Raw genomic sequence first — 576,716 nt, forward strand, 5'->3', positions numbered from 1 at the left:
TTAAGTGTTTTTATCTGAATATTCTAATATCTACTGTCTAAGTGGATCTGATCTTGTTGTTATTTCTACTAACTTTTTGCTCATGGTAGCTTGATTCATCATGTGTTTGTTTTTTATTGTGAATTCATGTTCCTTGGGAGTTTATCTGTGGAAATTCTTTCAGAGTTTGGTTTTAAGACGTTTTCTTCCAAAACACTTGAGTTGCCTCCACTCGGTGCCAAGGTGTACTACTAATTCATGACCACTTTAAGTTATTGGCTAAGGCTAGTGGGGAGCTGCAGAAGTAAGTAATATGATTTTTGCTCCAGTCCAATTGAGATTAGCCTTCTGGTTAAGAATTTTCAGGATAGGTGATCATTCCTCCTCAGCCCTAATGGATGAGGTAATGGAAATGAAATAGGCAGATATCTTTATGTCCTTCTTGTGCAGTATCTTTAAAAAATTCCAGTTTATTCTTTCACTGAGATGTCAGCTCTAGGGGATTTTGCTTTTTGTGAGAGTCTCGGATACAACTTCCCACTTGGTATAGTCCCTACGTTTACCCCTGTTCTTTAGTCACACAGCCTGGTAAGCGTGAAGCTCTGGGCCTCTAGGAGTCAGCAGATGTTCCCATGACAGATACCGACATCAGCGTTTTGTTCCCTATCGGATTCTGCTTCTTGTCGCTTTCTCGGCCTCTGAGGATTGCTCTCAATTTCTCGTCAGTTCTTCTATGCAGTTGTAGAGGTTTCTTTTCTATTCTTTCTTTCTGCTCCCCTTCCCCACAAGGAATCCAGCTTTTTGAACTATTCTGTACTATGAGGACTTTTCATGAAATCTTATGTTTCTTATTGTGTAAAAAAAAAGTGAAGTATTTTTTTTCTTAAATAAGCTGTAGACTCAAGATAATCATTATAAAATGTCACTCTCCCTTGCCTTATGTTATTTCTTGAATGGGATGGAAATTGTTGGGGTTAATCCTAACAGATTAGAAATGTCCGTGTGAGTGGGCCATATGGGCCAGAGGGGAGAATACTTGAAAATTAATAATAGACAGCGAGGGAAGCTGGCTGAGAGGATGCTACCTTCATATTGCACTTATTTCACCTTAGATGTCATTAAGAGGAACTAGGAAGGGAAAATATTTTGATTGGTATTGCAAGTGATTTCACAAATTGCCTGCTTAGATTTAAAGATGGAAGAAATTAGAATAGAATTCATTTTGTTTGGAAATAGTGTGTTTAATATATTATTTAAGGTCGATTTAACAAATAATAAAATGTGCACAATTGTCTTACAGATACTGTTGACTAACATGTGAACACTGACTTGCCAGTACAGTGGGTCCCTAATCTATTATAATTTAATAACACATAGGAATTATTGGTCTAAAAAACTTTTATTATTAATGCAAAATGACCAGTTTTGACTTTTGAGTTGTTTTTAGCTAGTTGAAATTTATTCTTATTTTAAAAAGAACATCTCTGGCTGTTTAAATGTTGTTTAAGTTCCACTTTTAAAAATAAATCCATTAAACAGTAAAGTTCTTCATATGTTTTCATCTAAACAAAAGCATATAAGTAGAGATTATTTTTTAACATTTATGAAGCACATTTTTGAATCTAGATGCAACTGCTAAAAGATAATTCTGGTATTGTAATTTTAATTGTCCTTTTACTGATTTCTATTGCCTAAATTATATAATTTAAATGTTTAATGAATAATATACCTGATTTTTAAGGAACAATTTTACATAAGTGGAAGGCAAGTATATAAACCCTTATTACATTAATACCACTTTCATGGCAGGTTAAAAATGGTTAGGCTTGAAGCTCAAGAGCAAATCATCTTTTATAAAAGAAAAATGAATTTTAATATGATTTAATAATTTCCTTTTTAGTTCCTCATCCACAAATTAAATATTAAATAAAACATTTACTTTGTAACTTAAGTTTAATTTATAAAACATGCCCATAGTATTGTTAAATTTATTATATACTTTATTGTTTTTGGCTGGGACATTCTATGACTTAACAATTATGCAGTGTTGACTTGTGTATATTATTGTACAGATTTTATGGATAGCACTATCCTTTAAAGAACTTTTTCCCTATTAAGAAGTTAACTGAGTTAAAAATGAATACTAATATTTATTTTAAAATAGCCAATAAAGCAAAATTTTCCTTTTAGTCAGTTTTTAAATGAAACTATAATTTTTAAATTACTGGTTTATACTACTTCAGCCAGGACAAAATATATTAAGAGTAGAATTTATATAACCAGTGGAAGAGACATTGATAGGAATTTTACCTTCTAAGGACTATTAAGTGTGGAGAAAACTTCCTGATTAAATGTTACTTAAGCTCCACTTTAAAAAATAAATCCATTAAATGATATTCCCTTGGGGCAGAATGCTAATTGTTCTCCAGTAACCATCTCTCATTCTTCTTTTATAGAAATAACATCCCCCAGCCAAAGTTGTAACTGGGCACACAGCCATACAACTTGATCACCTTTCCCAGCCTCCCTGATAGCCAGACACGAGCTGCAGATATGTCTCTGCCACAAAAGTGTGCGTGCAAGTGATATGTGCAGCATTCTGGTCATATTCTCTGTAAAGGAAATTCCTTGCCCTTCATTTTCTCTTCTTCCTCTTCTGACTGTCTGACATGAAGATAAGATGTTGCAGGGCTAGTTCTAGACATACACAATAGGGTAGAACCCCAAGGGACAGCAAGACAAGAAAGAAGGACCTGGGTCCTTGGAGACCTTGTGGGACTGAACTTGCCTTTCTATCTACCAGTTCTGCACTGGGACCACCTACCAATTCTAGACTGTTAGAGGAGAAAGAAAAGAACTTCTGTCTTGACTGAGCCGACTGAGCCACTGTTTTGTTTTTGTTTTTTTTTTTAGATGTTGGGGGTAGGAGTTTACTAATTAATTAATTTATTTTTGCTGTGTTGGGTCTTCGTTTCTGTGCGAGGGCTTTCTCTAGTTGTGGCAAGCAGGGTCCACTCTTCATCACGGCGCGCAGGCCTCTCACTATCGCAGCCTCTCTTGTTGCGGGGCACAGGCTCCAGATGCACAGAATCAGTAGTTGTGGCTTATGGGCCCAGTTGCTCCGCGGCATGTGGGATCCTCCCAGACCAGAGCTCGAACCCGTGTCCCCTGCATTAGCAGGCAGATTCTCAACCACTGCACCACCAGGGAAGCCTGAGCCACTGTATTTTTGAGTCTCTTATAAACATACCTGTTTAGTCTATATCCTAACAATACATCTGAAAATAAGCTAATACAACTTCTGTGTCTGTCCTGTTTGGTAAGGTCATCATCACCTTGTGGTTGTTGAGCACTTTAACTATGGCTAGTGAGATTGAGGAACTGAATCTTATTGTATTTAATTTAATTTTAATTCATTTAAATTTAAATAGCCCATGTAGCTAGTGGGTACCATATTGGACAACACAACTCTAAAATTTTAGACATTATGTATACAACTAATAAATGAAATTTTATACATTTATCAGATTAAAGTTTTACAGGGACAAAAGCATTGCTTACAAAAATTATTTTTAAATGAAATAACAGTAGACCCTTGAACAACACAGGTTTAAACTGTGTAAGTCCAATTATACATGGATTTTTTTCACTAAATACATACTACAGTACCACATGATCTGTGGATGGTTGAACCCTATAGATGTGGAACTGCTTATACAAAGAGCTGACTGTAAAGTTATACATGAATTTTTGACTTGATAGACAGTCAGTGCCCCTAACCCCTGAGTTGTTCAAGGGTAAAATGGACAGTTGACATACCATATCATGTTACTTTCAGGTGTACTACATAGTGATTTGACATTTGCATACATTATGAACTGATCACGAAAATAGGTCTAGTAACCCTCTGTTTTGGTTATAGTAGCTTACAGTATAGCTTGAAATCATTGAGAGTGCTACTTCCAGTTTTGTTCTTCCTCAAGATTGCTTTGCCTATTTGGAGTCTTTTGTGTTCCCATACAAATTTTAGAATTATCTGGTATAGCTCTATGAAAAATGCCATTGGTATTTTGATAGGAATTGTATTGAATCTGTAGAATTGGATAGTATGGTCATTTTAACAATATTAATTCTTCCAATCCATGAACATAGTATATCTTTCCATATTTTGTGTTTTCTTCAGTTTCTCTCAGCAAGGTCTTATAGCTTTCTGAGTACCAACCTTTACCTCCTTGGTTAAATTTATTCTTAGGTATTTTACTCTTTTTGACACAATTAGAAATTGTATTATTTTCTTAATTTCTCTTTCTAATAGTTCATAGTGTAAAGAAAGTCAGCAGATTTCTGTATATTAATATTTTTATCCTGCAACGTTATTGAATTCATTGATGACTTTTAACAGTTTTTAGGTGGTATCTTTAGGATTTTCTATATATATTGTCATGTCATCTGCAAACAGAGACAGTTTTATTTCTTCCTTTTTAATTTGGATTCCTTTTGTTTCTTTTTCTTGTCTGATTGCTCTGGCTAGGACTTCTGATATTATGTTGAGTAAAAGTGGCAGGTGTGAGATGCTTGTCTTGTTCTTGATCTTAAAGGAAATGCCTTCAAGTTTTCACCAGTAAGCATGATGTTAGCTAAGGGTTTGTCATACGTGGCCTTTATTATGTTGAGATGTGTTCTTTCTGTGAAGAGTTTTTATCATAAATAGATGTTGAATTCTGTCAAAACCTTCTTCTGAATCTATTCAGATGACCATATGAATTTTTTTAATTAAAAAAATTTCATAAAAGTTTTATTTATTTACATCTTTATTGGAGTATAATTGATTTACAATGGTGTGTTAGTTTCTGCTGTGTAACAAAGTGAATCAGCTATACATATACATATATCCCCATATCTCCTCCCTCTTGCTTCTCCCTCCCATGCTCCCTATCCCACCCCTCTAAGAGGACACAAAGCACTGAGCTGATCTCCCTGTGTTATGTGGCTGCTTCCCACTAGCTATCTATTTTACATTTGGTAGTGTATATAAGTCTGTGCCATGCTCTCACTTCATCCCAGCTTACCTTTCCCCCTCCGTATGTCCTCAAGTCCATTCTCTACATCTGCGTCTTTATTCCTGTCCTGCCCCTAGGTTCATCAGAACCTTTTTTTTTAGATTCCATATATTTGTGTTAGCATACGGTATTTGTTTTTCTCTTTCTGACTTACTTCACTCTGTATGACTGTCTCTAGGTCCATCACCTCACTACAAAAAACTCAATTTCGTTTCTTTTTATGGCCGAGTAATATTCCATTGTATATATGTGCCACATCTTCTTTATCCATTCATCTATTGATGGACACTTAGGTTGCTTCCATGTCTATTGAATTAAGGTTTTCTCAGGGTATATGCCCAGTAGTGGGATTGCTGGGTCGTATGGTAGTTCTATTTTTTTTTTTTTTTTTTTTTTTTTTGCGTTACACGGGCCTCTCACTGCTGTGGCCTCTCCCGTTGCGGAGCACAGGCTCTGGATGCACAGGCTCAGCGGCCATGGCTCGTGGGCCTAGCTGCTCCGCAGCATGTGGGATCTTCCTGGACCAGGGCAGGAACCTGTGTCCCCTGCATCAGCAGGCGGACTCTCAACCACTGCGGCACCAGGGAAGCCCTATTTTTAGTTTTTTATAAGGAACCTCCATACTGTTCTCCATAGTGGCTGTATCAATTTGCATTCCCACCAGCAGTGCAAGAAGGTTCCCTTTTCTCCACACCCTCTCCAGCATTTATTGTTTGTAGATTTTTTGATGATGGCCATTCTGACCTGTGTGAGGTGATACCTCACTGTAGTTTTGATTTGCATTTCTCTAATGATTAGTGATGTTGAGCATGCTTTCATGTGTTTGTTGGCAATCTGTATATCTCCTTTGAGAAATGTCTATTTAGGACTTCTTCCCAGTTTTTGATTAGGTTGTTTGTTTTTTTTGATATTGACCTGCCGGGAGCCATATAGGAAGTGCCTTTGAGTCTCAGCACGGACGAGACCCATAGTGCCAAGCAAAGCTGGTACTGTCAGGTACAAATAAGGAGAAGCAAAGCTCTCCTCTGTGTGGTTCCCTTGTTCTCCTCTACTTTTGCTTAAGGTGATTTTTATGGGATTGCTATTAGTATTGGGATATATTATTCATAGTTTGGTGGAGGGTTTAGGAAAAGACCCTGATTTAGGGTAAAACTAAAAAAGATTATGATTACCCCGGCTCCCTTAAAGACTACACCTGAAATCCCCATTCCCAGGCTAGGGCATTGGGTTCAGGGAAATATATAGGAACATTTGTGTGGTAAAAGCTTACTTTAGAAGACGAGTTATGGCCCTCCGGGGGAGCTAGAGATATGTTAAAAAACACTTGGGTATGGTGGTGGGAAAGTTTTATGCTATAATGGGGTATAGCAAATTAGATAGAGTAGGCTATTTGGCAACCTTTAATAAGTTTAATTGTTTTTTGTATAGAAATAGATATAAAGCACAGATTATATTTTGTAAGTATTTTACAAAGGAACTTGGTGATCAAAGGTACAACGCCCTCCCTTGAGAGTTGTTAAAAGAATAATGTGCTTGAGTTTGTGCTTTGAATAATTGGCTGATTGAATAGAACATACAGGTACAAGAACATCTAATTTTGAAACCGCAGACTGCGTTCCTGACCTTTTTATGTGACCAAGAGATGTGTGACCAACATGTACCTAACCACAGGGGACGAAAAAGACTATAAGCGATAAAAAGATTACTTAACCTGTTTAACCTGCTGATGTAATCTGCTAATGTAAATTACTTTTGTTTTATGGCTCATGTAAGGGATTTTTTTGGTATGGGAATAAGGTTACTAAGATTGAAAATGAGATTACTTTATAGTATAAGTACTACGGAATCAAGAAAATAAATTTGTCAGATCCTTGCATCCTTTGAGGTGTCTTGTGCTCTGTCCACGCCGACTCCGTCTCCCCTTTGGGTAAAACCTGTCCAGCTGGGGCTGGTCCCCGGCATTGACCTACATGAGCTGCTTGTGTATTTTGGAGATTAATCCTTTGTCAGTTGCTTCATTTGCAAATATTTTCTCCCATTCTGAGGGTTGCCTTTTGGTCTTGATTATGGTTTCCTTTGCTGTGCAAAAGCTTTGAAGTTTCATTAGGTCCCATTTGTTTATTTTTGTTTTTATTTCCATTACTCTAGGAGGTGGGTCAAAAAGGATCTTGCTGTGATTTATGTCAAAGAGTGTTCTTCCTATGTTTTCCTCTAAGAGTTTTATAGTGTCCGGTCTTACATTTAGGTCTTTAATCCATTTTGAGTTTATTTTTGTGTATGGTGTTAGGGAGTGTTCTAATTTCATTCTTTTACATGTAGCTGTCCGGTTTTCCTAGCACCACTTACTGAAGAGGCTGTCTTTTCTCCATTGTATAGTCTTGCTTTCTTTATCAAAGATAAGGTGACCATATGTGCGTGGGTTTATCTCTGGGCTTTCTATACTGTTCCATTGATCTGTATTTCTGTTTTTGTGCCGGTACCATACTGTCCTGATTACTGTAGCTTTGTAGTATAGTCTGAAGTCCAGGAGCCTGATTCCTCCAGCTCTGTTTTTCTTTCTCAAGATTGCTTTGGATATTCAAGGTCTTTTGTGTTTCCATACAAATCGTGAAATTTTTTGTTGTAGTTCTGTTAAAAATGCCATTGGTAGTTTGATAGGAATTGCATTGAATCTGTAGATTGATTTGTGTGGTATAGTCATTTTCACAATGTTTATTCTTCCAATCCAAGAACATGGTATATCTTTCCATCTGTTGATATCATTGTTAGTTTCTTTCATCAGTGTCTTACAGTTTTCTGCATACAGGTCTTTTGTCTCCTTAGGTAGATTTATTCCTAGGTATTTGACTCTTTTTGTTGCAGTGGTAAATGGGAGTGTTTCCTTAATTTCACTTTCAGATTTTTCATCATTAGTGTATAGGGATGCAATAGATTTCTGGGCATTAATTTTGTATTCTACTACTTTACTGAATTCATTGATTAGCTGTAGTAATTTTCTGGTAGCATCTTTAGGATTCTCTATTTATAGTATCATGCCATCTGCAAACAGTGACAGCTTTACTTCTTCTTTTCCGATTTGGATTCCTTTTATTTCTCTTTCTTCTCTGATTGCTTTAGCTAAAACTTCCAAAACTATGTTGAATAATAGTGGTGAGAGTGGGCAACCTTGTGTTCTTCCTGATCTTAGAGGAAATGGTTTCATTTTTCACCATTGAGAACAATGTTGGCTGTGGGTTTGTAATATATGGCTTTTATTATGTTGACATAGGTTCCTTCTATGCCTACTTTCTGGAGAGTTTTTATCATAAATGGGTGTTGAAAGCTTTTTCTGCATCTATTGAGATTATCATATGTTTTTTTATCCTTCGTTTTGGTTAATTTGGTATATCACAGTGATTTGTGTATATTGAAGAATCCTTTCCTTCTTGGGATAAACCCCACTTGCTCATGGTGTATGATCCTTTTAATGTGCTGTTGGATTCTGTTTTCTAGTATTTTGTTGAGGATCTTTGTGTCTATGTTCATCAGTGATATTGGACTGTAATTTTCCTTCTTTGTGACACCTTTGTCTCCTTTTGGTACCAGGGTGGTGGTGGTCTCGTAGAATGAATTTGGGAGTCTTCCTCCCTCTGCTGTATTTTGGAAGAGTTTGAGAAGGATAGGTGTTAGCTTTTCTCTAAATGTTTGATAGAATTCGCCTGTTAAGCCACATGGTCCTGGGCTTTTGTTTGTTGGAAGATTTTTAATCACAGTTTCAATTTCAGTGCTTGTGATTGGTCTGTTCATATTTTCTGTTTCTTCCTGGTTCTGTCTTGGAAGGTTGTACATTTCTAAGAATTGTCCATTTCTTCCAGGTTATCCATTTTGTTGACATATAGTTGCTTGTAGTAGTCTCTTATGATCCTTTGTATTTCTGTGGTGTCAGTTGTAATTTCTCCTGTTTCATTTCTAATTTTATTGATTTGAATCTTCTCTGTTTTTGCCTTTATGAGCTAGGCTAAAGTTTTATCAATTTTGTTTATCTTCTCAAAGAACCGACTTTTAGTTTTATTGATCTTTGCTATTGTTTTCTTCATTTTTATTTATTTCTCATCTGATCTTTATGATTTCTTTAACTTTGGCGTTTTATTTTGGTGTTGTTCTTCTTTCTCTAATTGCTTTATGTGTAAGGTTAGATCATTTATTTGATATTTTTCTTGTTTCTTGAGGTGAAATTCAATTACTATAGACTTCCCTCTTAGAACTGCTTTTGCTGCATCCCATAGGTTTTGGGTCATCGTGTTTTCATTGTCATTTGTCTCTATGTATGTTTTCACTTCCGGTTTGATTTCTTCAGTGATCTCTTGGTTATTTAGTAGTGTATTGTTTAGCCTCCATGTGTTTGTGGTTTTTTTACAGTATTTTTTCTGTAATTGATTTCTAATCTCATAGTGTTCTGGTTGGAAAAGATGCTTGATAAGATTTCAGTTTTTTTTTTTTTTAATTTCACAGGCATTTATTTATTTAAACATCTTTATTGGAGTATAATTGCTTTACAATGGTGTGTTTCTGCTGTATAACAAAGTGAGTCAGCTATATGTATACATATATCCCCATATCCCATCCCACTTGTGTCAGTATTCTTAAATTTTCCAAGGCTTGATTTGTGACCCAGAACGTGATCTATCCTGGAGAATGTTCCGTGTGCACTTGAGAAGAAAGTGTATTCTGCTGCTTTTGGGTGGAATGTCCTATAAATATCAATTACATATATCTGGTCTGTTGTGTCATTTAAAGCTTGTCTTTCCTTATTTATTTTCTGTCTGGATGATCTGTCCATTGGTGTATGTGGGGTGTTAAAGTCCCCCACTATTATTGTGTTAGTGTCGATTTCCCCTTTTATGGCTATTAGCATCTGCCTTATGTATTGTGGTGGTCCTCTGTTGGGTGCATAAATATTTATAATTGTTATATCTTCTTGTATTGATTCCTTGATCATAATGTAGTGTCCTTCCTTTTATCTTGTAACAGTCTTTATTTATAGTCTATTTTGTCTGATCTGAGTATTGCTACTCCAGCTTTCTTTTGATTTCCATTTGCATGGAATATCTTTTTCCATCCCTTCACTTTCAGTCTGTATGTGTCCCTAGGTCTGAAGTGGGTCTCTTTTAGATAGCATATATATGAATCTTGTTTCTGTGTCCATTCAGCCAATCTGTGTCTTTTGGTTTGAGCATTTAATCCGTTTACTTTCAGGGTAATTATTGATATGTATGTTCCTATTACCATTTTATTAATTCTTTTGGGTTTGTTATTGTAGGTCTTTTCCTTCTCTTGTGTTTCCTGCCTAGAGAAGTTCCTTTAGCATTTATTGTAAAGCTGGTTTGGTGGTGCTGAATTCTCTTAGCTTTTGTTTGTCTGTAAGGGTTTTGATTTCTCTTTTGAATCTGAATGAGATTCTTGCTTGGTAGAGTAATCGTGGTTTTAAGTTTTTCCCTTTCATCACTTTAAATATATCCTGCCCCTCCCTTCTGGCCTGTGGAGTTTTTGCTGAGAAATCAGCTGATAACCTTATGGGGTTTCCCTCGTATGTTATTTGTTGCTTTTCTCTCTCTGCTTTTAATATTTTTTGTTTGAATTTAATTTTTGTTAGTTTGATTAATATGTGTCTTGGCATGTTTCTCCTTGGGTTTATCCTATATGGGACTCTCTGTGCTTCCTGGACTTAGGTGGCTATGTCCTTTTCCATATTAGGGAAGTTTTCAACTATAATCTCTTCAAATATTTTCTCAAACGCTTTCTCCTTCTTTTCTTCTTCTGGGACCCCTGTAATTCAAATTGTGGTGCATTTAATGTTGTCCCAGAGGTCTCTGAGAGTGTCCTCAATTCTTTTCATTCTTTTTTCTTTATTCTGCTTCTCGTCAGTTATTTCCACCATTTTGTCTTCCAGCTCAGTTACAGCTCACTCGTTCTTCTGCCTCAGTTATTCTTTTATTGTTTACTGTTAGTGTATTTTTCATTTCAGTTATTGTGTCGTTCATCACTGTTTGTTTGTTCTTCAGTTCTTCCAGGTCCTCGTTAAACATTTCCTGTATTTTCTCAATCTGTGCCTCCCATCTATTTCTGAGATTTTGGATCATCTTTGCTATCATTTCTATGAATTCTTTTTCAGGTAAGTTGCCTTCTTCCTCTGCAGTTATTTTGTCTTGTCGTTTTTTACCTTGCTCCTTCATCTGTAACGTATTTTTTTGTCGTCTAATTTTTTTGGTGGGTGGGTCTGTGTTCCTGTCTTGCTGGTTGCTTGGCCTGAGGTGTCCAGCACTGCAGTTTGCAGCCATTTTGTTGGTGCTGAATCTTGGTGTTGAGATGTGGCCCTTCTGGAGAGCTCACACCAGTTATTGGGGTTTGAGGTTTGCTGTCAGTCTAGTGGTTTGGACTTGGTGCTCCCACCACAGGAGCTCAGGCCCAACTCTTGGCCTGGGACAAAGACCCTGTAAGCCACATGGCGTGGCCAAAAAAAAAAAGGAAAGAAACAAAAAGGAGAACAGTAACAAAGAATAAAAAATGAAAGTAGAAAAATAAAAAATGTATTAGAAAAAATAAAAATGAAATAACAATAATAAATAGAAAAAAAAGAAAAAAAGGCCAGAAAAGGCCTTGGCAGTGGGTGGGGGGTGGTGGCAGGGCTCAGGCCCAGGATTCTCATGGCCAGAAGAAGCCCTTGAGGGGAGCTTAGACCCAAGACCTGTACAGCCAGAAAAGCCCTTGGGGGGAGGCAGGGCTTAGGCTCAGGACCTGCCAGGCCAGAAAAGGCCTTGGTGGGCGGTGGGACTTAGGCTCAGGACCCGCACAGCTGAAAAAGGCCTTGGTGGAGCAGGGGCTTAGGTTCCAGACCCGCGTAGCCAGAAAAGGCCTTGGTAGGTGCGGGGCTTAGGCTCCAGACACATGTGGTCAGAGGGGTCCCCTTAGGGCAGAGGTTCAGGCCTGGGATCCCAGCAGTCTCACCTGGGCCAAGTGGAGGGGAGATGCTGGCTGCATTCCCCTCCGATCCTCTGAAGGTCTCTTCCCTTCCCTTCTGATCCCCTCACTGTGGGTGGGCCCCTCCAAGTGTGGGAACCACTCCCCTCCCCCAGCTGCCCTCAGGGGCACCAGTTCCTTCCTGCCTCCACTTTTCCTTCCCCCCCTTCCCCCCCAATGTCCTACCTGGTCATGCAGAGATTCCTCCCATCCCCTTAGGTATTTGAGGTCCCCCACCAGCACCTGCCAGCTAGGTTTTTAACCTCTCTTCCAAGTTGAAAATGTACTTTTCATTTTTCTTTTTATTGAAAAATTTTATTTTTCATCCATTACCATTTTGAAAGGAAGAGGAAGAAAAGTATCTGACTTCAGGAATCATAGAATTTTTCAACTGACACGGGCTTTGGAGATCATTAGTGCATTCCTTTCACTTTACAGGTAAAAATGGAATGCTCAGAGAGGAAACTTGCCCTAAGTTGTATATATGTGTATATATGTTTGTGTACACACACACACACACACACACACACACACACACACACACCCCTTCTTAAATCTTTAAAATTATTAGTCATACTGTTACTAGAGGTGGGGGACCCCTTCCGGTGCTCTTGTCTAACACTCGGAAATGAATTGTCCGAGGAGACTCATGTACTGAGCAAGCAAAAGACTTTATTGAAAAAGGGTGCTCGAGCAGAGAGCAGCAGGGTAAGGGAGCCCAGGAGAACTGCTCTACCATGTGGCTAGCAGTCTCAGGTTTTATGGTAATCGGGTTAGTTTCTGGGTTGTCTCTAGCCAATCGTCTTGCTTGTGCCCGTATTTGGCCTGACTCAGGTTCTTCCTGGGGGTGTGCACATTTCTCAGCCCAGATGGATTCCAGCATGATGGTTTCTGGCACGTTGGCAGGACATATTATGGGCTGGCATCTCCTCCCTCCTATCGGCCCCTCCCACATTCTTTGGGCTGGTGGTAGCTTGTCAGTTCCATGTTCCTTGTCAGGATCTTCTGTTGTGAGGTAACTGAAGCAAATGGTTATTTCTGGGCCTGGCCAGGGCTGGCAGTTTCAGTCAGTGGTTTCCTAACAATAACCCTCAGAAATGAGCTTTAGTGAGTTCCCTGTAGGTATGCCAGGATTCCCCGACAGAGTTGGAGATGGATCAGAACGTCCTGGGATCTGGACTAAGACCGATGCTCTCTCCCTAATAGACTGCTCTGAGGCTGGGAATTAAATCAAGCTTCTCTCAGACAAACCTCAATCTGTTCAGTAACTGAAGGGATTATCAGTGTGCTCCATGTTTAGAGTGGGAATAAACATGATGCCAGAGGGACAGTTGAGGTCTTAGGTTAGCCTGAGCTCATACAATCTCTGTGTCTGCCATGATTGTTCTGTATTCTAAGAAATTTTCAAGATAAATGGTATGCCTTATGACTGAATTCTAGCAATAGAAATATTAGGCAAAAATGAGATAATCCTGGAAATCATCTTGTTCAATTTCCTTATTTACAGGATAGTAAAACAAATTTGGTTTAAGTTTTATAGGACATTTAATTATTGTGGCAGCAGAATATGTAATGAGCAATTTGTTCTAACATTTTTAAGAGTCAGAATAAAAGTAAGCAACAATGTACTTTAATTAGATATAAAGCAGTTTCTGATTAGGGTGTTTTTGGATTATTAGAGTTAAAACTTTCTACGTAATATTTTAAGCCATTTAAATTTCAAATAGATATCAGATAAACATAACCAGTATGCTGTATTCATTAAAAACACATTTTGTAATTTTGCAGCACAGTGGAAGCTGAGGGGTGAACATCCATTATCATTACCATCATATCTAATAAGATAAATTTAACATAATCTAAAATTATGATTGTTATTCCCCCATCCCTGGTAGGAGCTTTTTAAAAATTTTATTGTACTTTCTTATATTTGCTTCTTTGGATCTCTTTTGGAAAGAGCATAAGGGTAAAAAAATGATTTGTTATTGGACTAAAATACTTTTTTTTGCATATATTGAAGCAACACTTTAGATAACTATGAAGTATGATAACACAGTCTTACAGAAGTTAGTGAGGCCCTTGTATTCTATGATGAATAACAAAGTCAGTACGAGTGGTGTTTTGTACAACTAGTTTTACACATCCATGATTGTTTTCAGTATTACTAAAAATCCTCAAAAATATAATCATGGTCAATTCTGTTACTTTAAAAATTACATTCTTAAAGGACAAAGATGAGAAATTAAAGCTTTCCTTTAGAAGATGTCTTAAAAAGCTGTCACTGAGTCGAAGAAGTAATTTGATAAAGACAGTAGTTGACTAGAAATAGAAACTGCTATTTAGATCCTGGAATAAAGCCCTGGAAACAGACAGCTATACAGATATATTTTATAGACTTTACTGGGCTATTAGCTTTACTGTTCAGAGCATATTGATTTATGCAAAAGAATCAGCAATGTTAGCTATTTTTTGGGTGAAATGAACAATTATTTCATATTAAAACTTAAGAAAAAATTACACAGCTCATTTAAATTCATGGTACTGCCTTGGTAATTTTCATTACACTAAATTGCAAATATAATAACTCATCCCTGAAATCCCCTTTTCTAGCACTTACTTCTTAGCGAAATCTAATAGGGCAGAATTTTACTAAAGTCTCATGTCATAATGATTTCTCTCCTTTTCTTGCTTGGGGAAGATTTTGTTCCTAACCTACTTTAAAGCAGTCAGGAAAACAAGTGATTAAAGCATATCTAGTGGTGCAGTGTCCTTACTTTTGTAGGATAAGCTGCTTCCTTAAGTTACGTACAAAATATTCATTGTAAATTTATTGTGCAGGGAGATATGCGTCAAAATTGGCACACCCCCCAAAAAATTGGCACATCAAAAAAGAAATTGGCACACCATAACTCACGTGTGTGAAGAAAACCATCTATCTTCCTATATTTTATAACTGATCTCATTTGTCCTCAAGCCCTTATGCTTACAAAGGGAAAGAAAAACTTAATTTGTCTATTAAAAGTAATCCCATCTTCCTTCAGTTTAAACTAGTTTTTCAGTAAGGAGATTGACAAATAGTTCAAGTCTTTTCTCCCTCCTTTCTCAGCCCTCCCCAGACGGTTCTCATCTTGGGAGATAGAGAAGATCCTATCCTCACAGGGTGTTGAATGACAGCCCGTGCATATTTGTTTTTCTTCCATTAAGGTGTTTATCTTGATGGTTTCTGGGTAACAAAATCTGATGTCCCTGCTATCTTTCATCCGTTGTGATGATGGTCCATGACAGGTATGATTCTTGGTTTGTTTTTTTCGTATGGGCAGAACGCGGTGATGGCCTTTCTCTTGGGTGACTCGATCATCCCCCTGATGACTACGTCTTATCTTCAGCTCTTGTGGGCAGTGGTTTCCCTAATTCTGGCTGAGACTCCAATTTGCTCATTTTCTTAGCTAGTCTCTCTTAATGAACATTCTACTACAGAATTCCTCATCTTCTTTCTGCAATAATCTTACTAGTGAGCTGACCAGCTAGAATATTCAGCTACTTTTCACATTTTTTCTGGGACCTGCTGGGAGTTCTGCATCCTCTACATACCTGACACAGGCCAAAACACAGCGTCCTGACTCTATTTGCCATATGCTAATCCAGTGCCTTCTTCAAGGTGGTCTCCTTATAGAGTCTCAAATGAGACTGATGACACAAACCCCTCTGTTTTTGGTTTCTTTGTCCTCTCTGGGCTCTTGCTACCATTTTCCCTTAGGTTTGGCCCCAGTGCTGAAGGTACCTTGGGAACAGAGCAGGAGACAGAAATACACTCATGCGTAACCTCTTATTCCTTTCTCTCTCTACTTGATTCCTTTTCCTTTGACCACAGGGCTTTATTCTTTGTCCTCTTGTCTTGTTGGGACTTCCTTTAGTTAAATCCTTCTACTTTCTTCAGTGGATTTTCCCTCTTTTAACTGGGAACAGAAAATGGTTGAGGATTGCAAGGAAAGAAGCCAAAAGGGAAAATATATCAGTAGATATTAAAAAAAAATCCTCATTACATTCTTCTTTAACCTAGAGGGGTGGGATAGGGAGGGTGAGAGGGAGACGCAAGAAGGAGGAGATATGGGGATATATGTATATGTATAGCTGATTCACTTTGTTATAAAGCAGAAACTAGCACACCATTGTAAAGCAATTATACTCCAATAAAGATGTTAAAAAAATACCCTTGAAATTTCATGGAATGTTATCCCTATTTTCAAAGTAAAAAGCTAGTGAGAGAAATTAAGGACAGTCAGATTCAAGCCTATAACTTGAGGTTTCCGTGCTGTAGAAATACACCAACCAGGAATATTTATTGGAGCCCCTACATTGTGCTTGAAGTTTTGGGAATATTAATAAAGCACAGGACATTGGCCCCTATCCTTAAGGAACTTACCATGTGGTTATGGAGATTAAGACTGTGCTGTTGATTGTAGATGGCAAAGGAATGTTCAGTGAACCAATCCTATCATAGTTCATAGATAGAGTGATTGGTTCAGGCTGGGCTGGTGAAAGAACAGTTCATGGAGGGGGTGAAATGTAAGCTAATCTTAGAAATATAAGTAGGATTCATGTTGGTGGAGTGAAGGGCGGATGGTGGTCTAAGGGAAGGACATGACTATAAGAAATATATGGAGGAGAAATACAAAAAGTTTATTTGAGAAACAAATAATCCATTTCTTTAGTCAATCATCTGTGTAAGCAGTAGTTAATAAGACTGAACAAGAAGTTTGGAGATGTCATATTTTAAGACATGGCTAGATTTGCCCCGATTAACAGTTTACCGAAACACGGCACTTGGGAAATGTTGTGACCTGGATATAAACTCTGTCAATGCAGTAGGGTGGCTGCTGTGAACACACACGCACGTCCTAAGGGAAATTGGTGGTCAGGGTCCAGGCTCCAAAGAGTGTGGAAACTGGTTGTTGTTTTATCAAGGCTGCAGTGATGAGAGTAAATAGGGAAGGAAGCCAGGTATCTTTACAAGTGAGAATAGTACAGAATTCAGAGGCTGTAATACTTGAAGACCGGGTGGCTACAGGGGAAGTTTGTCAGTGGGTGCAAAAGCTCTAATGCAAAGACAAACTCCAGTTCTGAGAGTAGCAAGAAAAAGTAAGATCCCCATCCCTGAGGGGTCATCAGGATAAGGACACAGGCTTTATGGACAAGGGTCACTTAAGCTCTCTGGGAATCTCTTCCAATCTCAAGGCTTATGGATGACATACTAATGTATGTGACTTGCTCCAGGCTGCACAGTTTACTGGAAAGAATAGAATTTGGAGTCACAGTTTACTGGAATCCAGACCGTGTCAGTTTCACCACTGGCTATGTGTATGACCTTGGGTCAGTAACTTTAATATCTATTAAAAATTTTTTAAAAATGGAGATGAAACTTCAAAATTAAAGACTCATGTTGAGAATCGTTGGTAGATGAGATTATAGATGTAGACCATGTGGCACATAATAGACATTGAATTAGTATTAATTTTCCTTCTACTTACTGATATCACTTTCTCATTCTCAAATGCTTAGAGCCTCTTTCACCTAGACACCCACACACTATCTCAGATCAAATGCCTGCTGTTGCATTCATTATCTTCACTCCCAAGCCTGCTTTCTTCCTATTTCCTGTTTGCATTTTATGGCACTACCATGCTCCCTGCTGGTAAGCCTTTTACTGAGAGGCTGTAAAGGATGCAGAGTCGGGATTAAGGTGAGGCAAGAGATGTGTGCAAGTGCAGGGTCAGATCTTATCTTTATTGAAACTTTTGATGTTCTGTTCATAACGTATTTTTTTGCAGTGCATTGTAGCTTAAAATATTGCATTAAAATATTTCTTATCTTGATTACTGAAGTTTTTGGTGCTTCCTTAAATATTGTGCATGAGGTGAGTACCTTTTCTGCTTTACCCTAGCCTCGGCCTAAAGTGATGCTCTGCCTGATGAAGGAATATTGTGTTTGTTCTGCATATTGGTCTTTAAAATTTGAATTAGTCTACCCATGTTTAAAAATTAGGAGGAGTCACGTAAGAATCCAGATTTCCAGCTTTTCTTGAAAAATTCTAAAACCTGGCAACACTAGACCTGCATTTTCTATGACAGCAGTTGGATAGAGATGAGTAGTAGTGACCGTCTGTAGAAGGTCATAAACTCTCCAGTTCGCCACAGTTCCTATCACTCCCTCTTATATGTACCAGTATGTTCCTATACTTTACCTCTATACACCATCTTTTTCTTCTTATATTCCTTCTTCTTTTCCTTCTTCTTCCTTCATTCCTTCCAGACTGACTACTTCATTCTCCTTTATTCTTTAAGTTACTCTTCTATCCTTTTTTTCTGGCCAGCTCTTCTCCATGTTATGCTGCCCTATGTCTATAGGATCAAAAAACAGTAGAACTTTAAAGGAATTTGGTGATTTTTCAGTTTCTCCCTTTGATTATAGGCAAGAAATCTGAAACACAAGAAGGCTGAGACTTGTCAAAGGTCATACAATTAATAAATGAAACAAATTAGACCCAAGCCCATGTCTTTGAAGATAAACTTCACGATTTCAACCTCTGATACTAATTTTTTTTTAAAGCCTCGCCTCTCCTCTCCCCAATCCTGGAACGCTAACTCAAACACTAAGCCATTGTCATGGCAAATTTTCACTGATAGTAAAACCATCTTTGTTTTGGGTTCCTTGTCCCAGAATACAACAATTTTGGCTAAAAATGCTGGGATGCTATGGAGAAAGCAGAGTAAAATCCCCAGGGACAGCTGGTACGAGAGAAAATGAGTGTGTTTTTGCTGCAATAAATGACAAAAAGAAAGGAGGAAAGAGCACAGGACTATTTCAGCCTGACTCTGGATGATCTTTGCCTTGGGGAAAGTCGAACCAGTTTGCTGGACTAAAGCTAGGCCACACCTTTGCTTCCCTCTCCTATTTCGTCCTGTGGTAATAGCTAAGAAAAGTATTACAAAGCACCTGGAGAGTTTTCTTTCCCTTGTCATAGGTTTCAGTTGGGATAGTGTTATACTGGACACTTCCTAAACATCCTTTATGTCAACATTTGTTAGTAGGGATTGGACTCTAGGGCTAAGGGTGACCCTTCTACATTACTGCCTAAGAGTGTGTGACAAAGAGTTGAGAAGGAGGGATGTGAGAGTCTTTACCAGTTATTCAAACACTAATCTAGGTATTACTGTGAAGGTATTTTATAGATGGGATGAAAGTCTATAATCACTTGACTTTAAATAAGGGAAATTATTCTAAATAATTTGTATGGGTCTGATTCAATCAGTTGAAAGACCTAAGAACAGAGCTGAGGCTTCTCTGAATAAGGAGAACTTCTGCCTGTGGACAACAATTTATCTTTCCTGAGGGTTTTGGCCTGCCTTTCTTTTCTTTTTTTAAAAATTAATTAATTTATTTATGGCTGTGTTGGGTCTTCATTTCTGTGCGTGGGCTTTCTCTAGTTGTGGCAAGTGGGGGGCCACTCTTCATCGCGGTGCGCGGGCCTCTCGCTATCGCGGCCTCTCTTGTTGCGGAGCACAGGCTCCAGACGCACAGACTCAGTAGTTGTGGCTTACGGGCCTAGTTGCTCCGCGGCATGTGGGATCTTCCCAGACCAGGGCTCGAACCCGTGTCCCCTGCATTGGCAGGCAGATTCTCAACCACTGCGCCACCAGGGAAGCCCCTGGCCTGCCTTTCTTGACAGCCTGCCCCGTGGGTTTCAGACTTGCCTATACAGCACTCATAATTGTGTGAGCCAGTTCCTTGCAATACATGTCAATACATATCTCCCGCTGGTCTGTTTCATTGGTTGAATCCTGACTGATAAGTGGGGAAACTAGAGAGGTGTCTAGATGGTATTGTTCAAGCACTGGCGTCTTGAAGATGCTAGAGTATTGGGGTGGGAAGAATGGACGTGCTTAGGTGCCAAATCTTAGTACAGATACTTTTATAAAATCAGTCAAAGGTTTCTAACTTAGAATAAGTGGTTCACACTGACTACTAACATGAAATAAAATTTTATAGGGTGATAGGCATGGCCTATGTTCCAACTCTCCAAAGTCATGTAGATTTTATAGTTTTCAGACTTCAACAACTGAAGTTCCTCAAGCTAATAAACCAAGGTCATTTTCCAGTTCTGGATGTCATGGAAAAAATGTCAAGCAATTGCACATTTGAGAGGCTAGAGATAGAGGTTGGTGGATTTCATTGTACTTACCCTGGAGATCTCATTAACATACAAGAAGTGCTTCCATGGAACATTAATAATACTCAATCCTAATTATCAAAGCATTTCCCAACAAAATGCTTCCTTTCTCCAGCCTCCTGCTTTCTGTCCAGGTCCCATCCCTTCATCACATTTCTTTTACAGAAGTACATCTCAGTGTTCCTCTGCCTGGGAGAAGAATATCAGCTGAGAAGGGCTCAGGGCCTCAACTTGGGCAAACTAATTGCTATGGAAGCAGTGTGTTCCTGCTCCTTGGTATAGCTGAGTTAACAGAATTAGGTCTGTGTGACTCATAAATCATTTCAGAATTTTAGCAGAAATGGCATCTAAAAAGAAAATATAGATAAAGGGCAGAGAGATCAAAATTTAAAAGCTAACTATGAAAACGAATAGAAAATGTGTTAAAATAGGAAAAGGCTGACAAGGTACTAACAAATGAATCAACCTCATATTTAATCACAGCACTTCTGCTTTGGGCTTCATTTAAACAATGTTACGTGTAGAGCTAGAGTTCTGAATGTCTGTTTCTTTGATAATGTCTCAGAAATGTTTGAAAAGGGCTACCAATCATATGTCTAAAGTCAGTGCTTTAAAGTTGTGATTTTGCAGAAAATACTAATCAGCGATCATTTCTAAAAGACATTATGAAAGAAAAGACATTCAGAAATCTAGGTCTATACATAACATGTATACACACATATATGGAAAGATATATGTATATACTATGAACACATATATGCATATATGTAGACACACATATCTACTTATAATATATAGGTTTACTGTGAATGGATTTTATTACAGTTCTTTTTTAAATTAATTGTGGTAAGAACACTCAACATGAAACCTATCCTTTGAAAAAAAATTTTAAGTGTACAATACAGTATTGTTAACTGTAGGTACAATGTTGTACAGCAGATCTCTAGAACCTATTCATCTTGTATAACTGAAACTTTATGCTTGCTGAACAGCAACTCCCTATTTTCCCCTCACCCAACCCCTGGCAACCACAATTCTACTCTCTGCTTCTGTGATTTTGACTGTTTTAGATACCTCATGTAAGTGGAATCATGCAGTATATGTCCTTCTGAGACTGACTTATTTCACTTAGCATAATGTCTTCAAGGTTTATCCATGTTGTTGCATATGACAGAGTTTCCTTCTTTTTTAAGGCTGAGTAATATTTTCTTGTGTGTGTATACCACATTTCTTTTTTTATCCATTCATCCATCAATGGACATTTGGGTTATTTCTACACCTTGGCTGTTGTGAATGATGTTGCACTGAACATGGGAGTACAAATATTTTTTCAGGATCCTGATTTCAAGTCTTTTGAAGTAGTATTGGTGGATCGTATGGTAGTTCTATTTTTAATTTTTGAGGAATCTCCAAACTGTGTTTCATAATGGCTGAGCCTTTTTACATGCCTACCAATAGTGTACAAGTGTTCAAATTTCTTCACATCCTTGCCAACACTTGCTATTTTTTTTTAAATAGCCATTTTAATAGGTGTGAGATGATGTCTCATTATGGTTTTGATTTGTATTTCTCTTATGATTAGTGATGTTGAGCGTTTTCTCATATACTTGTTAGCCATCTTTATGTTTTCTTTGGAGAATGTCTATTCAAGTCCTTTGTTCATTTTTTCATCTGTTTATTTGGACTTTTTTTCTTTTTGCAATTGAGTTATAGGAGTTCCTTTTATATTTTGGATATTAACCCCTTATCAGATATATGGTTACCGAATATTTTCTCCCATTCTGTAGGTTTCCTTTTTATTATGTTGATTGTTTCCTTTGCTGTATAGAAGCTTTATAGTTTGATATAGCCCCATTTGTCTATTTTTGCTTTTGTTTGTGTTTTTTGTGTCATATCCAAGAAATCTTTGCCAAGACCAATGTCCTGAAGCTTTTCCTTTATGTTTTATTCCAGGTGTTTTACAGTTTCAGGTCTGTTTAAGTCTTTAATCCATTTTGAGTTGATTTTTTTTATATGGTGTAAGATAAGGGTCCAATTTCATTCTTTTGCCTGTAGATATCCAGTTTCCTTCACACCATTTGTTTAAGGGACTATCCTTTCCCCATCATATATTCCTGGCACCCTTGTTGAAGATCAGTTGACTGTATATGTATGGGTTTATTTCTGGACTCTCTAATTTGTGCCAATGGTCTATATGTCTATCTTTATGCCATTACCATACTGTTCTAATTACTGTAGCTTTAAAAATATGTTAAAATCAGGAAGTGTGATGCCCCAAGCTTTGTTTTTCTTTCTAATGATTATTTTGGCCATTTGGGGTCCTCTGTGGTTCCATATGAACTTTAGACTTTATATGTCAAAAATCCTAAAGACTCCACAAAAAAACATTGGAACTACTGTAGGAATTCAGTAAAGTTATGGATGCAAAATCAACACACAAAAATCAGTTGTGTTTCTATATACTAATAACGAACAATCTGCGAAGGAAATAAAGAAAAATCCCACTTACAATGCATCAAAAGGAATAAATACTTAGAAATAAACTGAGCCAAGGAGGTGAAAGACTTATAGAATGAAATCTATAAAACAAAATTGATGACAGAAATGTAAAAAGACACAAGTAAATGGAAAGACAGATCATGTTCGTGGATTGGAAGGTACAATCTACAGATTCAATGCAATTCATATCAAAACCTCAATGACATTATCTAGGCACTTCAGAGAGGAGCTAAAGCAGAGGATATGGGGGACAGGTTTGCCCCAGGAAGGCCCAGTAGGGTCCTGCTCAGTTACATGGGGAGTTGTCTTTTAATGGATACAGAGGTTCAGTTTACGAAGTTGAAAAGTGTTTTGAATATATGGATGGTGGTGATGGTTGCACAACAATGTGAATATACCTAATGCAACTGAACTGTGCACTTAAAATGGTAAATTTTATATGTATTTTACCACAATTATAACAAATATATATATGTATTTTTTTAACATCTTTATTGGAGTATAATTGCTTTACAATGGTGTGTTAGTTTCTGCTTTATAACAAAGTGAATCAGTTATACATATACATATCTTCCCATATCTCTTCCCTCTTGTGTCTCCCTCCCTCCAACCCTCCCTATCCCACCCCTCCAGGTGGTCACAAAGCACCGAGCTGATCTCCCTGTGCTATGCGGCTGCTTCCCACTAGCTATCTATTTTACGTTTGGTAGTGTATATATGTCCATGCCACTCTCTCACTTTGTCCCAGCTTACCCTTCCCGCTCCCCATGTCCTCAAGTCCATTCTTTAGTAGGTCTGTGTCTTTATTCCCATCTTACCCCTAGGTTCTTCATGACCTTTTTTTTTTCCTTAGATTCCATATATATGTGTTAGCATATGGTATTTGGCTTTCTCTTTCTGACTTACTTCATGCTGTATGACAGACAACAGGTCCATCCACCTCACCACAAATATCTCAAATTCATTTCTTTTTATGGCTGAGTAATATTCCATTGTATATATGTGCCACATCTTCTTTATCCATTCATCTGTCTGTGGACACTTAGGTTGCTTCCATGTCCTGCCTATTGTAAATAGAGCTGCAGTGAACATTTTGGTACATGACTCTTTTTGAATTATGGTTTTCTCAGGGTATATGCCCAGTAGTGGGATTGCTGGGTCTTATGGTAGTTCTATTTGTAGTTTTTTAAGGAACCTCCATACTGTTCTCCATAGTGGCTGTATCAATTTACATTCCCACCAACAGTGCAAGAGGGTTCCCTTTTCTCCACACCCTCTCCAGCATTTATTGTTTGTAGATTTTTTGATGATGGGCATTCTGACCAGTGTGAGATGATATCTCATTGTAGTTTTGATTTGCATTCTCTAATGATTAATGATGTTGAGCATTCTTTAATATGTTTGTTGGCAATCTGTATATCTTCTTTGGAGAAATGTCTATTTAGGTCTTCTGCCCATTTTTGGATTGGGTTGTTTGTTTTTTTGATATTGAGCTGCATGAGCTGCTTGTAAATCTTGGAGATTAATCCTTTGTCAGTTGCTTCATTTGCAAATATTTTCTCCCATTCTGAGGGTTGTCTTTTTTGTCTTGTTTATGGTTTCATTTGCTGTGCAAAAGCTTTTTTTTTTTTGCGGTACGTGGGCCTCTCACTGTTGTGGCCTCTCCAGTTGCAGAGCACAGGCTCTGGACGCAGGCTCAGTGGCCATGGCTCATGGGCCTAGCTGCTCCGCAGATGTGGGATCCGCCCAAACCGGGGCACGAACCCCCATCACCTGCATCGGCAGGCGGACTCTCAACCACTGCGCCACCAGGGAAGCCCTTTGCAAAAGCTTTTAAGTTTCATTAGGTCCCATTTATTTATTTTTGTTTTTATTTCAATTTCTCTAGGAGTTGGGTCAAAAAGGATCTTACTGTGATTTATATCATAGAGTGTTCTGCCTATGTTTTCCTCTAAGAGTTTGATAATGTCTGGCCTTACATTTAGGTCTTTTTTTTGTTTTGTTTTGTTTTGTTTTTTTGCGATTCGCAGGCCTCTCACTGCTGTGGCCGCGCAGGCTCAGCGGCCATGGCTCACGGGCCCAGCCACTCCGCAGCATGTGGGATCTCACCGGACCGGGGCACGTACCCGTGTCCCCTGCATCGGCACACAGATACTCAACCACTGCACCACCAGGGAAGCCCACATTTAGGTCTTTAATCCATTTTGAGTTTATTTTTGTGTATGGTGTTAGGGAGTGTTCTAATTTCATACTTTTACATGTACCTGTCCAGTTTTCCCAGCACCACTTATTGAAGAGGCTGTCTTTTCTCCACTGTATATTCTTGCCTCCTTTATCAAAGATAAGGTGACCATATGTGTGTGGGTTTATCTTTGGGCTTTCTATCCTGTTCCATTGATCTATATTTCTGTTGTTGTGCCAGTACTATACTCTCTTGATTACTGTAGCTTTGTAGTATAGTCTGAAGTCAGGGAGCCTGATTCTTCCAACTCCATTTCTCGTTCTCAAGGTTGCTTTGGCTATTCAGGTTCTTTTGTGTTTCCATACAAATTGTGCAATTTTTTGTTCTAGTTCTGTGAAAAATGCCAGTGGTAGTTTGGTAGGAATTGCATAGAATCTGTAGATTGCTTTGGGTAGTAGAGTCATTTTCACAGTGTTGATTTTTCCAGTCCAAGAACATGGTATATCTCTCCATCTATTTGTATCATCTTTAATTTCTTTCATCAGTGTCTTATAATTTTCTGCATACAGGTCTTTTTTCTCCTTAGGTAGGTTTATTCCTAAATATTTTATTCTTTTTGTTGCAATGGTAAATGGGAGTGTTTTCTTGATTTCACTTTCAGATTTTTCATCATTAGTGCGTAGGAATGCAAGAGGTTTCTGTGCATTAATTTTGTATCCTGCTACTTTACCAAATTCATTGATTATCTCTAATAGTTTTCTTGTAGCATCTTTAGGATTCTCTGTGTACATTATCATGTCATCTGCAAACAGTGACAGCTTTACTTCTTTTCCAATTTCAATTCCCTTTTTTAAAAGTAAAAAAAAAAATAAAGTGAGTCTGTTGTAGGAAGCATAAAACAAAACAAAACAAAACAAAAATCTCAATGACATTTTTTACAGAAGTACAAAAAAGAATCCTAAGATGTATTATAGTTCGGAAGGGTCATCTCTTAGTTATAAGTTATCTTGCAGCTTCTATATTTTAGTGGTTAACTTTCCCTTTGTTGAGGTTATTACTGTGGTGCATGTTTAGTGTCATGGTGGTGGCAAGGTATTCACTTGCAAATTGGAAATAAAAGTTAACCACAAATGACTTACAATAAAAAATATTATGCCAACTTTCTTAAAATTGCTAAAACTTAAGTAACTATTTAATCAATCCCCAAACTTTAAAGCATTCTGTAGCAATCTGTTGAGTCAAAACAAAGTTCCTGTTACATACAGGTATTCTTTCTCATGTCATATTTGACAGTAAAAACTTAATTTTCTTCTTCATACTTTACTAATCCTAAACTGGCCTCAAACCCAGGTAGATTTTCCTTCAGTGCTTATTTCTGGATGTTGTTCTGATTTTTTTCCCCCCTTCACCTTAGGGAATTGTCTGCCTTACTAATTCCAAAAAAATTGTGATATATTCTCTATTTTAGGGGTAAAAAAACCCTTCATGATCAAACTTTTTGCAGTTATAGATCTAATTTACAAAATATCTGAGAGCAGTGCTGGTAGAGCAGAAAATCTGAGAATGATTCACTCTAAATCTTCCCATCTCTTTTTTTTTTTTGAATTTTTGAATTTTATTTATTTTGTTATACAGTAGGTTCTTATTAGTCATCAGTTTTATACACATCAGTGTATACATGTCAATCCCAATCACCGAATTCATCACAGCCCCACCCCCACCCCCTGCCACTTTCCCCACTTGGTGTCCATACGTTTGTTCTCTACATCTGTGTCTCAATTTCTGCCCTGCAAACTGGTTCATCTGTACCATGTTTCTAGGTTCCACATATATGTGTTAATATATGATATTTGTTTTTCTCTTTTTGACATGACTCTGTATGACAGTCTCTAGATCCATCCACGTCTCAACAAATGACCCAATTTCGTTCCTTTTTATGGCTGAGTAATATTCCATTATATATATGTACCACATCTTCTTTATCTATTCCTCTGTTGATGGGCACTTAGGTTGCTTCCATGACCTGGCTATTGTACATAGTACTGCAATGAATATTGGGGTGCATGTGTCTTTTTGAATTATGATTTTCTCTGGGTATATGCCCCATAGTGGGATTGCTGGATTATATGGTAATTCTAGTTTTAGTTTTTTAAGGACCCTCTATAGTGTTCTCCATAGTGCCTGTATCAGTTTACATTCCCACCAACAGTGCAAGAAGTTTCCCTTTTCTCCACACCCTCTCCCACATTTGTTGTTTGTAGATTTTCTGATGAAGCCCATGCTAACTGGTGTGAGGTGATACCTCACTGTAGTTTTGATTTGCATTTTTCTAATAATTACTGATGTTGAGCAGCTTTTCATGTGCTTCTTGGCCATCTGTATGCCTTCATTGGAGAAATGTCTATTTAGGTCTTCTGCCCATTTTTGGATTGGGTTGTTTGTTTTTTCAATACTGAGCTGCATGAGCTGTTTATATATTTTGGAGGTTAATACTTTGTCCGTTGATTCATTTGCAAATATTTTCTCCCATTCTGAGGGTTGTCTTTACGTCTTGTTTATGGTTTCCTTTGCTTTGCAAAAGCTTTTAAGTTTCATTAGGTCCCATTTGTTTATTTTTGTTTTTATTTCCATTACTCTAGGAGGTAGACCAAAAAAGATCTTGCTGTGATTTATGTCAAAGAGTGTTCTTCCTATGTTTTCCTCTAAGAGTTTTATAGTGTCTGGCCTTACATTTAGGTCTTTAATCCATTTTGAGTTTATTTTTGTGTATGGTGTTAAGGAGTGTTCTCATTTCATTCTTTTATAAGTAGCTGTCCAGTTTTCCCAGCAGCACTTATTGGAGAGATTGTCTTTTCTCCATTGTATAGCCTTGCCTCCTTTGTCATAGATTAGTTGACCATAGGTGCGTGGGTTTATCTCTGGGCCTTCTATCCTGTTTCGTTGATCTATATTTCTATTTTTGCGCCAGTAGCATACTGTCTCAATTACTGTAGCTCTGTAGTATAGTCTGAAGTCAGGGAGTCTGATTCCTCCAGCTCTGCTTTTTTCCCTCAAGACCACTTTGGCTATTCGGGATCTTTTCTGTCTCCATACAAATTTTAAGATGTTTTGTTCTAGTTCTGTAAAAAATGCCATTGGTAATTTGATAGGGCTTGCACTGAATCTGTAGATTGCTTTGTGTAGTATAGTCATTTTCACAATATTGATTCTTCCAATCCAAGAACATGGTATATCTCTCCATCTGTTGGTATCATCTTTAATTTCTTTCATCAGTGTCTTATAGTTTTCTGCATACAGGTCTTTTGTCTCCCTAGGTAGGTTTATTCCTAGGTATTTTATTCTTTTTGTTGCAGTGGTAAATGGGAGTGTTTCCTTAATTTCTCTTTCAGAGTTTTCATCATTAGTATATAGGAATACAAGAGATTTCTGTGCATTAATTTTGTATCCTGAAACTTTACCAAATTCATTGATTAGCTCTAGTAGTTTTCTGGTGGCATCTTTAGAATTCTCTATGTATTGTATCACGTCATCTGCAGTGACAGTCTTACCTCTTCTTTTCCAATTTGTATTCCTTTTATTTCTTTTTCTTCACTGATTGCCATGGCTAGGACTTCCAAACCTATGTTGAATAATAGTGGTGAGAGTGGACATTCTTGTCTTGTTCCTGATCTTAGAGGAAATGGTTTCAGTTTTTCACCATTGAGAATGATGTTTGCTGTGGGTTTGTCATATATGGCCTTTATTATGTTGAGGTAGGTTTCCTCTGTGCCCACTTTCTGGAGAGTTTTTATCATAAATGGGAGTTGAATTTTGTCAGAATCTTTTTCTGCATCTATTGAGATGATCCTGTGGTTTTTCTTCTTCAATTTGTTAATATGGTCTATCACATTGATTGAGTTGGGTATATTGAAGAATCCTTGCATCCCTGGGATAAATCCCACTTGATCATAGTGTATGATCCTTTTAGTGTGTTGTTGGATTCTGTTTGCTAGTATTTTATTGAGGATTTTTGCATTTATAGTCATCAGTGATATTGGTCTGTAATTTTCTATTTTTGTAGTATCTTTGTGTGGTTTTGGTATCAGGGTGATGGTGGCCTCATAGAATGAGTTTGGGAGTGTTCCTTCCTCTGCAATTTTTTGGAAGAGTTTGAGAACATGGGTGTTAGCTCGTCTATAAATGTTTGATAGAATTCACCTGTGAAGCCATGTGGTCCTGGACTTTTGTTTGCTGGAAAATTTTTAATTACAGTTTCAATATCATTACTTGTGATTGGTCTGTTTATATTTTCTATTTCTTCCTCTCTCAGTCTTGGGGGTTATACCTTTCTAAGAATTTTTCCATTTCTTCCAGGTTGTCCATTTCATTGGCATAGAGTTGCTGGGAGTAGTCTCTTAGGGTGCTTTGTATTTCTGCAGTGTCTGTTGTAATTTCTTCTTTCCATTTTGAATTTTATTGATTTGAGTCCTCTTCCTCTTTTTCTTGATGAATCTGGCTAATGGTTTATCAATTTTGTTTATCTTCTCAAAAAACCATGATTTAGTTTTTAGTTTTAGTTTAGTTTTATTGATTTATTTATTTAGTTTTATTGATCTTTGCTATTTTCTTTATTTCTATTTCATTTATTTCTGCTCTGATCTTTATGATTTCTTTCCTTCTGCTAACTTTGGGTTTTGTTTGTTCTTCTTTCTCTAGTTCTTCTAGGTGTAATGTTAGATTGTTTATTTGAGATGTTTCTTGTTTCTTGAGGTAGGCTTGCATAGCTATAAACTTCCCTCTTAGAACTGCTTTTGTGCATCCCAAAGGTTTTGGATCATCGTGTTTTCATTGTCATTTGTCTCTAGGTTTTTTTTTTTTTTTTTTTTTTGTGGTATGCAGGCCTCTCACTGTTGTGGCCTCTCCCGTTGTGGAGCACAGGCTCCAGATGCGCAGGCTCAACGGCCATGACTCAGGGGCCTAGCCGCTCCGCAGCATGTGGTATCCTCCTGGACCGGGGCACGAACCCGTGTCCCCTGGATCAGCAGGCAGACTCTGAAGCACTGCACCACCAGGGAAGCCCTCTAGGTATGTTTTGATTTCCTCTTTGATTTCTTCAGTAATCTGTTGTTATTTAGTAACGTATTGTTTAGCCTCCATGTGTTTGTGCATAGTACGTTTTTTTCCCTGTAATTGATTTGTAATCTCATAGCATTGTGGTCAGAAAAGATGCTTCACATGATTTCAATTTTCGTAAGTTTACTGAGGCCTGATTTGTGACCCAAGATGTGATCTATCCTGGAGAATGTTCCATGCGCACTTGAGAAGAATGTGTAATCTGTAGGTTTTGGATGGAATGTCCTATAAATATCAATTAAATCTATCTGGTCTATTGTGTCATTTAAGTCTTGTGTTTCCTTATTAATTTTCTGTTTGGCTGATCTGTCCATTGGTGTAAGTGAGGTGTTAAAGTTCCCCAGTATTGTTGTGGTACTGTTGATTTCCTCTTTTAGAGCTGTTGGCAGTTGCCTTATGTATTGAGGTGCTCCTATGTTGGGTGCATATATATTTATAATTGTTATATTTTCTTCTTGGATTGATCCCTTAATCATTATGTAGTGTCCTTCTTTGTCTCTTGTAACATTCTTTATTTTAAAGTCTATTTTATCTGATATGAATATTGCTACTCCAGCTTTCTTCTGATTTTCATTTGCATGGAATATCTTTTTCCATCCCTTTACTTTCAGTCTGTATGTGTCCCTAGGTCTGAAGTGGGTGTCTTGTAGACAGCATATATATGGGTCTTCTTTTGTATCCATTCAGCAAGCCTGTGTCTTTTGTTTGGAGGATTAATCCATTCACGTTTAAGGTAATTATCAATATGTATCTTCTTATGACCATTTTCTTAATTGTTTTGGGTTTGTTTTTGTAGTTCCTTTTCTTCTCTTGTGCTTCCCACTTAGAGAAGTTCCTTAAGCATTTGTTTTAGAGCTGGTTTGGTGGTGCTGAATTCTCTTAGCTTTTGCTTGTCTGTAAAGCTTTTGATTTCTCCATCAAATCTGAATGAGATCCTTGCCGGGTAGAGTAATCTTGGTTGTAGGTTCTTCCATTTCATCACTTTAAGTATATCATGCCACTCCCTTCTGGCTTGTAGAGTTTCTGCTGAGAAATCAGCTGTTAACCTTATGGGAGTTCCCTTGTATGTTATTTGTCATTTTTCCCTTGCTGCTTTCAATAATTTTTCTTTAATTTTTGCCAGTTTGATTACTATGTGTCTTAGCGTGTTTCTCCTCGGGTTTATCCTGTATGGGACTCTCTGCGTTTCCTGGACTTGGGTGGCTATTTTCTTTCCCATGTTAGGGAAGTTTTCAACTATAATCTCTTCAAATATTTTCTCAGGTCCTTTCTCTCTCTCTTCTCCTTCTGGGACCCCTATAATGTGGATGTCGTGGCATTTAATGTTGTCCCAGAGATCTCTTAAGCTGTCTTCATTTCTTTTCATTCATTTTTCTTATTCTGTTCTGTAGCAGTGAATTCCACCATTCTGTCTTCCAGGTCACTTATCTGTTCTTCTGCCTCAGTTATTCTGCTATTGATTCCTTCTAGTTTATTTTTCATTTCAGTTATTGTGTTGTTCATCTCTGTTTGTTTGTTCTTTAATTCTTCTAGATCTTTGTTAAACATTTCTTGCATCTTCTCGATCTTTGCCTCCATTCTTTTTCCGAGGTCCTGGATCATCTTCACTATCATTATTCTGAATTATTTTTCTGGAAGGTTGCCTATGTTCACTTCATTTAGTTTTTTTTCTGGGGTTTTATCTTGTTCCTTCATCTGTTACTTAGCCCTCTGTCTTTTCATCTTGTCTGTCTTTCTTTGAATGTGGTTTTTGTTCCAAAGGCTGCAGGATTGTAGTTCTTGCTTCTGCTGTCTGTCCTCTGGTGGATGAGGCTATCTAAGAGGCTTGTGCAAGTTTCCTGATGGGAGGGACTGGTGATGGGTAGAGCTGACTGTTGCTCTGGTGGGCAGAGCTCAGTAAAACTTTAATCTGCTTAACTGCTGTTGGGTGGGGCTGGGTCCCCTCCCTGTTGGTTGTTTGGCCTGAGGCAACCCAACACTGGAGCCTACCTGGGCTCTTTGGTGGGTCTAATGGTGGACTCTGGGAGGGCTCACACCAAGGAGTACTTTCCAGAAGTTCTGCTTCCAGTGTCCTTGTCCTCATGGTGAGCCACAGCCACCCACCGCCTCTGCAGGAGACCCTCCAACACTAGCAGGTAGGTCTCGTTCAGCCTCCCCTGTGGTCCCTGCTCCTTCCCCTTGGTCCTGATGCACACACTACCTTGTGTGTGCCCTCCAAGAGTGGAGTCTCTGTATCCCCCAGTCCTTTCATAATCCTGCAATCAAATCCCACTATCCTTCAAAGTCTTATTCTCTAGGAATTCCTCTTCCTGTTGCTGGACCCCCAGGTTAAGAATCCGGACGTGGGGCTCAGAACTTTCACTCGAGGGGGTGGAGTTCTGTGGTATAAGTGTTCTCCAGTTTGTGAGTCACCCACCCAGCAGTTATGGGATTTGATTTTATTGTGATTGCACCCCTCCTACCGTCTCATTGTGGCTTCTCCTTTGTCTTTGGATGTGGGATATCTTTTTTGGTGAATTCCAGTGTCTTCCTGTCGATGATTGTTCAGCAGTTAGTTGTGATTCTGGTTTTCTCGCAAGAGGGAGTGAGAGCACGTCTTTCTACTCCTCCATCTTGGTTTCAAATCTTCCTGACTCTTGTTTGAGTTATTTGAAGGCCAAAAACCGAGGACAATGTTAGTAGCTCTTTTCCTGTTTACCCAACAAGTATACTCAGGCCCTCAGTAAATGATTTTCGAAGTGAAGAGTCCATGAAAAAAATCAGGATGTAAGCATTATATACAAATATGCACATCTGTATACTCAAGGATCATGTAGGGATTAGAGATGATATAATTAACACACCATATCTTACATGACTTAGAAACTGAGAAAAAATGTTACCTTCCTCACTTATATCACAATCATTTTTGGTGTATTGAAGAAGATAAATACATTTTCAGAGAATTTTACCAGTAGAGAGGAAACAGGATTAATGTTGCAGAAGGGATGTAGATTAGCCATGTGTAGGAATTATTTTAAGAATTTTCAGAGACTAGAACAGCTACATGTAAAAGAACGAAATTAGAACATTTCCTAACACCATACACAAAAATAAACTCAAAATGGATTATAGACCTAAATGTAAGCCAGACACTATAAAACTCTTAGAGGAAAACACAGGAAGAACACTCTATGACATAAATCACAGCAAGATCCTTTTGACCCACCTCCTAGAGAAATGGAAATAAAAACAAAAATAAACAAATGGAACCTAATGAAACTTAAAAGCTTCTGCACAGCAAAGGAAAACATAAAAAAAGATGAAAAGACAAACCTCAGAATGGGAGAAAATATTTGCAAAAGAAGCAAGCAACAAAGGATTAATCTCCAAAATATATAAGCAGCTCATGCAGCTCAATTTCAAAAAAACAAACAACCCATTCCAAAAGTGGGCAGAAGACCTGCATAGACATTTCTCCAAAGAAGATATACAGATTGCCAACAAACAGATGAAAGGATGCTCAACATCACTAATCATTAGAGAAATGCAAATCAAAACTACAGTGAGGTATCACCTAACACCAGTCAGAATGGCCATCATCAAAAAATCTACAAACAGTAAATGCTGGAGAGGGTGTGGAGAAAAGGGAACCCTCTTGCACTGTTGGTGGAAATGTAAATTGATACAGCCACTATGGAGAACAGAATAGAGGTTCCTTAAAAAACTACAAATAGAACTACCATACGACCCAGCAATCCCACTACTGGGCATATACCCTGAGAAAACCATAATTCAAAAAGAGTCATGTACCACAATGTTCATTGCAGCACTGTTTACAGTAGGCGGGACATGAAAGCAACCTAAGTGTCCATTGACAGATGAATGGATAAAGAAGATGTGGCACATATATACAATGGAATATTACTCAGCCATAAAAAGAAACGAAACGGAGTTATTTGTAGTGAGGTGGATGGACCTATAGTCTGTCATACAGAGTGAAATAAGTCAGAAAGATAAAAAACAAAGACTGTATGCTAACACATACATATGGAATGATAAAAAAAAAAAGGTTCTGATGAACCTAGGAGCAGGACAGGAATAAAGACACAGATGTAGAGAATGGATTCGAGGACACTGGGAGGGGGAAAGTTAAGCTGGGATGAAGTGAGAGAGTGGCATGGACTTATATTCACTATGAAATGTAAAATAGATAGCTAGTGGGAAGCAGCCACATAACACAGGGAGATCACGTCCGTGATTTGTGACCACCTAGAGGGGTGGGGTAGGAAGGGTGGGAGGAGACACAAGATGAGGAGATATGGGCATATATGTATATGTATAACTGATTCACTTTGTTACACAGCAGAAACTAACACACCATTGTAAAGCAATTATACTCCAATAAAGATGTTAAAAAAAAAGAAAGAAAGTAGAATCTCCACTGGGTAAGTTTAAGAATTGTACTAACTATAATTTGTTTTACATAATTTACATAGAAACTTGGGGAATGAATTAAATGATCACCAGCTAGTTTATACTAACATGAATATGTAGTTTCTCCATTGGTACCCTGAGTATTCTTCTACATCAGAGCTCTGTGTATAAAAACCAGCACCTTTGTACTGCAATAATCATTAATTGGAATAAAAAATTATGAATTGTCCTAATGAGGCTTTGATCATTATTCAAACCTAGTTATTCTCTTTTTAGAGAAGATAAACATTTGAGAATTATATGTAGTACAAACAAAATCATTTTAATTGACTACTTTGAAATATCAAAGATAGTATTAAATAAAGGGATGGTAGGAATTAAAAGTATGTATCTGCTCTTAGCAACTGCTATATAATTAACTTTTGGTTATTCACATTCACAAATAAGAATAATAACAGCCTATATTATTTAGATGACAGTTTTGAATACATTAAATTATTTTATTTGCAGGATCCAACTTATCTTTCTCCTTGATTTGCTTAGAAGAGAATTAAGGTTAGCTTGCATTTCCTGGATACATGAGAACTCTTCTTAGGGAGAAACAACTCAGAAGCATGATAAACAACAGGGAAGAATTAAAAGTGGAATTAAAAATCATCTGGGCATAATCAAGCATCTTGTTTAGGAAATTCAGTGATAGAATTTTGTACTTTGTTTTGTGTGCTTCACTAAGATGTTAATTTCAAGGCTTTAAAAATCCCAGAAATAAATTCAGGACAGTTATTTTCTCCTGGACAAGTAACAATTGGTGATTTGTATTAGAATGTCCTAGACTTCCCAATAACTTCTTTTGCCTATATTTCACCTTTGATTCTCCCTTCTTTTCTTCTCCTCATTTCTTACTATTCTTGCAGGCTATTTTTACCTGCCTTTGTAAACCCAATAATTGCTTGAACCTTTCAAGTTTTCAAAATAGAGTCATTCAGACTAGGTTATAGGAAAGGAGAAATCTGAACAATTTAAACTTTGAATAATTCCCTCATAATTGTTTACTTAGATGAAAACACTTCCATTACATACATTTTAATGTACACATTCCAAAGTTCTTTCTTTCAAGGTACTCTTGGTACCTATGCTTGGTACCAAATTATTACTCTTTCCCTTGTGACATGAGATGCTTGCTGTTCCCTCTTTGTTGGGAATCATGGTACAATATGCACTGAACAAAAGGCCATGGGAAGACAAAGCCCCTGAGTAATACTGCCCATAGACTTCGCCCCAAAGAGTACAAAAACCCACCACAATTCCTCAAAGTACATATCCTGTCCTAAGTTCATTTGATGTGCCAGAAAATAAAATGAAGACAGATCATAATAACAAGCCAAGTCTCTACACTATACTCTGTCTACTTGGTTCTGAGACATTAAATTTTTATCTTTTAACGTATATAAGATTGGGATGCATCATAAAATTGATGTTTACATTCACCTTGGTAGTTTCTTTTTTCCCTTTCTTCTCCTGTAGAGCTATTTGTAAAATGTTTCCTTTATAATCCATGGAACCTTAAAATTGAAGAAATATGTCATCTTAAAAATATAGAGAAGAAAACAAGACAGAAGAATGACAAGCAAAAATACTTCTTAGAAGTTTTAAGTCCTGCATATGTAGGACTAGAGAATAGTGTCACAACCACAGTACTTTAGCTTAGATTATGGTAGAATTGATTGTCTAAAACTTTTTTCTAATTTAATCAGTATTTATTAGATGCCATCAATATGCCAGGCAGTATAGTAGGCACCAGTCTTAGAAAAGTGAATAAGATGAAGTCTGCAAATTCTGAAACAAAACTTAAGATTTTAGTTTTTCAAAAATTGCCTCAGAGAGAGCCTTCAAGTTGGTGGAAGAGTAAGATGTGGAGATCACCTTCCTCCCCACAGATACATCAGAAATACATCTACATGTGGAACAACTCCTACAGAACACCTACTGAATGCTGGCAGACCTCAGACTTCCCAAAATGCAGGAAACGTCCAATGTACCTGGGTAGGGCAAAAGAAAAAAGAAAAAACAGAGATAAAAGAACAGGGATGGGACGTGCCCCTCTGGGAGGGAGCCGTGAAGGAGGAAAAGTTGCCACACACTAGGAAACCCCTTCACTGGCGGAGACACGGTTGGGCAGGGGGGACTCTTCAGAGCCACGGAGGAGAGCAACAAGGGTGCGGAGCGCAAAGTGGAGAGATTCCCGCACAGAGGAGCAGTGCCGACCAGCACTCACCAGCCTCAGAGGCTTGTCTGTTCACCAGCCGAGGCAGGTGGGGGCTGGGAGCTGAGGCTCAGGCTTTGGAGGTCAGATCCCAGGAAGAGGACTGGGGTTGGCTGCGTGAACACAGCCTGAAGGGGGCTAGTGTGCCAAGGCTAGCCAGGAGGGAGTCCAGGAAAAAGTCTGGAAGTGCCTGAGAGGCAAGAGACCATTGTTTCAGGGTGTGTGAGGAGAGGAGATTCAGAGCACCACCTAAATGAGCTCTAGAGATGGGCATGAGACGCGGCTATCAGCACGGACCCCAGAGACGGGCATGAGATCCTAAGGCTGCTTCTGCACCACCAAGAAGCCTGTGTGCGAGCACAGGTCACTATCCACACCCACCAGGGAACCTGTGCAGCCCGCCACTGCAAGGGTCCCGTGATCCAGGGACAACTTCCCTGGGAGAACACAAGGTGCACCTCAGGCTGTTGCAACGTCATGTTGGCCTCTGCCGCCGCAGGATCACCCAGCATTCTGCACCCCTCCCTCCCCCTGGCCTGAGTGAGCCAGAGCCCCGTAATCAGCTGCTCCTTTAATCCTGTCCTGTCTGAGCAAAGAACAGTGGCCCTCAGGTGACCTACATGCAGAGGTGGGGCCAAATCCAAAGCTGAACCCCGGGAGCTGTGTGAACAAAGAAGAGAAAGGGAAATCTCTCCCAGCAGCCTCAGGAGCAGCGGATTAAATCTCCACAATCAACTTGATGTACCCTGCATCTCTGGAATACGTGAATAGACAATGTATCATCCTAAAATTTAGGCAGTAGACTTTGGGAGCAACTGTAGACTTGGGGTTTGCTTTTTGTATCTAATTTGTTTCTGGTTTTATGTTTATGTTAGTTTAGTATTTAGAGTTTATTATCATTGGTAGATTTGATTATTTGCTCTCCTCCTTTTCTTTTTATATATATATATATATATATATTTCCTTTTTCTCTTTTTGTGAGTGTGTATATGTATGTGTATGCTTCTTTGTGTGATTTTGGCTGTATAGCTTTGCTTTTACCATTTGTCCTAGGGTTCTATCTGTCCTTTGTTTTTCCTTCTATTTTTTTTATTACTTAAAATTTTTTTTTAATTTTTATTACTTTTTTATTTTAATAACTTTATTTTATTTTTTCCTTCTTTGTTTCTCCTTGTCTCCATTTTCTTCTGAGGCATGTGGCTGATGCTGTCTTTGTGCTCCAGCCGGTGTCAGGCCTGTGCCTCTGATGTGGGAGAGCCGAGGTCAGGACATTGGTCCACCAGAGACTTCCTGGCTCCACATAATATCAAATGGTGAAAGCCCTCCCAGTGATCTACATCACAATGCTAAGACCTAGCTCCACTCAACGAACAGCAAGCTACAGTGCTGGACACCCTATGCCAAACAGCTAGCAAGACAGGAACACAACCCCACCCATTAGCAGAGAGACTGCCTAAAATCATAGTAAGTTCACAGACACCCCAAAACACACCACTGGATGCGGTCTTGCCCACCAGAAAGACAGATCCAGCTTCATCCACACAGGCATCAGTCCCCTCCACCAGGAAGCCTACACAACCCACAGAACCAACCTTAGCCACTGGGGGCAGACACCAAAAAAAAGGGAACCACGAACCTTCAGCCTGTGAAAAGGAGACCCAATGGGAACTACGAATCGGCAGACTGCAAAAAGGAGACCCCAAACACAGTAAGTTAAGCAAAATGAGCAGACAGAGAAACACATAGCAGATGAAGGAGCAAGGTAAAAACCTACCAGACCAAACAAATGAGGAGGAAATAGGCAGTCTACCTGAAAAAGAATTCAGAGTCATGATAGTAAAGATGATCCCAAATCTTGGAAATAGAATGGAGAAAATACAAGAAACATTTAACAAGGACCTAGAAGAACTAAAGAGCAAACAAACAAGGATGAACAACACAATAAATGAAATTAAAAATTCTCTAGAAGGAATCAATAGCAGAATAACTGAGGCAGAAGAATGGATAAGTGACCTGGAAGATAAAATAGTGGAAATAACTACCGCAGAGCAGAATAAAGAAAAAAGAATGAAAAGAATTGAGGACAGTCGCAGAGGCTTCTGGGACAACATTAAACGCACCAATACTTGAAGGGTCCCAGGAAAAGAAGAGAAAAAGAAAGGGACTAAGAAAATATTTGAAGAGGTTATAGTTGAAAACTTCCCTAATATGGGAAAGGAAATAGTTAATCAAGTCCAGGAAGCACAGAGAGTCCAAGGAGAAATTCAAGGAGAAAGATGCCAAGACACATATTAATCAAACTATCAGAAATTAAATACAAAGAAAAAATATTAAAAGCAGCAAGGGAAAAACAACAAATAACATACAAGGGAATCCCCATAAGGTAAACAGCTGATCTTTCAGCAGAAACTCTGCAAGCCAGAAGGGAGTGGCAGGACATATTAAAAGTGATGAAGGAGGGCTTCCCTGGTGGCGCAGTGGTTGAGAACCTGCCTGCCAATGCAGGGGACACGGGTTTGAGCCCTGGTCTGGGAAGATCCCACATGCCGCGGAGCAACTAGGCCCGTGAGCCACAAATACTGAGCCTGTGCATCTGGAGCCTGTGCTCTTCAACAAGAGAGGCCGCAACAGTTAGAGGCCTGCGCACCGCGATAAAGAGTGGCCCCCACTAGCCGCAACTAGAGAAAGCCCTCACACAGAAACGAAGACCCAACACACCCAAAATTAAAATAAATAAATAAATTTGTAAAAAAAAAAATGTGATGAAGGAGAAAAACCTACAACCAAGATTACCCAGTAAGGATCTCATTCAGATTCAACAGAGAAATCAAAAGCTGTACAGACAAGCAAAAGCTAAGAGAATGCAACACCACTAAACCAGCTTTACAACAAATGCTAAAGGAACTTCTCTAGTCAGGAAATACAAGAGAAGGAAAGACCTACAATAACAAACCCAAAACAATTAAGAAAATGGTAATTGGAACATACATATCGATTACTACCTTAACTGTAAATGGATTAAACGGTCCAGTCAAAAGACATAGACTGCCTGAATGGATAAAAAAACAAGATCCATATATATGCTGTCTACAAGAGACTCACTTCAGACCTAGGGACACATACAGACTGAAAGTGAGGAGATGGAAAAAGATACTTCATACAAATGGAAATCAAGAGAAAGCTGAGGTAGCAATTCTCATATCAGACAAAACAGACATTAAAATAAAGACTGTTACAAGAGACAATGAAGCACACTACATCATGATCAAGGGATCAATCCAAGAAGAAGATATAATAAAAATTGTAAATATATAGGCACCCAACATAGGAGCACCTCAATACATAGGCAAATGCAAACGGCCATAGAAGGGGAAATCGACAGTAACACATTCATAGTAGGGGACTTTAACACCCCACTTTCACCAATGGACAGATCTTCCAAAATGAAAATAAATGAGGAAACACAAGCTTTAAATGATACATTAAACAAGATGGAGTTAATTGATATTTATAGGACATTCCATCCAAAAACAACAGAATACACTTTGTTCACAAGTGCTCATGGAAGATTCTCCAGGATAGATCATATCTTGGGTCACAAATCAAGCCTTGGTAAATTTAGGAAAAGTGAAATTGTATCAAGTATCTTTTTCGACCACAATGCCATGAGACTAGATATCAGTTACAGGGAAAAATCAGTAAAAAATATAAACACATGGAAGCTAAACAATACATTCCTAAATAACCAAGAGACTACTGAAGAAGTCAGAGAGGAAATAAAAAAATACCTAGAAACAAATGACAATGAAAACACGATGACCCCAAATTTATGGGATGCAGTAAAAGCAAATCTAAGAGGGAAGTTTATAGCAATACAATCCTACCTCAAGAAACAAGAAACATCTCAAATAAACAACCTAACCATACACCTAAAGCAATTACAGAAAAAGAACAACCTCCCCCCCCCCCAAATTTAGCAGAAGGAAAGAACTCATAAAGATCAGATCAGAAATAATAGAAAAAGAAATGAAGGAAACAGTAGCAAAGATCAATAAAACTAAAAGCTTGTTCTTTGAAAAGATAAACAAAATAGATAAACCATTAAGCAGACTCATCAAGAAAAAAAGGGAGAAAACCCAAATCAATAGAATGAAAAACGAGAGGTAACAACTGACACTGCAGAAATACAAAGGATCATGAGAGATTACTACAAGCAACTCTGTGCCAATAAAATGGACAACCTGGAAGAAATGGACAAATTCTTAGAAAAGCACAACCTTTGAGACTGAACCAGGAAGAAATAGAATATATAAACAGACCAATCACAAGCACTGAAATTGAGACTGTGATTAAAAATTTTCCAACAAACAAAAGCCCAGGACCAGATGCCTTCACGGGCGAATTCTATCAAACATTGAGAGAAGAGCTAACACCTATCCTTCTCAAACTCTTCCAAAATATAGCAGAGGGAGGAACACTCCCAAACTCATTCTACAAGGCCACCATCACCCTGATACCAAAACCAGACAAAGATGTCCCAAAGAAAGAAAACTATAGGCCATATCACTGATGAACATAGATGCCAAATTCTCAGTGAAATACTAGCAAACAGATTCCAGCAACACAATAAAAGGATCATATGCCACAATCAAGTGGGGTTTATCCCAGGACTGCAAGGATTCTTCAATATATGCAAATCAATCAATATGATACACCATATTAACAAATTGAAGGAGAAAAACCATATGATCATCTCAATAGATGCAGGAAAAGCTTCTGACAAAATTCAACACCCATTTTTGATAAAAACTCTCCAGAAAGTAGGCATAGAGTGACCTTACCTTAACATAATAAAGGCCATATATGACAAACCCACAGCCAACATTGTTCTCAGTGGTGAAAAACTGAAACCATTTCCTCTAAGATCAGGAAAAAGAAAAGGTTGTCCACTCTCACCACTGTTATTCAACATAGTTTTGGAAGTTTTAGCCACAGTAATCAGATAAGAAAAAGAAATAAAAAGAATCCAAATCGGAAAAGAAGAAGTAAAGCTGTCTCTGTTTGCAGATGACATGATAATATACATAGAGAATCCGGAGATGCTACCAGAAAACTACTAGAGCTAATCAATGAATTTGGTAAAGTAGCAGGATACAAAATTAATGCACAGAAATCTCTTGCATTCCTATACACTAATTGATGAAAAATCGGAAAGAAAAAATAAGGAAACACTCCCATTTACCTTTCCAACAAAAGAATAAAATACCTAGGAATAAACCTACCTAAGGAGACAAAAGACCTGTATGCAGAAAACTATAAGACACTAATGAAAAAAATTAAAGAGGATACAAACAGATGGACAGATATACCATGTTCTTGGATTAGAAGAATCAACATTGTGAAAACGACTCTACTACCCAAAGCAATCTACAGATTCAATGCAATCCCTATCAAACTACCACTGGCATTTTTCACAGAAGTAGAACAAAAAATTTCACAATTTGTATGGAAACACAAAAGACCCTGAATAGCAAAAGCAATCTTGAGAATGAAAAATGGAGCTGAAGGAATCAGGCTCCCTGACTTCAGACTATACTACAAAGCTACAGTAATCAAGACAGTATGGTACTGGCACAAAAACAGAAATATAGATCAATGGAACAGGGTAGAAAGCCCAGAGATAAACCTATGCACATATGGTCACCTTATCTTTTTTTTTTTTTTTTTTTTTTTTTTGCGGTACACGGGCCTCTCACTGTTTTGGCCTCTCCCATTGTGGAGCACAGGCTCCAGACCCGCAGTCTCAGCGGCCATGGCTCACGGGCCTAGCTGCTCCGTGTCATGTGGGATCTTCCCGGACCGGGGCACGAACCCGTGTCCCCTGCATCGGCAGGCAGACTCTCAACCACTGCGCCACCAGGGAAGCCCCGCCTTATCTTTAATAAAGAATATATGGTGGAGAAAAGACAGCCTCTTCAATAAGTGGAGCTGGGAAAACTGGACAGCTACATGTAAAAGAATGAAATTAGAACACTCCCTAACACCATCCACAAAAATAAACTCAAAATGGATTAAAGACCTAAATGTAAGGACAGACACTATCAAACTCTTAGAGGAAAACATAGGCAGAACTCTCTATGACATAAATCACAGCAGGATCCTTTTTTACTCACCTTCTAGAGAAATGGAAATTAAAAAAATAAACAAATGGGACTTAATGAAACTCAAAGCATATGCACAGCAAAGGAAACCATAAACAAGACGAAAAGGCAACCCTCAGAATGGGAGAAAGTATTTGCGAATGAAGCAACTGACAAAAGATTAAGTTCCAAAATTTACAAGCTGCTCATGCAGCTCAATATCAAAAAAAACAAACAACCCAATCTAAAACTGGGCAGAAGACCTAAATAGACATTTCTCCAAAGAAGATGTACAGGTTGCAGACAAACACATGAAAGGATGCTCTACATCACTCATCATTAGAGAAATGCAAATCAAAACTATAGTGAGGTATCACCTCACACCAGTCAGAATTGCCATCATCAAAAAATCCACAAACAATAAATGCTGGAGAGGGTGTGGAGAAAAAGGAACACTCTTGCTCTGCTGGTGGGAATGTAAATTGATACAGCCACTACGGAGAACAGTATGCAGATTCCTTAAAAAACTAAAAATAGAACTACCATACGACCCAGCAATCCCACTACTGGGCATATACCCTGAGAAAACCATAATTCTAAAAGAGTCATGTACCACAATGTTCACTGCAGCTCTATTTACAATAGCCAGGACATGGAAGCAACCTAAGTGTCCATCAACAGATGAATGGATAAAGAAAATGTGGCACAAATATACAATGGAATATTACTCAGCCATAGAAAGAAACGAAATTGAGTTATTTGTAGTGAGGTGGATGGACCTAGAGTCTGTCATACAGAGTGAAGTAAGTCCGAAAGAGAAAAACAAATACCGTATGCTAACACAAGTATATGGAATCTAAAAAAAGAAAAAAAAAAAAGATTCTGATGAATCTAGGGGCAGGACAGGAATAAAGACGCAGACGTAAAGAATGGACTTTAGGACACGGGGAGGGGGAAAGGTAAGCTGGGACAAAGTGAGAGAGTGGCAAGGACATATACATACTACCAAATGTAAAATAACTAGTGGGGACCAACCACATAGCTCAGAGAGATCAGCTCGGTGATTTGTGACTACCTAGAGGGGTGGGTGAGATAGGGAGGGTGGGACAGAGACGCAAGAGGGAGGAGATATGGTGATATATGTATATGTATAGCTGATTCACTTTGTTATAAAGCAGAAACTAACAGACCATTGTAAAGCAATTGTACTCCAATAAAGGTGTCAGAAAAAAAATTGCCTCATTTTTCTAACTATAAAATTACTATACAGTAAGTAAAAATCTAAAAGAACATAGCAAAAGCAATTCAATGGGACATAATAAAATGTATAACAACTCTATGGTGCTCTTTAACTTGCAATCAGAGACATGAGTTTAACAGTAATGAATTTATGACTCCTCAAGAGAGATTGTAATTTTAAAAGGAACATGATATTTAGGTGACAGTTTAAAAGGCGTCAAATTACTATGTTCAACCTTGTATTTCACAGATCTTTAAAAGGGGAACAAAAAACATTTGTAACAGTGTGACTTGTCTCATTTTTCCTATTGATAACAACTTTTCATTGCCACCCTGCTAGTGAATTAAAGTATTGATTAAAGGTTATTTTAATAACAGACTTCAAAAGCGCCTTAAAAGAGGCTGATCTTGCAGATTCTATTCTATATATTTAAAATCTGTTTATTATTCCCCTTTCTTTTTCCTGTTTAGGGTGTTTGCTTTAATTTAAAGTCTTGTTAATAACCATGAGTTGTAGGAAATGAAGGCTCTGACAATGAAACTTGATAAAGTAAATTTTGACAGCCAGTTATATTTATTCAAATTGTAGATTGAGTTTATGAAAAAGTGACCACATTCTTTACATCTTGAATCTGGACTAGCGAGAGAACCCAGGGATAAAATGAGGGGTGGCGACTTTTGATCAATGGTAACGTATGAGAATCCAACCACGAGAGGCAGAAGGCCAAGGGAAGTGTTGGTAATGTGTGTAGAGGGTTTCTTGTATGGCTGACCCCCTGGAAAGAATGTCCACTTCATGCACTTACACACACCCAATTTGGGCTGGACCAAGGTCAAGTCTGCAAAGTGTCACATTATCCTTGAGTTTATTATGATGTGGACTGGGGGACCAGTGACTGCTACTCCTAGTTCTGTGGTTTTCCAAAATACTCCATTAGTCTGGGGTTTGTTGTGGGTGCAGCAAAGTGCTGCCATTAGGTGAGGTGGTTGTCTGGGTCCGGGTAGACTTTCTGTCAACACACACACATGAAGAAACAAGTTTGTCTCACAGACAGGCATGGTGCATGGACCTAGGTGGTGCATTCACCATTTTGGATGTAGCAGGAAACAGGTGATGAGGCTGTGTTGTGCTGGTTTCTCTCTACCTATGTTATAGGGAAGATCCAGATGTCATATTTTGAAGTAACATCATGGAGACAGGGGTTAGAGCTAGGGTGATGATATTAAAGTAGGTAGGAAGAGGGTGGGACACAGATGTGCCGGTCTTTGTCTTAAATGCAAGTGTTTTTTTTGAGGCTGGAGGATCAGAATTCAATGAGACCTTCCATTTCAAACACTTGCAAAACACAGAAGGTTTTGATAAAGGTTGGGTTAAATTCTCTTCTACTTTCTCTCTTTTTGACTTCTCTTACCAGTGTTTCTCATCCATACGAAATGCAGATTTTCAATCTGGCAATAACAGTTTCCTCTAGATTTATGTCTAGATCTATGTCTATCTCTAGCTACATCTTTATCTCTACATATATGTGACTTAATTTTTTTTCTTTTTTAGGTAAAACAAAGACGACCTTTGTTTAAGGAATGTGATTAGATGTTACATTTGGACAGAGGGGCTGAAAATAGACCTAATATGTTATTTAGTCAGGGATGATGCTCTATTGCAAGTATCACAAAAGTATTTTGGGGTGAAAGTATATCCAAGGAAATACTCTAAACCATTATCCAAATCAGTTAATGATAAAAAATAAAGTACACATTCTTTAGAGAAATCTCTCTCTGATAATTCAGTGGCAGATGCAGTCTGTGAACTGCTGTTTATGTTTCTTTAAATAGTGGCATTATTGCAATGAGATGCAAGTTATAAATCAACTCTGCCATTTTACAGTTTTCTGAATATACACAATATTCATACATGTAAAAAAGAAAAGAATAGTACAAAAGTGTTAATGCACAGGGTCAGGATTAGAGGTAGCAATCTCTCATGATTGATACTGTTAAGTCTTGCTCTTTAAAGAACTGTGGTCAAATATATGCAACAGAATATGTACCATTTCAACCACTGTAAGTGTACAATTGCGTGTGAATACATTCACAATGTTTGATGATGTTACAGTTCGAAAATTAAAACTTTGTAATTAATTGCTTCCAAATCAAAATTTTGTGTTTCCGTCTACTTGTAGAAGGAAAAGATGGAAAAACAAGATTAAAAAAAAATGGGTGGGAGATTGAGGAATATACAAACTTGATTAAAATTTTAGATGAAGTTTTTTGTTTTGTTTTTACTGACACTGTACGTTTTATTTTTTTCTGTTGGTTTCATAAAATCCTAAAACACTATCCTAAAATCAGATGGAGTGAAAAGCAATTACATTTTGTAGATGTAAAATGCTTTTTGAAATTGATATTTCTTCTCTTTTATGACTAAGCTCTTGGCTAGAAAAATGTTGCAATAACACATCAGAAATATGTTATATTTAAAAGGAGAGTTCATTGTTGTATCAAAGCTTATAATACAGTTTTAGGCTTTAGACATGGAAGATACGTTAGTGATCACCAAGTCTGAATCCCTCATTTTATAACCAAGGCAAATGAGGTCGATAAGGATTTATCTACCCATCTCTTCACCTAGAACCTGATTTGTTCTACAAAGTATTTTAAAGTGGTTTACAAGGATACATAAAAGATAGAAAGGTAACATTGGAAGTAGGTGAAAAAGGCAAGGGGGAAAAAGAACAGGATCATAAAAAGTGTAGCCAGAGCTGAAACTAACTCAGAAATGCACACTGTTAAATCCTAAGCATTTGGTAGGGCATAACCTCAGATTAGACTCTAAGTCTTCTACTGGTCAGTGTATAGAAGGAAATCTGATTAGCTAAGCAATTCACCACCTAATTGTTCAGAAGATGGACCACAATTTACAACACAAGGAAGCAATGTCTCTTGAGAGTCTTACGAAGAGGACACATTTTCTAAATCAGTAGCTTCTTCACGGACTTCACTGCAGGAGACAGAGTAACAAATTCCTAGGACTGTTTCTCATGCAGGCTGACTGGGTCTCACCTGGGTGCAATTCAGTAAAAGTTCTGCTTGAATGATCTGAGGCCTTCTCCTTCAGTCCTGGGAAGGACACTGGTGTGTTGAGTCCCACACAGGGCAGCTGGAGCTTCTTTCTCAATCAGCCATCAGGGACTCAAGCTGTGATTTTCCAATTGGTTGAGAAGAGCCTATGACTTGGCATCGTGAGACTTCCTGGAACTCAGGTTTCCTCTAAATCAGTGTTTTGCAAACATAGTTTGGGCATGTGAATCTTCTGGGATGCTTGTTAATGCAGATTTCTCTACTTCATGTACATTGATGATTCAGCAAGTCTAGGCAGGGCCCAGGAATCTTTGTGTGACACAAGTGTGAGGAGCCACACTTTGAGAAATGCTGGACCATCTTTTCTTGGAAAGGGGATTGGTTACTTGATCCTTGAAGTGTGGTGTGTCTATGCGGCAGCTGCAGTCTTTATAGGAGTTTTCTCCTCCGTTTTCTGCCTTCCCAGCTTCCTCCCTCTCCTCCTCTAACTCCATATTGAATGCATTTTAAATAATTGCTACTTTCAGAGCTCTGGTTAGAACTGAGATTTCCTGAGTTACCCCAGGCAAATGCACAGCATTAGCAATTTTCTTAATGTTTCTTTGCAGTGTTATTGAGAAAATGGGGAAGGGAAAAGTAAGGGATTTGCTCTGATCCAAGGAGAAATCTAACTTCACTGGGACTAGGAGCTTTTGACTCCTAATCAAGCTTTCTGACTTTGTGTGACTCTATTTCTCCAAATTTTTATGGCCATTACAGAAGGGAGGCATAACAATGAGAAGTGGAGTAGTGTAGAAGAGACACAGACTCCTGGATAGGAGGAATGTTTCACCCCTGATAATGTTTAGAATTGTCCACAAGGTGATTTTTTAAAAAGGGAACAAATTTTAGTCAGGTTTCTGATTGTTTTTAAATTCCTTACAGATACTCCCTTATTGCCTATACCCAGGGTGGACAGCTTTCTTTCCTCTTCCGATGGTACATTACACTTGAGACTTATTATAGGGTATGTGTGTTTGGGAGCAGGGGGCAGGAGGAGAGAGAATGAAGCAGGAAGAGAAGGCTTCATTCTATTGCTTTGTTCTAGCCTTGCTAATCAGACAGTGGTCTCTATACCAGCAGCATCTGGACATCACCTTGGAACTTGCCCAAAATGCCGAATCTCTGGCCTCATTCCAGATTTACTGAATCAGAATCTTCATTTTAATGAGATACTTAGTCATTCTTGCACATTAAAGTTTGTGAAGTGTTAGGATAGCACCTCTCAAAATTTTGTGAGCATTAGAATCACCTGCAGGGTTCAAACACAGATTGCAGAGATTCTGACTCAGTAGGTCTGACGTGGGACCCATGAATTCGCACTAACAAGCTCCAGGTGATGCTTACAATGGCTGTACACACACTGAATAGTGAAGGTCAAAAATACTGCTGCTTTTTCTTTGTTTTTAGGAGACTTTATCTTTTAAAGTGGTTTCGGGTGAACAGCAAAATTGAGCAGAAAGTACAGAGATTTCCCATTTACCCCTTCCCCCAGGCACAGATAGCTTACCATTATCAACGTGCCCCGCCAGGAAGTTACATTTGTTACAATTGCTAAACCTACATTGACACGTCATTATCACCCCAAGTCCGTAGTTTACATTAGGGTGCACTCTTGGTGTCCTACATTCTATGTGTTTTGACAAATGTATCATGATGTATATCCACCATTGTAATTTCATAAAGAATAGTTTCATAGCCCTAAAAATCCTCTGTGCTCCACCTATGCATCCCTCCCTCCCCCTGAATCCCCGGCAACCAATGATCTTTTTTACTGTTTATTTGGTTTTGCCTTTTCCAGTGTCATATAGGTGTCTGTTCAAATCTTTTGCCCAATTTTTAATTGGATTGTTTAGTTTCTTATTGTTGAGTTACAAGAGTTGTTGAGTGAAAAAAATGCACAACGTGAGAGTAGTGAGTTAAGTTTTATTTGGGGCAAAATGAGGACTATAGCCTGAGAGACAGCCTCTCAGATAGCTCTGAGGGACTGCTCCGAAGAGGTAGTGGGGGAGGTCAGTATATATGTGATTTTAGTGAAGGTGGATACCTGCAGCCAAGCACATATTTTAGCAGAAAGCTGCTAGTCATGAGGGGCAGATGTCTCCGATAATGATCTTAGTGCTTTTCTAGATATGAGGAGATACGAGAATTTGGGCTCATAAAATGTTCTGAAAATATCTGTCTGAAAGCCTGTTCTGCTAGTTTTTCCCAGAGCACAGAGCGCCTCATTCCTGATCTCTGCCCTGAACTCGTTTCAGGGTGTATTGAAGGTAAGCGACTGCAGTGGCTAGTGACTTCATTCTTGTAGAAACAGATGGCAATTGATAATTTTCAGTTGGCAGAGTTCTTTGTATATTTTGGATAACTGTCCTATATATCTTTGGTAAATCTTTTCTCCCAATCTTCTCATTCGCTTGACAAAACACTGCTTCTTAAATGGGCCACACAGAATCACCCAGAGAGTTTCAAAAGATACTGATTTCTTGGAACTCATCCCTACAGATTATGATATAATCAGTCAGCATAGGGCCAGGGAATCAGAATTTTAAAAAACCTCCTCAGGGGATTCTTATGTAGTTCAAGTTTGAGAAGCACTCCCCTAGAACACTGTTGCTTAAACTTGGGTATACAGTGTAATCACACGGCAAGTTTTTGTTTTTTAAATACTGATGCCTCCGTCTCACATCCAGAGATTCTTTTTTTTTTTCTTCTTCATGTTTTAGACACTGTTTATTCCATGTGTAGAATATAATGGCCCTTTTAAAAACTCATCTCAAAGAAGATGAATTGAAATGTAATTTTTTTTTTTTTTACAGCTACCTTAACCTTCTTTTGTTTAACATATGCCTGGTATATCTTTTTTTTTTTAACATCTTTATTGGAGTATAATTGCTTTATAATGGTGTGTTAGTTTCTGCTTTATAACAAAGTGAATCAGTTGTACATATACATATATCCCCATATCTCTTCCCTCTTGCATCTGTCTCCCTCCCACCCTCCCTATCCCACCCCTCTAGGTGGTCACAAAGCACCGAGCTGATCTCCCTGTGCTATGTGGCTGCTTCCCACTAGCTAGCTATTTTACGTTTGGTAGTGTATATATGTCCATGCCACTCTCTCACTTTGTCCCAGCTTATCCTTCCCCCTCCCCGTGTCCTCAAGTCCCTTCTCTAGTAGGTCTGTGTCTTTATTCCTGTCCTGCTCCTAGGTTCTTCATGACCTTTTTTTTTTTAATTCCATATATATGTGTTAGCATATGGTATTTGTTTTTCTCTTTCTGACTTACTTCACTCTGTATGACAGACTCTAGGTCCATCCACCTCACTACAAATAACTCAATTTTGTTTCTTTGTATGGCTGAGTAATATTCCATTGTATATATGTGCCACATCTTCTTTATCCATTCATCTTTTGATGGGCACTTAGGTTGCTTCCATGTCCTGGCTGTTGTAAATAGAGCTGCAATGAACATTTTGGTACATGACTCTTTTTGAATTCTGGTTTTCTCAGGGTATATGCCCAGTAGTGGGATTGCTGGGTCATATGGTAGTTCTATTTGTAGTTTTTTAAGGAACCTCCATACTGTTCTCCATAGTGGCTGTATCAATTTCCATTCCCACCAACAGTTCAAGAGGGTTCCCTTTTCTCCACACCCTCTCCAGCATTTATTGTTTGTAACATCCAGAGGTTCTGATTTGATTAGCATGGGTTCAATCTGGGTATTCAAGATTTTTAAAGGTCCCTGGGTGATTTTAATGTGAATCAAAGTTTGAGAACCACTGCCCTAGAGTGAACTCTTCAGTAATGCCAGAACTATCAACACTGACAGTGCCTCTGAGAATTACAAAAAATTTTCCATTATGTGAAGGAATTAGTAATAATTTGTCTGTTTCTCAGTGCGTGCCATGGCATATAGTTGGGGAGCAGAGTGTGGGCTCTTTGGCCAAGTGTTGTTGAGCTTTAAGTTCACACTGTCATATGGCTACCAAATTGCTAGTCACTGGGATAGAGAAGACAAGGTAGTTTCACCTCTTGGTGATGGTACAAAAATGATTACCATGTGGGGGTAAATTGTCTTTCCTGTACTCCACATGATAAGAACAGAGAACAGTTCGACATTACCACTTGGTTTCTTCCTTTTCATCTTTGAGGAGACCCAAAGGGCATAACCATCCACATGGAGGACTGTGGGCGATAGAGGATGTGCTGGGTTGAGAGGACAAGGGGAGATGTGATGGAGGCATGAGATGATAGGGACCTGAAGGTCCTGAGGCAGAAAATGTTCATAGGGAAGAGAATGTGAGGCTCCCAGGGATGGCAAGGTGTCAGAAAATATAAGATCAATGAGAGGAGAAAAGGGTTGATGATAAGATCTATAATGACCACAAAACACAGAATCAAGCCATTTATTTGGAAATGTATATTTTGTCTTTTAGTACACATTTTCACAAAGGATAGTGTGTTGAAATTAATGAATAAAATTTTATCTAACCTCATGAAATGGGTTGGCATCTTTGCTTGATCTCCTATTTACCTACTACTTCCTGAAATGTAGGTCCTTGGAGAATCTCATGAGATGAGTACTTTTGGTGTTATTATTGTTAGTGGTTTCCGAAATTTTATTGGAGAAACCATCCTGGAAAATAAATTGCATTGTTACATTTGATAGTTTCTATTAACATTTTAATTTTTGATCTCATGTTATCTGGAGGAGATTTTAATTTTTAATCTCATGTTATCTATTTTTTTGTTTCCTGGAGGAAAAAAAAAAGCTAAAGAGAAATAAAGCATGGGCTTTAATGATATGTGGAAATATTTGAGAAAATGAACTTCTAAGGTCAAATTTTCCTCAGCTTCCACAGTGGAACCAAGAACTGAACTTGGAGATAGATACTCAAAAACACCACTCCCACCTAATCATCTGGGATTCAGGGCTGTCTCTGTGAAGGCTCAAAGAGAGTGAGTAGGCTTATAGTTCAAGGCGAACTTACAGGTGCTTTATTAATGAAGGAAGAAATTACAGTGGAATTGAAATGCTGTATTTCCCATATGAATCTGAAAGGAACAGTCTAAGGGGAAAAAGGAAATATCCAAGGGCTGAGTACATTATGCTTTTTGAGTGTGCTCCAGTAGAAACATGATGTCATAGTATATTGATTTAATGACCAAATCACTGAATGTAGAAACTGTAATTAAATATACTCTTGAGAACATAATTAGGCGGGTAGTACTATTATTTAATGAATAATGAGAACTAAAAAATTTAAGTAATAAAAGCAGGGAAAAGAGCCTTTGGACAGGTACTGTTTAAGAACTAAAAAATTTAGGTAATAAAAGCAGGGAAAAGAGCCTTTGGACAGGTACTGTTTTCTAAGAATCCAAATTTCCTTTTATTAAAAATACTTCTCACAGTGAATCTCCTGATGTATTTTCCCATTGAGAGCTTTCCCTCCTCAGTTTGCCTTGTCTTAGAAGCTGTTGAGTTTTCTTTTTTTAAAATCCCTCTCATCTTTTCACTAAGGTTTCTATACCAGCCTCTTTGTATCCTCCTGGACTTTACATCTGTCCTATTGTACCGTCTGCTGCCTCCTAGTTGAGTCAACAATGGTAATAGATGTGAATTCTGCATTCAAGATAATAGCACATTTGGGGGCATGTCTTCAATCTTATTCTTTTCCAAATGTAACAGATTTTGATAGCCACATGCTTCTGACCTGACAGCACTGCCCTAATATTTGAAAAGAAAACAGTGAACAGTTGTTCATTATTATATATCTTTGGCATCTTTATTATTTGATATAGAACATAATTTAAAAAACTGGACTGTTGATATTCTTATATAGCTAACTATGCATTCATATGATTTTGAAAATATTTTGATGATAAGTGAAAGAAACCCTCAAGAAAGATATACAATCTTTCTTCAAAAACACACAATTTTAGTTTCTAGTAATATCACAAATAGGAGTGGCAAAGGAAAAATTGTGCACATTATAAGCTAAGGCACTGTGCTTTAATTTTTATGCCATTGATTTTTCAGGCCAAATCAAGGGAGAAAATAGCACATTTCAAAATGCCTGAAAATATTCACATGGTAAGTTGTTTATTTAAATCAGGGTAATTTAGTGTGTTACACTATGTGTCAAGAGCCACATTACAATGCCATAAAACATCTCATAAATCACAAAGGAGGTACCAAGAATGAAGGAACGGCAGAGGAAATCTTAAGAGACATTGTAATAGCACAATTGGCAGTACAGATTGTTGAGTTCTTAACAGACCAGAATGATGCAGTTTTTGCCAACAATAATAGGGAGGAAAAACACTTTCCATGGTAAATCCAAGTACTAGAAGAGTATGGCTGTATGGCTATTAAAGAGCCCATGGAGACAACTTAAAAGAAAGCATGCTTTATTAGAGGTACTTTGCAAAGATTCACAGATATCTACAAATTACTTAAATGAATGACCAAGGGCTAGTAGGCATGATGTTTATTTCAAATTTTGATTCAGGTTTATGACAATGGATAAGGTAACTTATTTTTAATTTATATGCCTCAAGGAACTTCACACAGCAACACTTCCAAAGATTCTAAAATTTATAACAGCTTATGAATTTTATAAAGGTGGTGTATTAGTTAGCTTTTATTTTCGTAACACAACCCCAATAGCTCAGTGGCTTATAAGAACAAACATTTATTTCTAACTTGTATTGCAAGAGGGCTGCAAGTCGACTGAGATGTCTTGGCTGGGCTCAACTGGGATTATTAGCTCCATCTATCTTCCCATTCCAGGACCCAGGCTGAAAGAGCAGCCCCTAGCTGGTTTATGCTAATCTCACAGCAGAAGGCAGAACACAGGAGAGAAAGAGCCTATCCATGAGAGCATAATCTATATCTCTGATAGGTGGCATAAAGTCTGCTCCCATTCTGTTGGCCAAAGCAAGTCACAAGGCCAAGTCCAAAGTCAGTGAGGTTGGAAGTACATCCATCCTACAGTAAAGAATGGTGAAGGTGAGGAGGAAATGAGTAACTGAGAACAGATAATGCAATCTAACACTGTTGGTAAAAATTAACATTTTGGGGAGGTTTCTCTAATAAAAATCTGTCAATGATCACTGATAATCTCCTGTAGTATAATCTACAATTTATTCTAAATCCTTATTGTATTCCCCTTTCCTGAAGCATTTGACAATTACCTGTTTGAAACTTTTTCCTCTTTTTGGTTCTATAGTATTTTTCCTGGTTCCCTTCTTACCTATCTGAAGACCTCTGTATGCCTTCGTTAGTTATCTTTCTTCTTGTGGTTCTAGAAATAAGATTTCCCACTTGACCTTTCATTGGCCCTCTTATTGCTAAGCAATTCCAACACCAAAAACTCTTATGATTTCAATGAGCTTTTCTATGTGGAAATAACTCAGATGACTTTCTGCAGCCCTGACTTTGTACTTCCACCTGCCTTCTGGGATCGCTGTTTGAATGGCTTTTGACACTTTGAATTCAATATTGTCATATGTCATATGTCAATATTGTCCTATGTCATATGTCAGTATTGTCACTCGTCATCTTTACATCTAGATGTGTCCTTCCTGATCTCCTGATTTCTAATGTCAGCACCATTTTCCAGGTCATTCTGATTCAAACCTATGAGTTGTATTTGACTCCTCCCTCCTTCAACATCCAATCAATGAATGCTAAGTCATAGGATATTTCATCATCACAGTGTTTCCTATAACTATCCACTTATTTTTCCCCCCACCTTCATTCTTCATTCTAGCCCAACCGCTTTAAAATAATTGTCTCCTCTCCTTCTTTGTTCTACCCCCTTCAGCTTCTTATTTGTCACCAAATAAGTTCTATGAGATAAGAGCTCATAGAACTTTCTAGTTACCCTCTGTGTCTAAATCAGTCACACATTTACACTGAAATACAAGAATTTTCACAGTATGTTTCTAACGCAACTTTTTGAGGTTATCTTCTAAAAGTTAATATTAACTGAAGCTCCTGTCAAAACAGGCAACTTGATATTACGTGAACACATCCAGTATTTCCCACTTACTTATCTTTAATCTGCTGTTTTTTTTTCTTTCTGGTATATGCTCCTGGCTCCAATTTTTGTTCAGGTGCTACATGTATTTTTTTTGTTTTTTTTTTTTAAACATCTTCATTGGAGTATATATTGCTTTCCAATGGTATGTTAGTTTCTGCTTTATAACAAAGTGAATCCATTATGCATATAAATATGTCCCCATATTTCTTCCATTGGCATCTCCCCCCCCCTCCCTATCCCACCCCCTAGGTGGTTATAAAGCACCGAGCTGATCTCCCTGTGCTATGAGGCTGCTTCCCACTAGCTAGCTATTTTATGTTTGGTAGTGTATATATGTCCATGCCACTCTATCACTTTATTCCAGCTTACACTTCCCCCTCCTCGTATCCTCAAGTCCATTCTCTAGTAGGTCTGTGTCTTTATTCCCGTCTTGCCCCTAGGTTCTTCATGACCATTTCTTTGGTTTGTTTTTTAGATTCCATATATATGTGTTAGCATACGGTATTTGTTTTTCTCTTTCTGACTTACTTCACTCTGTTTGACAGACTCTAGGTCCATCCACCTCACTACAAATAACTCAATTTCGTTTCTTTGTATGGCTGAGTAATATTCCATTGTATATATGTGCCACATCTTCTTTATCCATTCATCTGTCTGTGGACACTTAGGTTGCTTCCATGTCCTGGCTATTGTTAATAGAGCTGCAGTGTACATGTGGTACATGACTCTTTTTGAATTCTGGTTTTCTCAGGGTATATGCCCAGTAGTGGGATTGCTGGGTCGTATGGTAGTTTTATTTCTAGTTTTTTAAGGAACCTCCATACTGTTCTCCATAGTGGCTGTATCAATTTACATTCCCACCAACAGTGCAAGAGGGTTCCCTTTTCTCCATACCCTCTCCAGCATTTATTATTTGTAGATTTTTTGATGATGGCCATTCTGACTGGTGTGAGATGATATCTCATTGTAGTTTTGATTTGCATTTCTCTAATGATTAATGATGTTGACCATTCTTTCATGTGTTTGTTGGCAATATGTATGCCTCTTTGGAGAAAAGTATATATAGGTCTTCGGCCCATTTTTGGATTGGGTTGTTTGTTTTTTTTGTTATTGAGCTGCATGAGCTGCTTGTAAATTTTGGAAATTAATCCTTTGTCAGTTGCTTCATTTGCAAATATTTTCTCCCATTCTGAGGTTTGTCTTTTCATTTTTTTTATGGTTTCCTTTGCTGTGCAAAAGCTTTTAAGTTTCATTAGGTCCCATTTGTTTATTTTTGTTTTTATTTCCATTTCTCTAGGAGGTGGGTCAAAAAGGATCTTGATGTGATTTGTGTCATAGAGTGTTGTGCCTATGTTTTCTTCTTAAGAGTTTTATAGTGTCTGGCCTTACCTTTAGGTCTTTAATCCATTTTGAGTTTATTTTTGTGTATGGTGTTAGATAGTGTTCTAATTTCATTCTTTTATGTGTAGCTGTGCAGTTTTCCCAGCACCATTTATTGAAAAGGCTGTCCTTTCTCCATTGTATATTCTTGCCTCTTTTATCAAAAATAAGGTAACCATATGTGTGTGGGTTTATCTCTGGGCTTTCTATCCTGTTCCATTGATCTATATTTCTGTTTTTGTGCCAGTACCATACTGTCTTGATTACTGTAGCTCTGTAGTATAGTCTGAAGTCATGGAGCCTGATTCCTCCAGTTCCATTTTTCTTTCTCAAGATTGCTTTCGCTATTCGGAGTCTATTTGTGAAATTTTTTGTTCTACTTCTGTGAAAAATGCCAGTGGTAGTTTGATAGGGATTGCATTGAATCTGTAGATTGCTTTGGGTACTACAGTCATTTTAATAATGTGGATTCTTCCAATCCAAGAACATGGTATATCTGTCCATCTGTTTGTATCCTCTTTAATTTCTTTCATCAGTGTCTTATATTTTTCTGCCTACAGGTCTTGTCTCCTTAGCTAGGTTTATTTCTAGGTATTTTATTCTTTTTGTTGCAATGGTAAATGGGAGTGTTTTCTTAATTTCATTTTCAGATTTTTCATCATTAATGTATAGGAATGCAAGAGATTTCTGTGCATTAACTTTGTATCCTGCTACTTTACCAAATTCATTGATTAGCTCTAGTAGTTTTCTGGTAGCATGTTTAGGATTCTCTATGTATAGTATCATGTCATCTGCAAACAGTGACAGCTTTACTTCTTCTTTTCCGATTTGGATTCCTGTTATTTCTTTTTCTTCTCTGATTGATGTAGCTAAAACCTCCCAAACAGTGTTGAATAATAGTGGTGAGAGTGGGCAACCTTGTCCTGTTCCTGAACTTAGTGGAAATGGTTTCAGTTTTTCACCATTGAGGACGATGTTGGCTGTGAGTGTGTCACATATGGCCTTTATTATGTTGAGGAAAGTTCCCTCTATGCCTACTTTCTGGAGAGTTTTTATCATAAATGGGTGTTGAATTTTGTTGAAAGCTTTCTCTGCATCTACTGAGATGATCATATGGTTTTTCTCCTTCATTTTGTTAATATGGTGTATCATGCTGATTGATTTGCGTATATTGAAGAATCCTTGCAATCCTGGGATAAACCCCACTTGATCATGGTGTATGATCCTTTAACTGTGCTGTTGGATTCTGTTTGCTCGTATTTTTTTGAGGATTTTTGCATCTATGTTCATCAGTGATATTGCCCTGTAGTTTTCTTTCTTTGTGACATCTTTGTCTGGTTTTGGTATCAGGGTGATGGTGGCCTTGTAGAATAAGTTGGGAGTGTTCCTCCCTCTGCTATATTTTGGAAGAGTTTGAGAAGGATAGATGTTAGCTCTTCTCTCAATGTTAGATAGAATTCGCCTGTGAAGCCATCTGGTCCTGGGCTTTTGTTTCTTGGAAGGTTTTTAATTACAGTTTCAATTTCAGTGCTTGTGATTGGTCTGTTCATATTTTCTGTTTCTTCCTGTTTCAGTCTCGGAAGGTTGTGCATTTCTAAGAATTTGTCCATTTCTTCCAGGTTGTCCATTTTATTGGCATAGAGTTGCTTGTAGTAATCTCTCATGATCCTTTGTATTTCTGCAGTGTCAGTTGTTACTTCTCCTTCTTCATTTCTAATTCTATTGATTTGAGTCTTCTCCGTTTTTTTCTTGATGAATCTGGCTCTCGGTTTATCAATTTTGTTTATCTTCTCAAAGCACCACCTTTTAGTTTTATTGATCATTGCTACCGTTTTCTTCAATTCTTTTTCATTTATTTCTGATCAGATCTTTTTGATTTCTTTCCTTCTGCTAACTTTGGGGTTTTTTTGTTCTTCTTTCTCTAATTGCTTTAGGTGTAAGGTTAGGTTGTTTATTTGAGATATTTCTTGTTTCTTAAGGTAGGATTTTACTGCTATAAACTTCCCTCTTAGAACTTCTTTTACTGCATCCCATAGGTTTTGTGTCATCGTGTTTTCATTGTCATTTGTTTCTAGGTATTTTTTGATTTCCTCTTTGATTTCTTCAGTGATCTCTTGGTTATTAAGTAGTGTATTGTTTAGCATCCATGTGTTTGTATTTTTTACAGATTTCTTCCTGTAATTGATATCTAGTCTCATAGTGTTGTGGTCGGAAAAGATACTTTATACCATTTCAGTTTTGTTAAATTTACCAAGGCTTGATTTGTGACCCAAGATATGATCTATCCTGGAGAATGTTCCAAGAGCACTTGAGACGAAAGTGTATTCTGTTGTTTTTGGATGGAATGTCCTATAAATGTTAATTAAGTCCATCTTTTTTAATGTATCATTTAAAGCTTGTGTTCCCTTTTTTTTTTCATTTTGGATGATCTGTCCATTGGTGAAAGTGGAGTGTTAAAGTCCCCTACTATGATTGTGTTACTGTCGATTTCCCCTTGTATGGCTGTTAGTATTTGCCTTATGTATTGAGGTGCTCCTATGTTGGGTGCATAAATATTTACAATTGTTATATCTTCTTCTTGGAATGATCCCTTGGTCATTATGTACTGTCCTTCTTTGCCTCTTGTAATAGTGTTTGTTTTAAAGTCTGTTTTGTCTGATATGAGAATTGCTACTCCAGGCTTTCTTTAGATTTCCATTTGCATGGAATATCTCTTTTCATCTCCTCACTTTCAGTCTGTATGTGTTTCTAGGTCTGAAGCTGGTCTCTTGTAGACAGAATATATGTGGGTCTTGTTTTTTTTTATCCATTCAGCCAGTTTATGACCTTTGGATGGACCATTTAATCCATTTACAATTAAGGTAGTTATCGATATGTATGTTCCTATTACCATTTTCTTAATTGTTTTGGGTTTGTTATTGTAGGTCTTTTCCTTCTCTTCGTTTCCTGCCTAGGGAAGTTCCTTTAGCATTTGTTGTAAAGCTGGTTTGGTGGTGCTGAATTCTCTTAGCTTTTGCTTGTCTGTAAAGGTTTTAATTTCTCCGTCAAACTGAATGAGATCCTTGCTGGGTAGAGTAATCTTGGTTGTAGGTTTTTCTCCTTCATCACTTTGAATATGTCCTGCCACTCCCTTCTGGCTTGCAGAGTTTCTGCTGAAAGATCAGCTGTTAACCTTATGGGGATTCCCTTGTATATTATTTGTTGTTTTTCCCTTGCTGCTTTTAATATATTTTCTTTGTATTTAATTTTTGATAGTTTGATTAATATGTGTCTTGGCATGTTTCTCCTTGGATTTATCCTGTATGGGACTCTCTGTGCTTCCTGGACTTGATTAACTATTTCCTTTCCCATATTAGGGAAGTTTTCAACTATAATCTCTTCAAATATTTTCTCAGTCCCTTTCTTTTTCTCTTCTTCTTCTGGGACCCGTATAATTCGAGTCTTGGTGCATTTAATGTTGTCTCAGAGGTCTCTGAGACTGTCCTCAATTCTGTTCATCCTTTTCTCTTTATTCTGCCCTGCAGTAGGTATTTCCACTATTTTATCTTCCAGGTCACTTATCCCTTCTTCTGCCTCAGTTACTCTGCTATTGATACCTTCTAGAGAATTTTTAATTTTATTTATTATGTTGCTCATCACTGTTTGTTTGGTCTTTAGTTCTTCTAGGTCCTTGTTAAACATTTCTTGTATTTTCTCCATTCTATATCCAAGATTTTGGATCATCTTTACTGTCATTATTCTGAATTCTTTTTCAGGTAGCCTTCCTATTTCCTCTTCATTTGTTAGGTCTGGTGGGGTTTTGCCTTGCTCCTTCATCTGCCGTGTGTTTCTCTGTCTTTGCATTTTGCTTAACTTACTGTGTTTTGGTTCTCCTTTTCACAGGCTGCAGGTTCGTAGTTTCTTTTGTATTTGGTGTGTGTCCCCAGTGGCTAAGTTTGCTTCAGTGGGCTGTATAGACTTCCTGGTGGAGGGGACTAGTGCCTGTGTTCTGGTGGATGAGGTTGGATCTTGTCTTTCTGGTGGGCAGGTCCACGTCTGGTGGTGTGTTTTGGGGTGTGTGTGGCCTTATTATGATTTTCGGCAGCCTCTCTGCTAATGGATGGGGTTGTGTCCCTGTCTTGCTAGGTGTTTGGCATAGGGTGTCCAGCACTGTAGCTTGCTGGTTTTTGAGTGGACCTGGGTCTTGGCGTTGAGATTGAGATCTCTGGGAGAATATTCACCGTTTGATATTACATGGAGCTGGGAGGTCTCTGGTGGACCAATGTCCTGAACTTGGCTCTCCCACCTCAGAAGCACAGCCCTGACAGCTGGCTGGAGCACCAAGAGCCTGTCCTCCACACGGCTCAGAATAAAAGGGAGAAAAGAAAAGAATGAAAGAAAGAAGAAGATAAAATAAAATAAAATAAAGTAAAATAAAATAATTATAATGAAAAATAAAAAATAATAATTAAAAATTTTTTAAAGTAATAAAAAAAGAAAGAGAGAATAGATTATCCAAGCCAAAAAAACAAATTCACCAGTGCTAACAAGTGCTAAAAACTATACTAAAAGAAAAACAAAAAGCAACAACAAAAAGAACAGACAGAACCCTCGGACAGCTGGTAAAAGCAAAGCTATACAGACAAAATCACACACTGAAGCATAGACATACACACTCACAAAAAGAGAAAAAGGAAAAAAAATATATATCGTTGCTCCCAAAGTCCACCTCCTCAATTTGGGATGAATCGTTGTCTACTCCTGTATTCCACAGGTGCAGGGTACATCAAGTTGATTGTGGAGCTTTAATCATCTTCTCCTGAGGCTGCTGGGAGAGATTTCCCTTTCTCTTCTTTGTTCGCACAGCTGCCGGGGTTCAGCTTTGGACTTGGCCCCGCCTGCGCGTGTAGGTCGCTGAAGGGCGCCTGTTCTTCGCTCAGACAGGACGGGGTTAAAGGAGCAGCTGCTTCGGGGGCTCTGGCTCACTCAGGCCGCGGGGAGCGAGGGGTACGAAGTGCGGGGCGAGCCTGCGGCGGCAGAGGCCACTGTGATGTTGCACCAGCCTGAGGCGCGCCGTGCGTTCTCCCGGGGAAGTTGTCCCTGGACATGGGACCCTGGCAGTGGCGGGCTGAACAGGCTCCCCGGAAGGGGGGTATGGCTAGTGACCTGTGCTCGCACACAGGCTTCTTGGTGGCGGCAGCAGCAGCCTTAGCGTCTCATGCATGTCTCTGGGGTCCGTGCTGATAGCCGCGGCTCGTGCCTGTCTCTGGGGCTCCTTTAAGCAGCGCTCTTAATCCCCTCTCCTCGCGCACCAGCGAACAAAGAGGGAAGAAAAAGTCTGGACCTGCCAAAGAGGCAAGAGACTTTTTCCCAGACTCCCTCCCGGCTAGCTTTGGTGCACTAACCCCTTCAGGCCGTGTTCACTCCGCCAGTCCTCTCCCGGCGCTCTGACCGAAACCCAAGCCTCAGCTCCCAGCCCCGCCCGCCCCGGCGGGGGAGCAGACAAGCCTCTCGGCTGGTCGGCACCGATCCTCTGTGCGGGAATCTCTGAGCTTTGCCCTCTGCACTCCTGTGGCTGCGCTCTTCTCCGTGGCTCCGAAGCTTCCCCCCTCCGCCACCCGCAGTCTCCGCCCGCGAAGGGGCTTCCTAGTGTGTGGAAACCTTTCCTCCTTCACAGCTCTCTCCCACTGGAGCAGGTCCCGTCCCTATTCTTTTGTCTCTGTTTTTCTTTTTTCTTTTGCCCTACCCAGGTACGTGGGGAGTTTCTTGCCTTTTGGGAGGTCTGAGGTCTTCTGCCAGTGTTCAGTAGATGTTCTTTAGGAGTTGTTCCACATGTAGATGTATTTCTGATGTATTTGTGGGGAGGAAGGTGATCTCCACGTCTTACTCTTCCACCATCTTCGCTACATGTACTTTTAAAGTTCAATCTCAACCAGAAGATTCCTTCTAAGAACTTTGTTCAGTAGCACTTGGTTTGCATCTCTCTAGTACAGAGATTTGCTTTGCGTTCCAGTGATTTCTAAAATTATTCCTTCAATGAGACTACTGTTTTGGGAGGGACCACAAGTGGGTATTACTCATTGTAATTCCTGTAGCATCTAGCTCAGAGCTCTGTATATAGTAAATTAATAAATTAATAAAAGTAATAATTTAAGAGCTTGAACTGAGGAGGCAGACTGACTCTCTAGCACTGTAAATGTTAATGATAATTTTTTTGTCATTAAACCTTTATTTAGTGCTCATAGAATATGGTTACATTTGAAACCGTTTTATATTATTTTCTACCTTGTTTATAAAGTAATTTTAAATGAGAACAAGCACAATTTACACAGAGATAATTGAGAAATGATTTATTTTCCTATTTACAATGGACATTCATTATAATCCTTTTTTGGGGCAGTGGGGTAAAATCCATTCTTTGCACAAGTTAATTTCTCTTTTGGGTGTTTAGGCTTAGCCTATACAGCAAAGAAATTTCTTGAAATAAATTATCTCTGCATCCTGGAAAAGATCATTAAAATAACTGTGAATCTCCTTAGAAGGCAAAGTTACCTACCACATTATTGTCTTGTTTCACAGTGAACTCAGAGGGTTATTCAAAAATAGGTCAGGGAGAATCAGTAGGTAGGTGGGAGAGTGAGGGCTGATCCACTCTCACTTTGTTTCTAAGATATATACTTTAACTTCTAGTGTTTGCTATAAATAGTGATTAAATGATATAATTTTTGGAAATGCTAATATCTCAGAGTCATCACACCATGTTAATACAATTGGGAAATACTAAAATGTTTTTGATGTCTGAAAAAGAAGTGAATGTGCACTTAAAATTTTGTTAAGAGGGTAGATCTCATGCTAAGTGTTCTTACCATAGAAAAAAGAAAAAAATGAAAACAAAATGAAAAAACCCAAAGGGATGCAAATAAAATTTTGGAGGTGATGGATATGTTTATTAATTTTATAATGGTGATATCATGGGTATATGCATATGTCTAAACTTATCAAATTGTATACATTAAATACATGTAGCATTTTGTGTATCAGTTATACTTCAGTAAAGTTGTATAACGAAACAAAACAAAAACATCTTGCATAGAACCTGAAACATTTTCAGGATATAGTAACAATTTCCAGAAATCCTGAGAAGCCAGTGAAGGAAAAACCAGCATGATGACCTAAAATGAGGGCAGGCTTTGGAATAACATTATGTACACTTCCAATTTAAACTGTGTGAAGCATAGAAAAAGATAAAAGTTTCCCAATTCATTTTAAGCATAACCTTGACTCCAAAACTTTCCAAGCCTGAATAAAAAGAAAACCAGAGACCCATCTCATTTATGTGTATTGTTGCAAAAATTATTAATAAAATGTTGGCATGTTAAACTGAACACCAAAAAAACAAAGATTAAAAAATCATTATACTCCAGTGTGTTTTATTAACTTTGAACTTTTTTGGAAGAAATATAAAATTTGTGAATTTCCCACTGGATTTTCTTGTTATTAAACTTTCAAAATATTTTTGCAGTTACTGTCAGAAATAAAAGTACCACTTTTGTTTTTTTTCCCTCAATCCCCTTGTCTTTGGCGATTACTACAAAGAAATTTAAAATTACATTGAATCTTATTCCTTCGACCTCTAAATAACACCTAAATTTTGTATGCAAATATCTCCTTCACATAGTGAATTTTAAAACTTTCTTAAATACAGAGGTTTTGCCTTGTTCTGTAAAAAAATCCTCAAAACAAATACACAAATTAATTAAAATAAGGATGAGTAGGTGGTTAGATGTTTATATATTTAAAATAGCTTGTATTTACCTCACTTATAAAAACAATCCATCTTCAGATGTTAGGATTGAGAAGTACTTTTGCTTGTTCAAGTTGTACAAGAGGCAAAAACAATATAAATTTAAAATCACTTGTATAGGTATAAAATATTAAGTATAGGTGATAATTCACCCTTTATTGGCAACTAGCCATTTTCCTATATTATAGTTATTTAGCCACTTAGGGTCTTAAATTTCTTATCCATAAATGAAAGATGAGGGCTAGATGGTCTTTTAGGTTCCAAATCCTAACTTTTTTTAAACCCCAAACCAAAATTAGTCTATGAGTAGGACCCATAGATGGCAGTACCATATAATAAAAACAGTGGAAAAAAAATGATGTGTTTTGAACTTGTCCAGATTAGGAAAAACATAAAATTAAAACTCATCGTTTTGGGCTTTCAAATGGAAAAGAGAAAGCAAAAGCAAAATGGCCATGATCATTATCACTTAATTTCTAGCTCCATGAGGTAAAGATGGGAGATAAACTAAAGTTTGCCTATTTCTATATAAAAAATGCATTGAAGAGTAAACAATTAGGAGATTTCTAAAGGACTTAGAGACTACAACTCTGGTAGCAAAAAACTGGATTTTGAAAAAGCCACTGGAAATAATGCACCTACTGAAAGTAAAGTAGAAAACCAAAACAAACAAACAACAAAAACCCCCGAAAAACTTAAACTGAAATGACATATAACTGTGCAGTAAAAGCTTATTACTTTAGGATGATTTATAGGTAAAAACATGTACCTGACCTAATAAAAAATCTGCACTGTGGGAGATTTTGAAATTAACATTCTTTTACTTCTGAATGGCATCAAGTATCTTAACCTAAGTTTACATTTTTTTTTTTTTCTCTTGGAGGACAGCACAGTGACTGGCTTTGAAAATGACAAGGGATTGTTTGTACAGCATTTTACATATCCATGGTAGAGTGGATGATTTTAGGAAATTTGAGGACAGATATAATCTGACCATGAAGAATGAGATTTCCAAATAAAGTCACAATTCAACCCATGCTTTTATTACCAATAAAATCACCCAATTCTTGTGGATTTGGAATTAACAAATTAAAATTTCATTCAGGAAAAATTCCTTGAAAGCTATATTTGAATGTGTTATTAATATCTTACAATGCATGTAAAATCAGGACATGTACAATATGTAAGACCAGGAAAGAGTTTTTCTCTTTCAAAGTGCTTTGTAAAGAACTTTCTCACATTATAAATTACCATCACCATGATGAAACCGGACAAATAGTCAAGAAGCAGTTACTCACAAAATATGAATTGTTCAGCCCTTTTATTTAATACTACTGGCCAGGGAAAGTGACTAACGCTCTTCACTCTAATAGGCATTAAGGGGCTGCACAACAAGGAGGAACTTCATTCAACTTTATAAAACATCAATGATGTTATGCTGTAAGAAAATGCAATACATATCTCATCATCAAAAGAGGTAAAGTAAATAACTATTATCCATGCAATTCACATTCTTAACAATTATAACATCGGTGTTGGGGGCTAAAATGTCTGTAATTCATACATTCAACAGGCATTCTTTCAGCACCATCTGTTCCTGTATGTTGGAGCAAATGTGAAAATTTTATGCAGGGCAGTGTATTGCCCTCCGATTGCCTACAGTCTCATCATCAGGCAGACATGTACCCCTTGAAATAGATATAAGTGCAAGGCACATAGTGGAACATCAGAGTGGAGTTGGGGAGTTTCCTGGAGGTGGTGAGTTCTGGGCATCACGTGCAAAGGCAGGGAAATGAGAACTAGTTGTCTAGAGGGATGGCAGTGGGAGAGGCAGTGTTCCCCATTGAAAATAGGTAACCTTCATGGCTCCTTTCCTAGCATGAGCTTGTAGTGGACACCTTAACAGGCTTTATCCCTTCTAAGGCTACCTGTTCCAGTCTTCCCGTTCTCTGTTGCTAGTCATCGCTTAGGGGTCTGGTCCGTGTTTTCTGTCAGCTACATTGGGGTGGTTGTTTCTTAGACCTCACTCATACCTACAGATCTCTTACCATCCCCACTGCTCAGCATTCTCCACCCAAGACAGTCAGGGGGTCAGGGGCAAGCATCGTGTGTGTGTGCGTGCATGTAGAACTAAAAAGATTTGCTTAATTAAGAAAGTAGCACTAAAATCAATCAGGGTTGTGAGGTAAACGTAGGAGAACAGTAAGATCTTAAATGGACCAGAAAATACACCTGGATTTGGTGTGATAGAAAATAGTTGCTGAAAGATGCCGAGCAAAAAAGTGATGTAATGAATGTCATTTCATCACAATGTCTATTATTTGTAAGTAGCACACTGGATAGGAAACTTGTCATCTGGATTAGACTGTAAGGTCCTTGAAGGTAGGATTCTTCCTTATGCTCTTAGGGGCCTCCTAGGAGGCCTGAGTTCCTAATCACTCAGTAAATACTGGCTGATTGAGAGTGAGAGAGTTCTTAAACTGTCTGCTTTGAAATCATTTTGTCTCTTATGAAATATTTTGTATTAGCATTCCCATTTTTATTTCCAGTCTTTCTCTGAAAGGGCAAATATGTTCAGACACAAAGTTAAGCAGAGCTTACTCAATGCTTTTTTTTTCTGTATATCCTATTAATTTTTAAAAACAGTTAAGACATACACTCCTGTTTGAAGTAGGCCTTTGCTATAAAACTGTGATTAAATTTTACTTTCTTCATCAAGAGTTTTTCATTTACCATTTTTTCTCGCATTTTAATCTACACTGGAGCACTCCAGTTCTGACTGGGCAACAGGGCCTTGGGTGAGCTTGCATTTCATTTACCTAATTCAAATCAGGCATATAAAGTGTCTTGATTTTCAAATATAAAAATACAATAGAGATAGTACCATAATCAGCAGTAGAAGGTAATAAAAGCTCACGTTAAAAACTTGCAAATGACTCTGCTGGGCTTTCTTTTTGTATCATAGAAAGCTTGCTACTTAAAAATATAAACAGTGGCATGTTTTGATATTAGTATAGTGTAGTGTACTTTCAGTATTTTGCTTCATTGTAAGGTGCTAATATGACCATAGGAGAACCTGCCTATTGTCAATTGACAGCTATTACAGAGGCGTAGTCTACTTTATTTTCCTCTGAATTATTTAGCTTTTATTAGATTTGATGTTTAAACACCACTATACAAGTTCAAATATTACCACAAAATCAGGTAGAATAGCAGTAGTTAAAAAATATTTCAGCTTTACCTCTGAAGACCTATTCTTTGTTACCATGCCTATACCAATACAGAAGTAGCTGTGGAGAATTTCCCTATGTTTTTCCAAATTCAGAGGATTAGTAAAGTGGCTTGTGTTAAAGACGCTTAGTTGATGCAAACAGTTATGATTTAGGAATATCTAAAGTTCTAAAATTAACTAAAATCATGGATAAAGGAGAGTAGAATAATCTCTTTTAAATTTAGATACAGTTGTCTCATTCATTCTTTGTTTTCTCCTCTGTTCTCCCCACAGTGCTCAGCACAATGGCTACATATAAAAAAAAGCCAGAAACATTTAGTAGAAAAATACACGTGAAGTTAAAAAGTTAAGGTCAACATCAATTCTCTTGGGTCACTCATTATTGATGTCCTTTTATTTTTTAAAGACTTTTTTTTTAACAGCAGTTTTAGGTTTAGAACAAAATTGAGAGGTGGGTACAGGGATTTCTCATATGTCCCCTGCCCCCACCCATGCATAGCCTCCCCCATTATCAATATCACTCGCCAGAGTGGTACATTTTTACCAAAGATAAACCTACAGTGACCACAGTTTACCTTAGGGTTCACTTTTGGTGTTTTACATTCTGTGGGTTTGGACACATGTATAATGACATATCCATTATGATAATGTCATACAGAGTATTTTCACTGTCCCAGAAATCCTCTGTGCTCTGCCTGTTGCTCTCTCCCTTGACCTCACTCCTGGAAACTACTCATCTTTTTATTGTCTCCATAATTTTGCCTTTTTCAGAATGTCACATTGTTGGAATCATATGGTATATGGCCTTTCAGATTGACTTGTTTCCCTTAATAATATGAATTTAAAGTTTCTCCATGTCTTTGCATGGCATAAAAGCGCCTTTATTTTGCATGCTGACCATGGTCTGGGTGCACCATCCTTTATTCATCTATTCACTGAAGGACACCTTGGTTGCTTCTAATACTGATGCACTTTTCAGAATAAACCCACACATGTTACAATAGTATAAGAAAAGAGTATCTGGTATCCAAAATGCCTTTTCTTCTTTTGTCTGGTTTCCAAATTAGTGATTTCATTCATTGTATCATAGCATTTTACAATGGGGTTGAAGGGGAAGGTAGAGATGGTGGCAGACCTGTGATGAGTTTAGATATCATCTATTTTGCATCCATCATTTTAGTTGAGGATTACTAATAGTGTAAGAAATACAAAGCATCTGCTAGTGCAGACACATGTAGTCCTATTAAGACCCATGCCACTTAGTAGAATGGATTCATCTTTCTATTTCTGAGAGCTTTGATACAGCAAAGCATAGAGAGGCTGTTCAGGACCGTGGATATCCAGGCAGGTTTCGAAGAGGGTAGGATTTGTATCATGGAGAGAAAGAGAGAGAGAAAAGAACTAAAAAAGGGGAGGTTGAGCACAAAGGATGGCAAACAGTTTTTCCTCCATGACCTACCTTTGTATTTACTGTATATAACCTGTCTTTATATTGAGTTCTATGGATTTTGTCCCCTTCTAGCTACTGTCTATTTCTCTGCTTCCCTTTTGAGAAGCAGAACTTCAAGAAAAATTTTCCATGCCCATTATCTCCAATTTATCTTTTCCCATCCTTGAATCGACTTCAAACAAGCTTTTATCCCTCACCACTCTAATGAAATAGATCAGTGGGCTTTATATTGCCAAAATCAAAGGTCACCTCTCAGTTCTTATCTTCCTTGACTTATACACAGGTGATTATGCCTTCATTTTTGGGAACATTTTTTACATTCGATTTCTAGAAGTCTACTCTTCCCCATTTTCCTCCTACTTCACTGGTTACTGTCTTTTATTCTCCCTTATTCCTCATATTCATCTCAATCTTCTTAAATTTGGAGGACCCCAAAGTTTAGTTTTCAGACTACACTCTTAACTATATTTCTCTAACTGCACTCACTCCCATCATGATCTCCCCCAGCCTATGACTTTGAATATCATCTATATGTTGACCATGCCCAAATTTATATTTCTAGTGCATACCTTTCCTCTGAACCCTGGACTCAGATAACCAACTATATAGCAAACATCCCTACTTGGATGTCTGATTCGCCACCTCACACTTAATAAGTTTAAAATAGATACATGAGTTTTCTTCCCAGCCCTATTACTTCCTAGTATTCTGTATCTCGATAAGTGGAAAATTCATTCCCCCATTTTCCCTGATCAAAAAACCTCAGTCATTTTTTACTCCTTTCTTTTTTGCATATGCCCACATCCAATGAGTCAGCAAACTCTGTCAGAACACTTCTTTCAGATAAATAAAAATGACCTCTTCTACTGTCACACTGATTCAGGCACCATTCTCTTTTGCCTGGATCACTTCAAGTCTCTTAATCAGTCTTTCTGTTTTCACCTTTGGCCCTACTATATCCTCCTACATAGCACTCATGCCGAAAGCCTGATGCCGAAAGCTCGGCCTCTGTGCACAGGTGCCGAATCGAATCTTGGGGACAGAGTCTTGGGTGAAGTAGAAAAGAATAGCTTTATTGCTTTGCTAGGCAAAGGGGGACCCAGTGGGCTCATGCCCTGAAACACTGTGTGTCCCGACCTGGGAGGAATCACTGAGAAGTTTTTATAGCAATGGTTCAAGAGTGGGGTTGCTGATAAGATCAGGGTGTACACAGGGTCCTTTAATCTAGTCTCAGGTAATCTCTTGATGTGCTTCTCTGGTTCCTTTAATCTGGCCTCAGGTGGTCTTCTCTGGAATGAAGAATGCTGACATGTCTGTAAAGAGCTCTAAGATATTGTTGTGTGTTTCCCTTAAGGCAGAACCAGGACCCTGCCCCGAGGCTGTACTGTTGTTTCTTGGCCGCTCCTCCTCTGTCTCTGTGTCCCCTTCCTTCCCTGTTTAGCACCTGTTTGAATCTGCCCTTTGGGGCTCAGGGAAGGTCATGGAGGCTTCCCATGCCGAGGAGCCCCACAAGGTCCTGCTTGGTTTTACTCCCTCTGAAATATAAATCAGATCATGTTATTCCTCTGGTCAAAAACTTCCATTGGTTTTTCCATAACCCACAGACTGAAACCCAAATTCCTAACAGGGGCTTTTGAGCCCCTGTGAAATCTAATCCTGTATTCCCTCTCTGACTTCACTGCATGCTACTCTGCCCCTCCCTCACTCTACTCCAGCCACTCTGGTTTCCTTCTACCTCAGAGCCTTTCAACTTTGCACTTTCTGTTCCCTCCCTTACGATTCTTTTCCCTCAGGTACCTGCTTGGCTTGCTCCAATGCTTCATTCAGGTATCTACCCCCATATAAAATAGCAGTTCAGTCACTCTCTTTCCTCTGGCTTTGTTATCACTCAATATCCCCTTTTCCCACCAGATTTATTTATTTGTTTATTTCTTCATTGTTTCTCTCTGTTTGGAAACAAATGCCATAAGGGTAGGGACCTTGTCTCTTTTCTTCACAGTTACATGCATGCTTTTGGAATAGCACCTGGTATATAATAATATTAGAGTTTATTAATATTTAATATGTATTAAGTGAATCAATTTTAAGGGGTTTAGGACAGAGACGTGTGAACAGTAACACAGTGGGAGTAAACATGTGGAACACAGCACGATTATAAGTGGATTTCGTGAAATATAAAAAAACTCTGGTAAAAGTCAGCTATAAATATCACTACCTGAGAAATAAGGGCTCAGAAGAAAAATGATCTACTGTCAACCTCCAGTAGACCAAACTTCCCTACTTTCTCACCTAGTCATGACCTCTCTTTTGACCTCCTCCTCTGCCTTTTTTCCTTAGAGGTATACCCAGAGGAAAAAATTAAAAATAAAATCTTACTGTCTAATTTTTTGATTTCTTAGTATAATTCATTCCATCTGACATGTTTCATTGCCCTATTAACTTTGGCAAATGTCCTTTCTTACGTGAATATAACCACAAAGCAAGCCTATAACCAGTTAATTTTAAAATTTTTATTTAAGTATTTATTACTCATTTGGTTTCAGAAAATACCAGAAAGGCAGCACAGTTACATAACCATAGCCATATAACATGAATATAAGACAGTAAGAAAGAACAAGGAGAAAAGTGAGTTAAAGGAATTAAACAGAATCATGGTTAAGACTTTGTTACAAAAACATGCCATAGAGCAGGGTCAACAGACTACAGCCGGGGGGCTAAACTCAGCCCAATGCCTGTTTTTGTAAATAAAGTTTTATTGGCATACAGTCACACCTACTCCTGTGTTCATTGTCTATGGCTGGTTTCACACTACAATGGCAGAGTTGACTAGTTATGATACAGTCAGTATGGCCTGTAGAGATGGAAGTATTTACTATCTGGCCCTTTATAAAAAGTTTGTTGATTCCTGCCATAGAGTCCCTTATACTCACAGAGGATGGGCCCCAAATTTGCTTCTACTTTTTCTAGTTGCTAATGCAGAGATCTAACTTTTGCTACTCACGAGGGCCTCAGTTTCTGTAGGGCAAAATCAATTCAGCTTTCCAGGTGAAGAGCATGTGTTTCTGATGCTGAACACCAGAAAGAACTTTCTGTGAAGGATCCCTGTCAGTAGAACCTTGACTAATGTGACAGATAATGTCCTTGGTAAGATGCTCAGACTAAACATGGTGAAGGACACATTCCATTGGGGTATTTCTTAAAATATCCCTTCATATAGGCTGATATCATCATGCCAAAGTTCAGTTCTCTCGACATAGGAAATACTATGTAGGAACCATGGCATATGATCTCCTGCCTAAGCATTTCCATTCAAACTTTATAACTATTCCTTTTGATGATTTTTTTTTGTCATTTCTAGTGTCTTATTATCATGTCAAACACTCAACATTTGTCTGATCTTGGGCAAATTTACTTTTCCTTGATTCATTTTGGAAAGAGTGAAAATTATATTTGGGCAGCACAAACTACACTTTCAATGGTGTGGAGTCATTAAAGGGTATGCCACATTTGTGGATTGTTAAAAGTTTGTGTATGTATGGTAGTAAATGGCCTGAGATAGTGTTGATGGCAAAGTAAGTTGGGGTCAGGTTGTAAAGGATCATGTTAAGTAATTTGGGCTTTATCCATTTGGCAATGGTGTTCCCACTAAGATTTTCAAAAATCATTTTTGATGTACTTGTTTTAGCTAAATACTGAAGAAAATAAAGTTATTTAAAAAGCAAAGCATGAGGCCATCGTGCTTTGTCTTCCCCCAAAGCAACTCCAAACAGATGTTCTTGCCTACCATGGCGTGATATGGGTCTGAGGAATTGCTTCTAGTAGATTCTTCCACATTCCACTGCCCCTGGCTTTTTAATATTACCTCCTTAGAGTTCATGGCTGTCTTCTTCCAAGGTCAAGGCTTTTCTGAATCCTCCCAGTACCCATTTCCTGCAGTGTTTTTAACACAAACACATGCTCTGTCTGTCAAGTACAGTGTAAAAATGACTTTGCTGGAAGGCGTGTAGATTTTTGGGCATAAGCCACACATGGAGCAAGCATTATGAGCAGATGGCCTCATTACTAGATACAGCCCGAGCCAGATAGAAACAGGGCTGGGGCTTTTACAGAAGGAGGCAGCTACGGTCCTCTGATCTTCAGCTCTGTGCTTTGGTCTCAGGTCTGCACTTAGGTTCAGTTCAAAACAATTCTCTTTGGAACTTCCACTTTATATGTCTCCCCCTTGTTTAGATTCCACTCAGCATTATAAAAAAATCTAAATAATATCTCTCCTCTAGGTGCTCTCTGTATACCTGGATAATTTTACGTTCTGGTGTTTTTCAGTCTGGTCTTCTCCAGTTCCCTTAAGGTCTATCTCTATTCTTCAGTCTCACCCAGTCAGCCTGTCTCCTGCTTTTTCAGTTTTCTTAAGCATCTTTCTTCCATCACCGTCCCTGGATAGCACTCTGATCATGTGAGCATTTCTCTGTCTAACTTTCTGTTGCCTGTCAATCTGTTTTAAAATTAGTATGCCAACATTTCTCCTTTTCTACAGAAAAACATGGTTATAAGACAATTCACAATAAAGCCAGGGCAGAGTGAAGGGTAAGAATATTTTTACCCATTAATATTTAAGAAGGTGAGCTGATGGGGAGAGATAAGTAAAAAAAATTGAGAGACAAATGAAAGCCTAAATGCCTAATTTATGCTCCTTCAAACTCCCTTTCTCCAGTTTGGGCAGCTTTTCTCTCAGTAGAACAGAGACAAACACTCTGGTCTTACTTTCTTGACTCCTTGTAGTATAAATAGGAGATGGTAGTTTTCCAGTTTCTTTCTTTCACTTGAGTATTATTCTCATACTTATTATTGTTTTCTCAGATATATTTCAAGCTTATTGAAGGTAGGGGTCATGCATTTACTAGAGTGTATCTCCCTCAGCACTCAACACGCAGCTAGGAAAATCTCTTGCTTTTTTAAAAATTCCATGTTGACTTCATCCTTAGGTTCTTGGTGGGGGTAAGCTGGTTTCCAGTTGGCTCTACTCTTAACATCTTCCCAAGCCCAAATTCAATAGAAAAGATAGTATCTCCCAAAATAGTTCAAACAAAATATCTGGACTATCATTTGTTTTAGTTGAGTCATGTGTTATCCTTGAAGAGTTACCGTGGCTAGAGTGATGCAGTGGCCCAGTTGGTGGGGGGGAAGGGTGCAGAAGCTGGACAAAGAGTCACCTCCACTCGAAGCACAGAGACTTCAGTGGAAGAGAGATGATCCTCAAAGGAAAGCTGAGTCTGTGTTTCCAAAAGATGGGGAAATGGTTGATAGTTATGGAACACAATAAATGTTCACTACAGTGTTCTTATTTAGAAGATTATAAGATTATAAGGTACTATGCCATTGTAGCTTCCATGAACCTTGAGTAACAAATACTGAATGATTCTTTGAGAGTTATAAGTTTCCCAAGAATGGCTCAGGACAGATCTGATGAAAATTTGGAAGCCATCAGAGGCAATGTGAAAGCTACAAGGTGTTGCTAAAAAAGATAGTTCTCTGAGGATCAGAGGAGACCTCCTATTGCTTATAGAATAAAATACAGAGCCTTAGCTTGATACACAAAATCCTTTACAATCTGATCCCGATTTACTTCTATTTCATCTCCTGCCAACTTCTACCGTATTCTCTATAATCCAGCCAACTACGGTTTCTTATCAGCCTCTCAACAGCACATCATGCTGTTTCATGACTCAGTGACTTTCCCCCCACCTTTGCCCTTTATTTCTTAAATGAACTTTATATTAAAGAATACATAAAGAAAAACGCCCAACTCAATGACTTTTTGAAAATCTTGTTTCGTTCTTGGAATTCTTTCACACTCTTTTCAAACTGGTACATTTCTATTTGTTCATGGATGAAGCTCAAATATTATTACTTGCATAAAGGTCTCAGAGAGAGTTAGTCACCTCTGACTTGAATGCCTGGGTAGGTGGTGTCACTATGAAGCTAAAGAAGGATTACGGAAGAAGGAACAAGTTTGACCGGGGGGAAAGGGAGGAGGATGATGAATGCCATCTTGGGCAGGTAAGTCTGAAGTAACTGCACAGGGGTGACTGGCCGGTATTTAGGTGCACTGGATCTAGGTATTCAGCTGAGTGGCCTGATGTGAAGATACTGACGTGTTGCCACATAGAAGTGCTGAATGAGATTTCTCCGTGAGAAAATTATCCAGGGTGGAACCTTGGAGAACACAACATTTAAGAGGAGGGCTGAGGCACTGAGTAGTCAGTAATGGAGATGAGAGAGAAGGAGCAGAGAGATATGAAGAGCCGAGAGAGGATAATTTCAGCAGTTAAACGGTGACCGAGGAGATAGAAGTGTTTGGTAGAGGCAGCTCAAGGATGATAAAGATCAATAAGTGACTAATGCCTTGGAAGTCGTGGGTGATGAGTTTGAGAGAGTTTGGGGCCTATAGAGGGGACTGTGGAAAGAGTACCCTTTTTGGGTGTTAATGGTGCTAAAAGGCAGCTCTCCTGAGCATCTTGTGATAGGAGCTAGAGATAGGAAATCTTTTCCAGAATGCATAAGAGAATTGGAGTTACAGCCTTAACTCTCTTTCCTGCATTTGGTGAAGGACATTAATCACAGCATTGTAATGGATTTCTTTCTAGAATGTTTCCTTTGAAGAGAGAATTCTTTTACATGAACATAATAATAGAAGAATATAACTTCTTAAAAATCACATCAATACCTCTTTGGGGACAAAGCTGACCAAATATATCATTACATGCTACCACATAGCACAAAAAATGAAGTCCACTGATCTAGATAGAAAGGAGCAGTTAGTACCTTGTTCGTTCTAAACAAATGTTATTCTTTAGTTTATCCTCAGGACCTCTGTTTTTCAGGTGAATAAAAGTTTATAGTCACTAAATCTCTCGTTGCTGGTTCCCTGGTGAGAAAACAGTAATAAATATATAAGGAAAAATGTACCAGAATATGCGAGCTTCTTTGAGATTCATTGTTGACATATTAAAACTCCAGGTTCATCGTTTGGTGGTGAGAGGCTCTGTGGTTGTAGGGTCACGGTTGGTGGTCAGAACAGGTCTCAAAGACATCAGAGGTTCATTTTGTTGTTGTTATTGTTCCTGGGTTCACTCCTTCAGTCCAGTAGGTCTGGAAATTCAATTAATAACTTACTCAGGGAAATTCAAGCTTTGAGAAAAAGGACCTAAAGAATTTATTGCAGATCCGTGAGAGATTTTTAGCCAAAGCAATAATTGACGTTAAAGTATGTATCTTTCCAAACCTCTGTGGGAAATTAAAGCAAAAATTAGAGGGTTGTCTGATGAGTAGATGGAATCAGAGAAATATCTAAGTAATCCTGTCTACTAATCTGTATTCCTTGATCTAGCCAGTGAAGCAGACGTATGGCCCATTTTCCCGTTAACTTTGGTTCTTAGGCCTCTTTGAGGCTCTGGTTAATACCACGGAGTCTCTCTCTAGTCAAACGCTTTTTCAAACATTTCAGTGGTTCCACAGAGTCCTAGAAACAGAGACTTAAAATCCCAGATCAAAAGCTCACAAGCTAGGGATGCACAAGCTAGGGATGTACTTTTTCAGTGCTTAAGCATGTCTTTTCCATTCCTGCACCAACATTTAGATTAATCAGTCCTTGTTTCCTTCAGGCCAAGAAACTCTAGCACTTCCTGGCTCATTTCCTAATTGACTCAAACAAGGAGGTTGGTGTGTAGGTATCTTCCTCAGCTAGGTTGTAAGCACACCGATAGTCCTTGAATTCTGCCTGTTTGGTAGAATCAGTAGAAATTCTTCCCACTGCGTTTTTTCAGATTGAGGAGATTCTGAGACAACAAAATTATAGAGTTAATGTCAACCTCCAGGCAACATAAATTGAGTTAGTGTGCTTCTTTTGTGATGCCACATAATCCCTCCTGTATTGTAATTCTCTTTCAAACTTAACCCTATACCCTGTCTTGAAGTGTGGGCAGTTGAAAGGATAGCTGGTCAAAGATATTTTCCTTTAATGGCTGGAGCTCATAGTGGGTCTGTTATTCAGTCCTACTGTGGGTTAGATTTGTTTGTTTGCATTGTTCTGACACAAAACATGTTGAGGCAAAACCAGAGTATCAGTCATCCTTGAGTCCTATATCTTTGCTGATTTCACTGTAAGTGTGAATTGATAAGAGAAATACAGAAACAGAACAACAGTAGTGTCTTTCAAATCCTAGCTCTTCTTGCCACTATTGGAGGCTATCTGGTCTCAAATCCTTGATTAACTCACGCGGTTGTTACATCCTAACGTGTGAAATGGCATGGCATGGTAAAAAGAGATTTGGTAACTGTGTTAGGATCCCAGCAAAAACGAGATAGTACATTCAAGTTAGAATGATCTGAGAAGGGTTTAAAAAGGGACAATTTCCCAAGGCAAGGGCAGAACATAGGGGATCATAAGCGAAGTGCAGTACCTTGGATCTGTTACCACGACTCGACCCAGTAGGATAAGGAGTAGGATCATAACCTGGAAGGAAGAATTGTGTGGGGAAGGGGCATAGCCAGCCCTACGTGAACCGGAAGGGAAGGAGGCAAGGACATAAAGACCTCATCTGTCCTCACTCCCTTCTTTCCCTAGTATGTCTTTCCGGCTTCCCTGTTGGCACACTGATGTAATCATACAGGTCAGCCTCCTGTATGGATGGGGGCAGGGTGGAAAGAATAGAGAATGGGTCTGGAGGGCAAACAAGAATATTTAGCACACGTCCAACAAATTTGGGTCCAGATTCTGGCCCTACCATTTATCAGCTCTTCATCTTTGAACCAGACTTAACTTATCTGATACTCAGTTTTCTACCCCTCAGAATTTCTGGGCACATTAAATAGATAATGTAAATAGAAAAATGTCTGCTATACATCACATGACACATAAACGCTCAAGAAATGCTTATGGAATGTTTACTGAATGAATGACCACTTGATTAATTAAAAATGAAAGGTTGGTAAAGGCAGAGGCTAAGAAATGGTTTCCTTTTACAATTTATGCAGCATAAATAGAATGTTTGATGTGTGTCCATCTGAATAACATATTGCCCTCAGGCAATTATATAGATAATATTTTTCTAGGCAATACGTTTAGGGAAATATACATAAAAACAAATAAGCATTACTGATAATGTGTGACTATTGTGTTCTGAATAGTTAAAATTTAATGTTTACATGCCTTTGGTGAGTCAGGATGGCTTTCCAATTGTCTCATTTTATGAACTGAAAGACTTAAAACTAAACATCTCTTAAAAACCATAGAATTTTAGAACTGGAAATGGCCCATGGAAAATCATCGGTTTGTTTTTTATTTTGCAGTTGAAAAACCTGAGGCCCAGAGATGTAAACTCATCCAAGCCTAATAACCTTGATAGTGGCAGAGTTACAACTAGAGTCTAGGAGTTCTGGCCTTAGTCTAAGCCATCTCCTTCTAGATTTTGATTAATAACATCCTAAAGCACAGAACTGATGAAAAGTTCCACACCTTATAAATCAGCATGAAGCTTGCCCAGAGGGTAGAATAGCTTATGAATTCAATCACCATCTAGATGCCAAGAGAGAGGAGTAAATGAAAACAAAGCATTAATGTTTTGCAATTTATAAAAGAACCTCTTGCCATAAGTGATCATCAATATTATACTGCTCTCAGATGTGGATACAATTTGTCCTGAGGCCCTCGTAAGTAAATGATATATATTTCCAGAAAACTTGAAATTCAGTTCTGCGTCATAGGGAGAAGCAGCAGATAAATGCACCCACTTGATATGAAGGATAACAGTAGTCCTCATACAATCCAAGAAAAATAATCTAGTTCTGTGTGTTCACAGTAAAAGCTATCTCACTTAAGTTTTTTGTATATGATAGGATTGTTTCCTTTAATATTTCACAAGAATTTGAGAGAGAAAGCTTGAGGATCATGATTTAGAATATTATGTGAGGGGTTATTTATTCTTAGAAAAGGGAAAGTGAAAATTCTAAAGAAAACAGAACACTCATATATCCTCCAGAAAAACAGATTTCTCTGGAAGGCATATTATCGATCTTTCTCACTATGTCTCTTGTAAGAGGAACCGCTATTAAGTCTGTTGAAGCATTCTGGGACTCTGAAAAGAAAAAAGAAACTTCTTTAGGGACTAAGGTTAAAATAATGCTGGTCTCCTGCCATGCCACAGGGAGGGACCGTGGAATAGCTCCTGAGATGCTTAGTTTCCTTAATTAGGACAAACCCCACTCCCAAATGCTCTCAGATAAAAAGCCAACATATGCTCCAGGGGATCGATCACAACTTCAGACTTTCCAATTAACTTCCCTTTTTATTACCCCTAATCAGTGATAGTCTTTGAGGTATGTTTCAATTAACATAAAGTTTAGAATAAGATTTCTAAACTTCTGAGCTTCTAAAATACTATACACATTATCCAAAATGATTCCTATGACTAACTCAATAAATATAAATTATTATCCTCTACCAAAAAAGATACTCTTAAGAGACACTGTGCAACACGGTGGTATGAATGTGGGACTTTGGGTCTCTGTGCATCTTGGTTCCCTCAAGTATAAAATGGGAAAATAGCATGACTTACTTCAAATAAAGTTGTTATGATTCCATGAGGTAAACTGTGAATGCACTTAGAATAGGGCCTGATACACAGTATGGACTATACATTTTAGAGAACGTTATGGTTGTTATTGCTATTATTATTACATTTTAAAAAATTATTAAGCCTGAATTACGTTGTAGTCCTTGTTCTATATTTCCTCATTTAATCCTCACAGCAACCTTGAACTGTATGTAGGTATCATTAGTTCCTTTGTACGATGCAGAAGACCAAAGTTGAGAGAGCTTAGGAAACCTAATTAAACAGAGTAAGAAGCAGAGGTACAGTTCCAAAATAAGTCTATCTGACCTCAAAACCCATGCCTTTAAGCACTGCACTGTATTTACTTCCAGCTGATCTATTATATTTGTGAAATTTCTCCTAAATCCTGATCATCCTGTAAAACCATAGGATTGAGTAAAAGAATAGGGACCCCTATTCTCTTCTGTTGTGGACTAAGGTCTGGCTGTGTGTTTTTCAAATTAAATGTGGCTTTTGTTGAAAAATTAGAAATTTCTACTAATAAAAAGTAAAAATACCTATTGTCTCCACCCAGAGGTAACTACTGTTAATTCCTTGGTTGTATATTCTTCCACTGTGCGTGCTCTGAATTTCATATCTAGTGCAGTTATTTCTTCTTCATTGGTTGTAAAATCTTTACAACTTACTAATAGTATTTCCATAGAATAAATAAGGGTAAAGACGATTTTCTTTTCTACTATGAGTAAGATATTTTCTTTCTATTAAATCTTTCAGTGGCACAAAGCCTAGACTGTGGTTTACCAGTGGGGTTTAGCCCAATATTTTTAATGACCAAAAGGTAAAATAAGGACACGAAAATGAAATGTAAGAACATTAGAGGTGCTGTAGGAAAAAAAACACAATGGTGGTTGGGAGTTCTTTGCTTCTTTGGCTTAGCTCTCAGTGTTATTCCATTTTAATAAGCAAGTGATAATGGGCATAATCTATGTTCTTTCTCCAGCTCAAGTCCCCATCCTGAGTTCTTTGTGAAGTGCGGGATTTTTTTTTTTTAACCAAAAGAAAAATAATGATAATAAAAAGGCTTCCTTAACCTCAAGACATTTACAGTTCACTCCTTTGCCAGTGAATTTAAAGAAGGTGGTCACAGCAAAAGATCAGTTTGTGTTACCTTAAATTTTAGGACTCGTGGAAAGGCTGCATGTATTGCAGATGATTCTGCTCACAAATTTTAAGGACGTTTTATGGACTGTGCCCAGGCATCTAGTACCATTTCTGCTGGAATAAAACAAAAAACAAAACAGAAGTTAAATCAAATTACCTATAGGTAGAATAGCGATAGTACTTTCCCTTCTTATCTACTGTTTTACTTCACTTTTGAACTTCCTAAATTTTTCAATAAATTATTGCCACTGTTATTCTTCAGTGTGGGGTGCCTATAATGAAATAAAAAATCTAGGGTAGATTAAAGAAATGACAGAAGTGGAGGGCACAAAGGAAATAGACTTCAAGATAAAACATAGAGTGATGTCTAAGAACAATAACTTCTTGGTGGCAATCTTAATATTCCAGTTTAATCTACAGCTGTTTTTCATGGGGTCAGAATAAAGAGGCCACATTTGATGCCTGGATGCAACTCAGTTTATTTTTAAAATTTATATCAAACATTTTGAATTCTATTAGTTTAGTGTTTTTAAAAAGAATCTGTTAGGGCTTCCCTGGTGGCGCAGTGGTTGAGAGTCCGCCTGCCGATGCAGGGGACGCGGGTTCGTGCCCCGGTCCGGGAAGATCCCACATGCCGCGGAGCGGCTGGGCCCATGAGCCATGGCCGCTGAGCCTGCGTGTCCAGAGCCTGTGCTCCGCAACGGGAGAGGCCACAGCAGTGAGAGGCCCGCATACTGCAAAAAAAAAAAGAAAAAAAAAAAAAAGAATCTGTTAGATTGAAAAGAAATCCAATAGTTTTAGAAAACTAAGTAACCTGTAGTTACTTAAATCACAGGTAATTGAATACTTTTCTTTTTTGGCATCTTTAGTGCTTGTTCACTCCACAGTTTTTATACTTTTAGATGCACCTGCTAGAACAACAAGGAGTAACTTTTGCAGATTTGACACTGATAGTCATGGATAGTTATCTAAAAATTATTTCTAGACTCCAGTTTAGTTTCATTATAATTGTACTGCATTGATGCATAGCCAGGAGAGATGAACAAAACAGCCATTCTGCGTAATATGGACCAGTCCTCTTCCCTGTGTTATTAAGAGGGATTTGACTTAGATACCCATATGTCTGCATTTAGAATCTCAGCATCAAAGCCCTTTAAAGTCCCTGTGCCTCCTTAGTTACTACATGACTGAAAGTACCCTTTTTTAGTTTTAGCGATATTTATTAGAGATTTTTAAAAAATTAACTTGTATTTTATATTCCAGGCCTCTGCTGTGGATGAAAAACACATTTGCCATTTAAGTCATTTAGACAACAATTGTAGCCACATTTGATGAACAGAAGAGACTCCAAATCTACTTTCATATTTTCTTAGCCTTACTTATCTGACAGAACGTAGCTGACTTCTATTGTTTTGAGGGCTGTTCTACCTCTGAGATCTTATGATTCAATGCTCACGCACAACAGGTGCCTGTATGTGTCAGGGCACAAACAAAGCCTGCAGCAGTATGGAAATCCTCTCTCGGCATATCAGTCACTGGCATGCTTTGCTGTTGTTGTCAGTTTTCAAAATGGTTCTGCAAAAACAGACCTGCAAACTGGGACACAAGGAAAAAGGGATGGAAAGTAGAATAACTGACAGCTGAGAGAGGCTTTATTTTTTTCTTCTCTGCCAAGGAAGAATTATATAGCCCGTGCCTGTTGGAATGGTGTGAACATGGGATTCCTGCCCATTTGCAATTCATGTTTTAAGTAGAGCACATAAAATTCCCATACACACTAATACTGAGGTTCTGAGTGTCCACAATTATCAAATATGCCACAAGCTATCAGAAACATCCCATGGACTATAGTTCAAAATCCTTCCTTTATCCAACACCTTAGACCCCTAGTCTCGCAGGCTTCGGGAGAGGTTGAGATGTTGCAGTGGTGTCACGTGTAATTGGGGTGACATCCTCAGACACTGACAGTTTTCTCTGCCTTTGGGTTAGAGCACAGTTACTGGATCTGAAATCAGTTTTGCCTCTAAGTGTTAACATTTGGCTATCGAGTGTGTGTATGTTCACTATAGAAGAATTCATTTGGGATGTTTTGATGTTCAATCAGGAAAGGAATGTCCTGGGAAGTCTGCCATACCCTGGTTGTGATCTTAGTTACTTTACATAATCTCTCTGAATGATGAGTGTACAGTGAGTCCTGCCCTATCACTATTTATTGGACTTTGTCATATTTGTGCTTACCCATCATCTTCTGTTTAGTCTTTCTATATTTGCGAAAATCCTCAGGTTATGAGGCTAGTCTTACTAGGCTAGAAGTCAGAACCAAAATCCCCAGCAGCCTTCCTGGTACCTAGGATACACCTGGGATTCACCAGTCAAATGCACCAGACCTATGCTTCAGTTATGAGCAATGGGAAGAGTTTGGTGCTCAGTTCTCTTTACCTGGTGGGGAGGCAGTTGAAGCATTGTTGTTGGAGAAAACCACTACTTATTAAAAGTACATACAAACTATAAATGTGTCCTGATTTTAAAAGTTCAAAATATGAAAAAATATTAGCATTTTTAGAGTAAACACAGTACAATAATTTGTACTGTACTGTGAATGTTTAATGGTTTTGAGCCTTCCCTGGGATTGGTTCTGGTTTTAAAAAGAAGCCTGCCAACTCCAATCAATTTTTAGTAGCATATTAAGGAGGGAGTTCTCACCCAAGCCTTTAGTTCATCTCAACTGTGTTAGTTACGTATCCCTTTATTTGTCCAAAAAACTTTGAGTTTATAAGGAAAAGATACTAGACCAGTATCTTAGTCAGTTTGGGCTGCTGTAATAGAATACCATAGACTGGGTAGCTTATAAACAATAAAAATCTATGTCGTATATATGGAATCTAAAAAAAAAAATGGTTCTGATGAACCTAGGGACAGGCCAGGAATAAAGACACAGACGTAGAGAATGGACTTGAGGACACGGGGAGGGGGAAGGGTAAGCTGGGACGAAATGAGAAAGTAGCATTGACATATATACACTCCCAAATGTAAAACAGATTGCTAGTGGGAAGCAGCCGCATAGCACAGGGAGGTCAGCTCGGTGCTTCGGGACCACCTAGAGGGGTGGGATAGGGAGGGTAGGAGGGAGACGCAAGAGGAAGAGGATATGGGGATATACGTATGCATATAGCTGATTCACTTTGTTATACAGCAGAAACTAACACACCATTGTAAAGCAATTATACTCCAATAAAGATGTTAAAAAAAAAAAACAAAAACTACGTCTACCAGTTCTGGAGTTTGGAAGTTCAACCTCAAGGTGCTGGCAGATTCGAAGTCTGATAAGGACGTGCCTTCTGCTTCATAAATGATCATCTTCTCCCTGGGGCCTCACATGGCAGAAGGAAGGAGTGAGGCAACATTCTGGGGCCTCTTGCATAAGAGCACTAATCCCATTCATGGGGGCTCTGCCTTCATGACCTAATCACCTCCCAAAGGCCCCACCTCCAAATACCATCACAGTGAAGATTAGGTTTCAACATGTGAATTTTGGGAGGACTCATTGTCTATAGCAGTTGGTAATGTCTCATTTGGGACCTGATCTGTATTCACTTATATGATTTTATTTATTTCAAAAAAACCCTCTCCTTTTAGACTTTATCTCTTCCAAGGGAAAAAAAAAATCCAAATCGTTATTTTTAAATATAAAGTATTCCATTCTCCGAGGAGTTTAGTCAGAAATATTCTGCATCCTGCTGGATGCCTAATGGAAGTAAACACCAGAAGCCTCCTGTTATTTGAGATATTAAAGATAGCAAGTGTTTACATATCCTGGATGTATGCTAAGAACTGGAATTCTCTTGGAAAAAAATTCTAAAGATAAAAGTTTGAGATAAAGTTAAGCTTTCTTCTTCTTCATGATCAGATCAAACAATCTTTAAAATAAGGTACTTAACCAAGATCTATGTAGGATGGCCCTTTACTTTTGGATCAGTTTCTATGACTAACTGGGGGCGTTGGAGAAGAGAAAATCATAATATATCCCAACTCAATGACTTGCTGGTTTTATGGTTGAGATCAGCATGGAGCATCTAGTCAGAATTGTATCCAAATGCACTTCTGTAAATTTGCACAGAGGTCCCTTGGAACAAGAATTATTATCTAAGGGATGGTCATGTCACAGATGAGTCAGAATTCCTCTCTCTCCTTCTAGTTTGTTAGCCTTGTCACTTGAATCATCCCTATTAACCCAGGAGAAATAAACTTGATTTTTCAGTAATGATTGCAAGGACATTTCTGCCTTCTTGATGGTATGTCCAGGTAGATGCTAACAATAATGGTCCACACATAAAGGTCTTGTTCTTTAGTTGCTGCACGTTTTACACATGTATAATTACCTCTTAATTAGCCCTAAGGGAGAGGGATACCTTTAGGTATTGTTTGGCTTAAGAGAAATTTTTCTTTTCAGTAAAATAATAGAGATATCCTGTCCAGGGTTTTTGTATTATATACAATTAGAGAAGTTACTCATTAATTTGGAATTTTTAAAATGTCTACAAGGAAAGTGAAACACCAGCTGACTGGTGGGAGCTTTTTCACACATACATGGAATGCCTCTACTCAAAGAGAATGAAATTGATACCACATTCAGGTTACTGGCCTTCTGGTTATAATTGGTTTATTCGAATGAACATTTATTATCTACTCTATTTCAGGCCCAGTGTTGGTACTTTAATGAGGGATACATGGTGTCTGCCCTTAAGGTCCTCAGAGTCTTGTGTCTCAGAGACTCAGCTGGGTTAACACTGCAAGGATTGCTGAGTACTAACAAATCCAGGATGAAAATTACTTTGATTAGGAATTTGCTTTAGCGAAGGGTTTTAAATATCTTTTAGGTTAGAATCTTCATAGTAAAATCAATAATGTAATATATATCTAGCTACTGTTCACTCTTCTCAAATGCCCATACATCATATAGAAGGTGCTGTTCAAAGAAGCTATCAAACTAAAATAGAGTCAACTGTGCTTAGTACAACTAAATATTATCCTTTGTTTTGAACACAGGTTTAAGAGTTTATCATAATATCAGCCAATGTTAATTAATGATCTGTTACGTCTCATTTGCGTTTCACAACCCTGTGAAGTAGAATTCATTAGTCAGAGGTTTTAGTTGCAAACAGTAGAATCCATCTTGGATAGTTTACCAAAACCACCGATGTATAGAATAGTATTACAGAGAATCTTTGAGAGGGTTTGCGAATCAGATGCAAGGCTATGGATCTGGGAACAACACTCAATACTCATCTTCGGAACTGGCACAATGAAGAGACTACCGTTGTGCCACTGTCCCAATGAGGAGAAAGTGCCAGGGACTCAAGTTTACCGCCACTATCATGGCCATCAGCACCCATTCAACTTTTGTGTCAGGAACTCAACTTGCAACCAAATTCACTGGTGTGTTTTACAACCACTGGTAGCATGTAATTATAGGAATAATACAGGTACAGATCCTATTGACAGTCTTCCTTTTGATTCATCCACTTTCTCCACCTTCTACATTCTTGACAGCTCTGAGTTCTCCAGTCAGTACTCACCACTCCCAAATCATGAGCTTTTTCAGGAGAAGGTGGTTATGATTGGATACTGGGAAATAGGTTGGCTGTTTGGGAGTCTCTTAACATTCAGGGGGAGGGTGGTCCTAGGTAAAGAGCTGGGGGGAGGGCAGAAAAAGTGTGAAGATACCGAGACTTTTGTAAAGCAGGGTCTGCAAGCTGATGGGTAAGAGGAGAGGAAAGGGGTATGGGAGTACATCAAATGAGAACGTTTTCTTAAGACCCTTGTTGTGGGGAACATCTACACAGCACTAACAATCACCTCATGCCGCATTTAAAATCATTCAATCAAGATGGTTATTCTTGAAATAATGCCATTTGCAGCAACATGGATAGACCTAGAGAATATCATACTAAGTGAAGTAAGTCAGACAAAGACAAATACCATATGATATCACTTATATGTGGAATCTAAAATATGACACAAATGGGGCTTCCCTGGTGGCGCAGTGGTTGAGAGTCCGCCTGCCGATTCACGGGACATGGGTTCGTGCCCCGGTCCGGGAAGATCCGACATGCCGCGGAGCGGCTGTGCCCGTGAGCCATGGCCGCTGAGCCTGCGCGTCCGGAGCCTGTGCTCCGCAACGGGAGAGGCCACAACAGTGAGAGGCCCGTGTACCGCAAAAAAAACAAAAACAAAAATAAAATATGACACAAATGAACTTATTTATGAAACAGAAACACACTCACAGACATAGAAAACAAACTTAAGGTTACCAAAGGGGAAAGGGGGTGGAGGAGGGATAAATTAGGAGTTTGGGATTAGCAGATACAAACCACGATGTATAAAATAGATAAAGGTCCTTGTGTACCACAGGGAACTGTGTTCAATATCCAACAGTAAACCATAATGGAAAAGAACAGAAAAAGAATATATATATATATGTATGACTGAATCACTTTGCTGTACACCAGAAACTAATACAACATTGCAAATCAACTATACTTCCCTTAAAAATGGCTATTCTTGAGTGAAAATTAATGTTGCCATGTCTTTAGATAAGAGACTGTATTTTTTTAAACAGAAATGACAAAAGTAATACTATCAGAAACTTGTGGCCAAGAATCAGATTTAAAACAAGCAATTCCTGCTAATTACAACTTCATTGATTTTCTTTTGCCAAAGTCTTTCATTTATGACTCATCTGTATTTGTCTATTTACTTGAGAATTTCCTCCGAGGTCAAGATGCTACACAGTGATTCAGGCAGTTTAAAAAAATGGAGAGAAAGGCCTCTTTCACACTGCAAGTCACGAAGCTCCCCTGCCACTTCCCCTCCTCTGCGCTTGGCAAAGCAGGTGATCTTGGCAAAGGCCCCACTCCTTTCACATCCTCTGCCCAGGAGACTTTCATGGGACTCCATTTTCCCATTAAAGCTCTCATTGATATTATTCAGGGGATAAAGACAAAGGAAAAGAAGAACAAAAGGATCCGTTTGAGGGAGTTTCTATAAACTTGTAAACTAAAGGCCTTATTGAAAAGACTTCAAATATGTATATGCTTCAATGATTATTTTTGAAAAGAATGCTATCAGTGAAATGATACCATTTGAATTCTTCTGCATGTTACAAGACATTACCAAGGGAAAAAAAACATGTGACTTTATGAAAAGGAGGATTTGGTCATCAAAATCATGCCTCCCAAAACACATCACCCTTAAAAATCTAAAAAGACAAGAAAAATATCATCAAATGTGTTTGTCATGAGCATATTTTTAGATAGGTAAAATTTATGGTTAAAGTATATATACAGCTGTTTACATGCACTGAGGCTTATATAATCATTTGGAAATTTGTATTTATATGCGTATAATTTATGATTTGGGGGAAGTATTAACTAACACTAATTTAAAATTCTCTTTCTATCTTTGACTTAATAATATGACCTGATTATATATTTTGGTCATAGCTATAATTTATTTGATGTTGGTCCTTGGTCAGGGATGCAATCCCCCAATTACAGTGTTGTTCATATGGAGAAATGTGGTCCAATCAATGATGACTTAGTTTATGACAATTTCTAGAAGAATACTGTAATGAAAATTAGAAGTAGAATATTTGCATAGTTCACTTATAGCTTCCTGTAAGGGTGTCTAGCACATACCAGGTGACAGGTTCAATAAATAGCTCAAGGTATATTAAGCAAAAAACCCAAACAAACCACATTTCTGACCAGCAAGTATAGGATATTTACATGTGTGCAAAATGGAAGGGGACAGATAAATACATATTGGTATTTGGTTTTTGTGTATATTAATATTTTTTGGAAGGACAAACACAAATGCAATAATGGCAGTTACCCTGTTTGAAGTTGTGGAAGGGGCTGGATAGACAGAGGGCCAGGCTGGGAGAGTGGCTGTCACTGTGGACATTTTCAAACTTTTTTGATTTTTGAACTTTGTGATTGTACTATTTGTTCAAAATTAATTAAAATAAAAACAATTAGAAAATTTTATGTTTTAAAAATGAGTTATTACTCTTGTGAAATCCTTCTTATAAGCAACAGAGCTATAATTTCTTTTTTGATAATCTTTCCTTTTAATCTTGTTCTTTTTACCCAAACTGCAACATCTGGGACATAAATTACAAATAAATTTTACTGTAATTACTTTTTGGTCGGCATGTCATTTGAAAACTGTAAATTTGGGGGGACTATTCATATGTCAAATTTTACAGTCTATAAATTTGATGGCTTTTTCAGAAACTATGGCATTAATTGTCCACAGTGGGAAAAAATATAGAGAAGATTAAGAACTACATAAAATGGAATAACTAAGTACATGAGCCTCAAATGTAGACCTCAAGTTTTCATAAATGGGAAGCTTTCTGGGTTGCTGGATGGGAGACAGAGAAGATATATGTCTATGAAAATCATGAAGGCTTCTTAGAGCTCATATTGAAAACCACTGAACTATATAATCTAAAGGTTCTTTCCAGCTCTACCAGTCATTCCATTGCAAGAAAGACATAGAGAAGCAAGAAAACAGTATGCAAGATGAGTCCTTCTAGAGCAAGCTGAAATAACTTGGAGTTTATTGGTATGCCTGTACTATATCAGTATATACTTTGACTCCAGTTTAAAAAAGAAAAATGGTATGAAACATAACAAGGGATAACTTGTGTAAACAGAAGGAAGAAGTTCTTGATGATAAAAGTGTTAATTAATAAGACAAATCTTCAACCCTATAAATATTAACAAAATCAAAAGTTCCTTAGGTAATTTAGGCATTTTAAAGTGTTCTTTTCGAGCCTTGAGTAAAGGTCTCCACAGACCATTTAAGAAGCGTTACAAATAAATTATCACTTGGTGAAATAATTGTTTTTTCTTTATTATGTAACTAATTCAATGTTTAGGCAAGATTACTTGTTTAAGGTTTTATATTTTCAAGTTGTATACCCAAATGGTACATTTTTTTGTAGATTGTTTAAAGCATCAGCTGTTTTAATCACTACAGCTTTTTTTTCTGTTTTTTTTTTTTGATGGTTAAAGGAATGACTTATTTTATGTTTATATTTAATGCAAATGAGAAAGAATTTACAAAATGAGAAATTGACACCTTTAAATTTGCATTACATTTCATAATTTCCCTTGTAACCACCTCATTCTTTCACAATATTTTTTCTGCCTTTTTTCAGACTGGTTGGCTATGTGTTTAATTCATTTATTTAATATATCTTTATTGGAGTACAACTGCTTCACAATACTGCACTAGCCTCTGTCACACAACAGAGTGAATCAGCCATGTCCATACATACATCCCCATATCCCCTCCTTCTTGATCCTCCCTCCCACCCTCCCTATCCCACCCCTCTAGGTCGTCACAGAGCACTGAGCTGATCTCCCTGTGCTATGCGGCTGCTTCCCAATAGCTAACTATTTTACATTTGGTAGTGTATATATGTCGATGCTACTCTCGCTTTGCCCCAGCTTCCCCCTCGCCCCCGTATCCTCAAGTCCATTCTCTATGTCTCCATCTTTATTCCTGCCCTGTCACTAGGTTCATCAGTACTTTTTTTAGATTCCATATATATGGGTTAGCATACGGTATTTGTTTTTCTCTTTCTGACTTACTTCACTCTGTATGACAGACTCTAGGTCCATCCACCTCACTACAAATAACTCAATTTCACTTCTTTTTATGGCTGAGTAATATTCCGTTGTATATATGTGCCACATCTGCTTTATCCATTCATCTGTCAGTGGACATTTAGATTGCTTCCATGTCCTAGCTATTGTAAATAGTGCTGCAATGAACATTTTGGTACATGTCTCTTTTTGAATTATGGTTTTCTCAGGGTATTTGCCCAGTAGTGGGATTGCTGTGTCATATGGTAGTTCTATTTTTAGTTTTTTAAGGGACCTCCATACTGTTCTCCATAGTGGTTGTTTCAATTTATGTTCCCACCAACAGTGCTGGAGGGTTCCCTTTTCACCACACCCTTTCCAGCATTTATTGTTTCTAGATTTTTTGATAATGGCAACAAACAAAAAGAATAAAATACTTAGGAACAAACCTACCTAAGGAGGCGAAAGACTTGTACTCAGAAAACTATAAAACACTGATGAAAGAAATCAAAGATGACATAAACAGATAGAGAAATATACCATGTTCTTGGATTGGAAAAATCAACATTGCAAAAATGACTATACTACCTGAAGCAATCTACAGATTCAATGCAATCCCTATCAAATTACCAGTAGCATTCTTCACAGAATTAGAACAAAAAATTTTACAAGTCATTTGCAAACACAAAAGACCCCAAATTGCCAAAGCAATCTTGAGAAAGAAAAAGGAGCTGGAGGAATTAGGCTCCCAGATTTCAAACTGTACTACAAAGCTACAGTAATCAAGACAGTATGGTACTAGCACAAAAACAGAAATATAGATCAATTGTACAGGATAGAAAGCCCAGAGATAAACCCATGCACATATGGCCACCTAATTTATGATGAAGGAGGCAAGAACATAAAATGGAGAAAAGACAGCCTCTTCAATAAGTGGTGCTGGGAAAACTGGACAGCTACATGTACAAGAATGATATTAGAACACTCCCTAACACCATGCATAAATATAAACTCAAAATGGATTAAAGACCTAAATGTAAGACCAGACACTATAAAACTCTTAGAGGAAAACATAGGAAAAACACGCTTTGACCTAAACCAGAGCAAGATCTTTTTTTTTTTTTTTTTTTTTTTTTTTGTGGTATGCGGGCCCCTCACTTGCGGCCTCGCCCGTTGCGGAGCACAGGCTCTGGATGTGCAGTCTCAGCAGCCATGGCTCAAGGGCCTAGCTGCTCCGCGGCATGTGGGATCTTCCCGGACCGGGGCATGAACCCATGTCCCCTGCATCGGCAGGCAGACTCTCAACCACTGCGCCACCAGGGAAGCCCACAGCAAGATCTTTTTTGACCCACCTCCTAGAGTAATGAAAATAAAAACAAATGGGACCTAATTAAACTTAAAAGCTTTTTCACAGCAAAGGAAACCATAAACAAGATGAAAAGACAGCCCTCAGAATGGGAGAAAATATTTGCAAATGAAACAATGGACAAAGGATTAATCTCCAAAATATACAGACAGCTCATGCAGCTCAGTATCTTTCACAATATTGTATGTTTGTAAAATCTTTATTTGCCCTGATAGCTTTTATGGTCCCTAACATATTGCCTATATATTGGGTAAAAATTAATCTTGTAATCAACCTTAAAATTCTCAAGTTCTTCCAAGAAGGCATAAAGTGTATGCTAAAACACAACTTTCTTAGCTAACAATGTCTTTAGCATGAAATTATTCAATAATCCAGACTGGCCAGAAATTGATTTTTGGTTTGGGGAAAATATTATTTCCCTAATCCATTGGTACTACAATTGGCTTCTAACTTGAACTACTCGGAGAGATATTTAATATTAACACAATTTAATTATCAGGAGTCTATTGCATCAGTGTACTAAACCACATTTTGAAACCTGAATATAGTTTCACAGACCCTCAATAATACATTAATTTACTGTATTATTATTTTGAATTCTCAGCTAATTATAAGATAATAAGTGGCCTTGAAATAATTTCTTTTGAATTTTATTTTATATACAGCAGGTTCTTATTAGTTATCTGTTTCATACATAGTAGTGTAGACATGTCAATCCCAAACTCCCAATTCATCACACCATCACACCACCAAACCCCCACCACCACTTTCCCCCCTTGGTGTCCAAACGTTTGTTCTCTACTGTGTCTCTATTTCTGCCCTGCAAACCGGTTCATCTGTACCATTTTTCTAGGTTCCACATATATGCGTTAATATACAATATTTGTTTTTCTCTTTCTGACTTACTTCACTCTGTATGACAGTCTCTAGATCCATCCACGTCTCTACAAATGACCCAATTTCATTCCTTTTTTATCTCTTATCTCTCTCTCATTCTAATTTGCACCATCACTACACTTCACCCTTAACTACTTCTGCTTGTAAATCCTAAGAATAAGAACATTCTCCTACATAACTACAATGCCAATCTCACACCTAAAATTGACATTCAATATATTACATAGTGTGCTATCCACGTTCAACTGGGAAAATGTCTTTTAAAGCTACTTTTAAAAAGTCAAGGGCTTCCCTGGTGGCGCAGTGGTTGAGAGTCTGCCTGCTGATGCAGGGGACATGGGTTCGTGCCCCAGTCTGGGAAGATCCCACATGCCGCGGAGTGGCTGGGCCCGTGAGCCATGGCCGCTGAGCCTGTGCTCCGCAATGGGAGAGGCCACAACAGTGAGAGGCCCGCGTGAAAAAAAAAAAAAAAAAAAAGGCAAGATACAATCAGAGTTCTTACATTACATTTGGTTGTTATGTCACTTCAGTCTCTTAATCCAGAACACTCTGCTTACCTTTTTCTTGTTTGTTTTTAATGACACTGTCTTTTTTCTTTGAAGAGCATAAACCTATTGTCTTGTAGAATGTCCTACGTCCTGAACTTTAAAAATATTTCCTCCTGGTTAGTAATCTTGTATTTAATATGTAATGTGTAGAATGATTTGGAAGGTTGTATGAATATCTTGTTACTCCCAAACTTTTCACCCAATGGTTTTGGCAACTAATGATGATCTTTGTCTGGGTCAGTTATTACACTGATGATAGAAATGGTATTTTTATGATTTAGTCCCTCTCTGTCTACATTTATCAGCTATATTTCTACATATGCATTATTACTATAGTTGAAGTTAAAATTAAAAATGAGCCTTTTTCCTTCAGTGTGAATAACTCATCAGAGTGATCAATTTAGTTGGTTGGCACAGTTGGTCAGTATGTGCTGCTGAAGAAGCCAAGGCCATGGTTTCAGTGATCATATGGGGCCAGTTACCTGGGCTCTGTTTCAAGGCCATGGGTATAATTTTCCTCTGCCAACTCAGGAATGTGTACCAGCAGCCATCTCTGAAACAGTGTGTGTAATGGGGCTAGAGCTGTACAAATCATCTTAATTCAAAACATGAATTCTACTAATGGTGGATCATCTCTTTACATGAAAGATGACAATCATTACTATATAAAAGAAGTCTATGTTTTCCAATTCATTTTTTTAGGTCCTGTTTTATGACTCGTTTTTCTATTTCTGGCAGGGATTAAGGACCAGCTACCCTAAATACTACTTCTGCTGAAAGAAACTAAAAATGATGTAAATATTTTTACAGTGAAAAATGATATAAAATATATATTCTAAAAAAGACATTTGAAGATTAAAAAAAAGAGGATGCCTACTGTTAAAAAATTTATTCTCATAAAACCTCCAAAATCTAAAGACTATTTTCAAGAAAAAGCAAAAATGATCACAGAAATAGAAGAAAAAAATTGTTGAACAATTCAAACATTGTCTGAATAAAATAATGACAATAGTGTCTAATGGTATATAAATTGGGAAAGGAGATGATTGATACTAATGCGTTTTAAAGCCCTTTTACTGTTCAGTTGTAGTTTAATGTTAGACTTTGTTAAACAAGCAAGTTAAAATGTTAAGGGTAATCACTAAAAGGATAGAAAGAGTATCTGAGAAAAAAGTGCATTAAAGAAAAAAAGAAACTAAAAACTCAATAAAAAAGCAAGACGACAGGAAAAAAGGATGGCGACAAGTGAGACTAATAAAAAATAGAAAATACAGTAGGAAGAAGTTCGAATAGGTCAATAATTATAATAAATGTAAGTGAAATTAACTCACCAGTTGAATGACAGAGATTGTAAAGAAATAAATCATTCAGATAAATGTTATTTATAAACAACACATCTAAAGCGTAAGGACACATAAAGGTTGAAAGTGAAAGGGTGGAGAAAGTTTTATCAGGCAATTACTAATGAAAGAAATCTGGTGTGGCTATATTAATACCAGGAAAAAAAAAAAGAATTTTAAGGCAAAAAAGCCTAACGTATACAGAAGGTCAGAACACAATGAGAAAAGTTCGCTTTCACTAGGAAAATGCAACAATTCTAAATAAATGTACAACTGATAAAACAGCCTGAAGATATATGTGAACTCAAACCCAGCACTATCACAGTGAGAAATTTCATACCGTTGCCCATTATTGATAGGAAAATAGACAAAAAATAAGTGAACTTTTTATAAGATTAGAATAGACAAGTGCAAACTTGATTTAATGGACATATACAGAATTCTGTATCCAACATTAAAGAATATACATTCTTTTCAAGCTTTTATAAATGGGGCATTTATAAAAATTGATTATGTACTGGGCAATGAAGCAAATTTCCATCAAATTTCAAAGTTATTGTTCTGGCCAAAACCTCAGACCACAATGTAATTAAGTCAGAGCTTAAACACAGAAGGATAAATAAAAATTTTCTTAATATTTGGAAATCAAAAGAAATTTTTAAATTACTCATAAAACAAGGAAAATCATAATGGATATTAGAGATAAATACTAAGGAATGAAAGAAAATAATACTTTATAAAACTTGCAGAAGGCAATAAAAGTAATGTTTTGAGAAAAACTTTAACCTTAAATGCTTATATTAGAGAAAAATAAAAGTTGAAAATTAGTGGACTAAGTAAACAACTTAAGATATTAACAAAAGCATAACAACATTAATCTAAAGAAAGTAGGAGGAAGGAAATAATGGAGATGACAGCAAAAAAAAAATCAATGAACAAAGACAGTAAAGATAGTCAACAAAGAATTGAATTAAACATAAGAAAAGCATTTGGCAAAACTGAGCAAGAGAAAAGAGGGAAGACAGAAATAAATAGCATATTAAAATAATTAAAAAAGGAATAGGATTGGAAAGGAGGAAATGACAGTAATTGTACATTAATTAAAATTTCCAGTTAAAAAGCAAATATTTCAGATTACATAAAAAAATACAGTCTGTTTTCAAGATAAACATAAGGGCATGAAATGTTGGAAGTAAAAGGTTGAAAATGTGATACAGGAGGTTAATACCAACAAACAGAATGATAAAGAAGCTATCTTAATAGCACAGCAAGTAAACTTTAAGAGACAAAGTTCAAATAATGCACTACGAGAGACAAAAAACTACTACTTAATGAAGTCTGAAGTTGTAAGAGTTCAAAACTTCTATGAATTTAATAAAGACACACGCACACACACACGACAAAACTACAAGTAGAATTTGTCAAGTTCACTATCACATATTTTAACACATATTTTTCAGTAATTGACAGACTGAATATGTTGATAAAACCTCTTTGAAAAACCACGCAATATTATCTTGTAAATTTAAAGACTTGTGCTAACCACACGACCCAGAACTTTCACTTCTAGGCACATGCCTAAGAGAAAGTCTTGGACATGTGAACCAAGAATGTTTGTATGTGTAATGTTTGTAATTGCAAAAATTTTAAGCAACTCAAATGTCCACCTGAACTGACGGTGTATTCTGTGGTAGAACAAAATGCAGAACTGATAGTTAATGAATTTCAGCTGCATTAGTCAACCTGTATGAATCATCATTTTTAAAGTATGCCAGTTGTATAAGGTTCAAATAATGCAAACTAAATACTACATTGTTTTGCTACAAACATATGTGATAAAGCTACAAAGAGAAGTATGGGATTAATAAACACAAAATTCTTGGGAGCAAGGCTGTGAGCCACACACCAGGCAGGAGGTCACATGAAAGCACACAGGAGCATCAAAATGACTGGCCATGCTTTATATTTTAAGCTAGGGGCAGGTAGCAGCCTGAGAATTCATATGTATTCTGCATATGTTATAAGTATTCTTTTGCGCTTATTCAATCATCAGTATAAATAATATGATATAAAATAATGTAAATAAGATTGAACAAAGGGAAGTAGATCTTTCAGAGTCCTTAGATAATTTTGCTTGGGGAGGATCTGGAAGGTATTGAATAAAAAATCAGATATATTAATAAGATAATTAATCTTTTTCCAAATGTAATACAGATTCAGACAATGTTTAAAAAAAAAAACAGTAAAACATCCATGAGCCTCTGCATCTTCATGTCCTTGTTGTTTGCAGTCAAACTTAGACCATGATGGGTTTATCAGCCCTAAATATATGTGTTAATAATTTATTTGTTCCTTTCCTAAGCTCATATTCTCTCTTGTGTCATCCTGATTTCTGCAGTTATGCCTTTTATAAGCTCAAATAGTCAACTGTCAACACCCCCTAAATTGAGTGAGTGGGGTGGGACGATTCAGCCTGTGTTTCCCCTGGAGTGGGGAAAACACTCTTATTTGTGGCAACGCTCAGGTCCCCAGAACAGATGGAACTTATGTCCTGTAAGAGTCCAGCAATGAGTCTCAACTGGATAGTTGAAAGGCTGGGTGGAAAATTAGGCCTGAGGTATGGAGTCAAAAAGGGGGTGATGTGTAAGAGTGTGTATAGGGGTGGGGGGCTGCAGGGGAACTGAGGTGCTAGGAAGGCTTAGAGTAAGAAGTAGAACAGTGAAGTGGAAACTAACTTGGACAAATTTGGGGAAAAAAAGGCAAATGTGAAAGGTTTTTATGAACTCTGTACTGTTTGGTGGGTAGGAGTTGGTTTCAATAAACAGGAGTCGGAAAGGGATGCTTTATCTTTCTGCTTCATCTTTTAAAAAATTGTTTGTTTTAGATTATTCCATCAAGTCACTTGTTTCTTTTATTTACCGACTTATATACACATAATATTTCACTCATTTCTTAACAGGACATTGAGCTTCAGCAATAAAAGTGTCACTGTTGCAGAGGGTGGTCAGTGGTATGTAAATGGGTAATTTGGGCAGACTACAAATAAAATCCTAACCATTGATCATCTTGTGAAGAGGAGAAAAATTAATTTAGTTTCAAAGGAACATTTTAATCATAAAGCAGTGAGTAAAGGTTGCATTTGAATGAAAGAACCAAGACATTAGTTTGATTATTTTTGGATTGCCTGATTGCAGTCGTTTCAGTTCCAGTCCCTGTATCACTAATGTTTTCCCAATCACATGCCTATTGATTCCTAACTCTCAAGCCAAGGAAAGGTAATAAAACAGGTTACCTTTAAAATGAGTAAAGAAAATAGAGTATGCATACTTGCCCTACTCAGAAATGGGGAGAACTACTTTGGTCACATTCCTTTTCCCGCAAAAAAAAAGTTACAGATTACCTCCTAGTGCCTAAGAACTTTCGGTCAAATGATTAATATCACAGAGACTCTTGAAAATAAATGTGTCTCACTCAAACAATTACTAAGTATCACTGAGGCTAACAGAAAAATAAGTTATGTCTGTTTTCTTCATTCCAAAGTTAAAATTGAATGCCTGTTGGATCAATAACAAGTCTAAGAGCAATATTCTAACTGAATCAGAGTGTGGGATGAGAACTATGAAAATTAATTGTCGCTGTCTAAAAATGCTGTCTAGGCCAGAATCTACTGCCTTTTCCCTCCCCCAACGCTTCTTCTTCCCCTGATATTACATTAGGAGAAATTTAGTAGTATAAAAAAAAATGGAGAAAAGTGTTGTCTTACAGCAAGAAAACAGCCTGTCCTAAGAGCCTTATCTTCACGGTGGTTTACACTCTTGTCAGTATCAGAAGTCAGCTCTCAGGTGAAGAGTTCATGAAGGCTTGGTTGGCTCTCAAGAAGTGTAAACATTGATTATGATAAAGTTGACCTCTGGAAAACTTAAAAAATGATTTCATATGCACATTTTTCTTAATGAAGCCCGATTTAAGCAAGCAAACAAACAAGAAAAAAACAAACAAGCACATCAGATTTTGAAACTGCTGTGAAACAGTGAAATACATGAGGTTTATCCAGGACTCAGGAGTGACCGTTTAGTTTAACTAGATGCTGAAATGGATTATGGGTAAAACAGAATTTTAAAGGGCAATATGCACGTAAACAATCATATCAATATAATAGGGTTATATTTCCTCTGCCTCCTTGCAGAGGTCACTGTCATCTGATACTTAAGAGATAGGTCCTATGTTATATAGCCCTGTAATAATGAACCCCTACTTGTACATAGGAGAAAAAAATGATTTCTCCTAAGTAGTTGCATAAGGGCTCCCTTGCAACTATTTTGAACATGCTCCATCCATCTGTCCACAGCATGTTCAAAGATATGTTAAAATACCTTTCTGGATGTACAGAAATCATGATTTAAACTTACGAGTAAAGTCGAAACAGTAGTACCTCACCTTACGGTGTCAAAAAGAACAAAAAATGTCTCATATCTTGGCTATTGTGAATAATGCTTTTTTTTGTTTGTTTTAGAAGTGAGATCGTTGACAAACTTAATGCCTTATGATCGATGTAATTTACATGGTCTCTGTTGGGGTCTAGAGTTTAAGTCCTCCCTAGGTCATTCTAATCAGTACCAAGGTTGAGAACCACTGTGTTAAACCAGTGATGTTTCCTGGAGGGCTGTTTGACTGGCTTCATTTCTCTCCCAGGTGAGAAAGCAGAAAGCAGTGATTCTCTTAAACATAGGGAAGTGTAGGAAATCTCCACCTTCGAATCACCTGGGGAGCTTTACAGATACCACTGCCTGGGCCACTGGGTAGAGAACCACAAGCATACAAAATATAAGAATGAAAGAATAATATTAGTGTAGATTTAATCCTTAATCACCCTAATTTATATATTGAAAGTAAATCATCTTAAAACTAGTATTAGATTGAATCATATGAAAATGTTTATGAACATACATAAAAATGGTCAGACATCAATCTAATACCATTAAAAAATAAATTACTCATGCTGCATGTTCTAAATGATTGTCATGTATTGGTACCAATGCTAAGAAAAGCTGCTCTAAAACTTAATTTATTCATTTGTAAAATGAGAGACTGTCCTGGGTGAGGAGGATGATGGTGCCTGTGCTCCGCAACGGGAGAGGCCACAAAGGTGAGAGGCCTGCGTACCGCAAAAGAAAAAAAAGAATAGCGTAAGTCAGTCAGATATTACTATTATTATTGGAATCACCAGGAATTCTCCGGGTTTTTTCCTCCTGTTTAGGGGGTGCCAATGTACCTGACATTGGATTAGACATTGGTGTACGGTTAGGCTATTCAAGATGGATGTTTTCTTGCTCTCTAAATCCCCTGCTCCACCAGTTGCTGCTTCAGTCACATGACTATCCAATCCTCTTAATTATAGAGCTTAATTAGTCCCTGGTAACTGATGAGCACACCTGACGTCAGTTCCTTCCTATAAATGGTAGCGTCCTCCCCCGAGTAGGAAAGACGGCCGCCATGTCTTGCCTGTTGTCCTGTTGCTCCAGGGTCCTTCGTGTAAGGTCACTCCGTCCAATAAACCATGGGTGTCTTTGTCGCTGTCTCCAAGCTCTTTCTTCAGTCTGGAAGCTGGACAACTTGCAAGCCTGCGGGGTGCAGCCCAACAAATGGTAATTCAAGATTAATTAAGCACAGTTCTTGTCCTCACGGAGTCTCAGTCAAGTAGGAAAGTCAAAAGGTAATAGGACTAGGCTGCCCCCGCTGCCTCAGGCGCTCGTAGGCCTGCCCTGGGGGCCTTCCACGTCTTACAAGCCCCCAGACCGAAGTGCGAGTTGCTGGAATGCTGCATTCATCCTTGTTGAGCCACCACGCTTTTCCTCATTATCTGCCTTGGTACCAAGGAGCTGCTCCTGCTTTTCTGCCCGGGCTGGGACCTCCAGTACCATCATCATGTAAAGTGGTGAGAGCTGCCGTGCTTGTCTCTTTTCAGATTTCAAAGGAGACTTTTTCAACTTTTCACCACTGTGCCGTCTCAAGACGCCACTTGTCTGTAGGAGGGGAACTTGGAGGAGGAAGGGATGGCTCCAGGGCTGCTGAAAACCTGATCAAAGGACTCGGTGACCTTCGGGGACGTGGCTGTGGACTTCTCCATGAGGAGGGGGCATTGCTGAACCCTGCTCAGAAAATCCCGTACAGACATGTTGCTGGATAACTTTCGGGACCTGGTCTCAGTGGGGTATCTCCATAAACTGCTCACCCAGGCAGAGCAGGAAGAGCTGAGGACAGAGGGGAGAAGAATTCTCCAAGACACCGGTGCAGTCCAGAAGTCTCAACTTAAAACCAAAGAGACCACTGTAAAGCAGATTAAATTTGGGGCAGACTATCTACTAGCAGGAAAAGGTGCAGACCTTCTATGGGGGAGAATCCCTGTCTTGCAAAGAAAGCAAGAAAACCTTTAGTTATCCCTGATAATATTCTTAATCAACAGGCATCAACTCAACCTGGAGAGAAACCCCATGAATATAATCAATATAATCAAAGCCACCGGAAGGAATTCTAACCATTTTATGCCCAAGAGAAATCACACAGGAGAGAAATGCAGTGAATGTAAAGAATATGGGAAAGTGTTTGGTTATCCTTCATCCCTTAGGATCCATGTGTGATGGATCTCAGCTGGTGAGAAGCCCTATTTAATTAATTAATTTATTTTGTGTGTATGGATGGGGCAGAGCTTGGTTGGGGCAGGGGAGGGGGCTAGCAGACCCTGACCACAAAACTGAAATGCTGGAAGGACACCTGCTTGGTGGCTGTGAGGGGCTGCATGTCCCAGGGTGGGCTCAGCATGGGAACCTCCCCTGTGAACTCTTCCCAGCCATGCTTTGTGAAGCGTGGGCATGAAGGGCAGAGGCAGGTCATAGGGCATCCCAGGACACTGTCCTGACGAAAGGATGTTTTTTTTTTTTTTTCCACATCATCTGCATTCCTCTTGCTGGACCCTAAGCTGGCGAGTTACCTCCTCATATCTGAGTTTGGAAAGATCACATTGTAGAAGATGAACTAGTTTTCTTTACCTAACATTATGGTGCATTAAAAATAGATGTCATTATCGTTATTATCATTTTCAAATGTTAGAACTAGGAAGGCCTTGGAGATGTGGTCTAACACTACCTAAAGTCATAGAGTTTTATGTTATATTTAAAAGAACCTAGGTTGGGGAAAAAGAGGTAAAATTCGATATCAGTTTCCTGCATAGTTGGTGTAAGGAAATACAATGATATTGCTTGAAGCAAAACTGTGTTGCATCATATTGTACTTAAATTCAGAATGTTTTTTAAGAGGTAATGAAAGCTTGAGATGTCTCAGGTGTTAAGTCATAAGAGGATTTTCCAGTTTTCAGGGAGATTTTAAGCAACTCAGGCATAAATCAAGATCCAAAATATGTTGATTACCTAGTTGTTTGGAAAATAGATTTTGCATAAAAATTGTTTAACTTCACAGACAAATCCATAGGCGTTTAATTCATAATATAGCTGAAGGTAGCACTCTTTTGGATGTCATTCATACTAGTATAAGTAAAAATGTGTGATCATTGCAGGGGGCTTGTGGATTTAATGGTTCACCAGCCCTGCCAGGGCTGAGACCATTATCTGTCTTGATCACTATTGCATCGCCAATGCCTGGCAAAGCGCTTGACATATAGTAGGTGCTTACTGAATATTTATTGAATGAATGAAATAAACCAACCACAGGAATGTCAGTGTTTGACCTGGACCATGGATGGCAGCCAATGATTTGAATGCCTTCAGGATTCTCTTTCTTAGCATTTCCATAATCTGCCTCTTTGTGTGTTGGCTTTATTCTTTCAGACCAGGTCATCCTTGTGGATGGAAACTTGGTCATGTGGAACATTTATGTCCCCATCTTGTAGGTTTTGCATTAAACAAAAACTGTCTCTACTTTTAGAATTCAAACTCTAAGGGGATGTGTTCTGATTGGCCCAGGTGGAATTCAGCACTTACTATTAGAACAATCAGCCAGGGCAGGTAGAATCATGTAAGAATGTGAAAACCTCAGGAACTGCATGGTTGGAATGAGGAAAGAGGCTTTTGCCAGTTTCCTCTCTGCAAACTTTATTATCTTTTAAGAGAAGAGGCTTATCCAAACTAATGGGTTATAAAGAGAAAAAGGAGTTGGATTCCTTCCTTCTAAAGTGTATGTTCTTTATCATGATTCATGATGACACGATCTGAAGGACAAGAGCCTTCAGGTGTGCAGAACACTAAAGTGAAAACAAGTTACTATGGTGAAAACACACAAAGAAAAGTCTAGGAGAACAACTGAGAAGTAATGAGAAAAAGCTTCCCGACATGTCTAGAGAAGAGAAATGTTATTTCATTCAGCCAGACGTTTCTACAATTGTTGAGCAGCTACTGTGTGCCAGGTTTTGCAAATGGGCTGTATTTAGGTCAGTAAGATCTGAGGGGCAGAGTTTTTGCCCCAGACATGCTGGAATCCACCTGTGTGAAACTTACTCTCTGAAACATTCATATGAAACCAACAGTGGGAAACCACAAAATCTACTTAAAGAATTATGTAGAGCTCCTTCACACAATGTTTCTTCAAGTCAAAGCAGTAAGGTTGGCATTAGGAATTCCTCTCTTCATTTTCACCAACAATTCTTTTCCCTCACCTGATCTATGATGTAGCTATATATCCTTATATGTATGTTGGATATACACTGGTTAATAACAAAGTCTCCAGTCTTCTTTTTTGTGTTGTTTAGAAAATGTTCTTACTCCTATGCTTCTGAGGACTATTTCTCTCCGTCCCTCTCTCACACACATACCCTTCTGAGGTGTTTCTGATAAACCCACTTAGGGAGGAGGCTACATGGTCTCTAAGAACCTATTATTCCCTATATTTTCTACATCTTACTTTTGAGTCGCCTGCATAAAGAGCTCCCTGGGTTTTAAAGCCGTATTGTTGCAACTTGACTTAAGAAAAAGCCAGAATGAGAGGTAAATTTTAGCCCAGTTCCACAATTATCCAGCAGAGCTTCAGTAAGAAATTGTGCTTCTATTAAATCCTGTTTGAACAATTTCCTAAATACTATATAAGTATGTGAAGTTCTGTTGCATGTACATCAAGTGAACTAATGCCAAAGAGTAAGTTTTGTTTTCCCTCATGTGTTGTGTCTTCTATTTTTGAACACCTTAGGTTGGGAATCTCTTCAGACTTGCCTTCTGCAAATCACTGGGTATGGAAACCTTACTGCAGATGTGGAAAAACTGCACAGAAAATCCTGTGATTCTGATAGTGCCCAACGTGAAGAAATGCTTTTGAAGGTTAGTCCTTGAACACACTTTAACCCTTCACCTAGGTCAGCTGATGTTTTCCAAGTACCTGCTGTGTGCTAGGTACTGCTCCGGACATTAATGGTACAAAGGTGAATAAGACATGGGTGCTGTAACTGGTTGGTAAAGCCTCATTTTCTTGCTGGTTCAGATGTTGGAGGTAAATTTCCATTAGAAAATTCATGTGAGAAGTTTAAGGTAAAGCCAGTTTTTGAGGTGTGGTTGACATGAAACATTATATTATTTTCAGGTATGCAATGTAATGATTCGATATTTGTGTGTGCTGCAAAAGGATCACCACAATACGTCTAGTTAACATCCAGTCTTCTTAATGATTAAGCCGGCAAGCAATAAAGCCAGTTCCATTGCACAGGTTTCCCCAGTTTGTCCTCTGTTGGTGAAACAGAAGTCACCTGAGTAGGTCTTCCCTCCATGAAGGGTAAAGTGGTGGTGCAGGGGAGGCCTGCCTTGCTTCAGGTCTCACACTTGCTGTTGGTTTAGCATTGGGCTTCACAAACTTCAGGTGCCAACTGTGTAACTGGATACCAACTAGACTAAGCAGGATAAAAGAAAGGGGGCAGGGATCTCTCTTTTCCTTTGAGGTTCAGGCACAAACACTGGGCTAAACCACCCTTTAGAACCCTTAGATCTGATGGAAGTTCTCGCCTTCCTTAACCCTTGGCATCATTGTCTGCTGAGAACGAGAATCTTCAGAGGAACCACTGTCTCTTTATGGTAGAATTGTTGTTGATGTTAGGCCTCACCAATAGGCACCTAACTGGGAATCATTAGAGCTCCAGAAGTCTGCTTTTTTCCTGTATGTCTTCAGGCCCATCTCAAGACCCTGCCTGTGAAGTAAAGTAGCTCTCTAGTTACAACATTTTCAGGGACTCGTTTTCCTGAGCTTGACCTGAGCTTCAGAACTGTAGCAGGATGGGATGGGTTGCCTGGAAGGAGGTTAATATGGTGCCCTCTTGGAGTGGTTTGGGTATGTGACAGGAGAAATTTCTGTATGGAGTGAGTGGCTAGCTTGGAGGGTCATCAAAGTTCACTCTAATTTCTAGGTCAGCAATTCTATTGCAGTTATTATTGAGGTGGTAAAAGCAGATAATGTCCATCCCTTGAAGGCTTTTATTTTAACCAGGCTTGTATCTGTCTAGTATTTTTATAACTGGTCTATAAGAGGTTTATCAATGGAATGGGGAATTTGAGGAGAGGACCATTATAACATTTGAAAAGTATTTTTCTTGTACCCCCCCCACTGCAACAATGATCTCAATCACTTATTATTTTATATCTTCTAGACTGTTGCTTGCCTAAATGTTATTTACATGTAGCTGGTTAGAATTGCAGACTTTGTTTCAACAAAGAAAAAATAGAGGTTTTGGAAATAGTTTCCTGTTTCTATTACAAATATAAACTGTTAAATATTTTAAGCTGCTAAGCAGTACTGAATTTTGCTGTTTTGCTGAAAATGTGATCAAACAGGGGAGAGATGCCTTATTCATCACCTTTCTTACGTTCTCTCGGGGTTGCCAGCATAGCAGATTATCAGAATCTTGATTATGTTTTGAACTATGTACAAACAAATCTTGTTTCCTCAGGTGGTTTTAGAAGGCAGATAACTACGAGTTGCTAACCAAAATCAAAAGGGTAAATAATTGAAAATTAACCAGAAAAGGGGCAGAGTTGTTTTTTCATTTAGCCGTCTTAGGAGACCTACTTAACCAAAGCACTTATATAACATATTTGAATGATACTAAGTATTATATAATTAAAATGTCCAGGAACTGCTCAATTTGATTAAGAACTATGAATTCATATGCAGAGCATTTATCAAACTGTTACAGTAACTGAGGTCTAGAGAGGTAATTAGCCTAAATTTTCATAGCTGGAGCCAGGAGCTAACCCCAGGTCTGCCTCAACTACAAAATGCATGCTTTTTTCAGGGCATCAAAACACCCTGTCTTTGGGTCGGCATGATTCCCTTCACATAGATGCATGCCATTATTTTTTAAGACTGTTACAGGCTTCCTGAGAAGTCTCTTGAGAGTATGACTGTTTGGGGTGGGGAAATGATGGGAAAGAGAGAGAGAAGAGCGCTAGCAAGAAGGTTGGTTCTATTCGATTGGGGGTGTATGTGGGACAGTATAATACTTGTAGCTTTTTTCCCTGACTCTTAAAACCACCACAGACTTTTTAAGACAGAACAAATGAAAGTAACCAAAACAAAATTAAGTATAATTGTTCATTTTGTGGTGTTAAAATCCTATTCAAACATTTTATGATGTTTTGTTCATTCTGCTAAGTGAGTTTCTTTCCAGTCTGTTTCTTAGCTGTCTTGTGAGTAACAGAATTTGGTATTTCATTTCCCAAGTTGTATACTTGACCCAGTGGTAGTGATGGTGAGCTGTGTGGGTGTGTGTGTGTGTGTGTGGGTGTGGGTGTGTGTGTGTGTGTGTTGGGTCATGGTTAAGGTTACAGCATTTCTCCTGAAACCTAAAGGCTTGGGACCACATATAGGTAGAGTTTATGACTGCCTGTATAATGTGAGAGGTATTGAAAAGAAAATGTATGGAAAAGAATATTTTCCTTTTAAATCTAGACTAGACAACAGTACTTAATGAAGATTTGTTGTTAATATTTCTCCTATAACAAGAGTTGTGGGTGGCTGTGGTCCAAAAATATCAATACAGTGGTATATACCAAATTGAATATTGGTGATTCAAAAGCCAAGAAAGGCATGGAAAGAGACTGCATACCCTGGAGCAGAACTAATCTTGGGGTTGGTTCCAAGTTCCTGATAAAGCCAAAACCCAGGGGATCTTGTCCCTTGACCAACCATGAATTTGATTTCTACCTCATAAAGACCTTACTGTGAGACTCATAAGGACAAGAGTACAGTGAAGACAGCAAAAAAGAGTTCATAGCACCCACGTCTAAGATAAACCTTTAATACTTAACCAGTTTTTGACTGAGCTCAGCTGCCTTGATGCACCGCTGGCCTAGTGGGAGCCTATCCTAAGTGAGCCTGGCCTGGAGACTTATTAGTGCTAAACTTCGTGCTAATTGAGTAGGAACAGGAAAGAAGATTTTTCTTATCAGGGTCATTTCTGGAACCTATGGACCTGATACAGTGTTTCAGAATGTTTTCAGAAGAATACCCTTTGAAAGTGCAAATATGGTTCTTAGACTGGCTTTTCAGAGAAGGGTTCTCAACATTTTTATCAGAAAGGTTTTCCTTTTCTCAAATCTTTTGTCCCCTGAGAGTAGGGGAGGCAGATGCAGAAGATGAAGATAGGATTGTTACCTGGGAGTTAGGTTACCTGGCAGAGGCGTCCCATGGTTTGTTCCCCCTCCTTGCTTTCGAGCATTTGAGATGGATTTGAAGGAGAGAAAGCATGATGTTGGAAACTGGTTAGGAAAATGAAAATGAACAGGTAGGGCTTTGAAGTCTACAGTCAGGTTCTAACCAATGGGTCAGACACTGTTAAATTAAACCATTGATATGAATTGGTGAATCCATGAGTCACCATTTAATGCATAAGACATGAATGTAGGATGCAGGCTAGAAGTCAGTCTTTGCTGGACACTAAACCAGGATCATGAGCTTGAGCACTTGTCTCGGAACACTTGATTCATTTCTAAAGGTCAGATTTGGAAAATAAAGCTTGATTTTTGAGTTCTGGTAACTAGCCTCAACTTCGGTGCAAATTTGAAATGATTTTACTTTGCTGTAATTATTGCCCTCAATTCTGTTGATTTTAATTTTCTTTTCTTGCTGAGTAGCCTCTTAAATGACATATTGGACAGCATCTGACATCTCCCAGTCACTTCTAGCTTAAAAAAGTCCCTCCAGAACACTCCCAAACTCATTCTACAAGGTCACCATCACCCTGATACCAAAACCAGACAAAGATGTCCCAAAGAAAGAAAACTAGAGGCCAATATCACTGAACATAGATGCAGAAATCCTCAACAAAATACTAGCAAACAGAATCCAGCAGCACATTAAAAGGATCATACACCATGATCAGCTCAATATCATGCAGCTCAATATCAAAAAAACAGCCAAATCCAAAGATGGACAGAAGACCTAAATAGACATTTCTCAAAGGAGACATGCAGACTGCCAACAAACACATGAAGGGATGCTCAACATTACTGATCATTAGAGAAATGCAAATCAAAACTACAATGAGGTATCACCTCACACCAGTCAGAATGGCCATCATCAAAATATCTACACACAATAAATGCCGGAGAGGGTGTGGAGAAAAGGGAACCTTCTTGCACTGTTGGTGGGAATGTAAATTGGTACAGCCACTGTGGAGAACAGTATGGAGGTTCCTTAGAAAACTACAAATAGAACTACCATACGACCCAGCAATCCCACTACTGGGCATATGCCCTGAGAAAACGATAATTCAGATTGCAGCTCTATTTACAATAGCCAGGACATGGAAGCTACCTAAGTATCCATCAACTGATGAATGGATAAAGAAGATGTGGCACATATATACAATGGAATATTACTCAGCTATAAAAAGAAACGAAATTGAGTTATCTGTAGTGAGGTGGATGGACCTAGAGACCATCATACTGAGTGAAGTAAGTCAGAAAGAGAAAAGCAAATAATATATGCTAACAAATATATATGGAATCTAAAAAAAATAAATAAATAATGGTTCTGAAGAACCTAGGGGCAGGACAGGAATAAAGACGCAGATGTAGAGAATGGACTTGAGGACACGGGGAGGGGGAAGGGTATGCTGGGATCAAGTGAGAGTGGCATGGACATATATACACTACCAAATATAAAATCGATAGCTAGTGGAAGCAGCTGCGTAGCACAGGGAGATCATCTCGGTGCTTTGTGTCCAGCTAGAGGGGTGGCATAAAGAGGGTGGGAGGGAGACGCAAGATGGAGGAGATATGGGGATATATGTACATGTATAGCTGATTCACTTTGTTATACAGCAGAAACTAACACCATTGTAAAGCAATTATACTTCAGTATAGATGTTAAAAAAAAATGTAATTGAACAGTAGGCCTCTATGGACAAGTATTATTTTAACCTATTTATGCATATAAATATTTTTTCTTCCTTTTTGTTAGAAAAAAGAGATTCCATTTCCATAGTATTATATATTTTTCTGACTAATATTTTGTGTACATGATTTACTTACTCAAATAGGTAGTGGAGTAGAAGGAACTTGAAACTAGTTTCTAGCTTAGTTTTTTCCAATATGTAATAATAAGCTGAACATCCTAGCATGTCACTTTATCTTTTTGTCGTTCAATTTTCAAGACCAAGTAGGCTTGTCATAGTTGAAAACTCTTTGCTTTGCAAAGCATTTCATAATCTTTTTCCTATTTTATTATTTTAAATATCTCTAAACAAGAACATAATATTGTTGGGTTTTTTTCCAGTGGGAAACTGAAGCAGAGAGAGGTTAAGGCATTGTCTTAAGCTACCCAGTTATAAAGGGTAGGAACATGAAAAGTGGGTCTTGTGGTTCCCATGCGTTTTCATATTCATGTAAACCCTATGATAAAAAATGGTGTTCTACGTCATAGACAATAAATAGTTTATGGGTTGTTTTTATATACACTAAGGCATCTAATTGTTTCAATAACCCTATAGGCAGAGATGATAAACAGCTTTTTATAGATAGGGAAATTAAACTCATAGAACTGAAGTGACTTGTTCAAACTGTCACAGAGAGTGAGTGATAAAGAGGGAACTTCAATTCCATGTTTCCAATTTCTGGATGATTACAAATTACTGTCCATTACAAGTCAGTTGTCTCTTTGATTCAGTCTTGGGTCTCAGCTTCCTCTTAGAAATGGGCTGCTTGCTGATGCTAACGTTAGCAGTGGTGTACAGAGAAACACAATTCACAATTCTGATTCTTATTATTTTCACCCACCAGAACTTTTCACCGTCTTTTGTTAAATTTCATGCCCATTAGTTGAAAACATTGGATTAGAAAAAAATTTTGAAATATTTAGATGATCGAATTCCTTGGACACTGAATTTTAGTCTACGGAGTAAGCCCAAGCAAACCAGCCCTGAAGAACTAGGTCTTATTCGGTTAACATACTTCCTCTGACTTTTAGCTCAAATTCTTGCTTTCCATAGGTGCATATGTTTACAGTATGCAATAGGATTTTCTTTTTCTTTCTTTTTGTATTTTCAATGGTATAAAAATCTCTCAAACAAAGATTATAAGGTGTCAAATTCCATCACAATGTGTTCCAGGGATAAAATAAACAGAGCCACCTCCCCATGCCAGGCACTATGATAAGAATTTGGGAGAGAAGTACAGAAGAGTAAGGCATGGTCTGTCTTTGGGCCTAGGGAGAGAGAGAGACGTATGAACATGATAATATTACTATGCAAGTGCTGGAGTGGAGTTGTTTATGAAAAACCAAAGGAGGAGAAGGTGATATGTGAGCAGGACTTGGAAGTAGAAACTGGATAAGCAGACAAAGGGAGAGAACATTAGGATTAAGACAACCTTAAACCTAAATCTTTTGTAAAAAAAAAAAAAAAGAAAAAAAAATACGGTATCACTACAGCCATGGAATAATAATTGTATATTTGAAATTCAAAAATAATAGTTGTTGAAAAAAGTATTAAATTTAATATTTGCACTGCAGTTTTCCTGTATATTTTATTTAGTGTAAGTTATTTTAATCTCAAAAGTTGCCTGTTCATGGTATAAACATTCTTACATTTCAGAAGAATATAAAGAGACAAAGTACCTCTCCCTTCCCTAGACACAGGCACTACTACTTCCTACTTACCATGGACTGTTTGTTTTGTATCTTTCTGAACTTGTCTTCAGTATACATTCAAATACATGGCTATCTTTTTACCATAATTGTCTTTAAAAATATTCATAGACAAATTCGTTTCATGTTAAGAAATTTCTGAAGAGTTCTCCTAGTATTTACCAGCTATAAATTCAAAGACTGACATTAGGAATCATTTAGTTCAACCGTATCACTTTGTCATGGCAGACACTGAGGTCCTGAGGGATTACATGTTGGTGCGGGTCACCCATGCAGTTAATGACACACTCCTTGTCTCTTGATGACCAGGACCATGATTTGACAGTCTTCACTTCATGGACTCAGGCTATCTCAACCAACCATCCAAACGAAAAACAAAACACTCTCTAAGTCTTTCAGGGTATTATTAAGATTTTTCAAACATGCAGATAATGAAAGCAAGGCACTGGTGTTCTTGAATTTATGCCTATTCCCTAAATTCTTTTTTTTTTTCTTTCTTCAAAACTCTACCTGGTGGAAATGGGCACAAGTCTCTCTGAGATGTAGTGGTTTCTAGAAATGTTTCTATTTTTAAGACGTATTAAAATAATGAAACTACGAAATTGGTGACAGATTATTCCCAATAGAAATGGGGATGGGGCATAGCGACTGTGTATATTGAATAATTAGGGCATTAATGACTCAGTAAAACTGATCATTGGAATCCCTGGAATGAATGCTTCTAGGTAAATTTCCTCAGATTTCCCCATCATTAGAATAATATGCCCAAGAAGCATTTTAGACTGTTCTGCATTCATTCTGTATTCACTTTGAATAACAAGTAATTCTTAAAATGGCCTTTTCAGGTGAGGAGACGTTTGTAGCTGCAAGAACATCATTAGCAATTTATTTCCCTTCAGGAAAAGTAAGATTGGCACATATTGATGTTAACTGTAACCTCTGAAACATCTGTTCTGCTTCAGGGGCAAGCAGCAAAACTAAATTTATTACTTTTATGTGGCTTTTATAAAACTCCCACAGAGCCCAGAATAATGGATTTCTTTAACTAAAAGGAAAACAATTATTGTGAGCATAAAATACCAAGGTGAGTTGTGGAAAATTGGTAAAATAGCCCTACCTCGAGCACTAATGTCTGTCTCTGGCTGAATCCCATCTATGAGATGTGACATTCTATCCCAAGATCATAATGAACTCATTCCAATTCTTGACTAAAAAGAATAAACTTATTTTCACGGTGGCGATCATGATGCTTGCAGCAAGTGAAACCTCATCTTTGCTGCTTATTCCCTTTAAAAACCCAATGTGTTCATTGATCAGAAAAAAGAATCCATCATCTAAGGAAACTGTTGGTCCCAGTGAGTGCCCACACCATATAATAATTAAACAATGAAAGCCCTTTAAAGGACAGCAGAGGTCCAAGGTGCCAGCGAATGACAACAAGTACTTTATGTACCTAGTGGAGCATTTCTGCATAGACAAGGTTATGGAAACCAGTGTGTGGAAATGCTTCTGGTATATATTTATAGTTTATATTTTTGAACTATCAATGAAGAATTCTGATTTGCTTTAAAGGTGGTATAGTAATACCCAAATGATCCAAAAATCAGGTTCCGTATTGATATTCTTGTTGTAGATTTTCAGTTTTACATACTGCGATGTTTTTTGACTCTGAGTTATTTTATTTTGTCTGAGTGTTTTCTTTGAAATATATACAATTTATAAATTGTATATATAATGCCATTAAATACAAGTTTTCTGAAAAAAAACAGCCCATGAAATATCATTATGAGAAGTGTCAAAAAGGATGTATTTGTTGGCCATGAGCCTGAGGAAGTACAGCATTTTGCCTGTGTAATATCTTGTGCTTCATTTTTTTTTTTACAATGACTTGCCTATAGCATGGTTTCATTTCCGTTAATCCTATTTCTTTTAGAACTTGCACCTCTGCTAATTGTCGTGGCTAATTAGTCTTACAGCAAAAGCAGGCAACCAACAGAAGAAATGCCCTTTCAAAGAAAAGCTTTGTGACAATATATTTTACTATACAGTAATGTAGTTGACAAGTAAAACAATCTGGCAAACACTGAGTACTTAGTCTAGACGTGTCACATATCTTGACATTAACCGGTATATCATACATTTTGTATGTTGGACAGGACAGATTTTTCTTTAGCATTTAATATTGTTAGAGAATACCCATATCAGATGAGCTAATGTTCAAAACAACTCTCCCTTTAATAAGAAATAAATAAGTAATAATTACAAATAATATACTTTAAGTAAGGGTTGATGTACATAAAATTTGCTGGCCAGGTTCATCCCCCAAAGAGGCCTTTTTGGGATGGACAGGGATCTCTTACCTTTACCCTCTATCATAAGGGGAGAAAAACCTCTGAATAATAAATTCCATGTAGGCATGCTTGGAGTCATTGGGATTACAGCCTCACAAACTGGATTCAGCTGGTACTGTGCTTGACCCTGAGTCACTGTGTGTGCACGAAAGCTTCAGTCGTCCAAGGTACATTTAGGAGGGAAAGTGAATAGGAAATCTCCCAAACCTTGGACTCCCAGAACCAGGGAATACAACCTGTAAGAGCACCAGAGCAGTGGCCTGGGTTGCAAGTTCTCTTGGGGGACAGCTGCTGCTGTTGCAGTTATTACCCTGTTACCATCACATTCTCTCCTGGGTACCAGCTCTATGCCAGGCACTGTAAATATGGCAACCCTTTATATCCTTAATGAGTCGTTTTGGAAAATAAAAATTGAGCCTCAGAAAGATTGTGATTCTCTTAAGGCCACAAACCTAGTAAAGGAGCAGAAAAGCAAAGTCTGTCTGTCTCCATAGTTTATCATCAGACAGTGGATATCACAGGCTTATTTACTTGGAGGAGGAGAAATGAGACAGTAAGATTTTTTTTTTCCCCCATAACAAGGGCTTGGAAGCCTTTTACTGTGTTTCCTGGAGTGTTTTTCTTCCAGAACGAATGTGTTCAACAATTCTACTTCGACACCAATGATATATCTGATTTACTCTAATGAAAGAAACATAATAGGAAGTGGGTTTTCTGCTTTTAAACTCAGATATTTTAATAGCTGAGTTTTCTAAAAGCGGTTGCTATGCGAGTTTAAAAAAAAGAATGAGTCATGTAAACAGCGCATTTCCTGAAAAAGGCCATTGTAAACGGAGTACAAAATCACATGTAATATGTCTATAGGGAGCTTTTTCGTGTGTAGCCTGAAAAGGCTTCTTGCAAAGACAAGCAATATCTGAAGTGACATATTCCTAAATCTGTTTTCAGAGCTACCACATGAAACTCTGTTGTGGGAACTGGGTTTCTTAGCAAGGTTTAATGTGGTTTAGTGCCAGGCACATAGATCTGCTTTGCGGCAGTTTCAGAGAATGCGCCCTTGGTGTTCTGTTTCCTAAGGCTGATGTTCTTGACCACAAGGTGTTTGCTTTTGGCATCATGTGGTAATCTGGCAGGCTTCCCATGAGGACCAATCATTTTATACAGACTCAGCATGTTCTCCTCAGTGCCTCTGCCTACAGTGTAATCTTCTTGTGAGCCTTTGATAAGGTGCCATTCTCCTTCAGCCAAATGAAACATCCCAGTGGGAGAGAATTAAGAGGGAGTAGAACATCACAAAGAATTCTGGGAGCTGTGGGGAATATTCTGTGTTCTCATCATTGGGGTAAAAAAAAAGTGCAGGAGGAAGAATATGCCAGTTTATTAAAAGGATTCAGAAGCTTTAGGATATGAATGAAGTATCAGTTTAGTATGAGAATAATTTACTTCCCGTGGAATATGGTGCATATAGAAATTCAAGATCCTACTTGAATTGGCTCTAGAGGAATGATGTGAAGTGGCCAGACGGATTGGTCCTTCCCATACTTACCCCCAAAACTGTCCACTCAAATGTAAGTTCCTTAGAATCAGGGGGCATATCTTGTTCTCAGATGTAGTTCTCCATTTTTTTAGCACAGGGCCTGGCACGTACTGGGGACTTAAGAAGTGTTTGTTGAAAGAATAATAGAACCCTAGTATAGAATTTAGACCCTTGAATGTTAAAAACACAATATTTCTACTTGCCAAACTGCTTGGTCTCTTAGTTATCTTATGGGTAGATGTTAACTAAGTATCTTATAAATGGTTATTTAATTTTTCAATGGAATATTTGGGTATTTCTTAGTCTTCGCCCTATGTGTATGTTTTTAACCTCAGATTCTTTTGAAGACTTGCAGTATGACCTCCAGGTATCTTGAGAGAGGAAAAAAGACAATACTTGTTAACTTCTATTTTGTTTTCCTCTTCTCCAGCAAGAAGAAGGATTTTTATATTGTAAAATTTAGAATAAACCTGACTGAGGGCCAGTGAAGCACAAGAGAGGTGGAGCAGTGGTAAGCAAGGACCTATACATAGGTGTTTTCCAATGATTTCCAGTCTGTACACACAAATTCATTGCATTTATAGATAGTGAAACAAAGTTTGATATAATTGGGCAACTGTTTTCAGTAATTTTAGAAAAATCACACAAATGGAGCCATGCGGGGAGATTGGAAATAGTGTCTTAGTTTTGATTCTCTCCCAGAGATAAGGATATGGATGCAAGTCGGTTTTGGGGAAGTGATCCCAGGAAGCACAGAATGGGAGTGGGAAAGTGAGCCGAAGTGGGGAGGAAAGCCAGCAAAGGTGCATGGATTAGTGAATTATTCCTGTTGGAAATTAAGCTCATCTCATTTTATGTCCTGAGAGACTGCAGGACATGTCTCAGTTGTCTTACTGAGGAAATTCATCCGGGGTTTTTATCGTTAAACTTCATCCCTCATTAGGATGCCCTGGGGCATTAGCCCTCTGGCAAATTCTACTCTGCTCTGGGGTCTAGCAGGCTTCTTTGGCAAAAAATGCCCTCTGGCAGATATGAAGGAAGTATGCGGTGACCTTCAGAGAAGACTGAAGGGGTAATGAGTGGGGTTCTGTTAACAGCTGCTACAGACAGATAAAAGTAATCTTAAAAGTGATGGATAGAAGGAAAATTCCAGAATCTTTATACCAGTCAAATGGATGTTAATTTCCAGGAAAAAAATTTCCTATTGTTTTTGAACTCTCAGAGAAAAAGCAATTAAACTAAACAGTGCCAAATTAGCCTTATTAAAAAAAAACAACAACTATTAGAATGGTTCATCAGAGGTCTTGATTTAGAAGCTTATACAGTCAACTTTTTTTTTCTATATCCTGTAGACAAAAATGGATGAAAGTACAGATGGACAAATTCACAAGTAATTGATCAACAGTACCTAACATGTTGGTGAATTATTCTTTGTCATTCTCGGTCAGCACATCTAGTCCTTTAAAGCTAATTCCTTTTACTTTGAAAAAATATAAAAATATCTCATGGCCACACAGGGATTTTGATATGTCCTTTTACTAAGGCAAGCCTTTCCTCTCAGTCATGAATATCTTTGACCTAGATGAAGGTGTCTGGTGGCAGGCCCTGAAGCTCTGTCCTGCACTGTCGTTATTTCGTTCTTTGTTTTTATAAATGTTTTGAGTGAAGATATGGAAGGCATTTCTGAAAAATTTCCATCAGATGGCTCCTAGGAAAGATGACACGGCTGGGTTCAGTAAAGCTCTCAACGGACTGGAATGATGACCTGAACCTCCTGACTGATTTTATTAGGGAGGAAATGTAAAATCTTGCACACAGGTTCAAAAAATAAAAATACACCAGTATAAGATGAGGCGTAATCTGGTTTACAGTAGTTCCTATAAGAAAGATCTAGGGCTTTTAGTTCATTAAAGACTGAAAATGAGCTAATTTATTTCAGCTGTCAAAAAACTTAATGCCGTCTTAGATGAAAGACATAAAAGCTTATGTCCAGAACAAAGAGGTCCCACTGCATGTGTCACTAGTTCAGTTTTATCTGGTGGATTGTACTCTGTTCCCAAAGCATCCTTGAGCTGGTGAGAACATTTGAGGCCACTTAGATACATGTTCCATAGCCCGAGTGTGTGTTCCCATGGTGGTGTGTAAGGTGTGCCAGGCACACAAGAAATCTGAGGATAAATATGTCACATATTCCAGGAGCACCAGTATCACTTATTTGGTGAGGGAAAGGAGATTAAAGTTACTTGAGTTGGATAGTTTGAAAAACGATTTTCAGCTTAAGCCACATATTTTGATATAATTATTAATCCACATATATAATATTACAAAGTAGAATACAAAGTCCACATCACATTTTAAGTTAAAATATGAAACTCCAAAGAAATTTCAGCTTGCAGAAGGTGACTTTTGAGAGATACTTCCAGAACTCTCAAAGCCATGAGTTCAATTTCCTCTGCTGGAACTTTTTTTCAACAAATATTTGCGGAATACCTCCTGTGTGCTAAGCACTGGTCTAAGCTTGAGATACATCAGTGAGCAAAACGAATGCAGAGTCCTGCTTTGATGGGAACTCATAAGTAGAAGAGTTTGAGAAGTACAGCTTATTTTACAGGTGAAAGGGTCAGGAAACACAGTGTTAGTTCTGAGTTACTGTCCTAGTTCTACCATTTGCTGTCTCGGTAATCTTGGTCGATTCTTTGATTTCCTTAAGTCTCAGTTTTCTCATCTATATAATGGCAGAACAAGGCCTATCTACTTTATTGATGGGAGTGTTCAATGAGATAACATGAGCAAAGCACTCGGGAAAGAGACTAGAGTACACGTTCATTAGGTCAGTAGACAATGGTCTTATTACAGAGGTTAGGTGACTTGCTTAAATCCACACCATTAGACAGCTACAGCGTCTACAGTGTCTACAGCACTCAAGCTTTGTCTTCCGACTCCCACTTCTGAGCTCGTTTTGTGACAAAACAATTCTGGGTGTTATAACCTATAAAATAAACAAGGCTTATTTTTACTTTTTCTATTATTAAAATAATTCATGTATAGTGAGACAAAAATTAGGAAAATGCATAGATGCAGAAAATGAAATAACAGACACAAAAAGAAAAACTTTATAACCATTCATAACCTCTTAATTGCAATTTTGGTATAATCTGTCAGCCTTCTCTTTATTTTTTATTTTTTTATTGTAGTTGATTTACAATGTATTAGTTTCAGGTGTACAGCAAAGTGATTCAGATATATTCAGATATATATATGATGTGTATTCTCTTTCAGATTCTTTTCCATTATAGGTTATTATAAGATATTGAATATAGTTCCCAGTAGGTCCTTGTTGTTTATCTATTTTATATATTTTAGTGTTTTTATTTTATATATAGTAGTGTGTATCTGTTAATCCCAAACTCTTAATTTATCACTCCCTCCCCCTCCCTTTTCCCTTTGGTAACCATAAGTTTGTTTTCTATGTCTGTGAGTCTATTTCTGCTTTGTAAATAAGTTCATTTCTATCTTTTAGGTTCCACATGTAAGTTACCTCATATGATATTTGTCTTGCTCTATCTGACTTACTTCACTTAGTATGATAATCTCTTGGCCCATCCAATAATGCATTTGTTGCTGCAAATGGCATTATTTCATTCTTTTGTATGGCTGAGTGAAATTCCATTCTATCTCTCTATCCCACATCTTTATCCATTCATCTGTCAATGGACATTTAGCTTGCTTCCATGTCTTGGCTATTGTGAATAGTGCCGTCAGCCCTCTTTTTAATGCAGAGTTTTTAGCAGTTATATTCTGTCAAGTTTACTATCCTGATTTTTTTCTATTTATTATTAAAGCATATGCTTTGCCCTATGTAATCAGAAGCTTTTTTTTTTTTTTTTTAATGGCAGGGTTGGACTGGACCGTCTGCAGGGTTCTTTTTCCTTTTTTTTTTGTTGTTGTTGTTGGCTGCACCGTGTGGCTTGTGGGATCATAGTTCCCTGACAAGGGATTGAACCCGGGCCCTTGGCAGTGAAAGCACCGAGTTCTAACCATGGGACCACCAGGGAATTCCCTCAGAAGCTTTTTATTGCCATTGTGTTTAGTAACTGCAAAATGGTCTTTTGAGTGTGTGACAGTTTTCTTAACCATTTCCTTCAGAGTGGACATTTAGGCTGTGGTAATAAAAATCTTCTGCATGAATAGACTTCATGGCCATAAGAGTGCCCTCCTTACCAACAGGCAAAGCCCACACTTCTGCAGGCGGTGGTCTTGCTTCATGTATTGGCGCTTCAGGGAGCTCAAGCCTGAGCCTTCTCTTTACCCTCTCAGATTTGTTTAACCTACCCAGGCAAAAATCTTTCTTTTTTGGACATGGTTTTTCACCTGGTTCCCCCTGTCTTGGATAACCTCTTTGGTTCCCAAGTGATTGCTGTTCTAGAACATTCTCTCTGAAGCTCCTTTCCTCCTCATTTAACAACCACAGATTTATCCTGCCTCCACCTCTCTCTCTTGGTTCTTAGAAGTTACCCATGAAATCCATTGGCAAGGTGGCTGAAAGAGTATTTAATGATGTGTGTGTGTGTGTGTGGGGGTGCTCGTGTGTGCATGTGCACCTGTGTGCATGTTCAAGTGTGCAATGTGAATTGTAGTTGTGGACTACAGTTGTGAAGCGCCTTGGAACACTTTGAACTTTATGGCTTGTTAGACTCTGTAAGAAATTATCTGTGTGAGTTGCTTTGGGTTAGGTGTTAAAAAAAGTATACTGCTGGGGGTGTTTATTGGGGGAAGTTTTATACAAGGGAAAAACATTCCCTGCCACTCTGATATATACTGTACACAAAAAGATGATCAATCCAGATGTTCTCTAATGTAAAGAAAATATGACCCATAGCTTTTGGTCATACCATTTTGACTCTGCAGCTCAAAAATTGAAATAAATTTTTCCATAAAACACTGGAGAATGATGCAGGCCTCAGGCAAGCAAGTGTACACTGGTCTCTTGTTCTAGTGCTTTATGGTATAAATGTAAAACAGTACTGATGATTCATCGGAAGATCAGAAAGTGTACACAGTTAGGGTTATATGAGTATCAGACTTTCTGAATTAAGATTCAGAATTCATACCTAAAACTTGTGGCTGTGTACTGTTCCACATGACTGATTTTTTTCAAATACATCAAATATTCTTTTCCAGTATAATTAATACTAATCTACTGACATCAGCAGAATGCACATGAAATTCTAAACGGATATGCCTTTCCACTTAACTCTTAGTTCTTACCTAGAGTCAGGGAATAATCACAAAAACAGAAATAACCTTCCATTATACCAGGAGCTGTCAATGCAGCGTATTTGGAACATGTTGAATTGTAGAGGAAAGGCATTTGTGTATTCTTCAAGATCAAATGTTTATAAATCTGGAGACCAGGAATGGTTCCAATTTGAATTTTTCTTGCAGAATTCTGTTGGGTATTAGAACGATGTAGGCTCACTCTGCAAACTAATACAGGTTCTGATTTCTAATTTTGTCCAAATTCCTTTGCAAGTTTCCCTTTTGATATTTTTGTAGCTCTAACACCTTTGGACACTTGACTGAGGTAGTTTTTAGACTCACTGATGGAACAATTGGATGTTTTCTCAAAATAATCATACAACTTCCTGACCCCGCAGTGAACATTTTTTGGACATCTTTTTATTTTTTCCTTGTCTTTGTCTCTCTGTGCTCTTTCTTTTTGTCCTCACAAATTTTGTGTGTCTGAGGTCAGGAGTCAGGAGTTAAATAGAGCCAGGACTTGGGTCCCCAGCCATGGCATCCCTGGGGCCTCATGGACCCTGCAGTGGATAACCTCCACTTCTAATAAGCTCAAAGTCAAAGATTTTCTTTCCGTTTGCCTTGTCACTTCTAAGTTTACTAGGTGACTGGAGCGTGTTTTGCGTCCCCTTGGTTTGGTTCTAAGACAAGACCTGCAGACGGAATGCAAGAGCACTACAGACCCCTGCCTCTTGCCTAACTACCCTCCAGTGGTTGCCATGTATAGGACATGTGATTTTGAGGAAGAATTCTAAGCTGGATGAGGGAGGGGTAGGAGACAGCTGCTCTCCATTTCTCTCTTAAGAAAGCCAAGATAGTGCCTCTCAGGGTACAACAAACAAGCATTTCTCTATTCAGATGATATGTATTTAGTCTTGTAGATGCCATTGTGGTACGTTCTAAAAACGACATAAAGCTGAAAAAATATGTCTTCAGGGCTTCCCTGGTAACGCAGTGGTTGAGAGTCTGCCTGTCGATGCAGGGGACACGGGTTCGTGCCCCGGTCCGGGAAGATCCCACATGCCGCGGAGCGGCTAGGCTAGGCCCGTGAGCCATGGCCACTGAGCCTGTGCGTCCGGAGCCTGTGCTCCGCAATGGGAGAGGCCATGGCAGTGAGAGGCCCGCGTATGGCAAAAAAAAAAAAAAAAAAGAAAAGTCTTCAGTGAGCTTACAATTTAATAGGGTGTGAGGAAGGTGGGAAGTGAAGGGTCAGAGAGGAGCATAACCTTGATGTGAAGTAAAATGTATGCAAGGTGCTCGCTAAATACTTGCTGGAGGAGTGACCAGATGCATGCATGGTTAGTGTACCACTGGGGGTCAGAGGCCAGAGAAATCACATCTGTTTTGGAGAATCCTTTCCAGAGGTGGTATTTTGAATTGGTCTTTAATATAGAAATAGGATATTAAAAGGTGGCTATGGAGGGAAATCTGGGTGTAGGATATGGCAGAAGTGAAGAGCAGCGGGGAAGTACTGTGATCTGTTCAGAAGACAGTGGACCATTTCTCAGGCTGGAGTGAATGTGTGGTAGGGGTCAAGGAACAGGAGATTAAAAAGGCTGGCCGGATAGGCTTGGATCCCACCATGAAGAACTTTGAATACCCAGCATAGGAGTGTGGCTTTTATTTTTTGAGCCATGGAGAGCCTTCAAAGAATTTTTAAGGAGGGCAGTGGCCTGATTAGAGGTTTACTTTGGAAAATCCCCTGGTAGCATTTTATTAAATATATTTGAAAGAAGAGAGCCTAGAGGGAGAGGCATGCCAAGAAACTACTACAGTTGTCTAGGCTGTAGAGGGGGAGAGGAAAAGGGAACAAGTGCCATTCAAGGGGAGTTGATGGGGCTTAATCATTGATTGAACTTGGGAAGGTATGAGAGAGGAGCCATTAAAGATAGCTTTGAGGATTTGAGCCTGAGTAACCAAGAATTTTGGTGCTCAGAAGAGAAATTGTGGAGTCGTAAAGGAAAATTGATTTAGGGGAGAAGGAAGAAGATTGGCTTGTTTACTGATACATTGAGAAACTAGCACAGAAAGGCAGATGGGGGGATGTCTATCAAAAAACATGTAGGCATTAAACACAGGAGAGAGAGAGCAGGCATTGGGAGAAATGTCTGCAGAGGGAAGAGTGTAGAGAGATGAGAAGAGGGATATAGAAGGGGCAGGTTGGAGGTGGAAATGAATCTATGAGAGGGGCAGGTGCTAGTAGCAGAGGAGAGGGGCAGGGAGAAGGAATTTTAAAACTGTAGCTGTGGATTCTCCTATATTGAAGTTCCTGTTACTTTTTAAGCTTCCTGCGGGCTGAATATTCTTGAGACACTCACCACCCCCATAAAACCAAGTGTTCTTTTGGGATCCGGTCATATCATCAATTGTCTCCTGAAGTGGTCCAACCCCAGCTGTCATTTAACAAATAAAAATTGCTGTGCCTTCTTTTTCTTTGTGTTTTTTCTTTATATTCTCCATGACTGTCCTAGCTCATTTATTTGTTTCTTTTGGTTTCCTATACCAGTCGTTTGATGATGTCTGTCATTTTTTTATGATTCCTCTCTAAGTTTTCAATGTTCTCTAGTGATAAAACCTAGGTTGGGCTTCAGTTATAACAAAGGCCTGGCTGTTGCTTTAAAATCAACAAAAGCTGAGACTTTGGAGGTCTCTGTGGTACTCTTTGCTTTCACTGCTTTACTGTTACTGTCTACAGAAAATAAGAAATTCAAGACTTCAGTCATAGAACACAGAGTAGAGACAAACTCGTGTATGTGCACATGCTCATGTGTGCGTGAAGTTAGCTCATCTGATGATGTAATCCGTACCAGTACAATGAGTGACACTATCTTAGAGTCCCATGAATGATGGGGACTCATGAAGAGTGATGCCAGTCTCCCATGCCATCTGGGCTGACTCAGCCTTAGAATTTTGCTGTCAGTAATAGTTTACAAAATACTTTCACACATACACCACGTCTGGCTCCAGCCTCTCTCTAACCTCACTTCCTCCTTCTCTTCCTTTAAGTAATTTGGCTGCAATAGCTCCGGCTTCCTTGCTGTTCCTGGAAAGTATTTACTAAGCACGTGCCCACCTTGGGGCCTTCCCTTGCAGTTCTTCTGCCTGGAACGTTCTCGCAGGTGATGACACAGTTTACTCTCGCACTGCACTTAGATCTCCTCTCAGAACCTCAGAGAGAACCTGCCTCCCCCCGATCCCCAATGAATATAGGACCACCCTGCCATTCTCTGTCCCTTTACCCTGATTGACTCTCCTTGTGAGCACTCATTAGTCCTTGAAGTTATACATCCATCTACTTATTTGATTTCTGTTTGTCTTTCTCACTAGAATGTAAACTCTAAGAGGGCTGAGACTTTGCTTTCTGTATAGCTGTATCACTGATGCCCAGAACAGTGACATTCAAAAAGTATTTGTTAAAATAAATGTTTGAATGCATGAATTTGATTCTTAAAATAATTTTGTGAGGTAGGCTGTGGTAGATAGCCCTATTTTACAGTGTAGAGACTGGGGCGAGGAGAGTTTGAATGACTTGCCCAAGGCAAAGACTTGAGATCAAGGTCTCTAGGCTCCAAGTTCACATATGTCATACTTGATCACTTACATGCCCATGAAAAGGGTACTTCCGACAACTTTTTAACCTTAGGCTTTTGAACGATATTTAATTTCATGCGTACTTTCTGATACTTTGTTTTTTTTAAGTCAAAGCTTTCTGCAACTATTAAAAATTCTTTTGAAATTTTGCTTTCTTTCTTCTCTGGAGAAATGCAGTGAAAAAGGGATGTTTTATTTTTGCTGTGTTCAGCAAGTCTCTAAGGCACGTGTTTATGAAGAGTAGAGCTGCAGAATGGCTTTGTCTTCTGTAGCATAAGGGAAACAATTCTTAGTGTTGAAGGAGAGTAAATAAGATTTCATGCTCCTCCCAATTCATTCTGCCACCAGCTCAGAATCTAGAGAGAATTCTGTGCTGTGATCAACTATCTGAGATTTAGGAGCAAGGCCAAAATAGAGTATGCATAGAACGGCTTCCTATTAGTTGCCACTGTGGCAGTTTAAGCCATTTGTAGGCTGGAAGAGAAGGTTGGGCTTTTCCTAGGCCCTTAGTACATCTCCTCTTTTCATTTTAGGAGTCTTTTTCTTTTCCTATTACATTTTCCTTTCACCTCCCAACACCTATTTTTTTATATAAGAAAAATGTCATTTCATTTTTATTTATTCACCAAACATTTATTCAGTTTGTTTACCAAACATTTCTTAGTTGCCTACCCTCTGCCAGTTATTATATTAAATTCTGGAAATTTAAAATGTAATGAGGAAACAGCCCCTGCCCTTACTTGACTATCCTGCCTTTTTAGAAGGCAGGATAGTCAAGTAAACTGTTAAGTGTACAGTACATGCCATTGTACAGTTCATGCTCTGAACGCTCTGATCCTCTAAGCCCAACATTTTCTAGGAGCCCAAGCAGCGTCCTTCCTCCAGATTCGGGGGGTCAGAGGAAACTTCCTGAGAGGACAATTAATGCTTGAGATGACTGTGACGAGGAGAGAGATAAGAGCCAGACCGCATAGATATTTGTATGCCATATTCTGTTTGCTTACTTGTTTAAAAAAATATCGTTGGCCTGGGAGGGATATTAAGTAGGAAGTGATGTGGTCAGATCTTTTTCTTAATAGATAATACAATAGTTAATGTAATCTAGGAGAGAAGTGTTGATGATAGCAGTAAGAAGGATGGGAGAAACAGTCAGACTTTCGGGGATACTAAGGAGAGAATTTATTGCCAAGATATAGTGACCGATGGAGGGAGATCAGTGAGGAGTTGGAGTCCTGTGTGATGACCCTCAGGTTCCTCCCTCAAGCTATATGTGGACAGACAGCTTGCTGTTCACTGAGAGAGGGGCTAGAGGGAAAGCAATTTGAGTGGGATGAAATGACAGGTTTATATCTGGTCATGTCATGTTTGACATCTAGTTAGAGGTGTCCAGAAGTTAGTTGAATTACCTATCAGGAGCTGATGATGAGATACATATTTTGGGAAGTTTATCACTGGGGGAAAAAGGAGTTGATACCTTTAAGGGAGAATCTATAGAATGTGAATAGAAGAGTATTGAGAGTAGTTTTTGGGAAAACAAACATATTAAAGGAGAGAAGAGGGAGATGGGTGATAAACGGTGATCAGAGAGTAGAAGATCAACAGTAGGTGACTCTTCATTCTTCCTACAGTGTTCTAATTATCTGATAGTTTTTTCTTTAAATTGGCTCATTTGAATTTTTCAAGACATGGCCCTCTGTATTCTTACAGGGTTTTTAAAAAATCACCCAACTTAATTATTATCCATAAGAGAGGCAAAAGGTATACATTTATTTTACCTAATGACAAATCAAGAATATCTGAATTTAGACAGGTAAGAAATCATCTGTCACCATAAAAGGAAGTTTACCGTTACTCTGAGTAGTTGCAGTTTGAAACATTCACTTGTCTAGAATTGAAGGTGGCATTTTCAAAACTGTAACAACATGACACCTAGAGTTTAGCTGCCATGTGGTGTCACAGCATTACATAGAATAAGACATAGACATTAAATGGATCGTGGATCAGAACAGTGCACACTGTGCAAAGTGGAAGACAATATAATGGTGAGTGACCCCTTTTTTATTCAAGGACAAAACATATAAGCATGGGAAAAAACCCAGGAAACTGGCAGTCTTAGTCAACCAAAGGTAAGTTTTAGATCTTTACGGTTCTAATTTTGTTGATTATGGTCTGTTAGTTCTCTTTATCTTCCCCAGATCTTATCTTCTCTGTGTGTTTTAAGTTTAATAGTTGCATAAAATGACTGGGACCCTGGGCTGACTGTAGTTGTGTGGGGAGGGGGCAACAAGGTGGCAGGAGGTCAATAAGGGAGTGGGATAGGACATGAGAGTAAATATAAGGAATGTGGGAAAGCATATGCGTTTATTTTCATTCATTCATTCATACAGTAAATAGATATTGGGGACTTAATATGTGCAAACACATGTCAGCTCCAAGGGCACCGATGTAGTCAAGTAAGTGATGCATCCATGTTCGTAAGTAACTGGAATACCAGTTAGATCAAGAAGCGGTAACAGGCAAGATACAGGTGGTCATCTACACAGGTTACATATACAGGTGGTTATATATACAGGTAGTTTGCAGGACAAAAACATTACTTTACGCAGAACTATACCTTAAGAGAGGCTTAAAGGAGTGGCTAAAGTTTGAGCTGTATGGAGTCAGGCTTAGGAATGGTAGTTCTCAATTCTGGCTGATCAGCAGAATTGCCTGGGGAACTTTAAAAAATTATCAATAAGTAGGTACCTCACCAGATCATCTGAAACACAACCTATGGGTGAGGGGTCAATCATTAAAAAAATTCCCCAGGTGATTCTCCTGTGCATTCAAGATTGAGAACCACTGACTTAAGTTAGGGGAAAGAAAAAGTTTCTATTAACAGTTCTTTTCCAGTCTGTGATTCAACTTTTATTAACTAGAACACACTTAAGTAAAATACTTATTCTTTTATAACCAATTTCTTCTTCTATGACTTATAACTCCTTATAATTTAGTTTTTAAAAAAATTCCTTGCATATAACATTTAAAAATAGGTAAAAATAACAGGAAGTCAAGAAAGCAGTTGGGCTTTATTTAAAAAAATCTTCCAAAATTATTCTGAATTTATTATAATTCACCTCAATTTCTAATGCAGTGTAGACTTACGATTATCTCTAATTATGAAAGAACTAATTCAATTATGGTCACTGTCTTAAGGAAGGCAAGTGCAGAAATACATTTTTTTTTATTTTATAAATTTTTATTTATTTATTTTTGACTGCCCTGGGTCTTCCTTGCACACGGGCTTTCTCTAGTTGTGGTGAGCGGGGGCTACTCTTTGTTGTGGTGCGCGGGCTTCTCATTGCGGTGGCTTCTCTTGTTGTGGAGCACGGGCTCTAGGCACACAGGCTTCAGTAGTTGTGGCTCGTGGGCTCTAGAGCACAGGCTCAGTAGCTGTGGCGCATGGGTTTAGTTGCTCAGCGGCATGTGGGATCTTCCTGGTCCAGGGCTCAAACCCATTCCCCTGCATGGGCAGGTGGATTCTTAACCACTGCGCCACCAGGGAAGCCCCCAGAAATAGATTTTGAAAAAGAGATGTTTACTGTAAGGTTTGAGAATTAAAATATTCTAAATTATCCAGGGAAGCATAACTAATAAAGAAGCTATTTTCCTAGAGCATTCTGCATCATTGTGGTTATTATTATATGTGTCATTCAAATGTCCATAGGGAGAATCATAGTATTCTGATAAATAGAGCAAATGGAAAGCTATAGAGAGAGTTTAAATGCTTTTATTTTTAGAGAACATAGGTGTCTCATAATTTTTAATGATATCTCCACTCTAAGTAAATTAAGCAAAGCTAAATGAATAAAGATCTAGACAACATCAGTTTAATTGGTCCAAGTCCTACTGTTATGAAGATGAGGAGGGAATATCTGTCAATATATTGGCAGAAAAATTGGTATAAAGTAATTGGTAATATTTGCTTAATTTCCATTCCGAAATAATTTAGAGATAGTCATATATGGGGTCAACCATCTTCAAGGAAGTCCAGTGGAGCCACCTTTCCAAATGGATTTGCCTTACAAAGACTGTCAGATTTTTGAAATTAGCAAAAAAAATTTACTTCTGCAGCTACCGTAATATATTTTATCTGTTTTTCGTTCTTGAAGGCCTACTTTTTGAGGAGTTTCCTGTAGTCTTACTGTACTTTTGCTGAAGTTTCATAGTGAACTTTGTTAGAATATTTAAAGTGATGGTGACTTTAGATATATTCTTCAGGTGAGGCCTCCTACGGGTACCCAATTCCAAGAAGTTAGTCCCTGAAGTTGATGGGAACACTATTTCCCTTGCCCACCTCCATAAATAAGATTAAACTACCTGTTACTGGCTTCCTTGCTATTAACCCTGAAGGAAGTTTTAAAAAATTTATATGATTATATAATCAGAACATTGCATTAATTGTATTGCCTTTATAACGTGTTAAATAGGTCAGATTGTTAGGGAGAAGAATGACTGATTATTTATTGAGCTCTAATTCACATACTATAAAATCCATCCATTTGAAGTATACAATTGGTGGTTTTTAGTATATCACAAGATTGTTCAGCTGTCACCACAGCCTAATTCTGAAACGTTTTCATTAACCTATCAAGAAACCCTGTACCCATTAGACTCCTCCATTATGGTTGCTATAGTACCACTTATAGTAAAAACGATATCCAGCTTTCCCACTATCTGTTACCTTCTTCATTCCTGTGAATCTATTCATCTTTCACAATTAATAAAAAAATTGATCTTCAAAATGATAATCTCAAGATTTTGGAAGATTTTGACATGTTTTATAGTCAAAGAAAAATTGTCCATGTTCAATATATGTTTAGTGTTAAATTCAAGTGTAAACTTCATATATATGTATATACATATATAAATGCATTTATGTATATAAGTATAAATATAGATGACATTTTGTTAATTAGAATTTGTGGTTATGTAGAATTCCCCATTCTATGACATTCACTTAATACTGTTTTTGTCCTTTCTTGGTATAATCTGAAACTCTGTAGTACCTTGTGACTCAAACAGGTGTGCATGACCTAACAGTCTTGTTTAAATGTGATATTGTGGAAAGGCGTAAGAATAACAGATACAAAAGAAATATTTATCTAGGATATTTTATTTCGGCTGTAATTTCACAGAGAGAGTAATCTAGCAAGCTTCTGCTAAGCAAACTAGGTACTTAATATTTTGTGAAATGGGGGAAAATGGCGAAAGCAGGCACTCTTCAGTTTCTATCCAGACTAATTTTGGTCCTCAGTTAACATCCAGTTGAGCATCTGTTATATGCATGACCCTGTCATATGTGTTATGGCAAACTAAGTATTGATCTTCAACTGAAAATTAGAAGGGCTAGTCTATTAATTGTAAGCATCAGCTTCTAACCTTCCAGGTAGTATTTGAAAATGAGTTCTCCTGGAGTCTGATAATTGAGTCCTTTGCGACAGCTTCCTAATCATCAGAACCTGCTGCAAAGGACAAGGTTAAATTTATTTATTGTTTCTCTCATGCAACCACAAATTGGTGTGACTGATTTTTCTTTTGGTCAAACAAATAGATTGTTTACTTATTCAGTGACAAGATCATTTGTTTTGCCATCTAGCCATCTTTTGCCATTTAGCCTTTTAACAACTTAGCTGTGGTTTCCCATGTGATACCCTAGCAGTTGATGCTTTTTCGGGGTGGCCCAGGATAGCAGTTCTGCAAGCACGTTATGCAGCCAGACAAACTATGGTTAAGAGCACCAGATGCAATTTGGTGTCTAAAACTAAAGTGTGGCCACTGATAAAGAATGGGTTGGAAATGAAAGGGCAGTTCTGGAAATTCCAACAGAGAATGAATAGAAATGGTTCCTATTGAAAGGCCAACAGGGAAATAAAAATTGTTTTCATCGAACAGTTATTTTTAATAGTATGTGTCTTGTTGTGGATGTTTTTGACCTGTTTCTATAGTATCTGTGTTGAGTCTACACTTTCTTTGTCGTATAATCCATCGTTTCTAGATAAGTTGCCTGATCATTGGTTTGATCTGATTGATAGCACAGATGTACTAATTGACTGCTCATGAACTAACCATGACATCAAAAACAAAACCAGAAACAGATCAGTTTAGCCTGGTGGGGATGGTGGTGGATTTCATCCCATTGGCATGAATATCTATTACTATTTGTCTAGGAACATTTATGAAGATTTTAGATATAGAACTTAAAATACAGGAAATAGTATCTAAATATTTCCAAAGCCACAGTGGAGTATATGCATTAAAAAATTCTAGGTCTAGGCTGGTTAACAAAGAAGGGCACCATCTCCTGAAAAATGATACTAATTTCAGCATTTTATCCTTTTGCTAATTGGAAGTCTAAACCGCTTGAGAGATTCTTATTTTAACTTATACCTACATCCCCGAAAATTGCCAAAGAAACCAATTGCAGTAAACATAATATAATGGATTCTGTCAAAAGGTAGTTAAATGTGTATACAGGATATAGGGGAAGAAGTTATTAGAACTGGAAAACTGTACATAATTATTAGCATAATTATACAAATAAGATTCTGATGGCATTACACAAATAGCTCTGAAATCACTGGTAGTTTAATTATTTTTTACCAGAGCTTATATGGGGCTAGTTGGCCAATGTGCTGATATGTAAATCATCATGTGGTCTTTTATAATCGAATCTCAATATAATTTATTAAATGAATCAGGATAATTTTGAGAGTGGAAAGTGGTGCTATTAATATCTGTTTTCCCCCAAAGATACTCTACTTTGTTCATCCTAATTGGTGTTCTATACATACAGTTGATTTGTATATACCATTGCAATTAAGAATTGTCTATCCGCATAAAGAATATGTATTTATCTGTGTTTGGTTGTTAGGAGGAGTTTAGCAAAATATGTCACAACAAATATGTTACTTGTCGTGGTTGCTATGCGCTTACTATTCAAGAATTGCACGTGAATAACCCAGGCCCCTCTCTGTATGTGAAATGAAGGCCCATGAAGGTAAAGGGATTTATCTGAAGAGGCGAGACCAGAATTAGAACCCAGTCGCCTAGCCCCCAGTTCAGTGCTCCTTCATCATCTATTCATCCAGCAAGTATTTTAGAGCATCCATTCTGTGCCAGATGCTCTTCAAGTCAGTTATTATGTTACCCACTCCAAACACATGCCACCTAGCTTGCTGTAATTTCCCATCTTTTTATTGTGTCTGATCAGATAATAGTTCTTTATTTTACCCCACTCAGCAACCATGTTAATACGGAGTTGACTTTATTTCTGCCTAATTAGCCTATAAACTGTAAGCCTCAAGGTAAAATCTTCCTTTGTTATGTATTTTAATTAATATGATCTAGTATGGAATGAAATAGAATGTAACAGAAGGTTCATAAATCAACAGTGCATTCATTAGTAGGGCTTTTGTCCCATGTAATTGAAACTGTTTTTGATACGAAGAAAAGTGCACTTTTATGCCTTTTTGTATCCTTTGGGCATGGTAATAAATACAGCTGGGTATATGTTTGATCATAATGACATTATGAGCTTTCTGACTCCAAGGAGTTTTAGTTCACTTGGGAGACAATATTCACTTACAAGATGCACAGATGGTTAAATCAGTAAGTTAGATATGTTAAGTAGTAAGTCATAATTATAAGCAATAGACTGTGAATTTCATGCAGGTAGAAACCGTATCTGTCCTGTTTACCACCCTGGAGTCTAGCATGATGTCTGATACAAAATAGGTGGGCTTCATAAACATTTGTTAAAGGAGTCATTGAATAAATATATGAGAAACTGCTTGTTATAGTCAATAAACTGAAGGAGTTCAAAGGAGAAAGATGGAAGGAGAGAGAGGAGGGAGGGAGGGGGAGAGAGAGAGAGAAAAGAAGAAGAAAGGGAGAGATTGATTGAGAGAGCTGGAATGATCAGCAAAGGCTTAAGGACAGGTAAAGCTTATTAGAAATGGTTACCTCAGTGATAGAATCACATTGATCTAAAAATTTTCTGCGTATGTTTCTGAATTTTAAAAGTCTTAACACTGAACATGTATGTAATAATTAAATTTATTACTTAAAAAGATGCTGGTCCTGCACAAGAGCTGTGAGGATGAATAGGGTTTGGATGAAGAGGAGGAAGGAGAGAATTTTGGTTGGGATGCATGGCAGTAGCCAAATTACAGAATAGAAAAGGACAGCTGATGTTTGGAAGGGCTGGCTCGAGGGGAGAGAAGTAGGAGACAGGCAGATGAGCTTTGATGGGGCAGTTACTGGACCAGAGTCTACCTTAGGCATGCCAGAGGTACCGTCTGTGCAGGTTGATTTCAGGACCCGAGACAGGTCCTGCTTCTCTGCAGGTTACCCCTACCTACTGACTGATTTCTGAAAAAATACAGAGATTAACACTTTAAATCGCTCATCCTCGTAAATCTCTTTTAGATTCGTCTGCTTGTTGTGAGTCATTTGCATTCTAACATGAATGAAGAGTTTGAGAGCCGTGGCTAGTAATTGTGTGGGCCAAGAAAATATGAAAACAAAGGAAGCGTGAAGGTATCGCTGGGTAGGAGAAAGATCCAAAAGGGGGGCTGAGGGAGGTACCCTGCATAAATTACCTCCTTCACAGTTCTGTCCTGCAGCCTTGGTAGCAGCGAGGATCAGCAGTGTTGGAAATGCGAGGTCGCTTGGAGGGGCGCATGGGCTCATTTGGGATGTGGGTTCTGCAGAGATCCATCTGCTTCACTCCCTCAGAATGTAACATCTAGTTTCTTTACTTTTGGCTTTGACTGTGCTTGATGCTATGGAAGGAACTCAGGCTCTGTATTCAGGTCTAGCTGTGACTGCAGAGGCACCTCTGATGCTGACTCGTTTTATGGTAATGATCAAGTTGTGTAACATCTCTTGGCCTTAGTTTCTCTACCTCTGATAATGCGAAAGTGTCCTTCACTGATACGGTTTTATATGAATGAAATGACATAGCTCTAAGAAGTGCCTGACGTGTAATCATTACTATTTTCCTTTTCCTTTTCCTTTTCTGAGGTTGGCCTCTATGGGCTTATTTCACCTTGGGGGTTTGTTTTTCCTTGTCTGTTTCAGCTTTTTGAGAACTCATGACCATTAAGAAAGATCATTTACAGGACTACAGCCCATAAACGTGTGCCTTTTAAACAATAGGGATTAGGAAATATCAATCACTTCATGTTCCAAACAAACAACAATCAGAAATATTGTCTGTGACACAGCACTTTTCCCCTTTGCTAGGCAACGATCCATAATGTTTCACATTTACATTCAGTACAAATAGACTTGTGAATTCTTGGTGCAATCACTGAGTGCTGCAAACCAGGATTGATTATCTCTCCACTCTTTGGAGACTGGGTTTCTTCTGCATTTTATAGATGTCTTTACAGTCAAACTTCAGCGTAGTCCAGCTACACTGTCCGATGGGTGGGTTTCCTTGTACTGTTGGTACCTTACTTCATGAAATGACATGGCTTAAAGTGGCAGGAAGAATGACCTGAGGCCTCTCCTCATGCCTGGAGAGTAGACTGTAGCTAGCCTCAGCCATGATGTATAGGTATTGAATGAAGTATCCTTAAACACTACAGGGAGAGTGAGGGAGCCTTAGGTCACCTCAGTCCAGAGAAGTCCCAGTTCCCCTGAGCTCTCAGCCCACTGGAATAGAAAACTTGGTGTGAACCACTTCTCTGGTCACAGAAGCTGGAAGCAAATTAAAAAATGTAAATCAGGGCTTCCCTGGTGGCGCAGTGGTTGAGAGTCCACCTGCCGATGCAGGGGACGCAGGTTCATGCCCCGGTCCGGGAAGATCCCATGGCCTGCGCGTCCGGAGCCAAAAAGGGAACAACAGACCATCTCATTTGATGTTTACTCACTGTGGAAATGGAATTAACTTTATTCTGTAGACCTCACAGAGAATAAAGAAGATGGCAGATGTATAGAGACTTGCCATTCCTTTTTAGAGGGTTCAATTTAACAAAAATGAGACTGTATTTTTTAAAACATTGGCTTCTTAAAATAGGTGAAGAATCTGGAATGAGCATTGAGGGAGCATAACATTTACTTGTGACTGATATACAAGCATGTCAAGACCACTGAAATCTAAACTAAAATATGAAGGACAATTAATTCCTCAGGGATGTTTTAATTTCGCATACCTACATGTTATGAGTTTTGTGTGCACTGTATGAAGTAAACGTCAATCCTTTCTTCCTGTCTTATTAAAATTTAACTTAAGATCGGGTGCTGTCATTCCAATATATTTAGGTCTAGTGATTCTCAAAGCTATTTGGGGATTAATCTTCAAATATTACCCTGCATTAAGAGTTAAGGATTGCTCAAAAATGGGCAGAAGACCTAAAAAGACATTCCTCCAAAAAAGATATACAGATTGCTAACAAATATGGAAGGATGCTCGACATCACTAATCATTAGAGAAATGCAAATCAAAACTACAATGAGGTATCACCTCACACCAGTCAGAATGGGCATCATCAAAAAAATCTACACACAATAAATGCTGGAGAGGGTGTGGAGAAAAGGGAACCCTCTTGCACTGCTGGTGGTAATGTAAATTGATACAGCCACTATGGACAACAGTATGGAGGTTCCTTAAAAAACTACAAATAGAACTACCATATGACCCAGCAATCCCACTACTGGGCATATACCCTGAGAAAACCATAATTCAGAAAGAGTCATGTACCACAATGTTCATTGCAGCTCTATTTACAATAGCCAGGACATGGAAGCAACCTAAGTGTCCATTAACAGATGAATGGATAAAGAAGATGTGGCACATATATACAATGGAATATTACTCAGCCATAAAAAGAAACGAAATTGAGTTATTTGTAGTGAGGTGGATGGACCCTAGAGTCTGTCATACAGAGTGAAGTAAGTCAGAAAGAGAAAAATAAATACCGTATGCTAACACATATATATGGAATCTAAAAAACATGGTTTTGAAGAACCTAGGGGCAGGACAGGAATAAAGATGCAGACGTAGAGAATGGACTTGAGGACACAGGGACGGCGAAGGGTAAGCTGGGACGCAGTGATAGAGAGGCATGGACATATATACACTACCAAATGTAAAATAGCTAGCTAGTGGGAAGCAGCTGCATTGGAACAGGGAGCTCAGCTCTGTGCTTTGTGACCACCTAGAGGGGTGGGATAGGAAGGGTGGGAGGGAGGGAGACACAAGAGGGAGGAGAAATGGGGATATATTTATATGTATAGCTGGTTCAGTTGGTTATACAGAAGAAACTAACACACCATTATAAAGCAATTATACTCTAATAAAGATGTTAAAAAAAAAGAATTAAGGATTGTTGAGTGTCATTTGTATTCTGTTGCCTTTTTTTCTCCACCACTGAGCAACTGAGATTTTCTAACCTACTCTTATTCCATTTCAGCAGGATTTATGTTTTCAGAAAAATAGTTTAAAAAAGGAACTCTCCGACTTAATTAAACGATGCATTAATTTGATGCATTAGGAAAAAAAGCAAAAGACTAGATATTCTGTCTTTACTACCTGTAATTCATCTTTTTTATCCGAAAAGAATCATTTTTTTGTACTTCCATTTTTATCTTTAAGTTTATAAAGTGAATACTTAATATTGAAGCTTATAGGTTACTCCCAAAGCCTCCTTTTCTTCTTACAATGGACTGTTTAGTTTGGTTATTTGGATGATGGCTTTGATTTCGAGAAAGAAAGGCCCCGGTACAGAGACAAGTCAACATTTCTTTACTTCCCCCCATCCTGATGAAGCATCTCAAAAATGAGTGCCCTTGTCACAAGGTGGAGCCACTGCAAGATAATTTCAAATAATACTATTAACTGCACGTAGTTGATGATTACATACTTGATGGGAAAAATTATTTGTTTGATTTGGAGCTTGTCGACTGCAAAGGCTTGAAAGATTCATGGAACCATTTGATTTTTAGATGTAGTGCATGGCTGGCATTGTGGAAAACTGTTCATGTATATTTATTTCCTAACATCTCTGGAAGAGACACTCCTTGAAAAACAGACTTTATGTTGTGTTCAGCAAATCTCTTACGTGAATAACTAACGTGGACTCTAGTACAGGGTTTATTATTCTTTTTTTAGGAAACAATGGCAGAAAGTAAGGATTGCTTCCTGCTGAAAGAGTAACATAGCAGACAGGTTTCATGCCTTTTGAACCGATCCCAGCCCAGGCCTCAGATTTCAAAGAAAACGTCAATATCACTTTGTGGAACCTGTATCAAGAAAATGAATGGATTCCTGCTAAAAAAGTGAAAATCCTGATAGAGTACAAATTATTTCAAATTGTCCTCACTTCAGTAGACAGTATAATTGGGAATTTTTGAGTCTTGGGTTTCTACTTTGTAGCCTATTCCATCTTGCAAGTTCTAATGCTAGGACATTCCCTTAATCTTCGTATCTGACTTACGTCCTGATAATACCCTATTCAATATGGTGACCTTGATGCCCTGTTCAATAGTACAGTCACCTCGCATGTCTGTAATGGAGCAATCACATGTGTGAATTAATGTATTAGTTCTTAATTTGCACTTAAGGAGAAATCAAGGACCTCATAAATTCAGTCCAGTCTATAGTCCGTTGCATACAGGAACTTAATCTTGGCCAGTGGCTTAAGTTCTGACTCAAAGTTTTCTCATCCTTAAACTGCATCAGTTTTCCTAGAAGGCCAATGTTATTTCTCCCTCCCCAGTGAGAAAGATAACAAAAGAACAATAATCTCTTAACTTCTGCTCTTAAATTGAAAAGGGGGATGTCCCCATTCTCCCACAACACCTCACCCTGAGATAGAAAAGTTGCAAATCATACGATGTACCTAGTGATAAGTTCTTGGCTGTAATAGATCAGTATGGCTCACAGCATCTCTCATTGGCTGTAGTTCTCATAGGGCTAGGCAGCTAAGTGGAGCCTGTTTCCTTTGGCAGTGGCTCTCCTGGTGCTCTGTTCCCTCTACTGTCGGCCAGCTCAGAGTGGCTCTCTCCTCCCTACCCACGAGAAAGTTATTTATAGTAGTGCCCCTTCTGAGGAACCATTTCCTTAAAAATGAAATCTTTCCAGACACTCTTGAGATGTACCGGGGAAGTATATCTCTCTATCAAGGAAATAAGATACTTACTTAGAAGAAATAGAAATTCCATTAAAATAGTGTAAGGGTGTTTTATTATGTAGAAAGAGGGATATTTCAGAGGAACAAAATCACAATATTCAACTGAACATCAAGAAAAATCAGACCCAAGAGCAGAAGTGTCAGCAAAAACCAAAAAACTTTCCTCCCTTACCCGCTCTACTTTCATAGGCTGTCCTTTGCTACAGATGCAGTCTTGTTGGTCATCAGTATACATTGTCTGGGCATGGTTGCCCCAGCTTCTAAGTTTATGAGAACATCTAGATCCAGAGGCTATTTCCAACTGCTTTCCAATTTACATGTCTTAGTTTGAAACCCTGAGAAGAGAGAATAAGTCTCGGCCCACAGACCAGAGGTCTGACCCTTAGCTTCATCTAGTGTGGTCAGGGTTGGTAGAACGTGATAGAAACGTGGCGTCAGGTTCCAGTCCTATTAACTGAGGCTGTCAGTGGGAATGGCGGTTTACCAAAAAGAACATGTAGGGCAGACAAGCTTGCTGCTTCACGTGTGTACTCCAACTGTAGTTTAGTGTTCTGATCCTTGGTGCCTGTTAATTATTTTATTTCAAAGAGGGACTTACATCTGGTGAGTTTCATTTGCCTTAGGGGGAGTATGCCTAACTGGTCAAGGTGGCTAAGTTGTTCTCATCCTCCTGTCATTTGGATATGAAGAGATCTTGGCAACAGCTCCAAATTTCTCTTCAAACATTCAATCCATAGGGTCAAGGACACTTCCATTTAAGGCAGGGTGTCCCAAAGTAAATCTGCAAACAGAATTATAATAAACAACCATGTTAGGTCTGTAAGGAATTCATAGTTATACAGCTTGATATCAGGTTCTCTGCCTCAATATACTAGAGGTATAATTACTTTCTTCTTCTGAGAATACCAAAGGAAATGGTATTTATTTCCTAGGGCTGCTGTAACAAAGTGTCACAAAGCAATGGCTTAAAACATCAGAAATTTATTGCCCTCCAGTTCTGGATGCTAGAAGTCTGAAATCAAGGTATTAGCATGGTTGGTTCCTTTTGGAGGCACTGAGAGAGTGCAATGGACTGCGTTGTATACCCTGCCCCCTAATTCATATATTGAAGCCCTAATCCCCATTGTGACTATATGCATATATAGGGTCTTTGGAAGGAAATTAAGGTTAAAGGAAGTCATCAGGGTGGAGCCCCAATCCCATAGAACTGATGGCCTTATAAGATAGAGGAAGAGAGAGAGAGATTTTAGATTTCCCAGCCTCCAGAACTGTGAGAAAAAATTCTGTTGTTTAAGCCATCCAGTCTATGGTATTTTGTTATGGCAGCCCAAGCAGACTGATCCAGGGAGATTCTGTTTCTTGCTTTTCTCTTAGCTTTGGCATTTGCTGACCATCATTGGTACTGTTGGTTCGTAGATACATCACTCCAGTCTCTGCCTTTATCATCATGTGGTGTGTTTCTGTCCCTCTCTTCAGACAAGGATACCGGTCATTGGATTATGCTTCACCCTAATTCAGTGTGACCTCATCTTAACTTGATTACATCTGCAAACATCCTGTTTTCAAACAGAGTCACATTCACAGGTACCGAAGGTTAGGACTTATGCGTATCTTCTTAGCAGACACACCTACAACAGAGATCCTGCTTCAAGGGCACGTGCATTTCTCTTGCTTGTTTGGAGAGTCAGTCCACCAAGGACCCCCGAATATATGAAAATACAAGGCCTAACGTGCTCAAATCCTGAGCCATTTCTGTAGCTGGTTGGGTAAGCAATTAAGGCAATCCCAATGCCATGACTATCATATGACCGCTCTGCTCGGGGGAGGGGGACTGGCTTGTTTACTGCTTGCTATAAAAGTTGCTGAGCCCTTAGCCCTGAGTTCCTCAACTGCTGGGCAACCCACTGCAAGTGTAGCTGCAATCTAGGACTTCACATCACTCTGTGGGATTTGAGGACAAGGGAGATGGTGCTACCACGCTGATACTGCTGCTTGTCTGCTGTGCCGTGAGTTACGAACTGTCTTTCTCTGATCCACTGTTTCATGGTTTACTTTTGACAACTCTGGTGTTATGGCCGGCCAACCTGCTTGTGTGCTTCATCATCTCCTTTGGAATCTTCCTACTCCTTGCCATCCTCGACGAGACTGGAGTTCTTCCCTACGACTGGGCTTCTTCTTTCCTGCCATTCACTCCTTTTGCATTCTGAGCCTTTACACACACCATTTCTCCACCCAGGATGCCCTCTCCCAGGGCACTCATGGAGTCCTGCACTCAGAAGGGCCCTGCACTAGCTTTAATGCTCTGCTCTTCCTGTCGTGAGTTCTTAAGTTTGGAATAAGGGGCTCAGCATTCTTATTTTGTACTGGGTCCCACAAATTATGTAGCTGGTCTTGCCTTCTTTTTGGTCAGGTTATGGATTTTCAAGGCTCAGCTTAGAAATAATGCTTGATTGCCTGTCCTCCCCCGTTTCTTGCTCTTGTTCTACTTGCTAGACAGATTTGCAGCTGTCCTATGGAAATCATATTCATTTTAATTCTAAAGGCCTCAGTTGGCAAAACTCCAAAGGTAAAATAAATCCGCTTGCTTATGAGGCATATGTCTGTTTTGACTTCCATATTAAGAAATCTTCACCATGAACTCAGGCACCTCTCAACACATGAATACATACTCAATTGAGGAAGGGGTCTTGCTAAGGTGTAACGGCTGAGTACCTAGGATGGATCAATGTTTCACTTTATTCACTGGCAGAAACTCTACGTTTACATCAAACACAGTGTTATGCACGTTCTACATCTTACTTACTCATTTTGATATACATATTTTTTACTTTTAAAGTTCTATTTGCAGCTATTTTCTTTTCTACCCCAACCTACCACCAACTTGTGTTTTACACTGGGTCTGCCCCCCATGACTTGGGGAGTGTCTTGTTGGAGGATTCGATGGCTTCAACTTAGTTTTACTAGGCTTGTTCTGAGGACCAGCATGCACCTTCGGCACCCAGGCACGGACGTGTGATCCACAGATCTTTCTGCATTAGTGAACAGAAGAATGAGGCAGCTGTGCACTGCTTATATCACTGTGGCCATCACCTACAGAACGAGAGGAAAAAACCGACACTTGCCAAAATATGAAAGACCTGACAAGGGGAAAAATAAAGTTTTAATAAACCAACTGGATTGGAAGATATGATTATTCAAAATGGCCAGGTTTGTAGGTTGTAGAAATCCTGATAATTATTCTTGTTAACTTTGCCTTAACTAATATGAGTTTACTCACAACATGCATTGTGAGGTGAAGCAGCCTACATCATCTCTACTTTATAACATTAGTGATGTAAGCTGTTCCCAGCATCACTGTTTTCTGAAGGGATACAATGGGATACCTCTAGCATTATAAATTTACTTCAAATAATGAAGGCGCTTGAAAAAAAGATAACACCCACACTCTTCATCTTTTATGGAATATTCCTTGTAGACTCTTTGATGAACTTCTTATTGAGTGACTTCGTATATCTATGGAAACTTATAAAGAGTACATTTTCAGTTTGAAACTTCATAAGAAGGTATTCCAAGCTCGGTATACTTTATACCAATTGCTGTTGGCATTTTATGCTTCCGTATACATATATTTTAACTGGCTCATGTTCTTAGCATTTTACTTTCAAAACTTTCTTGCAGGTGCCAATTTGACTTCCATTTATTTCTGCTTTAGTAACACTGGGTTTCTGTTTTAAATAGGACCCACTAGAAAGAGGGAACTGGAAATTTTAGCAGTTGGCAACCTCTGTGTGAAAAGAATCACGTGCTCTCTGTCTAGCACTTCTGTTCCATGAGAATGTTATTACCTTCCCTTTCTTGCTTCACTTCCACCTCCCTGTGTCCCAATGAGGCTGGTGAATAAGTTGATAAGGTTTTCACTGTGTTCTCTCTAGGGGAATTGAATGCTTCCAATGCATAATGACAAAGTGATGAACTTGATACACCAGTTGTGCCTTTTCTGTATAGGTGTGGAAATAATTTCTATTGATGTAAGTTTTCACCTTTTGGGGATTCTGAGCTTCAGGAACCTGAATTCATTTCTCTTGAATGTGACATTTATAGTCGGTATGGTACCTGTTGCAGCTCCACAAGTAAGAATAATCTGGCTTATTTAATTGTTAGCTTTTACTTTGACACATGCACAGAATAAATTTGGCATCATTAAAGTCGCTTTTGAAGTAACAAATGTCAAATGAGATTCCTGGAATCCCCAAAAGTAGCCATGAAAATAAGCATTTATTAGTTATTTCTCCATGAACTAAATATAGTTTGTTTGGGCCTTGAAGAAATCCGAATACAGGAAAGTAAATAGTTCAATAGTAATCAGTGTGTGATCCATAATATTTGAACAACAGGCACCCATTGATCACTTTTGCCGAAGCACCATTGTTATAAGAGAGAGATTATGGAAACAACTTGTGAGCATTTGACCAGCTACCCACTCTTGTGGGCTGAGAATATATGTAAGTTTAAGAAAATGCTAATAAATTTGAAAGTGAAACGTGACTAAATCATAGCTCTTGGTTGGACTTGAGACACCACATAGCACAGGCCCTCTCTCTGTATCCAGATCAGACCTGAAACCCTGTGGTTTGGAGAAGCCGTTTAGTTATATGTTTTAGTACCCAGTACTGGCTATTCTCAGAAGCTTTTTTATTATACCAAATTGCATTTCCCAGAGTTATGCACTAAATAGAAAGACAGATCAGAGCAGCAGATCAGAGCCTCTTGATGGGACAGTCCTTTCTATAACCAAGGGATTGATTGTGTCTATCCGCAAAGAGTCAATTGAAAAGGTAGAATATCTGCTTTCTACTTCTTTTCTACTATGAAAACAAGCTGTGATTCGTATGCTGTGGTTCACATTCTTTAAGTTTCACTTTGAAAACTTCTTTTTTTCTTTTCTCCTAATGGTACAGTGCAAACGAATATTTTACTTTATGTTGATTCTCACTAAAGAATTTCAATATTTTGTCCCAGTGCGGTCATTTAAACTAGAAAACATGTCAGCAGTTTTTGTGAACTTGATCATCATCAACTGCGTGTGCATGACTAAAAAATTTTGCTTTTACATTTGTGCTTGCTTTTCTGAAATAATTTTCTATTTTTAAAACTCTTTAAATTCCATAATGTCAACACTGTCTAAGATCACATTATTTAAAGAAATTTGAATATATTGCCCGATAGGACCAGATCATTAAAAAGATGACACTGCAGTCTTTTGAAATATATGTAAATGATATTTCATAATCCTACATAATGTCAAAGTGAGCTGATTTAGTCAAGATGGGACTTACATTAGCTTAGATTGAGTCCCATTTTGTAAATAACAGCAATTCATTTTGTCACCAGGGGAATTTGCTGTCAGGGATTTTGACTTTATCTTTGTTTAGCCAGCAAAGTAAAGGAGCTTGGCATGCAATCAGATAATTGAAATGCAATGTGAGTAATGTCCCCAAAGAATTGTAGAAGCATGGGAGAAGGAGTTGTTAATATAGTAAGTCATTGCCCACCCGCAAAAATATTCTCCTGAAATATCCCTAATAGGTGAGGTGAATCAATAAACACAATCAGAGAAACTTGCTTGACACAAAAATGAAATACTTTGAAATCTCAAGTTTAATATTTAAAAATCATTTATATTTTGCTGTATGCTATACTTCATAGTATGTCCACGTTTGTTTAAATAAAGACATTTTGCTATTGCTATCAAGACAAGGCTTGAGTCTCTAGGAATTTGCATCATTATTTATCCTATGGTTATACATACTTTTTTGGTTTAACCCTTGTACACAGGAGTGGTTAGCACACTAATTTAAGAAACAGGGGTATAAAAATAAGTCTTGGATCCAGGCATTTAAAAGTCAGGCAAGGTCTAGATACCTGAGGTCACAGTGAGAGAAAATTCTAAATAAAAAGTACGGACTTTAACAGGAGGTAGCCTCTCACTAGGAATCCAAACTTTTTCTCAGCCAGGACCTGGTTCCTGTGAAAGTAGCTGCTGATCTCCAAGCTTGGCTAGCCAATGAGGACACTCAAGCCTGCTGGGGAAGATCATAATAGTTAACCTTGGGACATCAGAGTAAGAGGCAATGCCCAGTCACCTTTAGTCACCTGAGATAATTGCTCTGTATCAGTTTAGAGAGAGAGACAGAGACAAGAGAGACTATGATTATAATACGAATGGACCAGAGAGGGCATTGGCTTTACAGCTACAGTCACGTGTATTGTAGAGTGCCAAGTACTTTTATCAGGAATAATCTTTTTAATTGCTTTATTATCTAGGTTCAACTGTAGTTTTATCAACAGTAAAATTTTAAAATTAAATTTTCAAAAGGTTATAATTGACAGAGTAAACATGTAGTAGGTACAAGTTATAATGGGTTCTGAAGTTGTGAAGTATGTGTATTCCAAGTGGAAATGCAATTGTTTAACTGAATTTCACACCCGAAATATTTGTCATTACTCTTTTTATCAGCAAAACACCCACTGAGCCTGACTTCATGGAATATAATTCTTTTTTTTTTTTTTTTAACATCTTTATTGGAGTATAATTGCTTTACAATGGTATGTTAGTTTCAGCTTCACAACAAAATGAATCAGTTATATATATACATATATTCCCATATCTCTTCCCCCTAGTGTCTCCCTCCCTCCCACCCTCCCTATCCCACCCCTCCAGGCGGTCACAAAGCACTGAGCTGATCTCCCTCCCGCGGCTGCTTCCCACTAGCTATCTACCTTACGTTTGGTAGTGTATATATGTCCATGCCTCTTTATCGTTTGTCACCGTTTACCCTTCCCCCTCCCCATAGTCTCAAGTCCATTCTCTAGTAAGTCTGTGTCTTTATTCCTGAGAGACAAATACCGTATGCTAACACATATATATGGAATTAAAAAAAAAATGTCATGAAAAACCTAGGGGTGAAACTGGAATATAATTCTTGAGTTAGAAATATAGGCTTGGTCAGAAAGCAGTGAGTGATGGGAAAACATAATACTTCAGTTCCTCAGTTGACATTTAGAATTTGGTTTGCTTTTAAATATACTTGATCGCTAAAACTGAATACTTTTATTTTCCTATTGAAATAAGCATAGTTAGTACTTTAGAATTAAAAGGAATTTAGAGATAAGTTAATCTTACATTTAATGGATGAGGAAACTAGGGCCAATGGACTTTATGTGACTTGTTTAAGGCGACACAGCTATTTGACAGTAGAACTTGGACTTGAAACAAGTATTCTGATTCCTCATTCCATATCACGGTACCATACATTTATCCTGGATGAGGAACCACTTAATTTATAGAGTGAAAGAGAAAAATGTGTAATGACAGATCCAGGCAACCTTCTGAATACTTCAGCTAGCTTTGCTTCTATTTCTCTGAATTATCAAGATCATTGTCAGACAAACTTCAAACAAGATTTTCAAACCATTCTACCCTGGCATCTTGATAATGACAGAACCATTGAAGAAAATATTTTGCAAATGAATGTAGTTTTTTTAAATGCCAGTCTTTCTTCTTTTAGATAGTTGGAACAATAGCATTAATTTCTCAAGAAAGTGCTACTTTTTTCTGGGTGGTGACTATTCAAATTACTGATTAAAGAATTTTAACTCATATCACCTAGTGATACCCTAGTGTGTTATAATGCAGATTTTCTCTGTAGTCCTTGCAGACTGTCATAAGATTTTGCGAAACTGCAGAGAAACTCTTTTCCCCATTGTCTCCTGGGGAAGTTTATCACCACTTACAAGCCAGTGCACAGTAACACACTTGGATTATGGCTATACCAACCGTATGGCGGCATTGTCCCAGTTGAGTTCCTGAAAGTTAGTCATGGGGATTTGTAAGCTACTTTCAGTATTTTAGAAAGCCTAATGGGAATTGAAGATGTGTAAACTTGCACAAACTGACTGAAATGCCAAGCAGGTTCTTTGCTTTTGTGTGGAGTTACATGAATTCGGGGTGATGATTCATGCTCATCGGTGGTTCTGATTGGCAGCCACAAAGGCTTTTGATGAATAAAGATAGGGAAAGGAATAAATTAATATGTAATGAATGTAAGTTTTTAGTAGACAGTGATCTCCAAAATATAGGTGATAAAGACATCATAGATGAGAATCATAGGAATAGTAAATCTGTCTATCAAAAAGGTATGTAAGACCGTATTTTATCCCATACACAAAATAATAGATCTCTGCTTTTCTACTTCCATTTTGCCTCTATAGAATCTTTAAGATATTTTTATTTCGAAGATGAATATACTCTTAATTGAGTTCAATAGTATATTTAAAATGATTTAAAGTAGTTGACACTGTAGTAAGTAAAATTTACTATGAAGGCATTTATAGCCTCTGTTTCAAATTCCAGAAAATCATATTCTCACAGGTAATAGATGATCAGAGGAACAAAAATGGACATTCTTCCCGCCCTGAATTCATTTCCTTTAAAAGGTAGCTTCTTTAATGTCCTCATTTCGATGCTGTCACTGATACAAATTCCTTGTTTTCAGAATTTTAAGGGAGTGGTTCCTTGATTCCTGATCCTTGCCCACTTATTCTAACACCCACACTCCTCCAAGTTTAAAAACATGGTTAACTAAGAGATGCTTCTAGGGCTTCCCCGGTGGCACAGTGGTTGAGAGTCTGCCTGCCGATGCAGGGGCACGGGTTCGTGACCCGGTCCGGGAGGATCCCATATGCCATGGAGCGGCTGGGCCCATGAGCCATGGCCACTGAGCCTGTGCGTCTGGAGCCTGTGCTCCACAACGGGAGAGGCCGCAACAGTGAGAGGCCCGCGTACCGCAAAAAAAAAAAAAAAAAAAAAAAAAGAGGTGCTTCTATAAGACTCCTTCGTACTGACTCTTACTCCCATTCTGTGTTTAAATTCCTGGATGTCTGCTTTAGTTTTCTGTGCTACCTTCTTTGCATGTCAAGATACTTCTGTGTGCATATATTCCAAATTTGAGCAGATGTTCCTCTGTCCTTATCTTTTAATATTCTACATTAGAATGTTAATATTACATCTCAAATGTTAATCTTTTCATTATAAATGTATTCTTCTGTTCTCATAAATCATTTGATTGATTGGTGGTATTAGCTGCTAAACATTAGCACATTTAATATTTTTATTTGTAATTTTCCATCATATGCTGATGGCAGAGGTTCAGTGTTGTGGTTCCCCTATTGCTCTCTTTATGCTGCCTCCTGGGTATCACCCTTGGCTTCTCTCTTTCTCTCACCCACCCATCTCCAGTACCTCACTAAGTCCTGTGGGTCCTCTCTTATAAATGTCCCTCAAATATGTTCTCTTCTCTCCATCCCACCATCTCCATGCTAGCATCTCATATTTGGAGTACTGAAATCGTTTCCTTCCAACTTCATCTTGTGCTTCTCCTCTTTTCTCTCTTTGATCTAGTCTCCATACTGTAGTTATTAGAAGATTTCCTTTGCAGATCAACTTCCGGTGACTTTTCATTGCCTTTCCCATAATGCTCTACCTCTTTTCGTGGCTGACTTCGTCTCCTGCCTTATCTGTTCTTTTACCTTGCGCTTTCTGCTCTAGCTTTATAACATTTCTGCTAGTTCCTCACACGTGTGTGAATCCATCTTCCCGCTCTTTACCAGGCAAATTCCTACTCGTATTTCTGGGTTCATCTTCATCTTCTGGTAGGTGGGGCTGGATTCGTATGTGGCTGGCTCCTTAGCTTGCAGGGGTCTTGGGACTGTTGCCAAGTGGCTGGTGGGTGGGTAAGCCCCCCTCTGCTAATAGACTAGAGGGAGGATTCCAAAATTTTGTTTACCAGCACCATTGTCCTGTGGTAAAACAAGCTCCCCCAAATGGCTGCCACCAGTGTCTGTGTCCCCAGGGGGAGTCCTAGTCACCTCTTGTCTCTCCTGGAGGCTCTGTAAGATCAGCAAGTGGGTCTGACCCAGGCTTTTTTTTTTTTTTTTTTTAATTTTTTGGGTGAGTTGGGTCTTCATTGCTGCGTGCGGGCTTTCTCTAGTTGTGTCGAGTGAGGGCTACTCTTCGTTGTGGTGCTCAGGCTTCTCATTGTGGTGGCTTCTCTTGTTGAGCACGGGCTCTAGGCGTGTGGGATTCAGTAGTTGCAGCACGTGGGCCCTAGAGCACGTGGGCTTTAGTAGTTGTGGTGCGTGGGCTCAGTAGTTGTGGTTCGTGGGCTCTAGTGCACAGGATTAGTATTTGTGGGGCACGGGCTTAGTTGCTCTGCGGCATGTGGGATCTTCCCGGACCAGGGCTCTAACCCGTGTCCCCGGCATTGGCAGGCGGATTCTTAACCACTGCACCACCAGGGAAGTTCCGAGGCTTTTTTCAAATGACTGCCTCTGCACTGGGTCTTGGAGCATGTGAGATTCTGCATGTGCCCTTTAAGAGTGAAGTCTGTTTCTTACATCCCTCTGCCTCTCCCAGATGTTCTGGGGGCTCTGGCAGCTCCCCTAGGCTGGGGAGCTAGATGTATGGCTTGGACCCCTCACTCCTTGGGGAGAACCTCTGCCATTGTGAGTATGTTCCCATTTGTGGGTCACCTACTGGAGGTGTGTGTCTTGACTGTACTGCGTCTGTGCCCCTTCTGCCCATCTTTTTGGGGTTATTTCTTTATATCTTTGGTGTGGGAAATCTTTTCTGCTGTTCTTCAGGTATTTCTCATATTTCTCATAGATAGCTGCTCTGTAAATAGTTGTAGTTTGGTTTGCCCGTAGTGGGAGGGTGAGCTCGGGGTCTTCCTACCCTACCATCTTGGCCAGCATCCTAAGTCATATTCTTTTTAATTTATTTGGGTATTACTTTTGTTGGAGGGAAAGGACGGGATCTTTAAACTCTAAACTACATCAAGAGTTCTTCCTCTTTAGCTCCACACTGAACAGGGAATCTCAAATCAATTTAATAACAAGAGAAAAGCAATATTTTTAATTGAAAAATCTAGAAAAGTTATAACTCTAATTTTGAATTCCTGAGACAATATGTAAGAGAGAATGGAACTTTTGCAAATACTACCCACGCAGTAGTACATCAGCAGAGAAAATGCTGATGCAATAAAATGGGTAATTTTAATGCAGAAAAATATTTGTTTCCCAGAGTTTCTGGGTTTCAATTGATTGAATATACACAGAAGAATGCAAATTTTTCTTATTTTTCTTTTAATCAGAATTCATAGCAGGTCATTCATTCATGCATTGACTATGTGTTGAATACCTATTGTGTGCTTGGCAATGTAGGTAAGTGGACTCAATAATTAAAAGAAACTCGAGTTGCTTATAGGTTTATAGGACAGATAAATGAGCAGGCAAATAAAATTCTGTCTTCTGAGTGCTATAATACGGGTATACAGAGGTGTTGTTGGAACTCACAGGGGAAATATCAGTCTTGAAGAGTTTAGGGATGGTGTATGAGTGATGGAGACACTGAATATTTAAAGCCAGGGATGACACGTTCTGATTTTCGTTTTAGAAAGTTGACACTGAACGCCAACTGGGGAACAGATTGAAAAGCAGTGAGGCTAGAGGAAGGGAAACCAGTCAGGTGGCTGTTGTCTTGTTAATAATAGCTCACACTTAATGAGCGCTCACCATGTGCCAGACACTCCCCCAAAGCACTTTACATATGTTAATTTATTCAATCCTCACAGCAGTATTATGAGGTGAGTTGCGGTTTTCTTTTTCTCATCTTTGCTTTGTAATAGAGAGATTCATAGTTTCCCAAGGTAGTACAGTGGGTAAGAGGCAGAGCTGGGGTTTGAATGCAGTCAATCTGGCTCCAGAATCCATGCTTTCAAACTTTATGATATGCGTCTGCCTCACAGAGTTATCCAGAAGAGAGGTTAATGATGTGAAAGAAGTGGCATTGGGGCTGGTAACGAGAGGATTCTTGGAAAGATACTAAGGAGCTAAAATCAACAGGGCTTGCTGCTTGATTAGATTAGGAGGCTAATGGAAAGGAAAATGTCATGAGACTTAAGTTTTTGGCTTGGGCAGTTGGGTGAGTGGAAATTCCATTCATTGCAGTTGGGATCCCAAGAAGTGGCTGGTTTTGTTGGAAAAAAATAATGAATTCTGTGTGTGCTGAGTTTGAGGTCTCTGTGGAATAGTCTAGTGGAAACATTAGAGTGTTGGAAATATGTGGAGATTGAGATCTGGGCTGGAGATATATATTTGAGAATTATTGGCGTATTTATACATATGTATGTATGTATATATATACATACATACAAGCATATATACTATATATATATGTATATATATGGTTTAAAATGGGTAAGGTCATACTAGGAAAAGTTTTAGAGTAAAATGAGAGCTAGAGAGAGAACCGTGGACAACTCTGACATTCAAAGGGAAGGGTAGAGGAGAAGATTCCACAAGGGTACTGAGATGGATGGAACAGAGAAGTAGGAGGAACATGAAGAGAGCCCCAGATACAAAAGAAGAGTTTTAAGAAGGAAGAAATGGTCAAAAGCGTCAAGAGAAGCTAACCTGAAGTCAGAAAATTCTCCACTTATTTAGCAATGAAGGCGTTGGTAATTTTGGTGAGAATAGTCTTAGCAGAGTAATGATTGCAAAAGCTCCAAACTGCACTAGATTAAAAAGTAAATGGCAACTGAGAATGTATAGACAACGAATGTACATACATCTTCAGGAGTAGTTTTGTAAATTTTTAGATGTTAACCTTTATTCGAGTTGCTGAGTCATGTCTTATGAAAATAATTTGCAACCCTAGGGAACCAGACAGGATTATTTACCTACTGGGAATGAGCAGGTATCCTCTATTTAGTGAGAATTTGGGGTACCAATACTTCTTTCCCATCAGCATATCACTGGTACATGAAATTACCAGTGACATTAATATTAATCTATTATTAATATTGCATGGCTTTGAGTTCATGATCCTGGGAAGAGATAAAAAACTAAGCTTCAAGAGATAAAAAATTAAGCTTCAAGTAGTTATAACCCTTACGTGAAAACACATTTATTACATCTTTTCCTGGAAGTGGTAAGCAGAGAGCAATTTCATACAGGTAACCTAAGATGAAAGTCAGTGAGGGAGGAGGCATAGAATTGGGGGTAAGCAGCTGGAAGTTAGTGCATGGAGGGAGTATGTGAGCAGAATAATAGCCCTAGGTGTGTATGCACGTATTTGGGTGTAGAGGAAGATGGGTAGCAGGTGATAGTCCAGAAGATAAATTGCAATTTCTTCAGCTTCAGCTTTGCATAGAGCTCACCCTGTCTGCAAGACTGTACTGCCCTGGCTGTGTGTAAATGACCACAGCTAATTAGTGCAACTTGTTAGTAGCAGTACCCTTCATTAAGCATTTCTGAATACTCCTCAAGCTTCTCTTTGTGTCCTTAAGGGAGCAGTTGTTAAAAGGCATGTGGCTTGGTAAGAGTGGCTTCCTTACTTAGACGCAGTTTGAATGATGATGAAGCAGCAGGAATACTGGCTATTTTGAGGGACAGGAGTATAACAAATGACGAGATAGTTATAGAAATATCTTTCATCCTCTTTATGAGTTTAGACAGTATTGACATTCAGAATGAATGCTTATCAACTCTGTGTGTGTGTGTGTGTGTGTGTGTGTGTGTGTGTCTGTGTGTGTGTGTGTGTGTGTGTGTGTGTGTGTGATTTTAAAGGTGTACTGTTCCCCAGATCCTGGGTGTTTGTTAACAGACATTGCTGATGGCCAGTTGAAACACCTCCAGAAGCACTTTTTAAAGGGTAGAGTTTTATTGTCTTCACTCTTATATATCTTGAACTTGGTAAGTTCTCAGACAAATAGAGTTTGACTACTGCAAAGCTTTAGGAGACCCGTTTTAACCAGTGGTCTAGAACTTCTAGTTAGAACATTATTTGTTAATATGGACATGCTCAAAACATTGTTCTGTGACATGACTTTGTTTAAAAGATAATAAAATTTAAAAATTGGTAAGAAATGATCAAACTAACAGTACAGTATGAAAATATATAACCGATATTTACATATCCCCCTCTCTATTTGAAGAAATATTTAACCATATCATATTTGCTTCGGATCTCTGCCCTCTGTCTTCCTCTGTCCTCTCCCTCCTCCCTTGCCCCTTCTCCTCCTCCTCTTTCTTTCCCCACCCGCATCTCAAAGAATACAAATTACAAATACAGCTAAAGCACCATCCCTCTTCCTTCTTTGTCTCTCTTCTTCCCCAGAAGTTGGTGTGTATCCCAACATCATGTTGTGGAGTGAAAAGCAAGTTGCAAAAGGATACGTATAGTTCATTCATATCTGTGTAAATTTTAAAAACACAGAACAATATTATGCATTGTTTGATTAAAGGAATTTTTTTTTTTCTTTGCGGTACGTGGGCCTCTCCTGTTGCGGAGCACAGGCTGCGGACGCGCAGGCTCAGCAGCCATGGCTCACGGGCCCAGCCGCTCCGCGGCATGTGGGATCTTCCCGGACCGGGGCACAAACCCGTGTCCCCTGCCTGCATCGGCAGGCAGACTCTCAACCACTGCGCCACCAGGGAAGCCCTGATTAAAGACATTTTAGTAAGACTCTTTCCCCATAATAAATAGAAAAGAACCAGTTCATGAGGATTTATATGTCAAAAGCAATAAACAACTTGCAACAAGTCAGGATATACTGAACTGACATATCCACTCAAGGACATTTTAGTATTCTAAATTATTAGTCAATAGTAATCTGTCTTGATACATTTAAGTAATAAGGATACTTTTAGTTCTAGAGCTATAACCGCTCCCATTTTATCAGTTACATATCTCTTTCAGTATATAAACCTAGAGCCTTATAGATGTGAAATATACTGCATAATAAAATGTTTTCCTTGGTTGGATTTAGCTAGTAAAATAAAGTAATTAAATGCCATGGCTTAGAGTTCCAACTGATTTACTTCAGTAGAAATGGCCTCATAAAATTCTCACCCAGTTGTGCAAGCAAAGTCTACATTTTGTTGCATTTTAAATGATTTATAGGGACGTTAGGGGTCTGGGAAAATAGAAACAGCAGAACTATATAATATAGCAAGGTTAGCTCTGTAAATAATTGGTCAAGGTATATGTACTTAATAAACTTAAAGATAATATTAACTATCTAGCGAGTCTTAATTTTCTCTATGAAGCATGCCTAAATGCATGACCCCAATGAACTCTTTTCTTCTTCATAGCATTGAATTACATTATCTTTTGTTTTGCTTTGTTCACTGTTTTCTGTGTTTACTTTTACTTTTCATATACCCATGGTACTTAGCGCAGTACTAGGCACAAAGTAGGTGTTGATGACGAATTCTATTTTGCATGGTTTTAAATAGTTTAGAAATAAAAGGATTTGTCTTTAGGCGTAGGATTATGTAAATAGGAAGCACAAAGGTTGTGGTCCTTTAGGAGAGTAAATTCCCTCCACCTGATCCACCTGATTCTTCATTCCAGTTGTTAAGATACTAAGAGAAAAATTGTAGAGTAATCCTAAAGAAAACAGGATCCAAAAAAAGAGACTATAGGGTCTTTTGTATTGTATTATAATTATAATGCTCTTGGTTATTATTTGTGGTAAAAAAATGTTCAACTAAAGAACTGGAATCCATGATTCATTGAATAGTATCAATTCTTTGCCATTACAAACATGAAACCATTCTTATTTTTATTCTTTTTATTTGTTTCCTGTCATTTTCAGCTATGGTCTTCTGACTTTCCCTTTCCTGTTTCTCAACAGAACTTGGTCAGATTGTGTAATTTCCTAGTCATATTAAGTATTTAAAGGTTTTATCCAGTTTAAATCTCATTCAAAGTTCTACCTCTTCCCTTTTCCACATACCAGGCCCCAGAGTGTTAGGATGGGAAGGAAGGAGAAAGTGTCTTTACACAGGAGATCACTATGGTAGTCTCCTTCCTTTGAGTTACTGCTGCTTCTCTGGTTAACAAATATTAGTCATCTGTACCCTCTGCGTGGCAGGTGTCCACATGTTGGCTGCCCCGTGTGCGTATAAGCGTGTGAGGTGAGTCAGGGGCTTGGAGGAGCTTTGGGGCCTTCTCGCTGCACAGCTTCCTACCTTGGCAGCTATGACTCCAACTTCATCACTTCTACCCATTTTATTGCTTTAAATTGATGCCACTGATATGCACCCCACAGCCTCTTGCACCTGTGTGTATATGTGTATGTGCACACACGTGTGTATTTGTGTGTGGTGTGTTTTCATCAAGCGCTGACATTTTTTATGGTTGTACTAGCAAAATAGCCCAGCTACCATCCATCATGTCCATTTGATGTATGGGAAACATACCCACCTTGAGCACCCCAAGAGTAGAAGTGAAGATTGCTCACCTGTGGGGCACCCCACACCCTCTGCCTGTCATCTCTCTCCAGCTTCCTTTTCTCTTCCATAGGCACAGGGGTAGATCAGCAACTCCCGTTTCTTGGCCATAATTCCACTACTGAATCGAATGGTGGTCCCCCTTTCTTGCAGGCATCCCCAATCTCTGTGGTGATTCCCTTGGCATCTTCCCTCCTACCTGGCTTGTAGAGTTGTCTGCAGATGAGGATAGGAGGTAGGAAGAGTAGCCTCTTCCTCCTGTTGCCATCCCTCCTCAGCCTCCTTTCTTAGAGGCTGGGGAGGTGGGTAGGAATAGATGCCTGTGATAGTAACACCATTTCCGTGGTCTCCTTGTGATCCCAGGGAAACTTTCTGACTCTAACCTTTGGTGGTTCTCTTCATATGTGGACTATGCATTTAGTGCCTCTTAGTCCTCAGGTTTTGGCCAAATTTGTTTACAAATTCTGTGTTGTAGACAGTTTCAAAAATAGCTCCCAATGGTCTCTTCCTCCTTTTATTCATGCCCTTGTGAACCACCCTTTCTTTGTGAGCGGACTGGACCTAGTAACTCACTTCTGATGCATAGCATCTGGCGAAAGTGATGGGATGTGGCTCTGGGAATTAGGTTATAGAAGCCTGGCACTTCCATCTTGTTTGCACTCTTTCTCTGGATCTTCTCACTCACTTGCATTAATGAAGCAAGCTGCCATGTGTGAGCTGCTTTATGGAAAGCCTCACAAAGCAAGGGACTGAGGGCAGCCTCTGGCCAACAGCTGTGAGGAAGTAATTCCTGTCAACAACCATGTAAGTGAGCTTGGAAATGAAACCTTCCCCGGTCAAACCCCAAAGAAAACCTTGATCGCAGCCTGTGACACTGAAACAAAGAATCTACTTAAGTGGCACCTGGACTTCTGACTCGTTTATTATCCTGTGAGATAATAAATGTTGTTTTAAGTCACTAAATGTTGGGGGGGTTATTTGTTACACAGCAGTAGATAACTATTACACAGTGCTACTTCTCTTTGTATCTTCTTTACTGACTTTTCAAGGGGTATAAATGTTTTAGATAACTGCAGGTATGAGTGTTTAATTTGTACTCATCTAATATTCAATTGTTCTATAACATAATGGTTTAATAAAGCTTATTTCTTAGGGATTTTCGAACTTCTTGTAGAAACTTGAAGTTTATTCTCCTCATTTTCCTTGTCTAGCAAATATCTTAGTTATCTTTCTGGCAAGGCAAGATGGCATGTGACTTTGCTTCTGAGTTCTTTGATGGTAAGTCCAAGTAGTTCGGTAGACGACAAAAGTTTGACTAGAGGAAAGTGTTTTTCTTTAAAGCTTAATAGGTTCATTAGGAATACCAGGCTTTAACCCAATAATTGTTTTGAGTATAGCCCATCATTACAATACAGAGTTCTACTTAACAATTTTTTAAGAAATATTTTCAGTCCCTTTTCTCTAATGCTATTCAAGAAAGGGGCAAGATGAGAAGGAAAACAGGTTTTCCCTCTTCCTAACCTAATGTACACACCTGACTTTTCTCCTTGAAGTGTCTGAAATATACTGTCCTTGAAACAAAAAACGTACCAGATTGAGTCTCTTGGGAATTTTCCCAGTTTGTTCTGCTATAAAAATTTCCCTTGCTCCAGATGTCATGAGTATATATTTAAAATTACTATTGTTTAGAGCAGGCAGGCAACATATATTCTTTTTTTTTTTAATAAGTGTTCTGTCTTTTCTCGTTTTTTATTGTGTGTGTGTTCTGTCCAATAATATGTACATTAGATAGCACATCAATCCTCCCAGGATCCTAGGGCTTGAGGAAAAATTATGTCCTCTAGTCCATTTAATGGTATTCAGACTGTATTTCAGAAAACAGCCATTTAGTCTTAGTTTTAAAACTCACGTGAGACATCTGTTTACGCTACATTGGTAATGTACTTCTGTATTTAACATCGTATTCCAGTACTTCGGGTAAAGGAAACAAGGATAATTTAGTCATTTGTCTAAAACAATGTCCTGGCTCTTCTTCTGGGTTATGTGCTTCTCGTCACAATTCTGCTCTCAGACCTGTGAGCATCTTTCATTCGATCTATCTTTCCAACTTAGGAGGAACTCCCTTTTCTTCTCTGAATGGTAGTTATCAGAACTCAGTCTCAGTTCCTCCAAAAAGCCTTTTAATATTCTTCCACTCATCTCTTCTCTCTGATTTCCTACTGCTGTGGATCTTTTCCTATAGAATCTTATATTTATTTGTTCATAAATTATTTCAGACTTCTGAATGTTCGTATGTCCTAACTTCAGCATTGCAGTCAAAGCCCATGCCTCTTTTATGTAGTTATTTTTCTCTAGACTAAAAGGGACAAGGAATTGGTAGAATTTTAAGTATTGGAAAGTTGATGGGATGGGTATTTTGGAATCAGGCTATCTGCCCAGTCTCTCAAATAACATCTCAAGAACAAAGTTATGTGTGGGTGAGTGTGATTTCAGTAGGGAACATTTCCTACTTTCTCATACCCTATATGTCCCTGCTGGACCCCGTTATACTTCAAGATTTTCCCTTACCAGTTGATTGATTACTGAGCCAATCAACATAATTTTAAAATATAGTTCTGATCTTAGCAAGATTATTGTGTATGTGTTATATTGAATTTATAGAGTACTCAACTTCTGTTCAGTTGTCAGTTTTTCTCTTCAGCGTTCTTTGGTAGTCACTCATGGGTCCAATCTATACATAGCATCTTAGTTATAACTTTTTAAAAGACCTTTGAAAAGTCACAGGATATAAAGATGGCTATCTGCTGCAACTGAAACCTATGGGTGCTGGTGACAGTTCACACAGAAGAGGAGGACCAGGTTAGGCATCCCTCCAAATGTTAGCCTAAATGAGATTTCAGTAGTTCAAGCTTAGAGGGTGTATGTGTGGGTGTATGTGGGGTGGGAGAGAGGGAGAGAAAGGGAGAGAAAAATTGAGATGCAATGTTATCAATATAAGTTAGTATAGTGTGACTTTTCTGGAGCTGAATATTCAAATATAATGATAAATGATTCATGAAAACTGAACTGAAAATATTGACCAAATTTGCTGACACCAAAAGGCATAAATGCAATCATTTATTTGACATGAAAAACTATTTTTCCTTTAGGAATTGGAAATATACAAAGACTCCAAAGTTGGTAAAGTGCTGAATATTTAGAGGGAGTGAAAAAAAATGTCCATCCAGATATTTGCAAGTGTTTGAATAGTTAGAATTGTGTAGACAAGACATCTATTTGAATTTTCAGGTTAGATATATTTTATTATTATGTAACCGAAGATCTGAGACTTAAATCCCACAAATATTTATTAACTGCCTCTGATAATTATATGCTGAGGGAAGATGAGAGAGATGATAGAAGATGAAGGAAGAAAGGTCGCCTTGAAGTCTTAATTTTATTTTTTATAAAATGAAGAATCTTAAAATGTCTTGAATAGTAGAATGATATAGAATATACTTTTAACATTTTATTAAAAAAAAATTTCCTACCGTATAATTGGATTTTCTTGTGTACAGTTCTGTTCATCTTAACGCGTGTATAGATTAACGTAACTCACCACAATTAGGCTACAGAACAGTTTTGTCACCCCAGAACTCCCTTGTGCTACCCTCTTAGAGTCACAGTGTTACCCACACCTAACCCCTGACAACCACTGATGTGTTTCCAATAACTGTAGTCTTTTTTTTTTCCTTTTTGAGAAGGCACTGTAAATGGAATTATAGAGCACATAACTTGTAGGGACTGGCTTATTTCACTCAGCATAATGCTTTTGTGGTGTGTGTCAATAGTTTGTTTCTTGTTATTGCTGAGTAGTATTCTACTTTATGGATGTACCACTGTTTATGAATCTACTGTGTACTGAAGGATATTTGGGATGTTTTCCGTTTTGGTGATTATGAATAGAGCTACTATACACATTCTCGTGTATAGATTTTCCTGTGAATGTGAGTTTTCATTTCCCTAGAGTAAATCAAAGAGTGGGATTGCTTGTAAGTATATATACAACTTCATGAAAAATTATAAGAAACTGCCTAACCTTTTTTACAGAATAGCTTTCCTATTTTGCATTCTTACCAGCAGTGTATAAGTGTAGTTGCTCTGCATTCTCCCAAAACTTAATAGTTCAATAAAAAATTAGCCATTCTTGTAGATATATAGTGATATCTCATTTTGATTCTAACTTGCATTTTTCTAATCGTTAGTGATGTTGAACAGATTTTCTTGTGTTTATTTGCCATCCATCTGTATCTTCTCAGGTGAGGGTCTGTTTAAGCTTTTTGCCCATTTAAGATTGGGTTGATTGTTTCCTTACCATTGAGTTTTGAGGGGTCTTCATATTTTTGGAAGCTCTGACATTGGTATCAATGCAGACAGTAGATCAGGCAAAAATATCTAAAGGCAGAGAAAGAAGGAAGGGAGCTGTAATTGATTTTCTACTAAGTATGGCTTCTTATATTGTGAAACGTTCTTGTACATCTGTTAATATTTTGGATCAATGCTTATTTCTTGTCTCTGAGTGTCTGCTTGAATAGTGAATGATTGATTTACTGCTTTTGATAGACTGCAGCTTAATGATAGCTTATATACTTGATTCTCCCAACACCCCAGATATTACCACTCACATTTCACAGGTAAGGAAACTGAAGGGCTCAGAGAGACCTGCACTTGTCCAAGGTCACTTAGATGGGTGAGCTGGAACTGGAACCCAGCAATGTGGTTTCCACACCATGTCCTCTTTCCATGGTCCCAGAACAGCTTGAGAAGTAAAATTTATTCCATTATCATCTGGTCAGTTTGGGAGGGCAGAAACCATGTGAGCAGACCATTCATTAACCATTTATCTGCAGTACATGTATGTGGCATATAGTTTTGGTGATGGTCTAAGGTTCTTGGGTATTTTTGTGTTTGAAACCCAAGACCTGATCTTCAGTATTCAGCTCCAAACTCACATGATATCCCCAATCCTATTTGAACCATGTGCTATTTAATAGCTATTTGCTCTTTTACAATTAGAACTTATTCATAATTTTTTTCCATTGAAAAGTGCCAAAGTAAATTTATTTAATTTTTATTAAAAGAGATAGAAAGTTCTGTACAGATTAGTAAAATTATATGTAAAACTGGTTACAGTTTAAAAATAAAATATAGCTGGAACCACAACACAGCCTAATAAATTGGAACATTATTCTAAGCTTGGATGTGAATTACATAAAATGACTTGAGGAAAATCATATTTTCCAAACCTAGCAGATGTTATTATGCCTCTCAAATCCATTTCCTTTTTTTTTTTTTTTTTTTTTTTTTACTCCTCTGAATACAGATTTCCCCAACTGGTGTTTATGGTCTTTGGAAAGTCATTTAGCTGTTCCCAAGGACAGAGATGGTATTAGAAACTTTGTATAGTGGTGTACAAATAGCTAAGTGGAAGAGCTGGGAGATTACCCTCCATGACTAACCCCTGCATTGGGTTAAACCTCCATTCTTTACAGACCAAGGAAAAGTATTTTTCCCTGTCCCTCACTGGAGAATTGTGGAATTATAGAGGAGGCTTTGCACACGATTAGACCACGAAATTTGAAGGAGGGCTAAACTTACCTGGGCTTAGGAAAGCTTTTCTAGGAATATTGCCCTGGCAAAGGTGAGGTATTCTCATCAGATTTATTAGCCAAGAGAGAAAAGCTTACTTTAATGTTCGCAGTGGCCCCATAAGTTATTTCTCTCTATCTGCCGTGGAGGAAAGTAATTAAATTATTGATGTTTGTTGGCCCCTACATGCAACTCCTTTTTCATTTATGTTGTTCATACACCCAATGTAAATATTGCAGACTTCAAGTAAATCAGTGACTCAGGACCAAAGATATATTAGTTTGACTAGCGATGCCAGTGTTTTCATTCCCTCCAAGAAAAGTGGTATGGACTGATTTTATCTGCTGCCAACATTAATCCCAGTGTGATTAAGTTCAGAATATTTAAGTATGTATTTCCAGGGTTTGAAAATTCCCCTCCCTAGGATTGCTTCAGGAATGTAAACCAATCTTTCTTTAATTACCACGCTCTAAACAATATTGAAGGGTAAATACAAAGGCCCTCCTATCCCATTACTAACCCTGTGTGCAGCCTGCCTGGCACAGAGGGGGAAATGGGGTGGCCAGGAAGAAGGGCTGGAGATCTGTGTTCCTGAAGTCATGCTCTAAATGTGATCTTGGAAAAAAAAGTCTTATCTCTCCATTCCACTTCTATTCTGGGGCTCCTTGTTCTGGGGTCAGATGAGTTCCATCTGAGAGTCTGTACTAGGCTGATATCATATAAAACATTATTGGGCATTTTGCACTCTTCTCCTCCCCCCAAAATACTTCATGATCCAAATATTTGGTGAAAATATTTCCAGATTATATTGAAAGCAATAAAGTGGATTAAAAACAAAGAATTCTGTTGAAATAAGATTTAGAAAATGTCATTCTGGAAACTTTGGAGAACACCTCAATGAAATTTTAATAAGAACATTCTTTGGTGTTCCCTTAACTGACAAAGCACTTAGAGATGATCCTTCTTCTATCTGAGATATTAGGGAAAGAGCACAGAGTGTTGGTTTCCACAGATAACTGTTCATTTCACTTTGCAACCTTGATAAACTTTGCAACAGAACTGCTAAGAAGCAGAGAATCCAGTGATTTGAGATCTCTCTGAAGAGAAAGTATAAATTGTGCTTTGCGAGCCACTGATGGAATAATTTAGGACAAATCCTTTCTTGTTCCCTTTTAAGATGGCGGCAAAAAGACATTTTTCAGGGGCTACGGCAACATACTTGAGTGGCTTTGATTTGCAGTGTGAAGCTTGGAGATCACACTAACCTGGACAGGGGGAAAGCTTGATGTTGCAGAGAAGTTGTTTTACTTCTTGGTACTTACATGTGTAGTACAACACGGCGCTTCCAGTGTTCTTAATAAAGGGCTTCCTCAGTGAATTAGTTGGGGGGAGATCTCTGTTTCACCACCAAAACTTTTAAACTATTTACTCCTTAGACAAGCTGTAGCAAAGTAATAAAATAGTCCAACTGGGAAAACACCCAAAACAGCATGTCTGCTTTAACGAAAATATTTTGGATCTTTTAATGATATGAAATTGCTGTTCATCTCCTTTTATTACTTAAAAAATGCTTTAGGGTTTTCATTTTCTTATGGACAAAAGGGGAAATAGCCAAATATAGTCATTTAAAAAATTTTTTATTGGAGTATAGTAGACTTACAATGTTGTGTTAGTTTCTGCTGTACAGCAACATGTGTCAGTTATACATATATCCACTCTTTTTTAGATTATTTTCCCATATAGGCCATTACAGAGTATTGAGTAGAGTTCCCTGTGCTGTATAGTAGGTCCTTACTAGTTATCTATTTTATATATAGTAGTGTGTATATGTCAATCCCAGTCTCCCAATTTATCTCTCCCCCCAGCCCCCCACCCGCTTCCCCCACCGCCCCGGCAACCGTAAGTTTGTTTTCTACATCTGTGACTCAATTTCTATTTTGTAAATAAGTTCATTTGTACCATTTTTTTTTTTTAGATTGCACATATAAGTGACATCTTATGATATTTGTCTTTCTCTGTCTGACTGACTTCACTTAGTATGACAATCTCTAGGTCCATCCATGTTGCTGCAAATGGCATTATTTTGTTCTTTTTTATGGCAAATGTCATTTTTGAGGAGAATAAAGGGGCATGGGTCATTGCATAATTCCAAAACAAATGACACATTGTTTAATGCATGCAAGGAATGAGATAATGGGAGAATTTAATTACTTGGCAAAATGCTTAATGTAATAAAATAAGAGGAGAGAATTGGCTTTAGGATGAGGACATGTCCACAAGTATCGTGGTGCAAGTGGTTCATGCTGTCTATTTTCGTCCAGTGTGTCAGGGAATTTACAAGCAAACTGACAGTTTTAAATTTCTGCCTTTCCCCCATGTCCTACTACTTAGTCCACACAAATGCCTCCCAGTCTTGGTGTCAAATAAAGGCAGTCTCGCTTGACTCTGGGGGATTATTAAATAATCTTTCCATACGTAGAGAGCTTGCGCAGAGCCCCCAGGCCTGGAATCTCTTTGGTTTACTTCATGAAAATGTTTTCTTCATCCTTTTGAGCAAGATAGGCTTTAGCCAGTTTGAAAATAGTTTTGCAGTTGGATTGTAATGTCTATTTTATTCTGATGGATTAGGAGACATACAGACACATACGTTTAGTGCGTGAATTCTTTCTACTTCTGAACATTACATCATTATTATTGTTATTATTCAGTATTGGTAACATGGCTGTAGTCAAATGTATACACAGAGGAAGTAAGTACTAAAAATGAATTTAGAATTTCATGGGAACCGTTAGGGTGTTGGTGAGGATGCTGCAGGGAGATGCCTTCTATACTGTGGATCACATTTTCCTGTTTCAGTTTGGGTTGTATTTCCAATTAAAACAGACTCCTGAGCTTTGTTAAGTTTGTGTTTAGATTCTGAGCCTGGGTTTGGCTAATCTTTCTTGGTGACAACTCTGCTATAGTCCCTAACATTTGATTTTAGCCACCACCAGCTGTAGTGTGAGCTGGCAACCTCAGCATTGGGACAGTGCACTGAGACTCCTTGGATCAAAACATGTATATAAATATTTACACAAGTATTTCGGATTTCCAAACTGCTGTGCCTACCTTACCCTCTTTCCCCAATTTCCTACTACTTTAAATATGTTCTTTCCTGGCAAAACAAATTTTATGAGGGCAAGATTTGCTTTCTCTGCTAGGCTTTCAGAAACTTTACAGAGAATAAAAGTTTAATGAGTTTTGCTCTTTATGAGAAAAATTCCAATAATGGAAATGGCAGGTTTCTATAGTTACACATTACGTTTTACACATTTAACAAGAGCAAAGCTCTTAAGCAAGAAGGAACATAAATTGTTTTTATTACTATTCATATAATATTACTTCCCACTCACAATAAAACACATTAAAGTTTAATCAACTAGTTAGCAAATGCACCTAACGATAATTCTCCAATCATGCTGTTCATATTTAGATCTCCACTCTGATGTTTCTTTCTTTGTTCAGAGGCTAAAAAAACGCCTTCCTTCAACATTGTGTTGGTGTACCATTTTCACAGGCTAATACCATACAGAAAATGAGTTCCCATAAATTATAATTAAATAGTTTTTCAGGCTTCTTCTGCAATCATCTATAATTAATATGCAACATAAGTTTCAATGAGTAGAATAGTAAATAAGTTTTAATACTCAAACTATGAAATTGGGGCAAAACTTTCCGTATGTCCCTAAAATCTTATGTTTTCAGTCACTGGTGGATTTTGTGAACTATACCTTTATCAACAAAGTAGAGACTTCTAATCTAGGATAATGGTTCTCAGTCAGAGGCAATTTGGCCCCCTTCCCCAGAGGATAAGTGGCAATGTTGGAAATTTTTTGGCTGTCGTAACTGGGGGGTGCTACTGGCACCTAATGAGTAGAGGCCAGGGATGCTGCTAAACATTCCTACTAAGGCACAAGCCAGCCCTGCCCCCGCTTCCCAACACAGAGACACATACACCAAAAAATCCTTAGGTCCAAGGTGTAAATAGAGCCATGATTGAGAAATCTTCATCTAAGACAATATCACAAAATCATTTTGTAATAAATAAGTTGGGTAACCAAGATATGTTAACTTAAGTATTAAAAGTTATTCCTTCAGTTTTGGAACCAAGTAAGATACTATTGATTGTATATGAATTTTAATTTAATGTCTTGGTCAGGGAGGAAAATGTAGAACAATGAAGAAAAATAAATAACCGTAGCGTTTTGTTTACATTAGTAGATCAAACTTGTTTTCAAGTGTAAATTCTCCCAGGGTTCTTTGAGTCATCTTGAGTAGATACCTAAGTAGAAGAAAATGTCAGTGTAACTCTGTGTGACAGGCTCTTGAAATCTCTGTTGAAGAGCTATAACTGAAGAGAAAATGTGTTGTAACATAGTTTCTTGGAATAGAAGTAGTTGTCAAGACTGAAAAGGTTATTTCATTAAATCTTACTCATCCTCAAAGGGTTACAGATTTCCTCTCCTTCCCCAAATAAAAGTAATAGATATCTTTTTTCCCTAAAGCTCTTAAAGAGCAAAGTATTTTAACATTTCTTGATTGTTCTACATAATCATTATCAATACGTACTTAAATGTTTTTAAGAAATTGTACTTTTAAACAACTCTGAAGTTTCAGATAAAATGCTCCTCAGATACAGAATATTAAAACTCAGTTTCCTCACAAACAAAACTAATTCCATAGAATACATTCTGCATGGAGGCAAGAACCTTGGCTGCCGTGAAATTAGCTTTGGTTCCCAACACCTGGAGCAGTCCATCGTACATAAAACGAATTCAGGAAATACTAGTGAAATTAACACACTGAAACTAGTTGTGCCGGTCTGTGGACTATTCTGTAAATGTGCCTATATTTAAGCAAGTAAAATATGCATTCAGAAGAGGCTACTTAGAACTAGAAGCAGTATCAAAAAGCCTACAAATATTTTGTTATATATTCAAAAAGCCTAGAATGAGCAAGTCTAAGGTAGTGGCTTCCCTAACCCGAAACTTTTTTAAGTGCTTGTGGCTCGTATTTGCCGTTGAGACCACTTTTTCTCACTTCCTTTACCCAGAAATGTCGTGCGGGTAAGGCTGTAGACATTACTGCAGTGACGTAACAGCATAACTTACACTCGTTGCTACAACATCCCCACCTGGTGTACTGTAGAGTGACAGCTGCCACCAGCACGGCATATGCTTACACAAAACAAAGCCTCACCCAAACCGGAAACACGCTAATGCCTTCAAAAGTATTTTATCCATTTTAACATTTATTCCTTTGGCTCTTTTAAGAGTTTAATTTAGGTATTCAGTTTTGAAGTGCATTTAATTAATCTTATTTTTCCACCTGCACAAATTGTAACTCAAAGCAGACTAGGAGCAATTAGAACTTACTTGGGTACTTCATCTGAAATGAGTGAATGGACAATGCCTTCACTCCTGAAGTTATAACTTCTACCTATACTCCTACCTTTTAACTCCAGTCCAGCCTTCTCAAGCAACTCTAATGCTACTTCTCTAACTTTATCCCGGAAAACTCTATTTGGGTCTCCATTGGTTTCCAGTTATACTTGCCTGGAGGTAAACTCACTGTATTTTCCCCCACCCAAACCTGATTTTCTACCTTTAAATTTCACCTAAGTGAATTGATTTTCTATTTCTTTAAATGGCAGAGCCTGCAAATCACAATTCAGTATGTATCCACTATTCAGCCTTGTTTCTCAGCAAATTACAATTTCCATCACTAAGAAACAGATTAAGTTTTTCAGGACTCGTGCTTATATTCTGTTGTTGATTACTCATGTCACATGGTTAGCAATTGGCCATTAAAAAAAAAATTAGGCAGGATATAAAATTAATGCACAGAAATCTCTTGCATTCCTGTACACTAATGATGAAAAATCTGAAAGTGGAATTAAGAAAACACTCCCATTTACCATTGCAACAAAAAGAATAAAATACCTAGGAATAAACCTACCTAAGGAGACAAAAGACCTGTATGCAGAAAATTATAAGACACTGATGAAAGAAATTAAAGGTGATACAAATAGATGGAGAGATATACCATGTTCTTGGATTGAAAGAATCAACATTGTGAAAATGACTCTACTACCCAAAGCAATCTACAGATTCAGTGCAATCCCTATCAAACTACCACTGGCATTTTTCACAGAACTAGAACAAAAAATTTCACAATTTGTATGGAAACACAAAAGACCCCGAATAGCCAAAGCAATCTTGAGAATGAAAAATGGAGCTGAAGGAATCAGGCTCCCTGACTTCAGACTATACTACAGAGCTACAGTAATCAAGACAGTATGGTACTGGCACAAAAACAGAAATACAGATCAATGGAACAGGATAGAAAGCCCAGAGATAAACCCACACACATATGGTCACCTTATCTTTGATAAAGGAGGCAAGAATATACAATGTAGAAAAGACAGCCTCTTCAATAAGTGGTGCTGGGAAAACTGGACAGCTACATGTAAAAGAATGAAATTAGAACACTTCCTAAAACCAAACACAAAAATAAACTCAAAATGGATTAAAGACCAAAATGTAAGGCCAGACACTATCAAACTCTTAGAGGAAAACATAGGCAGAACACTCTATGACATAAATCACAGCAAGATCCTTTTTCACCCATCTCCTAGAGAAATGGAAATAAAAATAAACAAATAGGACCTAATGAAACTTAAAAGCTTTTGCACAGCAAAGGAAACCATAAACAAGATGAAAAGACAACCCTCAGAATGGGAGAAAATATTTGCAAACGAATCAACTGACAAAGGATTCATCTCCAAAATATACAAGCAGCTCATGCAGCTCAATATCAAAAAAACAAACAACCCAATCCAAAAATGGGCAGAAGACCTAAACAGACCTTTTTCCAAAGAGGATATACAGATTGCCAGCAAACACATGAAAGAATGCTCAACATCATTAATCATTAGAGAAATGCAGATCAGAACTACAATGCGTATCATCTCACACCGGTCAGAATGGCCATCATCAAAAAATCTACAAACAATAAATGCTGGAGAGGGTGTGGAGAAAAGGGAACCCTCATACACTGTTGGTTCGGGAATGTAAATTGATACAGCTACTATGGAGAACAGTATGGAGATTCCTTAAAAAACTAAAAATAGAGGGCTTCCCTGGTGGCGCAGTGGTTAAGAATCCGCCTGCCAATGCAGGAGACATGGGTTCAAGCCCTGGTCTGGGAAGATCCTACATGCCGCGGAGGAACTAAGCCCACGAGCCACAACTACTGAGCCTAAGTGCCACAACTACTGAAGCCCGTGCGGGTAGAGCCCATGCTCTGCAACAAGAGAAACCACCACAATGAGAAGCCTGCGCACCACAATGAAGAGTAGCACCTGCTCGCCACATCCAGAGAAAAGCCCGTGTGCAGCAATGAAGACACAACACAGCCAAAAATAAAAAACAACAACAACAAAACCCCAAAAAACTAAAAACAGAACTACCATACAACCCAGCAATCTCACTACTGGGCATATACCCTGAGAAAACCATAATTCACAAAGAGTCATGTACCACAGTGTTCATTGCAGCTCTATTTACAATAGCCAGGACATGGAAGCAACCTAAGTGTCCATTGACAGATGAATGGATAAAGAAGATGTGGTACATATACACAATGGAATATTACTCAGCCACAAAAAGAAACGAAATGGAGTTATTTGTAGTGAGGTGGATGGACCTAGAGTCTGTCACACAGAGTGAAGTAAGTCAGAAAGAGAAAAACAAATACCATATGCTAACACATATAAATGGAATCTAGAAAAAAAAATGCTGATGAAGAACCTAGGAGCAAGATGGGAATAAAGATGCAGACCTACTAGAGAATGGACTTGAGGACACGGGGAGAGGGAAGGGTAAGCTGGGACAATGTGAGAGAGTGATAGTATATATATGGACATATATACACTACCAAATGTAAACTAGGTAGCTAGTGGGAAGCAGCCGCGTAGCACAGGGAGATCAGCCCGGTGCTTTGTGACCAGCTAGAGCGAGGGGTGGGATAGGGAGGGTGGGAGGGAGGGAGACACTAGGGGGAAGAGATATGGGAACATATGTATATGTATAACTGATTCACTTTGTTATAAAGCAGAAACTAACACACCATTGTTAAGCAATTATACTCCAATAAAAATGTTAAAAAAGTAAAAAAAAAAATAAAATAAAATTAGGAAAACATTGGCTGTCAGGTAAAAGATCCCCTAGATCTTTAATATTGGTTTATGAATATTTGCTGCTATGAGGAACGTTATAGGAAAGCTAAAGTTCTGCCAAGTTACTTTCAGTTAAAAAAAATCCATGAGGACAAAATATAGTCAATAATAATACTTGACATTGGTCCAGGATCGTTTCCCATTAATTTTTGAATTGCAATATACTCTGAGAACTACGGTGAAAAACTTAGTTTAATCCGCTTTACACGTTTGGAAAGGCAGGTACGCAACGACTGTGCTTTTTTTTTTTTTTTTTCCAGAAGAGGTGGTTTTTCTTTATTGGGAAGTCAGATGATCAGAGGTCCTCTGTCTCCAGTGAAATACTGAGGCTGAAGGAACATGCCACACCACATTCCTTTGCATCCTGTGCTCTCTCCCAAGGTAGAGGGAAACCACAGACACCCACCCTCTAGCCCTCCCCACTGCCAGTCTTAAGGCCTTTCCCCAGTACCCCCCAAAAGATGACGCCCCCCCACACACAAAGTTAGGCCTGGCAAAAAGCCAAGCATAGAAAGCCTCAGTAACTCTTCTTGGTGGAACCAAAGCCAGAGAAGCCCATCACAGCTGCCATCTCACCATCCTCCTCAAACGTCAAGTCCTCCTCAGCCCTCCTTTTCTTCTCCTTCTGTTTCTCTTTCTTGTAGGCTTTGGCCTTTTCCTCCTCTGAGTTCCTTCATCCTTTCCTCAAAATCATAATCCTTCTGCTTCTCTTCATTTTCTTCTTGTGGACTTCAAAACGTTTCTTCACCTGATCCAAAGTGGAACGTTCCACACGCATAGACATGCCCAGGTTTCGCTGATGTTTCTTTCCATTAATATGATCCAGGAAGTTGATGGAGTCTTTCACCACACAGTCACAGACATCGCAATAGTATCCTCCCATCTCACACTGTGGGGTGGTCTTGGTAATGACGGTTGTCTTCCCAAGTTTGGATTCCAGGTCCACCTTGGAGTCCCGATGCCGGAGAAGCTCTCACGTGACTGGCTGCACTGGTTTTCCATCCTTCTTTTCTCTCTCTTCTGTGAGCCTCTTCTCAGTGAGCTTCTCATATTCATCTTTGGCCCACTTTTGGCGAAAGTCCAAGTTTTTTGTCCCACTGCCCGACGCCATCTTCACTGCGAATTCAGACTGTGGTTTTTAAGAGTCGTCCAACAAATTGAGAGGAAGAACCAAGATTCAGTTCAATTCAGTGTCTCTTCTAAATCCTATTGCTTTCCATCTTTGAAAAATTGTGCTGAGTGGGAATTTAGGATTAATTTTGTTTTTATGTAGTCCTCTGAATATACCATGCTCCTTCCTGTCTCAAAGCCTTTGCACGTGACATTTTCCTGCTTGAAATGTTCCCTGCTTTCTCCCAGTCTCATTTCCCTTCAGCTAATCAAACTGCCTTCATTTTCAGATCCCGGTCCCAGCATCTTTTCTTTAGGGAGCCTTCAGTTACATCCTGTATTAACTCAGATGCTTGCTGTAGATATCGGTAACATTTTCAAAACATGTCACAGTGTTCTGTTTTTCAGTTTGTGTGTGTGTGATTATTTGTGTAATGACTTTGTTTTCCCCTTAGACTATAACCACTATAAGAGCAGAGCTTGGGTTGATTTTGTTCTCCGTTGTATCTACAGGGGAAAGTATGCCTAGTACATACTAGAAAAATTAAATTTATAAAGGTATACGATACTTGAATAAAGATAATATTCTAAAGGAAATTGTATTGAAATTGTAGAAGAAACATAAATAAAAAGAAATAAAAAATATAAGAAAAAAGTGTTTGTTATGAGCGGAAATTAGCTCCTAAAAGTCCTGAGACCAAAGGAATTCCAGGAACCACCTCCATTGAAATTTTCTTAAACCTGGGAGTGGTTCTATAAATTGCTTTCTGTTATTTACTTATATGACTACAACAGTAAATGTTAGAGCGTGCTTACCATAAGTTTTAGCATCCTATGTCTGCCTGAAGATTGTCATCACTAATTAGTAAATAATGGGTGCCTTTGGGGTACAGGGCACTAAATGAGGCATTTTATGGAAATCAGAGTAGACACTCCTTTAGCATGAAGTTGTGCTCTGCATCTCTGGGAATGTACACCGTATGCTAGAAAAGAGGTGAGGGGTGAAGAGAGGGTCAAAAAAGGATTTTAAAAAATGTTAAGGAACTGTTGACTTAGATTAACTTGCCCTATCACTACCATATAGTTTCCATGTCTAATTTTTTATTTCCATCAATGAAATTCTCTTTAAAAAGTGTCATTTCTTTCCCCAGTTGACCTGAGTAGAATTCTCCGACCAGTGTTTATTGAGTGTTTAGTATGTGCGAAACACTTACTAGGTCATAGAAAGATAAGACACATCCCTAAGACACATCCCTATCCTCCAGAGAGCTTGCAGACTCTGAGAGACAGAGGAATAAACTGTGGCAGCGTGATAGGTTTTGAGACATGGGGGCGCCATGGGTATTATGAGGGCACAGAGGAAGAGCACTAGACTCACAGTGATTCTGTGAGTTTCCTAAGGAAAGTGAGGATTAAGCTTATTCTTGAATAACTCACAGTGATTCTGTAAGTTTCCTAAGGAAAGTGAGGATTAAGCTTATTCTTGAATAACCAGCAAGAGTTGGCCACGTGAAGAAGGAAGAAAGAAGAACAGGCAGTTTAGAAAGAGGGAAAAGTATGGGCAAAAGGACGGAGGAGTGAAAGACTGAGGAGTAGAGTGTTTTTTCAGGGGGTAGCAGGGCCATTGGGAAGCATCTTGACTGTCTTCGTAGGATGGTTGGATTTTATTCTGGAGGTGGCAAGAATCATCTGAAGAATTTAAAATAGCGAGTGAGGGAGATATGTCATCACTTGGTGACTGATTAGACAGTTTGATAAGATTCAGGATGGATTGTAGAATAATTCTTTAGATTCTGATCTGGGCAAGACAGCACAGAAGGAGGAGTAGGTCTGATGGGTAGATAATGAATTGTTTTTTCTCATTAAACTAAACCTGTAGCATATCCAAGTGGAGACCAGGATGAACAGATCCGGAGACCAGGAAAACATTTAGGGCTACAAACAGACAGATATTTACAAATAGATTATTATAAAGGTGGTAGTTGAAAACAGAGGTATGAATGAGATGTTCTTAGAAAGCACACCCAGGGAGAGGAGAAATTATCCCCATTTGTGTCTTGTGTTGAGAATATTTTGGTTTTGCCATGCAGCATTTATTCATCTTACTCCTTGAACAAGTACCCTGTATTTCCTTTGGGTTGCTACATCTATCTAACGTTTATTGCAAATGCTTGAGGCTGATCCTGTGATCAGCTCTAGCGGTGGCCATGTAAGTAGGCATAAGTCAGTTGGCTAATTCCATTCCTCTGGCCTCAGTCATTGGCTCATTGATGGGAATGTGACTGAAAACAGGCAGAAACAGGACATATGTGAACTATTGGTGGTGGTGGGAGGAATCTCTCTTTTCTTCTGGACTTGAATCTGGAGGATGTTGATCTAGGAGTTCTTGATCTAGGAGTTGTCGGGGGCTGCCTTGAATAGCGTGAGAACAAAACCAACACCAAAGAAGCCAGAGCCAGGAGATGGAGAAAAACAGCCATGACCAAAACCTCCCTACCCTGCTCTACTTAAAAAGTACTTAATGACATTCCATTAGAAAAAGTCTCAAGCATTGTTAATGTGGATTACAAGATGCTGCTTGATCTTGTCCCCGGCTGTCTCTCCAGCCTCATGTTTCTCTCATCTCCTTGTAATGTGCCATGTTCCTTTCCATATAGGACCTTCACATATGGCATTTCTCTGTTTAGAGCTTTACCCTTCTCTCTTTGCCTAGTAAATACCTGCTATTCCTGAGACCCGAGAGCCAGTGCCCTAGGAAAGAAGGCCTTTCCTGGCCAGCATATGCCCAGTCGGGGTTATGTGTCTTATTATAGACTAGGAGTGGTAAACGTTTTTCTGAAAAAGACCAGATAATAAGTATTTTAGGCTTTACATGCCATGTGGTCTCTATCACAACTACTCAACTCTGTTGCTCTGGTGTGAAAGCAACCATACACAATATGTAAATGGAGAGACATGCCTGTATTTCAATATAACTTTATTTACAAATACAGTCAGTGGGCCATATTTAGCCCACAGGCCACAGTTTCCTGAGCCATTTCTATAAGCCTTTGTTTCCTTCCGAGCCACAATCCCGGTTTGTAATTAAATATTCATCATGGTAATTATTTGATTAATGTGTGTGTCTGCCACCAGATACTAAGCTCCATGACATCAGGAACCATATGTTTTTGCTCACCACCGTATTTCCGGGATTTAGCATGGTGTCTGGTACACAGTAGAATTTCGTGCATGTTGTAGTTTTATGTTTAAAACATAATTAGAGGAGAAGGAGCCCATGAAGAAGACTGAGAAGGAATGAACTGAGGTAGTTGTAAAATATGGATGAAATGGAATCCTGAAATTTTTAAGGAGAAACTTTAAAAAGAAGGGCCTAGTCAACAGCATCAAATGCTACAGTCAAGTGACTAAGACAGGAATGGAAAAATTTCCCTTTGGCAGTTAGGGAGATATGGATTAAGCACGGAGAAAATATCTTCACTGGAGTCATGAGGATGGGCAGGGGCAGTCAGAAGCCAGATTATTTCTGAAGAAGAGAAGATGGGAAATATAGACAAGTATTTCGTGAAGTTACTGTGAAGGAAAGGAGTGGGAATTATAGCCAGAGGGAGATTTAAGCCACTTAAATTAAACCAAAGTTTCTAGAATAAAACAGAGCAATATTTTCTTGACATTACAGTAGGTAAAAAAAGGTCTTAAACAGAACACAAAACCACTAAACATGAAGGAAAAATGTGATAAATTGGACCCCGTGAAAGTGGAACACTTCTGTTTACCAAAGGACATTATTTAGGGTATTTAAAGACAAGTTACAGCATAGATCTTTTATATAGGTATAATATATACTAGCTATGCATATATTATGTATTAATGTATTTATATATTATAAATTATATAAGAATATATAAGAATTTATACATAAAATATATTTATATTATGTAAGTATATATATGCGTATATATATATATATGAAAGGGACAGAGAGAGAGAGATCAGGAGAAACATATCCACAATACATAAAGAGAAACAGGAAATAGGCACCCCAAATAGAAACATGGACAAAGCACTTGAACAGATCCTTCCTATCTGAATGGCCAGTTAACCTGGTCATTGTCAATGTCAGTGTCATTACTCATGACATGAGTAATGTCATTGTCATTGTCAATGTCAATGTCATGACATGAGTAATGTCATTGTCAATGTCATTGTCAATGTCATTACTCAAGCACTTGAACAGATCCTTCCTATCTGAATGGCCAGTTAACCTGGTCAATGTCATTACTCATCAGGTAAATGTAAATTAAAACCACAATTAGATATCTTTACACCTGTGCCAGAATAACCACCACTACCAACAAAATTGAAAATACCAAGTTTTGGAGAGGATATGGGACAACTGGATCTCTCCTGTATTGCTGCTGAGAGTAACTAGATCCGTTTACTTTGGAAAACTGACAGTATCTACTAAAGCTGAATATATGCACACTCTATGATACAGAAATGCTACTCCCAGGTATACACCCCCAAAATGGGTACATATGTTCAGCTAAGAATGTTCATGGTAGCCCTATTGTACAATTCGTATCTAATAGAAGGTCCACACTGGAAACAAATTAAATCTCTATCACCCGTGGATGAATTTGTAGATTATTCCTACAGTAGGATACTATACAGCAATGAGAATTAATGGGCAAAGCTACACGCATGACATAACATGGATAGTTTTCACAAACATAATATTGGTCCAAGAAGCCAGACACGAGAGAATATATGGATTAATTCAATTTAGAGAAAACTGTCAAATAGGCAAAATTAACCAATGGTGTCAGAGGTCAGGATCGTGGGTGGCTATCTTTGAGAGAGGGAATTCCCTGGTGGGGGAACAATAGAGGTTTCTAGGGTGCTGGTAACATTCTACTTGTTGATATGGATGGAGTTTACAGAGGTGCATTTACTCTGAAAATTCTTCTCTTATGATGTTTGCTCTTTTCCCTGTGTGTATCCTATTTCAATAAACAAGTTTATTAAGCAAATGAATGCTTAGAGTTGTTTGCCACCATTTGTATGTTGATTGGAAAGGGCCAGTAAAAGGGAGAGAGAGGAGGAATTTGATGGGATGCTGCCCTGAGGAGGTGAGTAGGATGAGGTGAGGGCACAGGTGAGGGGGACAGCCTACCTCCTCTAGGATAGAAGGGAAGGTAATATGTACTTTTGCAAGGGGTTAGAGAATGTTTTCAATCACGCAGGTCTCTCTTTTTCTTTCCTTAACGTCTTTTATCCTAAACTTTGTCTGTCTCTCTCTCTCCCACCTTCACCCTTTTGGGTAGTTCACATTTGTCTGAAGAATTACAAAGAATTGCCTTAATGTGAAATTCTTAGAAGTGTTGAGGCTGTTTCTAGAAAGGTTTCCCAAGGGTTTTGTTCTTCGTTAGACCATTCTTATATTGATTAGTAACTAAGACAGATTGTGTTTTCTTTTTCTCTTCCTTCTGTGCATGTGAGAATAAAGATTTGATTGGGAGCTCTGGTGTAGGCACTTACAACAGGATTAAGTACACAATAAAAATACCTTCTGCATGCAATTAAAAGATAATAAGGCCCTAATGTTTACTGAAAGCAATTTATTACGTTCTACCAGCTTGATTCTCTCCTTTGGAGAGTGTGAACACTTCCGCCTACTTCTTTCCCGTCACTGCCCAGACTTGCCTGGAGTGACTTACCACCTCACGATCGCAACTGAATTATCCTCATAATCGCTTCAGTTTTCCACTTAGCTGAAGTGATGGGGGCTTTCTTTCAGAATTGGGCCAAATCAGGCAGATTTCTTTGGAATGACTATACAACATGGTGTACAGAAAATTTAAGGGCAAGATTTGCAGAGGAAATGAAGGTAACTTCTTGGGAATTAGAGCTCTGTAATCTTTTGAGGTTTCTGAAATGTTTTGACTGGCACAGTATCCCTACATTAGACCATTTTCTTTAAGAACTTTATAGGTAATCTTTCTTTCTCACCAGTTCTCTCTTAACTATTGGAGAGTGAGGTTGTGCAGGTTGTTTCACAGAACCTTTGTGATTAAGTCACTGAAGATCAAATAGAGGGAAGAAAATAGTATCCTAATGTATCCCAACTGTTGTGGCTCCTAGCTTTGTTCAGTAATGCCACAAATCGTCTCTATATTATTTCTTTCTCTCATCAAGGGAATCTAATTTTTTTCCTTTCTGGTAAAAGACAAGATATACCTAGCTCTACATACCCAGAACAAATTCTACAACTTTTGAGGTTCAGTTTAAGTTCTATATCTACATGAATGCTTCCAACATTACTACAAACCTTAACTATCTTTATTTCTGTGAACATATAAAATGTACACATACTCTATCATACAATTCATTGTTAACAATATAACTGGTTTATCACATGTGCTTGTCTGGTATTTCCAACTATATTAAAGCTCTCTGAAGATAAAAATCATGCATTGTGCTTCTGATTTGTAAACTCAGTGAATGGTTTCTGTTTTTTCATGGCATCTTAAAAAAAAGTTCAAGAACCCTATTAATATTAAGAAAGAAACCTACATCCTCAAGTCAATTTCATCAAATTTCAAATTAGGTATTTTTGCAATAATTTACTTCTTGTTTGGAGTTCATAAGAAAAATGAGATAATAAACGAGAGTTGAAGTGCAAACCTCAACCTCGGTCAAGATGAAAATGAAAAGAGAAGTAGGGAGTTATGAGTAGCTTGGCTGTTCAGGTATGGAAATAAGCTTTTCTTCAATTATTTGGAGCATAGCCACACACATCTGCTTATGTGCCAGAATTTGGGTTTACACTGATGGAACTAATTTTACTAAAAATATCTTGACTCAACAATTTTATAACTTTAAAACCAAATGTTACTTTTATGGAGTTTTAGCCATTTCCTTTTTTTTTACTTTCTTTTTTCAAAATGCTAGAACTAAGGAAACACAATGGCAACTAACCATCAATGGAAGCTATTTTGTCATAATGACGAGTGACAGTTGTTTGTAATTATACCATGAATTTCCATGAAAAAAAATTAGGCTTGGCACACAGAACATCAATACCAAAGTACAAACACTTTTCAGCTTTTCTAAGCACCAGTTTTAATTTTTTAAAGATTGAGCTTTAATGTGTATAAAACTTTATTTTTATTTTTTATTATTTTGCTTTTGATTTTCTTAGGTCCTGTGAATGGTCCAGGATGCAGTCAGCAGAGTACACATATTTGATAAATAGTAGTGAGATGAATCAATTTCATGACCACAAAATGCAGCTATTATCCCAGTTGGCCATTACAAAGATGTTTTCTAAGGCCACAACAAAAGTCAGACCAGGGCAGGATGGCAACCGAGGGTCTCCAGGTGGAAGAGGGGAATTGATATGGGGGTGTTATCGAGTCAGAGAGGATGAGATGGCAGAGCTCAGCGACATTAGATAGAAGCCATTGCATTATGACTCACCTGGGAGACTGAGGTGTTGTGTCTCAATTCCTGAGCCTCCTTCCCGCTCCCCATTCTCTTGTTCATCTTCCGTTGTTTCTCATTCAGTCCTATTCTACACCCCAGTTGGTCAAGAATCTTCTATTTTCAATCACTTCCTATTTTCTTCAGAAATTTTTTTTTTGTTTCTAGGTTTCAGTCCCAATCAGTCCCTCCTCTCCTTTTGCTTTGTCTCTGGTATTGAGTATATTTGTTGTTTGGCTGTCACTTTCTTTCCTAATTCCTGCAGAATTAGATCTCAGTTTCTTGTTCGTCCTCAAGGACCAGAGAGTCATTCTTCATGTAGAATTTTCAAAAACATGATTGATCTTATGTTTACAACAGACTTTCTGCTTCTTGACCAATTTGTGCCTTGGGTACTACTTCCTTCAAAATCCACAATGCCCTAAACCCACAAAATAACTCCATAGATGGAGTGCTGTAGGTTCAACAGTGGTAGCAGTAAGGAGCTCATGATGTGCGTGTGGAAATTGGAGAGAGAGGATTGCAGTAAACCCCAGACAGAGATGTGATACGGGGTATGTGATTATGAAATGGAATTGCATCTGGGGAAGTAACAGAATTGGAGGACTGCAGGGGCTGAGAGGACTTTGGAGGCCCAATTCTTTGGCTGTGAGAGAAGAAAGATGAAAAAGTAGGAAAGGGAGAAATATGACATTGTGTATTGTGAGGCAGATTTATTTCCTTCCAATATGCCTATAGAACTGATAAGAGATTGTGGTGGCAGAATGAAGCAGTCTGTCAGTCAGGAAGCCAGATTAGCAGCACAAAGATAGCATAACTTTAGGAAGGGGCTGCTGTAGATTTCGGTGCAACCTCCCAGACAGTTATTAGGAGGTTGAGGACAGTTCAATGTCCACGGTGCCTACTGCACCATATTTATTTCTAATAAAGAAAATAGAACATTTCATTTTTGTTTAGTGTGACAAACATGTACTGAGGACTTATGATGGGCTAGGTAGGCCTGTGCCATACACTGACGATAGTAGAGAGAAACAAAAGAAGAAAGGAAGAAATGATAAATAATAAAGGGAGTAAGGAAGGTAGAAAAGATGGAAAGAAGGAGGAAGAAAGAAAGAGAATTGGTTCCTGTCCTCAGGGGATGTATCTTCTCATAAATTTTGTTGTCACTCTCTTAGGTTGCATTGATAAAGTATTAATAAATTAGAATGAAGTCACAGCATAATAAATATGAATGTTAGAGGTTGCTTTAAGTGGATGGTCCACCAGCTTTCACTTTCTCCAGATTGTGTATGCCAGCCCTAAAATAGCTGAGTGACTGCTTCAGCTCAGCTGCTTCATCTTACGTATGGAGAAGCAGGCATGGTGCCATTATTTATAAACGTGCCCTCATGGTGACAACTCTGGTTTTTGTTTCGCTTGTTTCAACATTAACAGATATTTGATACATGGTTTTTCTGTACTACAGATTTTGGTCAGATGGTCAAGTGGATATGAAAAAAAAAAATCAGGTCAGTGGCATCTATCATTTTCATGGTTTGAAGTAAGCCTGGGACAGAGACAGAGTCCATTAAGTTAAAGATTAAAAAAAACCTGCCTTGAGATGGTAAAGTTAGGAGGTGCCAAGTAAGAGCATCTGTTTTTCAGAAATTGAGAACTAAAGCCTGCAGCGAGAACAAAAGAGTTTCCCTACTCCACATTTTAAGTTTAGGGTGCCCATCAGCTGTTGGGCTGTCCACTTCCCTACAGGGATGGCTAAGGAGTGCCTTTTCATCAGAGGTAGACCCTCTCAACCTGGCTTCGCCTCTTTGAAGTCATGTAAGACAGAGGCTGGAAGTGAGCTGGTTATGCTTTTTGCAGAGAGTGATTTTTCATGTAGAGAAGGTATCGCCTTCATTCTCCTTTCTGTGGGAGATGAGAAGGGTATCCAACTGGTTGCTGTCTCTCAAGGCAAGGGAAAGGAATCACAGAGTTGGGGCAAGTCTGCTAGAGGCGAAAATGACCTCCAGTGTCCTGCAGGATCTCTGCCAAGCAGCTAAGCTTGCTCATCTGTCCTGATAAAGCTGAATCAGAGAGTTGGCATGCTGGTGTGGTTCCTCACGTTCTAAGCCCCCAGAGTTAGGGGGAATGGACTTATCTATGCCATTAGGCTCCAGAGTTGAGGGCTGTGGTGGGTATGTGGGATTGGGGTTGCCGGTTTTCTGGGGACTGCTGCAGTAAGGAGCGGATGCTTATGTGCCAGAAGAATGCTGCTTGATGCAAGCACTTGGGGGTGCTCAAAACAAGAAAAGGGGAGGAATCTTGCCATTGGCAGCACATAGCAAAATATTTGTTTCCCTTCTCCCTTCTTTCTCCAGTAGTATCAACGATAACCCAAATGAAAGGGTCGGGAACCAAAGACTAGGAATAGTGTTGGTGCAAGAACATTCTCACCTATTGTGTGTTTAAAGAATTTTCTCTAATTGTGAGATTAAGTATTTTAATGAGCAGAATAGAGTCTTAAAAACGAAAATGGAACTGCAACTAGTGCATGTTAAAGTTTTGGAAGAAGAGATTAATATGTCGTAATGAAATTCATTGCCCAGAGAAAAGGGGAACTCAAGACAGTATGTTGGTTACGATTATTGGCAAAAATAAAGTTGTTTTATATTTATACCACATGACTTGATATTGCTCACTTTCAATAGTTAGAGTTGTGCTCAGTGAGCCCTGCAGGAGGTGGATAGCCCCAACAGCTGGTGGTACTTGGAATCTTTCATCCTTAGCTGTGAGCTTTAATGATTATCTCTGGGAAAAGAGGATATATTTCACTAAGAATTACACACTATCCTATTACACTAAAAATACCCTAGATAAAAACATGAAGGACAGACATCCTACTTAACAGTGACACTTTGAGAGTTTTCTCTTCATTGCTAGGTGTAAGAAAAGAGGCCATTGATCAAAAGTTCTCTTCAGCAGTTTATTGAAAGCCTTAGGCAGCAAGAAGAAAAGATACAAAAGATAAAAGGATTGGAAAGGAAAGGAAGATACAAAGTTGTCATTATTCACAGATGATGTGATTGTGTGTATTAAAAAAATCTTCCTAAAATCTCTATATTAATTATTACAATAACAGTTTACCAAGTTTCCTGAATACCAATTAGTGGACAAAAATACATGGACTTTTCTGCATATTAGGACTACATATTTAGAGAATGATGCCATTTAAATAGCTTTAAAAATATCAAATGGGAATTCGAGGTTCCTATAGGACTATGGTAACTACCTAAATCTGAACTTCCTCCTGTATCTTCTGAAAATATTAAGATTAACAAAAAGAAGGAAAAAACACACCCTAATTCATACCTATAGCATAACTAAGAGACAGAGAATACTACAAACTTACTTGAACTTGTAAGTGGGAAAATAAATATCCAAAACCATCAGTCAACTCTGGATCCCAATCCAGGACAGAGTCAAGTAGAGACTGTACAGGAACAGGAGAGGGGAGAGGGTATTAGCAGGAGTGAAGCACAGATGAAATCACCCTCTGAACAAAGGATCCCACTCTCAGTGTAAATACTGAGAATCAATGTGAACCCTGGTGTAGGAGAGTGCCAGCTACTGGGGAATGAAATGGAAGAGGCTTGAAAGTTTATGAGACCAGAAGCGACCAACTTGAGAAGGCACCAGTTCTGGGGTACCAGGATGCAGTTTGGAACGAAGGAGGTTTTCTTTGAAGGCTGATTGGTAAAGGGAATTAAGGGAACAAGCAAGATATAAAAATTAAGTGCCTTACATAAAAGAGTATGATTAAGTCCCAAGAAATATCAGACATCCCCAAAGGTACACCTATTAAAGAAGCTCAGCTTTTCTGTACCTACTAAGAACCATTAATCCACCTAAAACCTTCACCTCAGTCTCTTCCCATGGAGAAACACCTGTTATTTATGATTCAGGAAAATTCAAAACATTTAAAATTGAACAGAAAATGTCAGGTAACACCCACACAAAGCTACTTTAAAAGGGAAATTAGAAGTGAAAAATCAAAGTTTTTCACACGGTAAAAACATTTCTCATCTCCCACACCTCTAGAAAACAACTATGAAGCAGGGGGCAACTGAAATACATTTCACCATTCATTAAATATCATTAAACAAGTATTTTCACACATGAAAGAACACTTTGAATCAGAAATCCAAAAACCTAGAATGGAGAAGAACAACAGCATAAAAAGAACAGAAAAGAAAAAAGTGGAAGATGTGAGACACATGTTGATCAAATAAACTTAGGAGAAACAGGTGAGAAAAATTTTTTTATAATTTCAGAGACGAAGATGAAATTACAGCTTACTCAAGGGAGAGTAGGTAGATGGACTGAAAAACGTGAAGGGGAGGCATGGAAATAGCCAAGAGTAGGAAAACCAAATTTAAAAAGTAAATGGATGAGAAAGGATTAGATATAGAAGATAGGCAAAGAGAGTCCAATATACAAGAGATCGTGCTCTCCAAGGAAGTACAAAGAAAATGAAAGAAGTAATATTTAAAACTAATTCAATAAAAACAATTGTGGAAATTAAAAAATATACTTACATATACATGTTGGAAGGGCATACTGTGTACCTGGAAAACTGACAGTAAATGTTACCTCTGAGACATATCCTAGTAAAACTTTTAGACTTAAGGAAAATCTTGAGATAGGCAAAAAGACCAAGTCATTTACAAAACAAAGGAAATCAGGCTAGTTTTGGAATTTTGACAGGAACACAGCATAAAGCAACAGTGAAACAGCGTTGTCACAAAACTCAAGGAAAGAAAACATAAACTAAGGGTTTGATGTCCATTGAAGTTATTCTTTAAGTATCAAGGCTGTAGAAAAACAATTCTAAGCATGAAGAATTCAAGAAATACTGAACTTAGAAACCTTCTTGTGGAACCTCCTAGAGGATAAGCTTCATTAAATCAAGAGATGATTGGGGATAGCTCAGTCAAAGGCATGGTGTTGAGTATTTAATATGTTTAATTGTAGATCTAAGACCAAAGCAGGCAGGGGGGCAGTATGTGAATGTTATATATTCTCATAAAATAGAAATAACACAACTAAAAAAAAAAGGGTGACAATAAGTGAGACAGGAAGGGGAAAGTAGAATAAGCTCATTAATTACCATACAGATAATAGGAAGAATTAAAGCTATAGTCGAAGGTTAAGTAAGGGAAATCAGGCTTAGGAACATGACAAAAGGTATTAGTATAAATATCACCATTAAAACAACAATATCACATTTTCTAAATACAAGAAATAAATGCTTAAGACAAAGGGAATAGAATACCTAAAAATATATTAGCCAGAAGTACATTAAATACAATACAAAATAATATGGGGTAGAGACTAAATATTTTAGTTATATCATTAATTCTAACTGGTTTAAACCTCACCAGTTAAAAGGAAAATATTTTCAGATTGGTTTACAAAGAATGTCTAAATTTGTCTAAGACAAATACACCATTTGCAACATGGAGTATTCGACAGCTTTACAAAAGAATATGGAAGATTCCTATACATTGATCTGGAGTGAATTTCAGGGTGTCTTAGGTTTAAAAAAGTGGAAAACATTTCAAAGAATGTATGTAGTATGCTATTTTACAATTTTCTGTTTTCCTTTTACCCACCCCCACCCCAGCCTAGTGTTTTAAATTGTTTACTAACAAATCACTAATTGCTTGAAGATGGTAATCAAAAATTTAAATAAGGGCCACTAAAACTTGAATATCAATTAAAAAGTGTCATCTCAAAAAAGGCTATAAATCGATGAGAATGTAGTATTTAATCCACAAAAATATACTGACATAGGTGTTTTGAGGAATACATGCATTCCATGGGAGATACCTGTATCTGATTTGGGCAGACATTATTTCTTAGATAAATTTGTTAGTAGAGCAAAGCGTTATTACATCTACTGATCATGCTGTTAAAAAAAAAAAGATGACCAGTTAAAAAACACTCTTCTTCTTGAAGAGCAGATGAACAAACCTGTGGAAGATATGATAGCCTGGATCATTCCACATCTATTCCAACTCTTTGTAGTATTCCCTTCCATAGTACACATGTTGGAGAGCTAAAACCATCATTTCTCAGATGTCACTGTGGCCCAGATTTTGGATGTAATTTAGGTTCTACCAATGAGATGCACACATGGAATTGTGAAATCAGAACTGAATTAAATGGAGGGAGAGGCAATGGTAGGCAGGGATCCATTTTGCTGGCATTGCTCTAGCATAAGGGGCATGGCATTGAAGTCAGCAGTTCTGGCAGCAGCATCTGGACATCCAGGTTGTGACCTCGGCGGTGTGATGCTGGAAACAGCAGTTGGTGCAATGACGCAAAACCTCTGCACTTCTCTGGCAATCACAGATAGCTGTTTCCCTGTTGGGCCAGTTCTGGGGGTGTTCTGGATGTCAACGTTGGAGCATAGGCACACTGAGTTCTCTGTACTGAATCTCTTTACTCTTAGAATACCTAGAGATATTTCCCTTTTCCTAAAACCGAATCCTAACTGATAAAATATCCTAGAAGGGGAAAATAATATCCTAAGGAAAATACCTTGAAAATTTGATGTGTGTTTTCTTGAAGTTCCTAAGCCATAGAATTCATTATTGAACACCCTGAACTATTAAACTACCAATAAATAGCAGCCTTCAATATGCTGAGTAACCTGGCCATTCATCCTCCAGTCTCCTTTGACATGGTCATTAGAGAATCAATCCCAAATCCATCATTCCCTTCCTACCTTGCTCCTACCTCTTATCTTTTGCTTACTACTTTTCAATGATTGCAGCAGCTACTGCCATATAATCAAAGGAAGCCACTTCTGTTAATTCTGTAACCTGCATCAGAGAGGGATGATTTAGGCTTTTTTAGGAAAATGCTAGGACCAGACTCAGGCCTGTCAACTTGGCCCAGGCTAAAGATAAATAGGGCCATCTCTACACATAAAGTTCCTTGTCATGGGGCTTTGGGGCCTGGCAAAGGAGCTTTTAAATGGACACCGTTCCTAGCTCTTTGCTGTTCCTGGGGAGGGTGAGTTCTTAGAAAATCCTTGGAGAAAAAGAGGATTGTATTCTATTACAAGAGTCAATAGTTTATCTAGGCTAAGACCTAATAGAGACCTGGAGTTTGATCATAGAAGAATGATTGCCTAGGCCTGTCACATGCTTGTCACAGCAAGACTGGAAGGTTATTTAGGGATGGAAGGGTAAGAATCTTTCAGAGAAGCATGTCTGTTGGCATAGTAAGGCATGCTTATTTTTGTCTCATGCCTTTGCCCTTGCTCCGAGGAAAAGTCTTCCCAACAGCTTTATGTGGCTGGTTTCTCTCCAATCAGAGGCAGTATTGGATATAAGAACATGAAGTCTGCCATGAACATGCCTCTAAATCTCAATTTTATCTATTAACATATCTGTGACTTGGGGCACAAGATTCATAACTTTGCTGTGTCTCAGTTCCCACAACTGTAAATAGGGATAATAACAGCGCTTCCCTTATAGGGTTGTCGTGGGGTTTACATGGGTAATTACACGTAAAGCAGTCAGAATGGTGCATCATATTCACCACGTAGATGTTAAGGTATTATTATCGTTCAGATGTTGGTTCTCTCCTCAGAAAACCTTGATGACAGTTACATCTAAGAAGTGATCCCCTGCTGTCACTGTCTATCATAGTACCTTAAGTTACTGTCTGCCCAGTGCTATTTAAAAATTTTATTAAAATTTTATTAACATTTAAAAATTTTATTCCCCCATACACATATACAAATAAATGTTCAAACCAAAGGTATGACTTAATCATATGTTGTGAAATTAATATAATATAGCATGCACAAAAATGAAAGAGAATAGAAAATATAGTAAACACTGGTTTGTGAAACTTTTGTTTCAGTCATTTAAATATGTGTGTGTCTGGGTCACAAAGATCCATGAATTTCTTATCGTAGGTCACGGTCGGTAAGTTTGAAAACCACCACACTAGAATGAAGGTCTGTGAGAGCAGGAATCTTCTGTGTTTTGTTCATCAAAGTGTCCCTAGCACCTAAAAGGGTACCTGACACAGAGAAGGTGCTTAATAAAGATTTGCTGAATGAGTGAAAAAAGGGAGATGACTTGCAATTTATGAATTCTTTTGTTTAATCAGCATTTGTTGAGGAATTACTATGAGTCAGGCACCATGATGGCGCTAGATACCGAGATTTAAAAAAAAAAAAAAAGTTTAATGTTTTCTCTCCCTTACTGTGCATTTTTGGATGGAAGGTTAGTATCCTAACCGTGTAAGGAACATATACCCCATAGGACCCAGTATAATATATAGCACATTTGGGCTTAATAGTTTATTCATGCATGCATGAAGTAAATGGTTAACTCCAGGTGGCAGGATTAACTTAATTTTTCAATAATCACTCAACAATCTGCCTTGCTAAGGTTTGTGGGCCTTAGAATTAAGGTTCCATTTTTTGTGACAGTTGATAATGCATTGACTTACTTATTTTTTCTTTTATTTACACGCGTGTTCTTTCAGGATCAAAATTGCAGTGAACAAACAGAGACTGATATGAAGACATTTCAGTCATATAAGCATTAAGCCTTTGGGGAGGCTTGCAAGGAAATACAGTCCTTCTAAGTATAACATGGGGTTTCTTAACTTTGGCACTATTGACAGTTTGGGCTGGATAATTCTTTGTTGAAGAACTGCCCTCTGCATTATAGGATATCTAGCAGCATCTGTGGCTTCCACCCCCCAGATGCCCATAGTACACCCCTCCTGCCTCCTGGAGCTAACATTATAAATTGCTCCCAGTTGAGAACCACTGATCTATCCCTCCAGTCATCTTAAAGTAATTCCCCCCTAGAGGTGAAAAATAATAGTAATCCTGGGTCCCAACTGCAACCATGAATCGGCTGCTGATACAAGAGTTCAGCAAAATTCGATGAAAGCGTTCTGTGAGAATCATTTGGTTACATGGAATTTATAATACACAGAATTACATATTTTTTTATTCTTTGTGAAACATGTCAGAAAAATTTAAAATAAACATGTGAGTGTAAGTGAAAAGAAAATAGTAATGCTGCCTCTGGTTTTTTCTTTCATAGATCATGCAAATATATATGGAATTTATATTTGGAAGGAGTATAGGAAAAATCAAGTGGAGTTGTCATTATCACTGTATTTCAAGCCTCATCAGTGATGTACTCATTAGTTCATTCATCTAATATTTGGGGTTTTCCCTACACTGGGAGAAAAATAGAATATATGAGGAGAGCTTATTTGATTTGACTGTTTCTGTGTATAGAAGATTTCAGTTGATTGTGAATACTTAATTAGCATTGAAAGAGTTTGAGCTGGCTCTATACCTCTACAGACAGTGTTTCATAGGTCCAGGTAATGGCAAGTCGTAATATAATAATAACTCACATTTTCAGTCAAAGTACTTTCACACATATTACCTCATTTGATTTGAAAGATTACTGCATGTCCAAGGTCCCTTGGCTAGGAAATAGAATTTTTTGGTTTTGTTGATTTTATTTTTTTGTATTATTATTAAAATTTTTTTCAAACATAGTTTTTTTTAACATCTTTATTGTAGTATAATTGCTTTACAATGGTGTGTTAGTTTCTGCTTAATAACAAAGTGAATCAGCTATACATATACATATATCCCCATATCTCCTCCCTCTTGTGTCTCCCTCCCACCCTCCCTATCCCACCCCTCCAGGTGGACACAAAGCACCAAGCTGATCGCCCTGTACTATGCAGCTGCTTCCCACTAGCTAGCTATTTTACATTTGGTAGTGTATATATGTCCATGCCACTCGCTCACTTCGTCCCAGCTTACCCTTCTTACTCCCCGTGTCGTCAGGTGCATTCTCTATGTCTGCATCTTTATTCCTGTCCTGCCCCTAGGTTCTTCAGAACCATTTTTTTTTAGATTCCATATATATGTGTTAGCATATGGTATTTGTTTTTCTCTTTCTGACTGACTTCACTCTGTATGACAGACTCTAGCTCCATCCACCTCACTACAAATAACTCAATTTCATTTCTTTTTATGGCTGAGTAATATTCCATTGTATATATGTGTCACATCTTCTTTATCCATTCATCCGATGATGGGCACTTAGGTTGCTTCCATGTCCTGGCTATTGTAAATAGAGCTGCAGTGAACGTTGTGGTACATGACTCTTTTTGAATTCTGGTTTTCTCGAGGTATATGCCCAGTAGTGGGATTGCTGGGTCGTATGGTAGTTCTATTTGTAGTTTTTTAGGGAACCTCCATACTGTTCTCCATAGTGGCTGTATCAATTTACATTCCCACCAACAGTGCAAGAGGGTTTCCTTTTCTCCACACCCTCTCCAGCATTTATTGTTTGTAGATTTTTTGATGATGGCCATTCTGACTGTTGTGAGGTGATACCTCATTGTAGTTTTGACTTGAGGACATGGGGTGTGGGGAGGGTAAGCTGGGACGAAGTGAGAGAGTGGCATTGACATATCTACACTACCAAATGTAAAATAGATAGCTAGTGGGAAGCAGCCGCATAGCACAGGGAGATAAGCTCAGTGCTTTGTGACCACCTAGAGGGGTGGGATAGGGAGGGGGGAGGGAGATGCAAGAGGGAGGAGATACGGGGATATATGTATATGTATAGCTGATTCACTTTGTTATAAAGCAGAAACTAACACACCATTGTAAAGCAATTATATTCCAATAAAGATGTTAAAAATAAATAACTTGGAGGGAAAAAAAGTAAAAGGGGTCATCCCCCATTACAAAATAAATGAGTCACAGGAATGAAATGTACAGTGTAGGGAATTTAGTCAGTAAGAATGTAGTATCTTTTATGGTAACAGATGATAAGTAGACTTACCACGGTGATCATTTGAAATGTATAGAAAGGTAGGATCACTATGTTGAGAACCAGGAACTAACATGGTGTTGTGGGTCAATTATCCTTCAAAATCAAACCAGGGAACTCATAGGAAAAGAGGTCAGATTTGTGGTTACCAGAGGTGGCAGTGGTTAGAATTATAGGACGGTGGTGAGAAGGTACAAACATCCAGTTACAAGATAAATAAGTACCAGGGATGTAATGTACAACATGATAAATATAACGAACACTGCTCTGTGTTATATATGAACATTGTAGAGAGAGCAAATCCTAAGAGTTCTCATCACAGGAAAATAATGTTTTTTCCTTTTATTTTGTATCTATCTAAAATGATGGATGTTCACTAAACTTACTGTGGTAATCATTTCATAATGTATATAAGCCAAATCATTTTGCTGTATACCTTAGACTTATACAGTGCTGTATATTAATTATATCTCAATAAAACAGGAAGGGGAAAAAAGGGGTCATCACCCATGAGATCTTTAGGCAGAGTTTGGAGGTGAACTCTTAGATACACAAGCTTGCGGTAGAGTCCTGCGTGAAGAGAGACATTGCCTGCATCAAAGAAACTGCCCCGATATTTCTAATGGGGATTGTCTAAAATAATACAAAAGTACCCCACGAGAGACACTCGGTTTGAGTAGAAACAATGCCTGACACATATTGAGCGTCTACCTCTGTTTCAGGAACTACAGAATGCCTTATTTGTATTAACTTAGTTCTCACTGCATGGGGAAATTAAAGCACAGCAAAGTTAAATAAATTGCCCAATTCATGTAGCTAGTTAGTAGCTGACCATGTCCAAATCATAACAGTAGAATAAGCCATTTCCTGCCCATTACCTCCGTTCCCTTCTCCATACCCCCTTTATCCCAGAGGAGTCAGAATGCAGCCTAGGTAGGGGTGGGGTAGGACAGGAGTCAAAGAGTAGGTGGGGATGTGGAGAAACAGACCTCTTTTCTCACTGCAGGCAACACTGTGGAGCAGAAACAAGCTGTAGAAGGGATACAGTTTTACTTGAAGTGACATTTAGAGTTTTGTTAGTGAAAGGTCATTGTTCTCATGTGAGATTCACTCTGATTGACAAGGTTCTCAGAAAATTTCATTTCCTGAGACTGGCCAGAAAAGTCATGAGATCTGCCCTCAGTTTAATCTTAGGAGTAAGGAAGAATTAGCTTCACAGAGCTGGGAAGCTGGGAGAAAGGATGACATTGTTTTCTGTTACCCCCTCTATGGAGTGCCACTCTTTGAACGTGGCACACATGACTTGTTGAGTAGTCTCTGTGTGTAGAATGCTGGATTCAGAGATGCAGAGAGTCTTAGAGGGGGCTTTTCCCTTAGATTATAAAGATGGATGGATAGATAGGTAAATATTTAGATAAACAGAAAAGCCAAGACATAAAAAATCAAAACATATTTTCATTTATAGCTATGTAATATATAATATAGCTATATCATGGTTCAATGTAGATATAAACATATTTCATTTACTTGTAAAAATAGCTATGGTGGTTAGAATGCCTGAGGATAGTTTTATGCATAACAGTGGAATTTGGGGGAGAGCGGAGGAGGCAGCCTCCACAGCAGGAAGCAATGGGGCATCTCAATCCTGTGAAGAAAATACGTGGGAGGATGGGAATAGATAACTCCTGAAGTTAAGGGAAGGATGCAGAATGCACGTATCAGGTAGAACAGAGTAGTTCTTCATTGGTAGCAAAGAGGAGGACAGTCAGGCCAATAGGACCGCTGTGGACAGCTCTGATGCCATCATCTTGTATTTAATCTAACTTCCTGTGGTCCCATACAGCCTAGTAAGTCACATTGAAAACTTATTTTACTGGCTCAAGCCAAATAGCCTAGGGGAGTCTTTGTTTCTGTAATCGAAAAGCCATGTAAGAATCAAAGGTTTTCGAGATGAGCTATCATCTGCGTCCACAGAATTCAATACCCCACTAGAAGTGAAAGACGCCCTTGAGTATTAAATGTCTACTTTAGTGAGAGAAACACGCTGGCGACAAGGTTAAACAGCAAGCTTGCAAATTTTTGTTTGCTGAATCTGTGAACAGGCTGGTGATAACTCTGTTCTTTATGGTAATTGATTCACAATGGTGGTTGCAGAATTTCTTTTCCTGGCTATGCAATGAGGAAGAAGGAGGAAGAACAAACGTTTCTCTCTAGAATGCTTAAATCAATTTTTCTAGTGTTTTAAATGCTTGGAGTCCTAAGAAGCCTGTGCATTATGTAGCTGAGTGAAGTGGGGTTTCAAATGGTTGCATTCATTTCTGCCCTCAGGTCCGCTAGCTTATCTCACTGAGGTAAGGAAAAACTATACTTGATACTCAAAAACAGTGTCCTTTTCAGCTGAGTCCCATAAAAAACAAAACCAAATTGCATAGGCAGGGACTGTGGCTCGCGCTACTTATTTTTTCAGGTTTATTTCGTATCTGTATCAGACTGATTCTCTGCCTTCTTATTTTTTTTCATTTATTTATTTTGGCTGTGCCAGGTCTTAGTTGTGGCATGCGGACTTCTTAGTTGTGGCATGTGAACTCTTAGTTACGGCATGCGTGCAGGATCTAGTTCCCTGACCAGGGATCGAACCCCGGCCCCCTGCATTGGGAGTGCAGAGCCTTACCCACTGGACCACCAGGGAAATCCCCTGACTCCTTTGTATCCAGTGGTAATTGTGATAATTTTAATGTGGCTGATTTTAAAAAGTGGCTCCGAATCTAAAGATGGCCAGGACAAAGGAGAGGACATTGCATTTTGAGAGATCTAATGCCTTTGCCATTAAAACCCCTGTAATTATTTGTATAATATAAACATCTACTAATAAATTAATTGGTTTAATGCAGTCTGGGCTTTAAACTGAAGATTTTCACTTCTATTCAATAGAAAAATAACAGGAAAGAGAGCAGCTATTAACTTGGCCTTGCAAGAGCTATATCTTGTGGCTCTCAGAGGGCAAAGGATCTGATGACCTTGTGAATTTTCACCTCCATCCTTTGGACAGTTATAATTTTTGCACCAACCATGTGCTAAGTCATCATTCTCATGACTGGGTCTCCATAAAACCTATGAAGACACATAACATCAGTGCTTTATAGCTCACAGTCTTAAAATGTAAATCCTTGTATCTTCTACATGCTTGGGATTAGCTCTCTTTCTTTCAAATGCTTGGAGAATCTATTTTCAACCTTTCTCTCCTGGACTCCACTGCCCCTGCCCTTTCCCACTCCACCACTCCTCTTGCACCTTTCAACACCTCCAACTATTCTGTAATACGTGTGACATATCAAATCTGTTTTCTCTGCAAAGGGGATCATTCTCTGTTGCAGAATTTGGGACCTTTTTTCCTAAATCAAGGAAAGCACCAGAACGTTCCCTGAAAGAAAAAAAAATTAAAAACTGCTGAATTCTAAAATCACTTAATTATCTCTTAGCCTGCAGCTCACTTCATATTAAAAAAACCCCTCCAAAATGCAACTCTCCATAAAAGATGCTTTTAATTCACCCTTGCCAGGAAACACTGACTTCTTTACTGAAGGAAGTCCTGAGTGTTTACTATTTAATTCCCAAACCACATCATTGATTTACCTTTTCTTCTACCTGCAGATACTTGTTACATTCCATCATTAAGAACACAGATCTTAAACTAAAAAAAAGGCTAAAGATTAACAGGCTTAACATACATATACTACAGAAGGTGACTGCTCTGTGTTGTCAGACATTAAATCAAGCTGTGTAAGAGTTTCTTTCTTGGTTGGCTGACAACAGAGCAGCGGGCTATGTGAGGAGAATACTGTAGTATTTCTCTTGGGCACTTTGACAATCAAGTGTGATAAGTCACATACGATTTTATGTGCCAAGGCAAGTACAATTTAAAAAAGAAAGCTCCTCTTAGTTGGTGAGATTAGTAGGAGAGTGTTCTTTTTTTTTTTTTTGCGGTACACGGGCCTCTCACTGTTGTGGCCTCTCCCGTTGCGGAGCACAGGCTCCGGACGCGCAGGCTCAGCGGCCATGGCTCACGGGCCCAGCCGCTCCGCGGCATGTGGGATCTTCCCGGACCGGGGCACGAACCCGCGTCCCCTGCATCGGCAGGCGGACTCTCAACCACTGCGCCACCAGGGAAGCCCGGAGAGTGTTCTTAAAAAGATGAATTGTATTAACATGCCTTAAAAAAGTCTTTTTTCACCTTTCTGCAAACTAAAAGTATAGACCTATATTCTGATCTGATATCTAACATGCTTAGTCTCCTTTGGAGCCAGATATCCATTAAATACTCTGTTTGGGAGAGAAAAATCACTCTTTTGTTTTTTAGATGATGGATGTCAATATTTTGGATTTTTGTACAAAAATAACAGACTGGTCCTTGCTGGGTCTAAGTGAAAACTTATCTTCTAGGGCCAAAGAACCACACCAGCCCCATCTGTGTACACACACACACACACCTGCCAGTATATATTTGCATAAATAATTTGGGGAAGACAGTCTGTGAGAATAGAAATTTTGTGTACAGGTATCCAAGGTAAGAAAGAGAACACTAGAGAGAGCTGCCTCTAGTTCCACAAGGGTTGCGTTGGACTAAGTCTGCATCTCTTTCTCTCTGGTTCTGCTTCAAATATAGTACATCGTAGTTTGGGCACCATCAGGACTGAAAGGTCATCATCCTGTCTTGAGTATCCTGTGCGTTTTCTGATTCATGCATCCCAGGACACGGCACCCTGGGCAAAGTGATAATCCCCTGATGAACAATGCAGAACATAGAGGAGAGCTTGATGCCTGGTGGGGCATGGCAGATGCCCCCATATATACTGGATGCCATGCTGAGGCCTGGTGGGTGAATGGCAGTGCCTGGTGAGCACACACTATGTACGTGCTGTGAGACATCTCCCAGGCACTTGGCAGGAATGTTCTCTAAGAGGCTACCCAAACAGGGCAACGTATTCCCTGCCCTGGTTGGGTGACCTCATGAACTAGAGCAGTGGTTTCGGTTAGAGGGGACTGAGGGCTGCAGGGAGCTGACAGGACTGGTGCAAATTTGATGAAGACCAGTTAATCTGAGTTATTTAAGACATACATATCTTTTTATGTAAAATGCCTTTTCTGAAAATACTGTGGCTTTGAATTTACAGATTTAATTAAAGTGTTTATTTTCCTAATCTTTAAAAGCTTTGTGAAAAATACTCCTCTTAGAATTGGGTTCCGGGCAAAAGCAGTTTACCTTCAGCAAACTTGGGACTTTGTTGTGTCATAAAATATCCCCAAAGCCCCACCAGACTATAGGGACAAACGAAAACACATTAGTATGAAAACTCAAATTCCACTACCTGAATGCCTGTACATCCTCACAGGAACCTCATTCCATGGCTGGTGGGATTTGCAGTAGTTCTGCTGTGAGGAGACTGAGGTATTGATGTACTAGTGATGAGTCTGCTTCTGCCTTGGATGACCTTGTGTTCCTTAAAGGCACTCCTGTTCCTTAAAGGGACTAGAGCCTTTTCTTTAACCCCATTCTCCATGCTTGATGTTCTGGTAACTGTAGTTACCTCCTGTGGAGGGCTGGACCCAGAGGAGGGAGTACTTGCTTCATCCTCCACCACTGCTGTAAATTCATCCTTGCGGCCACGATGTCATTGCCAGTCAGATCTGATATTGTCCATTGTGGTATCTTACCTTCTGGGTGACTCTCTAACCCACCCAGGATATCATTAGTGATTCTAATCCCCATTTGAGTCTTCCTTGCTGTCCCAGGGCTGCCCTCTACACTGATGCTTCTTAAACTGAAATATGCACATGAAACCCATGGAGATCTTGTTGAAATGAAGATTCTGATCACTAGGTCTAGGGTGGGGCCTGTAGTTCAGCTGATGCTGCTTGTCCAGGGACTGCACTTTGAGTAAAAAGGCTTCTTTACCCAGAGTGCTTCCTCCTCATACTTCTTCCTGCTGCGTCTCAGGTTCCTCCCCCTTCTTTCTGATTCCTTTTCCCAAGGTCCTTACATACTTTTGTTGGGTTATCATGAATCCTTTCTAAATAAAAAATACCAGGCTATTTGTTGACCCAGAATGAGGTGACCTTCTTCAAGTCAACAGAGCAGATTCTCACTGTAAACCAGAAGTCCTCTAATCCCTTTCTTCCTGCAGGATACCACCTTCTGTAACCTGTGAAGATAATTCAAGTTCAGTAGCATTTGCCCTGTCCATAACATTCTGGTCTATAACATAGAGTCCCTAAGCCATTATGACAATGTGCCTCCTAGGTCTGCTGGCAATCACCTAGAAACATGAATCTAAGTTCATTCAAAAATGCTGACACTTTGTCTCCACTGAATCTGGGAAAATAGAAGGTAGCATATTGTTCTCTTTCCTCTTTGCCATGTTATACCGTCAGTTTCCTCTAAACTAGCATGCAAAACTGATGAAGGATCTTCATTAGAGGGTTAGGGTACTTTCAGAAAGGAATGCCAACTGGGAGGGAAAAGGTTAAAAGTTCTAGCAAAATTGAAATATTTCCTTGAATAGCCATAGAAAGGTACTTAATGACTGCACCTCATCAACGAAAGTGGACCCTTCCGTCCAGTGTTAACCTCGCTCTCTTGATCTGAATTTTACATCACGCTTTCCAAGCATCTCTCTGACATCTCTCACCCTAAACAAAAAGATACCTCACTCCTTTGTATCCATTTGTATCCTTGTCCTTCCTCTGTCCCTTACAATGTCCTAAAGGCTTGGGAAATGGTACGGACAGGCAGCAATTCTTTTCATTGTCTGGTCTCATAAGCCCTTCAACTTGACTTTGCCCTTCAATATTTCCACCAGTGGGAGCTGTGGGCTTGAATGTTCTTTAATGGATTGACCTGTTGGAAAACTTAGAGCATAGGATACATTTAATTTAAAACAATACTGTTTAAATCCATGTTGGAAAAGGTATATTTCCTCAATTAACAAGGCATGTGGTATCCTACACTTGGGGTCAATTGACACCTGTTGCAGTAATCATTGGTTTTCTTTTTGTCTCTCCTTGGGGTCTGTTGAAATGACTAAAGAGCTAAGTCAATCTCCAATGGACCCAAAAAAGTGTCAGATTTTGACCCATTCTGTAATTTTTTTCCTGAACCATGGTTTCCTTATTGGTACATATAAACTCTCAGAATATCACAGAATTTCACAAAGGGATCTAAGCCTACCCTTTATGTGGTGTCATGGGAGAGCTAGGTAAACCTTCATTCTGGTCCTTTGCTAAGCTGGGGCTCATCAGATTGCTAAATCACTCACACACTAATATTAAGTTCTAGAACTGATATTTTCGCTCTGATTGATATCCACATGGGACAATTCGTGTGCTAAAGGAGATAAATTTGATATTATCAATTGTAAAGTGTTCCATTATTAGTGGCCTGTCTTTCATCCAGAATTTTTTTAAAAATTGGGAAGGGCTTTACCCTTCATTCACCATCAACATAATCATCATTAGGGATGCAACAAGACCTCTCTCTCTCAACTGCGAGGAACATGACGTTTAGAGAGATTCTGTACATTTCCCAAGGTCCCACGTGATGTGAGTAGCCATCAGGTGCTTGAGTGTTCACTTCTTAGTAATAAATCAGTCTACACGCATTTCTAAAGCCTAATGCAGTTTTCAGAGTGCTTCATTTTCTGTTATTAAAAACCTCTATTTCAACAGGCCCTCTGGCTATAGTCTACATCTCTCTATAGACACCAGCCCCAGAAAGTGTGATTAAAAGCTGTCATTGACTTCTGGGAAATGAGAATATGCTCTGAAACTCTGTGTTTGGTGTTTTTCCACTTGCAAAACAGTCATAAGTGTTTCTTACTGTTCATTTTTTTCTCACATCTCTAATACAAAGCTCAGTGTTATTATCTTTCTGGTTTGGCAGTAACGATCTCAATGACTATCTCAATCATCAATAAGCTGATAGCACAATGGAGATGGGTTGTCAGAGCTATTAAGCGTGTCTCACTGATGGACCACATAGTGTGGTGTTTGCAAACTCTGTATACCTTACTTTCTCATCTCTAAGTTTCCTTACAGTACCAGATGTTTTTTAACCTAATCTACATTGTTTTTAATTTTTTCTTTAAGAACATTATATAGTATTTACTATATCGCAGGCACTGTCCTAAGAACTTTGCACATATTAACTTATCTACCTTTATAACAACCCCTATATTGTAGGTAGATACTACTGTCATCTCTGTTTATGGATAAGAAAAATGAGGTCTACAAAGGCTAATTGTTTAAACTTACACAGCTAGTAAGTGTTTGAATTGCCCTTGGCACCCAGTCTGGCTCCAGAATCCATGCTCTTTTTATTATTATTATTAATTAATTTATTTATTTTTGTGGTACGTGGGCCTCTCACTGTTGTGGCCTCTCCCGTTGTGGAGCACAGGCTCCGGGCGCACAGGCTCAGCGGCCATGGCTCACGGGCGCAGCCTCTCCACGGCATGTGGGATCTTCCCGGACCGGGGCACGAACCCGCGTCCCCTGCATTGGCAGGCGGACTCTCAACCACTGCGCCACCAGGGAAGCCCCTGGAATCCATGCTCTTGATCACAGTATTCTTCATTATGAATTACTACCCTTGTCTAAGTCCTTATAACTCTCAAGTTCTTAATTTGTGGTTTGAGAGATCTTTCTTTTCCTTACTTACCAATGCTTTGAGGTTTGTTCTGCCAGATTAATCACAAAATACATTTGGGTGAATGATGAAAGATCTCACCAAGTCCCTTGGTTAACCTTGTAAGTTCTCAGTCAAAAACACTCAGACCTTCCAGAAGATTCTCTTTGGGCAGTTCTTATCTGTTAAATGAAAAGTTCTAGAAATCCCATGCTTGAAGAACTCCAATCACCTCTCCTTTACCCTTCCAAACCCTTTAATGGCTAACATTCACACTGGCAGCCAGTCAACACAATCGTAGACTGGGCCTTAGCAAAAGTGAGTTCTGAAACAGATTTGATTCAAAGGGGAAGTGACTTGAATATTAATCTTTCTTTTTTAAAAAAATGTATTTTATTTATTTATTTTTGGCTGCGTTGGGTCTTCATTGCTGCGTGCAGGCTTTCTCTAGTTATGGCGAGTGGGGACTACTCTTCGTTGCTGTGCATGGGCTTCTCATTGTGGTGGCTTCTCTTGTTGTGGAGCATGGGCTCTAGGCATGCGGGCTTCAGTAGTTGTGGCTCATGGACTTCAGTAGTTGTGGCTCGCGGGCTTAGTTGCTCCACGGCCTGTGGGATCTTCCCGGACTAGGGCTCAAACCCATGTCCCCTGCATTGGCAGGTGGGTTCTTAACCACTGTGCCACCAGGGAAGCCCTGAATATTAAGCTTGAACTGCCATAACTTTCTTCTTCTGAAAGGAAATTCATTGTGAAGAAACTCATTTTTCCCCTGAGTTTCTCAGAAACCAAATTGTATGGAAGCCTTTTCTTTTTAACACCTGAAATATTATCCACCTAGTTGAAGCTAAGTAATGGAGGGAAGTTTTAAAGAAAATCCTCACGTGAGATTTTTGAACTATTTGAGAGGAAGTGTGGTCTTTAGGAGTGTAATAAATCAGCCCGAGCATCAGGGATATGGGGTATGTATCACTAAGAGTAGTTTTTGTGGGAAGTCCTCTGCTTGATCTAAGGCTTTACTATGGGAAACAGGGGAGTCCAGCTATGGTTGGAATCTAAGCGGTAACACCTGTGTTTGTTTCTCAGCATTTAGTGGATGAGAGAAAAGGCCTAAGGTCTCTCGTGCTTCCTCTGAGGCCAGTGCTTCCTCTGAGAAAAGGCCTAAGGTCTCTCGTGCTTCCTCTGAGGCCAGTATTGCTGTCATGAGGCTAACCCAGGAAAGGCATGAACGGTTTCCAGGGAAAGTACCAGATGTTGCTGACAGCAGTACAGCTGTGTCCCACTTGCAGATAACATCATATACAAAACCCAGGCTTTAAATAACAATTAGTTAGTGATTGTCTATTTGCTTTTTAGAAGTATTCTTCATAAAGTGTTCAACAGGGAGTTACTTAAAATAAAATCTGATTTAGAAACCACTTCACAGAAACACAACTATAATAAGGGAGGTATAATATTGTAACTTTAGAAAGAGAATAATATGATTCTTTATATAGAACATGTCTATAGGGATTGATGTGTTTTTGTTTCCTTTAAACGCTTGTTTGATATTCAAATTAACCTGATATGTAAAGTTATCTTACATTATTACCATGGTTTACTGTTTACATTGATTTCACATGTGTTCCCACTGTGAATAGACCCTCACAGTATCCCTGTGAGGTCAGTGATGGAGGAACCGATAGCCCATTTTACAGATAGTTGAGCTTGTTATGGTTCTGAAAGTTTGGGGCATGCCTTTTAAGAAATAGCGAGAACTGCATTTTTCAACCTTGTGGATCTGTGTAAATGGTATCTGCCCATGCTTCATTCCTGGAAGCTTTGATTCAATAGGGTGAGTATTGGGAATCTATGTTTCCAAGGCGCCCCAGGTGAATCTGAAGAACATCTAGGGCTGAAAGTAACTAGGAAGATTTGAAGGACTTTGATTCAAACTCAGGTCTTCGACACCAAGTCTTCTATGCTCTTTCTTATGTACTCCACCTCTACTCTGAACCTGAATTCTCTCTGTCATAGTTACTAGTTAAATTCTTAGGCACTCTTGAAAGTTTGAGTAGAGAACCACAGGAAAGCCATTTATGAAAGGGTGACAGTGCCACAGCCCATAAGTTCAAATCCTGCCAATGTCTTGTACAACCTTTTACTTTAGTTAAATAAATACTTAATATGCATGTACCATGTGCTGGGCTCTGAGCTGGGTAATGAGGGCTGCTTTAAATGTGTTTACAGGCTTGTAGGGGAGAGTATGATCCTTAGCTGTTTTGAAAGTTAAAAAGTGAGCCCAGGGAGTGATGTCCGTAAGATGGTGGAATACAAAGGCCCAGACACTCCTTCCCCCACCCACGGAGACACTGACTCAAAAAAAAGTACACAGTCTAGTTTCCTTTGTGAGAAATCCTGAAAACAGTTGAGAGTCCTGCACCCGATTACAAAACCAGCTGCACTCACTCCCCATAGCTCCTCCCACTGGCTCAGTGCCGCCCAATCAGGAGAAGGCTCCCAGGCCCTCGGTTCTCCCTGGGGAGGGAAAGACAAGACTGCGCCATACTTTCAACATTTAGACTTCTTTGGAAGCTGCCTGAGGGACTGGTTTCTGTCTTGCCTGAATCAACGTGCTGACAGACAGGAAAAGATGTCAGGTTGGGAGCCCTTGAAAAAGAAGATGGTTTGGAGCACTAGTTATACTCACTCCCCCCAGCTAAGCACAGAATGAGTGGGAGAAAAACCACCCAACTCCTGGCTTCTCCCTGGGGAGGGAAAGAGTTGGAACCTTTGTCCAGTGACTTTTTGCGGAGCTGTTTGAGGTACTGGTTTCTATCTCTTTTGACTCAGAGTGTTGATGAGATCAGTCATCCTCTAGAAGTCTGGGCTGCTGAAAACAGAAGAGAACTGGGTGACTGGTGACAGCTCCAGAAACTTGCAGTACTGCAGTCATACCAGAGGGAGCAAGAGACGACAGGCTACTGAAAATAAACCCAGCAAATCCTTCTAATTTGGAATTTACAAGCACAAGCCCAGAGAAGATGCAGCCTGGGAAAAGATTTGAAAGGCCCCCAGAATGTCTAGCTGGGCTAATTGGTGAAGGTTTTCCCTGTATGAAGTCAGTCTTTAAAGATTAGGAGAGGTGACTATTTTTTCAAATGCAGGTATCTCAACAAAAAGCTACAAGGCATACAAAGAAACAAGGAAACATGGCTCAATCAAAGGAACCAAATAAATCTCCAGAAACTGACCCTTAAAGAAAGGAATTACATGGATTAACTGACAAAGCATTCAAGTTAGCGATCATAAAGATGATCAATAAGTTTAGGAATACAATATATGAAGAAAATGAGAATATCACAGAGATAAACAATAGGAAATCAAACGAATTTTGCAACTGAAAAATAGAATAAATAAATTGAAACATTCATTAGAAGAGTTCAACAGCAAACTTGATCCAGCAGAAGCAGAAAGTAGAATGTTGGTTGCCAGGAGCTGAGGGGGAGGGAAGGAGCAGACATGGAGAGTTGCTGTTCAAGTATAGAGTTTGTCATGCAAGATGAAAAACTTCTAGAGATCTTTTCTGAAATAGTGTGCATATAGTTAACAATACTGTATTATACACTAAAAATTTAGGAGGATAGCTATCATGTCCTGTTTCGTTTTTTGTTTTTTTTTAAACACATATATGTGTTTAAAAGTGAGTGATCCCGTTTTATTCTTCCAGTAGCTTAAACCATTTGTCAGTTAATGTTAAGCACTGTGAGTTGATGGATGCCGGATATAGATCCTGAGTGACAAAATATCCCCCATTTGGTAGGATAATTATGTTTGTTTTGCCAATCCAATCCATGAAGAAGTATCACTTTTATGTTAAACACCTGTAGCCATTTGTCTTGAAAGAAAGATTTTTCCTTTCAATAAATTCCTTTGACGATAAGCAGAAACTTCCCATGACAGATAAATTGACCTAATGGTTTTTCTAGATAATGAGATGGAAATAATTAGTGGTGTTAGATCTATTAGATTCTAGATTTATTTCTGAAAGTAGACATTGGGACTCAGAAGGGAACCAGATAGGCTGGATGTTCAGTGTTATCTTCAAGCCAACATTGAGAGGACCAATGAGCCCAGCCTGAATCCTAACATTCTTCTATCTCCTTTACTCCACGAGGAAGGCTGGCTGGCTGCCATCTATGGGCTCAACTCAGTTCCCAGCAGTACTTCTCACCTGAGGCAGGAGATGATTCATCAGCTCCCATTCAGGCTTGCTGTAGAAACTTGTCTTGCCATTACAGGCTTTCACTTTGTGATGGTTAATTTATGTGTCAATTTGACTGGGCTATGGGATGCCCAGAAACATTTCTGGATGTGTCTGTGAGGCTGTTTCCAGAGGAGATGATCACTTAAATGGGTAGACTGAGTAAAGAAGATTATGTCACTAATTCGAGTGGGCATTATTCAATCTGTTAAGGGCCTGAATAGAACAAAAAGATGGAGGAAGAGTGAATTTTCTCTCTGCTTGAGCTGGGACATACATCTGCCCTTAGACATTGGCACTCGTTCTTCAGACTCAGGCCAGGACGTACATTATCAGCTGATCCTCAATCCTTTGGACTGAGTCTGAATTGTACCACCGGCTTTGCTCATTCTCCAGTTTGCAGGCAGCAGATTCAGAACTTCTTGGCCTTTATAATTGCATGAGCCAATTCCTGTAATAAATCTTAGATATCTATCTACCTATCTATCTATATCTCATATTGGTTCTATATCTTGGAGAACCCTAATACACATTTCTAACCACAGAGCTGCCATTCTTCTCCGGGTGCCACATTGCCCATTTGGCCCAGTTCTGACCTCTCGACAGAAACTTTGGATCCTAATAGGGTTAGGGGTTGGCTTTTCAGCGCCCCCTTCAGGATAGAACCCACTCAGCAGGTGGGACCATGACCATGCTATTCACTAGCAGTTCTCCCTGGTGCCCACGGTGTGCCTGCTTTTCTTGGATCATTGGTGCCCTTAGGTTTCGGTCTCTGTACCCTTCCCACCTATGAGGACATAACTCCACTTGATTTTTGGATCTTCTTTTCCCCTATGCCTTTTGCTCTCAGCACTTACTGTTTCTGCTGAGATCATATCTCCTAATCTTTTTAGTGGAGTGCTAGGTCAGTAGACTGAATTCTGATGCCAGAACTTGTGGTTGGCTCAGATCCCAACCCCTGTACCACCTACAGATATACTAACCTTTTCTGCTTGATCAGAACTTCAGAAGTGATGACAAAGAGAGCACATTATTATCTGCAACTATGTATTTAAAACTTCTATGTTTGTCCTTCAGTTTTTGCCATTGGTTCGTGGTCAGTCTGTATGGCGCTACCATGCTCCACCAAATTGAAAATAAAATCCGAAGTCTTTGCCACAGTCTGCAAAACCTTGTATGATTTGGCTCCTGGATGTGTTTCTGTTCTCAGCCCGTCGCTCTTCTTGTTTACTATCCTACTTCCTCATTGGCCGTTTTTCTATTCCTTGAACAAGTCAAGCATGTCCTTATCTCAAGGTCTTTTCTATCGCTGTTTCCTCAGCTTGAAAGATTTTCCCCAGGTACGTTCATGCTTACTATCTCATGTAATTCAGGTCTCTAAAGGCAATACTTTTCAGTTAAGCCTTTCCTAATTCTCTTATCCAAAATAGCACCTCTTTCACCCTCTATCACCATATCTGGCTTTATTTCTTTCCCTAGGATTGATTTCAATGTGCTATTATGTTTTATGTTTATATGATTTAAAAGTTTTTTAGTTTCCATTTCTTCTACTGGACTATAAGCTATCTGAGAACAGACATTCTGACTATTTTGTTTAACTTTGTGACTTAGCACATAGTGCCTGACACCTTGTTGAATGAATGAATCAATAAATGCTGAATGAACAAATGATTTTTTTAAATGAGTCAGTGAGAGTCCGACTGTTCACATTCCTGGCTTGTTTAGCAGCATGACCTGGAGCTGATTTGTTTCCTGGATATGATTCCTGATTTCTGTCTCCTTCGCCCCAAACCTGGCTTTTTATTCTCCCTTGAATCCATTCATCTGATCCAAGACTCCTTATTCTCCTTGGTGTTCTATCTTTGACTTTTGTCTGAATCAGACTGAATCTGGTTGTAGCAGTAGCTTCACAGGAAGCATATGACCATTAACTTCTAATGTTAAAGCTTGACCAGTGGTGAATAGATTCCCAATCTGGAGATTGGCCTTTGAGGAACAGTTGAGTGCACTTTCTTTAGTGCGTTGCCTTTAATCATATTGATAAACAAAGTGCTTCTTCTCCGAATAACTGACAGGATTATATTGTCACGGAAGACAATTATAGCGATTTAGAAGATAAGAACTCATTGTAAAGATGTAGAGTAATATATTTATGGTGCAAACGAGTAGGTTAAAATCTAACATTCGCAGCACCTTCTCTTCCAAATTTTTGAGTAAAGATTTTCTTGAAATGGCAGAGGTAGCTAACACATGAAAACAGTTTTTCATTTCAGGAATGTTTGTTAGTACTGCTAGTTTCAGCTCTTAGAAAATATAAACAAGAAAATAATAGTATGTAATGGTAAGAATACCTGTAATAGTAATGTGCATAATAGTAAGAATGATGATTTCAAATACCCTTTTCAGGCAAAAATAATGTCAAGAGACTTTGAGCAGTGCATGGAGCTTTGAAATATGTGGCACCTGCATTCTATGTAAGGGGAGTTTGAACGTCCTTCTGGTGCTGGTGCAATGCAATAATATGCAATGCAATAATATAGTTCAAGTACAGTGCCCTAAGAAAGCCGTAACAGTGTGAGCTACTTTTAAGGCGTAAATTGGATCGTTAAAGGAATTGGGTGTGTATGTGTGTTGGATATTGACATTTCACTGGGAAAATCAGGGGTCCAGCCTGGGAAGACAGACTATTTCAGTGAGACACTGAAACAACTGTAGGGACAAAGGTGTTTTAGAATTGGGATGGGGTCCTCTGGGCAATGCTCAACCAGAAAGTGTAGGATTATGAAACTCATTCTACCAGAGCAGCAAAGGCAATCAAAGGCATCTAGGGCATTTACAGAAAGTTCCATAGGATAGTCAAACCTCCTACAGATTTTTATGACTGCAATTAGGAATAGAAAGCCAGTAAGAAAAACCGTGTAGCTGGAATCTCTGTTATTGTTAGAGGAAAGATATTTATATTGCTTTTGTCTTCTTTCTATTATGAAAATAGGTTTTCTTCCCCCTGTCTTCTGGATCATTCTCATTAAAACACACTGTTTTTTCTCCTGTTTTAACAAGAGCGGCAGCATCACCACTACCACCACCGCCACCATAGCTTTCTTTGGCCCTCACTCCTCCTCTAGGCACAATCCTCATTTTTGCTTCCACTTCCTCACATACGCTTTTCTCTTGACCTCACTTATATCAGGATTTTATCCTCAAAACTTGCCTGAAACAGATTTTTATCAACATCTACAATGACTTTCACACACCTCAATTCAATTGCTGGTTCTCTCTCAGCCCTCATCTTATTTGACTTACTAGACACCTTTGATATGGTAGTTTACTCCCTTTTGCTTGAAGCACTTTTTTCTCTTGACTTCCAGGCCATTACTCTCTCCTGTTTTCCTCCTAACTTTACCCTAACTGCCTCTTCTCAGTCTTTTTTCCTGATTCCTTTCTCACTAACCCAGAACTTCCTTTCTGCCCAGTTACACTTCACTCATTGGTAATCGTCAGGGGCTTAGCCTAGTGACTCCGTGGTGTTGCTGCCTGGGCACCCATTTTCTTTGGCCAGGTGTGGCCTGCAGGAACCTTGACCTGACGCTAGCCCTTCATACAATTGCCTGCCCTAGATAACAGCCCACAGAGTCACAAGTAAATGTAAGTTCCTGATGTGAGTTTCACAGTAGCCCTGGTGGCAAACATCAATTTCTCTTGAATCCCAAGATTTTCCCCTTGTGTACCCCTTAGATAAGACCCCTGTGCAGCTTACCAGAATCCCACTCTTTTGGTTTGAATTGACCTATAGTCTAGGAATCCCAAAACACTCCACCCACAGACTGTAATAAAGGCATGTGCCCTGAGTCCTATCATCCTCTCTGTCTGCACTCTGTAGTGTGGTCCGTTGAGGTGTGCTGTGTACTTCCTCTAGGACCTGTGAGTAATAAACTTCTCTCTTTCAATTTCTCCTGTTGTCTGTTGTTGAGCTGCAGCTCACCATACAGCACCCTTTAAATGTTAATTTAATGAAGTCATAACAATAGTGGTGTCACATCTCTGGGCTGTAAATAGCCTTTAGAGTTGACCCCCAAATTCATTCATTCAGTGAACAAATTCATCTACATGTTGGAAAGTCTCTTGAACTCAAGACTTATTATTCTGACTGACTTCTTGGCGGCTGCACTTGGATGTACAGTATGTGTCCCAAATTTAGTAAGTTCGACACATGTTTCCTACCCACATACCCGCCCTGAAAACTAGTTCCTTCTACGATCTTCTCAGCTTCAGTAAATGAAATGTAATTTTTTCCTGTTGCTTAGACCAAAAACTTTACTCTCCCTCTTTCTCTCATATCCACTCCATCAACAAATTGTTTGTTCTACTAAAAGAAACGATAATCCGATCGTTTCTTACTGTCTCTTGCACTGTCACTTTAGTCCAACCCACTGTCGTCTTTGGCCTGAATTATTTCAATAGGCATTACTAATACATCTATGCTTGGAGATGAAATTAGTATGAAATTTTCTTCCATTGTATTATTATGCAATTATCAGACTTTACTATTCAGCTAATACCAATTTTGTAAGTAATTTGGAGAGCTTTAATCTTTTCCTATGATCTGGCACAGGTTATAAAAGACAGAAATTACCTGTTTCTTGAAGTTTGATAAAAGTTTACTGATGAAATTGTCCTGGCACCATTTTTGCATGTAATTCTTCAATTTCTTCTGTAGGTACTAGCCTATTCTAGTTGTTTCTTGAGCTAATTTTATTTGTATTTTCTAAATTTATCATCCATCTCATCTAAATTTTTTTTCAATTTAATGCAATGAAATTGTAAATAATATTTTAAAATATTTATTGATTTTAGCATAGAGCGACTAAAGAGAAAGCAGAATGAAATGAAAAATGGCCCTGATATCTCAAGCCAGATAACCTCTTATATTAAAAAAAAAGAAAAAAGTAATACATATAAAAGGCTAGAAAATGACTACACAGAAAATTGCAAAATGAAAAATTAAGGTTGCCTTATCCCCTCAACACACAAGTCCCTCTCCCAACTGTAATCAATTTTAACTATTTCCAATGAGCAGGTACGCTTTTTAGATTTAGAAAGGAATGCCAACACAAATATGAATTATTTTTAATTTCACTCTATTCACCTTGACCAATATATTTAGGATATTTGCATCTATTTGTATTCATATTTCTTTACAAGATTGGACTATAGCTTACCTTTCCCACGCATCTCTTTTCAGTTTTCATTAGTTTTACTAGACTTACCATAGGTTTTTAAAAAAAATCTTTCTTTCCTATGATCTAGAAAACATGGTAGAACTAACCTTTATAATTATCCATATATGAGATGTTCCTTGTGAAAATATTTTTCATTACAAATTAAATTTATTTTTTATGATTATAAGACCATTGAGGCTCCTTATATACATTAGTTTGATTTTGATACATTTTATTTTTAGAGATTCTTAAATTTCATCCAAAGTTTCTTCAGATTTATTGGCATTAAGTTAATCATAATTTTTTTTATACTTTATCATGAAACATTTTTAACTGAAGTATGATTGATTTTTAATATACTAGTTTCAAGTGTACAACGTAGTTACTCTATATTTTTATAGATTATACTCCATTTAAAGTTATTGCAAAATATTGTCTGTATTTCCTGTGCTATACAATATATCCTTGTAGCTTTTTTACTTTATACATAGTAATTTCTACCGCTAATCCCCTACCAATGTCTTGCCCCTCTTTCCTCTCCCTGGTAACCACGAGTTTGCTCTCTATCTGTAAGCCTCTTTCTGTTTTGTTATACTGTATTCCTGTGTTTTATTTTTAGAGTCCACATATAACTGATAACACAGAGTATTTATCTTTCTCTATCTGACTTATTTCACTAAGCATAGTACTTCCAGGTCCATCCATGTTGCTGCAAATAGGAAAATTTCATTCTGTTTAATGGCTGAGTAATATTCCATTGTATATATTGATATATTCCACATCTTCTTCATCCATTCCTTTCTTGATGGACACTTAGGTTGCTTCCATATCTTGGCTATTGTAAACAATGCTGCTATATACATTTGGGTGCATGTATCTTTTCGAATTAATGTTTTCATTTTCTTCTGATATATTCCCAGGAGTGGAATTGCTGGATCATATGGTAGTTCTCTTTTTAGTTATTTGAGAAGCCTCCATATTGTTTTGCATAGTGGCTGCACCAATTTACATTCCCACTATCAATGTACCAGGGTTCCCTTTTCTCCACATCCTCACCAGCATTTGTTATTTTGCAGTCTTTTTGATGCTGGCCATTCTGAAAAGTATGAGATAATATCTTACTTTGGTTTTGATTAGTATTTCTCTGATTATTAGTGATGTTGAGCATCTTTTCATGTGCCTGTTGTCTATCTATATGTCTTTTTTGAAAAAAATGTTCAGGTCTTCTGCCCATCTTTTAACCAGGTTGTTAGTTTTATTGATATTGAGTTGTATGAGCTGTTTTTATATTTTGAATATTAACATCTTATCAGACATATCATTTGCAGATATTTTCTCCCATTCAGTAGGTTGTCTCTTTATTTTGTCAGTGGTTTCCTTTGCTGTGCAAAGCTTTGTAGTTTAATTAGGTTCTGTTTGTTTAATTTTGGTTGTTTTTCCTTTGCAGGAACAGATCCAAAAAATATTGCTACTGTTTATGTCAAAGAGTATTCTGCCTATGGTTTCTTCTAGGAGTTTTATGGTTTAAGGTCTTACATTTATGTCTTCAATCCATTTTGAGTTTATTTTCATATATGGTGTGAGAAAATGTTCTAATTTTATTCTTTTACATATAGCTGTTTAGTTTTCCCAGCACTACTATTAAAGAGACTATCTTTTTCCCACTGTATATTCTTGTCTCTGTTGCATATTAATTGACTATATGAGAGGGGGTTTATTTCTGGGCTCTCTATTCTGTTCCATTGGTCTGTGTGTCTGTTTTTTTGTGCCAGTACCATACCATTTTGATTACTGTAGCTTTGTAGTATAGACAGGAGTCTGGGAGCATGACACCTTCAGCTTTGTTCTTTTGTCTCCAGATTTCTTTGGCTATTTGGGGACTTCATGATTCCATATAAATTTTAGATTTATTTGTTCTAGTTCTGTGAAAAATGCCATGGGTATTTTGATAGAAATTGCATTAAATCTTAGATTTCTTTGGATAGTATGGACATTTTGACAATATTCTTTCAATCCATGAACATGGGATATCTTTCCATTTATTTGTATCATCTTCAATATTTTTCATCAGTTTTTTGTAATTTTCAGAGTATAGGTCTTTTACCTCCTTGGTTAAGCTTATTCCTGGGTATTTTATTCTTTTTGATGTGATTTTAAATGTTATTGTTTTCTTGCTTTTCTCTTTCTGATAGTTCATTACTAGTGTATTGAAAAGCAATGGACTTCTCAATGTTAATCTTGTATCCTGCAGATTTTACTGAATTTACTGAATTCATTTATTCTAATAGTTTTTTGGTGGAGACGTTAAGGTTTTCTGTATCTAGTATTATGTCATCTGCAAATAGAAGAGTTTTATTTTTCCCTTTGAATTTGGATGCCTTTTCTTTCTTTCTTTCTTTCTTTTTTTTTGGTCTGATTGCTGTGGCTAGAACTTCCAATACTATATTAAATAGTAGTGGCAAGAGTGGGCATCCTTGTCTTGTTTCTGATTTTAGAGGAAAAGCTTCTAGCTTTTTACCATTGAGTATAATGTTAGCTGTGGGTTTGTCATAAATGGCCATTATTATTTTGAGACGTGTTTCCTCTGTATTAACTTTGAGAGTTTTTTATCATGAATGGATGTTGAATTTTTAAATATTGCAGTATAGTTGATTTACATCATTAGTTTCAGTTGTATAACACAGTGATTCAACATTTTTATATACTCCATTTAAAGTTATTGCCAAAAAAAACCCTATATTTCCCTGTGCTGTAGAATGTATCCTTGTTGCTTATGTATCTTATCCATAGTTGTTTGTACCTCTTAACCCTACACTCAATCTTTCCCCTCCCTCCTTCCCTGGTGTCCACTAGTTTGTTTTCTATATCTGTGAATCTGTTTCTGTTTTGTTATATACACTTGTTTGTTTTATTTTTTAGATTACACATATAAGTGGTAACATACAGTATGTGTATTTCTTTGTCTGACCTATTTTACTAAACATAATACTCTCTAACTTTATACACATTGTTGCAAATTGCAGAATCTTTTTTTTATTGCTGAGCAATATTCCAATGTATAGATATATATCAAATCTTATTTTAGAATGGATATTGAATTTTGTCAAATGCTTTTTCTCTGTCTATTGAGATGATCCTGTGATTTTAATGCTTCAATTTGTTAATGCAATGTATAACATACATTGATTTGTGAATATTGAACTGTCTTTGCATCCCTGGAATAAATCCTACTTGATCATGGTGTACGATCCTTTTTATGTATTGTTGAATTTGGTTTGCTAATGTTTTCTTGAGGATTTTTGCATCTATGTTCATCATAGCTATTGGCCTGTGATTTTCTTTTCTTGTTGTGCCTTTGTCTGGTTTTGGTATCATCATAATAATGGCCTCATAGAATGAATGTGGGAGTTCCCTCCTCTTCAGTTTTCTTGAATAGTTTGAGAAGGGTAGGTATTAAGCTTTTCTTTATGTGTTTGGTATAATTCCCCTGTGAAGCTGTCCAGTCCTGGGCTTTTGTTTGCTGGGAGTGTTGTTTGATTACTAACTCGATTTTACAATTAGTGATCAATTTGGCCAGATTGTCTAATTTTTCCTGATTCAGTGTTGGAAGATTGTATGTTTACAGAAATTTGTCCATTTCTTCTAGGTTGTCCAATTTGTTGGCATTTAACTGTTCATAGTATTCTCTCATGATTTTTTTTATATCTCTGTAATATCAGTTGTAATTTATTCTCTTTCATTTCTTATTTTGTTTATTTGGGTCCTCTCTCTTTTTTTCTTAATGAGTCTGGCTAAAGCTTATCAATTTTGTTTATCTTTTCAAAACACCAGCTCTTAGTTTCATTGATATTTTCAATTTTTTTTCTCTATTTATTTCCTCTGTGACCTTTATTATTTACTTCCTTCTGACTTTGGGCTTTGTTTATTTTTCTTTACATTTAGGTTGCTTATTTGAGCTTTTTCTTGTTTCTTGAGGTAGGCCTGTATTGCTATAAACTTCCTTCCGAGAACTTCTTTTGCTTCATCCCATAGATTTTGAGAAGTTGTGTCTTTATTTTCATTTGTCTCAAGGTATTTTCTGATATCCTCTTTGATTTCTTCATTGACCCTTTTTGTTTGTTTGTTTGTTTTTTTGTAGCATACTGTATAGTTTCCATATGTTTGTGTTTTTCCCATTTTTCTCCCTGTAGTTGATTTTTAGTTGTGGATGGAAAAAAATCTTGATATAATTTCTATCCTCTTAAACGTATTGAGACTTTTTTTTTTTGTGGCTTAGCATATGATCTATCCTGGAAAATGTTCCATGTGCACTTGAAAAGAATGTGTATTCTGTTGTTTTTGGATGGAATGCCTTGTAGATATGTATTCATCTTCTCATATGGATACAAAATTAAAGAAATAGAAAAAACATTTCTTTTAAAATGTTTATTTGGTTTATTTTGTTATTTTTCTAATTTTTTAATTTGGATGCTTTTGCTTACTAATTTTTAATATCTTATTTTCTAATATAATTATTTGAGGATAATATTTTCTGTCTAAATACTTTTTCATGGCATCTCCCCAAAGTTTTGTGCTTTCATTATCAGTCAGTTCCAAATATTTGAAGTTTTTTTTGAGGTTTACTTTTCCCCATATGTTATTTAGATTGTGTGTGTTTATATGTCCTGATGTGTGAAAACTTTTAATAATCTTCTTAATATTGACTCCTAATGAAATGACATTATGTTAAAGAACATGGTCATATGATATTGAGTCTTCATATTTTGTTGAGACTTGCTTTATTGGCTTAATATATGGTCAATTAAAAATATCTATTTCACATACTCTTGAGAAGATTGTATATTCTCTGTTGAGAGCAGAGTCATATATTAGCCTTATAAGTAAAATTTGAAAATTTGGTTATCTAATTATTTTATAGCCTTAATTTTTTTGTCTACTTTATGTATCAGGAGGACAGAATCTCCTACTATAATAGCAAATTTATTTGCAGTGTACTTCTAAATTCTATTAATTTTTTCTTTACGTTTCAAGGCTATTATTTAATGCATACAAGTTTAGAATTATATTTCTCTGATCAAATAAAAATTTTCATTGTATAATAACACACTGGTCCTAAGTTCTAATGTTATATTAATATAGCTGTCTTAGCTTTGTTTTAGTTAGAATTTATTAATATATACTTCCATCTTTTACTTCTAACCTTTTTGTGTCTTTAATTTATGCATTTATTTTGTAAATAACATCAGCCCATTGAAGATAACATCACTGATTTCATTCTTCATTGTTACTTTTGAAAAGTCTGCTGTTAATTCTTTTTTTTTTTTTCCCCAGCTGTTTTGGAGATCTATCTTTACAGCAGACCCTTTGTATCCATGGGTTCTGCATCTGCAGATTCAACCAAATTGAAAGTATTAAAAAATTTCAGAAAGTTCCCAAAAGCAAAACTTGAATTTGCCGTGTGATAGCAAATGTTTACATAGCATTTATGTTGTATTTACAACTATTTATGGATTATTTACCTTATATTTAGTATTATAGGTAATTTAGAGATGATTTAAAATATAGGGGAGGATTTATGTAGGATATATGTAAATATAACATCATTTTATATAAGGGACTTGAGCGTCCAGATTTCAATATCCTTGGGGTGGGAGGGGTCCTGAAACCAATCCTCCATGGATACTTGGAGACAACTGTACTTTCTATTTTCTTTTAATATTTTGTTGTTTTCTTTGGTAGTTTATAATTTTACCACAATATATCTAGATGGAGGGTTTTTGTTTTTACTTTTTGCCTGTCTTCTTATACATTGTACTTCCTTTATTTGTGAATCCAGCTTTTATCAGTTCTAGACAATTGCCAACTATTATATCTTTGAATATCTTCTCTCCTCTATTCTGTTTTTTTTCTGATGGGACTAGGATTAAGCATATTTTATATCTTCTTATTTTATCCTCCATGTCTCTTATTTTCTCTTTGATCTCTTCCATTTTCTTTTCTCCCTGTGCTGTATTCTGGATAATAATATAGGTTTACCACAATGTTCAGTAAATCTCTCTTTAACTGTCTAATCTATTGCATAATCTGTTCATTCAGGTTTTTTTTTAATTTCAAGAATTATACTTTTCAGTTCTAAAATTCTCTAAAATTCAGTTCTAAAATTCTGTTTTTCATATATTTTTGGTATTTTAAATTTTTTAGTGGCTTGTTTATTTTATTCATATTTTATTTCTTTATATATCTTTATATATCTATTTTTTCTTATATTCTATATCTGATCATTGAAACATCTGAACTCTTTGGCCATCTAAATCTCTTGTTGGTAGTTTCTTCTGGCTCTTATTCCTGGTTATCTGTTTTCATATATATTTAATTTTTAATCTATCATATTGCTGGATAAGTAAGACTAAATTAAACCTTTCTTCCACGAATGGAGTTGTTTTGATAGTATTATTTGGTTTGAAATATAAATGATACTGAGCATGATAAGTGTAATTATACTTACTAAAATCCTCTTGCCATAGTGACAGGGATGAAGCTTTCTGGTTGTGTGTAATTAATACCTCCTAGAAGATTTGCCACAATGTTGGAAAGGTTCATGAGCCTTAAGTTTAGAATGATTAGAGGTTTTCTGTCTTACAAGGAAACATCATCAATACAATCCAGGTAATATCAGATCAGATAAGTCACCCATTTAAACTAAGAATTTTCAAGGATCTGCTTTTTGTGTTCTTAAAAGAAAACATCCTGGTCATTTCAAGTAGGTGGCTCTTAAATATTGGGAGAGAATTGAAATATTCTCTCTGTTTAAGGAGAAATGAGAGTAAAAAATAAAGTGAATTACCAATCAATTGATTAAAATCCTTTAAATCATACAAGAGTCCCTAACAACTAACTATTCAAGACACAGAGACTCCAATGGGTCTATTTTCAGAGTTTTGATGGTTTTTTTTAAAAAACTGAGGTTTCTTAAATAATTCTGTGGGATTTTTCTATGAGACTAATAAGTAAAAGGAATAAAAGTCACGGTAGTAGAGGAGTTGGAGCAAGAATTCATATAATAATAAAACTTCATTTAGCACCCCCATTTTCTTTTGTAACACAGGTAGGGTGGGAGAGGAGTGGAAGTTATCTAGGCTCTCAACTACCAACTGAAAGAGCAGATTGGAGAACCTGATTGAAATTTATGCCTCAAGATAGAATTCAGTGAATCTTCTAGATTACTTAACCTTTTGATGTGTTGATTAAGAACTTCCTTCCTCCTTATTTTGTGTGTAGTTACAATTATAGTGTACTTTAAAATATCAATTATTTGATATTTTCTTTTGATTAAACATAAAAATTAAACTCATACATTTTATTTTACACCTTATCACTGTATGAAACTTGGCTCTCTGTGTATAAGTACAGTTTTAGAATACAAGGTGAGGAGTATGAGGAAAAATATAAAGCCCTAAGCTTCTTATTCATAAAATCCGTTAATGGAATCATTTGGTTCTTTTATAGCAGAACAGTTGAGCTAATCACAGCTTTATGACTGGAAAAGTTAAGAATTTTTTCATTCACAGATGACTTGCAAACTCAATGAGCCTGTAAGAGATGAACTACTTTATGGTCATAGTCATGTATTGTATATATAACCTATGGCTTTTTATCTTTCTTGAGTGGCCTGTTAAGAATTTCTGAAGCAGGCAATGATGCATAAAAAATCCTGACTCATGCAATCTCAGAGACTGAAATAGTATTCAGAAGTTTAGTTGGATTCTATCATCATTTTTAATAAATAATGGCTTTAACATGAAAATTAGCAGAATCCTTTAAGATAGCAGGTAAACTATACAATTATTTTTTCTATCTGAAAAATTGTCCCCATATCCTCCTTTTAAAAAAAAAGCCCTAGTTTTCAGATAAAGGAATACTTATATAAATTCATTGTCATGGGTTTCTGCTGTATTTGTTTATTCCACTAGGTGTATTTCTGATGTCTCATAGTTTTTGTAGGCCAGAGTTCACATTCCTGTTTTCAACAAATGAAGGCTTACATGGTTCCATTAGACTTGGCCTTTCTAAGCAAACACAATTTAGGAAGAAAAGGATGTATTTACCATTCTCATCATCTTCATGGAAGACTCTATTACTCATTAAAAACAGTAGTACATTTCCAACTTTTGTACGTACTATTATTGCCAAAGTTTGTTGTAACTACTGTTATGGACAATTACAAATAACAGTAAACTAAACGTGGGGTTCTGTCATATTTTTGGTCATGATTAATTCTCGTGTATTGCACAGTTGTGATGATAATGTTTATTATGCAGTGTTCTAGATTGATGGCAGAGGGTGAGGGTGTCAATATCCAGGTTCACAGGGTCCCATTAGCTTTCCATGTATAGATATCAACTCAGTCTCTTTTGTGCAGATACCTTGTGAGTACTGTAAAAATATATTGTATATGTATAAAAAAATCTGGGCTACATAGCTACTATATAAGGAAAGTAGACCAGGAGACAAAAACAAAAGAAGACTAGTTATTGGATTTAGAACAGTGATCAATTTATTTACTTTGGAAAACATCTTCAGTGTTTGCTCTAAAATTCAGGTAAACACTATGCTTCACTGTGTTGTGTTTTTATGTTTGACTCACAGGAGCAAGTAACCAGCGAGTCTTTTGTTTTTCATTTCTGCCCGAATCATTAACGGCCATAAAAAGTGGCTCATTTAGTTGCTCGTGATCAGGCTTCCTTGTGAAGAATCATTATAGCTTTATCCTCCTTCATTGAAGAGAGGTTTTCTAACTCCCTGAGAGAAATCAAACCTATCTGCATTGTCTGTTTCTTCCAGACAGCTCACGTTCCTAATACGTCCAGATATTCTTCAGTCAAGGAGACTATTTCTTAAAAAAAAAAAAAAGTGATGGAATTTTGTTCACACAATTGGGATACATTTTTATTCAGATCCATAAATATAATATGATCATTTTGAATGTTTTTTCTAATATCTGAAGGCATTTGATGATGGAATAAGAGTAAGGCAAGTTACAAGGAGTTTTTAAGGATAAATGTGAAAATGACAAAGAAATATGGATAATTGAATAAACACAGTAAGGATAGCTCTTTGGGTATAATAGCCTCTTGATATCACTTAGAGGAATGCAATATATGCATGTAATATGCAGATATATGCATGTAATATGCAGAAACTAATAACTGATTGCATAAATTTGTCCTCCTAAACTATGAAATATTGTTCTGCTGGTGAATAATGCTATATAGGGCTACTTCTAAGACTGGATTGGACACATCTAAATATTTATCAAACCTCTGAATGCCTTTCCTACCCTCAGTATATTAAGTAGTTTCTTTTAATGATGAATGCACTGTATGTATGGTTTCATAGATCATCATCTCATTTGATAGAAAGAAAATCTTATGTGAATCCCTCCTTTTAGGCACACTTTGTAATTGAGTTTAGTTATCAGAGATATATGGAAATACATCTCTGGATACTTAAATTTATTTTAACTTCACTCATTGCCCATGATCATAAATCAGGAGGGGTGTCTAATAAATTCAGAGATAAATTCAAGGAAGTGTTGATTACTGTCAACATTGCCGAAGTTTCCTCAGGGCAGTAGGAACATACGACCTGTTTTTTTCTCTTTTCAGGCGGAAAGCCTTACATACTCAGTAGAGTATCCTCTCCTTATTTGCAGCTTCTCCTTTTCCAGTTTCAATTACCTGTAGTCAACTGCAGTCTGAAAATATTAAATGGAAAATACCAGACATGAACAATTCGCAGGTTTTACATTGTTTGTTGTTCTGAGTAGCATGATGAAATCTCCCACTGCCCCATTCCTTCTCACATGGGATGTGAATCATCCCTTTGTCCAGTGCATTCATGCCATCTCCATCCTGCCTGTTAGTATAGGAAAAAACATGGTATATATAGGGTGCAGTACCATCCATGGTTTCAGGCACCTGCTGGGAGTCCTAGGAACACGTTTGCCGTGGATGAGGAGGGCTACTGTGTGCATTTTAGGGTATTAACTATATTCCAAAAGGAAAATTAATCTGCATAATCCAGGAGAGACAGTGGGAAAGGGAAACAGTGACAGAAAAAATTGGAAAATATGTTTTAATTTGCGTATGTCTAATGGTTATTTAATAATACCTTTGAACATAGTTTTTTGAGCTTCTGAAGGAAGAAACAAATTCTTGCTTATGTTTAGCTGACCATGGAGTTATGCACCGTCTCGAAGAGCATATTGTCAGAGCTCCATACATCATAATAGAGTTCTTAAATAATTGTTGCATTGATAAATTTCACTAACATGTTGAACATTCTGGATTCACTTTCAAGGGATACCATTATATTCCTCGCAGTTATAAATGCATCAGAAAAACAGCCTCTCACAGGTTGTACTAGATGCTGCTGAGAGCAGTTAGTATTTTTAAAAGTCTCTTTCTTAAACCAGAAGGACTCTCCAGCATTAGATATGCTGGCAAGATAATAGTAGGCTTTATTACCATCAACACAAGACTGTCAGTATATAAGCAGAATCTTAGATGCTATTCCTATACATAAATACACTGTTAGCTTTTTTAAGCAGTATGATTCATTGTCTCATGTACAAATAGCAAGGGCATCCAGAATGAGAAACCAATAGTCTGCCATTTATCAAACTTCATTCACTTCGCTGGAAACAGTACCAGCTTTCAAACTGCTATAAATACCCTGTGATTAAGTTATGGAAAGACAGTGCTCCCTTCCGGAAACTCAGTTCCCTGAATGAGTCAAATGTTCTACTTAAACTATATTTAAAAGGCACCAATGATTACGTTCACACATATAGTTGAAGGAAATGACTAGTTGCGTTGGAACATAGCTTTCAAATATAAAAGCTTGTTAAAAAGAATTATAGTAAAGACTTACTGCTATTAGGACATATCAAAGAGCAAACAAAATTAATGCGCTTGGTGGAGTCAGTAGAGAATAGTCTCCCTGGAACATAACTTCTGCCATATAAGAAAGTCCGGCCATTTTTTGTCTCAACAAGTAATCATTTTTTGATACTCTTCTTTATGTGCATGCAAGGATTACATATAGTTTTATTTTCATATCACTTTTATCCTATTAATATTTAATAGCATTCTGGTCTGTAGCATACAGATACAATTATTCTTCTGTGCATTTTCAGGATGTCTCTGGATACGAAGCACCTGGGTTAGGTCAAGATTATCCCTCTTTTTCTAGGAAATATATTGAATATATCAAAATTTAAATTTATATCAAACTGCCTGTTATTTATTTTCTTTTTATTACTGTAAAATATACATAGCATAAAATTCAACATTTTAACCATTTTAATGTCTACAGTTCAGTGGCATTGAGTTCATTCAGTGTTGTACAATCATCATCACCATCCATATCCAGAAACTTTTCATCATCCCATATTGAGCTCTGTACCCATTAGACATGAACTCTCCATACCTCCTTGCCCCGACCCCTGGAAATCACCATTCTACTTTCAGTCTCTATGAATTTGACTGCTCTAGGTACCTCATAAAAGTGAATCATACAGTACTTGTCCTTTTGTGATTGGTTTATTTCACTTAGCATAATTTCTTCACTGTTCATCCATGTTGTTGCATGTGTCAGAATTCATTCCTTTTTAAGGCTGAATACTATTCTATTGTATATGTATATACCACATTTTGTTTACTCATTCATTTGTTGATGAGCATTTGGGTTGTTTCCACCTTTTGGCTATTGTGAATACTGCTGCTGTATAATCTGAGTAGATTATTTTCTTACTCTCATTTCATCCATACTTTCTGTATTATATTTATGTTCATAATATATCCTCTGTGGTGAATTATAAGCTCCTTGAGGACAGAGTCCCTACTGGTTTTATATTTATAACCCCATAATATCCAGCACAATTTTTAGACATAATGAGTTTTAATGTTACCAATTGGATCACTAAACGCATCTCAGATAAACTGTAGAGTTTGTTCATAGCTACCACCATCACCAAAAACAGGGAGAGAAAAATAATGAACACTTACCAGTGATCACAGGTAAGTCCCTTTGCTCCCTCTTGAGTCTCCAATTTCCTTTGAGAATGCTCAGAATAAGTAGGGAAAAGGAACTCCTCCAGACTATACATCCAAGTGTGATGAACTTACTAACTACTAAAAGTAGTGCAAAATTGTATCAATATTTTCAATGTGAATCTGAAAGATAAAACATTTAAGTGTCATTCTGATTCAATGAATTGATTAATGGCTTTCTTTGTGACTATTGTATAAAAACTCAACAGATGACAGACACTATTTGCCAATCTTATAGTGTAGCCTTGCAGGTGAATTAAATACCTAACTAGACTGCCAATAGCTTTTTTTTAGCTGGTATAATTTTCACCAGCATACTTACCTATATTACATAACTAGAAACATTCTTTAGCAAGACTGATGTAATGAGTGATTCTAAATCTAGCGAAAGAGCTAGAATTTAAATGATGATAGTAATATAATTTATTGAGCATTTGCTCTGACCCAGATATGCTGTACCAGGTACTTGGCACTCGGCATTCAGTATTTTATTTGGTCATCATAGCTCTGCAAGGTTTCTGCTTGTATATCCATATATATATTATATATATATATATATATATATATATACACACACATGTATGTAATGTATATATATGCAAATACACACACATGCATTTACATGTTGAGGAGCAGAGAAGTTATTTAATGTCAGCAAATGATTGATCAACATTTAGATTGCTGCATTTTCCTTTCATTATTGAAACTAAAGCTTCAATGAGTATCTTTGTATTATATCACTTCACACAAGAATAATTTCCTAGAAGTGAAATTTCTGGAAAAGATTATATATAGTTTTAATTTTGATAGATATTGGTTTGAATTTCCTTAAATATTTTTAATGTCATTAAAAATGAATTTCCTCTGAGAAATTTGTTCACAAATTTCACAAAATCAATATCAGAATGGAGGGAGGAGACAAGCAGCAATTATTGCATTAAAGCTATAATTAAATTAAAAACCAGCCCAAGAAAACCAGTGGCATCTCCTATAGTGTGGTTGATGTCATTATAGATCTTGTGTATCTGTGAGACTAGGAAGAATAGCAAAATGTTAGAAGCATTTTAGAGGAAGAGGAGTAAGAATAGAAGTGGAACCTAATGTCATAGACATATCCTTCAAGGCCTGAAGGACAGAGCCATACCAGGGCAGAACAAGTCAGTCTCTGAGTCTTTGGCCCCCTTTCCCCTCCCAAATTCCCATCTTCAAATTCTCCTCGACAGCCAGAAGGCCTTGAAGAATTTACCGCTGGGAAAGAGGAAGTCAAACTATGATTAAAAAGGAGGAGTTGATCAAGAAAATGAAGGGATTTTAAATAATATCAAGTAGTTAAAGGAACTGGTGCTTAACTTAGGGAAGACAGTCCTCAATATGACATGCGATTCAAATGTTTAGAGTGCCCATGGATAGATTTAAATAGAGCAAAGAGTACATAGTTTGTTGCTTCCACATTTTCTTAACACGTCTATTAGCACTTAGCCGTTAATATCAAGAAGGATGTCTAAAAGCAACAACCTTGATCTCAGGAACAATGGTAGAACACTACTGGCACTGTAACGCAGATCTAATCCATTATAAGAAATGAAAAAAGTATAGCTCCTCATTTCCTTGTCAAAATTGCCTTCCAAGCTGATCTTCTCACGCTCTGGACACAAACCTGTTCTTGTGTATGTGAATACAAGCTGTGCCTCTTCCAGTTTTCTCTGGATGCTAGTCGAATGCCTTCTCTGAAATTCTGTGCTTCTGTTGCTTAGTTCTGTGTTTTTTCCAGGTTTATTTTTAAATCTTTATTTTTCAGAGCAATTTTAAGTTTACAGTAAAATTGAGGGGAAATACAGAGATTGACTTATACCCAAATTCCCCACACATGCATATGCATAGCCTCCACCATTTTCAACATAACATACCAGAATGGTACTTTTTTTATTTATTTTTTTAACCAGGAATGATCCTATCTTGACACAGTATAATCACTCAAAGCCCATAGTTTACTTAAGGGTTCACTCTTGGTTTTGTACATTCGTTGGGTTCAGACAAATGTATAATGACATGTATCCAACATTATGGTATCATGCAGAGTATATACATGACCCTAACATCCTCTGTGCTCTGCCTATCCGTACCTCCACACATCCCCCAACTGCCGATCTTTTTACTGTCTCCATAGTTTTGCCTTTCCCAGAATGTAATATAGTTTGAATCCTATAGTATATAGACTTCTCAGATTGGTGCCTTTCACTTAGTAATATGCATTTAAGCTTCCTCTATGTCCTTTCATTGCTTGGTAGCTCATTTCTTTTAGCATTGAATAATATTCCATTGTCTGAACTACCATAGTTTACTTATCCATTCACCTACTGAAGATGTCTTGGTTGTTTCCAACTTTTGGCAGTTATAAATAAAGCTACTGTAAACATAAATGTGCAGGTGTTTGTGTGGACATAACTTTTCAACTCCTTTGGTTAAATAGCAAGGAGCGTGATTATTGGTACATATGATAAGAGTATGTTTAGATTTGTAAAAAACTACTACTGTCTTCCAAAGTGTACTACTTTGTATTCCCACCAGCAGTGTATTAGAGTTCCTGTTGCTCTAAGTCCTCACCAGCATTTGATGTTGTCAGTGTTCTGGGTTTTGGCCATTCTAATAAGTGTATAGTCGTATCTCACTGCGGTTTTAATTTGCAGTTCCCTAATGACATATGATTTACAGAATTTTTTCATATGTTTATTTTCCATCTGTATATCTTCTTTGGTGAGGTGTCTGTTAAGGTCTTTGGCCCATTTTTAAATCAAGTTGTTTGTTTTCTTAATGTTGAGTTTTAAGAGTTCTTTGTATATTTTGGATGGCAGTCCTTTATCAGATGTGTCTTTTACAAATATTTCTGCCAGTTTGTGACTTGTCTTCTAATTCGCTTGATATTGTTGTTTTTTTTTTTTTAACAGAGAAGAAGTTTTAAATTTTAATGAAGTCCTGCTTATTCATTATTTCTTTCATGGATCATTCCTTTGGTGTTGTATCTAAAAAGCTATCACAATACCCAAATCATCTAGGTTTTCTCCTATGTTATCTTGTAGCAGTTTTATAATTTTGCATTTTATAGTTAGGTCCATGATCCATTTTGAGTTAATTTTTGTGAAAGGTGTAAGATCTGTGTGTGGATCTATTTTTTTGCATGTGAGTGTCAAGGTTTCCGAACCGTTTGTTGAAGAGACTATCTTTGCTACATTGTATTATCTTTGCCCCTTTATCAAAGATCAGTTGATGATATTTATGGGGGTCTATTACTGTGTACTATATTCTGTTCTACTGATCTACTTGTCTATTCCTTTTCTAACGGTACACTGTCATAATTACTGTAGCTTTATAGTAAGTATTGAAATTGGGTAGCTTCAGTCCTCCAATTTTATTCTTCTCCTTCACTATTGTGTTGGCTGTTCTGGGTCTTTTGCCTCTCCATATGAACTTTAGAATTAGCTTGTTGATATCAACAAATAACTTGCTGGAATTTTAATTGTAATCCGATTGGGAAGTACTAATATCTTGACAATATTGAGTCTTCTTATCCATGAACATAAACTGTCCTCTTAATTCGTTCTTGATGTTGTTCATCAGAGTTTTATGGTTTTCCTCATATAGATGTTGCTCATATTTTGTTAGATTTGTGCCTAAGTATTTTATTTTTTAAGGGGGGTGTTAATGTAAATAGTATTGTGCTTTTAATTTCAAATTCCACTTGTTCATTGTTGGTGTATAGAAAGACTATTGACTTTTGTATGTTAACCTTGTGTCATGCAACCTTGCCATCACTTATTAGTTTCAGGAGTTCTTTTGTTGATTTTTAAAAAATATTCTACATGGATGATCATACCATCTGTGAATGAAGGCAGTTTTATATCTTCCTTCTCAATGTGTATCTCAATCTGTATCTTTTATTTCCCTTTCCTGCCTATTGCATTATCAAGAACTTTTAGCACTGTATCAGAAAGAGTGGTGGGCTGGGACATCCTTGCCGGGTACTTGTTCTTAAAGGGAAAGCTTCAAGTTAGTATTCTTCTTTTTTTTAACTCTATCATTCAGGTACTGACTCTAAGCTTGGGGTAGAGACTGGGGAAAGAGGCTGACAATACAGCTACCTTGAGCATCAATCAATTCCTGTCTGCTTTGGTCCAGGCATGGAGCACCACAGTAAAGTAAAGGAGGTAGGGGGCTCGCCTATTTAGGCTGGACTGTGAAATAGAAGCTGGAGGTGCACAGGACCCTGGCTACCTTCATGACAACTTTTGTGCCTATAACACTATTGGAGTAAGAGAGTGACTGGACCCATCTGGTGGATCCTGTTTCTGAAGAAGAAATGATGTGTATATGAATACCACTTAGGACCTTGAAACTGTTTCCGGGGCCAGGAACCATATGTAAAAACTTTTGAGTTCTGACTCAAAGAGCCTTGCTTCAGTGGGAATGTAGGTTCTGAGACTTCTCCCGGGATAGCCTAACCTGTGAACTTCCTTCAGAAAAGCTTTCTGTATCTATTCAGGGTAGAACTTAAAATTGATTAAGCATGGAGCAGAGTCATGAATAAGGCTTGATATTTCTTGACCTTGTCAGGACTTGGAAAAGCAACTGATTTCATAATTAACCTTCAGAATGACCCAACCCACTTAGAAAGCCTAGGAAATTCCTGGTGTCAGCAGACAATATCATGACTTGTTTTGCTTTGAGGCCTTAATGGATTGTCTCTTGGTGGATTCATTGATGTCTTCTGTTTCTGAAACCTGTATTTCTGACTTGGACCTTGTATACACATCCATAACCTAATTCTGATTTTAGTCAGTTTAATACCTTCTTACTACAGATTGCAGGCTTGTTGCCACTGTTTTGATCCAAATTATTGATCTCTAACTTCTCATTCATCCCCTATAGATATGGTACCTGCCTATATCTTCTTTTTTTTTTAATATCTTCTTTATATGCTATTTAAATCTAAGGTTTTGGCTTCCTTTATTGCTTACTACTTTATTCACACTACCCTTAAATTTCTCTCCAATTAAATTCTTTTCAATCTAAATGTAGGTCTTTATAAAGCAGCCAGATGGAAACATAGAATATTAAAGATCTCTTTATTTAAATGATACACACATTTTAGAGTGAGGGTATAATGAAGTAAATCTATGACATAGTTAAGCACCTTGATGCTTAAACTAACCGAGTTTCCTTTTCGTCTTGAGCAGAAGAAATCTGTCATAAGTCAGTCAAAAGCTTTTCTATAGACTGTGAGATTCTGGTTCTTGTTTTTGAGAATTTAAGGGCAAATTGATATTATAAACTCTTTAAAATTCTATGATAACACAGGTCAATAGCTAACTTACAGATAATAGAGAAAGGGCTTCTTGCCCTGCAGAGTTTCCTATTCTCAATTCTATCTCTTTCCTATTTCCTTGTGTCTAATCAGAAATTTAAAGAACATCTTGGCATTCTTTTCCTTTTTAAAATAGTGACCTGTAGGCAAAAAAATTCATAGGACTCTTACTGCTTAGATAATCAATCAGGCAAAGATTCAACTAAAGATTCATTTGGTAAGAGCAGGAAATCAAGGTTTTAAGACTACAGAACCTTCCAGTAGAAAAAATGTTTTGCTTCTCATTTCTTTGTGGCAAAGTACTGTAATACTTAAGAATTTTCTCCCAAACTTACTATAGACATATCATAACCCTCATCACCTTTTCTCCCATTCTACTCCACCCATTTCCTCTTCTCTTCTGTAGTTACCACTACTCAATAGTTTCTTGTCCTTATTCCAATTTTAACCTTCCATTATACCATTATTGTTTTTGTCGGCATTTCTCATATCCTGGCCCTTAACTAATACAAATCTGTGGTGTATTAACTATATAAGCAGTGGGAACAGTGTGGAGAGCTATTTCTCCATATGCCCTTCTTGGGCGAAAAGAGGTTTAAGAGAAACTGTATTTCAAACAACTTTGTTTTTTCAAACCTTGATATGAACAGAGGGATATTTTCCCACCATCAGTGACCTGCTGAGAGAAGAACTTTTAAGACGTGCCATTTTAAAAAGCAGTCATTTTATTCTGAAAAAAGGCTAGCTTATGCTATAAAACAGAAAAAGCTTCCAAGGGAGGAGAACATTATTCTTTTGAATGATTAAAATAAGCTCCTTTGTATTATATATAATGAAAGGAAAGGAAAAGCTTGTAGTTTCCAGGCCTGCAATATATATTGCTGCTGAAGGCATGGGCCACTCACCAATGTGTGGGATGGTTATTTACCTAATGATTGTTCTGCAGCCCATTGGTTTGTGTGTGTGATGAGTTATTGTTATTATTTTTTCACATCTTTATTGGAGTATAATTGCTTTACAATGGTGTGTTAGTTTCTGCTTTATAACAGAGTGAATCAGCTATACATATATATATATATACCCAATATCTCCTCCCTCTTGCATCTCCCTCCCACCCTCGCTATCCCACCCCTCTAGGTGGTCAAAAAGCACTGAGCTGATCTCCCTGTGCTATGTGGCTGCTTCCCACTACCTATCGATTTTACATTTGATAGTGTATATATGTCCATGCCACTCTCTCACTTTCTCCCAGCTTACACTTCCCCCTCTCCATGTCCTCAATTCCATTCTCTAGTAGGTCTGCGTCTTTATTTCCATCCTGCCCCTAGGTTCTTTATGACCATTTTTTTCTTTTTTTTTAGATTCCATATATATGTGTTAGCATACGGTATTTGTTTTTCTTTTTCTGACTTACTTCACTCTGTAGGACAGACTCTGTGTCCATCCACCTCACTACAAATTACTCAATTTCGTTTCTTTTTATGGCTAATACTCCATTGTGTATATATGCCACATCTTCTTTATCCATTCATCTGTTGATGGACACAGGTTGCTTCCATGTCCTGGCTATTGTAAGTAGAGCTGCAGTGAACATTGTAGTACATGACTCTTTTTCATTTATGGTTTTCTCAGGGTATATGCCCAGTAGTGGGATTGCTGGGTCGTATGGTAGTTCTGTTTTTAGAATTTTAAGGAACCTCCATACTGTTCTCTATAGTGGCTGTATCAATTGACATTCCCACCAACAGTGCAAGAGGGTTTCCTTTTCTCCATACCCTCTCCAGCATTTTTCATTTCTAGATTTTTTCATGATGGCCATTCTGCCTGGTGTGAGGTGATATCTCATTGTAGTTTTGATTTGCATATCTCTAATGATTAATGATGTTCAGCATTCTTTCATGTGTTTGTTGGCAATCTGTATATCTTCTTTGGAGAAATGTTTATTCAGGTCTTCTGCCCATTTTTGGATTGGGTTGTTTGCTTTTTTGATATTGAGCTGCATGAGCTGCTTATAAATTTTGGAGATTAATCCTTTGTCAGTTGCTTCATTTGCAAATATTTTCTCCCAATTTGAGAGTTGTCTTTTCATCTTGTTTTGCTGTGCAAAACCTTTTAAGTTTCATTAGGTCCCATTTATTTATTTTTGTTTTTATTTCCCTTTCTCTAGGAGATGGGTCAAAAGGATCTTACTGTGATTTATGTCATAGAGTGTTCTGCCTATGTTTTCCTCTAAGAGTTTGATAGTGTCTGGCTTTACATTTAGGTCTTTAATCCATTTTGAGTTTATTTTTGTGTTTGGTGTTAGGGAGTGTTCTAATTTCATTCTCTAAAATGTAGCTGTCCAGATTTCCCAGCACCACTTACTGAAGAGGCTGTGTTTTCTCCATTGTATATTCTTTCCTCCTTTATCAAAGATAAGGTGACCATATGTGCGTGGGTTTATCTCTGGGCTTTCTTTTTTTTTATTTTTCAATTTTATTTAATTTATTTTTTTTATACAGCAGCTTCTTATTAGTCATCAATTTTATACACACCAGTGTATATATGTCAATCCCAGTCGCCCAGTTCATCACACCACTACCCTCACCCCCCTGCCGCTTTCCCCCCTTGGTGACCATATGTTTGTTCTCTACATCTGTGTCTCAATTTCTGCCCTGCATACTGGTTCATCTGTACCATTTTTCTGGCTTCCACATATATGCGTTAATATATGATATTTGTTTTTCTCTTTCTGACTTACTTCACTCTGTATGACAGTTTCTAGATCCATCCACGTCTCAACAAATGACCCAATTTCATTCTTTTCTATGGCTGAGTAATATTCCATTGTATATATGTACCACATCTTCTTTATCCATTCGTCTGTCGATGGGCATTTAGGTTGCTTCCATGACCTGGCTATTGTAAATAGTGCTGCAATGAAAATTGGGGATCATGTGTTTTTTCAAATTATGGTTTTCTCTGGGTATATGCCCAGTAGTGGGATTGATCGATCATATGGTAATTTTACTTTTAGTTTTTTAAGGAACCTCCATACTGTTCTCCATAGTGGCTGTATCAATTTACATTCCCACCAACAGTGCAAGAGGGTTCCCTTTTCTCCACACCCTCTCCAGCATTTGTTGTTTGCAGATTTTTCTGATGATGCCCATTCTAACTGGTGTGAGGTGGTACCTCATTGTTGTTTTGATTTGCATTTCTCTAATAATTAGTGATGTTGAGCAGCTTTTAATGTGCTTCTTGGCCATCTGTATCACTTCTATGGAGAAATGTCTATTTAGGTGTTCTGCCCATTTTTGGATTGGGTTATTTGTTTTTTAATATTGAGCTGCATTAGCTGTTTATATACTTTGGAGATTAATCCTTTGTCCATTGATTAGTTTGCAAATATTTTTTCCCATTCTGAGGGTTGTCTTTTCGTCTTGTTTGTGGTTTCCTTTGCTGTGCAAAAGCTTTGAAGTTTCATTAGATCCCATTTGTTTATTTTTGTTTTCATTTCCATTACTCTAGGAGGTGTATCAAAAAAGATCTTGCTGTGATTTATGTCAAAGAGTGTTCTTCCTATGTTTTCTTCTAAGAGTTTTATAGTGTCTGGTCTCACTCTTAGGTCTCTAATCCATTTGGAGTTTATTTTTGTGTATGGTGTTAGGGAGTGTTTTAATTTCATTCTTTTACGTGTAGCTGTCCAGTTTTCCCAGCACCACTTTGAAGAGACTGTCTTTTCTCCATTGTATATCCTTGCCTTCTTTGTCATAGATTAGTTGACCATGGGTCTGTGGGTTTATCTCTGGACTTTCTATCTTTTTCCATTGATCTATGTCTCTGTTTTTGTGCCAGTACCATATTGTTTTGATTACTGTAGCTTTGTAATATGGTCTGAAGTCAGGGAGTCTGATTCCTCCAGCTCCATTTTTTTCCCTCAAGACTGCTTTGGCTATTTGGGGTCTTTTGTGTTTCCATACAAATTGTGAAAATTTCGGTTCCAGTTTTGTGAAAAATGCCATTGGTAGTTTGATAGGGATTGCATTGAATCTGTCGATTTCTTTGGGGAGTATAGTCATTTTCACAGTGTTGATTCTTCCAATCCAAGAACATGGTATATCTGTTCATCTGTTTGCATCCTCTTTAATTTCTTTCATCAGTGTCTTATAGTTTTCTGCATACAGGTGTTTTGTCTCTTTAGGTAGGTTTATTCCTAGGTGTTTGATGCTTTTGGTTGCAGTGGTAAATGGGAGTGTTTCCTATATTTCTCTTTCATATTTTTCATCATTAGTGTATAGGAATGCAATAGATTTCTGTGCATTATGTATCCTGCTACTTTGCCAAATTCATTGATTACCTCTAGTAGTTTTCTGATGGCATTTAATATTTTTGATGTATAGTATCATGTCATCTACAATCAGTGACAACTTTACTTCTTCTTTTCCAATTTGGATTTCTTTTTCTTCTCTGATTGCTGTGGCTGAAACTTCCAAAACTATGTTGAGTAACAGTGGTGACATGAACAACCTTTTCTTATTCCTGATCTTAGCGGAGATGGTTTCAGTTTTTCACCATTGAGAGCGATTTTGGCTGTGTGTTTGTTGTGTATGGCCTTTATTGTGTTGAGGTAAGTTCCCTCTATGCCTCTTTTGTGGAGGGTTTTTATCATAAATGGGTGTTGACTTTTGTCAAAAGCTTTTTCTACATCTACTGAGATGATCATATGGTTTTTCTCCTTCAGTTTGTTAATGTGGTTTATCACATTGCTTGATTGTGTATACTGAAGAATCCTTGCATTCCTGGGATAAACCCCACTTGATCATGGTGTATGATCCTTTTAATGTCCTCTTGGATTCTGTTTGCTAGTATTTTGTTGAGTTTTGCATCTATGTTCATCAGTGATATTGGCCTGTAGTTTTCTTTCTTTATGACATCTTTGTCTGGTTTAGGTATCAGGGTGATGGTGGTCTCATAGGATGAGTTAGGGAGTATTCCTCCCTCTGCTATTTTTTGGAAGAGTTTGAGGAGAGGTGTTAGCTCTTCTCGAAATGTTTGATAGAATTTGCCTGTGAAGCCATCTGGTCCTGGGCTTTTGTTTGTTGGAAGACTTTTATTCACCGTCTCAATTTCAGTGTTGTGATTGTTCTGTTTATATTTTCTATTTCTTCCTGGTTCAGTCTCAGAAGGTTGTGCTTTTCTAAGAATTTCTCCTTTTCTTCCAGGTTGTCCAGTTTGTTGGCATATAGTTGCTTGTAGTAATCTCTCATGATCCTTTGTATTTCTGCAGTTTCAGTTGTTACTTCTCCTTTTTCATTTCTAATTCTGTTGATTTGAGTCTTCACCCTTTTTTTCTTGATGGGTCTGGCTAATGGTTTTATAAGTTGCGTTTGTCTTCTCACAGAACCAGCTTTTAGTTTTATTGGTCTCTGCTATAGTTTCCTTTATTTCTTTTTCATTTATTCCTGATCCGATCTTTATGATTTCTTTCCTTCTGCTAACTTTGGGTTTTTTTTTCCTTCTTTCTCTAATTGCTTTAGGTGTAAGAGATTAGGTTGTTTATTTGAGATGTTTCTTGTTTCTTAAGGTAGGGTTGTATTGCTGTAAACTTCCCTCTTAGAACTGCTTTTGATGCATCCCATAGGTTTTGGGTCATCGTGTTTTCATTTTCATTTGTTTGTAGGCATTTTTTGATTTCCTCTTTGATTTCTTCAGCGGTCTCTTGGTTATGAAGTAGTGTATTGTTTAACCTCCATTTGTTTGTATTTTTTACAGATTGTTTCCTGTTATTGATATATAGTCTCATAGCATTGTGGTCGGAAAAGATACTTGATATGATTTCAATTTTCTTAAATTTACTAAGGCTCGATTTTTGACCCAGGATATGATCTATCCTGGAAAATGTTCCATGAGCACTTGAGAAGAAAGTGTATTCTGTTGTTTTTGAATGGAATGTCCTATAAATATCAATTAAGTCCATCTTGTGTAATGTATCATTTAAAGCTTGTGTTTCCTTATTTATTTTCATTTTGGATGATCTGTCCCTTGGTGAGAGTGGGGTGTTAACGTCCCCTACTGTGATTGTTTTACAGTTGATTTCCCCTTTTATGGCTGTTAGCATTTACCTTATGTATTGCGGTGCTCCTATGATGGGTGCATAAATATTTATAATTGTTATATCTTTTTCTTGGAGTTATCCCTTGGTCATTATGTAGTGTCCTCCTTTGTGTCTTGTAATAGTCTTTGTTTTAAAGTCTATTTTGTCTGATATGAGAATTGCTACTCTAGCTTTCTTCTGATTTCAATTTGCATGGAATATCTTTTTCTATCCCCTCACTTTCCGTCTGTATGTGTCCCTAGGTCTGAAGTGGGTCTCTTGCAGACAGCATATATATGTATCTTGTTTTTGTATCTATTCAGCCAGCGTATGTCTTTTGGTGGGAGCATTTAATCCATTTACAATTAAGGGAATTATCGATATGTATGTTCCTATTACTATTTTCTTAATTGTTTTGAGGGTTTTTTTGTAGATCTTTTTTCTTTTCTTTCTCTTGTGTTTCCTGCCTTGAGAAATTCCTTTAGCATTTGTTGTAAAACTAGTTTGGTGTTGCTGATATCTCTTAGCTTTTGCTTGTCTGTAAAGGTTTTATTTTCTCCATTGAATCTGAATGAGATACTTGCTGGGTAGAGTAATCTTGGTTGTAGGTTTTTCTCCTTCATCACTTTACATATGTCTTGCCACTCCCTTCTGGTTTACAGAGTTTCTGCTGAATGATCAGCTGTTAACATTATGGGGATTCCCTTGTATGTTGTTTGTTGTTTTTCCCTTGCTGATTTTAATATTTTTTCTTTGTATTTAATTTTTGATAGTTTGATTAATATGTGTCTTGGTGTGTTTCTCCTTGGATTTATCCTGTATGGGACTCTTTGTTCTTCTTGCACTTTATTGACTATTTCCTTTCCCACATTAGTGAAGTTTTCAACTATAATCTCTTCACATATTTTCTCAGTCCCTTTTTTTCCTCTATTCTTCTGGGACCCCTATAATTCGAATGTTGATGTGTTTAATGTTCTCCCAGAGTTCTCTGAGACTGTCCTCAATTCTTTTCATTCTTTTTTCTTTATTCTGGTCTAAAGTAATTATTTCCACTGTTTTATCTTCCAGGTCTCTTATCTGTTCTTCTGCCTCAGTTATTCTGCTATTGATCCCGTCTAGAGAATTGTTAATTTCATTTATTGTGTTGTTCGTCATTGTTTGTTTGCTCTTTAGTAGGTCCTTGTTAAATGTTTCTTGTTCTATTTCCGTTCTATTTCCAAGATTTTGGATAATCTTTACTATCATTCCTATGAACTTTTTTTCAGGTAGACTGCCTGTTTCCTCTTCATTTATTTGGTCTGGTGGGTTTTTACCTTGCTCTTTCATCTGCCTTGTGTTTCTCTGTCTTCTTATTTTCCTTAACTTACTGTGTTTGGGGTCTCCATTTCGCAGTCCTGTGGTTTTTGCTGTGTGCCCCCAGTGGCCAAGGTTGGTTCAGTGGGTTGTATAGGCTTCCTGTTGGAGGGGACTAGTGCCTGTGTTCTGGTGGATGAAGCTGGATCTTGTCTTTCTGGTGGGCAGGACCACGTCCGGTGGTGTATTTTGGGGGTGTCTGTGACCTTATTATGAATTTAGGCAGCCTCTTTGCTAATGGGTGTGGTTGTGTTCCTGTCTTTCTAGTTGTTTGGCTTAGGGTGTCTAGCACTGTAGTTTTCCGGTCATTGAGTGGAGCTGGGTCTTGGTGTTGAGATGGAGATCTCTGGGAGAGCTTTTGCCGTTTGATATTACGTGGAGCCAGGAGGTGTCTGGTGGACCAATGTCCTGAATTCGGCTCTCCCACCTCAGAGGCACAGGCCTGACACCCAACTGGAGCACCAAAACCCTGTAAGCCACATGGCTCCTTCTCCTTGTTTGCAACAGTTTCTGCACTCTGATCTTCCACGTTAAAGATGCAGCCACCTGCTTGCAGTTATCCTCTGGAAAAGGACGAAGACACACCTGAGGAAGAGAGGCACCTGAAGGCGGAAATGGAGCAATCCCAGTGTGCTTGGGAGAACAGTAACTGTGATGGTGTCCCCTGGAAGCTTCCAGCACCTGGGCCTCATATTGGAGTGGAGAAGACGGAGCCATCCTTTCCAGAGGTGCAGCCCCCAGGCTGCGGGGCCTCTCCTTGACCCCCCCCAGAGAGCGTGTTGAAGAAACAGTGTCAGAACCAGGGGAATCTTCTTCACTTTGACCGGCAAGCCCAAGGTCGCGTGTCCACCTTGCCCACTTTGAGGAGGTTAAGGGGCCGTGCTGCAGGAGTATGCACGGGAGTGTGATGCATTACTGAAAGACACCAACAAGGCAGAAATGGGAATTATATAGACTCAATGTGGTAATCATGGGCAATTTATATGTGGAATTTTATTGGTACTTAAAAAAATGATTTTTTAAGTATAATGTATAGTGTGGTAGCAATACAAAACAAAACCAACAAATGAAGAAGGCTAAAAGTATTCCAAGAGTTATTCAAGCTGGAGTAGAAAGGGTGGTAGGCTCTGCTTTTGCTGCAGTATTCATCTGAAAAGGTCTTGTTGTGAAATACGCTTTTGGTAAAATACCGTAGATACAGGGATCACAGATGTGAATGTCTTTCCTCTTCCTCTTCTTCCTTCCTTCTTATTTATTTATTTATTTATTTATTTATGACGGTCAGTTTATGGGTTATTTGGAGAAAATTTAGCCAAAATGTGGAGGTTAGCCTAATTGAAAATTGTGCATATGTAACAAGGGAGTGACTGTTTGCTGAGATGCTTTCTTAAACTCAAGATACTGGAATGATAAGATTCTGGGTGACTAAATTTGTTAGGTCTCTTGTTGTTTGCAAGATGATGCTTTTATACTATGATAAGCCATATGTACTTACTAAACTGATGATCACAACAAAAATCTGGAACACTGTTGAATTCCAGAATGTGCAGAAATTCAGAGTCCAAACAGACAGAAATTGAGCCAATGACAATAAAGATTGCTTTCTTTACAGTCAAGTTCTCTAAGTTTCAGTAAAGTCACAGAGTTTGAAGAACTACAGAATTTTTCTTTGAAAATGAAGTCACACAAAGGACCTGAAAGGACTCCTCATCAAAGAAGATGTATAGATGGCATGTGATAAGATGCTGAACTTCGTGTCGTTACAGAATTGCAAATTAAAACAACAATGAAGTTCACTGCACACCTATGAGAGTGGCCAAAATCTGGAAAACTGACCCCAGGTGCTGGCAAGGATGTGGCATAGCAGGAACTCTTATTCATTGCTGGGGGGAATGCAAATTGGTCGTTATTTTTATAAAACTGAACACACTTTTACCGTATATACAGCAGCTGTGTTCCTTGGTATTTACCCAAATGAGTTGAAAACTTACGTCCATACAAAAACCTGCATGTGGATGTTTATAACAGCTTTATTTGTAACTGCCAAAAGTTGGGAACAACCAAGATGTCCTTCAGTAGGTGAATGGATAAATAAATTTTGGTACATTAAGGCAATAGAATATTATTCAGCGCTCACAGAAATGAGCTACCAAGCTATGAAAAGACTTGGAGGAACTTTCAATGCATATTACTAGGTGAAAGAAGCCAATCCAAGAAGGCAGTATACTGTGAAATTCGAACTTCATGACGTTTTGGAGAGACAAAAGTATGGAGGCAGTAAAAGGATCAGTGGTTGCCAGAGGTTGGAGGAAGGGAGGGAGGAATAGGCGGAGCACAGAGGATTTTTAGGGCAGTGAAAATACTCCGTATGATGCTATAATGGTGGGTACACTTGTCCAAACACTTAGAATGTATGATACCAAGAGTGAACCCTAAGATAAATTATGAAATACGGGTGATAATGATGTGTCAATGTAGGTTCGTCAGTAGTAACAAATGTATCACTCCGGGGAGGAAATTTGATAGTGTGGGAGGCTGTGCATATGTGGGAGGAGAGGGCATATGAGAAATCTCTCTACCTTCCGCTCAATTTTGCTGTGAACCTAAAACTGCTCTTTAAAAAGTCTATTTAAAAAATTAATATGAGATTTAGTGCAATGGCTGGATAGAAAATAAATATGCATAATTTACTTTGTTCTAGCAGTAAGCACCTAGAGATATAAATGGGGAAACGGTTCCATTTTCTCTTCCTTGTCTATTTTAGTTTATCTTGTTCTTTTTCTAACGTTTTAAGACCCTCCTGCCTCTTCTTCCCATCCACCTTTCTTTCCTGACCCCATCATCCTGCCCTGGAATCCTCTTCATTACATTTAAACATACCTGTTCCTCCCTTGACCTCTTACCCTGGTTCACTTATATCCTCTCCTCACCAGTCTTTTATTTCATCTCCCTCTTCCCCGACAACCAAAGGAAGCTAAAATATATTTTGGAAAAGCATATTTCTCTCCAATACAAACTTAACTAAATCACAAAAATGCCTTATATGGTTAGTGGCTTTTTTGTAATTAAATTTGTTAAATATAGAGATAAGTCCACAAATATTCATTGAGCATCCGTTGTGTGCTACCAGCTGTGAGTGGTGTCATGGCTTTCCCCTGTTAAATTTTATGTTAAAAAAAAGAAGACACAGTTTTAGAAGAAAATCCTAGTTCTTGATGATATAAATAATACTTGAAAACGTTTCAGCTTCTTCAGACCGTAAGCTTTATGATATGTCTGTATTACTGGGTATCTGCCTTGTCCATGTGGCTAAAGTGAAATGACTGATGTGAAAACAAAGTCTGCTTCGTCAAAGATAGAATATACCTAGAATTTTGTCACAGATATAAGGCTCCTCAAATGATTGACTTTTGCAAACTTACTTGTTGAATTATTATTTTTTGACATTGCTAAGCTAAATTTAGGAAAGTTTGAGAAATTTAAGAAAATTTAAGCTAAAATTAAGAGTATCCAGAGACTGAATCTGCCAGTCTTAGTTTTATGACCTTCTAAAGTTATTTGAATTTTCTAAGTTTTGGTTTCTTTAGTTGTTAAGCAAGGCTAACAATAATACATCCCACATTTGGTTTTTGTAAGGCAAAATGAGATAATTATTCCAAGGTCCTTAGTACAGTGTGTGGAGTTCAAAAGCTGTAATGTTTTATTAATAATAATATATTTAGAAAATATGATAGGTGAATCCATTACATTTAGCAATAGCAGTAAGTATAAGACACCCAGGTAGACATTACAAGAAATGTGTGAGAAGGAAGTTACAAAACATTTTATGAATAAATAAATAAATTTAGTGGGCTTGCTTGGAGAAAGTTCATATTACAAAAGTGTTATTTCCAAAGCAATTTACAGACTTAGTACAATTCTAATAAAAACTTAAGTGACTGAAAAGCGTAGGTTATACTTGTGCTTAGAATTTTTTTATAATGTGAGCTTGACTTGATTCTCCAGTCAAATGAGTTTAAATTAAACTTTGCTATTACTTATATGAGAAAATATAAAGCATGAACCCAGCATTTGTTTAGTTGAAATAATATATTTTTGTCCTTAACACAGTTCTAGTGTGGAGAAAACTATTCATAAATGTTAGGTACTATTATAATTCTCTTAGTGACATTTAAATTCTAAGCATGCAGACTTTAAAGTGAATTCAGCAGAAATTGCAATGAGAAAAAGGAAATGGTTCACTAGGGACAGTAAAACAATAAAACCAAAAAAATTACAGTCAAAAAGCAAATAGAAAATATTTGTGGTTCTTTTAAGGTCATTCTTAGAATTAACTCAGAAAGTAAGTCTCTTGTAATAGAAAATAATTTTGTAACGTACAGAATTGTATATCTGGGAAATTCATTTTATAGAAATAGGCAGCTAGGAGGTAAAAGGGTTCCATATAGAATGAAATAATTAATCATTGCATCCTAATGCATTGAAAAGTCATGCTTTAACATCTAAGTGGTTGAGAGATTTGGTTTAAAACTGGTTTTAAAGCTTTCGGTAATAGCGTGGTCACATTATTGTTTTGTTGGTGTTTTACTTATATATGCAAGGCATGTTAGTTTGCCACCTGCTTGGTGATAATATAAATAAATTGCAAAGAATTGTCCAATAAGGTATGTGAATTTTCACCATGAACGTGATTGAGTAGGGAAAAAGATACTTGAAGATGAACACAGTTTTGGCTATACCTATTGTGTGTAAAATTATGGAAGAGAAAACCTTTATAAAAGGCTACTGCAAAAAAAAAAAAACAAAAAACTGCACACCCAGAACACATCAACAGCTGTTGCACAATTTTGTGGGACTTCCTTGTCTTAAACTGTTTGCCATTTGTGCTCCTTAGTTTGGTTCTGATGGTCCTAAAAAGGTAAATTGTTTGTTTTTAAAAATAAGTTTGTAGTGGAATATGTTATGATTCTGCAAGTTTATCTACTAGATTATATGCTAGCTTAGCTGTGTGTGTATTTGCTGTTCAGAAATTTCATAGTTGACTTTGTTTTTTTTCTTCACGAAGAAAAATATAAATTATGATAACGGATAAAAATTTTTATTTCAAAGATGGGTGTGTATTGACAATTTCATGTGGTTTAACTTAATACTCAGGAATAGCTATAACCATATACAAGCTTTAGTGTTCTCAGTTCAGTTCGGTGATTGAGAAGCTCACAAAGTTGGCCTACTAGTTGTCATTTTTCTCAGTACTGAACTCTTCCAATGAACAATTGCATTGCAATGATAAGCACATTTTTACTATTTGATAGGATCACTTTAATTAAAAAGAAACTTTGAGAGCTGGATGAAGAAAAATAACCGTGGAGACACTGACTCTTTGAGGACTCAGTGGTAAAATATTAGTGATGAAATGATTAATCTTACATGGTGTCTTTCTTCATCAAAAAAGTCCTTCTATAAGTATTTCTTTGAGATAACAAAAGAGATTGTTCTTTGGACTATTTCAATCCACTATTGTTCAAATACTTTGACCCATGATAGCTTGAAATGTTGAACCAAATTTTCTACTTGGTCACATTAGGATCATTCTACATGTTACTACCCCAACATGCCACATAAAGCAACCAAAAAACCCCCAATATTTTAATTTACAGGTCCACTAGGAACTGGGGGACCTTTGGAAATAAACTTTCTCATTCTTCAAGAAAAGTTAACCTCCTTTATTGTGTAAGTCCTGGGGTTGTGTAAGCTCTGTTTTCTTTGATAAAGAAATCAATCTTCACATCTTGCAGTTGTCCTAGGAGAAGACAATTAATTAATAATTACAACTCTAAATTAATAATTACAACTCAAACCCCTGAATTTAGCAAGGGCTGGATCCTTCTGTTTTTCTTCTCAGAAGCAAAAGCTGACGTTAAAGTTAAGTGATTTATAGATTTGTAGATTCACAGAAATAGAGTCAAAACGATCTTAGAAGTGATCAAGCCCAGCTTTTCCTTTTCTTTTTTTCCTTTCCTTTCCTTTTCTTGGGATGAGGTATTGATAGTCTCTGGATCGCTCAGCTAGTTTGGGGGCCATGTCGCATAAATAAAGTCTTCTGACCTTATGTCTTGTGCTAAGGAACCCTAGAAAATTCTGAAAATGTTCTGAGAAATCTCTAGTTAAATTGGGGGGTGGGGCATATGCATCAGATGATGCCTTTCAATCATTCTAATTGTAGACTTGAGTTTTTGGTCCTTGAGAACAGTTGATAAGTCTCCATTAATTTTATTTATTTATTTATTTTTTGTGGTACGCGGGCCTTACTGTTGTGGCCTCTCCCATTGCGGAGCACAGACTCGGGACGCGCAGGCTCAGCGGCCATGGCTCACGGGCCCAGCCGCTCCGCGGCATGTGGGATCTTCCCGGACCGGGGCACGAACCTGTGTCCCCTGCATCGGCAGGTGGACTCTCAACCACTGCGCCACCAGGGAAGCCCCTCCATTAATTTTAAAGACTTCCTGGAGAGCTGTGATCATGGCAGTTAAAGTCCTGATCTGGTGAATTATGGGAAACATGCAAATTCCCGATATTGTTTAAGCATGTCGTATAAGTAACAGTTGTCAGGATGTTCCTTGGCTTCTCAGAGAGTCCGTGAGGGATACCCACTGGATTGCCTTTGGCTGTGATCAAAGGAAGCTCTACAACTTCTAAATAGGAGGGGCTTCAGAGTGACAATTTGGTTAAGCATGTTTAGGGAACACCCTCTTAAGCTGTATTATTAATTTAGATTTCATGCTGATTGGAGATGGCATTGAAAGAGTTGATGAAGATTACCGAGGGGATCAATTTCCTTCTTAGCCACCACTTCCTACTGGCTCTGCTGAAATGAATCTTGGCTTCAATCTGAGTCTTACTGGACATTTAACCCAAAGGTCCTCCCGGATTCTAGTCTAAGCAGTAGCTGCAGCACTTCTTTAGGAATGAAGCTCATTAACATTCTATTTATACACAATAATATGACCACAGCTCTTTGCAAAGTAAGTGTAAACCATCATTGAATCAACTTTTATTATTACACGTATAAAATAGTTTGTGTTCATTGTATTCTTTGAAAGTGTTTCACTCTTGTTTGAGTCCAGGGAAATAAGAAGGAAAGTTTCTGAATGGCATTCCATCAATATAAGGTTGCTTTTTGCATATAGTTGGGGATACAAGTTATTTCTAATAGGAAGTTCTAGAAGAACAATAAGAAAAGGGAGATATGGTATACAACTGATTAGCATTAAAAGAAAGTACTGGATCTAAGCCTCAGATAAAGTGTTTGCACATTATATGGGCCAGGTCATCCATATCTAACCACCTAACACTGGGCTTTTTACCAGTGATGGGAATGGAAGTGATTCCAAGTTAACGGCTGAAGGAAGAAGCTTGGTTTGTTCTGCAGCATTCCTGGGCTTAGCAAAATAGATGGTATGAGGCTCACAGCCAGTCTACTAGGGTCCAAAATAAAAAAAGGTTTAGCTAACATTCGTGCCTTTAAGTATTGTTATATTCAGTTAATAAGCAACTCACACCTACCTCAACATGAGGAGCTGTTTGAGAGGGCAAATATGCCCACCAGAGGTGACCTCTCAGCCTAAATATATCTTTTCCCCCAAACATTTATAATTCCATCTGTACACCTGTTTTTTTTCACTCACAAAGAAGTCTTAATTTATCTTTAAAAATAAGTGCCCTGTGCTTCCAAGTGCTCAGTGATAAATGAGGTTGGATTGCAGATGTACATTCTTTGCTAAGTTAGAAGCTTCTTGTCAGAGTTTTCTATACAATATCTGATATCATTATTTAAGGAGACTTAGGAATGTGCCTCTTGTTATTTTTAGAGACATAGCAGGGATTTCTTTGAGGGAACCTTTCATAGACACTCACACTAAAGTTACAATAACTTTGAAAGCAAGAAATGGAAAATATTCAGAAGAGAGAACAATAGCTGAATAAGAAAAATGAAGTTTTAGGGAAGTCATTGGCATCATCAAAAAGCAGTTTACTATCTCATTATTAATCACATAAATAAAAATTAAAGGCTTTTTTTAAAGCCTACTATTTTGGTAAAGACGAAAATAAAAATATTGATTGTTGTTGAGGGAAACGTGTACTCTCAAACCAATCTAAATGGTAATTTGGCAGTACTAGCAAACGCTTCAGAAATGTGCCTAATCTCATACTGCACCTCAAAAAGCAGTATGAATCTAAAAGTGTCTAGAAGGATACACAAGTGATTTTGTTCCTTTTTTAAAGTAAACTATACATTTTATTCTGATTTCACCAGATTTTCTGCTACTGTCCTTTTTCTTGTTTTCTTTTAATTGAAGTATAGTTGATTTACAATGATGTGTTAATTTCAGGTATACAGCTCAGTGATTCAGTTATATATGTATTCTTTTTCAGATTCTTTTCCCTTACAGGTTATTAGAAATTACTGAGTATAGTCTGTGTGCTATACAGTAGGTCCTTGTTGGTTATCTATTATATAAATTGTAGTGTGTATATGTTAATCCCAAACTCCTAATTTATCCTCCCTCTTCCCCTTTGGTAACCATAGATTTGTTTTCTATGTCTGTGAGTCTGTTTATGTTTTGTAAGTAAGTTCATTTGTATGTTTTTTTTTAGATTTCACATATATGCGATGTAATATGATACTTGTCTTTTTCTTTCTGGCTTACTTCACTTTGTATGATAATCTCTAGGTCCATCCATGTTGTTGCAAATGACATTATTTCATTCTGTTTTATGGCTAATATTCCATCATATAAATATACCCCATCTTGTTTACCCATTCATCTGTTGATGGACATTTAGTTTGCTTCCATGTCTCGGCTATTGTAAATAGTGCTGCTATGAACCTTAAGGTACATGTCCTTTTTCTTTTCCAGAATGCAGTCCTGATTCCACATTGCATTTAGTTGTCATGTCTCCTTAGGCCCTGCCGATCTGTGCAAGTTTCTCAGTCTTTCCTGTTTCTCAAGACCTCAACACTTTTGAAGGGTAGTGGCTGGGTATTTTTTAGAACGTCTCTCAATTGGGATTTGTCTCATTAGGCTGGGTTTATGGATTTGGGGGAAGAATGCCACAGAGGTTAAGTGCCATTCTCATTTCAACCTATGAGAAAGTGCATGACAGCAACTTGACTTAGCACCAGAGATAGCAACCATGATGGCTGGGATTAGGTAGTGTCTCCCTGAGTTTCTCAAACAACCTGGCTACAGAGCCTGTGCCCTTAGCAATTTCACTATAATGTGGATCCCCTAAGTCCTCACCTTAGGAAGGGGTGTCCTTTAACCAGGTGATGGGTAGGAGCCAAGCAAGTGGAATTTTCTTGACAGAATTTCCTAGATAAGAGAGTTCTGGTGACAGGAGAGGAATGTGCTGAGTCCCTGTACAGTATTGGTTTCCTGGAAATGTGGCCAGTGGAGTAATTCCTGACTCCCACCGGATTCCCCCTGTGCTCAGAACTGCACTTTGTTTCCTTCTCTGCAGAGCAAAAACTACCAAACTCTGCTTCTAGTGTTACCACTTTGAAGTCTAGAAATACTGAGTTAAAAGAGATACTAGAATTTGATAATGCATTTATTTCTTTGCGCATCCAAAAGTTAATTTCCTTCATTCATAGAGAACTACTATAAATGTTTAAGAAAAAATGGACAAGTGATGTGTTTACATGATTCATAGCAGAGGAAATAAAAATGTCTTTAAAACATTTGAAGTAACATTCAAGTTCTGAATAAGATAAATATAAATCAAAATGACAGTGATAACATTAAGAATTTATTAGAGTAGCAAAGAATGCCTGATTACAAACTATGTTGGCAAAGGTTTGGGAAAACAGATGCTTCCCATTGTTTATGGAAAAGTAAATTAGTACAACTACTATTGAAAGCAATTAGACATTATGTTTCACAAAAAGAAATATAATTCGATCCAGTAATTCCACTTCTATGTTATATATTTAATATGTATCCTATTTATATAATAGGTATTATAGATACGCTGTCATGTCAAAAATTATATATAGTGATATTCTTTGTAGCATGACATTAGTTAAATAAATAGCTCCATCAGCATACAATGAATGCTAAGAACTTTATGTGTACCATTAAGGGAAAATCTCCAGGGTATTTTGTTGAGTTTGAAAAAAGACTAAAAAACATATGGCAGAATGACATGTAAGATATGCTGCTGTTTGTACAAAAAGAAATATTTTATATGCTATTTAATATGCTTAGGTTCTTTCCAGTAGGATACACAAGAAACTAATAACAGTGATTGTGTCTGTAGAAGGGAACTGGATGGCTGGGTTCGAAGGTGAATGGAGGCTTCTTTTTCACTGTGTGCTATTCAGTGCCTTTTGAATTTTCTACCATGTACCTGTATAACCTATTCAAGACTAAGTAACATTTTTATCGAAAACCAGCCAGACAAATGACCTACCACCTCTTATTTTGAAGAGCAGAGCAAATGTACATTTTGGAACTGAACCTGAAGGCTTAAATTCTGTTCTCAGATCTGCCACTAATTATCTGTTATTTTGTGTCATGGTTAATTTTATGTTAACTTGACTGGGCCACAGGGTGCCCAGATACTTGGTCAAACATTATTCTGAAGGTGTCTGTGAGGGTGTTTCGGGGTGAAATTAACATTTAAGTTGTTAGACTAAGTAAAGCAGATTGCCCACCTCAGTGTGGGTGGGCCCCATTCAATCAGTTGATGGCTGATGATTCTCCTGACAGTAAAAGGGAACTCTTCCTGTCTGACTGCCTCAAGCTTGGACATTGGAGGTTTTTTCCCTACTTTTGTAGTCTAACTGAAAAGTAGGCTCTTCCTGGGTCTTGAGCCTGTTGGCCTTAGGACTAGAGCTACACCATTGGCTCTCCTGGGTCTCAGGCCTTTGGACCTGAGCTGGAACTACGCCATCCGTTTTCTTGGGTTTCCAGCTTGCTGTCTGCAATTTGAGACTTGTCAGCCTTCATAACCAGTGAACCAATTTCTTAGAATAAATCTCTTTCTGATACGTATAATATTATATGATCTAATGGAGATCTCTGTGTGTGTGTGTGTGTGTGTGTGTGTGTGTGTATAAATTATTTATATTTCCTATTGGTTCTGTTCTGTTTCTCTGGAGAACCCCATTACACTTTGGAAAAGTATCTAAGTAACAGATAACAACTGCTTCTCAGTGGTTCAGTTGTCTTTATAGGATGAGGGACTTACACTAAAACAACTACATATTCCCTTGCATGTGTAGACTTCTGTATAATACAGTCATTTCTCTATAGATGGTCCCTCAGCCTCTCACTTGAGCCCGAGTTCTATTTTTCTCTCTGCTTACTGATTATTTTCTCTAAAATCCTAGTATGCTTAGCACATCCCAAATTAAGCATGTCTGTCAGCCAAGTTGTCTCCTCTCTTCTATTATTTTCTGTGGCACTGGGTTCTTGTTGTAGGAATGACCACGTTTGAGGTTGTCCCTTCTCTCTGGGCAAGGTAATACTTTGATGTTTATGACGGCAAACAAACACTGAAGAATACCAAGAGAAGAGGCAGATCAAAGGGCTGTCCTCTCTCTCAGCTCTCAGTAAAGTGCACTACCAAGTTACACAGAAGTACTACACAGAATTCTTCACTTCTCTGAACAGTTCTGTGTTCTGGAGCTGACATCCATCTCCAGGCAGTGGGGGAATATTACCAGAGGTTTGCTGGAGCCTTGTAGACAGGTCTCTGTGTAGACCACTCGTCTGCAACTGTGCTAAGGAGAGGAAAATCTTCCCAGCCCTTTTACTGTCTTGCTCCTAGAAAAATCATTAGACACATAGCTATCAAACAGCAATTTTCTTTTACCTTGGTATATCTGGCTTATGAATAGTTAATAAGACTTTATTGTTAACCGTTTATTCTTTCCACGACAAGGAAATGATTGTTTCATGATCTTTCCAGGAATCTCATGTTCTTTGTGAAGCATTTCCCAGAGATTCTTTTATAAAATATTCCCAACATTCAGATTTGTCTTTTGTTCTTTCTCTCAATCTGATGCCCGGTCCTCATGATGTTTCCTTTGAGATGAATCTATCCCGTGCATTCTCTAGATCTCCATTGCTACTACTCTATGTTGGACCCTCAGCAATTCCTATCCAGATTTCTGCAACAAACATTACAGAAATATTCTCTAAGACCCAGATAGTCTTTCTGTGGGTCCTTAGTTTTTTAAAACTGTGATTTATTACTTTTTGTCTATTCATCTCTCTTAGTAAATCTACTGTTACTCTGTTGTCAGTAAGCAAACATGCTCCCACAGCAGGCTGCAACACTTCCACACTTCCCCGTGACCTCAGATTTCTATTCCTTTAAGGCACATGGTCTTATTTCTTCTGTGCTTTCAAGAGGTCATCGGATCCTTTTTCCTAGCTTGACTCTGGTTTTCTCTGTTGCTGTCTGAACGAGGTGACTTACAGATTTGAACCCATCTACTGCTCATCTAAACATGCCAAGCTCAATCAATAAAGTTTGATTTTTAGTTTTTTTCTTCCTTTTAAAAGCATAAGGAATGCCTATAATCTAGGAATCCATCTGATGGGAGATACTGGTAACTTTTTATTCTTTGCTGGACTCATCTTCCTATGCTTTTGTCCATGTCTGGGGTCACCTGCTGCACGCAGTTTGACTTCATCAGCCTGTAGGTGCAGTGACTTCCCACCCTCTTGCTTCGGGGCTACGCTAGGTTGCTGTGAAGTGGAAGAGTGGGTTTGAACTCTGGACCTGTACCCTATTAATTGTGCAGTTTTCTATAAACTGAAGGACAGTTTATGTATGTGGAAAAGCTTTGCACAAATTATAGAAATTAAATTGTAAAAATGCAATGCAAGAATACTGAATGATAGTATTGAAGGTGACAGTGATGATTCTGTGATGACAGTGATGGTCAGAATTAGCTAGAGAAATGTGCATTAAACTTCTGTGTTCTGCTTCCTAGGAAGAATAGTTCAGACTTTATCTTAGCTTTTCTCTCCTGCTGCTTCCCACCTTTTATTTGTCTTTGTGGTGTGTCATCCATGGCATTTTTGTAGGATCTACATAAAATGGAAGATAATACGATTTCAGAACAGTGGGTTTCCTGGTCATCTTTGATGTCTCATATTTAGTATGTTTCCAATTTAATATGTAATATTGGAAATATGTTGCTATTGATTTTTATACAACAGAGCAAAATGAGAAGAGTCATAATCTAATATACCCAAGAACTATTGGAAAGGAAAACTACAAGTAGCTAGTTCAAATTGACATTGATTCCCCCGAGATGAAAAGATGTAAATGTATTTGAGAACACCCCATTTTCATGGTTTTTATTTGAATTTTATTTTATCGATTTTTTTATACAGCAGGTTCTTACTAGTCATCCATTTTATATACATCAGTGTATACATGTCAAGCCCAATCTCCCAATTCATCCCACCACCACCCCCCAGCCCCCGCTACTTTCCCCCCTTGGTGTCGATACGTTTGTTCTCTACATCTGTGTCTCTATTTCTGCCCTGCAAACCGGTTCACCTGTATCATTTTTCTGGGTTCCACATATATGCATTAATATACGATATTGTTTTTCTCTTTCTGACTTACTTCACTCTGTATGGCAGCCTCTAGATTCATCCACAGCTCTACAAATGACTCAATTTCATTCCTTTTTATGGCTGAGTAATATGCCATTGCATATATGTACCACAGCTTCTTTATCCATTCGTCTGTCGATGGGCATTTAGGTTGCTTCCATGACCTGGCTATTGTAAATAGTGCTGCAATGAGCATTGGGGCGCATGTGTCTTTTTGAATTATGGTTTTCTCTGGGTATATGCCCAGTAGTGGGATTGCTGGGTCATATGGTCATTCTATTTTTAGTTTTTTAAGGAACCTCCATACTGTCTCCATAGTGGCTGTATCAATTTACATTCCCACCAACAGTGCAAGAGGGTTCCCTATTCTCCACACCCTCTCCAGCATTTGTTGTTTGTAGATTTTCTGACGATGCCCGTTCTAACTGATGTGAGGTGATACCTCATTGTAGTTTTGATTTGCATTTCTCTAATGATTAGTGATGTTGAGCAGCTGTTCATGTGCATCTTGGCCATCTGTATGTCCTCCTTGGAGAAATGTCTATTTAGGTCTTCTGCCCAATTTTGGCTTGGGTTGTTTGGTTTGTTTATATTGAGCTGCATGAGCTGTTTATATATTTTGGAGATTAGTCTATTGTCCATTGATTCATTTGCAAATATTTTCTCCCATTCTGAGGGTTGTCTTTACGTCTTGTTTATGGTTTCCTTTGCTTTGCAAAAGGTTTTAAGTTTCGTTAGGTCCCATTTGTTTATTTTTTTAATTTCCATTACTCTAGGAGATGGATCAAAAAAGATCTTGCTGTGATTTATGTCAGAGAGTGTTCTTCCTATGTTTTCCTCTAAGAGTTTTATAGTGTCCAGTCTTACATTTAGGTCTTGAATCCAATTTGAGTTTATTTTTGGGTATGCTGTTAGGGAGTGTTCTAATTTCATTCTTTTACATGTAGCTGTCCAGTTTTCCCAGCACCACTTATTGAAGAGATTGTCTTTTCTCTATTGTATATCCTTGCCTACTTTGTCATAGATTAGTTGACCATACATGCGAGGGTTTATCTCTGGGCTTTCTATCCTGTTTCATTGATCTATATTTCTGTTTTTGTGCCAGTACCATGTTTTCTTGCTACTGTAGCTTTGTAGTATAGTCTGAAGTCAGGGAGTCTGATTCCTCCAGCTCCGTTTTTTTCCCTCAGGACTGCTTTGGCTATTTGGGGTCTTTTGTGTCTCCATACCAATTTTAAGATTTTTTGTTCTAGTTCTGTAAAAAATGCCATTGGTAATTTGATAGGGGTTGCAATGAATCTGTATATTGCTTTGAGTATTATAGTCATTTTCACAATATTGATTCTTCCAATCCAAGAACATGGTATATCTCTCCATCTGTTGGTATCATCTTTAATTTCTTTCATCAGTGTCTTATAGTTTTCTGCATACAGGTCTTTTATCTCCCTAGGTAGGTTTATTCCTAGGTATTTTATTCTTTTTGTTGCAGTGGTAAATCGGAGTGTTTCCTTAATTTCACTTTCAGATTTTTCATCATTAGTGTATAGGAATGGAAGAGAATTCTGTGCATTAATTTTGTATCCTGCAACTTTATCAAATTCATGGGTTAGCTCTAGTAGTTTTCTGGTGGCATCTTTAGGATTCTCTATGTATATATAGTATCATGTCATCTGCAAACAGTGACAGTTTTACTTCTTGTTTTCCAATTTATATTCATTTTATTTCTTTTTCTTCTCTGATTGCCATAGCTAGGACTTCCAAAACTATGTTGAATAATAGTGGCGAGAGTGGACATCCTTGTCTTGTTCCTGATCTTAGAGGAAATGCTTTCAGTTTTTCACCATTGAGAATGATGTTTGCTGTGGGTTTGTCATGTATGGCCTTTATTATGTTGAGGAAGGTTCCCTCTGTGTCCACTTTCTGGAGAGTCTTTATCATAAATAGGTGTTGAATTTTGTCAAAAGCTTTTTCTGCATCTATTGAGATGATCATATGGTTTTTATTCTTCAACTTGTTAATATGGTGTATCACATTGATTTATTTTCGTATGTTGAAGAATCCTTGGATCCCTGGGATAAATCCCACTTGATCATGGTGTATGATCCTTTTAATGTGTTGTTGGATTCTGTTTGCTAGTATTTTGTTGAGGATTTTTGTATTTATATTTATCAGTGATATTGGTCTGTAATTTTCTTTTTTTGTAGTATCTTTGTGTGGTTTTGGTATCAGGGTGATGGTGGCCTCATAGAATGAGTTTGGGAGTGTTCCTTCCTCTGCAATTTTTTGGAACAGTTTGAGAAGGATGGGTGTTAGCTCTTCTCTAAATGTTTGATAGAATTCACCTGTGAAGCTATCTGGTCCTGGACTTCTGTTTGTTGGAAGATTTTAAATCACAGTTTCAATTGCATTACTTGTGATTTTTCTTTTCATATTTTCTATTTCTTCCAGGTTCAGTCTTGGAAGGTTATACCTTTCTAACAATTTGTCCATTTCTTCCAGGTTGTCCATTTTATTGGCAAAGGGTTGCTTGTAGTTGTCTCTTAGGATGCTTTGTATTTCTGCAGTGTCTGTTGTAACTTCTCTTTCATTTCTAATTTTATTGATTTGAGTCCTCTCCCTCTTTTTCTTGATGAGTCTGCCTAATGGTCTATTAATTTTGTTTATCTTCTCAAAGAACCAGCTTTTAGTTTTATTGATCTTTGCTCTTGTTTTCTTTGTTTCTATTTCATTTATTTCTGCTCTGATCTTTATGATTTCTTTCCTTCTGCTAACTTTGGGTTTTGTTTGTTCTTCTTTCTCTGGTTCCTTTAGGTGTAATGTTAGATTGTTTATTTGAGATGTTTCTTGTTTCTTGAGGTAGGCTTGTATAACTATAAACTTCCCTCTTAGAACTGCTTTTGCTGCATCCTATAGGTTTTGGATCATCATGTTTTCATTGTCATTTGTCTCTAGGTATTTTTTGATTTCCTCTTTGATTTCTTCAGTGATCTCTTGGTTATTTAGTAACGTATTGTTTAGCCTCCATGTGTTTGTGGTTTTTACATTTTTTTCTCAGTAATTGATTTCTAATCTCATAGCATTGTGGTCAGAAAAGATGCTTGATATGATTTCAGTTTTCTTAAATTTACTGAGGGATTTGTGACCCAAGATGTGATCTTTCCTGGAGAATGTTCTGTGCGCACTTGAGAAGAAAGTGTAATCTGTGGTTTTGGGATGGAATGTTGTATAAATATCAATTAAATCTATCTGGTCTATTGTGTCTTTTAACGCTTGTGTTTCCTTATTAATTTTCTGTCTGGATGATCTGTCCATTGGTGTAAGTGAGGTGTTAAAGTCCCCCACTGTTTTTGTGTTACTGTCAATTTCCTCTTTTATAGCTGTTAGCAGTTGCCTTATGTATTGAGGTGCTCCTGTGTTGGGTGCATATATTTTTATAATTGTTATATCTTCTTCTTGGATTGATCCCTTGATCATTATGTAGTGTCCTTCCTTGTCCCTTGTAACATTCTTTATTTTAAAGTCTATTTTATCTGATATGAGTATAGCTACTCCAGCTTTCTTTTGATTTCCATTTGCATGGAATATCTTTTTCCATCCCCTCACTTTCAATTGAATGTGTCCCTAGGTCTGAATTGGGTCTCTTGTAGACAGCATATATATGGGTCTTGTTTTTGTATCCATTCAGCAAGCCTGTGTCTTTTGGTTGGAGCATTTAATCCATTCATGTTTAAGGTAATTATCAATATGTATGTTACTATTACCATTTTCTTAATTGTTTTGGGTTTGTTTTTGTAGGTCCTTTTTTTCTCTTGTGTTTCCCACTTAGAGAAGTTCCCTTAACATTTGTTGTAGAGCTGGTTTGGTGGTGCTGAATTCTCTTAGCTTTTGTTTGTCTGTAAGGGTTTTGATTTCTCCATCGAATCTGAATGAGATCCTTGCCAGGTAGAGTAATCTTGGTTGTAGGTTCTTCCCTTTCATCACTTTAAGTATATCATGCCACTCCCTTCTGGCTTGTAGAGTTTCTGCTGAGAAATCAGCTGTTAATCTTATGGGAGTTCCCTTGTATGTTATTTGTCATTTTTCCCTTGCTGCTTTCAATAATTTTTCTTTGTCTTTAATTTTTGCCAATTTGATTACTATGTGTCTCGGCATGTTTCTCCTCGGGTTTATCTGTATGGGACTTTCTGTGCTTCCTGGACTTGGGTGGCTATTTCCCTTCCCATGTTAGGGACGTTTTTGACTATAATCTCTTCAAATATTTTATCAGGTCCTTTCTCTCTCTCCTCTCCTTCTGGGACCCCTATAACGTGAATGTTGTTGCATTTAATGTTGTCCCAGAGGTCTCTCAGGCTGTATTCATTTCTTTTCATTCTTTTTTCTTTATTCTCTTCCGCAGCAGTGAATTCCACCATTCTGTCTTCCAGGTCACTTACCCGTTCTTCTGCCTCAGTTATTCTGCTATTGATTCCTTCTAGTGTATTTTTCATTTCAGTTATTGTGTTCTTCATCTCTGTTTGTTTGTTCTTTAATTCTTCTAGATATTTGTTAAACATTTCTTGCATCTTCTCGATCTTTGCCTCCATTCTTTTTCTGACGTCCTGGATCATCTTCAGTAACATTATTCTGAATTCTTTTTGTGGAAGGTTGCCTATCTCCACTTCATTTAGTTGTTTTTCTGGGGTTTTATCTTGTTCCTTCATCTGGTACATAGCCCTCTGCCTTTTCATCTTGCCTATCTTTTTGTGAATGTTGTTTTTGTTCCACAGGCTGCAGGATTGTAGTTCTTCTTCCTTCTGCTGTCTGCTCTCTGGTGGATGAAGCTATCTAAGAGGCTTGTTCACCCTATTTTCATGTTGACGAAAGGGTTATAAACTTTTCATCTTCATAAATGGATTTCATATTAGACTTTTCATGTGTAACTATATGTAATGTTAATAGTTGTATCTTTTGTGAGCAAAAACTTACTTAGCCTCTGTTTCGTGCAAGGTACTGAGGTTAGTGTTTAAATCTTCACAGATATTTAAGGTGAATAGAGTTAGGCCCAGTTTCTAGATGAGGAAATCTAAATGCAGGTAGAAGTTTGTGCAAGATGACAACAAAGTTTATATACCCAGATCTGTCTTTAGCTTTGCTTCTCTCATCCTATCCATCTTTAAATATAAGAAACAGTGATTAGAACATAAAACAACATGGGTGGAAATAATATGTTGAATTAAGTGAGAAGAACTGCCTTCCATAAAGTAAATAATTGTAGGACAATAATTCTCACTGAAATAATATACAGATTTCTTTTTAAGGAAAATTTAACTTATGGAACTCCAATGTTGAGTTAAATTATTTTGATAATATTACAGATGCACAAAGATAAAGCTACATATAAATTCCTTATGTTTATGGTTTTCATTCCACTTAAAACCAAATCAAATGTATAATTTAAGTACTAACAAAATTACAAACCTGTGACACCCAATCTAGAAATATTATATAACATGCTAGGTTATGTTTTGTGGAAATCAAGTTGCTATTTGAAATGAGGATATGATGTCAACTGCCATGTCTGATGTTCTTTTATGTTCAGACCTACATGGTTGATATTCACTCCATTCTCTCATACCTTATTTCCATTTGGAGATTTGTGGGCTTTTATTTCATATACCATGCTGTGACGTTATTCATCCTTTACTTGGCATCAGTTCATTCTTTTTTATAGTAAGCACATTCTATTCTTTAATTTTTTTCATAACAATACATGTTTGTACTTTTTTGTAGTTTAAAAGTACAGGCAGATTATAAAGATTACAACAAAAATGCGTCTGCTATTATCCTCTTACCACTCCTGAGATCCAGTTCCAAATGACTTTCAACTATATTTTAACCATTCTTATCTTGGTATTTACCTCTTGTGGCAGAGACTTCAAGCTGCCTATACAATATCCATTCTCCTTCACTTTTTTTTTTTTACTAATGAAATCTCAGCTTTGTTAAAGTTGACACTATATCCAGCTAAAAAATTATGGCCATTTCTTGCAAAAAAGAATGGCCGTCTCGTTGTCAGAACAGTTAGTTTTAAAAAGCAAAAGCATTCTTTTGCTTTTTGCTCTTCCTCCAGCCTGGCATGAAGACACGATGGGTAAAATTGCAGTAACTATTTTAATGGGTAAAATTGCAATCACTATTTTGTGATTGACCTGAGAGAAAGGCTAGAGGATCACAGAAATATTGGCCCTGACGTTTCTGAGCCACTGTCCAGGGCTGGACTGACTGCCTCTGAATTTCTTGTTATGTGAGCAAAACACAAAACCCCACTTGTTTAAGCCCCTGGTAATTGCAGAATTACATCTAAATCAATTAATAGATAATTAAATCTATTTCTTAATCTGTTAATCATTTCTAGATTTTATATTCCATTATGTCTTGATTTATCAAATTTAGACATTATTATTTAGTTCCTCATATTGAACACATGATGCTATTTTTCTATCCCACTTCACTACATTAGTTTATTTCACTTTTCCAATATTTTTATATCATACTATTTATATCAGTTTTCAGTAATTTGATTTAAAGAATAATAGCAGTCTGTTCAGTCCTGAGCCAGATGATGCACTATGACAATATTTATTTCTTGAACAATTTTCTGTTTTTCCTGAAATAATAATTGTTTTGTATAATAAGATTCCTTCTTACTCTATTTCCTCATCACTAATTCTTCCTAATATCTCCAACAATATTATTTTCTACACAGTCATGTAAGTAATAAATTAGTTCAAAAAAATTTTTTTTCTGGAGACATCCTTCTGGAAGACTCCATCTTCCTACCTCAATCTGAACTGTCTGCTTGCTAGGTAGGCTCTGCATATGGATCTCTCATGATAATCTTTCTCCTTCGCTTTGGTGAAGCACATCCTTCAGTAGATTACTGAGAAAGGGTACAGAAAACTTTACTGATCTGAAAATAACAGTATCCTAATCTCACACCAGTTGATGGTTGCCTGGATTTAATTCCAAGTTGAATAAAGAGTGTTTTGTTCAAATCTGAAAGCATTTTCGTAGACTTTGAGAGTTTATGTTTGCTGTTGAGAAGGCTTTATCCATTTAAAGGTAACCTCTTTTAACCCTTTACCCTGGTTCTCTACATTTCCAATCCTCTGTGTGCAATCTTGTTTAGTCTTTGTGACTCTCTGAAATGTTCTAATATTCTTGTATTTTTTCTTTTGTTGTACATATTTTTTGTCTTTTTATTTTCCTTTCTGGGAGGTTTTTATTTTCCTCATATTTGGCTTCTTTGGTTGACTTTTCTCCACTCTTAGCTCCCAAGATGTCTTCATAGTTCTGATTGACCTCTTTTAAATAAAATACTGTTCTTACTACATGCAGTGCCATACATTATGACCCTTAGCATATTAATTGTACTTTTTGAAGTCTTATTTGCTTCTTGTACAATTTTTATTTGTTGATTTAAACCTCTTTGATGTTGAAAACTTTCCTCATAGGACTAGTGCCCTTGGTGGTTTATTCATAATTAAGGAAGAAGCATTAATAAATGATTAAATGCTCCGTGTATGATCAGAGCTTGTCAAGTGGTGGACTTCAGTTTAGGTCAGGGTTTCTAAATCTCAGCATTATTAACGCCTCAGGCTGGATAATTCTTTGTTGTAGGGGAGCTGTCCTGTGCACTGTAGGAAGTTTAGTATCATCCATGTCTTCTACCCACTCTATGACAGTAGCACTCCTGGTGATGACAACCAAAAATGTCTTCAGATATTGCCAAATGTCCTTTGGGGAGACAACATCATCACAATTGAGAAGCATTGCTATGGAGTGATAAAGTTAGGGACCTGGTCATTTGGCCTACCTGCCCATTTTGTTGTATGATGTCTGAATGTTGCCTTCGGTAGCTACATTAGTCAGAGTTCTCCAAAGAAATAGAACCTAAGGAATCTACTACAAAACTACTAGAACTAATAAGTGATTTAGCATGGTTGCTAGATCTGAGATTAATGTACAAATATCAATTCTATTTTTATTTGCTAGCAAAAATTGTCAGAAATGAGATAAAAAGCTGTTTATAATAGAAGCAAAAATGATAAAATACTTATTTTAGATGAGAGAAATTAAAGACTAAATAGATTGAGAGAGATGCCTTATAGGACTTACACTACTTGACTGCGAAACTTAAGAACTATAGTCATCAAGATAGTGTGGTATGGTGTCAAGATAGCCAGTGGCAAAAAATGACAGTTGAAAGAGTTGTGGCCAAGATGGTAAAGTAGGAAGACCTTAAGCTCACCTCCTCCCCTAGGCACACCAAAGTTACTATCTATTTAAAATAACTGTTTACAAAGCAACTATCTAGGAGAACAGCCCAAAGACTAGCAGAAAAGATTTTCTATAACTAAAGCTATAAAGAGGAACCCAAATAAGATGGGTGGGAAGGACAGAGACATGATACAATCAACACCCATAACTCCTGGGTAGGTGACTCACAAAAGGAGGATAATTACCATTGCAAATATTCTCCCCAAGGCGCAGGGGGGTCTGAGCCCCATATCAGGCTCTTTAGCCTGGGAGTCCTGCACCAGGAAGATGAGTGCCCAGAACACAGGCCTTTGAAGGCAAATGGGGCTTGTGTTCAGGACAGCTGGAGGGCTGTGGGAAACAGAGGCTGTGCTCTTAAAGGGCATGCATAAAATGTCACACGCTCTGAGTCCCACCCTTGATTGGGGTAGTGATTTCTTGGGTGTATACATGTGTCAAAACTTATCAAATTGTACACTTGACCTGTATCTTATATTTCCTACCATCGTTCACAGTAAACTGTCGAGAGTTCCAGATCAAGCCTGAACGAATAATGCAGGGGAAGAAATGTGATTTACATTGAGTTTAAAATTAAAGTTTTAAACTAGACTAAATTTTAAAATTAAAAAAATTGAAATTATTAAATTTGATCAGTTTTTCATCAAGTGATGTGAAAATGTGATTCCACTATCATTACTGATTGATTGGTGAGGCATAAAACTGTATCATGTTACACTCTGTGTAGACAGCTCAAGAAACTGGCCGCATGAATATAGTAATGGATGTATGTCTGTATGTTGTTTCTTTAATTAAGACAACAGTGGTAATATCATTCCAAAGTGTAACCTCAGTAATATTAGTTTTACTGACAAAATAGTTAATTTAGCATTTTTTTATAGAGTTAAATTTGGGAATATTGTTTGGAGTCAGTATTTTGTATAAAATTCCTTGAATACATAAGTCTTACAATTTTGAATTTACCCCGTTATCTTATTTTATCTGAGTATATAAATTCTTAGCTCAGTTACTAGCATAAATCTTTAATAAAATAAAACTACATTTGTGTTAAAACATTACACAACTTGACCCTTTATCTTATTTGTACCAATACTTTTTATTGCCCAAGGATCTGAGGAGAGGATGATTTTGATGAGTTACTAATGCAATTCCTGCCATGAAAGATGCAAACCAGTGGCTATTGCGAGCCTCTTGGAGACAGCTCCTTGGTCCTGATCCACCACACTGTGATGTTCCACTACTGGAAAAGATCCAGTGGCATTGATCTATAGTACTGGGAAAGGTTCAGGATATAAAATGTTTCCCAGAATTTTATGATTAACTCACACATGTGATAATGCTAATAACTTCAAGGAAGAACCAGGCATCTGATTTCTTTTAACCACAATCTACAAACTGTCCTTTAAATTTATGCTTTATCCAAGTGGTATCTGAGATTTGGCCGGGATGGGGGCAGTTAAACTGATAATAGTCAACACTAAGGGCAATTCTATGAGGCTCCTGAAGAACGTTCTAAGAATATTGTGTCTGTTGATGGCATATCTTCAAGGAGTATTTCAGGAGCATTTCTCTTGTGTCAGGTCTCCAAGTAGTCTTTCCACAGTTGATTGATTCCTGATGCTGTCTCCCCAGATCAAAATCAAACAAACAAAAAACCCCATGGAATTGTTTAAATTTCCTTCTACTTGATCGCTCTCTGTGGCAAACTGACTTTCTCTGGCTTAACAGTGTATATTTAAATGCATAGCCTCTTTGTCATCTCTAATTTAATATTGCCTAAATATTCTGTATTAGATGCTCTATGAAATGAAACTTCTTATTAAGGAAAAAGAGCCACCAAAATGTTTATACAAATAGCCACGCTAAGCGGGTTATGGGGATGGGCTTCAACGTAGAAAAAAATCTCCCTTGTTGAGTAGGTAAGAGCAGAGTGGCACGTTTTGATATTCATTGTTTTTAGCGTGAAAGTCAGTCTGAAATTATGCCCCATTTTGAAACAAGGGTAAGTCTGAGACTACCTTTAAAATACATACCTAGCCAAGTGGTTGGAATAGCTCCAAGGAGAAGTAGCAGTGTGTCTAGAACTGACAGGTCTAGGGGCATAGGTTTGTCAGTGTTTCAAAGAGAAATTATATATTCTGTTCCCTTCCCCCCCATGATCATATGCATATGTTATATACATATAATCATATTTATATATATATACAAAACATATATATTCATATTTAACTTTTATATTTGTGTCTATGTTTATATGTAGTTTTCTTAAAATTCAGAAAAGCAAGTAAAATTATTCTCAGAATATTTTTCTTACATGTTAATTTTTAGTGGGAAAATACAGACTAAAATACTTAGATGTTTTAAAAACTGACTAAAGGACTGCAAATGACAGTAATCCCTGCGCTTTGATTTCCTGCTACTGCAGTGATAAGACTTGGATGGGCAAGAAACAGGGAATGGGTTCCTATACTTAAATTTGTGCTAGACTCACCAATACCTCGTTGACTACTATATAGCATTAGCCCTGACAGTGTAGAAACTGAGTTCTCTCTGGAAAACATGGTCTTTCATTAAACCGTAAAATTTTAGAGAAATATGTAACTCCTCATTCCATATGGGCAAACTTTACAAAATTTTTAAAAAATCAATGCTTTTTGTCTGTGATGATTGCTGATGCTATCATTCTGGATGTCCTTTTTTCAATAATTCAATAAACTTTTATGAAGTATCCACAAGGTGCAAAGATTACAGAGATATAAAGCTGGATAAGCATGTGCTAGGCCTTCAAGGAACACCCAGAGCACACAGTTTAGGAGACAGTCATTTAATCCACTCACTTCTAATTAAATTTCTCAGGTACCTAAAGAGTTTAGGTGCATGAGTGCTAAATACCAGCACATATCATCTAAAAACAAGTCAAAACTTTGAGAAAAACAACATAAAAATTACAGTGGACTCTCTATCTTTGCCTGTAAGGAGCATGACGTATAAGGGATTTAAAAGAAGCAGGTGGGAACTCTAAACACATTCCTGGGGAAAAGGTCCCATTATCAAATGTATCAAACCCTTCACAGAAATTCATGGTTGCTTGACGGTTAATACTTCCTTATCAGACCTAATATCTCTGATATCATCAAAAAGGCAGGGGAGGGAGTGGGGATGCAAAGCACGTCGGGGATCATATTTGTTGCTACTTGATGTTTGATATATCTGGGTTGACAGGGCAACTGGGATCCAGAAGCTACCTGCAGGTGCAATGAAATTCTCTGACACTGCCTTTGCTCTTTCCCTAAACTCTGCTACTTTTGCCCTAGATCCTCGCTCATGCTATTCAGGTGGTATTTTGAACACTCCTGATGTGTAGACCAAGATAAAACAAAAAACTGTACCTAGTTAGAGACAGATACAGTAGAAAGAACTCCAGATAGGAAGTGGCCCATCAGCCACTGATATGCTGACTTGGAGTATCTCTTTCCCTTGTATGTCTTTGACTTGGGAGTCAATTTCCTCAACAGTGCTGGCTTTCAGGGTTACTTTTCTTCCTTTATAACTTAAACAGCGTTATATACTAAACTCTTAGCTATTGGATTAAAAAATATATATCTATAGTTCTTGACACATCTTGGGTATAACATAATGAATATTTTAAATGAAAAAGGGTTATGGAAGATATTCCTTCTTCCCTTCCTTTCTCCCTCTCTCCCTCCCTCTCTTCCTGTCTTACTTTCTGCCTCTTGCCTTTCTTCCTTTTCTCCTCCACTCCTTTCCTTTCATCTATCATCTGTTTCCTGCCTCTGTTAAGTTAGGTAGTGAAAATTCAACCATTCAAGAAACTGAACAAAATTTGTTCTAATTACCTATCGCTATTGAACAAATCACACAAAACAGTGGGTTAAAATAACATCATTTTATATCGTTCATGAATCTGCAATTTGGACTGGAATCAGTAGAAAAGGCACATCTGTTCACATTCCACCAGCTGAGGTGGTTTGATTCAGGGCTGGAGTATTTGCTTTCAAGATGGCTCACTCACTTGACTGGAAAGTCGATGATGGTTGTTGGCAGGCTGGGACCTCAGATTCCCCTCCTTGTGTGCCTCTCCGTGTGGCTTGGTCTTCTTCCCACCGTGGTGGGTGAGCTTCTAGGGAAATGATTTTAAGAGAGTGAGTCAGGTGGAAGCTATATACCACCTTTAATGACCTAACCTCAGAAGTCACGTAGAATTATTTTCCATGCTACTCCATAAGTTGAGGCAGTCACAGATGTCCACCCAGGTTTAAGGATAGGAGGGCACTAAGACTCCACTTCTTGCCGAGGGAGTGATAAGGTTCTGGAAGAGCACATGAGATGGAAAACATTGCTGTAGCCACATAGACTACATAGGAAGATATATTTCCCGGCTTCAAGGAGCTTACTATCAAGCAGGGGTTTTAGACAAGTGAACAATTACCTGTGATCCTGTGTCACTGTATGACAGGAGGAGGACAGGGCTCTATGGAAACCTAGCACCAAAGACTTCCTAGAGGAAGTGACAGCCAAGCTGAGATCTAAATGACGAGTACAGTCAGAAGTTTAAGTTTGAATGGAGGGGGGGAAATGTTTCAATGGTTTCTCTACCACCAGGATCGTATCTTTCTGCTACAATCTTCCCAGAGTTTATAATTCTGACCCCTGTAAAAATGCTAATACTCTTGTAGACAGTAGCAATTCTGCATGTAAAGTCCCCTTAGTTGAGCACCTCCCATGAGTCAGATATTATGCTACTCACTTTCTTTATAGTCTTCATTTAAGCTTCATGAAAATTGCACAAGGTTGGTGTTATCCTCTTTTGTATAGTTCAAGAAACTGAGGCTTAGAAATGAATTAGCTGATACATGAGCTAAACCAAGGGCTGCCTGAGTTGTAACATCTTCAATTACCTCATACTCACTACACTTTAAGAAATATGTGTATCCCTCAGAGGATTAACATTTTAATAATACTAGTGACAATAAAAAATGACAGCTAATACATATTAAATGCTGACTGTGTCAGACATTGTTCTATGTACTTTGGCTGTATAAGCTCACTTATTTATCAGTTCTGTGTGAAATAATTTATCAGACATTTTACAGAAAGCACATTTTGACCTAAGTGGTTAGATGCAGAAAGATGAGAACAGTGGATACATGGGGCAAGTGGATAAGGAGGGAGAATGGGGATTTAGTAGCAGTAGTGAGATAGCAGGGCATAGAGAAAGTGGGGATCCAAACATACACTGTTTGTTTTACAATTTTGCTTGAACTCTTCTGAGAGTGATGATGAACTAACCAACCTTTGTGACCAAAAGCAGCAGTCTCAAGGTTGCAGCAGTAGCCAACCTGATAAAGCAGTGTTCTTAGGAGCAGAGTGTGTGAAAGTCCCCTGCAGCCGATCCAGATCTTAACTGTGATGAATTTCCTAATTCAGCACAGTGTTCTGGTGTCTGAATTATTTGCCATCAGGAACTTTAATCCTCTGACCAGACAATAAGGGGCTTACACAGTCTTCGAAAAAGTCGTTAATGGTTTATCCTTTTCCCTGTCTAGGATCGGCAACATAATTTGTGGGGTCTCTTGTTCAAAATGTATGAAGATCTTCAAGACAGCAATAGTAGAGCTTTAAACCAAGGGTGGCACCCTGTACACAACACAGGCCACACGCTCGTGAAGCCCTTCCTATCCCTGTCCTTGCAAAATTACACATTCCGCAGACGTCATGTGCATCGTCTCAGTTGTACGTGGGTCCTGAGTGCAAGGTTCATTTGTGAATTTGGGTTTGACTGCCAACATCAGTGCCCTATAGGGCATTCTTCCGAGAACAGGTACCACGTCAATCCTTGGGCCTGTTGGCCACAGTAAACCTCTTTTTAATTACGTGCATCACTTTTCTTCCAGTGTTCTGACACCCCAAGGTCTTTGGGAAGATTTATCACTCTGGGGGACCTGGCTTAATAGTATATTTCTCAGGACAGTTAGGAGTACACCAACCCAGCAAGTTGGGTATAGAGAAGCATATGAAATTGCTGATGGCTTGAAACCTTCCACTCCTTTAAATTTTGCTGATCGTTGGGCTCCCTTTTCAGAGGCAATGCAGCTAACTGCTTTTAGCTGTTGAGTTACAGCTCATGCTTCTTAATTTGGATGCCTGCTTTCCAGGTGGGCTTTGCAGTAGTAAAAAAATTCCTGTTGACTTAAGAGCTAATTTCAAGTAAAAGTGTACCTGGACTTTTAATCAGACCAGAGATTGGGGAGTGCAGTGAATGGGGTATAAAGAAATAGACTCCGTATCAGAAATTTCCTCCTTAGGAACACATACTGTGTTCAATTTATTTAAGATAGTTACCTGCCTGAGTCTTATTTCCCACTGACTTTGTTTAAATATGTCAGGGTACAAAATAATGAGTGCCTAATTACAATTCAATGCCCGGCCTTGCGTAGTGTCTCTAATCATTTAATTGGTATTCCACTTGATTACACACTTCTCAAGCACCATGGTTTATAAAAACTTGTTTTCTTAATATAATAGAAATGTTAGAATTGCATATTACTTTAGAGGATATTTATTTCTATTCCATCCAAGAAACAACTGTAGAATTGGTTTCCCATAAACGTGCTGTGATAAATATTGGGCTGCCTAAATGAATAGATCCTGATTCCCCTTACCTCTCAAAAAGGTGGCAGTCCAGTAAGGGGGAAAGAGCAAATTCCAGAGCCGAAATATGAGAAAAGGCCTGCTCTGATACGGATTAAATATAATGGGAACATAAAGAGGAGACTAGATGATGATTTAATTAATTCAGTTATAATTATTGAGTTCCTACTCTATGCCTGGCATGTTACTAAGTATAGACGATAAAGCAGCAAAGAGATGTACATAATATACATATATATAATCACATCCTTATTGGGGGAGAATGACAGCAAACAAATAGTTCTTGGAGGAATGAGAAGCCCTCATGCAGGAGATGAAAGTGGAACTGAGTACTCAAGTTTAACTAGACTCTTACTGGGCCAGCAGGGAGCTTGAAAAAAGGAGCAAAGGACAGAACTTTTTTTTTTTTTTTTTTTTTTTGGTCCTGCCTCTCACCTCCTATAGCTATTTCCTCTCTAGGGCTTATAATGACGGTTGGGAATATAAACTGACTTAGTTTTCATTGACAGTTAAATTCTCTGCTGTGTTTTAGTCGTGGTAATTTCTTTCCATGGTGTCATTTGTTTCCAATACCTTGGATTTTGCTCACTTTTAGCCTACACAATACTATATTCCAGTCTAATTTCCCTCTGGTTCACGGGAGGCTTGCTCATCCTCTTACATTCCTGATGGTGTGATTATTAATCCATCTGCAGCCAGTGTGTTTGGACTTCGCAGGTGAATGCATGCTGGGGGGTGGCGTGGGGAGGGTGGGGAGATTTAGGGGTGGCCTAAATCTGTCCTGGAATAAGTGCTCCCTGTGTAAGACTAACGGGCCTGCTTTCTTTGCCAGGATCTTTTCCTGCTGCCAGAAAGATACTAAATATATAGCTTCAGCAACATAGACCAAGTAGATGAACTTTTGGGGACATGAGAGATTTTACATTTTTAATGTCAGCGAAGGGAAACGGGAGCTATAAAGTTCTTACTTGTCATCAGTGTCACGTTTCCAGCAGACTTCGATAATGTGACTGAATCTATATCCCAGGGAGATTTGGAGTCTTGTTAGCTATTAGATTTTACATTTTGATGATAACTTCTTTGAACGGGCTTATCCAGCAACAATGCCTGTAAGGTGGGAGCACAGAAGACCACAGGGGGAGCAATATGACTATCGTGGAAAAAGTATGTCTATCTACTTTTCCAAGGGATTCAAAGTCATTTGCAGCATTTCAAATATGCATTAGCCACAGACAGGTGCTCTGTTTTGGAGGTAAGTCAAGAAGGGCTGAGCTTTGATTTCATTTGCTGAAAGAGCAAAAGACCTAGAATCAGATCTGTGTTCAAATCTCAGCTTTACCACCAATTAGCTGTGTTCACTGAGGTAAACTACTTACCCCCTCTGGGCCTCAGTTTCTCGTCCTAAAATGGAGCTAATACCTGCCCAGTAGGTGCTCTATAACAATAAAAGGAAATCGGGGATATAATGATAAAAGATTTCATTAATTTAATAGTGCTATACAAATTCTTTTTTTCTCACTTGCACAGTCCCTTGAGATATCATATGCAGCTCATACTTGATGAAGAGGAGATTTTAATTCTGTTTGTCAAATGGAGGTGATTAGGCTAAGTGCAAGGAAATCTGAGATCTAGTTATGTCACTTGAGCAAGTCATTCATTTATTTACTCATCTTTTCATTTGCCGTCTCAGTTTGTAAACCACTCAATGTGCTTTTTCTCTCGGTCACTTGGTCTTTTGAAGCTTCAGTTTTCAAATGTATAAAAGGATATTAATACTCGTAGCTGGTTATTGCACAAACTTCCTAAGAAGATCAAATGAAGTTCTATGGGTCTGCCCAAGGGATGACCCTAATCTCAAATAATAATAGCAACAACAATTTCAGAAAAATGAAGTTGAGATTGCTAGTGGGACTCAAAGACTAGAAGGTAAAGGGAGAAGATCAGCTTCCAGGCGAGAACAAGGCTCCCAGCAGTGGCCTCCTTGGGCTCTAGGACTCTCCATGTTAGAGACAGGGAGTAGCATGTTGGAGCCCTGTCTTGAGTGTGGTGGGATGCCAGAAATTGAAAAGAGGCACCAACCACGCTATGGCTGACAGCCACGCTTGAACCCTGGAAAGTGTTTCCTCTATCAGGTAAGGAAAAAGAAAAGACATGTTTTCAAACATGGGCCGCAAGGATAGGCACGTGACTTCTCCTTGGCTGCTGAGTTTCAGTATGCGGCCAAGCGATCCGTCTTCAGAGTGTCTAGGCAGCCTGAGGCATGGGTGGGGTGAGGAGTTGGTAACCCTGCAGCGTGAAAGGACGTCAGCTGGTTATGAAATATCTATTTAAAGCTGAAGGAGAAACTCAAATGGGGACTACATTTCCATCATTCTAGCTGGAGGGGGCTGAGCCTTGGAATAATGATATTGCTAATCTTCTGCACCCTGATTCTATCCACCCACGACCTGTTAAAGTACTTACGAAAGTATAAAACAGTAAACAAAATATGAAAGAAAAAGGAAACACGTTGTATTCGCTTTTATCCAGCTAGTGGTCAGGTTAGGGTAGAAGACTTCTTGAAAACAGGCTTCTAAAGATTTTTTCTAACACCCTGACCCTTCCCAATCTTTCTCTCATTTCCTTCCCCCAGTCTCCCCTGCACTCCTCCCTGCCCCCCACTCCCGCCCCCAAATCTCCCACTTCTCCGCCAGCCCTCACATTCTACTGAAGCGGATGCCTGGCTGAGCAAGAGCTGTCTTCACCAGTCCTTAGTATGGAGTTGGAATAAGGAGGAAGAATTGGATGGGACCAGCCTTTACTGTGAGGGTCAGGGATAGAATAGATTAACATAATCAACTCAGATAATTAAAAATAATGGCAGTTATCAGTGCCCCTCCTCCTATCCATGAGATGGCTAACTAGGACTGTGCTTTATTTAATAGTTCTGATTTATGGTCCCCCTTAAAAATCAGATGACAAATTTGGGACACCCATTTCTCTTTACTGATTCTGTTGGCTTCTTGCCTCTTGGGATGTCACTAGAGAATGTTTCTCTGAGAAGGTTATTCTGTCCTTTTCCCCAATTCCAATGTACTGTATCCGCTTGTGCTAATATCTTAGGGTCATGCAAACCACACTAGTTGGGAGCCCTGGGAGATTGGATATTTAGAAATGTGCCCCAAATCTTAGCATTTATCTGTTCTCTACTCTGTTTTCTCAAGTTTCCAGGCTAAGAGGAAAATTAGCTTGTTTCATTATATATTCCATCTTATACCTTGGATGAAGTTAGGTATGAGGGATTCATATCATATGTATGATTTCAGGTTGTGAAGACCATTATCTTTCCAGAGCTCTATGTTGCCTTTTTTGAGTTCTAGTGCTAACATTGGGTCCTTCTTGTAGTTCATGCACTTGGTATCTATTAAGGTGCAGACACTGTTGGCAGTGGTAGCACTAAACAGAGGCTTTTCATTTATATTTTTGTATGAGAATAAAATAATTAGGTTTGGCTGGCAGGTGAAATATGATAAAGCTAAGTATTGGCCTGTTCTTTGTCCCTTCCCATGTTTCTTGTAACTGGAAAACTTATTTTACAAATCAAATAAGAACACATCGGGGGGAAATGACCCTTTGAATGATTCTTTCAGCCATGGTAATGTGATACTTAGCATAATGTTAAATTGTCATGATCTATCGTATCCTTCATCCGTGATACTTCAATTAATCACAAATGTGATATGAAGATAGGTCCTGGTCATAAATAATGCCTAGAATACAATGTTAATATATAATGAAAAAGCACAAAGGGAAATCAAATCCAACATTCAGTAAAAATCAAGAGTTCATCATAGTAACACACATAAATATTTTACTTTTAACCGTGTTCTTCATCGGGGAACTTTGGCTTTTACATTTTCATCATTGAAGAGGTTACCTTGTTTTTCTTTTCTTCTGTTTTAAGATTTAAATATTTTCACATCATTCTTCTTCCAAGGCTAACTGGCTTTTTTTTTCTTTTTTTCTTACATCTTTATTGGAGTACAATTGCTTTACAATGGTGTGTTAGTTTCTGCTTTATAACAAAGTGAATCAGTTATACATACACATATGTTCCCATATCTCTTCCCTCTAGCATCTCCCTCACTCCCACCCTCCCTATCCCACCCCTCTAGGTGGTCACAAACCACCCAGCTGATCTCCCTGTGCTATGCAGCTGCTTCCCACTAGCTAACTGTTTTACATTTGTTAGTGTATATATGTCCATGCCACTCTCTCACTTTGTCCCAGCTTACCCTTCCCCCTCCCCATATCCTCAAGTCCATTCTCTAGTAGGTCTGTGTCTTTATTCCCGTCTTAACCCTAGGTTCTTCATGACATTTTTTTTCCTTAGATTCCATATATATGTGTTAGCATACGGTATTTGTCTTTCTCTTTCTGACTTACTTCACTCTGTATGACAGTCTCTAGGCCCATCCACCTCACTACAAATAACTCAATTTTGTTTCTTTCTCTGGCTGAGTAATATTCCATTGTATATATGTGCCACATCTTCTTTATCCATTCATCCAATGATGGACACTTAGGTTGCTTCCATCTCCTGGCTATTGTAAATAGAGCTGCAATGAACATTGTGGTACATGACTCTTTTTGAATTATGGTTTTCTCAGGGTATATGCCCAGTAGTGGGATTGTTGGGTCATGTGGTAGTACTATTTAAAGTTTTTAAGGAACCTCCATACTGTTCTCCATAGTGGCTGTACCAATTCACATTCCCACCAGCAGTGCAAGAGTGTTCCCTTTTCTCCACACCCTCTCCAGCATTTATTGTTTCTAGATTTTTTGATGATGGCCATTCTGCCTGGTGTGAGGTGATATCTCATTGTAGTTTTGATTTGCATTTCTCTAATGATTAATGATGTTGAGCATTCTTTCATGTGTTTGTTGGCAATCTATATACCTTGTTTGGAGAAATGTCTATTTAGGTCTTCTGCCCATTTTTGGATTGGGTTGGTTGTTTTTCTGTTATTGAGCTGCATGAGCTGCTTGTAAATTTTGGAGAGTAATCCTTTGTCAGTTGCCTCATTTGCAAATATTTTCTCCCATTCTCAGGATTGTCTTTTGGTCTTGTTTATGGTTTCCTTTGCTGTGCAAAAGCTTTTAAGTTTCATTAGGTCCCATTTGTTTATTTATATTTTTATTTCCATTTCTCTAGGAGGTGGGCCAAAAAGGATCTTGCCGTGATTTATGTCATACACTGTTCTGCCTATGTTTTCCTCTAAGAGTTTGATATTGTCTGGCCTTACATTTAGGTCCTTAATCCATTTTGAGCTTATTTTTGTGTATGGTGTTAGGGAGTGTTCTAATCTCATACTTTTACATGTACCTGTCCAGTTTTCCCCGCAGCACTTACCGAAGAGGCTGTCCTTTCTCCACTGTACATTCCTGCCTCTTTTATCAAAGATAAGATGACCATATGTGCGTGGGTTTATCTCTGGGCTTTCTATCCTGTTCCATTGATCTATCTTTCTGTTTTTGTGCCAGTACCATACTGTCTTGACTACTGTAGCTTTGTAGTATAGTCTGAAGTCAGGGAGCCTGATTCCTCCAGCTCCGTTTTTCGTTCTCAAGATTGCTTTGGCTATTCAGGGTCTTTTGTGTTTCCATACAAATTGTGAAATTTTTTGTTCTAGTTCTGTGAAAAACGCCAGTGGTAGTTTGATAGGGATTGCATTGAATCTATAGACTGCTTTGGGTAGTAGAGTCGTTTTCATAACATTGATTCTTCCAATCCAAGAACATGGTATATCTTTCCATCTATTTGTATCATTATAATTTCTTTCATCAGTGTCTTATAATTTTCTGCATACAGGACTTTTGTCTCTTTAGGTAGGTTTATTCCTAGATATTTTATTCTTTTTGTTGCAATGGTAAATGGGAGTGTTTTCTTAATTTCACTTTCAGATTTTTCATCATTAATGTATAGGAATGCAAGAGATTTCTGTGTATTAATTTTGTATCATGCTACTTTACCAATTTCATTGATTAGCTCTAGTAGTTTTCTGGTAGCATCTTTAGGATTCTCTATGTATAGTATCATGTCATCTGCAAACAGTGACAGCTTTACTTCTTTTCCGATTTGGATTCCTTTTATTTCCTTTTCTTCTCTGATTGCTGTGGCTAAAACTTTCAAAACTATGTTGAATAAGAGTGGTGAGAGTGGGCAACCTTGTCTTGTTCCTGAACTTAGTGGAAATGCTTTCAGTTTTTCACCATTGAGGACGATGTTGGCTGTGGGTTTGTCATATATGGACTTTATTATGTTCAGGTAAGTTCCCTCTATGCCTACTTTCTGCAGGGTTTTTTTTATCACAAATGGGTGTTGAATTTTGTCGAAAGCTTTCTCTGCATCTGTTGAGAAATACACCAATTTGTTAATATGGTGTATCGCGTTGACTGATTTGCATATATTGAAGAATCCTTGCATTCCTGGAAAAAAACCCCACTTGATCATTGTGTATGATCCTTTTAATATGCTGCTGGATTCTGTTTGCTAGTATTTTGTTGAGGATTTTTGCATCTATGTTCATCAGTGATATTGGCCTGTAGTTTTATTGCTTTGTGATATTCTTGTCTGGTTTTGGTATCAGGGTAATGGTGTCCTCGTAGAATGAGTTTGGGAGTGTTCCTCCCTCTGCTATATTTTGGAAGAGTTTGAGAAGGATAGGTGTTAGCTCTTCTCTAAATGTTTGATAGAATTTGCCTGTGAAGCCATCTGGTCCTGGGCTTTTGTTTGTTGGAAGATTTTTAATCACAGTTTCAATTTCAGTGCTTGTGATTGGTGTGTTCATAGTTTCTATTTCTTCCTGATTCAGTCTTGGCAGGTTGTGCATTTCTAAGAGTTTGTCCATTTCTTCCAGGTTGTCCATTTTATTGGCATATAGTTGCTTGTAGTAATCTCTCATGATCTTTTGTATTTCTGCAGTGTCAGTTGTTACTTCTCCTTTTTCATTTCTAATTCTATTGATTTGAGTCTTCTCCCTTTTTTTCTTGATGAGTCTGGCTAATGGTTTATCAATTTTGTTTATCTTCTCAAAGAACCAGCTTTTAGTTTTATTGATCTTTGCTATCGTTTCCTTCATTTCTTTTTCATTTATTTCTGATCTGATCTTTATGATGTCTTTCCTTCTCCTAACTTTGGGATTTTTTTGTTCTTCTTTCTCTAATTGCTTTAGGTGCAAGTTTAGGTTGTTTATTCGAGATGTTTCCTGTTTCTTAAGGTAGCATTGTATTGCTATAAACTTCCCTCTTAGAACTGCTTTTGCTGGATCCCATAGGTTTTGGGTCGTTTTGTCTCCATTGTCATTTGTTGCTTGGTATTTTTTTATTTCCTCTTTGATTTATTCAGTGATTACTTCGTTATTAAGTAGTGTATTGTTTAGCCTCCATGTGTTTGTATTTTTTACAGATCTTTTCCTGTAATTGATACCTAGTCTCATAGCGTTGTGTTCGGAAAAGATACTTCATTCAATTTCAATTTTCTTAAATTTACCAAGGCCTGATTTGTGACCCAATATATCCTGGAGAATGTTCCATCAGCACTTGAGAAAAATGTATACTCTGTTGTTTTTGGCTCGAATGTCCTATAAATATCAATTAAGTCCATCTTGTTTAATGTATCATTTAAAGCTTGTGTTTCCTTATTTATTTTCATTTTGGATGATCTGTCCATTGGTGAAAATGGGGTGTTAAAGTCCCCTACTATGAATGTGTTACTGTCGATTTCCCCTTTTATGGCTGTTAGTATTTGCCTATGTATTGAGGTGCTCCTATGTTGGGTGCATAAATATTTACAGTTGTTATATCTTCTTCTTGGATCGATCCCTTGATCATTATGTAGTGTCCTTCTTTGTCTCTTTTAATAGTCTTTATTTTAAAGTCTATTTTGTCTGATATGAGAATTGCTACTCTAGCTTTCTTTTGGTTTCTATCTGCATGGAATATCTTTTTCCAGCCCCTTACTTTCAGTCTGTATGTATCTCTAGGTCTGAAGTGGGTCTCTTGTAGACAGCATATACATGGGTCTTGTTTTTGTATCCATTCAGCCAATCTGTGTCTTTTGCAGGGAGCATTTAATCTATTTACATTTAAGGTAATTATCAATATGTATGTTCCTATTCCCATTTTCTTAATTGTTCTGGGTTTGTTATTATAGGTGTTTTCCTTCTCTTGTATTTCTTGCCTAGAGAAGGTCCTTTAGCATTTGTTTTAAAGCTAGTTTGGTGGTGCTGAACTCTCTCAGCTTTTGCTTGTCTGTAAAGATTTTAATTTCTCCATCAAATCTGAATGAGATCCTTGCTGGGTAGAGTAATCTTGGTTGTAGGTTTCTCTCCTTCATCACTTTAAATATGTCCTGCCACTCCCTTCTGGCTTGCAGAGTTTCTGCTGCAAGATCAGCTGTTAACCTTATGGGGATTCCCTTGTGTGTTATTTGTTGTTTTTCCCTTGCTGCTTTTAACATGTTTTCTTTGTATTTAATTTTTGACAGTTTGATTAATATGTGTCTTGGCGTGTTTCTCTTTGGATTTATCCTGTATGGGACTCTCTGTGCTCCCTGAAGTTGATTAACTATTTCCTTTCCCGTATTAGGGAAGTGTTCATCTATAATCTCTTCAAATATTTTCTCAGTCTCTTTCTTTTTCTCTTCTTCTTCTGGACCCCCTAAAATTCGAATGTTGGTGTGTTTAATGTTGTACCAGAGGTCTCTGAAACTGTCCTCAGTTCTTTTCATTCTTTTTTCTTTATTCTGCTCTGCAGTAGTTATTTCCGGTATTTTATCTTCCAGGTCACTTATCTGTTCTTCTGCCTCAGTTATTCTGCTATTGATCCCATCTAGAGTATTTGTAATTTCATTTATTGTGTTGTTCATCATTGCTTGTTTCCTCCTTAGTCCTTCTAGGTCCTTGTTAAATGTTTCTTGCATTTTGTCTATTCTATTTCCAAGATTTTGGATAATCTTAACTATCATTATTCTGAATTCTTTTTCAGGTAGACTGCCTATTTCCTCTTCATTTGTTAGGTCTGGTGGGTTTTTACCTCACTCCTTCATCTGCTGTGTGTTTTTCTGTCTTCTCATTTTGCTTATTTTACTGTGTTTGGGATCTCCTTTTTGCAGGATGCAGGTTCATAGTTCCCGTTGTTTTTGGTGTCTGTCCCCAGTGGCTAAGGTTGGTTCAGTGGGTTGTGTAGGCTTCCTGGTGGAGGGGACTAGTGCATGTGTTGTGGTGGATGAGGCTGGATCTTGTCTTTCTGCTGGGCAGGTCCACGTCTGGTGGTATGTTTTGGGGGGTGTGTGGCCTTATTATGATTTTAGGCAGCCTCTCTGCTAATGGGTCGGATTGTGTTCCTGTCTTGCTAGTTGTTCGGCATAGGGTGTCCAGCACTGTAGCTTGCTGGTCGTTGAGTGAAGCTGGGTGTTGGTGTTGAGATAGAGATCTCTGAGAGATTTTTGCCATTTGATATTACATGGAGCTGGGAGGTCTCTTGTGGACCAGTGTCCTGAAGTTGGCTCTCCCACCTCAGAGGCACAGCACTGACTCCTGGCTGCAGCACCAAGAGCGTTTCAACCACACAGCTCAAAATAAAAGGGAGAAAAAGTAGAAAGAAAGAAAGAGGATAAAATAAATAAAGTAAGATAAAATAAAATAAAGTTAGTAAAATAAAGAATAATTATTAAGAAAAAAAAATTTTTTAAGTAAAAAAACAACAACAAAAAAAACGGAGAGAACCCTAGGACAAATGGTGAAAGCAAAGCTATTACAGACAAAATCTCACACAGAAGCATACACACACACAGTCACAAAAAGAGGAAAAGGGGAAAAAATAATAAATCTTGCCCCCAGAGTCCACCTCCTCAATTTGGGGTGATTCGTTGTCTGTTCAGGTATTCCACAGGTGCATTGTACATCAAGTTGATAGTGGACATTTAATTCCCTGCTCCTGAGGCTGCTAGGAGAGATTTCCCTTTCTCTTCTTTGTTTTCACAGCTCCCGGGGCTCAGCTTTGGATTTGGCCCCGCCTCTGCGTGTAGATTGCTGGAGGGCGTCTCTTCTTCGCTCAGACAGGACGGGGTTAAAGGAGCCGCTGACTCGGGGGCTCTGTCTCACTCAGGACGCGGGGAGGGACGGGTACGGAGTGCGGGGCGAAGCCTGTGGCGTCAGAGGCCGGCAGGACTTTGCACCAGCCTGAGGCGCGCCGTGCGTTTTCCCGGGGAAGTTGTCCCTGGATACGGGGACCCTGGCAGTGGTGGGCTGCACAGGTTCCCCGGAAGGGGGGTGTGGAGAGTGACCTGTGCTCGCACACAGTCTTCTTGGTGGCGGCAGCAGCAGCCTTAGCGTCTAATGCCTGTCTCGTGTTCTGCGCTGTTAGCCGTGGCTCACGCCTGTCTCTGGAGCTCCTTTTAGCAGCATTCTTAATCCCCTTTCCTCGCGTACCAGGAAACAAAGAGGGAAGAAAAAGTCTCTTGCCTCTTCGGCAGTTCCAGACATTTCCCTGGACTCCCTCCCGGCTAGCCATGGCGCACTAACCCCCTTCAGGCTGTGTTCACGCCGCCAACCCCAGTCCTCTCCCTGCCCTCTGAGCGAAGCCCGAGCCTCAGCTCCCAGCCCCGCCCGCCCCGGCGGGTGAGCAGACAAGCCTCTCGGGCTGGTGAGTGCCGGTCGGCACCGATCCTCCGTGCGGGAATCTCCCCTATTTGTCCTCCGCACCCTTGTTGCTGCCCTCTCCTCCGCGGCACCGAAACTTCCCCCTCCGCTACCCGCAGTCTCCGCCCGCGAAGGGGCTTCTAATGTGTGGAAACCTTTCCTCCTTCACAGCTCCCTCCCACTGGTGCAGGTCCCGTCCCTATTCTTTTGTCTCTGTTTATTCTTTTTTCTTTTGCCCTACCCAGGTACGTGGGGGAGTTTCTTGCCTTTTGTGAGGTCTGAGGTCTTCTGCCAGCATTTAGTAGGTGTTCTGTAGGAGTTGTTCCACGTGTAGATGTATTTCTTATGTATCTGTGGGGAGGAAGGTGATCTCCGCGTCTTACTCTTCTACCATCTTCCCCCTTAACCTCGGCTAACAGGTTTTTCTGAACTGACAACACCTCTAGAATGTCTACATTTCTCTACTCTCCTTTTATGAAAAGCTGCAGTTAGCTTTTAGTTATATCAGTGTGTCACATTGTAGAGTCCTGAGATACAGGAATAAGAAAAAAATCAGAGGCCTGAAAAAAGAGGACAAATCTTCCTAAGAGCTATACTTTATTTATGATATGTGAAGTTTTGAAAAAGGTCATACAAAAATTCAAATGCATATTTTTTTACCTTTAGAATTTCCAGAAAACTCAGCTAATTTTCTGGTTAAGTTGAGGAACAAATATCCTTTGCTTTTGTTTTGTTTTTGCCTTTTAAATTTATGATACAAAGTGAAATCCTAGATTACAAACCTAAATGTAAAATGCAGCCCTGTAAAACTCCTAGAAGATAACATAGGAGAAGATCTAGATGACCTTGGCTATGGGGATGGCCTTTTAGACACAACACCAAATCATGATCCATGAAAGAAATAATGGATAAGCTGGACTTCATTAAAATTAAAAAATTCTGTTCTGTGAAAGGCAATACTAAGAGAATGAGAAGACAAACTACAGACTGGGAAAATATATTTATAAAAGACATCTGATAAGGGCTGTTATCTAAAATATACAAAGAATTCTTAAACTCAACCTTAAGAAAATAACCTGATTAAAAAATGGGCCAAAGACCTTGATGGACTTTTCACCAAAGAAGATATACAGATGGCAAATAAGCAGATGAAAAGATCTTCCACATCATATGTCATTAGAGAAATGCAAATTAAAACAATGAGATAACACTACAATCCTATTAGAAAGGCCAAAATCCAGAACACTGTCAACACCAAATGTCGATAAGGATGTGGAGCAACAGGAACTCCCATTCATTGCTGGTGAGAATGAAAATGGTGCAGCCACTTTGGAAGATACTTAGGCAGTTTCCTATAAACCTAAATATACTCTTAGCACATGATCTAGCAGTCCTGCTCTTTGGTATTTACCTAAAGGTTGAAAACTGTGTCCTCACAAAAACCTGCACATGGATATTTATAGAATCTTTATTCACAGTTGCCAAACCTTGGAAGCAGCGAAGATGTCATTTGGTAGGTAAATGGAAAATAAACTCTGAGGCATCCAGACAATGGGGTATTATTCAGTGCTGAAAGAAATTAGCTATTATGCCTTGAAAAGACATAGAGTAGAGGAACCTTAAATGCGTATTACTAAGTGAAAGAAGCCAGTCTGAAAAAGCTACATACTGTACAATTCCAACTGTATGACATTCTGGGAAAAGCAAAACTATGGAGACAGTAAAAATATCAGTAGTTGCCAGGGATTGGGGCGCATGTGGAGGGATGAATAGGCAGAGCACAGAGGATGTTAGGGTAGTGAAAATACTCTATGATACCATATTGATGGTTACATGTCAGTATACATTTTTCCAAACTCATAGAATGTACACCACCAAGAGTGTACCCTAAGGTAAATTATGGACTTCGAGTGATAAGGATATGTCAGTGTAGGTTCATCAGCTGTGACAAGTGTACCACTCTTGTGGGGAATATTGATAAGTGGGGAAGTTATGCATGTATTGGGGCAGGGGGTATCGGTAAAAACTCTTAATTTTGCTGTGAACCTAAAACTGCTCTAAAAAGTCTTTAATTTAAAAATTTAAAAGAAATTTTAACATTAAAAGATTTATAAAACTTGAAATATTTTTTAAATGGGCAAAGGACATGAACAGACATTTCTGTAAAAAGGATATATGAATGGCCCACATGCATATAAAAAGATGCTCAGTATTACTAATCATTAGCAAAATCAAATCAAAACCATAATGAAATATCATCTCACACCTATTAGGATTAGGATAGCTACTATAAAAAAGAAACAAAAACAAATGTTGAGGACGTGGAAGAATTGAAACCCTTTTGCACTGTTGGTGGGAATGTAAAATAATTGAGCCACTATAGAAAACAGTATGACAGTTCCTCAAAAGTTAAAAATGAATTACCATATGATTCAGTAATTCCGCTTCTGGGTATGTATCCAAAAAAACTGAAAACAGGATCTCAAAGAGATATTTATTCATGTATATTCAGAGCATTATTCACAATAGCCAAGAAGTGGAAGCAATGCAGTGTCCATCAACTGATGAATGAATAAACAAAATATACTGTATACATACAATAGAATATCATTCAGCTTTACAAAGGAAGGCAATGTTGACACAGCATGGATGAACCTTGAGGACATTATGTAAAGTAAAATAAGCCGGTCACAAAAAGACAAAAGCTGCCTAATTCTAATTATATGAGGTCTGTAGTGGAGTCAAATTCATAGAAACAGAAAGTAGAATGGTGGTGGCCAGGAGCTGGGAGGAGGGGCTAGTGGGGATTTATTGTTTAAAGGGTATAGAGCTTCAGTTTTGCAAGATGAAAAAGTCCTAAAAATTTATTGCACAATGGGAATATACTTTACTGAGCTGTACAGTTAAAAATGGTGAACATGGTAAATTTTATGTGTATTTTACCACAATTAAAAGTAAAAAATGAGGGAGAAATCCTAAAATTACTATATTCTCAAGTTTTAAGTTAAAATTTTAAAAGTTTTTTTTTTTTTAACTCAAGTTCCATTCATCCATGTTTCTATGAATTCATTCAGCAAACGTTGATCAACTATTGGGCTGTTCCTTGCCATTTATTTCATGTCATCTTCCCAATAATCCTGGGAGAGAGATATAATTAGCTACATTGTTTTCTGGAAAAAGTGAGACGTAAAAAAGTTAGTTGCCCAAAGTTACAATGTCACTTGACAGCAGAGCTTCAGGGATAGTCGTAGAATTTATCTTGCATGTCTCTTCTGATGGATTAGTACAGGGTCCTGAAATGCTGTGTTGAGGAGGAATTGAAGCCATATCTGCACTCAGCTGCCGAGGGAAAGGAAGAGGAGAGGCAGTTGCAGCTCTCATGCTAGACATTTGTAATTCTTTACCCCAATCCAGGTCTAAATTCCTTTCATTATGTATCAGCTGAATTTTGATGTTGCGGAAAATGTCAAGAGGCAGAGTTACAGTCAGCGTAGATAGATTAGATTGCTGTTTTTCAGAAAGTTGCAAAAAGTGAAATATTTAAATCTATAGGAAAAGGTGGGCCATGCATTTACTCTAATAAGCCCAACAACAAGAGCTGTACTCACGGTGAGATGGGAAAGGTTTGTTCTTTCATTATTTTTCTTCTCAAGAGAAAGTAAGTTATGGAAATAAGCACAATTTGCTTCCGTTTGTTTTCACACTTACTTATAAAAATATGGTTCTGGGCTTCCCTGGTGGCGCAGTGGTTGAGAGTCCGCCTGCTGATGCAGGGGACATGGGTTCGTGCCCTGGTCCGGGAAGATCCCACATGCCGCCGAGTGGCTGGGCCCGTGAGCCATGGCCGCTGAGCCTGCGCGTCCGGAGCCTGTACTCCGCAACGGGAGAGGCCACAACAGTGAGAGGCCCGCGTACCGCAAAAAAAAAAAAAAAAAAAAGGTTCTTTATTCATTTGAAGGCAAAATTGACTAAGTGTATATTTCAAGTTAATAATTCAGCGTAATTGTCAGTAATGCAGATACCCATCAAGCATCCTCTGTAGTGTGTTTTCACACATTGCTTTAGCTCCTGATTCACATATCCTAACTCTAGGCAATGTATTTTTTTTATCACCTCTATGAGGAATTATGTATATGTGAATTTAATTTGAATAACTATTAAAAATAAAATTAAATACACCTCTAGAAAATGCCCTTTTAGTATGAAAGTACCATTTGAGAATTTCCCAGCTTTGGAAAACTTGCTTTCTAGAGTATTGCAGAACTGAATTGACAGTGCACATCAAACTATTCCTGAGAAAGATGCTAGATAGATTTGCCTAAAGATTTGAAATGTAACTACAAATAAAGACTCTCTTCTTGAAAACATGATGCAATTGGGTAAATCTTGTGCTGACACTTTCTTGTAAGATATAAAACCAAGACTCTCAAAACACCTTAGATAGTAAATTACTAATGTGGAAAGATATCTATGATATGTCATTAAGTGAAAAAAGAAGGTAACACATTCATCACAATAGCAATTGTTCTAACATTCTACATATACATGTTTGTAAATGCATAGAAAAAGATTTAAGAAACGCACACGCACACATACAACACACACACCAAGATATATAAAGCTACTTCTGAAGAGGTGGTGCAGGCAGGGAAGGACAAAGCAAGGATCGAATATTTTATTATATATTTTGTATTGTTTGCTTTTTAAAATACACAGTAATCAATTTTGTGACTTTTGAAACTTGAAAGAAAATGAACTTATTTTTGAAACGCTGTATATATTCTGGCATTGCAAGTGAACAATACACAGTATAAAGAAACAATATATTTCTACTGACACTAATTCTTCCAATCCGAGTCATTTGGCCTAGAGTAGTATTTTCCAAACTCTAAATCAAAATCTATTAGTGGATTAAATCAATATAATGGATCATTTCTGCTTCATTTCTTTTGACAATTTTTCTATTGGGTTGTTTGTCCTTTTCTTATTGAATTGTGGGAATTACGTAAGAATTCAGCATCCTAGTCCTTTGGTAGTTTATATGTTTTTTAAGGTTCATCCTGTTAGTTGCTTGAATTTTCACATTTTTTATAGTCTTTTAATGAGCAGAGCTCCTTAATTTTAATGTAAGTGAATGTATATATATGTGTGTATGTACTTCATTTATGGTGTATGTTATTGTTTGTTTTTTAATCCAGTGTAATCAATCCTTATATCACTGCCAACCATATATTTTCTTATAATGACTTATAACTGAGTTTTAGGGTTTTTTTTTAATATTTGAGTTTCTGATACAGTTGGAATTTGTTTATGCTGTGAAATAAGACCTCACTACATTATGGCATGTAATGTATGGAAAACCTATTGTCCCAGCAACCATTTATTGAAAACACCATGTTTTCCCACTTGATCTGCAATCTATGCCCATTCTGATGCAAGTAAATTATAGTATAACTTTTATACACATGGGTCTGCTTTGGGACTGTTTATTTTGTTCTATTATTCATCTATCTTTGCACCAGTTCCTCAATGGCTTTTTGTTATTCTTTATTCCTATACAGTAGTATCCCCAATTTGCAGTTTTTCTTCAGGAGAATTCTGATTTTCTTTGGTGATTTTTTTCTTATAAATTTTGAAAAAATCAGCTTGTCAATTCAGCAAAACATGCTGTGAGGTCTTATGAAATTTTATTTGAATTTATGGATTCATTTGGGAAAAAACAGCATCTTAATGATAGTATTGCTATCCAAGAATAAGTTATATTACTTTATTCAAGTTTTCATGATGTCTTTGTATCAGAATCCTCTTGGTCAACATTTCAAATCTTTCAGGTTCTACCTCTTACTCTCGTCATTGCTGTGGTGACCAGTTTTGCACAGGTTTGGCTCAGCTTAATACAGGTGCATTAACACCTTCCTTGGGTTTGTGAGACATATTTCTCATTTTTTGCCCATCGAGCACACTAGCATGCATACATGTGTACCCAAGAAGCATGGGGAAAGTAACACCAGCTGGAATTACCATGGACCAATGAGAAGCAAGCACTGAAGGATAAATGCATCCTTCTTCCATTCCCTTCCCCAACTTAACAACATGGTGTTTCTATCAGGTTAGGGCTGGACGTGAAAACCAGCAGCATTGCTGCTGGAGGGGGCTGACTGGATGTGGAATTGAGGTTAAAAAACACACCTAGTGACAGTGTCAGCAAAAGTAGCAAACTGTGGAAAAATGAATGGAGAAGACTGCCCTTTTGCTAGCCTTAGATTGTAGTCCTTTGTGATAAGCCTGGATCTGGCAGACTAGCCAGAAATCTAACAAATCTTAAAAATGGGAGAGATATCGAGAGGCTAGACAAGTTTTTCACATATCCCTCACTTCCTTGGACGCTGTACACATAGTGGAGATCTGAGATGGTCCAGGTTCGTCACACTGCCCTGAATGATGGGAAGCTCGTGTGCACATGTAGGGGAGATCCGAGTAAGCCAGCAGAAAGTAAAAGCTGGGTCAAGCTTGAAAACTGCCTGAACTTTGAACCTATTTCTCACCCCACACATAATTTCACCAGCCAAGCATGGAAGCCTTACTAGATCAAAGTTTTTGAGCACAACCTCATACCAATCATCGACTGACTGCTACCCTTAGCAAGTTAAGCTAAAAAAATAAAAACAAGAATTAAAAAAAAATGATAACAGTTATCAGCAGCCACATGTCAAGAGGGTGACAGATTCTGTAGATTATGTCCAGGCATGTTAAATAAATTTGTAAAAAGCAACAGCAACAAAAGCCCTCAGGGGAAAACTAAAAATCCAGAGCAGTTAAAATATATTGTCTAAAATGTTTCATTTTAATAACAACAAGAACAATGACAAAATATAAAACATGTAAAGAATCAGGAGAGTGTAACATAATCAGGAAAATAAGAAGACACTAGATACTGACTTTAAGTGGGCTCAAATGTTGGATTTACAGTAGAAAAATTCCAAAGCAGCTCTTATGAATATGTTCAAAGAATTAAAGAAAACTTTGTTTATAGACTTTAAAGAACACATAATAAGGACTCAACAGAGAGTGAATATTAATAAATTGAAACTAAAAAAGAAATTCTAGTGTTATAAAGTATAGTCATCATATGAAAAAGATCACTATATGAGCTCAATAGCAGATATGAAATGGTAGGAGAATAAATCAGTGAACTTGAGGATTTATCAATAGGAATTTTATACTGTGAAGAACATGGATAAAACAAATTGAAGGTAAGAACCTCAGAGATCTCTGGAACAACAAAAGTACCAACATATGTAAGAAGAGGAAAGCATGTAAAGAGAGGAAAAACAGGAGTCAGCAGCCTTTGGTTTCAGCTTAGCATGTTTCTTTTTTATTGCTTAGTACTATTCCCTTGTAAGGATGGATCACAGTTTGTTTAACCAATGACCCGTTGATGAACATTTGGGTTATTTCAAGTTGTTGATGTTTGTATATCCAGCTGCTGTAAACGTTTAGGGACATTTGGGGGCAGGGGGAACAGATAGGTTTTTATTTCTCTTTGCTAAATATCTAGAAATGGAATGGCTAGATCATGTTTAGGTGCATGTTTATAATTTTAAGAAACTGCCAAACCATTTTTCAAAGTTGTTTTTATCATTGTACTTTCCCACGGAATGTATGCGAGTTGAAGTAGCTCCGTATTTTCATCTATACTTGGCATGGTCAGTCTTTTTAATTTTAGTCCTTCTAGTGCTTGTGTAGTGGTACCTCACTGTGGTTTTAATTTGTATTTCCTTAATCACAAATTATGTAAGAATCATTCTATGTGCTAATTTCCCATTCATGTTTCTTCTTTAGTGAAGTGTCTTTTCGAATATTTTTGCTGTGGTTTTTTGTTTGTTTGTTTTGTTTTTAAGTTTGGTTGTTATTGAGTTAAAGAATTCTTTATATATTTTGGGTACAAGCTCTTCATCAAATATATGTCTTCCAACTGTATTCTTCCAGCATGTGTATCTTTTCATTTTGGAACAGTGTCTTTTGAAGTGTAAAGATCCATAACTTTGATGAAGTCCAATTTGTTGATCTTGTCCCCTTCTAGTTTGCAGTTTCTGTGTTTTATTTAAGAAATTTCTGCCTAACCCAAGATCACTGAGATCTTCTACTGAAGTTTTCTCCCAAAAGTTTTACAGTTTTAGCTCTTACATGGAGATCTATGAAGGCAGTAAGTTGCAACAGTCTTAGGGTATACCTCATTTTTTTCCTTTTTCCTCAGGGATCATGATTTTGTGCTGTTTTTTGCCCAATGCCTGAGAATTATTGTTTCCAATATTTTTTCCCAGTGTTTTCATTTGTTTAAAATGGAATGATAAATCCAGTGACTGAAAGCATGATGTTCCCAAGTAAGGTTCTTGTACTTAAAATCTCCAAAATCTTAGTAATTAGGGTCCAACAAATATAAATGAGACAACAAATATAAGAAAATACAATATTAGTGGAGTTATTTATTATGACTAGAGTTGGATTTCATAATAGAAGTAGATAAGAAATGTTTTTAAAAACTTTCATAGAATCTCATGAACTTTATGACTAATGATGGCTTGTTCAATAGATAAGAACCTGCATGATTTTCAGTGAAGAGCTTGAACCAAGACACAAAGGGAAGGATGCATGAAAGGTCTGAGTGCCAGTAGAATGAGACAGAAGAAAAGTTCAGCTACAGTGGGGTCAGGTGATGTCAGATCTTGCATTCTGGTGTGGCACTGACAGAGGAAGGACACTTGTTTTTATCTAGTATCTTAACTAAATTCATCTGGCAGTGAAGTGGAGATGAAGACAGAGTCAAAATAAAAGAGATAAACCAGGAGATGGCTACTACAATTCAGGTATATTTGCTAGTGTGTGGGTATGTAACAAAACCTAAGAGAAAGGGAGCAAATTCGAGATATCTTAAAAGGTTGGAACAAGAGGAATTGGTAACAGGTTAGATGAAGAAGAGTGATTTAACTAATGTGCACAGGAAGCATTTTGAGGAGAAGGCATTATATTTTGAATACTCTTTAGCTTTATTTTGAGAATTCACCAAAATAACCATGTCAGAGTAAACTGGAAGAAAAAAAGAACCATGTTCAGACCCAGTCACAATATTATCATAACATGTACGATTTATGATTATAAAATATTACATATAAACTTACATAAAACATATAACGTGTAATTAATGATTCAGTTTTCTAATTCACTGATTTTTTGTTTATTTTATACAACTGAGAAAGGTTTCCCATTTCTACAACACAAAATCATAAAAAGAGATTTATCCAAACTGCCCTAAAACATAAAGAAAACATAAAGATCCCTAAACCAAGGCTAGATGTTTCCTGCAAATCTCAATTGTGTTCAGGATTAATACAGAGTCACAAGAGCCACTGGCAACTGAAACGGGTGTTTGCTTTTTGAGGGTCGGTACCATGGGGAGGCATCCTGGGATGGTGTTCTCCTCAATGAATATTAAAGTTAATGGAAATAAAACCTGCATTTGGTTTGCACACCGCATGCGAGGGAAAAGGGCAAAGAGGAAGGAAGCGGGTTGAATGGCTTTAGCAGCTAGGTCTGTTTAAGTGCCAGAGACATTGCTCTTCTTGGAAAAGTCAGGCTTGGTGTCTGATTGCTGAGCTGCAAAGCTAAGGCAGGGACCTGATGTCCCTTTCATGTATAATGATACCTTTGTCCATTTTCACTTCGGATTTGAATTTTCCTTTTCTTGACATCTTATTAATTTATTCTTCTGGGGAGTCTTTCAAAGAAGAAAACTCATCCTGAGGAAGAAAATCAAGCCGAGTCTAATTGACTAAACTTTCCTAGTGCTCAGTGCTAAAAAGCAAACCTTTCAAGTTTTTGCCAATTGGTAGGAGCTTTAATGACAGGCTTCTAGGATCAAAGCTAACCTTTGAACTTCTTTTAACAGTAACATCAGTGGTGAATATTGACATGTAGAACACTCGCCATGCAGAAACAGAAATCAGAGATTAGTTGAATATTACCAAGTATCCTAAGGGGAGGATAATTCAGCCTGCTCCCCATTAATCCAGGAACAAAGCATCAGACCCAACGAGAGAAGAGAGTACATGTGATTGGTGAGGAAATGTTGAGGAGCAAGCACTTACAAATCTCACAGTTGCTATGGGAATAATGGCACAGAATGGTTTGCCGTCATTTATTGAAACACGAATAGTTAACAATAAAAAAGGAGCTACTGCGGAGATGAAACAAACCTACAGTAAATGTGTTTGCTTCTAAAAGGCACTGTTCCCTCCTCTTGTTTTCAAGAGAGATGACTTCAAAAAAAAAAAAAAAAAAAGGTAAGGGTTTGGGAGTAGAAGGCACAGGCTCTATTATCCAGCCCCTACTTTGTCAGTCAAAATGTGTCTTTAGGGCTTCCCTGGTGGCGCAGTGGTTGAGAGTCCGCCTGCCAATGCAGGGGACACGGGTTCGTGCCCCGGTCCGGGAAGATCCCACATGCCGCGGAGCGGCTGGGCCCGTGAGCCATGGCCGCTGAGCCTGCACGTCCGGAGCCTGTGCTCCGCAACGGGAGAGGCCACAACAGTGAGAGGCCCGCATACCGCAAAAAAAAAAAAAAAAAAAAAAAAAATGTGTCTTTAGTCAAATCAGTTATCCCTTCTCGGTCTCAGGTCTTTGTTCTGTCTTTCAAGTGAGGCAGCAGATACATTCAACCTCTAAAAACAAAATCTTTGCTTTTCTTGTTGGGGTTAAGGCTTCTATAATAGAAGTGAAGTAAAAACATGTATTCCTGCATGACAGAGTTTATCAGGTTTTAGTGTGTGTCAGAAGATGTAACGCTATGGGCCTTCATCCCCAGAGATATTGATTAGGTAGGTTTAGAACAAAGTTTATTAATCCATATTTTAATCAAGTACCCAAGATGAGCAGTTGATAGCTAAATGACATTTTAGCAACAGTTTTTGAGACCAAATTCCTCTTTCTCTCATATTTAGTCTAGCTACATAAATCTTTTCCTGTCATCTTGAGATTGCAATTAAATTCTCAAAGCTGAAACAGTAGGTACCAAATTCATAAGAGAGATGAAGAATCTTGACAGATCTCTGTCACATTTCTGGAGATGGGAAGATTCTACAAGCATCAGTTCCTTCTCTCCCACTGACTATGTAAGCAAAAGATTAGGAATTTGAGAAGCTATGGATAGTCAGACTCTGGGGATCGGAAGGAAGAAGGAAGAGAGAGTTCTTCAGACCTACTTAAAGCTATATTAGTTTTCTACTACTGCCATAACAAATTATCACAGACTTGTGGCCTAAAACAACACAGATTTATTGTCTTATAGTTCTGTGGTTCAGAAGTCCAAAATGGGCCTCACTGGCTAAGATTAAGGTGGGCTATGTTCCTTTCTGGAGGCTCTAGGAGAGAATCCATCCCCTTGCCTTTTCCAGTTGCTAGAGGCTGCCCATATTCCACTGTTCATGGTCCCCTTCCTCATCCTCAAAGCCAGTTAACGTGGGTTGAGACCGTCTCACATCACAGCACTCGGACTCTTGTGCCTCTCTCTTCTACTTTCATGGACCCTTGTGATTATATTATGTTTATCTAGGTAATCCAGGGTACTCTTATTTTAAGGTCAGCTGATTAGTAACATTAATTCCCCTTTGCCATTTAATGTAACATATTCACGGGTTCTTGGGATTAGGATGTGGACATTTTTGGAGGAGGCAAGATTCTGACTACTACACACACCAGAAGAAGAGGGTTCTACAAGAATCATTTTTCAAGATTGGGGAGTCAGTGAAAGGAGAGACTGGTACCTCCACCCTGGTTACAGATATACTCAGTCAAGTCTGCCCTTCATCTGTCAGAGCAATTGAAAATAGAATAAGTGGGGTGACACAATATTTCAGTGTTTTATTTCAATATTTAGATTATATATTTTAGTAGAGAGGAATTATTTATTTTGCTCTTCTATAAAACTATAATTTCACTATGTCTTGGAACTTAGTCAATCATAAACGGTGAAATGAACAAAGATCATACTCCTGCCTAATACCTGGGTGGCTTTTGCTCCTGTATAACATTGAAGGGATATGCTGTCTATCTTTTTGTCTTATTTTAAAGTTTTGGATAATTTTCTTGGCAAAGTTTTTAAGGATAGGAAAGGAACAGTCAGATCTTGTTTGTAAGGAATGAAAGGGAGAAGAAACACTTTTTACCTCACTGAGTTCAGGTGTGATTAGCAAAAATACAGCAAAGATTTAAGATTCCGAAGTGATGAACAAAATAAATCATAGTTTAGGGCTGCACTTCCTAAAATGTGATAAATGGGCTCTTCTCCAAAATAAATGTCTATGATATATGGGATGGTGTTTCTGCACTGCTCACCCCTAAGGATGGCTTTGTGCCAGCTCATACCAGACTCAGTCAAGTCAGTAATCTAAACTGAAGTTTTTCATAATCACTATTATCCATTCCCTGATGAGATGTTATTCCTTCCAGGAATAGTTCATATAAATAAAGTGCAAAGCCCCAATATTTGGTCGTTAGCTCACTTAAAAATATCTTGCCTGGTGGATATATTTTGACATTTTGAGTTCTGTTTTTACCAACCAGACAAAGTTTAGATAAATGGCTTGCTTTTCCTTATTGGACTGCAGATAACATTTCTTTTACTCTGACTAGGTCTTTTCAGAAACAGTAGATGGCCCAATTCCTGACTTAGGGCTTATATTACAATGGACCTTGAAATGTGAAAAACATTTGAATGGAACAAAACTTATATTTTATGCCACTAAACTATGTCTAGCATCTTTAATGTTACCTGTTTGTGAAAAATAACTTAAAAATACATTTAACCATAGTAGTATACTGTTCTAGTGTAGTTTCTTATAAGTTGTCAACATTGTTACAAACTTATTTTAAATTATTTTCTCTCAGGTGAAATTAGGCTACAAAGATCTTATTGTTTCCTTTATCCTTCAGCTTGAAGACTGACTTGTTGGGGCCCCTGGATCGAACAATAAATTGGTTTAAATTGGTTATAAATCAAATGACTGCTCAGTCCCTCTTATGGATAACTTCTGATGAAACAAATTGTATGAAATAATGATATTGAAATTCATGTCTCTTTGAGTAGAACTGAAGAAAACAAAACAGTGATATAGTCTCCTTTGACCTACTGTTTAATCATCATTTGATGAGGAGTAGTGCCTCATTTGATTTAATACCATGGGAAGTTTTGTTTATCATTATGACTGTTGTAAATAGTCTTATTAAATATTACTTAGCAAACAGCTATTGGTTAATTGTAAGCAATGGTTAGAATTTAGATAAAAGTGAAATTATTGATACCCTTAACAAGTAAATCTACTGTGTCTGAAATCTGGTGTTCATACCACTTTATATCTGGCAGAAGCAAAGTGAAGGATGGGCAGAATGAAATTATGGATGACCTCTTTGCTGGTAGTCCCACTGATAGAAATTTGATGTTACAAAATAATCTCAACAATTCTTTCTAACTAAAGCCTTGATGCTGAGACTTAGACACCAGGAGGAAGGTGGGCTTGGACTTTGAAAAGTGGAGACTGGTGAATGGTGTCTCACCCCTTTACTCCCAGTAGATCTGTGTTTTTATCTCCTGTTGGCTCCCATTCTCCTTTAGTTTCTCCCACTATTATAATCCTTTTGCTCTTCACTTTCCAGCCAAGACACTCAGGATTTATCATCTTAATTGTCCAATTTCCTGTATCCTTAACTTCCTTCTCCCCTTTCAGTATTAGTGCCCAGAGAACCCAACTTTGTTTCAATCAAACTATCCATGTTCTGGAATCAAGTGGAGGGTGTGTGAAAACAGGGTGCTGGGTCCCACTCCCAAAGTTTCTGATTGAGTAGTTCTGGGGTTGGGCCTGAACGTTTCCATTTCTGTCAAGTTCCAGTGCTTGTTGATGCTGCTCCAGGGACTGCACTTTGAGAGCCACTGCTATAATATGAATACTGAGTCATTCTGCATATACTGAGGAGGACCCTGTAACTATTTTAGTTAATCAAGACTATTAATGAAGTGATATCAGCATCTTAGCAACATAAGGCATCCCTTATTTTTTTTTAAACTTTTTATTTTACATTGGAGTATAGCCAATTAAAATGGATAACCAACAAGGCATCCCTTATTTTTGTACCCACCCTCAATAACAGAAAAATGGCATCCATCCGTGAAGAACACCTTTGAGAAGGCTGTGGGACTCAGCACCATACCACAAGGGACCTTGGAGGAGTCTTGCCTATCTGTGCAATGGGTAATAGGCAGATAGACCTCAGTCCTGGTTGTGGACCCTGCAGGTGGCCCATGAACTGGCTTCAACCTCTTTTGGCCAAGGTCTGGGAGCCCTTGGAGAACAATAACTTAGCAAATCTCTCACAGGTGAGAGGGCCTTTGTGGTAATCCAGATTTCAAAAGGAGATGTTCCAGCACTCCACTGGAGTAAAAATTCTGAGTTTGGATGCATTGGAGTGGGCAGTTGTAGAGACTGTAGGAGCTGACTGTTACTTCAAATGCAAAGACATCAACACAAAACTCCAAGAAACATGAAAAATTAAGGACACATGCCAACACTAAAGGATCACAATAATCTTCTGGTCACTGAGCCCAAACTCATGGAGATCTCTGATTTACCAGATAAAAAATTCAAAAAAGCTGTTTTAAGGAAACTCAATGAGCTACAAGAAAACACAGAAAGAAAATTAAATGAAGTAAGGAAAACAATACATGACCAAAATGAGAAGTTTAACAAAGAGACAGAAATAATAAAAAAATAACAGACAGATTCTGGAGCTGAAGAATACAATGAATGAAATGAAAAAAGTGCAGTAGATAGCATCAGCAGCAGACTCAACAAGCAAAAGAAAGATTCAGTGAGATTAAAGACAGGAACTTTGAAAGTATTTTGGTCAGAGGAGAACAAAGATAAAAAGAATAGAAAAGAGTGAAGAAAGCCTATGTGGTCTTGGAGTACCATCCAAAGGATGAATTTGCTAATTAAGTTTCAGAAAAAGAAGAGGGAGAGAAGGGGTGAGAAAGCATATTGATACAAATAATGGCTGAGAACTTCCCAAATCTGGCAAGTGATTTGGATATTCAAGTTCATGGAGCTCATAGGTCACCAAACAAAATCGGTTTAAAGAGATCCTCTCCATGACACATTATAATGGAACTGTCAAAAATTAAAAACAAATAGAATCCTAGCAGCAGGAGAATAAAAGTGTGTAAATTAAAATAAAGCCCCCATAAGGCTATCAGTAGATTTCTCAGCAGAAATCTTACAGGCCAGGAGAGAGTAGGATGGTATATTCAAAGTGCTGAAAGAAAAAAACCTGCCAACCAAGACTACCTTATCTGGCAAAGCTGTCCTTCAGAAATAAAGGAAAGATAAAGACTTTCCCAGACCAATAAAAGCTGAGGGAATTCATCACCACTAGACCTGCCTTACAAGAAATGTTGAAAGGGGTTCTTCAGGCTGAGATGAAAGTATGCTAATTAATAACATGAAAACATATAAAAATATACAATATTCTGATAAAGGCAAGTATATAGTTAAATTCAGAATACTCTAATACTGCAATATGGTGTATTGTTAATCACTTTAGTGTAAAGGCTAAAGAACAAGAGTATTAAAAAACTATAGCTATACTAATTTGTTAATGAACACACAATACAAAAAGACTTAAAATTGTGACATCAAAAACATAAAAGAGGGGAGTTTTTGAACAACAAATGGGTCAAAGAAGAAATCAACAGAAAAAAAAATCTTGAAACAAATGAAAGTGGAAACACAACATACCATAACCTATGGGATGCTGCAAAAGCAGTTCTAAGAGGGAAGTTTATAGTGACAAATAGCCTATACTAAGAAACAAGAAAGATCTCAAATAAACAACCTAATTTTACACCTCAAGGAACTTGAAAAAGAGCAATCTAAGCCCAAAGTTAGCAGAAGGAAGGAAATATCAAAGATCAGAACAGAAGTAAGTGGAACAGAGATCAGAAAAACAACAGAAAAGATCAAAGTAAAAAACAAAAGCTGAGTTTTTGAGAACATAAACAAAATCGACAAACCTTTACTTGACTGACTAAAAGAGAAGACCAAAGTAAAGTTAGAAATGAAAGAGATTGCAACTGATACTAGAAAGATACAAAGAACTGTAAGAGACTACTGTGAACAATTATACACCAACAAATTGGATAACCTAGAATAAATGGACAAATTCCTAGAAACATACAGCCTACCAAGACTAAACCAGGAAGAAAGAGAAAATTTTGAACAGACCAATAACAAGTAAGGAGATTGAATCAGTAATTAAAAATCTACCAACAAAGGAAAACACAGGACCAGATGTTTTATTGGTGAATTCTACAAAATATTTAAAGAATTAATGTCAGTCCTCCTCAAACTCTTCCAAAAAAATTGAAGAGGAGGGAACTCTCTCAAACTTATTTTATGAGGCCATCATTACCCTGATACCAAAGTCAGATAAGAACACTACAAGAAAAGAAAATACAGACCAAGCCCCTGATGAATATAGATGCAAAAAATTCTCAATAAAACTTCAGAAAACTGAATTCAACATAACATTAAAAGGAACAGTACACCATGACCAAGTTGGATTTATTGCTCTGATGCAAGGATGGTATAACATATGCAAATCCAAATAGAATGAAAGATGAAAATCGTATGATCATCTCAGTAAATGCAAAAAAAACATTTGATAAAATACAACATTTTTATGATAAAAGTGTTCATTCAACAAATTGGGTATAAAGGGAACACATTTCAGCATAGCAAAAGCCATATATGACAAATACACAACTGACATTTACTCAGTGGTGAGCTTTTAAAAGCTTTTCATTTAAGATCAGGAGCAAGACAGGGGTACTCACTCTCATCACTCCTATTCAATGTAATACTGGAAGTCCTAGCCAGAGTAATTAGGCAAGAAAAAGAAATAAAAGACCTCAAAATTTGAAAGGAAGAAGTAAAATTGTCTTTGTTTGCATATGATCTTGTATGTAGAAAATCCTAAGCACTCCACCAAAAATCTGTTAGAACTAATAATTGAATTCAGTAAAGTTGAGGTATACAAAACCAACATACAGAAATCAGTTGAATTTCTACACACTAACAATGAAATACCTGAAAAAGGACTAAAGAAAACAATCCTATTTACAATGGCATCAAAAGCAATAAAATACTTAGGAATAAATTTAACCAGGGAGATGAAAGTTCTCTACATTGGAAACTACAAGACTTTGATGAAAGAAATTGAAGAAATACAAACAAATGGAAAGGTATTTCATGTTCATGGATTGGAAGAATTAATAGTGTTAAAATATTCATATTACTCAAAGCCACCTACATAATCAGTGCAATCTCTATTAAAATTTCAATGGCATTTTTTATAGAAAGAGAACAAATAATTCTAAAATTTATATGGAACCTCAAAAGACCTCAAATAATCAAAACAATCATGAGAAAGAAGAACAAAGCCAGAAGCATCAATTTCCTGATTTCAAACTATACTACAAAGTTACAGCAGTCAAAACAGTATAATAGTGGCATTTATATAAACACATAGACCAATATAACAGAACTAAGAACTCAAATAATCCTTTGCATATACAGTGAGTTAATATTTGACATGAGAGCCAAGAGAACCAAATGGGGAAAACAGTCTCTTCAAAAAATGGTGTTGGGAAAATTAGACAACCACAAGAAGAAGAAAAAAATTGTACACCAATCTTATATCAACAATAATTTTGAGTTTGAAAACTCAAAACAGATTAAAGAATTAAATATAAGACCTGAAACCATAAAACTTTTAGGAGAAAACTTATGAAAAAGCTCCTTGACATTGGTCTTAGCAATGATGTTTTTGGCTATGTCACCAAAAGCACCAGCAATAAAAGCAAAAATTAATAAGTGGGACTACATCAAACAAAAATCTTTTCCACAGCAAAAGAAACAATCAACCAAATGAAAAGGCAACCTATGGAGTGGGAGAAAATATTTGCAAATGATGTATCTGACAGGAAGTTAACATCCAAAATATATAAAGAACTCCTACGACTCAATACAAGAATCCAAAAAAAAAAAAACTCAATTAATAATGGGCAGAGAAACTGAATAAATATTTTTCCAAAGAACACGTACAGATATCCAACAGTTACATTAAAAGGTGCTTAACATCACTAATCATCAGGGAAATGCTGATCAAAGCCATAAAGAGATATTACCTCACACCTGTTAGTATAGCTATCATTAAAAGGACAAAAGATAGGGCTTCCCTGGTGGCGCAGTCGTTGGGAGTCCGCCTGCCAATGCAGGGGACACGGGTTCGCGCCCCGGTCCGGGAGGATCCCGCATGCCGCAGGGCGGCTGAGCCATGGCCGCTGGGCCTGCGCGTCCGGAGCCTGTGCTCCGTGATGGGAGAGGCCACAGCAGTGAGAGGCCCGGGTACCGCAAAAAAAAAAAAAAAGACAAAAGATAATAAGTGTTGGCAAGAATGTGGAGAAAAGGGAACCCTTGTGCAGTGTTGGGGGCTGTAAATTGGTACAGCCAATTAACTATGGAAAACAGTTGGAAGTTCCTCAAAAAATTAAAAATAGAATTCCTGTATGATTCAGAAATCCCACTTCTGGGTATATTTCCAAAGGAAATGAAAACATGATCTCCAAGAGATATCTGCACTCATTTACAGAGGTTCACTGCAGCACTATTCATAGTAGCCAAGATATGGAAACAACCTTAAGTGTCCATCAACAGATGAATGGGTAAAGAAGATGTGGTGTGTGTGTGTGTGTGTGTGTATATATACACACACGCACACAGACACACACACACACACACACAATGGAATACTACTCAGCCATGAGAAAGAAGGAAATCTTACCATTTGTGACAACATGGATGGACTTTGAGGGCATTATGCTAATTGAAATAAGTGATACAGAGAGAGACAAATACTGTATGACCTCACTTATATATGGAATCTAAAAAAGCTGAACTAATTGAAATAGAGTGTAAGTCGAATGGGAGCTGAGGTGCGGGAAACAGGGAGATGTTGGTCAAAGGGTACAAACTTCCGGTTATAAGATAAATAAGTTCTGGGGATCTAATGTATAGCCTGGTGATTATATTTAATCATACTACATTGTCTACTTGAAAGTTGCTAAGAGAGTAGATCTTAGAATTCCCACCACAGAAAAGTGAGTGGTAATTATGTGACATGATGGAGGTGTTAACTAAAGGTATGGTGGTAATCATTTAGTAATATATACGTGGCTGAGTAATAAAAAAGAAACGAAACTGAGTTATTTGTAGTGAGGTGGATGGACCTAGAGTCTGTCACACAGAGTGAAGTAAGTCAGAAAGAGAAAAATACTGTATGCTAACACATATATATGGAATCTAAAAAAAAAAACAAATGGTTCTGAAGAACCTAGGGGCAGGACAGGAATAAAGATGCAGACGTAGAGAATGGACTTGAGGACATGGGGAAGGGGCAGGGTAAGCTGGGACGAAGTGAGAGAGTGGCATGGACATATATACACTACCAAATGTAAAATAGATAGATAGTGGGAAGCAGCCACATAGCACAGGGAGATCAGTTCGGTGCTTTGTGACCACCTAGAGGGGTGGGATAGGGAGGGTGGGAGGGAGACGCGAGAGGGAGGGTATATGGGGATATATGTATACGTATAGCTGATACACTTTGTTATACAGCAGAAACTAACCCACCGTTGTAAAGCAATTATACTCCAATAAAGATGTGAAAAAAATACATACCTGTATCAAATAAAAATACTGTACACCTTAAACTTAATATCATATGTCTCAACAAAGCTGGAAAAACAAAAGGACACTTAGAGTAAAAAAATTACAAAAAACCCTAAGCAAATTTAAAACACAAATATCCATGTCCTACACATATGCTTATATTACTGAGTCCTTAGATACAAACAAATAAAACTGTGCTTATGGATGCCTTATACATACGTAGTTTACAACTTCATGTTGTTGGAAATCTGCCTCATGATCAATATGAATTCCCAGGAAGCTCTCTAATGATCCTCCCAATAGTCATTACAAAACTTTGCTATTTAAAACATTGGCTTAGGTTTAGACAGTCTAGCCTCCTAGAATAAATAAAAGGTCATCAAGTAGGAATTTGCCTAACTTTATGACTCTCACCTTCTAAAAAATTAGGAATTTGCCTAACTTTATGACTCTCACCTACTAAAAAATTAATTACACCCTTTCTGCTTCTTGCTTTCCTCTCAGCCCATCTTTCTTCCATTTCTGTGGAAGAGGTGTTTTTGTTTGTGGCTCATTCCATCACTGTGTTCTCAGTTCTGAAACTTTTTATTAATCATGATGCATTCTTAACCTCTTGCTCTCCATAGGATTTTTTTCTCCTCAGCATAAAGGTATGATCCAGGTCTCTCCTACATTTACAAAACAGTAACCAAACCCAAAACCCAACCCCTCTTTTAAAAAGGCTGCTAGGAAAATTGGGTATCCATATGCAAAAGAATGAATTTGGACCCTTACCTCCAATCATATGTAAAAATTCACTTGAAATGGGTCAAAGACCTGAATATAAGAGCTAAAATGATAAAACTATGAGAAGAAAACATAAGCTTAAATCTTAATGACATTGTATTAGGCTGTGATTTCTTACATATGACACCAAAGCACAAGCAACAAAAGAAGGAGTAGATTAGTGGGACTTCATTTAAATTAAAAGTTTTTGTGCTGCAAATGACACCATTAAGAAAGTGAAATTTTTGTGTGTATGCGTATGTGCTACTGCGCATGTTTTCCCACCTCTGCATTAAAATACATGTTGGTAATTTGTAACTGGCCATGGTGGGAATATTTATAAAATGGAAATCAACAAAGGCTACAAATTGGGGCTATTTTTTTTCTTTTCAGGAGATCCAGTTGCTATACATTTACTGGAACACCCTTGGATATATGAATGTATATATTTCAATAGTATTCTATAATTAATCTCATTCTCTTTTTTTTTTTTTTTTTTTTTTTTGGCGGTACACGGGCCTCCCACTGCTGCGGCCTCTCCCGTTGCAGAGCACAGGCTCTGGACGCGCAGGCTCAGTGGCCATGGCTCACGGGCCCAGCCGCTCCGCGGCATGTGGGATCCTCCTGGACTGGGGCACAAACCCGTGTCCCCTGCATCGGCAGGCGGACTCTCAACCACTGCGCCTCCAGGGAAGCCCTCATTCTCTTTTATAATTTTTAATTTTTTTGCCCACGCCACATGGCTTGTGGTATCTTAGTTCCCTGACCACGGATCAAACCCCAGGCCCACAGCAATGAAAGTGCCGAATCCTAACCGCTGGACTGCCAGGGAATCCCCCAATTTCATTCTTATTGCATGCTTTGACCGGAGTTCTTCCTGCTGTCTTTTTTTATTTTTTCGCGGTACGCGGGCCTCTCACTGTTGTGGCCTCTCCCGTTGCGGAGCACAGGCTCCGGACGCGCAGGCTCAGCGGCCACGGCTCACAGGCCCAGCCGCTCCACGGCATGCGGGATCCTCCCAGCCCGGGTCACGAACCCGCGTCCCCTGCATCGTCAGGCGGACTCTCAACCACTGCGCCACCAGGGAAGCCCCCTGCTGTCTTTTTTATGCTGATGCTCTCCTCCAAGCCATTCTCAACACTGCTTTCAGGATCATGTCTCTTCAGCGTGAATATGATCTTGACATCCTTTTGTTAAAAACTCCTTCAATATCTCCACACTATCTTCAAGATAAAGTGCAAACTCTCTCAGGTCATATCAGATCCCTTCCTCTCCTTGAAGTTTTTTCAGTTACTTTGAAATACTACTTGGATGGCATCAGGCTGTCCCTTGCTTTTGCACCTATGGACCTGTTAATTCCTTTGTGAAAATTCCTTTTCATTTTTATTTGTATAGTGTACTCTTACTTATTCTAAGGCTTACTAAGCCAGGACATTGCTTCTGAAAAGATTTACCTTTACATTCCCTTCTCCTGAGCTACACTGCTTCTTGCCCCCAAGCTTGTGGATGAACTAACTGTTCTTTCTCTCTCCTTTAACCTTTATATGCTTGGATTTGGTTATATATTCACTTTCTTATTCCTCAGTGCAGTCAGCTTCTTGATGGGCAGCTTTTGATCTTGTATACCTCTCTGTTCTCAGCTTCTAGCACATTTTTCTGGAATATTATAAGTGATCAGAAATGATTTTGGAATGTATTGAAATGAAAGAATGGAAAGTATGGTTATTAGTGAGGTCAGTGTATTTTGATGATGATGGTGATCATGATGATGGTGACTACATGATGACAACAGTGGGTTCAGTGATGTAGCCATGCTCATTGAGGAAATATTTCATGTTCCATTTGCTTACTGAATTCTCATTGACTTCTCTCAACAATTCTGTAAGGAAAACTTTTTTAATCCTTAATTTATAGATGATAAATCTGAGCTTCAGAGAGAAATCACATAGCTTTCTCTCAAATACTAAATAGTAGATATATTCTCAAATAGTACATAGTAGATTTAGGTTTGCAGCAAAATCTATCCAACTTTAGAGCCCAATTTTTCCTAACATGACCTGGAATTTGAATCAGAAGAACTAGATGAGTTTTACTTCTGATTACACTTCCTATTAGGTTAGAGAACTTGAGCTAATAAACACTTCTTTGAGTCTTAGATTTCTCATCAGTGAGATGGGGATAATAGTATCTGCCTTGTATACATCATGGGGCTTTTACAAAGATTGAGCAGAAGATGTGAAGATCTTTTATTCATAAACTGTAAAGCCCTTTTGTTAATCATTCTTATTTTTAAACTATACCAGCACATGTTGTCATCATAAGTAATATATAAAAACATAATAATACCACATTTTTGATAAGCTACACTTTTGATAAATTCAAAGTTCCAAGGACCCACCACAAAAGCCAACACAGCAAATGATATAAAATGTATATGGGCTATAAACTGTAAGAAGAAAAGAAAAGCGTGTTTCCAGAATTGATTTTTAGGTGCTGCCAATTTGAAATGTGATTACTGATTTTCCACGTCCTACATTCCAGTCTGATATTCCTGAATATTCAACTCTTATGGATATTTCTATGCCGCTTTATGTACTATTTATTATTAGGTGAGGACTGACATGAAATATGTATAGCTACATCTAAGAGTGAGTTTGAGGTGGAGAGAGATGAAATCCAGGCAGTGTGGCTCTGTCCCAGAAGTCAAACAGTAATGTCAAGGGCTAAAAATGTTTGCCTGAGCCTTTGGCCAATGTAAGTATACATTCTCTTTAGTTCTTAATATTTGGTGTAATTGACTCTTTTAGGAAACAACGTTTTTAGAATCCCCTCACCAAAGGAGGAGATTCCTTAGCCATTCTAAATGACATCAGAATGACATTTCTGAAACATTAAGAAAATAAGAATATCTAACAACAACCCAAGAATTTCTTAAGAAAATCTGGAAACTGATGGTTACATGTAGCCTGCATCCTGTTTAACAATAAAACATCTACGAGGAACAAAGAGAAGACTCCTTTTTTGTTTGTTTCTCTTTGTAGCTGAAGAGACCTTAGAAATCATTCTAACCGTAAAGTAGAGAGCCTTTGCAAATCAGCAGAAAGAAAATAAAAAGGACCATCAGAAGGGAATGTTCTATACTGATCTATTCTGTCTCCGGATTTATCTCCATGGAAAACACTCTGTCCCCTTTTGACACAGGCATTCTTCTCTCCTTGGCTGCTTCTCACAGTTCTGCCCTTGTGAGTGTTTGGAAACAGACAAATTTAAATGAGCTTAAGCATTCAAATGGCTACTTAGCATTATGTCTGCCATAAGTTAAAGGCCATTATGCAACTATTTTATAGATACTGGCAGCACTCACCTGACAGTCAAACATCATTTTTCCTCCAGAATATTTATTTGTTTGATTTGCATGATACTCACCTGATGCCACTTCTAGGACATATGTGTATGTATAAGGGTGTGTGTGCATGTGTGTGTAAGTGTATGTAAGGCACTAAACTATTAGTTAACTGGATTAATGATAGACAATACTAGTTAAATGTGCTCTTCAAAACACATTCTAATATTTCAGTATTGCATCATTCGTTTGCTGTTTTTGAACACAGTATTTTTTTTATGTATGTGGAGAATACAATGGCCTCTGTGCAGTGATTTCAGTGGCTCAAGAAAAGAGCATTTTATGTTCTCAAACTTCCTCCCTCTGGTACTGATACATGAAACTTTTATCCTGGGGGTAAAATAAGGTATTACATATACAGATATACAGGTTTTAAAGACAATAACTCTGGGAGCAGCTATATAACTTCTTATATTCGTTCAGACCAAAATGGCTTTCCTGAGGCTGGGAGAAAGCAAGAGTGAGGAGAAAATAATGGAAAAAACTCTAAGATTATGCAAGCTTGCCTACAGCTGTTATACCTCTGTCATCTAACAAAGGATGCATGAAGAATATTGACTAAATTTCCTAATATATCAGTGATTCAGTCTTTTACTAAAATGTCCCAGTGTATTGTATACATGCTTTTTTATGCATAGAGATAGAGAGCTGACATGCAGATGGTGTGTTTCTATTCCGGTAGTCAAACGGCAACGTCCAGCATTGATTTTTTTTTTTTAATTCTTTTAAGGCTTCAAAGATGTTACAAAGCCAAACAGCAACATCTAACCCTGAATTTTAAAACATTCTTTCAGAATTTTGAAGATGTTTCACCCTCTCTGCTGGCCTCCAAGTTTCTGATGAGTACTTGACCTTTAATCAAACCTCTTTTGCCAGTATGTAATGCGGGGGTGTGCGCACTTGTGTGCGCACGTGTGGGTGTTTCTTGCTGCTTTTAAACTTCGTTCTTTATCTTTCATGTTCAATAGTTTGACAACAGTGTGGCTCAGTATGGTTTATTTATCTATTGTCGTGATGTTTGATGAGAATCCATATCTAAAATTTTATCTTTCGTCAAATTTAGGAAATAATTGGTATAATTTTATGAAATACATATTTTTTTGCTCCATTCTCTTCCTTCATCTTCTAGGGCACCCATTACACATATGTTGGACTGTTTGGTATTATCTACTAGGCCCTGAGGTTCTGTTCACAGTTTTCTGTCTTTTTCTCTGTATTTTTCATATTGAATGATTTCTACTGTTCTGTATTCAAGCTAACTTACTCTTTCCTCTGTAATTTACATTAAATTATTCAGGCCATCTAAGAAATTTTTAATTGCAAGTATTGCATTTTTCATTCTAGAGTTCCATTAATTCTTGTTATCATTTTTTTCTGTTGAGATTTTCTGTCTTTTCATTCTTTGAAAGTATACATTTATTTATTTATATATTTTTAAATGAGTATAGGTACCAAAGCCAGTTTAAAATCCTTATCTCCTAGTTCGAATATCTGATTCATCTTCAGGTTGGTCTCATATCATCTTTTCAGATAATTACTCTTTAGAATGTGTTTTATTTTCCTCATCATTTGTCTGTTGGGTAATTTTGTATCATATTCTGGACATTGAGAAGATTAATTTGTAGAGAATATGGATTCTGTTATTTATTTCAAGTGAGTATTATTTCTTTTGTTTAGCAGTCAGTTAACTTATTTGGACATGAACTGTTTTGGGGGCAGCAGTTCCAGTGTAAGTTTAGGTTTTCGATCTTTAGCTGAGCTGCTTTTAATCTATTTCTCACATGAGTGGTTCCAAGACCTGTCAGAGATGTGGGTATACAGAATTTGGGAAGGCCTTCTCTGTTTCATATTTTTCTTTGCTTCCTCCATTCTCCTCTGTGACTGTGATTTCTCCAACAGCGGTTTTCTCATTAGCACACTTGCCTGCTTGCATGTTTTACCTACTGCAATTGGCCTCAGGCTAAAAGCCATGAAAATGAGAATCCACTTTATACAATGTTCCTACCAAACACAGTTTCTTCAGGTTGCTGATTTTGGTTTTATGTCCACATTTTATAGTTGTTTTATGAGGGAGAATTATTCTGGCAGGATTTTATTCAATTCTTACCTGAAGCGGATATCAATAGTTTTTTTTTTTTTTTTCCTGAAGTGATTATTAAAATGTTTCTTTTGTGTTGGGGAACCTAGAAATTTGAAAATAATATTCATTCAATTCATATTTAGGGAAACTTTTTGCTCAGATCAGAAATGGCAGTAATCAATGTCAAGGTAAAGTACACATCAGTTGTCAAACATAATTATAATTCTTGCAGTGTTAATTGAAGATATTGCAGATGAACATTATTTACAAAAACACCTTGATATCCCAAAGGTATGAAATTAAATTTATTGAAATTATGCTTAAATGAGAAAAAAAATTGAAAAAAGAGGAATTTATTTTAATTTTGGGTTTAACTGCATAGGCAATATAAAGAGGTCCTCTTATTAAAAAAGGGTACAATTTTAAAATGCAGAGAGCTTAACATTGGGTAAAAGCAAAGGGTTATCATCCGTTAACCTTATGTTGGCTAATTTAGCCATGGTCTCCTCATGAAGCACAACATGATAGCACAATAAACAAAGGACACTGAAAATAATTTAATGAAGTAGCTATTTGCAGAGGAAGAAGCTGTTACCAAAATTTGGTAAAAGCTCTGCTTGTAGAAGAGGGGCTACCCTATAGGGATAGTGACCAAAGATACTGTTCAGACTTAGACCAGAATAGTAGCCTGACAGAGAGGGAGTAGAGAGGAAATATAATCCAATCTTTATCTTCCAATCTCTGTTTATACATTCCATTGGCTGAAACCAATCAGAAACCTGGGGATAAAGTCTGCTGAGGTCAGCTTCTTGAGACATAGAATAGTGTGAAGATAGGCGGACAATAGTTTTGGAGGAGCAAAAGGAGATTAACACGCTTGGGTCACTTTCTTTTGCCAAGATGAATGTACACTGGACTTTTTAATATTGCAGTTAGCCAAAGTTTGCATGTTAGCAAGTTAAAGTCGCTATGGCCAAAGCATAGAGGAGAAAAGTTCTGCCTGTAGATATGACAAAGTAACTACATCATCTTTGATCCACTTTTATTCTATGAAGTAAAATAGGTAGGTTTTAGTGGATTAGAAAGTTTCAAGTTCATATCCTGGCTCTGTCACTCACTAAGTAGATGATTTAGACACTAAACCTCCCTGAGTCTCAGTTTCTAAGGGGTAAATGGTGACAAGTGGCATTGGGAGGATTAAATGTGGCACTCCATCTGTGTACATTAAGGTATATGAGAAATTCTCAATAAATGTGAGATTATTAATAATGTCATGATTTTCCTAACTTTAATCCTGAGGCTTTATTTTTAATAAATTGGTTGCTATACCAAAATAAGTCAGTTGGTTTCCTAATAAAGATAGTCTAGCTATCTTTAGCTGGGTGTGCAGTTAATACCCAATGCCACTTTCTGGGCCACTATGGAGAAGCTGGTGCTATTTTCAATCTGTCAGTATGCTATTCTTGTGATTCTTGATTGTATGTTTTGGATATACCTGTGTTTTCTAAATCCTACACAACCTTAGGATTTTTTCCTCAAACTTAAGATGATTGATTCATAGGAAAACTGAAAATAATTTTTGTCTGATGAACATTGAAGTAGATAAGCTTCTATCTTGGTTCTTAGTGTGCCAAAGTTATTTTTTTTTAATTTTAAGTTTTAGAATAATTTCAGATTTAATGAAAAGTTGCAAACATTGTACAGAGATTTTCTATATATTCTTCACCCAGCTTCCACAAATGTTAAGCATCATACATAACTATGCTGCATTTGTCAAAACTAAAAATTAACACTGGTATGCTACTGTTGACTAAACTACAGACTTCATTTGGATTTTTTTCATGTTTTCCAGTAATGCCCATCTTAGTTCCAGAATCCAGTCCAGCATGCTGTGTTGAACTTATGGCAGACTTATTAGTTTTGTGTTTTACTTCTTATTTGTTTGTATTTTGGGGGAAATACATAGAACTACAAATATGGGGAAAAGGAAATATGCTTTGTCAAACTATCAATTTCCTGGGGGATTCTGTAACAAACTGTCATAAACTTGATGGCTTAACATAACATAGGAGAATATCTGTTATGCCTAACATATAATATTGGGAAGTACAGTATAGGTTTTATAAGTATTAAGCCCAAATTCTTTTGTCTTGATTGGAAAGGCAAATTCATTTTTTAAAGAATTAAACAATATGGATTATATAATTTTATAGACACAAATTCAAGCCAAAAGCTGAAATAGAAGCAGAACTGAATAGTTGTATCTGTTTTAAAGGGCATTTGCCATATTTGTAATAGTGGAGTGCCTTCTTTTGCTATAATTTATTCTTTTGTAATCCAAATATAATTGTTTAATTTAATTATTTCAATATGGTCAAAAAGTTGAAATTTAGCAATGGGTGTGATCTAAAGAATCATTATAACTGAAACAAAGGAAAAATGAAAAGTGAAACAAACTTTCCTACAATGCAATGGCAATTGAAAACCCATGAACTCTTATTTATGGCATATTTTAATTGTTGGCATATTTTAATTTTTATTGAAGTGATCTAAACCTGGAAGCATACATTACATTGCTAGAACAGTGTTTAGAGATTTCTAGTTCGCCCTCAGCACAAAGATCTGAGGTCTAAGAAGATTGGGGGCTGGACCCTCGTGTCCCCCACCTATGTGATCTTGACCTTCTTTTATTGCTAATACTTTAATTTGCGAAGTCTGGATAACAATTCTCTCCTTTTTAGGCCTTATAAAAGGTTTAAATGGTCGGTATAATACTATCGATGAAATTGGTCATTTGTGTAAAATTTTATTAAAACCCTAAATTAATGCTATATAACAAACAGTAAGTGGTTGTATTGTAGTTAGTAACTCTGACTCTGGAGTCTAAGAAAAGTGGTTTTGAATCTTGGTTCTGTTATTTAGATGTGGGGGAAAAAAAGGATAATTATAAACTTGGGAGTACTCCATGAGATAACTCCTGAAAATCAAGAACTCAATGAACATACATATTCCACCACATTGCTATTAATAACCATGCAGGTATAGTGGTGTTGACAAAGGTAAATGACTCAACGGGCACAATGAAAGGTTTGCACACAAGTAAAGGCTTAAACTAGGGCAATTCTACAACTGATAGGATATACAATGTCAATAATTATCTTTGAAAAATGAGGTGTTCTTAAGAATTTCTTAATCCTATTTTAGAGTAGGAAAATCAGTATGATACATGAAATATGTCGATGAACAGATATAGCAAGTCATACATCTTCTTAGATTTTACACAATTCAAGTACTGAAGGAAAGTTTTGAAAACCTCAGTATCACGAAGTGTTCTACTTAAGGAATATCTTTCCTTATTACATTTTGCGCAAAGCAAAATGAGACAATTGGGAATAGTGTACAAGGAAAGATCTTGCCTGATACAGACTCAGAATGTTTTTACTAAGCTTATACAAGGACATTGCTTTTTTTAGCAAGAATATATTGCTCCAGAAATCTCATAACTAGAGAATGTTTGAGAGCAGATTATACTAAGCATAGAATAATACTGTCAACATTAACCTAAATAGCTTATATTAGAACTTGTAAAATAGTACAGCATATATGGTGAAGACATCACAAGACTTAATCTGTGACCATACTAATTAAAGTAATTAAAGTCACCCTAGTTCTTCCTGTAGTCTTGAAATTACCAAACTAATCACTATAGAGGAAAAGTGCTTTACATTTGGGAGTAATGATGAATGACAAATGTGAAAATGATTTGACATTTGTTTGAAACAAACAAATACTGTTGTAATATTCGAAATGTTGGTATTTGAGAAGTAGGCTGTTGATCAGTGAAATTTTTTACTCTGTTCTAAGACACTGCAAACAAATATCCTGAACCAATTAGGGTGTTTATCAGTTGTGGTTTTTTTTTGTGTGTGTGTGGTACGCGGGCCTCTCACTGTTGTGGCCTCTCCCGTTGCGTAGTACAGGCTCCGGAGGCGCAGGCTCAGCGGCCATGGCTCACGGGCCCAGCCACTCCACGGCATGTGGGATCCTCCCGGACCGGGGCATGAACCCGTGTCCCCTGCATGGGCAGGCGGACTCTCAACCAGTGCGCCACCAGGGAAGCCCTGTTTATCAGTTTTGAAATACAGTCTTAGTCCACTGACCTGAAACTCATTCTTTATTTTTCTATTCAATGAAATCTCACATATATGACTACATTAAATTTTTAGGCCAAAGTAACCTTTTAGGGAGGAAAACAATTTCTTATTGAGTATTATTAAGAACACAAAGACTAAGGCTAGATTTAAAAAGGAATTAGAAAAGTACATGGGGAAATGGCTTAACGGAAAGTAGTCATCTTATTATGTCAGTAAGGGCATAATGTAATTTTTCATTCATTAATTTATTTAATAAACATTTGTTGATCTCCTACAACATGCCATGCATTATTACAGGAAATATTTTCTGTGTTAAGTGAGAAAGTTTGCAATTTTGAGAAGTTACAGATTTTGACCTTCTGTGGTTGTTGGAAGAAATTCTCCCAGAGACAAAGACAGCCTCATTTACACCAGACTAGTAATATTTACAATGGTGGACTGGTTGACAAAGTCATGCAACTTTTTAAGGAGCAGGTATAAAGGTTACTTGGCCATAATGACGATAGTATTTTATTTCCCACATTGATAATCTCTAAGTTTACATAGCTAAAAAATTCATAGTGATGTCTCTTGCTTAGCAGTAAGGCAAGATATATACCCCAGACTGATTCTCCCAATGAAAACAACAAAATGTTGGGTTAACACATTTTTAAATGAATCAAGAGGAGGCAAGTGTGTACACACAATCAGAGGCTAAATAATTCAATGAAGAAGGGAACAGAGACATGATCTCAGTGCTACAACCTGCTTTCATTTGAAGAACATTTGTGAAACCCCTGAGATTCAATTTGTGTGAATTAAGGGATGTGGAGCTAGGAGTGGGGAGTCTAGTGGGAAATCTTACTTCATGAAGCTAGAGGGAAACTTGAGAAAACAAAATAATACCGAAGAAAAGTGAAAACATATCAGAAATTAAAATAAATATAAATGGACTAAATGTAGTAAAGACAAAAATGTCAAATTTGGTAAAAATACAGATATCAGACAATCAGTATTCATAAGTAGCATACCTAAAACATTAGGATAAAGAGATTGAGTGAAAAAGAATAGAAAGTTTGTATCAGATGAAACATATCCAAGAGAAAGTTTTATAGAAGTTTAATCTTAAACAAGGTGGACTGTAAGTGAAAAACCATTCTAGAGATAAAGTGTTGCTACTTAATTTCAATTTACCAAGAAAGTATAATACCTTAAATTTGAATCCAAGAAATATAATAACTTAAAAATATATAAATTAAAAAAATGATGGTAGAACTACAGAGAGAAATAAACATATCTACCATACAGTGGGATTTTAAGAAACCTTTTATTATAAACCTTTTATTTATAGATCAAACTGCCAAAAATAATTAGGATGGAGAAAACAGCCTGGTTAATTAACTTCACCTAATAGGGGCTATAGAATACTGTACTCAACAAGTCAAGATTATATATTATTTTGAAACACAGAGAGGATATTTTTTAAATGATCATATATGCACATGAAAAATTATATCATTCACACTAAAAATCTCTGACCACAATGTAAGAATTCAATCAAAAGGATGACTAGAGTAAAACTGATGTGTTTTGGAATTAGAAAAACTTCTAAGTAATGTACACATAAACAAGAAATCAGAAATAAAAGTTTTAAATTCTGTAAACAGCAGCAAAAGACAAAATGTTTAAAAAAATGTGTGATGCTTAGAAAGGAATTTATAGGCTATATTAGTTTTGTATTGCTGCCATTATGAATGCCCAAACTTAGCTTAGAACAACACAAATTTATTATTTTACAGTTGTGTAAGTCAGAATTGTGGTACAGTCTCACTGAGCTACAGTTAGGGTATCAGTGAGTCTTCTCAAGTTGCATCACTCTGCCACCTCTTCTGCCTCTCTCTTTCACTTTTAAGAGCTCATGTGATTAGACCCGAGACCTTGCTGGATAATCTAGGATAGATATATATTTAGATCTATGTCATCAACCATCTGTCTATCCATCTATCTATCTATCTTAGCAACAATGATTACAAAAAAGAGGTCAATAAAATGTTAGAAGTAAAAAAGTAGACATAACTAGAGGTGATGTAAAAATTAGAAAAAGGATAATAAGCATAGTATTAAGGACTTTATGCCAACATATTTGAAAGCTTTAGATGAAATGGCAAATCCCTAGAAAAATATAGTTCATCAAAAGATAAAAAAGATAAGATAAAAGAAAATCCAAATAATTCCCAAATCAAAGATAGAATTGTATCAGTAGTTAAATACCACCCTACAAACATAACTTTGCATACAGATAGCTTTATATGCAAGTTCTCCAATCATTCAAGGAACAAACAACTTCAGTCATTCACAAAATATTGCAAGGAATAGCAAAAAATACTACTCAACACATTTTATAATGCTAGCAAAACTTAGGCACAAAAATCTATCAAAGACAGAAGAAGAATGAAAATTACTGATCAAACACACTGAATATAGATGAGAAAAATTCTAAATAAAATATTGGCAAATTGAATCCAACCACATTTAGAATTTTTCATAGGTGAAGGCAATACCCTCTATTTAAAGCAGTGTTGTGGGTATAGAGCTGTCCATTGTAGTGTTAATAACCTTTTTCCCTTCCACCTGTTTTATAACTATTAATTTGAATTTAACCAACATTTAGCAATAATGATATGGTTCTCATTTTGTAAGCTCTTTATACAGTTATATCAAATTTATAAACATTAAATTAATATTTTTCAAAAGGGAATGTAAGAGAGGGATCTTGTTCCATACCCCTAACCCCTAAACTACAGATAGAGTAGATGGTGTGACCTAACAGGTACATATAGATGCTTTTATTAATTTGAAGAGTTACAATTCATCAAAATAAATATAATATTTCAAATCACATTTGAAAAGAATATACAAATATGAAAAAACTATCCAATGAATAGAGAAGTATGTCTGATTATTTTTACTTTTATATAAAGGTGAACTTTTTGTCCAAGGGCTGGCTTATGGCTTCTCTGGTTCCTAAAAGTATACAAATTAGGAAAGCTTGATATCTTATAAAGAATTTTGGAAAACTTAAAAAAAAAAACGAGGTTCAAAATAAGTGTCTTGTTATCGTGATGGGTTACATTTCATTTGTACACTGAGTTTACAATTCCATTAACTTTCGTGTATTTTCTTGAATGAAGTTGACGCAATCTCCAGTTACTTTGAAAGATAAAGAAAATTGCAAAGGTGCATGCCTCCAAGAAGCCTCTTGAGAATGAAAAGGAGTCCAAGTCTATCTATGGTTAATTAGTAAAACCTTTCCTAGGACAATGGAGATGGCAACTAACCCTAAAATGACGTTGGTCATGAATGTGATTAGAATTAGAATTCACAATAATCTTATTCATGTAGCAAGCATAGTCAAGTTCCTAATTGACATTTAAAGCAGAGAATCATAAAATTAGGTTTGGAATTATCCTAATGATGAAAATAAAGCAATTGGAAATGTAATGAATTTTTCTTTTCCTAGAAGATGAAGTAATAATAGTAACAAAAATAACAATAACTACTCATGTCATTAGTTATCATGCTTGGGAAAGCATGAAGACAGAAGAGTTTTTTCCTAGTGGAAGTAGGTCAGTCCTGAGAAAGACAAAGATATGTTAGATTTTAAAGTTTTTTGTTTGTTTGTTTTTTTGTTTTAAGTCAGAATGGCAGATCATACCTGAGATAGATGGCTGCATTGAGAAATCTAAGAAACAGTTACGTTCTTCAGAATTTGGTGTGCTCCTAAAAAATATTTTGAGCAACAACACTGTTTTGTGTTATTTGAAACAGATGTAGGTCTAAACATAGCTGTTTGCTTCATGTCACCAAAAATATGGTAAACATGATAATTATATACTCAACATCAATTCCAGTATGTTCTACTTTTCACTTAATCAAAAAATGATTTTGGTATTTCATCCCACAATTTATGCAAATTCACACACACACCTGTGATAAAAAATGTTGTCCTTATCTAGTATATGAATATAAACAGTGTAAAAAAAATACCTCACCCTCTGAAAGGAAGGTGTCTTTTTCCTAAGAGAAGTGGCGTGCCTTATCATTTGCACTAATTATCCACCTTATTTCACATTAAAAGCACATTTCAGGCATTTAGGTCATAAGGTTTTCTTTTCCTCCTGAAATATTGCAATGATACTACTAAAGCCCATCTTGAGGATTCCTTTTTTTTTATAATATACCAGAAACTGCTCTTTTCACCAAATACTAATAAATTATTTTAAAATTGTTACAAACAAAAGCAAACCCATCCAGAATATTGTTTTTGTAGTTGCGGAATAAGACGAGAAGCATTGAACAGAAAAGAACAAAATTAATTATGAGTAATTCTTAAAAGCACATGCAGTTCTGTTTATTATATTTAGTGTCAATGTCCTTGTGGTATGAATTACCAAACTTTAAAGGGATTTTTACAACCAAATAATATTCTAATTTTTATTCAGAGGAAGAGGCACAAAGAAAGGTAGTAAAACTTTGCCTAGAATTGTCAATATGATGAGGTTTGAGACATGACTACATTAAACTTAATGTTGCTCAAAACCCTTTGACCATAGATGGGACAATTCAAACAGCAAATTTCCTGAAAAGGGAAACAGTAGTTGACCTATAAAGTCAAAAGTTTTATATGAAATAACTCAAAGAAATATGCTTGACTGATGTGAATTTTGTACAATACTAACAAATATAACATAGTTATTGTACATTACTGAACCTTGTCAGTGTCTGTGACTAGAGATCTTCATGGAATGCATTAGAATAATTGCTTTTAAGAGTCTTGAAATTGTCAAGCTTACTCAGGAATCCATGTACCTGAGGGAGTCAGCACCAGCTGACAGATTGACACAGTTGAGATAAAGGATGTATTAGCTGACTTCAGAAATAAAGCAAAGGTTCCAGTAACTGTGATGTTGGGTGTTTTTACCTCTTCTGTTGTAAAGAAATATGTGACAATAGTCAAGAGTATAGGGATATGGAAACCAGTCACAGGAGAAACAAAAACAGACCCGAAACCCGAAACAAAAACAAAATATGTGTTGTCAGAAATGACACTGAAAAGTCAAATGTTTTTGAACAAAAACTTTTTTTTTAAACAGGCAGGAAACAATTTCACAGTCTACAAAACTCTAGATTGAAAGGTTTCTAAATTATTAGATCTCCAAAGAAAAGATTCTCTAACTTTAGGGCTTAAGAATTTTGTTTACTCTTCAATGATAGCATGTCCCAACTTAATCTGATTTGGAGATTTTCTTAGAATTCGGTCAGCATTGTAAATGCTTATAGCATTACTGCTATAAAGAAATGGTGTTGGTGAATTGATTCAGAAATATGCTTTCACTAACTCCTATATGATTTCAATTCTGAAGACTGTAGAGGGACAAAAGTTTAAGCTCCACGGTAGTCTTTTTTTTTTTTTTTTTTTTTGCGGTACGCGGGCCTCTCACTGTTGTGGCCTCTCCCGTTGCAGAGCACAGGCTCCGGACGCGCAGGCCCAGCCGCTCCGCGGCATGTGGGATCTTCCCAGACCTGGGCACGAACCCGCGGCCCCTGCATCGGCAGGCGGACTCGCAACTGCTGCGCCACCAGGGAAGCCCACCACGGTAGTCTTTTGATATATATATATATGTGTGTGTGTACATATATGTGTGTGTGTATATATATATATATATAGAGAGAGAGAGAGAGAGAGAGAGAGAAACAGAAATAGATTTGAGATGTTAATCTGCAGTAATATGAATTGTGGTTTTCACAACACTAAGAATAGAGATTTACGTTTTAATATTTCCAAGCAGTAGCAAGTACAGCTCTTATTTCTGAAACGTAAACTCAGCTTTTGTCTTTCTTATTTATCACTGTTTGTTATATATGGAAATAAGTATAGAGAACATTGAAATCAGAACTAAAGTTTGTAAAGGACAGAATTTAATCTTCCTGGCTGTAAATGTACTGTTCTCACAGAGTCGATGATCTTTCAACATGATATGAGGTATGATGTGTGCACTTTCAGAAGGCACAATATTTTCTGTAAAAAATATTAGTTCTAATTTATTAAAACAGTCCTAGATAGCCTTTGATTACATTTACTTGTTCTTTACCCTTAGTTACCAACAGCTTTACATTTTCAGCTCATATGTTTCAAAAGACAGGAAGTCTATAAGGAAAATACAGACTTTAACCCCTGTATTAAAAAAAGTTAATTTTAATTGAAAAGAAAAATACTTCCCTATCGATTCAAATTACCCCATTACTTTTGTAAGGGCATTACTTTTACCAAAGACAAATATGTTCCACTATAATAATCAGTTCCCAGTGTGCCAATTTCTGGTAAAAACAACTTTTTAATGAAGCATTCCTGAAATGCAATGTTCAGGGAAGACAGGATTTCTGTGTAGAAGTTATCATTTCACTTTATGAAAGAAGTACTTGGCTATATTATCTCTACCTTACTTTGTGTCTTATTCTGTTAATATCTATTCCATCTTCCACAGTCCCTTTTGGGCTGCCGGGCACCTAAGTTCTTCATTCTTGCTGATACTCTTACTATGTCTCATAAGGAAAGAAATTCATTCATTCTTAACTTCACTTTTTTTTAATTGAAGTATAGTTGATTTACAATGTTGTGTTAATTTCTGCTGTACAGCAAAGTGATTCAGTTATACATGTATATATACATTCTTTTTTATGGTTTATCATAAGATATTGAATATATTTCTCTGCTATACAGTAGGACCTTGTTGTTTATCCATTCTATATATAATAGCTTACATCTGCTAACCCCAACTTCCCACTCCATCCCTTCCCCAACCCTCTCTCCCCTTGGCAACCACAAGTCTGTTCTCTATGTCCTTGAGTCTGTTTCGTCAGTAGGTTCATTTGTGTCATATTTTAGATTCCACATATAAGTAATATCATATGGCATTTGTCTTTCTCTTTCTGACTTACTTCACTTAGTATAATAATCTCTAGTTGCATTCACGTCTCTGCAATTGGCCTTATTTCGTTCTTTTTATGGCTGAGTAGTATTCCATTGTATATACGTACCACATCTTCTTTATCCATTCATCTGTCAGTGGACATTTAGGTTGTTTCCATGTCTTGGCTATTGTGAATAGTGCTGCTATGAACATAGGGGTGCATGTATCTTTTTTAATTAGAATTTTGTCCAGATACATGCCCACGAGTGGGATTGCTGGATTATATGGTAATTCTATTTTTAGATTTCTGAGGAACCTCCATACTGTTTTCCATAGTGGCTGTGTCAGCTTACGTTCCCACCAACAGTGTAGGAGGATTCCCTTTTTCCACATCCTCTCCAGCATTTGTTATTTGTAGAGTTTTTACTTCATTTAACTTTTTAGTCATTATGGACATCAATTTAGACAATATTCTTTATCTCTGGAAGTAAATACAGACAATCAAGTGCAGGATGTTGTTTGGAAAGAAAGGTACCCCTTGACTGGCAAAGGCAATGGATAGTGCATTCACATTATAATGTAGAGTCAGGGCCAATGGCCTTGGTCTTGAGAACTTTGGAAAGTGAAAATGTTAAAAAAATAAAGCAGGAAAAAGAAGTTTGTTGCAATTTTGAGCAATGAGTATTACAAATATTGCAAAGTAGCTGTAACATTTCTGTGACAGCTATATCAGGGGAATGCTTCCTAAACCTAATTATATACTTTTCCTTTCTCTTCTAACTGAAGAGATGATTAGAGATAGAGAAAAGACATAATTTTCACAAAAAGATTACTCTGTGCCATGAAAAGTGAAATGTGTTACTTGTAAATGCAAATTGAACTTATCCTCACTGACTTAAAATACCTGGTGCCACCAGAGGTCAAGGTGTATACAGTGATCTGCCTTGACAGTGTTCACCTTCTGAGGATCTCTGAAGAGTACACTCAATCCTCAGGCAAATGCCTTATACATGTTGTTTTCAAAGGAGATCTTGGTAAAAGCAAAGGAGGAGTTGCCTCTTGTGTCTTGAATATGGGGCATAAACTGATACATGTTGACAATCAGAAATGCAGTTGCATCACAAGGCATTTACTTAAGTGAAATTAACTCAAGGGACAGAAACACAAAGGAAAGAGTAATAAGTTAAATACCCTAGTAGATTCAGCCAGCAGTTATGCTTAAACAGAGTGCCCTGGGGATGACTGTGGGATGGGAAATCTAGCTTTCCTCCTGTTAGTCTCAGTTTTGCCTCTGGAAGTATCAACATCTTGTCAGGCTGAAGAGTGGCTCTAGTTCTTCAAAATACATAGATTTTTAAAATATCAGACAGATTCTAAATGCAAGCCAACCACCTCATCTACCGTTCATTTGAAGAAAAAAACCTCTGTGATCCAGTGCAGGAGAAAACATGGCTTGTCAGAGTTAATTAGAAATATGTGTCTCCCACAAGATGCTTGCTTAAATGATTGTGAAGACTCATTCTGACCATGATTTTCACCTTTTGAGCTGATTCCAAATCCTATTCCTAGGTGACTCTATATACTGAAATTCCACATGATGGTAGAGGTCCTGAGCAATTCTCAAGATTTCTTTAAATGTCACAGGGTAGAAAGCTGCTGTAAATGAAGAAACTGTGTCAGCCGGAAGGACCGACATCTTTTCAGTACTTTATTGCTAGTAAAATTCCTTACAGTTTATGCCAAAACCATGATGCTGCAACACTACATTTGAGAACTAGTGTCATGGTAGAGATGTGCTGCCACTTCTTTCTCTCCATTGAATTCATGCCTACTTTCTAAGCTTCAAACTTTGGGAAATTCTAAAAGGAAGACATTAATGTTAACATTGATATTGAGGGAAAATCAATTATGAGAAAACTACCTGAAGAATGGTGTTCATTTAAGTGACAATTACATTAGTCAATTCATGAAGGGAATCTAGGAAGGAATATCCTGTGTCAATGTGGAATGTTGTAAGTAACATTTTAACATTAGAAGAGATCCAGTATGTTAAGATTTAAAACCTTTTAGAGTTATAGAAGCTGACCTTTTAATTTTGAAATATTTCTTATTCCTGTAAAATTCTGGACACTTCTAAGCCAAATACAACATAGCTATGAAATTGCTATAAAAATAATTATTAACACAGTGGAATGCAATGAATGCACAAAAACATGAGAGTTCAAGGAACTTTGATTGCGTGTGACAGTAGGAAATTTATTCGGTTTCAGAAAGTCCTGGGTGTTATTTGATAACTTCAATATTTATTATTTATAAGGCATCAGATGTCTTTGAGAGTCATCATTGTGGAGCAGAGGGTACGACCAAATGGTTTAGTTGTTCTGAAAAAGTTTACTTTCAAGATTTACATAAAATATTTCTCCTTATATTTTTCTCATTTATATGAATATGTTAACCTGTAAAGTAAAATGACTTTACTAGATTCATCTATAATGTAATATTATACTATTATACTCTTTATTGTTAGTAAGTGATGCCAGCTAGCCACACACAAAGGATATCTCTAGGACTTCCCTGATGGCGCAGTGGTTGAGAGTCCGCCTGCCGATGCAGGGGACGCGGGTTCGTGCCCCGGTCTGGGAAGATCCCACATGCCTCAGAGGGGCTGGGCCCGTGAGCCATGGCCGCTTAGCCTGCGCGTCTGGAGCCTGTGCTCCGCAACGGGAGAGGCCACAACAGTGAGAGGCCCGCGTACCGCAAAAAAAAAAAAAAAAAAGATATCTCTATGTCTGATGTTATATATGGTACTCAATTTTCAGGCCAGCAGAGAGAGACTTTATCTGTTGACTTTGAAAATTAAAGACAAATCCAAGTACAGCAGCATAAAGATATTCCTCTACATAAAGATTGGAAATTCTAACTAATGCAACTAATTCTAATCAATGCAAAACTCTTTTTAAAAAACCAAAAATGGTAGCAACAGCAACAGAACTCCTGGTTCTCCAAACTGCTGTCCAAACCATTAGGTCTCTTAAGAGTCAGGTGAATAAAAAATCTTCAAGGGAAGAATAATTACCAGAGTATCAATAAAACCACAATGGTCATTATTGTCCCTACTGAAAGGACATATTGGGGGCTGAAATTATACAGTTGTAGAAGACAAGGTCCTCTGAGAAGACATCTTAAGAAGTCTTTTAATAGAAATCAATAGCCCACTGTGGCAATGTTCTTTTTGATATTGTGTTATTACACAGTTCAGTTTTCAACTGAAAAAGCTTTCCTGGAACACTCTAAAATAGAGGGAAAATTACTTTTTTTCAACTTAAAAAAAGTTTGCTTCATATTAGGCCTTTGGGAATCTTTAAAAGACTATATTTTATTTAATGAATGATTAATTACCAAACCGTCTATGTAATACAACTAAGTGATATTCTTACAAGCTGATTGTGGTTGTGCCTTTTATAAATAGTTGGGAAATATACCAGAAGTACTGGATTTTTTTTAATTACTTTTTATTGGGGTATAGTTGTTTTACAGTGTTGTTACTTTCTGCTGTACAGCAAAGTGAATCAACTATACGACTATGTATATCCCCTCTTTTTGAATTTCCTTCCCATTTAGTTCACCACAGAGCACTGAGTAGAGATCCCTGTGCTACACAGTAGATTCTCATTAGTTATCTATTCTAAATATAGTAGTGGATATATGTCAGTCCCATTCTCCCAATTCATCCCACCCCCCTTCCATCCTCCCCCAGTATCCATATCTCCATTCTCTATGTCTGTGTGTCTGTTTCTGCTTTGCAAATAAATTCATCTGTATCATTTTTGTAGATTCCACATATAAATGATATTATATGATATTTCTTTTTCTCTTTCTGATTTACTTCACTCTGTATGACAGACTGTAGGTCCATCCACCTCACTACAAATAACTCAATTTCGTTTCTTTTTATGGCTGAGTAATATTCCATTGTATATATGTACCACATCTTCTTTATCCATTCTTCTGTTGATGGGCACTTAGGTTGCTTCCATGTCCTGGCTATTGTAAATAGAGCTGCAGTGAACATTGTGGTACATGACTCTTTTTGAATTACGGTTTTCTCAGAGTATATGCCCAGTAGTGGGATTGCTGGGTTGTATGGTAGTTCTATTTTTAGTTTATTAAGCGACCTCCATACTGTTCTCCATAGTGGCTGTATCAATTTACATTCCCACCAACAGTGTAAGAGGGTTCCTTTTTCTCCACACCCTCACCAGCATTTATTGTTTGTAGATTTTTTGATGATGGCCATTCTGACTGCTGTGGGGTGATACCTCATTGTAGTTTTGATTTGCATTTCTCTAATGATTAATGATGTTGAGCATTCATTCATGTGTTTGTTGGTAATCTGTATATCTTCTTTGAAGAAATGTCTATTTAGGTCTTCTGCCCATTTTTGGATTGGATTGTTTGTTTTTTTGATATTGAGCTGCATGAGCTGCTTGTAAAATTTGGAGATGAATCCTTTGCCAGTTGCTTCATTTGCAAATATTTTCTCCCATTCTGAGGGTTGTCGTTTCATCTTGTTTATGGTTTCCTTTGCTGTGCAAAAGCTTTTAAGTTTCATTAGGTCCCATTTGTTTATTTATATTTTTATTTCCATTTCTCTAGGAGGTGGGTCAAAAAGGATCTTGCTGTGATTTATGTCATAGAGTGTTCTGCCTATATTTTCCTCTAAGAGTTTGATAGTGTCTGGCCTTACATTTAGGTCTTTAATCCATTTTGAGTTTATTTTTGTGTATGGTGTTAGGGAGTGTTCTAATTTCAGTGTTCTACATGCAGCTGTCCAGTTTGCCCAGCACCACTTATTGAAGAGACTGTCTTTTCTCCATTGTCTACTCTTGCCTCCTTTATCAAAGATAAGGTGACCATATGTGCGTGGGTTTATCTCTGGGCTTTCTGTCCTGTTCCATTGATCTGTAGTTCTGTTTTTGTGCCAGTACCATACTGCCTTGACTACTGTAGCTTTGTAGTATAGTCTGAAATCTGGGAGCCTGATTCCTCCAGCTCCATTTTTCTTTCTCAAGATTGCTTTGGCTATTCAGAGTCTTTTGAGTTTCCATACAGATTGTAGAATTTCTTGTTCTAATTCTGTGAAAAGTGCCTTTGGTTATGTGATAGGGATTGCATTGAATCTGTAGATTGCTTTGGGTAGTATTGTCATTTTCATAATGTTGATTCTTCTAATCCAAGAGCATGGTATATCTCTCCATCTGTTTGTGTCATCTTTAATTTCTTTCATCAGTATCTTACAGTTTTCTGAGTAAAGGTCTTTTGCCTCCTGAGGTAGGTTTATTCCTAGGTATTTTATTCTTTTGGTGCAATGGTAAATGGGATAGTTTCTTTATTATCTCTTTCTGATCTTTTGCTGTTAGTGTATAGGAATGAAACATATTTCTTTGTATTAATTTTGTATCCTGCAACTTTATCCAATTCATTGATTAGCTCTAGTAGTTTTCTGGTAGCATCTTTAGGATTTTCTATGTATAGAATCATCTCATCTGCAAACAGTGACAGTTTTACTTTCTTCCTTTCCAATTTGGACTCCTTTTATTTCTTTTTCTTCTCTGATTGCCACGGCTAGAACTTCCAAAACTATGTGAATAAAAGTGGTAAGAGAGGACATCATTGTCTTGTTCCTGACCTTAGAGGAAATGCTTTCAGTTTTTTGCTGTTGAGAATGATGTTTGCTGTGGGTTTGTCATATATGGCCTTTATTGTGTTGAGGTAGATTCCCTCTATGCCTACTTTCTGGATAGTTTTTATCATAAATGGGTATTGAATTTTGTCAGAAGCTTTTTCTGCATGTATTGAGATGATCATATGGTTTTTATCGTTCAGTTTGTTGACGTGGTGTATCACATTGGTTGATTTGCATATATTGAAGAATCCTTGCATCCCTGGGATAAATCCCACTGGATCATGGTGTATGATCTTTTTAATGTGTTATTGGATTCTGTTTGCTATATTTTTTTGTGGAGTTTTGTGTCTATATTCATCTGTGTTATTGGCCTGTAATTTTCTCTTTTTGTGATATCTTTGTCTGGTTTTGGTTTCTGGGTGATGGTGGCCTCGTAGAATGAGGCTGGGAGTACTGGAATTCTTAAAAAGAAAATAGTGTATCTTTATTTAGGCTGGAAGAGTAGAATAAATACACAAATAATATAAAGAAGTGAAGTTTTCCTGATTAAGCTTATTGTTGGATGAGCTTATGTTACCATGCAAAGATATTATTCAGTATATTATTTTAATACTTTCAAACCTATGTTTGAGATAACTAAGATAATTACAAATCTCTTGATCATTATGGATCACTATAGTCTAGTACCACTTAGTATATTACAGAATATGCTAGAAACAGGATATTTTGATTTCAATAACATTTGTCATTGATCTTCGAATAATATATTCACTTAACATTTGGTACAATTACCTGTGATTCCAGTTACCCTGGTGGGGTAGTGGGGGGCTTTAAACTCTGAAGAAATACATAAGCTATATTAGGATGTCACCAGAGAAAAATTCTCCACTGAATTCTGAAGTAGTGGGAAATGTTGTGATAGTTCCGGAGATGTAGTGATAAAGCTCCTTAATCGTCCTCAAGACACTATCTGTACTGTGTTGAATAGTAAGAAGCCCTTTAAATGAGCTTTTTAAATTATGTATTTGATTGCTACAAAATACAATGTGATTTTACTTTTAAATCCTATCAAAATAGGCCCTTTAACTTAATTTCACCATTGTTTTGGAAGAAAGCCCATACAATATAGTTTTAATTTACAGAGCTTTTCCCTTTGGGAATCTACACGATGGGGCTGCCTTGGTTCCCAGTATGGCATGAGGGCAGCAGGGAATTGTTCACTCATATCTCTGCATAGATTCACTCAAAAGTGATGGTGTTATGACAGAAGGTGGATTACATGGTTTTTAGATTAACCATACTAAAAATTAACAATGTATTTCAAAAATATATTTAAAATTGCAGTTCAGCAAAATCTTTTACATATTTATGGTATCCATTATTTGAGACTTCATAATAACATATATGATACTTTGTCAGCTTCAGTGAAGGAATGCCTCTTCCTTAATAATTTGATTGTGCTTGTCTATTTGTCACTGTTCCTTTTCCAGAATGGGCAGATTTATCAGCACTGCTAAAATCCAGGGGAAAAAAATACCCCATTCCTCAAAGAGTGGGGGAAGAGTTATGATAGAAGATAGAATGGTTCAGGGCCCAAATTTCCTGAGATTTTTGCTGTTTTGGAAGTGTCATATTTCGGTTGGGCTGCTGACTTAAATGCTCTACTCCTGACCCCTTCCCTCCCTCCCTTCCTTCTTTTTTTTCTAACCAGCCAATTCTAACCCTCCTTCAGATTTCAGCCTATGTATCTTCTTAGAGGAGCTTTCTAAAAATTTCCCCTAAGGTTTAAATAGTTTTATAGTATCTGGTGCATGACTATCAATTGATTTAATACTGGGTATTCTGAATGTTTACTTGCTAATCTCTCTCAATGCATCAGAATTTCTCAAATGAGGAACTGTATTAATTTCCTGTTGCTGCTCTAACAAATTACCTCAGATTTAGTAGCTTAAAACAAAAAGACATTTACTATCTTAGAGATCTGGAGGTGAGAATTCAGAAATGGGTCCCACTGGGCTAAAAATCAAGTGGCATTCCTTTCGGAGACCTTGCATTTTCCAAGTTCTATTATAGGCTGCCTAAAGTCCTTTCTCATGGTCTCTTCCTCAATCTTCACAGTCAGTAGCATCTTCAAATCTCTCTCACCCTGACCCTGCTTTTGTTGTCACATCTCTTTCTCTTACCCCGAATATCCTGCCTCCCTCTCCCTCTGTAAGTTCCTGCAATTACATTGGAACCACCAGGATAACCCAGGACTGTCTCCCCCTTTAAAAATCCTTAATTTAATCACACGCACAAAGTTCCTTTGCCAGGTAAGGTAACATTTATAGAGTTCATGTTGTAGGATGTGGACATCTTTGGCAGGGGAATGGGAGGTGGGGGTGAGGGGGTGGGGAGAGGAGGCCATTGTTCTAGTGACCACAGGCACCATGTCAATTTTTTAATAAAATCTGGGGTCTAGTTGGATATGTGACATTTTGTAAATGTTCATTTAACATTTGATAAGTTAGTATATGAATAAGGTCTGTCTTAACACAATGTCATTCAAACAATAAATGTCATAAATGTATCATCTTAAATTTTACCCAATTATCCCCCTTTCCCATTAAAATATTTTCAGTGCAATAAAGAGCTATAGAAGGCCAGCTATGTCATAAGATACAAGATCCTGTAGTAACTCTACCCTCTGAAGGAGCTCAGATACCTCAGAATGGGGTTGTCCTGTAGGAAATGAAAAATGTCATTGTATTCAGTCTACTCGACAGAAAAACTCTATCAGTTTTCCAAGGAATGATGTCGAGGGTGTTCCCATTCTTCTCACCTTTGTTGTCTACCCTATTTTCTCTTTGCTAGGGGTTTCTTACCTATAGTTTTATGCCATGATTTTAAAATTACATACCACAAGATGTTAAAATTAAAATTATAAACCATTAGTATTTTTCTACACCAATTCTAACTTAACTAACTTGTTTTTTCTTTTCTTTTTAAAATTGAAAATATACACTTTATTTTCCAACATGCCTGTTTTGGAATCTAACCAGAATCTCTCTGTTATCTGAAAACTCAGTTTGTCTTTGAGGCTGAGTAACCATGAAACCAGAAAATTTCATGAGTTGTGTGGTGTGGTAAAAGACGTACCGGAGCTTGGAGACATAGTTGTAGCAGATAAAGTTCTCTATATGCCTAGATACTCTAAAAAACATTTATGCCAAATTTTGTTTGCTATGAATGTATGTTTATTTCCAATCTATAAGGACAGAGAGTTAAGTTATTTCACAGCACACTGTTATTACCTTTCTGTGCAAAGCCCATCCCTTATTTATTGGTTGATTCACCGTTATTTTCATTCCTCACTCCCATTTTCCTCCCCCTATAGCCTGTGACTCTAATGTGTTTGACTTGCACTTTTGACTTTTATGGTCCTTTTTAAAATTATCATTACATTTTACTATGTTTTTACCTATAAGATTATAATTTATGTGTAAATATTATATTTTTACTTTTTTTTTCATTTAACACTGGCTTTTTAATACCTATCCATGTTACAGAGAATACATTTACTTGTTTGCTTCTAACTGCTGGATAGCATTCTACAGTATATGTCCACTATATTTTTCTTATTTATTTACCTAGATATGGGCTCATATATTGCCTTCAGCTGTCTACCTGAGTAAACACAACAGTGAATACTCTTGATAATCTAGTGATCATGGATTTTTCTGAGCATTTCTTTTTTAACATAAACCCTGGAATAACATTGCTGGGTCATCAATCTTGACTCAAGTAAGCACTAGGGAGCTTTGCAGTATGTCTGTCCCTGTCTACCCTCTACCAGTAGTGCATGAGTGCTCCTGCTTGATGTCCTCACCAACATATGGCATTCCAGTATTCATTAATCCCTGAGGTAAAGGTAGTATCTTACTTTTTAAAAATAATTAATTAAGTTATTTTATTTTGGGCTGTGTTGGGTCTTTGTTGCTGCCTGTGTGCTTTCTCTAGTTGCAGCGAGTGGGGACTACTCTTTGTTGCAGTGCGCGTGCTTCTCATTGCGGTGGCTTCTCTTGTTGTGGAGCACAGGCTCTAGACACGCGGGCTCAGTAGTTATGGCACACGGGCTCAGTAGTTGTGGCTCACGGGCTCTAGAGCGCAGGCTCAGTAGCTGCGGCGCCCGGGCTTAGTTGCTCCGTGTCACGTGGGATCTTCCCAGAACAGGGCTTGAACCCGTGTCCCCTGCACTGTGCCACCAGGGAAGTCCTGTATCTTACTGTTTAAATTTACATTTCTCTGATTATCAATGTATTTGAGTATTCCTTCAAACTCAGATATTAACCATTATGCTTTTTCTTTCTGTGGATTGCCATGTAACATTCTCTATCCATTTTTCTAGTATGTTTAATATTCTCCTTTGTTGATATCCTGGATAGCTTTGTTTATCATAGATATTAATCACTTATTAATCTTAGATACTACTTCTGTCTCATTCTTCCATATTTATATGCTGTGATTGGAGGGTTCCACAGTGGCCTTTGCTTCATGGAACATTGGTTCCAGTTTTTAAAAGTTCAAATAAATACATCCACCAATGTGAGCAACTCATGGGTTACAATAACTGAACAGAATAGATTAGGAACAGACTATCACCTTCATTTTATGGCATTGACAAGTAAAAGCATTTTTCCCCATGTTTGTATTCAGTCAAGTACTGTGTATCTGTTGGCATTGGGTTGGGTCAACAAAACCAAGTTGGAATGAACTTTTCTAGACTTTCTTTCTCATTGGATTAGGATTGTCCACACACACACAAAATTCATGTGTTTGGAGGGTAGACTTGAAACAGCAGTTAGTCCTACATTCTAAACATCAGTGTAGGGTGCCAGGAGCTGCCGTAGGTTGTATGATTGTTGTTGATCCATTGGCTCACTTTTTTGGTTTCGAGCCACATCGGTGCTTCCAAATCCTCCAGCTCCCACAACATCTTCTCCTGCATGTTGTCCAAAGTGCCGGATCTCCTGATTAATTTCCTTCTTCAACTTCTGTGTAATTTTTGAACAGTTATGTGGTGAGAGATCCCAGCTTCACCTGCAAGTAACCTGCGTTGTCAAGGGTGAAGGCAACTTGAGAGATGTGGCTTCTAGTTATAGCTCTGTTATGCTTTTCTTCACATCTGCCAGCTTGGCAACTTCAGCCTCCACACCAGACACAAAAGCAATAGCTTTCCTTAGACTTCTCCCTCTGTTTCCACAATTGCATAAAAATCTAATCCCCATAATAAATCCCTTATTCCAGATCACTCACAGGTTGTCTGCTTCTGTGACCAAATTCTGGCTGATACAGTGTGTATACAATAAGAGGGAAGTATATACTCATATATAAATATATAAACACAGAAATTTACTTGTCGCTGAATCAGACTTGGGACATAATTCTGAGCAGGCAAAATGTAAAGGCTTATTTATGGAGTCAGATCATATAGTAGAAAATAGAATCAACTATGTTAATTATACTCTTCAAGAGTAATCACTTTTTAATCTATTTTGGGTAGTGGAGCATTTTGAGAATCTGATAAGAGTCTACGGCTCCTTTCTTTAAAAAAAGTACAATGTTTTAGATACTACTTTAGGATGTTCACAGATCTTCTAAAGCCTGTCAGTAGACCAAAATCATTGAGAGGTTTGTGAATCCCTGGGTGAAAACTCCTCTCCCAAACCAAGGCACACCTTTTGTTTCTTGCCAGTTTAGTCTGTACCTGGTTAGCTCATTTCTTTAGAACCTGGTTCTAATGTGGATGAGATCACATATTCGACACACGTATAGTCTAAATGCCTTAGCTCTTCCAACCAACACGGGTCAGATATCTTTCACATATGTGTTGTGAGTCACAAGCAGGATCTAGCATGAGAATGGCTCAGTGAAAATGTATTCCTACTGGCTGTAATTAACAACTGAAGTTTCTGCCAGTGGTGGTTGACGGTACCATCTTGTGATCAAGGTAACAAACTCCCAAGTTAAGGTCTGGACCATAGCATCTTTTTTTTTAAGCCAACAGTTGATGATAAGCAGTTAAACTGTCCAATATGTTCCTTGATACATTTCTACTGTTTATGTTTCTGTATGACTACCAGAGTCCAGATGGTTAGGAACTTTCCATCTATCACTGTGGAACAGCAAGCAAATAGGGCCAGTGGCAAGGGTTTGGTAATATTTAGCAAAATTTGGTTAAGGCAGATTCAAATTTCAACTTCTGTTTCTCCAAGCCATGAATAAATAGATATCAGACATTGATGTGGGGGAAAAGACAACTAATTAAAAAATTTCCTGATAACTTTTCTTTAGAGTAAAATATTCCCATTCATTATTTTTAAATGATGAGCAATCACTTCTGATGAAAAAGGTGAATAAAATGCATACTCCTTAATTAATTAATTATAAAAGAGGCCACATAAAATAAGGCTGTGCCCAACCTAATCATCTGCTTGGGAAATATTGAGATCTTCTAAAGGAGAGCTAATAAAATTGATTACATAACCACAAGTTTACTTTTCTCAAGCTTTACATAACATCAGTGTTCCCATCAGGTTACTTCCTGACCAGCAGTGGGTTTTGGGAATCTGAGGGTAAAGAAATTGCTCCTTAAAGGATTTGGGTTGATTTTTACCTTTTCACTCTGTGGCTGTATCAGATACACTAAAAGGTAACTTAAGCCCCAATATATTCTGGGTTCTGTATATGTCTTATTACTCACCCTTTCCTCCTAAACGAGAAAATTCTAATCACCTTCTTTTAAAATGCTAGGGGATGAAGGGAGTGGGGAATGGGAGGTGACTGATAATGGACACAGAGTTTATTTGGGGGGGGTGATGAAAAAGTTCCAGAATTGTGATGGTTGCATAATCTGTGAGTTACTAAAACCCACTCAATTGTGTGCTTTAAATAGTGAGTTTTATGGTATGTTAATTATACCTCAATAAAAAACCCAAAACGCTATACTCAAGAAAACCATGAAAAAATAAATTCCCACCCAATGATACTCAAACCAAGGCCTGTATTTTTTTCAGTATCTACCAGCCCTGCTGCTCCCACACTGTCACATCCCCACCCTCCAAACATGATCCCTGAAATCCATCATAGTGTGACCAGTCACCTCAGTTTGCCTGAGACTATCTGATTTTAGCACAGAACGTCCTACATCTCAGGAAATCTTTCAGTCCTGGGCAAACCTGGAGCGTCAGTCATCCTACCTGTCAACATGCAGTCCTTTTCTAATTAGGGCTTGCATGTTTTCTGCATTTCCAAAAGCGTTTTCATTTTCTCTTTTGCAAATACACTACCACTTCCTGCCCTTCCCCTATGCAAGGAGAAGGCAGGCAGGACCCTTGTGAGCACTTGGCTTCGTGCTCCTTAGTTCAGTAATTTAACTGAAGCCATGATTCTTTTCATCACAGCTTTGGCCTGAAGTCACTACAATGTTTGAATACTTGAGTGCGTTTAACTAACTCATTTAAAAAGTTTCCTAAAAAGATAAGAAATGAGAAACATATTAGTTTTTCATTAAAAGAAAATAATCAAAATTCTCCTTTTTATAGTCACTGAAACTCAATTTTCCTGTTTCTTATATGTTTCTACTTTAGAAATAAAGACTTAATGGAGAAACTTTCCTGTCTGTCCAGTGGTTAAGACTCCTAGCTTCCACTGCAGGGGTCACGGGTTCAATCCCTGGTTGGGGAACTAAGATCCTGCATGCCACATAGCGTGGCCAGAAAAACAAAAAAAGACTTAATGGAAATATCTCTCTACATCTTTCAGGTTGGAAGACATCCTCTTAGAGCCCACAGCAGATCTGGGTTATGAATACCCATGTACTTCTCAGTTTGGAGTTTCTCAGCACTGCACAGACTACAAAGTATGAGGTAAGTTATGGAGGGATTAGCCCCAATAGTACCAAAACTTCCTTGTGTTTGCTCTTCAAGTATGCATAGAAGACATAGTTTTATTTATTTATTTATTTTTAACGTTTTTATTGGAGTAAAATTGCTTTACAATGGTGTGTTAGTTTCTGCTTTATAACAAAGTGAATCAGTTATACATATATCCCCATATCTCTTCCCTCTTGCATCTCCCTCCCTCCCACCCTCCCTATCCCACCCCTCCAGGGGGTCACAAAGCACCGAGGTGATCTCCCTGTGCTATGCGACTGCTTCCCACTAGCTATCTATTTTACATTTGGTAGTATATATGGACATATATACATTACCATGCTCTCACTTTGCCCCAGCTTACCCTTCCCCCTCCCTGTGTCCTCAGGTCCATTCGCTAGTAGGTCTGCATCTTTATTCCCATCTTTCCCTTATCTTCATGACCTTTATTTTTTTTTTCAGATTCCATATATATGTGTTAGCATATGGTATTTGTTTTTCTCTTTCTGACTTACTTCACTCTGTATGACAGACTCTAGAGCCATCCACATCACTACAAATAACTCAATTTCGTTTCTTTTTATGGCTGAGTAATATTCCATTGTATATATGTGCCACATCTTCTTTATCCATTCATCTGATGATGGACACTTAGGTTGCTTCCATGTCCTGGCTATTGTAAATAGAGCTGCAATGAACATTGTGGTACATGACTCTTTTTGAATTATGGTTTTCTCAGGGTATATGCCCAGTAGTGGGATTGCTGGGTCGTATGGTAGTTTAGTTCTATTTTGAGTTTTTTAAGGAACCTCCATACTGTTCTCCATAGTGGCTGTATCAATTTACATTCACACCAACAGTGCAAGAGGGTTCCCTTTTCTCCACACCCTCTCCAGCATTTATTGTTTCTAGATTTTTTGATGATGGCCATTCTGACCAGTGTGAGATGATACCTCATTGTAGTTTTGATTTGCATTTCTCTAATGATTAATGATGTTGAGCATTCATTCATGTGTTTGTTGGTAATCTGTATATCTTCTTTGAAGAAATGTCTATTTAGGTCTTCTGCCCATTTTTGGATTGGATTGTTTGTTTTTTTGATATTGAGCTGCATGAGCTGCTTGTAAAATTTGGAGATGAATCCTTTGCCAGTTGCTTCATTTGCAAATATTTTCTCCCATTCTGAGGGTTGTCGTTTCATCTTGTTTATGGTTTCCTTTGCTGTGCAAAAGCTTTTAAGTTTCATTAGGTCCTATTTGTTTATTTTTGTTTTTATTTCCATTTCTCTGGGAGGTGGGTCAAAAAGGATCCTGGTGTGATTTATGTCATAGAGTGTTCTGCCTATGTTTTCCTCTAAGAGTTTGATAGGGTCTGGCCTTACATTTAGGTCTTTAATCCATTTTGAGTTTATTTTTGTGTTTGGTGTTAGGGAGTGTTCTAATTTCAGTGTTTTACATGTAGCTGTCCCGTTTTCCCAGCACCACTTATTGAAGAAGCTGTCTTTTCTACATTGTATATTCTTGCCTCCTTTATCAAAGATAAGGTGACCATATGTGCATGGGTTTATCTCTGTGCTTTCTATCCTGTTCCACTGATCTATATTTCTGTTTCTGTGCCAGTACCATACTGTCTTGATTACTGTAGCTTTGTACTATAGGCTGAAGTCTGGGAGCCTGATTCCTCCAGCTCCATTTTTCTTTCTCAAGATTGCTTTGGCTTTTCAGGGTCTCTTGTGTTTCCGTACAAATTGTGCAATTTTTTGTTCTAGTTCTGTGAAAAATGCCAGTGGTAGTTTGATAGGGATTGCATTGAATCTGTAGATTGCTTTCGGTAGTATAATCATTTTTGTGATGTTAATTCTTCCAATCCAAGAACATGGTATATCTCTCCTCGTATTTGTATCATCTTTAATTTCTTTCATCAGTATCTTATAATTTTCTGAACACAGGTCTTTTGTCTCTTTAGGTAGGTTTATTCCTAGGTATTTTATTCTTTCTGTTGCAATGCTAAATGCGACTGTTTTCTTAATTTCACTTTCAGATTTTTCATTATTAGCATATAGGAATGCAAGAGATTTCTGTGCAATAATTTTGTATCCTGCAACATTACCAAATTCATTGATTAGCTCTAGTAGATTTCTGGTACCATCTTTAGGATTCTCTATGTTTACTGTCATGTCATCTGCAAACAGTGACAGCTTTACTTCTCTCTGATTTGGATTCCTTTTATTTCTTTTTCTTCTCTGATTGCTGTGGTTAAAACTTCCAAAACTATGTTGAATACTAGTGGTGAGAATGGGAAGCCTTGTCTTGTTCCTGATCTTAGTGGAAATGATTTCAGATTTTCACCATTGAGGACGATGTTGGCTGTGGGTGTGTCATATATGGCCTTTATTATGTTGAGGTAAGTTCCCTCCATGCCTACTTTCTGGAGGGTTTTTATCCTGAATGTGTGTTGAATTTTGTCAAAAGCTTTCTCTGCATCTATTGAGATGATCATATGGTTTTTCTCCTTCAATTTGTTAAAATGGTGTATCACATTGACTGATTTGCATATATTGAAGATTCCTTGCATTCCTGGGGTAAACCCCACTTGATCATGGTGTATGATCCTTTTAATGTGCTGTTGGATTCTGTTTGCTAGTATTTTGTTGACGATTTTTGCATCTATGTTCATCAGTGATATTGGCCTGTAGTTTTCTTTCTTTGTGACATCTTTGTCTGGTTTTGGTATCAGGGTGATGGTGGCCTCGTAGAATGAGTTTCGGAGTGTTCCTCCCTCTGCTGTATTTTGGAAGAGTTTGAGAAGGATAGGTGTTGGCTCTTCTCTAAATGTTTGATAGAATTCGCCTGTGAAGCCATCTGGTCCTGGGCTTTTGTTTGTTGGAAGATTGTTAATCACAGTTTCAATTTCAGTGCTTGTGATTGGTCTGTTCATACTTTCTGTTTCCTCCTGGTTCAGTCTCGGAAGGTTGTGCATTTTGAAGAATTTGTCCATTTCTTCCAGGTTGTCCATTTTATTGGCATAGAGTTGCTTGTAGTAATCTCTCATGATCCTTTGTACATCTGCAGTGTCAGTTGTTACTTCCCCTTTTTCATTTCTAATTCTATTGATTTGAGTCTTCTCCCTTTTTTTCTTATGAGTCTGTCTAATGGTTTATCTATTTTGTTTATCTTCTCAAAGAACCAGCTTTCAGTTTTATTGATCTTTGCTATCGTTTCCTTTATTTCTTTTTCATTTATTTCTGATTTGTTCTTTATGATTTCTTTCCTTCTCCTAACTTTGGGGTTTTTTTGTTCTTCTTTCTCTAATTGCTTTAGGTGCAAGGTTAGGTTGTTTATTTGAGATGTGTCTTGTTTCTTAAGGTAGGATTTTATTCCTATAAACTTCCCTCTTAGAACAGCTTTTGCCGCATCCACTAGGTTTTGGGTCATTGTGTTTTCACTGTCAGTAGTTTCTAGGTAGTTTTTTATTTCCTCTTTGATTTCTTCAGTGATCTCTTGGTTATTAAGTAGTGTATTGTTTAGCCTCCATGTGTTTATATTTTTTACAAATTTTTTTCCTGTAATTGATATGTTGTCTCATAGTGTTTTGGTCAGAAAACATACTTGATACGATTTCAATTTTCTTTAATTTACCAAGGCTTGACTTGTGACCCAAGATATGATCTATCGTGGAGAATGTTCCATGCGCACTTGCAAAGAAAGTGTATTCTCTTGTTTTTGCTTGGAATTTCCTTTAAATGTCAATTAAGTCCATCTTGTTTAATGTATCATTTAAAGCTTGTGTTTCCTTATTTATTTTCATTTTGGATGATCTGTCCATTGGTGAAAGTGGGGTGTTAAAGTCCCCTACTATGATTGTGTTACTGTCGATTTCCCCTTGTATGGCTGTTAGTATTTGCCTTATGTATTGAGGTGCTCCTGTGTTGGGTGCATAAATATTTACAATTGTTATATCTCCTTCTTAGATTGATCCCTTGATCATTATGTAGTGTCCTTCTCTGTCTCTTGTAATAGTCTTTATTTTAAAGTCTATTTTGTCTGATATAAGAATTGCTACTCCATCTTTCTTTTGATTTCCATTTGCATGGAATATCTTTTTCCATCCCCTCACTTTCAGTCTGTATGTGTCCAGAGGTCTGAAGTGGGTCTCTTGTAGACAGCATATATACGCGTCTTGTTTTTGGATCCATTCAGCCAGTCTGTGTCTTTTGGTTGGAGCATTTAGTCCATTTACATTTAAGGTAATTATTGATATGTATGTTCCTATTACCATTTTCTTTATTGTTTTGGGTTTGTTTTTGTAGGTCTTTTCCTTCTCTTGTGTTTCCTGCCTAGAGAAGTTCCTTTAGCATTTGTTGTAAAGCTGGTTTGGTTGTGCTGAATTCTCTTAGCTTTTGCTTGTCTGTAAAGATTTTAATTTGTCCGTGAAATCTGAATGAGATCCTTGCTGGGTAGAGTCATCTTGAGTGTAGGTTTTTCCCTTTCATCGCTTTAAATTTGTCCTGCCAGTCCCTTCTGGCTTGCAGAGTTTCTGCTGAAAGATCAGCTGTTGACCTTATTGGGATTCCCTTGTATGTTATTTATTGTTTTTCCCTTGCTGCTTTTAATATTTTTTCTTTATATTTAATTTTTGATACTTTGATTAATATGTGTGTTGGCATGTTTCTCCTTGGATTTATCCTGTATGGGACTCTCTGTGCTTTCTGGACTTGATTAACTATTCCATTACCCATAGTAGGGAAGTTTTCAACTATAATCTCTTCAAATATTTTCTCAGTCCCTTTCTTTTTCTCTTCTTCTGGGACCCCTATAATTCGAATGTTGGTGCCCTTAATATTGTCCCAGAGGTCTCTGAGACTGTCCTCAAGTTTTTCATCCTTTTTTCTTTTTTCTGCTCTGCAGTAGTTATTTCCACTGTTTTATCTTCCAGGTCAGTTATCCGTTCTTCTGCCTCAGTTATTCTGCTATTGATTCCTTCTAGAGAATTTTTAATTTCATTTATTGTGTTGTTCATCATTGCTTGTTTACTCTTTAGTTCTTCTAGGTCCTTGTTAAACGTTTCTTGAATTTTGTCCATTCTATTTTCAAGATTTTGGATCATCTTAACTATCATTATTCTGAATTCTTTTTCAGGTTGACTGCCTCTTTCCTCTTCATTTGTTAGGTCTGGTGGATTTTTACCTTGTTCCTTCATCTGCTGTGTGTTTCTTTGTCTTCTCATTTTGCTTAACTTACTGTGTTTGGGGTCTCCTTTTAAGAGGTTGCAGGTTGGTAGTTCCCGCTGTTTTTGGTATCTGCCCCCAGTGGCTAAGGTTGGTTCAGTGTGTTGTTTAGGCTTCTTGATGGAGGGAACTAGTGCCTGTGTTCTGGTGGATGAGGCTGGATCTTGTCTTTCTGGTGTGCAGGTCCATGTCTAGTGGTGTGTTTTGGGGTGTCTGTGACCTTATTATGATTTTAGGCAGCCTCTCTGCTAATGGGTGGGGTTGTGTTCCTGACTTGCTAGTTTTTTGGCATAAGGTGTCCAGCACTATAGCTTGCTGGTCATTGAGTGGAGCTGGGTCTTGGTGTTGAGATGGAGATCCTGGGAGATTTTCACCATTTGATATTACATGGAGCTGGGAGGTCTCTGGTGGACCAATGTCATGAACTTGGCTCTCCCACCTCAGAGCCACAGCCCTGGCACCTGGCTGGAGCACAAAGAGCCTGTCATCCACACGGATCAGAATAAAAGGGAGAAAAAAAGATAGAAAGAAAAAGATGAAATAAAATAAGTTAAAATTAAAAAGTTATTAAAATAAAAAACAAAAAATAATTATTAAAAAAAGCTTTCTAAGTAATTATAAAGAAAGAAGAAAACAACCAAACCAAAAAACAAATCCACCAGTGATAACAAGCGCTGAACACTATACTAAAAAAAAAAAAAAAAAAAAAAAAAGCAGAACCCTAGGACAAATGGTAAAAGGAAAGTTATACAGACAAAATCACACACAGAAGCATACGCATACACACTCACAAAAAGACAAAAAGGGAAAAAAATATATATATCGTTGCTCCCAAAGTCCACCTCCTCAATTTGGGATGATTCGTTGTCTATTCAGGTATCCCACAGTTGCAGGTTACATTACGTTGACTGTGGAGATTTAATCTGGTGCTCCTGAGGTTGCATGGAGAAATTTCCCTTTCTCTTCTTTGTTTGCACAGCTCCTGGGGTTCAGTTTTGGATTTGGCCCTGCCTCTGCAGGTTGGTCTTCTGAGGGCATCTCTTCTTTGCTCAGATAGGACCTGGTTAAAGGAGCCACTGATTCGGGGGCTCTGGCTCACTCAGGCCGGGGGGGAGGGAGGGGTATGGAGTGTGGGGCGAGCCTCCGGTGGCAGAGGCCAGCGTGATGTTTCACAGCACGCCGTGTGATCTCCCGGGGAAGTTGTCCCTGGACACGGGACACTGGCAGTGGCGGGCTGCACAGGCCCCCGGGAGGGGAGGTGTGGATAGTGACCTGTGCTCGCACACAGGCTCCTTGGTGGCGGCAGCAGCAGCCTTAGCGTCTCATGCCCGTCTCTGAGGTTAGCGATGTTAGCCGCGGCTCACACCCGTCTCTGGAGCTCCTTTAAGCAGTGCTCTTAATCCCCTCTCCTCACACACCAGGAAACAAAGAAGGAAGAAAAAGTCTCTTGCCTCTTCGGCAGGTTCAGACTTTTTCCCGGACTCCCTCCCGGCTAGCCGTGGTGCACTAGACCCTACAGGCTGTGTTCACGCCACCAGCCCCAGTCCTCTCCCTGCGATCCGACTGAAGCCCAAGCCTCAGCTCCCAGCCCCGCCCGCCCCGGCGGGTGAGCAGACAAGCCTCTTGGGCTGGTGAGTGCCGGTCAGCACCTATCCTCTGTGCGGGAATCTCTCCACTTTGCCCTCCGCACCCCTGTTGCTGCGCTCTCCTCCACGGCTCCGAAGCTTCCCCCCTCCGCCACCCGCAGTCTCCGCCCGCGAAGGGGCTTCCTAGTGTGTGGAAACCTTTCCTCCTTCACGGCTCCCTCCCACTGGTGCGGGTCCCGTCCCTATTCTTTTGTCTCTGTTTTTTCTTTTTTCTTTTGCGCTACCCAAGTACGTGGGGAGTTTCTTGCCTTTGGGATGTCCGAGGTCTTCTGCCAGTGTTCAGTAGGTGTTCTGTAGGAGTTGTTCCACGTGTAGATGTATTTTTGATGTATTTGTGGGGAGGAAGGTGATCTCTGTGTCTTACTCTTCCGCCATCTTGAAGCTCCTCCAAAGACATAGTTTTAGACAGTCGCCTCTGATTTTGTCCTATATCCAGAAATATGTGGAGGCACCCCATTTTTCTGAGACCTTCAGTTCTGTTGCTGTTAATTGAGCTAGTTATTAACCTTGATAATGATTCCTTTTCATATCTCAGTCTTGGTTAGTCCATTTCAGAAGATGGAAGGGGAGATGGATGTATCACAACGACTGTAGCGTGAAGAGCATCCACTGAGTGCCAGATGCTTGTCATTAATTATCATGTTTAATATTCACAATAATAGCCCCTTTAAACATGGAATCAACTATTATATCCATAGCACAGAAAAAGAAGGTAACGCTCAGGGTGATTAAAATAATGTTCCTAAGGTCACACAGAGCTGATGTGACTGAATCAGAATTCAAGACCAGTTTAGCTTGATCCCAAATTCCATGCCCTTTCTGCTACGCTGTGGCTGGATAAGAAACTACCTGGCTGGGATTTTGAAAGAATATCTACTACTTTGATAATTAACCTTGCTTCTCTTTGATTAAAATCCTTCCAGTAGTATCTCTTGCTTTGTTCAATAGCTAAGTAAAAAACGAAACCTAGTCACTTAAACTCTCATGTAACACATAAAGGAGGAGAAGAAGTATGGGAGCATCTGAACGATGAAAGACCTCTTCTCAAGTGTGGCTCACAACCAGCCCTAGAGAACTCACATTTGCTTTCCTATCCATACTCACCTGTTTTATTTTTTTTCCAAAGTATTTATAACTTTCTGACTGGCCACTTACTTTACTTATTTGCTTATTGTCTTTCTCCTGACTCCAGTATACAAATTCCATGGTAATAGGAACTTTGTCTGTTTGGTTTCTTGCTCTATCCCCAGTGTCTAAGTGCCTGGCACCCAATGTATATATTTGAATGAATAAGTGAGTAAATCCCTCAGTAAGACAGGAAAGCAAATTACAGTGGATATGCATCTCATGAAAAATTAGGGTAGAAGATCCTTTAAAATACATACATATGCAGAGAGACATCCTGTCTCTTATTAAATCCAACAAGTAGTTTTCCCACCAGCACGAAAATACTGTAGTTGTATATTTCTTTCATTGGACTTGCTTTGCTAAAAGTATAGTTACCACATTATACTGAAAATGCTTATCTTTTAAAACTGGGATTACAATAATCACAGAATTTCTCTAGTTGAACACAGATAAATGAAATATCCCACTAGTGCTGTAAGGAGAAACTCTTCTTTCTAATTCAGCTAGACATCAATACCAAGTGGTAAAATTCCTCTGCCTGTAGCAGAGTGAAATAGAGTGAAGATCCCTGATTTTTTTTTTTTAATTTTAACTACAGTTTTATTTGACATTCATTTTTCACTTATAATACAGTACTTAAACGTGCAATGTTATTTCCTTTCCCTGTACACACATTCCATGTTCAAGTAGATAACTGGGCATTCTTGATACTATAGGAAGGCATGAAATCTGGATTTATTTAAAATCTAGTCTTCCATCTAAAGTACCACTTCATGTTCCACTGGAATGCGTGTAGCTCTGAGTAAAGTCTGGGAGTTGATGGCAATGCCATCTTGCATCTTTCAGAGCTGGGGGGGGTGGCACTGGCATGACATTTCTTTTATGGTCACTGGGGAATGGCACTGCTCTAATCATTCCTAGTTCAGCTAAAGGTCAGGATACATGTGGGAATTTTTTTTTTTTTTAAAGAATGGTTCCTTGGATTTCTGTGCATATTTGGATTTCTCTTGTGTCTTTGGTCTTCCATTGCCAGCTTGGTTTTCTCTGCTGTCCTAGTATCTTTGGTCTGGCAGTGACCAGATTGTCTCAGTTCACTGTCAATTTGGACTTTCTGTATTACACCTGTTTGGCTTAGAATCCAAGCGAGATATTCCAAGAATTACTTGAAGCCTTATGTTCTGTGTTTTTATCACATCATAATGTACTCAGGCGGATGATGGCTTTTGGCAAATAGAAGAGCTCTTTTATTTGCAGATCATCCACTCACATATGAATAGAGAGAGACGTTAAAAATCTGTCTTAACATCATCTCACTTATTCCAGGGAGAAATAAACAAGCCAAAAGGAAATTCACAAACTTTTAGGTACCCTTTAAAACACTGTCTTTAGTCCTAAATATCTCCAGTGGATTTAAGTAAGGTCCACAGAAGCCATGGACATATCTGAAGCATAAATAGGTAAAGTGGGCAGAAGGAAGTTTGACCAACCATCCTGGTTTGCCTAAGGCTGAAGGTTTCACTGGAATTGGGGCTTGAAGGCTAAAACTGGGAAAGTCGTGGGCAAATCAGGATGGTAGGACACCCTAGAGGAGGAGGTGAGAAGAAAGGAGAGAAGGTGGTGGACATTATTAGAATTCCACCCCCAAGTAATTACTTATTCATGCACTGAATCAATGTTTTCTGAGCATCTGCTGAGCCCAGGCCCTGTGCCAGTGGTGCACAGTGGTGACTCAGCCTCATGGTGCATGGAGTGCATTTGTCTAGTAGAATTTGAGAGCCTAGAACTGAGTAGGAACCTGAATATCTTATAGTCAAAACCATCCTGCCCTGATTAATGAGAACTCTAAAACTTGGAGGTTTTGAATGGCAGATGCTACCATAGTGTGTAAGACCACTCAGTCAGACCTCAGTTCTAAGAGCTGCTCAGTTTGCTGAACCCAACTGTCTCTTTCCCTGTCTCCCATCAGCAGCTGCTTGCATTTCAGACCCTGCCAATTCCCCTCTTCATATTCCATCTGTGCCTACTCAGCATATACATTTATATTCTGCTGTCTCTACATCACCTTTGAGGTGTCAGATGGAATTACAACCCATTACTGAAATGAGAACAGTAATTTACAGAGGAATGCTGACTTCACATAGTTACAAACAAAAGAGGAAGAATACTCGAATAGAAATACATTGAAATTTTGTGTGTATACACTCAGGTTAATCCTGCATATTTTCATCTCTCAAAACACTTGCCACTTTCTACTTTGTATCACAGTCATTTAGAAGCATATGCTGTGTCCTCTTGAGAGAGGGGTCCATATCCTATCTATGTTTTCACCCCTAATCTCAGCAGTTTCCTGATGCCTTGAACGTAGTATCTTCTCTATAAGTGGTTGCTAAGAAATACATACACTGATGGAAACATATTTTCTCAAAGTCAGTCAGTTTGGGCAACTGCTTCCCTTAGCTCAAGGACAACTGGTTTGACCTTGATTTGAAGCAGTCTCATAAAAAAGGCATTTAGCTTACTAAATGTCTGCATGTTTGGAGCTCTGTGAAAGGATTTACTGCCACAAGGTCTGTTCTATTTATCTTTTCCATTTAGGATAGCTCTTACTGATGTGGGCCAATAACTAAAATCACAGAAAATAGGAAAAGAGCTGGAAGAACCTTATTTAGAAGCTGATTTAACAAGTAAACTTGTTTTCCTAGCATCTAGTACAGTGCCTATAAGTCTTTAAGAAATTAGATGAATATGGTAACTTAGGTAAATATCACTCATATATGGGATCCAAACAAGAAGGAAGACCTTTTCAGCAGCTCAGAGGCTAGAGGTGTTTATTTTAAATCAATCAAAAGGGATAGTGATTTTTGAAGTGTTGGGATCATAGGATTTGTGGAGAAGGTAAATTCCTTTTGAAATTAGAATAAGAGTACAAATAACTTTCCTTATCCCTAGGAGAAGAAAGATCAACCCAAACACACATTTAAAGCCCAAGTAACTTTTTCTGGGTTGCTTTCATTCATTAACTATGGCTCCACCTTGATGTAGTATCAGTTCATCAGTTCTTGTAAAATTCAAATTTGTTTACAAAGCTTCTTTCAAATCAACCAACAACTTTTTCTCAATATTGATCTGAGTAGAGAACTTGTTATTTCTAAGCAACCTGATTTTTAGTGTGTTCCTTATTTTCTGGGTCTCAAGTTCACCTTGTAACAAGAAGTACTTAACTTCATGATTGCCCTACCCAGCAGGGGCCAGAGATCTTTCCCTCAGCTGTACTTGAGACCACTCTCAAGGAGTCCTTTCTCCGTTTTCTCCACCCCTAGCTGCTCAGACAGATGGCTTAAAGACTGAACTCTGTTCTGCAGCTTTCCGCCTTCAGAGACCTTTTCCCATTGAGCTCATGTTGGATGCCACTATAATGTCTCTTTTATTTTTCAAATGAAATAACACATGAAAAGTGAGATAGCTCACGGTACATAGTTGGCACTGTCATTAGCTAGTAGTAATAAACTATTATCATTACAAGTGTTTGTCCCTGTTAGGAGATAGCAGGCCAGCAGGTAAAGCTAGTCTTTACTTTGCCATTGTTTTTAAGTTAGGCATGCTGCTACCTCACTTAAAATGAATGATTTCCAGCAAAAACCTTTGATCAAAGTACACATGTAGGCAAACTGCCAATGGAATGATTTTCTTTCACTAATCCTTGATGTTGTATGAATTAATTCTTCAATCAAGGAAGTACTTTTAAAAATTTTATTGCTAAAATGTTTATTAATTTTACTTTGCATAATAAATGTTTACTCTTTGGTAGAAGTAAAATTTCAAATCCATTGACAAACCGTAACACACGGAATAATCAGTGTAATTCAGAACACTTGATTGTAGTGTTTTATTTGTATCACGAGACAGAAACTGATTGAATTATTTCAATCAGCTATAAATGTATTTCAGCCACCCACGTTATCCTAAAGCAATTCCCTAGAAATAATGTTTGTCCATATGCTTTCTAAATGCCTTGACGTTTAAACATTTGAAGGGTTATCCAGGAATAATTTGACAGTGTTACCACTTCCTTCTTCAAACCTCGAACATTCCCATTGTATCTCAATGTTGTAAGAGCCAGTATCAATGGTCCAGTTTAAAATGATAATAACTATAGTGGTTATATAGCATTTCATCATGGGAACATCAAAAAAATGGGTAAGAGGAGGCGAGACTCCTTAAGTGTCATATTTTTTAAGTTCAAAGTGCAGTACGAGGTCTCATCCCAAGTAACTAGCCCAGAACAAGTGCTTCTTTGATGGTCAAGACCATCACCCAAAGCTCCGTGTAATGTGGAGAAGTAAGCATATGCTATAAAACATTTAAATGCACTGATTTCATTTCCTTATAAAGCATGTTCTAAGTTGCGTATGACTTTTCAGTGCTATGGAACTAGATGAAGCGCAGTGCAGGGGATTAGGACATTTCTTTGTAAGTGGACACCATAACTTTGAACCCCAGTTCTCTTGGTTGCCGGTTTGTATCCTTGAGCAAGTCATTTAGACTGTCTCAACCCTGTTTTCTAGGATCCAGTTATAATTGTGATAGAGAATAAAAGAGATTATATATGAATAATTATATCCACCTTTATGAAAGTATCAATATATGAAAACAACATATGATGAAGTGATCATCATATCGTCTGTATTTCTGGCTCTTGGATTGCTCTACTCAATCCTATTGAGATTTTGATAGCACATGACAAATTGCTTTTATTTGCCAACAAAAGTCTTATAAAAAACCTTACTTCAGCCCCATCATTCTGATTTCATTATGACCATGGCTCTAAATCATTTCCCCTGCTTCTCTGTTTTGTTTCTTTTGTATATTTTAAGATAATTTCCATCTAAACATTGTATGAACCACATCACTGAAATCTAATTAGTAAATCACCTGCTTCAGCAGCATGTGCCTTGATCTCATTACTCCTCCCCTGTGAGCCATATGGCTGCTTCCAACATCAATCTTTCTATGTGATTACTGCAGCAAAGAATTTATTTGGTTTTGCAACAACTGTGTCACCTCTTCGCAAGGCATTTCTTTTCTTGAGTTTCCCAAGGTAGACATCCTGCAGTTGTCTTTCTCAACCCCGTGCCGTGACTATGGTACAAAGGGTGCAAAGTAATAACAGTTTCTTTTTCTATCCTATGTGCTGTGCCTATGTGCTGAGTTGTTGGTTTTTTGGTTTTGCTTGTTTTCTTTTCTTCACTGATAGTAAAAGATTAAAAGCTACTACATTGTGATTGTTATTTACTTGTTTATTCCCTTTGGGCCATTTTTCTTTCCCCAGAAAGAATTATATTAACATCATGTTGAACTTTGTGTCCAAAAGTGATCGTGCCTCGATATAATGTAGAGAAGTCAAAAAAAGAAACTGGGAAAAGAGTAAAAGAGTAAGAAGTGAGTTGAGAACAATGACCAGTCCTGGATTTTTTTTTAAGTTGGATATTACCCATTTGAGCATCTAACTTTTCTTTGTTGGGAAAAAATCTCTCATAAAAGTCTTTTGATAATTTTATAGAATCAGGATACCAATTAGGTTGGATGATCTTATCCTAAGCAGCCCAGGAATTTCCTGAGATGAAATGAAAACTTTGGTGTAAATAGTGTCCACTTTTCTGTTTGCTCCAGTATTTGATTTTAATATTTAACACAACACAGTTCATCCATTTAATATATATTTGTTTAATGCCTGCTATGTACCAAGCCCTGCCGTATGAACTGGGACTACAGTGATGAACAAGACATACATACTCATGGCTCTTATACCTCTTAATAGCTATTGAGGAAGGAAGGCACTGAACAAGGACACAAAGTAAATGATGGTGAATGCTGAGAGAGGAATAGGACTCCAGGATTCCTAACCTGGTGTAGAGGGCTGCTTCAAGAGCACAGTATCTAAACTGATACCTGGGAAGTGAGTAGAACTGACTGGAACTTCACAGAGATAATGCTTCACAAACAGTAGAAAGGCCCTAGGATGTAAGCATATTTGAATGTTGTTAAAGCAGAACCACTTCTAGAAACTACTCTCTATGTAGCCCTCAGCAGACTACTCAAAAAAAAAAAAAAAAAAAGGAAGGAAAACTTCACTACCTGACTCTGTCAAGTCTCATTATAAAAGTCTTCATACCTCATTATATCTTTCCTTCTACAATTGTAATCTCTCCCCAAATTTTATTATGAAAAATTTTAAACCTACATAAAAGTGGAAAGAATTATACAGTGAACACACATGCTCAAAACCAAGATTCTACAATTAATATTTTGCTCTAGTAGCTTTTTCACATATCTGTCCATTCCTCTATTTATTCATCAATCCATGTTTTTTTTAAAGCAATTCGAAATTAGTTGCAGACGTCAGGACACTCAATCCCTAAATAATTTCAGCATGTACATCATTAACTAGAGTTTGATGTTTGCATGTGTCTGAGTGTGTATGTGTATTAAAACAAATATATATTTGTATATTTTAAGTGTAATACACATGATGAAACATAAAAAACACAGTAATACTATTCAGTAAGTCTTAAAAAGTGTATTCATTTATGAAACTCAAACTCTTATCATGATATATATTATCATCACCCCAAACAGTACCCACCCCATGCCTTTTCCTAGGCTATCTCTGTCCCCACCACTCCCAAGGCAAACACTGCTCTCATTTCTTTCTGGTATAATTTACCTATTTTAGAACTTTTATATAAATTGACTCATATAGTATAAACTCTTTTGTATAAGCCTTTTTTTCCTTTAGCAAATTGATTTTGAGATTATTCATCTTATATGTATTAATAGTTTTTTCCTTTTAATTGCCAACTAATGATCATTGTATGAATATATAGCAGTCTCTTGAGCCATTTTCTGATGAAAGACTTTTGGGCTGTTTCCAATTTGGGAATATTATGAATAAAACAGCCCTGAACATTCTTATACAGTGCTTTCTTGTGGACATATGCTTTCATTTCTGGCTTTTGAGGAGACGTTTTAATTTTGATGAAGTCTAATTACTCACATTTTTTTTCTTTTTTGGTTATTGTTTTCTGTGATACGCCTAAGAAACATTCACCTAGCTCTAAGTAGTGAATATATTCTTTTATAAGTATTCTTCTAAAAGCTGTTGAGTTTTAGCTTTTATGTTTAGGTCTCTGTACCACTTCAAATTAATATTTTATATGTTGTGAGGCAGGGGTTGAGGCTCCTCTTTTTTCCATATGGATTTTCAGTTGTTCAACACCACTTGTTGAAAAGTCTTTCTCCTCCCCCATTGGATTGCTTTGGCACTTGTGTCAGACATTAAGTGACCACATGGATCTATTTTTGGTCTTGATCTCTATAGTTTTATAGTAAGTCTTGTTACTGTTTATTGTAAGTCCTCCAACTTGGTTCTTTTTTTTTCCGAGATAGATTTTGTTATTCTGTGTCATTTGTATTGCCATATAAATTCTAGAATCCGACTATCAATTCCTACAAAAATGCCTGATAGTATTTTTTTTAATTTTTATTGGAGTATAGTTGATTTACAAAGTTGTGTTAGTTTCAGGTGTACAGCAAAGTGAATCAGTTATACATATACCCACTCTTTTTTTTTTTTTTTGGATTCTTTTCCCATACGGGCCATTATAGCATATTGAGAAGAGTTCCCTGTGCTATACAGCAGGTTCATATTAGTTACCTATTTTATATATAGTAGTGTGTATATGTCAATCCCAATCTCCCAGTTTATCCCTCCCCCCCATCCCCCGGTAACCATAAGTTTGTTTTCTACATCTGTGACTCTAAGCCATGTCATAGGTTTGTCTTTCTGTGTCTGACTTACTTCACTCAGCATGACAATCTCTAGGTCCATCCATGTTGCTGCAAATGGCATTATTTTGTTCTTTTTATGACTGAGTAATATTCCATTGTATATATGTACCACATCTGCTTTATCCATTCCTCTGTTGATGGACACGAGGGTTCTCTTTTCTCCATACCCCCTCTAGCATTTATTGTTTGTAGATTTTTTGATGATGGCCATTCTGACTGGTATGAGGTGATATCGTATTGTAGAAATGCCTGATAGTATTTTGATTTAGACATGGCCTTTTCATATTGCTGCCTGACTTCTTCACATCATGGTGAGGTCCTATGGGCAAAACTCTGAAGAGAAGAAGGGAGGAAGGGGGAGGGGAGAAGAATGGGAGGAAGAGAGAGAGTATGCACCAGGTGGAAGATGCACTACTTACTGTGACTCAATTTTGGTAGTCACACAGTAGTCACACATCACTTCCTCTGCATTTTATTTTTCAAGTCAGTCACAAAATTGTCCAATTTCGAGGAAAGAGGCAAAGACTCTGAGGGGGGAGTAACAAGATTCTGTAAGAGGATATGGTACCAGAACTTTTGCAGTGACTATTTTTGTAAACACACTTTGCCACAATTCTAGCAGTACTTTGGTAGATTCCTTAGTATTGTCTAGATAAACATTCATGTTATCTGCAAGTAGAGATATTTTTTCATTAAAAAATGTTTTAAATTTATTTTTATTATCTTATTTAAGTGACTAGGACCTCCAGCACAATTATGAATAGAGTAAGAGTAAACATCTTTTCCTTGTTCCCTATGGGAGGGTGTTTTAGTATTTCACATTAAATGTGATATTAGCTATAGTTTTTCATAGATGCCCTTTATCAAATTGATTTTACCAGTTTACACAGAATATTACTTATGAATAGGTGTTAAATTTTGTCAACTGCTTTTTCTGAATCTATTGAGATGATTACATGGTTTTCTCCTTTAATCTGCTAATATGGTGAAGTACAGTGTTTTCTGATTGTTAAACCTTGAATTTCTGGGGAAAAAACACCACTGGTTTATGATGTATGATCCTTTTTATAAGTTTCTGCAGTCAAGTTTATAATAGTTTTAAACTAATTTTTGTGTCTATGTTCATAAAATATATTGGTTTATAATCTTAATTTTGTTAGCTCTGACCTCAATAAAACAAGTTACAAAGTGTTCCTTTTCCTCTGTTTTCTGAAAGACTTTGAGTAAGTTTAATGTTATTTCTTTCTTAAGATGTAATAGAATTTACCAGCAAAATCATATGAGACTAGAATGTTGTTGTGGGACAATTCCTCCACAAATAAAATTTCTTTAATTGATATAAGGTTATTCATATCTTGTATTTCATTGTGTGGTAGCTTGGTTAGTTATTTTTCAAGAATTTTTCCATTTCATCTAAATTGTTGAACATATTGGCATAAAGTTGTTCATTATATATACATTTTTAATGTCTTTCATTCTTGTTAGTGCTAATTTATGTTTTATCTTTTTTCTTGATTTTTCTTCTTTAGTATCCAGCCAGGAATTTATCAAATTTCTACTGTTTTCAAAAAAGTCAAATTTAAATTGGCACAATTTTGAAGTGACATATATTTGTTAGATTGTTTGATAAACGTCTTTCTTTTTTTGGTTCATAATTGTATCCCAAGGGTCTAGCACAGTGTCAGGCTTACAATAGGTGCCTTCTAAATATTTTTTTATGAAGTGAATGAATGAATGAATGATCCCTCTATGTAGTTATAAATCTTGTGAAATTTTGGAATAATAATATTAAATAAAATGTTTGCTTTTAACTAGCTTTTGACTTAAGAATAGTGATAACAATACAGAGCTCTTGATTAAGCGATGTATAATGCTGTTTCTTTGGTCAGAGATATAAATGAAATTTCCCCTACACTTATATCAATGTTTGCTACAAAATATTACTGTATTGTAAAACTACAAAGTAAATGTTACTAGGTTTTATTCTTCTTTTAATTCAGGCAACTGTCCCTGAGTAAATGGTCCTCAGAGAGGGAATATTCCTAGTCTGAATTTTGTTTTAAAAAAACCATAACAGAATTATGGTAACCTGATATTAAAATCCCTTAAAATTATCTTTGAGTAGTTTAGCTAATAATTATTGACCTCAGAGGCTGACAGATTACTTCAGATATCTGAGGTATCAACATTTACATAAAACATGTATCTATTAAAGTAGAACATATCAATTGTATCAGAATGCAGGATCTGGATTTAAGGAAACACATGGAAACACATGGAAACTGAGCAGCTGTTATGAATTGAGATCAGCGGGATTCCAAAATCCACTTTTCTGGAAAATTGCATTAGAAAAGGGAGTAAGACATTGGATCTGGATGATTTCTATTTTGCTCATCAGACCTCTTGTCAACAGATCCTATGAACAACTGAAAGTATATTTTATTTGTATCTCTGTTATTATATACAAGGGATTATTTTTTAACCATTGAGAAGTGAAATTTAGTACCCCTTAATAACAACAAGGAAAAATAATAATACATCTGTTTGAGTTTGGAGAGACTTGTGAAGGCCAGAAATAGTTGAGCATGAAAACATTCTCTGTAAGATTTCATTCGTCTTCCATTATCTATAAACTGATAGCTAAGCTTCTTGGTCTAGCTTCATGGGGTCTGTGATATGGCCCTCTTTACTTCTTCCAATTCCTGGTTCACTTTTCCCTGGTAGCATCTATTCACACTAGATGGGCTGCTTCTTCCTGGTCTTCCCTCCAAGGATGCTTATCATCACCTGTGAGTCTTTGCTCTTGCTTCTTGACTTCCACATCACCTTCACATTTGCCTCAGTATGAATATGCTCTCCTTTCTCTCCATTCATACATACATACATACATGTCCTCAAAACCTGGGTCAAGGGCTTCCCTGGTGGTGCAGTGGTTGAGAGTCCGCCTGCCGCTGCAGGGGACACGGGTTCGTGCCCCGGTCCGGGAAGATCCCACATGCTGCGGAGCGGCTAGGCCCATGAGCCATGGCCGCTGAGCCTGCGCGTCCGGAGCCTGTGCTCCACAATGGGAGAGGCCAGAACAGTGAGAGGCCCGCGTACCGCAAAAAAAAAAAAAAAAAAAAAAAAAAAAAAAAATCTGGGTCAAGTCCAAAATTTTCCATATTTTTCTTCCAATTTTTGCAACATACAGTGATTGCTCTCTTTCAGTTCCTGTGGCACCACTAATTTTGAATTTTAATCACTCTCTAAAATTACTTTCTGTTTTATATATTCAAGCCTCTTTATGGACTATAAGCCCCTTGAGGGTAAGTACCATGTGTAATATTTCTAAAGTATCTAACTTTTCTGCCTTAAATATTGATCATGTTAAAATAAGATAGGCAGTTAAGCAACCAAATTTTGGTCACACAAACTTAGGTTCAAATACCAAGTCCCCCTATTCAGTAGGGTAGTCACGGGTAAGTTACTTAACATCTCCAAACATCAGTTTCTTTGTTTTTTGTAAGCGAGATGATCCAAGTTATAAATTGGGAATAGTAAGTTGACAATAAGCACTAAATAAGATAATGGATATAATATGCATTATGCATGGTTAAGAAATGCCAGTTATTCTTATAATACATTTATTTAATGAGTCAGAGTTATCTTTATGAATATCATTGTTTGAACTGAGCCATGCTAGGTGTACAAAACTATCTGGTTCTACTGTAAATGAGCCCCAAGTGTTATCCTTACTTTAGTTACTTATCTGTTCTTTGCATCTTTTGTTTTCTACCTCAACCTCAAGCTATTTTGTATGCCATAAATTTTTTTAATTTATTATTTTCCCACTGACTTAGTGCTTGACACCCTTCCCCTCTCATGGAGCATAATACCCAATCCTTTTCAGGTATCCATTCATGCTTAAAAATTAAAACTCCCATTTAGCCAATTTGAAATGTTGTAGCCATTGGAAGTCAGAGGTATGGGAGATGTTTTGAAAGAGGGCAAGATTGGATTATTCTGTCATCATGGCAACAATTTTCATTAGCTGGGTCCTTTCCATGATTTTAACAATGGAGGACAGATTTTTCTTCAGTGGTGTTCTTCAAAGTGGAAAAAGGTAGCACTCCAAAAAAGATGTTGCACGATATCAATAATCTTGGAAAATTCAATTTTAAACAAAGTTACTTTTCTTTTTTTTTACATCTTTATTGGAGTATAATTGCTTTACAATGGTGTGCTAGTTTCTGCTCTATAACAAAGTGAATCAGTTATACATATACATATGTTCCCATATCTCTTCCCTCTTGCGTCTCCCTCCCTCCCACCCTCCCTATCTCACCCCTCCAGGCCGTCACAAAGCACCGAGCTGATTTCCCTGTGCTATGCGGCTGCTTCCCACTAGCTATCTACCTTACATTTGGTGGTGTATATATGTCCATGCCACTCTCTCACTTTGTCACACCTTACCCTTCCCCCTCCCCATATCTTCAAGTCCATTCTCTAGTAGGTCTGTGTCTTTATTCCTGTCTTACCCCTAGGTTCTTCATGACATTTGTTTTTTCTTAAATTCCATATATGTGTGTTAACATATGGTATTTTGTCTTTCTCTTTCTGACTTACTTCACTCTGTATGACAGACTCTAGGTCCATCCGCCTCATTACAAATAGCTCAATTTCATTTCTTTTTTATGGCTGAGTAATATTCCATTGTATATATGTGCCACATCTTCTTTATCCATTCATCTGATGATGGACACTTAGGTTGTTTCCATTTCCTGGCTATTGGAAATAGAGCTGCAGTGAACATTTTGGTACATGACTCTTTTTGAATTATGGTTTTCTCAGGGTATATGCCCAGTAGTGGGATTGCTGGGTCATATGGTAGTTCTATTTGTAGTTTTTTAAGGAACCTCCATACTGTTCTCCATAGTGGCTGTACCAATTCACATTCCCACCAGCGGTGCAGGAGTGTTCCCTTTTCTCCACACCCTCTCCAGCATTTATTGTTTCTAGATTTTTTGATGATGGCCATTCTGACTGGTGTGAGGTGATACCTCATTGTAGTTTTGATTTGCATTTCTCTAATGATTAATGATGTTAACCATTCTTTTCATGTGTTTGTTGGCAGTCTGTATATCTTCTTTGGAGAAATGTCTATTTAGGTCTTCTGCCCATTTTTGGATTGGGTTGTTTGTTTTTCTGTTATTGAGCTGCATGAGCTGCTTGTAAATTTTGGAGATTAATCCTTTGTCAGTTGCTTCATTTGCAACATGCATGCTGAATCTCTGGTTCAGTCTGTCATGGCATACCATCTTCCAGTACATTTGTAGACACTATTGAAAAAGAATACACTGAGCTAGGGGTTGGGGCTTTGGAAACAGAGTGTTGCTGATGAGCTGCGGTAGCGGGCTTTACTCTTAGTAACATCTCATTTGCCATGGCTCCTCACCCTTAACCTTCTTACTCAACAAACAGTCATAGCTCTGTTCTGTTTGTTAGGAAAACTTTGCATATGGCTTAATTTTCATTTCAAACTTCATGAAACCTCCTACTTATAGTGGTTTGGGGTTGGAGCCACAGACACCTAATTTGCAGGCACCCAGCCCTAGTTGCAAACTTCAACAGGCTAAAAATATACCCATCCAAGTTGTGCAGTTATTTCCATTTTCTTAGCCAGACCTTGAGACTTCAGTATCTAAAATTCAGACTGGAAATTTCAAGAGAAAGATTAGTTATCATTAATGAGTCTTATATATTCTAAGTTGAAAATAAAAGGATAAAATAGTACTTGGAGGACAAAGAGTAATTTCTAGAGGGACTATTTAACTATTTGAGAGTAATTCCTAGAGATTATTCTTTGATAGATCATTTTTGTTAACTAAAAATCAAAGTGATTCTGAGTAATAAATAAGCAAAGTAGATTGTCTTGAATCTAACAGGAAGGTATAAAATAGCAAAACTTTAATTATGTATTTAAGTATTAGGTTTGAAAAATGTATTTTCTATCCCATTTCAAAAACACTGTAGGAGAATAATTTCACAATGGCATTTCAAATATTATTTTAATAAAGATCTAGAAAGTCAGACAACGAAATTCTAGAACAGATGTCATATTAGAACAACTACTTTATAATATTTAAGAGACTATGTTTCATTTTTCCAAAGTATATTTCCAAAATATTTAATTTGTTTGGCTTTAAATCCCCAGCATTTATGTTCTGCTCAAGAAGTTTACCTTTGCACAGATTTTTTGAGTTAGGAAATTTATACTGAAGTTTTAAGAAAGTGTTAAATTTCATGACTTAGTGAACGCCCTCTTTCCTTCTACTGCTTTGGCCTGCCTTATGCTGTTTCCTTATTTTTTTTAAAAATTTTAGCTAAACTTTTTAGTTTAGAATACTTCTAGATTTCAGAAAACTTAATAGTATAGAGAACTCACATGTACCCCACTCCCAGTTTCCCCTATTATTAACATCTTACATTGGTACCCCATGTTTGTCACAATTAATGAATTGATGTTGAAACATTGTTTTTAACTAAACTTCATACTTCAGGAGTCAGATTTCCTTTTTTTTTCTTTTTTTGGCAACTTCGTGCTCCCCGCCTTTTTTTCTGCTCCTAGATCCTAAGATACCACAGTGCATTCAGCATTCAAGACCCCTTAGGCTCTTTTTTTACTGTGAAAATGTCTCATTTCCTCATTTTTGATGACCTTGCCACTGTTGAAGAGTACTGCTCAAGTATTTTGTAGAATGTCCCTCAGTTAGAAATTGTCTGATTTTTTTTTATTAGACTGAGGTTATGAGTTTTTGGAGGAAGACAACAGAGGTAAAGTGCCATTTTCATTTCATCATATCAAGATTACATAATGTCAACATGACATCACTATTCTTTTTTTTTTTTTTTTTGCGGTACGCGGGCCTCTCACTGTTGTGGCCTCTCCTGTTGCGGAGCACAGGCTCCGGACGCACAGGCTCAGCGGCCATGGCTCACGGGCCCAGCCGCTCCGCGGCATGTGGGATCTTCCCAGACCTGGGCACGAACCCGTGTCCCCTGCATCGGCAGGCGGACTCTCAATCACTGTGCCACCAGGGAAGCCCGTGACATCACTATTGATGTTAACCTTGATCACCTGGCAGAGGTAGTTTTAGTCAACTTTCCACTAAAGAGTTACACCTCTCTTCTCCTTTTCAAAACTGCACTCTTTGTAAGGAGGTCACTTTTGTGTAGCTCACACTTAAGAAGCATGGATATAATGGCTTTAAAAAAATAATATAAAGATAACATAGGATGTAATGGTGACACATAGATTTATATAGCACTTTACAATTTATGAAGTGAATTTACTTATCTATGATCTAGTCACCAACCCCTTGCTGTAGGCATGGAAGAAATCATAGAGGTGAGAATAACTGATAAAGCATCAAGTGGGTGAAGAAAAAGGATATTGTTCCTTTTAGGAAAACCCACTGAATGGCAGCTGGTTGGCTTCAGACTTCCTCGAATATTTCATTGTTTTTCTCTCTTGTATCTTTTCCAACTGTCACTTAGAAGTCGTCCTTTGAATGTCTTCCCATCACCCCTAAATCAATGTTACAAATGAAAACCCATCATATTGTCCATCCTCTCCCTCTACCACCTCAGCTACATTTCTCTCTCTTGTACACATACCTTTGTTAAAACAACTTTTCATCCAAATTTTCCTGATTCTGCCAAAAAAACCTACACTTTCCTCCTATCTAGGCTGGATTCTTTGAAATCACTTTGAAGTAATTCTTTAATTTCCCATATCCAGTGGGTCATCAATGATCTCCTTCTTCAAAATGTCATCCATTTCTATCCCTTTTTCTTTGTTCTTGAAGCCTAAGCCCTAGTTATGCTTATATCCCCTCATGCCTGGACTGCTACACAGTTTTTTCATTTGTTCTCTGTTTACAATAATTCTTTCTTGCAATAGTCGTAAATACCAATTTTATTGCCCCACTTCCCTGTTCAAAAAATTTAGTAACTCCCTGAATCTTAGCACAGCATTTCTACATGTCTTCTGGGTTCAACATAGCAGACACAACCTAACTTCCCATTACTGTATGATAAGCTTGCAGAACTCTAATCAGACTGAAATAATGGTCCTAAAAGTAAACCTATGGTTCTCCCCTCCTTGAATGCTCTTCTAATGTCCCCACTCATTTATTCAGACCCTAGTCATTCTTCAAGGGTCAGTTTAAATTCTATTTTTCATTGAAGTACCTCTTAATAAAATCTTAGGTTCAGAGTAAGTCGAGGTTGATAGACACTGGAGTAAAAATAAGCTAGCTCTGTGAATCATTTGATGTTGTCTTATGATGAGGCGAAGCTTCTGTTTTCTCATTCTATTGTATTCCCCACAACACATAGACTAACGATGGACATGTAAGAGATTGTACAGTAAATGCTTCCTGTTGATTGATTATGAAGTTTCTATTTCTTTTTAAGGGAGTAGACATTGAAACTTGGCTGCTTTCCCCTTTGCATTTGTCTGCCAGCATTAAACATTAATAAGGCTATGTATTCCAGTTTTTCAAATAAAACAATTTCTGAAAAAAATAAATCTTCCTAAAGTGTTTTCTCAAATTTTAAATACATTCTGTTGGCTATTTAACTAAGTTGAGACATTTTTTTCCCACTTTGGAAGCTTTCTATACAAAGTGGATTTGTAAATTTTCTTTTAAAATTATAGACTTGTATAGCAATTATGGTTTTGTTGACAATATAAAAAAAACTAACAAGAACAAGGAGTTGAATAGAGAGCCAGGTTTTCTCTACCAAAAATGGAAAAAATAATATTTGGAGAATTTATATTTGTTTGCCTCCTGTGGAAAATTTAGAGAATTATTTTTAAGGTCATATTAGAAACAGTTCCAAGTGAATGCAGTAAAGGCCTCCCTAGTGACACGGAAGGGTTTCCAAATCAATCCCATCAAAAGGAGATCTTACTTAGAAGCTTCAGAACAGACTCTCAAAATACCTCTGTCCTGTGCTTTCCAATACGAATGAAACAAAACAAATTAGAGAGTGAAAGTGGCTCTGGAGAGTTGTTTGCTAAACACTGAAACAACTCAGGATACTGAACTGAAGGAAATTGTTATTTTTATCATCAAAGTTTGTTTCAGTAGAGGCTTTGCATGGAAGCATAATTGCTTTAAAAAGTGCTTGTGGGGTCATGGTGAGTGGGCACAGGAGGCCTGGAACCATAAATTAATTCAATCAGCAAAGGGAAAGGCATCCAGCCCATCAACTCCGTAGGGATTGTTCATTCATTCATTAACTATGACTATAACTGCTTCATCACAGCTGAAAACAAAAACATCCACTTAAGTTACCAAAGACGGGTATAAATTATTAAAGCCACGTGAAGAGGGGGCTTTGTATATCTTTTAATGAATGACTATATCAACTGAGTTTCCTTGAAGGCACCCCATATTGTACTATCACACTGAAATCAGTGTTGTTTACGGAAGGAATGTATTTTGTTGAAAAGTTGCGATAAACCTCTCTCTCACACCAATTATTATTTTGCAAAAACCAAAAAAGCCATGCTCATTATAGGCAGACGTGCTGCCCGCCTTTACGAAAATGAAGCTCTAAAAGAGGCAAAACTAGTAAATGTATAGATGCAACCACATGCAAATTAACTATAAAACTCAATTTCTCTGGTCTTACTCTCTCCCTATTCTTTTTCTCCTTCCATCCATTATCTTTATTTCTTTAAAGACTTTTTGCCTTTCTGTTTGGGAGCTGGAAATTAAAGAGGCAGGCTTGGTTGGTGAGAGACCTTGTGCATTGCTTACCTGAAGCCTGTCATGAGGTGTATGAAACTTGCCTGAGCAAGGGAAGAGATCCATGTGATTTAGTATCTCTTGGGAGTTTCCTTAGGTTGTTAGCATTTAGTGATCAAGAGGCCAGGTTAGACAATTTTAAGGAATAAAACTTTTGAAGATTTGCTCTTTCAATTCAACAGCTCCATTTTTCTTGTTGAAAATACATACTTCACATGAAAGTGGAACATGATTTTAAACTTTTAACTCATTTAAAATTTTTCTCTTTTTCTCTCTCTCGAAATAAAAATCATGAAATGGCATGGTACATTTTTATAAGTAAGCTTTCAAAGGTCATGATGTGAGACATGATTCATAAAGCTTCTAGATAAAGAAAATAGACTAAATTTGCAAGTTAAGGAAAATGTGAAAATAATAAAACACTGACTAAACAGAATAATCACGGGAAATCTCAATCCTACGTAATATTAATAGGTAACTTGTATTATGCATTAAAAATGCTTTCACATGGGTTATATCAATTGATCTCTGCTAACCCTTTCAACAAAATTTAATTTGTGATATACCATTGAGCTAAGTGAGGTCTGATTCTTGGAGGAATGGGGCTAGCCAGTTGAAATAAAGGAAAATTGGAGAAGTAAGATATTGTTCCCTATTCCTGAGTCATTGGGGAGATTTTCTTTTCTTCTTTCTTGATATAATTTCCAGAGTTTCATGTCTGGGGACAAAGGGAAATTGTTATTATTCAAGGACAAAATGATTGTGTCTGTAGACAATCCTATCTTATATACAAAAAAGCTAGTAGAACCAATAATTGAGTTTTTCAGTGTATTACAATACTAGTTCAATACGCAAAAAATCAACTGTATTTCTATATATTTGCATCCAACAATTGGCGATTAATATTTTTGAATATTTTTAAAAGCATCAACAATAATACTTAGAGATAAGCTTTTTGGAAAATGTAATATATATGTGTGTGTGTATATATATATACACACACTAAAATTTATGAAATATTCATATATACTGTGTTCATGCATTATGGTTATGCTTATATAACCATTTGAAATGTAAATAATTAAAACTTTAAAAGCAATTCTTAGCTGATGGGAAATCCAGAACCAAAGATGGGCCAGATTTGGCCCATGAGCCATTGTTTGCTTACCCCTGTTGTACATACCACAATCAGCATATGAATAATAATACAGTGCTACTGTGTTATTTAATTATTATATATTAGTAAAATGAGCAACTGAAAGAAATTAAGATATGTTTTATATCTGAACACCTACTTTCAAGTATAAGTAACTTAAGCTGAAAATTTCCTCATATGCTCTTTATGCTGAAATTTAATGTCAGTTGAAGTGTAAGAGTATGTTTATTATTGCAATAATAAAATGTTTAATGATGAAAGTGATTAATTTTGTGCACAAAAACAATTACTAGGGGTTTTGCACAATCAATCAGTAAAAGATTGCTAGCTAGGTAACATCTCAAAGCATACATAGCTTTCAAACCAAAAACGTTGATAATATTATAAAATTCAAAGCAGAATGCTAGAGTTTATATTATATCCTATTTCTGATCTTACAGAATTGTGTTTTGTAACTGGACAAGGCTGGTACCAAACCCAAGTTCAGCTGCTTGATAGCCAATACTCAAGAAACAAGTGTTGGTGGAAAAGGAAAAGTTGCTTTACTCAGGAGTCTAGGAACCTGGGATGATGGTGGACAAATGTCCTAAGACCATGTCCAAGTTGCCAGTTAGGAGACAAAGGTTTTAAAGGCAGTGTGAGGGGGGGGCCTGCAGCCTGCGTGATCAGCTTGTGTAGAATTCTCGGACTGGTTGGCATCAAGGTGAAATTTTGAGCCTCATCAACCTTCTGGTTTCAACTGGTCTGGGGTCTATTTGCTGGCAGTCAGCAGTTTTCATCTGGTGGGGTGTGCTTCCTATAAAAGCAACTTAGGAATGTGTGTCAGGCGTTTATCTTTCAGGGAGCTGGGAGTTTGATGACTGCTATGTGGCTGGTTTATAGTCTAAATTATTACCAGTTTTCAGGCCCAACAGCTATTTCATATTTCCTAATCATTAACTCTTCAGCCAATAATTTGAGACTCAGAAGGCCTGGGAAACTAAAGCTTTTCTACAAACAAGAGGCAAGTGGAGGACATGGCAGAGGGGGTCTGTCCCTGGAAGACCCCATAGGGTCCTGCTTGGTTATAATACCCCTTTTTCTTTGATACGTCTCTATCTTGAGGAGGGACAGGTATGGAACATGAAAGGGAGTCAAGTTTTGGATAGAGAGGTTAATCGTAAACTTGGCAGAGAACTCAGTTTTAGGAGACTTGGTTTCAGTTTTATAACTAATAAAATTAAAAATAATCTGTATATACTGTACTTAATTTGTATTTTTCTTTTCCAATTATACCATGAGTGTTTCCAGCAGGAAAATATTCATTTGGAATTTTCCTATCATTTAAAGATAAATGAAAGCAGTATAATCTAGCTCAAAATTTCATAAGGTGAAAAAAAGCCCTCCAAAATAACATTTAGTGAAAATTTTCATGTTTAGTTATCTTTGATCCAAGAATGATAAGGAATTTAAAGAGTGAAGAAAAATAGTTGCAGGAAAATGAGGTATTCAAAACAATTTTGTTCTCATCAATCAAACTTCAAGACAATAGACTTTACAAGATGTTTTCAGAAGATAATTCCTTATAGTTTTACATGTACAGTGACTAAACTTCAAATAAAACATGTTGAAATAATTTCTATAGCCAACAACCACTTTTAATAAACATGAAGGATTTTTGAGATCTGCTTACGGTATAAATTCTAGGTACAATGTTCCATCTAGAATCTACTGAAAAACTTCTTCCTGAATTATATTGTGCTGTACACCTGAAGATTGGTGATATTAGTAATTTAGCTGTTTGTTTCGTGTACATTGCACAGTTCAGCATATTAAAGTAATAAGAAATCATCTTTAAATCTGACAGCTCTGTGGGTAATGATGAATTAAATCTTGCTTCTGCTTGACTGGTTTGCTGAGAGAGTTCTTGGTCTCAAACGACTAGCAACATAGTGAATTTGCCTGAAGAAATATTTATAGAAGGAAAAATTTTAAAAGTGTTATGCAATTTCATTGACAATTGAACAAAAGTGGTGAAGATTGTGAATGATTACAAGCATATGATGTTTTGTTCCCATCCTAAAGTTGTGTGTTCAGAAAGTAACGATAGCACCATGCAATGGAATGGAATTACAAACCACAAGCAGAAAGATCGTGGGTCCCTTTTTATCATTATTCTTCAGCCAGGAACAAACTATATGACGTAAAAAAATTGGGGGACCAGTTTGTTGTGTGTTTATATATGATGTTTATGTACTGCTACTACTACAAGTTAAAAGTCCGCTTGAATCAAAGCAAGCCTTAATAATGTACTTTGCAGACAGCAATATTGACATAGCAGGACTTATAAGAAATAGTTCCTTACAGAGAAAATTTTGTGTTTCCAGAAACCAGTTGAAGAAGTGACCAAATTCAAGTGCTTTGAGAGGACATATATACTTGGATGCTATCTGTTGAAAGATCCTCCCATCATTCTACTCTAGGATAGATGCTGAAATTGTAGAGAGATTAATGAGAGCAGAAAAGCAAATAGAAATTGAGAGATGATTACATTATCTTGAAGGCCAGTTGCTTTGCTCCACTGTCACATTTCTAGATCCAAAATGTGGAATACTTTTTCTCTCAAGGGATTTTGCAGTAGCAGGTGTATGAACAATATTAGAAATAAAAATTTTTATAAGTAAGGGAGGCAGTTTTAACTTTCCTTCTGAAAATATTTACAATGTATTGTCAAGCTTCAATTTATAAGATTATGAAAATATAATTGTGTCATCAACAACCAACAGAATCTTTAAGTATAGGAACTGAAGAGGAGAGTTTAGCTACTTTCTACTAGGGAGGAAGAAAGACTTCAGGGCAATATTTATTTATTTAGACTTTTTTTCTGTAAGAAAGAATGATCCCTTCTCCCATGTTAATTTACTCATTCAGTTATTTGTTTATATAGTTGACCTTATTCTTTGGCCATTAGGATTTACTTCATGCTAGCACTGTGCATGACCGTGTCTCCTCCCTTCTTTTTCTCTTCCTCTTTCTCTCTTTCTCTCTCTCATAATACTTACAATACAAGATCAGCATGTAAGTTGTGCTCATTAATAAACTCAGTTTTCAGTTCTAGGAGTTATATTGTAAACTGTTTGGGATTATTTATATAGACAACCGTGTTGTCTGCAAACAGAGACAGTTTTATATCTTCATTTTGATCTATATGCCTCCTGTTACCTTTTCTTGCTTTGTTGTACTAGCTGTGAAGTTGTAATAGTATAACGTTGATTAGAAATCATGACAGAGGCATCTCTGCCTTATTTCTAAAATTGATAGGAAAGTAGTCTTTCACCATTACATATGGTTCTGGCTGTGGGATTTTTGTAGATACCCATTAAAGATTTTTAAAAATTCCTTTCTGATTTTAGTTTTAAAAGAGCTTTTATCATGAATGGATGTTAAATTTCATCAAAAAAATTTGTTTTGGTTTTTCTTTTGAGATGGTCATGTGTATTTTCTCCTTTACTCTTTCAGTATAATAAATTGTATCAATTGATTTTAAATGTTACTCCAGCCTTGCATTCCTGGAATAAATCCCACTTGATAGCGATGCATTACCTTTGTATATATTGCTGGATCCAATATATTGTTGAGGACTTTTTGAGTCTATATTCATGAAATATATTGGTTTGTAATTTTCTTATATTTTTCTGAGTTTTAATTTTAGTGTAAATGCATCTTCATAAATTGAATTAGACAGTATTCTCTACCTTTGTATTTTATGCAATAAGTTGTATAGAAATGATAATTCTTTTTTTTTAACATCTTTATTGGGGTATAATTGCTTTACAATGGTGTGTTAGTTTCTGCTTTATAACAAAGTGAATCAGTTAAACATATACATATGTTCCCATATCTCTTCCCTCTTGCATCTCCCTCCCTCCCACCCTCCCTATCCCACCCCTCCAGGCGGTCACAAAGCACCTAGCTGATCTCCCTGTGCTGTGCAGCTGCTTCCCGCTAGCTATCTACCTTACGTTTGGTAGTGTATATATGTCCATGCTCTCTCTCGCTTTGTCACAGCTCACCCTTCCCCCTCCCCATATCCTCAAGTCCGTTCTCCAGTAGGTCTGTGTCTTTATTCCTGTCTTACCCCTAGGTTCTTCATGACATTTTTTTTTCTTAAATTCCATATATATGTGTTAGCATCTTCATAAATTGAATTAGACAGTATTCTCTACCTTTGTATTTTATGCAATAAGTTGTATAGAAATGATAATTCTTAATTAAATGTTTGACAGAATTCATCAGTAAAACCATGTTGACCTGGAGTTGTGTGTGTGTGTGTTTTATTTGGAAAGTTTTTAACTTTGAATTTAATTTCTCTAATAGATATAGGACTATTCAAGTTATCTATTTCTAAGTCAGTGATAGACATTGGGTAGTTTGTATCTGTCAAGGAATTGTTCCATTTGTTCTAAGTTGTGGAATATTTGGGCACTGTATTGTTTGTACTGTTGTCTTATTATTTCTTTAATGGCTAAGGGGTCTGTAGAGACATTCTATTGCTGTTGGTAAAATGCTCTATAAATAGCAGTTAGGTCCAATTGATTGATAATGTTCAGGTCTTCTGTATTCTTTTTAAATTTTTTTTAAAATTGAGGTTAGTTGATGTACAACATAGTATTTCACAATGATTAAAGGTTATATTCCATTTATAGTTATTATAAAATATAGGCTATATCTCCTGTGCTGTACAATATGTCCTTGTAGTTTATATATTTTATACATAGTAGTTTGTACTTCTTAATCCCTTCCCCCTATTTTGCACCTCCCCCCATCTCTCTCCCTACTGGTAACTACTAATTTGTTCTCTATATCTATGAATCTGTTTCTTTTTTGTTATATTCACTAGTCTGTTTTATTTTTTAGATTCCATATATTTGTGATATTGTACAATATTTGCTTTTCTCTGTCTGACTTATTTCACTTAGCATAATACCCTCCCAGTCCATACATATTGGCCCAATTTGCAAAATGACATTATTGTTTATGGCTGAGTAATATTCCATTGTATGTATATATCACATTTTCTTTATCCATCCATCTGTTGATGGACACTTAGGTTGCTTTAATATCTTGGCAATTCAAGATAATGGTGCTATGAATATTGGGGTTTATGTATCTTTTCTAATTAGTGTTTTCATTTTCTTCTGATATATTTCCAGGAGTGGAATCACTGGGTCATATGGTAGTTCCATTTTTAGTTTTTTGAGCAATCCACATACTGTTTTCCATAGTAACTGCACCAAATTACATTCCCACCAGCAGTATACAAGGGTTGCCTTTTCTCCACATCCTCACCAACATTTTGATGATGGCCATTCTGACTGGTGTGAGGTGATACCTCCTTGTAGTTTTGATTTGCATTTCTCTAATAATTAGTGACATTGAGCATCTTTTCATGTGCCTTTTGGCCATCTGTATGTCTTCTCTAGAGAAATACCTATTTAGATCTTCTGCCCATTTTTGGATTGGGTTGTTTGTTTTTTTGATATTGAGCTGTCTGGGCTGTTTGTATATTTTGGAGATTAATCCCTTGTCAGTTGCATTGTTTGCAAGTATTTTCTCCTATTCTGTAGGTTGTCTTTTTGTTTATGCTTTCCTTTGCTGTGCAAAAGCTTTTAAGTTTAATTAGGTCCCATTTGTTTATTATATTTTTACTTCCATTACTCTAGGAGTTGGATCCAAAAAGATATTGATGTGATTTATGTCAAAGAGTGTCCTGCCTATGTTTTCCTCTAAGAGTTTTATCAGATTTTCTACGTATAGTATCATGTCATCTGCAAACAGTGACAGTTTTACTTCTTCCTTTCCAATTTGGATTCCTTTTATTTCTTTTTCTTGTCTGATTACTGTGGCTAGGACTTCCATTACTATGTTGAATAAAAGTGGCAAGAATGGGTATCCTTGTCTTGTTCCTGATCTTACAAGAAATGCTTTCAGATTTTCATCATTGAGTATGATAATGTTATCTGTGGTTTTGTCATATATGGCCTTTATTATGCTGAAGTATGCACACTTTCTGAAGAGTTTTTGCCGTAAATGGATGTTGAAGTTTGTAAAATAAAGATTTTCCTGTATCTGTGAGATGATCAAATGGGTTTTTTCTTCAATTTGTTAATGTGATGTATCATATTGATGGATTTGAGGATATTGAACGGTCCTTGTATCTCTGGAATATATCTCACTTGATTATAGTGTATGATCCTTTACATGTATAGCTGGATTCAGTCTGCTAATATTTTGTTGAGGATTTTTGCATCTATGTTCATCAGTGATATTGGCCTATAATTTTCTTTTTATGTGATATCTTTGTCTGGTTTTGGTACCAGGGTGATGCTGACCTCATAAAATGAGTTTGGAAGTGTTCCTTCCTTTGCAATTTTTTGGAATAGTTTCAGAAGTATAGGTGTTAAGTCTTCTAAATATTTGGTAGAATTCACCTGTGAAGCCATCTGGTTCTGGACTTTTGTTTGTTGGGAGTTTTAAAATTACTGGTTCAATTTCAGTACTGGTAATTAGTCTGTTCATATTTTCTGTTTCTTCCTGGTTCTGTCTTGGAAGATTGTACCTTTCTAAGAATTTGTCCATTTCTTCTAGGTTGTCCATTTTATTGGTGTATTGTTACTTGCAGTAGTCTCTTTTGTATTTCTGTGGTGTTGGTTGTAACTTCTCCTTTTTCATTTCTAATTTTATTGATTTGAGCTCTCTCCCTTTTTTTCTTGATGAGTCTGGCTAAAGGTTTATCAATTTTGTTTATCTTTTCAAGGAACCAGCTTGTAGTTTCATTGATCTTTTCTATTGTTTTTTTTAAATCTCTTTTATTTATTTCTGCTTTAATCTTTTTGATTTCTTTCCTTCTACTAACTTTGGGTTCTGTTTGTTCTTCTTTCTCCAGTTGCTTTAGGCATAAGGTTAGGTTGTTTATTTGAGATTTTTCTTATTTCCCGAGGTAAGCTTGTATCACTGTAAACTGTATGTTATTTGTTCCTTTTCCCTTGCTTCTTTTATTATTCTCTCTTTATCTTTAATTTTTGTCACTTTAGTTACAGTATGTCTTGGTGTGTTCCTCCTTGGGTTAATCCTGTATGGGACTCTCTGCACTTACTGGCCTTGGATGTCTGTTTCCTTTGCCAGGTTAGGGAAGTTTGCAGCTTTTATATCTTCACATATGTTCTTAGGCCCTCTCTCTCTCTCTTTTCTCCTCCTGGGACCCCTATAATGCGAATATTAGTGCACTTCATGTTGTCCCAGAGGTTTCTTAAACTGTCCTCATTTCTTTTCATTACTTTTTCTGGTCAGATTCAGTGATTTCTGCTACTTTGTCTTCCAGCTTGCTGATTCATTCCTTTGCATTTTTAGTCTACTGTTGGTTCTTCCTAGAGAATTTTTCATTTCAGTTTTTGTACTATTCATCTGTTTGGTCGTTTTTTATATTTTCTAACTCTTTGTTAAAAAATTCTGATTTCTCACTCTGTGCATCAATTATTCTCCTGAGTTCTTTGATCATCTTTATGATCACTACCCTGAACTCTTTCTTGGGTGGATTACCTGTCTCTACTTCACTTAGTTCTTTTTCTGAGGTTTTATCTTGTTCCTTCATCTGGAACATGTTTCTCTGTCACCTCATTTTGCCTAAGATGCTGTTTTCATTTTTATGTATCTGGGAGGTTGGTTACATTTCCTGACCTAGGAGAAGTGGCCTTTTGTAGTAGACATGCTGTGCATCCCAGCAGTGCACTCCCCTCTTGTCATTCATGCTATATGCTCTAGTCGTCCCTGCTGTGAGGGCTTTGTGAGTCCTTCTGTTGTGGCAGGGTAACTATGTGGGCAGCCTTGTAGGCTTGGTTGGTCCCCAGTCTGGTTAATTGCCAGAACCTGCCTTGTGCAGTGGCTACCAGCCGCTGGTTGGTGGGACTGGATCATTAGTCAGCTGACTGTGGAACGCCAGGGGACCCCAGGGCTAGAGCTGGCTCACTGGTCAGCAGAGTCAGGGACCCAAAGACTCTGGAGCTGTTGCTCACCTACTGGTGGGTGAATCTAGATCCTGGGGTTAGTGCCAGCCTACTGGCAGGCAGAGTTGGGTCCTGGAGTCTGGTTGCAGGACTCAGGGGTACTAAAGCTGGTGTTGAATTGCTGGTGGAGGAGGCCAGTTCCTGACACCCTTGGTTACGGGGTAAAGGGTGTCCCAGTTCTTGTGTTGGCCTCCTAGTGGGCAGAGCCAGGGTCCAGCTGGTCTCAGGGCAGGGCCTGGTCTGCTGGTGGGCAGGCCAGGTCCACTGGCTGTAGGATTGTGGTTTTCTTGCATTTGTTGTCTGTCCCCTGGTGGGTGAGGCTGGACCAGAGTCTACAGAAGGCTCCCTGTAGGGCAGGGTCAGAGCCCAGGGGATTCTGGGGCTGGTACCTGCCCACCAGTTGTTGGAGATGGGTCCTGGGCTTTCTTGTGGGCAAGGCTGTGTCTAAATGTGGGATCTTAAGGTAGCCTGTCTGCTGATTGGTGGGGCTGTGTCCCAGCCCATTTAGTCCTTTGGCCTGAGGCATCCCAGTACTGGCACCTACAGTCTGTTGGACCAGAGGAGGGCTGGGTCCTGGGGCTAAAGAGCTAGAGGAAGGATTCTACAGTGGTGCATGCTAGTGGTGCATGCTAGTGTCCGTATGGTAGAAGGAGTGCCCCAGAACAACTGCTGCCAGTCGCTATGTCCTTGAGGTGAGCTGTAGTTACCTTCTTCCTCTCTTGGAGACTCTCCAAGATCAAGCAGGTAGGTCTGACACAGGCATCTATCAAATTATTGCCGTTGACCTGGGTCCCAGAGCATGTGAGGTTTTGCGTGCACCCTTTAAGAATGAAGTTTCGATTTCCCCCAGCCCTCTGAGACTCCCAAAATTAAGCCTCAGTGACTTCAAAGTCATATGCTCTAGGGGGCTCATGTTCTTGGTGCAGGACCCCTTGACTGGGGAGCCTGACATAGGGCTTATACCTCTCACTCCTTTGGGAGAACCTCTGCAATGTAATTATTCTCCAGTTTGTGAGTCACCCACCTGGAAGTATGGGACTTGACTCTATTGTGAATCTGCCCTTCCTGCCCATCTTATTGTGGTTCCTTCCTTATGCATTTAATTGTAGAAGATCTTTCTACAGATCTGTAGATACTACAGAATCTACAGGTAGATTCTGGTCTTTTTCCATTGATGGTTGTTCTGCAAATAGTTGTGATTTTGGTGTGTTGGTGATAGGAGGGGAGCTCAGGGTCTTTTTACTACACCATCTTGTCCCTTCATCCCATGCATCTTCTGTGTTCTTATTTATTTTCTGTCTACTTGTAATAAATACTGGGAGAAGTGTCTTGTTTATAACTGTAATTGTGGATTTCTCTGTTTCTCATTTCAGTTCTGGCATATTTTGCCTCAGGTATATTGAAGCTCCATTATTAGGTGTGTACACATGTAGGAGTCATGTCTTTTTTTTTTACATCTTTCTTGGAGTATAATTGCTTTACAATGGTGTGTTAGTTTCTGCTTTATAACAAAGTCCCTCCCTACCACCCTCCCTATCCCACCCCTCTAGGTGGTCACAAAGCACCGAGCTGATCTCCCTGTGCTATGCGGCTGCTTCCCACTAGCTATCTATTTCACGTTTGGTAGAGTATATATGTCCATGCCACTCTCTCACTTTGTCACAGCTTCCCCTTCCCCTCCCCCATATGCTCAAGTCCATTCTCTAGTAGGTCTGTGCCTTATTCCTGTCTTACCCCTAGGTTCTTCATGACATTTTTTTTCTTAAATTCCACATACATGTGTTAGCATACAGTATTTGTCTTTCTCTTTCTTACTTCACTCTGTATGACAGACTCTAGGTCAACCACCTCATTACAAATAGCTCAATTTCGTTTCTTTTTTATGGCTGAGTAATATTCCATTGTATATAAGTGCCACATCTTCTTTACCCATTCATCCGATGATGGGCACTTAGGTTCTTTCCATCTCCGGGCTATTGTAAATAGAGCTGCAATGAACATTTTGGTACATGACTCTTTTTGAATTATGGTTTTCTCAGGGTATATGCCCAGTAGTGGGATTGCTGGGTCATATGGTAGTTCTATTTGTAGTTTTTTAAGGAACCTCCATACTGTTCTCCATAGTGGCTGTACCAATTCACATTCCCACCAGCAGTGCAAGAGTGTTCCCTTTTCTCCACACCCTGTCCAGCATTTATTGTTTCTAGATTTTTTGATGATGGCCATTCTGACTGGTGTGAGATGACATCTCATTGTAGTTTTGATTTGCATTTCTCTAATGATTAATGATGTTGAGCATTCTTTCATGTGTTTCTTGGCAGTCTGTATATCTTCTTTGGAGAAATGTCTGTTTAGGTCTTCTGCCCATTTTTGGATTGGGTTGTTTGTTTTTTTGTTATTGAGCTGCATGAGCTGCTTGTAAATTTTGGAAATTAATCCTTTGTCAGTTGCTTCATTTGCAAATATTTTCTCCCATTCTGAGGGTTGTCTTTTGGTCTTGTTTATGGTTTCCTTTGCTGTGCAAAAGCTTTGAAGTTTCAGCAGGTCCCATTTGTTTATTTTTGTTTTTATTTCCATTTCTCTAGGAGGTGGGTCAAAAAGGATCTTGCTGTGATTTATGTGACAGTGTTCTGCCTATGTTTTCCTATAAGAATTTGATAGTGTCTGGCCTTACATTTAGGTCTTTAATCCATTTTGAGTTTATTTTTGTGTACAGTGTTAGGGAGTGTTCTAATTTCATTCTTTTACATGTAGTTGTCCAGTTTTCCAGCACCACTTATTGAAGAGGCTGACCTTTCTCCACTGTACATGCCTGCCTCCTTTATCAAACATAAGGTGATTTTAAGTGCGTGGGTTTATCTCTGGGCTTTCTATCCTGTTCCATTGATCTAACTTTCTGTTTTTGTGCCAGTACCAGACTGTCTTGATTACTGTAGCTTTGTAGTATAGTCTGAAGTCAGGGAGCCTGATTCCTCCAGCTCCGTTTTTCATTCTCAAGATTGCTTTGGTTATTTGGCGTCTTTTGTGTTTCCATACAAATTGTGAAATTTTTTGTTCTAGTTCTCTGAAAAATGCCAGTGGTAGTTTGATAGGGGTTGCATTGAATCTGTAGATTGCTATGGGTAGTAGAGTCATTTTCACAGTGTTGATTCTTCCCATCCAAGAACATGGTATATCTCTCCATCTATTTGTATCATCTTTAATTTCTTTCATCAGTGTCTTATAATTTTCTGCATACAGGTCTTTTCTCTCCTTAGGTAGGTTTTTTCCTAGGTGTTTTATTCTTTTTGTTGCAGTGGTAAATGGGAGTGTTTTCTTGATTTCACTTTCAGATTTTTCATCATTAGTGTATAGGAATGCCACAGATTTCTGTGCATTAATTTTGTATCATGCTGCTTTACCAATTTCATTGATTAGCTCTAGTAGTTTTATGGTAGCATCTTTAGGATTCTTTCTGTATAGTATCATGTCATCTGCAAACAGTGACAGCTTTACTTCTTTTCCAATTTGGATTCCTTTTATTTCCTTTTCTTCTCTGATTGCTATGGCGAAAACTTCCAAAACTATGTTGAATAAGAGTGGTGAGACTGGGCAACCTTGTCTTGTTCCTCATCTTTGTGGAAATGCTTTCAGTTTTTCACCATTGAGGACGATGTTGGCTGTGCGTTTCTCATATATGGCCTTTATTATGTTGAGGAAAATTCCCTCTATGCCTACTTTCTGCAGGGTTTTTATCTTAAATGGGTGTTGAATTTTGTCTCAAGCTTTCTCTGCATCTATTGAGATAATCATATGGTTTTTCTCCTTCAATTTGTTAATATGGTGTATCACGTTGATTGATTTGCGTATATCGAAGAATCCTTGCATTCCTGGAATAAACTCCACTTGATCATCGTGTATGATCCTTTTAATGTGCTGTGGGACTATGTTTGCTAGTATTTTGTTGAGGATTTTTGCATCTATGTTCATCAGTGATATTGGCCTGTAGTTTTCTTTCTTTGTGACATCCTTGTCTGGTTTTGGTATCAAGGTGATGGTGGCCTCGTAGAATGAGTTTGGGAGTGTTCCTCCCTCTGCTATATTTTGGAAGAGTTTGAGGAGGATAGGTGTTAGCTCTTCTCTAAATGTTTGATAGAATTCGCCTGTGAAGCCATCTGGTCCTGGGCTTTTGTTTGTTGGAAGAGTTTTAATCACAGTTTCAATTTCAGTGCTTGTGATTGGTCTGTTCATAGTTTCTATTTCTTCCTGATTCAGTCTTGGCAGGTTGTGCATTTCTAAGAACTTGTCCATTTCTTCCAGGTTGTGCGTTTTAATGGCATAGAGTTGCTTGTAGTAATCTCATGATCCTTTGTATTTCTGCAGTGCCAGTTGTTACTTCTCCTTTTACATTTCTAATTCTATTGATTTGAGTCTTCTCCCTTATTTTCTTGATGAGTCTGGCTGATCTTTGCTATCGTTTCCTTCATTTCTTTTTCATTTATTTCTGATCTGATTTTTATGATTTCTTTCCTTCTGCTAACTTTAGGGTTTTTTTGTTCTTCTTTCTCTAATTGCTTTAGGTGCAAGGTTAGGTTGTTTATTCGAGATGTTTCCTGTTTCTTAAGGTAGCATTGTATTGCTATAAACTTCCCTCTTAGAACTGGTTACGCTGCATCCCATAGTTTTTGGATCATCGTGTCTCCATTGTCATTTGTTTCTAGGTATTTTTTTATTTCCTCTTTTATTTCTTCAGTGATCACTTCGTTATTAAATAGTGTATTGTTTTGCCTCCATGTGTTTGCATTTTTTACAGATCTTTTCCTATAATTGATACCTAGTCTCATAGTGTTGTGGTCGGAAAAGATACTTGATACAATTTCAGTTTTCTTAAATGTACCAAGGCTTGATTTGTGACCCAAGATACGATCTATCCTGGAGAATGTTCCATGAGCACTTGAGAAAAATGTGTATTCTGTTGTTTGTGGATGGAATGTCCTATAAATATCAATTAAGTCCATCTTGTTTAATGTGTCATTTAAAGCTTGTGTGTGCTTATTTTTTTTCATTTTGGATGAACTGTCCATTGGTGAAAGTGGGGTGTTAAACTCCCCTACTATGAAAGTGTTACTGTCGATTTCCCCTTTTATGGCTGTTAGCATTTGCCTTATGTACTGAGGTGCTCCTATGTTGGGTGCATAAATATTTACAATTGTTACATCTTCTTCTTGGATCGATCCCTTGATCATTATGTAGTGTCCTTCTCTGTCTCTTCTAATAGTCTTTATTTTAAAGTCTATTTTGTCTGATATGAGAATTGCTACTCCAGCTTTCTTTTGGTTTCCATTTGCATGGACTATCTTTTTCCATCCCCTTACTTTCAGTCTGTATGTGTCTGTAGGTCTGAAGTGGGTCTTTTGTAGACAGTATATATATGGGTCTTGTTTTTTAATCCATTCAGCCAATCTGTGTATTTTGCTGGGAGCATTTAATCCATTTACATTTAAGGTAATTATCAATATGTATGGTCCTATGACCATTTTCTTTATTGTTTTGGGTTTGTTATTGTAGGTCTTTTCCTCCTCTTGTGTTTCCTACCTAGAGAAGTTGCTTTAGCATTTGTTGTAAAGCTGACTTGGTGGTGCTGAACTCTCTCAGCTTTGCTTGTCTGTAAAGGTTTTAATTTCTCCAAATCTGAATGAGATCCTTGCTGAATAGAGTAATCTTCTTTGCAGGTTTTTTTCCTTCATCACTTTAAATATGTCCTGCCAGTCCCTTCTGGCTTGCAGAGTTTCTGCTGAAAGATCAGCTGTTAACCTTATGGGGATTCCATTGTGTGTTATTTGTTGTTTTTCCCTTGCTGCTTTTAATATGTTTTCTTTGTATTTAATTTTTGACAGTTTGATTAATATGTGTCTTGGCGTGTTTCTCCTTGGATTTATCCTGTATGGGACTCTCTGTGCTTCCTGGACTTGATTAACTATTTCCTTTCCCATATCAGGGAGGTTTTCAACTATAGTCTCTTCAAATATTTTCTCAGTCCATTTCTTTTACTCTTCTTCTTCTGGAACCCCTATAATTTGAATGTTGGTGCGTTTAATGTTGTTTCGGAGGTCTCCGAGACTGTCCTCAGTTCTTTTCATTCTTTTTTCTTTTTTCTGCTCTGCAGTAGTTATTTCCACTATTTTATCTTCCAGGTCACTTATCCATTCTTCTGCCTCTGTTATTTTGCTATTGATCCCATCTAGAGTATTTTTAATTTCATTTATTGTGTTGTTCATCATTGCTTGTTTCCTCTTTAGTTTTTCTAGGTCCTTGTTAAATGTTTCTTGCATTTTGTCTATTCTATTTCCAAGATTTTGGATCATCTTTACTATCATCATTATTCTGAATTATTTTTTAGGTAGACTGCCTATTTCCTCTTCATTTGTTAGGTCTGGTGGGCTTTTATCTTGCTCCTTCATCTGCTGTGTGTTTTTCTGTCTTCTCATTTTGCTTATCTTACTGTTTTTGGGGTCTCCTTTTTGCAGGCTGCAGGTTCATAGTTCCCGTTGTTTTTGGTGTCTGTCCCCAGTGGCTAAATTTGGTTCCGTGGGTTGTATCGGCTTCCTGGTGGAGGGGACTAGTGCCTGTGTTCTGGTGGATAAGGCTGGATCTTGTCTTTCTGGTGGGCAGGTCCACGTCTGGTGGTGTGTTTTGGGGTGTCTGTGGACTTATTATGATTTTAGGCAGCCTCTCTGCTAATGGGTGGGGTTGTGTTCGTGTCTTGCTAGTTGTTTGGCATAGGGTGTCCAGCACTGTAGCTTGCTGGTCGTTGAGTGAAGCTGGGTGCTGGTGTTGAGATGGAGATCTCTGGGAGATTTTCGCCATTTGTTATTATGTGGAGCTGGGAGGTCTCTTGTGGACCAGTGTCCTGAAGTTGGCTCTCCCACCTCAGAGGCACAGCACTGACTCCTGGCTGCAGCACCAAGAGTCTTTCATCCACACGGCTCAGAATAAAAGGGAGAAAAAGAAGAAAGAAAGGAAGAAAGGAAGGAAGGATGGAAGGAAGGAAGAAAAAAGGGAGGGAGGGATGGAGGGAGGGAGGAATGAAGGAAAGAAAGAAAGAAAGAAAATAAAATAAAGATAAAATAGAATAGTTATTAAAATAAAAAATAAGAAAAAAAAATTTTTTAAAGAAAAAAAAACGGACGGTTAGAACCCTAGGACAAATGGTGGAAGCAAAGCTATACAGACAAAATCTCACACAGAAGCATACACACTCACAAAAAGAGGAAAAGGGGAAAAAATCATAAATCTTGCTCTCAAAGTCCACCTCCTCAATATGGGATGATTCGTTGTCTATTCTTGTATTCCACAGATGCAGGGTACATCAAGTTGATTGTGGAGCTTTAATCCACTGCTTCTGAGGCTGCTGGGAGAGATTTCCCTTTCTCTTCTTTGTTCTCACAGCTCCTGGGGCTCAGCTTTGGATTTGGCCCCGCCTCTGCGTGTAGGTCGTCTTCGCTCAGACAGGACGGGGTTAAAGGAGCAGCTGACTCGGGGGCTCTGGCTCACTCAGGCCGGGGGGAGGGAGGGGTGCGGATGCGGGGCGAGCCTGCGGCAGCAGAGGCCAACATGCTGTTGCACCATCCTGAGGCGCGCCGTGCGTTCTCCCGGGGAAGTTGTCCCTGGATCCCGGGATCCTGGCAGTGGCGGGCTGCACAGGCTCCCTGGAAGGGGGCTGTGGATAGTGACCTGTGCTCGCACACAGGCTTCTTGGTGGTGGCAGCAGCAGCCTTAGCGTCTCATGCCCGTCTCTGGGGTCCGTGCTTTTAGCCGTGGCTCGCGCCCATCTCTGGAGCTCCTTTAAGCGGCGCCCTTAATCCCCTCTCCTCGAGCACCAGGAAACAAAGAGGGAAGAAAAAGTCTCTTGCCTCTTCGGCAGTTCCAGACTTTTCCCCGGACTCTCTCCCGGCTAGCCGTGGCGCACTAACCCCCTGCAGGCTGTGTTCACGCCGCCAACCCCAGTCCTCTCCCTGCTCTCTGACCGAAGCCCGAGCCTCAGCTCCCAGGCCCTGCCGCCCCAGGCGGGTGAGCAGACAAGCCTCTCGGGCTGGTGAGTGCCGGTCGGCACCGATCTTCTGTGCGGGAATCTCTCTGCTTTGCCCTCCGCACCCCTGTTGCTGTGCTCTCCTCCGCGGCTCCGAAGCCTTCCCCCTCCGCCACCCGCAGTCTCCGCTCGCGAAGGGGCTTCCTAGTGTGTTGGAAACCTTTCCTCCTTCACAGCTCCTTCCCACTGGTGCAGGTCCCGTCCCTATCCTTTTGTCTCTGTTTATTCTTTTTTCTTTTGCCCTACCCAGGTACGTGCGGGAGTTTCTTGTCTTTTGGGAGGTCTGAGGTCTTCTAACAGCGTTCAGTAGGTGTTATGTAGGAGTTGTTCCACGTGTAGATGTATTTCTGGTGTATCTGTGTGGAGGAAGGTGATCTCCGCGTCTTACTCTTCCGCCATCTTCCCCTCGTCCTCTCCTTTTCTTTAAACAAATGTTGAATAAATATTAGAGTCATGATCTAACATGTGCATTAGAAATATATTGGGAATCATGTACAGTCCTTTTCTTTGGGGAGCAAACTATCAAGGTTACAACAATCCATGCCAACTTTCTCTAAGTAGTCTAATACAGAATTGGGCCCTTAGTAATTAACGAGCTACAAGTTTTTGAGTGCTTTCTGTGCACCAAGGTCTTTACATATCAGTTATTTCTGAACAGTACTATGAAATATAACTTATCATCCTTGTGTTGAGAGGAGGAAATTTAAATTAGGGGGGTTAAGTAACATACCCAATAATTCATAGTTTAAAGTCTGTTAAACCTAGGCTTTAGACTCTGCTCAGCTTGCCCTCAAAGAATATGCCTTTAATATAATACTGCCTATTAGATGTTGTTTCATTATCTCAGATTTTATTTTCATAATAGTATTAAAGATCAAGCATAATTCACCTTGTTCATAATTGGGAGTTTGGGTGTATGTTTAGAGAGAGAGAAAAATGGAGATGGGAAAGGAATGGTTACTGCCAAGTTCTTTCATATTTATTTTCTCATTTGATCATGACCACAGTCCTGCTTCTACTAGGAACTTTGTCTTATTCACTTCTACTAACCCCATTATTTAGACTGCAATGCATATTTGTTGAAAGGGTAAATTAATGAGAAAGTTATCTAGGAAGATAAGTATCATTATTTTCATTTTGCAGCTGAGAAAAATGAGGTTTAGAGAAGTTAAAAATTTGCCTAATCATACTGCTAATAAGTGGCAGAACAGGAATTTTGACTCAGAGCTCTTAGAGGCCAACATTTTGCTGATTAATCATTATATAATAGCGCTTTTTCCCAAAGCACCATTGCTTTAGAGACTTCAGATTGACATTGATTTTACAACAAACGAAAAATGAAGTGACATTTTAAATGCTTTCCCCTGTATCAGTCTAAACAGTGCTACTCAAAGTGCCTGACGGAACTGATTGTTTCCCAGTTCTCACTGAGATAAGGAGTTTTGGCCAGATGGAAATTATCTGCATCACCAAGTACTCTGTTTGGTACAGCTGACATTTTTCCATAACTAGACTTTCTTTATTAAGGAATCATCGTGTTGATTCATCTTCTGGTACAAGCTCCTTATCTCATTGCTATGGACCAGGGACAAGGGTTCAAAGGCAGTCACAGATCCTGGCTCATATTTTGAGCTGTGTTAAATCATAGGACCCATCGTCAACCTGCTGAACCAGAATCTGGAGGTAATCTACATGTGCATAAAATTTTGAAAGGTACTTCCAAAGAGGACATTTTCAAATGCACTTTTACATAAACATCAGGCAAAGGCTACCAGAAGATTTTTGGATCCTTTTTGACATCCCACATTTGGATACAATCTTTGAAGATGTCCAATAAATGATTACACATGAATGATGTTTTAAAATATAAAAAAAATTTTAAAAAATAAAAGAATTTCGTATACACAAATTCTTTTGCTTCTCAAAGTGATCCTGTGTTATCATGTCTGTCATACATATGAGGTAATTTAGGCTTAGGAGATTAAGAACTTGCCCTGAACCATAAGCTAGAAACTGTGCAGTCAGAACTTATTCTCAGCTTTCCAGGGCCCATCTTTCCAATTAATTCCTTTGTGATTTTCTTGTCTTCTCTTCCGTTATGAATGAGAGAGATTCACCACAGTAGACATCCAGTATGAGTATGTTTAGGAGGAAATAATAGATTTCACTGCACATGTCCTGTGAAATATTTATACAATTTTTTATTGCCATACTTTGAATTATACACAATTGTTGTATATATATTCAATTTGTGAGGCAATCAATCAGTAGAAGTGCTATAATTCTCCAAACTTCAAAGTCTAACCTTCACTCAGGGGACATAAAAAACTATGAGCTCAATTATGTTGCAAATGAACATCTTGCAACATATAAACAGCCCAAAGCACATTACATCAGAATGCTCTAATAGAAAATAATTAAAACAAGGAATAAACTGTCACAAGTACCAAAATGTACCCAAGAGCCAATTAAAAGGATGTAAATGAGATGCCCCTGAGAGAAATGTACTGACTTGGGCACTTGCAGGTCATTTTCCTGGATGGTGAAGTCTATAAAGAAGGTAAAATTTGAATGAGAAATTGGTTTAGGATTCACAGTACTGAAGGCTATTTGCTGACATCTGTTCCCATGTCTCAGTTTTTTAAAAATATTTTATGTCATCTGTTTCTCATTCTGTGTATGAAATGAAAACAAACACCAGTATGTCAAAGGATGTCACTTATTATCTAGTAATGCAGTTCTGCATATGAAAGGCAGTTGTGAGGACATTAAATGGGCACTTTCTCATTCTTGTCATTCATCACAAATGTTCACAGTGAAATCAGAGAGCATGTGGGAAAGAATAAAAAGCCCAAACTGTCATAGATGTTCCCCAAATAAGAAAATCGTAACATTATGCTGTGGCAATTATACATATTTTTGAGAGCACCCTTGACAAACTGAATCTTACAGGTGCATCTGAGTACACATTTGACTGAGTTAGAGCTGCCATTCCCCACTAACTAGAAACACTGTGGAATTAGGACACAACAGCCACAGAAATGCAATGAACACTGGTGACATCACCCAGTGAATGAATTATCAGAATTACCCTATGCAAACTGATAGTCATACATTGTGGTTACTCTTTGTCCCAGGTGATCCAAAGCATATAGCCAGGCTCAGATAGGTTTTTGTGTGGTTGGTGGCAGTGTTGGGTGGGTTAGATTGCATTCCCTGAGTATTACTCCTGTTGTCACTGAAGTCCTGGGAGAAGTTGCAGTGTTGAAAAATAGAGTGCTGTGCAAAAGCTTGCATCTTCCTTGTTTGCTATACTGATAATGACGGCAGGAAGTAAGTGTTTCAGATGAGAGGCATCTTATATGTATGTGGCGATGATTGGCAGCCCTAATAGCCAAAATAATAGAAAATACTATTGATATTTATTTTGTTCCATGAAATGTATAAGAAGATTTACTTAAATTATTATTAATATCACATACAAAGCTTTAAAGTAGGTATTATTTTAGAGATAAGGATGAAATACTGTTTGTAGTATCTACCTATAAATAGAAGAACTAAGATTTGAGCTGCTGGGAGAGTAGTTGATCTCAAGGTCCAGGTAACGTCTTAATTACTTTATATTTCTCTCTCTTCTATATGAAGACATGCTCCTGGCAAAGTAATGAACATATATTGAGTCACTTTTCTAGATTTCTTTGTTGAATCATCTTTGACTTTCCCAAGTGGATTTGGGACTCATTAGCCAAAGTTAAGGTACAGATTGTAGGCACAGAAGGGAGCAAAGTAAATAAACTCATGCAGGGACTGAACTGAAAACCTTTGCATGGTTCTTGCTCAGCTCCCCCCTGAGCTTCCCGTTTAGCACTTTTCAAAGGCTGGCACCCTGGATGACTGCTCCTTTTTCTCCCATTCAGCGTTCTCACTGGAACTATTGTTGGACTCTCAAGTCAGTTAATCTGGTCGATTCTTTTCCCACCAACTATAAAAATAAAATAGTGACATCGATTTCCTTTGAGGGTAATTAGGAGAAATGAATTTGAAATTAAGAACAAATTGTATTCCCTACAAGAACTTTTGAGCAAAAATAGAATAGAGCAATTTCCTTAAGTTTTATGAAGGAAGAACATCTATATGCTGTGAATAATTAACACTTGTTCTGCCTTGGAGTTTTGTTCGGTGGCTTATAGACATAGTATTCACATAACCGGAATCCCCAGGTAGAACTATATTTCTTAATCCTTTTTATCAGACAGGATGGATCCTGTAAAATTGATACAGGTAATCTTTTTTGTTCAGGTATGTCATCATCTGGTAAATATGCTGTAAAGACTTCTATCCAGTCTGTCTGCCATTCAATATGCAATTAGTTGCCTTATACACCAACCACATCTATATAATTTGATATTCTAAGAACAGTTTATATTTATTGTCACTATGTTTACGTTATTGTCATTAACTAGTTTTCTCTCTCAAATATATATATTCAATATATATCAGAATATATAGAAGATATAGATAGAGAATATATAGAATATATACGTATTACTTCTTATAAAATAAAATACTGACTATGAAAAAACTCAGCCTACTACAGAAGTATTTTACATACTGGCAGAGTGTGTGAAAGGAACAAAAGGCCAATTTGATATCCATCAATTTCAGTAAAAATCTATCAGGTCCAAATACTAAATAGTAACAGTAGTAAAAATTGAGCTAGTGTGGAAGTAATTTTTCCTGATACAAACATGATTTCAAAGAACTGTCTCATACTTATAATCCCAAATTACTCTGAGCTACTTTATTTTGGGCAACTAAGCCAATTAGAAACTTGCAATAAAAAATTCATATGTATATATTTTTTAAAATTTCTTTTTATTGAGGTAACATTGGCTTATATAACATTATGCTTCATGTGTACAACATTATATTTCTACTTCTGTATGCACTACAGCGTGCTTAGTACCAAAAATTTAGTTTCCATCTGACACCGTGTGCCCTTTACCCATTTTGCCTTTCCCCCCTCCCCTCTGCCCATTCCCCTCTTGCAAGCCTTACTCTATTCTCAGTATCTAGTGTTTGTTTGGTTTGGTTGTGTATTTATTTTGTTTGTTTTTATATTTCACAAATGAGTGAAATCAGATGGTATTTGTCTTTCTTTGTGGGTCTTATTTTACTTAGAATAATACCCTCAAGATCCGTCCATGTAGTCGCAAATAGCATGGAATACTATTCAGTCATAAGAAAGATTCAGATGCATCTTGAAAAAGACTCCAAGATACAGGGTCTCACTATGAGGTGTATTAGCCAAACTACAATTTTTTTTGAAAAACAAAAACCCCTATTTTAAATATCAATCGTATTTTGTTCAGTCTTCTTATACTATGTAAAATGTTCACTTAGGATACAGAAAATATTCTGAATCTGTTAAGACTTTATAGCAGAATCACTGCATAGATTTTCTGAGTTTCATTGTAAATTATTAATTAAACAAAACTAAGGATGGGAACTAGAAGTCTCTATGCTAGTTACAACAGATAAATGGTTTCCCTCTTACCATAACCGTGACAAATAGAGATCATTGCACATAAAACATTTATCAAGATAGAGTATATGCTGGACAACAAAATAAGCCTCAAGAAACTTCAAAGGGTCAGAATCATGAAGATTATATTCTCCAACCATTAGCAGAATTAAGTTAGACTAAATAAAAATGAGATGCCTAGAAAATCCTCAAATATCTGGAAATTAGACAACATACTTCTAAATAATCCCTGGGTCAAAAATAAATTACAAGGGGATTTAGAAATTATTTTAATCTGAACTATAATCAAAGTAAGACATACCAAACTTTGTGGATGCAGTTAAAACGGTGCTTAGAGGAAAATACATACGTTTAAATGCATATATAAGGAATGATTTTTATACTTCAGTGACATAAGTTTCTGCCTTAAGAAATAAAAAGGAAGAGCATATTAAAGCCAAGTAAGTAGATAAAAGAAATAACACAAATTAGAGTAGAAGTCAATGATAGAGAAAACGGAAAAGAAAGTCAACAAAATTTTTTAAAAGATTATTAAAACTGACAAACTTCTAGCCATATTGATCAAGAAAAGAGAAAAAACTGAATTGTCAACACCAGTAAAATATCATTTGTATATTAATGTATATCATTAAATTGCATTCACTGATAAGGAGGCATAGACAACTGTCAGTGGGGAGTCTACTTGCTGCAACATTTCTCAAATAAAATTTGGCAGCACAGATCAAGTGCATTAAAATTGTTCATACCCTTTGAATCAGAAATGCAACTTTTAGGATTGTATACTATGGAAAACATGAGCTATGGGGTCGAAGATTAATGTGTGAAGTTGGTCATTACTTCATCATTTACATTGGGCAAAACGATACCTACCTAATATTACCATGATCACTGAAGAGTTAAACTGTGGTGTATCTACGAGATGAAATATCATGTGGCCATTACAAACCATATTTTCAGTATTTATCAAATGACAGAATGTTCACTTTATATGGTTTAATTTAAACCTTGATTTTCAAACTACGTTTGTAGTATTATTCAGCTTTTTTATAGAGAAAAGTGGTATGTGTATCCCCTAGAAGTCATACTATTTTTTCTTTTGTCATAGGTAAAATATAAATATAATTTAGAGAGGGTATGCATGTTCTGCACTGAAGGAATAGAAGTTCTCATACAGTGAGGGAAAGAGAAAGTGCGAATTTAGGAGCTATACATACCACTGTTAAGGTACAGACTTTGGATAATTACAAGATGGAATGACAGTAGAAGGGCCTTATGAAGTAGAAGCTAGGTGGTGTCACAAAATGGAAATTAAGTGAGCAAAGAAAGCTGTGACTATTTGACCCACTCAGTTTTATTCTCAAATCAATTCTTTTACCTTCCGTATTATTTCCTAGGGCTGGCATGACAAATTATCACAAACTGGTAGCTGAAAACAACCGACATTTAGTCTCTCACAGTTCAGAAGGCCCGAAGTCCAAAATGAAGGTGTGGGTAAGGTTGGTTCCTTCTAGAGTCACTGAAGGAGAATCTGTTCCATACTCTTCTCCTAGCTCTTTGTGACTGCCAGCAATTTTTGGTGTTCTGTAGCTTGTAGCTGCACCCCTCTAATCTCTGCCTCCATAGTCACCTGGCCTTCTTCCCTTTGTGTCTTTCTGTGTGTCCTCTCCTCTTCTTTTAAGGACATCAGTCATTAGGTTTAGGACTCACCCGAATCCACCATGACCTCATCTTAATTTAACTAACTACATCTGCAAAAATCCTATTTCCAAATAAAATCACATTCCAAAGCACCGATGGACATGAATTTTAGGGGGGACACGGTTCAACTTTTCCTTTTTATTTTGTTCATCTTGGAATGGGGAGAGGAAGTCAAGATGAAGGTTGAACCATCTACCATGAGCAAGTCAAAGGTGCTCTGTGAATAAACCTTAGAACTGGAATGAGACAGGTACAGCTTCCTCAGCAAATGAAGGGAGGAGGTATGTGGAAACGTCATGCTATAGCGGGTTGGGTACAAACTCAGCTCAGTAAGAGTTGTGCTTGAACTATCTGTTTATATTGTGCATGAAAGTTATTGTGACTAAAATTTTTCCTTTAGAACACAAGATTTGCCTTATAATTTTTGGTTAGTAGTGGTTTATGTTGTAGCTGGGAGAGACATGGTTTAAATCTGAGAAAGTATTCTTCGCTATTGGGCATAGTTCCCAGTTCTTGATTTCTACCTAAGCAACGCTGTCTTAAACACAAAGTTTAGGAATGAACAGAACATATAACCTAGTGTAAGCACATATCGGGGAACAATACCTTTACATCTATGTGTGGCATTTGTAAAAACCAATTTTATAATTGTGCATGTGAGGCATTCACCAACTTCCCACCCTCTTGTTTTGGTAGCTAATGTATTCTTCTGCATTTAGATGTTCGGTGGCTAATAAGAGTTAGCTAATTATACAGCGCTACAGAGCCTGCATAGCTCGCAGTCTTCTTAGCAATTATTCACTGAAAATGTTTTTAATTCTCTTTGATGACATTTTCAAATATAACTTATTTTTTCCTTAACATTGCCCTATAACCCCTTATTAGGAATGCTAATCTGAAAACTTAATAACTAGACAGCTCTCTGTTATTATAACAGCAGCTCCTTTACATATTTAGTCTTTATAAACCCAGCCCTAGCCTTGCTTCATTCCTTAGACAATTACCAAGAGCTGAGGCCTCAACCCTCCGATGCCAGAAGGGGCATCTGGTAGCTTTCTTGCTTGCTGACAGTGCAGCTGGCACAGTCATGAGGCCTACTGTCGTGAGAGTAGCGAATTATTACTAAAGAAGAATGTGTGGTCTTAAAATTATTTTTATAATTTCCCAGAAAAATGTGATCGCTATCAGCAAGAAATTCCAGGATTCCTATTTTTCTCAAAAACATTTCTAAGCAGAATAGGATATCACAATAGTATTTTCTAATATTGTATTTAAGAAATAGAAACATAGTGTTAAACAGATTTTAAGTAATTCATTTCAATTATCAGGTCAAATTAGGAGAGGGACAAGTCATAAGTTTCATCAAAGTTTGATACTGTCAGGCAGCCTGCTTTATAGAAACCCTTTGATCAGATCTGTTGGCCTATTTTTCAAATTTGGACTAGACTACCTCACTTTCTTTTGTCCTTTCCTATTAATAAAGGGTCAGAGTAGGAAAATGTCCAAAAGACAAGTAATAGTTGGGAGAAGATAGATATAAGAATCTAGCTAAGACAGCACTAGCTATAGTTTATAGTTTAATGTTAGTTTAACGTTAATATAGTTTAATGTCAGTTCCTTGGATCTCATCGAGGGTTGAAAAAAGAACATGTCAGGAACATTTTGCATCCTTTGCTAAATCTCTGCTAAACACATTGTACATTGATAGCTTAGTTTCCCCTATATAAGAATTCACATGACATATTCGTTTCAGAATTTAATGACATAGAGATGTCTTCTACTTCAAAAGAACTAATGTATTTTCTTTTTATCTGAAAATGAAAACCATGAAACCCACTGTGTTAAACATCCAGTAACCACATGGAGCTAAACATCTCCCTTGAAACTCCCCTTGTCTGCCTTTTTATAGTTATATACTTTCTCACTGAGTCTTGCACATAGTCATAAATATGAGAAGTACAATGAAAGGAATACAGACATTCCTATTTGCTGTCATTACTCCTATGTACTATTATCATTTTGCTCTGTAACACATATTTTTGGGTAGAGAAATCTATAGTTTATAGAAAATGGGAGTAAGTTATGCATAGCATTTTATAACTTGATATTTTACTAAAAACTTTACTATTAATATGCATACCATCTTGGATGAATCCAAAAGAATTGTGCTGAATAAAAAAAATAAAATCCCAAATATTACATACTACGTGATTCCATTTATATAGTAATCTTGAAATGACAAAATTATATAGATAAAGTATGGATTAGTAGTTGCCAGGGATTCGGAGTGGGAGGAGGAGTGGGGTGTGGCTATAAAAGGGCAACAGCAGGGATTCTTGTGGTGATGGAACTGTTCTGCATCTTGACTATGTCAATGTCAATATTCTGGATAATACATGGGATTACAGTTTTGTAGGATGTTACCATTGGTAAAAATTAGGTAAAGGGTACATGGGCCCTCGCTATAATATCTATTACAACTGCATACAGATCTACAATTATGTCAAAAAATGTTCCATTAAAAACATTCTGTGATCATCTCTTCATGTCAGTAGTTATATGTCAGTATTTCAGTGGCTGCATAATACTCCACAGCTACTTTATAATTTCTTACGAAGTTAAAATGACAATCACCATACAACCAGCAATTCTACTTTGAAGTACTATCCCAACTGAAATGAACACTTAAGTTCACACAAAACATTCTATACACAGACATTTAGAGATGCTTGCTGCATCCTCACCAAAAACTGGGAAGAATCCAAATGTCCTTCAACTGGTGAATGAGTAAGTAAACTATGGTATAGCCACGTGGTAAACTATTTACTGTCCATCAGTTTAAGGAAATGAACTATTGATACGTGCAACAATATGAATCAATCTTAAATACATTAAGTTAAAGAAGCCAGACTCAAATGTTTGCATAATATATTATCCCATTTATGTGACATTCTGAAATAATAAAAACTATGGGGACAGATTGATGATTAAACATTGACTGAAGCTGGGTGGCAAGGAGGGATTGTGTATGTGTGCAGAGATTGTCTTTATAGAGACATGAGGGAATTTGGGGGGCTTGATGAAGCATAATATCTTGAATGTAGTGTTATCCAGCCACAAATATTTGTTGAAATTTGCAGAACAAAAAAAGACGTGAATTTTGTCAAATGGTAATTTGCATAGTATAGAATACATAATTTACCTTAAAAGATATAATTTACCTTAAAATATAATTTCCCTTTAAAGAGTCATGTAATAAGCAAAGAGTGTCCATGATTAAAAACCAGTAATAGTAAATCAAGCTATTTTCTGAATTCTAGGATAGTTTTTCATATTAAAAACATCAAGGAAAAAACACAGAACTATAACTTCACAGTATACTAGTTTTTCCTTATATCTTTAAGAAAAAAATACCTCCTAGGAATAAATAATTTTACTGATGGACATTAAGTATGACCAAGTTAACTTGATAAGCATGGGGTATTTCTGGATATCTTGACTAAATACAAATAGAACAGGTCATAAGATTATTTAATTAGCTCAGTTTTATTCTATTTCCCAGACACTCCTTATGACTCTTAACATAATACTTAAGAAGGCATTATTAAAACTTCTTAATTTTATAGTCTCCTCTTAAATCAGTTATAGGCGTTTAAGCAGCTCTGTCCTGACCTACATGAACCACATGTAACAAGCTATTCTTTTCTTTGGGAGTTAGAATCTCAGTGCCTTGTTACATTAGTGTTGTGTATACGGAGTGATTTTGTTTCAGATCCTTTTGAAGGTAGAGGAACGGATGCTAATTATCCTAATATTAACGAGTCTTCCATTATATTAATAAAGCTCTATATTTGAGAACATGAAAAAAGTATTTCGAAGTCGGGTATGAGGAAAACAAGAGTGAATTACATCGTGTGTTTGCAAGTCCAGGGTATTGTTGAAAGCTGGCATTTCTTTCTATTTGTAAAGAATATGTTTATATCATATTTAAGAGTAGTCCTTTTAAAAACATGAAATTCATTTATATTACATTTAACATTAGTCATTTTTAAAATATGGAAGTTTAGCAACTTCAGTTAGTGCTTCTAACTGAATAGCTAATCAATAAATGTAATAAATGTTAGCAATATGAAAAAAGAGAAAAATCTACTTACACTTACTGGCTGTGTGTACACAAACACGCTGTTACTGAATGACATTATAGTAGGAAAAATTCTAAATCAGTATTACATGACCGTGGCATTTCACGTGACAAAAAAAATGAATGTTCTTTGTTACCTTTGTATTGTTGTTCAACAAATAAATGAGGTCATAGTGTAGGAACTCATAAAAGTCTTTCCTAACTAGGTATACATTTTAGTGAAAAAGAAAACAAAACCATCTGGCCCAACTTTCAGTATTGTACCTCACAATAAAAATGACGTGATTATGTCACGGTGTGGGTGTGTGATCCAGTTATCAGTAATTTAAAATATTCACTAATGGAAAAATGGTTATAAATATTTACATAAATCCCTTGATGTTGATAAACTTCTATAATTACTTTTTCATATATTGTTTCAAGTAAATGAAGGAGAGGTATCCATAAGCTCTATTTGAAATATGAGGACAGTCATAAACAGGTGAAGAGATAACACTGTTTGTGATTACCTCCAGATAGGATAATGCTATGTGTTTTGAGAAGTAGTCTCAGGAACAGAAGGAAGGGGAAAGAGGACCAACAGTTGGGAAATTTATGGCTGAGTATGTTTAGCATGTAACTTCTATTAATATCATATTATCAAATATCATATTATAATGAATAATGAATATATAATTTATGATTGAATAGAATTCAGTTAAGGTAAGAGCTGTCAAAAGTAAGCTGGGTCTCTTCTTGAATGACTGGATCAAAGGTGAAATGTTGAATGGGAATTGGGCATATTTTCTCATCCCACCTCTAAGAGTTCAAACTGTACTCTTTGGAGTCCTGTGTGGTACTGGGGGTGTTGAAAGAAGCTGAAGATTAGAGCCAACTGCTGCAGCCAGGGTGAAGTGCTTTCACTGGCACTGTGCTGACAACAAAATAGTGACCAAACAGGAAGGAATTCCTTCTTTCCTCCTCCTTTTTAATCTCCCCCTGCTGGTGCCATGTGTTGGTAGAGCCTATTAAGATGGTTAATTGACAAATGAAAAATGTAATTTACAAAGTCCTAACCAGTGACATCTTGATAGATGTTTAACAACTAGATTCTGGGAGAAAAGAGAAAGCCCAAATTTGTAGAGCTTGTCTATATTTATGGTAAAAATACTTCCACCATATTTGATTGCAAAATATTAAACATGATGCGACAGTATGAAGATACTATTCAGATATAATACTGATACGATTGATCAAAATAATCTCAAAGCAGATAATAGTAAAATGTAGTAAAGTAATTATGAAGTGAGATGTTTGGAGTATTCATTTTCTTTTTCTTTTTTTTTTGTCCACACCATGTGGCATGTGGGATCTTAGTTCGTGACCAGGGTCAAACCCATACCCCCTTCAGTGGAAGCGCAATGTCTTAACCACTGGACTGCCAGGGAAGTCCCTCATTTTCTTTTATTTAGTATAATTTAATTTTGTTTGTGTAATTTAATTTTTAAATAATGACTATTTAACAACCAGCTGTCAAAATTCCTGAAAATTTAACAATTGGCTCTCGTGTTCTGGTATGTATTAGCTCTAGTACATCATAGGGTCCCAGCCCAACATCACAAAGTACAGGATAGAAGATTAGATACAGATACAGCTCACCCCTTTACTTATTCAGTTCATTTACTCATTTGAACAACTTTACGCTCTAACAAGAATCAACTGTCCTTTGTACAAAGATGCACTCACCCTCATCCCCAAAAAGGTTAGACACAAAATTCCAACCGTCTCTGTCTCTCTCTCTGGGCAATGATAGTACTCCTCTTATTCTGTCAGAGTTCTACTTGGATATATAAGAAGCTAAAGAATAAATTTTAAAGAAAAAATTTAACTTTAAGAATAAAGTTAATAAGTATTAACTCCCAACAATCCTTATACACAATAATAAGAGAAAAGAGGGAGTAAAAAGGGAATTAGTTAATATATACAGATATGTTAGCTACTGTATATAAATTAGCTATGTATGTAACAAGCAAAGAAGATGGTATGTGCAGCTGCTACAATCCTTTTTACTGTAAATGGCCATGGAGTTACAGTTGATACTTATACCTTTCTAATTTCACTGGCCATTCCATTTTCTGTCAAGGCAGCACCATACATTGTTGTAATTCTTTGCCTGGTGATTAACTGAAGATTTGGAATCGTCAGTAGCCTTTTTTCCCTTCGATTTTCCATTAACTTTTACATTTGATATGGAAATAATAAGCATCTGAAAGAATCCCTAGTATTTCAGACAAAGTCATTGTATAGCAAAAATCCATTTTTACCCTCAATAATCAGGAACAGTTATCCCCAGTATCTCATTCTTCACCTATTGGTCCAGTGATACAGAGCCCAAAGTGTCCAGGTGACAGTCTCAACTCTGAAATCAATAGAGGTATTATTATGTCTCCTGATAAAACCCTTTCTCTCCTGATATTTAAGACCCCAAACAGTCCAGAAAAAAATTATCTGAATGGATTATTAGGTGTAATAGCAGTGAGAGTCACTCTCACTTTTTCTTGATTCCTATACCTATTACTATAGAATGGAAGAAACAACACTATGTATAGGTTGCTGATCTAATTAGAATCTGTATCATGTAAGATAGTACTCCAGTATTTCATGGCATTTATTTCACAACTAGCACCATAACTGAGTCTCTATTAGGCTTTTTTTTTTTTTTTTTTACTGTTCTCTCAGGCCAGCTCCTTCAGGATGATGGGTTATATGATAAGACCAATGATTCTATGGGCATGACCATTGCTGAAACCTCTTTTGCAGTAAAATCAAGTTCTCAGTAACAAGAAACATTTTGTGGAATATGCATAGAATAAGGCATTCCATAAATTCACAGATGGTAACATTGGCAGGGACAGCAAATTCGTATCCAAAATGCATGGCTGTTCTATTGGCCCAGTGAACATAAAGCTGCCAGGAAGGGGAAAGTTCCTTCTTCCTTCCTCCTGGCTTCCTATTTTCTTCTAGTTTTTGCTATTGTCAGGAAACCAGTTTACAAAGGAACACTATAGTTTGCTGAGTCTAATCCCAGTAGCTACACAATGCTGACTACAGAAGAGTTGCTTTGAGTTCAAGAATCTAGCTTAACATTCCACCAGAACATTCCACCTCTTAGCTACTGAGCCTTTCTATGCTACTTGTGTAAAAAATAGTTATCCTCTCTTCCTCTCATGCTCATGGTCACATTCTGAAAAAGCTAAGTAATGTTACTATTATTTAATGAAGAGCCACATTAAATAGGAGACAGTATTACTGAAGAATCCCCCCTCCTGCCCTCCCCACCCTCCATGCAAAGTCCCAGCTTTGACACATGGCAGCTTGGAGCAATAACTCACGAATAGAATTTGCTATATGAAATCTAGTAGAAATATTTTAACAAATGCTAATGATCATGGATAAATGCTTAACTACTCACATATAGAACGGAGGGAACTATAAATATCATCTTAAATAAAGCAAGATGAGACAGCTTTTAATATTAAGGAATTGGGAACATATGGTCTGTTTGCAAAATCTGGAAATAGCCTACTTGGGTCTAGAGGAAGAAATGAAGAATGGAAGAGGCTCAAAATCTTCTCTGTGTCCTTATATATTTTTTACTTCCTGTCTTTCTACGTGGAACTACTGTTACTTTTATATTGAAAAATTTTATAGTGACAGATGGGCAAAAATTTCATTAAATAGTTAAATTGTAATAGTGAAAGTTATGCTTTCTTTAGAGTTATACCTTTTCACCAAATAGCCCTCTCCACTCCACACCACCCCAGAGAAAAGTCCTGGGGAGGAAGGTGAAAATGCTGAGTGGAAGGTAGAGAAAATTTCTCATATACTAAGAAACCTATTTGAGTACTCTGAAAGAATGATTGCACTTTTGCAATTCTTCACCCTTCCCTTATGTACTCTCTTGGCTATGTAATGTCTTTTGTAATTTCTTTCTTGGCTTTGTAATTTCTCCTACTAAAATATGCAGAGCATATTTTCATGACCTCTGACTTTTGGGTTGGGCCAAGTGACTCACTCTGAACAATAGGATAAAGTGGAGATGATAATGATAATGTTGCAGTTTCTAGCCCAGGCTTTAATAGAGCTTGCTGGTTTGCGCTCACTTTCTTGTACTTCTGCCATGACCAGGAGAACAGATTTCTCTGTTGGTTCATGGAGGATGAGAGACTCTTGGAGCAGAGCCTTTCCAGTACACCTGAGTCTAGGTCAGCTTATCTGCAGATGAACAAGCTAAATAGATGCTTATTGAGCATCGTGTGTTTGTCATGCTATGTTTTTGTGGCAATAGCTAACACACAAATTTAATGATGGCCTTATGTTTGAAGTAATTCCACTGGGATATAGTGTGAGAGAACAGAAAATAAGAAAGCTATCTTGAAAAAAATCTCTACTTCAAAGATGATAATGCCAAAGTCATCTCAAGGTTAAAACACCTCTCAGGAAAGAGATTCCAAAAACTCTCTGGGTAACTGTTGCTCTTTGGAAGTTTTTCCTTCTAAAGGTGAATCCAACCTACAGTATTTCAGTTTAGGACACCTTCTTGCCATCAAGGATTTTTAAATCAAATTGATTAAAGCCTTTATTTTAGAAACTGTTTTCAACTTGTAAGGGAAAATCATTTTAAGAGGAAACTTATATTGCTTTTCAAGACTCTGGAAAACTCTGCATGGGTAATTAGTTAAAAGCTGACATTCAATTTAATTTAGAAAATATTTATTGAACCCCTATTTTTTGGAAGATATTTATTCTTGGTAACCATGTCTTAGAAATGATGAAACTGAGGGCCCTTAAAGATTAAGTGACATGACTAAGGTTGCATAGTAGATGACAGAGCTGGGATTTGAATTTAATTTTATGACTCCAAGTCTACTTCTTAGGAATCCTTTGCCAAAGAGCGGTTATGGAATGGAATGGCTTACTACCTTTAGCCCTGCATTCTGTAGCATATCTTTCTTTCATAGCCTTCTTATACAGAAGAGAGGCCTAAGAGCAAATCAACTTATCAGAATAGCTTTGGGTCTTCTATTGGTCCTTATGGTAAATATGCAACCGAATCTTGACAGATTATCCAAAAGAAAATCTTTTATGATATGAAGAGTTTTCATTCTGACATCCCTTCAAGAGAAACTTCTCAATTTTATGCATATAAACAAATAAGTTATTTTAAAAAAACTAAATTATTTTTTAAAATAGTAATGAATACACCTAATATTTATTCATCACATTATTATATGCCAGGTACTGTGCCAAGTATTTTATAAGTATTGTTATAATTATATCTTGTAACACTTCTAAGATTATGTCTATTGTGATACTCATTTTAAAGGTAAAGAAATTCAGATAGAGAGAGGGAAAGTAACTTGTCTACATACACATAGCACAAAAGTAGTAAACCTTTCATTTGAACCCATGAAATCTGAATCAGGAATACATGCTTTAAATCACTAGACCGCCTTCTAAAGAGTGCATCTCAATATCTGAAAGGTCTTTTGTTGACAATGTTCCCACGAGTGGCTGTTCAATTTGAAGACACCAGAACAAGTTCAATTGTTCTGCATAATAAAATCTGTTACAAATGTAAAGTATCAGGTAACTGATATGGGAGCTGGGGCAACAGGAGACAATGATGTTAGCTTTTTTTAGAGAACAGTATACAAGGAGAGCTCTCTGTGGTGGTATATTAGGGAAGATTTGGAAAGGGACTAGTCAATGTGTATTCATGATATTTAGCGCATGTTGTGTGTGATCTAAAATCTTCTGTTTCTCCTACAAAATATTCACTTAAAAAAATCACATATCTCTCTATTTCTTTGGTAAAGTGAAAAAACTTGGGGGCAGGGATAAAATGTGTTTTAATATTGTGTCTTCTAACAGCTTAAGGCCTAGATAAAATGGGCTCACAGTGATATTTAGATAGTAATGGTGTGGCTGTGGTTTAAAGAGGTGGTTCCTTATGTAATATAGACCCTTGGAATATGCCTGTCCTTTGGCAGCCTCAGGAAACATTTTTCTCTTGAGCTTTTGGTCTATTTTTATTTTTTGGTCAATATTAAATGCAAAATTGGGTCTGACTTCCCTTTTTAATGCTGGCTGCTATGCATTTCAAATTCATCCGTCTAATACTGATTTTTTTTTTTTACCAGTTGTAGACCTTTATTTATATATTTAAATTATTATTAGTCTCTATTTCATATCTGTAAAAGGGGAAACTCACATAACTGTAATGGAGGCTAAAACTTCCCTGTACATTGTAAGAACCCAATAACTATAATTTCTTTTTTTCATTGGAGTATATATAATATTGTGTTAGTTTCTACTGTACAGCAAAGTGAATCAGCTTTAATTATACATATATCCCCTCTTTTTTGGATTTCCTTCCCATTTAGGGTCACCAGAGAGCACTGAGTAGAGTTCCCTGTGCTATACAGTAGGTTCTCATTAGTTATCTATTTTATACATAGTAGTATATGTATGTCAATCCCAATCTCCCAGTTCATCCTCCCCTTTTCCCCCTTGGTATCCATACGTTCGTTCTCTACGTCTCATCTAATACTGTTCATATTCACACAGAACCCAGAATGAACTCTGAAAAACCTAAATAACATCCTGTCTCTCCCATAGTTTAAAACTTTTTGGCTTCCCATTGCTCTTTCAATGAAATTGAACACCTTCACAAGGTGAATTAGACCTTACCTATTTCTCTAATTTTATTTTAAAATCCAATCACACTGGCTGTTCAGGGAAACACTGAAATGTGGTCCCATCTCAGGCCCTTTACACATGCTGCTCCTTCTGCTTGGAATGCTGTTTCCTCAGAAGATGGGCTCTTCTCTCATTTCATTCAAATCTCTTCTCAAATGTCTTTCCAATAGAAGGGTCTTCTCTGAGTACTCTTATCTAAAATAGTGCCTCCCTTTGTCAATTTTTACATTATCCTGATTTATTCATTGCAGTTATTACTGCCTTATATTATCAGGTCTCCCCCTCCCATAATGTAAATTCCATGAAAGAAGTATTTATTTTGGTTTGTTCCTGCTGTATCTCCAGTGTAGATAGTCTATAAATATTTGTTGTCTAAATTAATGCAACAAATGTATCCTTCTTTCCAGATCTATAACATATTCTTTTATTGTTTTACTTCCTCCACCTTTTCCTATATTTGTTCAATGTTTTCTTTGCTGAATTTTAGATTTCCTTTTAAATTCTTTCAGGAAGGATTTGTAAAATAACCTAATAAATATATAAAAGAAACTAACAAATATAAAAATAAGTAGAACACAGTCAAATTTAAACATATGTTGGACCTGGGTATTATAAACTCTAGGGAATTTTTTAATATAAACTCTGGTTTGACTAAGGTACTAAGGGAAATTGAGAAAACTAAGGAAAATAACTAAGATGGCAACTTAAAACTCGTTCAGAAAAAGCTTATAGGAATTAATTTAGTTTGAGTCCTTATACTTGGAGCCCCCTCAAAATGTAGAGAAAAAGAAATAAAAATAAAAAATGGGAGGAAGGAGAGGGAGGGATGGTGAGAGGTAAGGAAGGAAAAATGGAAGGAGGAAAGGAAGTAAAGAAAGGGGGGAGGGAAGAAAATTGTGGTCAGTAATAAAGGCCAGATGAACCTAGATCTTGGGAAGTATTTGATCCTAAGATTGCTTGAAAAAGAATCATAGAGGTACAAATTTGGTTTGATGGCTGGATGGGTCATTTATGCTGCCATGTGATACTATGTAAAGTTATAGCCTCCAGCACTCTCTTTTTGTACTTGGGGTCCAGTAATTTTCTAGGAATCTATAGTTCTGGGTTATATCAACATATACGTAAATGATCCATTATTATCCTGTCTTTTCAAATGATTTTGTCCTTTGCTTTGTTTCCACTAACTATTTTTGAGTCCTAGATGAGGTTATTCTCCTGAATTGCTATATCTGAATTTGTGGGATGGAAAGCTAATAACTCTTATTATGTGGTGGTAAAAGAGTAAATCACATGATCACCAGGTTTTGTTGTGTGGCATACATCGTGTGTTGTATGTAGTGTTGGGGCAAATGGTGGGAAAAAAAAACATGGTAAAATTCTATTTATTTATGGATATATTGAGCCAAGTTCTGGAAGAGAAGGATGAAAAAGAATAGAACTATTCAATTTTCAAAGCAGAGACAGGAGGAAATGCTGCTTTGTTAAAGGAGATGCTCTTATGCCTGCTGTTTAAATTGACTGAAAGTTTCATAATTTGGATCATTGCAAGGTTAAAGAGAACAACTGCTTCTTTAACTCTGTGATCAGCATTTGTGAATGGAGGTCTGAGTAGGAGATCAGATTGTGGTACCAAGTCTTTCTTAAGCACACATCTCTAAGCATTCTGGGTCAGTCAGTTGCGGTGAACCCACCATCAGATGTTTCTCATTCAGCTAAGCCTATTTCAAAGTTATGTAAGGCCATGACTATTGTGTGAAAGGATAAAGGAATGAACAGAAAAAAAAGCCAACGTGTAAAAGGCAAATATGTCAAAGAACATGTCTAAATAATTATTGTTTGTGGTCATTTACCCATGTTATTAATAATGATGATGGTAGTTATAAAGTAACTAGAATAAGAATCATAACAAAGTTCATGTAGCACTCATTATAATTCAGGGATTATTCTGATTGCTTATCATATATTATCTGTAACCCCTTGTGATGGTTGTGATTGTTACTCATTTTACAGAGAAGTAAACTGAGATCACAGAGCTAGTAAGAGGCAGAGCCATGATTTGATATATGGAAGTTTTGGTTTCAAGAGTCTATTTTCCTAACCACTGCATGATGGGAACCCTAATGTTTTCCCAAAGAAACTCCTAACTTGGCCTGCAAAAGCTGTGACTTCTCAATTTTTGAAATATTTCTGAAACACCCAAACCAACACGAGGGGGAAGTGTGCTGTGAAAGTAGATATGTTCTATGATGCCACTGTATCCATAGATACATTGAAGATAACAAGATATATTTTTCCCCACAGCAGATCCAGGACTCTCAGATTGGTTCCCAAGGAACTTCCTTTGCTCCCAGACCATGAAGTTCTCCCTCATCTTGTGCCTCCGGATTTGGTATGTTCTAGAAATTCACTAATGCTGTTTATTTCCCAGTCCTCCCTTGTCTAAATGAAAATTATTTTTTAGGTTTTAGTTTCCTGTTTCTTCTAAACTATTGCATATTGGTATGTTGGTGTCAGGTAAGCTTTAAGATTTAAAATTTTAAGTTTCCAGACCTATGTTTCCAGACATAGGAGCTACTCCCAAACCTGATGGAAAGAGCTTCAGAAATCCTGGACTTTTGGGAAATGAGTGTAACTGGACGGGAGTACCTTGGGGAGAGGTGAGCATGTTCGTGGGAGGTGAGAGGAAGTATGATTGTTGGATAGTAAAAGATAGCCTGAAGAAGGTATTTCCAATTTTATGTCAAATGTTTTACTCTCACTCCTTCCTTACTAACCATCTTGATTTTGTTCAGGGTGGCACTGTGACCCCTTTTCCATGCCATCTCCCCCCTCCAAAAAAAATGCCATTTCTCAGGATTCCTTTTAATTGTAGCCAAAGGAAATAGAGATTTCTGGGGTTTTCAGGAAGAAAATTTTTATTTCTTAACTGTAGGAGATATGCTTTTGTTCTCGATCATTTCCTTCTACTTTCATGGAACGTAGGTAAGATACCTGGAAGTGGACTTGCTGTCTTAGATCATGAGGAAGAAAACCACACGTTCTGTTTGGCAGAGTAGAAAGGATGCTTGTTACTGGGGTGCCTCACTCATTTTGAAAGTGCTTACTTTCTGACTTTATGTTACAAAAAAATTTGTTTTGTTGTTTTTTAAAATTTTATTTTATATTATAGTTGATTTACAATGCTGTGTTAGTTTCAGGTGAACAGCAAAGTGATTGTAATACACATACATATATCCATTCTTTTTCAGATTCTTTTCAGATACAGAGTATTGAGTAGAGTTCCCTGTGCTATACAGTAGGTCCTTGTTGATTATCTATATTATATATAGTAGTGTGAATATGTTAATCCCAAATTCCAAATTTATCCCTTCTCTCGACCTTTCCCCTTTGGTAACCATAAGTTTGTTTCCAAAGTTTGTGAGTCTGTTTCTGTTTTGTGAATAATTTCATTTGTATCTTTCTTTTTAGATTCCACATATGAGTGATATCATACGATAATTGGCTTTCTCTGACTGACTTCATTTAGTATGATAATCTCTAGGTCCATCCATGTTGCTGCAAATGGCATTATTTCATTCTTTTTTATGGCTGAGTAATATTCCATTGTATATATGTACCACATCTTCTTATCCATTCCTCTGTTGATGGACATTTAGGTTGCTTCCATGTTTTGGCTATTGTAAATAGTGCTGCAATAAACATTGGGGTGCATGTATCTTTTCAAATTACGGTTTTCTCCATATACATGCCCAGGAGTGGGGTTGCTGGATCATATGGTAGCTCTATTTTTAGTTTTTTAAGGAACTTCAATACTGTTCTCGATAATGGTTGTACCAATTTACATCCCTGCTAACCGTGTAAGAGGATTCCCTTTTCTTTATACCCTCTGCAGCATTTATTGTTTGTAGACTTCTTGACAATGGCCATTCTGAATGATGTGAGGTGATACCTAATTGTACATTTGATTTGTATTTCTCTAATAATTAGTGATGTTGAGCATCTTTTCATGTGCTTCTTGGCCATCTGTATGTCTTCTTTGGAGAAATGTCTTAGATCTTCTGCCCATTTTTTGATTGGGCTTTTTTTTTTTGATATTGAGTTATATGAGCTATTTTTATATTTTGGAGATTAATCCCTTGTCAGTCACTTTGTTCACAAATATTTTCTCCCATTCTGTGGGTTGTCTTTTTGTTCTGTTTATGGTGTCCTTTGCTGTGCAAAAGCTTTTAAGTTTCATTAGGTCCCATTTGTTTATTTTTGTTTTAATTTCCCTTTCTCTGGAGATGGATCCAAAAGAAATTGCTGCAATTTATGTCACAGAATGTTCTATGTTTTCCTCTAAGAGTTTTATAGTATCTGGTCTTAAATTTAGGTCTTTAATCCATTTTGAGTTTATTTTTGTGTCTGGCGTTAGAGAATGTTCTAGCTTCATTCTTTTACATGTAAGCTTACAGTTTTCACAGCACCACTTACTGAAGAGACTGTCTTTTCTCTATTGTATATTCTAGGCTCCTTTGTCGTAGATTAGTTGACCATAGGTGTGTGGGTTTATCTCTGGGCTCTCTATCCTGTTCCATTGATCTAGATTTCTGTTTTTGTGCCAGTACCATACTGTCTTGATTGCTGTAGCTTTTTAGTATAGTCTAAAATCAGTGAGTCTCATTCCTCCAGCTCCATATTTCTTTCTCAGGATTGCTCTGGCTATTTGGGGTCTTCTGTGTTTCCATACAAGTTTTTAAAGTTTTTGTTCTAGTTCTGTGAAAAATGCCATTGGTAATTTGATAGGGATTGCATTGAATCTGTAGATTGCCTTGGGTAGTATAGTCATTTCTACAATATTGATTCTTCCAATCCAAGAACATGGTATATCTTTCCATCTCTTTGTGTCATCTTCGATTTCTTCCATCAGCATCTTACAGTTTTCAGAGTACAGGTCTTTTGCCTCCTTACGTAGGTTTATTCATAAGTACTTTATTCTTTTTGATACCATGGTAAATAGGATTGTTTTATTAATTTCTCTTTCTGTTCTTTCATTGTTAGTGTATAGAAATGCAAGAGATTTCTGTGTATTAATTTTGTATCCTGCAACTTTACCACATTCATTTTTGAGCTCTAGCAGTTTTCTGGTAGCATCTTTAGGATATTCTATGCATAGTATTATGTCATCTGCAAACAGTGACAGTGTTACTTCTTATTTTCCAATTTGGATTCATTTTATTTCTTTTTTCTTCTCTGATTGCTGTGGCTGAATTTCCAAATCTATATTGGAAAACAGTGGCGAGAGTGGATATGCTTGTCTTGGTCCTGGTCTTAGAGGGAATGCTTTCAGGTTTTCACTGTTGAGTATGATGTTAGCTGTAGGTTTGTCATATATGGCTGTTATTATGTTGAGGTACATTCCCTCTATGCCCACTGTCTGGAGAGTATTTTTTTTTTATCATAAATCGGTGTTGAATTTTGTCAAAACCTTTTTCTGCATCTATTGAGATGATTATAAGCTTTTTATTTTTCAGTTTGTTAATGTGGTTCATCACACCGATTGATTTGCATATATTGAAGAATCCTTGCATCTCTGGGATAAATCCCACTTGATCATGGTGTATGATCCTCTTAATGTATTGTTGGATTCAGTTTGCGAGTATTTTGTTGAGAATTTTTGCGTTTAGATTCATCAGTGATATTGGCCTATAAATGTCTTTTTCTATGGTATCTGTGTCTGGTTTTGGTTTCAGGGTGATGGTGGCCTCATGAAATGAGCTTGGGAGTGTTCCTCTGCAGCTTTTTGGGAAGAGTTTCAGAAGGACAGCTGTTAACTCATCATTAAATGTTTGATAGAATTTGCCTGTGAAGCCATCTGGTCCTGGACTTCTCTTTGTTGGAAGTTTTTTAATCACTGTTTCAATTTCAGTACTTGTGATTGGTCTGTTCATATTTTTTATTTCTTCCTGGTTTAGTCTTGGAAGGGTGTATCTTTCTAATAATTTGTTCATTTCTTCCAAGTTGTCCATTTTATTGGCTATAATTGCCTGTAGTAGTCTCTTATGAACCTTTGTATTTATGTGGTGTCAGTTGTAACTTCTTTTTCATTTCTAATTTTATTGATTTGAACTCCCTCTCTTTTTTCTTGATGAGTCTGGCTAAAGGTTTATCAATTTTGTTTATTTCTTCAGAGAACCACCTTTTACTTTCATTGATCTTTTCTATTGTTTTCTTCATCTCTATTTCATTTATTTCTTCTCTGATTGTTATGATTTCTTTCCTTCTACTAACTTTGGGTTTGTTTGTTCTTCTTTCTCTAGTTGCTTTAGGTGTAAGGTTAAGTTGTTTGAGATTTTTCTTGTTTCCTGAGGTAAGACTGTATTGGTATAAACTTCCCTCTTAAACTGCTCATGCTACATTTCATTGGTTTTGGATTGTTGTGTTTTTGTTGTCATTTGTCTCTAGGTATTTTTTTATTTCCTCTTTGATTTCTTCAGTGATCCATTGGTGTTGAGTAGCATAGTGTTTAGCCTCCATGTGTTTGTGTTTTTTACGGGTTTTTTTCTGGGGGTTTATTTCTAATCTTATAGCCTTGTGGTCAGAGAACATGCTTGATATGATTTCAATTTTCGTCAATTTCCTGAGGCTCGATTCATGGCCCAGCATGTGGTCTATCGAGGATAATGTTCCATGTCCACTTGAGAAGAATCTGTATCTTGCTGCTTTCAGATGGAATGTTCAATAAATATCAATTAAGTCAATCTGGTCTAATGTTTCATTTGAAGACTGTGTTTCCTTGTTGATTTTCTGTCTGGAAGATCTGCCCATTGATGCAAATGGGGTGTAAAAGTTCCCCACTATTATTTTTTACTGTCAACTTCTCTGTTTATGTCTGTTAGCATTTGCCTTATATATTGAGGTGCTTCTATGTTGCGTGCATATATATTTACAATTGTTTTATCTTCTTCTTGGATTGATCCCTTGATCATTATGTAGTATCCTTCTTTGTCTCCTGTAACAGTCTTTATTTAAAAGACTATTTTGTCTGATATGAGTATTGCTACTCCAGCTTTCTTTTGATTTCCATTTGTGTGGAATATCTTTTCCATCCCCTTACTTTCAGTCTGTCTGTATCCCTAGGTCTGAAGTGGGTCTCTTCTAGACAGCATATATATGGGTCTGTTTTTGTGTCCATTCAGCAAGCCTGTGTCTTTTGGTTAGAGCATTTAATCCATTCACATTTAGGGTAATTATCAGTAGGTATATTCTTTTTTTTAACATCTTTATTTGAGTATAATTGCTTTAGAATGTTGTGTTAGTTACTGCTGTATAACAGAGTGAATCAGCTATATGTATACATATATCCCCATATCCCCTCCCTCTTGCATCTCCCTCCCACCCTTCCTATCCCACCCCTCTAGGTGGTCACAAAGCACCAAGCTGATCTCCCTGTGCTATGCAGCTGCTTCCCACTAGCTAGCTATTTTATATTTGGTAGTGTATATATGTCCATGCCACTCTCTCACTTCGTCCCAGCTTACTCTTCCCCCTCTGTGTGTCCTCAAGTCCATTCTCTACGTCTGCGACTTTATTCCTCTTCTGCCCCTAGATTCTTCAGAACCCGTTTTTTTTTTAGATTCCATATATATGTGTAAGCATACGGTATTTGTTTTTCTCTTTCTGACTTACTTCACTCTGTATGACAGTCTCTAGGCCCATCTACCTCACTACAAATAACTCAGTTTTGTTTCCTTTTATGCCTGAGTAATATTCCATTGTATATATGAGCCACATCTTGTTTATCCATTCATCTGTCAATGGACATTTAGGTTGCTTCCATGTCCTGGCTATTGTAAATAGAGCTGCAATGAACATTGTAGTACATGACTCTTTTTGAATTTTGGTTTTCTCAGGGTATATGCTCAGTAGTGGGATTGCTGGGTCTATGGTAGTTCTATTTTTAGTTTTTTGAGGAACCTCCATACTGTTCTCCATAGTAGCTGTATCAATTTACATTCCCTACAGTGTACCTACAATGCAAGAGGGTTCTCTTTTCTCCACACCCTGTCCAGCATTTATTGTTTCTAGATTTTTTGATGATGGCCATTCTGACCAATGTGAAGTGATACCTCATTGTAGTTTTGATTGGCATTTCTCCAATGATTAATGATGTTGAGCATCCTTTCATGTGTTTGTTGGCAATCTGTGTATCTTCTTTGGAGAAATGTTTATTTAGGTCTTCTGCCCATTTTTGGACTGGGTTGTTTGTTTTTTTGATATTGAGCTGCATGAGCTGCTTGTATATTTTGGAGATGAATCCTTTGTCAGTTGATTCGTTTGCAAATATTTTCTCCCATTCTGAGGGTTGTCTTTTGGTCTTGTTTATGGTGTCCTTTGCTGTGCAAAAACTTTTAAGTTTCATTAGGTCCCATTTGTTTATTTTTGTTTTTATTTCCATTTCTCTAGGAGGTGGGTCAAAAAGAATCTTGCTGTGATTTATGTCATAGAGTGTTCTGCCTATGTTTTCCTCTAAGAGTTTTATAGTGTCTGGCCTTACATTTTGGTCTTTAATCCATTTTGAATTTATTTTTGTGTGTGGTGTTAGGAAGTGTTCTACTTTCATTCTTTTACATGTAGCTGTCCAGTTTTCCCAGCACCATTTATTGAAGAGGCTGTGTTTTCTCCATTGTATATTCTTGCCTCCTTTATCAAAGATAAGGTGACCATATGTGTGTGGGTTTATCTCTGGGCTTTCTATCCTGTTCCACTGATCTATCTTTCTGTTTTTGTGCCAGTACCATACTGTCTTGATTACTGTAGCTTTGTAGTATAGTCTGAAATCTGGGAGCCTGATTCCTCCAGCTCCATTTTTCTTTCTCAAGATTGCTTTGGTTATTCGGGGTCTTTTGTGTTTCCATACAAATTGTGAAATTTTTTGTTCTAGTTCTGTGAAAAATGCCAGTGGTAGTTTGATAGGGATTGCATTGAATCTGTAGATTGCTTTGGGTAGTAGAGTCATTTTCACAATGTTGATTCTTCCAATCCAAGAACATGGTATATCTCTCCATCTGTTTGTATCATCTTTAATTTCTTTCATCAGTGTCTTATAATTTTCTGCATACAGGTCTTTTGTCTCCTTAGGTAGATTTATTCCTAGGTATTTTATTCCTTTTGCAATGGTAAATGGGAGTGTTTCCTTAATTTCTCTTTCAGATTTTTCATCATTATTGTGTAGGAATGCAAGAGATATCTGTGCATTAATTTTGCCTAGTTTTGGTATCAGGGTGATGGTGGCCTCGTAGAATGAGTTTGGGAGTGTTCCTCCCTCTGCTATGTTTTGGAAGAGTTTGAGGAGGATAGGTGTTAGCTCTTCTCTAAATGTTTGATAGAATTTGTATGTGAATCCATTTGGCCCTGGGATTTTGTTTGTTGGAAGATTGTTAATCACAGTTTCAATTTCAGTGCTTGTGATTGGTCTGTTCATATTTTCTATTTCTTCCTGGTTCAGTTGTGGAAGGTTGTTCTTTTCTAAGAATTTGTCCATTTCATCCAAGTTTAGTAATACAATGCTACCTCAAGAAACAAGAAAAACCTCAAACAACCTACCCTTACACCTAAAGCAATTAGAGAAAGAAGAACAAAAAAAACCCCCCAAATTTGGCAGAAGGAAAGAAATCATAAAGATCAAATCAGAAATAAATGAAAAAGAAATGAAGGAAACAATAGCAAAGATCAATAAAACTAAAAGCTGGTTCTTTGCGAAGATAAACAACACTGATAAACCATTAGCCAGACTCATCAAGAAAAAAGGGAGAAGACTCACACTGCAGAAATACAAAGGATCGTAAGAGATTACTACAAGAAACTATATGCCAATTATGTAGGTAGTGTTTCAAATAGAGGTGGAGGGAAGGCAAAGAGAAGGAGAGAAGGGAAAAGCAGGAAATGAAATGGAAGAAAAAACATCTTAAGAGAGAAATATTATGCCCAATTTCAACAGCTACAGCTTTTCTCCTGAACTAAAAGGAGAGAATTGTCCAATGGGCTTTAGGCTTTGCCTGAGGCAGAAGATGCAAAGCATACACAAAATGAATATAGTGTTTTTGTTGTAAAATTATGTAGCCCTATATGTAAAAATGCCTAGTCTTCTAGCAGGCATGCAGTAGACCAATTTATCCCTTAAGTACCATACTGAAGACATACTGATAGACTATGTAATAATTTTTATAGTACTTTTCATTTAAAGCATCTAGGTTAAACATCTAAGAATGAGAAATGACAATATGATTGAAAAATATGTATATACACGTGTGTATTTATCCATATGAGTATATATATATATGGATTAGTATAGTATATAGTTGAATGACAGGTTTGGTATTAGTATAAGTCAAGATAACTTATTAAGAATGAGGTTTTAATCTGTGTGTGAATAGATGTATATATTTATTCCTATGTATAATTAATATGATAGTATATTGGGGGAATGAATGTATTTTGTTGAAGTAGAAATTGTAAAACAGTAGCACTATACTATAATCCTAGTTTTACATTTGGAGAACTTAAGACAACAGTTATTTCTGTACCGTCACAGAGATAGTGCCACACCCAAATAACTTTTCTCTTTTATAAAACCGAGAAAATAATTAGAATCAGTTATTATTTAACAGGAAGTAAAACCCATTCCAAACTTACTGTTGGGAAGAAGAAAGTAAGTTGTAAATGTCCTGCTTAATTACATGTTGACACTTTTCAGGTGAACTTTCAGTTTTCTGGGGATACTGCTGGGATAGTTGTGCCCAAAATTTTATGCTCCCTTTTGATGGGTCAAAATGGTCAGCTAGATTATTTTTTTATAATTGAAAATTGTTCTCCAGAAGAGCTCCGTTACCTTTCCATTGTACCATAGAGTAGAAAATTCTGAAAAATAGATATGTACCTATAGAAAGTGCTGTATGTCTCCTTCCTATGATGGATCCAGGTCCACATCAAGATATCAATTTCTCTCTAGGATATAGTAACTTGCATCATCTTAATGTCTTCCTGAAATTTTTCCATTTCATCTTTGCATGTGTATGATATATTGACTAATCACAGACTGCTCTCTTTGGAGATATTTGTCAGGCTCTAAGTTTTACTTGGACTTAATCATTCTTGAGTGTGAACTCAGGTTCTAAATAGGGGCCTTCCTCTAAATCCTACGTTACATCCACATACCAAGATTTGAACACTTATCCCTGGGGATTCTACCAGCGTACCAGGGAAGTACTCTGAAACCTTGGAGCAGATAGGCCCGTCTACAGTCTCAGTCAAGAAGTTCTTAAACTTATTATAGCAAAGCAACACTGCTCACCTTAAGGAGCAATCTACAACATGTAAATTCTCAAAATGTATTCTTTGGTTCCTGTACCTTGTACTCTGCCACCTGCTCTCTTTATTTTCCTGGTTTCCACGTAGCTCCAGCTCTCCTCCATTCACTTGGTTGGTGTGTTTACATCTAATTTTGAGTGTTTTTTCTTGGAAAAAACATCCAGTCTCTCTTTCAGATGCCCTCTCCTTCCCCCTGCTTCTCTCCCCAAAATGGTATCTGGGTATGGCATGGGGGAAGGAAGCTGTGAAACTTAGGGGACACCAAGGTGTGAGGGTAGGAAAAATCAGAGTCAGTATCCCTCCATCTTGCGCAGGTGACATGTCTTGTCCTGCTGGCATTTGCAGCTTGTTTGTGACTATTATAACTTACAGTCTCGCCTCCTGCCTTCTTTACTTTCCACTGGCCTGCGACAAGTGGTTCTGCCCTTAACCTTTCTTATGGATTTGCTACACTTCGCCATAGAGTCCCATCCAGGCCTGAGGTTTGTCACAGAGCAGCCATACTACAAGGGAAGTCGGGACGGCTCTAAACCAGGACCTTTCTTCACCTGACCATGCTGTGCTGCCATGTTAATTTGTGTCCCAGGTTAGGGAGCTTTTTCTGAGGCTCAAGACGGGAAGTAAGTTGTATGCTCTACTCTCCCCATCATCAGTATTTACCTAAGGCTCACCTTCCCCTTTCCAGATTTGGCCCAGAGAGAGGAAAATCAGAGCATGAATGTTTGACCTGTTTATTCTCCTTCCCATCAGTCCCAGAGTCAGAAAATGTGTAAAATTTTCATTTCTCTCAATCACATCCTTCTACCAGTAAGCGCCAAGACTTCTTTCTGAGTAGGAATATCTTTTCAACTACATGGATAAGGCATGGGGTGGATAAAAGTATTTGGAAACTCCTCTGAAGACCATTTGTGTCAACTGCAGAGTTGTTATCTAAAATGTAAATGGCAAGGCAAAATTATTTTCTTTAACGTGAAGGGTTAAAAGAAATTTGCCTTGCCACTTATATTTTAGAAAAAAATCACATCTTTAACGTCTAGTTCTAAATCAATAAGGTTATCTTTGGCTAAGTACTTAACTGAGAGCTTATCTCTCTATTGTTTCACTTTTGGTTCTTCCAATATCAAGTACCTGGAGGAACTGGATCTATACAAGAAGGCTTTCACATCACCATTTGGATAGCCAAAGTCACAACCACAAATGATGTCTGAGAGAGATCTAAACGGGAGATAAGGGGTGGCATACCTGTTCTACTCAATCTTCATTTTTTTTAAGTCAGATTTATTGAGATAGATTTCACATACCATATAATTCACCCACTTAAAGTGTACAATTTTTCAATGTTTTTTTCTTGCATATTGACAGAGATGTGCAATTATCATCACTGTCAATTTTAGAACATTTCATCACCTGAAAAGGAAAGCTTATGCCCTTTAGCTGTCGCTTCTCATCACCTCTCCTCCCCCTCCCCCAGGCTTAATCAACAACCCACTTTCTGTCTCTAGATTTCCCTATTCTGAACTTTCATACGAATGGGATCATGTAGTATGTGGACTCGTATGACTAGTTTCTTTCATTTGTCACAATGTTGTCGTGGTTCACCAAGCTGTAACAAACATTTAGCAGTACTTCGTTCCTTTTTATGGCCAAATATTATTCCATTTTTGTTTATCCATTTGTCTGTTGATAGACATTTGAGTTGTTTCTACCTTTTGGCTATTGTGAATGATCCAGCAGTAAACATTGGCTTACCTGTTACTGAAAACAGGGACACAAACAGATGTTCTGGATATATTTATTGCTGGATATGATAACTCTGCTAAACTTTTTGAGGAATCACCAAACTTTTCCACAGTGTCTATTATATGTTACATTCCTGCCAGAAGTGCACAAGGGTTCCAATTTCCCCATATCCTCACCAACATTTGTTATTTTCTATTTTTTATAATAGCCATTCTAATAGATGTGAAGTGGTGTCTCATTATAGTTTAAATTTGCATTTACCTAGTGATACTGAGCATCTTTTCATGTCCTTATTAATCATTTGTATATCTTTGGAGAAATGTCTATTCAAGTCCTCAGCCTATAATTGGGTTTGTGTTTTTTTGTTGTTGTGGAGTTACAGGAGTTCTTTATATATTCTGGGTATTAATCCATTACCATGTATATGATTTGCAAAAATCACGTTTATAGTTTTAGCTCTTAAATTTAGGTCTTTGATCCATTTTAAGTTAATATTTATATATGGTGTGAACTTCATTCTTTTGCATCTAGATATCCATTTGTTCTAGCCCCATTTGTTGAAAAGACTATTCCTCCAGTGAATGGTCTTGGCACCCTTGTTGAAGATCAATTTATCTTAGAAGAGGGGATCTTCTTTTTGTCTAAGTCAGATTATATATTGATAACTATTTGTGTTATAGAAGAATAGCTTCAAGAAAAAAATGTTCATGGACATTCTAAGTGTTGATTAGTGATGGACTATTACCAATAGCAAAATCAGTGGCAAAACCATTTTCAGAAAAACAGTTGTAATCATTTGTTTGGTGACTCATGGCAGAAGTTAATTCTATAAGAGCAGTAGACAATCAGGTATGGACAGAATGCAGATTTGTACTCATGACAAAATACTATTTTTTTCAAAACCAGAAAGTGAATGTATCTGCAAACTAACAGTAATGTGATCATAATCAAAGCTTTGACCCTCAAGCAGGGAGGGTGCCTCAGAGTGTATAAGCAACTCATGTGTAATTTCTACTGACAGTAAAATTACAACACAGCACAGATCTTTGTCAGCAATATCATGACTGCTTTAAATGTGAAGGTCATATTACAAAAATTACTGAAACTCTTTTGATAAAGATATTCCACAGTACTTTACCAAGATCTGAATACTCATCAAAATATTGCTATATTCAAATTAGAACCAGTAAGCAAAGTTTAAATATGTTTCCTAAGAGTTCCTAGAACTATTTATTGTCAATTAATACAATTTAATTTGTATGAATTACATAGTACAGTAATTATGTTTTTCTTTTAAGTATTTCAAATTCTTTATCTGTAGTTAACACCAAGGTGAAATAAAAGTTCTATTCTTCTTAATCAGAGAACCAGGAAAGTAAACTTAGCTACTCTCTGGAATAATTATGAGCCTTTGAGTGTGTGTATGTGTGTGTGTTTATATGGATGTGGCTGTGTGCCAAGAAAAACTCAAGTAATTAGGTTGGAAACTGCTACTCCTAATGGAGATTCCAACATTTATTAAGAAAACTTAATGAGTTTTAAGACGAGTATATATTATTTAGATACAACATGGACACACTTATTAGCCTAAATACTTCTAATTAGCATTAATAAATGTATTCACTGAACATTCAGAAATAATACCCCTGCCTGCTCTTCCTGGATGAAGTAACCACTTCATTAATCTTAATATCAGTGCTCTCCCATTAGTATGTAGTACTGGTAGTTAATAACAAGAAAAGCAATGCTGCCACAAAAATGTCTTTCCATATTAATATGGCAACACTAATTGCTGCCTAGCTCCTAAAACAGTTTGAAGAGAAAATCACAGGTATTTGGGGTTTTTTTGTTTTTTCCTATTTTTTCTGAAAGAGTGCCTAGTGACACAATTCTCAGCAAGACCTGAGTAAGCTAAAGTCAAAATAACTACTCAATTATTTAAAAAGCCTGAGTTCTGAAGTATTCTTTCAGCACTTTTTTCAGGAAAATGTTATTTCTTCTGTTCTGTGTCTAAGGTGATCCTTCACGCTTACCCAGCTCTGCCATAAAGCCTTTGGTATCTGATGTGAATGCCAACACTCTTAACAGTGAGTTCAAGCTTTGAAGTTTTAACTGGTCTTATTCATTTCACTTTAGGAACAAAGAAAGTTGGGGTGAGGTTGAATGGAAGAGAGAAATTGGGTGATAGATCAGGCTGGCCAACTTAGTCCATATTGGTCTTCCTTGCAGGTAGAGTGGTGACCAAATGATCAAGATATGGACAATGAAATGTTAAAGAAAATTTCTGGTGGGCTTTCTGAAAAACCTTTATAAAAGGACTGAATGCAGCTGGCATGGAATTTTCTTTCTCCTTTAACTTTGCCTACTGGTTCCAGGGAAGTAGACATAATGCCTGCAGGATCACAGACATTGAGTAACTTGTTTTCTTGAGACTTTATGAACAACATAAATCTTTAATCAACGTAAATAATATAATCTATGCATATCTCTTTTTCATGGAAAGACCTATCCTTTGCACATTAGATCATTTTTTCCAGATTTGGGGAGAAGGCATTTTTGTTCCACTCCTCTGGGATCCATGTAAGTATGATGGCAAAATGAGGATGAGAAAGGAGTTGTAATTTGTAATCAAGTTATTTTTACTTCTGTGTCTCTCCATCCCATTCCCCACCTTTACTTTCACTTCCCCTATCCCTAGGGGCCTTATATTTTCTCTCTCCTCTTTTCCCTTCCTCCCCCATCTCCAGAATCAGATCAGAGATCAATGTAGACCTGGCTCGCCTGGCACTGCTAGAGGGTCTTTACCCAGAGATTCTAAGTTGGTGAGGGGAGTAGAACATCACGAACTTCTCTCAAGTCAGTACACAGGGTGAGCTACAAACTCACATGATTTCTTGCAGCATCACAGTAATACCATAGCTCCCAGTATTAGTCATCCATTTATAGCCTCCTGTCTGAATTTCTGATGCCTAGTTCATCCAAGCAGTAGAAGGAAGAAAACAAATAGAATCATGATTTTCAACCATGATTGATTGAACATTAAAATTGCCTGGGGGTGCTTCTTTTAAAAAATGATGCTTGAGCCCCCAGTTTTACCAGTAAATCAGAATAAATACTGAAGCCCACACTTTAATTCTTTATATGCTTTTCAGGTGGTTTTCATAATAAGCAGATGAGGTTGAGAACCACAAAATCTAGAAGCTAGAAAGGCAGCTACAGGCATTCTTGGCCCTGGGTTAGAGTTACAGGTACAAATAATCGCAGCTTTTGGAGTGTTAGACCACTTAGGTTTTTTTTGTTTGTTTGTCTGTTTTGCGGTACGCGGACCTCTCACTGTCGTGGCCTCTCCCGTTGCAGAGCACAGGCTCCGGACGCGCAGGCTCAGCGGCCAAGGCTCACGGGCCCAGCTGCTCCGCGGCATGTGGGATCTTCCCAGACCGGGGCACAAACCCGTGTCCCCGGCATCGGCAGGCGGACCCTCATCCACTGCGCCACCAGGGAAGCCCCAGACCACTTAGTTTTTAATGAGTGTCACTTGCTACTTAAAAATCATGCGAGATACACCCTTTGCTTCTAAATCAAATTTCTAAGCCTGATTTTCCAGCTTCTTCATTCTCCCATAGGCAATTTATTGTCCAGCCATTTCACATTGTTTCTTGCCTTGTCCACCTCTCTGACTAGACTGAGCTCCTGGAGAGCATGGACTGTGGCTTCTCATCTCTGTAGACCTGAGTATAACTCAATGCCAGACACAAATAAGTGACACAAAAATAAGTCCAGAATCGTGTGGATCATCTCGGTTGGACATAAGTCAATCTGAAATGAGGCTTATATAATATGTTTTCATGGACAACCGTCAACTTCAATGTATAGATAGCTTTACTTATTCAACATTTATTGTGAAATTATAAAGTGGACATTGTGCTGAGACCTAAAGACACACTGTGAAGTGGATGTGAGCTGCCTTTGGGGAACTCACATTTTAGTGCATGTCATTTATAGATACTGAAAAGCATACAAAGAGGTGAGGAAAACATGCTTTGGTTCAGCATGATAAATATAGACATTAGATTAACTATTATATTTCTCATTTATGCTTAATTGTCATGCAATACAATAATAAAAATATTGTTAAACATATGTCAGATTGACTGTGTTGTAAGTCATATGTAGGTACAACACACACCTCTGCTAACATATTTTTAGTATTCTACTCCCAGTATATCAATAGTATGGCTGTTTGCCAACAAACTGATTCAACTACTTGTTCCTGGGGAATCTTCCATTATTTATACAATTTATCCCTTATTTAAGAAAAGATATTTCAGGGCTTCCCTGGTGGCGCAGTGGTTAAGAATCCGCCTGCCAGTGCAAGGGACAAGAGTTCGAGCCCCGGTCTGGGAAGATCCCACACGCTGTGGAGCAACTAAGCCCGTGCGCCACAAATACTGAAGCCTGCGTGCATAGAGCCTGTGCTCCACAACAAGAGAAGCCACTGCAATGAGAAGCCTGCGCGCCGCAACTAGAGAAAGCCTGAGGGCAGCAACGAAGACCCAATGCAGCCAAAAATAAATAAATAAATTTATATATTAAAAAAAGGATATTTCAGAGAGGTTAAGAAAGATAAATGAAGTACCACAGGGAGAGACATATAGGAGTTGATGAAATTAAATAATGTGGGCATAAAGAACATGGATTTGGGAACATTGGGAATGGATGGCAGGAGTTATACATAAATGTATATGTACATGTCAATCCCACACTGCTGTATTTAAAATAGATGACCAACAAGGACCTACTGTATAACACAGGGAACTCTGCTCAATATTCTGTAATAACCTAAGTGGGAAAAGAATTTGCAAAAGAACAGATACATGTATAACTGAATCACTTTGCTGTATACCTGAAACTAACACAACATTGTTAATCAACTACACTCCAATATAAAATAAAATAGAATAAACGTATACGTAAACTTCCATTGTATTTAAAGGCACCCCCTTGCACTATTTTAAAAAGGAATATTAAAGGAAAATAGTTTCCTCCAATCATTAATTACTCCTTTTTCCTTCTTTCTAGCCAATAATCAGAGCTTATAATGATGTTGACTCTGAGTTATGAAAAGGAAAAGGGTGGTTAAATATAAAACTAAAATATTAAAACAGACTTAAGAGCTGCAGCTCAACATCAGAATTGCTTTGACGAGAAATGTATCTCTTTGGATAGAGAATACATTTTACTTTTCAAAGTTATGTCAAATTATATAACTCTTTGGGTCTTACATATCGTGAATCAAAGTTCTGGAGTAACGGGGAGAGTGTAGGACAAACGGGACCTCGGGCACCAGAAGCAGAAGAGGACAATCCAAAGACGAATGGGCTTTTCCGGACAAGGATCAGACTTCTCCCTGGAGGGAGAGCTGACCTCCCACAGTAGAGCAATGGCTACATCAGCTGCTTGCTACACTTTTACAGATCAAAATCATGAACCAAATACCTGGTAATGAACCACCCCCAGCTGCCACTCTGTGCCCTCCCAAGAGTGATTTTGATTGAAATGAATTTCTCTTCAAAAATAGCCATGCCTAGGTCAACTAATCTGTGACAAAGGAGGCAAGGATATACAATGGAGAAAAGAGTCTCTTCAATAAGTGGTGCTAGGAAAACTGGACAGCTACATGTAAAAGAATGAAATGAGAACACTCCCTAACACCATACACAAAAATAAACTCAAAATGGTTTAGAGACCTAAATGTGAGACCGGACACTATAAAACTCATAGAGGAAAACATAGGAAGAACACTCTTTGACATAAATCACAGCAACATCTTTTTTGATCCACCTCCTAGAGTAACGGAAATAAAAACACAAATAAACAAATGGGACCTAATGAAACTTCAAAGCTTTTGCACAGCAAAGGAAACCATAAACAAGACAACCCTCAGAATGGGAGAAAATATTTGCAAAGGAATCATCGGACAAAGGATTAATCTCCAAAATATATAAACAGCTCATGCATCTCAATATTAAAAAAACAAACCACCCAATCCAGAAATGGGCAGAAGACCTAAATAGACATTTCTCCAAAGAAGACATACAGATGGCCAAGAAGCACATGAAAAGCTGCTCAACATCACTAATTATTAGAGAAACGCAAATCAAAACTACAATGAGGTATCACCTCACACCAGTTAGAATGGGCATCAGAAAATCTACAAACAACAAATACTGGAGAAGGTGTGGAGAAAAGGGAACCCTCTTGCACTGTTGGTGGGAATGTAAGTTGATACAGCCACTATGCAGAACAGTATGGAGGTTCTTTAAAAATCTAAAAATAGAATTACCATATGATCCAGCAATTCCACTACTGGGCATATACCTAGAGAAAACCATAATTCAAAAAGACACATGCACCCCAATGTTCATTGCAGCACCATTTACAATAGCCAGTACATGGAAGCAACCTAAATGCCCATTGACAGAAGAATGGATAAAGAAGATGTGGTACATATATACAATGGAATATTACTCAGCCATAAAAAGGAATATTACTCAGCCATAAAAATTGGGTCATTTGTAGAGACGTGGATGGATCTAGACATACAGAGTGAAGTCAGAAAGAAAAACAAATATCGTATATTAACGCATATATGTGGAACCTAGAAAAATGGTACAGATGAACTGGTTTGCAGGGCAGAAATAGAGACACAGATGTAGAGAACAAACTTATGGAACACCAAGGGGGGAAAGTGGCCGAGGTGGGTGGTGGTGGTGTGATGAATTTGGAGATTGGGATTGACATATATACACGAATATGCATAAAATGGATAACTAATAAGAAACTGCTGTATAAAAAAATAAATAAAATTTAATTAAAAAAAAGCAATGCCTAATGCAATCATCTTTGTCACTGGTATTGACAGTGTGGCTCTAAAATTTAGTCTTGCTCTGGGTCTGGCATCTTTTGAAACATATAAGAAGAATAATGGAGTGAACATACAGGGTCTCGTTTCACTCTGAGCAATATAATTTACTCCGTGGGAATCATGAAAGCAAAATTAGAAAGAGATGAAGGCTTTGGTTAGCCTGCAAGACCTGCCTATCCTTGTCTGATTGGTTTGCTTTTCATTTTCTGAAGCACAACCTAGGGCCTTATAACCAACTTGCTGCCTCAGTTGAAATATGCTTTTGTCACTGGGAAATGTATTTCCAATTCCCAAACAGAAGTTGCTGGACAGAAGTACAATTACATTCCAAAGCAACATACATATTTGATACGTTGCAAGTCTTTTAGAGACATGTTTTTTACCCCTTGTGTTAAAATAGAATTGAAGGACCAAAGGCTTTTATATAGTAATAAGGAAGTATATGGTAAGACTCTTGTTCTTCCCACAGAATCTATCTTAGAGAAAATAACTCAGTAATTACTTTCTCTTACAGTAGAGATGTGTTGCTTTGTGGACAATGGAGCACTAAATAGATTCTACAATAGACATTTAATGGATATATCAATAGCTGTCCTGGCCTAGGCAATAAACTCAACAAGTGTCATCAAGTGAAATGGGTCCAGATTTTAGTTTACTACTTTTTAAGAAACCTACTTTTAAGTATGAAGCCTTTTGAGAAACCAGATACTACTTCAAGGTTTATATTAACCGTGATAAGTCATGTTGATATTATGTACTTTTTACATGATGTGGTAAGAATGGCATTTACCTCTGTGGTCTTCTTCCCCAAAATCCATTACCTCAGTCTAAAACATCAGACAATTCCCAATGGAGGGACATTCTGCAAAGTACCTAAACATTACTCCTCAAAACTGTCCAGGTCATAAAAATAAGAAAAATCTGAAAAACTGTCACAGCCAGGAAGAGCCTCAGAGGACATGAGACTAAATGTAAAGTGGTTGGCCTCCTTGGTGGCGCAGTGGTTGAGAGTCCGCCTGCCGATGCAGGGGACACGGGTTCGTGCCCCGGTCTGGGAAGATCCCACATGCCGCGGAGCGGCTGGGCCCGTGAGCCGTGAGCCGTGGCCACTGAGCCTGCACATCCGGAGCCTGTGCTCCGCAACAGGAGAGTCCACAACAGTGAAAGGCACGTGTACCGCAAAAAACAAACATGTAATGTGGTATCTTGGCTGGGGTCCTGTGACAGAAAGAGGACATTGGGTAAAAATTAAGGAAAGCTGAATAAAGGATAGACTTCGGTTAATAATAATGCATCAATATTGGTTAATTAATTGTGATAAATATATCATATTAATGTAAGATGTTAATGGTAGTGGAAACCGGGTATAGAATCTATGGGAATTCTCTGTGCGATCTTTGCAACTTTTCTCTTAAATCTAAATCTATTCTAAAAAAAGTTTATTAACAGTGAAGCTCTTTATTTTTTCCTGTACTAATATTGTATTAATATTGCAGAATTCATTTTACAGATGAGAAAATTGAGAGTCATAGAATTTAAGTGATTTTGAGCTACATGACTACACATGTAAATAGAAGAATAAATACCTGAAATCAGGTCTGCTCATTTTCAAGGGCAGCGCTCTTTTTACCAGGTTTAAAGTCTGAGTTTCTTTCAAGGGTTTGAACACACATCTCGACTGGCAACTTAACAGCTTATCTCACTAACTCACTTCCTTCAAGTCTTTGCTCAAACCTTACCTCCTCCAGTGAGTCTGTTCCGACCACTGCATTTAATATGACACAGAAATTCTGCTTTCTTTTCCCTTAACACTTCTCATCTTCTAACATACCATATAATTTATTAATTTATTATCATGCTTGTTGCTTATTGTTTATTTTCCCCCATTAGAGTATGTTATAGATCACAGATCTTCATTATATTCACTGAGCACACCAAACAGTGCCGAGCACACAGAAGGTTCTTAATAAATGTCTGCTGAATGACTGAATCAAGCAATCTCAGCCCAGTTGGAATTTCTGGGGAAATATCTTCTGTTCTTTGAGTAAGGTCTTTGCATATTCTCAACTCACATGATTCATTCTACAGAGGTGGGAAATTATTTTATTTTGTTCATCCTCTTCATTTTAATTTACCTGTCATGACCTGTGCTTGTAGCCATCTTTTCTGTATCTTAATTTTTTTGTGCTTTTGACCCTTCATTCCTCCGAGTCCTCTTCCTGAACACATACTGCTAACACTAACTACACAAAAAAGATAACAAGTGTAGGTGAGTGGGTGGAGAAAAGAGAACCCTTGTACACTGTTAGTGGGAATGTTAATTGATATAGTTATTATGAAAAACGTATGTAAGTTCCTCAAAAACTTAAAAATGGAACTACCAGTATTTCCACTTCTGGGCATATCTCCAAAGGAAATGAAATCACTATCTTGAAGAAATATATGCCGTATCACGTTCATTGCAGCATTATTCATAGTCATGATGTAGAAACAACTTAAGTGTCTGTCAGTGGATTAATGGATGAAGAAAATGTTGTATGTATATATAGTGGAATATTATTCAGCCTTAAAAAAGAAGGAAAGCCCGCCATTTGCAACAACACGAATGAATTTGGAGTGCATTATTCTAAGGGAAATAACCCAGAGGAAGACAAATGCTGTATCTTCTCACTTGTATGTGAAATCTAAAAAAGTAGAACTCACTGAAGCAGAGAGTAGAATAGTGGTTGTCAAGGCCTGGGGAATGGGGGAAACAGGGAGATATTGGTCAAAGGCTACAAACTTACAGTTATAAGATTAATAATTCTGGTGATCTACTACTGTACCAAATACTTGAAATGTGCTAAGAGAGTAGATCTTAAGTGTTCTCACCACACACACACATACAAAGGTAACTATGTGAGGTGATGGATATATTAATTTGCTTGATTGTGGTAATCATTCCACAGTGTATACATATATCAGATTATCAATGGTATATCTTAAATACATACAATTTTTTATTGGTCAATTATACCTAAACAAAGCTGGAAAATAAAAATAAAGTAAAACTAACTATAGTGTCAGTAGTCATTGATATGCCGTTATATCCATTTATTCCTTGTTATTCTGAAATAAATTTCTATAATATCATTCTTATTCTTTCATATAGCCTGTAAATTAGGAAAGCAGATCTCATTTTTTTTCTGTGTATTTCCTAAATATTTGTCTGTAGGAACCGATATTATCACAGGATTACTGAGGAAGCCTGAAAGGGTCTCCTGTTTCTTTTCTTTCATTCATATCGCATTGCCTTTCTCCTGCTGTTGAAATTAAAGAGCATCTCCCAGCAACATGTCAGCCATCGTTATGTCCATTTTCCCCTGATACATATATATCAGAAAACCATAAATGAGCGTGATCAAATATGTTGTGAAAACTCTGTGTCTAAAGGGATTAACTTACGCCATGCATTATCTACTGTGTTCATTATTTCTGCAGTTGAAAAGGAGCAGTTTGGGATTGGTGGCACCTCGCTTCACCTGATCAGAGAACTTTTGTGGAAGCTGTTGCATTTATGTGCAACAATAAAATATTTCAGAAACTAAATGTGCATGTGAGGTTTGTCTCCTGTACCTCCCCTCTCGTGTAGTAAGCTCAGTATATTATCAAAGCCACTCCATTAGCTGTTTAGAATCTAAAAGGAGGCTCTTCTGAGTACAGGACAAGGCTGAAGTTATAAACCCCCCCAGACTGACCATTTGTCATCGATACTAAAAATGGAACCTAATGATCTATAAGATCTTTTTCAATTATAATATTCATTTTCCATGCATTCAACAAGTGGTTATTGAGAAATTACTATACAAAAGATTATTAAAAGCACTGAGGGAGCCATGTGGATAAAACAAGAAGAACATTGCCCTCAGGTAGCATACACGCCAGATCCTAACAGATAAAGCAAAATAGAAAGCAGTATACTACAAAAAGAACGTAAAAAAGTATAGTATCAGGATATCTCAGCAGGGAGACGAAGAAGGAAGGTACACCTGCTGGAGGAGTTCTAGTAAGACCCTGAGATAGATAGCGTGGAATCAGGCAGATGGTGGTATGAAAAGTCAGTGGAGATGCATTTTCATGAAAAAGATACTTGTTAGACATGAATGCTTGGGAGAAAATGAAGAGTATACATTTAAAGTAAGGAAACATATGTAGAAGAAGAGAAGAATCGGTAATTGAGCACTCCATGAACAATAACATTTAAGTGAATGATGAAGAAATTGACACCTGTAGTTAAGCCAAAATAGAAGAAAAACAAGAAAATATTAGTTTCCTGCAAATCAAAGGAGTAAAGAGTCTAAAGAATGAGATCAGCAGTGTTAGATGCTCAAGAGGGTCTATTTAGTGAGCGGTGAAATGAGCCATTGGGTTGATGATTTTTAGTTCACTGGTGATCTTATTAAGGTCGATTTCAAAATGAATAAAAAATCTAAACTGAAATGAGTTAAAGAATAGAAGGAGCTAAAGAAGTGGAAAATAATTAGAGGCTTAGCTTAAATAATGTATCAGTGAATGAAAAGAATAACAGATGGTGATGTTTTGAGTGCAAGGTAAGGCTGCAGTAAGGTTTTTAAGGATGAAGGCAGTTCGAACAACATCCAGACAGAATGGAATCATATTAGAAAAGGAAAGAATGAAGACACAAGATTAAAGGTAACTTTTGAATCAAGGACCTGGGGAAATTGAGAGGGATGATTGAGTACATACGTGGAGTTAGCGCTTTGAAGAGAAAAAGACACATGACTGACTCTGAAATAAGAGTGCAATTCATGTACTTTTAGGGGAGAGATGGGGCAGGCAAGTTACAGGATCTCATGCAGATTACATCCATTTTGTCTGGGAAGTAAAAGACAAGCCTCCCCCCACCATTTTTTTTAAGAATAAGGTATTTAAAGGAAGAAAGAGGTCTGTAGAAGTATAATAAAGTGACAGTCTCTATCATGTTTAAACTTCTGTAAATCATTTGCAACCAACAGAAGTGATATACTCAGAACTGTTCTTTTGGAAGAGTATCTCTCAGTGTGATGTATTGTGAATTGAGAAGTTAAAATGAAGGGTAGTAGACAAGCTAGAAAACTACTGAAATCGTCCATGCAAAAAGCAATGAGTGTTTTATTTGGAAGTATTAGTAGTGAGAGTAAGAAGGACAAAAATAAAACATGCAGCATTGGGCAATTATTTTCTTATGCCAATTTTTACACCTAATATTTCATTTATTTTTATTATCAATCTGAGTTGATAGAATACGTTTTGTATAACCCATCCTACAAATTAAAAAAATAAGAGAAGTTAAATAACTCTCTAAGAAAACACAAAATTGATTATAAACCAGAGTCAGAACAAAGTTGCCCTCACTTTCTGTCCATACATTTTATCATTAAACTACATTAAACTCACTACCTCCAGTCCAGAATTCTAGCATGACATTTTTTTCACTCTTTTTTTCTATATTCAACCACCAAAACCTGTAGGTCCTCTTTTCTTCACATGACCCCAATTATCCTTTCCACCTCTTCCCCACACTCTTGCTTTATTTAGTTTAGATCCTCATCATGTCCTGCCAGGACACTAAAAAGAGGCAGCAGATGATTTCCTGCCCTTCCATTGCATCCTTGGCCATGAAAAATCTTGTCATGACACTCTCCTGTTTGTAGAAGATAAATTAAAATTTGACTTTTTGCATGAATCTGAATGCATATTCCTAGATGATAACTTGTTTTCTGACTTAGAATATCATTTCCCATAAGACTGTGTTCAGGGGCTATTGACCCATTCCCGCATCCACATTTATATTACTTTTCTCAGCCTTATATAGCAAAGTCTATAATTTAAGCAGAGACTTAAGCAAAAGATCCAATGCTTTCGATTAATTTGGACTTTCGTTCATAAAAAAGTTTGAAAAATCTCGATCGGTTCAGGCTAGATTTCCTTTTAAAATTATGGAAATTTTTATTATTTTTGTTTTCTTTTTTCTTATAATTGGTCTTCACGACCTCTACAGTACCTAGATAGAAGATGCATAAAGTCATCAATGATAAAACTTTAATATATTTTTAGTTAGCAATAAATTCCTCTGCCAGTCAACTGAATAATATAAAGATTTTAATAAGCACATCAATCAAACTGCTAGAAAGCCTCACACTAAACTTGTGCTTATCCTAGAGTGCAAAGGCTTGATATTCTAATTCCAAAAGTCTAAATGACCTTAGAATGATAAGCTAATGAATATAGCTCAGTTTGTTCCTTCTATTAACAATAATATTATTAATTTCTTTGTTATGTATATGGAGAAGGGATATTGAGAAGATGATTTTTTTTTAATGAAGTGTTTCTCTTCAGTGAACACATTTCTAACTTGTAGCTTCTAAAGTATCACCTCATGCAATTTTACCTGATGGAGATCTGAGATATGTCCATTAGCAACTAAATGAAAAATACTTTACGGTCCTTACCACGAAGCATTAATGTGATTCAAATAAAGTAATCTGGATAGTCCTTGCAGTATTTATTTGTGAAAACTTTCCCCTTTTTGACCTTTGCTAGCATATTTGAGTAACAAAATTGAAACAGATTAAAAATAATAATTTTTCCAATTAGTGGAGTTTCTAAATTCACTCAGTGGAAGCAAAATCAGCATATTCATGGGACATCAATTTTCATTGCTTCATTCCCTCTTAATTGATGAAAATTCCTGAGATTACACAGAGAACCTTCTTTGTATTCCAGCCATAGGTGTTTCTATTAAATTAGTCTTACCTATGCTCCCTCAAAGAACAATTAATGCATTAGATCATAGCTAAAGTCACTCAAGAAAACCGGTGCTACAAATAGAAAAATTGAAAAATCTTATTCACCATTTCTTTGATCATAGTCTTTAAATTGAAACCAGAAGTCGCCTATGCTTCTGTCAAATCAGTTGGAACTGGTTTGAAAGCTCAAATTGAAGTTCATATACTCAACAAATCAAAGGCTAAATGAACTGCCTGAAAGTCTAACAGTGTGATGAAGAGCCGTGGAATTTTTCATGTAAGTTGGTCAAGTTACCTCTGCGTGATATGCTGCAACTGCTATAGTGCTTTATATTATCATCCCACTCTTGCTTGATGACTACAAAATGTTTCATGGAACCCTTAGCAGTAGTAGAACTTAGCAAAAAAGCAAATCTCTAGTGTGCATAAATATATATGCTTATAAATATATCATAATATTTTCATATAGTTAGAAAACCCTAATTATGCTTCTTTCTATTAAAAATTTTGAGGAATTAAATGTTCTTTGTGTGATAGTCCTATGATGTTTGGTTTGTATTGTTATTTTGCTTTATCCCAAAGTACTTCATGTGGCTCTTAAGAGCCATTCAGTGCTCCTAACCGTCCAGTAATCTTGCATGAGTTCAAATCTTATATATTTCCCTAACTATCTCGATTTGGAGGTATTAATGTGTAGGACTAAGTAGGGTATTGTTATATGTATTTTCCAAACAGAAATTTGGGACATATCCTATAACAACTCATTTTAGGAAGAACAGTATGTAGATGAGTAAGGAGAGCGCTCAAGGTCTTACTGTCTTAATTACTCAGGGTCCACCAGAGTCTCCCGAGTTTGTCAACGTAAGTCTTTGGGGCCACATAACAAACTAGGTACAGTAGTCCTGATGTAATCTGACCAGAGAGGAATAAATGAAATTATTATCTCTTTGGTCTAATACTTGCAGTGAAGTCTAAGATTTATGATTGTATTATCTTTATTAGCAGCTGAATAGAAAACTTCAAGTTATCCCTTTCCATGTGTAGAAAAATGGCTCTTTGTATCTAAATGTATGAATTTGCATTTGTCTCTACTTAATTTCCTATTCATAAATTTTATAAACATTAGTGTGGCATAGGTGTAACATGAGCTGTTGAGTAAGACAGAGCTGGGATAAAATTTTTCTTCTGCCACTGGTTATGCCATTTAATTTTTATATGCCTTTAAAAAAATCAAGAATAATAATGTCTATTTTGGGTAGTTATTACCAAATGAGATGCAGTGTATAAAGCGGCCTAGTCAGCACAAAGTAGTTACTCCAAAATGTAGTAATTAGAATTATGATTACTATTTCTGCTCAATATTTGTAGAAACTTGATTCTGTCATCTTGTATATTAGATAGCCCAAAAAAGTCATAACTGTGCTTTACTTTTATCTATATTCAATCATTGATACAAATGTTAGGGAAAAACAAAGACAAGGTTGAGAACATGATGCAACAAAGACTTCATTCTAGGTTGAAATCTATTCATTAGTGAATAATTGGCACATAAATATTCAACCAGCTATGGAGCAGTAAAATGTGGTCATTATTTAACCCCATAGATAATCGCAGGGTATCAAGAGGCATTTCCTTGTACACCCTGCTTAAATGCACACAAACATGGACGCGCAACAAACATGGGCATACCCATACCAACGTTAAGATAAAATATCAAGCCGTACTAGCAAGTCTTGTTGTTAGGTGAGCCTATGCTAACTCTTGGTAATTGCCAATTCTGCCACTACTTACTCATAAAATTTGTTTAGCTAGTTCTTCAATGTATTTCTTCATTCCTGTCATCTGCTATTTTTATCTTCTTGAAAATTAAAAGAACCTTTTCTCATCTGATTTCTGTTAGGAGGCCTTGAGTTCATTTGTGATCACATCTTCTATGTCTACTCTCTAGCAGGATTTCAATTCACTAAGGCCTGAAGATTTACGTTAACTCAAGGGAGCTTATCACTCTCTCTCATTCTCTCCCCAAGCTATACTTACGCTGCCTCCACACCATCAGTTACATTATATCTACTTTCATTATTACTATTATTTTATTCAACTTGAAGTTTGTCTTAATAATTTTATGACAGAGCTTTCTTACAATTCTGTACTACTTGAGGATTGTTTGTTCATACCACTCCTACAGCATTAATAATACAATTTATAATGTTGTGCATTAACTTTTCTCATCTTATATTTACTTTTTGTAGACCCTATTGTACCTTGAGCACAAACTGTGAGAAGTAAAAATTTTTAAGCACAGTGTGTAGTGATAAGACTTCATGAGTCAGATAATTGAACTCTGGTCCTTCAATGATCATTGAAGAGCATCACCGAACCTCTGCTTCTTTATCTATAGAAAGTTGAAGTTGGACTACATGCACTTTAAATATCTCTTCAAACTCAAAATGCTTCTACTAGTGTAATAGCCTATAAGCTCCCCAAAGCAGGAGGCATATGTGTCCTGTTCATTCTTAGCTCCCTGGGCACTTAATATAGTAAATAGCATATATTCATTCATTCATTCAACAAAATTTCATTGCATATAAGCTACTCTTCAAGGTACTTGGCCTAAAGAAATAAATCCCTACCCTGATGGATTTTCTAGTAAGAGGAGAAATAATGACCAGTATTTTAGAAGTTTATTAGTGATGAATACAACAGGAATAGTGATCAGAAGTGCCAGGGTTGGGTTTGCATTTTTCAATAGAGTGGTCAGTGTAGGCCTCTCTGTGAAGGTTACATTTGAGCAAAGATTAGAAGGATGTGGGGGTGAGCCATACAGAGATATGGAGAAAGAGTTTTCCTGGAAGCAGGAAGAACCAGTGATACTTCCAATGTTGTGACTGTCCAATTGACCAGGAAGGAACCAGAGAGACTAGAACTGAAGAGGTCAGAGAAGCAGCAGGGAGCCAGTGATGGGCCTTGTACTTCATTGTGAAGACAGTGACCTGACCTTCATAAGATGGGGAGCCATTGGACAGTTCTGAACCCAGAGGTGGCATGATCTGATTTATATTTAAAAGGTAACGCTGGCTGCTAGGTTGAGATTAGACTGTAGAAGGTACAAGGAATAGGAGCAGGAATACAATCTAGAAATGATGATGGTTTTGACAAGCAGTGGAGGTGGTGGGAAGTGATAGGGTCTTGAGTATATTTTGAAAGTAGAGACAACAGGAGTTTTTGAAAGAAACAAAAATCAAGAATAACTCCAAAGTTTGGGGCCTGTCCAATGGGAACGATGGAGTTACCACTAACTGAGCTGTAGTGGAGCAAGTTTGTGTGGGAGGACCAGGAATTTAGTTGGATATATTTGGTTTGAGATGTCTATTTGGCATCAATAATTGCTCAGTAAATGTGTGTTGACTGATTATATTTAACATGTGTAACATTTTCTTTTGTATATATCACATGTAATCAGAAAAATTAAAATTGTAAGAGCTGGCTTTCAAAACCTTTCTTCATTATAAAAAATTTTTCCCCACTGTATTAATATTGCCTATCTTAGTGCAATGGAGGGGAAAAAAGAAATTCTCAGGATTTAGAGGAGTAGATAATTTGGTATGCAGTGATTGATGAAACATGCGATTGCCATAATATGCAAAAGTAGGGCAAATTTCCATTATATTTTTAAATAGTATAGATCAACGTCCATTTGAGAAAAATCTCCATTAGAATGCACAGTCTGCATGTATTTTTTTTGTTTAGAATTGCAGTGGGTAAAAAAGGTGCTCTTAGTGAAAAATTGTGAGAACTTCTGCAGGTATTTGAAAACATTTTAATTCACATAATTGCAAAAAGTGCAAAAGCTGTTAGTAAAAAACATTATTATTTTTCATTATTTTGATTAAACAATTTCCAGTAAACAGATGTTTCCCTAGACCTAAATCTTCAATCATTGGATGATCAGGATCACACCCTGTCTTTATCGCTTAAATTGTCTCAGTGTTGGTAATGGCAGCTTACATGTTTGTGTGAGTAGCACAAATATATACATATATATATACACAATGTATATTTATATGTGTGTGTGTGCTTAATGCATCACAAAAGCTTATTTTTTTAACATTTAGGCTTTATGCTTTATTCATTTTTGCATGTGTGCCAAAATATCCTTGCAATGAAACATAAAAAAACACAATAGGGGAAGTTCAGCAATTACCTTCCAGAAAGTAGAGGGAAAATAAGAACCATAAACTAAAGGATACTTTCATAGTATAGTTCAGTGGAAATTACCCCAAATTTAATTATTCCAAAATTATAGGGAAAAAAGTTTACCAGTTTTATTACTTAGTACGTTTTGAAAGTCAACATTTTTGTGTATGATTTTGTTTTTGCAAGGTTTTCTTAGGGTATTCTGAGCATTTATCTAGCAGAGTCTATAGGTCTATGGATCAGGACAAAACAAGCTCTCTAACTACTACACAGGGACATCCCCATTTCCAAGGCCTAAATAACATACCCTCAGCCCAGTGCTCTCTGCCCTAATTTGAACCAGTAAACAATCTTCAAGCTTTGAATTCAGCTTCTTAGAAATCACGATTGCAGGAAAGTCATGTGTTGCATAAGAGAGTGAAATATGAGAAGGAAGAAATGGAGTGACATCAGCAAGATGGTGAGATAGAAGTTTCTAGTGCCTGTGCCCTCACAGAAACATCAATTTGAATGACCATCCACACATGAGAATACCTTCACAAGAGGTAAAGGTTCCAGGTGAAAGATGATACATCTGGGTGGAGCACAGAAATAAGAACAATGCATTGATGACTATAGACAGGAAGTTTTATATTACCCACCTCATCCCTCCCCCAAGCCTAGGCAGCCCAGCTCCTCAGAGAGAGACACTTCCCAGTGGGGGAAGGAGAGTGAACTGAGCACCTGACCTCACTATGAACCTCAGTACCAGGCCAGCCACTGTGGCCTCAGGCACCTATGAATTCAGGCTCCTGACTGACCCCACACTCCAAACTGGCAGTTGTGACCCCTGCCTACAGGCCAGCACCTACAAACGCAGGCTCTGGGTACACCCCAGCACAAAACTGGTCCCCTCTTCCCCAGGATCCAAGCTGGCACCTGTGAATCCAGGTACCGCACTGGCGCCCATGAACCCGGGCTCCAGACCCAAACCTGCGGCACCAGGCCAGCAGCCTCGGTCCCAGGCTCCAAGCCCACGCCATCTGCCAGACTGGCTCATGGCTCTAGGCTGCAGGCCCACGCCAGTGCCAGACCAGTCCCTGTAGCACCAGGCTTCAGTAGACCCAAGGTCCAGCCTGTCCCAGTAAACCTAAGGTTAGCAGAAGGAAGTAAATAATAAATATTAGAGCAGAAACAAATAAAATAGAGACTAGGAAAACAATAGAAAAGATCATTAAAACTAAGAATTGGCTTTTTGAAAAGATCAAGTTGACAAACCTTTAGCTTGACTAAGAAAAAAGAGAGAAGACTCAAAATAAATGAAATCAGAAATGAGAAGGAGATATCACAATTGATGCCACAGAAATACAGAGGATCATAAGAGACTAATATGCACATTTGTATGCCAACAAATTGAATAATCAGGAAGAAATGGGTAAGTTTCTAGAACCACACAAGCTACCAAGATTTAATTATGAAGAATTAGAAAATCTCAACAGACCAATATCAAGTAAAGAGATTGAATCAGTAACCAAAAACCTCAACAGTAGTCAACAGGTACATAAATAGATGCTCAACATCTACTTGAGCATTAGAAAAATGCATATCAAAACCACAATGAGATATCACTTCATGTCTGTTAGAATGGCCATCATCAAAAATGTAAGAGATAACATATGCTAGTGTGGATGTAAGAGAACCCTTGTGCACTGTTGGTGGGATTGTAAGTTGGTGCAGCCACCATGGAAAACAGAATGGAGGACCCTCAAAAAGTTGAACATAGAACTACCATATGATCAAGCGATTTCACTTCTGGGAATATATCCAAATAAAATAAAAACACTAACTCGATAAGCTATCTGCACCCCCATGTTCATAGCACCATTATTTACAATAGCCAAGATATAGTAACAACCTGAGTGTCCATTGACACATTAACAGATAAAGAAGTTGTGCCATATATACATATACACACACACACAAACACACACAATGGAATATTATTCAGCCATAAAAAATGAGGAAATCTTGCCATTTGTGACAAAATGGATGGGCCTTTAGGCATTATGCTAAGTGAAATAAATCATACAAAGAAAGACAAATACCATATGATCTCATTTATATGTGGAATCTAAAAAAAAACAAAAACACCCCCAAACTCATAGAAAAAGAGATTAGATTTGTGGTTACTAGCAGCAGGAGTTAGGGAGAGGGAGAATTTGATGAAGGTAGTCAAGAGGTACAAACTTCCAGTTATAAGATACGTAAGTCCTAGGGATGTGATGTACAACATGATGGCTATAGGTACCACTGCTGTATGATATATAGGAAAGCTGTTCAGAGAGTAAATCCTAAGAGTTGTCATCACAAGTAGAGAAGTTGTTTTTCTTTTTTTTCTGTTTATTTTTATTGTACTGTATGGTAAGACGGATGTTAACTAAACTGTTGTGGCAATCATTTCACAATATACGTAAGTCAAACCTTTATGTTGTGCACGTGAAACTCATACAGTGCTTTATGTCAATTATATCTCAATAAAACTTGAAAAAATAAATAATAAAAATATAACAATTTTTAAAAACTCCCAACAAATAAAAGCCTAAGACCATACGGCTTCACTGGTGAATTCTACCAAACATTGAAAGAAGAATTAATATCAGTCCTTCTCAAACTCTTCCAAAAAAGAGAAGAGGAGGAAACACTTCCAAATACATTTTAATGAGGGTAGCATTATCCTGATACCAAAGCCAGACAAGGACATTACAAAAAAAGAAAACTACAGGGCAATATCCCTGATGAACATAGATGTAAAAAATGTACAACAAAATACTAGCAAACTGAATTCAACAGCACATTAAAAGGGTAATACCCCTGTGATACAAGGAAGATTCAACACACACAAATCAATATATCTGGTATACCAGATTAAGAGTTAAAGATAAAAATCATGATCATCTGTCATCTCAATAGATAACGGAAAAAGCATTTGGCACATTCAACATCATGATTAAAATTCTCAACAAATTGGGTTTAGAAGGGATGTACCTCAACATATAACAAAGGCCATATATGACAAGCCCACAGCTAACATCATACTCAATGGTGAAAAGCTAAAAGCTTTTTCTCTAATTTCAGGAAGAGGACAAGAATGCTTACTCTTATCAGTGAAAGATCTATACACTGAAAACCATAAAACATTAACGTGAGAAATTGAAATAAGTAGAATTATACCACTTGTTCATGGATTGGAAGAATTAATATTGTTAAAATGTCCATAGTGCCCAAAGCAATCTACAGATTCAGCGCAATCGATATCAAACTCCCAATGGCTACTTCACAGAAATAGAAAAAAACAATCCTAAAATTCATATGGAATACAAAAGATTTGAATAGCCAAAATAATCTTGAGCAAAAAGAACATGGTTGGAGGCATCATACTATCTGATTTTAAATATGCTACAAAACTGTAGTAATCAAAACATCATGATACCAGCATACAAACAGATATATAGACCAATAGAAAAGAATAGAGAGCCCAGAAGTAAATACACACATTTATGGTCAATATATTTTTAACAAAATTGTCAAGAACACACAATGGGAAAGGCCAGTCTCTTTAATAAATGGTGTTGAGAAAATTAGTTTTCCTTAGACAGAATAATGAAATTGGACCCTTATCTCACCACATATGCAAAAATCAACTCAAAATGCATTAAAGATTTAAATGTAAGACCTGAAACCATTAAACTATTAGAAGAAAACAGAGGGAAAGCTTCATGACATTGGTCTTGGCAATTAGTTTTTTGGATATGACCCTCCAAAGCATAGGCAAAAAAAAGCAAAAACAGACAAATGGGATTGTATCAAACTAAAAAAAAATTCTGCATAGCAAAGAAACCAGTGAACAGAGTGAAGAGACAACCTACAAAATGGGAGAAAATATTTGCAAACCGTATATCTGATAAGGCTTTAATATCCAAAACATAAAAGGAACTCAAACAACTCAATAGCAAGATTTAAGAAATCTTAAAAAAAAAACCTGATTTAAGAAATGGGCAAAGGACCTGCATAGACATCTCTTAAAAGAAGACATCTCTTAAAAGAAGACATACAAATGACCATAAGATATATGAAAAGATGCTCAACATCACTAATCATAGGGAGAAGCAAATGAAAACCACAATGAACTATGACATCACACCTGTTAGGATGACTATTATCAAAAGAGGAGCAGTAACAATTGTTGGCAAGGACGTAGGGAAAAGGGAACGCTTGTTCACTGTTGGTGGGAATGTAAACTGGTGTAGTCACTATGGAAAAAAGTATGGAGGCTCCACACAAAAAAATTAAAAATAGAACTGCCACATGATCCAGCAATCCCACTTCTGGGTGTATACCCAAAAGAAATGAAATCAGGATCTCAAAGAGATATCTGCACTCAGCGTTATTCACAATGCCAAGGTCTAGAACCAACCCAAGTGTCTGTCGATGGATGAATAGATAAAGAAGATGAGAAGACATTATATATGTGTGTGTGTGTGTGTATATATATTCTAATATATATTAAAATATTTTAAAATATAATAGAATATATATTATACATATAAAATTCTATTCTGTATATATATAGAGAGAATGGAATTATGTTTCTGCCATGAGAAAGAAGAAAACCCTGTCATTTGAAACAATGAATGAATCTGGAGGACATTATGTTAATGAAATAAGCCAGACAGAGAAAGACAGACATTGTATGATTTCACTTATATGTGGAACCTAAAAAAAATAGAACTTTTAGAAGCAGAGAGCAAGAGCTGGTAGGGTGGGGGAAATGCTGGTCAAAGGGTACAAAGTTATAGTTACTTAGGTTAAATAAGTCTAGTGTTCTAATGTATAGGCCTGATGACTATAGTTAATAGTACTATATTGAATACTGTAAGTATGCTAAGAGATTAGATTTAAGATGTACTCATTATGGAAAAAATGGTGACTAGGTAAGATGACCTGTTAATTAGTGTGACTGTAGTAATCATTTCAGTATTTACATGTGTATCAAATTATCATATTGTATGCCTTAAGTATGTACTATTTTTAATAAAAATTTATAAATTATAAAAAGAGTGAAATATGTCAGGCAGAATGAACATCTGCCATCATTGTGTGTTTACATACTGCCTTGTACGCCCATCTCCTTTAAAAATGAGAGCCTGATCAAGGCTGTCTGCTTCACAAAGGTAATTTTCTGCAACTGCAGGCCTGGGACCAGGCTCTGAACCAAAGCTACTATCCAAGAAATTAGCATAGTTCAAAAGTCAAGTAGCTAGCTTATTTTTTTCTATGACATAATTTGCTGGTGTTTTTCTGCTATTTTCTTCTTACTAAACGTCTGTTTTCAGCAATATAATCGTAAATTAGAAGTCAGTGCTTATTTAAGATCAATCAGAATGGAAAGTATTACTGAAATTAAAATATAAGTCAACGAGAAAATAATTTGGCATGTACACTTTAAAATGTTTTGCTGAGCTTTGAAGACATACAGTGTTAATAGGAGGCAAAATACCCTGGTATTGACTGTGCAGCCAACTGTTAAATGAGAAAAGTGTCTTATTTTTAATTTTGAAGATTAACTATTTTTGAACACTAGTGATCTTCCTTTTAAAGCAGTCTAATTAAATTCTTCGTTTAAGCCATCTAGGCTAGAAAGATCATTATATCAAGAAAAATATTTAAACTTGTTTTTATCTGAAAATCAAGGGCCCTTTTTACTGTGATATTTAATTAACTTAACAATTTTTGATCGTTTTAATATGAAAATTTCTGTCCATTATAAAAGGCACAAATAAATAATAGGCACAATAAATAAAAGGTACAAATAAAACGAGGCATAGGCCCTGATGTTTGTGAAGTAAAGGTGTTGTTTTGCACCGCTCCAGGTATGTGTAGATTCTCCCTGCACCATGGTGTCCACTCCAACCAGGCAGCCATTCACAAATCCCTATGAAACATCTCACATAAGTCAACATCTCGTTTATTCGGCTCTCCTTCCCTGGATTCCAGATCAAAATACACCTGTCCTCTATCATTGTAAACCCATTCAGTATACTGAAGCATTTTAATAGCATAGTGAGTATTCCTTAAGCAACACATATTTTTTCTTAGCAGCAGCATCACTTGGGAGTCTGTTAGAAATGCACAACCTCAGTTTTTACCCCAGAACTTTGAATCAGAATCTGCATTTTATAATGATCGCCCCCTAGTGATTTCTGAACACATTAAACTTTCACAAGTATTACTTTAGAGAGAAACCCTTAGTCCTGAAATTGTACTTTCAAATATTTTATCTACCTTTTCTAATTTTTGGCATTAAATTGTTTACTTTTTATTACCCCTTTAATATATGAAGGCTCTGTAATGATGTGCAATTTTTAAAATTCTAGATATTGGCAATTTGTTTTCTTGCTAATTATTTCTTTGTTCTACAGACTTCTAAATTAATATTGCTCTGATCAGATAATATACTTTGTATTATTTTGATACTTTGATGTTTATTGAGTTTTTATGACCCAGAATTTTGTCCACCTTGGTGAATGTTTCATATGCACTTGAAAATAATGTATGTTCTATAATCGTTAGGTGTAGTAGTCCATCAAAGTCAAATAAGCCAATTTCTTAATAGTGTTATCAAGCATTCTATATCTTTACTGACTTTTATGATTCCTATCAGTTATCAATAGGGCAGTATTAAAATTTCTAAAGTTCCTTGTAGATTTGTCTATGTTTTCTTTAAATTTGTCAGTTTTTTTTATATTTTGAAATTCTGTTATTATGTGCATACAGATATATCTTTGGAAATAATTTTGGTGATGAAGTACAGCACAGTTTGTCTGACGTTAATATACCCACCTCTTCTTTTTTATGCTTAGTGTCCTCAGGGTATACCTTTCCCCATCATTTTATTTCAAAGTCTGTTTTATATCATATTCCTTTGAGACATCATATAGACAGGTCTTGCTTTTTTTATTTACTCTTTTAATCAAGACCTTTTAATTGAAGTGTTTATTCCTTTTCCATTTATTGTAAGTTTGATATTTGTTCCAAAATTGATATATTCTTTATTCCTCAGTTTTCTGTCTTTTTTTTGATAAATAATATTTTTTCTAGTATTTGTTTGTATTTCCTCTGTTGAGTTTTGAGATATACCTCTTTGTATTTTATTTGATTACAATATGTATCTTTAACTTAATGTTAACAATCTACATTCAAACAATACATGAAATTTACAAGAGTGTAATTCTATTTAACACTCTCCTGCCCTATGTGCTCTCATTACATATCTTCTGAGTATTCTACAAATGCTGCCACATATAATATTTTTTTGCCTTAAACAATTACCTTCTATTAGAAAAATTTAAAGATATATTTTAGAGTTTTATCATATGTAAATATGCATGTGTGTTTATGTATAATTTGGTGTCATTTTCCCTTTGACTTAGTATCCTTTGAGACGTTTTATGCATATAAAAGGTAAGGGTTTTTATATACACATTAGTATGCTATCCACATTTTTCTATGCCTTAATACTTCTGATTGTTAAAATGTTAGAAAATTTCCATGCAGATATGTTACATTTTATAAGAGCTGCATGATTTTCCATTGTATGGAATACTATAATTGATTTAAACAAGCCCCTGTTGAGTATTATTTGATGTTAAAAACAATGTTTCAGTGAACAATCTTCCATTTATATCTTTATGGACAAGTGAAGATTTCTATAGAATAAATATATGTGTGGAACTGCATATCAAAGAAAATGTTTACTTTAATTGTCATAGTTGCCCCCCAAAAATGTTGTACCAATTTACCGTTCCATCTACATCATATGAGAATGCCTAATTCTATGACTTATTTTTTAATAGTTAATGGCTATAATTTATACACAACAAAATTCACTCTTTTAGGAGTACAGTTTGATAAATTTTCTAATTGTATAAGGTTGTATATCTTCCATTACAATAAAAATACAGAACTGTTCCACCACCCTTAAAGGCTCCCTTATGACCATTTGAAGTGAACCCTTATCCTTGTCTCCAGGCAGACACTGATCTGTTTTCTGTCATTATTTGCCTTTTATAGAAGTTCATATAAAGAGAATCATATGGTAGCTGTCTTTGGTTTTTGAATTCTTTCACTTAGCAAAAATTTTTTTAGTTACATCCATGGTGTTGTTCTTTTTATTGCTGACTGGTATTTCATAGCATGGTTAAAAGATAATTTGTTTACCCATTCACCATTTGATGGACAACTTGGACTGTTTCCAGATTTTGATTATGATTAATAATACTGCTATAAATATTCATGTATAAGTTGTATGCACATGTTTTCATTTTGGTTTGTTTATATGATCTTACACAAGAACAGGATTGCTAAATCATATGATAAGTGACATATATACTGTTTTAAATTTCCCAAATGGGCTGTGCCGTTTTGCAATCCTATCAGCAATGTATGAGCATTCAAGTTGCCCCACATTCTCTCCCATACTTGATAATATCATGTTACTTTTTAAAAATTTAACCATTCTAATGGGTGTTAGCGGTTTTAATTGCATGCCCCTGATGACTGATGATGTTGAGCATCTCTCAGGTGTTTATTGGTCATTCATATACCTTCTTTGTGAAGTATCTGTGCAAGTGTTTGACCCATTTTTTATTTGGTTGTTTGCTTTCTTATCATTTTCATGCTACTGACACATAGGAGGAAAGAGGCATGAGAAAATGGACTTGGAAAAGGAAGCAAGGCTTGTATCTGATTATCACATAAGAAGGACTCATTAAGTGATTTCAAGCTTTTCTTTAAACAGTGGTTCTGAAATCTAGCTACGTATTAGAATCCCCTGGAAAGATTAGAAACCTATCAATGCCCGGGTTCTACCAAAATCCAATTAAATTGGAATGGGTAGTGGTGAGAGAGTCTCAGTAGTTATTAAATCTCTCCACATGATCCAATTGTGCATATAGGATTGACCACAACTTCTTTATAAACTTTTGACAGTGGCAGAATTTTCAAAAAGATTAAAGCCAAGTGGGCTTTAAATCCCATTATGTATATTTAATTCAAAGAACGAAATAATGCCATTTGCAGCAACATGAATGGACCTAGAGATCGTCATACTGAGTGAAGTATGTCAGACTGAGAAAGACAAATATCATATGATATTGCTTATATGTGGAAACTAAAAGAATGGTACAGATGAACTTATTTACAAAACAGAAGTAGAGTCACAGATGTAGAAAATAAACCTATGGTTACCAGGGTGGATAGGGGGTAGGGATACACTGGGCGATTGGGATTGACATATACACACTACTATATATAAAATAGATAACTAATAAGGACCTACTCTATAGCACAGGGAACTCTACTTAATACTCTGTAATGACCTATATGGGCAAAGAATCTAAAAAAGAGTGGGTATATGTATAACTGATTCACTTTGCTGTACACCTGAAACTCATACAACATTGTAAATCAACTATACTCTAATAAAAAATTTAAAAAAACACCAAAGTTAAGGAAGTGTTATATTTTGGTTAAAATGTAGAATGAAATATGCTCCTCTTGAAATAAGATTGGCAATTAGAGCAGATTGTTAAAAACAGTGATGAATGAGAAGATAAAGTGTACTTAGATGCTTTTTCTTTTAGTATGAATCTGAACAGATATCCTCTTTAAGTTAGTAAACCTTGATATTTTAATAAAGAAAACTGTTCTGTCAAAAAAGTATAATTAAATGGAATATGAATCAGTCTCTCTACTGATTAATTAAATTTAGTTGTTTGGATCATAAAGCTCAAGATCAATGGACACTTTAACTATTTACTAATATTAAATAAATGTGTCCATTAATAGGAATTAAAGTGAGATGAATTTTAGCTCACTGTAAAATGGGAAGAACATTCTAAAGACATGCCCCTGCAACATCTAGTATATAATATCTAGCATATCTCTTCCTAGCAGTGTGCCTGTAGGATACAAAACAATCAATACTTATTTTAGGTAAATAAATGGATACTTCAGGAGGAAATAGAGTCCCCACCACTACAGTGGATTTAAGCAGAAGCTAGAGGGCCATCTGCCAGAGATACTGCTGAAAAGATTTCTAAGGGGGTAGAAAATTGGGGAAGACGGCTTATAAAGCCCCTTTGACCTCTAAAATTATTTGATACTGCATTTCAATAATATTGACATTTGCACTTCACAGTACCTTGCTGATCTTTTACCTGCTGTGGGAGAATAATGCAGCTTTAACAGAAAAGCTTTTTGACCCAATTCTTTTTTCCTATTTGAAGAACTCTTATTTTTTCTTAGGGTAGGCAGAAGTGTGTGGAGACATGCAGGCTCCGAAAATTGAATTGGTAACACATTGACAGGAAGTGAAGTTGACTTCACTGCAAAAGTTCAGTATGGAAAGGGGTAACTAAATGAGAGCACTGCCCCAAACAAGCCTAAGACATTGTGATTTTAGTTGCTCAAAATGATACATCTCATTCTTGTTTTTCAAATCAGATTCTCCTTCCCCAACTTTGAAGTTCTGTGATTTGGAGTCATTTATGCCTATTGCCTGAAGACCAACTTTATTAGCTTTCCATCGCCTCAATAAATAGGAGTCCAGTGTAAATGTGACATTAATAATGTTTTATCATGCTGACAGCTCAACTTATTACTTATCCTTTGTATTGCATTTCCCACACTGTATGATAAACATAATGACAACACTCCAATTTTTACTTAATTTTATGACTACATATGTTTTCACAGAATTGATTGAAATGACAATGTTTATTTTTTAATCATTTATGAAAATTATTTCTTTCCCTTTGTCCAGAACTAAAGAAAAATTTGTAGATCATAAATAAAATTTTCTTTATTTTTCCTCTGTCTTACCATGATCCTTCCTTCTTTTCATCTAACCTTTCTACTCTGTCCCTCAAGTTACCTTTAATCCATTATGTTCTAAGGTTACATTTTCTACTCATGACAAACATTATGCTACTTTGCCATCAAAAGCTTAATACATAGAATTTGCTTTATATCACCAGGTTTGGATAAGAGCGTTTAGCTGTTTATTCAACATTTATTGTGTACCCACCATATGAAAGGTACTCAATAAACAGCCATGAAAGATACAAACTTATTTTCACACAATCATACATTCAGTTACTTATAATCTTGGGGGCAGTAAGATAGATACACCAATATGTTGTAAATAGTTACAAAAATTAAAGAGAAAGAGAATAGATTAAATTAATTTTGGCATCTAAGGGGATATATCTGCGATACTTCTCTCTACTAAGATTTACATGAGATACCAAAACAAGAACTGGAAGGTAATGTTTGAAAGTTTGGTTATTTATTATTGACAGTTTTGCAAGAGCACCTAGTCCAGCTATCTTATGCCCCATACCTACAAGAGCAAATATTAACAGGTACAGGAAGCTTACTAAGAATCTGCAGAGGGCAAAGACTTAGAATGAGAGGAATGAAATTAAGATTCCAACAGCTGTATTACACTTCAGGGTACTCCAGTGGAAATTCTAAACAGATAAATATCCCTCCATCACAACTATATATCTTCCCCAGTAAATTCTGCCCAGCATTCTTTGCCTCATATCATTCTCTCCTGAATCAGGCTCTCATGTGTGTTTGGCTGACAAAGCCTTGGTCATCTGTCTGGTTCAAACTGAAGGAAGTTGCAGGACTTCCCTAATAGTGCAGTGGTTTAGAATCTGTCTGCCAACGCAGGGGACATGGGTTCGAACCCTGGTCCGGGAAGATCCCACATGCCGCGGAGCAGCTAAGCCCATGCACCACAACTACTGAGCCTTGCTCTAGAGCCTGTGAGCCACAACTACTGAAGCCCGCGCACCTACAGCCCGTGCTCCCCAACAAGAGAAGCCACTGCAATGAGAAGCCCCCACACCGCAACGAAGAGTAGCCCCCGCTCTCCACAAATAGAGAAAGCCCGTGTGCAGCAACAAATACCCAACACAGCCATAAATAAATAAATAAATAAATAAATAAAAACTGAAGGAAGTTAAGAAAAGAAACTCGGTCTTCTAGTTTAAGCAGACTGGACCCCTAATGTACTAAATTCCCCTAATACAGAAAATGTTCAGAAGATGCTCAGTAGTAACAAGTATATAAATAATTGCTGGGGTATCAAAACAGACTTAGGTATAATGCTTTTAAAGCACTCATCATAAACTTGTTACCTAGCAATCACATAGTAAGCAGTTAATGGTTGAGAGAGGATTTCTAATCAAAGAAGAAAATAATGCCATCTTAGAAAGAATAATTCTTTAGGAAAGGGAGTGGGTGTCAGCAGGATATAGGTACATTTTTTCAAAACAATTTTTTTGGCCATAGAAATATTGAGCATACTATTTAACTTGTTAAAACTTTTCAACCCCTTCTTAGTAAAATGTACTCAGCAGAGACTAAGTTAGATATTGGAAAACCTGACTCCCCTTCTCTAATGGAATTCTGTGCGAAGACATTCTATACCTGATAGGTATTTGCTTTATAGTGCATGGAATTTATAATTTCTGGAATTTGAGGTGTGCCTGAAAACAAGAGCCATTTTCAGCACATATACAGGTGTGCCACACAGCTGTTTACTACCTGCCAACAGCTTTACATAAAGGAAGCTGGGCTAAGTGTTCTTTTAACCGCTGCTGCAAGATGACGAGGTGTTGAATGTGCTCTATTCAGCAGCAAAAACTAAAAACCTTGTCAGAATCATGCTGTTTTGGGGCTTCCCTGGTGCCGCAGTGGTTGAGAGTCCACCTGCCGATGCAGGGGACACGGGTTCGTGCCCCGGTCTGGGAAGATCCCACATGCCGCGGAGCGGCTGGGCCCGTGAGCCGTGGCCGCTGAGCCTGCGCGTCCGGAGCCTGTGCTCTGCAACGGGAGAGGCCACAACAGTGAGAGGCCCGCGTACCGCAAAAAAAAAAAATCATGCTGTTTTGGAGACAGGCCGGGATGACTTCCACAGCATCAACAAACCTGCAGCGTGAGGGCAGCTGATCTACTTGTGCCGGAAGCATGACCACCTGACCTGGTGGCTGCCACAAGGTCCATCATCTCCTCCTAATCCCTGGGTGTATCTGTACCACATGCTGCTCCCTCTCTGTCACTTACGCAGCATTGCCATGCATCCAATGGGGTCCAAGTAGACACTCTGCTGGGGTTGTTCCTAAATACAGTAGGAATTAGACTGAGAAAAAAATACGGTGCTATAGCTCTGGCAGCAGCGAAGGAACAAAGGAAATGCACATTTGAAAAATGTCTGATTTAAACATCACCACCACGACAATTTGACTTCACTATTTTTTTTTTTTTTTTTTTTTTTTTTTGCGGTACGCGGGCCTCTCACTGCCGTGGCCTCTCCCGTTGCGGAGCACAGGCTCCAGACGCGCAGGCTCAGTGGCCATGGCTCACAGGCCCAGCCGCTCTGCGGCATGTGGGATCCTCCCGGACCGGGGCACGAACCCGTGTCCCCTGCACCGGCAGGTGGACTCTCAGCCACGGCGCCACCAGGGAAGCCCTTCTTATAAGCTTTTATCTTTTCTTTCTCTGCCCCCATTCTAGAATTGTTGCTTTTTGTTGATGCTTGATATTTGTCATAAAAAAGTTCTCAAAAAGCACTATAAAGGATTTTGTTTTAATTGTCATTTTTAAACAGGATTTTATCCATCTTATGAATGTAGTTGTCAGCAAACCAGGGCAGAATCAGCATGAGCTTAGGTTGATGGGAGAGAAAATATTTTTGTCCTTATTCCATTTAGACATCCAAAGCGTTGGGTTTGAAACCTGGCTCTGATTTTTTTGTTCTGTTTTTAGCATACACTTTCCCTTTCTGAGCTTCATTATCCTCAACTGTATAATGGAAACAAACAAGACAAAGTCAAACCACAACAAAAAGAACCTCGTTCACAGGGCTATAGTCCATATTAAATAAGAAAATAATTGTAAAAGTACCAGTAGCAGTGCTTGAAAGATGGTAATGATTCAGCATATATTAGTTAGATCTAGATGTGGCTCATTATGAATTTGCTTAGACAGCAAACAGAATACGTATTAAAATTAGAAAACCTGGTCAGATAACATACTGCATTTTTCATGTAAAGAGAAAGTACATTTAAAATATTTCAATTTCCCTCTTTCCATTTCTATTTAAAAATCAATGAAACTCCATGGTCGTTATCTTTTTACTACATCCACTGGTCCTTCACCATAGTATGCATAGTAGAAATAAATTTAAATAAATTGTGACTTCAGTCACACTCAAGAGTCTTGATGAAGGAATTATTTTAAATATACATGACAAAAACATTCTGAGAAGAACACATATCCTTTTTAGGTGAGCATTCTCATTATGCTTTAAATTATTTTTAAAATATATAGGATGTACAGTTACATAATGTGTTTTGCTATTCTTGAGTTGGCAATATAATGAAGATCTGTATAAAATTTTATTCATCATATAGCAAAATAATCTTGACTTCTATTAGGGAAGAGGACAAAATGATTTCTGAGAGGTTTCAGTTTGACTTCTGACAATTTGAGCTTCTAGTAATAATGAGTGATGGCTGGGTGAAATACTGACTTAATAATTAATAGCAGTATTTGTCAAATAAAAATGTAAGTGCCTAAAATGAATGGGTTGCTTCTAATTTTTGGTCTTTGCCAGATGAGATGTGAAAATGTAGACTTGAACCCCTGATGAGATGGAATGACCTGGGTCATTCAACCGAGACAGAGGGAAGGCATGTCACTGGCTGAAATCCAATTAGGTAATTACATTTCTTTTAACATAAAATATTCATGTTATTTCAATTAGATATTACATTTTTCATTTCCCACCACTCTTTTTGCCTTCTCTTTCCATTTTCATTTCAGGTTAGACATGAAAATGAAATAGCTACTGATTTAGTCAGGGAGACTGGAAACATCATTTTAGCTGTAGGAGAGATGATGTTTGTGACATTTGGTATGAAACTTACAAATAGTCTCTTCAGTTGAAGTAGTGAGTGATGGTGCAAAAGGTAAGTAAAAATAAGAAGCAGGAACTCTAAGATGATAAGAGCTGGACTTCTAATATTTTTTAAGTCAAAAAATGTTTAAGCTGAAGGAATCCCATGTTATAGGCTAGTCCAGGGGTCAGCAAACCTTTCTGTAAAAGGCCAAGTAGTAAATACTTTAGGCTCGTGGGCCATGTGGTCACGTTCACAACCACTCAGTTATGCCCTTGCAGAAGGAAAGCAGCCATGGGTAATACGTGAACACACAAATGTGGCTGTGTCTCAGTAACATATTTACAAAACCAGGTGGTGGGCCAGATTTGGCCTGCAAGTTATTTGTGGACCCCTCATCTAATCTAATCTCTTTATTTTAGAGAAGAGGAAAATCAGGTTCAGAGATATTAAATGATATACTTAACCACAGTCCATTAAAACTGTGTATCGGAACTCAAGTTGCCACCAAGTTTCCATGTACCCTAACCTGCTCTTTTTTCTATTGCATCATTGTTACATAAATGAGCCAAAAATGGCCTCTGTGTATTGGCCCCTACATTATTTCTTCCCTGCAGACTGAGACCTTCCAGCTCAAAAGCCTGCCAGCGCTAGACTCAAAGTTTTGCACATGTAATTATTTTTAAAATAGACCAAACAAGCAAATGTTTGGCCATGTCTAGCCTTCCTGCTTTGAATACCCTGTGAAATCTCACCCAACAGCTGTTATCTATTGATAAAATGGGGCCTTGAAGTTATAAGGTCCCTGCTTTTCAGTTCTCTGACCAAAGACTCCCCTTAGGAGACTAAGCAACTTTACCTACAGGTCTAAGCCCCGTCTCAGTTTCCCTTCTCCCCTTGGAGTTGTCTTATTTCCCTCCCCTTCTGAGTAGGAGACCCCTGAGCCATAACCTCTGGACAGACTTACTCTGTGAGGGACTTCTCCCACATGCAAACCTATCATGGCATTACCAGACAAAGCTGGGTGTGCTACTGCCTATCATGGTCATATCTTTTTTCTGGACCAGCCCATAAATCACCTGACTCCCTACAATTGTGATTCATGAAAAGCAAACAAAACAGAAAATAAAAATATTTACGTCATCTTTAGACAGTTTTTTTCATTACCAAACTAAATGCTTTATGAAGGGAAAAGTATTTCTGTAAAGTATGTTTCTCAGAATTTCCTTTGCTATAAAATGGTTAAACCATTAGGATTATGTTCATATGTGCAATGCCTCTGTTAACAGAATATACTTCTTTTTCTGTGGAAGATGCTAGAAAATATCAAGGGGGTTGAGAAGTAATAAACTTTTGCAGACAGAAACTTTTTCTTTATAGTCTGTGTTCACTATGCATAGTGGGAAGTGGTTACAAATTTTCTGTGATAGGGTAATAGTAAGAGACTTCAACCACTCCCTATGTATGCGAATATCCTTTCAGAGAAGAGTGCATGATCACAGTATAATTTAAAATATTTATGTGGCACAAATAAAATGGCAAAATCCCTGCCAATATTTATAAATGCCTATTTGAAAAGCCAAAGGATGAGTTTCAAACATTCTCTCTAATTACCTTTTCTGAAGACAGGCTACTTTAAAAATGTGTTATGATACTAGTTGAGCAGTAGTATGGTAGATAAAGATTGTAGTTCAGAAAACATTCATGGTCCATGACCACCATCTACGTGGGAAGACTATACTTCCCATCATGTTGACTCAGGGCTTGGCCATGTGACTTACTTTGGCTAGCAGGGTGTTAGCACACAGGATGTGAACAGAGGCTTGAAACGTTTGCACAGTTGAGCCACATATGAGGAAACACAGAAGGCTGGAAAACACTGACTCGTATAGTGGTGAAACACTTGGTAAAAGTGTTGCCTAAAATATCCTGAGAACAGGAAATTTACCTAATAAATTGGTGAAACTGGATGATAAGATTTTGAAAGAGAATGCTGAGTGTGAAGTATGAGCTGGCTCCTGCTGTTGCAGTTGATACAGGGATGCAAGACGATGATGAGCTTAGAACAAGACTGGCTGGTTTACAAGATAATTTAAAAGGAAATTAAAGATAAATTTCATAGTTGGAGTTTTTCTCCAAATCAAAGGTGAGCTATTTAAATGCAGCTGCAGGGAAAAGTTCAAACACAGCATGCAACCAATAAGAAATGAGCTCCAGGTAAAGACCAAAGAGTGAGGCTTCAGTCCCATTTTGTCATTTGTTAACACTTGAAAATATTTAGATGGTATCTAGTAGACCTTTCTTCTGGACCTAAATGGCTCTAAAAAGATTAAATGCCTTGTTACAATGACACTTGCATTCCAAATTACCTGAAATTAGATAGAGAGAGAGTTCTATCTCAGAAAGGATCGTGACTGTGGCTTTTGCCAAAGGAATTGATCCGTCTTTGAAAAAAGATGTGTACTAGCAAAAACAATGCCAACTAGGTCTAAAATATTAAAATATTTGAGATGCAAAAATATATCTGGTCTCCACCTATGTAAAGGAAAGGACCAAGTTGGAAAATCTTGGCTACCAAGAAGGGCACACTCTCAAATTCTAACTCTGCAGATATGGCCAAGGAGGGTAACTGAAAAGGAAGTACATCCCTAAGGTGGAGTCAAGAGCTGGCAAGAGTGATGGACTTGGGTACCACTCTGCGGGAACAAAGCTGGGCCTATTCAAGACCTATCCTGGAGTAGGACGACCTGACAACATCTACCCAGGAGAATTTCAGAACTCATATGGTCCTCTGACTGCTACATGCCTTCCACTTTTCCCCTTCTGTTTTAAAATGAAGGGTTAAAGAAGAAATAACTGGAATTAACAAAATATGTAGACCTGAATATAAACAAAAGTACATGTCAAAATCTCTGGGATGCAGATGCAGCTACAGAAGTTAGTGGTGAAATCATACCCTTAAATACATTTAATAAAATCAGATAAGAATGAAAATAAATAATCTAAATATTCATCATACAAAGCTATCCTTAGAACAAAAGGCTTCTTTTAACTTGACTTCTCTGTGAAATCAATTAATGTTGTATTTCCTTCCTTTGTATTCTTGTGCTAAATTCCATTGTAGAATTAACCACATTCATTTATCAGTTTTCCTCTTGATGAAAACTTGTGTTGATTCTAATTTTTAGCTATTGTGAATAAAGCTGCTATGAAAATTCAGGTACAATTCTTTTTGTGGATATATCTTTTTATTTCTCACATATTGATACTTAGAAATGACATTACTAGGTCAAATGTTAGGTGTAGTTTTAACTTTAATGAGAATCTGTGAACTCTTTTGCCCAAAGTACCATTTTATATTCCAGCAGGTATAAGTATTTGAAAGGAAAGATAAGCCCATCACCTTCTTGTTTGGTTACCAAGAAAGTAATCAGAAGTGTATTTAAAACCAGTAATAGTTTACAGTTTTAAGTTTAACATCTTAAAAAGCAGCTTGTCTGTATACCAGCATTTATCAATTATTAAAAAATAAAATGTTCATTGCAGCTCTATTTACAATAGCCCGGAGATGGAAACAACCTAAGTGTCCATCATTGGATGAATGGATAAAGAAGATGTGGCACATATATACAATGGAATATTACTCAGCCATAAAAAGAAATGAAATTGAGCTATTTGTAATGAGGCGGATAGACCTAGAGTCTGTCATACAGAGTGAAGTAAGTCAGAAAGAGAAAGACAAATACCGTATCCAAACACATATATATGGAATTTAAGAAAAAAAAATGTCATGAAGAACCTAGGGGTAAGACAGGAATAAAGACACAGACCTACTAGAGAATGGACTTGAGGATATGGGGAGGGGGAAGGATAAGCTGTGACAAAGCGAGAGAGTGGCATGGACATATATACACTACCAAACATAAAATAGATAGCTAGTGGGAAGCAGCCGCATAGCACAGGGAGATCAGCTCGGTGCTTTGTGACTGCCTGGAGGGTTGGGATAGGGAGGGTGGGAGTGAGGGAGACGCAAGAGGGAAGAGATATGGGAACATATGTATATGTATAACTGATTCACTTTGTTATAAAGCAGAAACTAACACACCATTGTAAAGCAATTATACTCCAATAAAGATGTAAAAAAATAAAAAATAATGAAAGAACGCATCCCATTACAAAAAAAAGGAAAACCTTATATTAAAATATAACTAAGAAAACATTAAACAAGAAATATACACATACCATATAAATGAAATCATGAAACATTAGTGAAGAACATAAAAGAAGATACAATTAATGCTAAAATATGCTATAATCCTATTTAGTGAAAATATCAGTTTTCCTCCATTAAATTTATAAACATAATGAAATCACAATCAAAAGTGCAACAGATACATAATAGAAAATTACAAACTCATGTTAAAATTTATATGGAAGATTATAAATTGTGTTGAATTTTATGTGATGTGTGTATGTGAAAGAACAGTGAAGATATTTTAGAAAGAAAAGTAGAAATCAATGTATAATTTACTCAGATATTTGAATGTACTTAACAGGATGGCATTGATGCAAGAACCCACAAATTTATAAATGAAATTATTAAAAGAATTGCATTGGTTACCCATTTATAAACAAATACAGTTAGAATTTACCTTAAAGCATCTACTAGGAAAACCTCCAGAGTGATTTCAGAGGGAGGGATGGAGAGAGAGAAAGATCTTAAATTTAGTCATTTGAGGGTCCCCTCATTTTATTCAATAATGGAGCATTAGAGTATAAGGAAAACAGAGATCATCTAGTCCAGCTTTTTTTTTTCAAATTATATTTTGTAAAATAATATTACCCTGAAGTGTTGGATTGGGAGGAATAGATAGCCTAGAGAAGGATAAGGGATACTAATGAATCTTGGGAAAGAGAAAGGGAAACTGAGTCAGTGAGACAATTTGGGGTTGCATGTAAGATTTCATTTTGAAAAGGTTCCATATTAAAAACAGGTAGGTAGCTAGGTATGCAGATGCTTTATGATAGATAGATAGATAGATAGATAGATAGATAGATAGGCAGACAGATTTCCTCCAAGCTAGGTCCATCTCATTTTACTTTTTCCTGTGCTATTTTAGATTGGGAATGCTATCTTGGATTTAAGTGGAACTGTAGCTGCTATAAAATAGTGTTGTTATGGTATGCCTATATATTAGAAATGCATGGATGTTTCTAAGTGAATTGGTATATCATCTGCAAAAGAAAACCATAAAGAATTAATGCAATTATACCCTTATCTGCAGGGAAATATGGAAATCAATGAAATATGATTCAATATCCATATATCTTTAGTAATAATTTAACATGAACACAAAATTAATGCATTTGAAATTATTACAAATATGATGCCAGCACCGCTCCTGTGGTAATAATAACAAATCTGTCAACACACAATGATTAGTTTGCGTGATCATTTAGTAGTTTTATGTAACTTTAGTAGTTTAAAATGAATTCCATATTTTATGAAACAAAGTTTTACCCACTTGTATTGTCATGCATTTGTCTCTAAAGAACACTCACCACTATTACATTCACTATGAAAATGCACTCTAATTGCCTCAGGAGTCCTATAATGTACCTGAGATCCGTAAGTGTGCCAACCAAAAATCTGGGATTGAATCGCTGCTTGAGAATTTATTAGCAATGTGCCTTTGCACGAGTCACTTTTTCCTCTGAACATATTTGCTCCCTTGTAAAGGTATTGTGACAATCAAATGAGGGACTAAATAAATGTACTATGTAAATCAAAAAGTACTCCATAGATTGCGATTATTGGTATTGTTACAACAACTGGGACAATTAGAAGATTTATAGGAGTAATTTTTTAAAGCTTTACTTTTTATATTTTCTCACAAGTTTTATATTTAATAGTGTGAATTTTTTTTTTTTTTTTTTGCGGTACACGGGCCTCTCACTGTTGTGGCCTCTCCCGTTGCGGAGCACAGGCTCCGGACGCGCAGGCTCAGCGGCCATGGCTCACGGGCCCAGCCGCTCCACGGCATGTGGGATCTTCCCGGACCGGGGCACGAACCCGTGTCTCCTGCATCGGCAGGCGGACTCTCAACCACTGCGCCACCAGGGAAGCCCTAATAGTGTGATTATTAATTATACTTTATGATATTTATGCCTTGGCACAAAAGTTAAAAGTCACTTGCTCATAAGGCATAACTTCTATGAGCTTGTCATGTACTTTATTCCTTTTAAAATAAAGAACACTCTATTGAGGTATGATTTTATTTTTTAGTAAAAGGTGAAAGATATATTTGATATGAAGAGAAACCAAAATATTATTGAGGTATGGTTGACATACAAAAGTCTGTATATATTATTGTATACAACTTGACGAGCTTGGGGATAAGTATACACCCGTGAAACCATCACCACAATCAATGCCACAAACATATCCATCACTAGACTTCTTAATGGCACCTTATTAGTTTGCTCTTGACCCCTAACCCAGAGAAGTATTCTGACAGCTGTCCTAGAGCACAGTCCCAACTGAAAATAGTATTTTGAAATATAACCTCGAGTAGCTGGTGTGATAGGGAAAATTAATGATGCCAGGATGTGATATTGAAAATATTATGACAGTACGATAACTGCATCTTCAGACATTGCCCATGAAAGGAAATGGGAAATAAGGGGCTAAGTGTGAAAGAAAATTACCAGGATAGAAGGCATTTATGATTTCCATTAAGGTGTATGTGTGTAATGGAAAACATTTTACCAAAGGAGATTCTTTTTCTTTCATATAAGGTCGTAATAATAGTTTGTCCAGCATGGAGAGAGAAGAAGATTACATTTGGAGTTAGAGGAACTGTGTAATAATACCGGAGTGACCATCTTGGTCATACCACTAGAGCTCTCTGTTCATCAACTTTCCCATCTTAAAATGTGAACTCTGAGCAGAAGGCTATCTAAGACTTTCACATTCTAAAAGATGGTGGTAGGGATGAAGTGAAAAACAAAGCAATAAAATATGGCAGGAATTCTACCTGTCTATAAGAAGTACCCTGTAAAATTACTTGCAGATTTTGACTGGCTGTAAATGTAGGCTACCTATGATTTTTAAACCTTGTGTGTATCAGCATCACTTGGAAAGCTTTTAAAATATGTATGTAAATTGCTGGATCCTACCACTCAGAATTTCTGATCTAATAGATTTTCTGTTTTCTTCATTGGATGGTGAACCCCCCAGAAACATCCAGTCATATCCCCAGTACTCAGACTAATTTAGGCTCAGCAAAGGTATAAGAATAAGCAGAATAAGTAAATAATGAATTCTAAGTTTTGTGGGGAGACACCATGCAAAATATGAGGGGAGAAATATATATATGGTGAATAAAATGAATCTCTAACATGCATTGACTTCAAGCGTTACAGAGAATGGACTAAGGGAGAGACAGGGTATAGACTATTGCCTTAACATAAAATTGGAAGGATTTAGGTCCCTAAGCCATGAAATTCAGAAAATGACAAGTTTGATGTTAAAACATGCAAGTACAATGCAAATAGCATGATGAGTTGATGCTAGAAAGGAAAGCAAGTTAAGTTAATGTGTCTTTCTAGGCACATTATCCTATGTGCTTAATGTTTTCAATTTTTAATTTTTTTAAAAAAAATTTGGATTATGAAATACTTTCTTTTCTGTAAAATATTAACCGAGAAATTTAGCACACGAATTAGATTTTTAAAAGAGTAGCAATGCTGAAGAAAGTCTTAGGTCTCCTTAGCTCTACAGGTCTGAGGAGGCAGCCCAGCCCCCAAGACATTTTCAGGAAATAAACACAGGGCTCTACAAAATGCAGCTGAAACAATCAGATTTAGGGGACAAGGCACACTGATGGCACAGACTATCAACTACTTGGTTATCCATCACAAGCCAGAAGCAGCTGGGACTGTGAACATGAGAGAGGCTTAAGTCTTGCCATCTAAGAACTTAGATCATAGGAATCTGGGGACACTGACTTTCCAGAGCTGGAAATCATCTCCAGTTTCATCACTTAATAGTCACACATCTATCAGTTATCACATGTACAGGACGCATAGTGCATACGAAAAACTGGAGCGTATTTCAACAAGCAGTAATTCTCCCTAGTGTCCAGTGAAGCTTTTTTAGTGTAGAGTGAAGACAAAAGTGACTTTTGTGTAGTATATGCCTGCTTCATTATAAGCTTTCTCTGTGTGCTACTGAAGAGAGAGAAAATAAAGGGTGCATTCGTGGCCACATACAGTAGGCCAAACCAAAGTTAAGTCACCAAGCACATGTTGTTATTCTCAAGCAGATGTAAAGGCCTTTATGAACTCCAGCCCATACTAAAAGCTAATGCAAAAGCAGGTATTATCAATACTACTTCTATCAGCTAGGAACGTACTTGGCCTCAAGTAAAAGAAAACCTGTACTAAGTTTCACAAAAGTCTATTTAACTGATGTACCAAGAAGTACCAGGAATGGCTCCTATAGCAGCTTAACAACACGTGCAGAAAAGCTCCTTCTATCTTTCTTTTTCACAATGCTTACTAATAGCCACTTCACTATCATGAATTGAGAGCCTCTTTCAGACAGAAAGAAGGAATGAGGAGAAGAGGTGGCACTGGCTGACCAGCCTTGAAGTTTCATTGTGTCAAGGAAGGATGGAAAATTGGTACTTTAGCTTCAGAGTGACTGAAATAGTTAGAAGGGGTTTGGAAATGGAGCTTAGGTCATCCAGTTTAGCTTACTACTTGCTCTAATATAAAGTACTAAATATTCAGGTTATAGGAGTCCAATGGAAACAATACATAATTTAAAACCTCTTATATCCTAATGTATCCCTATATGATCTACATATCTAAAATGTTTTGATGCTCTTTTTTTATCTTGCCAAAAGATGTCAAATATTTTCACATGACTATGTCACAATGTTCACGTACCTCCCCCAGTTTCAGAGGTTAAAAGGTCAAAATGATGCACATTTTTATATCTTCTAATATTGTCCACTTCTATATCATTAGTTGGTAATATTTTCAAGTATAAAGACACCACTTTTTTTTTTTTTTTTTTTTCCCGGTACGCGGGCCTCTCACTGTTGTGGCCTCTCCCGTTGCGGAGCACAGGCTACGGACGCCCAGGCTCAGCAGCCATGGCTCACAGGCCTAGCCGCTGCGCGGCATGTGGGATCTTCCCGGACCGGGGCACGAACCCACATCCCCTGCATCGGCAGGCGGACTCTCAACCACTGCACCACCAGGGAAGCCCCAAAACACCACTTTTTAAATAACATTTTATGAACACAAAAATAGTCAGTTTAGTATTTTTGAACAGCATGGAAAAGCACAAAAATGGCTGTAATCCCAGGGTTCACATTTAGGGTGTAATATTCCAATGCTATAATTTGATGGATTTTCAATCACATGTTTAAAATAATTTTGTAAGAATAATGTATTGGATTTAATGAAAAATAAAATTTTTGTTTTTAGCCTGTACTTTTGGATATTGATTTTGCAAACATATTAAATCAAAATTTACTTGGAATGCATGTAGGATGGCATAAGACTAATTGAACAGACAGGTAGTATTCATATGACTTCTCACAGAATAATGTACTATAGAAAGGTATACATTAAAATGTTAAAGCTTAAGTTGTTAATATACATGTAATGGAGTCCCTGAAGAAGAGAAGGGGAGGGGGCAGTAGACAAATATTTGAAGAAACAATGGTCACAATTTTTCAATTTGTTGAAAAAATGGAAACCCATAGATCCAGGAAACTTAACAAGCTCCAAGATAAGAAATATGAAAAGAACTATTCCAAGGCACATCACAAGCTGCTTAAAACCTGTGCAGAAAGAGAAAACCTTAAAGCCAACCCAAAAAACCTAAAAAACAAAAGGACTTGCTATGTAATGTAAAAAGAACAGATGTAAGCATGATTGTAGATTTCTCATGGGAAAAGATGCAAGTTGAGACTACAATAACAACAATACATGGTACAGCAAAGTCATTTTCTTCATTTTGGTGATGGTTTCACGTATATATGAATTGTATCAAATTTTACACTTTATATATGTTCAGTGTGTATGTCAATTATACCTCCACAAAATATTTTTTAAATAAAATAAAAAGCCTATGAAGCAGTAAAAAATGCTAAGTCCTGCCATCATGATTTTGTCTATCCTCTTTTTACATTGAATTTAGCGATGAAAATGTGCAGGAAAATATGATAAAATTTTTATGCCAGCTGGTTTTCCATTCACTACTAAATGTGCTAGGCTATAAAGACTCCAGGATGTTTTTCCTGTGGCAAAGTCTTGCCAATTTAAACTAGAAGCTATCGAAGCTAAAAGGCACCTTTGCCCATTTCCAAAATAAGTGTGGAGATTTTACTTAAGAAAGTTTTGACTTGAAAATTTGGATTTCCCATCAAAGACTTGTCATGAAAAATCCTGCAGATTTGCTTATCACCTGGTGAAGAGAACTAAGAAAATCATTATCATGGAACGTTGGTGAGGTCAGGTATCATTAAAATTGTTAAGCTTGGAGTAGAACCCGGCTTGGAGTAGAAGAAAGCTCAAGCTCAAGCAACATCATCTCAGATATCATCTGCTCTGGAATCACTGATCGCTGAGGTTTCTTTTATGACATTTGTCTGCAGCATGAAATGGGGTGCAAATTATTTTAGGACAACCACTTTTTGATTTTCATCTACTCCAGGCAAACTGACACCATTGAAGAAGTCATCCAATTTTGTTAGACCCCTTCGTATATTACAAAGAATATTATCATACAAAAATGTCAAGAAATAAAAATCTTGGGCTTCCCTGGTGGCGCAGTGGTTGAGAGTCCGCCTGCCGATGCAGGAGACGCGGGTTTGTGGCCCGGTCCGGGAAGATCCCACATGCCGCGGAGCGGCTGGGCCCGTGAGCCATGGTCGCTGAGCCTGCGCGTCCGGAGCCTGTGCTCCGCAACGGGAGAGGCCACAACAGTGAGAGGCCGGCGTATTGCAAATAAATAAATAAATCTTGTTACTCTTGCTCTATGGAGCATCTATAATTTTTGATAACATACGTTATTTTCCTGATTTGGTCATGAAGAATATCCATAAGTCATTGCTTCTACATTGGCCTGTGTTATCCTCAAATACTATCAGGCTGAAATTCAGCTAGTGTTACTGTTTCTTAGGTTTTACTGTCAAACACGCGAAGCAGCAGGGTAAGGGTTATACTGGAGTTTAAGAATAAAAAATGAGGAGTTGCTGTACTGTGTGGGTGATCATGTGACTTCATTTGTTCTTGGAGATGTGCCTGCAGGTTGATGATCAAGGCAGCCTGAACAGAGTAAGGAAGCCATGTGATTAGGTTAGTGAGTACTCGTGGCTTCTGCTTTTTATGTTTCCTTACAGAAAAACCCATCAATACTCAAAAGTCCCCTCCATTGCCATATACGTAAATTGTGGCATCATGAACATATATTGCAACATTCAATTTTTCTTAATGCATCATCAAGCCAACCTGAGTTTTAGTGTATTAAGCCAGACAGTAGTCTATGAGAATCCACTTCTGGTCAGCAACATGGTGACAATCCCCAATTTCCAAACAACTTCTCACTAATCTCATCTCAATAATTGTTACTCCTTTACGCTTGTGACAGTAAATTTTCCAAACAAAGCACATATGAACAGGCGATATTAATTACAACTCCATCTGTTCTAACCCTCTCCACTCTCCTAGCCACTGTAGAGTCACCAAATAATAAAGTTCCAATGTGACCCTTGAGTTTGTAGGAGTCAGTGTATATGTTTTATCTTGTGTTGCCCAGGACTTAAAGTTGCAGATGTTCATTCTGACACTGGTGAAGATCTCTTCAAGTTTTAGTGGTCAGCTTTTACGCAATGGCAATGACTTTCAAGAAGGCATACTTACGGTTTCCCAGGTCATTAGCCAAGGTTTAGGATTATGAGGTTATGCAATTAAAAAGCCTATCACCAGGAGGAACAGACTCAGGGTTGGGAGGTCCAGGAACCGCTTCTTCCTCACTTCAACATACTCTGACTTGATTTTTGTGGATATGAAGCAATAATAGCAATTCTCCCAAATTCTAATAAGACTAGAGGGTTATTGAAGGCTGAGTGACTCTGTCCTCTATTGTGCTTCTATCCAGTTTCATTGCCACTGTGAGTGCTACATCTTTATTTTATTAACGGTAATCTTTACATATCACTCACCTTCCTTATTTAGCTATTAAATTGGGAGTTGTATTTCAAAACACCCATGCCCCTTCCCAGGACGTAATATTGGCATGTCTTAAACAGCTTGAATGATAAGAGGAATCCAGGGGCATCTCATGAGTCTGTTCCACTAACCTAGCACATTTCTTCGTGCTGAGTAAGTGACCCAGCACAACCCACTCCTACCTTTCTGTTATTTTATACCAAGCAAAGCATTTTTGCCTGGCATGCAACTATTAGTGCCTAACTTCCCAAGTTCCCAAAGCACCAGAACATCTGTTCCCAAACTTAGCCCACTTTTCTAACATTTTGGCAAATGTTCTCCCTACCTGAATGGAGGTGTCATCACTATTCCTACAGTATTTTAGGTAAAGAGGTTATGAAGGTTAACCTTCAACTTCTTTGCAAATTAGCCAGTAGCATCCTTGGCCTCCAGAGGGTGGTACTTTAGGCTGTTTGGGTTTCTGGGTTCCATATCTGAACCTCTAGGCTTGGTGCAGAAATTCTGGATTATGACATTAGTAAAACATATTCTGCTAGTTTATACCAGCTGTAAAGCAGCTGTTAGGTGCCAACTTTGGCATGCAGTACTTTCAGTTTATGTGTATAGTTTCCATGCTTAAGTCAAAGACCCAAACTTTGCCATCATTCTATGAAAATGGAAATGGCGAGGGATCTTCCCTCCTATAGCAATTATTAATTATTTATAATATCACATAATACTTTCTGAGACATATTTTCAGAGCCAGAACAGGATAGCACTCAGTAGTAGTCTGACTGGCTTGACAGGTATCTTTCCTAGTGATTAGAAGAAAACATTGTACACTGGTGAAGCACATTAAGACTAGCAATAAAATTTTGAGAGTTTTCTCTTTATTAAAATTGGGGCAAATCAAACTGGGTGTGGAATAATAAGCAAAATAAAGTTCTCATCTATGAGCACCTTGGGAGAGAGTACCTGCCAGTGAAGTAGCCCAAGAACAGACTTCATACTCAGGATTCATTTCAAATATAAACTAGAATTTAAGGACACAAGGTGATGCCAGTCTACATCAAGTACAGGGGCTCAACCTCCTGTAGAGTTTTAGATGTCTGTCTACTTGCTAGATGCTTCTCACGAGCCTTTAAATATGTCCATATTGTTCCCATTAAAAAGAAAAGCAAGGGCTTCCCTGGTGGCGCAGTGGTTGAGAGTCCGCCTGCCGATGCAGGGGACACGGGTTCGTGCCCCCGTCCGGGAGGATCCCACATGCCGTGGAGCGGCTGGGCCCGTGAGCCATGGCCGCTGAGCCTGCGCGTCCGGAGCCTGTGCTCCGCAACGGGAGAGGCCACAACAATGACAGGCCCGCGTACCGCCAAAAAAAAAAAAAAAAAAAGGATTGGAAGTCATCATGCTACAATATCTTCTTAATTCACAATAGAAATGATAAAGTATTTTGCAAGTAATATTTTGCTGATATTTAAAGTTTTAATACTAAAAATTGATGAGCTTTTTAAATAAATTGCAACTGATTTTATATAATCCCTAGAGTAACATGACTCTTCTTCACTTGCAGCCCTGTTCCCCAACTAAACTTCCTCAATAAATAGCTTAGTCTCCCTGTTGCAATGTTGGAAAACTGTGTGCTCTGTTTTCTTAACTGAGAGAGAAAAAATGGTCATCCAGTGTCTACTTTAATGCTTCTGATAAATGGCTCTACTGACTTTTAAAAAGATGAAAAGCTATCCAAGTATTTAAGACGTAGGAAGAGTCAAGACCCTCAAGGATTAAAAGTAAGTAAGGATGCAAGGTTTTCATTAGAAGAATTTTTCCTGAGTTTGCTGGTCATTGGAACATTAATTATGAGCAATTTTGGCATAAGTCTTTGCTAATGCAACACTGAAGCAGCTCATTCTACTAACGGCTAGCTCTAATTCATGACAAGGTCTTTCTTATAATAAGCAGAACTGTGGCTTGCCAACTGATCAACATTTGTCTTCTGAATGAGGCCTTTTCTTTTACCATATTAGGACCTTTTAAATAATTGAAAGTGGCTGCCATTTACCCGCCTCCACCCCCATTTCTGTCTTTTCTTTCTAGGGTCTGTGTGTTGCAGGGATGGAGAAAGAGGAACATTTCTTCACCCATGAGGTTACATAAGAGTAATTTTATTTCTTTTTTCAGCAGTGATGAGTATGAGAAACACGATGTCAGGTTCTCTCTCTATTCACTTCATCCACCCACACCCTTTCTCTCTTCCACCTGGAGAAAGTGATTAATACAGGCAAAGGCCTAATATGCATCCCTCTCTAATGGTCAGAGTTAATATTCCATGTCTGTCTTGGCCTCTCAGCAGTTTCTCTCTCAGATGACAAGAATGCCTCTAAATGGCAGATGTTCTCCTCAATTCTGTCTACGTGGTAAGCTCACCACTAAAGACCTCCCCAGTCCTCCTAACTGCTTGGCCTGAAACTGGATGGTCAAGGGAGTTCAACTCATAAATAAGAGTGTGGAAAGCCTCTCTTCACCGTTAGGTCCAAGACAGATTTTCACATTCAGTGTGAACAGTAAGCTGTGTGCTTTGGATGACAAAGCTGATATTGGATGTATTCCATCCTTCATCCAAATCCTTGAGTTTCATCTCAGTTGGCTCAGAACCTAGAGTGAGTCTGAGTATTATTCATATCTGGCAACTCTCCCCTAATAATCCCTAGTTCTTTCAATATTCTTTCTTACATGTTGCCCTTATTCTCCAACATATGCTTATCCTGTTCTGAACAGTCTCTAATTTGTGTAGGCAACTTGTGTAGGCAAATTTAATGGTGTGGCGTCAGAGCATCATAATATACTTGGGAAAAAATCCTTTGCATTGAATTCAGTTAGACCTTGCTTAACACCCTGGATCCACTGGTTACCAGATGTGAGCACTTGGGCAGATTATCTAATGGCCCTGAGTCTTAGGTTCTCCATCTTGAATGGGCAGAATATCAACCTCACAGAATTGTTATGAAGCTGGAGCTAATTAAGATAGCATTTATCAATCATTTAGCACAGTGCCTGATATACATCAAGTCCATGAGGAATGTAGTTTTCCTTTTAGTGTTCTCATGCAAAACTGAACCTACTTCAATGTCATACCTGGGACATACTGAAGACACTTCAAAATTTAATACTTGCTCCAGAGATGAGACATATTTTGAGAGAATTTTGTGGGACTTATTTATTTCTATATTAATAAATGAAAGACCATCTTTTTTAAAGGAAGTTATACCTCCTCAAAACGTGTTCATTGTATAAAAATCAGACAAACTTAACCTCTTTTCTGAGCCTTATTTAAATGCTGTCTTCTCTGTGAAGGTTTCATGATGTCTCTTCAACCTTAACAGAATCAAATTGATGCATTTGATTTAGACATCTATCACTGATTGCATTCTATATTTTATTATAATTTACTGTTATCTCATAATCCACATTACATTGTGAACTCCTGTGAAATTAGGCCTGGCACTGTGGTACTAATTCATACCCGCATTCCAATCTAACATTAGAGTTTCTTAGAAGACAAAGAGCAGTGTAAATAAAGGGTTAACATTGGGGCTAGGCGATGCACTGCTGCTTGAAAAGTTTTCCTTGGAAATAGTAGTGGAGACAAATGAAGAATGTTGTTTATGCCTCCTCTGTGATGTGGTACTGCACTGGGTTGGGAGAGATGCGAGTTGGGATGCAAGGCTTCGACAACAGTGGTATATAAAATTGGTGGGTAGAGGGGTATGCCCTCCCATAGGTCAAGGTGACCCTCACATTCTTTGTTCCTCAACTGTGGCAACCATACCTGCCCCATACAGGTAGGGAGACAAAAGTTGCTGCATTTCTGGGTACCACTCAGGCTTCCTAATTAATTGAAGATATTGTACTTCCTATATTTCCTGCTTTGTATCCTTCTAAAAAGCTAATTAACTAGAGTATTAGATTACTGTATTATTAGGTAGTATTGCCTTTTTATATATGTCTCATGAGTCTTATTGCCCATCTGAAACCATAGCCATAGATTTGCTGCTGCAGGGAGTCTGTTGTAGCTTATCTGAATCATGCACAACCAACAGAGCATTTACCAAGTGCTCTTGTTTCAGAATAATAACCCCGGCATTTGTAATTACTGAAAGATCATGGCAAAAGTAGGGCGGGTCACAAAAGTTCAGGATGTATGACAATCACTGAGTAGTCACTCGGACTACTATGTAAGACAGAGGCCAGAAAAATGGGAAGATACAGAGTCTGTGAAACACTGCAGTGAACTTGTGTACCTCCCTGAAATTTTACACAATATTTTTATAAATATGCATATGATTATTTCTGAGAAGATGCTCACATTTTAAAGAGATCTGAAAGATGACCCCGTAAAAGGTTAAGAGCTATTACTTTTACTTTAGAGAGGCTGAACACTCTTTTGAGAGGACTTCAGGCAATTTATGAGGAAAATTACTTCTTTGATGCCTCCAGGTTACCACTTAGCAAATTACTCTTAGATTCTACCAAGTGGCCTTAATTAGCCAAAATTAAAGTTAACTTTTTTCCCCTGAAATGTTTTGCTCATTTCTGAGGAACTTACTCAAACACTGTTTAAAGACAAATGTTTCCAAAAGTCCAGTACAATAGTCAATATATTATATTATTTTTAACGAAGGTTATCAGAGCTTCCGTTCTTCTTTCTCTAATGCAAGCATAGCACTTATTGGGTTGGAGGAAAAAATGATCAAACAGGAACAAGGTTAATGTAAAAACAAAGTGTTAACTTGGTTGGTGTTGGGGACAAAATAGTTGATTCAGACAAAGCATCCTCCCACCCCCATCCTCACCTAATGACCTTCCAGTTCCTACAACAGAGCAACAGAGTTAAGCATTCAGGAAAGACCAACACCACAGTAATAATAAAAATAAATAAACAAATGGAAAGAATTAAATACTCACTCCTAGTGTTGGTGATTATGGTAGCATTGATAACCAATGGGCAGTGTTTCTTTTTAACATAGAGATTTTATACAGTTTCTAATGTGTCAGTTAGGAAAGGCTTTGTCTTCAAGTGAGACAATAATCAAGCAATAGCAGCCTGGACTAGAGACTTCATTTTTTCTTTTTCTCACTTAACAGGTATAGGAGAGGTTACTTCTTGTAGTCAGTTGTTAAGCCAGCAGCAAGGATTTAACACTGGCATCGGCTGGAGGGGGAAGATGGCGGAAGAGTAAGACACAGAGAGCACCTTCCTCCCCACAGATACACCAGAAATACATCTACACGTGGAACAACTCCTACAGAACACCCACTAAACGCTGGCAGAAGTCCTCAGACCCCCCAAAAGGCAAGAAACTCCCCATGTACCTCGGTAGGGCAAAAGAAAAAAGAATAAACAGAGACAAAAGGATAGGGATGGGACCTGCACCAGTGGGAGGGAGCCGAGAAGGACGAAAGGTTTCCACACACTAGGAAGCCCCTTCACGGGCGGAGACTGCGGGTGGCGGAGGGGGGAAGCTTCGGAGCCGCGAAGGAGGGCGCAGCAACAAGGGTGCGCAGGGCAAAGCGGGGAGATTCCCGCACAGAGACTCGGTGCCGACCGGCACTCACCAGCCCGAGAGGCTTGTCTGCTCACCCACCGGGGCGGGCAGGGCTGGGAGCGGAGGCTCCGGCTTCCTTCGGATCACAGGGAGAGGACTGGGGTTGGCGGCGTGAACACAGCCTGCTGGGGGTTAGTGCACCACGGCTAGACGGGAGGGAGTCTGGGAAAAAGTCTGGACCTGCCGAAGAGGCAAGAGACTTTTTCTTCCCTCTTTGTTTCCTGGTGCGCGAGGAGAGGGGATTAAGAGCGCCACTTAAAGGAGCTCCAAAGAAGGGCGCGAGCCGCAGCTAAAAGCGCGGACCCCAGAGACGGGCATGAGATGCTAAGGCTGCTGCTGCCGCCACCAAGAAGCCTGTGTGCGAGCACAGGTCACTATCCACACCTCCCCTCCCGGGGGCCTGTGCAGCCCGCCACTGCCAGGGTCCCGGGAACCAGGGACAACTTCCCCGGGAGAACACACGGCGCACCTCAGGCTGCTGCAACGTCCCGCTGGCCTCGGACGCAGCAGGCCCGCCCCGCACTCCGTGCCCCTCCCTCCCCCCGGCCTGAGTGAGCCAGAGTCCCCGAGTCAGCTGCTCCTTTAACCCCGTCCTGTCTGAGCGAAGAACAGACACCCTCAGGCGACCTACACACAGAGGCGGGGCCAAATCCAAAGGTGAGACCCGGGAGCTGTGCGAACAAAGAAGAGAAAGGGAAATCTCTCCCAGCAGCTTCAGAAGCAGCAGATTAAAGCTCCACAATCAACATGATGTACCCTGCATCTATGGAATACATGAATAGACAACGAATCATCCCAAATTGAGGAGGTGGACTTTGAGAGCAAGATTTAGGATTTTTTCACTTTTCCTCTTTTTGTGAATGTGTATGTGTATGCTTCTGTGTGAGATTTTGTCTATATAGCTTTGCTTTCACCATTTGTCCTAGGGTTCTATCCGTCCGTTTTTTCTTTAAAAAAATTTTTTTTCTTAATAATTATTTTTTATTTTAATAACTTTATTTTATATTATCTTGCTTTCTTTTCTTCCTTTCTTTCTTTCTTTCTTTTTCTTTCTTTATCCTTTTTCTCCCTTTTATTCTAAGCCGTGTGGATGAAAGGCTCTTGGTGCTCCAGCCAGGAGTCAGTGCTGTGCCTCTGAGGTGGGAGAGCCAACTTCAGGACACTGGTCAACAAGAGACCTCCCAGCTCCACATATTATCAAATGGTGAAAATCTCCCAGAGATCTCCATCTCAACACCAGCACCCAGCTTCACTCAACGACCAGCAAGCTACAGTGCTGGACACCCTATGCCAAACAACTAGCAAGACAGGAACACAACACGAACCATTAGCAGAGAGGTGGCCTAAAATAATAAGTCCACAGACACCCCAAAACACACCAGCAGATGTGGACATGCCCACCATAAAGACAAGATCCAGACTCATCCACCAGAACACAGGCACTAGTCCCCTCCACCAGGAAGCCTACACAACCTAGTGAACCAACTTTAGCCACTAGGGACAGACACCAAAAACAACGGGAACTACGAACCTGCAGCCTTCAAAAAGGAGACCCCGAACACAGTAAGATAAGCAAAATGAGAAGACAGAAAAACACACAGCAGACGAAGGAGCAAGATAAAAACCCACCAGACCTAACAAATGAAGAGGAAATAGGCAGTCTACCTGAAAAAGAATTCCAAAATCTTGGAAATAGAATAGACAAAATGCAAGAAACATTTAACGAGGACCTAGAAGAACTAAAGATGGAACAAGCAACGATGAACAACACAATAAATGAAATTAAAAATACTCTAGATGGGATCAATAGCAGAATAACTGAGGCAGAAGAATGGATAAGTGACCTGGAAGATAAAATACCGGAAATAACTACTTCAGAACAGAGTAAATAAAAAAGAATGAAAAGAACTGAGGACAGTCTCAGAGACATCTGGGACAACATTAAATGCACCAACATTCGAATTATAGGGGTTCCAGAAGAAGAAGAGAAAAAGAAAGGGACTGAGAAATTATTTGAAGAGATTATAGTTGAAATCTTCCCTAATATGGGAAAGGAAATAGTTAATCAAGTGCAGGAAGCACAGAGAGTCCCACACAGGATAAATCCAAGGAGAAATATGCCAAGACACATATTAATCAAACTGTCAAAAATTAAATACAAAGAAAACATATTAAAAGCAGCAATGAAAAAACAACAGATAACATACAAGGGAATCCCCATAAGGTTAACAGCTGATCTTTCAGCAGAAACTCTGCAAGCCAGAGGGACTGGCAGGATATGTTTAAAGTGATGAAGGAGAGAAACCAACAACCAAGATTACTCTACCAAGCAAGGATCTCATTCAGATTTCAAGGAGAAATTAAAACCTTTACAGACAAGCAAAAGCTGAGAGGGTTCAGCACTACCAAACCAGCAATACAAAAAATGCTAAAGGACCTTCTCTAGGTAAGAAACACAAGAAAAGGAAAAGACCTACAATAACACACCCAAAACAATTTAAAAAATGGGAATAGGAACATACATATCGATAATTACCTTAAATGTAAATGGATTAAATGCTCCCACAAAAAGACACAGACTGGCTGAATGGATACAAAAACAAGACCCATATATATGCTGTCTACAAGAGACCCTTCAGACCTAGAGACACATACAGACTGAAAGTAAGGGGATGGAAAAAGATAGTCCATGCAAATGGAAACCAAAAGAAAGCTGGAGTAGCAATTCTCATATCAGACAAAATAGACTTTAAAATAAAGACTATTAGAAGAGACAAAGAAGGACACTACATAATGATCAAGGGATCGATCTAAGAAGAAGATGTAACAATTGTAAATATTTATGCACCCAACATAGGAGCACCTCAATACTTCAGGCAAATGCTAACAGCCATAAAAGGGGAAATTGACAGTAACACACTCATAGTAGGGGACTTTAACACCCCACTTCCACCAATGGACAGTTCATCCAAAATGAAAAAAAATAAGCACACACAAGCTTTAAATGATACATTAAACAAGATGGACTTAAATGATATTTATAGGACATTCCATCCACAAACAACAGAATACACATTTTTCTCAAGTGCTCATGGAACATTCTCCAGGATAGATCATATCTTGGGTCACAAATCAAGCCTTGGTACATTTAAGAAAACTGAAATTGTATCAAGTATCTTTTCCAACCACAACGCTATGAAACTAGATATCAATTACAGGAAAAGATCTGTAAAAAATACAAACACATGGAGGCTAAACAATACACTACTTAATAACGAAGTGATCACTGAAGAAATCAAAGAGGAAATAAAAACATACCTAGAAACAAATGACAATGGAGACACGATGACCCAAAACTTATGGGATGCAGCAAAAGCAGTTCTAAGAGGGAAGTTTACAGCAATACAATCTTACCTTAAGAAACAGAAAACATCTTGAATAAACAACCTAACCTTGCACCAAAAGCAATTAGAGAAAGAAGAACAAAAAAACCCCAAAGTTAGCAGATGGAAAAAAATCCTAAAGATGAGATCAGAAATAAATTAAAAAGAAATGAAGGAAATGATAGCAAAGATCAAAGAAACTAAAAGCTGGTTCTTTGAGAAGATAAACAAAATTGATAAACCATTAGCCAGACTCATCAAGGAAAAAAGGGAGAAGACTCAAATGAATAGAAATGGAAATGAAAAAGGAGAAGTTAACAACTGACACTGCAGAAATACAAAAGATCATGAGAGATTACTACAGGCAACTCTATGCCAATAAAATGGACAACCTGGAAGAAATGGACAAATTCTTAGAAATGCACATCCTGCCAAGACTGAATCAGGAAGAAATAGAAAATATAAACAGACCAATCACAAGCACTGAAATTGAAACTGTGATTAAAAATCTTCCAACAAACAAAACCCCAGGACCAGATGGCTTCACAGGCGAATTCTATCAAACATTTAGAGAAGAGCTAACACCTATCCTTCTCAAACTCTTCCAAAATATAGCAGAGGGAGGAACACTCCCAAACTCCTTCTACGAGGCCACCATTACCCTGATACCAAAACCAGACAAGGATGTCACAAAGAAAGAAAAGTACATGCCAATATCACTGATGAACATAGATGCATAAGTCCTCAACAAAATACTAGCAAACAAAATCCAACAGCACATTAAAAGGATCATACACCATGATCAAGTGGGGTTTATTCCAGGAATGCAAGGATTCTTCAATATATGCAAATCAATCAACATGATACACCTTATTAACAAATTTTAGGAGAAAAACACATGATCATCTCAATAGATGCAGAGAAAGCTTTCGACAAAATTCAACACCCATTCATGATAAAAACCCTCCAGAAAGTAGGCATAGAGGGAACTTTCCTCAACATAATAAAGGCCGTATATGACAAACCCATAGCCAACATCATCCTTAATGGTGAAAAACTGAAAGCATTTCCACTAAGATAAGGAAGAAGACAAGGTTGCCCACTCTCAGCACTCTTATTCAACATAGTTTGGGAAGTTTTCGCCACAGCAACAGAGAAGAAAAGGAAATAAAAGGAATCCAAACCGGAAAAGAAGAAGTAAAGCTGTCACTGTTTGCAGATGACATGATACTATACATAGAGAATCCTAAAGATGCTACGAGAAAACTACTAGAGCTAATCAGTGAATTTGGTAAAGTAGCAAGATACAAAATTAGTGCACAGAAATCTCTGGCATTCCTATACACTAATGATGAAAAATCTGAAAGTGCAATCAAGAAAACACTCCCATTTACCACTGCAACAAAAAGAATAAAATATCTAGCAATAAACCTACCTAAGGAGACAAAAGACCTGTATGCAGAAAACTATAAGACACTGATGAAAGAAATTAAAGATGATACAAGTAGATGGAGAGATATACCATGTTCTTCGATTGGAAAAATCAACATTGTGAAAATGACTATACTACCCAAAGCAATCTAGCAATTCAGTGCAATCCCTATCAAATTACCAATGGCATTTTTTATAGAAGTAGAACAAAAAATCTTAAAATTTGTATGGAGACACAAGAGACCCCGAATAGTGAAAGCAGTCTTCAGGGAAAAAAACGGAGCTGGAGGAATCAGACTCCCTGACCTCAGACTATACTACAAAGCTACTGTAATGAAGATAATATAGTATGGATACAAAAACTGAGATATAGATGAATGGAACAGGATAGAGATCCTGGAGATAAAGCCATGCACCTATGGTCAACTAATCTATGACAAAGGAGGCAAGGACATACAATGGAGAAAAGACAGTCTCTTCAAGAACTGGACAGCTAATTGTAAAAGAATGAAATTAGAACACTCCCTAACACCATACACAAAAATAAACTCAAAATGGATTAGAGACCTAAATATAAGACCAGACATTATAAAACTCTTAGAGGAAAACATAGGAAGAACACTCTTTGACATAAATCACAGCAAGATCTTTTTTGATCCACCTCCTAGAGTAAAGGAAATAAAAGCAAAAATTAACAAATGGGACCTACTGAAACTTAAAAGCAAAGGAAACTACCAACATGACGAAAAGACAACCCTCAGAATGGGAGAAAGTATTTGCAAATGATTCAACGGACAAAGGATTAATCTCCAAAATATATAAACAGCTCATGCAGCTCAATATTAAATAAACAGACAACCCAATCCAAATATGGGCAAAAGACCTAAACAGACATTTCTCCTAAGAAGACATACAGATGGCCAAGAAGCACATGAAAAGCTGCTCAACATCACTATCAGAGAAATGCAAATCAAAACTACATTGAGGTATCACTTCACACCAGTTAGAATGGGCATCATCAGAAAATCTACAAACAACAAATGTTGGAGAGAGTGTGGAGAAAAGGGAACCCTTTTGCACTGTTGGTGGGAATGTAAGTTGATACAGCCACTATGGAGAACAGTATGTAGGTTCCTTACAAAACTAAAAATAGAATTACCATATGACCCAGGAATCCCACTACTGTGCATATACCCAGAGAAAACCATAATTCAAAAAGACACATGCACCCGGATGTTCATTGCAGCACTATTTACAATAGCCAGGTCATGGAAGCAACCTAAATGCCCATCGACAGAAGAATGGATAAAGAAGATGTGGTACATATATACAACGGAATATTACTCAGCCATAAAAAGGAATGAAATTGGGTCATTTGTAGAAACGTGGATGGACCTAGAGACTGTCATACAGAGTGAAGTAAGTCAGAAAGAGAGAAACAAATATCGTATATTAACACATATATGTTGAACCTAGAAAAATGGTACAGATGAACTGGTTTTCAGGGCAGAAATTAAGACACAGATGTAGAGAACAAACGTATGGACACCAAGGGGTGAAAGTGGCAGAGGGGGTGGTGCTGTGATGAATTGGTAGATTGGGATTGACATATATACACTAATATGTATAAAATGGATAACTAATAATAACCTGCTGTATAAAAAATAAATAAAATTAAATTTAAAAAAAAGCAATAAAACTATCCCATTCACAATAGAATAAAAAATAACGGGCTTCCCTGGTGGTACAGTGGTTAAGAATCCACCTGCCAATGCAGGGGACACAGGTTTGAACCCTGGTCCAGGAGGATCCCACATACTACGGAGCAACTGCACCTGTGTGCCTCAACTAGTGAGCCTGTGCCCTAGAGCCTGTGAGCCACAACTACTGAGTCCGTGTGGCACAACTACTGAAGCCCGTGCACCTAGAGCCTGTGGTCCACAACAATAGAAGCACCTCAGTGAGAAGCCTGCACACTGCAATGAAGAGCCCCATTCGCCACAACTAGAGAAAGCCCATGCGCAGCAATGAAGTCCCAAGGTAGCCAAAAATAAATAAATAAAATAAATTTTAAAATAATAATAAAAAAATACTTTGGAATGAATTTAACCAAGAAGGTAAAGTATCTTTACACTGAAAACTATAAAACAGTGACAAAAGGCATTGAAGGAGACAAAAAGAAATGGACAGATATTCCATGTTCGTGATTTCGAAAACTATTGTTAAAATGTGTGTACTACTCAAAGCCATCTTTAGATTCATTGCAATCACTATCAAGAGTTCTATGACAATTTTTACAGAAATAGAACAAATAATCATAAAATATGTGTGGAATTACAAAGACTCTAAATAGCTGAGGCAATCCCAAGAATGAAAAACAAAGCAAGAGGGTCACATTTCCTAATTTCAAACTATATTGCAAAGATATAGTAATCAAAACAGTATGGTACCAGAGGAGGATGAAGATGGTAGAGTAGGAGGATGTGGAGCTCACCTCCCCCAACACATCAAAAATACATCTTCATGTAGAATAATTCACACAGAAAACTAACTGGAAATTGGCAGAACTCCTATACAACCAAAGCTGCAAGAATGATCTCCACATAACCAGGTAGGATGGAAAGAAAAAGACATTGGGTCAGGACCTCCACCACTGGGAGGGATCTGTAATGAAGAGAACGTCTTAATGGGTGGATATTTGCCCTGGGGAGCAAGGAGGCTGAACCACAGCCTGGGATCCCAGCCCTGGGATCCTGTGCAGAGGAGACAATCCCCCTTGCCTGCTGGGAAGTCTACTGAGACAGAAGGGTTAGAGAAGCCTAAACTCTACTCGCAAAGAGTGTGTGTGCGCTAGCTTGCCAAAAATCCAGTGGAGGGAGCCTTGCACTGGTGGCTGCCACACTGCCACACTTCCCAATCCAAAGGGGCAAACACCACAGCCCCTCTTGCCCCGCTCTCCCCACACCACATCCTGGCACAAGATCTGAGCGAAGACTCAGTTTACCTATGCAGAAACAGACTGGGATGCCTAGGGTATGATCCAAATGGAGCTGAAGAAGCCATTGTCAGTGCACACATGAGGTGGCAGGTGGAGCTGCAGCAGCCATTGTCAGTGCATGCATTGGGAGGTACCACAAGACTGCACAGCAGCTAAGCACTGAATCTCAGGCAGACAGGCCCTGGGAGAGGACTCATCTAGCTATGCAGAAACAACTTGGATGACCTAGGGTGTGGTCTGAGAGGAGTGGCAGCAGCCATTGTCAGAGTGCTCAGAAGTATGCAGTGGCTTGTCCCCCAGCTACACTGCCCCAGCTACACCCACTTCACACTGTAGCACAGTGAGACATCTGGGGCAGATAGTTCCTGGGAGAAGACTGCCACAGAGGCAGCCCAGATCTCCATTGGCAGCACAGCAAGCTCAGCTCTAAGAGAGAATCCTGAAGACAGCAAGAGAAAAACAAAGAAGCAGTTACAAAGGAACTCACATAAGGCTAACAGATGATTCCTCTGCAGAAACTTTGCAGGCCAGAAGGGAGTAGCATGATATATTCAAGTCTGGAAAAGGAAAAACCTAAAATCTAGGATACTCTACCCAGCAAGATTATCACTTAGAATAAAAGGAGAGAGAAAGAATTTCTCAGATAAGCAAAAACTAATAGAGTTCAGCAATACTAAACCTACCTTAAAGGAAACATTAAAGGGTCTTCTCTAAATAGAAAATAAGCAACAATCTATAGGAAAGGGAAAATCACAACAGGAAAAACAAATATATAAAAGGACTGAATATCACCTAAATTAGTCAGTATATAGATTAAAAAACAATAAAAAATTGTAAAAGTAATTATAACCACAATTAACAGTAAAAGGATAAACATGAAGATGTAGAATAGGACATCAAAGTCACAAAATGTAGGGGAGAAGGGTATAAAAATGTAGATCTTTTAGAATGTGTTTGAACTTGAATGACTATCAGTTTAAGGCAAGCAGAAACAGTTATGGGTCAACACTCTTGAACTCCATGGTAACCACAAATCAAAAACATATGACAGTTTCACAAAAAACAAAAAGAAAGGAATTCAAGCATACTACAAAAGACAATCATCAAACTACACACACACAAATAAAAAGAAGAAATGACTAAAGAAAACTACAAAAACAGCTGGAAAACAAGAATTAAAATGGCAATAAGTACATACTTATCAATAATTATTTAAAATGTCAGTTGGTAAAATGCTCCAATCAAAAGATATAGAGTGGGAGATTGCATTAAAAAACAAGAACCTAAAACAACATGCTGCCTACAAAAGACTCACTTCAGGGGTAAGGACACACACAGACTGAAAGTTAGGGGATGGAAAAAGATATTTCATTCAAATGGAAATGAAAAAGAAAGCAGGGATAACAATGCTCATATCAGCTGAAACAGACTTTAAAACAAAGTCCATGAAGAAAGGCAAAAAAGGGCACTATATAATGATAAAGGGATCAATACAAGATGACAATATTATACTCATGAACATATACACACCCAAAATAGAAGCATCTAAATATATAAAAATAATACTAACAGACATAAAGGGAGACATTGACAGTAATATGGTAATAGTAGGAGACTTTAGCACCCCACTGACATTGATGGCCAGGTCATCCACACAGAAAATCAATAAGGCAACAGAGGTCCTAAATGACACAATAGACCAGTTGGACTTGATATCTATAGGATACTACATTGGGAAAAAAAATAGCATACACATTATTTTCAAGCATGCATGGAACATTCTCTAGGATAGACCACATACTAGACCACAAAACAGGTGTCAACAAATTTAAGAGAATAAAAATGATGTCTAGCATCTTTTCTGACCACAACAGTATGAAACTAGAAATCATCCACAGAAAGAAAAATGGGGAAAAAATGATTACATGAAGACTAAACAACATGCTACTAAAAAACAATGGGTCAACAATGAAATCAAAAAATAAATCAGAAAATACCTTGAGAAAAACAAAAATGAAAACACAACCTTACAAAATCTATGGGATGCAGCAACAATAGTTCTAACAGTGAAGTTCACAGTGATACAGACCGTCCTCAAGCAAAGAAGAAAAATCTCAAATAAGCCACCTAACCCAGCACCTAAAAGAATCAGAAAAAGAAGAACAAAGTCAGCAGTAGGAAGGAAATAATAAAGATCATAGAGGAAATATATAAAACAAAGGTCAAAAATAGAAAATATCTCTAAAACCAAGAGCTTTTTTATGAAAGATAAATAAAATTGACAAACCTCTAGCCAGGCTCACCAACAAGAAAAGAGAGAGGACCCAAATAAACAAAACAAGACATGAAAGAGGAAAAATAACAATTGACACCACAGAAATATATTAAAAAAATAAAAGAATACTATGAACAGTTATATGCCAACAAATTGGACAACATAAAAGAAATGGACAAGTTTCTAGAAACATATGGCCTGCCAAAATTGAGTCAAGAAGAAACAGATACCTCATCGTAGTTTTGATTTGCATTTCTCTAGAAGAAAAGGGAACCCTCCTACACTGTTGGTGGGAATGTAAATAGGTACAGCTACTATGGAGAACAGTATGGAGGTTCCTTAAAAAACTAAAAATAGATTGACCATATGATCCTGCAATCCCACTCCTGGGCATATATCCAGAGAAAACCATAATTTGAAAAGATACATGCACCCCAATTTTCACTGCAGCACTATTTGCAATATCCAAGACATGGAAGCAACCTAAATGTCCACCAATGGATGAATGGATAAAGATGTGGTACCTATATACAATGGAATATTACTCAGCCCTAAAAAAGAACAAGATGCCATTTGCAGTGACATGGATGGACTTAGAGATTATCATACTAAGTTAAACAGGTCAGACAGAGAAAGACAAATGTCATATGACATCACTTATATGTGGAATGAAAAAAAATGATACAGAAGAACTTATTTACAAGACAGACTCACAGAAAACAAATTTAGGGTTACCAAAGGGGAAAGGTGGGGGGGATATAAATTAGGCATTTGGGAATAACATATACACACTAGTATTTATATATAATAGATAATCAACAAGGACGTACTGTATAGCACAGGGAAGTATATTTAATATTTTGTAATAGCCTATAATGGAAAAGAATCTGAATCTGTGTGTGTGTGCGCACACGCGCATGTGTGTGCATCTGAATCACTTTGCTGTACACCTGAAGCTAATACAAGATTGTAAATCCACTATACTTCAATTTAAAAAATTTAAAAAAAGGAACAGATAATTTGAACAGACTGGAAGTTACTAGAAGTGAAATAGAATCTGTAATTTAAAAAACTCCCTGCAAACAAAAGTCCAAGACCAGGGCTTCCCTGGTGGCGCAGTGGTTGAGAGTCCGCCTGCCGATGCAGGGGACACGGGTTCATGCCCCGGTCCAGGAAGATCCCATATGCCGCGGAGCGGCTGGGCCCGTGAGCCATGGCCGCTGAGCCTGTGCGTCCAGAGCCTGTGCTCCGCAACGGGAGAGGCCACAACAGTGATAGGCCCGCGTACCGCAAAAAAAAAAAAAAAAAAAAGTCCAAGACCAGATGGCTTCCTTGTGGAAGTCTACCAACTATACAAAGAAGAACTTATACCTATTATTCCCAAACTATTTCAAAAAATTAAGAGGAGGGAACACTCCCAAATTCATTCTATTAGGCCACCATCACCCTTATACCAAAACCAGACAGAAATTACAAAAAAAGAAAATTATAGGCTAATATATTTGGTGAATATAGATGTAAAAATCCTCAACAAAATATTAGCAAACCCAATCCAACAATACATAAAAAAGGATCATACAACACGATCAAGCTGGACTTATCTAGGGTTGCAAGGATGGTTCAACATATGCAAATCAATCAATGTGATACACCACACTAACAAAAGGAAAGACAGAAACCAAATGATCATCTCACTAGATGCAGAAAAAGAATTTCACAAAATTCAACATCAATTCTTGATAAAAACTCTCACCAAAGGGGGTATAGAGGGAACACATCTCAACATAATAAGAGCCACTTATGACAAATCCACAGCCAACTTAATACTCAATGGTGAAAAGCTGAATGTTTTCCTGCTAAATTCAGGAATAAGACAAGGATGCACACTCTCACCACTTCTATTTGACATAGTATTGAAAGTACTAGCCACGGGATCAGACACGAAAAGAAATAAAGTGTATTCAAATTGGGAGGAAAGAGGTAAAACTCACTATTTTCAGATGACATGATACTCTATATAGAGTACTCCAAAGTCTACACACAAAACTATTAGAACTAATAAATTAATTCACAAGGTAGCAGGGTACAAGATTAATATACAGAAATCTTTTGCAATTCTTTATACTAATAATGAAATATCAGAAAGAGAAAGTAAAAAAAAATCCTCTTTAAAAATCACATCAGAAAAATAAAACACCTAGGAATAAACATAACCAAGGAGGTAAAAAACGTGTATGCTGAAAACTATAAAACATTGATAAAGGAAATTGAAGATTTTTCAAAGAAATGGAAAGATATCTCATGCTCTTGAATTGGAAGAATTAATATTGTTAAAATTTCCATACTACCTGAGGCAATCTACAGATTTAGTGCAATCCCTATCAAAATACCCATGACATTTTTCACAGAGCTAGATCAAATAATCTTAAAATTTCTATGGAACCACAAAAGACCCAGAATTGCCAAAGCAATCCTGAGGAAAAAGAACGAAGCTGGAAGCATAACCCTTATAAATTTCAGACAATACAACAAAGCTAATAAGAAAAGCATGGTATTGGCTCAAAAAACAGATATATGGATACATGGAACAGAATAGAGAGCCCAGAAATAAACCCACATATGTACAATTAATCTTCAACAAAGGAAGCAAGAATATACAATGGAGAAAAGACAGTCTCTCCAACAAGTGGTGCTGGTAAAAGCTGGACAGCTACATTTAAATCAATGAAGTTAGAACATTCCCTCAAACCATATACAGAAATTAACTCAAAATAGTTTAAAGGCCTAAATACGACACCATAAAACTCCTAGAGAAGAACACAGGCAAAACATTCTCAGCAAAACATAAATTGTTACAACATTTTCTCAAATCAGTCTCCCAAGACAATAGAAATAGAGCAAAAATTTAAAAATGGGACCTAATCAAACGTAAAAGCTTTTGTACAGCAAAGGAAACCATCAACAAATCAAAAAGATGACCTACAAAATGGGAGAAAATATTTGCAAATGTTGTGACCAACAAGTGGATAATATCCAAAATATACCAATAGCTCATATGATGCAATATTGAAGAAACAAACAACCCAATCAAAAAATGGGCAGAAGACCTAAATAGACATTTTTCCAAAGAAGACATACTGATGGCCAACAGGCACATGAAAAGATACTCAACGTTGCTAATTAGAGAAATGCAAATCAAAACTACAATGAGGTATCACTTCAAAGCAGTCAGAATGGCCATCATCAAAAAGTCTTCAATATTAAATGCTGGAGAGGGTGTGGGAAAAAGGGAACACTGTACACTGATGGTGGGAAGGTAAATTGGTGCAGCCACTGTGGAGAACAGTATGGAGATTCCTTAAAAGACTAAAACTAGAGCCACTATATGATCCTCCAATCCCATTCCTGGATATATAACTGGGAAAAAATGAAAACTCTAATTTGAAAAGATACATGCACCCCAATGTTCATAGCAGCACTATTTATAATAGCCCAGAGATGGAAACAACCAAGTGCTCATTAACAGATAATTGGCTTAAGAAGATCTGGTGTGTGTGTGTATATACACACACACACACACACATACACACACACAAAGGAACATTATTTAGAAATAAAAAAGAATGAAATACTGCTATTTTCAGCAACATGGATGGATCTAGAGAATATTATATTCAGTGAAGTCAGACAGAGAAAGACAAATATGATATCACTTACATGTAGAATCTAAGTAATATTACAACGAATGTATATACAAAACCTAAACAGACTCACAGACATAGAAAACAAACTTATGGTTACCAAAGTGAAGAGGGAGGTAAGGAGAGACAAATTAGGTATATGGAATAACAGATTTAAAATACTTATACATAAAATAGGTAAGCAATAAGGATTTACTGTATAGCACAGGGAGTTATATTCAATATCTTGTAATAACCTATAATGGAATATAATCTGAAAAAATATATAATTGAATCACTTTGCTGTACACTGTAAACTAACACAATATCGTAAATCAACCATACTTCAATAAAAAAAATACAACAGTATGGTAGTGGCATAAAAATAGACACATAGACCAGTGGAACAGAATAAGGAGCTCCAAAATAAACCCTAATAAACCAACTAATACTTGAAAAGGGAGCCAAGAAAAGTTAGTTTCTTCAATAAATGGTGCTTGGAAAACTGGATATTCACATGCAAAAGAATGAAACTGGACCCCAGTCTTACCCCACTCACAAAAATTAACTTGAAATGGATTAAATACTGATGCAAAACCTGAAACCATAAAAGTCCTAGAATAAAACATAGGGAAATTTTTTTCCATTTGTTTTGGCAACGATTTTATGGATATGCCTCCAAAAGCATAAGCAACGAAAGTAAAAATAAACAAGTAGGACTACATCAAACTAAAAAGCTTCTGCAAAGCAAAGGGAACAATCAACAACATGAAAACTTACTGAATAGGAGAAAATATTTGCAAACCACATATCTGATAAGGTATTAAATCCAAAATATATAAGAAATGCATATAATTCAACAGCAAAAAAAAAAAAAAAAAAAACCCCGACAAATAATCCAAATTGTAAAATGAGAAAACAGACATTTTTCAAAGAAGATATTCAAATGGCTAACAGGAGCATGAAAAGGTACTCAACCTCACCCATCACCAGGGAAATGCAAATCAAAACCACATGAGTCATACCATAAACCATGATTGCAAATTATGAAATGCTGATATTCAGTTATTGCCTTTCCACAGAAATTTCTCATCTGAAAGCACAATCTTTATTGGAAAAAGGATTAGAGGAACCACTTCTGCTCCTTGACCCAGTATTTTTCCCTGGACTTCATAGTCACAAATGAGATTTTTTTAATATTATGATTTATTAGCATGAAAATGAGCAAAAGTAGGTACTATATATAGAGAGTTGGTGAATTGTAACAGACTGTATATTACATCCCTACCCAGGAAAACAGCATACCTTCTATTAGACATAATAGTGTCTAGGAAGTCACTATCTTGTACCTAACCAAACGTCTCTATTATTGTATGCCTCCTTCATAGATCGATACATAGATAGATATAGCTGTAGCTATAAAAGAAGAGATTCATTATAAGAATTGACTCACAATTATGCAGGTCAAGAAGTCCCATGATCTACTGTCTTCAAGCCTGAGAACTAGGAAAGCCAGTGATGTAATTCAGTCCGAGTGTGAAGAGCTGAGAACCAGAAGCACCCGTTCCTGTGGGCGGGAGAAGATAGACGTCTCAGCTAAATGGAGAGAGTGAATTCGCCCTTTCTTCACCTTTTTTGTTCTATTTGAGCCCTCAGTGGGTTGGATAATACCCATGCACATTGGTGGAGATGACCCTCTTTACTCAGTCTGCTGATTCAAATGCCAATCAGAGACACCCTCACAGGCAAACCCCAAAATAATATTCAACTAGCTGTCTGGGCATCCCTTAGCCCAGTCAAGTTGATACATAAAACTTACCATTACAGGTATCAATAATTTTCCTTGAACTATTATTGCCTGGCTAACCTCCTCATCATTCTGTTAAAAATATTAAATTCTACTGCTTCATATAGTCCAGATTCAGCATCTAGGACCATAATTTCATCATTTTTCCATATGCACTCTCCTTGCTCTATTTTTGCCATACGACTTATCACCTCCTAATGTTCTATATTAGTTTATTATTGTTATTATTATTTACTGTCTCCTCTTGCTAAAATTCAAGCTCCACAAAGACTAATTTTTATCTGTTTTAACCCACTATATTTCAAGCATCTAAAATACACCTAGTAAATGGTAGGAGCTCAATATCCATTTTTCAAATGAATATAAATAAACTCTTATTTAAGGTAATGCTGTATAGTTTCCTCTTTTCCCTCTATATTCCATTACCTCTTTGATAAATTCTAGTGCTGATTTTTTTTGCAATTTTCATCTCACTCCATTTTTTAGATGACAAAAGTAACACTTATCTAACTTACGAACACATCTTATTACTCTCCATATCCTTCAATTTATCATAGATGTCTTACAGATTCTTTTCTTGTATTATCTCAAATAAGGTAGAGTACACACATAGATGTATAACTCAAACTTTTTCAAAAAGCTTTTCTATCTGAGATGTCACATATATGAAACATTTTATTGATGACCGTATTGAAGGAGACACATAACGTACATATTCTGTTGGCCTCAAGAACAGTTTTTTTTTTTTTTTGGCCAGAAACTGAACTGTATCACTTTGCATTTCCTCCTGCCTCCAGAGTACCCGCTGTAAAATGCTTTTGGTGTGTGTGCTGTTCAATGGGAGCCAGTAGAATTGTTATATTTAAACCTTCATGGCTTTAGTAATGAAAGAAATGGTCCCCTAAAAGACTGAAAGAGTAACTTCTCTCTAGGTTCTTATCTCACTGTCAGACAGGGACTTGGGCTAAAAGAGAACATAGTCTGATACTTGCATGTCCTTAAAGATTCAGCAGCCAAGGTGGGATTCCAGACTATTGCTTCTGACTCTTTTGATTGAACCCTAAACCCTGTTTCATGGGTTGATGGAAGTCAGAATTAACTTCTACCTAAAGGAAAATAATATTTTTAAAGCTTCTCACAATCCTCGCTGTAAAACTGTCGATTTTACATATGCTGTTGGCAATAGAAGCATACGTTGTAATGCCTCATAATAATGCTAAGTGCTATGCAATAAAAACAAATATCCATGGCCTGTTCTTTACAGAGACTCTTATTTCTTGATTCACACGGACATAGCGCTAGCTGCTAATATTTTTATACATTAGATTTATGTTCTTCCCCTTATCTGCTCACCTCCTTGCCTCCTATGAAGATATAAGAATATCTATCCTCATGACCGTGAGGGTATTAATGACACTGTCAATATGGCCCAGAGGAGCAGCCAGCAGGAGCATCTGCCTCTCTCTCTCTTCTCATACTTATTTAATTGCAAGTCATCCTCCCACCACACACACAAGGGTACTCCCAAAAATATACTCCTTAAAGAATAAACACACTAAGTATGATGGTATATGCCACCAGTCAGTGAGTACTTTCTCTTTTTGAAACAATCTCAGTTTTAAAGGATGTTCCTAATGTTAGCCTTAGGGAGAATATCCTAATATTCTTCATGGAAATGCTACTCAAAGGGCCATTCCACCCATTTTGAAACCAGGGATATGGCTATTAGTTACCTAGGTAAATTATCTTTTGGGGTATCAGGTGAGCAGTATGAGCAAATTCTACAGACAAATTTCCTGGGTTCATGTCACAGCTCTGACATTTACTAGCTTCGTGACATTAGGCAGGTTACTTAAACCTCAGGGTTTGTTCATCTGTGTAAATCAACCTACAGGGATGGCTGTAATGATTAGGTATGTTATTATCTGTAAAGATCTTACCAGTGTCTGGCATCATATAAGTGTAAGATACTGTTATCAATATAGGGCCTTGAGTGATCAGGTGTTTTAGGAATACGGTGATAGTGGCATAGTGTCCCTCCAGTTTTTACTCTCCCTACACCTTAGGAAACTGCCCCTGCCCCTGCCCCTAGGGAACTAAAAATGCTAAATAAATCAACAAACACCAGGAAAGGGCTAGGTTTTTACTTGTAGTGTTTCCTTATAGAAATTAAAACTTAAAAGTTTGAGTTTGTAATATAACAAAAGTTTTAAAAAACCAATTTCTAAGACAGTAAACATTTTTCTGTACTGAAGAAAATAGAAATGTATCACTTATCTATTATTTTACATATGAAAGTCAAGTTGATATTTTAAAAATCAGTAATGTGGCAGGTGGAGAACTCCTCTCTGGCTCCATTTGTGATTCAATCCTCCTTTGCATTTAGGCTGTCACAAAGCAAGATGGAGTCCAGGATGCCTACAGGATTTTTGCAAAACAACCATTTACTGCGTAGACATGTGATATCAACAAGGTGGAGGATTTACCAAAAGATCTGTTTTAAAAACTCAAGAAAAGTATAAGCTTCAGTCATAACACTGACTGGTTCCCCAACCTGTACTGAATAGCTTTTGTAAAAAATCCTTTCCTTAGATTTTACTCATATACTTTCAACATGAAAAGAGCATATGAATAATTTCTCCTTTAAAAAAACTTGTAAAAAAATTGGTATGTGCTTAATATTAAAAAAATCAATCACACAGGCCAAGTCAACAGAAAAATGAACCATTACCATACCACCCTGAAGGAAGTGCTGTTCACATTTGGTGTAGATGGTCCCAGACAGGCTGAGATGCCAAGGACAAAGATGAAAATAAGAGAAACAAGGGGAAAAAAAGCAGGAAAGCAGATTCAGATGATAACATTATTTTTAAAAGAGATATTTGATTGTTAGTTTATTTAGGTGAAGAAGAAAACTGAAATGAAACTAAAATTTTGGGTGAATTTCAGATAGTTTCTTCACCATAGACATATTATTTTCTAAATATCAATCTAGAGTCATATGAAATTAACATGAAAATATTGGAGTCCTTAAAAATTGGTTCTACATTTAGATGGATTAAACACTCAGCCCTACCCTTTCCTACAGAATTTCTCTATTCCTGAGCATTTTATATAGATTCAGGGTTTTTTTATGTTCCATTTTGTTATGTAATAGTTTTATTGGCTTTAAGAATAGCTTATATTGTCTTCTCACAGTTCTGCTTTACTTAATGTCTTTCTGTTTCCTTTAGAGATAAAGGACAGCTGAGAAAATATGACCTTCTTGGGCCACCCTGTATTTCTGGAATTGTGGATTATTGGGAAGAAGTCTGAGACCACCTTGATTTCTCCTTCTATGTGACTTTCTCTGCTACTTGAGTACACATGCTTTATTTCATCCTGAGATTCAGGGACAAAGGACCTCTGTAATGACCTTTACCAAAAAACCTCCAGCACCACTGTTAGCTTCGTAGCTCTATTTCACCCTTATTTCTCCTTTGTTTTTGTAATTTTATTTTTGTAATGTTTCTTTTTTTCCCCCCAAATCTTCCACTCCCCTTCAGCCTGTTGTTTTTGCTCCTGTTTGAGACTTAATGTGCCGAAATCATGTGCTCTGATCGTCTGTGTGATAAGCAGTAATTCACTGGACTGTATTTTGTGTTTCTAGATGTAATCATGTATTTTCTGTCTACTTACCAGAATGTGGTACTTCTAAGTAAAAAAAAGTGTTAAGAGAGGCAAGTGATAAATGCAAAAACATTAGAAGCCATGTATTAGTTAAATCAAAATAGTATCCCTGCAATAACTATCAGAAACGCATGCTATATAAAATAGGTTTAGGCTGAACAGCATCATTTGTCCAACATAAACTCACTGAGAACATCTCTCCTCCTGAAACCCTCCCCGCCATTATAATTTCCGATGATTTCAAAAATTTCTCTGTGGTTATCTCTTAGGTCTCTTTGCCAACTTGCCGCAAAGGGCAAACTGGCCTTTTACTGTCATTCACCAAACTCAGGATTTTAGCCTCCCAGGTCTTTAGAGAGAATTAGCTTCCTTTTCATAGAGAAGATAATAGTTCAGGGCATCTATAATTTGGTGTCTCAGGAATAGACCAAATAGAACAGTCAAGAGTACACGCATTTGAACTTCCAGAGGTAACATATAAAATGAAAGTTTTCTTAGGGAAAAAAAAAATCTATCTTCTTTACATTTATCTACTATTGTCTTTCCTATTCTCAGACAAAAACAGCTTTGTTTTAAAGTAAAAGCATTTTTAAAGCAAATTTAGAGTCAAATGTAAAGGCTCTGTTTACAAAATAGGCAAGCAACACATTATGGGACCATTATGAAAAATCTAATTCCTATGCAGTATATATTTTATGGATTGCTAAATGTTTATGGTAGGTTACACATAGAGCAGTCCTCATCAAGGACCTTAGGGTGACACAGATAGTAATAATACACGAGTGTCTGTGGTAAGGGTCTGAGAGAAGCACAATTCTATAGAAGCTTCAAGAGGATGAGCCCACTTCTTCTTGAAGGAATCAAGAAAGGTTTTAACAAAGACTTGACAGATGGAGAGAGGGAGACAGAATCAGAGACTAGCAGAAGCAAAGGCATGGAGGCAGGCTATTATGATGCAAATGTTCTTCCTCCCCCAGGAAATGTCCTATCTAATGATAGCTGTGACCCTTAAAGTTGTTAAAAGTTGTACAGGAATTGCACACACATCAGTAGTTTTACAAGTCTTTCTGATAACAAGTAATATGAAATGGAATTGTAGTTGATACTATATTTTGTACCAGGTCATTGATTTACAGAAGGTCAAGAGTAGCCATGGACTAAATAGTAGAACAGATGAAGCTTATGTTAAGAGTTCCTCCAGTCACTCGTCTTTTATGACCACCCCTGCACGCACGCGTGCACACACACACACCTGCCCAACCATCCTAAACCTGCAGCTTATCTTCCATTAATTTTACATGTCTTCTGCGATCCCACCTCCCTGATTCTCATGTCTGCAAATACCATGACACTCTTCAAGAGGTATCCCTCTATAATTTCATTATGTTCCCAAAGCTCGTTTTTAAGCTCCATGTGACTCCATTTTTGCTATAGTCCTAGGGCCTGTAACACAGTGAATACTCAATAAACAGCTGTCAAATGAACAGAAGATTAATGACTGTCACAGGGCAGCCCATCTGACAAGCAGAAGATGAATTATCACGTCCATTTTGTAGATAAGTTTGCAGAGACAAAGAGAGGTTCTAAGTCTCTAACTTGTGCTCATTTTATCATGAGACATTGCTTTTACTCAAATAATGATTAATAGTGGCAATTACAGGTTGGACGGAGGAGTAAAATAATGATGATTTGGGCATACAGAACCTACAATAGTCCCTCAAATCATGCTATATAAACATCACACAGTCATCCAAGGAGGTGATAGTAGTATCTAATGAGAGATAATACAATTGGGAAGAGATAAAATTTAGTCATGTGTGTGTTGTCACAATTTCCCTAAATGTCCTGCCCTCCTAACTCCATTTTTGCCTGCTCAACCTTTCCCCTTCCTATAACCTGGAGTATTAAGAATCATACTTTTAGCCACTGGTTCCCAATTATTTTCTTGCAAGGAGAACTGGGGCAATAGTAGGAACAGCACTGGAGCAGTGAGATATTTTCATTAGTAAAAGCTCATATTTAGTGCTGAGGAAGAGTAAAAGGAATGGAATAGAGTCATACAGGGAGAAACTGAGAGTCCATGTGAGTTATGAGAGAGGAATCGTTGGGAAATTCTGTGATAAAATGGTGAGATCCTTGGAAACATTTTCACATTATGTGTGAGACTGAGAGGCTGGGTAGGAAACAAGGCTTTGAGAAGTTTTGCACTATGCTACATGGAAGATTGTAGGATTGTAGGATTGTATATCCTTGTCTCCTTTGTCATAGATTAGTTGACCATAGGTGCTTGCTTTTATCTCTGGGCTTTCTATCTTGTTCCATTGATCTATGTTTCTGTTTTTGTGCAGGAACCATATTGTCTTGATTACTGTAGCCTTGTAGCATAGTCTGAAGTCAGGGAGTCTGATTCCTCCAGCTCCGATTTTTTTTCCCTCAAGATTGCTTGGGCTATTCGGGGTCTTTTGTGTCTACACACAAATTTTAATATACTTTGTTCTAGTTCTGAAAAAAATGCCATTGGTAGTTTGATAGGGATTGCATGAATCTGTAGATTGTTTTGGGTAGTATAGTCATTTTCACAATATTGATTCTTGCAATCCAAGAATATGGTGTATCTCTCCATCTGTTTGTGTCATCTTTGATTTCTCTCATCAGTGTCTTATAGTTTTCTGAGTACAGGTATTTTACCTCCTTAGGTAGGTTTATTCCTAGGCATTTTATTCTATTTGTTTCAATGGTGAATAGGATTGTTTCCTTAATTTCTCTTTCTGATCTCTCATTGTTAGTGTATAGGAATGCAAGAGATTTCTGTGCATTAATTTTGTATCCTGCAACTTTACCAAATTCATTGATTAGCTGTAGTAGTTTTCTGGTGGCATCTTTAGGATTCTCTATGTATAGTATCATGTCATCTGCAAACAGTGACACTTTTACTTCTTCTTTTCCAATTTATATTCCTTTTATTTCTTTTTCTTCTCTGATTGCCATGGCTAGGACTTCCAAAACTATGTTGAATAAGAGTGGCGAGAGTGGACATCCTTGTCTTGTTCCTGATCTTAGAGGAAATGCTTTCAGTTTTTCACAATTGAGAATGATGTTTGCTGTGGGTTTGTCATGTATGACCCTTATTATGTTGAGGTAGGTTCCCTCTATGCCCACTTTCTGGAGAGTTTTTTATCATAAATCGGTGTTGAATTTTGTCAAAAGCTTTTTCTGCACCTATTGAGATGATCATATGGTTTTTATTCTTCAATTTGTTAGTATGGTGTACCACGCTGATTGATTTGTGTATATTGAAGAATCCTTGCATCCCTGGGATAAATCCCACTTGATTATGGTGTATGTTCCTCTTAATGTGTTATTGGATTTTGCTTGCTAGTATTTTGTTGAGGATTTTTGCATCTATTCATCAGTGATATTGGTCTGTACTATTCTTTTTTTGTAGTATCTTTGTGTGGTTTTGGTATCAGGGAGATGGTGGCCTTGTAGCATGAGTTTGGGAGTGTTCCTTTCTCTGCAGTTTTTTTGGAGGAGTTTGAGAAGGATGGGTGTTAGCTCTTCTCTAAATGTTTCATAGAATTCACCTGTGAAGCCATCTGGTCCCGGACTTCTGTTTGCTGGAAGATTTCTAATCACAGTTTCAATTTCATTACTTGTGATTGGTCTGTTCATATTTTCTCTTTCTTCCTGGTTCAGTCTTGGAAGGTTATACCTTCTAAGAATTTGTCCATTTCTTCCAGTGTCCATTTTAATGGCATAGAGTTGCTTGTAGTAGTCTCTAGGATGTTTTGTATTTCTGCGGTGTATGTTGTAGCTTCTCCTTTTTTCATTTCTAATTTTAATGATTTGAGTCCTCTCCCTCTTTTTCTTGATGAGTCTGGCTAGTGGTTTATCAATTTTGTTTATCTTCTCACAGAACCAGCTTTTAGTTTTATTGATCTTTGCAATTGTTTTCTTTGTTTCTATTTCATTTATTTCTGCTCTGATCTTTATGATTTCTTTCCTAACACTAACTTTGGGCTTTGTTTGTTCTTCTTTCTCTAGCTCCTTTAGGTGTAAGGTTAGATTGTTTATTTGAGATTTTTCTTGCTTCTTGAGGTAGGCTTGTATAGCTATAAACTTCCCTCTTAGAACTGCTTTTGTTGCATCCCGTAAGTTTTGGATTGTCATGTTTTCACTGTCATTTATGCTAGGTATTTTTTGATTTCCTCTTTGACTTCTTCAGTGATCTCTCTTCCTTAGTAACGTACTGTTTAACCTCCATGTGTTTGTATTTTTACGCTTTTGCCCCCTGTAATTGATTTCTAATCTCATAGAGTTGTGGTTTAAAAAGATACTTGATACGATTTCCATTTTCTTAAATTCACCGAGGCTTGATTTGTGACCCAAGATGTGATCTATCCTGGAGAATGTTGCATGTGCACTTGAGAAGAAAGTGTATTCTTCTGCTTTCGGATGAAATGTCCTATAAATATCAATGAAATCTATCTGGTCTATTTCGTCATTTAAAGCTTCTCCTTCCTTACTAATTTTCTGTCTGGATGATCTGTCCATTGGTGTAAGTGAGGTGTTAAAGTCCGCCATTATTATTGTGTTACTGTCAATTTCCTCCTTTATAGTTGTTAGCATTTGCTTTATGTATTGAGGTGCTCCTATGTTGCGTGCATATATAATTGTTATATCTTCTTCTTGGATTGAGCCCTTGATCATTATGTAGTGTCCTTCCTTGTCTCTTGTAACAGTCTTTATTTTAAAGTCTATTTTATCCGATTTGAGTATTGGTACTACAGCTTTGTTTTGATTTCCATATGCATGGAATATCTTTTTCCATCCCTTCACTTTCAGTCTGTATGTGTCCCTAGGTCTGAAGTGGGTCTCTTGTAGACAGCATATACATGGGTCTTGTTTTTGTATCCATTCAGTGAGCCTGTGTCTCTTGTTTGGAGCATTTAATCCATTCACATTTAAGGTAATTATCAATATGCCTGTTCCTATTACCATTTTCTTAATTGTTTTGGGTTTGTTTTTGTAGGTCCTTTTCTTCTCTTGTGTTTCCCACTTAGAGAAGTTCTGTTAGCATTTGTTGTAGAGATGGTTTGGTGGTGCTGAATTCTCTTAGCTTTTGCTTGTCTTTTAAGCTTCTTATTTCTCTGCTGAATCTGAATGAGATCCTTGGTGGGTAGAATAATTTTGGTTATAGTTTCTTCCCTTTCATCACTTTAAATATATCATGCTACTCCCTTCTGGCTTGTAGAATTTCTGCTGAGAAATCAGCTGTTAACCTTATGGGAGTTCCCTTGTATGTTATTTGCTGTTTTTCCCTTGTTGCTTTTAATAATTTGTCTTTAATTTTTGTCACCTTGATCACTATGTGTCTTGGCGTGTTTCTCCTTGGGTTTATCCTGCCTGGGAGTCTCTGCACTTCCTAGACTTGGGTGGCTATTTCCATTCCCATGTTAGAGAAGTTTTCAACTGTAATCACTTCAAATATTTTCTCACGTCCTTTCTCTTCTACTTCTGGGACCCCTATAATGTGAATATTGGTGCATTTAATGTTATCCCAGAGGTCTCTTAGGCTGTCTTCATTTCTTTTCATTCCTTTTTCTTTATTCTGTTCCATGGCAGTGAATTCCACCATTCTGTCTTCCAGGTCACTTATGCGTTCTTCTGCCTCAGTTATTCTGCTATCAATTCCTTCTAGTGTATTTTTCATTTCAATTATTGTATCGTTCATCTCTGTTTGTTCTTTAATTCTTCTAGGTGTTTGTTCTTTAAATCTCCTAGGTCTTTGTTAAACATTTCTTGCATCTACTTGAACTTTGCCTCCATCTTTTGCCAAGGTCCTGGATCATCTTCACTATCATTATTTTACATTCTTTTGCTGGCAGGTTGCCTATCTCCACTTCATTTCATTGTTTTTTTGGGGTTTTATCTTGTTCCTTCATCTGGTACATAGTCCTCTGCCTTTTCATCTTATCTATCTTTCTGTGAATGTGGTTTTCTCTCCACCAGCTGCAGGATTGTAGTTTTTCTTGTTTCTGCTGTCTGCCCTCTGCCTTGATGTTTTATGTTAATTATATTTGGAATGGGAATTCAATTAAGAAGAATAATTATCACATATATCTATGTGGTCATAGGAAAGAATTAAAATTTTAAATTATATACACAGTTTTATTTGTAGAGAAGAATGATAGGGTGATTACTAAAATACTTTCAAGCATAAAATTATATTACTTTACTATAAAATTCTATTGAAGTATAGTGAAAATACAAACTTATGATTAAAGGGAGCAATGTAAAATTTATTATAGCAAAGAAGATAATTTATTCTTTTTAAGTCATTTATAGTGAGTAGCAAATTGCTATGGTAGTAATACACCATTGGAAATATATAAAGGAATGATATGTGCTAATTGGTTTCACTTTAAATATCAAATTTTATAATATGCCATAAATCACATCCTTTCCAATTGCTTAAGTTTAGGAACTAGATGGATTTTTAAAACACTAAATGTAAACTAAAGTGTCTACAAAATATTATAGTAGTCAAATACAAACATATTATTAATCAAAGTGCAATAAACAGACTAAAATTTCCAGATAAACGACAAGGACTATTACAATAGTAAAAAGAAATACTGGATGTTTATAAACTGATTGATGTTTATATGGATGTAAAGACTCAGAATAGCAATTCAATATTGATGGAGAAGAACAAAGTTGGTGAACTCACATTACTTGACTTCAACAGTTAGTTTAAAGCTATAGTAATCAAGACAGTGTGATACTGGAGAAAGAATAGACAAATAAATCAATGGAAGAATAGAGAGCCCAGAAAGAGACCCCTATAAATATACTCAACTGTTTTTTTGACAAAGGATCAAGGGCATTGCCATGAAAAATAGATAGCTTTTCAACAAATTATACTGGGACAAATGGACATCTACATACAAAAAAAAAAAATCAGGACACAGACCTTACGCCCTTCACAAAAAATAATTCAAAATGATCACTGACTAAATGTAAAATGTAAAACTATAAAACTCCTAGAAAATATAATAGGAGAAAATCTAGATGACCTTAGATATGGCAATGAGTTTTTAGATATAACACCAAAGGCATGATCCATGAAAGAAATAATTGCTAAACTGGACTTTATTAAAATTAAAACCTCTGCTCTGTGAAAGACAATGTCAAGAGAGTGAGAAGACAAACCACAGCCTGGGAGAAAATATTTGCAAAAGGAACAGCTGATAAAGGACTGCTATTCAACATATACAAAGAACTCTTAAAACTCAGTAATAAGAAAATGATCAATGCAATTAAAAAAGAGGTTATTGTGGTGATCATTTTGAAATGTATAGAAATACAGAATCCCTGGGTTGTGTATCAGGAATTAGCATAATGTGGTAGGTTAATTGTACTTCAAAAACAAACTAACAGACTTATAGAAAAAGAGATCAAATTTGTGGTTATCAGAGGTGGGGGTGGGAGGGGGAATTGGGATAAGGCAGTCAAAAGGTACAAACTTCCATTTATAAGGTAAGTAAGTACTAGGAATATAAAGTAGAACATAGTAAATACAGTTAGCACTGATGTATATTATATATGAAAGTTTATGTTAAGAGAATAATTCCTAAGAGCTATCATACAAGGAAAAACCTTTTTTTCTATTTCTTTAATTTGTATTCACATGAGATGATGGATGTTCACTAAACTTACTATAATAATCATTTACTGATGTATGTAAGTCAAATTATTATGATGTACACCTTAAACTTATACGGTGCTGTATGTCAATTATATCACAATAAAACTGGAAGAAATAAATTGGCAAAAGACCTGGACACCTCACCAAAGAAGATAAGCAGGTGAAAAATAGGCATATGTAAAGATATTTCACACCATATGTCACCAGGGAAATGCAAATTAAAACAACAAGGAGATACCACCACACACCTATTAGAATGACCAAAATCTGGAACACTGGCAATACCAAATGCTCCTGAGGACACAGAGCAACAAGAACTCCCATTCATTGCTGGTGGAAATGCAAAATGGTACAGCCATGCTGGAAGATACTTTGGCGGTTTCCTGAAGAACTAAACATACTATTACCATACAACCCAGCAAATGTACTCCTTGGTATTTACCCACGGGAGTTAAAAACTTATGACCACAAAAATACCTGCACACAGATGTTTGTAGCAGCTTTACTCATAACTGTCATAACTCAGAAGCAATTAAGATGTCCTTTAGTAGATGAATGTCCTTCAGTGGATAAACTGTGGTATATCTAGGCAATGGAATATTATTCAATGCTACAAAGAAATGAGCTATCAAGCCATGAAAAGACATGGAAGTGAAGTAAAAGGAAGTGAAAGGAAGCCAATCTGAAAACTCTGTATGATTCCAGTTATATGACATTCTGGAAAAGGCAAAACCATGGAGACAAGATTATTGGTTGCCAGGGGCTGAGGGCAAGGGGAGGAAGGGATGAATTGGCAAAGCACAGAGGATTTTTAGGACAGTGAAACTATTCTGTATCATACTACAATGGTGGATATATGGCGTTATACATTTTTCAAAACTCATAGACTATACAACACCAAAGTACCACTGTGGTGTAATGTCAATAGTGAGGAAATGAGTTATGTGTATGGGGGCAAGGGGTATTTGGAAACCTTCTGTGCTTTTTACCCAATTATGCTGTAAGCCAAAAATGCTTTGAAAACAGTCTATTAAAAATAAGAAACAAAAATTCAGACACCGTTTACCTCAGATATGTTTAAAGCATAAGTATACAGAAAAGTAGGAACTAAAAAAAAAAAGATAAAAGAAAAAAGGCATTTAATAGGCAAATAAACTACAACTGCATGCTGTAATGTAAATGAATATCCCAAAGCAGGTTACATAAGAATACCGCCACACGATTCTATTTTATTAAGGGCAAAATAGGTACAACTAAAATATTAATGATTTATGAATGAATACATATGTGATATAACCATAAAGAAAGGCATGGGAATGATAACACAATAATCAGGAGTATAGTCACTCCTGGAGAATGGGATAGCAAAGTAATTGGGAGGAGAACACAGTGATTAATGAAGTATAAATAATACTCCATTTCTTGAGCTGCATGGAGAGAACTTGGGTGTTAATTTATTCCATACTCTTTAAACTTTGTATGTGCATTATGAAATTATAAGGGGAAAAGGTAGTAGAATTTACTGGACTATATAAAATAGTCCTGGGGTGGGGGAGGTTTTAGACAACGTTGGCCACAGAGGGCTCCATTATCGCCAAGATTCTGGTTCCTCTGTTTCTAGGTCTACACTCCTCCATGTGTCAGTTGAATCCTATCCTTGTCAAGGTGGTTGTTGCAGTTCTGGTTTATACTTATATGAACACAAGACCATCCTGAAAAGGAGAGCTTCTCTTATTCCAACTATCAGGCAAAAGTCCTTGACTTCGCACATTAAACCTATGAAGATTACGTCCCTGCCAGAACCAATCCCTGGGATGAGGAAATTTGGGACGAGACCAGTCACTCTCCACCCAGGATGTGGGGTGGAGGGTGTAGAGGCAACCAACTCTGGTTGGGTGAACAACTCAGCGCAGTTTGCCTGAGACTTGACATGTTTTAGTTGATAGTTCTGTGTCCCACAAAACCCCTTAATACCAGGCAAACTGAGATGACTGGTCTCCATACAACTAATAGGATAGACATAAACATCAGCTGCCCCAAAAAACCCATGCTGAGTGCTGCTACCAGGAAGTAGATTTGAATAAATGACTGTCTATTTCTACTTCCTCTCAATAGATATCTTTCTCCCATAGGAACTACTGAATCTTTTTCAATTATAGAATTCCAGACTCTATAAAGGATTTCTTAAAATGTGTATCTCTTTCTCTTAAATGACTAATTAATATTCCTCATGTTTTCTAATGTTATTTGATGGAATTTTCTACTATGTCAGCAGCATTCCTAAACCTTCTTTAGCATCAGAGCCCTAAAACATGAGATCCTCTGGAGGGTGTTGTGTAACATTTCACAGGTTCAGAGATGTTTTCTCAGCTATTCCCCAAATCCTCACTGAGGTGGAGCTAGAATGATCTGTCACCTGAGAAAGGTGTGTTATTTCCTGGAATAAAAAGGGCCTTAATGACCATTTTATTTAGAGTGATATAGTTTATTCATTTTTTCTTATTAAAGTATAGCAAATAGTACCCTAGTTAATTTCTTAATTTGTCTCAATCTATGCTTCTCATTGTTTGCAAATATTCTACTAATTCCCCTGATGAGCTTGTAAAACAGGAAGTTTTACAGTTAGTTTAATTTCTGTCATTTTCTGTTTGGTTTTCACTGTGCCTAAATGTGTGAAACTGAGACTCAGAGGTTCTGTCCAACTAGTGTCAAAAAGCTAGTACCATCAATGAAAATATTAAGCTATTTGATCATTATTATATAAAACAGATAGGAATAATTTGGTATGTTTTACATATTTCACTTGGTTAATTTCCAGGATTGTTTATAGAATCTCCAGGAATCCTTGTTAAAAATGGAGATTTTAGGGTCCTGCTCAAGACTTTGAAATTCAATAATTTGGGGTGGTAGGGACCATGCTACCTGCTTTGAACAAGGATCCGAGACTAACCCTCATTAAAATCACCTCTGGTGTATTTATAAATGCAGATACCAGGCTGGAGTCTCCAGAGACACTAATTCCAAAGTTTGTAGACAACCATGGAATCTCCAGTTCAGAGAGAGTCTGAAATCAGACTGGTATAATTCCACCATAGTTGAAGCTTGAATTATGTTTGTTAGCATAGAAATTGGACAACCTGAGGGGGCTGAAACCCATGAGGTTTCAATGAGAGATGTCACGGAAAGACCCTGTGCCAAAAAAAAAAAAAAATTGTGATTTGGAGGTCTTTTGGAATACAATTACAAAGCTATCAGCAGTGATTGTTAATATGATGAGTAGCACAACAGCTACTCTTTTGAATTACAATTTTGTCAGAGTTGATCAACCATTTCCCCTCCAAGCCTCTGGAAGTAAATCCCATTATAGCACAGGGTTCTTTTTCCCCCTGGTGTATATTGACCAAGGACATATTCTGGTCAAGAATTCATTTAGAAGCTCTGCTGTATCCACACAGGAAACGGCTGTGACCTTTCCAGTCCGAAAGGTTATGCATTTTGACAGGCGGCACTGAGCCAATCCCTCCAACCGCGCGGCACAGACCACCGCGCACCGTTCTCCCGAGGCATGCTGTTACTCATGTTGTTTAATCACACTGGGCATGTCTGGAGCTGAACGTCACTCAGAATATCAGAAAGGCAGAAAAACTGTGTTACTGATTCATCAGAAACCCTCAGTGAGAAGCAACATTCATAGCTGGCTGTTTATTTAATGGATATGCGTTCACTTCCAAAAAGGTCGTCCCCTTCTGTCTCTGTTACCTGCCACACATCCAACTGCAGCTCCAAACATGAATTTTGATTTGTCAGAAATTACAGAACTTGTTAAAAATGAAAATAAAACATTAGATGCCTTCTTTGCTTCACATGATGTACAGAAAAATGAATCACAGCCCCGACTTAAGACAGCTTCTAACCTAGTTAGGGTACTAACACTAATATGTTTCCTATCAGACTCCTTCATTTACCAAATGTTAGCTCTATTTTGACCTATGTCAGAAAAAAAGCAAATCTCCTCTCTCTCTCTAACTCACACACATACACACACAGCACTTGTATTCATCACAGATTTTGGTAGTCTAGCTACATTGCTGAAGATTCAAGAGTGAGAGTGAGGGTTCAACACACCTTGTATGAATTCCCACTGTCTCTAATTGATTCCTCGCTTGTCTCTGTTTCTTCTTTTCTCCCCCTCCCCCACCTCCTGATTTTTTCAGGAACAATATGAATTCTTATTTTCTCATTTAGAGCAATTCAGCCAGACATGTGTGTCATCAAATTTCAACCTCTACCCCAAGTTCCTTATCAAAATATTTCCATGAAAGAAATGTTGCTTTCTTCCCCAGAAGTCTAGTGAATAAAAGTTTCTTCACCTTCAATTTCTGAAACAACATTGAAAAACACAAAAGAATGTTCATTAAAGTGCTAAATTGTGTGGTGCAAGGAAAGGGTTATGGAGGTGTGAGAAGACTGAAAGGATCATGATGGCTGGAGTATTTAAGGACTCGCTGATGTGCCCTTCCGACATGTTTCCAGAGCAATTTATCATGCAAGGAATCAATGCTCATATATTTGCTGGTTAATTTGGTTCTGTTTTCATTAAACACTAAGCTTATTGAGGACAGACATTATGCCTGCACCACTATTTTATACTGCCAACACTGAGAACAAGGTTTTAGGAAAACAGGGAGTCAATCAATTTTAAATGAAGGGATGGCTTGACTGCGTCTTGAAAAATGCATAAGATTAAGGTGGTTTGAAGTAAAAAGAGGAAGCTTTCCCAGCAGAAAGAATAAAATGAGTCAATTGCTGGAGAATTTAAAGACTAAAGAAACAGAATTACAGTAGAGTAAAGGAGTTGACAAATATTGACAAGTGACTGTGTTTAATTTAGAAAGTAGTCAGAAAAAGGGAAACTTGAATACCTGTTGGAGGAGGTTAGATTCATTGTTGCAGAAAATACAACGATCAGAGTTTTTTGAACGTAGCAACAAAATAATTAAAAGGATACTTTAGAAGATTAGTATCCAAGAAGCTTAAACAGTACACCTAATTTGAGCATCACTTATGACCCTTGCTTTTTCAGAGTGTCTAAAGTATTTGGGTTTCTCATTTTAAGTCAGAGTTGCTCACTTTTTCTCCTCCATTTCTTTCTCTTTATGTGTCTTTCACACCATTTCCAGTCTATCAAACAGGAAACTATACATACCTTAGGCCTATTCTATCAAGTGAAAAATATTTGAAAAACTCACTAAGAAAGAGGCAGTAGGGTCTTAAAATGTAGGCTATCCTGGAGTGATCTGCAAAAGCATTGAAAGCGGAGACCAAAACTTAACACTCAGGAGTTACTATAGGAGCAGTTTTAATCACCACAGTAGGTTTAGAAAGTTGTAGGGTGGAGAACCAGGTAATTTGGACTTCCGAGTACAACTCAAACCACACAGAATAAATAATAGGTTAATAGTTTATTAATAGGTTGATCTATTTGCCAGCAAAGGAAAAATGAAGCCTTAAGTGTTTACATTACATAAATCTCTGATAGCTATCATTCTTCCTATTGTGATCACCCTGTAAACACAGGATAGATCCCCATCCAATGTTTAGATTGGATGTTATCACTGATACCACACACACACACACACACACACACACACACACACACACACCAATATGGTATGAAAACTTGTTATTTACATAATAAGACTTTCTAGGGAGACAAGGGCATATCTCCCTAGATGGTCCAAAAGTGGCTTAAGATAGCCAGGAAAGGTTTCTGGCTGGAGGTTTTTATTACGGTAACGGGGTAGGGTCGAGATGAGGGTTTCTGCTGGTGGGCAGGGGTGTGCATGGTTTGAACTTCCCATTGGCACCAAAGGAGAAAGCGCCCAGGCTTTCTTAACAGCTTGCCCAGATTCAGGGCACAGGGCAGAGACGGAAAAAGGAGAGGTAATGCTAAAAGCTATCAGAAGTTAAACATAAAAAAAATGAAGTTAGACTCTTTATTTTACTTTCACAGTTAGGTTTGTTTAATTTGCCTCAGTATCCAAAATCACAATAGGTTTTTTTTTTTTTAAGAGAAAGACATACATATTTGCCTTTCCCCAAGTAACCTTATATAATATGATATTAGCTCATGGTGTTATAATAATGCATTGCCCCTAAATACTAGTCACTATGATCAATTCTCCAACATCATTTCACTCTAAACAATAATCTCATTCCCATGGTCAGAGATTAGTTTAGAAACAGGCATGTGATAGTAACCTGGCCAATGAGACTTGAGGGGAAGCTTACTGGGGAATTCTGGGTGGGATTTCATCACTCCAAAAGAGAAAACAAAGAGAAGAGATTTTTATGGTTTTTGGTAGTTGCCAAGCCTGAAAGTGGTACCTGAAAGTCCTAAAGTTAAAATATTTTAATTTCTATACCTTGTTTTATAGAAACACTTTGGTCAAGAAACAAATTTTTATGCATTCAATCATACTTTTAAATGAACAGATGGTACCATGGCAATGTGCAAAGGGTATTAGCAACAGTATGGGAAGATCTGGATTTTCAGCTCCTGTTCTAACATTTACCAGCAATGTGAACTTGAATGAATAACTTAGTCATTTTGAGCATCAGTTTCTTCAGTTGTAAATAGTGAGTATGTATTTATGTATTAATACTCACCAGATATGCTTTGTAGGGTTATTGTGGTAATTATATAATGTTTTATTCATTACTTAATTCATTAATTAAAATATATTTAATGAGGACCTACTATAGCCCAGAGCTCAGTGAATAAAATAAAGTCCCCACCTTCACAGTGTTTATAATATACTTTAAGTAAATTTCTCCACATGTTGTTAGGCCTCAAATACACATAACTATGTGTCTCTGAATGTATTTTGCATGATTTTATTCACCATACATTTATTAGTATCTACCATGTGGCAAACATTATTTTAGGTGCTGAGAATTTAAAAATAAAGAAGATACAATTCCTTTTGAGATGTAGTCCATGGCATTTATATTGCTTATAACTTAAGAATCTCTTCAACAATAAAAAGCAAAATACCAGATGAACAAAGCATTAAACAAAGAAAACATTAAAATTTTAAAACAACAAAATGCCTGGATATAGGCTTAAAAATGTCAACAAAGGTGTAGCTCTTCTTTCCAAACTTCAGCTCTAAAGGAAGCTAGAAAAGTATATATCCAGCACAGCAGAATAGAATAACATTATTGACTTAGGCAAATCATGATTCATCATTTGGGACTGAAAACCTTGTTGCTACAAACAGAACTGACAAGTAAAAGGATAAATGGCTCATGGGCAGGCAATTAAAATATCTGTCACAATATCTGTGTCTATTATATATTATTATTTAAAAGTAATGATGTAACATCTTAATTTATGCAAGGTATTAATTTTGTACTGGGGAGAATCATCCTTATATCATGCAGTTGCTAGTCTGTAAGTTGCATGTTTATAAATTTGTGATTTTCATGTCTATATGTTTGGGTATTTTCCCTAAATGGGCTTAACCTAAAGTTGAAAAGAAATCTGAATGTATAATCCCTTTGGATTTAATTCCTATTTACCTTTGAATTTAATACTACAGACTCCTGATGGACCTATCCATGGTGCTGGCTAGATCAAGCAGTTACAACAAAATAATCCATATACTCAGTTTATACAGTAAACCTTAGATATATCTCAGGGAAAGAGACACACATCAATTTAAATTCATCACAACTCAGCACCAAAAACAAAATTATTTTGCATTTTTCTGGTCCTTTATCATTTTTTACAGAACGTCTTACATCTCATTTTACTCACAAAATATGTCTATGATGTCAAATGGGAAACATATTCCTTGTTTTATGGGTGAGATAACTGCAACAGAGGCCTCTGAGTGATTTTTCCAAAAACACACAATATATCAATGTCAGCAGAAGACTATATTCATCATGGTTCAGGCTGAAAGAATTTGGTAGCACTCCAAGCTCACAACCATATTTGTTCAGCCTGGAAGCTGGCGCTCAAGGATTTGAGATAATAAGTATTCTTCAAAGTTGAGGAGCCATCTCATCCATATGATATAGAAAAATACATCCATTAAAAACGATGTTTACCAAGATACTAAAATACAAAACTAGCAAGAGGTAAAGTCACAAAAAAGCAATTATAAAAAATTGAAAATATAGTCATATGTACTGTATTAATTCTGTGAATGCGTATAATATAGACACAAATATCAAAGACTAGAAATATAACCACCAAAATATTAAGAGTGATTATCCTTAAGCGGGATTATGAGGAATCTTAATTTTTATCTTCCCTTTTTAATGTGATTTTTCCAATTTTTCTATACTGAAAATATATCAGTTTATATAAATGACTTTTTAAAAATAAAAATGGGCGGTGCCGTGGGGCAAAAAATAAATCCAATCCCTTTGATTGTCATAGTTGCCAATTCATTGTCTTGCTTCATGTCATTTTTTTTTTTGCTGTATCTTTAAAGTTGGATCCTCATCCTTCAGAAAACTCCTGGAACAAGGAAAGTATGCCTTTCCTTTGGGTATATTTTAATTAAGTACAGGCTTCTCCTTGGGTCTCTATCCCCTCAGGCTTCATTACAATTGGCCAAGGATTTTTAAGCCAATAGGAAAAAAATGTCCATTGATCCAAGGCAATTCCATGTGTTTTTATACGAAGGAAGACCAATAGAGATAATGGATTTGCAAACCATTCCCCAGGATATAGTGATTTCCTTCTGCCTCAAAATCGCTACCATTGAAAATAAAATCAAATTTTGTGCTACAAAAAGAGACACCCAATAGTGTCTCCTGATAAACAAACAAACAAACCAAAATGCCCAGAACATGTACTTAGAAAATGTAGACGTCTCACTCTTCAGTGATATCATAATTCTTAGTAAGGAAAACTGTCATTAATATTTTCTCTGAGCAGTCTTTCTTTTAAAGATCTGGATTAATATTTATATACGTATCTAGTTCTTATTATAAAACAGTCTATTCACAAAATACCTTTATCTTAAGATGTTTCAGGAAACGTGTGGTTTTTCTTGCAAGAGTAGGAAGTGATATCAAGTGACAGAGAAATTAATACACATGCAAACAGGGCAGGTGGCTATTATGGAGATACACATGAGCATTAACCTTCATTCCCATAATAGCTTCGGCTGAGCTAGCGCTTTCCTGCATTGTGCAAGATCTTTACATGCGTGATTCTTATGAATCATTCCAATTTGGAATGAGTGGGTGGCAGCTGTTCTCTTCATTTTATGTGCAGGAAAACTGTACAGAGAAGCACCAAAAGACTACCCACCATTTCCGGTGTCAAGTAAAAGTCAATAGAGATGTGTAAAGAAGCCCAACTCTTTACAGCTAATACACTTAGATTTCAAAGTTACCTTCTGTAAGCAACAGCTTTAAAAGGAGTGCATTTTCTAATATGCATATGTTTTATATTTAAGTGGAAGAAACAATTATATCTCTACATGCCTGCCCAAAAGATATAATTGGCGATATCAATTCCTTGGCAGAAAATATCAAGAGCTTAAACAAACATCTAAAATGGGAGCCTCCCTAGGTGTCATACCAGCACGTACCACGACTATTTAATGATGGGATGGCAACAAATACATTTCTATACCAAGTAGAAAGATGTCCCTGTTCTTTGTTTTTCTTTTTCTCTTACATTATGTACCACTAACAGGATCATAGAATGTGTCATTTTGAGGCTAATCTTATAGCATTTAGGACTAAAAATTCAAATTTCTGAAGATCTTAAGGAAAATAAAGCCTTATATAAGGGGCTATATTCTTGAGTAACTGTTCTTGACATTTTAATTAGTTTATGGGAATTCTTAGGGCAAATAAAAGGAAAAAATTTTTATCATATTCAAATTGCCGACAATAAGAACAAGTTATGAAATTTTAAATTACCATAGAAATCAATCTTTTGTCGAAATTTTAACAATTAAGTGGTATCGACACTTGCCTAGGGCCTTCAAATACACAACTTCTCTAACATCAGTAACCTTCTTTGCTAAAGCACGGAGGCTACTATCCTAGTGCTTTTTTCCCCCTCATTGACTCTGCTGGATTCCAGAACTCCACCAACAAATAGGATGATCATTTGTTTTCAAGGAAACCCCTGCATTTTAAGTGGTTTAGACTTATCTTAAAATATTTGTAAGTAGGATCTATGTTTTCCTCCGTTTTTCCTGGACAAGCACATCCACTCTCTGTAGGACTTGCACTGCTCCCATTGTTGCCACACTGGGCATAGTTTCCATTAACGTGAAATCTGCAATCTCAGACTAAGCAATGCCTATCACCATCTACTCATGTTTCCTACACTGTTTCATGAAAAAATGATTGCAACAACTAACTGCTTTTAATCCTTACATGTAGTTTTAATGTAGAGACAAAAGCTTGAATCTTGTATGATGATATTCATTAAAATCTATGGCGTTTCAAAAACCTATCTTCCGTTGAGCTACAAAGAATTTCAAAAGCTTTCTATCTGGTGCTGAAATGCAACCATGAATGGCAATGGACGCTACCTCCTTAACCGCTACCAACAGAACCATCATCAAAATCAACAGGAGTAGAAATTTCCCTACAATGCCTTCTTTATTTTATGGCATCCAACAACATATGGGATGATGTTCATTATTCTCATTCATTTCTGTGATGCCAGAAATTTCCATTTCATTTAGCAATGAAAATGAACCTTCCAGCAAGAAGAAAAATATGGATGTTCTTTTATATTTTTAATATTGAGGTTAAATTTGGTATAAAATCTTTTACTTATTGAAAATGAGATTTATATGGCACAACTTTCTGCTCTTAGCCATGAGGAATTTCACTGCTTATCTCCTAAGTCTCAAATATGTTAGGATTTCTGCCTACTGGAAAATGTCAGATAAAACGCTAAATTAAATGAGGTAACGCTTTTTTCCCTTTTTACAAGGCTGCTTAAAGGAATCAGCTTTAAATTAAAAAGAGCAATGTAAAGAAGATAGAAGGTAAATGGTGACTAGTTTGACATGATGAATGTGTAGCTGTTTCCAGGCTGCTTCACAAAAATGTCACAGTCCTGGGGAGATTTACCATTTTCTTCACTGAGCCAAATGCTATTGTTACTCATATTCAGTGAAGGTCATCAAACACCATTTACACAACATATATGATAGATTTTTAAGATATATCTGCAATAGTCACTGGTCTCAATCATGTTGACAACACTTGGAGCTTTGCACCAAGTTAGGATTTGCCAGCCCTGGTTCATGACTGGTCTAGAAGTTAGTGAGCTGAGACAAAATGTGAAAAATGAGTAAGGGTCAGAGGGAAGGGAGGATGAAAGGAAATAAAATGAGTTTTGAAGCTAACCCGTTTAATACTTTAAGAAGAAAGAGAAGCACGTGAAACCTTGGAAGCATTTTCTCTTCCAAAACATAGGCCTAAGGATAAATGCCTGGGGCCAGCATTTTTATTTTGACTTGAGTTACAGTTTTAGATCAGTGTGCTCAGTTACATTTCATTTGAAATTACCAAGTTAACTATCATACAAGGATGTTTTATCCTCCTCCAGTGAAATGGTATCTTACTAAATATTAATACATGATCGAAGCATCGATAGTAAACAAATATAACTTTATGGAAGGAAGAAAAAACACCTTAAGCATCTGCACATACTGTTTATACCCCCCCATCTGCACATGATGTATTAGGAATCAGAAAGAAATTCATACCTCTGAATTTGAATCACAAACAGATTGCTATAAGAAATGTGTCCCATCACTGGCTTCAGGAAGAACTTCAAATTCTTAGAGCAAAATATAGCACTTCTCTCAGTTTCAAATACCTTATAACTACATGTTAATTTCAAAGGGTTCCAAAGGATGCTTTGCCAGCTCCATGTCACTAATCCCTACAGTTGGATGGTTGACGTAGCTGGATTTTTCATCTACAGTCCAGAGGGGTTAACTGACTTGAGGAAGAGGTCAGGTTGTTTTTCAGTTCAGTCCCTGAGTTTGGGCCACCTGGGAAATAGGAGTCTTAGGGCCTCAAATACCCTCAAAGTTTCCATCTTTGAGATAAACAGAGTCATGGAAAATAAATCTCATATATAAGCAAAGAAGACCAGTAAAAAAGAGAAAAAGATCGCACGTAGGAGGAGAATAGCAATTTTGGCTTTCTCTTCTCTCCTCTCTTCACAGGTCTCTCAGCACTCCAGTCCTCCAGCCCTGCTTTCATTAGTGCAGCCACGGTTTTAATCATTGCCTCAAACACTTTGGACCATTATTTAAAAAAAAATGGACTCCAAATTTTACAGCTTAGCAAACTAATTATTTAAAAGGAGTATCACTAGAATAAACTTCCTCTTTTTCTTCTTCTGCACCTGCTTCTCCTCCTCCTCCTCCTTCTCCTTCTTCTCCTTCTCCAATAAGCATAGACTTTGGTTCTGAACGCCATTCATTTTAGCCAGAAAATGATTAGGTGGGCATCATTTACCAGGCACAGTTTTCCTGTTCCCCTTCCTAGAACCAATATTGTTTGAATCACATTGCAAGACTCTTTTTGAAATTTTTTACTTCAATTGCTTTTCTTTTCACTGAGCTATCTAGTGATGGGGATGCAGTAGGAATAATGACACCTTTCCAAGGCGAAAGTGTTTAATAAGTGTGCAATGGAAGCTTCATCTTTCCCTAGGGGCATGAGAAAACAGCAGACCCATCTTACAGAAGATATTACATTATCCTGCAGAAGAACAGGATAGTAGTTAGCAGACAAGTGAATGCAAAGAAAGAAGAAATGGATGGCAATATATAACTACTTTTTCCTCCCTCAGGAAAGTTTGCGTGAGACATGCAATGAACCTCAAACCAAAATAATTTGCTTAATGCAATAGCTATTAAGTGGCAGGGTTGGTATCTGAACCTAGGCTATCTGAGTCCAAAATCCAGACTTCTTCTGGGATGCCATATTGCTTCATTCACAAAATCAGTCATCCTCCAAATGAGACTCTTATTCATTCATACACTCAGCAATGGTGAGCAAGTGCAATCCAGGCACTACATTAAGAGTGTAGGGGAGTACAAATGATAAAACCAAGGACCAGAGCCCAAGATTTTATACTTCAGTAAAACTCGTAATATAACCATAGGAAGATTATAATTGATACCCAACTATCCATACTGATATTCCATGAATTAGGGCAAACTACCAGATATTCACAGATTGAACCAGAGAAACTGAAGAAGCAATTAGATATTATAGACCCCGAATGCTCTGACCAGAGTTAACTCTAACTTTACGTGCTTTTAAGAGTCTCAGAATCTCTCTTCTGCTCCCTCTCGCTCTCTTCTCAATCAATGCGATAGTAATCACTACTACTGATGGTGTCTCAACTGGTGTAGATAGTAATCTAGTAACCTTGAGAATCACTGCTTAGTGTATTTAGACCATTTATTTTGAATATATTTGAAAAAGCAAAGAAATAAAAAGGTAACTTTGGGAAGAGCAGTGATAAAACTTTAACGAGGATAGTGCCTAAGGCTGCATTTCAATGTCACTGAAAACACACAAATTATATGCAAATCTGAGAGTATGCCTCTGGAAAATCCTTGCAGAAGCCACAATTGTAGGTCATTTCAAAATGCTGACTTTAGGCAGAGATGACACTTTTAGGACTTTAGTATATTACAATTTGTCCAAGTAGTTTTCTGCCATAGCGTAATAGTCTATGCGAATATTGAATCAGCTTTATGTTAATCAGCCCACTTAAATAATATCAGTTATATGTATAAATTATTAGACTAAATTATGACTATAGACATACTTTAAGAATCAAATTTTCCTCTGCTAAATCTAGAGTTGTAATGCCAAGTGTGAAAACAAGTAATGAGTTATAAAAAGGAATTGGCAGACTCAAAATAAGATCGGGAAATACCTTTTTGAAAAGCTAGTTACAAAACATCCAGTAAAATCAGTAGTTTCAGAACACTAAAACAGGATAAACTTGTAAATATTACATTCCATCTTCAGTTAGTAAATCAATCATTTAGTCAAAAATTTACTGTGAAGAATTCAGAAGACAAAATGTGGTCTTAGTCACTATCATATAGGGAAGTTTTTCAGTTCACTTGAAATACATTCTGAGCTATGGGCACCTTAGTGCAACACTTTTCTGAGAAAAGAGAGAAATTCTTTGACTGTCCAAGGCTAGGAAATCTTCACAGGTCAGATTGATCACAATCCACACCTTAAAGAAAATGAAAAGACAAGAGAAGGATGTCCTAGGGAAGGGATGGCAGGAGTGTGAAAATTAGTCAAATGACAAAAACACAGAAGTAGACAGGGATGGTTTTGGCACCGTGAGATGCAGGAGGAAATAGTATGCCTGACAGAGATGGCGCAGGATAAGCTGATCATATAAGTTTACGTTGCATTCCTGAAGACTGAATCATGACCCCACCACTGTCCCGAACTATGTCACAACCAGAAGAGAATCCCAGCTCCACCATCCACCATAATTGGGATTAGTGCAAACAAACAAACGTGTTCTGTTAGTCTGCCTATTCCCCACAGTTTCAAAGACCCAGCAGGCACTTATGTGCATGTGTGTGTATGTGTGTATGTGTGTGCGTGTGTGTGTGTGTTGGGGGTGCACAATATTATTGTGGTGGAGAAGGAAGTGCATAAGTAACAGCACTATACCTTTAAATGAATGGAATTCATAGCCATTTTTGCCAGTTTTATTCCCAGGCATAAATATTTCTAATTATGTATTGGGAATCTTGTTTGGAAAAATGAATATTTTAGTGATAACTTTTCAGCCATTATAAACCAACCTTCTTTGCAGTAGAGAATTAACCTTCATGATTGATCATGAACAAAAGTGCTTATGTCATCAGAGAATGGGTTCACTCTGCAAATCTGGCCAAAAGTTAGCTATTACATAAAACTCTGTATATGGTGATTTGATGAATTTTTATTACAAATAAATAGAGCTGTAAATAGAGATATAAATTTGGGAGTCTTCAGAGTATATATAGTATTAACATCATGGAACGTTATAAAATTACCAAGGTAACAAGTATATCTAGAGAATATAAAAAGTGTGAGGGCTAAACCAAGGGCATATCAATATTTAAAACTCAGCAAGATGATGAAGGAAAAGATATGGAAAGAGACTGGAAAGGAAATATCAGTTAAGTAAGGAAGAACTGAAAGAGACTGTGTCTAGAAATCAGGATATCAACAACTATGTCAAACCATGCTGAAGGTTAAAGTAAAACAAGGTCTAATAGTTGCTCACTGAGTTGAACAAAGTGGAAATCATTGGTGAGCTCTACAAGAGCAATTTTAACGGAGTGGGGAAGGCAAAATCCAGATTGAAACGGGTTCAAGCGGAGAGAATTTGGAGATAGCAAGGTACAGGCATCTAGAAGCAAAGAAGGGGCAGGAAGAGTGGAGATTTTAGATTTTGAGACAATTGTTGGGAAACAGTCATCTAGAGAGGTGGGGAGGGAACCACAAATGACCAAGGGAGCCCATTATCTCACAGTGCAAAAAGCAAATGAAATGCATTTTCTAACTTATAAAATAGTGATCTAAGAAAGTGACACAGTGAATGAACTAGCTGAATATAATGGGCACCAAGGGCTCATTTAAGGCTAGGGATCATGAAATTAAAGTTCAGGTGAGTCAGCACACTTGGGTTTTATTCTTCAGCCATGTTAAGCTGTCCATGTACATAGAGTAGCAATAGTAGTAATGAGAGAAATATATTAAAGGGTTATAATGAGTCAGACTTCACAATATAGGCTTTAGAGGATTATTCCAGTTAATTTTTACAACAATCCTACAAGGTATTGAATAGTTACAACTTTCACTTTACAACTTCCACAACTTTATAGATTAGGAAATAGCTCACGATGAGTAAGTGGCAAAGCCAGACTTTGAATGGAGACGGTAGTTAAGAGTCTGGATTCTTAACCAACTCACTACTCTACAGTGCCTCAGGCACTCTACTTCATTCTGTGAACAGCAACCTCACTACCTTTCCTAAGTCTGGTTAGTAAATAATCCCATTCTTTCTCATGCCCCAGCCCAAATTTCTCCCTTGAGTTTCAGACCTAAATATTTAATATCCCACTTGGAACTTCCCACTGGATATCTAATTCAAACTCAACATGACCCAAGCAGCTATTTATTCCTCTCCCCAAGCTAACTCCTTTCCTCCGACCATCTTCTCATATCATAATTCAATAGATGTGAAAATTCCAAAATGTTTACGGATATCTATAGTGGTGAAAAAAAGTAAACAAAGAAGTCACTAGAGTGAATATTATAATGACCATGGAGGTATGAAAAATGGATTAAGTAATAAAAAACAGCAAAATCATACACTTACTATAATTAAAACTAAGTTTATATATAAGCCTTGGGAAAATAACTAGAAAGGAATATGTGCGAATTAAAATATTTATCTCATCAAGTTAGACCATTTATGTTTCTTTTTGAAAATTACTATTTTGGTTAAATTATCATCACAGCTAAAGGGGTAAAAGCAAGACATTTAACATGGACACAATATCTGAGACAAAAAAATATGTATCTTTTACATGTTTTAAGAACAGAAACTGGTCTTAAATTATTGCTAAGTGATACTTTTTCAAAGATCATAAAAAGACACAGGATTCCTTTCAGGTTCTATCACTAATGCTTTAACACATTTTCAAAATATTTAAAGGTTTCTACTTGTCTTCTGACTGCTCAGAAATGTGATAAATAATCATTGAGGATTGCTCTCTACGACAATGCTAACAGCAGTAACAAGAGCGTAAGTAGAGAGAAAACTGAATAGATTCCTTCCAGTCTTCCGAAAACACCAACCTGTGATTTTCATTAAATAGTTCAAAGGCTTCCTGCTGATATGATCATTTTCTGTGTTTACCAGTCAGATTTTGTGTCAGCTAAAGAGGAGGCCTGCTTAAAGATGCTAGTTTTGACTGAGTTAATATATAAAAGCATACTTATTTAAACCTGAAGTAATGGCAAAAAAATATTTTCACCCCAAATAAAGAATGTGGCCTCAATAAGACTAATTGTATCCCTTGAAGAAAATGTATAATTTAGATTGGAAAGCCATGAAGGCTTCTGTGCAACATGGTATCTTGCCTAACTGCATTCAACCAGGGACAACAAGGCTGAGAGATGTGTAAGTGTGTACTCACATGCCTATTAGAAGAAGTCACAGCATTTGACATACTTAGGTTTCTTCTTATATGATATGTTATTAAGATCTTAAGAAGGAAGCCTCTCTGAACACCCTTCCCAAAAAAGGGTCTTTACCCTATGATCCCTGTCATTTAAAAATTTAACAGACCTAACAAAATTAAGATTATTTTAAAAATATTTCTTAATAGTGTACATTATTATTTTTTAATTTATTTTTAAATTTTTATTTATTTATTTTTGGCTGCATTGGGTCTTCGTTGCTGTGCGTGGGCTTTCTCTAGTTGCGGCGAGCGGGGGCTACTCTTAGTTGCGGTGCGCGGGCTTCTCATTGCGGTGGCTTCTCCTGTTGCCAAGCACAGGCTCTAGGCGCACGGGCTTCAGTAGTTGTGGTGCATGGGCTAAGTAGTTGTGGCTTGCGGGCTGTAAAGCGCAGGCTCAGTAGTTGTGGCTCACGGGCTTAGTTGCTCCGCAGCATGTGGGATCTTCCCAGACCAGGGCTCGAACCCTGCATTGGCAGGCAGATTCTTAACCACTGTGCCACCAGGGAAGCCCCTGTACATTATTTTTTATTACGTATTGTTTTCATGCCATATCTGAAGGTCCAGATAAAAGAAGGGAGAGCTGTAAAATAGATATTATACATTGAGGGATACTGGTCTGACTAGAGTATTAACTGGGAGATCCTGGTTGAGAGGAAGATAATAAATGTCTTGGTAAAGAGGGCTATGAAAAGGGAAGATGAATGGGGTTTTCTGCTCAGGTTATTACAAGAATGAAGTCAAGATGGTGGTCAGGATGAGTCCTGGTCTGGAGGCTCTTGGGAAAATTTTACCTCCAAGCTCATTCTTGTTAAAATTATTATTATTTTCTTCTTTCTGCTTCAGTTTCTATTTACTTTTCTTCAAGTTCACTGCTTCTTTGCTTGGCTGTGTCAAGTCTACTAACGAGCCTATCAGAGGAATCTTTTGTGTCTAAAATTGTGATTTTTATGTCTGATAGGCTAGCATTTCCTTTTATCTGTCAGAGTTTCCATCCCTCTGCTTAAATCTTCCATTTACTAGTGTACTTTACAACTAGATCCTTTAGCAAAGTAATCATAATTATTGCAAAGTTCCTGTTTATAATTCCAACATCTGGGTCATCTCTGAGTCTGGTTCTGTTGACTGCTTTTCACTTGACAGGGGGTTGCTTTTTCCTTCCTTTTTTATGTGTCCTGTAATTTCTGGAATATCAGATGTCTTGTGTAAAACAGGAGGGACTGAGGTAAATTGTATTTTTACCTGGAAATGGGCATGTGTCTTCCTTTGTCAGGCCATCAGTGTCTGGGATTGAGACAATCTAGTCAAGAAGGACATTTGGTTTTGTTGTTGCTATGGTTACCAGCAGCGCACCACAGACCTCAAACTCCTCTAGCAGTTGACTGCCATTGCCCTGTGGTTAGAGCTGAGACTCAGTTGTTGGAGGGTTTTTTCCTTTTTCAGCTGTCCCTTCATTCCTGCACCCCAGGAGAACCTCTCTCCATGCCCTTTTTCTTTCCCCAGAGGTAGTCTGCTGTTGCTTGTACCTTGTCCTAGGCTCATGTTGTGAGCGTGGGCTTTTCGTTGTTCTAGTCCCACCTAAGTCTAGGGGTTGCCTATATGCCTAAGTCTTAGTGGGGAGTCTTTCTCCATCTTCCTGCCCCTCTTACCCTTGGCAGACAAATGCTGCCTTGTCTGTGATTGGTCTTGGGTGGGAGTTTCTAGCCCACCCCAAGTAGTATCTGACCTTTCAGATACTATGACCTTGTGTGACCTTGTGTCATTACAGGATCTTAGGCCCAAGGCAGTTTCTTGCCCCTCCCTCCAGTGGTACAAACATTTTCTTCTCACCTCTCCCAAACTTTAGTAGGAGAAAACGTCTCTGGGATGCTTTGTGCCCATGGGAAAGAGGATGCATTCCTACTATCATAGCAGCTTTTGCTGCTTAGGAGAAAAGAATTTGAAAAAGCAGGCATGTCTTGCTGGCAACCTCCAGCAGCCGTAAGCTGCACCACTGAAAGAGGCTCTCACTCACTTCCTGCCCTCTCCTCCGTCTTTCCCTTCAGCTCCTGACAAAGGCTGATGGTCACAAGTGAGTGTGAGCTCCCCTTGTATCTGTGGTCTCCAGCTAGTTTTGATGGACATCTAGTCCACGATTGGCCTTTGGGGCTTTGTTAAAATTTAACTGATTAGGGACAGAGCCTCTTTTTCCTGTGTTCTACCGCAGGTCTGGGCTACAGCGTCCATGTCTCTTTACAGGGGCTTGCCCACTTTAGAATTTACTTTGAGGTTGCTTTGCAGCCTCAGTGGTCTGATGACGGTTTCCAAGTGATGACTTGGAAAAAAGTTTACTAGGCTTTTTCTCATTGTTGAGTAGGAGCAACACCCTTGGTGGCTTCTTACAGCTTAGGAAACAGAAATTCCTTGCACACCAGTTTTAAAATTTTTGAATGTGAATTCCTTTAGTTGAGACACACTGTAATTCTTCTCCCATTCTCACTTATTTTTACTCAGATTTATGAATTAACCTTAGGATTTGTCATTTGGTTCATGGTAATTAGAGACCCTTTAATTTGCAAAACCTTTTCTAATCCAGTATTGTAGGAAACCTAAGTTTTTCATAGCCTCGAAATACCTAAAACCTTAGAGAATTGAAAGACGGTCATTCAATTCACTTGAAATGATGACTATACAATCTTTAACTATTAAAATTCATCTTTAAAATTTCTAAAGCGATCTTCTATATTAAAATTGTCTCTATACGTAAACTATGTTGTATAGACTCGATAGTGGGGGAAACGTTAGTACTTCCAAAAATAGTCCTTAGGAAAAGAGGTCCTAGGTTGTAAACTACCAGTGCAAAAATAAAAATCATGACTCTGATCTCCAGCTTGAGCTTTCATATTTCAAAGTTCTTTAAGAGTTGTAATAAAGTGGAACTAAAGAACCAAATAAGGACAACTGTGTCTGTGTACCAAATTATCATTCAGGTATAACTGATTGATTAGAACCGGAAAGTGCACAGTTACTATAGAACTGTGTACACAGCACTAGCTGTTTCATCAAGCTTTTCACTACATTTTCAAACTCTTAAGAACAAAGTCTTCTAAGCTACCGATCTCATTTACTTAGACCAGGATGAAAAGGAGAATAAAGCTTTTACCTTCATAAAATATTTAGAAAGTGCCTAGCTACCTTGAAATTCAAATTGGCTACGCAAGATCATTAAAATGATAAAACTATAGAAGCAGAGCAATCTCAGTTTTCTGGTCCATGCCCCTGCCCTCAGGCAGGCAGATCTCCACATATTCTAACCAAAAATCTGGCTATGCTATGTTTCAGAATTTTCAAAGGAGAGATTCTATAGCTTCCCCTTGTAATATTCAGGGTTGAATTTTTCTCAGAGTTAGGAGGTTACAATTTAGCGTCACAATTTGGTGGAAGATAAGGAAAAGTTAACTGTATCGTTTTGTGTAAAACATTATGGTCAGGAGTAAGGGCATTTGGCCTGCATTTAGGACTATTTATAAATATGCACTAGCATGCAAACACCACAGCAAAACTGACTTGTTTTCTTTCCTATGCCTGGCATAGAGTAGGTGTATCAGTCGTCTATTGTAACAATAAAGAAATACCCCCAAACTCAGATAACAATTAATTTGGCTCATCTGGTCTGGCCTTGGCTTGTGGCTCTGATACTTGCTTTTCTAATGATGTATCACTGTTGTGCAAAAGGCAAGTCAGGTATTGTTATAATAATGAAACTACTAAAAACTCAGTGGCTTAAAATATAAGCATTCTTCCCCTCAATGAGTGTGTGGGGAGCAGCTTGGGCAGCTATGATCTAGGCTATGAACTGGCTGGACTTAGTTTAGGTGTTTGGGTTGGGTTCAAATCCATTTTACACGCCTCCATAGGCTCCTTGAACCAGCACTACCTAGGGCACGTTCTTCTCAAGGCAAATCTAGAAAAAGAGCCACCCTGATTGAAACTCTGTTCACATCAAGCCATTCAGATGACTATAATCAAAGCAAACAACACAGTCAAGCCAAAGTCAATGGAATAAGGAAGTGTGCTCTGCTCCAAAGATGAGGCTAAAGTGAGAGAATATTTGCTGTACAACATGCCAGTATATTAGTGTAGGCATCTGCGTGTTGTTGTTGAAAATAATAATCACAATAGGTAACAAAAGCACCCATTGATCATTTGCTAAACCAAGCACTAGGCTAAGACATGTGTCATTTAATTTTATCCTCAGAAGACCCCTTTGAGAAAGTATTATAATTATCCACATTTTACAGATAAGAAAACTGAGACAGGCGGTGGAAGTCATTTCCCAATTACATGCAGGTTCTAAGTGTCCACGATGGTATCTGCACCCAGTGGTCTCACTCTAGAACATGGCTTGCAAACCACTGTGATAATGACATTGTGTTGATTTAGCCACCCCACAATCAGAGTGAACAATCATACTTTCTGACTGGATAAAATTTTTAATCTTTATTACCTGATATATCTTCTGGGTTATAGACACATTTCGAACACGTGGATTCACAGTTCCTTTGAGTCTGCAGGGAAACCCCTGCACTCCCTTTAATTGGACTTTTGGGCTTCCTGTCCACTTATGTTGGGCTTTTGTCCTCCAGCCTTTGTTCAGACTGTTTGCCAACTGGCTGATCCCTAAACATTCATGTGTCAGTTTACAATCTTCTTGGTCTCCTAGTCAGTGATGATGTCCCATATGGATCACCTCCATGAGTTAGCATATGCAGTTCAATCAAATATTTCTCAGCCTTCCTAAGAGTATCAACATATCCACAGTAACAGAATAGTGGAGAAAGAGAAGAAAAAGATCCTGAATAAGGCAGAAAGTGCAGACCACGGAACAGCAGAGACCCAATGAGGTCATTTTTCCTACATTAGGAAAGGAAAAGGTGAGATTCAGAGAAACTGGGAAGTTCATCCAAGGTCGCTCAAATGACAAGTTGCACAGTCAAGTCTCAGACCAGGGTTTAGGTGATTCCTAAAATGATCTCACCTACTACCATGGACTGCCTTCCATAACTAGGCAGAATCTGACCTGAGTCTAACAAGACTCACATCTAACAAAGCTCCTACACTCTAGATTAGAGTCACAGAGAAATCCCCCAAGTCCGTCTTCTCCTCACAGGGAAGCCCCTTGAACACTCTCCCCCGTAAATCTTATGGAAAAACCCAAACGAACTTTTTGGCCAACCCAATAAATGGTTTGATCACCACCCACCCATTGCCTAAGCCAGAAACTTAGGAATCTTCTCAGCCACATCCTCTTGCTTTCCTACCACACCCAATTAGATACCAAGTCCTACCTAGCCTACCTTCCAAATATATTTAAAATAAGTTCTCCTCTTTCTACAACTGTCATCACCTGGTTCAAGTCACAATGCATCAGCAACAACCTTTTAACTTCTTTCCCTACATCTGTTCTCGTTCCCCTTTAGTCCACTCTCCACAGAACAGAGTATACTGCATTTTGTTTGTAAAACATTGCCTTAGGATGTCCCTCTTCTTCTTGAAACCCTTCAAAGGCTTCCCATTGCCTTAGGATGAAATATAAATTTTGTAACCTGTGCTACAGGCTCTGTATAGCCTAGTTTTTCCTTCTACCCCTCCCAGCGTCAATTCATAACTCCCTTTCCATTACTGTCTCCATAGCCACACCAGCCTTCTTTTATTTTCTTTTATGTGAGCTCTCCTGCTTTAGGACATTTGTGTATGTTCCCTGTGTCTGGAGCTGTTCTGATCTTTCACTCTTTACTTATTATGTCATAAACCTGTTCATCCTTCGATTCTTGGCATAATGTCATGTTATCAAGAAAGGGTTTTTTAATGCCCCAGATTAGAAAAGATAAATATAGTGATATTAAACTACATCCACAAATTATGCAATACTCTTTTCAAAAGGCGGAGCCTAATTATACTCCTTCCCTCTTGAATGTGGGCTATACTTAGTGACTCATTTCTCACAAATAGAATGTGGTGGAAGTGACATTATGAGTGATGAGTAACTTATGAGACTAGATCATAAAAAGGTATTGTGGCTTCCCTTACTGCTCTCTCTCTCGGATCATTCATTCTAAGGGAAGCCAGCTGCCATATCATGAGACTATTCAAGCAGCCCTATGCAGAAGCCAGTGTGGTAAGGAACTGAGGCCTCTTGCCGGCAGCTGTGTGAGTAATCCATCTTTAAAGTGGATCCTGCAGTCCCAGAACCTCCCATGACAACATCCCTAGTCAACATATTGTCTGCGGTCTCGTGAGACAACCTGATCCAGTACCAACCAGCTGGGCGATTCTCAAATTTCACTGTAAAATAATAAATACTTGTGTTTTAAGCTGATAAATTTTGGAGTAATTTATTATGCTGCATAAATAACTATCATGGTGTTCCTAGCATATGAGTTATTAGGCATATTCAAAATGTGTTCATAATATGTACACTTTACGATAACTACATTATTTATTAATAATTTGTTTAATAAATGGCACCCCTGCTTGATAGCAAACTTCATGAAGTTAGGGACTATATACATTTTTGCTTTTCATTTTATCCCTCTTCGCTCCTCAGCAAGACAGAGCCTATGGTACTCAATAAATATTTCTTAACTGTATTACTCTATCTGAATTAATATATATACCATGCTAATGCTACAGAGAGAGGCAGAAACGTCTGGTTATTTAATGAGTGCTATTTAAGTGACTGATTTATTCATTAAGCAAAATTAGAAAAATAGATATACTTATGGCAGAGAGATTAAAATTTCTCTTTTAACGGTGCCTTCTGATAATGAGAAAAGCCAATACATCCCTATGAATATCTGAGAAATGATCCTTTCAGCAATAGATAGAAGCATCAAAACCAACTCAGAGTTTTGGAAAAAAATTATATTTAGAGTAAGAAAAGCATTAAAGGAATAAATAGTTGTTATGATGAACTGCAGTGTGAAAGGTGCTATTTGAAGCAACATTTCAGGGAGCTTGGTCCTTCAGCCATTGACCCAACAAAATCTTTTTTTTTTACAACAGTCCCTAGGTATTGTGTTCTATTACATTTGAAAATTCTGTAATGTACTTTGAAGATGGAAAATTAGTCTGAAGCATTACAACTCTTTTTCATTAACTTGAGCTAACTAACAAGATCTCACTAAGTTTTTAGAATTACATTCGTGACTGTTTTTATAAACTTTCTAATACTAAGTTTCCTTCCAGGATGTTGGAGCCCCTTCACTGAAACATTAAATCTAGTTACTGTACTTTTTCCTCATCGATATCATCATTGCTTGACCTCTTTCAAACCATTGCTCAATCTCTCATAGGAACTTTGGCACCTGGTTCATTGTATTTCTCTCACTCTCATTCACTCTCATCATCTGAGGTAAGTTTAAAGCCACTTTGCTCATTCACTCATTCAATAAATATTTATTGCACTTCTATTTTGTTCCATAGCACCGGATTCAGAACTAGGATTACATCATTGATGGGGCTACTAATCTCGTGGGAGAAGTTGTCCTTGAACAAGTAAGTATTTTATTGCAACTCTGATAAGTGCACACTGTCGAGGAGAACACGATTTTGTAGGGTATATGTAGGAGATCCCTTCCTAGAACGCTGGTTAGGGTAAAATGTAAAAATGGATATAATGAAGATATGCATGAAGAGGAAAGCTTTCTTCAGGGAGAGCATTTCTGCAAAAGTTACCTTAAACCCAGATTCCTCAAGCTCATCACTATTTATATTTTGAGGCTGTCTTTCTTCTGTGGCGGGGGGAGCTGTCTTGTGCACTGTTTAGCAGCATCCCTGACCACTACCCACTAGATACCAATGGCATCCCTTCTTGCAGTGACCAAAATTGCCAAACGCACCCTCATGTAGGGCTGCCAGGTTTAGCAAATAAACACATGGGAAACCCAGTTATGTTTGAATTTCAGATAAAAAACAAATATTTTTTAGCATAAATATGTCACATATTTCATGGGACACAGTTATGCTTTAACAGTTATTTATTGCTTATCTGATACTCAAATTTAACTAGATGTTCTGTATTTTATTTGGCAACCCTACCTGGGTGGATGAACCACTGCGTTAAGAACTTATTGATGAGTCACTAGATCTTCAGTCTTAACGGGACCATTGATCCCCTAAACATCTCTGAATTTCATATTTTGTCCACTTTATAAACTCAAGATGTTCTTCTTGATCTCAAGCAGCTTATACACTATGAATAAACTAAGATTCTTCACATAGCTCAATGTTACCATCTTCTCTGTTTCTTTTTCCTTCTTTTCTCTATATATTTAAACTAGTAATGAAACAATTCTTCTAAATTCTAAACAATTTGAAATTCCTCTTATTAAATCTTCTCTCTTTAGGTAAACTCATTCACAAAAAAGTTAAAATCTTAAAATTCTAATGATTCACAAATATCCATCACCTACCTCCTAGATTCCAGACTGAACCTTACAACTGACCACTAAATAGCCTATCTTACTGGGACCTCAAATTCAAAGTGACCTAAATTAAGCTCAGTACCTTGATCTCAATCAGCTCCAAGTTCTGTACTTGCTAACTTAATTAAAGGGACCATTACCTTCTCTGGAAGGTAAAGCTTCTAAAAACTTTGAAGCTATTTTAAATTTTTTCTTCTTCCCTTCTTCAGCAGGCTAGTGGTAGATTGAATTCTAAGATGGACCCAAGATTGCTGCCCCTGGTATATACACACATTCTCTCAGTTAATCAATCAAACACAAATCTAAGTGCTGGTATGAGGGATTTTATGGTTGTAATAAGGTAGCAAATCACCTGACCTCAAAATAGGGAGATTATCCTAATCAGGTGTGTCCATAAAAGGAATGACCAGTTCTTGAAATAAAGATTCAAAATGAGAGAGATTTAATATGAGTGAGTTGTGTGTTCTTCACTGCTGGGTTTGGAGATGGTTGGGGCCGTGCAACAAGGAATATTGGCAACCTCTAGGAGCTGACAGCAGCCTTTGGCTGACTGGAGCAAGGAAATAAAAACCTCAAGAAACAATTCTCCCACAAGAAACTAAATTCTCCCACAAGCACTCTAAGAGTCAGATGGGAAGACACCCTAGCCATGATCTTGATATTAGCCTTGTAGATTCTGAGCAGAGGACCCAGATAAGCCATACCTGTACTTCTCACCTACAGAACTGTGAACTGATAAATGGGTATTGTTTTAAGTTGTGAAATTTGTGGTAATTTGTCACACAGCAATAGAAAACTAATAAAGACGATTTTTGAGAGGGGCATTATTTCTGTCACTACTGGCTCCACAATGTGTCTCCACATGGTACTTCCCCTCTTTTCATTACCGTCGCCACAAATTATCATTCAAGAACTTATCATCTCTCATGTGATGACTGGAAGCCAAGAATGGCCTTTCCATACATTCTATCCTATTAAAATATCTGCTCACCTTACAATGGTCCCAGATAATCGTAGGAAGTTTCGTTCCCCCTCCTTTTGTCTCAGAACTGTTAAATCATTGTTATATCATTTTATGATAAGATATGGCACTTATTCCAATGATCTTGTAGCACAGATGTTGTATGCACCCATTCCTACACTAATCTCTCAACACCTTGAGGTTAGAGACGTGTACTTGGAGGTGGCCCCAAATAATGCATGAATGTTTTAACTATGGGCTTCCCAGTGCCTCATATTCCACACCATTGTCTTGTTCAGTATGTCCAGTTCAACATGATGAAATGAACACAGAACTTGGAGTTGTGCCTTCTTAAATGGCTGACTTAAATGGCTACCTACTTGGTAGTTTTGTGATCGAGGGCAAGCCACTTGGCCTTCATGATCTTTAGCTTCCTCATCTCTAGTTAGGAAAAATAAATAATTATGAGATAACTTATAGCAAATACCTTTGCAAAAATGAACTAGTCTAATTAGATATTACTTACAATAAAAATAGTCTTTTGTCACTTTAAGCCAATAGTTTGGTTTTTCAAGAGGACTGATAAAAGTTGCTGGGCCTCATCAGCAGAGTTGGGGTAAGGTGCAACTGACGGAGATTAGCAACTATACAGTAGAAATAATTCCAAGAGCTAGATGCAGTGCTACCTGTTGATATCTTAATTTTAAGAGTCATGTTTAACTCAAAATTAGGTGATGCTTCCATCTCCCACTGTTGTCAGTTGACTATTGTCAATTTCACTCTACACTCAAAATATTTGCTACTGAAAAACTTACATCCCAGTCATCAAGACATTAGCTAGCCTGTCCATTCTTTGGCCTAAAATAAAATCTGAGTCCATCAAATATAGTTGAAAGAAAAAGATGCTAACATTTTCAGATAAAATGGCTTGTGGGGATAGAGCACATGCTAGTTATTAATAGTTTTTAAAATAAAATAAAATTGAAATCCAATTAAAACAATTTCTATTTTTGACATAATAGCACTGTTGTGTTGATTATAATACAAATGTTGAAAGAGTTTCTCTAAGCCATTCTTTACTCTAGAGATAATTTTCCACTTTGTTTATAAGTATCATATTTATCAGTGAGTCATCAAACAGCATAGATAATTATCATGTATTTCTTAAGCCTAAACCAAATGCAGCAACAATGAGGAATTAAATGCATTATGCCATTTTACTTTTGTTTAAAAATTCTTATAGGAAGTTGCCTTTCATCCCCCTTTATTTGAAAGCATTGAAATGTTTGCCATTCATCTGAAAAGCCTATGACAACTTCACAGTCCATTACAGTTTTATCAACTGGGAGTCCACCTCTAAGAAACAATCTCACTTTTCTATTAGCTTTTCTATCACTTTTTCTCTGTTCTTTGGAGAACAACCTCTATCTTTTTGAACTCTGTCAACTTATAGAAACATTAGGTTTCATCAGCTTCACTAAAAATTAGAACCTAAAAAACCTAAGTGAAATTGTCAGATAAATCTCCCAAGAATTTGTTTCTAGAAACATTTTTAAATGACTTTACAAATACAATCTTCAAAACAGTCCTAGGAGATAAAGTAATGAAAAAATTTTTGCCTAAATACTTTGCTGGTTGAAATAATAATGTAGACTTAGCAAAGTGATCTGTGTTAATTTGTAATGCTCTGTAGAACATAGCATTGGAGACGTTCTGTACCCATATGAAAAAGTCACACAAAATTTTGGTTAATTAGTAACTTACCCCCAAATTCCTAGTGGTATATAGAGTACCTAAGTCTTCTGTGTTTCTGTAAAACTATACTTGCCCTGTAAAAGCTGTGTCCCTTTGGCAAACTTTTGGTTTTGTCTCATCCCAACCCTTAACCTAGACGCTAAACTTCATCATATTCTAAGGAAAGAAAATTTTTTCCCCAAATCTCTAGTGAGCAATGTTGACTTTACTAAGTGTTTCACAGAACAAAAAGGGGTGGTTATATCGTACACTAAACAGAAAATGATTTAATAGACACTCATTGAATATGCTTCTTCTCAAAACTCCTTCTTTGTATTTCTCAACTCCTTAACCCCAGTCCCACCTGTTCCTGTCTGCTAGCCTCTCCCTTTTCTTTTCTGACAGAAAGGCATCTCTTCTCATTTTAATGCAGAGGAGCTCCACCAGGTTCTCATAATCCAAGGTTCCAGCAGACTCTATGCTTCTTAGTCTCTTTATAGAATTATCAAAGCATTCACCAAACAAATTAGAACCTCTATCTAGGCAAGACTGGAATTTTAAAAACAATTAAATTTAAAAATGACTTCCTATGTTATTGTGCACCTTTGGTTTTGCCACTACAAAGGATCCACTAGAAGATCAAGTAGATTTCTTTTCAGCTTACTATATAATTCTAATAACCATAAACCATTCAGATGACCGCATTCCATAAAGTTCAAGAGAACTGTTTCATGGCACTGTATACAAATAAGCATGTGTCCTGCATATAGTAAACTAATACACATGGAAGCCTTAATGTTTTGAAGATATATAACCAACTAAAAAGTCCATCTAGATCTTTATTTTGTTAATTGGGAATTAAACTTTGCTTTTTGGTAAAGATAAAACAAATAATTATCTATTTATTCTGGTTGACTAGGATTGCAGTCATTCAAATTGAATGCATATTAAAATAATAAGGACAAGGTGGGGCAGTATCTTTCAACTTTTCACCCCCACCCTCTATTTTTTATGCTACATTCACCACTCCTCATCAATGTCCTCACTAACTATATACTTTATACTGGGAGGACAGATGGGGAAGAAGCCATAATCCCAGTACTCGAAGCTTATTCAGGCTTAAAAAGGAGATAAACATATACAACTCCAGTCATCTCGAATGCAAATATATGTGAACTCATTTATATAAAACATATTCATTCAAACATCACACAGTCAGGAATAAATTCTATATCATCTTCTCTATCTTTAATTTTTAAGTAGGCAATCTTATCCAGTCTCATGACTTTAACAAAAGCTATAAAATAATAACTATCAAATAAATATTTCTGAAACTCCAGATATTATCTAGTGGTTTGTCATGTAAACACCAGTTGATAATGAAGAACAGAGGGATAAAAAGATGAATGAATCAAAAGGAAGAAATGGGAAGAAAATAGATAAAATAGACATGGCTAAAGAATATGCATGAGAGACAACCATTTCAAAGCAAGATGGAGTAATAGGGATCATATTAATTTTCTTACCTGAAATAACCAAAACTCATGACAAAATATATAAAATGAGACACTGGACATTAGATAATTAAGAACAGTGATTCCAGATAGAAGGTGGAAAACAAATAAGGTGAGACAGAGACATGAGCTTTCTGCTTTGAGAGAGGTTGTGAGTTAAAGTACAAGGAAAAGGGAGCCATCAGACACTATGAGTTGAAAAGAGAACTGAGAATAAAAGGAGACAAATGTAGCTAGAATTTGCAGGACAGAAAATCAGAGAAGAGAGAGCTACACAAAGAAAGAACACTAGAGATCTCTGGACGCCCCCCTCAAGTATTTAGCAGAGGGCTGATCTGCACATGAAAATGAAGAAACTTCCCAAGTCAAGGAAAGAACACAGAAAAGATTAGGGAGACGAGTGTCTGATACTCCATAAAGCTGAGAACAATGCCTGCTCCCATCAGCCAGAAGAGAAAACCTTATAACTCATGGAGCTCATGCAGAGTCCTCAAAAGGTCTTGCTTCAGGAATGGGTAGTATTTAGCTCTAGACCAGTGTTTCTCAAACAGAGATGATTTTCATCCCCAGGGCACATTTGGAAATGTCCAGAGAAATTTTTAGTTGTCAAGGTAGAGGTAGAGGGCACTCTGACATTAGATAGGTAAAGTCCAGGGATGCCGTTAAATATCTTATAAGCACAGGACAGCATCCCACAACAAGAAATTACCTAGCCCCAAATATCATTGATGTCAAAGTTGCACAACTCTGTCCTAGAATAAGACAGCTCTGGTCTCACCTAAAAAACTTAAAAACAAGATTCAAATGTATCATACTCTTTCCAAACAACTTAACTGAGTCCCAAAACAAAGTTCAAAATATTTACATGAATACAAAACTTTCCAGCATTCACAAGGTAATATGTACTGTCTCTGGCATCAAATAAAAATTGCCAGATATGCAAAGAAGGAGGAAACGATGACTGACAATGCAAAGAAAAAACACAATCAACTCAGATCTATAAAAGATGGTAGAATTAACAAACAAATGCTTTAGAATAGTTATTATAACTCTTCTATTTGTTCAAAAGTTAAGTAGAAAAGTGGAATATTTTAAAACATAAATCAAACTTCTAGAGGTGAGAACTATAATAGGTGAGATTAAAGAATACTTGATGGGATAAATGGAAAATTAGATACTGCAGTAGAAAATTAGTGAACTTGAATGCATAGCAATAGAAATAAACCAAATGAAAGAGAAAAAAAGATTTAAAAAAGAAGCAAAGGAACATATCACCAGTGAGCTGTGAAAAATTTCAAGCAGCCACACATGCATGTAATAGAAGTAGTGTTTTTCTCATTCCATACAGAAAAGTTATACATAGATAAGAATTATTAAAATGTTAAAACTGAAGCAGGCTAATGAAGATATATTTGGAGGCCCTGAAGGAGAGGAATAGATGAAGTAGAGACAGAAAAAAGTTTAAAGATTTAATAACCACAATCTTTCTAAATATAATAAAAACTATAAACCCATAGATCTAAAAAGCTCAAGACCTAGAAATATGAGGAAAACTACACTAAGACACATCATAATCAAATTGTCTAAAATCAATAGTAAAGAGCACATCTTAAAATCATCCAGAGAAGTGAAAGATGAAAGTCATGCTTTAAAGTGCTAACAGTACAAAAAACTTGTCCACCTGGATTTCTATAATCAGCAAAAGTATCTTTCTTTGTGACCTTGTATTAGGGAACGATTGTATTAGGGATAATTTTAAAAGCATGATCCATAAAAGAACAAAATTATAGACTGGACATCAAAATTTAACGTTCCTGCTCTTTGAAAGACACAAGTAAGAGAATGAAAAGACAAGCCACATACTGGGGGAAATACTAGCAAATCATATATCTGAAAATAACTTGTTCTAATTAAGAAAACACTTAAAATTCAATAATAAAAATAAATAAAATTGGGCCAAAAGATGTGAAGTGATACTTCTTCAGGAATATATTTGGAAAGCAAATAAGCACACGGAAAGATGTTCAATATCATTAGTCACTAGGGAAATGCAAATTAAAAGTATAATGACACACTGCTACCCACCTAATAGAATGGCCAAAATTTTATAAAGACTGACCTTAGTAAGTGTTGGTGAGGATTTGGAGGAACTGGAACTCTGAAACACTATTAGTGGGAGTGTAACATGGCACAATCGCTTTGAAAAACAATGTAGCAGTTCTTAAAATATTAAACATCTACTTGCCAATAGACTCAGCCATTCCACTCCTAGGTATTTACCCAAGATAAGTGGAAGCATATGTTCAATGTTCATAGCAGATTTGTAATAACCAGCACTGGAAACAACCCAAATAGCAACAGGTGAATGATAATTGAATTATGGTATATCAATACAACGAAGTACTCCTTTGCAAAAAAAGTGAATACATTTTTGAAATGTACAACATGAGTGAATCTCAAATTATAATATATACTAGCAATATATAATAGCTATTATATCAATCATATTACATTATGAAACCAGACACCCCCAAATAGTATATACTGTATGATTCCTTCCACCTATGTAAAATTCTAAAGAGTGAAAACTAATTTATAGTAACAGAAAGCAAAACAGTGGTTGTCTGAGGCTCAGGCAGTGAGAAGGGTGGAAGGGACATGAAGGTGAGATTAACAAGTGGCATTTTGGGGAGTTTGGATATGTTCATTATGTTTTCTTTCCTGTGATAGTTTCATAGGTATATCCATATATCAAAGTATACTTTAAACATGTGCATTTACTATAAGTCAGTTATATTTCAATAAAGCTACCTTAAAACAAAATAAATATGATATATGGAGCTGGGTAGGTGATAAGTAGAACTGGTATGTGATGGTTGTGGTGATCTCCAAATTTTAAGCTTGTGCTTAGAGCAGTGACAGCAAGAGTGTCAGTTGTAGAGGGACAAAGAAGACTTTTGTGGATAGTCTACTTAAAGGCATTACTGGTCATTTAAAAATATTTTTGGTTTACCTAATTTTAAAAATTTCTATTTTTCTGTTTCTCTGCACTTCTATTTGCCTTTTCTTCATCAAAACTAACCTTGGTTTCTTAGGGAGTAAGAAGAGTCTACTTTGCAGAAAATGTTTCCCTCTTTTGAAACATGAACATATGGAAGTAGTGGAAAGGGTCATTTTGTTTATTTCTGAGAAAGGAAAAAAATGTCTCAACTTCCTTCTAGCAGTTAATTCTCACTATAATGTACAATCTTCTAAAGCATTGTAAACTACCTGAATTCAGTTTAATTTTTCTATGAGGATGAATTATTTAAGCCATTATGTTTCCCTTATTGTTTCAAGAAGTTTCTAATCCATAGACAATGAACATTTTCTGCTTATTTTTTCCTAGGATATTTTAGTTCTACTATGTTATTGTGTCATCATTTTTTTAGTATGATTTTCATGTAGAAAGTACTAAAATTATCTGAAATAGGAAGACTAGTGAATATAAAAGAAAGTGTAAAGCAATTGCTTGTACTGGGGTAGGCAAATCAGATCTGCTCTGGGACCTTCCTCCTGGCAATAAATTCTGGCACTCTTGACTTAAATTTCTAAAACTCTATAATTTTAAACCCGATTCAAACACATCTGATGACTTAGATATCTTCATTTTACCATTTACTCACTCATTTAGTTATTCATTTACTCAGGATCAATGCAGAACCCATTATACCCAAAACATTATAACAGGAATCATAAACAGTTAAAAGGTGGAAGTTCCAGTTCTTGTCTTCAGGGAGCTTATGATCTGGTTTGTCTATATAAGACAAATGGTAAAGAAGCAAAACAAGTATGTTAACTTACCACCCAAATAGTTATATAGTTTAATAATTTTAAAAAACCAAGAAATGGAAGTAAAAAAGGATGAAACAGATTCATAAAGTAAGCTTTATGGTATAGCTAGGGCGGTAGCCAGTCTTCAAGATGGCTGCCAATGATCACATCCACCTATTATTTATACTCTTTTTACCACCCTCCCCCCACTACATTACATAGGACTGATCTATGTGATGAATAGGATATTGCAAAAATGACTGAGACTAGGCCAGAAAAAGCATGTGGCTTTTGTCCTTGGAGCACTCCTCTGAAGGAAGCCAACTGCCACGTTGTGAAGACAATTACGTAGCCCTATGTAGTGGTTCACATGGCAAGTGACTGAGGCCTCCAGCTAAGAGCCAGCACCAACTTGACAGCCACGTGAGTGAGACGTCTAGAAAGTAGATTCTGCAGCACTAGTTAAGCCTTCAGACAACTGCAGTTACTGCCAATGTCAAGGTTGGAAACTCCTGGGAGACCCTGAAGCAGGACCACACAAATTGGAAATTTAGAAACCCCCAGAAACTGTTTGAGATAATAAACGTTTGGTGCTGCTTTAAGCCACCTGGGGATAATTAGTTACAAAGCAATTGATGCTTAATGGAATTAGACAAAGCTTGGAATCAGAATTGGCTTTACTATCTGTTTAAGTGGTCAAGTCATTAACCTGTCTAAGCCTTATTTTACTCAACTGTGAAATAGTAGTGTTATCCAACTTTGGATACTTTATTATGTCTTTGTGATAAATAAAGATTAAAGTATTTTTTGAAAACAAAATTTTATAATTCTTAGGATATCATTATTTTCTTTTTTATATAGGGGTTTAGTATTTTCTGTTAACCCTTTATATTTTGATTTTATTAGGAAAACATTGTCTGTAATGTGCTTTGAACTGCACAGAGGAAAAGTGGTTAGCAGAGCAAATCTTGTTAGTAGGGCAACCTCATGCAAATGTGTCAGGTATAATGTTAAGGCACTGATGGGGACCAAATAACAAACAAACAAAAAAACCCTGTTACTATCAGAGACTGAGTTTGAAAAATCGTGAGAGAATAAACATGAGAAGAGGATATATCCTCCTCCAATACTTTGAAAATTCTAGGGGCTGTAAAATTGGCTTCCTATTGGTTCTGTTACCACTTTTCCATTTATCCAGCTTCTTACTTCCTCTTTTCTACTACTTATTCTTTCTTCTTCTGCCTAAATCTCCTTTTTCATAGGGGTTCCTTAATAGTTAAATATTTTTGCATTTATCATCTTGATATAAAACCTTATAATGATCTCACCTATAAAACTGTGAGTTTTGTTTTTAAAAAGTGAAGAATTAGGGCTTCCCTGGTGGTGCAGTGGTTGAGAATCTGCCTGCTATTGCAGGGTACACGGGTTCGAGCCCTGGTCTGGGAGGATCCCACATGCCACAGAGCATCTAGGCCTGTGAGCCACAACTACTGAGCCTGCGCGTCTGGAGCCTGTGCTCCGCAACAAGAGAGGCCGTGATGGTGAGTGGCCCCCGCTGGCCACAACTAGAGAAAGCCCTCACACAGAAACGAAGACCCAACACAGCAAAAATAAATAAAATAAATTAATAAACTCCTACCCTCAACATCTTCTTTAAAAAAAAAAAAAGTGAAGAATTATATTGTGATTCCTCTTGTTCAGAAAAGTATTTGAGGCCATACCATGTTTTTTCTTTCTTTATTTGTGCCTAGAATTTATACAATATGTATGATCTTCTTCCCTGCTGTTCCTACAGGATATTTCATTTTAACCTTTGTCAGTATCTCCCAAGTCCCAACTGGTACCTAAAAATCATAGGACTAAAAATATTGTTCAGCTATGCTCTAAGTGCTGTTGTCATCTTTATTAAATACAGCATAAGATGACAGAATTAGAGAAACTCAATTTTTTATGTATGCTGCAGGGTAGAAATCATCTTTGCATGTATAGCTGTAACTTAGATATGAGATTACTACTTGGAAAAATAGTTTATTTGTATAAGACATATAAATTATTATGCTAATTAGCACAGCTTCCTTTTCAGTTTCTGGACCTCCATCAACTTTCTATCTCTTTTGGACTCTGTGAAGGTAATTAACTCATGAACTCATTAAATATATGTCATCACTCTTTATTCAATGGTCTAAAATTTTCTGAGATTAAACTTTCACATTTTCTTCTTGTTGACCCAGAGACTATGAATGTCAAAATTAATATTTTTTAAATTGGCATGAAAATTTTCTTCTTTTATCTTGCTAAAGATATACAATCTCTACGTTACACAAAGAGAATTTGTAGAAGGAGGCAGGGAAGGAAAAACAGGATGCAAGAGATTTCTCTGGCATTTTGAGGGTTTTTTTTTACCCCCTCTCTTTTCTTTGATGCACAAAAGGCCTTGATGTGTCTGGGAGTATATAACGATGTTAAATGTGCAGTCTCATTGACTGCAGAAGAGTCAGGAAGGAGGGAGTTATTTTTGCTTTTCTTTGCCTGTGTTCATTTTTCCTGTTGCATAAGCTTCTTATTGACATTAATTTTAGCCTCCAAAGATGTTTTGCATAACAGAATTATAATGTAGTGTCTAAAATAGCGCTGCAAACCATAGTTTCAAATACATAAGGAAGATGAATCATTTCCTTAACATGGGCCACTGTGTCATTTGAAATGATTACTTATGAGACAGAAGCAATACATAATTAAGCAGTGTGTGACATGCAAAAAAGAAATCAAGGAAATTCAAACAATAAGTGTTTCTTCTGTTCTTCATGGTGGATGGGAGAAATCTGCAACTCTTTTATTTCCATCTTGAAATGAAGGGGTGTTGAGTACCATAACTACGTATCCCATTAGTAAGGAGAAAGATCTGGGCTGCAGAAATGAAGAAATGGGCTGAGCCCAATTTACATCACTTCTAGTTACAAACTGTCTACAAAACTATTACTGAATATACATTATTGGTGTCGAGTCTATGTGGTTCCAGTAACTAGATTCTCCTCTATCTGATCTGTTTATGAGGCTGTCATTGTTCAGTAGGACTTCGTTATGACATGGAGTAAAGTTATTTAGAATCAGTTTGAATTTTTTTTTTTTTTTTTTTTTTTTGCGGTACGCAGGCCTCTCACTGTTGTGGCCTCTCCCGTTGCGGAGCACAGGCTCCAGATGCGCAGGCTCAGCGGCCATGGCTCACGGGCCCAGCCGCTCTGCGGCATGTGGGATCTTCCCGGACCGGGGCACGAACCCATGTCCCCTGCATCGGCAGGCGGACTCTCAACCACTGCGCCACCAGAGAAGCCCAGTTTGGATCTTTTAAATCTTTCTTTTGAGACTTCTTAGCTCAGATCCAGAGTAGACTTTAGCCTAAGCTTCCTTTAATTCCACTAGTGAGGTAATATCTTACTTAACACTCTACTGATTGCTCATGTGTTACAAGTTCTCTCTGTTCTTGCTGGTGGGAATGCAAATATTCCCCAAACATCATGAGCTCTTGGAATCATTAATGATAGCTCTTTCTTATCATTCTTTCCCCAACTTCATAGCCTTTGGTGAAGATCATAACTCAGTCAAAATACGAGAGCTCTTCCCTACTTTACATATCTTTGAAGCTCTCTCTGTGTAGCTCTCTCCTTTCCCATATTTTGCCCTGAAAAGTCTAGTCTGGAATCACCTCCGATTCCCTGAACATCCATTTCTGGAAGTTCACCATAACAACTGTGTTCTATTTGTTTACCCACTTGCTGCACTCCAGCCTAGAAAGTGCTTCTTTGGATGCCAGCTAGGGGAATTGTAGGATTCTCTCTGCTGGTTTCCTTCTCTCAGTGATAAAAGTCCTGCCTATTGACCAATGTGTGAAAACAGGTGTTTCATAGTTTTTGACTGTCCTTCTACTTGGTTATGGGCAAAGGCAATTAATCCTTTATTGCTGGAGCAGAGGAGCAGTGCCTAAATCAAGTACTTTTTAGTAGTCTATTTTATCCACACTCTTGACTACTTACTTATACTTTGTTTTATTTTTTTGTGGTCACTTCATGGTTTACAATATGTAACTTTAATTCATAAAAGACTTATTTCAAATGCTATTATTTTATTTTACATACAATGTAATAACTGACAACATACTTTAATATTCCCTTCCTGTTCTCTGCACTATTTTTTCATTCATTTTCCTTGATATATGCTATAAATGCTTCAATAGATTGTTATTGTTTTTACTTAAAGAGTAGATTGTCTTTTAAAGAAATTAATGACATTAAAGAATGAGAAAATAAGTCCTTTGTATTCACATGTATATTAACCATTTCTAGAGTTCTTCATTCCATTGTATAGATCCAAGTTTCATCATATTATTTTTCTTCCTCCTGATAAACTTCTTTTTACATTCCTTGGAGTGCAGGTCTGCTGGTCACAAATTATTTCAGCTTCTGTTTATCTAATAGTTTTTTTTTCACATTGTTGCTGGATATAGAATTCTAGATTGACTGTCTTGTTTCTTCCTTCAACACCTGAATATAGCCACCTCAACCTTTTAGGCTTAGTGTTTTCATTATATATCTTTTCCTATCCTTTTACTTTTAATCTCGCATGGGTTCTGATGAGAAGGTTGCAGACATTTTTAATGTTATTACTCTGTACATAACACGGCTTTTTTTCTTTGCCTGCTTTTATATTTTGTTCCTCTGTATATGATATGAAAATTTCCATTATAGCCTTTTATGCTTAGAGTTTGCATGGTAATTTTTTCTCTTTCCATACTTTGAACCTCCTTGCTGTGTATATGAATATATATATATGTATATATACATATGTATTCTCTTGAGGCAGTATATAATTGGATTTTGTTTTTTAATTCAATCTGAAATCTCTGCCTTTTACTTGGAGTGTTTCCATTAAATTAATTCAGTTGGATTTAACATTGCTCATCCTCTCTGTTTCTTTCTTCTGCTGTTCTTTCTTTCCTTTTATAAATTAACTGAATATTTTTTATAATTCAATTTTAATTATATATTGACTTCTTAGCTATACCTGATTGCATTATTTTTACTGGTTACTCTAGAGATTAGAACATACATCCTTAACAAATCAGAATACAATCATTAACTTTTCAGTCTACTCAGTATTAATGGTTTATCACTTCACATAAAATATAGAAAGCTTGCAACCATATATGCCTACTTACCCACCTAGTCCTTTGTGCAATAGTTGTTATGTGTTACATCTACGTACCCTGAAAGCTTATAATACAATATTATGAATTTTTCCATTAAACAATAATGTGTATTTTAAAAATAATATAAAAATTGTCTTTTACATTCACTGATACATTTTCACCCCCAATGCTTCATATTTCTTCCTGAAATTCCCATTTTCCACCTGGTATAATTTCCCTTCAATCTGCAACACTTCATTATTTTTTATTGATCTGAAAAGGTTTTTATTTAGCCTATATTATTGAACAATATTTTTCTGAATTTCAAGAATTACACATTTTTTTCTGTTTATTTGTTTGGTTTGTTTTCTTTTGCCTGAATAACTAGAGGTGGAGAAGGCTTCAGGCAGAATAGTTTTAAAGGAATAGATCAGTAGATTGGTGTCAGGTTTATTGATTTTGAGATCATTAAAACTCCAAGTAGGTATATAAGCCTGTTGGTTGAGATAACAGTCAGAACCGGCCATAAAAAATTGGAGTTATCAGCATATATAGCATATAATATTGTAGAGCTGTGAGACTAGAAAAAAATCAACAAGGGAGTGAGGGTAGATGAAAAAGTGAACTATGAACTGTGTCTTAGGGCACTCTAACATTAAGATGTTAGGAAGAAGAAAAAGTAGCAATAGAAAGTGAGAAAACAGCAATCCACAAGTTAGGAGGAAAATCAGTAGTTTTGTGATATTCTGCAAGCCACATAAAAAAAGAGAATTAAGGAAGATAGAATAATCAACTGTGTTAAGCACTATGGATAGATAACATGACGACAGAAAATTGACCATCAGATGTAACAGAAGGTAGGACATTGGCACCTTGAAGTTTTGGTGAAGTGGTTGAATTAAAAGCCCAACTGAAATGGGCAGTAAATTCTTTATTATGACAAATGTGAATAGCTAAACATTTTAACTGGAACATAATAATGATGCACAAATAATATTACATTCCTTTTTATAATTATTTACATTATTATTGATATTTTATATTTTTACACTATTTGGTTGGATTCATACCCAACAGGCACTTCTCTGAAAACTACACTCCACCTCAGCCCTTGGACGTGTATTACATGAACATTTCCTCTCAGTCCTAATTGATTTGACAAAATGGCCAGTGTAACCCAACCCAACCCTACCAGATCATCCTTCTATTAAATCTGAATTGGCATTCAGAGATGTTAATTAGGTTTTGCTGATCATCTGAACTGGAGACCAGTTCTTACAAATACACAGAATTACTAAATGAGAAAAGGAACATGTACAAAAAAGGAACATGGCTAACAAACCATGAACTCTAGAAATAGAGAACACTCTTATTTCCTGACATATTTCTAGATCCTGATTTTGGTTCCTCATGAACTCAACCAACCGTTCTTTCTTTCCTTGGATTCCATGAAGTACTCTTGTATCCTGATGATATAATTTATTCCCTAACCAGCTGACCTCAATATACCAATAGAAAATGAAAAGTACTCTTTCCCCACGTCAGTCAGAGCCTTGAACTTTAGTTTATTTCCCTGCCAATCTCTTCCACTCTGAATGTTCTCAAGTCAAAAATGAAAGGAAGTGAAGCCATCCCTATCAAAACAATTAGGGTCTTTTGGCCTAAAATCAGTTTTCAATAGAGAACATAGGGAATACAATTGTCATGTTTACATCTCCCTACCATCAGTTTGGTTACATCCAATATAAACTATTTTAATAACTATATAAATATATGGGCACATTTATCACCAAAAGAGTGTTTCTTATTTGTAAGTACAGACTATTTTTGAACTAAACTCTATTTTGAACAACTAAACAGCTGGAAGCCAAGTGTGACATGCAAAGATAAACAAACAAACAAAAAATCATCCTGTTAATAGGAAAATGACTATGGCATTTCCTAGTGGATTTTGAAATTACTCAAATTGCTAACACCTAGGGAATAATAAGACTAGAAGAATATAGAAACCTCTAGGTAGGTTACCATCAGAAAATAACAGTGTTACTTTACTCTTAGACTAGCTTAATTCAAATTCATTGACACACAATGCTTCCCCATCTGCAAAGTAATAGCTTAAACATTTATGAGAAATTCTTTTTATGATACTACATACACTACTGGAAGCCAGACTTTACAATGTTCAAGAATATAAGGAAAAACCCTACAAATCATCAAACGTGAATGAGAAACAGCAAAATATATACTTATATGAATATATACGTACTGATATGTATATCATTATATGCTTTGATACTATAAATGACATAATGGGCCCAAAGAAGAAATGGTTATTTTAATATATCTTTTAGGTCAGTTAGGATAATTATATAGGATGAATCTATTAACACCTTTTTCAGTTGTTATATTTACCCACAATAAACCCATAGAGAGCCTCCTGTAATCCTACCCATTTGTAAAATTTTAATTGTTAAATTCTTAAGAAATGATAATAAGAAAATTTCAGTTCCGATCAATCTACTGAGTTTTGTTGGCTGATAGTCACAGGAGTCATTGGCCCGCAGTAAAGAAGGTGACTACAGTACTGATACAGCTAATCCTTTATTAGGGCCATGCACCAGCTGCCCCTTTTTTTAGATAGAGTTAAAAAAATAAATAAATAAGTTCAATATGTTCCAAAGAAAAGAAAAAGATAAATCTACTGCAACTGATCTTAATGAAACACAAATAAGTGACTTACCTGATATAGAGTTCAAAATAATAGTCATAAAGAGGCTCACCAATGTCAGGAGAGCAATGCATAAACAAAGTGAGAATTTCAACAAAGAGATAGAAAATATTTTTTAAAAAACACCAAAAAGGAATCTATAGAGCTGAAGACTACAATATGGGTCAACAGCAGACTAGATCAAGAAAAGGAAAAGATTGGCAAATTCAAAGATAAGGCAGTGGAATTCATCCAAGCAGAGGAGCAAAAAGAAAAAAGAAGGTAAAAGAGTGAAAAGAGCAGGAGGGATTTGAGGACACCATCAGCAGACCCTAAATGAGGTCCTAGAAGGAGAAGAGAGTGAAAGGATCAGGGAGCCTAAAAAAAGAAATAATGGCTGACAAGTTCTTTAAACTGCATGAAGAAACAGACATCCAGATCCAGGAAGCTCAAAGAGCACCAAAGTCATTGAATCTAAAAAGACCCACATTTATGTCCTAAAAATAGACTATTATAATTAAGAAGTTTTATCTAAACATCATGATAACCACAAAGCAAAAAACCTATCATAGATTCACAAAAGATAAAGAGAAAAGAAGCAAAGCATGCCACTACAGAATATCATCAAATCACAAAGTAAGAGAGTAAGAGAGTAAGAAAGTAACAAAGAAATTACAAAACATCCAGAATACAATTAACAAGATGGCAATAGTAAATTCATACCTATCAATTATTCCTTTAAGTGTAAATGGACTGAATTCTATATATAAAAAAACCAAAAACATAGCATGGCTGAATGGATTAAAAAAAAAAAAAACAGATCCAACTATGTGCTGCCTACAAGAGACTCACTTCAGCTTTAAAAATACACAGACTGAAAGTGAACGCTGGAGAAAAGATATTCCATGCAAACTGAAACCAAAAGAAATCAAGGTTAATAATACTTACATCAGAAAAAATAGGATTTAAATAAAAAATAATGAGACAAAGAAGGTCATGATATAATAATAAAAAGGTCAGTTCATCAACGGGATGTAACATGTAAGTATTTACACACTCAACAATATAAAGCAAATGTTAAGAGTTCAGAAGGAAGAAACAGAAAATAGTACAATAATAGCAGACTAATTCAATGACCCACTTTCAATAATGGATAAATTAATCAGACAGAAAATGAATCAGGAAACATTGGACTTAAACCGCATGTTAGACCAGATGAACCTAACAGACATACACAGAACAATCCATTCAACAGCATTAGAATACACATTCTTCTAAAGCACACATGAAACACTCTACAGGATAGACCATATATTAGGCCACACAAAAGTCTTAGTAAAGTTAAGATTATTAAAATCAGATCAAGCATCTTTTTCCAACCACACAGTATGAAATAAATATCAATTATTAAAAGAACTCAAAAAATATTACAAACGTGGAGATTAAACGACATGCTTCTAAACAACTAGTGGGTCAAAGAAGAAATAAAAAGGAAATTTTAAAAATCTTGAGACAAATGAAAATGGAAACACAACATACCAAAACTCATGGGATGCAGCAAAACCAGTTCTAAGAGGGCAGTTTATAGTGACAAATGCGTATGTGAGGAAAAAAGAAATAACTTAAATAAACAACCTAACTTTACATCTCAAGAAACTGAAAAAAAAGAGCAAACTAAGCCCAAAGGTAGTAGAAGAAAGAAAATACCATAGATCAGAATGGAAATAAATGAAAGAGACTACAAAGACAATTGAAAAGAACAATGAAACAAAGAGCTGGTTTTTAAAAAAGGTAAACAAAATTGAAAATTCTTTAATTAGCCTAACTAAGAAAAAAAGAGAAGACTCAAAAAAAAATCAGAAATTAAAATGGATACATTACAACTGATAACACAGAATTAGAAAGATTATAAGAGACTACAAAGAACAATTATATGCTAACAAATTGGAAACGTAGAGGAAATAGGTAAGTCTCTAGAAACATACTAGCTACTAAGACTGAGTTATGAAGAAATAGATCATTTGAATATACCAATATTGAGTAAGGGGATTGAATCAGTGATCAAAAACCTCCTAACAAATAAAAGTCCAGGATCTGATGGCTTTACTGATTAATTAACCAAAGATTTAAAGAAGAATTAATACAAATCCTTCTTAAACTCTACCCAAAAATAAAAGATGAGGAAATACTTGCAAACTCATTTTACAAAGCCAAGATTACCCTGATACTAAAGCCAGACAAGGACACTACAAGAAAAGAAAAAATACAGGCCAATATCCATAATGAATATAGATACAAAAGTTCTCAGCAAAATAGTAGCAAACCAGATTCAGTAAATTAAAAGGATCATACGCCATGACCAAGTGGGATTTATTTCTGGGATGCAAGGATGGTTCAACACACATAAATTAATAAATGTAGTACACCACATTAACAAGATGAAACATAAAAATTATATGATTATTTCAATAGGTGCAGAAAAAGCTTTTGAGAAAAGTCAACATTTTTTTCCATTAAAAGGAAACCTCTCAACAAATTGGGTATAAAAGGAATTTCCATCAACATAATTAAGGCTGTATATGACAAGCTATAGCTAACATCATACTCAATGATGAAAAGCTGAAAGTTTTCCTCCAAGTTCAGGAAAAACATGCAGATGCCCAGGCTCTCACCTCATTTATTCAACACAGTACTGGAAGAAATTAGGCAAGAAAAAGAAATAAAAGGCGTCCATGTTGGAAAAAAAGAAGTTAGCTTTTATCTGTTTGCAGATGACATGATATCATATATTAAAAAACCTAAAGGTCCCACCAAAATCCTGTTAGAATAAATGAATTCAGTAAAGTACAGAATACAAAATTAATATACAAATCTGTGTTTCTATACAACAATAAACTATCTGAAAGAGAAATTAAGAAAAAAATCTCATTTATAATTTCATCAAAAAAGAAGAAACTACTTAGGAATAAATTTAACCACAGAGACGAAAGATCTGTACAATAAAATATATGTCTTTGATAAAAGAAATTAAAGAACACACAAATAAATAGGAAAATATTCTTTGTCCATGAACTGGAAGAACTATTATTAAAGTGTCCTAGGGCTTCCCTGACGGCGCAGTGGTTGAGAGTCCGCCTGCCGATGCAGAGGACACGGGTTCGTGCCCCGGTCCGGGAAGATCCCACATGCTGTGGAGCGGCTAGGCCCGTGAGCCATGGCCGCTGGGCCTGCGCGTCTGGAGGCTGTGTTCCGCAACGGGAGAGGCCACAACAGTGAGAGACCCGTGTACAGCAAAAAAAAAAAAAAAAAAAAAAAGTCCATACTACCCAAAGCTGTCTACAGATTTAACATAATCCATATCGAAAGTTCCAACGGCATTTTTCACAGAAAAATCAATCCTAAAATTGTATGGAATCACAGAAGACTCTGAAGAGACAAAATGATATTGAGAAAGAAGAACGAAGCTGGAGACATCATACTTCCTGATTTCAAAATATGTTACAAAGTTAGAGTAACAAAAACATATATGTCAATTGATTTTTGACAAAGGAGCCAAGCATATACAATGGGAAAAGGATAGTCTCTTCAATAAATGTTGTTTGGAAACTGGATATCCACAGGCAAGAAATGAAACTGGGCCCCTATTTTACTCTGTATACAAATTTCAACAAAAATGGATTAAAGACTTGAACATAAGGCCTGAAACCATAAACCTGTATAAGAAAACATAGGCTGTAAGCTCCTTGACATTGGTCTTGGCAGTGATTATTTGGATTTGACACTGAAAGCAAGGGCAACAACACCAAAACACAACAAATGGGACTACATCAAACTAAAAAGCGTCTGCACAGCAAAAGGAACTATCAATAAAATGAACAGGCATCTTATGGAATGGGAGAAAATATCTGCAAAATATTTATGTCATAAGGGGCTAGTATCCAAAATATACAGGAAACTCACAACTCAATAGCAAAAAGCAATAGCCCAATTAAAAAGTGGGTGAAGTATCTAAATAAACATTTTTCCAAAAAAGACATACAAGTGACCAACAGGTACATGAAAAGGTGATCACCACCACTAATCATCAGGGAAATGAAAATCAAAACCACAACGAGGTATCACCTCACACTCATTAGAATGGCTATTATCAAGAAGGCAAGAGATAGCAAGTGTTAGCATGGATGTGGAGAAAAGGGAACATTTTTACACTGTTGGGATTGCAAATTAGTTCAGCCATTATGGAAAACAGTATGGAGGTTTCTCAAAACATTAAAAATAGAACTACCATTTGATCTAGAAATTCTTCTCCTGGACATATATCCAAAGGAAATGTAAACAGGATATCAAAGAGATATATGTACTCCCATTTTTACTGCATTGCAGTATTATTATTCACAGTAGCCAAGATATGGAAACAACGTAAATGTTCATCAACAGATGAATAAAGATGTCATATCTCACACACACACACACACACACACACACTGGAATATTATTCAGCCATGAGAAAGAAGGAAATTCTGCCACTGGTGACAACATGGATGGAACCTGAGGGCATTATGTTAAGTGAGATAAGTCACACAGAGAAGGACAAATAGTGTATGATACCACTTATATGTGTAATCTAAAAAGCCAAACCCATAAAATCAGAGAGTAGAATGATGGCTACCAGGGGCTGGGGGTTGGAGGGAATGGGGAAGATGTTGTTTGAGGGTACAGTTGCTAAGAGAATATTAATTGTTCCCACCATAAAAAAGAAATGATAATTATGTGACATAATAGAGGTGTTAGCTAACACTACAGTAATAATCATACTGCAAAATATAAACATATCAAATCAATACATTGTACAACTTACACAATGTTATGTGTCAATTATAGCTTAATAAGTTTAAAAATAGAAGGTACTCAACATCACTAATTATCAGGGAAATACAAATGAAAACCACAATATGTTATTACCTCATGCCTTTAGGATGTCTATTATCAAAAAAGACGCGAGATTAATGCTGGTGAGGATATAAGAAAAGGGAGCCCTTTTATACTGCTGGTGGGAATGTAAACTGGTAGAGCCATTATTGAAAATAATATAGAGATTCCACAAGAAATTAAAATAGAACTATCATATGATCCAGCAATCTCACTTCTGAGTATATACTCAAAGGAAAAGAAATCACTATCTCAAAGAGAAATTTGTACTCCCACATTCATAGCTGCATTATTCACAATAGCCAAGGCCTGGAACCAACCTAAATATTGCTGTAGATGAAAGGATAGATGTAATGTTAATTGAATATTATTTGGCCTTAAAAAAAAGGAAATCCTGCCATTTGTGACAACATGAATGAGCCTGGAGGGTATCATGCTAAGTGAAACAACCAGGCAGAGAAAGACAAATACTGCCTGGTATCACTTATAGGTGGGGAAGGATAGTCAAATTCTTAGAAACAGAGAGTTGGATGGTGGTTGCCAGGGACTGGGGAGGGGGGGAGAGGAGAAATAGGGAGAGGCTGGCAATAGGATGTAAACTTTCTGTTGTAAGATGAATAAGGTCTGAGGATCTAATGTATAGCATAGTGACTATAGTTAATAGTACTATATCGTGTAATTGAAATTTGCTAAGAGAGAAGAACTTAAATGTTCTCACCAAAAAAAAAAAAAAAAAGTAAATACGTGAGGTGATGGATGTGTTAACTCAACGGCTGGAATCTTTTCACAATGTATATGTGTATCATATCATGGTGTACATTTCACTACAATTTCATTTGTCAGTTATACCTCAATAAAACTGGAAAAAAAGGGAAAAGCTTAAGACATGAACATTTTGTGCAATCAAGTCTATGCACTTTTATGTGTGTGATATTTGCCTCTGTTTACAGATTCTTAGAATTGTAGTAAAACATTTTTTAATGCTTCTGCTTTTGCCTTTTCTGTTTGTTATGATTTTCTTCTTAAAAAAATCAGTCTAGCTCCACTTTACTTCTTTGGAGGTTTCTGTCTATCTCTGGGTATGCTTTTACTTCACACCATGTTTAAAATCATTGTATTATTATTGACAGCATCAAAACAGCTGGTGGCATGTGTGGGATGAGATTAATAACCGTGCAGCTGGAAGATTAGATTGTCAAGCCGTGAACTCAAGTTGAGAGTCTATATTTATTACTGTTTTAATACTGGGAGAACTTTTCAAAGAGATAGTTTAAACTCTGCTCTGGAGTACAGACAAGAGCTTGTCTCTGGGAAATGAGGTTGGTGAAACAATTTAGGAATATGGTGATGACTTGGTAGCGTGAGCCACATACCAAACAAGGTAAGTACTTACTTCAACCATGACCTTTGAACAGTTTTCAGTGATAGTGCGGAGGCATTTTTGGGAATGGAATTGGAACAAGATGTGCTTCTTCCCAAGAGTAAGCTGCGAAATGAGTCTTTTAGATAGTTTTTGATTACAATTTCTGAGCCCAGTGCTTGCAGGTGTCAGTCAGGCTGAAAAGCAGTGTTGTTTATTTCATTGTCAGGGTGAGAGTATGATGGAAGAGAGTTTCTAACATCCTTTGGAACCAATTTAAATATTCTGAGGAAAAAACTTCCCTGCTTAATTGTTATGTAAAATATTTTGTTTGAGTGAATTTTGAGTTAGAGAATAACTTAGATCTTCTCTAATTTCTGTTACTGACAGTTTGTACCTTTATTTAACATATTTAACAATAAGCAAAGTAGGAAAGTTGTTTTGCAGGACACTTTTTTTTAATCAAAAGTTATTTTTTTGTTTCATGAGTTTACAAATATTGAAACCTAATAATTTCCTCTTATTTATACATGTTTCTTTAAATTTTTCTTTTAATTTTTGTATTTTAAAAAAAGTTAAGCCATTGAAAAATGAAAAAAATCATTCAAGTAAAATGAAATATATATCAATCAATTAACACAAATGAGGTTTGGCCATTAGTTTCTAAGTCTTATATAACTGTGATATTTTAAGACTGGCAATGTAGTTTGATATTTATCTGTAATTTGATTTCAAGAATCTATGAGGGACAGAAGAAACAAAAAACACAAGTAGGAGAGTAGGCAATGGATAGGTTTTGAACTGAAAATTTTGTTAGACATTGGGTAGAGAAGCTGATGAACCCTAGCGATAATGAGATGGTGTGTCAGAATGATTCCAACTCAAGAAGATCTACAGAATTCTCTGGAGAAATGGCATTTAATAAATTCTGGGACCTTTGTTAGTTCTGCATTATTTTATATCATATTTGGGTTCTTATTTTTAAAAGACTTTAAATGAACTAGAGAAATATGCCATTTATTAAACCTTCTCGTAAAATAATCCCCTGGCAATACAAGCCAGAGTTCTTCAAAACTCTTTTAATGTGTGTATCCATTATGAACATATATGTAGTTGATAAAACGCTAACATACAACAGTAATATACTACATTTCATCAAGTCTAAAGTGCCCTTTTAAAAATTTTTAATATTTCCCAAATCATGACGCATTTCACATTTACAGTCAGACACCTACTCATAGTTTAATGATTTCAAGTTATGTGCCTTGATGGTTCTGTGCATATTGAATTTAATTGTCACTTAGTCTTCAAAATGATTATCCTGTGATTGGATATTGAAAGAAAAAGACATTATGTAATCAGCAAGGCACAAAATCAGGCGCCAGAGCACAAATTCAATGTAAGTGAAGCAAACATTTGTGTTTAGAAATATGACTTCAATTCCATATTTGTTGCAAAGCAACAAAATATATTACATATCCTAAGGAAGAAACATGTTCCCAAGTAAATAAAACTGTTATTATTTTTTAATGTATCAAACACCAAGTAATGCAACTGATGACAGCCAAAAAAATATATGAATACCTTATATTAGGTTAACGAAATTCCAAAGCAACAAACATCTACTGTGATCAATTTATGTGTCATTCTGGACTCATTTTAAAAAGCATACATCTATGAGACTAGATCACTCCCTAACACCATACACAAAAATAAGCTCAAAATGGATTGAAGACCTAAATGTAAGGCCAGATACTATCAAACTCTTAGAGGAAAACATAGGCAGGACACTCTATGACATACATCACAGCAAGGTCCTTTTTGACCCACCTCCTAGAGAAATGGAAATAAAAACAAAAATAAACAAATGGGACCTGCTGAAACTTCAAAGCTTTTGCACAGCAAAGGAAACCATAAACAAGACCAAAAGACAACCCTCAGAATGGGAGAAAATATTTGCAAATGAAGCAACTGACAAAGGATTAATTTCCAAAATTTACAAGCAGCTCATGCAGCTCAATAACAAAAAAACAAACAACCCAATCCAAAAATGGGCAGAAGACCTAAATAGACATTTCTCCAAAGAAGATATACAGACTGCCAACAAACACGTGAAAGGATGCTCAACATCATTAATTATTAGAGAAATGCAAATCAAAACTACAATGAGATATCATCTCACACCAGTCAGAATGGCCATCATCAAAAAATCTAGAAACAATAAATGCTGGAGAGGGTGTGGAGAAAAGGGAACACTTGTGCACTGCTGGTGGGAATGTGAATTGGTACAGCCACTATGGAGAACAGTATGGAGGTTCCTTAAAAAACTACAAATAGAACTACCATATGACCCAGCAATCCCACTACTAGGCATATACCCTGAGAAAACCATAATTCAAAAAGAGTCATGTACCAAAATGTTCATTGCAGCTCTATTTACAATAGCCAGGACATGAAAGCAACCTAAGTGTCCATCTACAGATGAATGGATAAAGAAGATGTAGCACATATATACAATGGAATATTACTCAGCCATAAAAAGAAATGAAATTGAGCTATTTGTAATGAGGTGGATGGACCTAGAGTCTGTCATACAGAGTGAAGTAAGTCAGAAAGAAAAAGACAAATACCATATGCTAACACATATACATAGAATTTAAGAGAAAAAAAAATGTCATGAAGAACCTAGGGGTAAGACAGGAATAAAGACACAGACCTACTGGAGAACGGACTTGAGGATATGGGGAGGGGGAAGGGTGAGCTGTGACAGGGCGAGAGAGAGTCATGGACATATACACACTAACAAACGTAAGGTAGATAGCTAGTGGGAAGCAGCCGCATGGCACAGGGAGATCAGCTCGGTGCTTTGTGACTGCCTGGAGGGGTGGGATAGGGAGGGTGGGAGGGAGGGAGACACAAGAGGGAAGAGATATGGGAACATATGTATATGTATAACTGATTCACTTTGTTATAAAGCAGAAACTAACACACCATTGTAAAGCAATTATACCCCAATAAAGATGTTAAAAAAAAGAACCAGAAACTGAAAAAATTATAAATATTCATCTTATAATTATTATGGCATTTCAAATGAGAAAAAGGATGAGTTATTAATTATTGATAATACATTCATTACCTGAAAAAAATTGTCTGTGTTATATTAGAAGCAACCAACTCCAGTGCACGCATAAATATTTCATTTTTACCAAATAAAAGCATAGACTATTGAAAGAACCAGAGAGATTGTATTGTTCATCTTCATCACCTTACATTGGAAGAAAACTGATTTTAGAGAGGTTCAGTTTCTGTTAAAAGGCCAATTAATTTAGTAGAGAGCCATAATCTGGGTCTCTGATTCAGTGCTTATTCTACTATATTATGCTTTCTTTAGGAGACAGTTAAATACACATAGGCCTGATGGGAGGCCCAGATTTAATTACTTTACATTCTCATCCACAGAGACATAAATAGAGAATGGAATTAAAAGGTAATTAAGCTAGAAATCTTAAAAGTGTTGATATTTTCGAAAATCTCCAATAAAAGTAACCCCACAACAATTCTTATCAGAGTGAGAAAGCCCTTGAGTTTAATAAAAAAACATCAAATGTCTAGACTTAATCTCACTTGCTATAGATTGAACTTTCTTCCTCATACTCTTCTTGGAGGAGTTCAAGACAAATTGTACAGAGGTCACTTTCATAGAACTCAATTTTAGTGGGAATCTAGAGATGGCAAAAAGTACACTTTTTCTTCAAGTAACATTATATTAGTTTGATTCCATTTTAGTTTCAAACATAAGAAACGGCATTGTCAAAAGAATAGACCCCATTCAGGTATAATATTGATATAAGAAGGTTTAGATCATTTTCTGGATTAGTTGCCATAACCCAGAAACACTTCTGTTTCTGGGGTTGTAAAGTGTACACATGCTTGGTGCCCTGCCCAGTTCCCCTTCCCTGGCTGGTTCACTTATGTCCCAGCTGCAGTTGAGTACTGACTGCAACAACTCAGATTTACCTGTCTCCTAAGAATTGCCACCTGGCCTGATATACCTGGAAAATGACACTGTCTCCACAAAGTGTAGTCTACAGCTCATGACTGACTGATACTGGAGTACAAAAGGTCAGCTCCTTATCCACATGGGGCTTTGCATTACTATTTATGCTCCAGAGCTCACCTGGGAGCTCAGAATGACTCTAGGCTTCAGCTGAGCCCTCATGTTTGCCCAGATTCCTTGTATCTTGTTTATCTTACTCCCTTGCAGGTTTCACCTGAGTGCACTCTTTCACTAAATCACTTGCATAAGAATTCTCACATCAGGCTCTGATTCTAGAGGACACAACTTAGCACAAGGAATGGACAAGTAATTTCTCTGGTCCCCACAGAAAAATTGTTTTGCTTTGAACCACAAACAAAGATAAAAAGAACCCTCTTACTTCAAGATACGATATTCCTCTGTTTATACTGAGAGATAATCTGTTGAGTCTACTCGCCCCTAAACAGCCTCCTGAATCCGTTCTGTTTCTCCTATCTTATAGCATATGGAAATATACACTTATTCCTCATACCCATCTATTTCTTCACCCTACTTAGCTTATGACACTGTCTGTTTGTTTAGCTACAGCTACTTTTTTCGCAGTTTCTCATACAGAACTGAGTTATAGCTGAAGCATGACTTTAGGACCCACTTCACATGGCAGTAAGTAGAGGCAATTATAGGCAGCAGGTGGCCTTGTTAACAAAGGAGTGGGTCTCTGCAGTCTCTTGGAACACAGAACTGAACAATGAAGACCCCATAAACAGAATGTAGAGGCAGTCAGTCATTCACTTCTCCCTTCAATCATGCATTCAACAAGTGTTTGTCAAATATCTTCCATGTGCCAAGAACTATGCTCTGGCTGGAAACACAATGGCAACCCTGTGCTAACCCAGACATAAACCTCGCCTTCGAGGAACTTAAATTCTTTAATCCAGTAATTATAATAAATGTTATATGTTCTGTGATAGTAAAAGCAGAAGGTGCTCAGTTGCACATAGCAGAATCATCATCTAACTCAGCATCCAGTACATGGCTTCCTAGGGGAAGCAATGACCAAACTGGGATGTGAAGTTTGAGTCACCATTAGCAGGCAAAATGGGAAAGTGGAAAGCACGCTCCAGACAGAAAAAAAGACCGTATAAGAGACCCAGAAGCAAAAGATGTCTGGAATATTTGAGGAAGGTGAAGTGCAGTATGTCTGGACTAGGGGAAAGGGAATGAGAAATTAGATGGTGACTAGAAAGGGAAAAGGGGACAGATCACAAAGGGCTTTGTGTTATTTATAACTGAGAGAATAAGATCCTTCTGTCTCACCTGTCTCTGAGTCAGGCTAACAATAAACTTCTTCTCATAGTTACATAACTTTCAGAAAACAAGTAACATTACACTTTACTAGAAGGTATATATTCATATTCCGGTCAGTGACAAAGCAGGGGACTTGAAAACAGTAGCAATTTTGAAGGTCTGAGCAGCTATATCCTCTCCCTGTTGTATCTCAACTCAATCATCTTTGGCCAATGTACTGTAATAGTACTGCAGCATCCTCACAATATTGTTAACATTGGTATGGTTCTTTGACATTTACAAAGATTTTTCTTCTTTTTCTTGGACTTAGCCTACACTTTTGTTCTTAGCTACTAGCTACTAGTGTTTTTGGTTCAAGTGATACTTCCTATTAGGTGGGTCAGATAGGATATTTTATCACAGTCATTTAAGAGGAGGAAGTGAGACCAAACACTTTTAAATGTCTTTTATAAATTAAGAGAACAAGAACTGTCGAATTTTGGACACCATCCAGGTCTCTAGATTCTATGTCCAGAGCTCAGCCCCAAAGCACTGCATCCATCACATGTCCATCTCAGTCCCTCCCATGGCCTCTGGTCTCCACAAAGCAGAGGGATGGATTAAAGACTTAAAACGTTGTTTAAAATCATTAGCTTTTACAATCTGAGGTATCATATCTATGCCGATGTCCTGTTAGAGAAGAAAGCCTAATGGAAACAAGGTTCTTTCTTGTCAAAGAAAAAGAGGGGAGGAGGGAGAGTATCATGATTTTTGACAGTTTAGTTTTTAAATTTTCAAGTTTTTAGTCATTAGAGTATACAAGTTGCACTAAGAAATAAACATCAGTGAGTAGAATAATTTTAAACATATAAGGATTACTTCAAACAGGACACTAATGATGTTTATCTGTCATGTGTTCGATAGAAATGGGGTCCAACTGTTGAGCACAACTGAATTATCAAGCAATGCATTAAAATGGCAGGTGGGGGGATTACAAATCAATTACATTCTGCATGTTATAGTGCCTGGCAAACATCCAATTTTCTAGCAGATGAAAGTTTTTGTTTTATCTTTCCTGAGTGATAAAACCTCTTTGCTGATGTTCATTCTCTGTAGGAAATTAAGGACATTATTTGAGAAAATATATAATTATTCACATGTTGCATAGAAGAAGTTTTTTCACAGTAAGAGATACTTACAGATACTGATTTTTTTTTTTTTTTTTTTTTTTTTGCCGTACGCGGGCCTCACTGTTGTGGCCTCTCCTGTTGCAGAGCACAGGCTCCGGACGCGCAGGCTCAGCGGCCATGGCTCACGGGCCCAGCCGCTCCGCGGCATGTGGGATCCTCCCGTACCGGGGCACGAACCCATGTCCCCTGCATCGGCAGGCGGACTCTCAACCACTGCGCCACCAGGGAAGCCCCGATACTGATGTTTTAAATCTGTTTCCTTTGTGGTAATCACAAAGCCTCAGTCACATAGTGCAAGTCTATCACAGAACTTTCATGTATGTCCTGTGATGGCAGTTTTCTGAGTAAAGGAAAAAGAGCAGAGAGGACACAGCATATAATCAGGGGACATTCTTTTCAGCAGCCCAAAGAGGACACATACTCTGAAGACAACTGTGAGATAAGAAAGCTTCCTTTGAGGTCCTCCCTCATCCATTGAGACGCCCACTTTTATGCCATCCTTTACTGAAGCTCTCCAATCAATAGTCCTGTGTTTGTCTCTGTCAGACTTAGCCTTAGATATCTACTTACTCTCTGCTGAATTATTGTTATTTTCACTTTCTACTTTATGTATTGTTTGGAAATTTTGCACTCACATTAGTTTTATAATGAGAAAATGAAAACATATTCCTATTTTGTGAAAATAAGTTGTTTGTGGCTAAATATTTTTTAAAGACTGAATTATAGAAAAAAACCAATGGGAAAATTAATGAGGAAGATGCTGCCTCATTTTTTCTGTTCCAACACAACCCATTTGTATCCTGAGAGCGACAAAACACTTCAGCTATTTCTAATGGAGGGAATTTAATACTGGGGATAGGGTACACGTGTGATGGAAGAGCTAAGAAGCTAAATATAGGCTCAGGAGACAACATGGCAATTAATGTCATTATTAAGTAACAGTTAAGAAAACAGTGACTGATTTAGAGTCAAGTCTGTAAAAGATGATTTCAAGATTATACCATATTTCTTCTGAGATATATTTGGGAAAATGTCTGCTTTTAAGAGAAATTAGAAACCAAGAGGAAAACCTGGTTTAGAAGGAAAGATAATGATTTGAGGTGATTATGGAAAATACAAGCAGACATTTTAAGTATTATTATCAGTATTTGGCACATAGTAAATGTGGGTTTTGCTTTGATTTTTTAAAAAAATTATGTAAGAAGTATTATATTAAGATAATGGTTAAATTACCTGTATAAATTTAGTATTTATCAATAGTGGATAAAATCACAAACAGTATATGCAGATGATAGATAAAAAGCCAAGGACCAGACTTAAGACTTAAGAAAGAAAAATTAGAAGAGACAAATAATATATATTGTGCATCTCTGATGAACTACATTCAATATGAGGTGCTTTATGAAATGTGGAAACAGTAATTAACAAAAGCCTCCTGAGAAAAACACAGAATCAGAATTATGAGTCTTTAAAAAGAAATCACATTTAGTTAAAGGGACACTGAGGCAAATCATTTGGACCTAAAAATGCTTTTTGTAAATGTTCAGGCACTATGCTGTAAATCTCTTTACCTTTACCTGACTGATAAGAAAAATTAAATGATACAAAATACTACAAACCATAGAAACAAAGAAGGGTCCCCTTTTTTCCAGGTTTATTTAAACTGACATAATAACATTGTGTAAATTTAAGGTGTAAAACGTGTTGATTTGATACACTTACACATTGCAAAATAATTACCAACATACCTTAGCTAACACCTCTATCAAGTCACATAATTACCATTTCTTTTTTGGTCTCAAGAATAATTTTGTCCATGTTCTCACCTCTTTCAAAATTAATAGGTTTCTTCTCATATGTTTTTCATTTTTCCTATAAAGTGATTAGGAGTTTTTGCTGCCACTTTCTTTTACTACTGAGCTTACCTCTACCTAGCTAGAGATGTAAACATTGTAACAGCACGGACACCAATGTTCAGGAGACCTGGTGCAGGTAACTATGGAAAGTCATGAGTCATGGTGTATTTGTTTTCCATATTGCTGATGTAACAAACACTACCATGAACATTGTGGTAATTTGTGGATTAAAAAAAAACACAAAGATTTGTTTTCTTACTGTTCTGTAGGTGAGAGTCTGACACAGATCCTCTGGAGGCTCCATGGGAAAATCCACTCCTTACTTTTTTCTAGTTTTTTAGAAACCACATGCATTTCTTCCGTGCTGGTCCCTTTCGTCCACGAGCTAGCAACATCGCGTCTTTCTGACCTTTCCTCCATTGTGAGACGCCATCCCTCACCACAGCTGCAAAAGGTTCTCCATTTTAAGGACTCATGTGATTACATTGGTTCCATCTGGATTATCCAGGATAATTTCCCCATCTGAACGTCATCAGATTAGCAACCTTCATTTCATCTTTATATTTAATTCCCTTTTGCCATGTTCACAGGTCCTGGTGTTTCTGACATGAACCTCTTCGGCAGGGGCATAATTATTTTGCCTGTCACCCACAGATGAGATATTGTTAATCACTTCAGTTGTAACTGAATTTATAAAGAAACTTACTATTGTTGCTGTTCATACTTTTCCCAATTACTTTCCCAACTGGAGATAATTAGATATTATAGAAACCTGAGAAGCTTCTAGTGTTTGGAATAACTGACCTTTAGTAACTATCTCTGCTGCTGCTATTTATAAGAATTTCCAATGAAACCAATGTGCATCTAAAAATTTATGAACATAAAATAAAAGATGAACATTTTTTCTCTCGCATGTTCTTATTTCATTCTTTTTTTAATAGATCTTTATTGGAGTATAATTGCTTCACAATACTGTGTTAGTTTCTGTTGCACAAGGAAGGGATTCAGCCACATGCATATACGTGCCCATATCCCCTCTCTCTCGAGCCTCCCTGCCATCCTCTCTATCCCACCCCTCTAGGTCATCACAAAGCACTGAGCTGATCTCCCTGTGCTGTGCTGCTGCTTCCCACCAGCCAACTGTTTTACATTTGGTAGTGTACATATGTTGATGCTACTCTCACTTTGCCCCAGCTTCCTCCTCCTACCCCATATCCTCAAGTCCATTTTCTATGTCTACCTCCTTATTCCTGCCCTGCAACTAGGTTCATCAGTACCATTTTATTCATTTATTTTTTAGATTCCATATATATACTTTAGCATACGGTATTTGTTTTTCTCTTTCTGACTTACTTCACTCTGTATGACAGACTCTAGGTCCATCCACCTCACTACAAATAACTAAATTTCATTTCTTTTTATGGCTGAGTAATATTCCATTGTATACATGTGCCACATCTTCTTTATCCATTCATCTGTCAATGGACACTTAGGTTGCTTCCATGTCCTGGCTATTGTAAATAGTGCTGCAATGAACACTGTGGTACATGTCTCTTTTTGAATTATGGTTTTCTCAGGGTATATGACCAGTAGTGGGATTGATGGGTCATATGGTAGTTCTATATTTAGTGCTTTAAGGAACCTCCATACTGTTCTCCATAGTGGTTGTATCAATTTACATTCCCACCAACAGGGCAGGAGGGTTCCCTTTTCACCACACCCTTTCCAGCATATATTATTTCTAGATTTTTTGATTATGGCCATTCTGACCAGTGTGAGGTGATACCTCATCGTACTATTGATTTGCATTTCTCTGATAATTAGTGATGTTGAGCATCTTTTCATGTGCCTCTTGGCCATCTGTATATCTTCCTTGGTAAAATGTCTATTTAGGTCTTCTGCCCATTTTTTAAATGTATTGTTTGTTTTTTGATATTGAGCTCCATGAGCTGTTTGTATATTTTGGAGATTAATCCTTTGTTGTTTCATTTGCAAATATTTTCTCCCATTCTGAGGGTTGACTTTTCATTTGTTTATGGTTTCCTTTGCTGTGCAAAAGCTTTTTAAGTTTAATTAAGTCCCATTTGTTTATTTTTGTTTTTATTTCAGTTACTCTAGGAGGTGGGTCAAAAAAGACTTGCATGGTTTACGTCAAAGAGGGTTTTTCCTATGTTTTCCTCTAAGAGTTTTATAGTGTCTGGTCTTACATTTAGGTCTTTAATCCATTTTGAGTTTATTTTTGTGTATGGTGTTAGGTAGTATTCTAATTTCATTCTTTAACATGTAGCTGTCCAGTTTCCCCAGCACCCTTTATTGAAGAGGCTGTCTTTTCTCCATTGTATGTTCTTGCCTGTGTTGTAAATTAGATGCCATATGTATGTGGGTTTATCTCTGGGCATTTTATCCTGTACCATTGATCTATATTTCTGTTTTTGTGCTGGTACCATTCTGTCTTGATTACTGTAGATTTGTGGTATAGTTTGAAGTCAGGGAACCTGATTCCTGCAGCTCCATTTTTCTTTTTCAAGATTGCTTTGGCTATTTGGGGTCTTTTGTGTTTCCATACAAATTCTGAAATTTTTTATTCTAGTTGTGTGAAAAATGCCATTGGTAGTTTGATAGGCATTGCATTAAATCTGTAGATTGCTTTGGGTACCATAGTCATTTTCACAATATTGATTCTTCCAATCCAAGAACATGGTATATTTCTCCATCTGTTTATGTCACTTTTGATTTCTTTTATCAGCGTTTTATAGTTTTCTGAGTACAAGTCTTTCACCTCCTTAGGCAGGTTTATTCCTCGGTATTTTATTCTTTTTGTTGCAATGGTAAATGGGAGTGTTTCCTTAATTTTTTGTTCTGATTTTTCAGTGTTGGTATATAGGAATGCCAGAGAGTTCTGTGCATTAACTTTGTATCCTGCAAACTTCCCAAATTCATTGATTAGTTCTAATAGTTTTCTGGGGGCATCTTTAGGATTTTCTATGTATAGTATCATGTCATCAGCAAACAGTGACAGTTGTACTTCTTTTCCAATTAGGATTCCTTTTACTTCTTTTTCTTCTCTGATTGCTGTGGCTAGGACTTCCTAAACTATGTTGAATAAGAGTGGTGAGAGTGGACATCCTTGTCTTGTTGCTGATCTTAGTGGAGATGCTTTCAGTTTTTCACCATTGAGTATGATGCTTGCTGTGGGTTTGTCATATATATCACCTTTATTATGTTGAGGTAGGTTCCCTCTATGCCCATTTCCTGGAGAGTTTTTATCATAAATCGGTGTTGAATTTTGTCAAGAGCTTTTTCTCCATCTGTTGAGATGATCATATGGTTTTTATTCCTTAATTTGTTAATGTGGTGTATCACATCGATTGATTTGCATATTTTGAAGAATCCTTGCATCCCTGGGATAAACCCCACTTGATCATGGTGTATGATCCTTTTAATGTACTGTTGGAGTCTGTTTGCTAGTATTATGTTCAGGATTTTTGCATCTATGTTCATCAGCGATATTGATCTATAATTTTCTTTTTCTGTGACATATTTTTCTGGTTTTGGTATCAGGGTGATGGTGGCTTCGTAGAATGAATTTCGGAGTGTTTCTCCCTCTGCAATTTTTTGGAAGAGTTTGAGAAAGACTCGTGTTAGCTCTTCTCTAAATGTTTGATAGAATTTGCCTGTGAAGCCATCTGGTCCTGGACTTCTGTTTGTTGGAAGATTTTTAATTATGGTTTCAATTTCATTACTTGTGATAGGTGTGTTTATATTTTCTAATTCTTCCTGGTTCAGTCTTGGAAAATTGTACCTTTCCATGAATTTGTCCATTTCTTTGGGGGTGTCCATTTTATTGGCATATACTTGTTTGTAATAGTCTCTTATAATCCTTTGCATTTCTGTAGTGTCAGTTGTGATATTCCTTTTTCATTTCTAATTTTATTGATTTGTGTCCTCTCCCTTTTTTTCTTGAAGAGTCTGGTAAGGGTTTATCAGTTTTGTTTATCTTCTCAAAGGACCAGCTTTTAGTTGTACTGATCTTTGCTACTGTTTTCTTCATTTCTATTTCATTTATTTCTGCTCTGATTTTTATGACTTCTTTCCTTCTACTGACTTTGTGTTTTCTTTGTTCTTCTTTCTCTAGTTGTTTTAAGGGTAGGGTTAGATTGTTTACTTGAGATTTTTGTTGTTCCTTGAGATGAGACTGTATTGCTATAACCTTCCCTCTTAGAACTACTTTTGCTGCATCCCATAGGTTTTGGGTCATCATGTTTTCATTGTCATTTGTTTCTATGTATTTTTAAATATTTTCTTTGATTTCTTCAGTGATCTCTTGGTTATTTAGTAGTGCACTGTTTAGCCTCCATGTATTTGTGTTTGATACAGGTTTTTTCCTGTAATCAATTTCCAATCTCATAGCATTGTGTTCAGAAGAGATACTTGATACAATTTCAATTTTCTTAAATTTTCCAAGGCTTGATTTGTCAGCCAAGTTGTGATCTATCCTGGAGAATGTTCCATGTGCACTTGAGAAGAAATCGTATTCTGCCACTTCTGGGTGGAATGTTCTGTAAATATCAATTAGATCTCTCTGGTCTATTGTGACATCTAAAGCTTGTGTTTCCTTATTTATTTTGTTTAGATGATCTGTCCATCGGTGTAGTGGGGTGTTAAAGTCCCCTACTATTATTGTGTTACCGTTGATTTCTCCTTTTATGGTTGTTAGCATTAGCCTTATGTATTGAGGTGCTTCTATGTTGGGTGCATACACATTTATAATTGTTATATCTTCTACTTGGATTGATCCCTTGATCATTATGTAGTGTCCCCTCCTTATCTCTTGTAACAGTATTTTAAAGTCTGTTTTATTTGATATGAGTATTGCTACTCCATCTTTCTTTTGATTTCCATTTGCATGGACTATCTTTTTCCATTCCTTCACTTTCAGTCTTTATGTGTCCCTAGGTCTGAAGCGGGTCTCTTGTAGACAGCATATATATGGGTCTTGTTTTTGTATCCATTCAGCCAGTCTGTGTCTTTTGGTTGGGGCATTTAATTCATTTACATTCAAGGTTATTATCGACATGTATGTTCCTATTACCATTTTCTTAATTGTTTTGGGTTTGTTTTTGTGGGTCTTTTTCTTCTCTTGTGTTTCCTGTTTAGAGAAGTTTCTTTATCATTTGTTTTAAAGCTGGTTTGGTGGTTCTGAATTCTCTTAGCTTTTGCTTGTCTGAAAAGCTTTTGACTTCTCCACTGAATCTGAAATAGATCCTTGCTGGGTAATCTTGGTTGTAGGTTTTTCTCTTTCATCACTTTAAGTGTATCCTGCTGCTCCCTTCTGGCCTGCAGAGTTTCTGCTGAAAAATCGGCTGAAAATGTTATGGGGATTCCTTTGTATGTTATTTTTTTTTCTCTTGCTGCTTTTAATACTTTTTCTTTGAATTTAATTTTTGTTAGTTTGATTAATATGTGTCTTGATGTGTTTCTCCTAGGGTTTATCCTGTATGGGATTCTCTGTGCTTCCTGGACTTGGGTGACTATTTCCATTCCATATTAGGGAAGTTTTCAATTCTAATCTCTTCAAATATTTTCTCAGATGGTTTCTTTTTCTTTTCTTCTTCTGGGACTCCTATAATTTTAATGTTGGTGCATTTAGTGTTGTCCCAGAGGTCTCGGAGCTTCTCTTCAATTCTTTTCATTCTTTTTTCTTTACTCTGCTCCTCAGCAATTATTTCCACCATTTTGTCTTCCAGCTCACTTATTTGTTATTCTGCCTCAGTTATTCTGTTATTGATTCCTTCTGCTGTATTTTTCATTTTAGTTATTGTGTTGTTCCTCTCTGTTTGTTTGTTCTTATTTCTTCTAGATCTTTGTTAAACATTTCTTGTATTTTCTCAATCTGTGCCTCCATTCTATTTCTGAGATTCCAGATCATCTTTACTATCACTACTCTGAATTCTTTTTCAGGTAGATTTCCTATTTCCTCTTCATTTATTTGGTCCTGTAGGTTTTTACCTTGCTCCTTCATCTGTGACATATTTTTTTGCCTTTTTTTTTTCTTTTAATGTGTGGGATTGTGTTCTTGTCTTACTGGTTGTTTAGTCTGAGGCTTGAAGCACTGGAATTTGTAGGCTATTAAGAGCTGGGTCTTGGTGATGAGATGAGGAACACTGTGTGACCTCATTTTGATGAATATTCCCTGGGGTCTGAGCTTCTCTGTTAGTTCGGTGGTTTGGACTTGAAGCTCCCACTGCAGGAGCTTCTGCCTGACCCCAGGCTCGTGAATCGAGATCCTGCAAGCCACTGGTTCACTTTGGGGTTCCTCCCGTCTCCTTGGGCATCAGGGTCCCCCATCAGAGGCCAGCTTGTGCCCTCCTTGTGGGGAGATGCTAATTTCCACATCTTCCCATACTGCCATCTTGACATTATTTATTTCTTATCAGCATGAATGAAGTTGCCATGACTTTAAATCTCAACATACAGATAACAAATGTGTTCAAATCTTTCATTAATTTGCCTAATAAGTAATATTTGTGGCATTCTAATCCTTACTGCCAATTCTTGGCCTTCTTTCTATTCTCTTTTTAAGCTCTCTGTGATGTCATTGATCATATTATTTATTTTATTTTGGTCTGCTATTCCCCACTAGAAAGTTAAGTTCATGAGGCAGAGATTTATTTTTGTTGCAGTAGGTATTCAGTGCTGTCCTCTCCCCACCCCACCCTCCCAGCACCTAGAATAATGTCAGGCCCTTCACATTGACACTCAAGGAAAATACACGTGAAAAGACTAAAGATGGTGTAGAGTTGTGGAAGCCAGTTGAGGTGAAGATATCTTCTCTGCCCCAAAGATGATCCAATGAATCTGCTTTATGGCACCTCCACTTATGAAACAAAAGTGACACAGCGGCCAGCCTGACATTGGATCCCTATTCAAGGTGAAGATATAAGCACAGTTAGAAGTATATACTCACATTGGTGTGAATGGTGAAATGTTTGTGCACCTAGAAACACTTAAGTACGTATTTCTTACAGTATAAATAATTAAGTAGCTCTACCTATTTCAACTAGAGTAAACTTTTCCTAGTCATTATTTCCTTTAACAGATCTATCATTTAAAACTTCCACAGGTTCTATCAGCCATTAATTAGCTCACAAATATTTATTAAGGGTTTTCTATGGATAAGACCTCATGTTAAGTTGGATACAAGGAGCAGAGGAGGGAATCAGTGCATCTTCACCTTAATTAACTTCTAATGACTGCTGTAGTGTCCCCTCTGCCCCACGCCCACTGAATCTTATGTTTTTTTCCACAGTCAGAGAAAACAAAAGAACTAGCCAACTCTCCCCACTGGTTTGAAAATTCCTTTGAATATGAGAATCATAAAAAGCTATTTTAAACAATGTTTCCACTAAGCCAGTACGAACACTTGCCAAGTTGATGATAATGACGACTATATTCCAATCAGAAGTTACTCTGTGAATATCATGCCTTTTGTAGTCATAAGTCAAAAAAGAAAGAAAAAGAAAGAAAAATGCTGACATTCATCTATAATATGATGTATCCCTCTAAGAGAGGACTTCATAGGAACAATTTGGCAAATCATAGTTTAATGGTGTGGAGCTCCTTTTTCCCCTCTGACTTCATCTGCTACTGTTGCTGTCTTGCCCATTCTACTCAAACCAGGCTGGCTTATTGCTATCTTTTAAACATAGCAGCCATGCTACCATCTCAGAGTCTTTCCACTTCCTCTTCCGTTTCTCTGGAATGCTTTGTTCTAAGATATCCATCCATGTTTCACTCCTTCACCTTCCTCAGGATACTACTTAGATGCAAACTTATCAGCGAGACCATCCTTAGTCACCCCTCATAAAGTTGCAAAGCCCCAACCCTAAATTCTATATTCTTTCCTGTTTATTATTTCTCTCTGTTAGACTGTTATTATCTTTTTCTTTTGCGTTATGTGGGCCTCTCACTGTTGTGGCCTCTCCCATTGCAGAGCACAGGCTCCGGATGTGCAGGCTCAGCAGCCATGGCCCACAGGCCCAGCCGTTCCGTGGCATGTGGGATCCTCCTGGACTGGGGCCCGAGCCCGCATCCCCTGCATCAGCAGGTGGACTCTCAACCACTGTGCCACCAGGGAAGCCCTGTTATTATCTTTATTGTCTACGTTATCCCTCCAGAATTTACAATCATGAGGTAGAGAATATTTAGTGGACCCCCCTCACATAGAACTTTCCTAAGCACTCAGTAAATATCTGTTAAAGGAGTAGATTTCAATGACACCTAATCTAATTCCAGAATTCCAATAGGTAGCTTCGGTACCTAACCAACTGCTGAGTTCTTAAGGGTAGGCTCTCTATCTTGTTTGTTTACTTTGTAGCTCCACAGTGCCTGGAAAAAAGTAGTCATTTATAGGTATATTAAATTTAAAGTTAGTTATATTTTATAATAACCCTGGAAATCTATTGTCATAGAACAGTTTTGAGTCCCAGGCCTATTTAATTTTATGTAATAATTCATGAAATAGGACACATTTAAGACAGTGAGTGATTTTGTGGAGTAGAGGTAATTGGAAAGAGAGTTAAGTCCTTTCCTGATATGAGAGAATTAAGCATATTTAATTTCACTTCAAATAGTTTTACCATATTCAGGGTAGGGAGCTTTATGCTAGAGAGGAACCATAAATCCCATGAAAATACTATTCTCCTCTGAGAAGAAGTGCAGTGTGTGGGAGGAGATTCTGGCAAAATGGTCACTTACTAAATTCAGCCAAAATCTTGATGGTTTAAGCAGAAAATATGGTATTTTGAAAAGTTATACCCCAGAATAGAATACTTGAAGTTTGCTTTGGTTTAATTATAGACCTTCCTGATTTCCTAAGCCAAGCTGTTGCCTGTTGGTGGCCCTTCACATAGAAACAGCATTAATATAGCAATGCTTTACATTAGCTCTCAGTGGTTCTGCTGCTTCAAGCTTTCTCCAATTTGGTAAACTTGTCTTGCACAATTCTGATCACACTTTCTATACAAGCATTTAAAAAATATTTTTCACATACTGACACCAGCCTATAACATGAAAAAAGGGGGGACAAGGACAAAATAAATCTGGAAATTCACATATATGCTGAGGTAATTATATTAAGGGACACTATGTAGATTCGATTCTTTTCCCTTATTTTATCTCCTGCACTCTTTCATTCCCTATACTGTAAGGCCATTTATTGCTATCCATTAACAAGGAGTAAAAAGGATTCTGAGCTTCTTAAACCCAGGATTCAATACGGGAAAGATAAAAAGTATATCTTAGGTATTTTCATCAGACCTCAAAATAGAATCTGATGTTTTCCCAATTATCTCTTTAAGGTATTATAGTAATTACCTAGTTTCTCCATTATGGTACATTATAGTAATTGTACCTAGTTTCTCTCTGTTCAATCCAAATATTGTCTCCTTTCTCTGTTTAAGTATTAAGCAAGTGAGTAGCAAATTTGTGAACATAAAACAGACATGATTTTGAAAACCCACATGGTATGAAGTCTGATAAGTTCTCTTTTCCTCTAGGAAATAATCTAACACAAAATAGTAATTAAGCATTTTTTAATGAGAATGCTTTGAGAGAAGCACTATTAAGCTCTCCTATTTAATCTGATTACCTAAAAATATTTTTATTATTTTCATGAGTTAACAATATACACTATAACCAACTTTTTCTTTGGCTGAGATAATTTTCTAAACAGATGGTTTTTCCTAAAACACTTGAACCATTCACATATATATAATATATATATATATATATATATCTCCACTGTAAAATAAGATATAATACAGTGGTAATATATATATTATGACTGTAAAATGAGAAAGTACTGTCAGTAAAAAGTTCAAGATTAAAACATAAGGTTTTTTTTAAAGAGCAGCTATAATTTTCAGACTTAATGATGAACTCTGTTGCCCACATTTCCCCTGAGAATTTATGTCATATGATTAAGAAAAACAGTTAAAGTAGATCTGGTAGAATTAAGCTACAAATAATAGTTCAAACCAATGTAGATGGGAATACCTCAATTCTCAATGATGAAATAATTGTCTGTGGATCTGAACTGGCTATGTAACTTTTTGTTCTTTAAGAATATTTCTCTATATTACAGTGGAGAAAACCAAATACTATCTCAACCAGGTGATCAAGATTAACATCAACAGCAATAACTTGATGGAATGTACCCTTGATACGATGTAATGAGAACTGTACTTTACCATTGGGTCTTCCTCTCCAAAACCCATAACCCTTGTCTAACTACTACAAAAACATCAAACAACTCCAAATTATAAAACATTCTATAAAATGCCTGACCAGTTTTCCTTAAAAATGTCAAGGTCATCAAAAACAAAGAAAGTCTGAAAACACATAACAATTAAGAGCAGCCTAAGGAAACTTGACTAAATGTAATGTGGTATCCTGTATGGTATTATGGGGAAAAAAAGGACATTATGTAAAAACTAAGGAACCTAAATCAAGTATGTGCTTAATGAGAATAAAAATAATGTATCAATATCAGTTAATAGTTGTGACAAATGTAACAAATGTAAAATACATAAGGTGTTAATAATAGGGGAAACTGGATATAGACACTACTACCTTTGTAACTTTTCTGTAAATCAAAAACTATCCTAAAATGAGTTTATTAAATGTTTTGTAAAGTTTACCAAATGTGTTAATATAAATTTTTCATAATATATTTATTAATAAATATGAAATGAAGTAAAAAAATACAAAATATTAGTTTCTCAGTTCCACTAACCATATTTAAAGTGTTCAATAACCACATATGACTAGAAGCTATCTTATAAGACATCACAGATATTGAAAGAATTTATCATCACAGAAAGTTGTTGTGTTGTACAGTGCCGAAATTTAGAGGTGTCTCTCTTCCAATTCCTGACACTGGTCTTGAAGACGTCATTTTGTATTTGCTGATTTTGTATTTGTAGGTATGCATGTCATTTCACTGATTTCTGCTATTTTTCTGTATTATTATTTTTTTCTTTTTACTTCCTGCGGGTTTACTTTCTTGTTCAATTTTTTAGCCTCTTGTTAAACTAAGAATAGATTCATGGTCTCAAGTGTTGTTGTTGTTTTTTTTTTAAATACATACATGTAGAGATAAACATTTCACTGTAAACATATACAATTAAAGCCTTAAGATTAGCTACATCTCACAAGTAGTGATATTTTCATTATTCTCAGTTTAATATATATCCTGACTTGCATTTGCTCTCCTCTTGTCTTGGTGTAATGTTATCAAACATTTTACTTCTGTACATGTTATACATGTTACACAACATAATTTATTGTTATTTTAAAGGATCAATATCATTTTAAAATTTTCTCACATGTTTACACTTCTGATAATCTTCATTCTTTCATGCAATTCCATGCTTACAATAATTTGTTTCTCTTTTAGTGTGTCTTATTTTAGCAATAGTTTCTGTCAGGTTTCGTTTGTCTAGAAACATCTTTATCTTGATTTCATTTTAGGAAGATATTGTTTCTGGGTATAAAATTCTAGTTTGAAGTCTTTTGTTTATTTATTTGACTTTTCAGCAGCACATTAAATGTATCATTCCATTGTCTTCTGGGTTCTATAGGTTTAACTAAGAAACAAGATATACATTTTTTTTTCCTTTAAAGTTACCAAACCTTTTCTGTGGCTGCTTTTAAGATTTTCTATTTGATTTAGTTTTGAAATGTTTACTATTGTGAGCTCTGGTGTGGTTTTTCTTGATATTGATCCTGCTCAGGGTGGGCAGAGATTTGTGAATCTATGAGTTTAAATTATTCATCATTTTTTGGAAAAATCTTTACTTTTATGTCTTAAAATATTGCTTCACTCCAATTATATTTTTTCTCTTTCAGAAAACCTAATTGGGTACATATTTGACCATTTGATCCACGTATTTCTTTTGTTCTATACTTTTCATTCTTTGTTTCCCTCTGTGCTGTAGTCTGATCATTTTCTAATGATATGTCTTCAGGTTTATTACTTTTCTTCTTCTGTGTCCAGTACTGTATATTAAATCTATCAATAAGTTATTAATATTAGATATTTTATTTTAAAATATAGATTTCAATTTTCTGTAGACATTGGCCATATTTTTCATATGTCTGTCTATATTTTCCTCTATTTTCTTAATATACAGTAATCATGGTTATTTTTAAATCCCTATATGCTAACTCCATATGTGTTTTTTTTTCCCTTTTCCCTTTCTTACCAATCACATTTTCCTGTATTTCATACATCTGGCAATTTTTTTCTTTTTATTATTTTACTTTGTGCATTGTATATAAAGTAACCATACAGAGTGAAGTCATTTTAATGATCTTCTAGAAAGTTTACCATACTATTGATAAAACCAACTGTGCATTAATAATGAACTATCTAAATTAGTGAACTAATAACCACAAAACAGAAAGGATGCTCTTGGAGTTAAAAGGGAAAGGTTTCCAGGGTATATTGTTAAGTATAAAAAAAGTACAATAAAGAAGACTATGTTGCTCTACATGATTAACATCAGGGAAATGCAATTCAAAACTACAATGGGATACAACCTCACATCTGTTAGAATGGCTATCATCAAAGAGACCAGAAATAACAAGTTGGTGAGGATGTGGAAAAAAAAGAATACTTGTGCACTGTTGGTAGGGATGCAAATCAGTGCAGCCTCTATAGAAAACAGTATGGAAGTTCCTCAGAAAATTAAAAACAGAACTACCATATCATCCAGCAATTCTGCTTCTGGGTACAAACTGAAGAAAAACAATAATACTAATTCAAAACAGATATATGCACCCCTGTGTTCCTTGCAGCATTATTTATAATAGCCAAGATAATGGAAGCAACCTAAGTGCCCATGGACAGATGAATAGATAAAGAAGGTGGATACAATGCAATATTACTCAGCTATAAAAAAGAATGAAATCTTGACACTGTGGCAACATGGATAGATCTTGAGGACATTATGCTAAGTGGAATTAGTCAGCCAGAGAAAGACAAACATTTTATAACCTCTCTTATATGTTGAATCTAAATAAATAAATATTAACCTATAACACACATATAATGTATAGTAACATATAATAATATATATTATTATAAATAAATACAAACAAGGTCATAGATACAAAGAACAGATTGGTGGTTGCCAGAGACAGAGGATGGAGGTGGGACAAATGGGGGAATTTGTTTTTAAGTTTAAATAAGTTGAATTAAAAAAAAAAGAAGAATGTGGTATTTTGTAAAGAAAGTACAGGCATGAAACAATTTTGGAACCATAAACAAGAGGTATTTAGCTTAATTTTTTTTACTATTAATGTAAAAATCCCAATAAAGATCCTGGAAAGTACATCTTTTCATTCCTGTAGTACCCCAGAAAAGTTATATCTCCTTTTTAAATGGAAGAAAGGGTAGATGAAGAGGGAGAAAAAAAGCAAGAAGAAACAAGTAGAAGGAAAAGGCAAGGAGATGAGAGGAGAAAAAGGAAGAAGTAAATAACACAGTATCTGAAAATGACAGCACCAATTACAGCCTTAGAAGTTACCATACATAACTGGATCACATTCCTCATCAAAGGTAAAAGTATTCTTCGGAGAAATAGTAAAGCATTCACTTTTAATTGTGTATTCTTTTATAATAAAATTATTCATTTTTATATCATATTGTCTCTACTTTTAAGTACCCAGCTAAGCAAATATTAGGTCAATTGCTATATGTATGAATCAAAGCCATATCTTGACTTAATTTTGGCCCTTATTCCAATTTCACTGTATGGTATCTCATCCAAATATGTTAACACTAAAAAACTAACTTCTGCCCAATAAGGAGAGTGACCTCCTCAAATACAAATGATATTCATTCTCTGGCAAACAGTATAACTTATATGAAAACTTTTATTTATACATTTACTTGTGTAATATAATTAAATTTGTACATATGTTTATAAACATAAGGTGGTAGGACTTACAACAACAAAGGTAAATAGCAAAAACCATAAGCCATAAATTCTTAGCATTAACCCTAAGATTCACAAAGTGATGAACATCTGACTCAATCTAGAGAATTCCTAAAATATTCATGTCAGATAACTATTAATACAACAAGTAACTGAAATCTCAGTACTGTTCAAGACAGTGCACATCAGTATCTGACGGCTCTGATTGTTAGAAATGTAATTCTTATGCTGAGTAAAATTAATTCATTCTCTCCTTAGGTCATCTCACCTATTAATTAGCATGTACAATTTCCAAATCTATCTAAATCACCAGACTTGTCCTCCCAAGAAATTCTAGGCTTGAATTCAAATTATCTCTTATTATCACTACCTTTTATTATCAGGTATACAGAGTAAACTCTTCTAAATCAAAGTGACCAGAATTGCATCTGAATGTCCTTACCCTTCCCACATCTGCATTACATATTTCACACCCTCCTAATTACATTAGAAAACGTCTTTAATTTTGACCTCTACTTCATCACATATAGTAATTCCCCAATGCAGGGAACACAGGTTCAATCCCTGGTCCGGGAAGATCCCACATGCCATGGAGCAACTAAGCCCATGTGCCACAACTACTGAGCCTGCACTCTAGAGCCTGTGAGCCAGAACTACTGAACTCGCCTGCCACAACTACTGAAGCCCAGGCACCTACAGCCCGTGCTCCACAACAAGAGAAGCCACTGCAATGAGAAGCCTGTGCACCGCAACGAAGAGTAGCCCCCACTTGCCACAACAAGAGGAAGCCCACGTGTAGCAATGAAGACCCAGTGCAGCAAATAAATAAATAAATAAATAAGGTTTTCAAAAAAATTTTGAAATGAAATTTCAATGTCATGTTTCATGAAAACTCTGGTAATATATTTTTATTTGCAGTACCATTGAATCGATAGCATTTAAGGGAGTATTGTTATTTTTACAACTATAATCTTATTGAGGAACAAAGGCTTTCTTTCCATTTATATATCTTCTTTATCAAATTTTAGTAAAGTTTTATTTTTTCGATATAGGTTTTGCATACCTTTTTTAGAATTTTCCCAGGTATTTTTTAGTATTTACTTTTTATTGCTATAAGTGGTACCTATTTTTAAAAAGATTTTTATTGAAAAATAGTATACATTCAGAAAATAAACATATCAAAAGAGTATAGCTTAATGAATTTACATTTTAAGTAAAATTAAATCAATGAATTATAATTAAGTTAAAGTATGTTCAGTTTAACTGTGTAACCAGCATCAAATCAAGAAAGAGAACATTGATGTCTTTTAAAAAAATTATCCTTTTTGATTTGTGTTTCATGTTTTTTACAGCTATCAATTCCTGTATGATATACTGGGATTGAGACAATGACTAAAGTTCTCAGGACAGAGTACCAGGGAGGAATGAGCTTTACAGTGCTGAAGACCCTCTGCACATCTTCAGGTCATTCTGCAAAATCCTGAGAACTTTTCCACCTTAGTCCCCTCAGATTGTCATTTCCAAGGCATGAATGCATCAACCTGTGGCAATCATAGCGTTCATCTTGTTTGTTACCCATTTCTCAGGGATCAGTGTCCTTTGTTGCCTGATGTGCTGTGCCTGCAAACCAATTTCCATATATTTTGTTCTTTTTGTTTTTCTGATTGTTTCAGGTGGGATTATAAATCTGATTCCTACTAGTCCATCTTGAAAGGAGAATGAAATCTCCTTCCTGTTTCCATTTTAACTCTCTTTTTCTGTCTAATAAACCAAAGTACACTCAAACCAGAAGGTAGAAAGTATCAAACAGAATTCAAGTTGTAGAAATAACTGTTTAAAAAAAGGGAGGGGTCTAGGATACATAGGACCTTCCTTGAAATATGAGTTTTGCTTTCTGAAAGAGTTTCTTTACTCTGAATTTAACCTACTGGAATTAGCATTTGAAGGGAAGATTGTTAATAGTCATCAAAATTCCTCTTAATCTGATATAAAACTATATCAAAGTAACATATAAAGGCGATACTTATAAAAATATTAGAAATATTAGATGTGTTTACAATAGACATGAAAACATCATAAAATAAACTCAATCCCAAAAGACTTTACTCATGCTGCTTTCTTAGTTTTGTTTACCCTGCATTTCACATCTGCAAATCCCACTCAATCTTGGAAGATTAGTTTCGGTCCTATCTTTAAAAGAAAGCCTTGCAAACAGCTCTAGTCTTTTAAAATTATAGCATTTATGACATAACACAAAAAATTCCAGTGTTTTATATTATTCTGTCAGGTATTATCAATTTCTTTATGTCTTAAAATGTTATGACAACAGAATTAACTGCCTCTCCACGTTATTAATTATCTGCATACATTTCTTTACTCTTTTCCCCTTATGACTCTTAGACTAATTTATTGGGTATCATCTTAATTATGATATTTAGAACTATTTAGTTCAGGTTCTAAATTTCAATCTGCCTTCATAGGGTAGGTGAGGTCAAAGGGAATGGCTTGTACTCATTCTATGTTTTTAAATGTATCTATTGTTAATAAAGGCTGCTTGTGAAAGGCCAGGAATATGAGTTCTAAGTAAATACAGGATAAGGAATACTAGTAACAGAAATCTAAAGTCCTTTAGATGGAGCCAATAACCAACAAAAAGAGAAACAAAAGGAGAATGTTGAGTGTTATAGACACAAATAGGATTGTAGCTGACACATAGAACTAAGATTTAGGAACAAATTGAAATTTGGATGGAAACAGAGATTGGGAGAGTATGAAGAAAGGCAGGGAAATTTGTCTTAACCTACCCAACTCTTTCATCCATTAGAGAATTTTTGAATGGTATGTGGGGTGGATAAAAATTTTGCCCCCAGTATGAATATTCAATTGAGTCAGCATCTTTTATTAGGTAGACCCTCCTTTCTTTCATTGTATTGTATAATAGCACCATTGCCATTAATCAGGTGATCATTTATATGTAGGTCTGTTTCTGGTCTTTATTCTGTTCTATTTGTCTATGTTTCAAAGTTTACACTTGTATAGTCTTAGAATTACATTGCTAACTTTCACAAAAGAAAAATTCTTAGTATTCTGATTGGGCTTTAACTGCATCTGTAGATAAATTTGAGGGAATTAATACTATTACCCTAGTGAATTTTCCAATCATGAACATGGTTTATAATTCCATTTATTTGTCTTTGTTTTTGCTCCGCAAGAATTTTTGTAATTTCCTGTGCAGAAATACTTTTCATATAACTATCGTAGTCCCCGCTTATCCATGGTTTTGATTTCCAAGGTTTCAGTTACCCACGGTCAATCTAGCTGAGAAAATATTAAATGGGAAATTCCAGAGGTAAACAATTCATATGTTTGAAATTACCCTCCGTTCTTAGCAGTGTGATGAAGTCTCATGACAACCTTCTTCCTCTGGTCTGTGACATGAATCATCTCTTTGTCCAGCATATCCCACCCATTAGTCAGTTAGTTAGCCATCTTGGTTTTCAGATCAACCATCTTGCTGTGGCAGTGCTTGTGTTCAAGTTAACTCTTATTTTACTTAATTATGGCCTAAAGTTCAAGAGTAGTGATGCTGGCAATTTGGGTACATCAAAGAGAAGCCATAAAATGCCCCCTCCCTCTAAGTGAAAAATGTTGCCTTAATAATTAAAAAAAAATACAGTATGCTGAGTTTGCTAAAAATCTATGGTAAGAACAAATTTCCTATCCATGTGAAATTGTGAAGAAGGAAAAAGAAATTCATGTTACTTTTGCTCTTGCACCTCAAACTGTGAAAGTTATGGTCACAGTGTGTGACAACTACTTAGTTAAGGTGGAAAAGGCATTAAATTTGTAAGATATTTTGAGAGAGAGACCATATTTATATAGCTTTTATTACAGTATATTGTTATAATTGCTCTATTTTATTATTAGTTATTATTTCTAATCTCTTACTGTGCCTAATGTTTAAACTTTATAATAGGTATGTATGCATAGGAAAAAAATATATATATATGGGATTTGGTACTATCCACAGTTTTATGTGTCCACTGGGGGACTTAGGATGTATCCCTCGCAGATGTGGGTGTACTCACAGAATGGGATTGATGGGTGATAGGGCAGTTGCATGTTTAAGTTTATTAGAAATTTCCAAATGATTTCTCTAAGTTGTTTATATTATCTATTTCTGTCAGTAATGTAATAGAATTCAGGTGGCTCTAGATTCTTACCAACATAAGTCTTTAAATTTATAAGTCTTTTTAAATTTGTTTATTTGTTTTATTTTTTAATTTTCATATTGATGTATAATTATTTTCAATATTATATTAATTTCAGGTGTAAAACATAGTGGTTTGACATTTTTAAACATTACAAAATGATCACCAAAATAAGTCTAGTTACCATGTGTCACCAAAGTTATTACAATATTATTGTCTATATTCCCTAGGCTGTACATTAGATCCCATAGATTATTTATTTTATAACTGTAAGTTTACACCTCTTAATCTCCCTTCCTATTTCACTCATCACCCAAAACCCCTCCCCTTTGGTAACAACCATTTTGTTCTTGGGTATTTATGAGTCTCTTTATGTTGTGTTATGTTTGTTAGTTTTGTTTTTTACCTTCCACATATAAGTGAAATCATGCAGTATTTCTCTTTGACTTTTTTCACTTGGCATAATACTCTCCAGGTCCAGCCCTGTTGTTGCAAATGGCAAGATTTCATTATTTTTTTATGGTTGAGTGATATTCCATTACATATATATACCACATCTTTATCTTTACATCTATCTTTACTACACTTAGGTTGCTTTTATATCTTGGCTATTGTAGATATTCCTGCAATGAACATGGAGATGAATATATATTTTCAAATTCGTATTTTCATTTATTTGATATATACTCAAGAGTGGAATTGCTGGATCCTATGGTAGTTCTATTTTTAGTTTTTATGTCTTAAAATGTTATGACAACAGAATTAACTGCCTTCTCCACGTTATTAATTGTCTGCATACATTTCCATACTGTTTTCCATTTACCAATTTACATTCCCACCAACAGTGTACTAGGGTTCCCTTTTTCTCCACAATCACTTCAATATTTATTATTTGTTGTTGTTGTTGTTGTTTTTTTGATGATAGTCATTCTGACAGGTATGAGGTAATATCTCCTTATGATTTTGGTTTGCATTTCCCTGATGATTAGTGATGTTGAGCATATTTTCATGTGCCTATTGGCCATCTGTATGTCTTCTTTGGAAAAGTGTCTATTCAGATTTTATGTCATTTTTAATCAGTTTTTTAATTGAGCTGTAGGAGCTGTTTATATATTTTGGATATTAACCCCTTATCAATAATATTACTTGCAAACATTTTCTCCCATTCAGTAGGTTGTCTTTTCAATTTTATTGAAGGTTTCCTTCACTGTACAAAAGCTCCTAAATTTAATTAGATGTTTATTTTTTATTTTATTTCCCTAGCCTGAGGAGACAGACAGCCCCACCCCCATGCCAAATATTGCTAAGACTTATGTCAAAGAGTGTATTGCCTATATTTTCTTCTAGGAGTTTTATGGTTTCCAGACTTAAATTTAGGTATTTAATCCATTTTGAGTTTATTTTTGTATATGGTGTGAGAAAATGTTCTAATTTCATTCTTTTACATGTAGCTGTCCAGTTTTCCCAGCACCACTTATTGAAGACATTGTATTTTCCCTATGGTATATTTTTGCCTTCTTTGTTGTAGATTAATTAACCATTTGTAAATGGGTTTATTGCTGGGCTTTCTATTCTGTTCTATTGATCTACATGTCTGTTTTTGTGCCAATACCATACTGTTTTGATTACAATAACTTTATTGTATAGTTTGAAATTACAGAGTGTGATACCTACAGCTTTGTTCTTCATCCTCAAGATTGTTTTTGTTATTCAGGGTTTTTGTGTTTCCATACACATTTTAGAATTATTTGTTCTATTTCTGAAAAATAGCATTGGTATTTTGATAAGTTTTGCATTGAATCTATAGATTGCCTTGGGCAGTATGGTCATTTTAATACTATTAATTCTTCTAATCAATGAGCACAGTATACCTTTCCATTTGTTTGTGTTGTCTTCAGTCTCTTTCATCAATGACTTATAGGTTTCTGATTACAGGTCTTTTACCTCCTTGATTAGATTTACTCCTAGGTATTTTATTCTTTTTGATGAAATTGTAAATAGGACTGTTTCCTTAATTTCTCTTTCTGTTAGTTTGTAGTGTGTGGAAACACAAAAGATTTCTGTATATTGATTTTGTATCCTGCAAATTTATTGAATTCATTATTAGTTCTAATAGTTTTTTTTTGTGTGTGTGAAATGCTTAGCGTTTTCATGTATAGTTATCATGTCATCTGAAACAGTAACAGTTTTACTTCTTCCTTTCCAATTTGGATTCTTTTTATTCTTTTTCTTGTCTGATTGTTATGTCTAGGACTTCTAATACTACGTTGAATAAAAGTGGTGGGAGTGGGAATCCTTGTCTTTTGGCTGATCTTAGAGGAAATGCTTTCAGCTTTTCATCACTGAATATGATGTTGATGGTAGGTTTGTCATATATGACCTTTTTTATGTTGAGGTGTGGTCCCTCTATACATATTTTGTTGAGTTTTATCATGAATTGATGTTGAATTTTGTCAAAAGCTTTTTATGCATTTGTCAAAAGCTTTTTATACAGATGATCATGTATTTTGTATTCTTCAGTTGGTTAATGTGGTATATTACATTGATTGATTTGTGAATATGGAATCATCTTCCCATCGCTGGACTAAATCCCACTTGATCGTAGTGTATGATGCTTTTAATGTATTGTTGAATTCCGTTTGCTAATATTCTGTTGAAGATTTTTCTTTCTATGTTCATTAATGATATCGGTCTGTAATTATTTTGTGTGTGTGTGGTGTCTTTCAGAATTGGGTATCAGAGTGATGCTGGCCTCATAAAGTGAATTTAGAAGCATTCATTCCTCTTCAATATTTTGCCCCTCCTGCCCATCTCACTGTGGTTCCTTCTTTACAGCTTTGGTTTTGAAAAATCTTTTTTTGCTAGTCTTCAGTTGCTCACATTGATAATTACTCTGTAAATATTTGTAATTTTGGTGTGCCCATGTATGGAGGTGAGCTCAGGGTTTTCCTACTCTACCACTGTGGCCATACCCAAATCAAATTGGCATTATTAGTCTTTTCATTTTGGCCATTTTGGTGAGTGTGTAGTGTCATTTCTTTGTGGTCTGATTTTGAACTACCCTAAGTGACTAATGATTTTGATCATCTATTTATGTGGTAACAGTTCTCTCAAATACCATTTTTTGTAAGGATTCTCTTCAAGACTTTAAGCACTCTTTTTAAACAAAGAGAGCTGCCTTTTTTATTGTTTCATTCTTTATATATATTCTGGATGCAAGTCTTTTTGTCAGAAATATATATTATACATATTTTTATCCAGTCTGTGGCTTACTTTTTCACTTTCTTAACATTATTCTTTTCTCCTATTTTTTTTTTCTTTTTTACTCTTTATTTTGAAATAATTATATATTCAATAGAAGTTGGTCAAAATTTACAAGCAGGTCCTTTGTACGTTCTACCCACTTTTCCAATGATATCAACTTGCATAACTAAAGAACAATATTGAAACCTAGAAAATGACTTTGGCACAACAATGCACAGAGCTTGTTCAGATTCCACCAGTTTCACATGCATTTGTGTGTGTATGTGTATTATGAAATTATATCACACGTGTAGATTCATGTAACCACAATCACAATGAAGATACAGAACTGATTCATACTTTAAAATACAATTATGCAATGCTATACATTTTTGACAAATAAATTATTTCAGCCACAGGAATGCAAGAATTGTAATAATAGCTATACAGCACTCATTTTTCCTTAATCATTAATATCAATTTAATATTTTGAATGATTTCCTACATCAAACTAAAAATTCCACTTCTCTAAATCATATTTTATTGTTCATTTATGCCAAGGAAAAGAAATCCTCCTAACGAAACTAAAGTTTATATGAAATATGATTTATTTACTTAACATCTTTGGTTCTAATCTTCATAAACATAGATCTTTAAATGTATAACTAATAATAGAAGTTTTATTAAGCACTCCTTTATATTCTTTAGAGGTATTTCTTTAAATAGGAGTGTATTCTTTTTGAAATCATGCATAAGAGTAACTGTGATACAGCTGTTAAAGGGCACATGAGGATGGGAAAAGAACCAATGGAATAAAGACTTTCACATTTTTCTTGTCACTTACCACTCATTTTTTTGGCCTGAATACAGTGTTGAAGTAAAAAGCTCTCATCCATAACACATCAATTAGATCCATAGGACCCCAGTTATTACGTACCAGTGGAGAGCAAGAAGGATGCTACTAGGTGGATGAAAAAGGGACTTTTGAAGCCTGAGGATCTAGCTTTCAACAAACCCAGAAAGAACTAAATAGTCTTTCCTAAGAGGAACCATATCCACTCAGATGATATAGTGTCACCTGATGAAAGTGCTGATGATTTCTGAGCTTCTTTGCTGATTAGGGTGGAATATCATTCACTAGAGATCAAGACCTGTCTTATAATATTAGGGTACTAGAAAGTAGCTTCAGAGATGTTGCGTCTAACTTCAGAAGATCGAACTGCTCGTACCAATTTGTGGACTTCTGTAAACTCCACCAGGTTGAGCCTGGTGATATAAATTCCTTTCCCATCTTACTACTCCCTTTTTGGTCTGATAGAACCAGTGTTTATTTCCCTACCCGTTTTGAACAGTGTATTTTTCACAAACCCAGGTTTTCAAGAAATTCTTCAAATATTTTATCCTATGGGAAAAACCAGACCCAAGACATTTTTTTTTTCCCTCTTGAGAGGGAAAAGTAATTCTTTTATATTATTTTGCTGGTGTATGTACAAACAAACAAAAAAGGCTATTCATCAAGTTATTTTCAGAAATCTACCTTTTATTTCTACATATATAATGCACTATATTTTAAATGCATTATATAACAATATTGATAGAAAATAGAATGATTTTTCCCCTTTCGTACAGAATATGTCTCTATCAAAAGCTTAATTTATTAAAGAATAAAAAATCATTTGGGGGTTGTCACAGGCTTTGAATTCTTGTGATTCTAATTTATATCAATAAGAAGCCTGGTCTGTTGGGACAGAAATTCAATTAACAGTGCATGTACCTTGATGTGAGAATGAGCTTTGCCTTAGTTTCCTGAGACTTTTAGAAAAATCACCAAATATGATATGCTTTAGTTTGAAGGAGTGCCTGTCTCGAAGGGAATTTATAAGAAACAGACTTCTGGAAATGGGTCCAACAAAAAGCAATGTATAGTGATGACAGTTCACACCCAGCAGGTAGCTCGGGATGATGCCAATAGAAGCCCTAAGGGACAGAAAATTGTTGTCAGACATTCCTTTGTTGATTCACTGAGACCTTGGAAAGCAACCATTGTGAACTAATCATTGTCATCTACTTCTAGTGATTATTAGTTGAGGAGAACTTTGAAAAACCCCAAATGGAAAAGTCTCTGGACACTTACACCCTGGAAAAGTAATCTAAGTTTGTAGTTCACATTTTGTTTCAACCTAAACTCTTACACAAAATCCAAGTTTAGAAAACTAACAAAAACAGGTAAGTTTTTGCAATGGGAGAAGTCCTGAAACCCAATTCCTCAGCTTAACAGCATCAACTTGTTGGGTTCTTCTTAGAGATCAAGAATAAGCAGAAAAAAAAGCCATATAAAAGTAAAACTTTTCTGGAGGATTACTTATTATTGGTCAGATCATTTCCATGTATTCATTGTTACTCAGTGTGTGGCTTCCTACTGAGCTACTTGAACATCACCTATGACTTTTTTTGGTGAGATATTTTTGATGATTAACAGATACTCAGTGAGCAATCACAAATGTTGAGAGACCGAGGAAGGTGACCTCTGAAGTAATGCATATTGAATACACTTTTTGCAGCAACAGAATATGAGTCTACATCCACTCTTTGCCATATTCATGGCCTATGGAGAGCAGTCCTGGAGCCATGCTTTCCCAAGAGTTCTTCCAAGAATAAGGACAACACCTTTTGTTTCCTTTCAATATCAGATTCATTTGATTATATTTGAACAGTATCATATTCTCTTCTGGAATATAGCATTTTGGGTTTTTTTCCCTATTATTTCTCCTACTTTATAAATATTTGAGGGCATATATGATTTCTAGAAGCACCTACAACTCTCTTGCTTATGGCAGATTTTCAGTGAATGTTTATAGTGGTAAGGAGGTGGGATTTGATGACAGAAACATTGGGTTTGAATATAGCAGCTACATAAGTTAGCTGCATAACTTTGGTCAAGTCAATCCACTACTTTATTCTTTAGTCCTTAGCTACAAAGTAACTAATGAGGATAATACTTCTAAGCTGGGGGGCAAGGGGAGGTTGTGAGGATTAGAACTAAGTTTTACATAACATCTAGTATATTATCTGGTACATAGTAACTCTCTAAAATTCTAGTTGCTTTATTTTTTATGAATATTGTCAAGGTCATTGCTGAATTACCTCATTATACCTAATTCAGTTTAATAAATGCTGTTAGCATAGAGGATGTATCTTTATTTTTAGCTAGACATGAGATGCTTGAGCAAGAATAATTTCTTTAATGTTTGGCTAACTTTATTTGTGCAAGAGAAAAATAGTAACATGTGCTGGAGCACTAGAAAAATTCAGTTCCATGAACCTTTAGGAATACTTCAAGGGAATGAACCAACACACAGCCATAGGTAGTGTCACTAATCCTCAAATTATTTGCACCCTTGTATTAAACGACAGGGGTAAAACACAATACCTAATAAGTTATTTATTTATTTATTTATTTGTTTTCTGTGGGTTTGTCATACATGGCCTTTATGATGTTGAGGTAGGTTCCCTCTATGCCCACTTTCTGGAGAGTTTTTATCATAAATGGGCGTTGAATTTTGTCAAAAGCTTTTTCTGCATCTACTGAGATAATCACATTGTTTTTCCTTCAATTTGTTAATATGGTTTACACATTGATTGATTTCCGTATATTGAAGAATCCTTGCATCCCTGGGATAAATTCCACTTGATCACGGTGTGTGATCCTTTTAATGTGTTGTTGGATTCTGTTTACTAGTATTTTATTGACGATTTCTGCATCTATATTCATGAGTGATATTGGTCTGTAATTTTCTTTTTTTGTAGTATCTTTCTCTGGTTTTGGTATCAGGGTGATGGTGGCTTCATAGAATGAGTTTGGGAGTGTTCCTTCCTCTGCAATTTTTTGGAAGAGTTTGAGAAGGATGGGTGTTAACTCTTCTCTAAATTGTTGATAGAATTCACCTGTGAAGCCATCTGATCCTGGACTTTTGTTTGCTGGAAGATTTTTAATCACAGTTTCAATTTCATTGCTTGTGATTGGTCTGTTCATATTTTCTATTCCTTCCTGGTTCAGTCTTGGAAGGCTATACCTTCTAAGAATTTGTCCATTTCTTCCAGTGTCCATTTTATTGGCATACAGTTGCTTGTAGTAGCCTCTTAGGATGCTCTGTATTTCTGCGGTGTCTATTGTAACTTCTCCTTTTTCATTTCTAATTTTAATGATTTGAGTCCTCTTCCTCTTATTCTTGATGAGTCTGGTTAATGGTTTATCAATTTTGTTTATCTTCTCAAAGAACCAGCTTTTAGTTTTATTGATCTTTCCAATTGTTTTCTTTGTTTCTATTTCATTTATTTCTGCTCTGATCTTTATGATTTCTTTCCTTCTAGTAACTTTGGGTTTTGTTTGTTCTTCTTTCTCTAGTTCCTATAGGTGTAAAGTTAGATTGTTTATTTGAGATGTTTGTTGTTTCTTGAGGTAGGCTTATATTGCTATAAACTTCCCTCTTAGAACTGTTTTGTTGCATACCATAGGTTTTGGATCATTGTGTTTTCAATGTCATTTGTCTCTAGGTAGTTTTTGATTTCCTCTCTGATTTCTTCAGTGATCTCTTGGTCATTTAGTAACGTATTGTTTATCCTCCATGAGTTTGTGTTTTTTACATTTTTTTCCCATAATTGATTTATAATCTCATAGTGCTGTGGTCAGAAAAGATGCTTGATGTGATTTCAATTTTCTTAAATTTAATGAGGCTTGATTTGTGACCCAAGATGTGATCTATCCTGGAGGATGTTTCATGCGCACTTGAGAAGAAAGTGTAATCTGCTGTTTTTGGATGGAATGTCCTATAAATATCAATTAAATCTATCTGGTCTATTGTGTCATTTAAAGCTTGTGTTTCCTTGTTAATTTTCTGTTTGGGTGATCTGTCCATTGGTGTAATTGAGGTGTTAAAGTTCCCCACTATTATTATGTTACTGTCGATTTCTTCTTTTATAGCTGTTAGCAGTTGCCTTATGTATTGGGGTGCTCCTATGTTGGGTGCATATGTATTTATAATTGTTATATCTTCTTCTTGGATTGATGCCCTGATCATTATGTAATGTCCCTCCTTGTCTCTTGAACCATTCTTTATTTTTATTTTATTTTATTTTATTTTTTGCAATACACGGGCCTCTCACTGTTGTGGCCTCTCCCATTGAGGAGCACAGGCTCCAGACACACAGGCTCAGCAGCCATGGCTCACGGGCCTAGCCACTCTGCAGCATGTGGGATCTTCCCAGACTGGGGAACAAACCCGTGTCCCCTGCATCAGCAGGTGGACTCTCAACCACTGCGCCACCAGGAAAACACCATTGTTTATTTTAAAGTCTATTTTATCTGATATGAGTATTGCTACTCCAGCTTTCTTTTGATTTCCATTTTCATGGAATATGTTTTTCCATCCCCTGACTTGCAGTCTGTATGTGTCCCTAGGTCTGAAGTGGGTCTCTTGTAGACAGCATATATATGGGTCTTGTTTTTGTATCCATTCAGCCAGCCTGTGTCTTTTGGTTGGAGCTTTTAATCCACTCACGTTTAAGGTAATTATCAATATGTATGTTCCTATGACCATTTTCTTAATTGTTTTGGGTTTGTTTTTGTAGGTCCTTTTCTTCCCTTGTGTTTCCCACTTAGAGAAGTTCCTTTAGCATTTGTTGTAGAGCTGGTTTGGTGGTGCTGAATTCTTTTAGCTTTTGCTTGTCTGTAAAGCTTTTGATTTCTCCATCGAATCTGAATGAGACCCTTGCTGGGTAGAGTAATCTTGATTGTAGGTTCTTCCCTTTCATCACTTTAAATATGTCATGCCATTCCCTTCTGCTTGTAGAGTTTCTGCTGAGAAATCAGCTGTTAACCTTATGGGAGTTCCCTTCTATGTTATTTGTTGTTTTGCCCTTGCTGCTTTCAATAATTTTTCTTTGTCTTTAATTTTTGCCAATTTGATTACTATGTCTTGGCATGTTTCTCCTTGGGTTTATCCTGTATGGGACTCTCTGTGCTTCCTGGACTTGGGTGGCTATTTCCTTTCCCATGTTAGGGAAGTTTTTGACTATAATCTCTTCAAATATTTTCTTGGGTCCTTTCTCTCTCTCTTCTCCTTCTGAGACCCCTATAATGCGAATGTTGTTGTGTTTAATGTTGTCCTAGAGGTCTCTTAGGCTGTCTTCACTTCTTTCCATTCTTTTTTATTTATTCTGTTCTGCAGCAGTGAATTCCACCTTTCTGTCTTCCAGGTCACTTACCTGTTTTTCTGCCTCAGTTATTCTGCTATTGATTCCTTCTAATGTATTTTTCATTTCAGTTATTGTATTGTTCATCTCTGTTTGTTTGTTCTTTAATTCTTCTAGGTCTTTGTTAAACATTTCTTGCATCTTCTCGATCTTTGCCTCCATTCTTTTTCCAAGGTCCTGGATCATCTTCACTATCATTATTCTGAATTCTTTTTCTGGAAGGTTGCCTATGTCCACTTCATTTAGTTGTTTTTCTGGGGTTTTATCTTGTTCCTCCATCTGGTACATAGCCCTCTGCCTTTTCATCTTGTCTATCTTTCTGTGAATTGGTTTTTGTTCCACAGGCTGCAGGACTGTAGTTCTTTTAGCTTCTGCTCCAATACCTAATAAGTTCTTTAAAATAGACTTTTTACTTTATAGTTGGAATCATCCTAGAATATCAGATTAATTAGATTGATTCTAACCTATTTTCTATTTTATCAATTTCCCTGAAATAGTAAAGTTTATGAATGATAATGTAATTTAATAAAGCGTATTACGCCCCTGACACATATGAAAATAACTTTAAGGCAGCTTTTTAGTTGAGCATTAACACAAGACATTAATGAGTATGATTTAAGTATAGAATCAACTGAGTAGTGCTAATATGTCATTTGCTAAAGTGGCAGACGGCATAGGATCAGATGTCAACCTGATAGGTGTACATAGAGATATGCAACATAAGTAAGCTATCTAGAGTGACCAAGTGTAACATATCCTGAAACTTTATATCATCTGAATCTTTGATAATTACAGCTTTATATTATTATCTGCACCATTTATTATAACACATATTAAGAAAGACTTCTTTGGAGCAGAGAGCTCTAACACTGTTTTATCAACCTCCTTCCATTGTCTTGACCCTGAGACATCAAACTACTCCCCTTAAGTTTAACTATTTTGAGGTAAGAGCTTCAGAGAACATTCTAATTCATCTGTTGACCTTGGTAGTGGTCCTAGCTTCACATGCTAACTTGTAAAAGATAGCAAAACTAGAACAAACTTTCCATCTTAACGGATGTTCTATAAGTTACATGATTTGTATCATACACAGAAGATCTTCAGGGTACGCTATCTATTTAAAATTTAAAGTGGTTCTATACTTCAGGCAAACAAATGCAGTACTCTAGTATTTCTTTTGGCTCTCATAAGGCCCATTAAACCAGTGCAATTTGTTTTTAGATTGGGAAAATGGCTTGATTTTATAAGAATTTCCATTTCATCCCCCTCACTTTGCTCCATTCACAGAGCAGCTGTTAGCAACAGTAAATGTGGGACGTTTTGTTATCAGGACATAATAAACAACCTCACTCTCTAGCAAAGCTGAAGAAGTGGTGTAAGAAGTCTCAATCCCGTCAGGTTGCAAAAGTGGCAGGATATTCTGCATGTATGACACACTCTGAGTATTCACTGAGCAACCTGCTGGGAAAATAGAAACTCCTAACAGTGAATACAGAAACAACAGCCACAAAAATCACAAAATCAAGCTTTCATATATCTGGATTTTAAAAAAGGAAAATGATGAGAAAACAGAGAAATCAGATTTCATATATGATAGCAAATCTAATGAGATTTTGAAGTAATTTATTTTTTTAATTTGAGATTTTTTTGATTCTAGAATTAAGGGAAACCAAAGGCACAACTAACTGCTGGACAACCATCAACAAAAAAGACTGGAACTTACCAAAAAATATATTCTACATCCAAAGATGAAGAAGCCACAGCAAGATGGTAGGAGGGGCACTTTCACAATATAATCAAATTCCATACACACAGGGTGGATGACACACAAACTGGAAAATAATTATATCACAGAGATTCGCCCAGAGGAGTGAGACTTCTGAGCCCCACATCAGGCTCCCCAGCCTAGGTGTTTGGCACTGGGGGGAGGGGCCTCCAGAGCTTTTTGCTTTGAAGGACAGCGGGGCTTGAGTACAGGAGCTCCACAGGACTTGGGTAAACAGAAACTCCAATCTTGGAGGGCACACACAAGGTTTCACAAGCACTGGAACCCAGGGCAAAGCAGAGACTCCATAGGAGCCTGGGCCAGACCCACCTGTGGGTCTTGGAGGTCTCCTGGGTAGGCAGGGTCATCTGTGGCTCACTGTGGGGGCAAGGACACTGGTGATAGAGGCCCCAGGGAATATTCATTGGCGTGAGCTCTCCCAGAGGTTGACATTTTGGCACCAAGACCTGGCCCCACCCAACAGAAGCCTCCAGTGCTGGGATGCTTCAGGCCAAACAACCAACAGGGTGGGAACACAACCCCACTCATCAGCAGACAGGCTGCCTAAAGTTGTCCTGAGCCCACAGCCATCTCTAAATACACCCCACTGACATGGTCCTGCCAACAGAGGAACAAGACCTGCCACCCACCAGTGGCAGTCCAGGGGTTAGGACTCCAGGCTTTCACTGCTGAGGGCCAGGGTTCAATCTCTGGTAGGGGAACTAAGATCCCACAAGCTTCACAGCATGGCCAAAAAAAAAATCATGTCCATCCCAGCAGGAAGCCTGCACAAGCCCCTGGACAAACTTCACCCACCAGGGGGCAGACACCAGAATCAAGAGGAACTACAGTCCTACAGCCTGAGGAATGAAGAAACACAGAAACACAAACACAGAAAGTTAGACAAAATGAAATGGCAGAGAAATATGTTCCAGACAAAGGAACAAGATAATACCCCAGAAGAACAACTAAGTGAAGTGAAGATAGGTAATCTGCCTGGAAAAAATTTCAGAGTAATGATAGTAAAGGTGATCCAAGATCTTGGAAAAAGAATGGAGGCACAGACTGAGAAGATACAAGAAATGTTTAAAAAAGAGCTAGAAGATTTAAAGAACAAACAAACAGAAATGAACAATACAATAACCAAAATGAAAAACACAGTAGAAGGAATCAATAGCATAGCAGAATAAGTGAGGCAGAAGAACGAATAAATGGGCTGGAAGACAGATTGGTGGAAATCACTGCTGCAGAACATAATAAAGAAAAAAGAATGGATAGAATTAAGGGAGAAATTAAGTAAATCTTATGCTCTAAATTGACTGCAGGAGTGGGAGAATGACTAAGATTGAGAGAAATGAATTGGGGTGGTAGGTATGGTTAGGTCAATGATGCTGGGTACAAGGGGTGATAGTCAAGGTAAATCCAGCAAAGATGGATAGATGTGTTAGAGGTGAAAATTATGGATGAATTTAGAGCAGCATATGAAGTCATAATTAACATTTACCTGGAAATAATATGAATATAAAATCTATGTTATATTAATATGATTCTCACTGAAGAAGAGAATAGAGTCAAAAATGCAATAAGAAGGGAATGGTGCCAAATGTAAAGTAAATGTTTTGCTAAGTAAAATTGTAGTGGGATATACTAGCTGAAATATTCCTTTTAACTTTGCCTAGCAGAAAGACAAATAGGGTTTAGGATATGGACTGTAATACTACTTTGGATACTAACAATGTGGATACAAGGAAACCAATTTAATGCCTTTGAACTCCATATAACAATATCTACTTTTTCCAATTAATTAAAAATTATTATTTGAACACCAATTATCTGTCCAAAGCTAGTGGCACTGGGGTTAGGTAGTTTTAGGGGACTCATGGGAACAAAGGAAATAAGGAATCGAAAGATACTGAGCTTGTCAGCTGGTTGGGGAAACATAAAACAAACAGAAAGAACAGTTGAGAAATAAGATAATGCTTATGCCTACTGTTATAGGACTAACCTTTCTATATCTAAGGAATGACTTTAGGACAAAGTAAAACAATATCCTTTTAAATAAAAGATGTTAAATATACATGGAGTGAACTGGACTCAAAAAGAGCTGGACTAATTTCCTTCTTATAGCTGTGTGAGTGAGGGTGGGTCATTTATCTCTCTATGCTTCTATTTCTTATCCATAAAACAGGAATAGTATCATTCTTTTTATAGTTGTTCTGTAGTTTAATACATTAATGCACTTACAACATTAAACATTTATGCCTGGAACCTAATAAACATTAATTAAATGACACTTTAAAATTTGCTAGTGGAATTATAATAATAAAAATGGAATAAAACAAATAACATGTCTATTTACAAAGTATTGGATCCTTTTATTCTTTTACCTTGCTTGACCCAATGGATATATATTATTAAAAACGTCACAATAATAAAACTAGAGAAAGGTAAGTTTGCCTGCTATATATCCATATAAAAATCCATAGCGGGCTTCCGTGGTGGCGCAGTGATTGAGAGTCCGCCTGCCGATGCAGGAGACACGGGTTCGTGCCCCGGTCCGGGAAGATCCCACATGCCGTGGAGCGGCTGGGCCCGTGAGCCATGGGCGCTGAGCCTGCACGTCCGTAGCCTGTGCTCTGCAACGGGAGAGGCCACAGCAGTGAGAGGCCCGCGTACCACAAAAAAAAAAAAAAAAAAAAAATCCATAGCTTCCAATTAACAACTCTGTATGCCATGGCTGATGTGTGTTATCTAATAATTTATTATTCAAACCTACAATTAAATCAATTAATTTTTCCATTTCATCAATTTTATTTATTTGGCTGCGTCAGGTCTTAGTTGCGGCACGCGGAATCTTCATTGTGGCCTGCAGGATCTTTAGTTGCGGCATGTGGACTCTTAGTTGTGGCATGCGGGATCTAGTTCCCTGAACAGGGATCAAACCTGGGCCTCCTGCATTGGGACCATGGAGTCTTCGTCACTGGACCACCAGGGAAGTCACCCCATTTCATCAATTTTAATGAAACAATTATACTCAACAGAAAATTCGACCTTTATAAGCATCTCAATTTCATGTGTCTTCAACTATCCTACACTTACTTCTAAGTGGCTATAAAATTAACACAGGAATACTATAAGGCTGCATGGATTATTTAATGCCATTTTGACACTCTGATTATCTATTTGTTTATCCCTATTTTTTCCTGGTTTTCTGTTTAATCTATCTCTTTTCTCTTTTTCCTTCCATCTCTTTTGAGGAGAATTAAGTTTTCATTTTTTCAAATGATGTGGTCAGATTGAGGTAGGGGGCTTCTATTGAAAATTACTAAAATTCACTAAAAATTACTCATAGGAGGATCAATCCTCACACATATTGAAAAGACAATAAATCCTAACAGACATCCTCCCCTTCTCACTTAAAATGACAAGAGACTTAGGAAAGGTTGTGGAAACACATTTGCTAACACTGAGAGTTGGACACTCAATACCTGTGTAAACACTATTGATCATAGTGTTTTGGTTTGTTGTTAGGATGTAATACCTCTAACTCTATTGATTGAAAGACTTGATCTGCTTTTATAGGTAATCCTCTTCTATTCCTATCATTTCATCTGTATTTCTTTTAGAAATCCCCACTCAATTAAAGAGGATGTCTTTTTTCCTCCAGTTTTACAGAGGTCTAGATCACAAAAATTGTAAGATATTTAAAGTGTACATGGTGATGATTTGATATACATACACATTGTAAAAGGGTTTCCCCTGAATTTAATTAACACATCCATCATCTCACATGTTTACTTTTTCTGAATGTGTGTGTGAGAAACACTTAAGTTCTACTCTCAGGAAATTTCAATTATGTAATATAGTATTATCAACCAACTATAGTCACAATGTTAAACATTAGATCCTCAGACCTATTCATTTTATAACTGAAAGTTATAAGTTACCAGCCTCTGCCTTTTCCCCCCACCTCATGGCCACCACCATTATACATCTGAGTATACAGATATATCTTCAAGATAATGGTTTCATTTCATTTGTACATATACCCAACACCAGTGAGATATCACATCATACTGTTAGGATGTCTACCATCAAAAAGACAAGAGATAACAAAAGCTGGCAAAAAGGTGGAGGAAAGGGAACCCTTGTTGGTGGGAAAGTAAACTGGTACAGCTACTACGGAAAGTAGTACGGAGGCTCCTCAAGAAATTAAAAATAGAAGTACTACATGATCCACTAATCCAATTTCAGGGTATATATCCAGAGGATGTCTTTTGTAGAATGGAAAACTGCTAGCATACTACCTGTCACTTATTTGTCTGGTCTTGACTCCATCTGGGGGGGAATCATTTAATAATACATAGGTCAGATATTGAATATTTTTTACTTTGCTGGCATACAGTCTCTGCCACCAACTACTCAAATCTACCATTGTAGCACAAAAGCAGTCATAGATAGTACATACATGAATAGGTGTGTCTGTGTTCCAATAAAACCTTCTTCACAAAAACAGGCAGCCAGCCACATGTTTGCTGTTTCCTGAGATAGACTATCATAAACTTATTTGGTACTTTTGAAGGTAAGGTAAATGCTATAAACTTGGCATCAAGTATCTGAGACATGTCACATCTTTTTTAATACTCTACCATAATTTTGTTATAGTTAGATAAAGCAGTTAATTTATGTTCTTATATATCTTCATCTGTTTACATATTTAATTATTCAACAAGTGCCCGTGAAGTAACAATCAAGTTCCAAACATTGGATCTTGTGCCAAGACAACAACAATGAATAAGGCATAATCCCTTTCCAAAATGGAAACAAACAAAAACATGTTCTTTTCATGATATGTCTGTATTCATATGCAAGGAGAGCAGGGTTATGAATCTACAGAAAAATGAATGGGCACTCAACGTCCACAGCTGCGGTATATTGCAATAATCATCACAATATTTGGCAATTTTCCCACCATCAAAAGGTGGAATCTCTTTGTCCAGCCCTTGACTCAAGCCTTGGCCATGTGATTTGCTCTGATAACAGCACACTGACAAATGAGATATAAGCAGAACCTTCAAATGTTCTTTAGAACTGGAGCTTATCCTTTCTTATTGCTCTTTTGGTTCAGAGACTACCATGTGAAGAAGGACAACATACTGGAGGATAAGAGATCATTTGGAGCAGAAAAGAGCCATTACAGCTGCGACTCTCTAGATTAACCACGCTGTCAACAACAGATGTGTGAGACCATTCTAAGCCACCCAACCTCAGCTGAAACGTCTCTCAACCATAAATATCAGAGAAACTGGCACAGACAAAATAAACAATCCAGCTGACCCATACAATCTTAAGAACTAATAACTTTTTAAAAATCATTAAGTTTCATCATGGTTTTTTATACATCCAAAGATAACTGACATAATAGCCACTGTTTTATAACTTGGAACACACATATCCACATGGCATATCCACATGTATGTTCATTTTTATGTTTGGGTAGTATTTATATTCACATAACAATCATACTCACAGCCTTCTATTATTTTATCTCTTTAATGTACACTCCAGCTCTGTTAAATTGAGATATTTTATAAAGAATGCTAATTAATGTAATATACAATATTATTGACATCTTTAAATTGGCATTCTTCAGCTACTGAGAGAGGGTCTGTTTTCAAGGGGAAAAAAAAGAATGAAGAAACAGACACTGCATGAACTTTTGCCCCAAATTAAAATGTGTAACATTTTAAAATATGTGATGTACCATATGTCACCTTGGCTTCTATTACTACAGTAATTCATAACATTTCAGCATGCCAACAAAACTTAGTAGTCTGTACAATATGGTCTTCACTCCACTGGAATTTGTCATTGCTTTATATTACTCTGTGTTAGTAAAGGGATGAAATTTTTGACCATTTGGAGGGCCATTAATTCCTATAGCTCAGTTCCTATGGTAAGTTCTAATGAGACTCAAGGGCTTTTAACAAATAATGCCCCCATAAAAGGTGAGCAATTCTTCCTTTGTCACAGTAGAAGACAATATAACAAATACAAGGCACATCTTCACTTAGCAATAAATATCAATTCTTGAGCTATTGGATGCCCTATATCCCAGAATAGAATCACAAATTAAACAACAAAGTGCTCATCTGAATGACAACCAACTCCACAGCACCTAAGAGCTTTGTGGACTCTCTTAGGGGGGACTGCTCTCTCCTCCGTTGCCCCATTCAGTTCCCAACATGGGGCTTCCCATTTTTTTCTGCTTCTGCAAATAAGCCCAGGTTTTCCTTAGGATTGAACTCTAAGAAGAGCATCCTTTCTGATGTCCCTCTATTTGTTTTTTTGTTTGCTCTTGGAAAGACAATATATTTGCCTTGAATTTGGTTTTTGGTTTTCTGTTTGTTTTTTTGTTTTGGATATGACAGTCATACTTTATTCATTTCCTTCATGTCAGAACAATTCTCCATATCTGAGCACAAAAGAAAACAAACAAAACAAAAAACTCCAAAACAAAAAACCCCTAGCCTCATTAAGGCATTTTAGGACATATGTTTTTCATAGAAGAAACTAAGCTCCAAATTCTTCCTTTAGTCCATTCTATGAAGATTATCTATCAGTAAGTTAGAACTAAGGCTATTGGTAACAATATATGGCTACGTGGTGGCTTTCCAAGAGTGGTAATGGAGACAAATAAGAATCGTCATCAGTCTGTGTCGCTTTTAGTTTTCCTCCCTTTTCCTATTTTCAGTATCCAAAATATATTTTTCTACTACTATTTGAAAAGAAACCAACTGCTTCACCAAGACACTTGTAATTTCTCAAGCAAGATGTCCAATTTCCTCTTTATTCTCGCCCAGCACTATAGGATGAGATTTTTAGAATATGTCCACTTTTTTATTGAAGTATAGTTGATTTACAAAGTTATATTAGTTTTAGGTGTACAGCATAGTGATTTAATATTTTTATAGGTTATACTCCATTTTAAGTTATAAAATATTGGCTATATTCCCTGGGCTATACATTACATCTTTATATGTTATTAATTTTATACCAGTAGTTTGTAGCTCTTAAGCCCCTTCCCCTGTATTGTCTCTCACCCCACCCCTATCCACACTGATAACCATTAGTTTGTTCTCTGTATCTATGAGTCTGTCTTTTGTTATATTCATTTGTTTGTTTTATTTTTTAATTTCCACATATAAGGGAAAGCATACAGTATTTGTCTTTCTCTGCCTGACTTAGTTCATAAGCATGATATCCTCCAGGTCCATCCATGTTCTTGCAAATGGAAAAATTTTATTCTTTTTTATGGCTCAGTAATATTCCGTCGTATATCTATATACTACATCTTCTTTAACCATTTATCTGTTGTTGGACACTTAGGTTGCTTTCACATCTTGGCTATTAAATAATGCTGCTATGAACATTGGGGTGCATATATCTTTTCAGCTTAGTGTTTTGGCTTTCTTTGGGTATATATCCAAGAGTGGAATTGCTGGATCATATGGTAGTTCTATTATTAGTTTTTTGAAGAACCTCCATACTGCTTTTCATAGTGGCTGCACCAACTTACATTTTCACCAACAGTGTACTAGGGTTCCATTTTCCTCACATCCTCATCAACATTTATTATTTGTTGTCTTTTTGATGATAGCCATTCTGAAAGGTGTGAGGTGTTATCTCATTGTGGTTTTGATTTGCATTTTCCTGATGATCAGTGATTTGAATATCTTTTCATGTGCTAATTGGTCATCTGTATGTCTTCTTTGGAAATATGTCTATTCAGGTCTTCTGCCTGTTCTTAATTTGGTTATTTTAAAATATTGAGTTGTATGATAACCCCTTATCAGATATATCATTTGCAAACATTTCCTACCATTCACTAGGTTGTATTTTCTTTTTGTCAGTGGTTTCCTTTGCTGTGCAAAAGCTTTTACATTTACTTAGATTTCTTTATTTTTGATTTTGTTGATCTTGCCTAAGGAAGACAGATCAAAAAATATTTCTAAGGCTTATATCAAAGAGTGTACTGCTTATATTTTCTTCTAGGAGTTTTATGGGTTCTGGTCTTACATATAGGTCTTTAATCCATTTTGAGTTTATTTTTGTATATGTTGTGAGAAAGTGTTCTAATTTCATTCATCTACATTAAGCTGTCCAGTTTTCCCAACACCATTTATTGAAAAAATTTAAAATACTATCTTTTCTCCATGGTATACATTTTCCTCTTTTGTTGAAGATTATTTGAGCATATTTGACCATGTCTGGACTCTCTATTCTGTTCCACTGATCTGTGTGTCTGTTTTTGTGCTGGTGCCATACTGTTTCGATTACTATAGCTTTGTAGTACAGTCTGAAGTCAGGGAACTTGACACCTACAGCTTTTTTTTTCTCAAGATCTCTTTGGATATTTGAAGTCTTTTGTGGTTCCATATAAATTTTAGGATTATTTATTCTGGTTCTGTGAAAAATGTCATGGATATTTTGATAGAGATTGCATTAAATTTGTAGGTTGCTTTGAGTAGTACAGACATTTTAACAATAGTATGTGTTCCATTTTAACAAAGAATATCTTTCCATTTATTTGTATACTTCAGTTTCCTTCCTCAGTGTCTCCTAGTTTTCAGAGTATATGTCTGTCATCTCCTTGGTTAAGGTTATTTCTAGGTATTTTTTTTTTTTGATGTACATGGGATTTTTTTCTTGCTTTCTCTTTCTGATAGTTATTACTAATTATTAGTATATAGAAAAGCAACAGATTTTTGTATTCTGCAACTTTAGTGAATTCATTTATTAGTTCTAATAGTATTTTTTTGGTGGTCACTTCAGGGTTTTCTATATATAGTATCATGTCATCTGCAAATAGTGACAGTTTTACCTCTTCCTTTCCAATTTCAGTGCCATTCTTTTCTTTCACTTGTCTGATTGCTGTGGCTAGAACTTCCAGTATTTTATTAAATAGAAATGGCGAGAGTGGGCATCCTTGTCTTGTTCCTGATTTTCAAGGAAAATCTTTCATCTTTTCACCATTAAATGTGATGTTAGCTGTAGGTTTCTCATAAATGGTCCATATTATGTTGAGATATGTTTCCTCTATACCCACTTTGATGAGAGTTTTATCATAAATGGATGCTGCATTTTGTCAAATGGTTTTTCTGTGTCTACTGAGATGATCATGAGATTTTTATCCTTCACTTTGTTAACATGGTGTATCACATTGATTTACAGATATTGAATCATTTTTGTGACCAAGGAATAAATCCCACTTGATCATGGTGTATGATCCTTTTTGTATATTGCTGAATTTAGTTTGCTAATATTTTGTTGAGAATTTTTGCATCTACATTCATCAGAGATATTAAGCTGTAATTTTCTTTTTTTTTTTTCTTTGTAGCATCTTTATCTGGTTTTACTATTAGGGTAACTGTGGCCTTATAGAATGAATTTAGGAGTGTTCCATCCTCTTCAAATTTTTGGAATAGTTGGAGAATAATAGGTATTATCTCTTCATTATATCTTTGGTAAAATTCTGCTGTGAAGCCATACGGTCCTGGACTTTTGTTTTCAGGGAGTTTTAGTTTTGTTTTTTTATTATGAATTCAGTTTCACTCCTAGTGACCAGTCTGTTCAGATTATTCATTTCTCCCTGATTAAGTTTTAGAAGATTGTGTGTTTCTAGAAATTTATCCATTTCTTCTTGTCTGTCCAATTTGTTAGCTTATAACTGTTTATAGTATTCTCTTATGATTTTATCTCTGTGATATCAGTTGTGATTTCTCCCCTTTCATTTCTTATTTTGTCTATTTGGGTCCTCTCTTTTTTTCTTAGTGAGCCTGGCTAAAGTCTTACCAATTTTGTTTATCTTCTCAAAGAACCAGCCCTTGGTTTCATTGATATTATTATTCTATTATTTTTTGGTCCCTATTTTAATTTTTGTGATGTTTATTATTTATTTTCTTCTGTTGGGCTCATGCAGTTGCATTCAGCCAGAGGGTCAACTGATTTGGAATGTTCAAGATAACCTCACTTACAGGTTTTGGCCATGTTATTTTACCACTAGTCCTTTCATCCTGTATTTAGCTATATTGGCTTCCTATATACATTAATTTCAGGACCATGTTTCAAGCAGGTGATGGACAAAGATACAAGGTCTTTTAAAATTTATGCTCTGGAACTCATATATCATTACTTATGCCATATTATTCTACTGGCCAAAATGAGTGACACTGAGAGCTCAGGTTTAGGAGGGTGGAGAAATAGACTCTATCTTTGGATGGGAAAATGGTAGTGTGAATAGAAAGGGACATGCATACCTGGGTCGGAGGAAGTTGTAGTCATTTAAAAAAACATGAATACAAACTTTATGGTATAACCAAGGCAAACACCGCTTATGTTGGAATGAAGATCAACAAATAGTATTATAGGTTGTGTTTCCTATCTTTCCAGAATGATTGAGCACAGCATTTCTCAACTGGTGTTCTAGGGGGTGAATTTTTTTTCTACAATATTCACAGAAAGGACATGAAAATTATACTCTTCCTCAATGAGGTTGAAAATTATTCTCTTCCTCAATGAGCTATGTATTATATTCTACTCAGAGACTATGAATCTTAGCATAATATAGGCTCTCAATTAAAGGTTAGAAGAGGGATACTGTTGAACTTCAACTCAGAATTTGAGGAGAGGAATGTGCTACTAGTGTTGACATAAAACAAATAGACTGCCAGATATTTCTCCAGAAATGATGGATTTATTCAGGATCAGCAGAGAATTGCAATTTGGGGTCTGCAACTGTGCAGAGCCACATGCAAGTCCCTGCAGAGCAAGGGAAGGAGAACACTTTTATAGAGAGGAAAAGGAACTTGAAAGGGCTTATAGTGAACAAGGAGTCCATGGCTTTTCATTGGCTGAGTCCTTTCCAGGAAAGAAGAGGAGTCTTTCTTCTTATTATTGGGCTCTGTTATCACTGCAATTTGTGAGAGCTCCCCCTTCTGATCTCCCAACTCAATTTAAATAAGGTTTTTGTTTATTAAGTTTTACACTAGCTATCCTTATCCTTAATGTATTATGACCAAAAGAGTATTCTGGTTTGAAAATTGCTGGGATAGATAAACAGGAACTCTTTGCAAAAATGGAAAAACTGTTTAGCAGGCACAATTAGTATCATCTTGATCAATAACTAGAAAACCAAGTGCCAATAAGTGTAGACATAACTATGAATTAGTAATACAGAGTATAACTTTTCTACTCTGTTTCCTGTTAGACTGGAAAACTCCTTCCCCTACTTTCATTCATCATCCATTCTTTATATTTTAATAAGATAACTGTGAAGGGTTCATTGAGTTAAAAGACCCTGCTATTGAATTTTTTCAAACCAGTTTTAAGCCAGCATGTATATCATTTCACAGTATCAAATTATTATTGTAAATTATTTACATATTCCATCTCTTCCCCTATATAGGGAAGAGACATCTTTTCCTTAGCAACATTCCCCATAGGCTCTTTGAAAATGTGTATATCCACAATAATTTTGGAAAGGACTGCAATTCATCAAAATAAGACATTTTCTCATGCCAAATTTCAAAGCAATGTCACAATTAGCCATTATTTCCATTTGTGCTCATTAATTACCCATGACATGAAATAAATGTGAATTCAATAATGGGGGAAATTTACTGGAGCAGATGGCATCTATAATGCTATTTAAAGACAAGTACACATTGATGACTGCTTAGTCCTCCATAAACTTAACAAATGAGTACATATAACCATATCTTGCATTTTGTAAACTATTAAAGGTTTGGATTAACACTGTGGGACTATGTAGCTAGTAAAAATATAACATAAAAGAGAGAAAGAAAGGCAAGCCCTCACTTTTTCTTAACAAAGGAGAATATTTCCTTTGGAGAAAACTTTTATTACATTTAATAATTTTCAACAGTTTGAGATCTCTTATAATATAGCTACACAATATAAAATTTTATTTTCTCACTAAATAAATAGTAATAAGGTAAAAATGAATTCTGTTATCCTAGAAATATCACAGGATCCAGGTTGTTTTTAGAATGCTATTGAGGGGCTCCAAAGTAGAAAATATCAGTTCATCTCTACATGAGGTTAGATCATCTCAATTATCTTCTCTGCTGTCTATATTAATGTTCTGTCGTTCTTTGTTTACTTGAAACATTATAAAATAATATCAATTACCCTCATAAATGTAAGACAAGTTATATCATTTTAGAATTAATATTTTCCACTGGAACTGTGTATTTTCAGGAAGTTTAAATGGAAAATTTGTAGTAAATGTATTATGTTTTAGGCAATACTCACGCCAAGACTGAAAGGGAAAATTTTAAAAAAACAAGGAACATAAATTCCACTTCTGGAGATCATGGAGTAACTGGAACCTATTTGCTCCTACCTTTAAAAAAAACCTGGGAAACTATACGAAACTGTGATATTTTTCAGACATTGGACAGAAATTAGTACAGGACAGTGATCCCCAAGAGAAGGAGAACAAACAAGATGAGCCCTTTAATTTCTCCATTTACTGTTTTGTGGGAGTTTGCTGGCCATAGAACAGAGAGACAACAGAGTTCAAAATGAAGAGGAGTCAAAGCAGCTACAAAACACAGGAAAGAGCACTACTGAGGAAGGAGCTGTATGAAGGTGAGATTGCAGTGTACCAAGAGAGATTCTAGAGATCTGCAGAAGGCTCCCTTTAGTCTTTAGCTGAGCTCTGATTAGCAGATGCTTTTGAGACTGAGAAAAGAACACCTGATAGGAGCAGGTGAAGCCACCCTTGGAGCTCAGATAGGGCGAAGGATAGTTTCTGTTCTTTTAACATCTTTATTGGAGTATAATTGCTTTACAATGGTGTGTTAGTTTCTGCTGTATAACAAAGTGAATCAGCTATACGTATACATATCAGTTATCACAGGAAGCCTCACCCATGGCTCCACATAGTGTAAACAAACATTGCTGATATTTTTCTCCATTTTTCCTAATAACTACAAATTAATATGTTGGGCATTATATATTAAACAAACATAAGATTCTGAAAAGTGGAGAGAGGAGGCAGACTGGCTAGAGATCGCAGGATCTAAGGAACGACATGTGGTAGGTTCCCTGTATATCCTTTTTGCCTCATAGACCTTGAGCTGAGGGTTGAAGAAGCCAGAGACCTGGAAATACGAATGGGCACAGACAAGACAAAGCCTCAACAAAAGCCTGTTCTCTCTAGCTAAAAGATTAGAAAAGGGGCAGTCAAGTAAGATAGATAATAACTGTTCCACTCCAGCCAAACACCACAAAAAAAACTGTGGCCCCATCCCCACCCCCAGCAGCAAAGGCTGAGTGGAGAGCTTAGCCTTTTACCCTTGCTAGGTGTGGCGCTGCACCCTGCAAGCCTGCAAGCCTTGTAACTGCCCTAAATGTTAGACTGAAGAAAGAGCCTAGAGACAGTGACAGAGACATCCATGATTTATTGGTTAGGGAATCTTACAAGTCAGAAGCAAAAGGTCCTGGAGCAACATTCCACCATGTACAGCAGATGGCAGGCTGAACATGGCAGTAATCTGTACTGCTGGGGGGTGGGGAGGGTGCAACTGACATCAGGTTGGCTCATCAGTTACCAGGGATACCAGCAGAGGAGCATGTCCCTCATAGCTCCTTGGGTTAATGACCATCATGGAGACAGATGTTTCCCTTTGATAACCCAGCATGGTGGAGCTGTTCTGGTCTAAGGATTAGAACAGTCACCACCTGGGGCAGGGGGGAAACATGTAGGTAGTTACTGATTAAGCAGTCATGTGGAAGGGTTCAAGTGAAGCAGGGACTGGTTAAGTGAGGGATGTACAAAGGGCAGGAGAACCACCATTTTGAGTGGCCTGATCATACATCAGGCAATATCAAGGTGCTGCAACATTCTACTGGGGTAGAGAGAAGGCTGGATAGGAGCTGGGGTGTTTGTCCTCCACCAGGTGGTAAACAAGGCCTTTCTTCTGTGGTGTCCATGGATAACATATGTGGAGCCTGGATTTTCACCTTACATGGTAGTAATGAGGCATCCTGCTCCCTCCTTGTTAGAGTGGTACAAAAGAAGGTCTACTGAGATTAAGAACTTTTACAATCACCCAGATGTAATGAGGCTACCTCCTCACAGTGTCAGTATAAGCCATGTGGGTATGGATTCCAGGTGTCCATGGAGTCCACATAGGGAACCTGTATTTCCATTACTTTTTCTGTCTCACAGAAATGAGAAGCCATCTCCCTTTCCTTACTAGAGTGGTGTCAGAAGAATGACATCAAAAGAAAATATTTAACTATGATCCAGAGTCTCATAAAACAATACCCCAAATGTCCAGGTTTTATTTGAAAATCACTTTTCATACTAAGAACTAGAAAAATCTAAATTTGAATGAGAAAAGGTAATCAAAGAAGTTATACAGATGTTAGAAATTTTGGAAAATGGTTTTAAAATGGCCATTATAAAATTGGTTCAATGAGCAATTATGAACACACTTGAAACAAATGAAAAAAAAAGTCTTAGCAAAGAAATAGAAATTCTTAGAAAATAAGTAAAGTACACAAAGAAGGACCAAATGGAAATTTTAGAAATAAAAATACATCATCAAAAAAGAAACCCTGTGCTCAATATTAGAATGGAAAGAACAGAGAAAACAATCTGGAAAGTTGAATACAGGACAATAGATATTACTCAATCTGAGCAACAGAGAGGAAAATAACTGAGAAAAAAATAACAGAACCTCAGGGACCTGTGGTACCATAACAAAAGATTCAGCATTTGCATCATCAGAATTCCAAGAGAGATGAAAGAGGATTGAGATGAAAAACTATTCAAAAAATTAATGGCTGAAATTTTCTCAAACTTGGCAAAATATTTAAACCCACAGATTTTTAAAAGCTGTGCAAGCCCCAAACAAGATAAACAAACAAACAAAATGCAAATCATGATCCATCACTGTCAAACTTACAAAAATAAGTGATAAAAAAGCAGTAAGTGAGAAATAAGATCTTACCTGTAAGGGAAAAACAATTCAATGTCAGTAGAGTTTTCATAATAAACCATGGAGGCCAAAAGGAAGTAGCATCAAAATTTTCAAGTGTTGAAGGAAGAGAACTGTTGAATCAAAATTCTATATCCAGAGAAAACACCCTTCAGGAATAAAGAGAAAAATCAAGATATTATCAACTGAAAATAAAAAATAAAACTTCTTCACCATCAGCTCTCTCCCAAAAGAATGGCTAAAGAAAGTTGTCTAAACCTAAATAACATGGTAAAAAAAAGTCTTGGGACATCAGGAAGTAAGAAAAAATAACAGAAAGGGCAAAAATATGGGAAAATACTATATGAAAGTTAATCAAAAAAGCAGGGGCTTCCCTGGTGGCACAGTGGTTGAGAGTCCACCTGCCAATGCAGGGGATGTGAGTTTGTGCCCCAGTCTGGGAAGATCTCACATGCCGCAGAGTGGCTGGGCCTGTGAGCCATGGCCACTGGGCCTGCACATCTGGAGCCTGTGCTCTGCAATGGGAGAGGCCACAACAGTGAGAGGCCCACGTACTGCAAAAAAAAAAAAAAAGCAGGAGTTGCTGGGTTAATGTGAGATAAAATAGATTGCAGGTGGACTGAGAGGGATGAGTAAATTTAATATATGTTATAATGGAGGTATAGTAAATGATAATCATACAATATAGGTAGTAAACACATGGATATTCACTGTGAACTTTTTGTAATTTTTTTGTATGTTTAAAATTTATGATCAATTTTGGGAAATATATCCATTACAAAAATACAACAGAAAAATCAAAGGAATGGTATTGCCTCAGCAGCAGGTCAAAATTAACCATAGATGAAAAGTTGCTGTGGCCCTGCCTAATAAAAGTTAAAAGCAAGCCTCCAAAAGATAAGACCATTTCTACATAACTTAACTGTACTTCAGAAACAATACAAAGAAATTTTAAAGAATTCAAAAATATCCAGCATCTAACAAAATAAAACAATACCTGGCAACCAAACAAGAATTATCAGGCATGTAAAGAATAATATACAAGCCATGTTGAAAAATAAGTCAGTCAATAGAAACAGATTCAAATAAGAGATAGATGATAATTTTAGAATACAAGGACATATTTGTTCAAGAAGGTAGAGAACAGCATGAGCCAGTAAAGGAGACAGATGTAAAATATAATAAACTGAATATATAAATACTAAAAAAATCTGACACTTAATATGAAAAACACTGATTGGAGTTTACAGACAATTAGACACTATAGAAAAAATGATTAGTAAATTTAAAGGCATAGCAGAAGAAATTATACCAAATGAAACACAAACACTAAATAATAACAACTATGATAAATAATAATAATAAAACAAAGCATCACTGAGCTGTGGGACAACTTCAAGTGGCCAAATGAACAGGTAAGTGGAGTCTCTGAAGTTTAGAACAGAAAATAATATTTGAAAAAATAAGGCTTAAGAATCTTCCAAATTTAATGAAAACTATGAATTCACAGATCCAAGAAAATCAACCAATATTAAGTACAAGAAACATGAATAAAATTCTGCTAAAGCACATCAAAATCAAGTTGCTTACACTAAAAATAAACAGAACATCTTAAAACAACCAGAGAAGACATAATATATACAGAGAAATAAAGAAAACGATGACAGCAGACTTCTTTTTTAAACAATGCAAGACCAATGACAGTGGAACAACATACTTAAATGTAAGAAGAAAATCTCTTAGAATTCTGTAACAAGCAAAGTGAAGTAGAGTTCCCTGTGCTACACAGCAGGTTCTCATTAGTTATCTATTTTATACATATTAGTGTATATATGTCAATCCCAATCTCATCCCACCCACCCCCTTTCCCCTCTTGGCGTCCATACATTTGTTCTCTACATCTGTGTCTCTATTTCTGCCTTGCAAACCAGTTCATCTGTACCATTTTTCTAGATTCCACATATATGCATTAATATACAATAGTTTTATTCCTCTTTCTGACTTACTTCACTCTGTATGACACTCTATTGTAAAACAACTATACCCTAATTAAAAAATAATAAAATACATTTAAAAAAATAATCTTTTAAAAACAAAGACAATATAAAATTTTTTTCAGACGTGCAAAAGCTAAAAGAATTTATCATTGCACACCTGTTGTACAAAGAATTTTAGAGGAAGTCTTTCATGAAGAAGAAAATGATGCTAGATAGAAATATGAATTTTTATAAAGGAATGAAGAACAATGGAAATGGTAAATATGTGGGTACTTGTAAAAGATTTTTTTATCTTTTAAAACCTCTTTAAAATATGTTTAAAGCAAAAATTATATTGTGGGGTTTAGAATATACATAGAAATAAAACATTTGACTATAATAGCACAAAGGTTAATAATAGGAAAATGGTAGTAACTGTTATAAATGTATTATACTATGCTTGGAGAATTACAATATTTTTTGAATTATGTGAAAAGTATACATACTGCATGATTCCCTTTGTAAAATAATTCTAGACAATGCAAACAAATCTATAGTAACAGAAATTCAACAATTGCCTAGGGATTGAAGGGAAGTACATGGGAGGGAAGGATGGATTAAAAAACAGCAGATGGAGATTCTTGGAGTTGATGGATATATTCAATATTTTAATTATGGAAATGGTTTTATAGATTTATACACAGTTCAAATATGATCAAATTGTACGCTTTGAATATGTGCTATTTATTGTATGTCAATCATATCCTGATAAAAGCTGTTAATAAAAAGTAAAACAAAATAAAACACAAGGAGTTTAAATTATCAAAGGAAAAAATCATTCTCCATTTGAAAAATTTGAAAAAGCTAGTTCCCTGTTTTAAAAATGTTTCAAGATTGAGCATATATTAGTGTCAAGCCCTTTGTATCAAAAGCATTATATAGAGGAACTTCTTCCATATTTATTACATGCATATCAGGAAAGTAAATTTATTATGCTCATTTCATATAGGGGAAAACAGATGTTGGAGAGGCTATGTAAGTTGCTCAGAGTCACAGAACTAGTGACTTACAGAACCAGAATTCGGACTCATGATCTTTTACTGCCTACTTTATCCTACAAATATTGGGATTTTTCTATAAAATCAATGTCAAAATCAGTTTTAAGGTGTTTTTTAAGCATGAGTCAAATTTTCATGTCACAGTTTATTTCTTTTTCTTCCTGCAAGCCTCACTCCATCCTCACTGGAACTGATATTAGTATAGAAAAACACTGGTCATTTTAACTTCATTTGTCTTTGTTTCTGGGTAAATAGCTCAATATTCATATATAGCCATTTGCTTTTTTCATTCCATTCTTCTGAGAAGCTTATCAAGTTCTTCTCATCTGGCCATTATCATCTGATGTAGAAATTATACTCTGAAAAAATATAATCTGATTATCCATATGAATGGCTCTTTAAATCTGGTAGTTTTGTTGTTCCCTACTTTAAGGAATTTCTTTGCGGGACTGGAAATTATATACTTAAAGTCGTGAATCTGGAACATATTAAAGTACTTGAAAACTGAGGTCAAGGTTCTGACCTAGGCCCCTCTTTGTATTTCTTCTTCCTGATTGGGACATAGTATTTGGAAATGAAGCATATACATAATAAAAAAATAATCCATTTGATATAAGCTGAAATAAAAAGAGGCTAAACTGAAACAATTGTTTGCCTTCCAGAAACCTCTGTCTTTGTAGCTAATGATTTTTGTATTGTGATATTAGCCATTTCATCAATCTTCCTCAGACCTTGAAGAATCCTTTCTCATCCCTAGTTTTCATCTTGGATATTTATATTAAGTGTTTTTATTTATTCCGTTAGAACTTTAGCTCAGTTTGACTCTTACCCTGTCATCCTGCCCCAGGGCTTTAATGCTGAAGTCGGAGGCAGCAGTCTCATCTCTCTGACACAGTTTCATCCTCTCCACAAATATCCTACCGACCATTTCCAGAACAACCATCCTAAGACACGCTAGTTTCCTCAGGTTACCTAGTTCTTAAAGATCTTATCAAAACTTCATAAAATCCCCCACCTCTGCACCCTCCCACAGCTATATTTAAATTTTTACATATCCACAACTTTTGTCTTTAGCATGTGACATATCAATTCTCAGGTCCGTGTCTGAGCTCAACCCTTCTCCCCATTAAGGAATTCATCCAACTTATTTTGGGATATCTGAATCCTATCCTTTATTTGATACCTAAATCAAACTCTGTTTCCTTCATGGATCCTACATCCTCTAAACCATATCTATATTTCCCTTTCAGAATGCCTTAGATATTTATAATCAGCTCGTAATATTTAGCTCTTGTTGACTGGTTTTAGATAAGGTTCATAAGATTATAAACA

General features: G+C 37.0%; 1 long non-coding RNA gene and 1 pseudogene across 1 annotated transcript; one reads left to right on the top strand and one right to left on the bottom strand.

The window, feature by feature from the left end:
* The first annotated feature begins 103,924 nt into the window (after nucleotides 1-103,924).
* On the top strand, nucleotides 103,925-383,143 carry LOC132531649 (uncharacterized). The gene is made up of 3 exons (XR_009544156.1): nucleotides 103,925-104,024; nucleotides 319,560-319,663; nucleotides 383,011-383,143. It is a non-coding gene; the product is annotated as an uncharacterized LOC132531649 (long non-coding RNA).
* LOC132531698 (zinc finger matrin-type protein 2-like) lies at nucleotides 167,531-168,166 on the bottom strand (annotated as a pseudogene).
* Nucleotides 383,144-576,716: the final 193,573 nt, after the last annotated feature.

Source organism: Lagenorhynchus albirostris, chromosome 13 (genome assembly GCF_949774975.1).
Source record: "Lagenorhynchus albirostris chromosome 13, mLagAlb1.1, whole genome shotgun sequence".
NCBI lineage: Eukaryota > Metazoa > Chordata > Mammalia > Artiodactyla > Delphinidae > Lagenorhynchus > Lagenorhynchus albirostris.